Source organism: Geotrypetes seraphini, chromosome 3, assembly GCF_902459505.1.
Source record: "Geotrypetes seraphini chromosome 3, aGeoSer1.1, whole genome shotgun sequence".
NCBI classification, from domain to species: domain Eukaryota; kingdom Metazoa; phylum Chordata; class Amphibia; order Gymnophiona; family Dermophiidae; genus Geotrypetes; species Geotrypetes seraphini.
Genome location: NC_047086.1, coordinates 363,986,031 through 364,508,531, shown reverse-complemented (window position 1 = coordinate 364,508,531; position 522,501 = coordinate 363,986,031). Strand labels below are relative to the sequence as shown.

The 522,501-nt window shown below is 44.1% G+C and overlaps 2 protein-coding genes across 5 annotated transcripts in view; both read left to right on the top strand.

Moving 5' to 3' along the window:
* The first annotated feature begins 64,918 nt into the window (after positions 1–64,918).
* SRD5A2 (steroid 5 alpha-reductase 2) lies at positions 64,919–435,064 on the top strand. 3 transcript variants are annotated; one of them, XM_033935449.1, is made up of 5 exons: positions 64,919–65,212; positions 386,954–387,117; positions 416,557–416,658; positions 421,693–421,843; positions 433,812–435,064. In XM_033935449.1, exons 1-5 carry the CDS (start codon positions 64,935–64,937, stop codon positions 433,876–433,878), a joined length of 762 nt encoding a protein of 253 aa, XP_033791340.1. In that variant the 5' UTR covers positions 64,919–64,934; the 3' UTR covers positions 433,879–435,064. The 3 variants fall into 3 exon arrangements, with proteins under 3 accessions (XP_033791340.1, XP_033791339.1, XP_033791341.1); XM_033935448.1 differs by lacking the exon at positions 64,919–65,212 and adding an exon at positions 302,250–302,527; XM_033935450.1 differs by lacking the exons at positions 64,919–65,212; positions 433,812–435,064 and adding exons at positions 302,250–302,527; positions 422,183–422,321.
* Positions 435,065–496,819: 61,755 nt separating this feature from the next.
* The window catches only part of AHCTF1 (AT-hook containing transcription factor 1), a 368,321-nt gene continuing 342,639 nt past the window's right edge, over positions 496,820–522,501 (top strand). For both annotated transcript variants that reach the window (XM_033936331.1, XM_033936330.1), the window contains exon 1: positions 496,820–497,250. The gene's annotated coding sequence lies outside the window, so the exon portion shown is untranslated. The remainder of the gene's footprint in view (positions 497,251–522,501) is intronic.

Below are 522,501 nucleotides of genomic sequence, written 5' to 3'. Positions count from 1 at the left end.
TACTTAAGATTTCGGGTGGGGAATCTTCATCTCCAATATAGAGTTCTTCTTTTTGGACTTGCCTCATCCCCCAGAGTTTTCACGAAGTGTCTGGTGGTGGTGGCTGCAGCCCTCCATACCCAGGGTCTTCAAGTTTTTCCATACCTGGACGACTGGCTCATCAAAGCCCCCTCTCAACAAGGAGTTATTGCAGCGACCCGACAGACTGTTATGTTCCTTCAATGTCTGGGGTTCAAAGTCAATTTTCCAAAATCCCAGTTGCACCCCTCTCAAACTCTTCAGTTCTTTGGGGCCATTCTGGACACTGTCCGGCTCAGAGCGTTCCTGCCTCAATCATGCCAAGATGCTCTTATTCGCCTTTGCCATCAAGTGTCTCCTCTCGCATCAATTTCAGCGAGACAAATGATGATTCTACTCGGTCACATGGCCTCTACAGTTCACGTGACTCCTTTTGCCAGACTTCACCTTCGCATACCTCAGTGGACCCTGGCATCTCAGTGGCAGCAAGCTACTGACCCACTCTCTCAACACATTAATAATAACTTTATTCTTTTATACCGCCATAATCGTGTGACTTCTAGGTGGTTCACAACTGAAGAGAGTTGGACTATCAGCGAGTTACAATATGCAGATAGTCAGTAAAATTACAGTATACAGAATCTTAAAATGCAGCAAATTACAATATACAATAACTCCTTTGTTGAGACAATCTCTCCACTGATGGATGCTCTCTTCCAATCTTTCCAGAGGTTTGCTTTTCCACTCTCTTCCTCATCATAAGGTTGCACAACAGACTCGTCAACCTACGCATGAGGAGCCCATCTCGATGGTCTCCGTACTCAAGGCCATTGATGCCCCCCAGACCGTCTCTGTCACATCAATCTGTTGGAACTCAGAGCGATTTTCAATGCTCTCAAAGCTTTTCAACATCTTCTTCATGACAAAGTAGTTCTTGTCCGGACAGACAATTAAGTCGCTATGTACTATGTCAACAAACAGGGAGGCATGGGATCTCACTCCCTTTGTCAAGAAGCTCTGAAGCTGTGGGATTGGGTAGTTCATCACAACATCTTTCTCAGAGCTGTATACATTCAAGGTCAGCACAGCTGTCTGGCAGACAAATTGAGTCGTCTTCTGCAACTTCACAAATGGACACTCAATTCTGGTCTATGTTGTGTTTGTTCAATGGGGGACCCCTCAGATAGACCTCTTTGTGTCTCCCCTGAACAACAAGCTGCCTCAGTTCTGCTCCCGGACATACTCGCCTCACCACCTCGAGGCAGATACTTTCCTCCTGGACTGGACGGGTCAGTTTCTCTATGCTTTCTCTCCATTCCCTCTGATTCTCAAGACTCTTGTCAAGCTCAAGTCTGAATGTGCCACCATGATTCTGATAGCTCCTCGGTGGCCAGACAACCATGGTACTCCCTTCTACTTCAACTCAGCTCCAGGGAGCATCTGCTTCTACCAGTTTTTGCCTCTCTGCTTACACAGAGTCAGGGGTCTTTGTTTCATCCCAACCTGCAGTCTCTACACTTAACAGCTTGGTACCTTTCAACCTAACTGCCTCTCTTCAGTTTTCTCAGTCTGTACAGGACATTTTGGAGGTTTCCAGAAAGCCGTCCACTAGGCAGTGTTACAATCAGAAATGGACTAGATTTTCTGCTTGGTGTACTACTCGCAACATGGAGCCAATATCTACCTCCTTGTCTTCAGTTTTGGATTATTTACTTCACTTATCGCACTCGGTCCTCAAGTCTACATCTATCTGAGGCCATCTTAGTGCGATTACTGCTTTCCATCAACCTCGTGAGGGGAAACCTCTGTCTGCACATCCTGTGGTTTCCAACTTCATGAAAGGACTTTTCAATGTTAACCCACCGCTCAAACCGCCTCCAATGGTCTGGGATCTCAATGTCATCCTCGCTCAATTGATGAAGCTTCCATTTGAACCAATTGATAAGGTTCATCTCAAGTATCTCACTTGGAAAGTCGTCTTTCTCATTGCCCTCACGTCTGCTCGAAGAGTCAGTGAGTTACAAGCCTTAGTTGCAGATCCACCTTTCACAGTTTTCCATCATGACAAGGTGATCCTCCGTACTCATCCTAAATTCTTACCTAAAGTTGTTTCAGAATTTCATATTAATCAATCTATTGTTCTTCCAGTATTTTTTCCAAAGCCTTATTCTCACCCTGGAAAAGATTTTACACTTCATACGTTGGACTGTAAACGTGCCTTGGCTTTCTACTTACAACGCACTCAGCCTCATAGAACAGCCCCACAACTTTTCATCTTCTTCGATCCTAATAAATTGGGGCATCCTGTCTCAAAGTGAACCATATCCAACTGGATGGCTGCTTGCATCTCTTTCTGCTACGCTCAGGCTGGTCTCCCTCTGCAGGGTTGAGTCGTGGGCCACAGAGTTAGAGCAATGGCGGCGTCTGTAGCTTTCCTCAGATCAACTCCTATTGAGGAAATCTGCAAGGCTGCCACTTGGTCCTCGGTTCATACTTTCACCTCTCATTATTGTCTGGATACTTTCTCCAGAAGGGATGGCCATTTTGGCCAGTCCGTTTTACAAAACTTGTTTTCTTAATTTGCCAACTCTCCCTCCATCCCATTATGCTTAGCTTGGAGGTCACCCACGTGTTGAGAATATGCTGCCTGCTTGTCCTGGGATAAAGCACAGTTACTTACCGTAACAGTTGTTATCTAGGGACAGCAGGCAGATATTCTCACAATCCACCCTCCTCCCCTGGTTGGCTTCTTAGCTAGCTATCTGAACTGAGGTACCTCACAGGAGATGCGCGCCCTAACTCGGGCGGGAAGGCACTCGCACATGCACGGTCCACTCGCTAGCTTGAAGGTCTTCAAGCAAATCTGCTTGCGAAAACATCCGCTAGGGGGCTCCGTAGGTGACGTCACCCATATGTTGAGAATATCTGCCTGCTGTCCCTGGATAACACCTATTAAGATAAGTAACCGTGCTTTTTGGTGACATCTAAAGATATAATTTAATAATTCATCTCCAAATTGAAAACAATGCTAATAGGGCTTGCAATTTACATTAGCTTAATTTTCCAATGGCTTATTTTCTGTCTCCTTTAGAGTTGTTTAAATTGCATTCTAAGGATATCTTACAAATTCATATTGATCAGTATAACCCTAAAAGGGATAAAACAGATTTATCAAGAAGGAGAGTTTGATTCTTAGAATATTTTCTTTTTTAATTTCTTGTTGTTAGTGTCATACTGTTTCCCCTAGATGTGTTATAGACACATTTAATAACCATTTTTATTTTCTTTCTTACTATGATAGTTACTTGTGTTCTCTATTCCTTTCATTACAACTGTTGTAATTGAAAACTCTTAATTTGCAAGATTACCTTGGAAGACTAGAAGACTGGGCCTTCAAATTGTGGATGAAATTCATAGTGGCATTTTAGAAAGGGTGTTTATAAGTGTTTTTTATTGTTGTATACTACCAACAACCATATCAATATATGCAGATCACAATAACATTTAATTGTAATGACAATTCCTTTATTACCGTATTCCTTCCCTCCTGCTAATGTACAGGGCAAATGTGAAACTAGTAATCTAACTGTCCGTCCTAATGCCCCATGTTGGAACCCTCGGTCTATATTCAAAGTGTTCAAAAATATGGAACGAATGCACATAGGCAGCGTGTTCAAAAAGGGAAGCCAGGTTTTTTAAGCTATTTGCACCCTCTCTCCTCTGTGGTTAATTTTTCCATGTGCAAAAGTTCATGCATCTGGCTAAGGGTTGGAAATGAAGATATTCATTGAAGCACAAAATGTTTTGCAATGAAACAGGCTTTTCTCAGAAAATAACAGATATCTGTGTACCTTCCACTATATCATCCAACAAACAACACTATGGAGAAGCCTCCCAGCATTTGGAGTAGATCACACTCAAATGAGACCATAAGGCTTTCCAGAAAAATAGAACAGAAGGACATTCCAGACATAGTGCTTATAACTCACTTCCAGCATACCATATTTCGTACAGGCCCCAGTCTAAGGGAGATGCATCTTTACTGCTCTAGCTGGGTGAATATACTGTACATTCACAACAAAAACGTATAATGGAGTTTTTGAAGTTAAGTACGCCCCACAATTTTGGAACTGTCCTTCAAGCTCTGTAAGAGATGGTGTAAAGTACAACTCCCAACATCATTAACCCATTGCCCAACAATTCTGGTGAGAGGGGATGACCTAATATTTTCATGTAAATGCTCATAATACTTCCCCATTAAATCTTTCATTATTGCCAAAAGCAGCCAATTATAATCAAAATCAGATTCTAAAAAATCTATGCATTATGAAGTTAATAAGTTGTGGGTATAATGGGACAGCTGTAAATAGGGATACCAATCATTGGATCTCAATGCATATGTAATCTTTACATCTTCAAAAGGTAATATATGAGCATCCTCATCATCTGCGTGAACTGCTATCCATTTAAACCATCCCCTTTCCTAGCAACGAAAACAAGATCCCCCAGACCATGGAGCAATTCTGCATTACCCAAGATTGGCAAGTATTTTGAGCAGCAAGAATGCAAGCCAAATGTGTTTTGTTGCATCAACCACACCCATCCCAGGGCTTTAAGCAATACCTTTGGCAAGAATCTTGGTTTGGCATGTATCATATATGAAGGTGCTAAATCCGTACTCAAATATCTTTCAAAAAAAGGGGGGGGTCATAAAAATAAGATATGCCTAATATCCAATCTCGAACATAGCACAATTGGAAAGTAACATAGTAGATGATGGCAGATAAAGACCCGAATGGTCTGCCCAACCTGATTCAATTTAAATTTTTTAATTTTTTCTTCTTAGCTATTTCTGGGCAAGGATCCAAAGCTTTACCCAGTACTGTGCTTGGATTCCAACTGCCGAAATCTCTGATAAGACTTATCCAGCCCATCTACACCCTCCCAGCCATTGAAGCCCTCCCCAGCCCATCCTCTACCAAATGGCCATATACAGACACAGACCATGCAAGTCTGCCCAGTACTGGCTTTAGTTCAATATTTAATATTATTTTCTGATTCTAAATCCTCTGTGTTCATCCCACGCTTCTTTGAACTCAGTCACAGTTTTACTCTCCACCACCTCTCTTGGGAGCGCATTCCAGGCATCCACTACCCTCTCCGTAAAGTAGAATTTCCTAACATTGCCCCTGAATCTACCACCCCTCAACCTTAAATTATGTCCTTTGGTTTTACCATTTTCCTTTCTCTGGAAAAGATTTTGTTCTACGTTAATACCCTTCAAGTATTTGAACGTCTGAATCATATCTCCCCTGTCTCTCCTTTCCTCTAGGGTATACATATTCAGGGCTTCCAGTCTCTCCTCATACTCTTCTGGCGTAAGCCTCCTATCATTTTCGTCGCCCTCCTCTGGACTGCCTCAAGTCTTCTTACATCCTTCGCCAGATACGGTCTCCAAAACTGAACACAATACTCCAAGTGGGGCCTTACCAATGACCTGTACAGGGGCATCAACACCTTCTTCCTTCTACTGACTACGCCTCTCTTTATACATCCCAGCATCCTTCTGGCAGCAGCCACTGCCTTGTCACACTGCTTTTTCGCCTTTAGATCATCAGACACTATCACCCCAAGGTTCCTCTCCCCGTCCGTGCATATCAGCTTCTCTCCTCCCAGCATATACGGTTCCTTCCTATTATTAATCCCCAAATGCATTACTCTGCATTTCTTTGCATTGAATTTTAGTTACCAGGCATTAGACCATTCCTCTAACTTTTGCAGATCCTTTTTCATATTTTCCACTCCCTCTTCAGTGTCTACTCTGTTACAAATCTTGGTATCATCTGCAAAAAGGCACACTTTTCCTTCTAACCCTTCAGCAATGTCATTCACAAACATATTGTACAGGATTGGCCCCAGCACCGAACCCTGAGGGACTCCACTACTCACCTTTCCTTCCTTCGAGCGACTTCCATTAACCACCACCCTCTGGCGTCTGTCCGACAGCCAGTTTCTGACCCAGTTCACCACTTTGGGTCCTAACTTCAGCCCTTCAAGTTTGTTCAACAGCCTCCTATGAGGAACTGTATCAAAGGCTTTGCTGATATCCAAGTAAATTACATCTAGCTTATGTCCTCGATCCAGCTCTCTGGTCACCCAATCAAAAAATTCAATCAGGTTCGTTTGGCACGATTTACCTTTTGTAAAGCCATGTTGCCTCGGATCCTGTAACCCATTAGATTCAAGGAAGTACACTATCCTTTCTTTCAGAAACACTTCCATTATTTTTCCAACAACTGAAGTGAGCTCACTGGCCTGTAGTTTCCTGCTTCATCCCTGTGACCACTTTTATGAATAGGGACCACATCCGCTCTCCTCCAATCCCCAGGAATCACTCCCGTCTCCAGAGATTTAATAGGACTTGCCAGAACCTCTCTGAGCTCCCTTAGTATCCTGGGATGGATCCCGTCTGGTCCCATCGCTTTGTGATATAATAAGTTCTCAAATCTGGAAGGCCTAGATCTCCATTGAGTTTATTAAGTTGCATATGAAACATATTGAGGCAAGGTTTTTTTGAGCCTCCCCCCCAAAAAAAAAAAAAAATTACGCACTTATCTCTTTCCATCTCTAAATCTTTCAGTTTTAATTTTCTCAGAAGATGTTGCAAAATATATATCCACTTGGGCAAAATTGTCATCTTAAGGAATTGTACTTTACCCCACAAGCTCAATTCCAGGTTTTAAAAAGTCTATTAGGTTTCTTAAGTAATCTAGAAACATTAATCAAATAGATTTGGATAAAATCAGTGGAAATATACATCCCCAAGTACTTGAGCCTACCTACTGCCCACTTTAAGGGAAAAACCCCTTTCCAGTGAACAGACAATGATGGAGTTAAACTTAAGGCTTCAGATTTTTCTGCATTAATCCATTACCCTGAAAAAGAACCAAATTCATTCAAATATTTTAACAATATAAACAACAACTTCGTAGGATCACTCAGTGTCACTAAGAGATCATCAGCAAATAGGGCCACCTTGAAAACATGGCCTCTCACTTTGATCCCCGTCACACCAGGATCTGACAAAATTTTTAAAGCTAAAGTTTCAGTACAGAGTATTAAGAGTAGAGAGACAGGGAGTGACCAATTTTTGTAAACAGCAATTTTACATTTTAAATCCAAGGAACATATTGTCCTAAATAAGTTCCTTGCAACATCTATTATTTGATTTACCCTAAACTTAGCAACTCCTCTGAGCCCAAATTGTTCAATGAACAATACAATACAATACAGTGTTTGTATGTGCAAAACATAAAAAGATAATATCCTCTTGGACGTATCCCAACACCATTTTCAATTGCTACAATCTGAATCAGATGCAACATCTTTCTCCCAGACCTTTTTCATCTTTCTAATACATTACCCATTGGCTTGAAAAGCTATTACAATTTGGAGACTGGCAGCGTAGAATCCAGGGGCTCCTTTTACTAAGCTGCGATAGCGGTTTTAGTGCGCGCAGAATTGCCGCACACGCTAGTGCCAGCATTGAGCTGGCTATAGTTTTTAATGCGTAGCGTGGGGACAGCGCGTTCTAATCCGCAGCACGTGCTAAAAACGCTAGCGCATCTTAGTAAAAGGAGCCCCAAGACTTTTTTTAAAAAAATAAATATTAATGTGCTCTACTACTTCAGAAGCTCACCAGGAACAATAACTGTGCCAATATGCACTAAAAATGAGACAAACTACCACTTTATAGGAGGAAAAAGTCTCTGAGGACTCGCAGCTTCTGAAATGTTAAAAGCTCTTGGTTCCAATCATTGGCATTAAAAAAAACCTACTATCAGTGGAAATAATAAGAAAAAAGAATGCACTCAAGCAAAATATAGAGACTTATCTATGACAAAACAGTAGTGACTGGTCCCTCTCTAGCAGTGATCAGTATTTCATGATAAGTATATCACTTCATCAGTGCAAAATGGATCCAAATCTACCAAAAAAGCAAAACGTATATCAATTACAGTTATATGCTTCCTAAAAATGAATGTACTGAATAAAACACATACCTCTTAAACCCTCTCTATTGAACCTCAGTGCAATGTGAGATAACAAAAATAGTGGCTTGGCATTTTTTAAGCCAAAGAGGAACAACCATGACGAGAGAAATTGAAGCACCACAGAAGTCGTGAGGAAGAGATGTTTCCTAAGGGGACAGGTTCACTCATAAAGTCTTTATCTGTAGAGTAACCAAACTCTATATGGCTAGTGTTTCAGCACAATTAGTGCCTTCCGCAGGAGTCTACAGACATAACAGAAAGATTAATGATACTTACAAAGGTGCAAATCAAATGAGAGCACTTAATAAAACACTTTCCTCTTATACCCCCTCTATTGAATCTCAGTGCAAGGTGAGATAACAAAAATGGTGGCTTGGCATTTTCAACAGCTTGGGGACTCTGGCTTGGTGACATCACAGATAATCTTGTGAGACCCTTAGGGGTGAGAGTTCCCAGGGTATGTATAAATCTAGAACTGCTCTCTTTGCTGAAGCTGGAACCTACAGATTACATCAACCAGCTCATCTTTAGCCGCATGTTTATTCATGCCGTCAAAGAAATGAAGTAAATGCTGCCAGGAAAACTGCCTATTAAGTACAAAGGTGAGATTTTTAATACACATGGTAATAAACAAAAAAGCGCATATAAAATGAATCCGTGAGAACATTTATAACCCTTTTTGTTTCCCTTCCCGTATGCCTACTTTCCCACCTGTGTGTTTCTTCTTAAAGATCCAGGTTCTGATGTTGTGCTTCATTTTTCCCTCTATGCATCATCCCCTCCCCTCCCTAGTGATTGTCCAGGCAGGGACATATTGCCCTGAGGGACAGTCAGGGGGTCAGTGGCTTCCACAAGAGTCCTAGACGCAAGATGTTGCATGATCAGTTGCAGGGAGGCAGCAATGCATTAGTGCCAGATGGTTGCTCTGCAGTGCAATGTGCTGCTGCATCTCCAGCTGTTTGTCCTGCAAGTCTGTGAGTTGCTAGATGGCTCTCAGAGCTGCTGCCATCTGTGAGGTTTGGAAGACCATCTACTCCTGCACCAGTCCTCTTCTTCCTCAGCCTTCCATGGCCTCCTCATCTGGATAGTATGGGGAGGAAGGGTGCAGGCCTGCTGCTCTCCCCTGCTGACCCGCAGCCCGTATGGTGGAGGTTCCTCAGACTTCCTCTTAAATTGATCTTGCATCTTCTGGATGCCCCTCAGGTCATTTTGTGTCCTGCTGCCTGGAAATGCCTGCCTTTGTGGAGAAAGTAGAAAAAGGATATCTATTATACAAACAATACTTACCCTAATCATTCATTCTAGCATCTCTCTTTTACAGATATGCTGTATAGAACACCTAGGGTAGAATTCATGAAAGGGTATTAAGCGAGTTAGCGTGCGCAATTAAATTAACACATGTTAACTGCTAAAGATGCCCAAAAGGAATATAATAGGCATCCATCTTTAGTGGTTAGCACATGCTAACATGCTAAACGCCTTTTCATGAATTCCCCTCCTAGTAGATGCTGTGTAACATCTCGTAATGAGTAAGCAGCCTGTCTTTGCACTAGTCTTAACCTGTCATTTTTCCGGGGGGGGGGGGGGGGAATACAAATGGCAATGATAAGGGTCAATGTGCACCAGTAATTCTTGACAAACAGTGTTGAATTTAAGCCTTAAAACGTTTTTGCTACCACACTATCAACACTATCTTAAAGACAGCAACTATAATATAGTTGATGTATTCAATATACGGTATTTAAATTATTTTTTTTAAGTCTTCAGAGTGCCAACCACCAGCCAAATGATTCTAGGTTTAGCCACTCATTGGCATATTTATCTTCATCAGACTTGTTTTTATTGTTATTGTTCAAGTGCTCCGTGTTCATTATATGTGCATTTTGTGCTCATTTTGAATATCTTAAACCTTTTAAAAAAAAATAACTTTTGTTCTTATATTCAGCAGTTGTCAAGCTCTGTCTGAGCATGAGAATAGTTTTTCTTAAATGTCAGGACCTGTCAGCTCGACATGTTTCGCCCGGAGGCTTTTTCAAGAACGAGTCCCCACTTCGAGTTTCCTCCGCTACATCTCAACTGAAAATCTTTAGTTGAACAAAGTGTGTATAGTATTTTGTATTAAAGTTTTTGGGTTGTGGAATGAATCATCTTGAGTTTCCATTATTTCTTATGGGGAAATTTCCTTTGCTATATGAGTGTTTTGGATTACAAGCATGTTTTCAGAATGAATTATGCTCGTAAACCAAGGTTTTACTGTACTACTATTTATTATTTCTATAGCACTACCAGATGCACGCAGCGCTGTACATTAAACATGCAAGAGAGTCCTTGCTCGAAAGAGCTTACAATCTAATTTTGACAGATACACAGGACAAGGAGGGGTAATCTATACACGCTGCTCAGAATTATAGAGGGAATGACAAACAGGGATGGGAGCTTTACCAGTTGGTTGGGTTAGGACTTAAACACAGCCTCAAAAAAGTGGGCTTTCAGCATGGATTTGAATACTGACAGAGATGGAGCCCAACATGCTGAGTCAGGCAGGTTGTTCCAGGCAGCAAGGTAGAAGGGATGGCGTTGGGAGTAGAGGAGAAGGGTACTGATAAGAGAGACTTGCATGATGAGCGGAGTTCTCGGGGTGGAGAATAGGGAGATTAAGAGAGGAGGGATACTAAGAAGCTGCAGAGTGAATATACTGATATATCAATAAGAGGAGTTTGAACTATATGCAGAAACAGACAGGGAGATAGTGACGTGATTTGAGGAGAAAGGTAACGTGAATACAAGGCGTGCAGCAGAATTCTGAACAGGTTGAAGGGGAGAGAGATAGCTTAATAGAAGACCTGTGAGAGGTAAGTTGTAGTAGTCCAGGCGAGAGTTGATAAGAGCATGAATGAGAGTCTTGGCAGTATACTCAGAAAGGAAAGGCCAGATTTTAGTGACGTAGAGAAAGAAGCAACAGGTTTTGGTGGTCTGCTGGGATATGCGAAGAGAAGGGAACAGATGAGTCAAAGATGACTTAGAGGTTGCGAGCTGACGAGACAGAGTATGAAAGCATTATCCATTTAAATAGAGAATGGAGGAGTGGGAGATGTGGGTTTAAGAGGAAAGATCTTTTCTCCTAAACCCACATCTCCCATTCAGTCTTGGCCATGTTTAATTTTAGATGGCAGCGAGACATCCAGGTTGCAATGTCAGACAGGCGGAAACTCGGTCCTGGATTCCCATACAAATTTTAGACATAGGTAGATTTGCAAGTCATCAGCATAGAGATGATACTAGAAGCTGTGTGAGGAGATTAGAACCCACCCACCCCCTCCGCAGAAGCTGCTGCCGGGATCCCTCCTTCCTGCCCATCAGAGGAAAGCCTTCCAGGTCAGCGGAGGGGGGAGGGGGTGTCCCAGTTACCTCCTTTAGCGGCATTTGGGGATGTGCAGGCAGCAATTCACATGCTGCCCGTAGCTGACCCGGAAACCTCTCCGACGTCAGAGCTGACATCAGAGGGAAGGCTTGTGGATCAGCCACAGCAGCATGTGAACTGCTTGCGCATCCCCCCAGCAAGTTTTGCTGAAGGCAGAAGAAGTGAGTGCAGCTCGAACAAGTAAGGGGACATGATCTGGGACAATGGGAGAAAGGAGGGTTAGGAGTGCATTGGGTCATGGATGGGGCAAGATTTTGGAACAAAGGCTGGAAGGCAGGGAGGGGCACAAATTCAACACAATGAAGGGAGGGGGCATGAACATGAGACACAGAAGGGAGAGAGGGAGGAAGGGGACACTAACTTGAGACATGGGAGGGAATAGAAAGGGAGAATATTTGGGCATGAGCGTGTGAGTGAGAGGGAAAAAGATGGGGTACATGGGGAAAGGAAGAAAGGAAAATTGAGCATAGAGAGAGGAGTGAGAGAGAGATGCATGGGGATTAGAAGGATGAGAGGGAGAAATGTTGGATATGGTAGTGGAGAGGGAACAGAGGGACAGATTGAAGGGGATGCAACGGGAAGGAATGTTGGACATAGTGATGGAGGGAGAAATGGGCATGGGGCTGGTGGGAAGTGGTACAAAATGCTGCACATGATACAGGGGATGAGAGAGGGAGAATGTTGGATGTGGCAGTAGAGGAGTTGGGAAATATGCCTGGATCTCTCAAGACAGCAGTGGCTTACCTAGGGGGGGGAAGTCCGCCCCAGGTGCACGCCCCAAGGGGGTGCACAGGAGAGAGCTGGACGGGGGACCCACGGACTTAAATACATCTCGAACCACGAGGCTCGTCTTCTGTTCCTACTTGCCCTGCCGCTCACATATAGCCGATCGGAAGTCTTCCCCGATGTTAGCGTTGACGTCGGAGGGAGGGCTTAAGCAAAGCCTGCCCTCGAATACTTCCGTTCGGCTATTTTTGCGCGGCAGGGCAGGCAGAAACAGAAGACAAGCCTCGCGGCTCGAGCTCCGTTTTTGCTGAGAAAGTTGCAAAGATGGGCTGGGAGGCAAACGCGGAACACAAAAGGGAAGAGGGAGTGCGTTTTGGACACAGAAGGCATGGACTTGGGAGAGAGGAAGGGAGGGAAAGAGATGCTGAGGTGAGGGAGGGAATGGGTTTTTGGACACAGAAGGCATGGACTTGGGAGAGAGGAAGGGAGAGAAAGATGCTGAGGTGGGGGAGGGAATGGGTTTTTGGACACAGAAGGCATGGACTTGGGAGAGAGGAAGGGAGGGAAAGAGATGGTTGTGTACACGGGGAATAGAAGAAAGGAGAATTTTTGGTCATAGGGAGGGAGTGAGGTACAGATAGTGGCATACCAAGGTGTGGGGGGGGAGGTCCGCCCCGGGTTTGCGCCCCAAGGGGGTGCACAGCTGGCCACCCTCCAGTGTTCTCCCTAGGCCGGCAAACTGCGGCTCTTTTGCCACTTGAGTGCCACTGCCGCCATCGGGAACAGGCCGGCGCTGAGTTCTCCCTGCTTTTCCCTGTGGGGCCGACCAACTCTCGCCACCCGCATCAATTCTGACATCGGAGAGGACGTTCTGGGCCAGCCAATCGCTGCCTGGCTGGCCTAGAACGTCCTCTCCGATGTTAGAATTGACGTCGGGTGGCGAGAGTTGGTCGGCCCTGCGGGGAAGAGAAGCAGGGCGAACTCAGCGCCGGCTTGTTCCCGATGGCGGCAGTGGCAGCATTTTCCCAATGGTGGTGGCATAGGGGAGGGCAGGGAGAAAGAAAGGGGGGACAGGGAGCCAGAAAGTAAGAAAGGGGGCAGGGTGAAACAAAGAAAAATGGGGCACGGAGAGAGAGAAAGACAGACATACAGAACGAAAGAGGGTATGGAGAGAGAAAGAAAGAAGGGGGCAGGGTGAAACAAAGAAAGAAATGGGGCACGGAGAGAGAGAAAAACAGGCATACAGAAAGAAAGGGGGTTTGGAGAGAAAGAAAAAGAAATAAGGGGCAGGGTGAAACAAAGAAAAAATTTGGGGAGGGAATGAGGTCTGGAGGAGAGGAAGCATACAGGAGGCTGAAAGAAGGGAAGAAATATTGGATGCACAGTCAGAAGAATAAAGTGCAACCAGAGACTGATGAAATTACCAAAGGTAGGAAAAATGATTTTATTTTCAATTTAGTGATCAAAATGTGTCTGCTTTGAGAATTTATATACGCTGTCTATATTTTGCACTATGGCCCCCTTTTACTAAACCGCAATAGCGTTTTTTAGCGCAGGAAGCCTATGAGCGTTGAGAGCAGTGAGGGGCATTCAGCGCAGCTCCCTGCGCTAAAAACCGCTATCTCGTTTTAGTAAAAAGGGAGGGGGAATATTTGTCTATTTTTGTATAGTTGTTACTGAGGTGACATTGCATAAAGTCATCTGCCTTGACCTCTTTGAAAACCCGCGGAATATAAATGATAATTAACATTTTCTCTGCGTACAGCGTGCTTTGTGTTTTTAAAATTTTATTGTTGGTAGATCATTTTGACTTGGCCACAAAGGTAAGGGGGAGGGAGGGAGGGGAGCTGCTGAAAGACATCTAGTAATCCTTGCAGGCTTGACTGTGCAGGGAATTATTTTTGTAAAATCATGTTTTGTTATGTGACTGGCATTATTTAGACTTTAATTTCTATGAATGAATAGAATGAAAATGATATAAATTACTTGCTTGTTTTTATGTACATGCGCTGAAGGAAAGTGGAGAGAGAGTGGGCTGAGGAAGCTGAAGGGAAATGGGGAAGAGAGAGTGGGGAGAAGACGCTGATTTATAAATTGACAATAGTACAGAATATTGTTTCTTTTTATACTTTAATATAAACAATTCAAGGCTTGTGTGAATGGAATCAGGTGGTTTGCAGGGATGGGGACTGAGCTTACGGAGATTAGTCCAATAAAATGGTATTTTTTTATTTCTCATTATTTGTTTTATTTTTATTTGTTCATTTGTAAAGTGGTGATTGTTATGTATCAGTTTTTTCAAATTTACATCTTCTGTCTTTATATTTTGCACTGTATTAGAGGACACGTGCTACTGTTTTTGTGGTGTTGCATTGTATTCAGGGTCTGGTTTCTTGGCGGTTCAGTTTAACTTTTGTCTACATATTTCTATTTTTAGTTTGTGATTATTCCATATTGGGCGAGGGTGTATCTCTGTTCTGTGTGTATGAAAAGAACATAGTTTTCAGTTGGCATTGACTACAGGATCAATTGACTGTGCGGGATCTGGCTTGTTTAGTTTTACAATGTATGTGTTGGTGTTCTAGTGCTCACTGCAGTGTTTAAGATGCTGCCTTTTCCTAGGTACACTCTTGTTGAGCGATATGTGAATTGTTACTAAAAATCATATTTTTCATATAGATGGGGGGGTGTCAAAAAATGATAGGCCCCAGGTGCCACATACCCTAGGTACGCCACTGCAAGACAGATGGATAATAAGAGAGAGAGGAAGACATGTTGCCAATAGGAGTGGAGGAGAGAGGAAGAAAAGTTGGACTCATGAAGGGACAGAGAGAGATGTTGGTTGGGAAATGGATTGAGGTCTGGAGGAGAAGAAACGTGCAGGAGGCAGTGCATTGGATGCACAGTCAGAAGGAAATGAGTGACGTCAGAGACTGGGAGATACTTAGTGGGTGTGACCTGTGTTGGAATTGAGTTGCTGGCGCTGTCTGTTAGCTGTGTGGAGGAGTCCTGTTACCCGGTAAGCTGTGATTTGGAAATTTAGTGATTGTTATAAGGTTTGGAAGAGAATTGTATGGGTGTATTTTAGTGCTTCTTGTGCTTAGTGGACAGTAGGATCTTCTTTTCACTGGGTGGTAGTCTGATTGATTATGTTTTATCTCCTCAGTGTCCCCTCCTGAAGAAGCCAACTGTGAAACCTAGATTGGGGGGTCAGAGAGAGTATGACAGCAGTTTAGAATTTAAGAATGTACCCGGAGCAGTTGCAGAGCTGAATTTTTGCCATCGTGCAATACAGATAAGTAATAATCTTTTTATCAATGTAGAGTTTTTAGGTGTAATGGGAAGCAGGTGGCAGAGACACCATGCTATGATGGTCTCATTTGCAACTGGCTCCGTGAAAAATCACTAGAGTTCAAGTTGTGGGTCTGAGCATTCACTTAATAGCACTTTTTGAAGCCAGTTTGATTGTGTACTGATAGTAAGGACCCTGAAACCGTCGGCACAATGCGCAGCAGTGGCAAAGAAAGCAAATAGAATGTTAGGCATGATAAAGAAGGGAATCACGAGTAGATCAGAGAGGGTTATAATGCCGCTTTATAGAGCAATGGTCAGACCACACTTGGAATACTGTGTCCAACATTGGTCTCCCAACCTAAAGAAGGATATAAAACTGCTGGAGAGGGTGCAGAGACGAGCAACGAAGCTGGTTAATGGTATGGAGAACTTGGAATGCGAGGAACAACTTAGGAGACTACGAGGGGATATGATCGAGACTTTCAAAATACTGAAAGGAATCGACAAAATAGAGCAGGAAAATAAGTTATTTACAATGTCCAATGTGACACGGACAAGAGGACATGTTCTGAAGCTGAGGAGGGACAAGTTCAGGACAAATATCAGGAAGTTTTGCTTCACGCAGCGAGTAGTGGACACCTGGAATGCTCTCCCAGAGGAGGTTATTGCGGAATCCACCGTCCTAGGATTCAAAAGCAAACTAGATGCACATCTCCTTACGAGAGGCATAGAGGGATATGGATGACTAAAATTACACCAGGTGTGCACCTGGCTGGGCCTCCGCGTGTGCGGATCGCCGGACTTGATGGACCAAAGGTCTGATCCGGAGATGGCGGTTCTTATGTTCTTATTATCTATTTAAGGTGATCAGTGATAGAGTTGGACATTTTACTGCCATAATTGAACATTTCAGAATATGTCCAGGGCACAATTTGGACATTTGGAAGTAGACCTATTTTAATAACGAATAAGTGCCAAGAAGGTGCCCAAAATGACCAGATGATCACTGGAAGGATATAAGCATGACCCCCCTACACACACACACACACTCCCCCAACAGTCACTGACCCTTTCTCACCCCCCAAAGATGTAAATGAACAGTACATATCTGCCTGTATGCCAGCTTCAAATGGTATAGGCAGTCCCAGCAGAGCAGCAAGCTGATCTCTGGAGATCCAGGCTTATATCCGACTCTTGTGGTGGAAGGTATGAGCCCTCCAAATCCCACCTAAACCCTACTGTGCCATTATATAAGTCTGCCTGGCAGTAATGGACTTTCCTTTCAAGGCAGATAAGTCTGACATTTTGATATTCTGACATTTTGATTGTGTTCTGAAAAAAAATTTTGTGCAGCCAATAGAAAATTGAAGACATTCCCGAATGAGGAGCGTGCAAAATATATTTTCAATAACACACTTTTGTTGATTTATTTTTTCACTTCTTAGTGTTATATTATGGTGGAGACATTATGATGTACGGGATGAACTCATTTAGGCTCCAGTGATTGAACAAATAAGAGTATACTGGGGATATACTGTTAGAAATATCATTCACTATAGTTTCCCAATACTGAGGTCTTTCTCCTAGCACACAGAGCATACACACTACAGTGTACTTAAACTTTTATGCTATATTTTGCTACTCTTCCTCAATTGGGTTCTTTATAGTGGAATTTTTTACTCTCTCCATATCGATTGCCGATTTTTTTTAGTATTCCATTATATAAGTGCCACTTGCAGGCATAAGAGCTATTTATGTGGTATACAGGTGGGTTCAGTAGATATTTTGTGGATTTTGGAGAGCTCATCATGCAATATAAGGGGGTTATGGTGAGGTGTGGACCTGGGACCTTTTATGTGCAGTCCACTGTAGTGCTCCCTCAGGTGTCCCATTGCTTTGCTGCAATGTCTGTGTGGCCAGTCTACTAAAAATAATGGCCCCTCCTACATCTCAATGGTTTGTTTTGTGTGTTTTTCTTTTGGATGTGTTGGGGCTTTTTTTTAATGGTTCAAAAAGATAGACACACATCTGAAAAATGGTCATTTTCAAAAAAGCAAGATAGACGTTTTGCAGTTTTGAAAATGGTTATGTTCACTACTGGATTTTTGTGCATCTACCACAAAATGTCCGAACTCAGATTTGGATGTCATATCAAAAATGTCCCTTCAAATGAAAACAAGACAAGAAGGAAAGCTTTTGAGAATGCACTACAGTTTATTCATGAAGGAAGAAAGTTTTCAGAACTTACTGTGGATTTATCATGCATGAGCTATAGAAACCTTATCTCCCACTCTCAAGTCATGTGATAATAAAATAAGCAAACTTTACACATTCTTTATCACCTTGAGTGATTAATTAACAGCATTACACCCACCTAAGAACCTGCATCCTTGAATTTAATGGCAATGCTATTGTTACCCTCAAAAATGTATTTTCTGACCTATGTTTCTTAACTAACAACTGTCACCAAAGCAGATACTGAAATGATAGCATTTGCTAGATTTGTCAAACTTAGGTGTGTTGCTTCCATCCTTGGTGAGATTCCTATCAAATTTGACCACTTTGGATAAACCATACAAAGGTGGTATATTGATTGCATTACCTCTTACCTTACCTCATTGTTCTGGGGAATGAATATAGGAGGGATTGGGAAGAAGGCAGTTGCACCAGGATTCAGGAAGGGACAGGAGCCCCATGACTCCTGGCATGCTGTCCTGGATTTATATGTATTTTGATAAGAATAGTCCTAATGACCTATGGTCCATCAAGCCCAGTAGTCCGTTCTCATGGTGGACAATCCAGGTCCCTAATACCTGGCCAAAACCCAAGGAGTAGCAACATACCATGCTACCAATCCAGGGCAAGCAGCGGTCTCCCCATGTCCCATGATATACATATTTTATATACTTCTTTTAACATTACATATCTTTTGATTGTCTAATATCCTTTTTTTTTTTTTTTTCCAATATCTTTATTAACAATTGCAAAGGAACAAACATCCACAGGCTAGACAGCCAAAACAAAGTTATCAACAACAGTTGGTGACAACAGAACAGAGAGTGGCAACAAGAGATACACCATACAAAAGACCCCATGGGTGAATGCCCATCACAATTGGCATTTTGAGATGATACCCCACCCCGAGCAGACACACACCAGCCATCCCCAAGCCCACTTTACAAACCACACCAGCTACACCACTCACAAGCCGCCCAACATCCCAAAGACACCCACCCACACCCCCACACCCACAGATGCAGCCACTCCTGGGAACAAAGCGAAAAGACAGAAGGGAAGAGAAAGAGAGGAAAGGAACAAGAACAACAGCCCCCCCAAGAAAAGAAAAAGAATAAAGAGACACATATATTTTTATGTATTTTATGGCCTAGTTTGATATTATTTGCATTCATTATTTTGTAAGTATGACAATTTTGTATATATAGGTATTTATTAGGGCTGTACAATTAAAATTTTTAATCGCATGATTAATGATGATTAAAAAGCACCCCTTGTACAGTGCAATACAGAGATAGCAGATGTACACTCAAAACTGACATATTTCAATTACTAAACTAAAAAAAAAATCATTTATCTTACCATTCCCTAACTCTGGTGCTTCTTCCCTGTGCTCACAGCACCCATCCAGTATCTCTCCCTTCTTCTTCCTTCTTCCCTCCCCACCCCGCCATCTCTCCTTTCTCTTACCAACTGACCTCCCATTCAGCATCTCACCCTCCCCAAACCTCTGTATCCACCATCTCTCCCTTACTCTTTGCAACTGTCCTCCCGTTCAGCATCTTGTCCTCCATACCACCCCTGAGTCTGCCATCTCTGTCTCTTCCCAACTGCCTTCCCATTCAGCATCCCCCACATTTCTCCCTTTCTGTCCCTTCCCACTACCCCTGGGTCCAACATCTCTCCTTTCTCTTCCCAACTGACTTCCCATTCAGCATATCGCCCTCTCTTCTACCACTGGGTCTACCATCTCTCTCTTTCTCTTCCCAACTGCCCTCCCATTCAGTATCTCCCCCCTCTCCACCACCCCTTGGTTCGCCATCTCTCCCTTCCTCCCCTTATGCATTTCTGTTTAATGGGAGGTTGAGCAAGGTAGCTCTAGGGGGCCCCCAAGGATGGGAAGTCCTTCCCTTATTCCCCCCAGCCCAAAGGCCCTGCCTTTTAAAATTTAAGGGCCTCCCCGGCATGGCAGAGGTTCTCAAGCGCTGTCTGGGCACTGAGGAAATCCTTCCCTGTGGTACAAAGGCCCCCCATCTCACCTTTCAAAATTTAAGGGCATCCATGGTATGACAGCGGTTCTCACCGCTGCCCAGGTCTCCTCAGAGTTCTTCCTCTGTCATGGCCTGCTGAACTGGAAACAGGAAGTTGTGTCATAAAGGAGGTAGGCTGCAATGGAGGCAGCCAGTGGTGAGTGATATGGGTGTGAATTAGAGAGTATCTTTTGGAGGGGTCAGGGATGCTTTGAGGGCACCCTGTACTCACCTTCTTACTGGTCATATGCATTTTATTTATACTGTTTATACTTACTGGTCATATACATTCTATTTATACTGGTCTCCCAAGGGAGCTCAGAACAGTTTACATGAATTTATTCAGGTACTCAAGCATGTTCCGTGTCTGTCCTAGTGGACTCACAATCTATCTAAGGTACCTGGGGCAATTGGGGGATTAAGTGACTTGCCCAGGGTCTCAAGTTGCAGCATGGATTAGAACCCACAACTTCAGGGTGCTGAGGCTGTAGCTTTAACCACTGCACCACACTCTCCCTAGGACAGAGGTGCAGCTATGCAAGGGTGGGGGGGGATCAGGACACACAGTTGATTTTGGGAGAAGCAAATGCTTTATAGTTTTGTACCCTCTCCTGCCCTCCCTTCCCCTGAGTACTACCATGTCATTTCATTGGTTGGGATTCAGGGGGTTGAATGCATACTGAGGACAGGAAAGTTGAGGTCCTGTGGAGGGTATTTACATTCGGTCTGGAGCTACCTTCTTATGACTAGAGTAGTCCCTCCACATATGCTTGCACTGGCACCACAGGGACTCAAGGTCCTGGTGGATCCCAAAGTGCCTGCAAGACACAAGTATTAGGCACTTCATATGCATGCTTGTTTTTGGGACATTGTGTGCAATGCTATCCACAGGACCTCTGACAGCTGGCGAGGGCCTTTTTTTTTTTGGGGGGGGGAGAAGGAAGGGGAATGGCCAACACAGACCTGTTAGGTCGTGAGGTGTGAGATGATGTGACCCTTTGGCTCTTTAAACCTTTGGCCAACTTGTGATATGTGGGTTAGAGGTTTGGGGGGGTCAGTCTAGGGCTAAAGTCTGATGATTTCTGTGTGGAACATTAGCACTGTTGGATTTAGGTATGACTTAATACTACAGACAGGCAGGTGGCTGGGTGTAGTGTAGTGTGAGCTAGCCCCAAGATTGCTTAGATTGTATAGGTGTGGGTCCAGAGATGAGGGGGAGGGAGGAAAGGGGTGTTGCATGTATAGGGCCCCCCATATTTGCAGGGTGGAGTTGAGGTGAGCCTTGAGCTGCTGATGCCTTCTGGTGTAGATCATGCTTTGCAGTTTTGTTTTTACCATAGTGAAGACATGAGCAGTTCAATGCACTGTATTATACACCTTGCCTGTGTGGTTACACAGGAGTGTTGGAGTGTTCCTGGGTGGTTAGACTGTGGTACTCATCTGTACAGGATGTTGCGAGTCTCCATGCCCTCCTAGAGACATGAAGGGGGTCAGGTGGTGGTGCCTTCTCGTTATGCGCCTCCTGTAAGTGAGGCACAGGAGGACAAGTGCCTCACTCTCTTTTCGAGAGTGATTGGCCTCCCTCCTTAGGGACATCCCTACTCTCTTGCCCACTCTCACCTCTCTCTCACCACCATCTCTTCTCTCTCTTGGTATCTCCTCCCACAGAGGCATTTTTCCATGTGCATTACTATATACACAAACAGGCAGTGGTGTAGTGAGGGTGGCCCTGCTGTCTGAAACCCGTTCCTTCCCATGCCACACTCATGCCCTCTCTTCCTACCCCAGTACCTCTTTAAATCTTCACCAGTGTGAGCAGATTCTCTGGCCTGCTGCTTGCGCTGGCATTGACTTTCCCTCTGACATCCGTCCTGGCCCCGTGACTCAGAAGTGATTTGAGAGGAAGCCTGGCTGGTGCGAGCAGCAGGTTAGAATAGTTGCTGGATGGACCATTTGGCCTTTACCTGCCATCATGTTTCTATGTTTCTATATATGCATATTCATTGCTACTCCACCCCAGCTCTGTCCTAGCATGCAAAAGCTCTCGGGTTCAAAACTAGGCAGAAACAGCTCTCCCTGGCGTGGAGGAGTAGTCAGGAAAATTAAAGAGGTACAGGGGAAGGGAAGGGGGTGCGCAAGCAACAGGGTGGGTCGGGAAGGAGTGGAAGTGGAGAAGAGGGCGGAGGAGGGGCGCCACTCATCCTTCTTAAGGCCACTTCCAAAGCCCATAGGAATTGAATGGGGCTTCAGTGCGTTTACTGCAGCAGCATCGCTGCCGTGGCTTTGTGAAAGGGGCCCTTAGGGAGTTCCCTGCAAACCAGTCCCAACTTCTTTTTAAAAAGTCTGTACTTGACTGCAATTGATGACTTAAGTTTCAAGTTTATTTAAAAATTTATTATACCGCCTAATCAGGCTTCTAGGCCGTGTATATTCATCAATAAAAACAGTCAAGTTAACAAACATATTTGGGGGAATAATTAACCAAACAAACTTGTACAAAGGGAAAAAAGGGGTCGAACTACAATATTATAGGAAAGAGACACTGAAGGAAAGAACAAGAGGTCGGGGAAAGACCAAAAGAAGGGAAGTCGAATTGTCCTAAGAAGGATAGTTGCTATTAAATAGCAGTGTACATTTTTCAATGGAGATTTTTGATTTCGCCTCTTACTTCAAGTCACTAGTGACTTCCAGCAGACTTTCAATATGTGGTTCCCTCTTTCCTTTCATCTGGTCCTAGCGATAAAATTTATCGTTGAATTTATAGCTCCAAGCTTGTTTCCACTCCAGATCTCAGATTAAGGTGAAGTCATTGTTGAACTAATAAACTCGTCAAAGCTAGCAAGATGAGTGTTCCACAGCCTGCGTGAATAATGAAATGATTCTCAGTCAATAAATTATGGGTGATGAAATATTATGAAAATCAGTTTCTGTTTTTAAAGTAGTTACAGCAAGAAAATGAATACCCTAGACCTAGACAGTAAACCCACACATTTAAAAACAAAATAAAACTGACGGAGAAATAATGACATTATAGATGTCACAAAACAGCTTGGCAGACCTCTGGTATGACACAAAACATTGTTTCTAACTGAAAAAACAGGGGGATTCCAGAGACAAGTCTTTCTTTGTGTGTTACTGCCATTCTACAACTATGTAGGGATCATATGACTTAATAAACTCTTTAAAACACAACTATGTGTAGATGCTTTTTTGTAATATCTAGTGGGATTTGATTAACATAAGAACATAAGCAGTGCCTCCGCCGGGTCAGACCATAGGTCCATCCTGCCCAGCAGTCCGCTCCCGCAGCGGCCCAAACAGGTCACGACCTGTCTGAATCACCAGAAGGGGCCCCCTTGCCACCTTGGTTTCCCATTGAGTCCTATCTTCCCATCGAAGTCCTAACCCTCCGGTCTTGCACATGCACTACCTGGTTAGCTTTCTATACCTATGTTACATCCCAGCACCTCTCTCAGTATCCCACGATCCCTTTATTCCTCAGGAATCCGTCCAATCCCTGTTTGAATCCCTATACCGTACTCTGCCTGATCACTTCCTCCGGTAGCGCATTCCAGGTGTCCACGACCCTTTGGGTGAAAAAAAACTTCCTTGCATTTGTTTTGAACCTATCTCCCTTCAGTTTCTCCGAATGCCCCCTCGTACCTGTTGTCCCCTTCAGCCTGAAGAATCTGTCCCTATCCACCCTCTCTATGCCCCTCATGATCCTGAAGGTCTCTATCATATCTCCCCTGAGCCTCCTTTTTTCCAGAGAGAAGAGCCCCAGCCTATCCAACCTCTCGGCGTATGGGTAGTGTTCCAGCCCTCTTACCAGTTTCGTTGCTCTCCTTTGGACTCTCTCAAGTACTGCCATGTCCTTCTTGAGGTACGGCGACCAATATTGAACGCAGTATTCCAGATGTGGACGCACCATCGCTCGATACAATGGCATGATGACTTCCCGCGTCCTGGTTGTTATGCCCCTCTTTATGATGCCCAGCATCCTGTTGGCTTTTTTCGAGGCTGCTGCGCACTGCGCAGATGGCTTCAGTGATGCATCCACCAGCACACCCAAGTCTCTCTCTAGACTGCTGTCTCCCAGCAATGCCCCCCCCCCCCCCAATTTGTAGTTGAACAACGGGTTCTTTTTCCCTATATGCATGACCTTGCATTTTTCCACGTTAAAGCGCATTTGCCATTTGTTTGCCCAGTCTTCCAGCTTGTCCAGGTCCCTTTGCAGGTCCTCACACTCCTCCCTGGATCTAACTCTGCCGCACAGTTTGGTATCGTCTGCAAATTTTATAACCTCGCACTTTGCCTCCTTTTCCAGGTCATTGATAAATATGTTGAAGAGTAACGGCCCCAGCACTGATCCCTGTGGCACACCGCTCGTGACTCCCCGCCAGTCAGAATATTGTCCCTTTACTCCGACCCTCTGCAGTCTACCTGACAACCAGTGCTTGATCCATCTGTGCACATCCCCTCCCACCCCGTGGTTCCACAGCTTCCTAAGCAGCCTTTCATGTGGCACCTTGTCGAAAGCCTTTTGAAAATCGAGGTAAATGATGTCTATGGGTTCCCCATTGTCCACCCGACTGCTTATTCCCTCAAAGAAGTACAAAAGGTTCGTTAAGCATGACCTTCCCTTACAGAATCCGTGCTGGCTTGTTCTCAGTAGGCCATTTCTCTCGATGTGCTCGCAAATACCATCCTTGATCATAGCTTCCACCATCTTCCCTATAATTGAAGTCAGGCTCACCGGCCTGTAGTTCCCGGGGTCACCCCTCGATCCCTTCTTGAAGATAGGTGTGACATTCGCCAGTTTCCAGTCCTCTGGTACCTCTCCAGTTTTCAAGGATAGATTGCAAACATGCTGGATTGTGCCCGCTATTTCTTGTCTTAGTTCCTTCAGAACCCTTGGGTGGATCCCGTCTGGGCCCGGCGATTCTCCGGTTTGGGTGGTGTCCAATCTTACCCCCTCTTTTACGAACGCATAACGTGGGTTTTAGCGCCAGTAGCGGCGGTGACTGCTCCGACACTCATAGAACACTCTGATCCAGTAGCCAATATCTCCTTAATATCCCTTCTCTACGCCATCTTTTCGACAACACCACTAGAAAGAAGATTTTCTCTGTTATAGCCCCTACACTGTGGAACTCTTTACCCCTGCCCCTTCGGGAAGAAACACCTTTGGACAAATTTAAAGCAAATCTAAAGACCTTCCTATTTAACTAATCCTCAGACCTCAGAAAGAAGGAAAAGCATCCCCCCTCCTACTGTATTGACCTTTATCCCAGGACAAGCAGGCAGGTATTCTCACTAGTGGGTGATGTCATCCGACAGAGCCCCGATACGGACATCTTGCAAGCATGTCTTGCTTGAAGAAACTCAGAAGTTTCGAGATGCCCGCACCGTGCATGCGCCAGTGCCTTCCCGCCCGATGGTCCGGGCGTGTCTCCTCAGTTCTTTTTCTTCCGCGGAGCTGAGAAGTCTATCTTCAATTTGCGCCCATTGAATCTCTTTTTTTTGCCTTCTATTTTGCCGCGGGTTGAGTTCTTTTGGCTCTCCTGTGCATTTATTTCTTTCTTTGATTTCTTTTTTCAAAAAAAAAAAATAAAAATTTTTCCTTCCGATACCGGGTCGGCCGCGTGGCTGGGGCCCCGCGCCTTCGAAATCGACGGGTGCTTCGACTCCTTCAGCGAAGCCCTCTGCCTCCCCGGCTGCTTCGGGCCTCCTGAAACCGGCATCGTTCACACCGGTTTCGGCCCCGGCTTCGGCGCCGGTGCCTTTCTCCGTCTCCTCGGAGCAGGTATCGACCCCTACAGTTCCACCGGTGGTGCTCAAGGTGCCGAAGACTGGCAAGCAGAAGCACGCAGCACCGAAGGAGTGCGGAGACCATGCGGAAGGGCCCCCTTTTGGTGCGGATCCCTCCATATCGGCTTCGTTGCGGTCCCTTCTGGAGGCTCAGTTCGTGGAGCTCATGCAGACCATGGGGCCTCGACTGATTGCCACCATCCAGGATGACCTCCCAGCTTCGGCTTCGAGGGGTAGACCGCCCCCTCCTCCTCCTCCTCCTCGCCGCACGACCTCGTTGCTCGGCGAGGAGGAGCGGCGAGCGGTGTCCGGGTCCTCGAGGAGGTCCTCCGTTAGTGCTGTGCCTCCTTTGGAACCGATTCCCTCGAGGAGGGCCTCCCTTAGTGATATGCCTCCCTTGGAGCCCATCCCCTCGAGGAAAGCCTCGTTTAGTGACCTGCCTCCCTTGGAACCGATTACTCCGCCCCATGACTCAGTGTGGCGTCCACCTTCGGGGCCACCCAGTCCTGGGCATAGCAGGAAGCAGGATGAGTTCTTCTGAACCCCCTATCAAGCCTGGGCGGCGTCAGGGGAGGCGCCGACTCTTCCGCCTCTGCGATCGACGGCATCGAGTCTGATCTGCTGCTTGGAGGCGTCTGACCCAGTTTCTCACAGACGGGCTCGATCCCCTTCCAGGCATCGAGAGGGGCATCGATCCAGACATTCTTCGAAGCATTCCTCTCGGCACTCGACCGTCTCGCCTCAGAAGAAATTGCCTCGGTTGGGGTATGCTGCTTCGACTGGGTCTCCTCCTCCGGGCCCGGAGTTCGAGGACCCCGAGGTTTTCTACTCGTCCTGTTGCTCGCAGGCCTCTCTGGAGCCTGAAGCCTCTTCTTCTTCTAGTCCGTCTCGCAGACCGGCGACGGTGGACCAACTGTCCTTTTCATCGTTCCTCAGGCAGATGGCAGATAACATGGACATTACTCTCGATGCTGGGTCTCGATATTCCAAGGAGTACCTCGATACCATGCACTTGCCTCGTCCTCCGGCAGAGTCCTTGCGGCTTCCCCTGCACAAGCTCCTCGACCAGACCTTCATGCGATGCTTCGAGTCTCCTTACTCTATCCCTGCGGTCCCTGGCAAATTGGATGCGCGGTACCGCACGGTGCATCATAAAGGCTTCGAGGGTCCTCAGCTTTCTCACCAGTCCCTCCTGGTCGAATCCTCGCTCAAGCGGTCTCATCCTGGCCAGGTCTATGCTTCAGTGCCTCCGGGCCGCGAGGGCAGTACCATGGATAAGTTTGGTCGACGCATCTATCAGAATTCGATGATGGCGTCTCGAGTCCTGAATTACAATTTCCACTTTGCAGCCTACTTGGAATTTTTTCTACCTGTGCTTCGGAAGTTCACACCATACATCGAGTCCCAGGCTAGGTTCGAGTTTGAGGAAGTGGTTGCTTCGCTGTCCCAACTTTGGCTTCAGTTAATGCAATCTGCCTATGATGCGTTCGAGCTCTCAGACCGAGCGGCGGCCTGCTCGGTGGCGATGCGCCGGTTGGCCTGGTTGCGGACCATTGATATGGACCCGAATCTTCAGGACCGCCTGGCGAACGTCCCGTGTGCTGGGGCGGATCTTTTTGACGAATCCATCGAGACTGTCACGAAGAAGTTGTCTGACCACGAAAAGTCCTTCCAATCTATCCTTCGGCCGAAGCCTAAGCCTCAGCAGTCTCGACCTTCTCGTCCGCCGTTGATTTATCAGAGGCGTTATCAGCTGAGGCAAACTCCACCTGCGAGGCAACCGGCGAAACGTCAGCCTCCCCAGAAGGGTCAGCCTAAGTCTCAGTCGCCTGCTGTCCCTAAGACCACTCAGCCTTTTTGACTGTCTCGTCGAGGGCATAACCAACCTTGTTCTGCCTCCCCCTGTTTTTCCCATTGGAGGGTGCCTCCATCATTTTTATCGTCGCTGGGAGGCCATAACAATCGACCTCTGGGTCCTTACTATCATCAAGGAAAGATACTCTCTTCATTTCCATCGGGTCCCTCCGGACCACCCTTCAAGAGAGTATCCTTCCAACTTGACTCAGACCGCCCTTCTTCTTCAGGAAGCTCAAGCTTTGCTCCGGCTTCGTGCCGTGGAGCCGGTTCCGACGGACCAACTGAACCAGGGGTTTTACTCCCGGTACTTCCTTGTTCCGAAGAAGACGGGCGACCTGCGACCCATTTTGGACCTCAGGGTCCTCAACAAATTCCTAGTCAAAGAGAGGTTTCGCATGCTGACACTTGCTTCTCTCTACCCCCTCCTCGAGCAGAACGACTGGTTATGCTCTCTGGATCTCAAGGAGGCCTACACTCATATTCCCATTCATCCGGCCTCTCGCAAGTTCCTCAGATTTCGGGTGGGACATCTCCATCTGCAGTATCGAGTGCTTCCATTCGGCCTGTCTTCGTCCCCCAGAGTCTTCACCAAATGTCTGGTGGTGGTGGCTGCGGCCCTCCGGAACCAAGGTCTTCAGGTATTCCCCTACCTCGACGACTGGCTGATCAAGGCTCCCTCGGCTTCAGGGGTCCTCTCAGTGACCCTGTCAACGATTCTGTTCCTGCAGAGTTTGGGATTCGAGATCAACTTTCCCAAGTCTCATCTACAGCCGACCCAGTCTCTTCCCTTCATCGGGGCTGTCCTGGATACCGTACGTCTCAGAGCATTCCTTCCTTCTCAGCGCATGGATGCTCTTCTTCATCTCTGCCAGTCTGTGTCTTCTCGCCAGACCATCTCAGCGAGACACATGATGGTCCTCCTGGGCCACATGGCCTCTACAGTTCATGTGACGCCGTTTGCCAGACTCCACCTCAGAATTCCTTAGTGGACCCTGGCATCTCAGTGGACTCAGGTGTCGGATCCGTTGACTCGACACATCACAGTCACTCCTGCTCTTCGGCAGTCTCTGCTCTGGTGGATGACCTCTTCGAATCTATCCAGAGGTTTGCTGTTTCATTCTCCTCCCCACCAGAAGGTTCTCACAACCGATTCCTCGACCTATGCCTGGGGAGCGCATCTGGATGGGCTTCGCACTCAGGGATTCTGGACCTGTGCGGACTGACTCCATCAAATCAATCTTCTGGAGCTCAGAGCCATCTTCAATGCTCTTCAAGCTTTTCAACATCTGCTTCACGACATGGTGGTCCTTATTCGCACCGACAATCAGGTCGCCATGTATTATGTCAACAAGCAGGGGGGCACGGGCTCGGCCTCCCTCTGCCAGGAAGCTCTCAGAGTCTGGGATTGGGTGGTTCGCCACAACACCTTCCTCAAAGCTGTCTACATTCAGGGGAGGGACAATGTCTTGGCGGACAAACTGAGTCGTCTTCTCCAGCCTCACGAATGGACACTCCACTCCAAGCCCCTTCATCAGATCTTTGTTCAGTGGGGAACGCCTCAGATAGACCTCTTGTGGCTCCCCACAATTTCAAGCTGCCTCAGTTTTGATCCAGGATCTACGCTCCTCATTGCCTCGAGGCAGATGCTTTTCTGCTGGATTGGGGGAATCGCTTTCTGTATGCATTTCCGCCATTCCCTCTCATTCAAAAGACTCTAGTCAAACTGAAGTCCGAACATGCCACCATGATTCTGATAGCTCCTCGGTGGCCCAGGCAACCTTGGTTCTCCCTTCTACTTCAACTCAGCAGCAGGGAACCGTACCTACTTCCAGTGTTTCCTTCACTGCTTACTCAGCATCAGGGGTCTCTGCTTCATCCCAACCTGCAGTCTCTCCACCTGACAGCTTGGTTCCTCTCAACGTAACTCCGCACCAGTTTTCCCAGGCGGTGAGGGATGTCTTGGAGGCTTCCAGGAAGCCTGCTACTCGTCAATGCTACTCCCAAAAATGGACTAGATTTTCTTCATGGTGTATTTCCAATTCTAAGGAGCCTCAGCGAGCCTCCCTATCCTCTGTTCTGGACTATCTTTTACATCTGTCTCAGTCTGGTCTCAAGTCGACATCTATACGAGTCCACCTGAGTGCTATTGCGGCTTTCCATCAGCCTCTACAAGGGAAACCTCTCTCTTCTCATCCTGTGGTTTCCAGATTTATGAAAGGACTTTTTCATGTCAATCCTCCTCTCAAACTGCCTCCAATGGTTTGGGATCTAACTGTTGTCCTTTCTCAGCTTATGAAACCTCCTTTTGAGCCTCTGAGCAAGGCTCCACTAAAGTTTCTCACTTGGAAAGTGGTTTTTCTGGTGGCCCTCACATCTGCTCGCAGGGTCAGTGAGCTTCAGGCCTTGGTGGCGGACCCACCTTTCACAGTATTCCATCATGACAAGGTGGTCCTCCGCACTCACCCGAAATTCCTGCCTAAAGTGGTCTCTGAATTTCACCTCAACCAATCCATTGTGCTTCCAGTGTTCTTTCCAAAGCCTCATTCTCATCCTGGAGAATCAGCTCTTCACACTCTGGACTGTAAACGTGCTTTGGCTTTCTACTTGGATCGCACCAAACCACACAGAACTGCTCCTCAACTTTTTGTCTCCTTTGATCCAAACAAGTTGGGACGACCTGTATCGAAGCGCACCATCTCCAACTGGATGGCGGCTTGTATCTCTTTCTGCTATGCCCAGGCTGGATTACCCCTTCCCTGTAAGGTCACAGCACATAGGGTCAGAGCAATGGCAGCCTCTGTAGCCTTCCTCAGATCGACACCGATTGAGGAGATTTGTAGGGCTGCCACTTGGTCCTCGGTTCATACGTTCACCTCTCATTATTGTCTGGATACTTTCTCCAGACGGGATGGGCAGTTTGGCCAAACTGTGTTACAAAATTTGTTCTCCTAAGTTGCCAACTCTCCCTCCATCCCATTGAGGTTAGCTTGGAGGTCACCCACTAGTGAGAATACCTGCCTGCTTGTCCTGGGATAAAGCAATGTTACTTACCGTAACAGTTGTTATCCAGGGACAGCAGGCAGCTATTCTCACGTCCCACCCACCTCCCCTGGGTTGGCTTCTCTGCTAGCTACCTGAACTGAGGAGACACGCCCGGACCATCGGGCGGGAAGGCACTGGCGCATGCGCGGTGCGGGCATCTCGAAACTTCTGAGTTTCTTCAAGCAAGACATGCTTGCAAGATGTCCGTATCAGGGCTCTGTCGGATGACATCACCCACTAGTGAGAATAGCTGCCTGCTGTCCCTGGATAACAACTGTTACGGTAAGTAACATTGCTTTATTGTTCTTCTTTCCTATTATAAATTGTATTTCTCCCTCTATCCCTCATGTTTCAATATGTCATTTAAGACTGTTGTCTAATTATGTCTTTTATCTCTTTATGACTTGTACACTGCTTAGACAACTTTTAAAGCAGTATATCAAATTTTAAATAAAACTTGGAAACTTTGAAAATGAAGTAGAATTTATTTTTTTCATGCCTTGCCTATGAGCCCTGAAAATTATACACAATAAACAGAGTACAAATACATAAAATAAATATCAAATAAATATATACACACAATTCAAATTAAAATCTGTCATATTATTATATGCTACTGAGGAAGAGTCTCATAAACCCCCCCCCCCCCTGTTTTTACAGAACTGTAGCACGTTTTTAGTGCCAGCTGCAGTGGTAACAGCTCCGATGCTCAACCATGCTATGGTTTATAAAAAGGGGGAGGGGGCAAGATAAAAGTGGCTAACGAACCACAATTTATTCATAAACTTCTTATTCCTTATAGTACATCACGTTCTCTCCGGTCCACTGATCAAAAGCTCATAGTAGTCCCCTCTTTGAGAGTTATCGGAACTCGACGACATGATATGTTCTCAGTAATGGCTCCGCAACTTTGGAACACTTTACCGCAACACGTAAGAGAGGAAAATGATCTTAGTCATTTTAAAAGTAACTTAAAGAGTTTCCTTTTCAAAGATGCTTTTAATCTTTAAATCATGTTCTAACTGCACATTAGTTTCCATTTAGGTTTCTACCTTTCCCTCCCTAATGTTCTTTCCATCTATGGTTCTTTTCTGTACTTTAAAATATTTAATTTGTAGTTCTATCCCTCCTTACCTTGTGTATTGATTAGTCTGTAGGTCTAACCCTAATTTTAAATGGTATGTCTAAATATATGTTTATATTTTTATCAATGTTGTAACTCGCTTAGTAAATTCAAATAAGCGATTCATCAATAAAACTTGAAACTAAGGCCCACAAAAGTCATAATACAGTCCTGTCTAGCACTCGATATTGGAGGTCTTAAATTCTACCAATTTGACCCTGGATCACTGCCCTATTAACTGATTGCCCATAAAGAGCTTGCAGAATTCCTAAGCAGTGATAGTGTCCACCTATCAAAGAAGAGCTGAAGTTTCCAAAAAGCCAGATTGGATAAGGATTTGGAGCTGGGAAAAGTGTGAAAGTTTCAAAATATCATGCTGCAAACAAAGCAACTGGAATCAGTGCCATATCTGGACAGGCAGGAACCCAGGGCAGAACAAGAACACCCCTTTCTCTGGCCAATGCATCCCCTTCCTCCAGGCAGCTCAGGGGTGCTGGAGCAGTTGCAGGTCTGCAGACTACCTGTGTGCAGCTGTCGGCTCTGCTTTCTCCACCCCAGAATAGGAAGTTGACGTGAGAGGGGACCACCGGAGCCCACAACCGTGAGCAGGCAGACCGCAGACTCATAACCACTTCAGCACCCATGAGCTCCATGCACCCAGGGCGGACAGCTCCCCCTTAGTACGCCACTGACTGGAATTGCTGTGTAATAAATTGACATGCACAATACCCACTGCGTCCATGGCTTAGTCTTTGTTGTTAAGGTGGTTTTTTTTTTGGGGGGGGGTTTACTACTCATAGAATTGCATATATATGGACACCTTATAACAGGGGTTCTCAAATCCAGTCCTCGAAGTCCACAACCCAGCCTGCTTTTCAGAATTTCCACAATCAATATGTATAAGATCTTTTTGCATTCACTGCTTCCATTTCAAATAGATCTCATACATATGAGGTCTGACATTTATTTATTTTTAAAATTTCTATACCGTTTTTTTCCAAAACAGTTTACAAAAAGTTACATACATAAAATATTATAAAAATCAGAACAAGATAGGAACAAAAACAAAAAGATTCAATCTTTACATAAGGTCAATTGCTCAAAGAAATGCATCTACAAAGAGTTGTGTTTTTAACATTTTCCTAAATTAGTTCCTGTCTCTACATTTTCAAATTTGACCAACAAGGTTATTCCACAACTCCTGCACATGTGAAAGTCATCGCTTTCTTATCCCACCTCTTTCATATAACACAATCATCTCAGCTGTCTTGCCAAAGACCTCAGAACCACCACCACTCCTCCGCCCTTAAAGGTACTATTTTCCGGGGAGCATGCTGTGTAAATCCTCACTGGTCAAGGCTGTACAGCTTTATCAATTTTATTTTTTTATATATAAGTCCTCAATGTTTAGCTTCATAAACTTCTTTAAACTTTAAGTTTTTAAATTTTTCACTTATCTTGATAATAGTCACCCTTCACCTTAGCTTCGTCAGGGATCCACTCATTACCGCTGTCATCCGACTCGCTCATTCATTCATTTACAAGTATTGGAGTATTATTTGAAAAGTATTGGAGTATTATTTGAAAAATTAGTGTGCAAACTCTAAGTGAATATTTAAGCCATTGATTTGTACTATTGAACATGTGAAAGTCATGGCATTCGTTTCCACATATTTAAGATTAGCCTTCATTTTCAGCAACGCTGAACTTTTGGAGTGCAATGATCTTAATGGTTGATATCCAGACATCAAACTCTTAAAAAATTCAGGGATCGTACCATATAAAAATTTGTGAACTAGCCTCCGTGCACTTTAATTGGCAGCACTGTAGAAACAACTTGGTAAGGTTTCATAACCTTGGTACATTAGTGTCTTACAGCTGTGTTCAGGTCAAGGTGTGGCAGTGTCTTGCTGAGTAGCATTCATTATTGTTGTTGCATGTTTTTGTAAGCCATCGCTTGAATGTCAGAGCTTGAATTAGAGCAACGAATAAACATTAAATTTCTTGTTAAACATGGCAAGACTGGAAGTGAAATCAGGGATATGTTAGTCCAAGTTTAAGGGAATAATGCTGTGAAGAAAATGGCAGTGTACAAATGGATTAAATATTTTTCTGAGGGTGAGAAAACGTCACTGATGAAAAAAGCTCAGGGCGGCCAGTAACCAACAGAACTGACAAAAGCATTTCAAAAATTTGTAAAATTATGCGTCAAAATCATTCGCTGACTGTGAGAAGCATAGTAGACCAAGTAAACATCAATAGAGAAACAGGAAAATCTTAACTGAAAATCTTGGCATGAGAAAGGTGTGCGTAAAAATGGTCCCAAAGGAGCTCACCGATGTTCAAAAGCAAAGGAAAGTCGAAGCTTTCCAAGACCTTTTGGAGAGGCAAGACGATGTTTTGGGCCATGTTATCACTGGTGATGAAACATGGGTGTACCAAAATAACCCTGAAACAAAGCGTCAAAGTGCATAATGGAAGTCAGCCAATTCTCCATGACCAAAAAAGTTCCACCAGTCCACATCAAGAATCAAAACGATGTTGCTAACGTTTTTTGATTTCAGAGGAATTGTTTATAGTGGATTGCATAGCTGGTTTTAAGAAAGGTTTAGACAATTTCCTGGAGGAAAAGTCCATAGACTGTTATTGAGACAGACTTGGTGGAAGTTCTTTGGGTTTTGCCAGGTACTAGTGACCTGTACTGGCCAGCATAAGGACGGGCTACTGGTCTGAACCAGTAAAGCTATTCTTTTTTTTTTTTTTTTTTTTTATTTTATTTTATATTTATCGTGTTAGCTGGTGCATTGTCATGATGCAAGAGCCATGAGTTGTTGGCACAAAGTTCAGGTCATTTTCATCTAACTTTTTCACGCAACCTTTTCAGCACTTCCAAATAGTAAACTTGGTTAACTGTTGTCCAAATTATAAGAACAACAGTAAAGCTATTCTTATGTTCTTATAATTTGGACAACAGTTAACCAAGTTTACTATTTGGAAGTGCTGAAAAGGTTGCGTGAAAAAGTTAGATGAAAATGACCTGAACTTTGTGCCAACAACTCATGGCTCTTGCATCATGACAATGCACCAGCTAACACGGCACTGTCTGTGAGGGAGTTATTAGACAGACAACAAATAACTGTATTGGAACACCCTCCTTACTCACCTGATCTGGCCCCCAATGACTTTTTTCTTTACTTGAAGATAAAGGAAATATTGGAAGGAAGACTTTTTGATAACATTCAGGATATAAGAACATAAGACTAATTTAGCAGATCGCGGAGATTACCAGAACAATGATTTCCGCATTCTGGGAGAGGATCAGATGATACGCAGGCTCTTTAAGTCCAGCTGCCTTCCTGATCTTATCTCTGAGTCCCTGCGGACATTGTACATAAGAATTGCTGCTGCTGGGTCAGACCAGTGGTCCATCGTGCCCAGCAGTCCACTCACGCGGCGGCCCTTAGGTCAAAGACCAATGCCCTGAGTCTAGCCTTACCTGCATACGTTCTGGTTCAGCAGGAACTTGTCTAACTTTGTCTTGAATCCCTGGAGGGTGTTTTCCCCTATAACAACCTCCGGAAGAGCATTCCAGTTTTCTACCACTCTCTGGGTGAAGAAGAACGTCCTTACGTTTGTACGGAATCTATCCCCTTTTAATTTTAGAGAGTGCCCTCTCATTCTCTCTACCTTGGAGAGGGTGAACAACCTGTCTTTATCTACTAAGTCTATTCCCTTCATTATCTTGAATGTTTTGATCATGTCCCCGCTCAGTCTCCTCTTTTCAAGGGAGAAGAGGCCCAGTTTCTCTAATCTCTCGTTGTACGGCAACTCTTCCAGTCCCTTAACCATTTTAGTTGCTCTTCTCTGGACCCTCTTGAGTAGTACCGTGTCCTTCTTCATGTACAGTGACCACTGCTGGACGCAGTATTCAAGGTGGGGGTGCACCATAGCCCGGTACAGTGGCATGATAACCTTCTTCGATCTGTTCATGATCCCCCTTCTTAATCATTCCTAGCATTCTGTTCGTTCTTTTTGCGCCGCCGCACATTGCACAGAAGGCTTCATTGACTTGTCAACCAGTATTCCTAAGTCTCTTTCCTGGGGGGTCTCTCCAAGTACTGCACCGGACATCCTGTATTTGTATATAAGATTTTTGTTACTGACATGCATCACCTTACACTTATCCACGTTAAACCTCATTTGCCATGTCGCAGCCCATTTCTCAAGCATGTTTATGTCACATTGCAGGTCTTCACAATCCTTCTGCATCCTCGCTACTCTGAATAACTTTGTATCATCTGCAAATTTAATCACCTCACTCGTCGTACCAATTTCCAGGTCATTTATAAATATGTTGAAGAGCACAGGTCCAAAACAACAGCTCTGAAGAGCAATCCAGAAAAGAGTTCCAAAATTACTTTGAAGGGTGGACTAGAAGCTGGCATTGGTGCACAGCTTCTCAAGGGGAGTACTTCAAAGGTGACCACAGTGATATTCTGCAATGAGGAATGTAGCACTTTTTCTAGGATGAGTTTGTGAAGTTAGTTGTCAGACCCCCATATTCATTGTGGAAATTCAGAAAACCAGACTGGTTTGTGGACCTCAAAAGACTGGATGCACTCAGTGCTGTCAGATAATTGGCAACCAGCATATGGGGTCCCTCAAGGATCCCCATTATCACCTCACTTTTTAATGCATTAGAGAAGTTTAATTATTCCACCTTTATATAAGCAGATGATATTATGATATCACTACCTTTTTCAAAAGTCCTTCATATCCCAGAAAACAGTTGCTATGACTTTGCCTGCAAATTTTTCTGTCTTGAACTTTTGTGGGGTGGGCAATGACTCCATTTTTTGTTAAGTTCAATAATTTTTATTTATTAATAATAAAACAAACACCATATATACAATATGGGGCTCATAATCGAAAGTGAAAAACGTCCAAGAAACAGCCTAAGTTGGCACTTGGACGAACATTGTCAAAATACGTCCAATGTCGATAATAAGACTTCGTTTTGGACGTATTTAAAAATGACCTAGACCTTCACAGTGCCGCTGAATGACGGGGGATTTCAGGAGGAGTGTCGAGGGCGGGAATTAGGCCGGACGTGGCCGGCTTAGACTTAGTCGTACTGCATGTATAACTGAACGTTTTACAACACAGCATAGACGAAACTTGGATGTTGTGACTTAGACCATCTAAATATTTTACCCTAAGGCAAGCCAGAACCTCCATGTTCCTATCATGGTATTTAGGTGGCTTTTATGAATTGCATAAGATCACAATTAGAAAAAATTTTCTCATTAAACTCCATGCTGCAAATATTTGCCGAAGCAAACCTTTGTAATCAAATTGTTCCACAAAGAACTGTACCTGCAGTTTGTTTACTGATAATTGCCATAAGAAAAGAATCTAATACATCTCTGGAACAGTATGAAATACCTGGGTAAATAGAACCTAGAGTACAAAAGTCAATGGTTAATGTGAACAAGGAATAAAATGTCTTTCTTGAATCAGTCAGATACAGGCTGGTTGCCCTGAGTCCTTGATCTATTACTCATCAACATCCCAGAACTGGTTGGACCAGAAATTGGTTTCCTTCATGCCTTTTATTTTTGGAAACCTTAAAATTGTCTTGTCTGTACAGAGTTCAAAGCTGTCAGTTACCCATAATATTATACATTAACTAACTCTAACATTAATTCCTAGATCAATATTTCTATTGATCTCCACAACCAATTTTATTCTTTTCCCTTACAATCTTTATTATTCATCTTCCCTGTCCCCACCAATCTTCAGTGTTGACTTCATACCCATTCTTCTCAATGCAAGCTTACAGATGAACCTGCTGTGCATACTTCACTCGTCATAGAATTTACACCCCCCTCATCCATGACACATAAAGCACATACCTTACAACCCCTACTTACACCCTACATATGCTTCTCCTCAGTTACCACCCAGTGGATAGCCTCTCACCAGCCACACACACATAACACATGCCTTCCATTCATGCATACTCCAGCTCCGTACACATCTACACCCACCCACCTGCACATTCTACCCTCAGATACATACATAAATTTCTCGATCCCAGAATCTCTTTGTTTCCAGCCTTGCATATATTCAAACATTTACACTACCACATACAACCTCCCCCTCTCCCCCAACTCTTACACATGCATAGAATAGTCTCCCGTCAGCGGTGGTGGAGAAAAAGACTGTCTGAATTGAAGAAAGTGTGGGACAGGCACATGGGAGAGGAGGAGATAGTGGATACTTTGGATGATCACAATCATCCCCTTGCCCAAATCTTTTAGACATACACATACTATCTCAGGCACAAAATCTGCCAGGCTCATTGCCCACCCACCACCATACACACATATACACACCACTACCCCAAAACACAACCTGCCATCCCCCACTAACACACACACTCTGCTCCCAGACACCTCTAAACCCAGAAATACATAAACACATATCCTGTCCTCAGACACACACAAACATACACACAACCTCTTTTCTGCTCTCTATGAATATATTATCATTAACCTTATGCAGTATGTCCAAAGTGTTCTTGCAACAAAAAAAACAACTAAAACCATATATAAGTATGACTAGTATTTTTTTTTTTTAATTGAGAAAAAAGTGCAGGTTCTCACATACAGGGCCAACTTCAGAGTGTGAGGTGACTACCCCTTGCAACCAACAGCAGAATGTATAAAAAGGCAGCATTGAAAATATACCAGTCCCTAGAACACCAACATACTTCTTATTGGGAAAACAGAACAAGCAGGTTTCTCTACACAGAAACTGTGTGTCTGCAGAATATCTCACCTTAAGTTCAGAACGTAGAGCCTCACCAAATACATACCCTCCATCTATGCCCAAAATTTCCAGTGCCAGATTAACACTATGGGCTCCTTTTACAAAGGTGCGCTAGCATTTTTAGCGCACGCACCAGATTAGTGCACGCTACCCAACAAACTACTGCCTGCTCAAGAGGAGGCGGTAGCAGCGAGCGCGCACGGCATTTTAGCGCGCACTATTCCGCACATTAAGGCCCTAATGCACATTTGTAAAAGGAGCCCTATATATTGGGCCCTCCCACATGATCTTTATTCATCAAGTTCAGGTTTATTTAAAATTTGATTTTAATGCTTATCAACATTTCTAAGCATTGTACAATGATAAAAAAATGAGGGATACAACTAAGATACAACATACTTAAATAGACGTGAAACAGACTTACTAGGGGAAGAAAAACCAGAGTCATAAGGAGAGGGGGATAACTACAATGTTTAGAGAAAAGAGAGACATTTAAGATTTGAATGAGGTGGGGGAAGTAAAATAAAAATAATGTTAAAAAGTTTACTAAAAAGAAAAATTTAAATAAATTTTTTATTTTGTTTATTTTTGTTTATTTTGTTTATTTTATTTTATTTGTTTATTTTTATTTTATGTATTTTATTTTGTTTGTTTATTTATTTGTTTGGCTGAGCTCTAGTCATAAATATCAAAAGCGGGGGTCACGTGATGCAGCTTGCCTAAACGGATGCAGGAGAGGAGAGCTCCTCTCCCTCCACGACAAAATTAGCTTTTTTTCTTAATACATTCACTTACTTGCCCTCCTTCTTCATCCCCTGAACGGTGACAAGTTTTCTGCCTCTTCCTGGTGGCACCCGGGTGGTTGGATAGTGGTGGGTATGCCTATTAAAGCAATGAAATCGGCCCGAGAGAAATTCCAGTCCCCCACAGCTAAGATGGCGGCGGAACCCGCTTCTTTCACTATCCCTGCGGGGGACTGGATACAGGAGATAACCCACTCTGTCTCGGCTGCTCTGGTGGATTGCCTCAACAAATTGCAATCCGTGGTGGAGGAGGTAAACCAGAAATTTGACTCCCACAGCTGCCGGATCACGGAGGTTGAGCAGCACATCTCGAACCAAGAAGATACGTGCACCACTTTGGAAACTCAGGTGTGGGACCTGAAAAAGTAGAGCATGGAGATGCAGGACCATCTCGAGGAATTTGAAAACAGGAGCCGGAGAAACAACTTATGGATGGTCGGGCTGCCCAAGGTGGTTAAGGACTCAGAGCTGTAGAACATATTCAGCTCCTGGCTGCCCAACAAACTTGGCCTGACCGGTACCAGCCCTTGCTTTGAGTGCGAGAGGGCCCACAAAATAGGCAGCAAGGAGCCGGTGGGCACCCGATTCCATACAGCAATTGCCCACTTCAGTAATTGGCGGGACAAAGAAACCATCCTCAAAGCCTACCGTCAGTCCGGAGTGCTGGACTACGAGGGATCCCGGGGGTTCCTGTTTAATGACTTTTCAGTGCAGGTGGCAGCTCAGAGGAAGCTGATGTCCCCATTCTGCATTGAGCTGCACAACCGAGGCATTCAATTTGCTCTGGCCTTTCCGGCTAAGCTTCGGGTGTGGCAGAATGAGAAATCTGTGCTCCTTGCCACGGTGGAGAAAGCGCAGGTTTATGTGGAAAAATTGCCTGCTTGAATATCTCTCTGTGCTCACTGTTCTGAGGCACCTTTGGACACCTTTTGGGCCTACCACTTTTCTACCTCCCAGACATAGGCAGCCTTTGCCTGTTGGCTTTCCTTAATCCGAGATCGCGTCCTGAGTTTTGGAGCACTTGGATTACTTGCACCGAATGGCTGACTATCATGCTGCCATTGGGCGCCCCCCGGGATGGACCCCCGGTGTTCTGGTCTTCTCAGGGCTGGCTTTCTACCTCTGTGCTGCTTGCCCGGGCTTGGTGAGGTCCACTGTATCCTTGGGTCCATTGCGACCCTGGCTGCACAAACGGGTCTTATTTCTTCTACATTGGCTGACCCACATACCTGATTGCTTACAACTTGCACTGTTCGTGGGAAATCTGTTGCACGGGCCTTGAGTCGTATGCGTGACTTTGCCCTCAACAACCTGGAGCCACTTTTATTTTGGCACACTCTATGTAAGACTGCTCCTCATGGGAATGTTTCTACCAGTGCCTGTGTGTTTTCCAAAAGTGTCGTTTCTTGCTTTAGCTCTGATTTACTTTGTTGGGAATTTTGCCTGTTTGCTGCTTTCTTGTATCCTGAGGGGGATCCATGTTTGGGGTGTTTACTGATTTTCTCTTTTGTCCTGCCAATTGGGGACGTGGGATGGAGGAGTGGGAGGGAGCGGGGTTGCTCTCTGGGCTAGCTGCGGGGTGAGAGTTTGGGATGTGTGTGGGTTACTTGAGGCGGGTGGGGGGGGGCTCTGAGGGGTGAGAAGGTGGGTGGTACAGGGGGTATGTGTAGGGATTTGTGTGGTGGAATGATTGTGGTAGGGCAGTTGTCTGAAGTGCAGGTGGGGGGGTATTGGGTAAGCATGGAGCCGGTCTGTTTTTGTTGACAAGCCATGGGGTCCTGCTGGGAGGCCCCACAGTCGCTAGTGATGATCCTTTCCTGTCCGACTTCTCCCTCTTCCGGGGTGATTATGGCTGAACTAAAAGTGACCACGTTTAATGTGGATGGTATCAAGTCACCAGTAAAAAGATCTAGAGTTTTGTACAAGAAACACATCTCTCTTGGCTGGAGCATGCCAAACTTAAACATAGCTGGGTGGGGGAGGTGTTCTTTTTAGCTTTTGAGGACTGACGGGGGGTTGCCATCCTCCTCCATAAGAGTCTCCCTTTCCACCTTCATAAACAAATTCAAGATAAAGAGGGCCGTTTTGTAATGGTTCTAGGAAAACTTTGGGGTCTTAAGTTGATGTTGTGTAACTTGTACGCCCCAAATGTTTACTGTCATAACTTTTTCTCTTCTGTTCTGGCCCACATCTCTCAGTACCCAGACTATCAATTGGTTTTGGGTGGGGACTTAAATATCATTACGAATCCGGGGATGGATTGTAAACTGCCCAGGGTGTGCACAAGGGATCATGACAATCGGGGGGTACGCTTTGGACCTGGTAGATGTATGGCGTACTCTGCACCCTTATGACACTGACTTCACTTTCTATTCCCATTCGCACAAGGTGTATGCTAGGCTAGACTATATCCTTCTGGATAAGCGTCTGTTCTCCATGGCCACTCATTCTGAAATCTATGAGAACACCATCTCTGATCACGCCCCGGTGTGACTCTGGTTGAGCATAGCCCCTGCGGGGCAGACTTCCTCTTGGAAATTGCCTCCTCATTTGTATCATAACCCAGACTTCCGTACTTTTTTGCAAGCACGCTGGGTAGCTTACTACCTTACGAATGACATGCCCAACGTGGGCCCTGTCACTTTCTGGTATGCCTCTAAGGCGGTACTCTGCGGGCGCATTATCGCCTACCTTGCTGGCAGTGGAAGAAGAGGGAGGGGGAGCTTTTGCAGTTGTCTGGGAGGCTTCATGACCTTCAGCGGTCCCATATTAACACACTGTTGGAAGTGGATCACGTGGAGCTCCGGGAGGTTCGATGTCAACTAGAGGAGCGAATGTTCTCTCTACTTTCAGAGTTATCAGCTTTACGCTGGGGCAGTACAACAGGGAAATTGTTGGCCAACCTAATTCGCCTGCACAAAAAACGACAGATTATTACCACTATTAAAGATTCCAGGGGTGTCCCTTAAGTGGGGCAACGCAACATAGCCTCGCAATTTGTCCAATACTACCAGTCTCTGTATGGGTGTTGGCCCCTAGATAAGGATGCCCTGACCACTTTTTTTGCTGATCTGGGGCTGCCACAGTTGGCTGAGGAACAGGCGGCGGCTTTGAACGAGCACATAACGGTGGACGAGATGTGCACCATGATAGGTTCCCTTACTTTGGCCAAGGCACTGGGCTCGGATGGTTAGGGTCCGGAATGTTATCGGATGCTCCGGGACTTAGTGGCCAACCCGCTTAGTCAGATGTGTAAAGCGGTAGTGGGAGCTACTGGTCACCTGCCCGAGAATCTGGTGCATATTGTACTGCTGCCAAAACCGGGAAAGGACACTGAACTGGTGGGCTCCTTCCGATCCATATCCCTCAAGGACCAGGATGTCAAATTGTTGGCTGTGACATTGGCGCGGCGCTTTAATTGTTTTTTACAGGACTTGATCCACCCGGATCAGGTGGGCTTTGTGCCTGGTCGATATGTGTCGATGAGTTTACTGAAAGTATTAGGGGCCATACATGAGCATAAGGGTAAGGGGGGGCAATCTGCAGTGGCAGGGTTAGATATGGAGAAAGCATTTGATAGTGTTTCGTGGGAATACCTATTTTGGGTTTTAGATGGTTTCGGTTTTACGGGGCAGTTTTGGATTGGATCCAGGCACTGTACACTCATCCCCGGGCTAGGCCTGACGGATGCGTTTGAGCTGCAGCGGGGGACTCGGCAGGGTTCTCCGCTATCTCCACTATTGTTTCTTTTGGCTATTGAGCCTTTGGCCCTTAAGATACGGCAGGCTCCTAGAGTTTGGGGAATCTGAGTGGGGGGGGGAGGAATGTAAGATAAGTTTGTTTGCAGACAATATTTTATTTTATTTGGATCAGGCCCCTGTTCATTTGGCTGAAGCGCTGGCAATCGTGCAGGTTAAATGCAGTAAGTCCGAGCTTCTGTTGTTGACTGGGGGCCCCGTGGAACCATAGCATGCTCTACTCCCTATTCCACCTTCGGCCGCTCCGATACATTATCTGGGTATATATTTGAGTACTAATTCTGCCACATTTTACTCAATGAACGTCCTCCGCCATCTTGACACCATAGGAACATTGTGCCAGGCATGGCAAGACCTGCCTTTGGGCCTGCTGGAGCGTGTGGCCCTGGTAAAAATGGTCCTGCTTCCCAAATTGCTTTAACCTCTCCAAACGGTGCCGCTTTGGCTCTGATGCCAGGATGAACTTCGTTTTAAATCTTTAATCTCTTGGTTTATTTGGAGGTCTAAGGCTCCTTGTGTAGCTTTGGCTAAGCTGACCTTGGCTAAGGGGGCAGGCGGGTTGAATGTTCCTGACATCCGATTGTACAATGTTGCTGCTCTCCTGCAGTGGATCCACGAGGGTTACATGGGGCATGATCGTTACTTTCCCCCAGGATGGGTTGAGGGGTGGAGCCAGCCCTTTCAGTTTTTAAATTTACTACACTCTCATGCTGCTCGCTCGGGAGGCCGCTCTGTTTCTATTGCCTTTTCTGCAGGCCTGGCAATGGTGGTGGTACCGACAGGGCTTACCATCCGAGGTTTCTCCCTTTTTCCTATTTGAGGGTAATTCGGGGTTCCTACCTGGTTGGGGGCGGTCGGTATTCCGGGAGTGGGTGTACAGAGGCTACCGCCACATGTCACAGTTGCTGGCCTTATCGAAGGCTCCTTTTCCCTCTTTCCAACAGTTCCAGGCAGCTTGGGCCATTCCCCAAAAGTATCTGTTCTCTTTTTTTCAGCTTCGACATTACTAGGCCTCTATCCGTCAGACCTGTGTGTGGTGGTGGTGGGGGGGGGGCTGGGACTCTGCATCTTTGGACAAGATCTTCGCAGCTACCCCGCCTTTGCTCAATCAGCTACGGCTCTCCTCTCGAGTCACGGGAGAGCTGGAAGGAAGAGTTAGGCCAGACTATTTCTGATCCCCCAATTCTTGGACTGTTTCCAGACCCTTTACCTCTTTTCTAAGTTGACAGATTATCAGGAAATGCAGTAAAAAATATTACATAGAGCCTATATTAACAGGCATAGGGGGGGCACAGATTGGGTTGTGGACCAGCGATCTCTGTGTCAAGTGTAAATGTAAACCTGGTACCTATCTCCACTCGTTCCTTGAGTGTACTGAGCTCACCCTTTGGCAGGGGCTAATGGGCCTCCTTGACTCTGTTTTTCATAGACCTATTGAGTGGGATTATGACACCCTCCTCTTAGGCTTTGAGGATTCGCTATAGGAGCAAGACCTTTAGTCTTCTCAATGTCGATTCCTGTATAATGAGGACAAAACTATATTAAATGGATTTTTCCGCTAGACCTCAAACACCCAAGGTACTACTTAATGTTTCTATTCGTACCCTTACTGGGGTGGTGTTTTCATCATTGGTCTTAGCAAGTAGCATGTGCAAAATATTTTTTTATATAAATTAATTTTCTCTTCCGGCTCTGCATAAATTATAAAGTGCTGTAGAGTGCTGTAAAGGAAAAGCACTTATCTTTATGCCCTCCTTTAATAAAGACACCATCATCTACAGAAAAAACATAAATCCTTTTAGTTAAGAAAGCCCTTACTTTGAGCCAAAAACGCCGCTATTTTTAGCACTGCACTCAGCCGATGTTGTCCAGTGCAGTGCTAAAAATAACGACGTTTTTGGCTCAAAGTAATGGCTTTCTTAACTAAAAGGATTCATGTTTTTTCTGTAGATGATGGTGTCTGTATTAAAAGAGGCATGGCCCCTGACGAAGCTAGGAGTGAAATAGTTGGGCAGCCGTCAGGCATAAAGATAAGTTCCTTTCCTTTACAGCACTCTATAGCACTCTATGCACTTTATAATTTATGCAGAGCCGGAAGAGAAAATTAATTTATATAAAAAAAATTTTTTTTTGCACATGCTACTTGCTAAGACCAATGATGAAAACACCACCCCAGTAAGGGTACGAATAGAAATATTAAGTAGTACCTTGGGTGTTTGAGGTCTAGCTGAAAAATCCATTTAATATAGTTTTGTCTTCATTATCTGGTGTTTATATCTATTTGGACATTTCTAGAAGTTTCCTTATTTGGTTGATTCCTGTATAATGCCATCCTGGTGGCAAAAAAAACTGATTCTGACCTACTGGACCTCTGAAGATTCTCCCCCGGCGGCTCAATGGCGTGCTAAGCTGAGAGAGATGGCACAATTTAAGATCCGCTCCTATGGTGGATCTCTACGATTGGACATGAGGCATTATGTCACTCTATGGGAGGGCTTGCTGAAGCTCCTTCCTTCTTAATCAACATTAGCACACCTCCTTACGTTTGTTTTCCTGGCTTTCCCGCCTGTGGCCTTTTCTTTCCCTCCGAGGGGGGGGGCTAACAGGGGTGGTATGCATGGATTGCCTGGTGAGAGGACTGTAGTATGCTTGCTGTGAGTTTATTGTGGAGTGTGTGGATTGCTGCCTGTTTGTTTGAGAGTTGGCGGGTATTTTCAATTGAAAATGTTATGGCCTCTTTAATTCTAACAATAGCTGGCATTTATGGGGCATGTTGAGACCCTTGACATTAAAGCTGCCCACTCTCAATGGGTCAAACAACTACAAAAAAAAAGGAAATGTTATGGCCGATGGTCTAGTCTGGCTTTGTGCTCGTTCCAGGAGCTGTGGGTCTGGGCTCCTTTGCTGTCATTCTGTTGCTGTACCCTGACCTGCTCCCGGATGGATTCTCTTTTATTGGGGGGGAGGGGCTCGTACCTGCTTGGTTTTCCTTGTTCTTATTGTTCTTCCTGTATTGTTCATATGCTGATTGTACTTGCCTGTCTGGGCTATTTGCCATTCTCAATAAAAACATATTTTAAAAAAATATATCAAAAGCATCCTTAAAAAGAAAACTTTTAAGGGAACCTTTAAATCTTTTTAGATAGATGAGTAAGGTGTTCCAAAGCTAAGGGACTGTAATGGAAAAAAATCTCTGTGCGTTTTGTATTAATGATTTTAAGGATAGAATTGACAACAGGTGTTGTTCGTTTGATCTTAAAGACCTTGAAGGAGTGTACGGAAGGAGTCTATCTAGAAAAATGGGAGTATTTCTTGAACGTATTTTGAAGGTTAAGACTGCAATTTTATATGTAATTCTGTGTCTAAAGGGGAGCCAGTTGAAACGAATGAGGACCGTTTCTTGGTCCCGAAACTGCCCTGCCCACACCCTGTCATCTGGGTACAGATATCCGGAGGCATTCTCCTTAGAGAGAAAAGATACGCAGACAGTGTCCTAAAGAGATTGCCTGTTTTATTATCAGTGTAAATCCATTTATATATCTTTTTACATGGGTCAGTGGTAACCATTACAGGAAAAGGGGGTTGGACAAGAGAGGGGAGGGGGTGCGTGAGCAGGATATGTACTTCATTGTTTAAATCTAAAGGTGAAAAAAGCTTCCCTTATCACTCTCAACCGGTACATGGCAGTGGGGGGTCGAACCTCTATTGTCTCAAACAACTAACTTCATTAGCAAGATTAAATGACCTTTTCCCAAACCATCAAGAGAGTAAACACGAACATTCTGCGTTTGAGTACCTCCAGCACAGATAGAGACAAAAAACATAAGATATGTGTGTCCTTTCAATCCCCTCTTACGTCATGAAAATGACGTCATAAATGCATAGCATGAGCGTGGAGGGAGAGATATTCTAGATATGTCTCTTGAGGAGGGGTTTTAGGAGCTGTAAGATGAGTCAAACAGCGCAAGAGTGCAGATAATAATAAAGATTATAACAATAAGAAGGTCTTTCATCCACCCCTGCATCCAACTAAAATACAGATCCCAAGGATTAGATAAACCAGAATTACGTTTAAGTTCAGCAGAGAGGTCTTCTAATTTTTTAATGGCCATAGTAACTTTACCCATGGGACCTGTATTGTCAGGAATAAAGGTGCAACAGGATAAAGTACTGGGGAGAATTTTACGGACACCCCCCTTCTCTGCAAGGATCATATCCAGGGCCATGCGATTTTGGAAAGCTATCTGAGAAGTGGGGCCTAACTGATCAGCAATACCTTGCAAGGCGTCCCTAGAGTAATTCACAAAGCGTTGCTGATTATAATAAATGTAATTAATCTAATCAACATTCTTATTGATAGTAATAAGGGGAATAAGGGACTCAAACCCAGCCTTGAATTCATCTGGGATCCCTCTTGGGACCCCTATCTCATCTATGTATACATGCGGATCAAAACTACCAAGGAGCCTGGCCTATCCACTGGCTGGGTAGTTTAACATGGAGCCGAAGGTCTCCACAGAGCCAGTAAATATCACCTAAAGCGAAAATCTGATGCTGCAACAGTGAAGCATACCTATGATTCCAAAAGGGAACACTAGGCTGTAGTTAAATGTAATTTCCAGTATGCCTCTGACAATAGTTTCTGATTAATCTTAATTATCTGTGCACCTGGACCCATTGTCCTAAGCACCCTCTTAATGAGACATTAACACCTTTTAGCTAATCATGAATTAATCAGGACTATTTCTGCATTCCCATGCCAGAGTCAGATTGATATAATTTCCCATAGGCCTTGGCTGACATTAGTTATGCCAACTTAAAATGCTGAATGCTAGCAACAGCTATGCTGATGTCTCCCATTGTTTGTTTATTTTTATTTTTATTCTTTGAAATGAAGACAAGCTTGTGGTACCCTTCTATAAACTTCTATAAACAGCCAGTCTGCATTTCGCAAGATGCTTCGCTTACCTCCAACATTATAGTAGCACGTCCCCTGTCCTGCAGAATCTCCAAGCTATGAAGATAAACAGTTCCCATTATGAGTTCAAACCTCTGTCTTAGGTTGTATAGTCCGTCATCTGGGCGGGGACCCCAGTATGCTTATATCTTACCCGTCGTTGAGCAAATGAACGGTGCATAAGGGATGCAGGAAGCTTTTTTCAGGCGGCCCAGGCAAAAAGGTACAAAGATGTCACGAGAGAGCATGCAAGTATGGGATATGAGATAATATTATCTCTGACTCTGGTAATGCAATGCAATATGCCAGATTAAAACCAAATTAGAACCAAATTAGCAAGTGTCAGAGAAGATACTGGAAATTCATGTCTAACTGCCTTAAAAGCTAGAAGGAACCTTGTGAGAAAAGAAATGTACACATGTTTCATTCTACAGCAAAGGAGAATCATAACAATACATAGCAAAATTTGTAGAATAGTTAAGATAATGATAGGGTGAATTAAAACATTAAATACGTGGTTTGCAGTGGGCGAATACTCAAAGAAAAATTCCCAAACTGAGACATGAGCATCTCGGAACAAATTTTCTACAGTTTGTGCAATCTGTCCATCTTCAAAAGTGATAGTATGATTCACTTCTTTGGAGGTTTTCTTAAGTTGTTCAATGTAGTTCAGCAGCTTTTGAAATGTCTTGTTGCCCATACCAAGAGGTAGTGGATGTACGGCATATGAAATAAAGTCTGGAATGTCCATAGAATCATTAGAGGTGTGGAGTAGGTTAAATAGGTTGAACTGTACAGCAAAAGCGTTCTTAGGAAGGTGGCTATCATGAATCCATAGATAAACAACGAACAGGAAACATTGTGTACAGCATGTGTGAGGAAGTAGAGGAGTAGATCTTTACAGTCAGGGTGCAGGAAGATGAATTACAGTCCCTTTAAACTGGTGAGATGCACGCTTGGGATGAAACAATGTCTGCACAGGATCTTTCAGTCACTGGAAACTGGTGGTATTCACCCTTGGGATTAAATGATGTCTGTGCATACAGGGAGGGATACACCGGCTTGAAAAGAGTCCAGATATCATTCAGCAGCTGTACTCCAGTGTGATCCAAATAAGAGATAGAAAACGAGAGAGAAACCATGTTGCCTGTACTGAATGGAGAGAGAGAGAGAGAGAGAGAGAGAGAGACCAGGTTGCCTGTACTGAATGTGGCAACATGTAACAATATTAATGCATTTACTTGTTATAGTTATGACAAAAGAGAGACGATATTCAGGTACTTAAGGTTCTTAATCAGACATTCCAAAAATATATGTTTTTGTGTGCTGCATATACCTATTATGGTACTTCAGAGAGACCATAATTCTGTACTGAATGTATTTAAAAAAAATTATGTCAGAAATGTGTACTGAATGGTTCATATCTAGTGAGCACCATAGAATAAACACTGTATAGATATAGAGTAAAACCTTTTCTTAAAAATATAACCCCTAACTAAGCTACATTTAGCATATGCAAACTATAGGTAAAAAGAACATTGCGCAATTGGGCTAGTAAAAAGTGAGAAAAGAGCTAGCTCTAGAAATGGCCAATGTTATGTATCCTGGGGTACCCACTAAACTAAAACAAATGGACAAAACACAGACCACATGGCACAGACAAAACATAAAACACAATATTTTTCCATCTGTCAAGTGTGCGGGGCTGAATTTAACTCTGCAAATAAACACATTGTTATAGAGAACCAAAATAAAGATGAACACATGAGTAATACAAATAACCATCTCATATTCGGAAAAGCTAATGTCTCTTTGGATCGTCTTTATCTCTGCAGTGAAAAAGAGGATCCCTGGAAAACACCAGAAATATCCTTGTGCCAAAACTGGGATGGCTATATATATATCCGAACTGCTGCTAAGAAAGAGAAAAAAAAAACATTTTAATTTGGCAACATTCTAATTTCAGCTAAAACAATAGGAAGGAATTTTTTTCCAATTCACAAATGTGCCAGCTGTGGCTTTCCAGATTTTGTCTTTAATAGTCCTGTTCATGTGTTCGACAATACCGGAACTCTGTGGGTGATATGGGAGATGAAATTTCCACTCAATGTGGAATGCGATAGCTAAATCTTTGCATACTCTGGCAGTGAAAGCAGGACCATTATCTGAGTTGATGTGTGTGGGACATCCCCACCTAGGGATGATTTTGTGAAGTAAAATGTTCACCACAGTCTGAGCAGTTTCATTTGTAGTGGGAAAAAACTACAGGCCATCGGAGAACATGTCAACAATAACAAGGGCGTAATCCTGGCGAGTCCCGGTGGCATGATGAATATGAGTAAAGTCAATCTGTAAGTGTGTAAAAGGAGAAGTGGGGTAAGTAAGGTGTCGAACTATATATGTCTGTATCAGGGAGCAAAGGTCAAGAATGAAAAAAAATCACTGGCAAGAAGTTGAGATGTCGAGCGAGCACTGCGGTGACCAATGCCATGATATTGGGCAATGAATAAGGGAGAGTTAGCAGCTGGTATACAGGGTTTCCCCTCTTTGCACCAAAGTCCATCCGAAGAGCGGTTTGGGCACCGGCCAGATGGGCATTGATTAAGCCAGTGACCAGGGTCCCCATAATTAAAACATCCAGTACTTCTGGATGGATTATTACCACCTCGATCGGAGGCAGGGGCCTGCCTCCTACGAAACCTGCGACCCCCTCTTCCGCGAGGAGCGGACAGACGCAGTCCCCAGGTGGGTAGCCGGCCCTGATAATGCAGGATTTCCCGAGGCTTAGAGATCTCAAAGCAACCTGTGGCTTCTTTTTTTTTTTTCATTAATTTATTCTGAAATTCTGCACGAGAACTAGTGGGCCATTCTGAAATCATTTGTTTGACCAGAATCTGCAAAGGAGAACGGAGGTTAGAAAGGAAAGTCTGAATAAGTAGGGAATCCATATTTGCATGGGCACTAAGACCTGCCTCTTGGGTCCAGGTTTCATTAAACCTCTTCAACACCTATCAAGCTGTGTCTGCAATCCTGATCGAATCACATTGGATTCCTGTTACTCATTGCATTACCTTTAAAATCCTACTTTTAGTTTATAAAACACTGTCTTTGAACAAACCCCAATTCATTAATAAACTACTTATTCCCCATAGTATATCACGTTCTTTAGGGTCCATTAATCAAAACTCTTAACAATTCCATCACTGAAAGTTATCGGAACTCGTCGTCATGATATCTTCTCTGTAATGGCCCCACAATTATGGAACATCTTACCTCAGCATTTAAGAGAAGAAAATGACCTAAACCATTTTAAAAGCAATCTGAAGAGCTTCCTTTTTAAAGACGCCTTTAATTTACTTATTCCCCATTCCTATTGTTTTCACCATTCATGTCTTCTTTTGTGCTTTATTAATACAACTGTAGTTCTACCCTTTTCCCCTTATGTATCTGTTAATTTGTATGTCAATATGTCAAACTCATGTAATTTACTATAAATAAGCTTATGTGTACACCTTTTGTTTTTATTTGTAAATCGCTTAGCAAATTAAATTAAGCTATTCAATAAGTTAAAAATAAACTTGAAACTTGAATCTCACAAATTTCCATATTTTTCTTGCTCTATCTGTAAAACTGATTCTGGCCCCTGTATCAATTAAAGTTAATTTATCCTGACCCTCTATAGTAGTATTAACATTGGGGCGGTCGCAAGTGTCCAAAATCAAAGGTGCCACACACCTCAAGCTGAATTCAGAGTCCGACTTCTTTCCCTTATCCTGCGTCTCCAAAATTGAGTCCACAGGAAAGTGATAGGAGTCCGGCAGGGCTGTGAAGGTTTGAGTAACCTTGGTATTTGGACACAGAAAGTCAGGACATCCCTATGCACTAACACTGTTTTTTCTGGTTGTCAAATCACTTTTTACTCTTTCCAATTCTATCTGCATTGTATCTTGATCCTGTTGCAATTGCTAATAAAGACAATTAAAAAAAAAAAATGTCCCTCAACTTTTGGGTGCCAGACTTTGCCTGCTAAAACCTAATGTAAATTCCAGCACCCAAGTTAGGCACAATTAGACAGTATACTATAACTCTGCATGCAACTTTTCAGAATACCTCAACTTGTCCTAGGCAACACTCCCTTTTCAGATTCATGCTATGAGTTATGTGCCAAGCCTTACAGAACAGTAGGCAGCCAGTTGTGCTCATAAATACTAATTGATGCAATTAACTGTTGCAATCACTTAATTAAATACTCTTATTCATTCGCTAGTCATTTCATGTCTAGGCTATAGCAATGCATTATATAAAGGCATCACTAAGAAAGAAAGATAACGCCTCCAAATTATTCAAAACACTGCCATTAAAATCATTTCAACTTAATAATGTTACTGATACATAAAACCATAGCTTCCGGTCTACCTGATTTCATCAACAGGTTATTAATCCCCCAAAACCCCCATCGCACATTACGTTCTTCTTATCAAAACCTGTTATCCATTCCCTCTTTAAGACACATTGGCACCATGCGTACTAATATCTTTTCTGTGATGGCCCCTACCATCTGGAACTCAGCACCAAATTATATAAGAGAAATTTCATCACTTGATAAATTTAAAAGTAGCTTGAAGGCCTTTCTTTTTTTTTAAAGACGCATTTGGAGTATAATAGTCCTTTTAAGGACTGTAATGGAACTTTGCTCCTTGCTTTTCTTATTCATTTTAATATTTTCTACAAAGTGCTAGATTATTTATTTTTTGTTCCCTACCTTTTGTTTTGATCCTTCTCCCTCTCTTTTTCATTACACAAATGTATTTCTACCCTTTTTCATTTTGTTTCGGTAAGTTAATTTTCGTCTATGTGTCTGACTGTTTTAATAATTATAATTTATTTTTTTAATGTATACACTCAAAAATGTTAGCAATGTAAACAAGTCTATTATTCAACAATATCAAAAGGAAAGACTTGTAATATAGCAAGGTTTATGGTAATTAGCAGTGCCCTCAGATACCTGAGCTGTTAAACCATCAAAGATTCTTATAACAGCCTATACAGGTAAAGAGTATCGTTCATCGGGTTCTGCTATTTTAAGGTGCCTAATTTTTTACTGCACATCCATCAAATAAAGTGCTCTTAGTGCATAAATAAATATCTAAATATATAGCAGACAACACTTATCTCAAAGCGCTGTCCAAGCCTTCTCCCTCTCGTTTTCATTACACAAATGTATTTCTACCCTTTTTCATTTTGTTTCGGTAAGTTAATGTTCGTCTATGTGTCTGACTGTCTGTTTTAATAATTATAATTTGTTTTTTTATGTATGCCTTTCTACTCTTTGTTTTTTATATACTATGTAAAACCTCTCCAAACCCTGACAAGGCGCTATATCAAATCCCCAAACAAACCTGAAACCTAAAACGGAATTTTTTCTTTCTGGAAACACAGCACAAGAAACGGCAGAAGTTTCCTTCTTCGGCAAAAGGGTAGAAGCCGAAAAAGGAACTCAAGACATAGTCAGAGTCAAACTATTGTACATTCGAGAGGGAGACAAGAAACAGTTCTTGTGTACAAGCTGCGAAGAAAAAATCTTAAACTGAATACAGCTATCAAAATTCAGGACTGGTGACACAGAGAGATGTTAGCTGGAGGGAGAGTGTCACACACACGGGCAAGATAAGCTTTACAAGTCTCATCTGTCTAGGAGGGGGGGAATCCTAAGTGTCTTTATGACCCATAACAAAAACAATATCACAATGCAGGAATTTTCGCAATAACAAAAACAATATAACAATGCAGAAATTTTCGCTTACCTTACCTTATAAGCGAGGTACATTAATAATATACAGTATAATCTTATACTCTATAAAATCTTATCTAAGCGATAGAAGAGAAAAGCGCATGCAAAGAGTGGTACAGACGACAGAGTGGGCAGGCGTTTCTATAAATCCACAATAGAGAGACTTCCCAAAAGTCTTCACTTAATTTCATTCTTCCCGAAAGAATGGCAGCTGCTTATTTTCGCGGCGGGAGCTTCCCGAAAACTCCACATTAATCTTGTTCTTCCCAAAAGAACAGTAACCGTGGCGTGAGTTTCCCAAAAACCCACAATATAAATAAAGGGTTGGAACAGGAAGCCAATACCAGTGAGTATTAAAGAACAGAATTCAAAATTCAGAAATACTCACAAAATATTGATAATGTCTAGCCCATCCCGGATGACGAGCCCCCAAACTGAAATGAATGAGGACCGTTTCTTGGTCCCAAAACTGCCCTGCCCACACCCTGTCATCTGGGTACAGATATCCGGAGGCATTCTCCTTAGAGAGAAAAGATACGCAGACAGTATCCTAAAGAGATTGCCTGTTTTATTATCAGTGTACATCCATTTATATATCTTTTTACATTGGTCAGTGGTAACCTTCACAGGAAAAGGGGGTTGGACATGAGAGGGGAGGGGGTGCGTGGGCAGGATATGTACTTCATTGTTTAAATCTAAAGGTGAAAAAAGCTTCCCTTATCACTTTCAACCGGTACATGGCAGTGGGGGGTCGAACCTCTATTGTTTCAAACAACTAACTTCATTAGCAAAATTAAATGACCTTTTCCCAAACCATCAAGAGAGTAAACATGAACATTCTGCGTTTGAGTACCTCCAGCACAGACAGAGACAAAAGACATAAGATATGTGTGTCCTTTCACCAGTGAACATTTTTTAATAGTGGGGTAACGTGATTAAACTTTTTTGAATTTGTGATGATTTTTATTGCTGTATTTTAAATTATTTGCAGGCATCTGATTTCTTTTTGTGTGATGTTTTTATATAGGGAATTGCAATAATCCAACTTTGAGATGTTTAACGGTGCTGGTTCAAGGAATTTAGACAGTGATCATATCATGCATAATTTATAAAAACAATACTTAACAACTACGCTGAAATTATCATGAAATTATCATGATAAGATCAAGAATCACTCCAAGATTTTAATAGAATTAACTATTTTTAAGGGAATCTAATTAAGTTGAATGGGAGTGAGAGACCATCTTTCCACGGAAAGAATATAGTTTTTGCTTTTGTTATGTTTAGTGCCAACATATTATCCCTAAGCCAGTCATTGATTTGTTCTAACTTCTGATTGATGTTATATCATGGCTTTTAATGTATAGAAGTTGGGGCCACTTCTTCTTTCTTCTCCCTGGGTCTCCTTAACCCAGCTCTGGACCTGCCTCTTATATTTCCTGGTAACTGCTTCCCTGACTCCTCCTTCCTGTGTCACTTCTCCCTAGGGAGGAGCTTCATATATTAAGATGGCTCTGACAATGTAAGGGAATATCCAGCAGGTGGTGTGGTAACATCCTGTAGATTCTCTCACATACTCTCCCTCCTCAGCTCAACCCTGCCCTGTTGAATGCCTGCCATATCAGGGTTCATCTCCAGAGACAAAAAGTCAGCATTTGCATGCTCTCAGCCCGCCCAATGTTGTACTTCAAAACTGAAGACTTGCAGGCGAAGCAACTACCTCATGATGTGTGCATTGTGGTGAGCCATCCATTGCAGTGGAATGTGGTCCATGAATAGCAAAAAGTGTCATCCCTTTTTGCTATTCATGGAACATTTCCGAAGCCCATTTAACAGCTAGAGCTTCCTTCTCAATCATCACATAGTTCCTAATCTTAGGGAACCGCTTGCGGCTACTTAAGCTACCGGGTGTTACTCTCTATTCACTTCTTGGGCCATGACAGCTCTGAGACCAACCTTTGAGGCATCCATCTCTACCACAAAAGTTTGGTTGAAGTCCAGGCCAACCAGCAACAGCTCTGAGCAGATCCCTTTCTTCAAGGTTTGGAATGCTGCATCCAACTTTGACGTCCACTGAACCATCTTCTATAGAAGGCAGGTCAGGGGTTCTGCCTTTTCAGCAAACCCTGGGATAAATTGCCTGTATTATCTAACGAGCCCTAGGAAGGCTCGCACCTGTTTCATGGTCTGGGGTACCGGCACCTGGGTAATGGCTTCATCCTTTTTGATCTGAGGTTTCACTTGGCCTTTCCCCACTGGGTTCCCCAGGTATTGTACCTCCTGTCCTATAGAAAAAACTGCAAGGGGTCTCTTTTGTCTGGAGGGTACTTTTCTGAAACTTCTACCTATAGGATTTTGGGGTATGGTCTACCCATTCCAAGATGGCTGCATTAACATCTTTAAAGGGAGCGCAGCCATTGGGGTTGGCAATCTGGAACATAATTTGGCTACCCCCGGTTCACAGGTTTACCAGATATGTAGTCCATGTAGCCTCTAGCCAGCCAGTTAAACAGGCAGTCCTTTAACAATTCACCAGGAAGTGATCTGGATCATCCTCTGGTGTCATTTTAAGCAATACTGGAACTAGCACAGTTGTGTGGGACCCTGGTCCCTGTACTGTGAGACGTCTGGGCATGAGAACCCTGTTGCAGTTCTACCAATTTCTGCATCACTTGTTGCAGTAGGTGCTGCTACTGCTCCTAGTGTGCCTACATAAACTGCAGCTGCTGCTGTTGGCCCTCCTTCAGAGCATGGATTAGTTTCTCTATATTTTACTGGTAGCCCTAGGGCACACTGAATAAAAGAGGAAAAAAAATATCCTGCCCTTCTGGCACCAACTATACTGGGCTGGGTCTCTCTCTGGAGGTAGAGCTAGTCTCCTTAGCCTCAACATTTAGCTGGATATTAATCGCAGGCCCAAACTCCTGGAATTTGAGGTGTCCACTTCTTCCGGCCAGTTGAGCAGGATCCAGCTTCTGAAACCACATGTAAAAGTGTGAGTGGGATTGGGTTTGGGCCTGTGCATACACAGCTAGACACGATCACAAGTAGTAGAGGAAAAGTTTTTAGTAATTCAGCCTCCACCCCGAGTCCTGTTACTTCACAGGGCCAGGTATACAAGAAACAGTCTCTTTAATAAGTAAGAGTCCTGAAATGGGCCTGTAGCTTGTGACGGCCACACCCCAAACTCAGCAAATGTCTTTCTCAAATCAGGTAGCAAGTTCTGGTTATAGCCAGACTCCAGAACAGGGTTTACATATAGTCATCACAAAGAAGTTGGCTTATCTCAGCCAAGTAGAATTTCTAGAAGTTATAGTGAAGGAATGTACTGTGGCTACTTTTTCCTTCTTCTCCCCTGGTCCTCCTTAACCCAGCTCTGGGCCCGCCTCTTATACTTCCTGGTAGTTGCTTTCCTGACTCCTCCTTCCCATATCACTTCCTGGTGATAAAATTCCTAACACGGCTTGATAAAATGGAGGGTAATTTAGCTGTAATCAAATAAGGCTGCATTCAAGAAACTTCAGTTAGATATACTTAAAAATGTAATAATAATAATAACTTTATTTTTGTATACCGCAGTACCACAACAGTTCAGAGCGGTTTACAGAGGAAGAGACTGTACACAGACAGCGATGTTACATACAAGACATTCAGATTATCTTAGCAAGTCTGGATTAGTCAGGTATATCCAGATGCATATCAGAGATACAAGGCAGGGATGGAGTCAGAAATTTATCAAAGAGATAGGTTTTAATTGATTCCCTGAAAGTTTGGTAGGAGGGTGAATTTGAAATGAGGGTGGTTAGGCATTTATTCCATTTGCCTGCTTGGAATGATAAAGATCTGTCAAGGAATCTCTTGTAGATACAGCCCTTTAAGGATGGGAAGGCAAACAAGTAGGTATTACGTATGCGGGTGGGGCCTGAAAATTCAAAATGTTCCGACATGTAGATTGGGGAAGAGCCTGTTAAGATTTTGAAGCAGAGGCAAGCAAATTTGAAGATGATCCTTGCCTCCATCGGCAGCCAGTGCAGTTTTCTGTAATAAGGGCTTACATCAGGGGTGCCCAATAGGTCGATCGCGATCGACCAGTAGATCGCCAAGGCAAAGTGAGTCGATCAAGGAGCCCATCCCGGACTCCATGATAGACTCACTTTGCCTTGGCGATCTACCGGGCCTATCAGCCTTCCTCTCCCCGATGTCAATTCTGCCGTCGGAGAGGAAGTTCGGGCCAGCCAATCACTGCCTGGCTGGACTGGAACTTTCTCTCCGACGGCAGAATTTATGTCGGAGAGAGGAATGCTGGTCGGCCCAATGCAGGGAAGCAGGGAGAGCTTGAGGTGGTGGAGGCTTTGGGACCTGTTACCCGATGGCGGCAGCGGCAGCGGCTTGGGGGCCTGTTCCCCGATGGCGGCGGCAGTGGCTTGGGGGAGGGCAGGGAGAAAGAAAGAAAGAAAGGGGCAGGCAGGGAGACAGAAGGAAAGAAGGGAAACAGAAAGAAAGGGGGCATGAAAAGAGAATAAAAGAAAGGGAGGCAGGGAGAAAGAAAGGGCTGGGGGAGGGAATGAGGTCTGGAGGAGAGGAAGCATACAGGCTGAAAGAAGGGAAGAAAGATTGGATGCACAGTCAGAAGAAAGTGCAACCAGAGACTCATGAAATCACCAGACAACAAAGGTAGGAAAAATTATTTTATTTTCAATTTAGTGATGAAAATGTGTCTGAATTTATATCTGCTGTCTGTATTGTGCACTATGGCTCCCTTTTACTAAACCGCAATAGCAGTTTTAGCGCAGGGAGCCTACGAGCGTCGAGAGCAGCGCTAGGCATTCAGCGCAGCTCCCTGCACTAAAAACTGCTATTGTGGTTTAGTAAAAAGGGAGAGGGGTATATTTGTATATTTTTGTATGGTTGTTACTGAGGTGACAGTGCAGAGTCATCTGCCTTGACCTCTTTGAAAAAACCCCGGAATAGGAATGATAATTAACATTTTCTCAGCGTACAGTGTGCTTTGTGTTTTTTAAAAAATTTTATTGTTGTAGATCATTTTATTGTTGGTAGATCATTTTGACTTGGTCATTTTAAAAGTAGCTCGCAAGCCAAAAAAGTGTGGGCACCCCTGGCTTACATGAACTGATTTTTTAAGATCGTAGATGAGGCCCAGGCCTGGCTCCCTTTGAAATCACTTCTGGGTCAGGAAGTGACATCAGAGGGAAAGCCAGTGTGAGCACAGGTAGAGAAGCTGCTCGTGCTGGGGGTGGGAAGGAACAGTGTGAGTGTGGCATGGGGGCATGGAAGGTGCATGGGCAGAGAGGAGAGCATGGGGGGCAACCCGGAAGGAGTGCGAGGGGGGCACTACCACCCCAGACACCTCCCACCCTCACTACACCACTGCCTCCAACTCTAGTTCTGCCAGTGAGAGTGGTGCTTCAATATTGTGGTGTCAGTCACTAGGGACAGGCAGGTTCCTTGGAGCCCTGCAGAGCTTGCCTGTATCCCACTATACACACACACGGTTCACGGAAGTTTCGCCCCCCACATTTCACCCCCAGCAATTCGCCCCTCACATTTCGCCCCCGCACATTTCGCCCCCCGGATGTTTCGCCCCCACACATTTCGCCCCCGCACATTTCGCCCCCCGGATGTTTCGCCCCCACACATTTCGCCCCCGCACATTTCGCCCCTGAGTGTCAGACTATTCCTCTCGCAGGCGATTTCTTTGCCGACACGACGGCAGGCTACAAATTCAAAGTGCACAGCTGGCTGTTCTCACTGCCTCTAATGTCGGCCCTGCAGCTCCGGACTTCCCCACACCTGCTCTTCCCCCCCCCCCCCCGATCACTATTATTTTAAATGTTATGGCAGCCACGGCGCTGTATCCATCGGAGGAGACTTCTAACCTCGGCCATGAAGTTGCTGTTGCAGGAAGAGTTCCGGGGCAGGCCGAGGTTAGAAGTCTCCTCCGATGGATACAGCGCCGTGGCTGCCATAACATTTAAAATAATAGTGATCGGGGGGGGGGGGGAGAGAGCAGGTGTGGGGAAGTTCGGAGCTGCAGGGCCGCCAGCTGTGCACTTTGAATTTGTAGCGGTTTTTTTTTTTAAGGAGTCAGGGAGTATGCTGATGCGCCCCCGAACGCCGGCGCCGCCCCCCAGCGCGAAGAGAGTCGCTCGGCGCCGCGAGCCGCCAGCCCAAACGCGGCCCGCGCAGAGGCGCGGCCCCCCCCCAACGACCAGCCGACCCCGAACGCCACCGCGAGCAGACAACCCCAACGCGGCCCGCGGCCCGGCAGTAGGGGAGCGCCGGTCCGCTGCGGTCGGCGCCGCCAGCCGCTACAGGGGGAGCGCCGGCACGCGCGTTCTGCGCCGCGAGCTGCTGGCCCTAACGCGGCTCGCGGCCTGGGAGGAAGGAAGCGCCGGTCTGGTGCGGTCGGCCATTGGTGCCGGAGGGGGAGAAGGAGCCCCCAAGCGGCCCGGCCGGGAGGAGGGGAGCGCCGGTACGGTGCGTTTTTGCGCCGCGGGCCGCTGGCTCCAACGCGGCCCGCGGTATGAGAGGAGGGAAGACTACCGGCTAAGGGCAGGAATCCGATCCGACGCTCCCGGGCAGGCGGACCAGCCCGCACGTGTGGGGCGACCCGCCCCGCTCATATAGTTGCCAGGAAGAGAGTTGTTCGGTGCCGCGAGCCGCTGGCTCACACGCGGCCCGCGGCCTGGGCAGAGGTGCCGCCCCCCCCCCAACGATTAGCCGACCCCGAACGGCAAAGCAACCTGCGGACAGGGAGGAGGGAGTCGGCGGCCCTGAAAGCCGGCGCGGCCGACGCCCCGACTCCTTGCAAGCCGCACCCCCCCTCCTGCACCAGCTCCACGCGGGGAGAGCCGGCAACAAGTTTAAAAAACGCCGAGGGCAGAAAGCCGATCGGCAAGAAGGCGCAGCGCTCTAAGGCGGGCGGACCCGCACGCAAGTTCCGGGCGGGCCGCCCCCACCGTCCTCTCCCTCATCGAGAGCGCTGTCGTGTCGGCAAAGAAATCGCCTGCGAGAGGAATAGTCTGACACTCAGGGGCGAAATGTGCGGGGGCGAAATGTGTGGGGGCGAAACATCCGGGGGGCGAAATGTGCGGGGGCGAAATGTGTGGGGGCGAAATGTGTCTGGGGGCGAAATGTGGGGGGCGAAATGTGAGGGGCGAATTGCTGGGGGCGAAATGTGGGGGGCGAACCTTCCGGATCCCCACACACACATATGATCAAAGTCTACAAAATCCTGAGTGGTTTGGAACTGGTACAAGTGGATTGATTCTTTATTGCATCAAGATTTACAAAGACCACGGGACCATAGAAACATAGAAAATGACGGCAGAAAAGGGCCACGGCCCATCTAGTCTGCCCACACTAATGACCCACCCCCTAACTTCCTCCGTGAAGAGATCCCACATGCAAATCCCATTTTTTCTTAAAATCTGGCACGCTGCTGGCCTCAATTACCTGTAGTGGAAGATTATTCTAGCGATCAACTACCCTTTCGGCGAATAAATATTTTCTGGTGTCGCCATGAAATTTCCTACCCCTGATTTTCAAAGGATGCCCTCTTGTTGCCGTGGGTCCTTTAAGAAAAAAGATATCCTTTTCCACCTCGATACGGCCCATGACATATTTGAACATCTTGATCATGTCTCCCCTCTCTCTGCATTCCTCGAGTGAGTTTAGCTGCAACTTATCCAGCCGTTCCTCATAAGGGAGATCCTTGAGTCCTGAGACCATCCTGGTGGCCATTCGCTGAACCGACTCAACTCTCAGCACATCTTTTTGGTAATCTGGCCTCCAGAATTGTACACAGTATTCCAGATGGGGTCTCACCATGGATCTGTACAACGGCATTATGACCTCGGGCTTATGGCTGACGAAACTTCTACGGATACAACCTATGATTTGTCTAGGCTTGGATGAAGCTTTCTCCACTTGATTAGCAGTCTTCATGTCTTCACTAATGATTACCCCCAAGTCTCGTTCTGCTACAGTCCTTGCTAGGGTCTCACCAGTTAGGGTGTAAGTCCTGCATGGATTTTTGCTGCCAAGGTGTTATTTCTTATATTTCTCTCTTTATTTTTTTTATTGAAACTTAGTTGCCAAGTCTTTGACCAATGCTCCAGTAGGAGTAGGTCATGCGTCATACTGTCGGGCATTGAGCTTTTGTCGGGCACTGTGCTTTTATCTATTGTGCTCTTGCCTACTATGTTGCATAGTTTGGCATCATCGGCGAATAACGTAATTTTACCTCGAAGCCCCTTAGCCAAGTCTCTTACGAAGATGTTTAATAGGATCGGGCCCAAGATCGAGCCCTGCGGCACTCCGCTGATCACCTCCGTTGTTTTGGAGGGGGTGCCATTTACCACCACCCTCTGAAGTCTACCTCCAAGCCAGTCCTTAACCCATGCAGTTAATGTTTCACCTAATCCCATCGAATTCATCTTGCTCAATAACCTGTGGTGTGGGACGCTATCAAATGCTTTGCTGAAGTCCAAGTACACGACATCCTGGGACTCATCCTATGTCCAGCTTTCTAGTTACCCAGTCAAAGAAGCTGATCAGATTGGATTGGCAGGACCTTCCCTTTGTAAATCCATGTTGATGGGGATCTCGTAGATTCTCCTCGTTCAGGATCGTATCTAATTGGCGTTTGATTAGAGTTACAGAGCAATACTTTTAAAACCAATAGGAGGAAATATTTTTTCACTCAGAGTATAGTTAAGCTCTGGAATGCATTGCCAGAGTATGCAGTAAGAGCGGTTAATGTAGCTGGTTTTAAAAAAGGTTTGGACAAATTCCTGGAGGAAAAGTCCATAAACTGCTGTTGAGACAGACATGGTAGAAGCCACTGCTTGCCCTGGATCAGTGACATGGAATGCTGCTACTATTTGGATTTTTGCCAGATACTTGTGAGCTGGATTGGCCTCTGTGAAGACAGGATACTGGGCTAGATGGACCATTGGTCTGATCCAGTAAGGCTATTCTTATTTGTAGTTGTAAGACTGCTGCACAGTTTAGAGGGATAATTGATTAGAAGACTCAAGTACCCACTCCACCTTAGTTCTCTATCCCCAGTCTTTCCTCTGGACCAGTTCTTTCCCATATAGTACAGAAAGTGTTCTTGATGTCTGAGGAAGTAATAATAATAAATTCCAGTTATGCAAATTTGCTCTCTACCACTTTTTGGCATTAAAGTTTCCACTGCCATCACCTTGGCAACCTTTACTCATTCTAGCATATTCCGCAATACATAGTCCCATTTAAGACAATAAAAACTTATTTTAGAAAGACTGAATTCTTCAGATTGCATCCAAGCTTAACTCACTGATTCAGCATCAGCAATTCCTGAAAGCATCCTTGGGTAAGGTGACCATACGTCCCGTTGTCCCCAAACACAGCTTCGGGATGCCGAAATGTCCTGTTTTCAGGGACAGCATCCTGAAGCTGTGCACAGGGACAACAGGACAGGTAATCGCTTCCTGTCACTCCCTGCTGTGCAAAAAAAAAAGCCTCCCTCCAGTGCCCGTTTGAAGCCTCCCCCCCCCCTGGTCCGCCGCTGCTCTCCTTACCTCCCTGCTGCTGCTAATCACCAACCAGAAGCCTTCTTCCCAACATCAATTCTAACGGAGAGGCCATTCTGGGCCAGCCAGGCAGCGATTTGCTGACCTGGAACGTCCTCTCCGACATCAGAATTGACATTGGGAAGAAGGCTTCTAGGCGGCGATTAGCAGCAGCAGGGAGGTAAAGAGAGAGGCTGGCAATCAGCAGCAGCGGCGGGCCAGGGGGGGAAGGAAGGAAGGAGGCTTTTTATTTTTTTGCGCGGCAGGGAGGGAAGGAGATAGGCAGGCAAACAGGCTGGCTTTGGTGCGGCAGGGAGGGAGGTAGGAAGGCAGGATTCAGGGGTGGGACAAAGTCTGGAAGGCAGTGAGGGGGACATGGGAAGGAGGCACTGGGGGCACTAAAGACATGGGAAGGGGCACTAAGGACATAGGAAGGAGGCAATGGGGGCACTAAGGACATGGGAAGGGGCACTAAGGACATAGGATGGAACACTAAGGTCATAGGAAGGAGGCACTGGGGGCACTAAGGACACAGGATGGGACACTAAGGACATAGGAAGGAGGCACTGAGGGCACTAAGGACATAGGAAGGAGCACTGGGGGCACTAAGGACACAGGATGGGGCACTAAGGACATAGGAAGGAGGCACTGGGGGTACTAAGGACATGGAAGGGGCACTAAGGACATAGGATGGGACACTAAGGATATAGGAAGGAGGCACTGGGCACACTAAGGACATAGGAAGGAAGCACTGGGCACACTAAGGACATAGGAAGGGGCACTAAGGACATGGGAAGGAGGCACTGAGGGCACTAAGGATATGGGACAAGGCACTAAGGACATAGGAAAGAGCACTGAAGGCATAGGAAGGAGACACTGTGGGCACTAAGGACATAGGATGGGACACTAAGGAAATAGGAAGGAGGCACTAAGGACATAGAAAGGGACAATTGTTGGGCCTGAGTGCAGAAAGAAAGAAATGAAAGAAAGGATACACAGTCAGAAGAAAACGCAACCAGAGACTCATGAAATCATCAGACAGCAAAGGTAGAAAAAATAATTTTATTTTCAATTTAGTGATCAAAATGTGTCAGTTTTGAGAACTTATATCTGCTGTCTATATTTTGCTCTATATGTGTCTATTTTTCTATAGTTACTGCCTTGACATCTTTGAAACCCCCCCAAATATAAATGATAATTTATTTTCTCTGTGTATAGTCTGCTTTGTAGGTTTTTTTTTAAATTTTATGGTGACCATTATGAATTAATAAGGTATTATGTGTACATGAAAAATGAATGGAAGAAATTAGGGGCGGGACTAACAATTAATAGATGTCCCGTTTTGATTTAAAAAAAAAGGTCAGGTTATCCTTGGGGCATGCATTCAAAACTAGATTGGACGACGTCCTGGTAAAGTGACTCAAATGACGTTCTTTATAAACAATGATTTTATGGGCTCTAATTATAATATTCTTAGGTTTAGTCCTAAACTGGGTTTTAGGAGGAGCCTGGAATGCCCAGAGTCCCTCTGAGGGGCGCCAGTATTTAAGATGATTAGCGAGCTGGGGGAGCCCTGCACTCTTCCACCAAGGTATCAGCAGCATGCAGTGCGGCCAGGACCTCGACTTTTATCTCAGCGCCGTGCTAGTCGCCGTCGGACTCCTAGTAATCAGTGTCCAAACGCGGGCCCCCTACATCTATGGGAAGCATCTGGACTTCAAAAGCAAGGCGGCGGTGCTGGTGTCGGCGAGACGCGGCTGGTTCCTCCAGGAGCTGCCTTCCTTCCTGGTACCTCTGCTGCTCGTCCTGCACAGCCCCCAGCCCGGCTCCCCGGGGTGCAAGCTGCTCGGCGTCCTCTTCTGCACGCACTACTTTCACAGGTACCCCCCCTCCCCCTCCCCCTCCCCCTCCCCCTCCCCCTCCCTCCTTCGGCGAACGCTCTCTGCCTCTCGAACGACCGTTGTCCCTTCTCTGAACTTGGCGCGAGGGGGGCGAACGCGCCTGCTTGATTGTACTGGCCAGGGGTTTGTTTTAAATTCATCAGCTCTTGAGTAGCAAACTTCCATTGGTTCCGTTTCCAGCGCCGGCCAACGCTATTGGCACGATCGTTTCTGAACTGTAGCCTCGGAGCTTGGTGCCAAAGAAACACTGGCTTGAAAGCTAAAGTTCAGAGTAGTTTTGCCGGGCAGGACTGATAGAGGTAGCGAGGTGCCCCCCCCCCCCCCCCGTCCTCCAAATTATTGAGATGCTGTCTCCTCAGGAATATCAAATATAGGAACTTTTCATGACCTTTGTGAAGAATTATTATATTTGTCTTCAGTTTTGGGGCGTGTTTTGGTGTGGCTTTATCATCAGTTGAAATTGTTAAGAATTTGATTATGGACACTGAGAATTGATAATTAATGAAAATTAGGATTTTTTATACACCTGTCAGGTTGTTGTTTTTTTGTGTGTATGTGTGTGGGGGGAGGGGGGAGGAGTCAAACTGAAGGAGCCTGGGACTGGTTTTCCTAAGTGTTGAACTAAGTTTTCTCCTTAATAAATTGCTGAATTATGTTTAGCTGCAGACCTAATTTATCTGATGTTCTAGCTTGGACATTCTAACTTCTTATGGCTATCTCAGCATAAACGACATGTAACAGAAAGACTGCAGAGCCTAGATAAGTGACTGGCTAGTGACTTGCTAGTGTGAGCTGAGGACCAATGATTTGTTAAGAAAAGTAACAGGTGAACAATTTTTTCTAGAATTCAGTTGTTTAGCCAGAAGAATGTATAAATATCTCTGTAATGTCCTGGTTTCGGCACTTCTGAAGCCAGCTTGGAGCTCAGGAGTCGCATATATATGCTAATAAAACATGTTGCTTTCTTGGCTTCCCAAAGTGACCTTTCATTTGGCTTCCGAACAGGGACTTGAAGGTCTTTTGACCACAGCCTACTCGATTGGTCACTTGTGTCTGGTCTGAGAACCGACCTGTCTGCTAAGCCGGCTTAATTCCTCTTGGAATTTGTAGACCTCGTGGCTCTGGCCGGCTCAACTGATTAATTGAGTCCTGGCTTAAAGTACAGGTATCTGTCTGGGGTTGGCCACCAAACTGGTAAGGAACTGATCATTCCTCCTGTTTCTTTTCCCTTGCACTAATAAATGACTTGATCCATCATTGAAGCAGCGGGGATGGATTCTAGGAACTGTGTCTGTCTGTTTGGTAAACGAAACTGAATCTGTAGATCTGAAGTTAAGACAATAGATGTAAGCTGTTTGTATTTACAGGCTCAGCATGAGCTCTGAGTCAAGATGTACTTCCGATGCATCCTGAAAAGAGGGAAAATGGTGTAGGTTGAACATTTCAGGAGTCAGGGAATTGGTTAGAACTGGCTATATTTCTATTGTGCTGTATTTGTACAGGAAGATTGAGGGGGGGTAATAAATATCTGTTGGGTTTTTGCCTGCTAGGCTTGTTAATGACTGTTATGTGTTTCTAGCTGCTCAGAGCAGGCAGTGGCATCAAGAATATAGGCTTATGTTGAAAATAATTTAGAGAAAGTATGTGCATGAATTCTGACCTGATTAAAAGGGCTCATGTAACTGGAATCAGCAGATGTAGTTAGGATTATAAGGGGCAATGCAGTTGAGCAGCCCAATAGGGAAGAACGAATCTTTTGTGTAGGAAAAATTTTATTCCAACCGAGATACCATGTTTATAAGAAAGATATATGAGGCTATAATTGTACGAAAGTACAGAGATTGCTGTTTGCATGGATCGTTTATCTGCATGTATGTGTGGTTTTTTTATGTGTGCATGACATTCAAAATCCCCTTCCTTATCTGTATTTCTATCCCGGGTTCCTTATGAGTTCTGTCTGTCCAAATGTATCAGTGTAATTTGAAACTGTCAGTTGTTCAAAGCAGGATGGGGGAGTACCCTTCCTCCTTCTTTTGTGCTGATAAGGGCCATGAAGTTTTCAGCACTTCAAATGCAGTTTCTCCTGAAACAGATAAGTAGGTTTAGATGTAAAGTTTTTGGCTATGTTATAAAATGTTTATGTATATTCAAAAATTAATGTAAACAAAAAATATGATTTCTGGAACTTATATTCCATGCTAAAAAGAAGTTCTTTGTCCAAATTTAAAAGTCTGAAAAGGACTACATCTGTAATTTGATCTCTTTGATCTTTAAGCACCTCTCTCTCCTCTGTGAAATTCTGAAGGGAGGGGGAGTAAGTCTCTACTGAGACGTATGTTGATTGTAAAAAAAAAAAAAGTTGTGTGTATGGATTATCTTTTGTGAGTACAGTAAAACCTTGGTTTGCGAGCATAATTTGTTCCATAAGCATGCTTGTAGTCCAGGGCACTCGTGTACAAAAATATACATACTTGTATTGCAAGCCCTTGCTCGTTTGGAACAATCACTGCACTCCTGCAGCGTCATAGCGAGAGGAACCATTGGCTCAGTTGTGATGATGTGATAATTGTATACTGTATGTACTTGTATTGCAAGACGTTGCTGGTATAGCAAGTTAAAATTTAATCAAATGTTTTGCTTGCCTTGCAGAACACTTGCAAACCAAGTTATTTACAATCCAAAGTTTTACTTTATATTCCAATCTTTGTTTTGTATTTCTTTTTATAAATCATGTAAGCTTAGTATAAGAATGTAACTTTTAGGTATAAGAATGTAATTTTTAGGAATGCTTTTGTATGGAAGTAAATATTTTTGCCAGTCAGATGATAGTAAAGGGACTGCCACTTTAGAGAGCGCTTGTGTTAAACTACCCTGCTTAGTGGGTGGACCCAGAGCTGAATTTTACTTAATTTTTACAAGTCAGCTCTTTGGGGTAGGAACCTGATACAGAATAGGGATTGAGAACAATTCTTATGTGCTAGTAGACAGTAGATAATGGTTCTGCCTTTTACATTTTCCTGTGGCCATATTTACACTGATTTCAAGTATGCCTTCCACGTGTCACCTACCTTGGGTTTCGTGTCCAGGCTGTCTGTAGTCTTCCTGTTCCCGATACTCGTAAAGCCCTGCGCACCTTCCTTGGTATTGTCGGATACTGTCGTATCTGAATCCCTGACTTCTCTACCATTGCCCACCCTCTGTATGATTCCACCAAAGGCGCTGACTCAGCCCCTTTTGTCTGGACCCAACTTCAGGAGTGGTCTTTCCGCTGCCTCCAAAACTTCTGACTCAGGCCCCTACCCTCTGGCCCTCCGCCCTAGAAGCTGAGCTGTATGCCCTCACTTCTGCCCTTTGCCACTCTGCCTCTCAGTCTTGTAACATCTACACTGACTCCAAATATGCTTTCCTTACCTTGCATGCCCCTAGGGCCATCTGGAAACATTGAGGTTTCGTTACAGCCTCCGGCCACCTGATCCATCATGCTCCCCTCATTCTTGACCTCCTCAAGGCTGTCAAATTGCCCTTCCGTGTCGCGGTTATGCACTGCCGTGCTCACAGACGCGTGATGGCCCTTGTCTCTCGTGGCAATACCCTGGCCGACTGGACTGCTAGTCTCTGTCCCCCTCCTTCAGCCTCCCCTCTACACTATCACCCCCTTCCTTGCCAACCTTTCCCCTCGATATACTTCTCAGGAGCAGACTTGGGCCCGTATACTCTCGGGCCAGTATGTCCTGAAAGCGGGGTGGATACACAGGATACAAATATGCGCCAATTCAAGTGCCGATCCAGACCCACACACTGATGCTTCAAACGCAAGCACAGCGGGTACCCTCATAGTCATTCCTCAACACCTGGCCCGGGTTTCTGAGGTGGAGCAGCGGGTTGGTACCGTGGAGGACTCCCTAGCCATGATGCAGACCGAACTTCAGCAACTTCGATGCAAGCTGGGGCAGTGTGAGGAGAAAATGGAAGACCTGGAGAACCGCTCCAGACGGAACAATCTGCGTCTGGTGGGGATCCCAGAATCAGTGTCGGATGGAGACCTGCTGCCTACGCTGGAGACCTGGTTGGCGAAGGAGCTGCTTGCTACGCGGGGCTGGGCCCCTTGCGCATTGAACGAGCGCACCGGCTGGGAAGGAGGCAGGAGGGCGTGACCAGGCCGCGAGTGGTGATTCTTCGTATCCTGAATTTTACCATCAAAGATCTTCTCCTCCGCAATTATCGCCAATGTAAGGATTTACAGTTTCAGAACCAGCGTATCCTGATTTTTCAGACTATTCTGCGCAGGTGGCATCTCTACGTCGGGGTTTCTCGACCATCTGCAAGCAACTTACGGAGAAAAAGCTGTGCTTCACTTTGCAATTTCCTGCCAAGCTGAGGGTGGTTCATGATGAGCAACCATACATCTTTAAGACCAGTGCGGCAGCTAGGGCGCAAGTTCTCCAGTGGTACCCTGACTTGGAGCCTGGCACTTGATGGACTTTGACTGAGTTTTGTGGTTTCTGTTGCTTGCTTTGAGTGAGGGCTGCCCATGGGGTGAGGGTGGATTCTCTATGGGCAACGTTAACTTGTTCTTGTTCTGCTTCTTTACTTCTTGTGGCTCCCTTTTTGGGGGTCACTTATATTATACCATGGTTGCGGTTTTATTGTTCTTTCCTCATGCTCCTTGATGACTTATATCATGGAGGGTCTCTGATTTGGAGGCTGAAGGGGGGAGGGACTTTGGGCCCTTGGTGTACCCTCTCTGGAGTGGTGGAATGGGGTGTCAGGGGGGGATTGGGAGGGGGGAGTTGGACTTGGGAGGGGGGGTTGGGGAGGAGGGAGGACGGTTTGGTTGTGGGTGGGATAGTGGAGGTTTGGGAGGGGGAGGTGGGGTTGGGGGGGGTGTGGCAGGGGGTGGGGGGGTGGGGGGGGTCTGGACCTGTGTGGTGTGGGTGGGATGTGTCGGGGTGGGAACTGGATGTGTGGCTGCTAGGGGGAGGGCTGGGTCTCTTGGCAGGAGTTTTTTACATTTTGTTCTGCTGACACATATGGTCTTCCCTATGCATGACCCTTAAGCAAGGAGTGTGTTGTGTGACATGGAATGTGTCTGGCATTAATTCTCAGATTAAGAGAACCAAGATTTTGCAGCACTTAGCTCGCCACCAAGCTGATATAGTGGGCCTACAGGAGACTAAGCTTTCTGAGACAGAACATGGTAAACTGAAACAGTCCTGGGTGGGTTAATGTTTTTCTGCTTCCTCTCCTAAGGCTAGAGTTGGGGTGGCCTTGCTGGTTCACAAGTCGGTTTCCTTTGTTCCGTCCCGGGTCTTCTCGGATCCGGAGGGTCACTATGTAGTGGTTCAGGGTACTCTGTATCAGCACCCTGTTCTTTTGATGTCGGTGTATGCTCCCAATTCTGCCCAAAGGTCCTTTTATAAAAAGCTCTTAGGAGTACTCCTGTCCTTGACTCTGTTACCTGGAACTCACAGAATTTTCCTGGGGGATTTTAATTCTATTTTAGACCCGGTCCTCTGGGAGGTCGGATAATGGGCTGAATGCTTGGATTGATGCTTTAGATGTGGTGGATGTATGGAGGACACTTCACCCAAGAGAGCGGAACTTTACTCATACCTCTAAGGTGCATGATTCCTCTTCTAGAATAGACTATATCTTCCTATCGCGCTCCTCCTTCTTTGCAGTCAATAAAGCTGAGATATGGGCGCTGGTTATTTCTGATCACACTATGGTATAGATGGATGTTAGCCTCGCGGCTGGACCCCCTGGGGGGAGTGGGCGCTGGCGTTTTCCGGTAGCGCTCTATTCTGACCCTGATTTCAAACAGTATTTGGAGACGCAGTGGCAGGATTATGTTGAGTTCAATGGGGCGCATGCGGGTGATGGAACTCTTTTTTGGGAGACTGCTAAGGTGGTGCTCCGGGGGGGGGGGGGGGCAGTGATAGCTTACTGTGCTCGCTGGAAGAAAATGATGGCAGCCAAGATTTTGGCTCTCGAACGTAAGGTACGGGAGAGTAGACTTTTGGTACTTCATTCCCAAACTTTGTTCCTTCAGCATGATTTTCGGGCGGCTCAGTCAGCGCTCCATGCTCTTTTGCATGATAGGGCTCATAAATCGCTCTTTTACTATAAGTATCGGCTACATAGATTTGGCAATCGGCCTGGCCGCATGTTTGCTCAGTTGACCAGGGCGTGGAGGGGTTCCTCCTCCATCACTTCCCTCCGGGACTCCGGGGGGCATTTGGTCACAGCTCAGTCTCAACTTGAGCAACTTTTTGTCACCTTTTATAGCTCCCTTTACACGGCGGAGGTGGTGAACCGGGAATCCCTGATTCAGGCCTATTTGGATTCACTGCCCTTGCCCCGGCTCTCGGATACAGATCGTGCGAGTTTGGCCTCTCCTATCACCGGGGAGGAGGTTTTGGGGGTTATTTACCTCTCTGTAAATCTCTGAGTCCGGATGGATTTAGTGGGGAATTTTACAGACTTCTGCAGGGTTTGGTGGCTCTTCCGTTGCGACGGTATTATGAGCAAGCCATAGATGGAGGCTCCTTTCCCCCTGGCTCAAATCAGGCGTTGATTACTGTGCTGCCTAAACCGGGTAAGGACCCTCTTTTGTTGGAGTCCTATCGGCCCATTTCACTTATTAACGTTGATCTTAAAATATTAGCTAGGATACTGGCTGACAGGTTGGCCCCGCTTGTTCCTTCGCTGGTGGGGGTAGATCAGGTGGGTTTCGTGAAGGGTCGTAAAGCGGGTCACAATGTTTGGAAGCTTTTGATTGCTTTGGCTCATTGTGATTCTTGGCAGCAGTCTGCCTTGGCTATTAGTTTTGACTCTGAAAAGGCCTTTGATTGGGTCGAGTGGGCCTTTCTCTTTCCGTTGCTTCACCGCTATGGAGTGGATGGGTTCTATATGAGGGCCCTTCGTGCCTTCTATTCTAGTCCCGCGGCTGCTGTGTTGGTCAATGAATTTGCTTCTTCGGTTTTCTCTTTACAGCGGGGCACTCGGCAGGGATGCCCCCTGTCTCCTTTGCTTTATATTTTATTCTTGGAACCTCTCTTACTTTGTATTCGTACTCATCCTTTGCTCACGGGCGTGGAAGTGGGGGCTACCTCCGTGCATTGTCTGGCTTTTGCGGATGATATTATGGTTCTCTTAACAGATCCGGTCTCTCACCTTTCTCTGTTGTTGGAGTTGTTTCGGCAGTTTGGGGAACTTTCGGGCCTTAAACTTAATGTGTCTAAATCGGAGGCGCTCCTGCTTCACTTACACACATCTCACCTGTGGGCTGACTTCCCTCTGAAAGAGGCTTTTTTACAGGTGAAATATCTGGGTGTTCTTATACCTTCCTCCCTGGCGCGCCTCTATGAGCTAAATATTCGTCCCTTGCTTCGGAGCTCTATTGAAAGCTTGCGCTTATGGGGTGCTCTGCCGGTCTCCCTTGCGGGTCACATCTTTTTATACAATATGATGATTGTGCCCCGGTGGCTTTACTTGTTCCAGACTCTACCGCTTTGGCTGCGTCGCCCGGATTTGGAGGAGTTATACCGTTCCCTGCGGATTTTCTTGTGGCAGGGTCAGAGGCCCTGTTTGCCCCTTCGCATCCTAATGCTACCGGAGGCGCAGGGGGGTTTTGGTCTGTTGGATCTTCGAGCCTAGAACCTGGCGTGTGGCTTGCGCCAGGTTCGGGATTGGTACCTGGAGAGTTCCTCCTTCCAGCTGTTTTCGGTGGAAAGGGACTTTTTGTTCCTTGTCTCCGGATTGTTTTTGTTGCATGCCCCTTCGGCCCAGCTGGATTCCTTCCAGCGGGGGCACGTGGTGTGGTCTTACATGAGGCTTATCTGGAAACTGCTTTGTAAACACTTGGGTATTAATTTTAGTGTAACTCCCCTATTACCCTTTGTGGGGAACTTGCAGTTTAGCCCGGGTATTGACAACCGAGTTTTTCAGCTTTGGCATGCGCATGGGGTTCGTAGAGTGGGGGATGTTCTTAATGATCAGGGGACTCTTCTTTCTCCTACTGAACTGGCGTCTTTATATGGTTTGGATCATGTGGACGCATTTGGCTATTTGCAACTTTGTCATTATCTTCTCAGTCTGGGGGGGACTTCCTTGCGTGTGTCGGTGGCCAGGAGTCTTGGTCAGAGCCTTGCTCTGTGGGAGGATCCAACTCCGCGCCTTCGTTATTTTGTCAATGCGTTATTGTCTCCGCTGTCGACTGAATGAGCGGATTTGCTGGCTGGGGCGTGGAGCGTTGACCTGGGGTGCACTATCTCGTCTTTCCTGATTTCTCACTGCTTTGTCTTATTGCGTACTCTTTCTTTTAATATGCTTCATAGGGAGCAGGAATATAAATTCCTTCATAGAACGTTCATATCCCCACAGAGGGCTTATCGTGCTGGCTTTGCTGACCATGACTGTTGTCCTAAGTGTCCTGTGCGCCCTGCCTCCCTGGGCCATATGTTTTGGCTGAAAGTGTGGGCCTTTTTGTCCTCCTTGTATCCTTCGTTACCTGCATGCGCCCCGTCCATTGTCCTTTTTTATGATGGTGTGGCTTACTCCCATTGCTCTGATGGGCAGCGGATGTTGGTATCCAAGGCCCTCCTTTTAGCCAAGAAGGCCATTTTGGTCTCCTGGCGGGTTCTGCATTCTCCTTCCTTCTCTCAGTGGCATCTGTCACTCTATGATTTAGCGCTTTTGGAGCGCAGGGCAGTGGGGACACATAATGAGACTCGGTGGGACAAATTTCAGGCTGTGTGGGAGGGGTACTGGTTGTCCCTTCCGCATCGGGAGAGGAGTTTGTTGTTGAATTGATGACCTTTTGGGCTCAGTTGTTTCTGTTGGGGGCTGGTGCGTTTTTTGTTTTTTTTTCCCTTCTTCGGGTGCACTGTCTGCTTTTATTTTTTTCTCTTTTCTAACCTTCTTTTCCCACGCTTTCTTTATTTCTTTCCTTCATTTTCTTGCCATCCCACTAACCACATGGGGCTGGGCTGGGGGGGGGAGTTGGGAGGTTTGGGGGGGTCTGGTTTTTGTAGGGGGGGTTGCTGGTGGTTTATATAAACTCTTGTATTGGGCATGTTTTGATCTTTTACCATTTGCTTTCTCCTGTATATGTGTTTTGTTGATCGTTTGCCCTGTTTCGGAGATTGCTCTGGCGTTGTGGCTATGTTTTTGCTTCCTGATGTTCTGTATATTGATGTCCTTGCTCAATAAAGAAATATTATACTGAAAAAAAAGAAAAGTAACACGTGAACAATTTTTTTCTAGAATTCAGTTGTTTAGCCAGAAGAATATATAAATATCTCTGTAATGTCCTGGTTTCAGCACTTCTGAAGCCAGCTTGGAGCTCAGGAGTCGCATATATATGCTAATAAAACCTGTTGCTTTCTTCAAGTCTCTAAGTTTTGTGGCTTCCCAAAGTGACCTTTCAAAACATTTTAGTGTTGCTGGTTTGTACCCACCTGGACCCGAGTTCATAACGCCACAGAGAGACTCCATATTGCTGTTGCTGATTTTACTGACCTGTTCTGTCGTTCATTTACTTAACATTTCCTGATAATTAGTTATCCTGAGAAGGTGACTGGCAGAGGCCATACCAAACAAGAGTACAAGCAGCTATATGAAAACATAGGAAAACGAGGGTACTTCTTTAACTATACGATATTTTATTTGATATGATTGTGTTTTTGGTTCATCATTTATCCCATGACAAGCAGGCAGCCTATTCTCACATATGGGTGACGTCATCAGCGGAGCCCGGATGCGGAAGCCTATAAGCAGACTTGCTTGAAGAAACTAGAAGTTTTGAGTCGACCGCGTGTCTCCTCAGTTTTCCGCGGAGCCGAGAAGTCCGTCTTTGACTCTCTGCGTTTAACTTCGTTACTTCGTGCCTTCTCTGAACTGTGGTTTGTGTTTTATTTTCTTCACGAATCGCTGTTTTTACTTTATTTCTTTTATTTCTAGATTTAAAAAAAAATAAAAAAAATTAAATCTTCCGTTCGACTGCCGGGGCAGGCCGCTTGGCCGCAGCCCAAGGGCTTCGATTTTGCGGTGGCCGTTTTTTCTTCTATGTCCCGGCCAGTAATGGGCTTCAAGAAGTGTAGCCAGTGTCAGCGTGCGATTTTCCTCACGGACCCACACTGTTGGTGCCTCAAGTGCCTTGGGACGGATCATCAACCGAAGTCGTGCGAGCGCTGTGCTACTCTTCAACCCCGAGCCCTTAAACGTCGTCGTCTTTTGGTGGAGAAGCTCTTCGGGATGGATTCTTCCTCCGATCCCTCGATTTTGAAGGCGACCTCAGCCTCACCTTCGACCGAGACTCCTCCTGCTTCCACCTCGAGCCTCATCAGACCTTCGGCGTTTGCAGCGGCTCTTTCCTCAACGACTTCTGCTCTTATCTTCCCCTATTTCCTCAGGTCAGATAGTTCAGCAGAAAGTTCCAGCGGTGGTGCTTAAGGTGCCTAAGACTTCCAAGTCGAAGCACATTTACACTGCCTCGGTGGAACCTCCAGCCAAAGCAGGTGGTCCGGTTTCAGACGCGGATCCATCCTTGCTGGCTTCTTTCCAGACCATGTTGGAGAAGCAATTCATTCAGTTTCTTACTAATATGGGACCAAAGCTGCTTCTCATCCAGCCTGGGCATTCTGCAGACTCCCGTGAGGTCGAGCCGCTTCCTTTGCAGGGAGCAGAGTCTCTGCGAGTGTCTGGTCTGGCATCTAAGCCTGTGAAGCAAGGAGCAGAATCTTTGCAAGTGCCTCGGCAGGAATCCTCACACTCTATATAAGGAGCAGAGTCTTTGGGAGTGCATCGAGGTTCCTCCATCAAGCCTCCGGAGCTTCTACAGCCTCCAGACCTATCCATTCTTTAGTGACATTGGCTGCTTCTGTCTCTGAGCAAAGTCTCCTTGATCTTTGAGATCTGCTTCCAAGCATTGTTCTCACCGACGATCGAGGCCTTCATCGAGGCATAGTTCTTCTAAAGAACGTCTCTTCAACTAAGCCTCGATCCTACTTCGACTAGACCGCCGGCTCCTCGATCGAGGTCTCCACTTCCACACCTCGAGGATGCAGCGGTTTCAATTGCTTCGTCCGAGTCTCCATATTCTTTTGATGCCTTTTTTCCTGCCGAAGCTTCATCTTTGACCCAGGCTGCTTCGACGACCTTGAGTCCTTCTCGATGCAAAGCATTGGTGGATCAGCTATCTTTTTCATCTTTTCTTCGTCAGATGGCTGTTGACTTGGATCTTCAATTAGATGCTGGTTCTAAATACTCTAAGGAGTATCTCAAAGTCATGCATCTACCTCAACCTCCAGCTTTTGTCTCAGACTTTTGCCAGATGCCTGGAGACCCCTTATACCATACCAGCTGTTCCAGGCAAATTGGACTCTAGGTTAGAGAGCTGCACGGGGATGACGGGAATCCCGCGTGTCCCGCGGGTTCCCCCTTCGGGTCACGGGGATCCTGTGGGGACGCCCCCTAGGGTCGCGGGGATCCCGTGGGGATGCCTCCGAGGGTCGCGGGGTTCCTGCGGGGCTGGATGTATTCAGCTGCGAGGCTCGTCTCCCTACCTGCCCTCAGCCCTGCCGCACACAGCCGAACGGAAGTCTTCTTGATGTCAGCGCTGACATCGGAGGGAGGGCTTAAGCAAAGCCCTCCCTCCCTCCGACGTCAGCGCTGACATCGTGAAGACTTCCGTTCGTGTGCTGTGGTAGGGCAGGCAGGGAAAAGGCAGTGGTACAAGGCAGGGGGCGGTGCGCCCCGGGTGCAGCACAGCCAGCCAGGTCTCCCAACCGACCGACAATAGGCCCGGTCCATCAAACCTTCCTGCCCTGTAGCCGCAAATCTAAATTACTTTCTTACAGCAGCTTCAATACTCCAGCTGCTATAAAAAGGTAATTTAGATTCGCGGCTACAAGGCAGGGAGGTTTGTTGGACCGGGCCTGTTCTGTTGTCAGTCAGGCGGGTAAGCGCCACAAAGGTAAGGGGCAGGGAGGGAGAAAGGGAGGAAAGGTGGAGTGGAGAGGAAAAGGCGCTTAAGGTAAAACTGAGGGGGGAGAAGGAGCTGAAAGCACTGGGGAAGACAAAGGGGTGGAGAAGGACGCTGAAAGGACATGGGGAAGACAGAAGGCAAGAAGGACGCTGAAAGGACATGGGGAAGACAGGGGGGAGAAGGACACTGAAAGCACATGTGGAAGACAGAGGGGAGAAGGATGCTGACAGAACATGGGGAAGATGGGGGGAGAAGGACGCTGAAAGGAAATGGGGAAGAGAGAGTGGGGAGAAGACGCTGGCAGGGAAGAAGACATTTTTTCAGAATTTTGAGTTTACACCAGGTGAAGTTTACAGTGAGCTGTCAAGACTAAAGGTAAATAAGGCCATGGGACCAGACAATCTGCACCCAAGAGTGCTCAAGGAGTTGTGCGATGTCCTGGCGATACCGCTAGCTGCACTCTTCAATCTCTCCCTAAGCACGGGGAGAGTACCCTTGGACTGGAAAACAGCCAACGTCATTCCTCTACACAAAAAGGGTTGCAGGGCAGAGGCTGCGAATTACAGGCCGGTGAGTCTCACATCAATAGTGTGTAAACTCATGGAAACTTTACTTAAACGCAAATTAGACACGATCCTGTCTGAGGGAAATCTACGGGATCCCAATCAACATGGATTCACCGGGGGTAGGTCCTGCCAATCTAATCTCATCAGCTTCTTTGACTGGGTGACAAGGAAGCTAGACTTGGGAGAGTCTATGGACATCGTGTACCTGGATTTCAGTAAAGCATTTGATAGCGTCCCACACCGCAGGCTGTTGAGCAAAATGAAATCGATGGGGTTAGGAGAAACACTAACTACTTGGGTCAATGATTGGCTAAGCGGAAGACTACAAAGGGTAATGGTAAACGGTACCCTCTCTAAAACATCGGAGGTGACCAGCGGAGTGCCGCAGGGTTCAGTCCTGGGCCCACTCCTTTTCAACATATTTATAGGGGATCTGACTCAGGGGCTTCATGGTAAAATAACATTATTCGCCGACGACGCTAAACTATGCAATATAGTAAGGGAATGTACTTTACAGGATAGTATGGCACAGGACCTGCTTACATTGGAAAGATGGTCCTCGACCTGGCAGTTGGGCTTTAACGCTGGGAAATGTAAGGTTATGCACCTCGGTAGCGGTAATCCATGCAGAAATTACACCTTGAATGGAGAAACTTTAACTTGTACTTCGGCGGAACGAGACCTAGGAGTAATCATCAGTGCAGACATGAAAACTGCCAATCAAGTGGAGAAGGCTTCATCTAAAGCAAGGCAGATGATGGGATGTATCAGTAGAAGCTTTGTCAGCAAGAAGCCTGAAGTCATAATGCCATTGTACAGAACCATGGTGAGGCCTCATCTGGAATACTGTGTACAATTCTGGAGGCCACATTACCGTAAAGATGTGCTTAGAATCGAATCGGTTCAACGGATGGCCACCAGGAGGATCTCGGGGCTAAAGGGTCTCTCGTACGAGGAGAGACTAAACAAACTACAGCTCTACACTCTAGAAGAACGTAGGGAGAGAGGAGACATGATTGAGACATTTAAATACATCACGGGACGTATCGAGGTGGAAGATGATATCTTCTTTCTCAGGGGACCCTCTGCCACTAGAGGGCATGCGCTCAAACTCAGAGGCGGGAAATTTCATAGCGACATCAGGAAGTATTTCTTCACAGAAAGAGTGGTTGACCGTTGGAATGAGCTTCCAGCGCAGGTGATCGAGGCCAGCAGCGTGCTGGACTTTAAGAATAAATGGGATACCTATGTGGGATCCCTACGAGGGTCGAACTGGAATATCGGTTGCTAGGTATAGACTTAAGAGGATGGGTCAGTAGGGTGGGCAGACTTGATGGGCTATAGCCCTTTTCTGCCGTCATCTTCTATGTTTCTATGTTTCTATGAGATGCCAGACTATGGGGGGAGCGGAGGGAAGAAGATGGGCGCCGGATCAATTTGGAAGGGGGGAGAAAGGGAGAGGCACAGTAACAGAGCAAATGGAAGACGCAGAGAGAAGAGAGACAGTGGATGGAAGGAATTGAATGAGAACATGAGGAAAGCAGAAACCAGGCAATAAAGGTAGGAAAAAAATTCTTTTTTTTTATTTTTTTGCTTCAGGATAAAGTAGTATATTGTGTTGATAAAAATTTATAAACAGTAGAGGCTCTGGTAGAAACCTGTTTACAAAGTATGTATTCTTCCCAATTAATATTTCCAAATTAGTAAAGTCTTTTTGCTTATTTGTAAATGGGTTTCTACCAGAGCCTTTAATTCAGTAGCATAATTAAATGAAATAACTATTTCTGTAGTTTGTAGGGACAGAGGGGATTCCTCGCGGGGACGGGTGGGGATGGAGGGGATTCCTCACGGGGACGGGTGGGGATGGGTGGGATTCCTCACGGGGAAGGGTGTGGACGGGTGGGATTTCTGTCCCCGCGCAACTCTCTACTCTAGGTATAAAGCTCTCCGTCGCAAAGGATTTGACAACTCACAGTTATCTCATCAATCCTTGCTTGTGGAGTCCTCCTTGAAGAGGTCCCATCCTTCCAAAGTTTATGCCACCGTTCCTCCTGGAAGGGAAAACTATGGACAAATTCGGATGTCGTATATCAAAATTCTATGATGTTCTCTAAAGTCCTCAATTATAATTTTCATTTTATTACTTATTTTGAGTTCCTCATAACTCTTACCTAAATTTTTGAGTTATTTGGATACTCAAAAACACTTTGAATTTCAAGAAGTCATTGCTTCTTTATCACAACTCAGATTACATCTCCTTCAGTCATCTTATGATGCCTTAGAGTTGTCTGCCGGGGCAGCTGCTTGTTCTGTAGCTATGCGTCATCTTGCCTGGCTTCGTACCATTGACATTGACCCTAATCTCCAGGACCGCTTGGCCAATATTCCTTGTGCAGGCAATGACCTCTTTGAATCTATCGAGGCAGCCACCAAGAAATTGTCTAAACATGACAAATTCTTTGCTTCTATTGTCAGACCTAAGCCAAAGCCAGCTCCTGCCAAAACTACACGCCCTCCTCCTATATATCAGAGGCGTTTTGCTCCGAGGATGGCTCCTTACAATCGCCCTCCTCCTAAGAAATAGCAGCCTCAGAAGCAACATAAATCTCAACCTTCTGCTGCACCTAAGGCTACTCAGCCTTTTTAACTGTTTAAAACAGAGCATAACCTCCACCGTTCTGACTCTGACTTCCTTTCCCCCTATAGGAGGTCGTCTCCATCATTTTTACCACCGATGAACGACAATTACATCCGACCTCTGGGTGCTCACCATTATCAAGGAAGGATACTCCCTTCATTTCACTCAGGTTCCTCCAGACCTTCCTCCAAGAAAGTATCCTTCCAGTCCATCCCAGACCGTCCTTCTTCAGGAAGCTCAAGCTCTGCTTCGTCTCCATGCCATCGAACCAGTTCCTTTGGAACAGCAGAACAGAGGGTTTTACTCTCCTTACCTCCTTGTTCCGAAGAAGACGGGCGATCTGCGGCCCATTCTGGATCTCGGGGCTCTCAACCAATTTTTGGTCAAAGAAAAATTTTGAATGTTATCCCTGGCATCCCTTTATCCCCTGCTTGAGCAGAACGACTGGTTATGCTCTCTGGATCTCATGGAGGCCTATACTCGTATTCCCATTCATCCGGCCTCCCGTCAATATCTCAGATTTTGGGTGGGGAATCTGCATTTTCAATACAGAATGCTGTCCTTCGGCCTGGCGTCATCTCCCAGAGTGTTCACCAAGTGCCTGGTTGTGGTAGCAGCAACTTTAAAGAGCCATGGTCTTCAGGTATTTTCCTACCTCGATGACTGGCTCATCAAAGATTCAACATCTCAGGGGGTTATTGTAGCGACCCAATGGACTACGTGGTTCCTACAAAGTTTGGGATTCAAAATCAACTTTCCCAAATCACAACTTCAGCCCTCACAGAATCTACAATTCATCGGAGCTGTTCTGGATACTATCCAACTTGGAGCATTCCTTCCACAACAATGTCTGGAAGCTCTACTTCAACTCTGTCATTCAGTATCTTCCCGCTCTTCCATCTCAGCGAGACACATGATGGTACTACTAGGTCACATGGCCTCCACAGTACACGTGACTTTTTTTTGCCAGACTTCACCTCAGAATTCCTCAGTGGACCCTGGCTTCTCAATGGACGCAGGTTTGCGACCCACTTTCTCGACACATCAGTCACTCCTTCTTTGAAGCAGTCTCTCCGTTGGTGGATGCTCTCTTCCAATCTCTCCAGAGGCTTGCTTTTTCAAATGCCCCCTCATCAGAAGGTCCTCGCAACAGATTCTTCGACCTACGCTTGGGGTGCTTATCTCGATGGTCTCCGTACACAAGGCCACTGGACCAGTACGGATCATCAATGTCGCATCAATCTGTTGGAACTCGGAGCGATTTTCAAGGCTCTTCTTCACGACCAGGTAGTCCTCATTCAGATGGACAACCAAGTTGCCATGTATTATGTCAACAAACAGGGAGGGACGGGATCTGCCTCCCTTTGTCAAGAAGGTTTGGGACTGGGCAATCCGCCACAACACCTTCCTCAAAGCTGTCTACATCCAAGGGGTGAAGAATTGCTTGGCGGACAACTTGAGTGGTCTCCTGCAACCTCACGAATGGACACTCCATTCCTTGCCTCTTCATCACATTTTTTCACAGTGGGGAATGACTCAGACCTCTTTGCAGCTCCCCGTAATTACAAACTGCCTCAGTTCTGCTCCAGGATATACTCTCCTCATCGCCTTGAGGCAGATGCTTTTCTTCTGGAATGGACGAATCTCTTCCTCTATGCATTTCCTCCATTCCCTCTCATTCTCAAGACTCTGGTCAAGCTAAAGAACGATCGTGCCACCATGATTCTGATTGCTCCTCGGTAGCCGAGACAACCTTGGTACTCCCTTCTACTTCAACTCAGCAGCAAAAAGCCATACCTTCTACCAGTTTTTCCTTCTCTGCTTACACAGAGCCAAGGATCTCTGCTTCATCCTAACCTGCAGTCTCTACATCTGACAGGTTGGTACCTCTCAACATGACTCCTCTGCAGTTTTCTCAACCTGTCAGATGTTTTAGAGCAGGGGTGCCCACACTTTTTGGGCTTGCGAGCTACTTTTAAAATGACCAAGTCAAAATGATCTACCAACAATAAAATTAAAAAAAAAACACAAAGCACACTGTATGCATAGAAAATGTTAATCATCATTCCTATTCCAGGGTTTTTCAAAAGAGGTCAAAGCAGATGACTCTATGCACTGTCACCTCACTAACAACCATACAAAAACCCTCCTCCCTTTTTACTAAACCACGATAGCAGTTTTTAATGCAGGGAGCTGCGCTGAATGCCCAGCACTGCTCTCGACGCTCATAGGCTCCCTGCGCTAAAAACCTCTATTGCGGTTTAGTAAAAGGGGACCACAGTGTAAAACATAGACAGCAGATATAAATTCAGATACATTTTGATCACTAAATTTAAAATAAAACCATTTTTCCTACCTTGTCTGGTGATTTCATGAGTCTCTGGTTGCACTTTCTTCTTCTGACTGTGCATCCAATCTTTCTTCCCTTCTTTTAGCCTTTATGCTTCCTCTCCTCATTCCCCCCCCAACGTTTTCTTCCTCTCTCCCTGCCTTCTCTTTCTTTCTCTCTTCATGCCCCATTTCTTTTTTTCTGTTTCTCTTCTTTCCTTCTGTCTCCCTGCCTGCCCTCTTTCTCCCTCCCTGCCCTCCCCCAAGCCACTGCCACTGCCATCGGATAACAGGCCGCCGGTCAAGCTCTCCCTGCTTCGGGCCCACCAGCAATCCTCTCCCCGACGTCAATTCTGCCATTGGAGAGGAAGTTCCGCTGGCCAGAACTTCCTCTCCGACGGTAGAATTGACGTCGGGGAGAGGAAGGCTGATCGTCCCAAGATCGACCTATTGGGAGAAATGCTGCTGGGTCCTGCCTTTGAGGAAACGGAAAGTAGGCAGGACCTGGCAGCAAGAAGAGCAAATCGCAAGCTTCACTGACCTGTCTCCCGCTTTAGCCCGTGAACGGGGCTCTAACATGTGCGTGCCGGCTTCCCTTCTCTTCCCCCCCCCCCCGACATAACTTCCGGTTTCAGAGGGAAGAGAAGGGAAGCCGGTACAAGCACACGTTAGACCCCGGAGCATAAGTTCTTCAAGCCGTTTTTTTTTTTAAAATGTTGAGCAGCAGCAGCAGAATTCAGGAGCGGGCTAGTCAGGAGGGGAAAAAAAGAGAATGGAAGGGAACCCGCTCTGCGATCGACTGGGGTCGCCTGAGCGAGCGACCTGTCGATCGCAAGCGACATATTGGGCACCCCTGTGTTAGAGGCTTCTAGGAAACTTACCACTAGACAATACTATCACCAAAAATGGACTAGATTTTCTACATGGAGTTTTTCTCATGATAAGGAGCCCCAACATTCCTCCTTATCTTCTGTTTTGGATTATCTTTTGCACTTATCGACTTCTGGCCTCAAGTCTACATCGATCCGAGTCCATTTCAGTGCAATCGCAGCTTTCCATCAGCCTATCGAAGGGAAACCCCTCTCTGCTCATCCGATGGTTTCCAGATTCATGAAAGGACTTTTCAATGTCAAACCACCTCCTGTGGTTTGGGACCTCAATGTTGTCCTTGCTCAACTGATGAAGCCTCCATTTGAACCAATTGACCAGGCTCATCTGAAGTATCTCACTTGGAAAGTGGTGTTTCTCATTGCCATCACTTCTGCTCGACGAGTCGGTGAGCTGCAAGCTTTAGTTGCTGATCCATCTTTCACGGTGTTCCATCACGACAAAGTGGTTCTTTGTACTCATCCTAAATTCCTTCATAAAGTGGTATCAGAATTTCATCTCAACCAATCCAGTGTTCTTTCCAAAGTCTCATTCTCATCCTGGAGAAGTAGCTCTTCATACTCTGGACTGTAAGCGTGCTTTGGGCTTCTATTTGGAATGCACCAAACCACACAGAACTGCTCCTCAACTTTTTGTCTCCTTCGATCCAAACAAGTTGGGACATCCGATCTCTAAGCGTACCAACTCCAACTGGATGGCTGCTTGTATCTCATTCTGCTATGCCCAGGCTGGATTACCCCTACACAGTAGAGTCACAGCCCATAAAGTCAGAGCAATGGCAGCTTCAGTAACTTTCCTCAGATCTACACCTATTGAGGAAATTTGCAAGGCTGCTACTTGGTCCTCAGTTCATACTTTCACTTCTCACTATTGTCTGGATGTTTTCTCCAGACGGGATGGACAATTTGGCCAAACAGTATTAAATAATTTATTCTCCTAAATTGCAAGTGCTCCTACCATCCCATTCTGGTTAGCTTGGAAGTCACCCATATGTGAGAATAGGCTGCCTGCTTGTCCTGGGATAAAGCACAATTACTTACCGTAACAGGTGTTATCCAGGGACAGCAGGCAGCTATTCTCACAACCCACCTACCTCCCCTGGTTGGCTTCTCTGCTAGCTATCTGAACTGAGGAGATGTGCCCTGCGGGAAGGCACTCACGCATGCGAAGTGTGGTCGACTCGAAACTTCTAGTTTCTTCAAGCAAGTCTGCTTGCGAGCTTCCGCATCCGGGCTCCGCTGATGACATCACCCATATGTGAGAATAGCTGCCTGCTGTCCCTAGATAACACCTGTTAACAGTAAGTAACTGTGCTTTTTTTTCACTCAGTCAACGTTTGCTGCACAGTGACCATGTGTATTTTGTGTCCGTCGAAGGAACTAATTTGAAGCTGAAGTAATCTCATGTAGACACCTCGATCTTTCGCACTCTCGCTGCTTGCTGTGCAGTGCAGGTTTCCACTGAATGGCGATTCTTGGGAGCTCAAACCCTCCCCCCCAGCCATTATTCTACTGCGCATGGCCCTTTGTTGAAGCTTCTCGTGAAGGAAAAAAAAAAGTTTTTGAAACAAGACAATGGAGGATGAAGAAAGTGACACGGATCTAAACATTTCTTTAAGGGTCCTTTGGTGATTTATTCTACACACCATCCTCTCAGCCAATTACTTTCAGTATGCCTATCAAATGAATTTCTCCAACTTTTCATTCTTATTTTGAATGCTAATTGAATGTCTTTCTATTGCAGGGATCAGGTTCTTTATATATTCATCCCATTCCCCGTCTGTAAACCACATCTTCTTACATAATTCTGGACAAGATTCTTGTATCGGATCTATTAAATACAAGGGGCTGCTGAAAAGTTCTCATGTCAACCAAGAAGAGAATGATGTGGAGCCATCAAACTTACAAGTACTGTATTCCACACTTTTCATTTCATTTCATATCAAGTGTCAAGAAAAGTGTGGAATAAATTCAGATATTAATTTATACCACTGAGCAGCCTGGTGTCCCAGGAAGTCCACCTGAAAACATAAGAAAGGCAAACTATACTTATCACTAAGATTTTTCCATTCAGGGAACCCTGCCTGAATGGCTTGCTTCAATTTGCAATCAAAATAATAATGGGGAGATATTGTTTGTTCCTCTGTGATATTAGTTATTAGACTATTAAATAATCACAGCTCTTAAATGGACTTAAAATGCTATGCACTACTTTATACGTGATACTACATATAATATTTTGTGAAATGCTCAGACCCTACACCTTGTGATTTAGTGATAACACCAAACTGAGGTTCATAAGGGGATCATCATAGCTTTCACCGTCCCCATTACCAACCATACCAGACTGACTCAAATGAATACTATTTGTCTAACACTTTGCAGGAGTACTGATAATAGTAATTCTTCAATAACTTATCTGGAAATGGCGGTGTTGTTAATTGTGATGAACCCCAGACAACTTTAAAACTGCCAATTCAAGTTCTTCTCTTTTGTTCTTATTTTCTTTATTTCTTTTGTTATAACTGTGACATCAGCACAGTTATAATAAAAGAAAATAAGAACAAAAGAGAAGAACTTGAATTGGCAGTTTTAAAGTTGTCTGGGGTTCATCACAATTAACAACACCGCCATTTCCAGATAAGTTATTGAAGAATTACTATTATCAGTACTCCTGCAAAGTGTTAGACAAATAGTATTCATTTGAGTCAGTCTGGTATGGTTGGTAATGGGGACGGTGAAAGCTATGATGATCCCCTTATGAACCTCAGTTTGGTGTTATCACTAAATCACAAGGTGTAGGGTCTGAGCATTTCACAAAATATTATATGTAGTATCACGTATAAAGTAGTGCATAGCATTTTAAGTCCATTTAAGAGCTGTGATTGCTTCAATTTGCAATCATGTATAGTTTTGTAATTTATTAAGATCATATTTGCGTTGCAATTGTAAAAAATCAAGCAACTTACCATTAGAAATAACATCATCTAAAGTTCGTATACCTGCCTTCACCCAATCTTTATTTATTTATTTATTTATTCGATTTTTAGCCCGTCCTCCCAAAGGAGCCCTGAACGGGTTACAAAGTACATCCATAATAATCCAGACAGAGCAGAGATGACAGATTACATAAATTACAATATAGATGACAGTTTACATAAATTACAATATAGACATGACAATAAAACATATGTACTAAGTAGCATTTGGTGAGATTAAGTGACATAGTGCATTGACTGGGTGGCATTTCAGGGTGAATGACTTTAAGGCGCTGGGTTAGTAAAGAGGAAGGTTTTCACGGCCTTCCTGAAGTTCCAGAGTCCATCTAGTGATCTGACAGATGGAGGGATTATGTGCCAAAGTTTGGGTATGAAATGTGAGTAAGAGCGTTTGCGGGCGGTTTCAGTTTTGAGGGAGCGGCCAGAAGGTATGGTCAGTCGTTTTACTCCTTGGGACCTCAGTGGTCGTTTTGGGAAGTAGATTTGTAGTTTAGTTTTCATGTAGTACGGAATTGTTTCATGGAAGGATTTTAAAGTGAGGAGCAGGGCCTTGAAGGTGCAGCGTTTTTGAATGGGCAGCCAGTGCATGGAAGCTAATGCAGGGGTAACATGGTCGCGGATGCCTAGGTTTTTCAGAAGGCGGATTGCAGCGTTTTGCACCCTTTGGAGGCGGGAGAGAGAGTTTTGGTAGGCAGGCCCACTAGTAGAGTGTTACAATAGTCTACGCGGGATAGAACAAAAGCGTAGAGTAGTTGGGCAAATTCAGATTCTGAAAAGTAGGCACGTATGGTTTTTAGCTGGCGGAGGTAGTAGAAGGAGGATGAAACTAGTTTGGATATGTGATCTGTCATTGATAAATTAGAGTCAAGAGTTATTCCTAAGCTGCGGACGTTGTCTTTGGGTATAAGGGTGTTGTGGCCCAGGAAAAGGACGGACGGGAATATACGCATAAATCTTTGTGGATCCAGAGAAGTTCTGTCTTGGATTCATTTAACTGTAATTTGTTTACGGTCATCCAAGACTTTATTTCAGTTAAGCAAGACTGGAGATATTTGATTTGTGTGTCCAGATTACATTACATTACATTAGGGATTTCTATTCCGCCTGTGCCTTGCGGTTCTAGGTGGATTACAATAAAGATGATATCTGGACATTTCCAGTAGAATTACATTACAGGAGGAGAGTAGATTACAAGTAACAGTGAAGAGTTACAATACATTCAACATCGCAGCAGATATAACATAGCCACGGATTATAATAAGGAAGATATCTGGGCATTTCCCGTAGAATTACATTACAGGAGAAGTGTTAATTACAGGTAATAGTGAAGAATTACAGTACATTCAATATCACAGGAGATGTTACATAGCAACTGAGTCAATTTATTACTGGTGGAGAATAAGAATTACAATATATTCTAGATTACAAAAGATGTTACATGAGATGAGTCAAGTTTCTTCGGATGGAGAGTAGCATCATATGCCTATAAGTGGAGGTGTATTTATTGTTTTGATGATTGCATGATGTTGGTTAATTAATGTTGATGATATGGACAGTAGGGGTGTTTAGTTTGGGTTGGATAAAGAGATTCTATTCCCAAAGGAATTGGTTGGGAACTCATTAGATGGCGGTTTAGATTGATGGGAGATATTTTTTGAACAGTAGTGTTTTTATTTCTTTTCGGAACTCTTTTATGTCTGTAATTTCGATCAGTAATTTTGAGATGTCGGAGTCAATATTAGCTGCCTGTGTCCCTAGTAGGTTGTCATAAAGTTTCTTACGTCGAGTACCATTGAGAGGAGGGTAGGTGAAAATGTTCTGTGTTCTCCTTCTTCTGGATAAGAGATAGTAGTGGAAGCGGTTGTTTAGGTAGCTGGGTGCCGCGCCGTGGGTTACTTTGAATAGGAGGCAGTAGAGTTTGAATTGTATTCTTGCTTTTATTGGTAGCCAGTGAGATTCTGTGTATGCTTTGGTAATGTGGTCGTATTTGCTGAGTGAATATATGAGTCTGAGGGCTGTGTTCTGGACGGTCTGTAGTTTTTTTATTGTGTTGATTGGGCAAGGTAGGTAAAGGCTGTTGCAGTAGTCTACCATACTTAGCACGAGGGATTGGACAATGATTCTGAATTGGTCTTTATTAAAGAATTTTCTTATTTTTCTCAGATTTCGCATTGTGAAGAATGCTTTTTGGATGATTTTATGGATTTGTGTTTGCATAGTGCAGCATCTGTCTAGTTGTATTCCCAGGATTTTGAGGGAACTCTGTATTGGGTACTTGATTGAGTTTACTTCCAGTTCTGTTAGGGATGGTTTTTTGTCCTTCTCTAGTAGTAGGAATTTAGTTTTGTCCGTGTTCAGCTTCAACTTATGATTTGTCATCCATTTTTCTACTGTTTCCATTGTAGTTTTCAGGCGTCCTGTGGAGATGGGGTAGTGGATGTCGAATGGAAGGAGGATGGTTATGTCGTCCGCATAGCTGAATGATGTTATGTTTAGGGCATCTAGGGTGCTGCCTAGGGAAGCAATGAATAGGTTGAAAAGTGTGGGAGAGAGGGGAGAGCCTTGTGGCACTCCACAGGGGTTAGACCATGGTTCTGATAGTATTTCTTTTGACTTGACTCTATATGTTCTTGTTTTAAGGAAGCCTTGGAACCAGTTGTGCACTTTACCTGAGATTCCTATTGCGTCTAGAATCTGGAGAAGTATGGAATGGTCCACTAGATCGAAAGCCGCTGAGAGATCAAGTTGGATGATTAGCAATCTGTTTCCTTGGCTGAGGTGTCTTCGGGCTATATCTAGTAAAGATACCAGGAGAGTTTCTGTACTGTGGTTAGTTCTGAATCCAGATTGGGATGGATGTAGGATGTTGTGGGCTTCTAGGTACATGGATAGCTGTTATGCCACTAGACCTTCTATTATTTTGACGTATGTAGGGATAGAAGCGATTGGCCTGTAATTTGACGGGTTATTTATTAGACCTTTGGGGTCTTTCAGTATAGGGGTTATTATGATTTCTCCAAGGTCTGGTGTGAACTGGCCTTCCCTGAGTGTGGTTTGCAACCACAACGTGTAGCTAGCTTTGAAGTTGGTGGAAGCTGTTGCTAGTAGGTATGATGGGCAGTTGTTCAGGTCGCATGAGGACTTGCAGTATTTTTTATATAGCCTGTTCAGTTCTGACCACTGGGTTGTAGGGAAGTTGGTCCAGGACCTGTCTGCTGAGATGGCTTCATCTGTTGTGGGTTTTATTAGGATATCTTCTATGTTGTTTTGTGAGTTATTGAATGTTGTTCTGATTGTGATGATTTTATTTTTGAAGTGATCTGCTAATTGAGAGGCTGTTGGTGTTAGGTTTCCCTGGGTGGCTAGGCATGGTTTGGTATCGGTGAGGTTTCTTACTAGGTTGAAAAGTTTTTTTGTGTCTGGTTTGTCAGTGCCAATGAGATTGGAGTAATAGTTTTTTCGTTTTTCCTTCAGTTTGATTTTGTATTGCTTGATTTGGATTTTCCATTCTGTTTTGGTGTTATCTTGTTTCTGTTTTTTCCATGCCCTTTCTAGTTGTCTACATTTCCTTTTTAGATGTAGGAGTTCTGTGTCAAACCATTTGTCTGATTGTCTACATATTTTATTTTTTGATTTTAGTGGTGCTAGTTTGTTCAAGGTCTGTTCGCTGAGAGACCGCCAGGAATTTATGAATTCACTAGGGTTGCTGGGATCTATTGCAGGATCCACTGCTCTCCAGAATGTGGTGGGATCGATTTTCTGTCTGAACATAATGCTTGTTTTGGGAGGAGTGGGTTTATTTTTATTATGCTCCCATTTGATGGTGAAGTTGTATTTATAGTGGTCCGACCATAGGGTGGGCTGCCAGGCGCCATTGGTGATTTTGATATGTTGTGTGTTGAGATTAGGGGATGAGTATGCTGCAATATCGAGTTGATGACCTTTTTCGTGTGTTGGTTCTGGGTTGAGGATCTGGTACGATAGGGTATTGAGGTATGATAGCATTTCTACTACTTGTTTGGAGGTGTGGTCTTCTAGGTGGAGGTTTAAATCTCCGAGGATCAGATTATTTGTAGAGGAAAGAGAGTTCTGGAGGATGAACTCTTCTAGTTCTTGTTTAGTGGTGTTCCATTTTCCTGGGGTGATGTAGCATAGAAGGCAGTTTAGATTTCCTGTCAGTGTGTTATCTGAAAGTTGGCAGGCTAGTAGGTCTAAGTGAGGTGTGGAGTGCTTGGCTAGGACTTTGATGTTGAAGTTGTTTTTTACTATGATTGCTAGCCCTCCTCCTCTTCTGTTGTCTCAGCATACTAATTCAATTTTGTATCCGTTTGGACAAATTTCAATAATGTGAGGGTCTGTGTCTGCTGTGAGCCAGGTTTCAGCAAGGAAGAGGCATCCTAGGTTGTCTTTAATTAGCCAGTCTTTGATTAGTTCTGTCTTTGGGCTTACCGATCTTATATTTAGGTATGAGCATGCTATTGATGTGATTTTTGTGAGAGGGATAGGGGAGGGATCTATATTTGTGAGTATTTTTTGTGATGTCTGTAGTCTTTGTGAGCTTGTCTTGGCATTTGTTGTATGTCTTTTTCCCCAGATGACCTTATATCCACCAATTTCAATTTTGGAGTTTAGCCATATGGTTTTTTTTATGTTGATAGGTGTTAAATCATTAACATATCTTAATGTTTTCCATGTATCAACTAGTATTCTGTGATCTGTATATATTCTAGGCATTTTGATACTAATGACATGACTTAATCTCAAAGGAAACATGAGTTGACATTCTAATGTCAACCAATCCGGAAACTCTTTCATGACCTCAGGGAGGATCCGGTACATACCTTGACGCATAATATAGGCTTTATGGTACCTATAAAAATTTGGAAAATTTACCCCACCTTCCACAATTGGCTTTTGTAAAGATACCATAGCAATTCTTGCAGATTTTCCAAGCCAAATTATGAATAAAAAACCAAAAAATGGTCTTTGGGACATTTGGAGCATTGAGATTAAGCATCAAATTATTGCGTCTTAATGGCCACAAATTTGGTCTTGGAGGATGAGATGTACATGAGACAAACTTGTTTTTTCCTGTTACATAGAGCATTCTGGACCCCGGTGCGTTTACAAAAATTAGATAGCTCTAAGTCTAATAGATGTTGGTACTGTCATCTTAAAGCTGGAACACTGGATCATTTATTGTTTTTTTGCCCTCTAATACATAATTTTTGGAAATCTATTTGAAGTCAAATTAATAACTTACTTGAGAATCCGGTAGCACTTTGGGACATCAATGAGGAAAAAGAGTCAAATATCTTCAATAAACAATAAACTTTTACTCATAATGACAGAAGTTGCCATTCAACAAATTGCGAGAAACTGGAAAAATTATGTTAGATTAAGTTATAGTTTTTGGTGGAATTCATTGTGCCATATTTTTAAAATGGAGAAAATATTAGCTATCCAACAGGGACGTTATAAAATGTTCATTGAGGTTTGGAAGCCATTAGAAATTATTGTAAGGATTGATTATAATTAATAATTTATTTCTCCCCTTTTGTCTACTGAAGTACAGGGTGGGGGAGTGGGTGGGATTAATTTTAAATTATAAGGCTATATTGGAGGGAGGGTGGGGGGAAGAAATTATATTATGATTTCAATGAATGTATGGTTAATAAGTAATATTACAGTGTATATGATTGTATTAATCATTTATTGAAAGTTTAAAAATGAATAAAGAATTAAAAAAAAAAAAAAAGTGTGGAATACTTGTAAGTTCCATGGCTCCACATCATTCTCTTCTTGGTTGGGCTGAGAACTGTTCAGGGGCTCTTCGTATTCTAAAGTCATAATGCCTCATTCCACCTGTGCCTAAGAGCCAGTCTCATCATTGATGTCACAATGGCTTGGTGCCCATTTACTAGATGCATTTGCCTCATTGAAATGAAAAGCATCAAAAGTGTGGAATTATTTGTAAGTTCTATGGCTCCACATCATTCTTTTCTTGGTTGGGCTGAGAACTTTTCAGCGACCCCCCCCCCCCCATCCTACCAGTAGAATATATATGTAAATCCATAAATAATTGCAGGCCATTTTCTTGAGTGTGGATTTTTAGTTAATTTTTTTTATTTTTTGGAAAAAGGTGACTTGTAAACAAATAAGGGGCCGTTTTTACTAAAGTGCATCAAATATGGGCTTAATTTTTTTTTTTTTTATTTATCAAGTTTTCAAAATTATCATTTTTACAAATAATAATAAAGGAAGTTACAGAATTCATAAAACAGTATTTCCAAATATTATTCATATCTCCTCAAGCCCACATAATGGGAGAATACAACCTGATATTAACAAATCAACATATTTAAACATAAACATGATCATAAAAATCAACTTTCATGGTGCATCATAAATCTGAATTCCAAACTAATATTAATTCAGATGGACGTTAAGTTTCATGAAGTTGCAAAAATTGTTCCAATTGAATAGAGTCCCAGTATACATATTCATTTTCCTTATACTTCACTAAGCATTTACATGGAAACTTTAAGTAAAATGTGGCTCCCAAAGCCAACACCCTTGATTTTAAAGCCAAAAAGGCTTTTCTTCTCAAATGTGTGGCTTGGGCCACATCTGGAAAAATCATTACAATATCTCCACAAAATTTAAGAAGCTTATTCTGGAAATAATTAAGGATTTATCTATCTCTTTTGCACAAGTTATCACTAGGTAGATCTAGTTTGGATTATATCTTGTGAATCTTCCAGGAAACCAGTCAAATCAAAATCTATCTGTTCCAACTGATCTACACCCAAGTCTACAGAAATTTTCTTTTTCTGTGGAATATAATATAAATTTGTTATAGGCAACTTCTCTGCGTCGGCCAACCCCAAAACTTTAAAATATTTCCGAAGACAATAAATGAGTTTTGGGGAAGATGACCAACCGGAGATTTCTTGCCCTTAAGATATTTTCCATTTTTTCAAATTTCATATATATAATATGAGAATCTTTAACAGCTGATGAAGATACTGCTTGTAATGTATTAACATGAGACTCGGTTGTTTTTCCATAATTTTCAGATTTGAATCAACATTTTGCAACTTACCCACTACTTCCTTTTCAAAATTTTTCATTTTGAGTCACCACTGATATTAATAACCCCTCCACTCTAGTGTTAATATGCCATAAGTCTTTAAGGGAAACTTCCTGTGGCTCTTCCTGTGTTTCTCTACCAACTAAAGCCTCCTCCTGAAAGGATAAGGCTTTCGGAATCTCCTCATAAAACAATGAGGAAGATTCCTGTTGATCTGATACTTCTCCATTTTTTTTTTTTATTTTCTTATTTTTCATAAAGTGTACATAATAATAAATTACAATTGATAAATGCATATTATCACTTTTATATCTAATACATTATATATCTGAATTTGATTTTCCCCCTCACCCTCCCCCCTCCCTTTCATTACTTTAATATAATATTTTAATTTTCAAATTTTTATAAAAAGTATACAACATATTAGAATACAATTGATAAATATTCAATAACTTTTTTATATCTAATATAATATAATCAAAACAATTTTTGTCCCATTTCCCTCCCCTCACCCTTTTATTACCTTTTATTCATACGTTACATTTTGTATAATATATTATAACATACTTTGTATAAATTGATTTTTCTTATCCCCCCTTTATGTGTGTCACAAAAAAAAAAAAAAAATCTTTAAAAGAAGAAAAGAAGAAGAAAATATCATATTATTTATTCATTACAGTATTTTGTCAATGGCCCCCATATTTTTATAAATTTATTATATGTCCCCTTTTGTACTGCTATTGTTCTTTCCATTTTAAAAATATGACATATTGTATTCCACCAAAATGTGTAATTTAGGTTGTTGTAATTTTTCCAATTATTAGTTATATGTTGAATGGCAACCCCTGTCATAATTAATAAAAGCTTATTATTTTCTGGTGAAATTTGACTTTTTTTTCTCATCATTGTTCCAAATAAAATTGTATCATATGATATTGCAATATGATTTTCCATTAATTTATTAATTTGTGGCCAAATTGAATTCCAAAAAATTTTAATATAAGGACAATGATATAATAAATGATCTAATGTCCCTGGTTCTAGATTACAGTGCCAGCATCTATTAGACTTAGAACTGTCTAATTTTTGCAAACGAGTAGGGGTCCAAAAAGCTCTATGTAATAAAAAGAACCATGTTTGTCTCATAGACGCTGACACTGTACATCCCATTCTCCAAGACCAAATTAGTGGCCATTGAGATGCATTAATTTGATGTCCAATCTCAATGCTCCAAATGTCTCTTAGACCATTTTTTGGTTTTTTATTTAGATATCCAGATATTAATTTATACCACAATGCGGCTTGATGTCCTAGGAAGTCTGCTTTAAAGCATAAGAACTTTAAACTATATTGATTGTTTAATGATTTCCATTCAGGGAACCCAACCTGAATGGCCTGCTTCAATTGCAACCATTTAAAACTTTGTGTTTTATTAAGACCAAATCTATGTTGCAATTGTGAAAAATCCAGCAGTTTACCTTCTGAAATAACATCGTCTATAGATCTAATGCCTGCAATAATCCAGTTCTTCCAAAGGATTTGAGCTCCGCCAATTTTGATCTTGGAGTTTATCCATATGGATTGATTAGTTGATTTGTATATTGGGATGGGTGTTAATTTATCAATAAATCTCAATGTTTTCCAAGTATCCATTATTATTTTATTTTCTTTGTATCTTTTAGGTATATTAATACTTGGTAGATGAACTAAATTTAGGGGAAACATAAGGCGCCATTCCAAATATAACCAATCTGGTGCATTATCTATAAGTTCTGGGAGGATCCAATACATACCCTGACGTAGAATATAGGCTTGATGGTACCTATAAAAATTTGGAAAATTTACCCCTCCCTCCTTAATTGATTTTTGTAAGGTTACTAAAGCTATTCTAGGTGTTTTACCAAGCCAAAGAAATTTTGTTAAAATTCTATTAAGCTTTTTATAAAAGGACCCCTGAAAATAAATAGGTATCATACTCATTTGGTAGCAAACTACAGGCAACATCATCATTTTAATAGTTTGAACTCTTCCCCACCAAGAAATATGTAATGGGTTCCATTGCTCACATAACTCCGTTACTTTTTTTAATACATATTTTTCATTTTCTTTTACAGTATCTTCAATTGTTTTTTTAACTTGAATGCCTAGATATTTAAATCCTTCTTCTTTCCATATGAATGGAAAAGTATCAAATAATCCTTTTACACAGTAAACATTCAAGGGTATAATTTCAGATTTATTCCAATTAATTTTATAACCTGAAAATTTGCCAAACTTATCAATTAATTTGATCTGATACTTCTACAGGTTGAGAACTGGAACCACTCTTGGGATCTAGATCAACAGTAGTATTGGATGGAGGAGGAGGATTCTTTCTGGGGGACTGAGCGAAGCCCTTGATGGTGAATCGGCACCACGGCTATGGCTTAAGGCATTGGAAGATACAAGATGTCTGTCTATGGAGCCTGCTGTTATAGGTGTAGAAACCTTTGCCTTACCTTTTCTTTTCCCCATACTAAATCAATAAATTTCATACATACATATCAAAGATGTCTCCCAGTGTCTCCAAGGGGCTCTCAAGGGGCATAACGTGCCCCTTAGGCCACACCCTGCGGCCGCGCGCCACAGTTGCCGCGTCCTTTTCACTCGCGGGTGTGTAGGATCCGGGTGACAGGGCGTCTGTCTCCGCAGTTGCCCGCCGAGATTCGGCACCTGTAGTCTCCTGCTCAGTTGTTATTGAGCTCTGCTATTCGGGTACAAGTCAGTCTCTCAAGCGCACCTCAAATTCAGGGTTTCCTCCACAGATAGGCAGTTGCCACATCCTTTTCACTCGTGGGTGTGTAGGACCCGGGTGATGTCAGGGCGTCTGTCTCCGCGGGTGCCCACCGAGATTCAGCACCCATAGTCTCAGATGTTATTGAGCTCTGCTATCCGGGTACAACAAGTCAGTCTCTCAATCGCACCTCAAATTCAGGGTTTCCTCCCGGCTTAATGCATTGTAATACAGGATTTTACCCAAAGCCCAAATTTAAAGTGGTACCTTTTAGGGACATTCCCTCTTTTTTTTTTTTTTTTAAATTGCAGGCCATGCATTAATGTTACCATTATTGTGCAGTATCTGCAGGACTTCAATGCAGGAATATTTATCATCTTTTATTTAGGTGGCACTAAGTGCTCTCGTGTTAATGCTGTGTTAGGTAGCACACACTAAATATACCGGTAACATGCTAGCTGGCTAAAAACTTCCACACCCTCTTTCTGCTCATAACGTACCCTTAGAAAAATTCTGAAACATACAATAATGTTTGGTTTTATGCACAGAAACCCCTTAATCCTTTAAGTTGCAGATGGCTGCTTTACGTAACTTTATGCTGAATGAGAGCAACAGTGCCAAGATAATAGGCTTTTGGAGCCATAGAAACACATGTTACTTCTGAGCAACAATGCCAAATAAAGGGTTAATGTGTTTCTGCAGTAGTCTGTTACCGTACACATGTAACACGCTTGGTTACCAAAGTTGTTAATTGATCTAGAATGGTCCAAGTGGCTGGACCAACATGGAATTCAATCCCAGATTCCATTCGTCTAATTTCCGACTTCCTGGTATTTAGAAAAAGCCTGAAGGCATATTTTTTTCAACTAGGTTTCAAGATACGAGCAATGTATAAAGTGGTAGCTATTTGATACTAATTGTTTTGGGTTATAGGCTGTCTTGTCTTTTTTTTTTTTTTTTTTTAATTGTGTATTGTTATGTTTTGTTTTAATTGTATATGTGCTGCTGTTACCCACAGTGGTATACCAAGGGGGCGGGGGGCGTCCACCACAGGTGCACACCCTAAAGGGGTGCATAGCTGACCCACTCTGCTGCTGCTTTCTTGAATCAGCAGCAGTGAACTTTACATTGAGTCATCGCAGGACCTTTCTGCACCTCCCCATGGCTGCTGGTCCACCCCCCCCCTTTGACATCGCGTCCTTGTTTTGGAGCAGATCCAGCAGCTATGGGGAGGTACAACAAGGTCCCATGATGACTGTGTTTAATTTTATAGCAGTCCGCATTCCATCCCCCCTTTGCTCCATGGGATCCATCGCTGCAGCTTTTTCATCCTTTGGGCAGCCGGCAGCGTGAGTGAACACACTCTGCCTTTGGCGGCCCAGAAGCTTTCTCTCTTCTATTGCTTCCTGTCGCCTGTTCCCTCATAGGCGAGAAGCAGTAGCAGAGGGAAAGCTTATGGGCCGCCAAAGGCAGAGTGTGTTCACTCACGCTGCCTGCTGCCCGAAGGATGAAAGAGTGACTGCCTTACCAGATCCCGTGGAGGGAAGAAACACAGGGGGGTCGGGTTGCTGGGTGATTGCAGCACAGGAAGGGGGGGCACTGTTCATACAGATATGCGGCTTAAATTAGGTCAGTAAATAATTCTGCCCAATTCAAACTGCATAGATATCATAGAAACATAGAAAGATGACGGCAGAAAAGGGCCAAGGCCCATCAAGTCTGCCCACTCTATAGACCCTCCCCTTAATACTATACAATGTTTTACCCTGACCCACTTAGGGATCCCACATGGGCGTCCCATTTATTCTTAAAATCTGGCACGCTGCTGGCCTCGATTACCTGTACTGGAAGCTTGTTCCATTGATCAATCACTCGCTCCGTGAAGAAATACTTCCTGGTGTCGCCGTGAAATTTTCCGCCCTTGAGTTTGAGCGGGTGCCCCCTTGTGGTTGAGGGGCCTCTGAGAAGGAAAATGTTATCTTCCACTTCTATACGTCCGGTGACGTATTTAAACGTCTCAATCATGTCTCCCCTCTCCCTGCGTTCCTCGAGAGTGTAGAGCTGCAAATTGTTTAGTCTTGCTTCGTACGAGAGACCTTTAAGCCCTGAGACCATTCTGGTGGCCATCCTTTGGACCGACTCGACCCTCTGCATGTCTTTGCGATAATGTGGCCTCCAGAATTGCACGCAGTATTCCAGATGAGGTCTCACCATGGTCCTGTATAATGGCATTATGACTGCAGGCTTTCTGCTGACGAAACTTCTACGGATGCAACCCAGCATCTGTCTCGCCCTTGAGGAAGCCTTCTCCACCTGATTGGCAGATTTCATGTCTGCACTAATGATTACTCCTAAATCTCGTTCTGCTGAAGTGCTGGTCAAGGTCTCCCCGTTCAAGGTATAAGTTCTGCATGGGTTTCTGCTACCCAGGTGCATGACCTTACACTTTCCAGCATTGAAGCCCAGCTGCCAGGTTGAGGACCAGCATTCCAATGTACGCATGTCCTGCGCCATAATATCTTGTAGATTGTCCTCGCTTACCATATTACATAGTTTGGCGTCGTTGGCGAATAATGTTACTTTACCTTGAAGCCCTTGAGTCAGATCTCCTATGAATATGTTGAAGAGGAGTGGACCCAAGACCGAGCCCTGCGGCACCCCGCTGGTCACCTCCGATGTCTCAGAGAAAGTACCGTTAACCATCACCCTCTGAAGTCTGCCACTCAGCCAATCATTGACCCATGCCGTCAGAGTCTCTCCTAACCCCATCGATTTCATCTTGTTTAACAGTCTGCGGTGTGGGACGCTGTCAAAAGCTTTACTGAAGTCCAGGTACACTATGTCTAGTGAATCTCCTTCGTCCAGTCTTTTTGTTACCCAGTCAAAGAAGTTGATGAGGTTTGATTGGCAGGACCTACCCTTGGTGAATCCATGTTGATTGGGGTCCCGTAGATTCCCTTCGTCCAAGACCGTGTCCAATTGGCGTTTGATCAGTGTTTCCATGAGTTTGCATACTATCGATGTCAGACTCACCGGTCTGTAATTTGCAGCCTCTGTCCTGCAACCCTTTTTGTGTAGAGGAACGACGTTAGCTGTTTTCCAGTCCAAGGGGACTGTCCCTGTACTCAGTGAGAGATTGAAGAGCACGGCTAACGGTTCTGCCAGGACATCACCTAACTCCCTGAGCACTCTGGGGTGCAGATTGTCCGGTCCCATGGCTTTGTCCACCTTGAGTTTTGTTAGCTCAAGGTAAACCCCGCTGGGTGTGAATTTAAAATTCCGAAACGGATCTTTTGTGTTTGACTGTGGCTTCAATTGAGGGCCAGACCCTGGCGCCTCGCAGGTGAAGACCGAGCAGAAGTATTCGTTTAGTAGTTCGGCCTTTTCGGGATCCGATTCTGCGTAATTCCCGTCCGTTTTTTTCAGGCGTACTATCCCGTTTGTGTTTTTTTTCCTGTCACTGATATACCGGAAAAAGGATTTGTCCCCTTTCTTAATGTTGTTTGCTAGAGTTTCTTCCACTCGAAGTTTGGCCTCCCTGACTGCCGTTTTGACCTCTGTGGACTTGATCCTGTGTAGCAGTTGATCTTCACTTTTCCCCGTGCGTTTGAAGGAAGCAAATGTGTTTTTCTTCTCCTTAACGAGACGTGAGATCTCTGCGGTGAACCACTGAGGTTTGTCTTTTCTTCGCCGTTTGTGTGATGATTTTATGTAACGGCCGGTTGCCTCGTGTATGACAGATTTCAGGGATGACCACATATCCTCCACATTCCCTGTCTCAGTTTGGACCTGGAGCGCCTGATGGACGAAGACTCCCATGCGTGCAAAGTCTGTTCCTCGGAAGTTGAGTACCTTTGTTTTAGTGTTTGATCTATGGAAACCTTTCCTCAGGTGGAACCATACCATGTTATGATAGCTGGAGGCTAGCTTATCTCCCACGAAGACTTCTGAGACGCTTTCCCCATTGGTGAGTACTAGGTCAAGGATCGTTTGGGCCCTAGTGGGCTCCATTACCATTTGATGGAGGCGTGCTCCTCTTATGTGTTACATATGTACCTACAGGTGGTGAATGCTGCATATGCATATTTAGCACTGCTTTATATCTTGATACCAACACTTAGATGCTGGGCCGAGGGAATGGAGAGGGAAAAAAGAAAGATGCCAGACCTCTGGGGAAGGGAAGGGGAGGACAGAAATGCCAGATCATGGTAGGCAATAGGAGGAGAGAGAAGAGAAGATGATACCACACCACAAAAAGGGAGAAAAGGAAGGAGAGAGATGGACAACAAAGGTAGGAAAATGATTTTATTTTCAACTTAATGATTGAAATATGTTGGTTTTGAGAATTTACATCTGCTGTCTATGCATTTGTTTCTATTTATCTGCTGTTGTACTACATGCAGCAATCTGGAATTAGGAACATAAATTAAAAGTCCTGTATTTGCAAAGGGTTGATATGTTCTGCATGTGTTATCAAGATCAGATGTTCTTGTAGGAATGAATGACAAGAAACATTATTGGTGTCATGGTCCAAAGTAAGAACATATTTGTCGGCTCTCCTTCACTCCTTTTGGCCCTCACTTTATGGAAGTGGGGAGAAGAGAGGGGGCAGAGGCAGGCTTTTTTTTATTGCCAGCCACGGCGATATAAGCTCTGACACTCATAGGAATTCTATAAGCTTCAAAGCTGTTATGCTATGTGGCCAGTACTATAAACCATGCTACGATTTTGTAAAAAGGAGAGAGGGGTTAGTTTTGTGATTACATATTCCATACTGGATGAAGGTGTTTTCTGTGTGTACGAAAGACATGGTTCTCTGTTAGCATTGACTGTGCAGGATCAATCTGTACTAGTCTGGCTTGTTTAGTTTTACAATGGGTGTACTGATATTCTACTGTTCACTGCAGTATGTAAGATGTTGCCTTTTCCTAGGTACACTCTTGTTTGCGATATGTGGATTGTTACTAAAAATCATGTTTTTTCATATAGATGAGAGGGGTGTCAAAAAATGATGGGCCCCGGGTGTCACATATGCTAGGTATGCCACTGGTTACCTGCATAGATGTTTGATATAAGTGTTTTAAATAAATAAATAATAATAATAACTTTATTTTTGTATACCGCAATACCACAAAACAGTTCAGAGCGGTTTACAGGAGAAGAGACTGTACATATACAGCAAAGTTATAGAATATCAGAAAACAGTTCAGAGCAGTTTACAGGAGAAGAGAACTGTACATATGCAATGAAGGTACAGAGAATTAGTTATCAAGTGTATGGTATAAACCAGTGGCAATTACAAAATGATCCAATAACTGTTGCAAGGGGGGTGCAGAAAGGGGAAAGGCCTTAGGCACATGGCCCGGGTTGGGCCCATGTGCCTAAGGCCCCGCTCACAGGAGGGACCTAAGGCTCCCGGGCCTATTCTGATTGGCCCAGGCGCCTTAGGCCCCACCAGTAGGCGGGGCTTTGGTTAGGCTGGGCCAATCTGGCCCCATTCGTCAGAGGACTGCCTGCCGGACGGACGGGTTTGGCACACGTCTGTCCGGCCAACTTACCTAAAGGTACGGGGAAGGGGGATGGGGGTGGGGGGTCGGCCTGGGGGGTTGCGGGTCGGCTGAGAGGGGTGCCGATCGGGGGTTCTGGGAGGGGGGGTGGACGTTGGGGGGAGGGGGGTTCGTCGAGGGCAGGAGGGCCTGGGATCCCTCCTGCCCGTAATGTAATGGGGGGTGGGGGTAGAAGATCGGCTGGACCAGGAGCGCTTGGCTCCCTCCTGGCCCGAACGAGTCGGGGGGGGGGGGGGGCACGATTGGCGGGGCAAGAGGGCTTGGGCTCCCTCTTGCCCTGATATGTCGGGGGTGCTGCGGTTGGCTGGGGCAAGAGGGCTTGAGCTCCCTCTTGCCCCTACGTTGTGTGTGGGGTGGAGGAGTGATGCATTGCGGCAGGAGAGATGCCTCATCTCCCCTACCGTGATGCCATCACTCCTGTACCCGAACTGCCGCGGGTCGCAGCAGTTCGGGTAGAAGAGTAATGGCATCGCGGTAGGGGAGATGAGGCATATCTCCTGCCGCGATGGTTAGATTGCCGGGCCGCTGAACTGATGGCGCCAACGGCCATCAGCTCAGCGGCCCGTTTTTCGGCACTTAGACCTGGTTTTATTTCATCTAAGTGAAAAAGGTCTAAGTGCCGACTAAACTGTATTGGTTATACCTGTTGTACGCCTAGGTATAGGTCGGCCCACCTCCCGCCCACTGCCCGCCCTTTCCCCTCCTCTAAACACACCTCTTTGGTGTCCCGCTGCGGCCGCGGGGGGTCACGTGATGCAGCCTACCTGATAGGGCGCGCGCTGGTGGAGCTCCCTCAACTCCCCTGCTAAATCGGCGAATTTACTCAGCTTTTCTCCCCCGCCGAGCGGCTGACCCGCCGAGTTAGAGTGAGCTTGGTGTCCCGCTGCGGCCGCGGCGTCTCAATCGGGTCCTGCAGCTGGGAATGCCGGTAAAACAGGCTCGGGCGCTTAAAGACAGGCCGGCTCTGACCCCGACCAAAATGGCGACGGAGACTGCCACTTTCACGGTCCCCGCAGGGGACTGGGTGCAGGAGATCACGCGGTCGGTGTCGGCAGCGCTGGCAGACCGCCTTAATAAACTTCAGTCGGGCATGGAGGAGATGCATGAGAAATTTGATTCTCATGCACATCGGATTGCCGAAATGGAACAGCAGATTTCAGGGCAGGAAGATGTCTGCAGCGGCCTGGACGCCCGAGTGATCACGCTGCAAAAGGAGACAGAGGCCCTGAAAGCACAGCTGGACGAGCAGGAGAACAGGAGCCGTCGGAACAATCTTAGGCTGGTGGGGCTTCCAGAGGCGGTTGCGGATGCGGAGCTGTATCATATCTTCTCCTCATGGCTGCCAGAACAGCTGCAGCTGCAAGAGTCAGGTATGGCCTTCGCTTGTGAGCGTGCCCATCGGATCGGGTCCATGCAGCAGGCGGAGAACAGGAGACCACGCACCGCCATTGCCCGCTATGTCAACTGGCGTGAGAAGGAGTCCATCCTACGGGCGTATCGCAGGGCAGGGCCTCTGGATTACAAAGGAGTGAAGATTCTTCTCTTCAATGATTATTCCGTCAGAGTGGCGGCGCAGCGCAAGTTGATGTCACCTTTCTGCTCGGTGCTGCATTCCAAAGGTATACAGTTCGCCCTCGCTTTTCCTGCTAAGTTGCGAGTTTGGAGGGACGGCAAATCCTTCACCTTGCAGGATGCGGATGAGGCCCGCCGTTTTGTGGACAAACTTTGAGGCTGCTGGCTCTTACCAGGCTTGACTGGCACGTGGTCCGGGCTGATTCCTGTAGGACCTATGGCGTTCCCTACTAACTACTCTTGTGCAGGGAGGAATTAAGAGTGCATCCTTGACTGACCACCGGGATTCCCGGACAGCGAGTATCTCCCTGCTGTGCTGTGCCCCGCTGCCATCGCCTCTCTGACGGGGGAGGGCGAGGGGCCTAGCCGGTTCTGGACTTTGGTTTACCTTGGTGGGGCCCGTCTGGACTGTTTTTTCTATATTTCTGTATTCTTTCTTTGTGCTCTCTCACAGGGCCTAGTATGGATATATCTGCTTATATAGGACTCTGGTGATTCTGTTTTGTCTCTCTGAGTACACCCGTTTGGTGGGGCACAGGGATCTTGTAGCGGAGTTCTTTTCTTTCCTTTTTGGATGTGGAGGGGGGGTGGGGGGGCTCTCTGGCGAGCGGGGTGGGAGGTGTGTCTTTGGGTGTGCGGGGCTGGGGAAGGGAGCTACCGCTGAGGAAGGTCTAGGGTTAAGGTTAAGGGGGGGGAGGGTGTGAGGGTTTTTTGGGGTGGTATGTTTGGGTATGCATGGGTCGGGTGGCTGTTTGTGTGGATGTGGATGTATGGTATGACTGGTTCTAGATGGGGGAGTGGCACCTATCTTTTCTCTTCCCAGGGACTTAGCTGGGAGGTCCCGCTGGGGTGGTTGCACGTCTATAGTGGTCAATTTTCTGAGTGTTGGCCTTTTGACAATGGCTGATTTAAAGGTGGTTACTCTTAACGTTGCTGGCCTTCGGTCACCTATAAAGAGGTCGAGAGTACTGGCCTCCTTACGCAAATTGAGTGCCGATGTAGCCTATCTCCAGGAGACTCACATGTCACAGTTGGAACATTCTAAATTACGTAGAAGCTGGGTGGGCGAGGTATACTCCTCATCCTTTGGGGGTAGGCGGCGAGGGGTCGCGATCCTTCTTAGCAAACAGTTACCTTTTCAGTTTCACAAGCAGGTTCAAGACCGCGAGGGGAGATTTGTAATGGTATTGGGGGAGCTTTGGGGTACGAAGCTGATGCTCTGCAATATCTATGCCCCGAATGTATACACTCACAGCTTTTTCTCTACTCTCCTCTCTAAACTGTCAGAATATACCGAGTATCATCTTCTCTTGGGAGGGGACTTTAATATCACTGCTGATCCGAGCTTTGACTGTAAGCTGCCCCGGGTGCCGCCTCGAGATCATGCCGCAAGAGGGGTTAACTTCCTACTTAGCCACTTAGACATCGTGGATAGTTGGCGCACTTTACACCCTTCTGATAGGGACTTCACTTTCTTCTCGCATGCTCATACCGCGTATGCTCGCCTTGATTACCTTCTTCTAGATCGCCGATTATTTACAGCGGCTATTCGAGCTGATATCTTGGAGAGCACCGTTTCTGATCACGCTCCAGTGGCAGTGACCCTCTCTTTTTCATCTGGGGTTAGGGGTAAGTCCTGGAAGCTGTCTCCTCAATTGTATACGGACAAGGCATTCCGGGAATATCTTAGAGCGCGGTGGGTGGATTATCAATTGACTAATCAGACTGCTGATGTGGGCCCCAGTACGTACTGGTATGCCTCTAAAGCGGTGATGAGAGGGCATATTATAGCGTACACGGCTCATAAGAGGAAAGAGCGGGATGGGAAGATATTGCAACTTACGAATGATATGCGTATTCTCAGGCAGCGCCATATTCAGTCGATGTCTGACTCTGACAAACGAGAACTTCAGTCTCTGAAGGGGCAGATAGAGGGGCTGCTTAATGATCGTATGCGGACTTCTTTGTACTATCATAGATACCAACTGTATCGCTGGGGGAGCAAAGCGGGGAAACTTTTAGCTAATTTGGTGCGACCTCCAAAAAAAAGGCAAGTTATTACATCTATTAAGGATGCCCAGGGTATCGAATACACTACAGCTCAGCAGATAGAGGAACAATTTGTCTCTTTCTACTCGAAGCTGTACGAAGCTCGTCCATTGGACCGTGAGGCTTTGCTGTCCTTTTTCTCTGATATCCAGATTCCAGGGCTTGAGGACGCGCAACTCCAGGCCTTGAACGCTCCGCTTACGAGGGAGGAGATTTTGCGGGGTATCCACTCCCTCACCTTGGCGAAGGCGCCGGGCCCTGACGGTTTAGGTCCGGAATACTATAGGATTCTTCAGGATTTGGTGGCAGCGCCCTTGTGCGCCCTGTATAACGGAGTGTCAGCGGGCGAGGCCGAGTTACCCGATAACCTGGCACATGTGGTTTTACTGCCGAAACCAGGCAAGGACCATGCGTTGGTGAGTTCGTATCGGCCCATCTCTCTCTTGGACCAGGATATAAAGCTGTTGGCGGCTACCCTAGCGCGTAGACTGAATTCCGTTTTACCAGATATTATTCACCACGACCAGGTGGGTTTTGTTCCTGGTCGATATGCCTCCATGAATTTGATGAAAGTGCTGGGAGCCATTCGGATCCATGCGGGACGCGGGGGCCATTCTGCTATCGCGGGTTTAGATATGGAAAAGGCATTTGACAGCATCTCCTGGGAATATCTTTTCTGGACTTTGGAGCAGTACGGATTTCAGGGCTCCTTTCTGGCTTGGGTGAAGGCGTTGTATGTGGACCCGCAGGCCCGCTTATTAATCAATGGCAGTTTGACGGCCCGTTTTGGCCTTCAACGAGGCACTCGGCAGGGCTGCCCCCTGTCCCCTTTACTATTCTTGCTGGCCATGGAGCCATTAGCCATCAAAATTAGAGGATGTACTCATTTCCGGGGGGTGAGAGTCGGGGACCACGAGTGTAAAATCAGCTTGTTTGCGGATGATATCCTTTTGTATTTAGATCAGGCTTCCATTCATCTGGACCCAGCTCTCGCGGTGGTGAGAGCCTTTGGGTTGCTTTCTGGCCTTCAGGTGAACTGCTCTAAGTCGGAACTTTTACTGCTGTCTGGGGGCCCGCCGGAGCCATGGCACGCGCTTTTGGCTATTCCGCCCACGACGGCGCCTATGAGGTATCTGGGCGTCTTCTTAAGCACACAGCCCTCCGTCCTCTACGCGGAAAATGTTCTGCGGCCGCTGGAGGAGATTAACAAGCTATGTCAGCGTTGGAAGGATTTGCCGTTGGGCCTGATGGGCAGGATAGCGCTGGTCAAAATGGTTATGCTTCCGAAACTGTTATATCCTTTACAGACCATCCCGATCTGGTTGCGCCGCAAGGAGGAACTTAAATTCAAATCGATTGTTTCTAAGTTTATATGGCGCTCCAGGGCTCTGCGAGTCAGTATGGCGAAATTGATGTTGGATAAGTCTGCTGGCGGGCTCAATGTCCCTGATATTCGTCTCTACAATGTGGCTGCGGTACTGCGCTGGATACATGAGGGGTATTCGGGATGTGAACGATATTCCCCACAGGGATGGGTGGAGGGTTGGACTCGTCCTTTTCAGTTCATGAATATGCTCCACTCCCAATCCGATCCCTCTCAACGGTACAGAGTTCAGATGCAATTCATGTGGCCTTTACGGCAAGCTTGGCGATGGTGGAGGCGCCGACAGGGGCTTAGTCCCGCGGTGTCTCCCTTTCTTCGTTTCCTGGGAAATTCCAACTTTCAACCGGGCTGGGGTTATTCAGCATTTCGGGGTTGGGCGGCCCGGGGATGCACGGCCATGACGCAGCTGCTTGAGTTGGATCCCCAGACTTTTCCCTCTTTCTCCCAGGTTCAGCGAACGTGGGGCCTCCCCAATCATTTTTTGTTTTCCTACTTTCAGGTCCGCCATTACTGGGAGGCAGAACGTAACCGTTGCCCAGAAGCGTGGGCGCTTGGGGGGCTTGACACACAATTTCTCTCTACCCCGGCCTCTATGAATAAGCTTTCACATTGGTATAAACTATTGAAGCTCTCAAGTCCCACTGTAGGTATGTCCAGTGTAAGAGAGGTTTGGCAGAGCGATCTGGGTGTATCTATTGATGAGCATCAGTTTCAGGAGTGTTTTGCCACCCTTTTTGCATTCACTAAATCTGTTGAGTATCAGGACACTCAATTTAAGATTCTGCACCGATATTACTTAACCCGACAGCGGGGAGCCAGCTTGGGACTCTGGGATGATGCCTCTTGTGTTAAATGCAAATGCCAGCCAGGTACGTACCTCCACTCATTTTTGGAATGCTCTAAACTTACTCTATGGAGGGGGGTGCTGGCCACGTTGGAGGCTATCCTTCAACGGTCGGTGGAATGGGACTATGGGGTTTTACTTCTAGGGTTGCAGGAGCCACTTATTGAACAAGGTTTGTCTGTCCCCCAGAGGCGCTTCCTTTACAATGTATTCTTAGTGCTTAAGAAAGCAATTCTTTCTAGTTGGATTTCTGAGGCCCCTCCCCCTACTGCGCTGTGGCATGCCAAATTGCGGGACATGGCCACTTTTGAACGCCAGTGGTATGTGGAATCTTCCAGCTGTGATAAAAGATATTATGTGGCTATGTGGGAAGGCTTATTGTGCTCGATCTCTGCTCCAGAGCCTGTACCCGGTGACAGCCAATTGTGAGTTTCTGGCCCAGCGGGGAAGACCCCCTTTGGGGTACCCGGGAGCCCCCTACTTACCTGGGTGACCTTCTCTCTATTTCTCCTTTTATTTTTCATCCGTAGGCCTATTTCTTTCTCTATACTCATCGACAGCTCCTCTACCTAGGACAGGGGGGGAGGGGGGGTTTGCTTGTGTGTGTGTGTGGGGGGGGATTAGTGAGAAAGGGGGGTGTGCCTGTTGTCATGTGCGTGCTTGGTGAGCATGGGTTTTGAGTCGGGCTGGGGGGAATGTTTATTTGGTTATTTGAGGGGGTAAATACAAATAGGTGAAGTTGGCACTGCCTTGTGGCGGGGACTTTCCTGCATTTCTTGTTCATGGATCCTTCTCGAATCCCTGATGTCTCTGGTTTGGTTTGCATTTACCAGCTGTTTATGTATCCCTTGTGTTATCTGCTTGTAGATTTTGGCATTGTTGCCGCCTGAATGTATGTGCTGCTTCACTGCTAATAAACATATGTTTAAAAAAAAAAAAAACACCTCTTTTCTCTCTATGCGTTTAGAGACAGGGGAAACGCCTAAGCTGTTTTTAAATATGTCTAAAAACAAGCTTTGGTTATGGGTACTTGGACGATCAGGCTTTTTGATCATCCAAGTAGCCATTTAGGACGTTTTTAGACGTTTGTTTTTTTTTTTTAATTATTATCCCCTTAATGTCTTATTAAAATTGACAATTTTGCATGAGGTAAAACTCTTTATAGTTTATAAATCTTCCCTTTCTGTTAAAGGAAAGATTTATAAACTATAAAGAGTTTTACCTCATGCAAAATTGTCATTTCTTAAAGACACTAACTATTTTTTTCTGTGGTCCTCCAAGTACACTATTTTATCTACAGCCCTCACAGTTAAAGTTTAACATCTTTTCTTTCTCAAACTGACACATTTCAATCACTATATTATAAATAAAATCATTTTCCCTACCTTTGTCTGGTGACTTTATTTTTCTGTGCTTTTAACTGTTTCCAGGGCCTTCTTGTCCATTGACTTTCTCTCCGTCTTCACTTTCTGCCTTGCATCTATCTTTGTGAAATTAGAAGAAACTGACTAAAATAAACAATGTCTCAAGAGAGTGATCCTATGTTTTGAATGTGCTCAGAAGTGAAACTCTGAAGAGGGGGAATTAACCCCCTCTTGGAAAAAGAGTTTACCATCCAGTCATAGCGTACTTGATATTTAGGAATCACTCTGAGATATGAATGGCGCTTTTATATTCTTAAATATTTATAATTGTTTAGTTAAATCCAATCTTATTGGTTTTTATAAATAAGTTTGCATTTGAAAGATCACTGGAACATTGATTAAACCTCACTTATCTTTTGAGGAATGATTTTATGGGGTCCCAACGCGGCCCCGTTTCGACATCTGCTTCAGGAGACCCAGTTGTGGATTTGCATAACTCTCATTCAACAGTTAAGGGCTGACAAAAACTTGAATGTCTGTAAATATTGATCTTATCTGCAATGCAAAGTTCAGTATTAAAAACCACATATGCTGTTTAAGCTGAAAACTTCCAGCTGTACTGCTGTGTGACATAACTTTTCTGGCTAAACATGGGAAACCTCCCCCTCCATTTGAAAGCTGGAGTGTCGGGCAACGTTCTCCGTCGGTTGGAATCATTGAGTAAACTTTGGTGAACGGTATGTAACCTTTTTGCGCTTCCCTTCTCCCACGTTTAGCCAGAAAAGTTATGTCATATAGCTGTGCAGCTGGAAGTTTCCAGCTTGCACAGCATATGTGGTTTTTAATACTGAACTTTGCATTGCAGATAAGATCAATATTCACGGACATCCAAGCTTTTGTCAGCCCTTAACTGTTGAATGAGAGCTATGCAAATCCACAACTGGGTCTCCTGAAGCAGTTGTCGAAACGGGGCCGCATTGGGACCCCATAAAATCATTCCTCAAAAGATAAGTGAGGTTTAATCAATGTTCCAGTGATCTTTCAAATGCAAACTTATTTATAAAAACCAATAAGATTGGATTTAACTAAACAATTATAAATATTTAAGAATATAAAAGTGCCATTCATATCTCAGAGTGATTCCTAAATATCAAGTACGCTATGACTGGATGGTAAAATCTTTTTCCAAGAGGGGGTTAACTCCCCCTCTTCAGAGTTTCACTTCTGAGCGCATTCAAAACATAGGATCACTCTCTTGAGACATTGTTTATTTTAGTCAGTTTTTTCTAATTTCACAAAACGACTTTACTGACTTCCAATATAGGATATACAATCCCTGTTTTTTGTTAGAAACGAAGTTGCATCCACCTTTGGCATTAACTTAACATTAAATTTTTCCGTTCTGCTTTCTTTTCAAAATCTACTTTTATCCCAGGACAAGCAGGCATGATATTCTCACATGTGGGTGATGTCATCTACGGAGCCCCGATGCGGACAGCTTTTTCAAGCAAACTTGATTGAAGATTTTAAGTTTGCTCTGCTGCTCCACGCATGCATGCCTTCCTGCTCCACTAGAGGGCGCATCTCCCCCTCGTGGTCTCCAGTTCAAATTTTTCCGCTGAGCCTAGAAGTCGTTTTTTTCCAGGCTCTGCCCCAACTGCCTTCTAGCACCGCAATTTTTTCTTGCTTTTTCGATTTTAAGTCGCTGTGCGCAAATTTTTTCCTGTTCCTGCTTCGTTTCGATCGACCCGGAGGCTTCCGGGCCGCCGTGGCTGCAGCCAGTTTTTCTTTTTCTATGTCCCGGCCCCTGACCGGCTTTAAAAGTGCACCTGGTGCGAGTGGCTTCTTTCCATCACAGACCCGCATCGCCGGTGCATCCTCTGCCTGGGGGCCGCCCATCCAACCAACTTCTGCCCCCAGTGCGCTACCTTTCAGAACCGGGCCCTCCGTCGAAAAGCCCGCATGGCGGACCTTTTCACCGCCGACCAACCCTCTACCTCGGCCTCGAGGTCGGCCCCGGCCCCGACTACCTCGGCACCACCTCGAGACTCGACCCCAAAGCCCTCGGGACAGCAAAAAGCCTCGGCTCCGGGTAAGTCTCCTCTTCCTTCTTCAGGTTCCACACCAGCGAAGAAGCCAGCCTCAGGGACACCGGCAACGCACGGTGGAAGCCCAATGCTTTCAGCCCCGGCGAAGCCTTCCAAGTCTTCGGGCCGTGCCTCCACCACACGGGAATACTCTGATACGAGGTCGCCCCCGGTGGAGTGCACCGAGGCATCGGACATGCCCTCGATGCTGTCCGTGCCCATCTTTCAGGACCTGCTCCAGGCGATGATCTCGTCGGAGCTGTCCGCTGTGCTGGCTCCTGCTTCACTCGCTTTGTCCAGGACATGGGCCACGCTCTGGACTTAGACCTACAGTCCGACTCAAGATACTCTAAAGAGTACCTGGCGGAGCTAGATTTACCATCACCGCCCAGAGAGTCCCTTCACTTACCGTCCAATCCGGTACTCCAACAGGCTTTCTTCAGGAATCTGGAGACCCCCAATATGGTAACAGCTGTCCCCTCAAAAATGGAGTCCAAGTACCGTACAGTACCATACCCCGGGATTGAGCAACCACAGCTCTCCCACCAGTCGCTGTTGGTAGAATCTTCCCTGAAAAAGGCTCACCCATCCCGGGTCTCAGCGGCGGTCCCCCAGGTCGAGAGGGTCCGACCCTTGACAAGTTCGGCAGAAGACTGTACCAGAACTCTATGATGGCCTCTAGGGTACAAAGTTACACTTTCACCTTCACGTCCTACTTGAAACATCTCATTGGACTGTTGGGAGCCTTTGCGACCGACCTACCGGCCTCACGCCAAGGAGCCTTTAACCTGCTCCTGGAGGTCTTCTCCAACCTACGCCTCCATTTATTTCACGCGGCCTATGATGGCTTCGAACTTTCCTCCAGAGTGGCAGCCTTCGCTATCGCCATGCGCCGCCTAGCCTGGTTACGCCTCGTCGACATGGACCCCAACTTCTTTCTTATGCATGTTAAGAAGGGTTTGAGATGTGTGTCCTGGAATGTCTCTGGTATTAATTCTCCTATCAAGAGAACTAAGATCTTGCAGTGCCTAGCCAGACATCAGGCTGATATAGCTGGCCTGCAGGAGACTAAGCTCAATGAAGGTGTCAGTTTGAAAGTGGCCCCCACAATATTAGGTGGTAGGGGTTAAGTGAAAGGCGTACTGACAAACGCCAGGTCCCAGGTTCAGTTCCTTCACAGAAGTTTCATTAGGGATAGAATCAAATAAGAAGCACAGCCAGGGGTGATTATATAAAGAATATATTATAGAAATAGTCTTACAGAAAAGTAATATTTATAAGCATTACAATTAAGCAGAGAGCATTACACTTAAGCAGAGAGCAAGCAGTCTCACTGCCTTACAGAGGTCAGAGGCAGAGAGGGACATAGAAGCTTGCAGAAGAGCCAAGAGATAGCTCCATAGGAAAAGAGAGAGAGAGAGCTTGTGTGTTGCAGAGAGCAGGCTTTTATACCTTGGAATCTTATTCTGAATAGAGAAAATATTGTATCCCCCAGTATCTTTCTGTTTAGAATTTGTAAACTGTTTGAGACAATGGTTAATTTAATTAACAAAGGAGGGTGAGAAACCTGATGGGATTAAGTCTCTGGCTTGATCTGTGCACCATTGTCCTAAGCACCCTCTTAATCAGACATTAACACCTTTTAGCTAGCCATGATTCAAGCAGGGCTACTTGAAACTTAGAATATATCAATCAGGGCTACTTAAAACAGTTTCCCTGCACTAAGGGTCTATCTGCCTTCCCATGCCAGGGTTAGATTGATATAATCTCCCAGAGGCCTCTAGGCTGACATCTCCCATAATTTTTTTTATTTTTATTTTTATTCTTTGAAATGGTACCCTCGCTTACCTCCAACAGTACGTCCCCTGTCTTGCAGAATCTCCAAGCTATGAAGATAGGTTGTAAACAGTTCCCATTACGAGTTCAAACCTCTGTCTTAGGTCGTATAGGCCATAATCTGGGCGGGGATCCCAGTATGCCTATATCTTACCCGTCGTTGAGCGAGTGAACGTGCATAATGGATGAAGCTTTTTCAGGAGGTTCAGGTATACCAAGATGTCATAAGAGAGAGTATCTAAGTATGGGATATGGGATAATATTATATCTGACCCTGGTAATGGTAATGCAATAGGCCATGCCAAATTAAAACCAAATTAGAACCAAATTAGCAAGTGTCAGAAAAGATACTGGAAATACATGTATAACTGCCTTAAAAGTTAGAGGGAAGCTTGTATGATAAGCGTTGTAAAGAAATGTACATGTGTTTCACTTTACAGCAAAGAAAAATCATAATAATACATAACAAAATTTGTACAATAATTAAGATAATGATAGGGTGAATTAAAACATTAAATACATGGTTTGCAGTGGGCGAATACCCAAAGAAAAGTTCCCAAACTGAGACATGAGCGTCTTGTATTAAATTTTGTGCAATCTGTCCATTTTAAAAAGTGATAGTATGAATCACTTCTTTGGAAGTTTTCTTAAGTTGTTCAATGTAAGTATGGAGTTCAGTAAAGTTCAGCAGCTTGTGGAATGTCTCATTCCCCATTCCAAGAGGTAGTGGATGTACAGCATAAGAAATAAAGTCTGGAATGTCCATAGAATAGGTTAAATAGGAGGAATTGTACAGCAAAGTGTTCTTAGGAAGGTGGCTATATCCGATGAACAGGAAACATTGTGTACAGTATGTGTGGAAAAGTCTTTGCAGTTAGGGTGCATGAAGATGAATTAGTCCAGCAGGAACCGGCAGTCTCTTTAAACTGATGAGGTTCACACTTGAAATGAAAGGATGTTTGCACAGGATCTGATGTTTGCACAGGATCAGTCAAGTCACTGGAAACTGGTGGTGTTCGCCCTTGAGATGAAATGATGTCTGTGCATACCGGGAGGGATTTGAAAAGAGTCCCGATATCATTCAGCAGCTGTACTCCAGTGTGATCCAAATAAGAGATAGAAAATGGAAGAGAAAACATGTTGCCTGTACTGAATGTAGAGAGAGAGAAACCAGGTTGCCTGTACTGAATGCATAGAGAGAGAGAGAGAGAGAGAGACTAGTTGCAACATGTATAGTTATGGCAAAAGACAGACAATAATCAGGTACTTAAGGTTCTTAATCAGACATTCCAAAAAGATATGTTTTTGTGTGCTGCATATAACTTATGGCAATTCAGAGAAACCATAATTCTGTACTGAATGTATATATAAAAAAATTATGTCAGAAATGTGTACTGAATCTAATGAGGAGCATAGAATAAACATGGTATAGATATAGAATAAAACCTTTTCTTAAAAATATAACCCCTAACTAAGCTACATTTATTTAGCATATGCAAATTATAGGGAAAAAAGAACATTGCGCAATTGGGCTAGTTAAAAAAAAATTGGGGGAAAGAGCTCTAGAAATGGCCAATGTTATGTGTCCTGGGGTACCCCCTAAACTAAAACAAATGGACAAAAGACAGACCACATAGCACAGACAACATAAAACACAAATTTTGAGGCGTCGGCATTATTCTTCCATCTGTCAAGTGTTCAGGGCTGAATTTAACTCTGCAAATAGTAGTACAAATAATGCATATCATAACCATCTCATATTCAGAAAAGGCATAAAGCTAATATCTTCTTTGGAACATCTTTATCTCTGCAGTGATAAAGAGGAACCTTGGAAAACACTAGAAATATCTTTGTGCCAAAATTGGTCTGGGATGGCTATATCCGAACTGCTGCTAGGAAAAAGAAAAAAAACATTTTAAATTAGCAGCAACCTCAAGGTCACTTAGATCAAACTTTGTCCATGTTCCATTCAGGCCGACCTGGACCACATGTCTGCCACCTGGGTCCCACTGCACTCGGAGGAATGGGCACTGCGGTGCAGAAGTCAGGTGCAGGCTAGATTTGTCTTCTTTTGTCTGCACTGTTGTGTCCTGGCATTCAGAGGCAAGGGGCAAATTCCGAAAATCATTAGTCATGTCTAGGACAGAGAAAAATGCACATTTAGGATTAAATTTCACAGTAATATCAGAGTGAGAGGATGCCACTGGTACTACGGGCTTTGAAGTCTTAGTTAGGGCCTGAGAGTGTATAGTGAGCCTAACAGAGTCCTCTGAATTAGCAAATGACCCAGTTGGAGAGCCACATGCTAAAGAGATAGGTCCACTCAGACCTCTCTTCTCCATCTTAGGCACCAGTTCAGTTGCTGGAGGAAGTACTGGTTGCTGTGTTTGTAGTGCAGGATCTTTGCCCTCAAACAAAATTTCTGTGTACCTTTTCCCACAATCTTGTGCCCAAACTGAAAGATCTGCAGCCTCTGAGTGAGTTACACTATGATCATGCTTCTGCACTGGCAGGCAGCATTGTGTGGCTAACTGCACAGGAATAACCTTGTGAACCAAAGGTTTAGAAGCATTTAGAATTCCTGTACCTAATGCAAGACCAGTCACCTCAACTATTTCTTTGCCTGTATTGTCACTCATGCTGGCAGTAGTTTCTACAATGTCTTTCATTTGTTCCTTTTGTGGGATAGACACACACTTTGAAGCTTTGTCAATTAGACCCTGAATCTCAAAAATTTCCATATTTTTCTGATCTCCAGTAGGAGGCGCTCTATCTGTGAAACTGATTCTAGCCCCTGTATCAATCAAAGTTAATTTATCCTGACCCTCTATGGTAGTATTAACCTTGGGGCTGTCGGAAGTGTCCAAAATCAAAGGTGCAACATACCTCAAGCTGAATTCTGAGTCTGACTTCTTTCCCTTATCCTGTGTCTCCAAAAGTGAGTCCACAGGTAAGTGAAAGGAGTCTGGCTGGGCTGTGAAGGCCTGAGTCACCTTGGCATTCGGACACAGAGAGTCAGGACATCCCTATGGACTAGCACTGTTGTTCCTAGCTGTCAAATCACTTTTTACTCTGTCCAATTCTATCTGCATTGTGTGACGATCCTGTTCCCATTTCCTTTTCTCTTTCTCTAATGCTTCTGTCTGTGCTCTGAGCTCATGGAAAGGAATGTAAGTGGAGGAATTTCTGTAACTACCTCTGCCATGCCCTCTATTTCCTGTGTGTGGTGTGTTCTTGTATTGGGGTGCTCCCTCAGCACGCCACCTTCTAGCTTCTGAAACTGAAATAATTTGAGCTGGCTGGGTCTTCCACACAGACCCAATCCTGAGCAGTAAAGTGTCAAAAGGCGTAGTTTTAGGGTCCTCCGAGAACAACAGAAGGTGTTTAGTAATCTCGGGAGATAATAATTCTAATAGGAATTCTTTATGTTCTCTCTGACCGTAATCTGAGGAAATGGGCCAATGTTCATGTTCTTTAAGTACCGCGTTGATTACCCACACTCTATATGCAAACTGCTCTGGCGTATCACTTGGCAGGGGTGAAAGAGTTCTAAGTACTTGCAAAGAGGTGCAGCGAAATAGTTGTTCGATGCCCATCTTTACAAATTGGTATGGATGAACAAGAGATCCAAATTTATAATAATGTGGACCCAGGGCGAGGTGCATAAGCTTATCAAAATCTGCATTGTTCCTTTTGTATTTCCCTAGACCCCAGTGAATCAGTATGTCAGTAGCCCATTTGCACCATTCATTTATATTAAAAGGCATAGGGCCCACTTTCTCCACTATTCTTTCAATGTCACTATCTTTCATATGTCCCTGCAGCACTACAGTTACTGGAGCTGTGTCACTTATAGGGGTACTATTGGTATTGCTCTGGCCTGGTAATGAATTTTCCTCACTTTCGTTTGTCGGGTCTTCTTCCTGTTCTACATCTGTAGCTAGTTTACCCTTTCTCTGACCTGCTACAAAAATGGTTTTCTGTTTCTCTATAAACTGACTACATGGATTATATGGTGATGGTGGCACAGGTGCAGACGGCAGAATCTGTAAGGCACATTTTGACTTTAAATACTTTAATTCTGCCTTGGCCTCTTCTAATTGTTCATTTACAGTTAAAAGGTATTTGTGGCCTGAACAATTTGAGTTCTTAGCATGGATATATTAATTTGTGCCTCATCTAAGTCTTTGGACAGCTGATGGCACTGAGTGTTCAAGTCAGTATTATCTTGTCTTAGGCTAATAAGTCCTCTACATAAGCCCTGAATGAAAAGGCATTTGCGTTTATCTGTTTTCTTTCTAAACTCCTGAGAATGAGAAACCATTTGTTTCTGAATATCGTGCCATGTGTTTTCTGGAAAATTACCCTCATATGGACCCCCTTTCTTGTCAAAATATTTGTGTACAATATCTGTGAGTTCTTGAAAATCAAAAGGGTTCATATTTGAGGCTGCAGAAGTCTGCCTTGGTTCGTGGGCCTTGCTCATATATTTCATGAGAGAGAATGGGCTTCTAAATGTGTGTAGCCTTTGAGATTGAAATGCTCCCACTTATGAAGGAGGGAGACTTTAGTTAATAGGTAGAAAAGCGAGGTAAAGCGTGTTAGGCAAGAGTCATTGGCATAAATAATACACTTATGCCCACACTGGTTACTACCTGAAATTTACAGGCAGAAGTTTAGCAGGATAAAATATAGAAGAGCAGAGGTGTCAGCTGCCAGTTCCAGTCCAGTGTGTACTGGGCCTTTCACCAGGGCAGAGACTGACAAGAAATAGAATTAAAAGCACAAGGTAAAAAAAATTTAAAGTTAGTACAGATGTGGCGTGTCTTAATTGAGTGACTGTTTTCACTTTGAACCCTGCTTTTCTTCAGAGCAGCTCAAATATTCATACATGCAACACCCTAGCAAGCATATAATAGCAAATCATACAATGCAAACTGGCACAGGTAACATTACAAAGACTTTTGATAGTAAAATCTCACCAAATATAAAACCCAAAATATTACTGAAACTTTTCACAATTGTGTCATCCAGTCTAAAACAATTTAAGGGTTCCAAAAGGACTTTTGATTTCTATCTCACTCTGTCTATCAATCAAAAATAGAAAGTCAATTGCTATATAAAATCTCACCAAGTATAAAACCCCACAATATTACTGGAACTTTTCAACAGTGTGTCATCCAGTCTAACGTATAATCAATCTAAGGGTTTTGCAAGGACTTTTGATTTCTATCTCACTCTGTCTATACATAATCCTATTGCACAGTGCATAAAAAAAACTTAAATTCTACTTACCCAAATGAAATCATCAGGAAGGACCGAGACAGAGCCCCCAAATGTCAGTTTGAAAGTGGCCCCCACAATATTAGGTGGTAGGGGTTAAGTGAAAGGCGTACTGACAAACGCCAGGTCCCAGGTTCAGTTCCTTCACAGAAGTTTCATTAGGGATAGAATCAAATAAGAAGCACAGCCAGGGGTGATTATATAAAGAATATATTATAGAAATAGTCTTACAGAAAAGTAATATTTATAAGCATTACAATTAAGCAGAGAGCATTACACTTAAGCAGAGAGCAAGCAGTCTCACTGCCTTACAGAGGTCAGAGGCAGAGAGGGACATAGAAGCTTGCAGAAGAGCCAAGAGATAGCTCCATAGGAAAAGAGAGAGAGAGAGCTTGTGTGTTGCAGAGAGCAGGCTTTTATACCTTGGAATCTTATTCTGAATAGAGAAAATATTGTATCCCCCAGTATCTTTCTGTTTAGAATTTGTAAACTGTTTGAGACAATGGTTAATTTAATTAACAAAGGAGGGTGAGAAACCTGATGGGATTAAGTCTCTGGCTTGATCTGTGCACCATTGTCCTAAGCACCCTCTTAATCAGACATTAACACCTTTTAGCTAGCCATGATTCAAGCAGGGCTACTTGAAACTTAGAATATATCAATCAGGGCTACTTAAAACAGTTTCCCTGCACTAAGGGTCTATCTGCCTTCCCATGCCAGGGTTAGATTGATATAATCTCCCAGAGGCCTCTAGGCTGACATCTCCCATAATTTTTTTTATTTTTATTTTTATTCTTTGAAATGGTACCCTCGCTTACCTCCAACAGTACGTCCCCTGTCTTGCAGAATCTCCAAGCTATGAAGATAGGTTGTAAACAGTTCCCATTACGAGTTCAAACCTCTGTCTTAGGTCGTATAGGCCATAATCTGGGCGGGGATCCCAGTATGCCTATATCTTACCCGTCGTTGAGCGAGTGAACGTGCATAATGGATGAAGCTTTTTCAGGAGGTTCAGGTATACCAAGATGTCATAAGAGAGAGTATCTAAGTATGGGATATGGGATAATATTATATCTGACCCTGGTAATGGTAATGCAATAGGCCATGCCAAATTAAAACCAAATTAGAACCAAATTAGCAAGTGTCAGAAAAGATACTGGAAATACATGTATAACTGCCTTAAAAGTTAGAGGGAAGCTTGTATGATAAGCGTTGTAAAGAAATGTACATGTGTTTCACTTTACAGCAAAGAAAAATCATAATAATACATAACAAAATTTGTACAATAATTAAGATAATGATAGGGTGAATTAAAACATTAAATACATGGTTTGCAGTGGGCGAATACCCAAAGAAAAGTTCCCAAACTGAGACATGAGCGTCTTGTATTAAATTTTGTGCAATCTGTCCATTTTAAAAAGTGATAGTATGAATCACTTCTTTGGAAGTTTTCTTAAGTTGTTCAATGTAAGTATGGAGTTCAGTAAAGTTCAGCAGCTTGTGGAATGTCTCATTCCCCATTCCAAGAGGTAGTGGATGTACAGCATAAGAAATAAAGTCTGGAATGTCCATAGAATAGGTTAAATAGGAGGAATTGTACAGCAAAGTGTTCTTAGGAAGGTGGCTATATCCGATGAACAGGAAACATTGTGTACAGTATGTGTGGAAAAGTCTTTGCAGTTAGGGTGCATGAAGATGAATTAGTCCAGCAGGAACCGGCAGTCTCTTTAAACTGATGAGGTTCACACTTGAAATGAAAGGATGTTTGCACAGGATCTGATGTTTGCACAGGATCAGTCAAGTCACTGGAAACTGGTGGTGTTCGCCCTTGAGATGAAATGATGTCTGTGCATACCGGGAGGGATTTGAAAAGAGTCCCGATATCATTCAGCAGCTGTACTCCAGTGTGATCCAAATAAGAGATAGAAAATGGAAGAGAAAACATGTTGCCTGTACTGAATGTAGAGAGAGAGAAACCAGGTTGCCTGTACTGAATGCATAGAGAGAGAGAGAGAGAGAGACTAGTTGCAACATGTATAGTTATGGCAAAAGACAGACAATAATCAGGTACTTAAGGTTCTTAATCAGACATTCCAAAAAGATATGTTTTTGTGTGCTGCATATAACTTATGGCAATTCAGAGAAACCATAATTCTGTACTGAATGTATATATAAAAAAATTATGTCAGAAATGTGTACTGAATCTAATGAGGAGCATAGAATAAACATGGTATAGATATAGAATAAAACCTTTTCTTAAAAATATAACCCCTAACTAAGCTACATTTATTTAGCATATGCAAATTATAGGGAAAAAAGAACATTGCGCAATTGGGCTAGTTAAAAAAAATTGGGGGAAAGAGCTCTAGAAATGGCCAATGTTATGTGTCCTGGGGTACCCCCTAAACTAAAACAAATGGACAAAAGACAGACCACATAGCACAGACAACATAAAACACAAATTTTGAGGCGTCGGCATTATTCTTCCATCTGTCAAGTGTTCAGGGCTGAATTTAACTCTGCAAATAGTAGTACAAATAATGCATATCATAACCATCTCATATTCAGAAAAGGCATAAAGCTAATATCTTCTTTGGAACATCTTTATCTCTGCAGTGATAAAGAGGAACCTTGGAAAACACTAGAAATATCTTTGTGCCAAAATTGGTCTGGGATGGCTATATCCGAACTGCTGCTAGGAAAAAGAAAAAAAACATTTTAAATTAGCAGCAACCTCAAGGTCACTTAGATCAAACTTTGTCCATGTTCCATTCAGGCCGACCTGGACCACATGTCTGCCACCTGGGTCCCACTGCACTCGGAGGAATGGGCACTGCGGTGCAGAAGTCAGGTGCAGGCTAGATTTGTCTTCTTTTGTCTGCACTGTTGTGTCCTGGCATTCAGAGGCAAGGGGCAAATTCCGAAAATCATTAGTCATGTCTAGGACAGAGAAAAATGCACATTTAGGATTAAATTTCACAGTAATATCAGAGTGAGAGGATGCCACTGGTACTACGGGCTTTGAAGTCTTAGTTAGGGCCTGAGAGTGTATAGTGAGCCTAACAGAGTCCTCTGAATTAGCAAATGACCCAGTTGGAGAGCCACATGCTAAAGAGATAGGTCCACTCAGACCTCTCTTCTCCATCTTAGGCACCAGTTCAGTTGCTGGAGGAAGTACTGGTTGCTGTGTTTGTAGTGCAGGATCTTTGCCCTCAAACAAAATTTCTGTGTACCTTTTCCCACAATCTTGTGCCCAAACTGAAAGATCTGCAGCCTCTGAGTGAGTTACACTATGATCATGCTTCTGCACTGGCAGGCAGCATTGTGTGGCTAACTGCACAGGAATAACCTTGTGAACCAAAGGTTTAGAAGCATTTAGAATTCCTGTACCTAATGCAAGACCAGTCACCTCAACTATTTCTTTGCCTGTATTGTCACTCATGCTGGCAGTAGTTTCTACAATGTCTTTCATTTGTTCCTTTTGTGGGATAGACACACACTTTGAAGCTTTGTCAATTAGACCCTGAATCTCAAAAATTTCCATATTTTTCTGATCTCCAGTAGGAGGCGCTCTATCTGTGAAACTGATTCTAGCCCCTGTATCAATCAAAGTTAATTTATCCTGACCCTCTATGGTAGTATTAACCTTGGGGCTGTCGGAAGTGTCCAAAATCAAAGGTGCAACATACCTCAAGCTGAATTCTGAGTCTGACTTCTTTCCCTTATCCTGTGTCTCCAAAAGTGAGTCCACAGGTAAGTGAAAGGAGTCTGGCTGGGCTGTGAAGGCCTGAGTCACCTTGGCATTCGGACACAGAGAGTCAGGACATCCCTATGGACTAGCACTGTTGTTCCTAGCTGTCAAATCACTTTTTACTCTGTCCAATTCTATCTGCATTGTGTGACGATCCTGTTCCCATTTCCTTTTCTCTTTCTCTAATGCTTCTGTCTGTGCTCTGAGCTCATGGAAAGGAATGTAAGTGGAGGAATTTCTGTAACTACCTCTGCCATGCCCTCTATTTCCTGTGTGTGGTGTGTTCTTGTATTGGGGTGCTCCCTCAGCACGCCACCTTCTAGCTTCTGAAACTGAAATAATTTGAGCTGGCTGGGTCTTCCACACAGACCCAATCCTGAGCAGTAAAGTGTCAAAAGGCGTAGTTTTAGGGTCCTCCGAGAACAACAGAAGGTGTTTAGTAATCTCGGGAGATAATAATTCTAATAGGAATTCTTTATGTTCTCTCTGACCGTAATCTGAGGAAATGGGCCAATGTTCATGTTCTTTAAGTACCGCGTTGATTACCCACACTCTATATGCAAACTGCTCTGGCGTATCACTTGGCAGGGGTGAAAGAGTTCTAAGTACTTGCAAAGAGGTGCAGCGAAATAGTTGTTCGATGCCCATCTTTACAAATTGGTATGGATGAACAAGAGATCCAAATTTATAATAATGTGGACCCAGGGCGAGGTGCATAAGCTTATCAAAATCTGCATTGTTCCTTTTGTATTTCCCTAGACCCCAGTGAATCAGTATGTCAGTAGCCCATTTGCACCATTCATTTATATTAAAAGGCATAGGGCCCACTTTCTCCACTATTCTTTCAATGTCACTATCTTTCATATGTCCCTGCAGCACTACAGTTACTGGAGCTGTGTCACTTATAGGGGTACTATTGGTATTGCTCTGGCCTGGTAATGAATTTTCCTCACTTTCGTTTGTCGGGTCTTCTTCCTGTTCTACATCTGTAGCTAGTTTACCCTTTCTCTGACCTGCTACAAAAATGGTTTTCTGTTTCTCTATAAACTGACTACATGGATTATATGGTGATGGTGGCACAGGTGCAGACGGCAGAATCTGTAAGGCACATTTTGACTTTAAATACTTTAATTCTGCCTTGGCCTCTTCTAATTGTTCATTTACAGTTAAAAAGGTATTTGTGGCCTGAACAATTTGAGTTCTTAGCATGGATATATTAATTTGTGCCTCATCTAAGTCTTTGGACAGCTGATGGCACTGAGTGTTCAAGTCAGTATTATCTTGTCTTAGGCTAATAAGTCCTCTACATAAGCCCTGAATGAAAAGGCATTTGCGTTTATCTGTTTTCTTTCTAAACTCCTGAGAATGAGAAACCATTTGTTTCTGAATATCGTGCCATGTGTTTTCTGGAAAATTACCCTCATATGGACCCCCTTTCTTGTCAAAATATTTGTGTACAATATCTGTGAGTTCTTGAAAATCAAAAGGGTTCATATTTGAGGCTGCAGAAGTCTGCCTTGGTTCGTGGGCCTTGCTCATATATTTCATGAGAGAGAATGGGCTTCTAAATGTGTGTAGCCTTTGAGATTGAAATGCTCCCACTTATGAAGGAGGGAGACTTTAGTTAATAGGTAGAAAAGCGAGGTAAAGCGTGTTAGGCAAGAGTCATTGGCATAAATAATACACTTATGCCCACACTGGTTACTACCTGAAATTTACAGGCAGAAGTTTAGCAGGATAAAATATAGAAGAGCAGAGGTGTCAGCTGCCAGTTCCAGTCCAGTGTGTACTGGGCCTTTCACCAGGGCAGAGACTGACAAGAAATAGAATTAAAAGCACAAGGTAAAAAAAAATTTAAAGTTAGTACAGATGTGGCGTGTCTTAATTGAGTGACTGTTTTCACTTTGAACCCTGCTTTTCTTCAGAGCAGCTCAAATATTCATACATGCAACACCCTAGCAAGCATATAATAGCAAATCATACAATGCAAACTGGCACAGGTAACATTACAAAGACTTTTGATAGTAAAATCTCACCAAATATAAAACCCAAAATATTACTGAAACTTTTCACAATTGTGTCATCCAGTCTAAAACAATTTAAGGGTTCCAAAAGGACTTTTGATTTCTATCTCACTCTGTCTATCAATCAAAAATAGAAAGTCAATTGCTATATAAAATCTCACCAAGTATAAAACCCCACAATATTACTGGAACTTTTCAACAGTGTGTCATCCAGTCTAACGTATAATCAATCTAAGGGTTTTGCAAGGACTTTTGATTTCTATCTCACTCTGTCTATACATAATCCTATTGCACAGTGCATAAAAAAAACTTAAATTCTACTTACCCAAATGAAATCATCAGGAAGGACCGAGACAGAGCCCCCAAAATGTCAGTTTGAAAGTGGCCCCCACAATATTAGGTGGTAGGGGTTAAGTGAAAGGCGTACTGACAAACGCCAGGTCCCAGGTTCAGTTCCTTCACAGAAGTTTCATTAGGGATAGAATCAAATAAGAAGCACAGCCAGGGGTGATTATATAAAGAATATATTATAGAAATAGTCTTACAGAAAAGTAATATTTATAAGCATTACAATTAAGCAGAGAGCATTACACTTAAGCAGAGAGCAAGCAGTCTCACTGCCTTACAGAGGTCAGAGGCAGAGAGGGACATAGAAGCTTGCAGAAGAGCCAAGAGATAGCTCCATAGGAAAAGAGAGAGAGAGAGCTTGTGTGTTGCAGAGAGCAGGCTTTTATACCTTGGAATCTTATTCTGAATAGAGAAAATATTGTATCCCCCAGTATCTTTCTGTTTAGAATTTGTAAACTGTTTGAGACAATGGTTAATTTAATTAACAAAGGAGGGTGAGAAACCTGATGGGATTAAGTCTCTGGCTTGATCTGTGCACCATTGTCCTAAGCACCCTCTTAATCAGACATTAACACCTTTTAGCTAGCCATGATTCAAGCAGGGCTACTTGAAACTTAGAATATATCAATCAGGGCTACTTAAAACAGTTTCCCTGCACTAAGGGTCTATCTGCCTTCCCATGCCAGGGTTAGATTGATATAATCTCCCAGAGGCCTCTAGGCTGACAGAAGGGAACATGGTAAATTGTGCCAATCCTGGGTGGGGCAGTGTTACTTGGCCTCCTCCTCTAAAATTAGGGCTGGGGTGGCACTGTTGATCCGCAAATCAGTGTCTTTTACTGCATCTAGGGTCCTCTCAGATCCAGAGGGCCACTATGTTATTGTCCAGGGTTCTCTACATCAGCGCCCAGTAATTTTGGTGTCCGTATACGCTCCCAACAGTGCACAGCGGTCCTTCTATAAGAAACTATTGGGGGGGGGTCACGTGATGCAGCCTGTCTGAGCAGACGCAAGAACGGAGAGCTCCTGCCCCACGGACAAGTAATCCGCGAATAAGCCAGCTCTTTCTGCACCCGGGAGGGGACTGCACGATTACTCAGGTGGGAACTCTCCTCTGCTATCAGGTGGCCCTTTTGAGCGCTCAAATTGGACCAGGGCATGCCAGTAAAATCGGCGAAATGCACCCGGGATAAGCCCAATCTCACCCCCTCCAAGATGGCGGCGGAACCGGCCTCCTTCACTATACTCGCCGGAGACTGGATCGCTGACATTACGCGATCGGTCTCGGTGGCGCTGGCTGACAGGCTCAACAAGATTCAGTCGGCTGTGGATGAGATGCACGAGAAATTTGATTCCCACAGCCGACGCCTGACGGAAGTAGAACAGCGGGTGTCCGACCAAGAGGACACGTGCGCGGGCCTGACCGCCCAGGTGGCGGACTTGCAGAAAACTTCCTGAGAGTTGCTGGCCTCTGTGGAGGAGCAGGAGAACCGAAGCCGCCGAAACAACTTGCGGCTGGTCGGGCTCCCGGAGGCGGTAAGTGACCAGGACCTGTACACAGTCTTTAGCAAGTGGCTGCCAGAGCACCTGGATCTGACAGGAGGCGCCGAGAGCTTTGCCTGTGAACGCGCTCATTGTATCGGAGCCCGGCCTGCGGAGGGGGGGAGAACGAGGACTGCAATAGCCCGCTACGCCTGCTGGAGGGAAAAAGAGATGATTCTCCGGGCCTTTCGCAGGGTGGGGGCTCTGGATTACAAAGGCTCTCGGGTTCTTCTCTTCAATGATTACTCCGTGCGAGTGGCGGCCCAACGCAAGACCATGGCGCCCTTCTGCACGGATCTCCACAACAAGGGAATCAAGTTTGCACTGGTCTATCCGGCAAAACTCCGGATCTGGCATGATGGTAAAACCCTCAACTTAACCACTGGAGAGGAAGCTAAGGCATTCCTGGCACAGCTGCCAGCCTGAAGATCTCGGCGTAAGCACCTACACTAACTATTCTCTGCATACCACACTGGGCTGAGCTGTGATCCCTGCGGGCCCAGACCACTGGGCTGACACCCATCTGCACACTTCAACATGCACAGTTTGGGGATGGGGGCCACAGTGCCGGGACTACTTTTCCCTGTTCGAAACCTGCTTTAGCGGACTTGCCCGGGAGGACTGCGCGGGGCCTTTGCGTTCAGCGCCTGCAGGGATTTCTTTACTACCTATATGCCATACACCATCTTGTGGACCCTTTGAAACAGATTCGGAGGTGGAAATCATGGCATGCTCAGGAGCCCCCTGATTATACTATAGACCCTGTGCAGAAATTGCTATGGACTTGTTGGTGACCTATTATTCTTGTTATCATTTTTCTGACTTCTGACTTATTTTCTTTTTGGGTTGTGTGGTCCCCCGGGATGCAGAAGGGGAGTTTACTGGGGGTGGGGGGAGGTCTCCGGACAGGCTGGGGGGTACACATGGGTATGTATGCTGGCAGGGAGGGCGCAGCATGGGGGGTTGGGGATGGGGGGTGGTGGGCTGCTGGGGGGACTAGGGTTGGGGTGTGAGTGGAGGTTTGTGTCTGATTCGGCAGTATGCGTGTGGGGGGTTGTGGGGGGGTATTGTCTGCTGGGCTATGGGGCACCTTAATAACAAGGGCGGCGGAGCTTAGCTGGGAGGCTTCGCATGCGCCTAATTGGTCTACTTGTACATGTTTAGTTCCTATATGGCTTGCGGAAAATGGATGATTCTTTACACTCTCGGAGGGATGTCTCCCTCTGGGTTTCTGCGAGGTCTATTGTTTCCTACACTTTGCTATGGCTGACTTAAAGGTCGTCACCTTCAATGTTGATGGCATCAGGTCCCCAGTTAAAAGATCTCGCATACTCACGAGCTTGCGTAAGTTAAATGCGGATGTGGCTTTTCTGCAAAAGACCCACCTAACTCAGATTGAACATTCCAAACTGCGGAGACAATGGGTCGGGGATGTCTACTCCTCTACTTCTGGGGGCCGACAGCGGGGAGTGGCAATTTTACTCCATAAGCGGTTGCCCTTCGTCCTGCATAAACAGCTGACGGATCGGGAGGGGAGATATGTTATTGTACTGGGGGAGATCTGGGGTCTAAAGCTACTGCTTTGTAATTTATATGCCCCGAACTCCTACTGTCATAAATTTTTCTCCACAGTCCTCTCTATGGTGTCGGCTTACCCGGATTACCAGGTGATCCTGGGGGGAGACATGAATATCACTGCAGACCCAGGGGTGGATTGCAAACCTCCTAGGGGCAGCTTAAGGGATCACGACAACAAGGGGGTGGGCGTCTGGCGGGCATTACACCCGTATGATTCGGACTTTACCTTTTACTCTCATGTCCACAAAGTGTACGCCCGACTGGATTATATCTTACTTGACCAAAGGCTGTTCTCCAGAACTGCTAGGTCGGAAATAGTGGAATCCACGGTTTCTGACCACGCCACCGTGGATCTTACTTTGACTCTTGCAGCTGGTAGCAAAGCTTCTTCCTGGAAAATGGCACTGTATCTGTATCATGACCAGGAATTTCGGACCTATCTGCGGGCGCGATGGGTAGATTACCAGGCCACAAACGATACTCCAGATATAGGGCCGGTATCTTTTTGGTACGCCTCCAAGGCAGTCCTGAGGGGGCACGTGATTGCATATACGGCTGCCAAACGCCGGGCTCGGGGAGCAGAACTTCTATCGCTTACGTGGCAACTGCACCAATTCCGCAGGGCCCACATTTCCTCTCTGTCGGACTCTGATAGAACGGACTACAAGAAAATACGAGAACGCATTGAGATTTTACTTCATCAGCGAGCGGAACAGACCCTCGCATTTCAACGGTATAATATGCATAGTTGGGGGGGCAAGACGGGGAAACTTTTGGCAAATCTAGTGCGACCATATAAAAAACGTCAACTCATCACTGCGATTTGCGACACAATGGGAACCAGGCATGAGGGAGAACGCCAAATTGCAGAACAGTTCATCAGGTACTAAGAGAACCTGTATGGTAAACGCCCGCTGGATGAGACTGCTCTTGCGGAATTTTTCCGGGGCCTCTCTATACCACACCTGGAGGAGGATCAGGCTGCATCGCTGAGCCTGCCTATATCCGAGGCTGAACTCCGCGTCTCCATTCGGTCTCTCAAATTGGTGAAAGCGCCAGGTCCGGATGGGTTCGGACTTGAATATTATTGGATTCTTGAGGACCTGGGGGCACAACCCCTGAGTGCAATGTACAACGCAGTGGCAGAGACGGGAGGCTCATTTCCGGATAATATAGCCCACATAGTTCTGCTCCCAAAGCCGGGCAAGGACCCGGATCTGGTGGGGTCATTTTGCCCCATCTCCCTTCTGGATCAGGACATAAAACTCTTGGCCGTGACTTTGGCGCGGCGCCTGAACCGCTTTCTCCCTGATCTTGTTCACTCGGACCAGGTTGGGTTCGTACCAGGCCGCTACGCCTCAATGAATTTGCTGAAGGTCTTGGGTGCGATTCATGACAGGGTGGGTCGGGGTGGCCAAGAGGCGGTGGCAGGACTGGATATGGAAAAAGCGTTCGACAGCATCTCCTGGGATTACCTCTACTGTGTGTTATGGTATTGAGGTGTTCCGCTATGTTCTGGGGGGGGCTTTGGAGGGTGTTACATGGAAAACTGTATTGAGCACCTCTTGTTTTTGAGCAATCTGATCTTCATTGTGTTTTTGCCATTTGCTCTGTGTATGCCCAATAGGGCGATTTTAGCTGGATTGCTGGATGTCCCTTTACAATGTTCTGTTTTGTGTATACTGGTTTGCTCAATAAAGAAATATTATAAATAAAAAAAAAAAAGTTTTGAGTAAAAGTTTTTATGAGTTGATTATGTACATGGAGCACATGAAGTACTTTATAACAAAATATTAAAAAGCAGATTTAATGATGTATATGCCGAAAAAATCACACACAGCCTTGTTTAAATAATAACAGGCTGGTGAAGGCATTTCTGAAGAATCTGCAAAAAACATGTAGAATCACTTAATTTGGAAGGTTACTGCTTAGCTATTATTTAGGATATCATTTTTTCCATAGCAGTTATTGAATAAATTTTGGGGCTATTATAGGGATACTTGAATCACATGACAGTATAATTTAGAGAATTATGCCTCCAGCAAAGGTAGGTGCTGGAAATGTAAGCCAAGGTTTTCAAGGCCAACATTTCTGGCACCTATCTTTGACATGAATCATGCCTCTGGAGGTGCCTACCTGCACCTAACACAGCTTCAGATGTTAGCCATGTCTACAGCGACGTTAGACACCAATAGGTGCCTTGTAATTTCTCTTAAGTCCACTTTTAAATGGTGTTTTGGACTTAAGGCACCATTTATAGAATATGGGCCTAAATGTCTGTGTGTATCTATTGTTCATTTTGTCCTGATAATTTTGAGCATTTTTAACAAAGTTGTGCTATTGCTTCCCATGCCGCAAATGCAACAAAGCCCGTTCTTGTACAATCCCTCTGGAGCCTGAACTATCGGGTAATGCTCCATTCCAGCCTTGGCTGCAGAACTTAAAAATAACACCAACCCCCTCTGCGAGGTCACTTGTGCGGCCACTCTCCTTGAAATTCAGTTTGATTCTGCAGCCTTGCTGAGAACTTCTAGTTTTCTCCGTATTACGGAGTCTGCGGTTGTTTTGAGGACCGTGTCGTCTTTTTTTTTTCTTCTGCACGTGGGGTCAGCAGTCCACGTCTCCCAGGTAGTTCAGCTACCCACTTTTTTTCTGTCAGGTTCTAAGTCTAAGATGCGTGTTTTGCAGTCTCTGGAGGTGCGGCGTCTCCTTTTGAGATGCCTTGAGGTTACTAACGACTTCCATCTGGACCATCTGTTTGTCCTGGCGGGCCCCGCACGCCGGAGTCGGCCTGCTTCTGAGGCTACCTTCTCGCGTTGGTTGCATACGGGCATTTTGGTGGCCCATGTGGCGGTGGGGAAGCAGCATCCCCTTGGCATGAGGGCTCACTCTCCCGGAGGAAGGGCTTCCTCGTGGGCTGACTCTCATGTGGTCTCGCCTGAAGAGATTTGTCGGGCGGCCACGTGGGTTTCCCTTCATATTGTTTGTCTGGGTTTTACCAGCTTGATGTGGTAGCTATGGCTGTTGCAGCCTTTGGCCCTTCTGTTCTGGCAGCAGGCTCATTGGGGACCCCCTGAGATTTGGGACTGCTTTGATACATCCTGATAATTCAGGCTCCAGAGGGATTGTACAAGAATGAAAGATTAGGTTTCTTACTTCTGCTATTCTTCCTTCTTGTAGATCTCCTCTGGAGCCTCAACTCCCGCCCATCTGTTTTGTCCAATTCTTAGGTTGCCTGCCAGTAACTGGTAAGTTGGCTTTCTCTCTTTGACCAGCCTCGCTAACATTTCCCCGAGTGTCCTTTTATTTAAGCTTATGGGGTTTTAGGGGTCCTGGGATGGTGTCCCTTCTGCTCTTTAGGCTGTGTCTTCTTTAGTGACCTGTTCCTTAGTTCTGCAGGTGTGAAATGTTTCAATTTCTTATTATCCTAACCAGTGGCGTACCAAGGGGGGGGGCAGTCCGCCCGGGTGCATGCCCCAAGGGGGTGCACAGCCGGCCACCCTCCCTATTCTGCCGCTGCTGCTTTCCTTAACCAGCAGCAGCAGCAGCAGTAAACGGGAGTGTCCCCGGGTGCTCACCGGCATTGCTCAGCTTCTGGCCAGCTCCCCTGCTGAAAGCCGTGGGCTTCCGCTCCTCGCGCTATCCGCGGCTGCGTCGGAAATGTTCCCTCTGATGTCACGATGTCAGAAAGACATCTGACGCAGCCGCGGATCGGTGAAGTGTAGATGCCCACGGCTTTCAGCAGGGGAACCAGCCAGACATGCTGGGCTTGGAAGGGGGGAGAAATGCTGCAAAGGCAAGGGGGAGACATGCTGCTGCACAGGGAAGGTGGGAGGGTAGAAATACTGCACATGCAAGGGGGGAGACATGCTACTGCTGCACAGGCAAGTGGGGGAAGAAATGCTGCACAGGCAAGGGGGGAGAAATCTGCTGCTGCTGCACAGGAAAGGGGGGAGAGAAATGCTGCTGCTGCAGCACCCAATTGGGGAGAGAGAGGGAAGGAGGGAGAAGGAAGACAAGGGAGAGGAACCAGAGATGCCAAGTCCATGGGAGGGAGGGAGGGAAAGGAAAAAAGGAAAGGAGATACAAGACCATGGAGGGGGAGGAAGAGATGCCATGGCATGAGGGAAGGGAAGGAGATATAGATACCACACCATGGTGTGGAATGGGAAGGAAGGAAGGAAAGGAGAAGAGAGAGATGCCAATGCATAGGGGAGGGGGTGGAGACAGAAAAATGGAGAGGGGGTGAAGCAGAAATGAATCATGTGCAAAGGAGAGAAGGGACCCCAGATATACAGTTTATTGGAGGGACATAGAAAGAGGGAAGATGCCATATGGAAGAGAGAGAGAGGGTGAGCAGTAGATGAAAGCGGCAGAGAGAGAGGGCAGAAGCTGGGTGGAAGGGACAAAGAGAGGGCAGATGTTGCATGGAAGGGAGAGAGGACAAACGCTGTATAGAAAGAAGAGAGCAAAGAGAAGATGTTTAAAGCAGAAATGACAAAAGGTAGAAAGATTTTTTTTTTGTTGCTTTACGTAGAATCAAGTAGTATTGTAACTGTATTGATAAAAATTTATAAATAGGAAATGGAAATAAGGAAATTTTTTTGAACTAAACCCCTTTCCTCAGGACAGGATACCATAACAGCAGTATACTGTACTCTTCTGAAGAAAGATTTGGCCTTTGAAAGCTAATTGAAAAATGGATTAGTCCAATAAAATGGTATTTTCTTATTCTTATTTGTTTTATTTTTATTTGTTAATTTGTAAAGTGGTGATTGTTATGTATCAGTTTTTCAAATTTACATCTACTGTCTTTATATTTTGCACAGTATTAGGGGACATATGTCACTGTTTTTGTGGTGTTGTGTTGTGGTGCTTTGTATGCAGAGTTTGGTTTCTTGGCGGTTCAGTTTAACTTTTGTCTACATATTTCTATTTTTAGTTTGTGATTATTACATATTGGGCGAGGGTGTATCTCTGTTCTGTGTGTATGAAAAGGACATAGTTTTCAGTTGGCATTGACTACAGGATCAATTGACTATGCGGGATCTGGCTTGTTTAGTTTTACAATGTATGTGTTGGTGTTCTAGTGCTCACTGCAGTGTTTAAGATGCTGCCTTTTCCTAGGTACATTCTTGTTGTGCGATATGTGGATTGTTACTAAAAGGGACAAACAAACCAAAACTGCCGATATGTACAACGATGTAGGCGAATTTTATTGTGACAAGCAAACTATATATTAAAACCTTTTTACCAAACAGATGATGTGTCACGCAGATGAAGGTTGTCCGAAACACGGACGGTGTTGGGTCCCCCGTTTGGTAAAAAGGTTTTAATATATAGTTTGCTTGTCACAATAAAATTCGCCTACATCGTTGTACATATCTGCAGTTTTGGTTTGTTTGTTCCTGGCTGGTTTTTTTTTACTGCAGACGAGATTGGACCTCCCTTCTTTTGGTTCTGATTGTTACTAAAAATTATATTTTTTATATAGATGGGGGGGTGTTAAAAAATGATGGGCCCCAGGTGTCACATATGCTAGGTATGCCACTGATCTTAACTTAGCCTTTTACTGGCGGTTGTTGATTATGTATTTAGTTTTCCTTAGCAACAGCAGCAGATGAATCCAGAGACCAATGGGATAGCACACATCTACCAGCAGGTGGAGATAGAGAAACTGATTAACAGGTGATCCTATCTCCCAGCAGGTGATGGTCACTATTCAACTAGCTCCTGAATTCTGGCTGTGACTGGAAAATTATTTTCTCTTGTTGAGGTTTCTCTTCAGTGAGACAGGGGTGTCTGGCTGAATGGTGCCGGCTTTAGGGGTTACACCTGGGCCCCCCCAGGTCCCTGCCTTACCCTCCCTCCAATGATAGATGGTCTGACTGGGTCTCAGTTTTTCTTCTTTCCCTTCACTGTGTTTAAAAAAAAAAAAAAAAGAGACCACAGTGACTATTAAACAATTCTGCCCTCATAGTGCTGAGCCACCGGCATCTCCTGGCACTGTCAACAAAGTTGTGAGTATATGTTTTATTTGCACTTCTTTTCTGGTTGTGGTGGAGCTGCGGGTGAGTTGTGGAAATGGTTTGTTGACTGACAAGTAAATTTACATTTGTATGAAGTTTATTCAGTAAAGGGCTTCGGGTGTATGGATAGAGCTCCGATGATGGAACTAGTGCCTTCCCGCGTGTTGTAGATGCGTGCTTGTTTTCATACTCTGGCAGCAGCGCCACAGCGGTAGTGGAATTTCTTCCCGAGGTGGACTTTGCTTGGCAGTTCCCACGGCTGGGTGGAGGTAAATATTTGGATGGCTCTGAGTGTGTTCTTCACATAGCCTGTTCCTGACTGAGCGCATAAGGCGTGTGCTTATTTTCCTAAGTTGAGAACAAAGCAACATTCATTTATTTCTCTCCAATGTTTATTTTAAGCATTTTATACCATGACAGTGGGAAAAATATTTTAATGGTTGGTTCTGGGTAGGTTTTTTAATGCATGAAACAGGCACACGCTTGGGTCTCCGGCGCTAGCAGGAGCACCGCAGCGTTCACGGAGTTTATTTTGCAGCTGACTTAGGTCACTGTCCTTCGGCTTCCCTGTTTTCGGGTTTCTACGCGTCAGGAGTGTTTCAACAGCTTTTGCCATTGTTGCGGTGATATACCTTGTGTGTGTTTCCCCACTCTCTCTGCTTGAAAAGACTTAACTACTGTAATTGCAACTGTACTATTATGCCTCATGGTGCTTAAGAAAGATTCTGCCCTGTGCTCAGCCACCCAATCTCGTTTTTTTGCCGTTATGGGTCGGCAGAAGGCAAATTACTGCACAGTGATGTCAGCGGCATGAGAGTACCCTGTGTTTCATACGGGTATCTTCTTGTCTCTCTCGGTGTCCCTGAAGGCTGAGTCTGTGTAGGTTTAGAGGTTTTCTTATTCTTTGTGCCTCTGTGCAGCACTGTGTGTGTCTGGTAGCACTATAGAATTGATTCCTGAACTGTCTTTTCTATTTCTAATGTGCCAGGGACTGCAAGTTTTAAAGCTTCTCACACAGATTTCTCAGGTCGCCATCTTCTCATGGCACCTGCTAGACAGTCCCTCATACTGGCAGGAAGAGCTATGTGGCTCCTTCTAACCAGGGACAAGTTATCTATTCTTCCAAACCCACAGAGTAGTAAATGCTATGTGGCTGTTGGAATCATCCCTGAAGCTCTCTTTAGGGATGTGTGCTTTATCTGATAACAATTAGGGTGCAGATTGTTTCTCATGGGGCGGTCAATGCAGCTTCTAGATTACATCTAGTATGTCTTCAGTTTAAAGGCAGTAAGTTTTTGGCTAACATTACATTGAGTTAGCACTGTTTTCAGAATTCCAACATACTCCATCTTACATTGCAAAGCTGGATTTTTTTTCTGGGAAAGTTCCTTTCTTCTTCCAGAATTTACAGCTCTTGTCCAGCCATTTCCCGACTGTCTGCTTTTCATTTTGAAGGGGTCTTCACTTCCTCTGGTAACTCTCTTTATGCTTTCTCGTGAGGGGGAAGACACTATGATCTCAGGTCAGGGGGCTTTGGGCATTTTTCAGGATGCTTGCAACTTTGAATCTTCTTCCCATTTTCAGATTCTTTCTTGAAGTGACCATGTATTGAGCTTCCGAAAGTTATGTTTGTGCGAGACCCCTTTTAAGTGTACTGGTACTCGGGGCAGTAGTTTTAGTTCTTCCGGAACTAAGGGAAGTTATTCCATTTACTTCATAGTGCCTAAGATGGGGGAATTGGCCAAACGGGGGCTGGTCTCATTCTGGTAAATTAGTTTCTCAGAATTAGACATTTCTGGAGAAAAACTGTGAGAATATTTACAATTTCCCTATGGACACCGAATTTGCACTATCTTCGCTTAGCTCTCATCGAGCAGCGCTATCAGTTTTGGCAGATGCCATTTGGCCTAGCCACGGCTCCATTAATATTTTTGAAAATGAGGGCAGTAGTGGCGTTTTGGCGCAAACAGGAGATTCAGGTACTTTCTTTCTTAGACGACTGCTTGATTCAGATGTCTTCCAGCCAGGTAAATTTGTCAGACACAAACGGGTGATTTCTTTTATTTGAACTTCTTTTCTTCAATTCTTTGGATGTGAATCTTCAAATTTCCAAAGAGCTCTTTTCTCCTGTACTAATTATTGGAATATCAGGGGATGTTGTTCACGTAGGAGAGGAATGTGTTTCTTCCCAGAGACTAGGGCGACAGGTTACAGTCTCAGGTTTGCCTTCTTCAGTCACCAAGAACAAGAGTATGGGATTCTGTACAGGTTCTAGGATCTATGGTGGTGACTCCACTGGGAACTTCGGCTTGCTTGCACATGAGAATGCTACCACAGTCGCTTTTGTTCCAGTGGTTCCCGGTATCTCAAGGCTCCAATTGTACTATCTAGTAGGCTCCTCAAGCATCGCTCAATATAATTTGGTGGCTCAGTGAGATTAATATTTTCAAAGGCATGCCTCGGTCTTTGCTGGACTGCCTCAAAGTCACCAAACATCCCAGGTTGTCGGGTTGGGGGGCTCAGTGCATTTAATCCTCAGCACAAGGAGTCTGGTATTAAGAGGAGACTCGGTACTCGTTCATTCTTCTGGACTGAAGCATGGTCAGGCTACCGTTTCAGGAGTTTCAGACCTTTCTTACAGAATGACGATAAAGGTCTTTTAGGACAGTGTTATGACAGTGGTATTTCTCTACAGCCAGGAAAGTAGATGATGTACTCAGTTGGCAAGTAAAGTAATGGTTCTACTTCAATGGGTGGAATCTCATCTTCCTCTTCTATCAGCGCATCATTTTACAGGACAGGAAAAGGGTTTAGATAGACTTTCTCACCACAAAATCTGAGCATGGACCGTCTATTGTATGTTAAAATGTACAGCGCTGTGTACGTCTTTCAGCATTTTAGAAAAAATAAATAGTAGTAGTAGTAGTAGTAGTAGTAGTAAAATCTTCTACATCCTGGAAATTGGGAACTATTTGCTCATGCGTTCCAGCTCTTTGTATAAAGGTGAGATCTCCTAGAACTAGACCTCATGGCCTCGTCTCGAAATTCAAAGCTTCCTAGCTTTTTCAGCAGACGCAGGGATTGGCAGTCAGAGGGGGTAGCAGCGTTGCTTCTTTCTCGCCTCTGGTTTCTCTTTTTAAGTATTTTCCCCTGGCTGATGATTGGATGGATTTGCCATCTCAAGCTCGCTTTCAGGGCACAGTAATTAGAGAATCTCCGGATTGGCTGCACCATCCTTGCTATGCAGAGCTGATGAGTCTTTCGACGGCCGAACTGTTGAGATTCCTGGTATCTCCAGATTTACTCACCTAGGGTCCTATTTTGGTATTGCAACCTATCTTTTGAAAAGTCATGGCTGATGTGTAAGGTTTATGCGAAGCAGGTTATTTCTTCTCTTCTCCAAGCGATACAGACGTCTTCACCTGTGGCTTATGCTTCCGTTTGGAGGCTTTTCCTTTCTTGGGTACTTCTCAACATTGGCACCTTTCCAGAGTTCTATGATTTATATTCTTTTTTTTTTTTTTCACAAACGTATTGCCAAGGGCTTAGCATTCAATTTCCTTCAGCTTCAAGTGACAATCTTAGCTTGTTACAAGGGCTAGGTATCTCGCTTTTCGCTTACTTCTCAGATTCCTGTAGTTCAGTTCCTAAAAGGAGTACAGTATATTCATACACCTCTTAAGAAGCCCTGTCCGGAGTACAGTCTTAAGGTGGTACTTCACAGTTTACAGAAGGTTTCGTTTCAACCTTGTCTTTTGAGACTCTAAAAGGCTGTGACGTTGAACACAGTGTTTCTTGTGGCCATGGTTTCAGCTCGGCAGTTTTCTGAGTTGCAGGCTTTGTACGGCGGGGATTCTTATTTCTGATTTACAAATTCTGGGGTGCCAGTTCAGACAGTACCACAATTTCTTTCTAAGGTGGTGTCATCCTTTCTTTTATGCCACTCATGTTTCCTTCCTTCTTCCTGGGAGGAGGAATGGGGAGGCAAGCTTTTCATCACTGCATTTTTTTAAAAGTGCATAGGTTTCTAACGACTTTTAGTCATTTAGATCACCTTTTTTTCAAAGAATGGCAGCGTCCAAAGCCTCCATCGCTCAAAGGGTCCAGGAGGTCATTCTTTACGCTTACTTGGCGGAAGAACTTCATGACCATTCAGCCAGAGCAATGGCGGCTACTTGGACATAGTCCACAGGTTTTTTCCTTGGAGTTTTGTCATGCGGCTACTCAGTCTTCCAAGAATACTTTATCTCGGCATTACTGGTTGGATGTGGGGGTGCATGTGGAGGTAGCGTTTAGTGCTTCGGTTGTTGCAGAGGTGGCGTTTGTTTTTCCCACCCAGATTGAGGATTGCTTTGCTACATCCCATTGGTTTCTGGATTCATCTGCTGCTGTTGCTAAGGAAGGAAAAATTATGTTATTACCTATTAATTTTCTTTCCTTTAGATGCAGCAGATGAATCCAGAGCCCCACCCTTTCTGGATATTGACTGTCGTTTTTTTAAAATTTTCTTTTGCAACTTTCGAAGTCTGTTATTCTTGATAGTTGTATTCTGTATTATTACCTTTTGAAATTTGTTATGGGAAAGAAGTTTTTAATATGCTAAGCATATTGATGGTTACGGATGCTTGGGCAAGGAGCAATACTGAAGATGCAGGAGTTATGCCAGCCAATAGGATCACCTGTTAATCAGTTTCTCTATCTCCATCTGCTGGTAGATGTGTGCTATCACATTGGTCTCTGGATTCATCTGCTGCGTCTAAAGGAAAGAAAATTAACAGGTAAGAACATAATTTTTCCATCATGAGCAGCATTGATTTGTATCGGGGAGTCCCCACACCCCCTCTTTTTCTTGTGTTTCCTGTATTAGATATTCCTGGTTCTGCTACCTACTGAACTTCAAGGGGAGTGGCCGCACAGGTGACCTCGCAGAAGGGGTTGGTGTTATTTTTAAGTTCTGCAGCCAAGGCTGGAATGGATGCATTACCCGATAGTTCAGGCTCCAGAGGAGATCTACAAGAAGGAAGATTAGCAGAGGTAAGAAACCTAATCTTTCATTCAATTCCTATGCACTTTATTGCATTTGCTGCATGGGAATTGCTAGCATGGCTTTGTAAAGGAGCGTTAGGTTTGGGTTTTTTTTCTCCTTGTGGCCAAGTCTCCACTTTTTTTTTTTTTTTAGCCAAACACTACAGGCTGGGTTTACTGCTTTAGCACCTACTAATGTTTTTAATGTGGTAAATGTTAGTGCATGGTTAGGCAGTAGCACATGTTAGTAAATTTATTTATTTAATTTGATTTTATATCCCATCCTCCCAAGGAGCCCAGAACAGGTTACATGGTAACGTACATACATCTAGATTATGTATTCACTTTTATTCGAGAGGAGGAAATTATATAGAGATAAAATTTCCAAAGGTCATGTGACAGATGTCTAAAATAGGAAAATCGACTGCTAAGGAACCACTTGGACATCTAATAGATTTTCAGACACAAAGCATCATCTAGGCAGCCTCTAACCACAGTTAGATATGTAATAATAGGCATTCAGAAAGGTGACTAGGAGGCATGTATTTACATTGCATCGGCTGTGCCAAATTCCAAAGTTTGATATATAAACATGACTTTCAATAGAGGATCATTTTTGAAACTTTGTGAATGTTTAAAACAATTAGTGCAAATTTGTCTGCATGGGTGAGTGTGTCAGGGGTTGGAGAGTGACATTTCTGTGCAAAACAGGACTGAATTCTATAAATGACACCATTGCTGAAAAAAAAAATAGCATGCAGCCAATCCTATAAATGGCGCTCAAAGTTAGGCACCATTTATAGCAATGTCCCCAGTGCCCCGGCCAGAAGGCACCCAGAAGTCCACGGATATTTACATGATGATGTCACATGTGTGAAATCGTCATGTCGATGTCTGTGCGTGTGCGGAGGCCCACCTGACCGCGACCTTGAACCTGTCACTTTGGTGGGGGATCCTGGAGGAGGGGAGGTGCCAGTGAGAAGTCATCAGCGTCGGCTGATTCCCTACAGGACATGCCAGCCCGCTCCGGGACAGGATATGTTATAAGCTATTGGTAAATGTCTTCAAGTGCCTACAAAAGCTGGCTCCCAAACACCTGGGCCAGAGTATCGTGCCACGTGAGTCGTCGCGATTGCTTTGCTCTACTGACCATTTTGATCTGCTTATTCCATCTGTACGAGACTTGAAGCTATCGTCATCCAGGAATAGTGTTTTTCATTGTATTGGTCCAAGGGAATGGAACAACCTTTCAGAATATATTCGCCAACAGCAGACTTTACAGAATTTTAAGAAAGTATTTAAAAGACACTTGTTCTGTCAAATGAAATATAGGGTCTGAGATTGGTTCAGGGAGGATGACAGGGTGCTGGTCACTGATGTATTCTATGGTCTGGTTAGTCTTATTGGTTATAATGATGATTGTCATTGAGGCGACTTGTATGTTATGTAATTTTATATTTTGTACGTAAGCGTGTATTTTGTTAGTGATATTTGTTGTCGACGTGACTTGTATGTTAAATGCAATGTGATATTTTATATGTAATTGTGTAACTCGCCCTGGATAAGGGCAGGGGATAAACAAACAAACACTGATTTATTGCATAGCACTTAGCGCTGTAAACTACACCTAACTTTAGGTACAACCTTTTGGATCAACTGAAACATAGTGTAAATTAGGCACGGATCTTCCTAATTCTATAACTATGTGCATAAATTCAAGGAACACCCCCGATTTGCCCATGACACTTCCATTTCCAAGCTTCCTTTTTGGATCTGGGTGTAAAATTTAGGTGCGGATCCTGCACATAAATTTTAATTAAAACTAATTAGCAGTAATCTCATTAAGATCCCAATTATCAGTTAATTGGTTTGTTCAATGAAGATTATGCATGCCAATTAAGTGTGTGTCCAAATTTGTACACACAATTTTAGTGTTGTGTTTTTTGTTTTTTTTTAAAATATAATTCAGGGGTTAGTCAAAAAATGAGCACCTACCACCACATTCACTTGTACTAACAGTTCAGGAATACCATGTAAGTGGTGGTAGGTGCTCATTTTTTTATATGGATGTGTGCTAATGGCAAATTAATATGAGGTCATTAATACATAAAAGAGAAATTGGCTATTTTACAGCTGTAGTAAAAATAGCCTTAATGCATGGAAAAAAACCTGTGTAAGGGTGCGCTAAAGCCACTTTTTACTTTAGCTTAGTAAAAAGACCCCAGTGCTCACATTCATATTTGGTACTATCTGGTTTTGCATGCACTAATAGGAATGTCTGATATTTGTAAAACTCTTGTTTGTGTTGTCTTCTTTTAGATAAAGTGTTTTTAGTTTCAACATATGATTACTATGTAATCTGCCAAGAATTTTAGAATGTGCAGAATAGAAAGTTTTTAACTAAATATATTCAAGGGGGTGCAGTAAAGTTCTCAGCCCATCCAAGAAAGGAATGACATGGAGACTTGAAATTTACAAGTTATTCCACACATTTCACCCTTAAGTTCAACACACTTGGCATATCATGTCTGAAGTTTCTGTAACCCTTCCAAAAATAATGTGATGTGTGGTCACTGAAGTACTGCTCCGCTGCTGCAATCACCTCCAAATCACTCAAATTATTGCCCTTTCAAACTCTCTTTAAGGTTTGGAAATAGAAAATAGTCAGATGGAGCAAGATCTGGTGAGTAGGGTGGATGGTCTATCCACTGAAACTCCAACTGCATCAAACATCCATTGTTTTGCCAGCATTGTTAGCAGGTACATTGTCTTGCAAAGAGAACTCCTTTCCGCAGCTTTCCTCTCTTTTTTTCCTTTCAATTCCTCCTTTAATTGGCACAGCAAGTTACAGTGGTACTCTGCATTAACTGTTTGGTCCCTTGGAAGATAGTCAGTCATTACAACACCTTACTAATCCCAAAACACTGTGGTCATGACATTTCCAGATGACTTTTGGGTCTTGAATTTCCTTGGCCTTGGAGAACATGAGTGCTGTCACTGCATGGATTGTTGTTTTGTTTCATTAAACCTGCGGTACTGTAGTGGGGCTAGTGAATCCAGTGTTTGATTGATTGTTCGTCATTTGTGCAAAGTGGCGTCATTTGAGGTTGCAATTAGGTTTTCAGAAAATATTTTCCAGAATTGAATGGTATTGATCTTGCCTCTTGTTAGTGGTGTATTTTTGTGTATATTGGGGGGGGGGGGGTTTGTAGGATTCTTTGTGGATGCATAGGGAGAGGTTAAAAGACAGCAGAGAACCAGAGGACTAGAGACCATTCTGTATCTGAGACAAGATGGGGGAGAGGGGTTGGTTGCTATTTCACGACCTTTTTCGTGAGTAGGACCTGAAGGTTTTAGATCTAGTTGGATGTCATTGAGGAATTTTTTTGAAGTTGGGTCATGGGAATCTAGAGGTATTTGTCACCTAGAGTCTTATGTATTGGCAAAATAATTTCTTGCAGTTTTGTGGTGTTGCTTGACCATGGTCCCTGGGGGGGGGGGGGGCAGTAAACCAGGAGTATACCAATGCTGCTGGAGCATGTATCAGATTTGTCTTTCAATTTGCATGTCATATTTTCAAGATCAGGAAGGACTGAAGAGTCTATAAGAGTGATTAAAAAAAATCAACTCTGTAGATCAGCCAGGTCTCTCTTTTTTGACCTAGGTGTTTGTATGATGCTCTATCCTTGTGGGCATAATTCTGGGCAAGTTGAGTCTTTAAGTCAGGTTTCTGTGAAGAAGGCAAGGCCAAGGTCATTGGTGGATATCAGTTTGTTTAGTAGTAGCAGTTTGACTACTGATCTGGCGGTGACATATGCGCAATGTACAGACATGAGTGTATTATCTTTTGCTGGCGGTGGGTGATGTGGTCATATGTTAAGTTAGAATGTGCTCTGATCCTTGGTGTTCTGGATTTCTTTATGTTTGTGGTTCGGTTATTGGTGCTTGTAGGGATGAGATTATAGGTAGTGGAGGATTGGTATATAGGATGCAGATTTATTTATGGGGGGATGTCTACATGATCCATGGCTATGATATGCAGGGTATCAAGTTGGAAGATCTCTCTTACTGTGACAGTTGTTTCAAAAAATTGGATGGATGTTTGAGTGGTGTTTGGGAGAAATTTTGGCACAGTTTAGTGCTTGGTCCTGCTTGGCCCACATGAAGGGACTCACATAGGGCCCTTTGGCATGGTCCTTTGGTGGGGCCCGCCTGTTCAGCGGTGCATGCCTTGCTGCTTCCGAAGCCGTGTCAATGGGGTAAGGAGGAAATGGTGGAGAGGCCTTCCTCCCTATCTTGCCATCAAGTGCCTTCATCGGCCCTTTAAAGGGCTGAAGAATCATTGGTGCTGCTGATAGGCAGAACTTCCTGTCTACTGGAAATTAAATGAATCAAAAACAAAACTACTCTGGCTCGGCCCAAAATTAGCTCACCTGCCCGCCCTCTTCACCCTACCCACAGGCCCTGCTCTACACCTCGAGGTCTCAAGCAAGGTCCTCGGCATCACTATCGACTCCTCCCTTTCCCTCAACGATCACCTGAATTCCCTGGCAAAATCTTGTTTTTTCAGCCTCCACATGCTGAGGAAAGTTAGATCCTATTTTCACCAAAAGCATTTCACCGTCATTGTACAATCCATCATCCTATCCAAACTCGATTATTGTAATGCTATCTACTTAGGCCTAATGAAAAAAAGTCTTCGCAGACTCCAGCTTATCCAGAACACTGCGGACAAGCTGATTTTTGCTAAACGCAAATATGACCACGTCTCCCCTCTACTTACCAATCTTCACTGGCTCCCAGTACTTTCCAGAATTCATTTCAAATGCTCCTGCCTGGCTTTCAAGATCATTCACGGCATCCTTCCACCCCTAGTCCCTCTATCCTTCCTCGCCCCGACACCAACTACCACCAGATCAGCCCACAGACATAAACTATCCTTCCCCTCTCTACACGGCATCCTCCACGCAGGTAACCTGGATAGATCCCTCCTCTCCAAAATCACGGGCCTCTGGAACGATCTCACTGTCCCGCTGCGGAACCTGAGCTCCCTCCAACTATTCCGAAAACAATTGAAAACCTGGCTTTTCTCTAGCATATAATAATCTCTTCTGATTACATCCCCTCTTTTTATACTTTGTAAACTCTTTCTCTTCTCTCTTCCCATATTTTTTAAACTTTGTAAACCGTGTCGAGCTCCACTTCCGTGGAGATAATGCGGTATATAAACCTAAGGCTTAGTTTAGTTTCCAATCTGCTGTTCATTTTTTCATGAGTGTCCTCTTATTTTTGGGTTGTTTGAAAGGCTTAATAATAATAATAATAACAGTTTATATACCGCAGTATCGTGAAGTTCTATGCGGTTTACAAAAGATTAAGCAAAGGTACAAATTGATTGACTTTAAGAGGGGTGGAAGAAAGAGAAAGTGATCAACAGGACAAGTTAATCGCTATTGAGGGGAGAGAGATGAGTGGATCAGTTGTCTAGATGCTTAACAACCATTCCCTATTTCAATGTTTCATCCTACCCATAATTTTATAAAGTTCTGTCATATTTATATCTCAGAAGAACTGAAGAACCAAACACCATTCACACCTTGTAAGGAAAAACTCTCTGGTGCTCACAGGGGTCACTTGTGAACATACCACTATAATACATAAAACCAGCAATGATTTAACTGAATGAGTCTAGGACACTTGCTGAACTGAATGTAGGTGTCCTGAGCTCATTCAGTTAAATCATCGCTGATTGGTATATTGTAAAAGTGAATATTGTGCTTTGAAGTAACATTGATAATAAGAATGCCGGACACATAGAGGGCCATTTTCGATAGTGCATCTAAGTCAGATTTGGACATCAGGAGGCAAAAACGTCCACTTTCAAAACCGCTAGATATCTATCTAAATGGTTATCCAACTTTTTTGGCCATTTTTGAAAAGAAAAACATCCAAGTTCAAAACGTCCAATTCCAAGCCATTTAAATGTAGGTGGGGCCATCATTTATACTAAACTGGCCACAAAGACATGCCAGCAGAGTAGTGGAGCACCTTTAGAGGGCACTGCTGTGAACTTTACATCAAGGGTGCCAGGTGTATATCTCACCAGAACCCCCTTCTAATGTATGGTGAGCCCTCCAAAACTCCCACAAAACCTACTATTCCCACATGTCTACCACCCCAACAGACCTTATGGCTGCAGGTGTTACCTATACAGCAGTACAATAGGTTTTTTGGTTTTGGTGGGATCACACTTTCCACCATAAATATAGTGGGTAGGGTATGATTCACTACACTGCCAGACACCTGTTTGCTTCTAGGATTTCCCATACCAAGTGCTGCTGTTATAGAAAATACAAAAGAAACCAGGAAACAAAACCCCAAGAAAAACAAATAAAATAAAAAAGTGGGGATGGAACAGTATACAATGACTGGGGATATATTCATAGAATCAAGTCTCGCACCGTACTGATGTAAATTTACTTGACCCAACCCTGTCAATGTTTCAGCTTGAAGAGCCTAACTCAGGAGTATATGTAATGTTGAGTAAGTTTTATAGTCTTGAAACTTAGGAAGAAATCAATGAATTAGAGCTTCTGAGCAAGCAGACTGGCAGAATCCTGGAAAATCTGGGAACTGGAATAGGCAGAGGTCATGGGAGGAGAAGCAGGCAGGAAGCAAAGTCCAGGAAGGTGGCCATGTCCACAGCTTCTCCTGCCACTTTTCCTGCTGCTTCTGTTGTGCTACTTCATTAGGCTTATATAGCCTAGTGCCCTTATGGCATCTTCATCATCATAATGCTGTCCAATTACAGAGAAGGCTTTCATAAAGTCAGAATCATTATAAGTCATTGTTCTAACCATCTGTTAGCAAATTCTATTTGATTATCTTCAAGAACTGATGAAAGGATGCCAAATGGATAGGAATCCTTCAGTCTTAAGTCCAGACAAGCAGACTTCCTTTCTAAAGACTCTATAAATTCAATGGACAATCAATCCGATGCAAAATTTTCCATGGGATAACCAGCAATCTGTTGTCATAGAAACATATGCCTGTTCATCAAGAATTGCCAAAAGCTTCAGCTTCATCTCCACTTCAAAGTGTTCTGTTTGGCTGGAGACCAGTAACCAGTTCAACAAAACAGGCAATACCACTGTTCCCATAGGCTCACTGAACAGCAAATTTTAAGATGATGTGATCCACTGTTTGTGCAGCAAGGTTTGTAATAGCAAAATCCTGTTTCAGGTTTTGCTGTTTCACTTGGTTTTACTGAGGAATTCTCATTAACATTTTGCTTCTGCTTTTACATTTTACTTTTTAACTGCAAATATTAGATATAACTGAGTAAAAGTGGAGTAGTAGCCTAATATCTAGTGTAACAGCATGAGAACCAGGGGATTGAGGTCCAGTTCCTGTTGCAGCCCCTTGACATTCTGGGCAATTTGACATTCTGGGCAAATATGACATGGAACATATTTATGCAGTGAATTTAATGGAAAGCAAAGCTATGCAACTGTTACTGACTAGTTTTACTAAGGCCAATATTGTCAAGGTAATGGAAAAATGGTCTCCTGGCCTGCATATTTATTTATTTGGATTTGACTCATGCCTTTTTTTAGTTGAATCTGAAGTAAATGCATATACTGAACCCCTCACCCTTAATATCATTTGCATTTTAAATATTCCTCTTTTCTACAACTTTGCCTTTCCTCTGGTCTTATTTTGTTTAATACGAGGGAGTAAAAAGCTACAGATGTCCCAAAAATACACATCAAATTTAAACAATGTACAGTGGTACTTTGGAATCTGAACTTAATCCGTTCCTGAACTCAGTTAGAGTTCTGAGACAATTTTTCCCATTGAAAATAATAGAAACTGGATTAATCTGTTCCTTGGTCCCACAAACTCAGATTTTCAAATAAATTTAAACAGTAAGCACACTAGTTTTTGTTTTGTTATTCTTTATTCATAACACTCTTAATATTAACCACTGATAATACAGTACAGTAGAGTAATTTTCTGTACAGTAATGTATATTAACCAGTCTTTGAAAAGAAAGAAAAGCAAGCAAGCTGGACTTATTTTTCCAAAGGCTTCTTTGTTGCCGGTCTTGTCCACTGCTTCTTATTGTTTTAAAACACTACAGTGCTGAAACTAGAGAACTGAAAGCAGGACAGCTACTGTTCTCACAATTCCAGAGCCCTGAAGAAATGATGATCTTATCGTGAAACATTGGCCATTGTCTAATTTCAGCGCTGTAGCGTTTAAAACAAAAAGAAGCAGTGGGCAGCAAGATTGGGCCCACGTGGCAGAAACAGTAAGATCCGAACATACAGGAACTGCAAGCATTGCTCAGCCCAAAGCTTTCCTCCCAGGCGGAAACACGAAGCTGCGTCAGAGGGGAAGCTTTGGGCTGAGTAATGCTTGCAGGTCCTGTACGTTCGGATTCAGGTACGAAATTTACTAAAAAAAAAAAAAAAAGTTCGGATTCCAAGTTGCTTGAGTTCTGGGGCGTTCTGATTCCGAGGTACCACTGTATATAAAAAGGACCCTGATGCATAAGAGCAAAAAGAAAAGAAATTCTAGTAACTCTGCTGACTGACCTTTTCAATGAGTCTCTAGAGTCGGGAATGGTACCGGAGGATTGGAGAAGGGCAGATGTGGTCCCTCTCCACAAAAGTGGAAGTAAGGAAGAAGTAGGGAATTAAAGGCCGATAAGTCTGACTTCTGTGATAAGCAAATTAATGGAAACACTTTTAAAGCGGAGAATGGTCAAGTTTCTGGAATCCTGTGGATTACAGGACCGGAGGCAACATGGATTCACTAGAGGTAGGTCTTGTCAGACAAATCTGATCAATTTCTTTGACTGAGTGACTAGAGAATTGGATAGAGGATGTGCGCTAGATGTGGTGTATTTAGATTTTAGCAAAGCCTTTGACAATGTTCCACACAGACGTCTAATAAATAAACTGAGTGCCCTCGGGATGAGTCCCAAAGTGATGGGTTGGGTCAAGAACTGGTTGAGTGGAAGGCAACAGAGGGTAGTGATCAATGGAGATCGATCTGAGGAAAGGGATGTTACCATTGGTGTGCCTCAAGTTTCTGTTCTTGGACCTGTTCTTTTTAACATTTTTATAAATGATATTGCTGAAGGGTTGTCGGGTAAGATTTGCCTCTTTGTAGATGATACGAAAATCTGCAATAGAGTAGACATGCCAGATGGTGTGAATAACGAAGAAAGACCTGGCGAAGAATGGTCTGAAATTTGGCAGCTAAGAAATGCAAGGTCCTGCATTTGGGCTGCAAAAATCCAAGGGAAAGATACAGTTTAGGGGGTGAAGAACTTATGTGCTACATAATGGGAGGGTTGGTACTAGGGGAAAGTAACCTTGAAAAGGACTTGGGAGTGCTGGTGGATACGACAATGAAGCCAACAGCACAATGCGCAGCGGCCTCAAGGAAAGCAAACAGAATGTTGGGTATCATCAAGAAGGATATTACAACTAGAACGAAGGAAGTTATCATGCTGCTGTATCGAGCGATGGTGCGCCCGCATCTAGAGTACTGAGTCCAGTACTGGTCGCCATACCTGAAGAAGGATATGGCAATACGTGAGAGGGTCCAGAGAAGAGCTACACGCATGATAAAGGGTATGGATAACCTTTCATATGCAGACAGGCTAGAGAGACTAGGGCTCTTCTCCCTGGAGAAGCAGAGACTCAGAGGGAACATGATAGAGACATATAAGATCATGAAGGGCATTGAGAATGTGGAGAGGGAAAGATTCTTCAGTCTGTGGGGGAACTACAAGAACAATAGGGCACTCGGAGAAACTAAAAGGGGACAGGTTTAGAACCAATGCCAGGAAGTACTTCTTCACTCAGAGGGTGGTGGATACCTGGATTGCGCTTCCGGAGGGCGTGATAGGACAGAGTACCTTACAGGGATTCAAAGAGAAATTGGATAAATTCTTGAAAGAAAAAGTTATTGAGGGATATAGGTAGGGATATAGGATAAAGAAGGGTATAGTAGAAGGATATGGATAAAGAAGGATAAAAGAGATATATCCTTCCAAGTCATGGACCTGATGGGCCGCCGCGGGAGCGGACTGCTGGGCATGATGGACCTCTGGTCTGACCCAGCAGAGGCACTGCTTATATTCTTATGTTCTTGTGACAGAAGAGCAGGGCTTGGGTGTGATTGTATGTGATGATCTTAAGGTGGCCAAACAGGTTGAAAAGGTAACGGCGAAAGCTAGAAGGTTGCACAGGGTGAGGTATGACCAGTAGGAAAAGGGAGGTATTGATGCCTCTGTATAAGACTGAGACCTCATTTGGAATATTGTGTACAATTCTGGAGGCCACACCTGCAAAAAGATATAAAAATGATGGAGTCTGTCTAGAGCAAGGATCTCAAAGTCCCTACTTGAGGGCTGCAATCCAGTCAGGTTTTCAGGATTTCCCCAATGAATATGCATATAGATCTCATGCATATTCATTGGGGAAATCCTGAAAACCCGACTGGATTGTGGCCCTCAAGGAGGGACTTTGAGACCCCTGGTCTAGAAGAAGGCTACTGAAATGGTGCGTAGTCTTCGTGATAAGGCGTATGGGGACAGACTTAAAGATCTCAATCTGTATACTTTGGAGGAAAGGTGGCAGAGGGGAGATATGATGATGCCTTTGTGATCACAAGTAAAAATCATCATTTGTTTGACTTTTGGTTGAGCTCGTCAAAAGTTTTTTGGTCATGGGGGTCGTTGGACTGTGATTTCAGCTCCAGCTCAAAGTCTCTGACCCACGTTTCATCAATAGCAAAGCAATTCAAGAATGTCTGACCTTTTTCCAAAGTTGAAACAACCTATGCGTGGACATTGTTTTGTATCTCTGGAAGAGCTTTCTTCTGCCATTACCTGAGCCATTCAGCACCTGAACAAAAACGGTATCTTGTATGGAATAATGAAGCTTCCTGGACATTGGGACTCAGTCATTGCAAAGCAGGGAGACTATATTGAAGGATTATAAAGAAATACTTGAAAAAAAACCCAAAACGTAAATTTTTTAAAAATGTGCATTATTTATAAAATGACCCTCGTACTGTAGAATGTAATTTCATGAATCTCAAGAGGAAGCGAATTCCATTCTTGTACTGTCTAACTATATGATTTACAGTGTAAAGTATATACTTATATCTTATACCCTTCATTAATAGAAAAGTCAGTAATCGATTTAAGCCCCAATGCCTAAAATTTCCTCCTATGAGTATAATCACAGTAAACCTGGGAAAACTTTCAGGAATTTCTCCATATAAAGTTTTAAACACCAGAGAACATAATTTAAATTCTACCTGCAAACTAGGAAGCCAGTGAAGTTCCACCAGCAAAGGCATTACATAATCTAATCTGGAGTTTGCATGTGTATGTACTAAAATCTAGGTGCAGACAGTGAGACCTATAGCTCTAGTGTAAGTAATGGCCTGATAATGTACGCACATTTTTAGTCATTTGTGCTAGTATTCTGTGAAGGAAAATAGGTGCCCACTTTTCTTAATAGAATAACATTACTACTACTACTACTACTTATCACTTATATAGCGCTGAAAGGTGTACGCAGCACTGTACATTTTGACATTTTAGAGGGTCCCTGCTTGGAAGAACTTACAATCTAACTTGGACAGACAGACACAACATAGAGGGTTGGGGATGCAAAACCCAAGGTGAGAGGAGTTAGGAGTCAAAAGCACTCTTAAGAGGTGGGCTTTTAACTGGGCCTTGAACACTACCAGAAATGGAGCCTGCCATAGGGATTTGGGCAGCTTGTTCCAAGCATATGGCACAGCAAGGCAGAAGGGACGGAGTCTGGAGCTGGCAGTTGAAGAGAAGGGCACAGATAGGAGGGACTTGCCAGCTGATCGGAGCTCTGGGTGGGTGGGGGGTTCATAGGGGGAGATAAGTGAAGAGAGATAGGGAGGGGCAGCTGAGTGATTGCATTTGTAGGTCAGTAAGAGGAGTTTGAATTGTATTCAGAAATGGATGGGAAGCCAATGAAGTGACTTTAGGAGAGGGATAACGTGAGTATAGCGGCTCTCCTGGAATATAAGTTGTGCAGCTGAATTCTGGATGGATTGGAGGGGAACGAGATGGCTAACCTTAACATAGGTGCTATAACTGGTGCATATAGTAAGTGTCTTGTTAAAAAATTACCCTCTGCATGCTCCATATTTACTTTTTTTCCATGTTAACCAGGATGTTTGCTCAATATATTGTAACTAAGTTGTGTGTCATTGTAGAGAATAAGATGAAATCTTCTGCCCAATGTGTGGCAACGGCCAAAAAAGCAAAACAGGATGCTGGGAATTATTAAAAAAGGGATGGTTAACAAAACTAAGACTGTCATAATGCCCCTTTATCGCTCCTTGGTGCGACCTCATTTAGAGTATTGCATTCAGTTCTGGTCTCCTTATCTTAAGAAAGCTATAGTGGCACTAGAAAAGGTTCAAAGAAGAGCGACCAAGATGGCAAAGGGGATGGAACTCCTCTCGTATGAGAAAAGAGATGGATGAGGGGAGATATGATTGAAGTCCACAAAATCCTGAGTGGAGTAGAACGGGTACAAGTGGATCGATATTTTTTTTCACTCGTCAAAAATTACAAAGACTAGGGGGACACTCGATGAAGTTACAGGGAAATACTCTTAAAACCAATAGGAGGAATTTTTTTTTTTTCACTCAGAGAATAGTTAAGCTCTGGAACGTGTTGCCAGAGGTTGTGGTAAGTGCGGATAGTGTAGCTGGTTTTAAGAAAGGTTTGGACAAGTTCCTGGAGGAAAAGTTCATCATCTGTTATTGAGAAAGACATGGGAGAAGCCACTGCTTGCCCTATATTGGTAGTATGGAATATTGCTACACCTTGGGTTTTGGCCAGGTACTAGTGACCTGGATTGGCTACCGTGAGAACGGGCTACTGGGCTTGATGGACCATTGGTCTGACCCAATAAGGATGTTCTTATTTGTGCAGCAGAGGGCATTGGGCCTGATTTTCAAAGGATTTTGCTACTAAGTTGGGAGTTAGGTTCCTAACTTGTTGGGAGTTAGGTTCCTAACCTGTCCTTTTTGAAAATTTCTAGAATAGATTGCCTAAATTTATAATCAAAATGTTGATAACTTATAGTTTTATAGAAATTGGGTGGCCCAATCTGGACATTTTAGCAACAGCGTGGGCCGTGGACCTACATTGTCAGTTAACGGCTCAGCAGCTACAGCGGGTATTGAAAAATATTCAAAAGGTGACCCCTAACATCACCCACTGGGAAATGCAATTGAAAGTGGTACTGAGACTTTATATCCCGCCAGAATGAGCAGCCCGGATGGGGATTACTGCATCACATTCTTGCCCGAAGTGTAATCATGCTCACGCTTCTTTAAGTCACATGTTTTGGGCCTGTCCCAAAATTCAACAATTTTGGTGACACCTTGGACATTATACTACGTTGCTTTGGGGGAGGCGCTGGCTCCCACAACCGAGAGCGCTATTTGGATTCTATAACATAGCCACGCCCAAACCCAGGGGAATGTCAGCTTTTTTAACCAGAGTGCTTTTGATGGGGAAGAAAGCTATCCCTACTAACTGGCTCTCTCGTGATCCCCCGTCCTATGTATAATGGAGATCCCTAATGATAATTCATGCAACGCTGGAGCAGCGACTGGTGGAAGACTTGGATCATGGACCGGGTCGTAAATTTTGTCGGACCTGGGAATGCTTCTGGCAGGACCTTACACCACGTGCTCGCAGTAGACTTTTGAACCTTTAGGTTTCACTCAGACTTTCAGCTATTGTTATGGCTCTGGACTCTAGGGGTGGGATGGGGGTGGGGGATGTATAGTTGTATTGTTATTTCTTGACTGATGCTACTGCTTGTATTTGCTTGTTTTTGTTGCAATAATAAAAATCATTTGAATATAAAACTTATTTGTATGCAAGATATCCCTTTCTCATTCACTCTAACATTTCTGTAATGTATTATATGTAATGTAATGTAATTTATTTCTTATATACCGCTACATCCGTTAGGTTCTAAGCGGTTTACAGAAAATATACATTAAGGGTCGTCAGTGCAGCCAGCACTTTTTCAACATCGGGACAGGCAGTCCCGCTGCTGTCCGCTCCAGCCAGCTGAGAGGGTCCTTCGGAGGAGCCTTAATTGCCGGTTCAGCCGGGAGGGAGCCTGTCGTCAGTGCAGCCAGCACTTTTTCAACATCGGGACAGGCAGTCCCGCTGCTGTCCGCTCCAGCCAGCTGAGAGGGTCCTTCGGAGGAGCCTTAATTGCCGGTTCAGCCGGGAGGGAGCCTGTCGTCAGTGCAGCCAGCACTTTTTCAACATCGGGACAGGCAGTCCCGCTGCTGTCCGCTCCAGCCAGCTGAGAGGGTCCTTCGGAGGAGCCTTAATTGCCGGTTCAGCCGGGAGGGAGCCTGTCGTCAGTGCAGCCAGCACTTTTTCAACATCGGGACAGGCAGTCCCGCTGCTGTCCGCTCCAGCCAGCTGAGAGGGTCCTTCGGAGGAGCCTTAATTGCCGGTTCAGCCGGGAGGGAGCCTGTCGTCAGTGCAGCCAGCACTTTTTCAACATCGGGACAGGCAGTCCCGCTGCTGTCCGCTCCAGCCAGCTGAGAGGGTCCTTCGGAGGAGCCTTAATTGCCGGTTCAGCCGGGAGGGAGCCTGTCGTCAGTGCAGCCAGCACTTTTTCAACATCGGGACAGGCAGTCCCGCTGCTGTCTGCTCCAGCCAGCTGAGAGGGTCCTTCGGAGGAGCCTTAATTGCCGGTTCAGCCGCGGTACGCGGCCCGCGGTCGCGAGCCTTGGGTCGCGAGCCGAAGGGGCGTGGCTAAAGGGGCTTGCCCCTTTTGAGCCCCTTCGGAGTCCAGAGGACCAGGGAGCAGAGGTATCTAATTCCTTAATATGGGCAAGAGGAAGGTTAAAGCAAATCAATCTGCTACAATGACGGGCCCGATGGATCGTCATCTTATGCTTCCTGGTTTGTCACATGTTGAAGAGCAGGTAACATTAGACACTCAAGCTGTCTCCCTATCCTCAGGGGAACCATCACCACCTCCTCAACCATCTTATTCCTTAGGGTTAGAAGTATCTCCTCTCCCTTTTAAAGAGGGAGTAACTTCTTCCCCACAATTATCTTTATTATCTGAACTGGAGGTTTCAGGACAATCCTTGGGGCAAGCTAAAGAACTAATTCCAGTACAGATGAGTACTGGGCAAGGCTCAGTTGTTATCCCTAAGGATAAAGTGATCACTCTAAATGATATTTTGCTTAGCATTAATAGAATAGAGACATCATTGCAAAAAACTGTTTCGGATTTGTGTCAATTTTCATCTGATATAACAATGAAAATTAAAGAGCAAGAAGGTAAAATTGGTGAAACAGCTGTTAAGTTTGAAAAATTGGATCAAGTAGTAAATACTTTACAAGCTAGTGCTGTTTCTAATATTAAGGATAGTATGGTGATGCATTCTAAATTAGAAAAAATGGAAAATTCTATCAAGGTTAAAAATCTTCGTATTTTAAATTTTCCAATCACACATTATCTGTCTCCGATGGAACTCTTGAGAATGTATTTGAAAGAGATACTACAATATAATAATGTGGAAGCTTTTGAAGTTGATAATTTGTACTACATCTCAAGAGATTCCAAGGTTATGGCAAATGAAGGTGAAATGGATAAAATGGTGTCACCTGATAGTTTGAATGTTTCGCAGTTTCTAGAATCATCTAAAGATACAATAGATAAACGTGCAACTCTTCTTGTGACTTTTAAGACAGAGTTGGAAAAACAAGCTATTTTAAAATTGTATTTTGCGAAAAAACAGGAAATGTTTTGTGGCCAACGGGTGATAATTTTTCCTGACGTCGCTAGACAAACTCAGTTTAAAAGGAAGCAGTTCCTTCAGCTAAAGCCTAAGGTTTTGGCAGTTGGAGCTACTTTCTTTTTGAAATTTCCATGTAAATGCCTTATATCGTATGGAAGTGATAAATATGTGTTTTATGATCCAGTCCAGTTAGAAGACTTTGTTAAACAGAAACCTTTGTTGAAAGTTTAGTTACTATTACTGATTTTATTTTTGGAGGATGATGTATATAAATATAAATGCCATTTTGCCTGTCTTTAGATGGTAGATTGATGGATTTGATTCTTTTTTCTTTCCTTTTTTTTTTTAAAAAAAAGGTACTGGCGACCATGATAATGTGGACTAAGACACGGTTGATAATTGCCTAAGTTTTTATGTTCTCTATATTGAGTTTGTTGTGGTCATTCATGAATATTTGTTATTAATGTATTGTAACAAATAACCAAATAAAGAATTAAAAAGAAAAAAAAAAGAAAATATACATTAAGATTAGAAATAAGAAAGGTACTTGAAAAATTCCCTTACTGTCCGGAAGGCTCACAATCTAACTAAAGTACCTGGAGGGTAATAGAGAAGTGAAAAGTAGAGTTAGAGGAAAAATAAAAATAAAATAAACATTTTAACATTATACTTGGTTTGATTTTCTTATTCTTCTCATACACACCAAACCCCCCCCTACATATACAGCGATAGAAGCGCACGTACGCACACCAAACCCCCCCTAAATATACAGCAATAGAAGCGCACGTACGCACACCAAACCCCCCCTAAATATACAGCAATAGAAGCGAACGCACGCACACCAAAACCCCCCTACATATACAGCGATAGAAGCGAACGCACGCACACCAAAACCCCCCTACATATACAGCGATAGAAGCGCACGTACGCACACCAAACCCCCCCTAAATATACAGCGATAGAAGCGCACGTACGCACACCAAACCCCCCCTACATATACAGCGATAGAAGCGCACGCACGCACACCAAACCCCCCCTACATATACAGCGATAGAAGCGCACGCACGCACACCAAAACCCCCCTACATATTCAGCGATAGAGGCGCATGCACGCACCCCAAAACCCCCCTACATATACAGAGATAGAAGTGCGTGCACACCAAAACCCCCCATACATATACAGAGATAGAAGAGCGCGTGCGCACACCAAAATCCCCCATACTAAACTAAACTAAGCCTTAAGTTTATATACAGCATCCTCTCCATAATTATAGAGCTCGGCACGATTTACAAGAACTTAATATAGGAAGGAACAGCGTAATGGGGTTGGAGGTTGAGTATAGGGGGGAAGAGAGCATTACATTTTTGTGGATAGCCTAGTTTTCAAGTGCTTTCAGAATAGTTGGAAGGAGCCCAGATTCCGTAGTGGAGCAGTAAGATTATTCCAAAGCCTTGTGATTCTGAAGAAGAGAGATTTCCCCAATTTTCCCGCATAGAGGATATCTTTTTAGTGAGGGGAAGGATAGTTTAAGTTTTTGGATGGATCTGGTGGTATCAGGTCTCGAGGAGTTCCAAGATAGTGGAATTAGGAGAGGGAGGATGCCGTGTAGGATCTTAAAAGCTAGGCAGGCGCATTTAAAATGAACCCTGGACATTAGTGGAAGCCAGTGAAGTTTAGACAGAAGTGGGGAAACATGATCAAATTTACTTTTTGTGAAGATCAACTTGGCTGCAGTGTTCTGAATTAGCTGAAGTCTTTGAAGACTTTTTTTAGATAGACTTAGAAGGAATTACAGTAATTTAGTCTGGAGAGGATGATAGATTGTGTAAGGACGGCAAAATGTTGTTGGTGGAAGCAGGATCTCACTTTTCTCAGTATGCGCACGCACACACCAAAACCCCCCATACATATACAGAGATGGAAGCGCACGCGCACCAAAACCCCCCCATACATATACAGAGATGGAAGCGCACGCGCACCAAAACCCCCCCATACATATATAGAGATGGAAGCGCGTGTGCACCAAACCCCCCCATACATATACAGAGATGCAAGCAAGCACGCACCAACCCCCCCCCCCCCCTACATATACAGCAGTGGTCTCAAACTCAAACCCTTTGCAGGGCCACATTTTAGATTTGTAGGTACTTGAAGGGCCGCAGAAAAATAAATAACAATTTTGCATGAGGTAAAACTCTTTATAGTTTATAATTCTCCCCCCCCCCCCGAAGGCCTGCATGTTCCCCCCTTCTTTGCAGTGTTCTCCAGCTTCCTCCCTGGCCTCCCGATCTTAGTTTCAGCTAATTACCACAGCCTGCAGAGAAGATCGCTGGTGCTGTAGCATTCCTTGCAGGCTGCCATCGGCCTCCGCAGCACATTCCCTCTGCTATGGTCCTACCCCTCCTCTGACGTCGGGGGCGGGATCGCAGCAGAGGGAACGTGCTGCTGAGGACGACGGCAACCTGCAAGGACCGCTACAGCACCAGCAATCCTCTCTGTAGGCTGCGGTAATTATCTGAAGGTAAGAGCAGGAGACCAGTGGGGAAGCCGAAGGAAGCTGCAAAGAGCAGGCAGCACTAGTACAGGCAGCACTAGTGCAGACCACGGGCCGCAAAATAGTATCTGGCAGGCCACATGTGGCCCCCGGGCCGCGAGTTTGAGACCATTGATATACAGAGATGGAAGCAAGCGCACGCATACCAAAACCTCCCTACATATACAGATGGAAGCAAGCGCGCGCGCAAACCCCCCCCCCTACATATACAGAGAGAGAAGCAAGCACGCGCACACCAACCCCCCCCTATATATATACAGAGAGAGAAGCAAGCGCGCGCACACCAAACCCCCCTATATATACAGAGAGAGAAGCAAGCGCGCGCATGCATTGGAAAGAATTCCAAAGCCATACTCAATATGCTTTCCTCACTTGGTTTAAGTTGTTGAAGACACAGTCCCCAAAGGATCTCCCCTGTTCTTTCAAAGCACTTGTTCTTTGACGAAACAGAGTGCTTTTGCTTTCTATTTATGATTCTAATGCTTCGTTTCTCACAATGTACATAAAACAGTAAAATAACTGTCTTCCTTGGACAATAAAATGTGCTTTCATTCAATCAATTAATGGAATTTCCTATCTAGTCGCAACAATCAGTTTCAATTAGCTAGTTCCACTGAGTGCATGGTGTTCTTTACAAAGCTTATAAAAATGACTTGCAACCATTGTGACAACTTCTGAATAAGTCTTTAATAAATATGGAATCTAAACTTCACTAATGTATCTTTTTAGTAATGGACTAAATTGTAAAACATTTTTCATTTCTTTTTGTCCTAAGTCATGCCTCTGGGCTGGACAAACTAGGCAGACTACTAGTGCTAATTGGGAGTGAATTTTTTTAAAGTTTTCTTACAAAAATCTGGTTTTAAGCATGTAAAAGGGCTTTGCATGCAAGTATGTACAGCAAAAAGACCCTATATACTTTGTGACCTGTATGTAGGCATGTTCTGGGCAGACTGTGGGTGGAGTAGAAACACATGTGCACCTTATAAAATAACTGTGGTTGCACAGAGTGTATGCATGCAATTTGAACCTGTTCCTGAACTACATAACATCAGCACTCGCATCACTCTGTGCTTCAGATTTCTCACATCACAATAAATTGACAGACACAGAGAGAAAGAAATAATAGTTACTGTGGATGGGCAGACTAGATGGGCCATTTGGCCTTTTATCTGCCATCATGTTTCTATAAGTGGCCACAGCTTTAATCCAATTCTAGAATATATCCAAAACAATACAGATGTATATCAGATATAACATTACATCCCAGTTGAAGGAGTGGCTTTTTCCCCACACCTGAAGCTAGTCTGTGTTGAACCAGCTTCATTCACAGTACTTATAACTAGGGTTACCAGATGTCTGGATTTTCCCAGACATGTCCTCCTTTTCGATGACACGTCCGGGGGTCTGGACGGATTTTCAAAACCCAGCACTTTGTCAGGGTTTTGGAAAGCTTCCTTGAAATCGTGTCAGGCAGGAGGTCATCTGTGCATGATTGCCACACGTGCTATCATCACATCTGTGCACGTGCAGATGCCCTTCTGCCCAACAAGAGCAGGCAGTGGGGAGTGGGGCTGGGCTAGGGTGGGACTGGGATGCAACGGGGTGGGGATGAGTGGAACTGGGTAGGCCTGGGGGCGGGTCTAGGGGTCTGGATTTTACTAAAGTAGAATCTGGTAACTCTACTGATAACCCCATCAAGCACAATTTCACGGTGATGTAGGACCTGCTGTACATGAGAACATATTTTCCTATTTCTTCCATCCAATTCCCTACTTTATAAAGGCCACCTCCAAACTGTCACAGTGTCATATCCTTGTGACTATAGGAGCTGCAACCATCTATCCCAGCCTAAAACCCTCCAACACTAGGCCCAAAACCCAAACAAAATAGGGAGGGCAAGATGGGCGAGTGCTTCACCTTTTGCTACCTGCTCCCACCTTGACCCTTTCCCACAACAATGATTTGCCTACCAAAACACTCTTCTTTCTAATTCTGCTCCAGCACTTCCTACCTAGCAACTCTCACCCAGTCAGTTCATGCTATTCTCTCCCCAATCATCTTCCTTTATAAACCCCCCTAGGGACAGTACCCCAAGATCTACTCAGCAACGTACCCTCAGAAGAACAGAAGGAGGAATCGGAAGACAGCCAAACTCACATGGGAGTAACTGCCAACCCGCTCTTCTTCCGCTTCTCCCAATCTATATGACATAACTGATGCATAAACTTCTTGCCCCACAAACTCTTCCCAAGGGAATGATGGGTATGTGATCCTAGGTCTCCCTCAGCATATACTCCAGATGAGCCAACATTTAGCCCCCAATATTCAGTGCCGGTGCTGGGACATGGCCTAGCACTGAATATTGAGGGCTAATTTAGCCGACTACAATTAGTATTTTAAAAACAGTGATCATCACTGACTGTATATCATGGGATGGGAGTAGGAGCATAAATGTTAGAACTCAGCCCAAGTGAAATTTTTGAGAGGCCAAGTTAGGAACTTAATTTTCAGAGTTAGAAGCCTAAACCCTTTTGAATGTCTGCTCTTATATATTTTTCTTACTTTAATATTGGCAAAATGTTAAAATTTGGAACTATGTACTTTACAGGGGATGTTGTACCATTTTCAATTTTTCTTTTTCTGTAATCCTGTTTGATTTTGGAATTTATCATCCATCTGTATTAAATAAGTAAAAAGTTAACTAAGGTGATGGAAGAAAACTGCTAGGATGGCTACTCTGAAAATATTTGCAAAATACAATATTTAAAATCACCAAAACTCTGGTTAATGACATTTTCTATATATGCTTTACATAGTCTCTGGGGCTGCATAAAATTCAGTGATGAGCTGTATTTGGCCTGTGGACCGCAGGTTGCCCATTCCTGCTCCAGGGCAAAAGATCGTGATTTGAAGTTCAAAGTAGGAAGGATGAGAGGAAATATGAGGCAATATTTCTTTGCTGAGTTGATGCATGAGAGGTAATAGCAAACAACCACAACCATGAAAATATTTAAGCATGTTTGGATTAGATCAGGGATGTCAAACTCAATCACATAAGGGGCTGAAATCTGAAAAAAAGGCTAAGTCGCGGGCCAAATTCTTTTTTTTTTTTTTTAAGATACTTAGGGGTCTTTTTATAAAGGTGTAACCGATTTAACGCGCGCTAAATGCGAATCTTTATAAAAGGACACCTTAGTCTTAGAAGTATAGGGTTCAACCCCATGCCGGCTCTGTGATGTAAACAAAATAGATTCTAGTTCACGCTCGCTGTCTAACACCAGCTCTGGCGGGATACAAATTTCAAATCAGACATATTATAATCACAAAACAGAAAATAAAATAATTGCCAAGGTCTCCTTTCTTCTTCCCTTTCTTTTCTGGAGTCCAAGGGATGGATTGAGCATTCTTCTGCTTGCCCCATGCAGCAGTGTGTATATGAGAGCTTCCCAGCACTGGAGATCAGCAGGGCAGTGGAAGATATTTCTGTGTCTATAATTCTCACTTTCAGAACAGAATTACAGCAACTAGAAACAAGTTACAAATAGAATCTGAGACACCAATTCTCTTGTTGTGGGCCTCCTTGATCTCTCTCCTTCCCCTTAGGAAAGCCCCAAAATACCTTTCCTCAGCTGCAGGTCTGCTTGGGACCTGATTCTGCAGGTTCACGCCGCATCATCTGTAGGTTCACATGGCCTACAGAGGATTGCTAATCAGAAGTAGCGCTCTTAGCAAGCTGCCATAGCCTCAGCTGCACGTTTCCTCTGGCGCGGTCCTATACATCAGAGGAGGGGCGGGACCCATGCCAGAGGGAATGTGCAGCTAAGGCGGCCTGCTAGGATCACTACTGCTGACCAGCAATCCTCTGCAGGCTGCGTGAACCTACAAATGATGTGGCGCTTATACTGGCGGGCCAGCTTTAAGGGAAAATTGAAATTGTCTGGCAGGCCAAATTTCAGTACACTGCGGGCCAGATTTGGCATGTCTGGATTAGATAGTGAAGACAGTAATAAAGGCAAAAAGAGAGAGGGAGGGTAAAGACATGGGTTAAAGAAGGATATGTGTCTTGATTTAGGTATGGAAACAGGTTCATATATCTGAGATAGTAGAAAACTGAAAGAAGAAGAAAACAAAGTTAGCTTTTATGATGAAGAAGCACTGCTTTTGATGAAGTTCCTCACAAGAGGCTTCTGAGAAAATTAAAGTGTCATGGGATAGGTAGCAAAGTTCAGTTGTGGATTAGGAACTGGTTATCGGATAGAAAACAGAGGGTAGGGTTAAATGGTTATTTTTTTCAATGGAGGAGAGTAAACAGTTGAGTGCCGCAGGGGTCTGTACAGGGACCAGTGCTATCTTGAGAAATTTAAATATTTTCTTAAGACATTTCTTTTTAAAGATGCCTTTCAAGTATAAATGTCTCAAGGATTTAAAAAAAATTTTTTTTAAATTTTTACGAGTCCACTTGTATTGGACTTATTTGTTTTAACCCCTCCCTTATGTTTATATCTTACTTATTTATATCTTACTTTTCTTTAACCATTGTAGTTCTACCCTTTCTTCCCACTCGTACCTGTTTGTCTAGTCTAGTATTTTATAGTTTTGTCAAGTATGTTTTTTTTGTTAAAGTTATGTTAATTTGTATTAATTGTTTTTACTCTATTTTAAAATGTATAACCACCTTGAAATAAATTGATAAGGTGGTATATCAAATTTTTATTAAACTTGAAACTATTTAACTTATCTATAAATGAGGAAAGACTAAAATGGTTAGGGCTCTTCAGCTTGGAAAAGAGACGGCTGAGGGGAGATATGATTGAAATCTACAAAATCCTGAGTGGAGTAGAATGGGTACAAGTAGATCGATTTTTCACTCCGTCAAAAATTACAAAGACTAGGGGACACTCAATGAAGTTACAGGGAAATATTTTTAAAACCAATTGGAGGAAAATTTTTTTTCACTCAGAGAATAGTTAAGCTCTGGAACGTGTTGCCAGAGGATGTGGTAAGAGGAAAAGTCTATAGTCTGTTATTGAGAAAGACATGGGGGAAGCCACTGCTTGCCTTGTATCGGTAGCATGGAATATTGCTACACCTAGGGTTTTGGCAAGATACTAGTGACCTGAATTGGCCACTGTTGAGAACGGGCTACTGGGCATGATGGACCATTGTTAACCACCTGGAACTTTGTGGATGGGTGGTATACAAGAATAAATTTATTATTATTATTATTGGTCTGACCTAGTAAGGCTATTCTTATGTTCTTATTCCTTGGGAATCCCAAAAAACAGCTGACAAAACGGTTTTGCCTTCAGTGGCGAATTTCCACCAGTCATTATCCATTTGTTAGACTGTTGCTTTGACTTGAGTGTATAGTGGTGAATCCAAGTTTCATTCACAGTCACAAATCGACACAAAAGTTCCTGCAGATTGTAATCAAACATTGCTAAACAATGCTTTTGAAATGTCCTTTCACATGAATTTCTGGTCGACAGTAAAATATCATGGCACCCATTGTGCACACAGCTTTATCATTTGCAATTTTTCATGCAGGATGTTATGCACTCATTTACTTAAGATGCCTACAGTCTCAACAAATCTCACGCACTTTTACTCAGTGGTCTTCCATAATTATATCATGGATTTTTTTCAATGATATAGTAACATAGAAACATGATGGCAGATAAAAGGCTGAATGGTCCATCCAGTCTGCCCATCCATTATCTTCTCCTTATGGTTACCTCAACTGGGCGTCCAGAGCACACTTCATTTTCAGTGCATGTAAGACCATGTTTAAACTCATTTATCCAGGAGATAGAGCAGCTTTTAAACTAAGATGGGGGGAAAGTCAAGTCATCCAGGAGTGGATGGTTTGGTGTGGAGTATCCTTTAAGGATACTCTTGAAACAGTGCTTAAGAGGAAGGCAGAGTAAAGGACTCAAATTATCTCTGTCATCTTCTCATCAGCCTGTAGAAACAAAGAAAAAAAATAATTTGATGTGTCTGCACACAAATGCTAGAAACCTAAAAAAATAAAATAGAGTTAGAGTATATTGCACTGAATGATGAGATAGATATAATAGGTATCTCAAAGACCTGGTGTAATGAGACCATCAATGGGACACTATGTTACCTGGGTACAAATTATATCACAATTATAAGAGTAGATCAAATTGGAGAAGGGAATTTTGCATTTCATAAATAGCAGTATGAGATCCATGTGGATAAAAATTCCCATGTGTGAAGGGAAGGAATATACAGGTAGGGTTACACTACCATCCCATGGGATAGAATGAGAAGATAGATGAAGAAATGTTTTCAAAGATTAGGAAAGCTGGCAAATTGGGTAACAGTATAATAATGGGGGATTTCAATTACTTCTTAGAGAAAGGAGAGCAAGCACGTTCTTATAAATCACCAATAGGACCAACATGCTTTTGAAATTGCCACCCAGCTCTCTCCTGTGTTATAACTTCACTCAGTCATTCCCTGCTATCAAACCTTGAACCTCACACAATGAATGAAAATAAAATAATGAACAATTACAAAAAAATAAATAAGAGTGGAGAAAAAGTCCTTAGTTAACTTCCTTGGTCAGAAAAAACAGCACTCTTTCTCACGCTGTTCAAAATATCATGCAAGGAACTATCAAAGATTTTCCAATGTTTTTAATAATCACAGAAGAACAGCCTGTCAAAATAAAGAAACTTAGCATAAACAAAGCACAGTGATCAAAATATGAACTTGGCTGCATGTCATCATGACTTAAATCTTCATTCCTTTAAAGTCCACCTCTTTTGCATGCTTAAGTCCAGTCTTTACCCAACAGGGAATCCACGTTTCACCTTTGCTGTGGCTGCAACGAGTTTAAAGTCACTTCACAGTTTTCTGCATTCTGCAAACATGGTGCCAGCTTCCTCTGATGCTCAGACAAACTCATGTAGCTCCACCTCTCTTGAATCTCATTGGAGCCCTACCACAAACTTTCTCTAATAGGGCTCCAACTTCCAATTCATTTCAATGCCACCAATTATGTAGGGGCTGCTTAAAGCACTCTGGAAACACAAGTCTAAAAGATGTAAAATCATTCTTAATATTCCTCCTTCTTTCCAACTCAACAGGACCCTTCTCCAGATTCTTCTCTAGTGAAAAAACTCACAAATCAATAAAACGCTGCTCACTCAATCTGAGCATTCAAGCCTTTAGGGGCTACAGTAATATAAATTCACATTGCCACAAATGGTGCTGCCAGACACCCCTTCTATAGTACTGTTTGCACCATTCCAAAATAACATATCTCAAAGTTGTAAAGTCTTGGTGGTGGTGTAAACAGCAGATCACCAAAGGCTCCTTAAGGCAGTGATTCCCAACCCTGTCCTGGAGGAACACCAGGCCAATAGGGTTTTCAGGCTAGCCCTAATGAATATGCATGAGAGAGATTTGCATATGATGGAAGTGATAGGCATGCAAATTTGCTTCATGCATATTCATTAGGGATAGCCTGAAAACCCAATTGGCCTGGTGTTCCTCCAGGACAGGGTTGGGAACCACTGCCTTAAGGTGATGAGTATTGATACAGGATCGATGCTCTAATAGACACTTTGTAAAGGTCCTTGATGTCAGACCCACATACAATAATTGAAATAGGCACTGAATTACTACTACTACTACTACTACTATTTCTATAACGCTACCAGATGCCTGCAGCACTGTACAGAGTCACAAAGAGTAAGAAAACAGTTCCTGCTCGAAAAGATCCCTGTTGATTGACAAGTACTATGGCTCTGTAATTCAAAAACCCTCTGGGTGGTGGGATGTTCAGACTCCTTTATCTTCATCATTAGGGGGCACACACTACAATGTTACACATTTATAGTGTCGCCTATTAAAATCACCATCATTAGAGTGCAGTGGTCACAATGCACTGGGGCTAAGGTATATCCCCCAAATTGCTATTACGCCCAAAAAGCAAACATCAGCCTTACTTCTTCAGAACATGGAATGTATTCTTAGCATTGCAAAATGAGGACAAATAGCTTGTTGAATCTGTGGTGACAATCTGCTGTACTTAAATACAAATGGCAAACTACTCTCATTCTCCCCTTGTTTCTGATATTGTAACAACTCATCTCTTAGGTTAAAGAGTGCTTTCTTTCATGCTTTAGATGTAGGATACCCTCAGGCCAGAAATTTCTCATATAGCTCAAACGATTTCTCCAAAAATTGCTGATCCATACTGCATATCTGGCGATACCTTAAAAATTGAACAAATGGAATATTAGCCTTTAGATCAAGCCTGCACAACTTTGGCCCTCGCCAGGCCAAGTTTTCAGGATTTCCCCAATGAATATGCATGGGATCTATTTGCATGCACTGCTTTCAATGCATATTCATTGGAGAAATCCCGAAAACCCGACTGGATTAGGCCCTCGAGGACTGGAGTTGTGCAGGCCTGCTTTAGATGATATGGGTACATGCTTGAAAATGCTAGCAACAAGTTTTTATCTGGGTTTTGTTGTTGTTTTTTAACACAAAAGTCAGAAATCAATCCCATTTTTTTCTATTTCCACATCTACATGTGCAAGAATTCAGCTTAAAGAAGTCAAAACATCTTCAATATACTTTCGTTGAGACCTTTAGGCCCATTTCACTAATAGTTTCCACTCCAGTTTGATAATTATTAAGGGAAACTTAGTTTTCATGTGTCTGCGAGAATCCAAACCCTTTTCTTTATAGGGGGTGCCAACAGTGTCCTCTGTTTTGTGTCCTTCTTCAGGGACCTACTCGGGGGCACAACCCGCTTTGTGAAATCATCACTTTTCCAATCTCTCCGTGGCTCATTATTTTAAAATACTATCACATATTAACAAAGGTGGAAAGAAGAGGAAACAAGAACCGGCATGGCTAAAAGGTGAAGTGAAAGAGGCTATTAGAGACAAAAAGAAGCATCAGTTAAAGAATAGAAAAAGGATTCAAATGAAGAAAATAAGAAGAGATATAAACACTGGTAAGTTAGATGCAAAGCACTGATAAAGTTTAAAAAAATATGAAGAGAAATTTACTAAAGAGGCAAAAACTCACAGTAACAATTTTTCTTTTCTTTCTTTTTATTTTTTTAGGTACATCAGAAGCAGAAAACCCATAAGGGAATCCGTAGGACTGTTGGATGATCAAGGAGCAAAAAGGGTGAACAGGGAGGATAAGACCATAGCAGAGAGACTGAATGAATTCTTTGCTTTGGTCTTTATGGAAGAAGATGTAAGAGATCTATCTGAACTAAAATGGTTTTCAAGGGTGATGATGTGGAGGAATTGAAAAATCTCAGTGAACCTGGAAGGCGTACTAAACCAATTTGATAAGATAAAGAGTGATAAATCACCTGGACTAGATGGACTATGGAGGGGGAGGGAAGGAGACAGATGCCAGACCAAAGGAAAGGCGATGCCACATCATGGAGGAGAGGAAGAGATGGAAGGGAAGGAGAGGAGAGAGATGCCAGGGTATGGAGGGAGGGAAGGAAGGAAAGGAGATAAGAGATGCTGGACCATGGGGTGGCATGGAAAGGAAGGAAGGGAAGGAGAAGAGTGAAATATTAATTGAAAATGACTTTGTATTGTATTAAGTACAAAATATGGAGCTCCTTTTCAGGTTTTGTATTTCACAATGTGCCTGGTACTGGAGAGCTTTGAGTTGCTATTGCTGAGATACAAGAAAAACAGGATTTTTTTTTTTTTTTTGGTATGGTGATTTCCAAAGAGGTTCTAGTTCTGATCTGTATGTTGTGGGGAGATAGAATATCAGCTCTCGTATAACTAATTTTATTATGGTATGTTAAATTGAGCTTTTCTTTTGCTTTCTTTCTCATTTTGCTTCTTGTTGTTTGAGCATTATCTATCTCCTTTGTGATTTTTCTGAAAAGCAAGTTTAAAATATGTGCCGAGAAACATGGTTCTTTGAGTTTGTAGGGCAAGATATATTGTTTTACTTTAAACATGGGTGACCTGGGCCTAAAAGGAGTGGTGCGTGAGGCTCTGCTGTCATTTACTACATTACTGAAGCTACTATCCTCTAAGAAGCTGCTGCCATAGGCAGCTGGCCAGTCTTGCGGGCAGCCCTTACCTCACCTCAAGGGAGGGGGCACCAGCTCATCCTTCACCTCAGGCAGCAGATTACCTTGAGCTGCCCCCGATCCCCATATGCTGAAAGAACTCAAACATGAAATTGCTGATCTGCTGTTAGTGATCCATAACCTGTCGCTAAAATCTATAGTACCTGAAGATTGGAGGGTGGCCAATGTTACAGTATGCCAATTTTGAAAAGGGCTCCTGGGAGATCTGGAACATTACAGACTGATAAGCCTGATAAGCCAACATACAGTATATCCGTGAGCACCACCTGTCCATCAGTTATCAAAAGAACATCTGGAATGATGTGGTTCTGCTGGGGATAGTGCGTGTAGAGACTGGATAGTGAGGTGGGACAAAATTAACAGAAGTCATGGTTGCGCCCATATCAACTATAAAAGGAATATCTTTTGATCTTCAATTTGTCCACATTTCCTCTGACTAGCCAGTTAAGTGGGCAGTTCTCTCAAAGTTCACCAAGAAATGAGCCAGATCATCTTCCATTGTCATTTTAGGTAATATGGAATCAGGCACTGTTGTGGGGGACCCTGGTCAAGGTGATTATGGAGACAACTGGAATGAGAACCCTATTGCGGTTCTACCAGTTTATGTGCCACTTGCTGCTGCTGCTATTGTCCCTCCAGCAAGACCTGGAGTAATTTTTCCATGTTTTACTGGCAGCCCTAGCGCACATCAAGTACAAGGAAAAAAAAATCCTACCTGTTTGACACTGACTGTACTGTTTCAGTTTACTCAAGGCGGAGCTAATCTTCTTAGCCTTGCAGTATAGCTGGATATAAAGCTCAGGCCCAGATCTTAAAGTCTGCTTCTTCGGGCGGGTTGAGCGGGATCTGACTCCACATGTAACAGCATGTGTAGGGTGGGGTCTGGGCCAGTACACAGCCAAACACAAGCACAGAAGATAAAGGAAAATTATTAACTCAAAAGGAAAATCCTGCACCTGTTACTTTATAGGGCCAGGCTTATAATGAACAGTCTTTTGGTTCAAAAAGTCCTGAGGTGGACCTGTGGCTGACAGGACCCAAGAAATGGGTAACAGCCAAATCCCAAACACAGTCTTGTAACAGTCTTTCTTCAGCCAAACCTAAGAATCAGGTTTCCAAGTATTCAGCAAGAAAAGATTTGGCTTAACCTCGGCCAAGCAGAATGTCTAGTGGTTGTAGTTAAGGAGTATCTCGACCTCCTTAATCTAGCTGTGGCCCTGCCTCTTATACTTCCTGGTAGCTACTTTTCTGACTCCTCCATTCCATGTCATTTCCCTCTAAGGAGGAGCTCTCTATGTTAAGGTGGCTCTGACACTGCGAGGGAGTATCCAGCAGGGAGAGTAGTAGTGTCCTGTAGACTCCCTCACAGTATATTATATCCATCTCTGGGCCTTGCCTGTACATTGGTAAAGTTATCTGAGGTTATGTTTGCTTAGTGGCATGACCATACTGTAAAATGATATGGTTTTCTGAAGCCTTGCCTGTTTATTGTCATGTTTGTTTAGTGGCGTTCACATTCAGTGTCATGGCCGTTTAGTGTGGCAGACAGGTGGTGGGATATCCACATAGCAAAGAGGTCAGCAGCAAAATGTATACTCCTGCACCACGAGTCACATAGAGCCACACTTGTGGTGAATATGCACGAGTCACACAGAGCCTCAATTGTGTAATTCCAGTCCACACAACAGAGTGACCTTTTTCAGAGAAAGATTATAAATGAGGAAATGGCTTGGAGGAGGGAGCACAACTTTTCCCATGAGAAAAGTGGCCTCCTGGCAATGCTCACTGTGGCAACTGATCATAGATTATTCAGTCAGAACTGGTGACTGCCACCTCATAGTGTGGCCAGAAGGGTGTGGGAAGAGATCTGGATGACTCTGGAAAGGAAAGGTAGGAAACAACTGTCTCTTTTACCCCATCCTCTACATCAGTTATGCCACAGTTAGCACAAGGATAGCACATAGGAATGTAGGCATGACATTAGAGTAGACTGTAGCCCTCCTCACATCATAATAGTGAAAGGGTTGAGATCATGCAACAACTCAGGGCAACATCAATACAGTAGGGGACAATGTGGCAATGGAACCATAAAGATGCCACAGGCAGAGACTTGCTGACAAAAAAGCACTAGTCTGTCACCCCTGAGCCTAAATGGTGCAACAAAACCAACAAACCAATGCACAAATAGTTCTGGATCGTTTCTTGATACCATATTCTCCAGCCAGGACACATAGATCAACAGAACAGCATTTGCTGACTATCCCTTCTCTAAAAATAATAGGTACCAGAAGATCTACAATTTTTTCAGTCATAGCACCCCAACTTTTGAACAACTTACCAATCTATCTACGTGGAGAAACCTCATTAGAAAAATTTAAAAGCACATTAAAATGCCACATGTACAAAGGCGCATTTGAGTCATAGATAGGATAATTCATCTATCATTAATCCCAGGCTCAAATACCTAATTTTAACCAGACCTTATGTATAGGTCACAACCTCCCCTATCCTCTTTTTAGGCTTAGCTATTTTTATAACATTCTACATCGCCCTCCTAATGTTGTTTTTTCCCTAAATGTATATTCTTACTTTCTTTAAAGATTGTAGTTCACCCCTCTTCCCTTTTGTATCGCTAATTACTTGTGTACATACATTGTATGTTTATTTGTATAAATTGTTTTATTTTTGTCTCCTAATTTTAAATTGTCATACGCATTGAAGTATTTGATATTGCGTGTACAACAAACTTTTAAGAAACTTGAAACTTATACTGTTAGCCAGCACACACACAGGCACTCCTCTCCCAACCCCCAAGGAGATAAATGGACCATGACACGTACCAGCAACTGCGCTGCTCATAAAAGAGCCCTTAAGGCTACATGCAAACCATGTAGTAAGCAGCCATCAGCACAATTTATTTACACATGGGAAAGGTGGACCATGTAGGGAAGGGAATAATGCCACCTAACTAATTTACATAGGCTACAAACACAGGGCCTCCACATGATACAGCAGGCAGCCAGACAACAACACATTTGGCAGTCCTGTTCTTTATTATAAAATTGTAAGGAAAAGGCCTAGCTGATCAGATGAAGGCAATGAGGTGCACATGGGAAGGGAATGTGCATAAAACATGTCCACTGTTATATCTCTGATCCAAATGGATTCATTGTTCATTGCAACATCAAAGCTCTCAGAATTAGATACTGCGTCACTTGGAGAGAGCTGTCCACCTTAAGTGCCACAACAGGCAACATCTTGCTGCTGCGCATGGTAAGTGACTCGAGTACGACATCACCGCATTACATCCATGCATACACAGATGCCCTCCAGACGCGACCCCGATCTCAATGCTTTTCAAAATCCAGACAAACTTTTTGAAAAGCCATCCGGACGCTTAGACAATCCTCTGAAAAAGAGGACATGTCTGGGTAAATTCAGATGTCTGGTAACCCTACTCATACATAATTGACAAGTACTACAACCTCTATAGCCAGATGTCACCCTTGCAGGAGCTCTCTGTACCTCACTGACTTGCAACAGCTGCTTGCAACACAGGTGGCAAGCCCCAAACAAAAGAGCGATGTTAAATTAGCAGCAGCAAAGTACTGGTTTTATTTACATATAAATAACCTTTTAAAAACATCATCATTGTATCTTTTTTTCTATACCTCTGTGATGAGCTAGAGAATGAGAGGGAATGGAGGGAACGCATACAGGAAGCGATTCGTTCATTCCAGTAGAAAAACATCTGCCTCGAGGTGATGAGGAGAATATATCCTAGAGCAGAACTGAGGCAGTTTGTGGTTGTGAGGAGATGCAAAGAGATCTATCTGAAGAGTTCCCCACTGCGAAAAAATATGAAGAGGCGAGGAATTGAGTGTCCATTTGTGAGGTTGCAGAAGATGACTCAATTTATCCGCCAAACAGTTTTTCACCCCTTGGATGTAGACAGCTTTCAGGAAGGCGTTGTGGAGGATTGCCCAGTCCCAAACCTTCAGCGCTTTTGATTGTAGATAACTTTAATCTTTTGCTGGACCCATTAGTAGATAGGTCTTTGAGTACCATAATTCCTCCAGGAGGGAGAGGGAGGACCCTATCCTTTTTCTGTTGGGCATTGAACTTGATTCACCCAAATGAATGTGACTATGCCTACCTATCTAGAGCACATGGGACTTCCTCTCAAATAGATTACATCTTTATCACCTCCCAGAGCTTTGCAGATGTAGCAAGTGCACAGATTGGCCAACTAGTGATTTCAGATCCGTCTTCAATATGGGTCGAACTTCAGGGTGACTCCTACAATCAACATCAGCAAACTTGAAGATTTCCATCATATTTGTATCACAATGTAGACTTTAAAAAATACCTAATCAATAAGTGGGAGTTCTATTGTAAATGTAATAGTTAGCATATAAATGACCCCCTACTATTTTGGGAGGCAGGTAAAGTAATTCTTGCAGAGACATTATTTCTTATGTGTCCTCTAGAAATAAAAGAATAGCAGCTGGAATTATCACCTTAGAGCGGGCCTAGAATGAAGCTAACAGGCAATACAGTACAAGGCCAAACCAGTTCAATAAGGAAACCTACTTGTCCACTCAAACTGCACTGAACTCTACTCCATGAACATATGAAGAAATGGCACTTTTATTGTAAATTTAAGTATACTTTTGGTAATAAGCCTGGAAAGCTTTTAGCCAGTATAGCAAAATCTTGGCAGTATAGCTCTCCAATATTATCCAAAGATATAATCACAAAGATGGCACTATCACATCTCGTATATTCAGGAATTTTTATGCCACTTTACAGAAGTCTATCAAATGGATGCAGAATTTTCCTCAGATCTATTTACAGACTATTTAAAACTGTATGGTCTTCCCACACTGTTGGTTAACATTGTACAGGAGCTTAATTGTCCTCTACAGCTTAAAGAATTAAGAAACTATGTCTCTATATTGCTCCTGGAAAGGACAGGTTTTCAGGTACATTTTACAAAATGCTGGGTGGATGGGCGGAGAGCTCTTTGCTGGGGTGTTTCAATGCTACAGTAAAGGAAGAGAAGTTCCTGAGATTTGCTAATGAAACGTTAATAACTTTGCTTTTGAAGCTGGGGAAACCTCCTGAGCAGCACAATTGTTATTGGCCTATATCCTTTATAAATATGGTGGATAGATTGTTCTTTTGTCTACCAAATTTAGTGGGAACAGATCAAGTAGGGTTTGTAAGTGGTAGACAATCAGGCCTAGATTCTGTATGGTGCGCCTAACTTTAGGCGTGGTTTAGATGTCCTTGAAACGCACTTAGGTGAGATTGATTAACTTCAGTTTACTGCCGGTCCGCGCAGGGCCAGCAAGATCGAGATAGTTTCAGCTGGTCCACGCTGGGTAGGAGAGATCATGGGGAGCCTCCGACAGTGGCTTTCTATCCTCTCTGCAGCTCTCCTCACTTACCAGCACAGTGATTCAGGAAGACAGCCATGGGGCTTTTGCTGAATCGTGGCCGCCACTGATGATGCAACTTCCTCTTTCCTCAGAGGCGGCGCGACCCAAAAAAGAACCCGAGGCTGCGTTCCTGAATCGCTGTGCTGGGAAGAAAGGAGAGCTGCTGGGAAGGGAGAAAGCCACTATTGGAGTCTAGGAAGCTTCTGAGCAAGGGAAAAAAAGGGACAGCTGCTACTGGAGAGGGAGAAGGAGAGATGCTGCTTGGCGGGGAGGAGGGAAAGGAGTCTGGGAAGCTGCTGGGCAAGGGGAAAAAAGGGACAGCTGCTACTAGAGAGGGAGAAGGAGAGATGCTGCTGGGAGGGGAGGAGGGAAAGGAGTCTGGGAAGCTGCTGGGCAAGGGAAAAAAAGGGACAGCTATTAGTGGACCTGGAGGGAAGGAGAAGGAAAAATGCTGCTGGGAGGGGAGGAAGGGAAGAGAGTTACTGCTGGACAGGAGGACGAGGGAAGGGAAAAGGAAAAAAGGAAGGAAACAGCTGGCAGGGAGATTAGAGGAGAGGAAGGGGAGAGACAGGCATGAGAAAGTAGAGAGATTGATGATGGGAAGGGGTCAGCAGAAAATAAGTGGAGAGGGACAACGATGGTAGGAGAGATAAAAATGAAGAGAGCAGTGAAGCTGGAATGAATCATGTAAAAAGGAGAGAGGGGGCGCAGGCTGGATGGAAAGGGGAGAGGGTCATAGAAAGAAGACAGATACCATATGGAAGGGGGAGAGGACAGACAGTGGATGGAAGGGGCAGATGCTGGATTGAAGAGACAGAGAGGGCAGACGCTGGAAGGAAGAGAGTGAAAAGAAGATGAAAGCAGAAACCAGAGATGACAAAAGGTAGAAAAAAATAATTTTATTTCTATTTTGTGATTAGAATATATCAGATTTGAAATATATATCCTGCTAGAGCTGGTGTTAGACATAATCGGGGACTGCAAAACCCAGGCAGTGTTTCTTTAGCTTCCAGCTGGCTTAGGGTGCTCTCTGACCAGGGGGCAGTTGCTCTAGTTGCACTCCCCTAACACTATTCCTATCATGTGTGATTGCGGTATTTCTGTGTAGCATTCTGTAATAATTTGGCTTGTTCAGTTTTCTTGATAGTAGAGGGGATATATATGAAGGGGAGGGGAGATGGGTTTTGTTGATCCTTGCCCTGTATTATTTGTATTTATAAAATGACAATTGTACAGAATATTGTTTCTTTTTATACTTTAATAAAATGCATTCAATATAAAATCATAACTGAGGCTTACGCGGATGGGATCAGATGATTTGCGGGGACCGAGCTCACGAAGATGGGGCGGAAACTTGGTTTTTAAATTTTAGTCCTAGTAGTTTGCTGGTCCACAAAATAATTCTTTTATTTCTGCCGGTCCACAGGTGTAAAAAGGTTGAAAAACACTGGTATAGACGGCCCGTACTGCGCCCGGCACGTATTAGATGCGGCTTCCTAAAACCTCATATAGACGTCCCTACGATGTTATATATAAAAAGGTATTTTTTTTACTGATTTTACTGATCATTATTTCAGGACTGTAAGCTTTAACACAATTAACCCAAAGTATACCATCATTAAAAGGATAATAAAAACACAGTATACCATGTTTAAAAGGATATTTATAATATACTAGCTGATGCCCCGGCGTTGCACGGGTATTTAATTATAGCAATAACACTGTAAATGGATTCAAATAAAGATACTTTATAGTGGTGAATGAAATTATTTTTTTACAGCTTAATAAAAAGTACAATATTCAAATTATAATGTGAAATATTTGACAAAATGAATACAATACAACTAACGCAAAACGTGATTATAAACAACAATTTTAGTTTCACCTCCTGGAGCAAGAACATATAAATTCTTGGGTGAACCCACCCTTGAGCAAGCAACATAGAGTTGTGGGCCACGAGACCCCCAGAACATATCACCCCAGGTAGTGAGGGATCTGCATACCAAGTTTCGTTCAAATCGGTCAAGCCGTTTTTGAATTACTGTGAGAATGGCAGCTTTTTACATTTTTTCCATTGACATGAATGGGTGAAATCTGATTTTCTGTTTGTAGCTCCGCCCACGTGTGCAGGTGGGCCGCGAGACCCCCAGAACATATCACCCCAGGTAGTGAGGGACCTGCATACCAAGTTTTGTTCAAATCGGTCAAGCCGTTTTTGAATTACTGTGAGAATGGCAGCTTTTTACATTTTTTCCATTGACATGAATGGGTGAAATCTGATTTTCTGTTTGTAGCTCCGCCCACGTGTGCAGGTGGGCCGCGAGACCCCCAGAACATATCATCCCAGGTAGTGAGGGATCTGCATACCAAGTTTCGTTCAAATCGGTCAAGCCGTTTTTGCGTGATCGCGGCACATACACACATACATACCTCCGATTTTATATATATTTCAGTGGGAGTTGATTTGGGAACATCAGTGTGCATATTGAAAAAATATGACATGCTAACCTTCACGCTAATCCGCTGTGCTAGACAATGAACCATACAATAATAGCAATTCTGATTTGATTAGACTACTAGGTAGTGAATGGAAGTTAATTCTGCTAGGAGACAGAACACTGCCCTGTTATATCTTTTTTTCTTCAGAATTGTATACTTCCAACAGTATAAAAACCAAAAAAGTAACAAAATATGCCATGTTTAAAAGGATAAGCATTAGATTAGTTTTTGACTGAGTGGGAGTTGAACTAGAATTATCAGCATGGAAGGAAGCTTTAGTCTTATGCTACACAGAAACTTGTATAGCAATGGTATCATTAACTCCTATAAGAAGTGGAAAGCTGAGCACCATATAGGCTTCTTATAGCTATAATTTAAGCTCCAGAAAGACTTTGGATGACTAATCAGCTTTCTCTGGGCATACCAAAAACATTCTTTGAGAGAGGTTTTTAGAAGTCATTCCTTGCTCTAAATAACACTCTTTTTCTCATGAAACATAGCTACAATCAACTCATTCTTCAAACCAAAGGGAAATCCAATAATTTAAATTGGCCGAGCTTAAAAACAGAATAAAACACAGAACAGACCTGAATGTGGCTTCTAGTTCATTACAAATGAAAGTATGCAGCAGCACAATGATGACCTCATTGTGACATCATCAAGGTGCACCTGCAAAGTAGAATGCTACAAGTAAAAGACAGGCCGGGAGTTGAATTCATAACTTATCCCAGGACAAGCAGGCAGCATATTCTCTACATGTGGGTGATATCATCCACTGAGCCCGTCGCGGACAGCTTTCAAGCAAACTTGATTGAAGATCTCAAAGTTTGCTAGTGCTGCACCACGCATGCATGTGCCTTCCCGCTCCACTAGAGGGCGCATCCCCTCCTTGTGGTCTTCAGTTCTTAGTTTTCCACGGAGCCAGAAAGCCCTGTCTGTCTTCTCTGTGTTTTCAACGTGCCTTTCTTGCACCGCGGCTTCATGTTTTTTCTTTGATTCAGTCGCTGTGCTCTTTTTTTTGTTTTCTCGTTTTTTTCTAGGAATTCGTGTTTTCAGCGAACCGGGGGCTCCCGATTTGCCGTGGCTGCGGCCCTCTTTTTGACTTATGTCCCGGCCCTTGACTGGGTTTAAAAAGTGCACTCAGTGCGGTCGGGTGATTTCGATCACTGACCCGCACCGCTGGTGCATCTTGTGCCTCAGGGTCGACCATCCTATGGGCTCTTGCCCTTGTGCTACCTTCCAGCCTCGGGCTCTCCGGAGGCGTTGGGCACGGATTGCGGAGCTCTTCGCCATGGACACCGATCAACCTGTGGGCCTGGTCTCGGCCTCGGTCTCGACGTTGACCTCGAAGACCTCGGCCCCGGGAAAATCACCCTCGACCTCAAAGACCTCGATGGCCCCGGCCTCAAAATCTTCCACTGCGGGTAAGTCTACTCTTCTGTCTTCAGGCTCTGGTCAGCTACCTAAGAAGCCTTCCTCGGAGACTGACCGTCCAGGCGGGGCCTGCCTCGACGAAACCACCTTTTAAAGCCTCCAAGCGTGCCTCCACCATACGGGAATACTCTTCCTCGAGGTCGCCCCGGTGGAGCGCACTGCCGCACCTGTAGGGCCGAATATGGTCTCGGTGCCAATGTTCGAGGATATGCTTAAGGCTATCATCTCCTCGCAGCTCTCCTCTGCTTTGGCTTGGCTTGCCCTGTCCTTGACCTCGCTCGTGACGGACCAGCCTGAGCGTCGCCTCGAGGGCTCTCGGGGCAGGGGGCGTCAGTCTCGGCGTCTAGCCTCGTCCGACTCTTCCCCGCTTCCCTCGCGGCGGGAGTCGCCCGCTGCTCGGCCTCGTTCGAGGCACCGGTCGAGGCGTCTTTCTCCCTCGTCCTGGAGACCCGCTAAGAAGCCCAGGGATGTCTCCCCGAGGCGGGGTAGATCGCCGGGCCCTCGTACTATGGGGTCCGTTCAAGCCTCGGACCTGGTCGTGTCCGATCCGAGTCTCCAGCGGTCGCCGGTGCGGTCTCGGACTCCATCCCGTGGGGCACCAACGTCGGGGACTTCTGCTTCTTTTTCCTGACGCTTGTCGGCTTCCAGGGACCCTCGAAAGGAGCTTCGTCGGGCCTCGGTGCCTCGGAATCCAGGGTCCTCGCCTGCGGGGCCCTCTAAACGCAAGCTGTCCTCGACTCCCCCCCCCCCGTTCTTTCAGCAGGGCGTCTTCGGTGCTTGTTGACACTGACATGCCTGCGTAGTACTCGTGGGAGGCTTCACCCTCTTTTTCTGCTGCCTTTCAGTCTCGCTCGACCTCTCCCCTTGAGGGACGGTCTGAGAGCAAGCCCTCTTCTTTTACCAGATTTGTGCTGGACATGGGGAAGGCATTGAATTTGGACCTCCAGTCAGATTCCCGTTATACCAAGGAATACTTGGAGGAGATGGAGCTTCCCTATCCTCCTAAGGAGTCCTTGCGGCTCCCTTTGAATCCGGTGTTGTAACAGACTTTTTTTCGCAACCTGGAGACTCTGTATGCTATCCCGGCCATCCTGTCTAAAATGGAGTCTCGGTACCGAACTGACCCCTGTAAGGGATTCGAGAAGGCTCAGCTTTCCCACCAGTCTTTGGTGGTGGAGTCTTCCCTCAAGAAGTCTCACTCTTCTAAGGTCTACGCGGCTGTCCCGCCGGGCCGTGAGGGCAGGACCATGGACACATTTGACAGGCGCTTGTACCAAAATTCTATGATCCTTAATTACAACTTTACGTTCACGTCCTATCTTAAGCACTGCCTTAAATCTCTGCCATCCTTTCAGGATTACCTGCCGGTCCACTGCCGTGCGGATTTCCGCCAGCTTCTGGATACCCTGTCGCTGCTTCGACTTTACATGTTCCAAGCTTCATTTGATGCTTTTGAACTTTCTTCCAGGGTCTCTGCCTTCGCCTTGGCCATGCGTCGCTTGGCGTGGCTGCGCATAGTCGATATGGACCTGAACCTGCAGGACCGATTGGCAAATCTTCCGTGCTTGGGCAACGAACTCTTCGATGACTCCATCGAGGCGGTTACCAAGCGCCTCTCGGAACATGAGTGCTCCTTTGCCTCCCTGGTCCAGGCCAAGGTGAAACCAGCACCTCCCAAATCGTATAGGTTGCCTCCTCTGGCGCTACCCGCAGAAATCGACGCTGGCGTTTTCTAGACCTCCTCCAAAACGCCAGCAGCAGCAGAGGGCCCAGCTGAAACCGCAGACGCTGGCTGTGGCTAAGCCGGCGCCGTCCTTTTGACTGTCTGGGAGGGAGGGGGCTGGCCTCCTCTGCCCTCGAACCTTCTCCCCTGCCTATCGGGGGCCGTCTCAGCGCTTTCTTCCCCCGCTGGGCCCTGATCACTGCAAACAAATGGGTCCTCTCCATTATCAGGAAGGGGTACTCGCTCCACTTCCGGTCCTCACCTCTGGACAGGCCCCCAAGCGCAACTTCGAGCAGCGCGCAACTTCCCTTGCTTCTCCGGGAGGCTCAGGCCCTCCTTCGCCTCCGGGCAGTGGAGGAGGTATCCTGTTGTCAGCAGGGCTCCGGGTTTTACTCCCGGTACTTTCTAGTTCCCAAAAAGACCGGGGACCTTTGCCCCATTTTGGATCTACGGGGGCTGAACAAGTTTCTGGCCAAGGAGAAGTTCCACATGCTCTCTCTTCCCACTTTATATCCCTTGATGGAAGAGGGGGACTGGTTGTGTTCCCTGGACCTGAAGGAGGCTTACACTCATGTGCCGATTCACCCGGCTTTTCGACGCTTCCTTCGCTTTCGGGTGGGAGATCTTCATCTGCAATATCGGGTCCTCCCATTCGGGTTGGCTTCGTCCCCACGGGTCTTCACGAAGTGCCTTGTGGTGGTGGCGGCAGCTCTGAGGTCCCAAGGTCTTCAGGTATTCCCGTACCTCGACGACTGGCTAATCAAGGCACCGTCGAGGGACGGGGTTATCTCAGCGACCCATCAGACTATTATCTTCCTTCAGCGTCTGGGATTCGAGATAAACTTCCCAAAATCCCAGCTGTCTCCTTCTCAGTCCCTGCAGTTTATTGGAGCCGTGCTGGACACGGTTCGCCTCAGGTCATTTCTACCTCAGTCTCGGCAAGCCGCCCTTGTTCGGCTCAGTCAACAGGTCTCCCTAAGGGCTTCGGTCTCGGCCAGGCAGATGATGATTCTCTTGGGGCACCTGGCCTCCACGGTTCATGTGACGCCCTTTGCCAGGCTGCACCTACGGGTGCCTCAGTGGACTCTGGCATCCCAATGGAAGCAGGATCGGGATCCAGTATCTCAGCATATTGTGGTGACTCCCTCTTTGAGACACTCGCTCCTTTAGTGGACCAACTCTTCCAATCTTTCCAGAGGTTTACTCTATCTCGTGCCTCCGCCTCGGAAAGTCTTAACGATGGACTCCTCAGCGTATGCCTGGGGGGCTCATCTTGACAGTCTTCAGACTCGGGGTCCTTGGTAGGATGCGGACCGTCGCTGTCACATCAACCTGCTGCAGCTTCGGGCCATTTACAGGGCAATGGTGGCTTTTCGTCACTTGCTGCAGGATCAAATGGTCCTGGTGCGTATGGACAACCAGGTGGCGATGTATTATGTGAACAAGCAAGGGGGGACCGGTTCCCTGTCGCTTTGCAAAGAAGTGCTTCAGATTTGGATGTGGGCGATTCGCCACAACGTTTTCCTGCACGCGGTCTACATCCAGGGCGAGCAAAACTGTCTGGAAGACAGATTAAGCCGCCTCCTTCAGCCACATGAATGGTCGCTCCATTCCTCAACTCTGCATCAGGTGTTTGCTCGGTGGGGAACTCCTCAGGTAGATCTGTTCACTTCGCCCCTCAATCACAAGTTGCCTCGCTTTTGTTCGAGGATCTACACTCCGGATCATCTCGAGGCGGATGCTTTCCTCTTGGATTGGACGGGCAGGTTTTTTTATGCGTTCCCTTCCTTTCCTCTGATTCTGAAAACTCTCGTGCACCTCAGCTCGACACCAAATCCATCCCTGGCACTAGTGCTGTTTGATTCGCCATTAGCAGCGCTTTCTCCCCTCCCCCATGTGTAGCATCTTTCTTTCCCTCTCACCCATTCCCTTGTACAGCGTCTTTCTATCCCTCTCATCCCCATGTGCAGCAGAACCCCACCGACCCTCTTACTGTGAGCCTGACATACTGTACCTCTGAGGCCTCCAAAAACAGCGGCAGCACTCTGAATGGGCTGCTTTGTGGCCTTCCCTCCGCTGTGTCACAGCAGGGGGAAGGCCTTGGCGGGGAAGGCTGCAAAGCATTCCATTCAGAGCGCTGCCGCTGCTGTTATTGGAGGCCTCGGAGCGGAGGTATGTCAGTCTTATGCCGGGAGGGTCAGTGGAGTTCTGCACAGGGGCTTGGGAGGGAGGGATAGAAAGATGCACAAGGGGATGGGTGAGAGGGGAGGAAAGATGCTGTACATGGAGGGGGGGGAGAAAGGAAAGAGGAAGAATTGAGGTGGAGGAGAGGAAGGGAGAGATGATTGTTGTGCATGAAAAAAATAAGACATCCCTGAAAATAAGCCCTAGTGCGTTTTTTGGATCCAAAATTAATATGACACTGTCCTATTTTCAGGGAAACAGTAGTTGGTCTAGTTGCTTGCTCTGACTGCAGAGAGCAAGATACGTTCGAACACAGGGAAGGGATTATGGCAAATCAGACCAGGCTGTCATTTGATTCTTTAACAATCATTTTAAACTTCTATTAAAACAAGAAATTTAGAAGAGTTCTGCAACATCTGGGGGAGGTAGCAGCCTGTGTGCTTGTTGCTGAAGGGAAAATTAGAATGGTTGAAGATGACAGTGCATTAAAAAAAGAACAAAACAGTCAGCACAAAGTCATTAAACATTTGTGTAATAAATCTGATGAGCATGAAAGCCATCAAAGTGACAGTGAGCTATAAACCTGTTTGGATTCCTTGAAGCACTTAGTGCAGTTATATGGAATTATACTCTGAAAATCTCCTGAGGCGATTTTTATGAAGGACAAGGAATATTGGTAGATATTGTTGTTGAATAATGGTACTTCACCCCCTCCCCTTCAGCCCTCCAAAACAGGGCAAGCGTTCCAGATTCTATCACACTGAAAATCACATTTTCATGATAAGGTTTAAGTGTGACTGGCTCCTAGACAAGCAGATACTGTTCATCAGAGAGACAGACATGGATGTTTCAGGCACTGTAATAATAATAATAATTTATTTCTTATATACCGCTATACCGTGAAGTTCGAAGCGGTTAACAATAAAGATACGTTTAGTCAGTACATGGGATGCAAGTGGTTTACATTAAAGATATATTTTGTCAGTACATGGGATGCAAGTGGGTTACAATACAAGTGGTTTACTATCAAGGTGCATTTTGTCAGTGTAAGGGATACAGGTGGGTTACCATAAAGATACATTTAGTCAGTACATGGGTTACAATAAAGATACATTACATTACATTACATTAGTGATTTCTATTCCGCTTGTACCTTGCGGTTCAAAGCGGATTACATAAGAAGAAGCTGGACATTTCCAGGAGGGTACGTGACATTTAGGGTAAGACATAGTTACAGAATGAGTATAGACTTGGTAACATTGGATGAGAGCAGTTATATTACATTACATATCAAATCTTTTTCCAGGCGTTGGTAGGTAATATGAATCGGTAGGAAGAATTAGGTTTATTTTATTTTTTTTTTTGGTCGGTTGAGGATATGGTGTCAGGGAGTGGGTAACCTGGTCGGTGTATGTGGAAGAGGAGATTAGGTGTTTTGAATATGCTTTTTGAAAAGTAGCGTTTTGAGTTCTTTGCGGAATGCTTTGAAGTCAGATGTTGAGGTTAATAATCTGGTTATGGAGGGTTCGAGTTTTGCTGCATGCGTTGCTATGAGGTTATCGTAAAGCTTTTTACGATGAGTGCCGTTGAGTGGTGGGTATGAGAATGGTGTCTGTGTTCTTCTTATTCTGGGTGGAAGGTTTCGGTGTAGGCGATCGATTAGATAGGCAGGTGCTGTACCGTTGAGTACTTTGAAGATTAGACAGTATAGTTTGAATTGGATTCTGGCTCTGATCGGTAGCCAATGTGAGTCTAGGTAGGCGTTAGTTATGTGGTCATATTTTCCGAGGGAATAGATTAGTCTGAGAGCCGTGTTCTGAATGGTCTGTAGTTTTTTGATCATTTTTGTAGGACATGGTAGATATAGGATATTGCAGTAGTCCACAAGTCCTAGTACCAGGGATTGAACAATGATCCTGTAGTGTTCTTTGTCGAAGAATTTCCTTATTTTTCGTAAGTTGCGCATTGTGAAGAATGCTTTTTGGGTAGTTTTGTTGATTTGAGTCTGCATAGTGCAGCATCTATCTATCAGCACTCCCAGGATTTTGAGGGAGGTCTGGATTGGGTATTTGGTAGTTTTGATTTCCAGGTCTGTTATGGATGGGATTTTGTCCGTTTCAAGCATTAAGAATTTGGTTTTGTCCGAGTTTAGTTTTAATTTGTGGTTTGTCATCCATTTTTCTACTTCGTCCAGTATTGTTTCCAAGTGTCCAGTAGCGGAGTTGTCTTGGGTTTCGAAGGGGAGGAGGATAGTTATGTCGTCTGCGTAACTGAAGGATGTTACATTTAGGTTGTCTAGAGTGGTACCAAGGGAAGAGATGTAGAGGTTGAATAGAATGGGTGAAAGTGGAGAGCCCTGAGGGACTCCACATGGATTAGACCATGTGTTGGATTTCGTATCGTTTATCTTAACTCTGTAAGTTCTTGTTTTAAGGTATCCTTGGAACCAGTTGTACACCACCCCTGAGATCCCTATTGCATCAAGTATCTGGAGTAGTATGGTATGATCAACTAGATCAAAGGCTGCGGAAAGATCTAGTTGGATAATTAGGATCCTGTGACCTTTACTGAGGTGTTGTCGGGCTATGTCCAGTAGTGTTGCTAGTAGAGTTTCCGTGCTGTGGTAAGATCTAAATCCTGATTGGGATGAGTGAAGTATATTGTGGTCTGCTAGGTAGTTAGAGAGGTATTGAGCCACGAGTCCTTCAATCAGCTTGACATAGAGTGGGATTGAAGCGATCGGTCTGTAGTTGGTAGGTGTGTCTACAGGACCTTTTTGGTCTTTCAGTATGGGTGTGATTATGATCTCTCCTAGATCTTGTGGGAATTGGCCTTCTATGAGAGTGCTTTGTATCCACTGCATGAGGCTGGTTTTGAATTTAGGGGAGGCATTTGTGAGTAGATACGATGGGCAGTTGTTCAAGTCGCATGAGGTGTGGCTGTATTTTTTATATAGTCGGTTCAGTTCAGGCCATTGTAGAGTTGGGAAGGTGGTCCATGTTCTGTCTGCTGTTATGGCTTCTTCTGTTGTGGGGGTAGTTATTAACTCGTTGAGTATGGTAGTTGAGTTGTTGAAGGTAGTTCTGATTTTGATGATCTTGAGTTTGAAATGGTCAGCTAGTTGGGAAGCTGTTGGGGTTTTGTTGCCTTGAGTGGCAAGGTATGGGTTTGTGTCTGTAAGTTTTTTTACTAAGTTGAAGAGTGTTTTTGTGTCGGGGTTGTTTGTGCCAATTAGTTTAGTGTAGTATGTTTTGCGCTTTTCCTTAAGTTTGTTGTTATATAGTTTGATTTGGGTTCTCCAAGCGGATTTGGTTTGGTCATTTCTCTTTTTTCTCCAAGATCTTTCAAGTTGTCTGCAATGCCTTTTTAGTAGGTGGAGTTCTGAGTCGAACCACTTGTCTGATGGTCTGATACATTATGTCAGTACATGAGATTCAAGGTGGAAAGTATAATTAGTTTCGGGCCTTGGAATTAGGGGGCGAGGTGGAAGGGTCATGGCGAGGAAGAGTTGGGTATAGTCAAGACTTGGATTGTCCACAGCAACGGTTCAGAGCAGTGTTTCTCAAACTGTATGCCAAGGCACAGTGGTGTGCCCTGAAGAGATTCCAGAATTTTACCTTATTTTAAAAAATTCTCTTCATAAGTATACAATAGAATAGATGACATGTACATCACAGGATCAGTGCTGGGACTGATTCTGTTCAATATGTTTTGAGCGACATTGCTGAAGGGTTAGAAGGTAAGGTTAGCCTTTTTGGGAATGATACCAAGATTTGTAACAGATGGACACCCCAGAGGGAGTGGAAAACATGAAAAAGGATCTGCAAAAGTTAGAAGACTGGTCTGGTAAGTAAAATTCAATGTGAAGAAGTGTAGAGTGGTGCATTTGGAGGTAGAAATCCGAGGGAATCATATGTGCTGGGAGGTATGAGGCTGATAAGCACTGATGGAGAGAGAGACCTTGGGGTGATTGTATCTGAGGATCTAAAGGCATCTAAACAGTGTGATAAAGCGGCTGTAACCAGAAGGATGCTAGACTGTATAGAAAGAGGATTAACCAGAAGAAGGGAGGTGTTGATGCCCCTATATAGGTAATTGGTGAGGCCACACTTGGAGTATTGTATTCAGTTTTGGAGTATCTGGTGAAGGATATAAAAAGACTTGAAGCAGTCCAGAGGAAGGCGACAAAAATGGTAAGGGGTTTGAACCAAAAGAAGTATGAGAAGAGACTGGAAGACCTAAATATGTATACTTTGGAGGAGAGGAGGGACAGGGGAGGTACAAATGTTTAAATACTTGAAAGATATTATTATAGAATTACAGATTTCTATTCCGCCATTACCTTTCGGTTCAAAGTGGATTACAATAAGAGTTGTGGAGGGAAGGGTTACAAAGTTAGATCAGAGATCGTTTCTGAGAGAGGGAAAGGTAGGATCAGAGGTAGGGGAGAGGGAGGTAAGAGGGAGGTATTCGTGGTATTAGGCTTTACTCAGGGATTTCTTGAAGAGTATAGTTTTTATATCCTTTCTGAACCTCTTGTAGTCGGGGGTTGATATCAATAGGGTGGAGATTTGGTTATCTAGTCTTGCTGCTTGGGTGGCTAGTAGGCCGTCGTAAAGCTTTTTCTGTTTTACTTCCTTGATTGTGGGGTGAGTGAAAGGGGGGGGTGTTTTTCTATGCCTGGTAGAGGTAGTTTGGATAAGGCGGTTGTTTAGGTAGGTTGGGCAGTCCCCGTTTATAGTTTTAAATAGTATACAGTAGAATTTAAATTGTATTCTTTCTTGGATTGGAAGCCAGTGTGAATCGATGTATGCCTCAGTGATGTGGTCATATTTCTTCAATGAGTAGACGAGTCTCAAAGCTGTATTTTGAATTGTTTGTAGTTGTTTAATCACTATTGCCGGGCAGGGGAGGTAGAGAATGTTGCAGTAGTCGAGTATACTAAGGATTAGTGATTGTACTAGAAGCAGAAATTGTGATCTTTTGAAGAATTTTCGGACTTGTCTAAGGTTTCTCATGACTGCGAAAGATTTCTGTATCGTTTTGTTTATTTGTGGTTGCATGGTGCAGCCCCTGTCAATAGTCATTCCAAGTAGTTTTAGGGAGGTTTGTAGAGGATAGTTGATAGAGTTGATTACTAAGTTGGTATTTTCCAGAGAAAATGGTAAAACTAGAGAGCATAATTTGAGGTTGCAGGGAGGAAGACTCAGGAGCAATGTTAGGAAATTCTTTTCATGGAGAGGGTGTTAGATGCCTGGAATGGCCTCCCAAGGGAAGTAGTGGAGAGGAAAACGGTGATGGAATTCAAAAAAGCGTGGGATAAACATAGAGGATCTCTAATTAGAAAACGAAGGATGTAAATTAAAGAACTAAGGCCAGTACTGGACAGACTTGCATGGTTTGGCCCCGATTCTGTAAAGTACGCCTAACTTTAGGCGTGCATCTGATTTAAGTGGATAATGAGCGATTTAAGGGTCTTAAGCATTAATTGGGACTTGGACGGATTTAGGTGTCCTTTAGGCATCCTTAGAACACAGAGAGACGCGAGATAGGCGTAGATTTAGGGAATAGTTGCGTCTAAGTTTGTAGACGTGGGCGTAACGGCATGGTTAAGGATAGGCACCACATAAATGCTAGTTAGGTGCAGAGCGCGTCTAAACAGCGTGGAAAATGTAGGCGAAGGAAAAGCTTGTCTAAATGTAGTTTTTGCTTCATTTCAATGCAGTTTCAGCTTTCATAGCTGGCAACTTCCTATAGATGCAAGTTAGGCTTGCTTTCCACTTTCGCAATGATGTTTCCTATAGTGAGTTTGAATATGGTTTTTTTTTTTCTTCTTTCTCCCTTCTAATAGATTTAATAAGCCACCATATCAATAGAGCACATCAATATAAACATATTGCAAGCAAAACATAGTACTTTTCTGCCCAAACAGTAATATTACATTACATTACTTACATTACATTAGTGATTTCTATTCCGCTTGTACCTTGCGGTTCAAAGCGGATTACATAAGAAGAAGCTGGACATTTCCAGGAGGGTACGTGACATTTAGGGTAAGACATAGTTACAGAATGAGTATAGATTTGGTAACATTGGATGAAGCAGTTATATTACATTACATATCAAATCTTTTTCCAGGTGTTGGTAGGTAATATGAATCGATAGGATGAATTAGGTTTTTTTTTTTTTTTTTTTTTGGTCGGTTGAGGATATGGTGTCAGGGAGTGGGTAACCTGGTCGGTGTATGTGGAAGAGGAGATTAGGTGTTTTGAATATGCTTTTTGAAAAGTAGCGTTTTGAGTTCTTTGCGGAATGCTTTGAAGTCAGATGTTGAGGTTAACAATCTGGTTATGGAGGGTTCGAGTTTTGCTGCATGCATTGCTATGAAGTTATCGTAAAGCTTTTTACGATGAGTGCCGTTGAGTGGTGGGTATGAGAATGGTGTCAGTTTACTCATTACACCACCTTTGGCTTTCCTGCTTAAAAAGAACCCATTTTTTTCTCAACAAATGGTGCTGCAATCAGCTTTCTTGAGAGCAAAGAAAGAATATGAAAAACATATTATTGCACACATTACTTCATTTCTCAGTGCTTAAAAAGAGAAAAACCAGATGCAGACCTTAACATGCATTTTCCCTCATTGCAAAATGGAGCTCTTCAGCTTCACAAAGCTGACCTCATTGTGAGATCATCAAGCTGCACCTTCAAGGTAGTATGCCACAAAAGATGCACTGGGTGTTGAACTCATAACCTCTGTATGACCAGCACAGGACTTTAACCCTTAGAGATACATCAGCTTCTTTGCAGATGGATCTCACTGCCCTTTCATTTCATAGTTGACTGACCTGCCTATGTATCATCTGATTAGCTATCGTATCACAATCACCACAAAGAAAGCATTTCTGGCTCACCAGGTTAATGCGCCTTGTTCATCTTCTCAAGTACCCCTGTTCAATCCCACCTTCCCTCATTTTAACAACTTCCTAACAGCTTCCTATTAGCTCTCATAAGAGGGTTTATGGTGGACATTGCTGTTTTTATCATCACATTTCTCTTTCCAGGCAAACTTATTTTCTCCTTCCCATGGCTAGGACATCCTAAGCTGTCATGGAAGGAAACTTCTCCTCTGACAGAAAGATGCCATTTATAGCTCACCAGGTTAATGTGCCTTGTTGCACCTTGTCCATCTTCTGAAGCACCCTGGTTCAAATCCCACCCTTACCTTCACTCATTTTAACAGCTCTCATAAGTGGTGGACTTTGCTGTTTTTCATCAGCATTCTGCAGTTTGCAGGCACAGGTGCATCAGATACATTCATCTTCTCTCTGCTACAAGCCATTGTGGTAGGAATGTATTTCCTTCTATGCAATATCCGCAAAGGGCAACAGGTAGAAGAGTTTACTGAAACTTCAGAGGGCTTGGACAGGTACTGAAGGAAGGTACATGTTTTTGAGATGTACCCTAGAGACATTCCTATTGGTATATTCAGCTTGGCTGGTTGTGGTTTCATGCTTGAGGAGTGTGTGTTGGGGTGGGGGAGGGGGTTTAGGATGAGAGAGAACAGGCTGATTTAGACATCTGAGAATTGCTGCAGATCATTTTAAAGATCAACTCAAATATGTTTAAGCAAAGGAATGGCCAAAGAGTTTGAAGGTTTTCTGGTAGAAAAATGAATATCAAATATTTGCTAATCGCACTCAAGACTTAAACCCCTGATGTATGGAAGATAAAAGCAGCTCCTTAAGGCATAGAGCTATAGAGGGAACTTCATTTAGAATTTGGTAACAGAGCCTTACAGACTAAGCAGATGACAAATGGCTTCTAGTAAAAGCTTTGAGAAGTGAAGGAATTGATTAAAAGTCAGTACAGATGTGTTTGCCCAAGCCACACCTAAAGCATTCCCAATCAGATTTGGAAGTTTTCTGGCGGGAAGTCCAAACGGTGCCTATGACGTCAGACGCTACTTAGGCATCCTTAGTATAAGAAGGTCCATCAGAGCAGTGTTTTCTCTTTTAGGACACCTATTCTGTTTAATGCTTATTTCTGAGACTTTACTTTTCTTGATTATCTTTTAACATTTGCATTCCTATATCTGCCACAACTCTCCATTTCATAGGACCATTAGCAGCTATAGTAATTTGCAATTTTGATGTTTGTCTAACCTTTTTCATCTTTCCAGGAACAAATCTAGGTGAGAATGATATATTGCTAGCTACTTAGGTGTCTTTATTAGATAAAAGCTCAGGCAGAACTAATTTCTTCTTTTGTACTCCCATTCTGTGTTATTGCTTATGGTGAGTCTCCATTAACTTTTTGTTCCCCTGATATCGGCCACAACTCTCCATTCCACAGGGTCATTAGCAGGTCTGAGAATTAGTGATGATATAATTTGGTTCCAGGAGTCTTGGCTGAAAACCCCACCATGCGGTTTGAAACTTTGGTGCCAGCAAAATGGATATGCAAGTTACATGAATATGTGGAACCTATGATCTGGATGGGATACATTCTTACATCAAATGGAAAAAAAATACTTAATTGGTTCAAGAAAGAACAGGTGGATGTAGCCTATCTTCAAGAAACCCACCTTTCTGCAGATGAACATGCTAAACTGCGAAGTGAATGAGTGAGTGAGTTTTGTTCCTCTTCCTTTACTACTAGAAAGAGAGGTGTAGCCATTCTGTTTCACAAACAACTGACTTTAATGTACATAAGGTTTTGCAAGACAAAGATGGGAGATATATGATTGTTCTAGGGCAGGGCAGTCCTTCACAACATACGGCCCAAAACGGTTCTCACTGCGTCCCGGCTCTCACTCTGCTTTCCTACTCTTCCCTCCTAGCCTCGCCTTTAAAAGAGCCGCTACCACCGGTTTTGATGACCAACAAGCTAATTACGGCAGTCTCCGTACATGTTCCCTCTGCTGTGGTCCTGCCCCTGATGTAATTAACTTAGCAGCGGAATGCAGAAGATGACCTATCTCGTTGGGTGCGGGAAGCAGCAGTTCGGCCCCACCCATCGTGACGGCCCTGGTGGGATGCTGGCTCAGGACACTGGGGGGGGGGAGAGAGAGACAGAAAAGGACCTTGACGGGCGGGCGGGGAGAGAGAGAGAAAAGGACCTTGAGGAGGGGTGAGAAAATAGACTTGAAGACAGGGAAAGGCAGGGCTGATGCTGGACTAGAGGAGGTAGAAAGGGGAAACACCCTGAACCAAGGAGAGAGAGATGCCACGCCCCTGGGGAGAGGGAAAACAAAGAGAGTGAGACAGAAAGACCCGGATCAAAGGTAGGAGGACTTAAAATGTTAGCAGAAGGAAGATAGAGGGAGAAACCTGAAACAAAGGGGAGGCAGAAGAGAGGGGGGCAGATGTTGGACTTGGGGGTGTATAGAGGGAAGAGAGAGAGAGACTGCAGAGAGGTGGAAAGATTCTGGACCAGGGAGGAAGGTAGGAGAAAGACCTGGAAGAAAGGAGAACAAATGCTGGGGGGAGGGGGGGTTGTAAGCAAAAGAAAGATAGGACCAAAGGGGAAAGACAGGAGGCAGATGCTGGACTATGGGAGGTACAGACAGAGTGGGAGAGACCCTGAGGAAGAACAGAGAGATGGAAGATCATAACAGAGGAGGGAGAGAGGGAGACCTGGAACAAAGGTGGTGGTAGGTACAAAGGAGAACTGACACTGGATCTGGGGAGGGTAAGCAGAGGAAAAAGAGATACAGACCTGGACCCAAAGGGGATGGGGCTGGATTGTGAAAGAAATGTTGGATGCACAGTCAGAAGGAAGTCCAACCAGAAACTAATTAAATCACCAGACAACAAAGATGGTTGAGGCGCTGATCAAAGAAAGCATGGAAAGATGGTTGAGGCGCTGATCAAAGATAGCATAGTCCGGCACCTAGACACACACGACCTGATGAGAGCCAGTCAACATGGGTTCAGGAAAGGGAAATCATGTTTGACGAACCTACTTCAATTTTTTGAGACAGTGAACAGACAAATTGATAGTGGAGAACCGGTGGATATTGTATACTTGGACTTTCAGAAAGCATTCGACAAGGTTCCACATGTAAGACTTCTCAGGAAATTACAAGGCCATGGAATAGAGGGAGATATACTAAGATGGATAGGCAAGTGACTAGAGAACAGAAAACAGAGAGTGGGCATAAATGGGAAGTTCTCAGAATGGGAAAAAGTGACTAGCAGTGTACCCCATGGCTCGGTACTTGGACCCATCTTATTTAATATTTTCATAAATGACCTGGAAGAAGGAACATCCAGTGAAATCATCAAGTTTGCAGACGACACAAAGCTATGCCAGGCAATCAGATCGCAGAAGGACAGCGAGGAACTCCAGAGCGACTTGAATCAATTGGAGAAATGGGCAGATAAATGGCAGATGAATTTTAATGTGGAAAAATGCAAAGTGACGCATTTAGGCAGAAAAAATAAAGATCACAAGTATAGTATGTCAGGTGTAACAATGGGAAAGACCGAACAGGAAAAGGACTTGGGTGTACTGATAGATAGGACCCTGAAACCATCGGCGCAATGTGTGGCGGCGGCGAAGAAAGCAAATAGAATGCTAGGCATGATAAAGAAGGGAATTACGAGTAGATCAGAGAAAGTTATAATACCGCTCTACAGAACCATGGTCAGACCGCACCTGGAGTACTGCGTCCAGCATTGGTCTCCATCCTAAAGAAGGATATAAAACTGCTAGAGAGGGTGCAGAGACGAGCAACGAAGCTAGTGAAAGGTATGGAGAACCTGGACTATGAAGAACGACTTAGGAGACTGGGGTTGTTCTCCCTTGAGAAGAGGAGATTGTGAGGGGATCTGATCGAGACTTTCAAAATACTGAAAGGATTCGACAAAATGGAGCAGGGAAAGCAGTTATTTACAATGTCCAATGTGACACGGACAAGAGGACATAGACTGAAGCTGAGAGGGGACAGGTCTTGTAATCCTTGCCGAGCTCCACATTCGTGGAGATGATGCGGTATATAAACTTAAGGTTTAGTTTAGTTTAGGTCCAGGACGAATATCAGGAAGTTCTGTTTCACGCAGCGAGTGGTGGACACCTGGAATGCTCTCCCAGAGGAAATAATTGCAGAATCCACTGTTCTAGGATTTAAGGGTATACTAGATGCACATCTCCTTAAGAGTGGCATAGAGTGATACGGGTAAGGGTAAATTAGATGCACATCTCCCTTGAGAAGCATACAGTGATATGGGGACTAAAACTATGCCAGGGTACACCTGGCGGGGCCTCTGCATGTGCGGATCACCGGACTTGATGGACCCAGGGTCTGATCCGGAGATGGCAATTCTTATGTTCTTATGATTTTATTTTCAATTTAGTGATCGAAATGTATCAGTTTTGAGAATTTATATCTGCTGTGTGTATATGAAAAATAAAAGGAAATTTTTTTTATTGCAATTAGTAAAGGGGGCAGGATCTGGGGCACAGCTTGGGTGGAGCGTTGGAGGTCTGTGGTTGGGGTTACTTAGCTTGAAGTAGTTGAGAAACACTGCTGTAGGCAATCAGCTACCGCCAGTGCCTCTCCTCTCCTGCCCTCTTCCCTGCTGGCACCCCCTACTGGTATCACAGGGCCCATCTGGAAGGCCCCTGTGCATGCGCGGATGTCATTGTGATGTCACGCATGCGCGTGATGTCATAACGGCAATGTCCGCACACTTCCAGGTGCTTCAAGCCGTGGCCATTACCTGCAGCCCTCACTACATTTTCTGACTTCGTTTCGGCCCCAGATCATTTTTGAGTTGTTCTAGGGGAATTGTGGGGACAAAAAAAGCACAGTTACTTACTGTAACAGGTGTTATTCAGGGACAGCAGGCAGATATTCTCAACATAAGGGTGACGTCAACCATGAAGCCCAGATGCGGACAGCTTCACAAGCAGACTTGCTTGAAGAACTTTCAGAAAGTTTGTGACTTCCGCACCGGAGTGCCTTCCCGCCCGACGTAAGGCGTGCGCCTCCTCAGCGTCTCCTCAGTTCAATAGCTAACTAAAAAGCCAACCAGGGGAGGTGGGTGGGTTGTGAGAATATCTGCCTGCTGTTCCTGGATAACACCTGTTACGGTAAGTAACTGCTTTATCCTAGGACAAGCAGGCAGCATATTCTCAACATATGGGTGACCTCCAAGCTAACCAGAATGGGATGGTGGGAGTGTTGGCAATTCAGGAGAATAAATTTTGTAATACTGCCTGGCCAAAGTGGCCATCCCGCCTGGAAAAAGTGGAAAAAGAATGCCGACAATAATAAGAGGTGAATGTATGAACCGAGGACCAAGTGGCAGCTTTGCAGATTTCCTCAATAGGAGTAGATCTAAGGAAAACTACAGATGCTGCCATGGCTCTAACTTTATGGGCTGTGACTCGACCCTCTAGATGCAGTCCAGCCTGAGCATAGCAGAAAGAAATGCAATCAGCCAACCAGTTGGAGATGGTTTGCTTGGAAACTTGTTTGGATCGAAAGAGACAAAAAGTTGAGAAGATCTCTGTGGCTTACCGGTAGTCTTTTGTAAGTAGAAAGCCAAAGCATGCTTGCAGTCCAGAGTATGAAGAGCTGTTTCCGGTTGCGTCAGAAGAGAAGCTTCCGCCCACACATGCACGCTACTCTTTGCAGGCTCCGACGGCTTTGAAAAAGTTACTCAAAACGCACCACGAAGGTAAAGGGGAGGGAGGGAAATAAATAGATAGATTTGAGTAAGTAGGAAGGAAGCAGGGGGCTGTGCGAGGGGTGCCGAAGGGCAGTGAGAAGGAAGGGTGGTAGAGGAAAGGAACAGACATGGAAAGGAAATGGGTAACAGATAGTGGGGAGAAGATGCTGAAGGGAAATGGGAAAGAGAGTGGGGAGAAGATGCTGAAGGGAAATGGGGATGATAGAGTGGGGAGAAGAAGCTGAAGGGAAATGGGGATGACAGAGTGGGGAAAAGACGCTGGACAGAAAGAAGACAGAGATGCCAGAGTATGGGGGAGCGGAGGAAAGAAGATGGGTGCCAGACCAATTTGGGAGGGGGATGAAGGGACAGACACAGTAACAGAGCAAATGGAAGATGCAGAGAGAAGACAGACAGTGGATGGAAGGAATTGAATGGGAAGATGAAGGAAGCAGAAACCAGACAACAACGGTAGAAAAAAAACAATTTATATTTATTTTCTTTTTTTTTTGCTTTAGGATTAAGTAGTATATTAGTTGTGTTTATAAAAATTTATAAACAAAGCCCTGCCAGCTGAACATCTCTTTCTCTATTTCTGCAGCCAGAACTTTGATTTATAAGGAAGGAATAAGCTAAATATTGCAGTACTGAGGCTTGTATGGATGCTGTGGAGATAATAGTCGTGGGGATGGGGCGGGGACAGTGGTTGCGGGGCGGGGACAATTTTTTTCCCTGTGTCATTCTCTAATTGTGAACCAACTCAGAAAATGCTAACTCTGTATTGTAACACCTTTACAAAAGCAAAAGTATCGATTAAGGTTTAAAAATGTATTGATTATGGTTTAATAATGTCTGTATTGAAACCATCCCAGGAAATGCAAACTCTGTATTATAACACCATTATAGAAGTTCATGAATTGCAACTCCATTATAAAGCTCATATAAACTGCTCTGAATTGACTCCCCCAATCATTAGAAGCAGTATAGAAGTTTTCAATAAACAACAAACAAGGCCCAAGCTGTTACACTCATGGAGGAAAGACAGAGAAACTTTTGCCTGACTACAGGTTTGCTTTTAATTAAGGAACAGAAAGAAGCCTTTTCCCCAATATTGACTGATGTAAAACATTACAGTCTCCAGACAGCAGAAGACAATTCTGCCCCCAGTAACATGAGCAATAGGCCTATCAGGGCAACTGGAATCCATCAATGCTGGCTGACTATTGTTGGACACTGCAACGTGATGCACTGGACACTACAGTACAAATAAAAATCATCAGGAAAACACTTTATAAGGGGGACAAAGAAGAGATAGTGAGAGAAAAGCCTGTGCCAATTGAATATGGCAAAGGGAGAAGAATGCAGAATGAATAACAGCATCAGTCTGAGGCTTAAAACTAAGCTTAGCATCAAATATAATGCCTAAGATTCTGACCAAGTCTGATGCAGATGAAAAACAGACAAGTTTCATATTTAGTGATGTTTTCGGCTAGGAGATTGTCCATGGCCATGGATCCGACAATGGAGATGATGATTTAAGGGAAAGAATGATTCAAAGAACAGAAGCAGTGTCTGGGATGTTAAATGAAGACCAGCTAGCAGAAAGTGATTGAAGACATGGAGAAGATGTCAAGCTGGAAGGAGACAAATCTAGCAACGGGGGGGGGGGGGGGGGGGGGAGGGCTAGGGTTAGAAGGGATAAGAAAATAGCATAAGGATGCAATTTTGTGTTGTCATGCTAGTAAAAGGGAATTCAAAGGAAGGATTTCAGGGTCAAAACATTAAGGCAGATAAAGACCATATTACCTATCTAGTTTGCCCATCCATGCCATCTACTTTCCCTTTCACTCCATTAGAAATCCTATGTACTTATTCCAAACTTTCTTGAATTCAGATACAGGTTTTTCTTCACCAGGAGGCTGTTCCACAAATTCATCACCCTTTTCATGAAGAAGTATTTCCTGAGATTAGTTCTAAATCTGTCCCCTTTCACCTTCATCCCCTCATTCCAGATCTTTCTTTCAATTGAAAGAGACTCACCTCCTGTGCATTTATTATAATAATAAACTTTATTGTTGTATACCGCCATACCCTTGAGTTTTAGGCGGTTCTCATCAAGAAAAGCTGAACAGTCAGCGAATCATATAAATACATAGCATATACATATCATAAATACAGTACTAAATGATCAAGATATGAATTTATCAAACAAATAGGTTTTTAATACTTTTCTAAAAGAATGATAAGATTGAGCTTGAGGAATTAGAGTACTCCACCAGAAATTCATTTTACTAGCCTGGAATGCAAATGTTTGATCAAAAAATCTTGTGTAATGACAAGATTTAGGTGATGGAAACGTAAACCAGTAAAGTTTGCGTGTATTCATGTTAATTCTATGAAATTCAAAATGATATACAAGATAAGCTGGGGCTAAACCAAATAATACTTTAAAATAGATACAATCAAATTTAAACAAAACTCTTGCCTCAAATAGCAACCAGTGAAGTTGTCTATAATAAGAGCTAACGTGGTCGTCTTTTTTTAGACCAAAAATCAAGCAAACTGCTGAGTTTTGTATTATTCTTAATCTGTTAAGAATTTTTTTATGAGATCCCAAGTAAATTATATTACAACTAATCTTTAAGCCCGTTACATTAACGGGTGCTAGAGTAGATGTCTGTCTGTCTGGGGTTTTTTTTTCTTTGTTTCTCTCTCCTTGGACGCTGCCTGTCTGTCTGTCATTTTTTCTGTCTGTGTCTCTCCCTATGTCCTTAGTGCCCTCAGTGCCTCCTTCCTATGTCCTTAGTGCCCCTTCCTATGTCCTTAGTGCCTGTAGTGCCTCCTTCCCATGTCCTTAGTACCCCTTCCTACGTCCTTAGTGCCCCCAGTACCTCCTTCCTGTGTCCTTAATGCCCACAGTGCCCCATCCCTCAGAGCAGCATATTTCCATTTAAACCCCCCCACCTCACCCCCATGGAAGCCTGCCTCCCATCCCTCCGAGCAGCATGTTTAAATTTACCCCCCCCCCCCGCCATCCCGATGCCAGTCTGTCTGGTTGCCTCCCATCCCCCTGAGGAGCATGTTTCCATTTAAAAAAAAACACCCCCCTAAAGCCAGCCTGCCTGCCTCCTTCCCATCCCTCAGAGCAGCATATTTCCATTTAAACCCGCCCACCCCACCACCACTCCAAGGGTTAAAGACAGAGGCAAAACATATAATTTCTCTTTTTCAGAGATAAACATTAACCAAAATCCAGTGAGATAGCCTCTATTGACTGTGGGGTGTCAGATTGACCACATGAAGTGAAAACCACTTCAGCGGGTCTGTCAATTCCTCATTCATCCCCTACAGACAGTATTCTTTATAAGTTTTTCAAATGCTTTTTTTATATATATATTATTTTTTATAAACTTTCATTTCTAACGTTGTTCATAATAAATTAAGTGATAAGTTAAATATTAAAGGTGACTTAGCTTCTTTCAGTTAGTTGTATAGGTCATACTGTTTGAATATGCTTTCTCCAGTATTATACATAGAGCACTCCCCTCTGCCACAATAGAGGCTATCTCACTGGATTTTGGTTAATGTTTATCTTGATTTAGTCTTTGTTTTCATTTTATTTTTGGAGAATGGCTCTTTTTCAGAGAGCCATTTCTGTCTCTGAAACTTTAAATACTGTCTCGCCACAGCTGCAGCGCTTGGTGCTGTAAGCGCAGCTGGTAACAGTTCGTATTCAACACCCAGTCTCATTGTTTTCATGTCTATGGTGTACACAGCGCTCAACATGTGTTAGAACCATCCCAGATAGCGCAGGCGGAAGCACTTAAATGCTGTGGCCTATTGTCCCCAAAGCAACTCAAAGCCATCATTCTGAGCTGCATTAAGCTGTCCCCTGGTTTACAGCAGGGTGTGGAAATCGATGAGCTTGAAGACAGTCGCATTTCTGTGGGCATGTGGCAGCAAATCGACAGCTCCCAAGAGCAAATTCTTCCTCTGTACGGCCTTCATTTCCATTTATGTCAACAGCCGAGCAAAGGCAGCAGCCCAAAGTTTGGTTCTTATTGTGGTGCAGTGGGAACAGGCACGGCATTGATTGGAAAGGCTTCTGAAGGGTTAAGGTTGCTCCAGCAGCGTCCGAGGCACAGTAAACACGCTGCTTGGGCCTTCTACTGCCCTAATTTCCTCTGCCGCATCTCTGATGATGTCATCAGGGACGCGGCAGAGGAAATCAGGCCAGTAGAAGGGCCGAAGCAGCGTGTTTACTGTGCCTCGGACACTGCTAGAGTAGGGAGGTTAGGTGAGACTGGGAGGATCAACGGGGATTTTGGGTGCTGCGTCTGAAAAGACATAAAGGGAGCAGAGGTGCGCGAGTGTGAAAACCTGAAAGAATGGCGTCGGAGGTGGTAGCGTACTTACAGGAAGGGAGGGAGGGAAATAGAATCGGGAAGCAAAGACAGTAAGGGAGCAGTAGTGCGCGAGTGTGAAAACATGAAGGGGCGGTGGCAAACTTGGCAAACTTACAGGAAGAGACGGTTCTTGGCTTTATCCTTAAGGTGGCAAGAGCCGCCGCGGCCGACAGCCTCCGTGCGCACCGCGCACATGGAAAACAGAACACGTGATGGGAGTGCGCATGCGCGGCTTAGCCTTTTATTATATTAGATAGTCCAGGATGGACAAGACTGAAGATTGAACTAATAGCCAAAATGACGCTAGATCAAAGTATTTCTTAATAGTAAGTAATTTCCAAAGAACAGAAAAACATTTCTTTATCATTAGATCCGTATGATCTTCTAAAGTAAGATGGCGATCTAACATAACACCCAATATTTTAATAGTATTAGATATCGGAAAATTATGTCCATTAAGATGGAGTACTGTTTCATTGATATTATCATTAGGATTAGCTAAGAATTGTTTTTTCATGTAGGTATTTAAATGTCTATCATATCTCGCTTCTTCCACTTCTTCCATTGTATACATATTAAGATTTTTAAGTTTGTCCTCATACACTATGGGCTCCTTTTACAAAGCTGCGCTAGTGGTTTTAGCGCGTGCTAAATTGCCACGCGCACTAGATGCTAATGCCAGCATTGAGCTGATGTTAGTTCTAGCTGTGTAGCGCGGGTTTAGTGCGCGCTAAAATTCTACGTGCGCTAAAAACGCTATCGCAGCTTTATAAAAGGAGCCCTATATAACGAAGACCACTGACCATTTTAGTAGCTGCACTCTGGACCAACTCCATCTTGTTTATATCTTTTGAAAGGTGTGGTCTCCAGAATTGTACATGATGTTTTAAATGAGGCCTCACCATGATCTGATAAAATAATTGGATCTATGCTAGCTTTCTTGATCTGCTGTACCAGATTATCTGAAACAAAAATATAATCAGTCCTAGAAAATGACTTATGAACGTGTGAACAAAAAGAAAATTCCCGAGCATCAAAATGTAGAATTCTCCAGATGTCTTTCAGTCCACATACTTGAACCAAATTGTTCAATCCTAATGATTTCAACACTCTACTAGGTTATTTATCCAACAGAGGATTCATAACAGCATTAAAATCCACCACCACCACTAAATTAGCCATAGCCAGAGGTAAAATAAGATGTTGGAGTGTTTTGAAAAATTCTATTTGATTCGACACATATGCTAGGGCATCAGGCATCAGTATGTTATATTGCACTTTTGTAAGAACTGAAAATTTAATAAAGAATAATAATAAAAAATAATAATAATGAGGCCTCACCAGAGTCTTATACAGAGGCATCATTACCTCTTTTTTTCTACTGGCCATTCCTCTCTCTATGCACCCAAGAATCCTTTTTTATTTTTTTAAAATATTTTTTATTCATTTTTAAAATCAAATACATAGTGCAAACATATGAACAATCAAGTAATATAATATACTGCACTCTATTCCAATAAATAATATACTGCTATTTAACCTCCCTCCCCCACCCCTCCTGGATGTATATAACAATCTTTCATGAATCAAAAGGAAATAATGCTAATAATTCATATTCATATCTTACAATATTTTGTTAACGGCCCCCCAATATCCTTTAATTTGCTATGATGTCCCCTCTGTACACAATTAACTTATAAATCTGACATAAGGATTCCCACCAGAAACTATAATTTAAGTTATCCCAACTTTTCCAATTTTTCATTATCAACTGCATGGCTACTCCTGTCATAAAGAGGAGCAATTTATTCTGATTTGCCTTGATTGGTTTCTTGGGGAATAATATTGTTCCAAACAATATTATATCATATAATATTGATAATGGAACTTCCAATATCGTAATAATTTGACCCCGTATGGATTTCCAGAATTTGAGTATCAAGGGACAATAATATAGCAAATGATCCATGTGTCCCTATATCGAGATGACAGTGCCAGCACTTATTAGATTTAGAACTGTCCAACCTTTGCAACCTAACTGGGGTCCAAAAAGATCTATGTAACAAGAAAAAACAAGTCTGTCTTATAGATGTTGACGCTGTGCATCTCATCCTCCAATTACAAATTTGTGGCCATTGAGATGTAGAAATCTGCTGCTTTGTCTCAATACTCCAAATGTCTTTAAGACTAGTTTTTGGCTTTTTATTTAAAAATTCAGATATTAATTTATACCACTGGGCAGCCTGATGTCCTAGGAAATCCGTCTGGAAGCACAGGACCGGCAAACTATACTGATCTTTTAAATTTCGCCATTCAGGGAACCCTTTCTGAATAGCCTGGCTTCAACTGCAACCATTTAAATGTTTGGGACTTTGAAATACCAAAAGATTGTTCCAGTTGTGAAAACTCATGCATCTTCCCATTTGATATCACATCATCTAATGTACGTATACCTGCCTGCATCCAATGTTTCCAAATGACTTTATGTCCACCAATTTGAATCTTGGACTGGCACATGGATTGATGAATCAGAATCAGTGTTAAATTATTTATAAATTTTAATGTTTGCCATGTGGAAACTAAAATTCTATTGTCCTATAGGCATCTTGATACTCAACACTTGACTCAAACGCAACGGAGACAGGAATTGCCATTTCAAATAGAGCCAATCCGGAAGATGCTCCAAGACTTCAGGAAGGATCCAATACATACCCTGCCTCATGATAAAAGCTTGGTGATATCTATAGAAGTTTGGAAAATTTACTCCACCCACCGCAATTGGCTTCTGTAAAGCTACTAAAGCAATACTATTTAATTTTTTATAAAAGGACCCTGAAAATAAACTGGCAGCATACTCATTTGGTAACAAACTACAGGGAGAATCATCATTTTTACAGTCTGGACTTTCCCCCACCAGGAAAGATGCAAAAGGTTCCATTGCTCACACATTTCTTTGACTTTCAGCAATAAAGATTTTTCATTTACTGTCATCGTGTCTTCTATTGGTTTTTTTTATCATAATACCTAAATATTTTATCCCCTCTTCCTTCCAAAGGAAAGGGAATGCATCAAATAATCCTTTGGGGAATATACATTCAACAGAAGAACCTCCAATTTATTCTAGTTTATTTTATATTCCAAAAATTTACCAAATTGGTTTATCAAATCCAGTAAATGCGGAATGGTAGATTCAGGATTCCTCAAATGAAGTAAGATACCATCCGCATAAGCAGAGATTTTATATTAGCGACCTGTATAAGGAATTCCCTGTATCACCAACAACAAGGGTTCCAGAACAATGTCAAACAGCAAAGGAGATAACGGACACCCTTGTCTAACTCCCCTCTCCAGCCGGAAATGTTCCGAGAAAACATTATTTATATATAGTCTGGCATAAGGGGAGCTATACAATGTTTGAATCATTTGAATAAATCCAGATCCTATCCCAAACCAATCCATTGCTTGATACATAAAAGTCCATTCCACCCTATCAAAAGCATTCTTTGCATCTAGAGACAGAAAAGGCCGGATCATTCATTGTTTTTGATAGATTTAGCATATTAAATGCCAGTCTAGTGTTATTAGAAGAATGTTTTTGAGCAACAAAACCTGTTTGGTGCATACCGATCATATAAGGCAGTGGTTCCCAACCCTGTCCTGGAGGAACACCAGGCCAATTGGGTTTTCAGGCTAGCCCTAATGAATATGCATGAAGCAAATTTGCATGCCTATCACTTCCATCATATGCAAATCTCTCTCATGCATATTCATTAGGGCTAGCCTGAAAACCCGATTGGCCTGGTGTTCCTCCAGGACAGGGTTGGGAATCACTGATATAAGGGAGAGCCTTGGCTAATCTTAAAGCTAATAGCTTAGCCCAGTGGTTCTGAACCCTGTCCTGGAGGACCACCAGGCCAGTTGGGTTTTCAGGATGGCCCTAATGAATATGCATGAGAGAGATCTGCATATAATGGAAGTGCCAGGCATGCAAATCTGCTCCATGCATATTCATTAGGGCTATCCTGAAAACCCGACTGGCCTGGTTGTCCTCCAGGACAGGGTTCGGGACCACTGGCTTAGCCAAAAGTTTTCCAACCACATTTATTAAAGAGATAGGCCTGTAATTTGAAACCAAAAGGGGATCTTTATTTGGTTTCGGCAAAACGATAGTTAAAGATTCTGCCATAGTACCTAGAATACAACCTTTAGTTAGTTGTACTTGATATAATTTTAAAATGATTAGGTAAAAGTATAATTTGGAATGATCTAAAGAACTCCACAGTGAATCCATCACTTCCCGGAGCGAATCCAACTCTAAGGGATTTTAATGCTGTCTGAAGCTCCTTGATTGATATATAGGCATATCCAAATTTTTCCTTACATGCTCAGGAATTTTTGGTCCCTTAATTGACTAAAAATTCCAGACCTTCAATTTCTTTAGTTGAATAAGGCACAGAAGAGTATAAAGCTTTATAAAACTTCAAAAATTGTTTTAAAATATTTTCAATTTGAGAATGGGTAGAACCACTCATCTCTAATTGCCACAATCTTTACTTTTCTTTTTGCTTTAAGCTAGTTAGCTAATAATCTTCCCGCTTTATTCAAGTTTCCACAATACAAAGCCTGCTGAGATAACAAATCCTTCCTAGCCAATTGTGAGGAAATCTCATTGTATATATATTTAGCTTTCAATAGGGCCTGTAATGTACATTTTGAGACCAGTTGTGATTCAAGATTTAAAATAATGTGTTCCAAATTAGAAAATTCCAGTTTCAATTTTCTCCTAACATAAGCTGAATACGAAATTATTTGCCCTCTAATTGTAGCTTTAAAAGCATCCCATATAGTTTCCAAAGAGATTTCCTCAGAGGAGTTGAGTTAAAAAAAATACTCATCCATTTTCCTTTGAATCACAAGAAAATTTGAATCTGCAAGCAATGAGTTATCGAATCTCCAAACAGGTCTATTAAAATCCGCTTCTGAAGACTGGAACTCTATCCAAATTCCAGCATGATCCATCAACAAGATCGGATCTATGCTAGCTTTTATAACTTGGTGAATTAATTGATCTGAAACAAAGATATAGGGCTCCTTTTACAAAGTGCGCTAGCATTTTTAGTGCACGCTACCCGAAAATCTACCGCCTGCTCAAGAGGAAGTGGTAGCGGCTAGCACGCGCGGCATTTTAGTGTGCTCTATCCCGTGCTTTAAGGCCTTAACGCACCTTTGTAAAAGAAGCCCATAGTCAATTCTCAAAAATGATTTATGAACATGTGAGCAGAACGAAAATTCCCGAGCACTGAAATGAAAAATCCGCCATATATCCTTCAATCCACAAGCATGTACCATATTATCTAAACCAAGAGACTTCAACTGCTTACTAGGTTGTTTATCTAGCAATGAATCCATAACAGCATTGAAATCTCCAGCTACTATTAATTTGGGTGTAGCCAGTGACAGAATAGTTTGCTGGAGTTTCTTAAAAAATTCAGCTTGGTTTGAATTGGGTGCGTAAATATTAAATAAAGTCAGGGTATCTTTCCCCAAAGTCTAGTTAACTTTCAGCCATCTTCCCATTGGATCAGCTATACTATTACTAAATACTGCAGAATATTTTCTGTTAACAAGGATAGCCACACCAGCCTTCTTTCCATTTGCTGGTACAAAAAAACATTGTTTCACCCATCCACATTCTAGCTTAGCAGACTCTTGCTGACAAATGCATCTCTTGAATAAAATAATTATCCACTGCCCATTTAAAATTAATACTAATATGAACACAATCAATTAATTTCCCCTTAAAAGCAGTAAATAAAATTAATAACATACATATCCAGGTTCTACAGCTACTAATTATCCCCCCCTCCCACCCACATCCCTCCCCAAATCATAACACGCCAACTTGTATGCAAACCCAAAGATCAGGCAAATGTCCAACTCCTTTCCCCCTTCCTTTTATTCATAAAAATGTAATCCCCCACCCACTTAAGTTCATCAATTACTTCATAAATAAAATTTTATATTATTAAATTGAATTATTAAGAGTCAGTTCTTTATCTCATGAAATAAAAGATTCTAACATTAAATCCTACTTCATTATATAACTGAATAGTATACTTTAATATTTTCCCCCAGAAAACCCTCCCTCCTGATAGACTCAATACTTTAAACGAAACAATATGAAACCCAAACAATTAATAACTGCGAATACATTCCCTTCTTCCTAGAAAGTGGAAATCAAATCAAACAATCATTCCTAATAAGAGTGTATAACTAATAATATATAAATTAGTATTGCACAATACATTTTCAATAACTTTCTCAACCCACATACCTTTACTAGCTCTTAAACTGAGATATCCTCCCCATATTTCAAATCCTAATTTAATAGGAACAGCCATTAAACTTAAATAATGAATAATAAGTTAATTCTAAAACTTCATATAGCGATAAACTCACTACAAGGAACATTACATAAAATGTGCCTAAGCAAATGAAATCTTTAAATCTTCACCCTAAATTCCTTGCATTCAAAAGTCAGGTAGACACAGAATTCAAATAACAGCTGGTTTACAGAAGTGACTCGCAAGCAGTGGCATACCAAGGGGGGCGGGCGGCCCGCCCCGGGTACACACCTGGGGGGTGTATAGCCGGCCCCGTTTTGAAGGCGACGCTGGACGCTTAGCTGTCCGGTTCTCACTCCCTCTAATGCCGGCCCTGCAGCTCCGGACTTCCCTACACCTGCTCCCTCCCCCCCCGGATCGCTATTATTTTAAATGTTATGGCAGCCGCGGCGCTGTATCCGTCAGAGGAGACTTCTAACCTCAACCTGCCCCGGAACTCTTCCTGCAACAGTGACTTCCTGTTCCTAGGTGGGAACAGCGGCAATGTCCTGCAATGACTGCGTCTGCCAGGTCCACCCTCTCCAACGTAACTTACTTCTTCCGGAGCAGAGCCAGCAGACGAGTCATCTCGGACCCTTCCTGCACCTCAGCGCGGCTGCCGACTCTGCTGCCGAGAAAGTAAGTCAGAGGTAACGTGACCATTTATTTTTTTCTTCAAAAGGGGACATCTATTAATTGACTGTGTATCCTTTCTTTCGTTTCTTTCTTTCTGCACTCAGGCCCAACAATTGTCCCTTTCTATTCCCTCCCTCCCTCCTTCCTTCCCATGTCCTTAGTGCCCCCAGTGCCTCCTTCCCGTGTCCTTAGTGCCCCCAGTGCCTCCGTCCTGTGACCCTAGTGCCCCCAGTGCCTCCTTCCCGTATCCATAGTGCCCCCAGTGCTTCCGTCCTGTGTCCATAGTGCCCCCAGTACATTATTCCCGTGTCCATAGTGCCCCGAGTGCCTCTGTCCTGTGTCCATAGTGCCCCCAGTGCCTCTGTCCTGTGTCCATAGTGCCCCCAGTGCCTCCGTCCTGTGTCCATAGTGCCACCAGTGTCTCCATCCTGTGTCCTTAGTGCCCCCAGTGCCTTTCAGTTTTTGTCCATCCCCAAAACCAGCCAGCCTGCCTGCCTACCTGTCTCCCTCCCTCCCTGCTGTGCCAAAGCCAGCCAGCTTGCCTGCCTACATTCTTCCCTCCCTGCCGCGGGGGAAAAAAAAAGCCTCTCTCCTTCCTTTCCCCCGGGCCGTGCCGCTGCAGTCTTACCTCCCCGCTGCTGCTAATCGCCAACAAGAAGTCTTCTTTCCGACGTCAATTCTGACATCAGAGAGGACGTTCCGGGCCAGCCAGGCAGTGATTGGCTGGCCCAGAACTTCCTCTCCAATGTCAGAATTGATGTCGGAAAGAAGATTCCTTGTCGGCGATTAGCAGCAGCAGTGGGGAGATAAGACTAATGTGACCATTTATTTTTTTTCATCAAAATGGGACATCTATTAATATTCAGTTCCGCCCTCGCCCCACCCCCAGCCCCGCCCACAATTTCTTCCATTTATTTTCATGTACACACAATATCTTATTAATTCATAATGGTAAACATAAAATATATTTAAAAAACCACAAAGCACAGGGTACGCAGAGAAAATGTTAATTATCATTTACGAGTTTCAGGGATTTTTTTCAAAGATGTCAAACAGATTACTTTAAAATATATGTCGTCACCTCAGTAACTATAGAAAAATAGACACATATAGTGCAAAATATAGACAGCAGATATAAATTCTCAAAACAGACACATTTTGATCACTAAATTGAAAATAAAATCATTTTTCCTATCTTTGTTGTCTGGTGATTTCATGAGTCTCTTGGTTGCACTTCCTCCTTCTGACTGTGCATCCAATCTTTCTTCCCTTCTTTCTTTTGCATCCAACATTTCTTTCACAATCCAGCCCCCTCCCCTTTGGATCCAGGTCTCTCTCTCTTTTCCGTTTATTACCCTCCCCAGATCCAGTGTCAGTTCTCCCTTGTACCATTGTTCCAGGTCTCCCTCTCTCTCTCTGAACCTCACATAGTCCTGCATCTTCCTCCTGTCTTTCACCTTTCATCCAGGCCTTTCTCTCTGTAGTCTTTCTAATCTGCTTACAACACCTCCCTCCCTTTCTCTGCCTCTTTCTCTCCTTCTTTCCTTCCTCCCTCCCAGCAGATTTTAGCATATCTCCTCCTTTTTTCCCCTCAGATCCAGTATCTGTCTCCTTCCTCTTTTCCTCCTCCTAGGTCTGGTATCTGTTCCCTCCCCTTCCCCCCTGCTCTGGCATCTCTCTCTCCGTTCCGTTCCTCTTGTTCTTCCCTGGTCTTCCTTCTCAATTTATTTTCTGTCTCTTGTCTAAATTCTTTTTTATTATTCAGTCCTCACTTTCCCTCTTTCACTGTGTCTACCTATAGCTTGCCATCTCTTTCCCTCACCCCTTCCAGTATCTAACTCTATCCTCGTTCCTCAATCCAGCATGTGCCCTTTTTTCTTTCTCCTCCCCACTTCCTTCCAGTGTTTGCTTCCCCTCTCCCCCACACTTCCATTCAGTGTCTGTCCCTCTCTCTACCCCTTCCATCTACTGTTCACCTTCTGTCTCGCCCCTTCCAGTCACTGCCCTCTCTGCCCTTTCCATCCAATGTCTGCCTTCTCTCTCTTCCATACAACATCTTCCTTCTTTCTATGCTCCTTTTATAACTATCTATCCTGTGCCCCTTCTCTCCTTTGTACACGATTGATTTCAGCTCTGCCACCTCTCCATTTTTTTCTCTCTGTCACCACCCCATCCCCTATGCTCTGGCATCTCTCTCTTCTCCTTTCTTTCCTTCGCACCCCACAGTCTGGTATCTTCCCTTCCCTGATTCTCTGGCATCTCTCTACTTTCCTTTTCTTCCATCTTTCCCTCTCCCTCTATGCTCTGACACAGTGGCATACCAAGGGGGGGGGGCAGTCCGCCCCGGGTGTACGCCTTGGGGGGGGTGCACAGCTGGCCCGGTTTTGAAGGCGACGTTGGACGCTTAACTGTCCAGTTCTCACTCCCTCTAACGCCGGCCCTGCAGCTCCGGACTTCCCCACACCTGCTCCCCCCTCCCCCGTATTGCTATTATTTTAAATGTTATGGCAGCCGCGGCACTGTATCCGTCAGAGGAGACTTCTAACCTCGGCCTGCCCCGGAATCTCGGCGAGAGGGAGAATTAGAAGTCCTTGAGCATGTGCAGATGTATGCTCAAGGCAGGCAGAAGCCGGAAGATCTTATAGGCACCAGCACAATCTGTACCTGCGTGCCGGTGCCAGACGGGGGGGGGGGGTGTAAGTTTAAGTTGTTTGGGCGGGGAGGCCGGTTCGCACGGGGGGGGGGTGCCGGTTTGCGCGAGGGGGCCTTTGCGAGCGGGGGGAGCGATGCCGGTTATCGGGGGGGGGGGTGCTTGCAAATCGAGTCAACACTCGGTTTGTGAGTCAAAAGTTTGCTGAGTGTTTTGCTCGTCTTGCAAAATATTCGCAAACCGGGTTACTCGCAAATCGAGGTTTGACTGTAATCTGTTGCAGGAAGAGTTCCAGGGCAGGCTGAGGTTAGAAGTCTTCTCTGACGGATACAGCGCTGCGGCTGCCATAACATTTAAAATAATAGCGATCCGGAGGGGAGGGGAGCAGGTATGGGGAAGTCCGGAGCTGCAGGGCCGACGTTAGAGGGAGTGAGAACCGGACAGCTAAGCGTCCAACGTCGCCTTCAAAACTAGGCCGGCTGTGCACCCCCCAAGGCGTGCACCCGGGGCGGATCGTTCCCCCCCTCCCCGCCCACCCCTTGGTACGCCACTGCTACAATGTACTCTGACATGGAACCCTCCGGCATTGCTGTTGGGGGATGTACAAGACTTGTCTCAGCAGGACCTACCTGTTTCCTCTCAGAAATTTGTCCTTCATGCTATCCTGCTGGGTAAGAAACTTATTTTACAACAATGGGCATCTACCGAGGCACCCTCCTTCCATGTATGGACAACCCACATGAGTACTCTGGCACGTTTTGAGCTGCAGACTTACTCCACTAAACTCCAGGAGAAGTGGAAAGACTATTGTACATTATGGGAGAGGTTTTTGTTGTCACACGGTAGGACCTAGTTTGCATTTGAACTTTCCGAATATGTCTTTTACACTGTTTTCCATATGTAGTTTGACTGACGTGTGTTTGGGGGGGGGAGGAGAGGGATGGATGGGTATGAGTGGGGTGCTGTGAGTGTGGGTATGTATGTAGGATGCTTGATAGATCTTTGGGGTCGTTTTCTAACACATGAGGTTTCACAGGCTCCTTTCCAAACTGGGCAATTGCATATTACTTTGTGACCATGTTTTTCCTTGCAAGATTTCAGCTGTTAGTTTTCCCTTCACTGATTTTATCCTTGTTGTAATGCTACATTGGCACTACTGTTGTATTTTGTGATATGTTTATTGCCTCAATAAACATGATTATACACACAAAAAAAATATCTAAAATGGAGGGAGGTATGGGGATTCCCAATTTTCGCTTGTGTTATCACAAGAGGTGGTGATGTTGGTTACCTATGAGGATCGCCCGTGGATTCACATTGAACAACGCTTTAGCTCTCGGGTATCTCTTTGTATGTTGCCCTGGGTTCCGGGAGACCGTTTGCGAACAACACTAAAAACACCTAATCCTTTTCTCCAGACTGTTCTGCAGAACTGGTATGCCCTTTGCAAGAGGATGTTCCTGGAACGTTGTTTTTTTTTTCTCAAATGGCGATTGTGATGTTGCCTGCTACCTCGCCAGGTAGAGAGGGGATGATCTGTAATAAGTGGATTCCAGCGGGCCTCTGCATGTTTGGACAACTATGGGAAAATACGCAGAAACGCCCTTTTCAAGATTTGCAAGAGGAATTTGGTTTGGAGGATAGGGATTCTTTTCTGTACATGAGCTTGCGGATTTACTTATCCCAACGGGCTTTTGGGGAGTTGTCCCTGGGGGAGACCTGGCTTGAACAAGCTTTTTTGGGCAGGGGCCAGGAGAGAGGGAGCTTCCCGTGTATACCGTGTCTTATTAAAAACAGAGTCACCTATAGATCCTTATAAAGCTCTATGGGAGCGGGATATCTCGGGGGGGGGGGGAGGAGAGGGCTACTTAGTAGGGACTATATATATAGGATATTATTTAAATCTACGTTATCTCTTAATTATATTGAAAATGGTTTTAAAATGTATTATAGGTGGTATTATACCTCTGAGAGGATCTTTTCCATTTTCCATGTAGGTACTAATCGCTGATGGCAACAGTGGGGAGCGGGGGGATTTCATATACATCTGGTGGACCTGCCCTGGAGTGCGACTTTACTGGCAGCGAGTAGGTTGCTTTTTAGTTAAGATCTTTAAGAAGCATTGTTGTTTGTTGCTGGAATGTTGCTTATTAAATGTGGGAGTTCCTGGTTTGACGCCACATGAGCAGAAATTGGCAGCCTGTTTTCACAGCTGCCAGGCTTGCCCTGACACAATGCTGGTGTACTCCCAGGGTGCCTCCTCTTCAGTTTACTCTCGTTTGGATTACGGTATTTACAATTGATGTCCAATCTGACTGCATTCAAGCATAAATACACTGTTAGCCTATCATAAGATATGGGACACATATATACAATATAGACGACACTCTACCTAGATTTTGTTTGTTTGGTTAGATCTGTTTTTGGGGGGGAGGGCTTTGAGGAGGGAGGGGACAAAGGATGAAGGGCTTTGTGACTACTTGTGTATTGATTCTTGATTTATTTGTTGATATGGGCGAGGATATGATGTTTACATTATTTTGTGCTTTTGCATCAGTTTGCTGTATGGTATTTGGCTGTTTTATATTGTGGAAAACTTAATAAACAAAGTTCTAAAAAAAAAAAGAATGTGGCAAAAGTTACTTTACTCATATACTCCAGTTATGCATTCATGAGTCTATTCTCCCAAGTTTCCATAATAACATTTATTACCGTATCAAAAAATTATTTGAACATTTTAAACATTCATCCAGTGTCACACCTTGTATACACGATATTCAATGTGAACTGGGTCTGCCTCAGCATCAACTTCTGGCTGATATTGTGACTAGGGTAATGTACAGTGCTATGTGTATCTAGCAGCACTATAGAAATGAAAAGTAATAGTAGTAACATAACATAACATTAAATTATATTTGTATACTGTGATACACCATCAAGTTCAATGCGGTTAACCAAAATTAACTAAAGACTGTACATAAGCGGTGAGAGTACAAGTACAAACAGCTTAGAAGCAAGACAAAATCAGCGTCATGCAATCACATAAGAACATAAGAATAGCCTTACTGGGTCAGACTAAGAGTTCATCAAGCCCAGTAGCCCGTTCTCACAGTGGCCATCCAGGTCACTAATACCTGGCCAAAACCCAATGATCCAGAGCAAACAGTGGTTTCCCCCATGTCTTTCTCAATAACAGACTATGGACTTTTCCTCCAGGAAATTGTCCAAACCTTTCTTAAAACCAACTATGCTATCCGCTCTTACCATGGTAAACTAATACAAACACCTCCCCCCCAACCCCAAGTAAGTAAATGGCCTGCGATTAGTTACAGATAGGGATTCCCAAATGCAGGTAGCAAATAGTGGGGGGGGGGGAGTGGAATAGGACATGGTAAGTATTAGATATATCTATGCATGGAGCATTACAGTCGCCCGTGGGGAAAAACATGAGTGACACACAGAGAAAGCACAGGGTTTAATGCTCTACTAGAAACTTATTGAACATGTGTGTTTTTAAGCTTTGCCTAAAATGCATATATGATGAAGAGAACCCTATGATGGGGAGTAGTTCCCAGCTTAAGTGATCTGCTTGGTAGGATAACAGTTTTGTGATGTAAGCTTTTTTAGGCCTTCCTTGTAGGGAGGGGTAAGAGAAAATGGAGTTGAAATGCAAAAGGCGGGCCAATGATGGGTGGGGTGGGTTGGGTTGGGTTAAACTCAAATACTTCCATCATGTACTTTGGTAGGAGATCATACCTGAAGCAGCCCAATTTGAATAATAAGCGGGTCTCTATGGGGAGCGAATGTACATTACATTACATTAGGGATTTCTATTCCGCCATTACCTTGCGGTTCAAGGCAGATTACAAATGGTTTGTCCGGATATTTGAAGTGTTTAGGGAGTAGTTTGTACATTTCTTTGAGTTGTTAAGGATTACATCTGAGTTGTCATGATATTAGACGTTCATATGTAGTAGTTGCAGGTGATGCCGGTGTTAGTTCAGTTTTATGTGTTTTATGAAAAGAAGGGTTTTTATTTCTTTTTTGAAGGTTTTGTAGTCTGTGGTTGTGGTCAATAGGTTGTAGAGTTGTGGGTCAAGTTTTGCAGCTTGAGTGGCTAGGAGGTTGTCGTACATTTTTTTTCTTTTGACGTTTTTGGTTGGAGGGTGTGTGAATGGTGCATGGGTTCTCCTATGTCTGGTTGAGGCTGGGCTGTCTCTGTTTATTGTTTTAAATAGTAGGCAGTAAAATTTGAAGTGTATTCTCGCTTGTATTGGGAGCCAATGTAAGTCGTGGTATGCCTCTGTGATGTGGTCATATTTCTTTAGTGAGTAGACCAGTCTTAGGGCTGTGATTTGTATTGTTTGTAATTGTTTTATCATGGTTGCTATGCATGGGAGATATAATATGTTGCAGTAGTCTATTAGACCTAGGATTAGGGATTGGACCAAGAGTTGGAATTGTTTTCTGTTGAATAATTTTCTGATTTGCCTCAGGTTTCTCATGACTGCGAATGATTTTTTTTATTGTATTGTTGATGTGTGGCTGCATTGCATAGCCTCTGTCTATTAGAATTCCCAGGAGTTTTAAAGTGGGTTGGATGTGGTATGTTGTAGAGTTTATGACAAGGCTTGTTAGGGTTGGGGTTTTGTTATTTTCGAGTAGGATGAAGTTTGTTTTGTCCGGGTTTAGTTTTAGTTTGTGGTCTTTCATCCAAGTTGCTATTGTTTCAAGTGTTCTGTGTATTTTGTCTGTCATGGATGGTGCTGGTTGATCGAACGGAAAGAGATTGGTGATGTCGTCTGCATAGCTGTAGGAGGTCAGACCTTGTATGTCTAGGTAGGAGCTGAGGGAGGCAATGTATAGGTTGAAGAGTGTGGGAGAAAGAGGCTCAGATTTTTCTTTGTTTGTTTTAACTCTGTATGTTCTGGATTGTAGGAATCCTTTAAACCATGATAGTACCTTACCACTGATTCCTATTGAGTCCAGTATCTGTAGAAGGATGTTATGGTCTACAAGGTCAAAGGCTGCGGAGAGATCTAGTTGGATAATTAGCATTTTTTTGCCTGTGCTGAGGTGTTGTCTGGCGGTGTCCATGAGTAAGCCAAGTAGAGTCTCAGTGCTATGGTTGGTTGTGAAGCCTGATTGTGTTGGGTGGAGTAGGTTGTGATTCTCTAGGTATGAGTTTAGGACTTTGGCTATGAGTCCTTCCATTAGCTTAATATAAAGTGGTATTGAAGCTATTGGTCTGTAGTTGGATGGTTGGTCTGTTTATCCTTTGGGGTCTTTCAGGATTGGAGTGATGATGATTTCGCTGAGATCTTGTGGGAAAAGGCCATCCGTTAGTAGGGTTTGTATACATTGCAAGAGTAGGGAGCGAAATAGTGTACTGGAGGCTTTCAATAGGTATGGGGGCAGTGGTTGAGGTTGCAAGTTGCATGGCTATATTTGTTGTAGTTTGTTGAAGTCTGACCATAGTATTGGTGAGAAGTGGGACCATGTTCTGTCTGCTGCAACTGCTTCTATTTCTGTGGAGGGTGTTGTGATCTCTTCTAGATGCATAGGTTTTTCCATTGAAGGTGGATCTTATAGTTGTGATTTTGTCTTTGAACGTTGCTAAGATTGTGGCTGTGGGGACATTGTTGCTTGTCAGGTAAGGTTTAGTGTCTGTGAGTTCTTTTAGTAGTTGGAATAGTTTTTTTGTGTCTTGGGGTTCTTCTATTTTCTATGTGTAGTATGTTTTTCGTTTTTCTTTTGATTTTTTTGTATTCTCGGTTCAGTTTTCTCCATGTTGCTTTTGTGGAGTCTTGACTACTTTTCCTCCATTTTCTTTCTAGTTGTCTGCATTGTTTTTTTAGTAGAAGAAGTTCATTGTCGAACCATTTGTCAGATTTTCTATGGTTTTGGTTTGTTCTAGAGCTAGCTCATCTAGGGTTGCTGCGCTCAGTTGGCTCCATTGTGAGATGAAGTTTTTGGGTTTATAGTCTTGGATTATGGCATCTGTTTTCATCCAGAAGTTGGTGGAGTCGATGTGCTTACGTGAGATGTAAGTTATTTTTTGTGTTTTTGGTTTGTTTTTGTTGTTGGTCCAGAGGGAGCGATACCAGGTTCCATTTGATGTGTGAATTTCTGGTTGTGTGGGTTGCTGAGTCATGTAGGCAGCAATGTCGAGTTGGTGGCCTTTTTCATGAGTTGTTTGAGGGTCTAATATCTTGTAAGTTAAGGCCTCAAGGTAAGTTAGTAGGGTTTCTACTTGTTTGGAGGATTGGTTTTCGAGGTGGAGATTTAGGTCTCCTAGGATATTAAGTTGTAGGTTGTCGTTAATGAGTTTTGGTAGATAAAGTCTTCAAATGTTGGTTTTGCTGTGTTCTAGTTTCCTGGTGTTATGTAGCAAAGCATACAGTTTAGGGTGCCTTTGAGTGAGGTGCCTGAGAGTTGACAGGCTAGTAAGTCCATGTATGGGGTAGTAATTTTGTCTTGTATTTTTAGGTCTATGGTGTTTTTGGCTATGATGGTGATTCCTCCTCTTTTGTTTTCTCTGCAGATCACTATCATTTTGTATCCTTTAGGGCAAATTTCTGTTATTCTGGGGTCTGTTTCAGAGGTAAGCCAGGTTTCAGTGAGAAAGAGGCAGTCTAGTTTTTCTCTTTCTATCCAGTTTTTTATGTGATCTGTTTTTGGGCCTATGGCTCTTATGTTAAGGTAAGCACATATGAGATTGGTGTAGTTTGTTGGAGCTCTGTGGGTTGTTTTTGGGTAGATGAACGATCTCTGGTGAGGGTGCATTTTGGTCTTGTAGGGGTTAGTCGGTCTTCTTCTTGTTGTTTGTGTGTTGGGGTGGTAGGTGTAGGGGTGGTTGGGGTTTGTGTGTTGGGGTGGTAGGTGTAGGTCTGGTAGTGTGTGTATCTGTCTGTTGTGATTCGTCTGGATGGGTGGAGAATTCCATTGGTGTTTGATATAGTTGGTATTGGGAAGATGTTGTTTGCTGTTGTCTTCTGGTTGGCTAGGATCAGGGCAATCAGTAAGATAGCTTGTATGTTTTTTTGTGGTGTAATTAACATTTTGAGAGTTAGTTTGTCTGGTAGTGTGATTGTATGAAACCAAGCTGTAGTTTGTAAGTTGATAGTCCGGTCTCCTCTCGGTCGCTTCGCTAAATGGCGCTCGTTAATGCGTCTTTGATGTGTGTCGAACGGCTGTGTGCCATTATGGTCATGTCTTTTTTAGTGGTTTGTTGAGTTGTGTCTTTTGAGTGGTTTGGTGGGTTGTAGCGTCGTGGAGGGGCAGAGTGTGCTCCCAGGCCCGATGAAGTCTTCCTGACTGCTACTGGGGAAGGGTAGGTAGAAATTCAAACTGTCTTACTGAGCCTTCCAGCTGGCTCTGCGGGTTGTAGCATTGGAGGGGTGGGGGGGGGGGCGGGGGCAGCGTGTGTTCCCACGCCCGATGAGTGTAGCTGCTTATAGTAAGGCATGACATGGTCTGTTTTTCTTAGTCCAAAGATAAGGCACACGGCTGTGTACTGAATCATTCAAAGTCTATTGTAGTGTTTCTGGGGGCATGAAAGATAGATAAGATTGCAGTAGTCTAGCATGCAGAGGATCAGGGCTTGACATAGGATTTGGAAGAGAAGGGTGCCAAAGTAAGAACGAAGGGATCACAGTTTCCTGAGTGCTGCAAAGCCTTTATGAACTACAGCAACTACTTGGGTTTCCATGGTCATCTTTTGATCTGGCATCACTCCCAGGGTTTTAATAGTGGACTGTAGAGGTAGGGTTCAAGGGGTTTGTGAGAAAGAACTTGTTTTTTTCAGGGTTTCATTTCAGTTTATTTCATCATCCAGTCTTCTATTGTTCAGATAACTCAACATATTATAAGAGTGTTTTTATCTAATCTGAGACTAGTTGAATTGCTAAGGCCTTGATTCTCTGCTGCTTATCCTATAAATAAGCAGTGGATTTTCCCAAGTCCATCTTAGTAATGGCTTATGAACTTTTAGAAAATTATAATTTCTAGCTTCTTATTCTGTAATCCGCCCTAAACTATAATGGTATGGGTAGAATAGAAATATTGGATAATGTAAATGTAAGGTGACCAAACAGGTAGAAAATGAGATGGCGAAAGTTAAAAGGATGCTTGGGAGGGGGCATGGCTTGAATGCCGATGCAGATGGTCGGGTGAATGTGTAGCTCCTCCTTCCATTGAAGCTATATCACCTTTTTTTTTTAAATTTTACTATACAGTGCCTAATATGGCAACTGGAAGATAAATCAGTTTGGAAACTGCTCTATTGGCAGCTAGATCAACAAAACGTCAGAAGCAGGACCCTCCAACGCCTTCATAGGTCCCTCTGCCCAAAGACACTTCTGATAGTTCTGAATTGATGACAGAATTAAAAGGTATTAAAGAGATTCTGTTGGCTACGGTTGAAAAACTGGGAGAGTTGAAAGAAGTTGCTTCACTGACCAAGCAGATACAAATCTCTAATAAGAGAGTGGATGATTTAGAAAATAGGGTCACGGAGGAGAAATTAGTACAGACTCAGCAAGATCACACTTTACTACTTCACCTCACTAAGGAGCTTGAAGACAGTAGTAATCGATCCAGAAGGAACAATATAAGGATTTTGGGCCTTGCTGAGGGGGCTAACCCAATTAAATTTTTGGAAAAAATGATCTCAAAACTACTGAATTTATCTTTCCAACACCTGATAGAAATTGAAAGAGCACATCGGTAATCAGCATGTGGAGCCAACCGTCAATCTCCCAGACCGTTGATTTTTAGAATGCTGAGGTTTCAACAGCCATCTAACTACCAATTCCTCTTAATGATAGCTTGAAATATCTCAAAACCAAAATAGTCACAGAGTCCACAGAAGGATAAACCCAAAAAAATGAGTTTTTTTTATGAGGTCCGATAGGGGTATCAGACAGCCCCACAAACCAGTTAAGTTTGAGGGGGATACACTCTTCATATACCCCACGGTACCTTCTCCTCCGTGTTAATTCTTTTTCTATTTTGCTTTCTTTTATCTTTTTGTCTTTTTTCCTTTTTTTTCTAAATTGTTACTTATTGAACATTTCTAATGCTGGAGCTATATTGTTGTATACGAATACTCATACATATTCTGAATACTTAGCTTTCAGCCTTGAAATCATTCCCCTGAACGCCAACGCATTTCGAATTCTTTGTCAAGGCGACATGGGGAAAGCTGAAACCCAAAAGACATCATAATTAGCACTCTCCAACATGGACTACGCTAAAAATATTCTACTTATTCTACAAAAAGCATAGCCCTCCTATTACTTCAAAATCATAGCTTACCTACTAAGGTGAACATACACTGCATACCGCCACTAAGCTTATCAAAAGACAAGCCGCGGCGTACAAACTCTGGACTTAAAACCCCCCGCCTGAATGACGACATTTCCGGGGGAAGGACTCATTGAATCATACTACAAACAAATTTGCCTACATTTAAAGAGACCAGCATATAGTTAAAGGTCCGATTGAGCTAACCAATCGGAAGACTCATTAAGCCCCTTAGGGGACATAGTGTCTAAAGTGAACATCCACCGGAGTTCGCATCGGTTTAACCACCCTCCCACCCTACAGTAATACGATCTAAAACACGCCACTTCAAGTCCTTTAAAGTGTGGCCACAGCTCATCCAATGACGGACAAGCGGGGAGGATTCATTACGAGTATAAACTAAGGATTTGTGCTCAGTGAGACGAACCCGTATAGGGCGGTATGTTCTGCCCATATATAACTTGGGGCAGGGGCACTGAATTACATATATAACATTATCAGAGTTGCAGGTGGTATTATGTTTGATCTTAAATATCTCCCCCGTACTAGGATGGGTCCAATTTTCCCCAGATATGGTGAAATTACACCATTGTTGTACTAATCACCTTTGTTTTACTTCAAACTTTGATTACAACACAAGCTGATGTGGTTAAGTGAACACTCAGACCCGCAGCTGAGGTCCGGTGAAACAAGTTCACGGAGCAGCTGTTAAGGAGACCATCATTGTTGTTCACAGTCTCCTCCACCAAACAAAGACTAAATAACCACACATAAACTTGAAGAAAATAAAATAATAAATTTAACAACGACTTAACTTTGAATGGTGTGGATGGTACACATAACTGCTCCGGGCTCCTCCGTTTATTCACAATACCGACCCCCCAACCTAGGTTTCACCCGCTGGCTTCTTCAGGAGGGGTACTACAATTACAAGATGACTCAAATCAGCACTACACCACACAGCTTGCTAACTTAATAAACACTACATTTTGAAATACTCAATATAAACACTCTCTCTGCAACTTACCGGCACAAACACTCCATACTGCACACACACGCACTGCTGACAAGAGGAACTTCCCAGCAGGCCACGCTTTAAATACACTCCCCTTTTGCTACCTGCTATGTCATCACTCCTTACATCATGAGTGAAAGGTTATAGTTGAAACCATTCAATATCATTATTTAATCCTGCGGGGGCCAAGGTATGCCATTGGAATATAAACTTCTGCTCTAAGTAGAGAAGATGTTGGGTAATATTTCCGGATTTTTTATGAGCACACATAAGAACAGTATATTGTAATTCCTCAATGGAGTGCTGTTGTTCAATCCAATGGCTAACTAGGGGGGCAGTAACACGTTTGCATCTTATGTTGCTCAAATGTTCGTCAATGCGAATTTTAATAGCACGCCGAGTATGTCCTATATAATATAGCCTACAAGGGCAAATAATACAATATATTACTGCAGATGACAAACAATTAGTGCCTGTTCTTAGATAGAATTTCTTGCCCCCTGTTTGGGGAATTATCACTCGGTCAGTGTTGAGGACATGAGGGCAATACAAACACTGATGGCAACGTACGTGAGGACCCTCTCTGTTCTGTTGGACAGGGTCACGATGTTTCAAAATCTGACCTAAATTCCGGCCCCTAGTGTGGGCAAATAAAGGGATGTCATTCAAGCTCTCATGTACCTGCAGCACTGGCCAGTGTTTCAGAATGATTTTTCTAATTTGTTGACTTCGATTGGAATAAGGCAATACACATACCACGGCCCCACTATTCTCCCTTTGTTGGGGATGAAATAGCCACTCCCGCTGACAGTTGCGGGCTCTCTTCCATGCCCGTTTGACTACCCGGGGAGGGTAACCTCTCTCCATAAACTTTGTGTATAAAAGCGTGGCCTGCTGCTGAAAGTCCCACTCGTCAGAGCAGGTCCTCCGCAACCTTAAAAATTGTCCCACCGGGATACTATCCCTGAGGGGTTTTGGATGATGACTATGATAGTGTAGGAGAGTGTTCCGATCGGACGGTTTCCTATACAAAGTAGTATCATAACACACTTGAGAGTTGATCTGAGATTTTACTACTTGGATATCCAAAAAGGATATCCTATCACTACTTACTTCATGAGTAAGAGTTATGTTAGGATCTGCCTGATTCAGCTCTTTTAGGAATTCTTCCAATTCGTCACACTCCCCATTCCACAAGAAGAAGACATCGTCTATATACCTTCTCCATAGACCAACTTTACTGAACCATCTAGAAGTATAGACATGTTTGTCTTCATATTCAGACATGTAGAGGCAGGCGACGGACGGGGCCACCATGGCCCCCATAGCCACCCCCTTGGTCTGAAAGAAGAACCTATTTGTGAATTGGAAATAGTTTTGACACACCACAAATTCAGCTAAAGTTCCTACTAGCTCCTTCTTTTGAATTGAAATATTGGATTTACTAACTACCTGCTTAATAATTGCCAGGGCCGCCGATTGTGGCACGTTGGTATACAGGGCGGAAACATCTGCAGTTACTAACAGTTTACAATCTTGACCCTCACAACTCTGCAAACATTGCAGGAAGTGAGAAGAGTCCCGTACATAGGACTGAACAGTACCAACATGTTTATAGATGAAACTATCTATAAACCTTGACAGAAGTTCCAGCACTGAACCAATACCAGCCACAATCGGACGGCCCGGGGGGCACGTAGAAGACTTGTGGATTTTGGGGATGAAGTATATATATGGAATTTCCGGAAATTCCACATTCAGACATTTAAACTCTTTAACTGTGATAACCTCAGCTTGACGTGCTGAATTTAATATGATATCAATTGCTGTCTTGATATCCAGCGGGTGAAACCTAGGTTGGGGGGTCGGTATTGTGAATAAACGGAGGAGCCCGGAGCAGTTATGTGTACCATCCACACCATTCAAAGTTAAGTCGTTGTTAAATTTATTATTTTATTTTCTTCAAGTTTATGTGTGGTTATTTAGTCTTTGTTTGGTGGAGGAGACTGTGAACAACAATGATGGTCTCCTTAACAGCTGCTCCGTGAACTTGTTTCACCGGACCTCAGCTGCGGGTCTGAGTGTTCACTTAACCACATCAGCTTGTGTTGTAATCAGAGTTTGAAGTAAAACAAAGGTGATTAGTACAACAGTGATTTATAAGCATCACCTTGGATAAATATATTCCCTTGCTGTTTTTTGATTATATCGAAACTACACCATTGACATTGGCCACACGGGAGGTGACTCCCACCTTGGGAAAAACTTCTCTCCTGAAATTTACTATGATTTAAATATTCACCCAAATTTCTTCTTCTCCTATATGAACAAATCGGGTGATCATCCAAGGTGGGAATCGCCAACCTAGGGATATACCAATATTTCTTCACAATTTGGGAAATCTGATGGGCAAGGGCAATCCTAGTTTTCATGTGACGCCTATCATATATTTTCTTCCGAAAATACATAAAAATCTGTCTAACCCCCCTGGGCGTCCTATTGTGTCTATGCGGAACTCTCTTCTTGAACCCTTGTCCAAATTTTGGGATATTTTTTTGAAGCAGAAGGTCTCCTCTATCAGATCTTATATCAAAGACACCACCCACATGCTCAGAATTATTGCTGACATGGAAGCCTGTGAAACCCATTGGATATTAGTCACATTGGATGTGACTGCGCTTTACACCATGATACCTGTGGACAGTGCTCTAGCTTTGATAGAACGTATTTGTAAGGAACAAACCATAAGACCACATTTATCTTTGGAGATTCTCATGGAAATGGCTACTTTGGTCTTAACCCAAAGTTATTTTTGGTTCCACAATGAATTCTATTTGCAGAAACACGGAATAGCTATGGGGGCTTCCCTGGCTCCCTCCTTAGCTGCCTTATATATGGCAGATCTGGAGGAGGGCCTGGTTACAAAAATGTGAAAATCTGGAGGAGGTTCCTTGATGATATTTTTTGCATCTGGACTTCAACTGAAGAAGATCTGATTCAGTTCATTGAAGCGTTGAATGCTTTGGACAATAATATCAAATTCACAGCGACCATTAAACATCAAGAGATCCCGTTTTTGGACATTCTAGTGAAGAAGATGGGGGTACTCATCTTCAAACTTCTCTGTATAGAAAAGACACAGACTGCAACAGCCTTCTACGCTTTCATAGTTTTCATCCTGAGAACTTAAAGAAAAGCTTGCCTATCAGCCAATTTTTGAGGCTAAGAAGAATTTGTTATTCTACAGATGATTTTCAGGTGCAAGCTAGAATAATGAAAGCGAGATTTTACCAACGTGGATATCCCTATGCCATTGTCCAAAGTGCTTATAACAGAGCTAAAAATGTGTATAGAGAGTGGCTGCTACATGAGACGAGCAAGGATGAAAATCCTCTGGACACGGTGGCCTTTGTCCAGGAGTTCTCTACCCTTGCCCATCAGATTTCCCAAATTGTGAAGAAATATTGGTATATCCCTAGGTTGGCAATTCCCACCTTGGATGATCACCCGATTTATTCATATAGGAGAAGAAGAAATTTGGGTGAATATTTAAATCATAGTAAATTTCAGGAGAGAAGTTTTTCCCAAGGTGGGAGTCACCTCCCGTGTGGCCAATGTCAATGGTGTAGTTTCACCATATCTGGGGAAAATTGGACCCATCCTAGTACGGGGGAGATATTTAAGATCAAACATAATACCACCTGTAACTCTGATAATGTTATATATGTAATTCAGTGCCCCTGCCCCAAGTTATACGTGGGCAGAACGACCCGCCCTATACGGGTTCATCTCACTGAGCACAAATCCAGAGTTTATACTCGTAATGAATCCTCCCCGCTTGTCCGTCATTGGATGAGCTGTGGCCACACTTTAAAGGACTTGAAGTGGCGTGTTTTAGATCGTATTACTGTAGGGTGGGAGGGTGGGAACACTGCCCGGAGGTTAAACCGATGCGAAATCCGGTGGATGTTCACTTTAGACACTATGTCCCCTAAGGGGCTTAATGAGTCTTCCGATTGGTTAGCTCAATCGGACCTTTAACTATATGCTGGTCTCTTTAAATGTAGGCAAATTTGTTTGTAGTATGATTCGATGAGTCCTTCCCCCGGAAATGTCATTCAGGCGGGGGGTTTTAAGTCCAGAGTTTGTACGCCGCGGCTTGTCTTTTTTGATAAGCTTAGTGGCGGTATGCAGTGTATGTTCACCTTAATAGGTAAGCTATGATTTTGAAGTAATGGGAGGGCTATGCTTTTTGTAGAATAAGTAGAATATTTTTAGCGTAGTCCATGTTGGAGTGCGCTAATTATGTTGTCTTTTGGGTTTCAGCTTTCCCCATGTCGCCTTGACAAAGAATTCGAAACGCGTTGGCGTTCAGGAGAATGATTTCAAAGCTGAAAGCTAAGTATTCAGAATATGTATGAGTATTCGTATACAACAATATAGCTCCAGCATTAGAAATGTTCAATAAGTAACAATTTAGAAAAAAAAGGAAAAAAGACAAAAAGATAAAAGAAAGCAAAATAGAAAAAGAATTAACACGGAGGAGGAGGTACCGTGGGGTATATGAAGAGTGTATCCCCCTCAAACTTAACTGGTTTGTGGGGCTGTTTGATACCCCTATCGGACCTCATAAAAAAACTCATTTTTTTTGGTTTATCCTTCTGTGGACTCTGTGACTATTTTGGTTTTGAGAGGTTTCAACAGGCCATGGCTATACTGTAAGCAGCAAAGGAGCAGATAAATTTCCAGTGGCAAACATCTAAGTTGCTGCTTTTTCCGAATTTTGCAAAATCAACTGTGGATCATAGGAAAATGTTTTTGCTTATTTGGCCCCAAATGAAGCAATTGGGAGTTCGGTATGGTTTGCTCTACCTAGCGGTCATAAGAATTACTTACTAGAATAAAACTTTGCATTTTGAGGAACCAGAGAAGTTGAAGAAATTCCTGGACCAAATTACTGAACCACTGTCATAGAGAGAAGCAAGTCGTCGAGCAGATATTTTAAGGCTTAAGGGCTGAAAACAAAAGCAGGATCATGGAGGAAAAAATGTTTGGTTGGAGGAGGTGGTTTGGCAAGCACTCGGGAAATATAGGTCTTTATAAAAGATTGGGGAACTCCCTTGGAGGTTTGCAGCTGCACGACAGAGAAGCGGATGGACTGTCTGCAGTAGATTCAATGTTCATTTCTGGCCACGATCCAAGCTTACACAGCATGCTCGTTATGGAATCATTGCTTGGGCTGGGGAGGGCTTTGATGGCTGGGAGGGTGTAGATGGGCTGGAGTAGGTTTTAACGGAGATTTTGGCAGTTGGAACCCAAGCACAGTACCGGGTAGAGCTTTGGATTCCTGCCCAGAAATAGCTAAGAAGAAAAAATTTAAAAATTTAAATTGAATCAGGTTGGGCAGACTGGATGGACCATTTGGGTCTTTATCTGCCATCATCTACTATGTTACTATGAGCAGGTGAAGGTGTAAGGAATCGGCATAGAGATACCCACTGAGCGGATCGAGGACCATGGGAAATTCCGTGTCTTTCTGGATGTATTCTTGTGTCTCAGCTTGGCCCTTTTTCTTCCTCAATGGTGAGAGAGGCATCCAAATAAGTGTGCTGCCACCAAGAGCTGAGTAAAGATTGCTGAACCTGCTGTTGTTGTAGAGGCTGCCTGGGTGGTGCTGCAGTGTATATGAACAAGGACAAAGCACTCTTATATACTTGCGAGTAGTGGCGTACCTAGCATATATAACACCCGGGGCCCATCATTTTTTGACACCCCCCCCAACTGTATGAAAACATGATTTTTAGTAACAATACACACGTCACACATGAGTGAGTACCTAGGAAAAGGCAGTATCTTACATACTGCAATGAGCAGTACAACATCAATACACCCACTGTAAAACTAAACAAGCCAGACTAGTGCAGATCAATCCTGCAGTCAATCCTAACAAAAAACTATGTCTTTCGAACACACAGAACACAGAAAATACCTTTGCCTAGTATGGAATATGTAATCACAAACTAACCCCTCCGTCTTTTACAAAACTGTAGTGTGGATTTTAGCTACGGAGAATTCTGAGCATCAGAGCTGCTACCACCACGGCTGGCGCTAAAAAACGCTCCACAGTTTTGAAAAGGGGGGATAAAATAGAAATACGTAGACAAAGGTTAAATTGAACCACCAAGAAGCTGGACTCTGCATACAATGCTCCACAGAAACAGTGACACATGTCTCCTAAAGCAATAAATAAATAGTTGTAGTTCCTTTCCATCCCATCTCCTGTAAACCGTGCCGAGCTCTACGAATGTGGAGATGATGCGGTATACAAATCTAAGATTTAGTTTAGTTTAGAAAATTTTTTTCTACCTTTGTCTTTTGTGGTTTCTGCTTTCCTCATCTTCTTGTAACTCTGTTCCTTCCATCCACTGTCTGCCGTCTCTCTTCCCCTATATGGCATCTTCTCTCCTTCTATGCCCTTTCCAGAAACTATATGTCTCCACCTTCCATCTCTCCTTTCACCCCCATTGGTCTGGCATCTCTCTCCTCTCCTTCCCTCTCCCACACCTCTCCTTTGCAATCCCTTTCCCTTTTTCCCTCATTTTCCTTTTCAATTTATTTTCTGCATCTATCTAGATTATGTTCTTACTACCCTCTCATCAATGTCATAGTAACATAGTAGATGACGGAAGATAAAGACCCGAATGGTCCATCCAGTCTGCCCAACCTGATTTAATTTAAATTTTTTTTTTTTTTTTCTTCTTAGCTATTTCTGGGCAAGAATCCAAAGCTTTACCCGGTACTGTGCTTGGGTTCCAACTGCTGAAATCTCTGTTAAGATTTACTCCAGCCCATCTACACCCTCCCAGCCATTGAAGCCCTCCCCTGCCCATCCTCCACCAAACGGCCATACACAGACCGTGCAAGTCTGCCCAGTACTGGCCTTAGTTCAATATTTAATATTATTTTCTGATTCAAAATCTTCTGTGTTCATCCCACGCTTCTTTGAACTCAGTCACAGTTTTACTCTCCACCACCTCTCTCGGGAGCGCATTCCAGGCATCCACTACCCTCTCCGTAAAGTAGAATTTCCTAACATTGCCCCTGAATCTACCACCCCTCAACCTCAAATTATGTCCTCTGTTTTACCATTTTCCTTTCTCTGGAAAATATTTGAACGTCAAGTTCAAGTATTTGAACGTCTGAATCATATCTCCCCTGTCTCTCCTTTCCTCTAGGGTATACATATTCAGGGCTTCCAGTCTTTCCTCATACGTCTTCTGGCGCAAGCCTCCTATCATTTCCGTCGCCCTCCTCTGGACCGCCTCAAGTCTTCTTACGTCTTTCGCCAGATACAGGCTCCAAAACTGAACACAATACTCCAAGTGGGGCCTCATCAATGACCTGTACAGGGGCATCAACACCTTCTTCCTTCTACTGACTACGCCTCTCTTTATACAGCCCAGCATCCTTCTGGCAGCAGCCACTGCCTTGTCACACTGTTTTTTCGCCTTTAGATCTTCGGACACTATAACCCCAAGGTCCCTCTCCCCGTCCGTGCATATCAGCTTCTCTCCTCCCAGCATATACGGTTCCTTCCTATTATTAATCCCCAAATGCATTACTCTGCATTTCTTTGCATTGAATTTTAGTTGCCAGGCATTAGACCATTCCTCTAACTTTTGCAGATCCTTTTTCATATTTTCCACTCCCTCTTCGGTGTCTACTCTGTTACAAATCTTGGTATCATCTGCAAAAAGGCACACTTTTCCTTCTAACCCTTCAGCAATGTCACTCACAAACATATTGAACAGGATTGGCCCCAGCACCGAACCCTGAGGGACTCCACTAGTCACCTTTCCTTCCTTCGAGTGACTTCCATTAATCACCACCCTCTGGCGTCTGTCCGACAGCCAGTTTCTGACCCAGTTCACCACTTTGGGTCCTAACTTCAGCCCTTCAAATTTGTTCAACAGCCTCCTATGAGGAACTGTATCAAAGGCTTTGCTGAAATACAAGTAAATTACATCTAGCATATGTCCTCGATCCTGCTCTCTGGTCACCCAATCAAAAAATTCAATCAGGTTCGTTTGGCACGATTTACCTTTTGTAAAGCCATGTTGCCTCGGATCCTGTAACCCATTAGATTCAAGGAAGTACACTATCCTTTCTTTCAGCAACACTTCCATTATTTTTCCAACAATTGAAGTGAGGCTCACCGGCCTGTAGTTTCCTGCTTCATTCCTGTGACCGCTTTTATGAATAGGTACCACATCCGCTCTCCTCCAATCCCCAGGAATCACTCCCGTCTCCAGAGATTTGTTGAACAAGTCTTTAATAGGACTCGCCAGAACCTCTCTGAGCTCCCTTAGTATCCTGGGATGGATCCCGTCTGGTCCCATCGCTTTGTCCACCTTCAGTTTTTCAAGTTGCTCATAAACACCCTCCTCCGTGAACGGCGCAGAATCTACTCCATTTTCTCGTGTAACTTTGCCAGACAATCTCAGTCTTTCTCCAGGATTTTCTTCTGTGAACACAGAACAGAAGTTTATCCCAGGACAAGCAGGCAGCATATTCTTGACTGATGGGTGACGGCACTGACGGAGCCCCGGTACGGACAATTTTAGAGTGATTGCACTCTAAGAACTTAGAAAGTTCTAGTTAGGGAGGAAGTGACATCATCGCCACGGATGGGAGCTTGAACTGAGAGCTCCTGTTCGGGCTGGCGAAATAACTATCTTTTCGGTGTGAAAACGGCGCAATTTCTTGTTCCCGGGGGCTGTGGTGAGGTGTGTGAAGTCGCAGCGATCACTATGGCAACGCGTAAAAAGTTGCCCGGCGACAAACCCGGCCAGCGCACGATGGAACAAGCGCTGAGCCGGGCTACACGTGGCAGCATGGGCCCTGACATATGCAGCGGGGAGGCGGCGAAATCGAGCGGGGCCCTGGCGGCTGTGGCAGATATGGTGGAGGACCCGTTGCCAGAGAGTTCACCGATGGACCCGCTTACTAAAGCGGATATGCAGCGATGGATCGCAGAGGTAAAGTCTGAAATCTCTGCGGTGACGGTGCAGGTCGGGAGGCGGTGCAGGAGTTGCGCACTGACCTGGTGGAGGTGGGCACGAGGGTCGAGGTGGTGGAGATGCGCATGGATAGCTGTGAGGACAGTGTAACCGGAATGCAGAGATCACTGGAGACGGTGTCTGCGGATTACCAACTTCTACAGGATAAGGTCGAGGACCTGGAGAACCGCACCCGGCGTAACAATTTGAGGGTGCGGGGCCTGCCAGACCTGCCTGAGTTTAAGGATGTTCGTGCTACTACAATCAAGCTGATCAGGTGGCTCCTGCAAGACGACACATTAGAGCCGGGACTGGAGCGGGCTCATCGTGCGCTGGATCAACCGAAAGATATAGTGTTGTGTCTTCAGAGCTTTGTCCTTAAAGAGCGGATTTTCCGCAGAGCCCGGGAGATGGGCACGGTCACCTGGGAGGGCCACCAGCTGGAGTTCTATCAGGATCTAGCTGCTGGCACGCTCCAGAAACGGCGGGCGTTCAGGGAAGTGACCAAGGCTTTGCAGCGGAGCAATTTGCGCTATCGTTGGACTTACCCTTTTGGAGTTGTTATTACCATCAACGGAGTTCACACCAGAGTTACCACTGTTCGAGAGGCTCGTGGGCTGCTACAACAAGCGGGTATTGAGATCCCTGAGGAGGCTGTCCCGGCGGGAGGTGTAGTGCCTGGCCAGGGTGGGCGTCCTTCTACCTCCCGCTGGCAACGAGTGGAAAATGGATCCCGAAGCGGGAGGGGTGGCCGAGGGGGTGGACCTCCTCTTCGGGCCACTGCTTCGTCCTCAAGTGCTCCTCCCTGAGAGCTGACTGAATGTACTTGTCTATTTCCTGTTTCCAATGCCAGTTTCAGGCCTCGGCGGGGGATCTTTGGACTCCCCTCCGGGGGAATGGACAGTTGAATCTTTCCCCTTGGGAGAGTGTTGTGTGGGGGTTATACACTACCTGGTTTGGGATGAGGGGGGAGGGGGACGTTGAAGGTTTCAGGTTGGTGTTAAATGGGGGGTAGTGTGGGGTGGGGGAGGGGGGAGTGTAAATGGTGACATGGGAGATTGAGGGATTGGTGGGTTGGTGTATGGGGGAATCTTGTACACACCGTTTTTGATAGTTGTTGTTTGTGTGAGGGATGTGTGTAAGGGGCCATGGAGATGGTTCACTTCTTTATATGTTGGTGGGAGATCTGAGGACTCTCACTGTGGGGGAGTGGTGGTGGTGGGGAGGGATGGGGGGGAAGGGGGGACATATTTGTTGGGGTTGGGTTTGCATTGTCATTATTTTATTTGGAATATGGGGGCGTTTAAACTGGTCTCTTATAATATTAGGGGTCTCAATTCTCCCAACAAGAGAAGGGCCTTTTATAGGGAATTGCTCCGTTTGAGGGCTGATGTCTGCTTTGTCCAGGAAACACATTTACTGCAGTCCCATGAATCCTTGGCTGGAGATCACAGGTTCCCGCAGGCCTTCTGGGCTTCTCGGGTGGGCACTTCTAAGAGGGGTGGGGTAGGGATTCTTATTCGTAAGGGGATTCGGTGTGAGGTACGTAGGGTGGTGCGGGATCCCCAGGGCAGATATATTACGTTGGAGGCTTTGATTGAGGGGGTCTTATACTCACTGGTAAATATCTATGCCCCTAATGAGGGTCAGGGGACCTTCTTTCGTGAGTTGGTCCCTCGGATTCTCAAGTTCAAGGGGGGTGCCCTGGTTTTTGGTGGGGATTTCAATCTTACAGTGACCCCCCATTTGGATAATTCAGGGAGGGCAGATCATTATGGGAGAAGGGATCGTAAACTGTTGCGGGAGGCATTGGCCAATTTGAATGTGGTGGACTGTTGGAGGTGGCTACATCCTTCGGTTAAGGACTATACTTACTTTTCGGGAATACACTCCTCATATTCTAGAATTGATTATGTTTTTGTGGAGCGGGGACTACTCCGGAGGGTGGAGTCCGCGGGGATTGAGTCACTAACGTGGTCGGACCATGCCCCGGTTTGGTTGCGATTCCAGGGGGAGGGTGGAGGCTCGGGACGGAAATTTTGGCGTTTTAATGATAGTCTTTTAGATGACCCAGAGATGGGAACACAGATCGAAGGGTGGATACAAGAATATTTTGATGTAAATGTGGAGTGTGGAGCTTCATTGGAAGCGGTTTGGGAGGGGTTAAAGGCTACCCTTAGGGGCAGATTAATAGCCCTGGCATCGGCCCGACAGCGTAAGCGGCGGGAGGATGCAGCGGGCCTGTTAACCGAGATTGGTAGGTTGGAGAGTTTGCATAAGCGTTCTCCTTGGAATGTGACATTGCGGGAGCGCTTGTTTCAGGCCAGTAGGGATCTCCAGGCTTTAGACTTGGACAGATTACATCATAACTTACAGCTCCTCCAACAGAGATATTTTGAGTTCTCTAATAAAGCTAGTCGACTGGTTGCACATCGTCTTAGGGTGCGACAGACGCGCAACCAGATCTTGTCACTCCGGGCGGCTTCTGGGGAAGTGTTGCAGACTGAGGATGCTATCCTTGCCCGTTTTGTGGAATATTATTCCCAGCTTTATACCCCGGAAGATCCAGGGCCCTCGCAGGACCAGGACGCTTACTTAACTTCAGCAGAGTTGCCCCAGATTACACAGGCTGATGGGGCGCGGTTGGACCGCCCTCTTACATTGCTTGAGGCTCGTAGCGCGCTGCGTTCTATGAAGCTTGGTAAATCGCCTGGGTTGGACGGTTTTACTGTTCGGTACTACAAACGTTTTCAAGATCTGCTGCTGCCCCCTTTGTTGCGTTTTCTTAACTCTTTACAAGGGAATAGTACCCTCCCTTACTTTATGCGATTGGCGGGAGTAACGGTGTTAGCTAAGGAGGGGAAGGATCCCCTCCAATGTGCTTCCTACAGGCCGATATCCTTGCTGGGGGTTGATACTAAGATCTTTACGCGAATTTTGGCGGATCGATTGATGAGTTGGATTCCTCGGCTGATCCATCCAGATCAGTCGGGCTTTGTGGTAGGCAGACAGGTAGGTGATAATACTCGTAGGGTCTATAACTTATATGATAGGGCGGGGGGGGGGGGGGCGAGAAACGGTGTTTTTATTTATCGATGCTGAGAAGGCATTCGATAGGGTAGCTTGGCCCTTTTTATTTCGGGTCCTAGAGTCGGTGGGGTTGGGCATGCGGGACTTGATTCGGGTCCTGTACAGAGGCCCTTTGAGCTGCATTAAGGTGAATGGTGGTTATTCGGAGACTTTCTCTCTGGCAAGGGGCACACGTCAGGGGTGCCCGCTTTCTCCGCTCCTTTTTGCTTTGACGGTAGAACCCCTGGCGCAGCGAGTAAGGATGAATCAGGATATTAAGGGAGTTATGGTGCCGGGAGGGGATTTTAAGCTGGCCTTGTTTGCAGATGATATTCTGTTCACGGTGGAAGAACCTGCGACCTCCTTGCCAGCTATATTGAGGGAATTGGACATTTATGGTGGGGTGTCGGGTTTTCGGGTTAATGTTGGTAAATCAGAGCTCCTCAACATTAACTTGCCTGCGGACCGGGTGTCCCATTTCTGAGATCGATATCCGTTTCGGTGGGTTCAGCGCTCTTTGCGATATCTCGGTGTTTATTTTGGACCGCCAGGAGTGGATTTATATGACCTTAACTTTCCCCCGCTCTTTCGTCGTATTCGCCAAGATTTGCTTAATTGGAAAGATCTGTATTTCTCTTGGTTGGGCCGGGTGGCCATCGTGAAGATGATGATTTTACCTCGTTTGTTGTTTTTATTCCAAGTATTGCCTCTTTGGGTGGGTAGAAAAACGCTAGAGGGGGTTCAAAGGCAAATTTTTAATTTTATTTGGGCTGGTAGGCGGCCAAGGGTGAGTAGGAAGGTCCTATGTATGGGGAGAGGGGATGGAGGGCTGGGGGTCCCAGATGTGGTGAAATATTATCAGGCTGCTCAGCTGCGTGCCCTCTTAGAATGGCAGACGCAGACGCCGAAACTGTGGGTGGAAATTGAGCAAAATTTAAGTGATGGGGTGCCTTTGTTACATAGGCCGTGGGTACCCGGTAGGGCGCGACTGGTAGGGGGGGTATCCTCAGTAGTGACTTCCTTGAGGGTATGGAATCAGACCCGAGCTTGTTTATTGGGGAGTAGGCGACATTCCTGGTATACTCCGCTGAGACACAACCCTGACTTTCCACCGGGAAGGGATGGGGGAGTGTTTGCAGACTGGGAGTCACGGGGTTTGGTGTGTGTGGGACAGTGGTGGGACCCGGTCCAGGGAGGTGTTAGACCCTTTACTGAACTCAGGGGTAAGTTTGGGTTCGGGATAAGAGATCTGTTCCCCTACCTACAGGTTTTACATTATATTAGGACCTCGGGACTCTTAGGTGACTTGAGGGGTGGTAAGATGCCCTTTGAGCTGCTATTGGGCCCGGTGCTTCGGAGGGGAGCTCTCTCTGCAATATATAGGTGCCTTAACGGTAGGGGGGCCTCCCTTCCCTACATGAGGGCCTGGGAAGATGATTGTGGTTCGGTTATTCCCTGGGATACTTGGGGTGACATATGGTCGGAGATCTCCTCGGCGGGGATTTCTGCTTTGCTGATTGAGAATGGTTACAAGGTTCTCTTTCGGTGGTACTATACCCCTCAAGTTGTGGCTCGTTGGCGGGGAGGTGCGAGTGTTCTATGTTGGAGGGGCTGTGGGGAAGTGGGTACCTATTTTCATATGTGGTGGCAGTGTGGGCAGGTGTGTGGCTTCTGGACTGAGGTCTTTGATCGGGTGTCCCGGATCTTAGATGTCCAGATACCGGCCGATTGGCGACATGCCTTGTTGTTTTGGCATCAATTGGAACTGGCTGGGGGGGACTCTTTGTTTTGTAAGTTGACATTCACTGCTGCTCGATTGGCCATTGCCTCTTTGTGGAATCAGGCGCTCTCTCCCACGTGGGCCCTGGTGGAGCAACGTTTGCTTAATTGGCAGAATCTTTATCATTTAACGGCCTTGCGGCATGGTAAACTACATGGTTATGCTCATGTGTGGCGCAATTTTCGGGCTTCTGTGGGGATCTGTGGTAGGGGTGGTCAGGGGCTTTGAGTTGGTCTTGGGGTTGGAATAGATGGGCGATGCTTGGGGGGATCTCATAACCATATTCCTTTTCAATCTGTGGTATCTGTTTGGAATTGACTATCTCTCAACCATATTGAGAGCTGTAGGTATGGTGCTTTGTCCCTGGGGGGTGGGAGGGGGGATATTGGCTGTGCTTTGGTGGGTATTTTAGATTGTTTTATTAGTTTGTAGGACTTGCACATGTCTATGCTATTGATTTTAATTCTATGTGCTATATTGGAGTGTGGTATTCAGCTCTATGTATTTTTGTTTTTGCCTTTCATGTGCAATTGTTCTGTACTGTTTGGTGTGTTTTTCAATAAAAGCTTTTCAATTGAAAAAAAAAAGAAAGTTCTAGTTAGGCCGCACCGTGCGTGCGCGAGTGCCTTCCCGCCCGACGAAGGCGCGCGGTCCCCAGTTTCTTAGTTTCCGCGGAGCTAAGAAGACGCGTGTTTCCAACGGCTGTTGGAAAATATTTTCATTGTTACTCGCCTTCCCGCTCGCGCGTTCTTTTTCTTCGAGAATTGTTCTCTTTCTTATTTTATTTCATTTGTGTTCAAAAAAAAAAAAAAAAATCACTTTTTTTTAATTTTTTTCGGTCGGCCCCAGCGGGGCCTGTTGACACCATCGAAGCCTCAGGCTTCGATTTTGCTACGGCCGTTTTTCCCTTCATGCCCCCTTCACCGGGTTTTAAAAAGTGTCAGCAGTGTGCGCGCCCTATATCATTATCCGACCTGCACAAGTGGTGCCTGCAGTGTCTGGGTCCGGACCCATAGGGCAGAAACGTGCACCCGCTGTAGTTTTCTTCAAAAGAGAACTTTAAAAAATCGGCAAATACAACAGCGGATCCTTTTCGGTACCGCTATGGAAGTTCCACCGGTATCGACTCCTGCAACTTCCTCCAAATCGACACCGGTAGTGTCGGCACTGCAAGATCCATCGCCGGTGTCGCACCCCGTAGGTAAGCCGGCTAAGAAGCCTTCCCCTACTGTTCTCGGGCCGCCAGTCGAGCATGCAGTGAGCCAAGTCCTGCAGACTGCGCGCCGGCCCCGTAAGCGCTCCGCTCCCATTGAAGTTACTGCCTCTTCATCGGCATCGACTTCGCCTGAGTGTCGAGCTGCACCGCAGGTACCGAGCAAGAAAAAAGCGGTACCGGTGCCATCGGGACCGACTCTGGATGAGCGTATTGCCTCCATCCTACAGGTCCAACTTAAGGAGCAACTGCAACAATTGCTCCTGGCTCTACTGACTCCGAACCTTCCAGTGTCGGTACCTACTGAGCCTTCGGTGCCGATTGTCGACCAGCCTCTTTTATCGGCATCGACATTATCGGCACCGCAAAAATCTATATCTATGCCTGTTCTGTCGGCAGAGCCGAAGTCTCTTCGGCGTACTGCTTACTCGGCTTCTGATCCGGTACCATTCTCTGACACCCGTACCGCTGTGCAATCACCAGGTACGATATCGACACGTTCAGGAAAATCGGTACGCAAGACCAAGCATACCGAATCCTCCACTCCCCTTTCTCAGGGCCGTCTTCAATCGGTACGGGACCCTGACTTGTGGGATGACTCTGATGATCCCCTCGGTACCGAGGAAGATTATTCGTCTGATGAGGATGATCCATCGGTGCAGGATCCTGCTAGTAAGCCATAGCACTCCTCCTTCACCAAATTCCTAAAGGAGATGTCAGACACCCTTTCAATTCCTCTAGAGTCTGACTCTAAAAAATCCAAGGCATTTCTCGATGCTTTGGATTTTGACCAACCTCCCAAAGAGTTTTTGAAGTTACCCCTCCATGACATCTTGAGGGAAACTTTTTACAAAAATTTGGAAACTCCTCTAACAATTCCAGGAGCCCCTAGGAAACTGGAATCACTTTATAAAGTGATTCCTATTCCAGGGTTTGACAAACACCAACTTCCCCATGAGTCTCTGCTGGTGGAGTCGACCCTGAAGAAATCTACGGGAGCTAGTGTATATGCCTCTGTCCCTCCTGGCAGAGAGGGCAAGGCCATGGATAAATTTGGGAAACGTCTTTACCAAAATGCGATGTTGGCCAACCGTTCAAGTAATTACGCGTTTCACTTCTCTTTTTACCTGAAACATCTCATCCAACAGGTGGCCTCTTTTCAAAAGTATATTCCGGACCGTAAACTTCCTGCATTTCAACAATGCACCTCCAGCCTTTTGCAACTCAGGAAGTTTATGGTCCGTTCAATTTATGATACTTTTGAACTGACATCACGGGCCACTGCTATGTCTGTAGCGATGAGACGGTTGTCATGGCTCCGAGTCTCAGACCTGGATGTGAACCACCAGGACCGGCTTGCCAATGCGCCCTGCCTAGGGGATGAGCTGTTTGGGGAGTCCATGGATACCACCACGCAAAAGCTTTCTGTCCATGAAACACGGTGGAACACCTTGTTGAAAAATAAGAAGAAGCCTCCTCCTCCTCGTCCATTTAGACAACAACCATCGTATCAGAGGAGGTTTTCTGCTCGGCCGGTTCAGCCTCATCCTCCTCAACCTCGGAGGCAACGCCAACAGCACCAACAGGCTCGTCAGCAACAGCCGCCTACCGTAAAGCCTGCCCCTCAAACTAAGCCGACGCAGCCCTTTTGACTCCCTTCTCCAGGGCATTGCCGGTCTTCCTCCCTCCTGTCCTCTTCCACAGCCCATAGGAGGTCGACTTCACGTTTTTCTCTCTCGATGGGAAGTAATCACCACCGACCAGTGGGTGCTCTCGATCATAGCCCACGGCTACTCCCTAAACTTCCAGACTCCTCCACCGTTAGGCCTACCAAAAGAGTCTGCTTCCAACAAGTCTCAGTCCCTCCTTCTCGCTCAAGAGGTTCAATCCCTCCTTCTTCTCAACGCCATCGAAGAAGTTCCTCAAGATCAACGAGGCCAGGGATTTTACTCCCGGTACTTTCTAGTACCCAAAAAGACCGGAGATCTCAGACCAATATTAGATCTCAGAGATCTCAACAAATGTTTGGTCAAGGAGAAGTTCAAAATGTTATCTCTTGCCACCCTATACCCTCTTCTCTCTCAGGGTGACTGGCTATGCTCCCTCGATCTCAAGGAGGCGTACACACACATTCCTATCCATCTGACGTCCAGGCAATATCTACGCTTTCTCATCAATCAACATCATTATCAGTACAAGGTGTTACCCTTCGGCCTGGCCTCCTCTCCCAGGGTGTTCACCAAATGTCTGATTGTGGTTGCGGCCTATCTCCGCTCTCACAACTTTCAAGTCTTCCCTTATCTGGACGACTGGCTGATCAAGGCTCATTCTCCTCAGGCGGTTCAGCTTTCCACCAATCAGACCATTCACTTCCTTCGACTGTTGGGGTTCGAAATCAATCTACCCAAGTCGCACCTCATTCCAACTCAGCGACTTCAATTCATTGGAGCCATTCTGGACACTATTCGGATGAGGGCGTTTCTTCCACCAAACCGCCTTCACACCATCCTTTATCTCTGTCAGCAGGTGTTTCAGCAAACTTCCATCTCTGCAAATCACATGATGGTGCTCTTGGGACACATGGCCTCCACAGTACATGTCACACCCTTCGCACGTCTCCACTTGCGTACTCCTCAATGGACCTTAGCGACCCAGTGGTCCCAAGCGACGGATCCTTGTTCACAACACATATCTGTGACCTCGTCTCTTCGACAGTCGCTTCTTTGGTGGTTGACATCCTCAAATCTATCCAGAGGTCTGCTGCTCCATCTACCTCCTCATCAACTAGTCATCACTACGGATTCCTCCCCCTATGCCTGGGGAGCTCACTTGAACGAGTTCCAAACTCAGGGGTTTTGGACTACCCAGGAAAAGAAACACCACATCAATTTCCTGGAACTCCGAGCGATGTTTTATGCCCTCAAGGCATTTCAACATCTTCTCTTCCCTCAGGTACTACTCATTTGCACAGACAATCAAATTGCAATGTACTACATCAACAAACAGGGAGGGACGGGCTCCCGCCTGTTGTGTCAGGAAGCCCAAAGGATTTGGTATTGGGCGACAGCTCGTCACTTATTCCTGAAGGCTGTCTACATTTAAGGGGAACAGAATTCCTTAGCAGACAATCTCAGCAGAATTCTTCAACCTCACGAATGGTCTCTCGATCCCATGACTCTTCAGTCCATTTTCGCTCAATGGGGCACTCCTCAAGTGGACCTTTTTGCAGCTCCCCACAACCATCAACTGCCCCTGTTTTGCTCCAGACTCTACTCTCCTCACCGTCTGGCGCCCGATGCATTTCTCCTGGATTGGACCAGTCTCTTCCTATATGCATTTCCCCCTCTACCGCTCCTGCTGCGGACATTGTTCAAGCTCAAGAGGGAACGGGCCACCATGATTCTCATCGCTCCACGGTGGCCCAGGCAACATTGGTTCTCCCTTCTACTTCAACTCAGTTCCAGGGAACCCTTACCTCTTCCACTGTTTCCTTCTCTGCTTACTCAGCATCAACAGTCCCTTCTGCATCCCAACCTGCAGTCTCTGCACCTGACAGCTTGGTTTCTCTCGGGCTGACTTCGGCTCATTCACTCCTTTCTCAGCCTGTCCGTTCTATCATTGATGCTTCCAGGAAACCGGCCACTCTTCAGTGTTATCAACAGAAGTGGTCTCGGTTTTCTTCCTGGTGCCTCTTACATCACCACAATCCCATGTCTCTAGCAGTGGGACTGGTGTTGGACTATCTTCTTTCATTATCTGACTCTGGTATTAAATCTACTTCTATCAGAGTTCACCTTAGTGCAATTGCTGCTTTTCATGAGCCGGTCCATGGAAAATCCCTCTCGGCTCATCCTTTGGTTTCTAGGTTCATGCGGGGCCTTTTCAATGTGAAACCACATCTTAGGCCCCCTCCTGTAGACTGGGATCTCAATGTGGTTCTTTCTGCTTTAATGAAGCCTCCTTTCGAACCTTTGGCCACAGCGCATTTCAAGTTTCTTACTTGGAAAGTGGTCTTCCTTATAGCTCTCACTTCTGCCAGGAGGGTCAGTGAGCTGCATGCACTAGTGGCCGATCCACCTTTCACTGTTTTTCACCATGATAAGGTGGTCCTACGTACACATCCAAAATTTCTCCCTAAGGTTGTGTCTGACTTTCATCTTAACCAATCCATTGTCCTACCTGTATTTTTTCAAAGCCTCATTCTAATCCAGGTGAACAGGCTTTGCATACCTTGGATTGTAAACATGCTCTGGCTTACTATCTTGAACGCACCAAACCTCACAGATCATCTCCTCAACTGTTTTTGTCCTTTGATCCTAACAAGTTGGGTCATCCTGTATCTAAACGCACCCTGTCCAATTGGCTTGCTGCTTGCGTTTCATTCTGTTATGCTCAGTCGGGCCTGACACTGGAAGGTTCTGTCACGGGCCACAAGATTAGAGCTATGGCAGCGTCTGTTGCTTTCCTCCATTCCACTTCCATTGAGGAAATCTGCAAGGCTGCTACTTGGTCCTCAGTTCATACTTTTACATCTCACTATTGTCTGGATGCATTCTCCAGACGGGATGGACACTTCAACCAATCTGTTTTACAAAATTTGTTTTCCTAATGGCCAACCTTCCCTCCGTCCCTCTTTTTGTTAGCTTGGAGGTCACCCATCAGTCAAGAATATGCTGCCTGCTTGTCCTGGGATAAAGCACAGTTACTTACCGTAACAGGTGTTATCCAGGGACAGCAGGCAGATATTCTTGCGTCCATCCCACCTCCCCGGGTTGGCTTCTTAGCTGGCTTATCCTAACTGGGGACCGCGCGCCTTCGTCGGGCGGGAAGGCACTCGCGCACGTGCGGTGCGGCCTAACTAGAACTTTCTAAGTTCTTAGAGTGCAATCACTCTAAAATTGTCCGTACCGGAGCTCCGTCGGTGCCGTCACCCATCAGTCAAGAATATCTGCCTGCTGTCCCTGGATAACACCTGTTACGGTAAGTAACTGTGCTATTTGTTTAGCAAATTTGCTTTCTCCTCATCACTCTCCACATATTTGTTCCCAGCATCTTTTAGCCTAGCAATTCCATTTTTTATCTTCCTCCTTTCACTAATATATCTGAAAAAATTTTTATCTCCCTTTTTTACATTTTTAGCCATTTGTTTTTCCGCCTGTGCCTTCGCCAAACGTATCTCTCTCTTGGCTTCTTTCAGTTTCACCCTGTAGTCCTTTCTGCTCTCCTCTTCTTGGGTTTTTTTATATTTCATGAACGCCAACTCTTTCGCCTTTATTTTCTCAGCCACTAGGTTGGAGAACCATATCGGCTTCCTTTTTCTCTTGTTTTTATTGTCCTTTTTTACTGTCTACCTAAAGCTTGCCACCTCTTTCCCTCACTCCTCCAGTGTTTCCCTAACTCAATCCTTTTCTCCCGATCATGTGCCCTCCTTTTATTTATCCCCTCCTTCCATCATGTACCCTCTTTCTCCAATCCTTCCATCTAGTACCTTCTCTCTCTGTTCACTTCCATCCAGCGTCTGCTCCCCTCTTTTTCTCCTCCCATTTCCTTCATGCATTTGCTCCCCTATCTCTCAAATCTGCACTTCCATCCAGCATAGGCTCCCCACTACCATCCAATGTCTCCCTTTCTCTCTCCATCCACCTCTCTTCAATCAGCATCTGCCCCCTTTCTTTCCCTCCAATATCCTTCCCTCTTATGTCTCTCCCCTTTCTCTGTACATCAATTCCATCAGCACCACCCTTCCATACCACCCTGCCCCCTTTCTTTCCCTCCACCACTCTTCCATTCCAGCAGTCCTGCTTCTTTTTCTCCCTTCATGCAGCAAGGTCCCGCGATGACTGTAGCTGCCGGCTGCCAGTCCACCCCACTCAGACGTACTTGCTCTGAAGCGGACTCGGCAGCCGCATGCTGGAAGGTCCCGTGATGACTGTCTGCTGGCTCTGCTCCAGAAGAAGTAAGTTACGTCGGAGGGGGTGGACCCGGAAGAAGCAGGGAATTGCAGCAATGTCCCGCAATGACTACGTCTGCCGGGTCCACCCCCTCCAACGTAACTTACTTCTTCCGGAGCAGAGCTAGCAGACGAGTCATCGCGGGACCTTCCTGCAACTCAGCCTGGCTGCCGACTCTGCTGCAGAGAAAGTAAGTCAGAGGTAACGTGACCATTTATTTTTTTCTTCAAAAGGGGACATTAATTGGCTGTGTATCCTTTCTTTCATTTCTTTCTTTCTGCACTCAGGCACAACAATTGTCCCTTTCTATTCCCTCCCTCCTTCCTTCCCATGTCCTTAGTGCCCCCAGTGCCTCCTTCCCGTGTCCTTAGTGCCCCCAGTGCCTCTGTCCTGTGTCCTTAGTGTCCCCAGTGTCTCCTTCCCGTGTCCATAGTGCCCCCAGTGCCTCCTTCCCGTGTCCATAGTGCCCCCAGTGCCTCCGTCCTGTGTCCATAGTGCCCCCAGTGCCTCCGTCCTGCGTCCATAGTGCCCCCAGTACATCCTTCCCGTGTCCATAGTGCCCCCAGTGCCTCCGTCCTGTGTCCATAGTGCCCCCAGTGCATCCTTCCCGTGTCCATAGTGCCCCCAGTGCCTCCGTCCTGTGTCCATAGTGCCCCCAGTGCCTCTGTCCTGTGTCCATAGTGCCCCCAGTGCCTCCTTCCTGTCTTAGTGCCCCCAGTGCCTTCCAGATTTTGTCCATCCCCAAAGCCAGCCAGCCTGCCTGCCTACCTATCTTCCTCCCTCCCTGCTGTGCTAAAGCCAGCCAGCTTGCCTGCCTACTTCCTTTCCCCCGGTCCACGCCGCTGCAGTCTTACCTCCCCGCTGCTGCTAATCACCGACAAGAAGTCTGATTTCCGACGTCAATTCTGACGTCGGAGAGGACGTTACTGGCCAGCCAGGCAGTGATTGGCTGGCCCAGAACGTCCTCTCCGATGTCAGAATTGATGTCGGAAAGATTTCTTGTCGGCGATTAGCAGCAGCAGTGGGGAGGTAAGTCTAATGTGACCATTTATTTTTTCATCAAATTGGGACTTCTATTAATATTCAGTTCCGCCCTAGCCCCACCCCCAGCCCCGTCCCCAATTTCTTCCATTTATTTTCATGTACACACAATATCTTATTAATTCATAATGGTAAACATAAAATATATTAAAAAACCACAAAGCACACGGTACACAGAGAAAATGTTAATTATCATTTACGAGTTTCAGGGATTTTTTTCAAAGATGTCAAACAGATTACAGTCAAACCTCGGTTTGCGAGTAACCCGGTTTGTGAGTGTTTTGCAAGACGAGCAAAACACTCAGCAAACTTTTGACTCGCAAACCGAGTGTTGATTCGATTTGCGAGCATCCCCCCCCCCGATAACCGGCATCGCTCCCCCCGCTCGCAAAGGCCCCCTCGCTCCAACCGGCACCCCCCCGTGCGAACCAGCCCCCCTGCCCGAACAACTTAAACTTACCCCCCCCCCCCCCCCCCCCCGTCCGGCACCGGCACGCAGGCACAGATCGTGCGGGTGCCTATAAGATCTTCCGGCTTCTGCCTGCCTTGAACATGCATCTGCGCATGCTCAAGGACTTCTAATTCTCCCTCTCGCCGAGATTCTGTGCTGGAAAGACTGAAGAGTCAGGAGCGCATGAATGGACTGTACAAAACAAGCACAAGTTTTAGCTGGAATTCTCACATGTTCTTCCTCAACTTAAGTACCAGTAAACAGAATTGACTTGGAAAATGCCATCTGAGATGTGCCTCAGATACTGTTTTGACCCCTGAGGAAGCCCCAAGTTGGGTGAAACGGGGCCCGTTGGGTCTGGACTAGCAACGGAATACCGGCAGTGACCACACATGCTTAAAAGCTAAGTGCCGATTTTTCAGTTGCTTTTTATGCATTAAGTTTTAACTTGCATTTAAAAAACTTAAAAAATTCTCAAATTAGAAACTCTATAGCTCAATGAAAGATACCTCCTTTCCTGCACAAGTTGGCTTATAAAACTATGCTATAGCTAACGCAGGCATCTGAGAGCTTAAGAGATTTCTTTAAGTCTACTTCGGTGACAACATTTTAAGTCCTTGTCTTCTTTGCTTTCTTTTGCTTAGGCACATTTTATGTAATGTTCCTTGTAGTGAGTTTATCGCTATATGAAGTTTTAGAATTAACTTATTATTCATTATTTAAGTTTAATGGCTGTTCCTAGTAAATTAGGATTTGAAATATGGGAAGGGTTTCTCAGTTTAAGAGCTGGTAAAGGTATATGGGTTGAGAAAGTTATTGAAAATGTATTGTGCAATACTAATTTATATATTATTAGTTATAAACTCTTATTAGGAATGATTGTTTGATTTGATTTCCACTTTCTAGGAGGAAGGGAATGTATTCGCAGTTATTAATTGTTTGGGTTTCATATTGTTTCATTTAAAGCAGGGGTGTCCAATGTCGGTCCTCGAGGGCCGCAGTCCAGTTGGGTTTTCAGGATTTCCCCAATGAATATGCATTGAAAGCAGTGCATGCAAATAGATCTCATGCATATTCATTGAGGAAATCCTGAAAACCTGACTGGACTGCGGCCCTCGAGGACCGACATTGGACACCCCTGATTTAAAGTATTGAGTCTATCAGGAGGGAGAGTTTTCTGGGGGAAAATATTAAAGTATGCTATTCAGTTATATAATGAAGTAGGATTTAATGTTAGAATCTTTTATTTCATGAGATATAGAACTAACTCTTAATAATTCAATTTAATAATATAAAATTTTATTTACAAAGTAATTGATAACTTAAATGGGTGGGGGATTATATTTTTATGAATAAAAGGAAGGGGGTTTGCATATAAGCTGGCGTGTTATGATTTGGGGAGGGATGTGGGTGGGAGGGGGGGATAATTAGTAGCTGTAGAACCTGGATATGTATGTTATTAATTTTATTTACTGCTTTTAAGGGGAAATTAATTGATTGTGTTCATATTAGTATTAATTTTAAAAGGGCAGCGGATATTTATTTTATTCAAGAGATGCATTTGTCAGCAATAGAGTCTGCTAAGCTAGAATGTGGATGGGTGAAACAATGTTTTTTTGCACCAGCAAATGGAAAGCAGGGTGGTGTGGCTATCCTTGTTAATAGAAAATGTTCTGCTGTATTTAGTAATAGTATAGCTGATCCAATGGGAAGATGGCTGCAAGTTAACTTGACTTTGGGGAAGATACCCTGACTTTATTTAATATTTACGCACCCAATTCAAACCAAGCTGAATTTTTTAAGAAACTCCAGCAAACTATTCTGTCACTGGCTACACCCAAATTAATAGTAGCTGGAGATTTCAATGCTGTTATGGATCCATTGCTAGATAAACAACCTAGTAAGCAGTTGAAGTCTCTTGGTTTAGATAATATGGTACATGCTTGTGGATTGAAGGATATATGGCGGATTTTTCATTTCAGTGCTCGGGAATTTTCGTTCTGCTCACATGTTCATAAATCATTTTTGAGAATTGATTATGGGCTTCTTTTACAAAGGTGCGTTAAGGCCTTAACGCACGGGATAGAGCACGCTAAAATGCCTCACGTGCTAGCCGCTACCGCCTCCTCTTGAGCAGGCGGTAGTTTTTCGGGTAGCGTGCACTAAAAATGCTAGCGCACTTTGTAAAAGGAGCCCTATATCTTTGTTTCAGATCAATTAATTCACCAAGTTATAAAAGCTAGCATAGATCCGATCTTGTTGATGGATCATGCTGGAATTTGGATAGAGTTCCAGTCTTCAGAAGCGGATTTTAATAGACCTGTTTGAAGATTCGATAACTCATTGCTTGCAGATTCAAATTTTCTTGTGATTCAAAGGAAAATGGATGAGTATTTTTTTTAACTCAACTCCTCTGAGGAAATCTCTTTGGAAACTATATGGGATGCTTTTAAAGCTACAATTAGAGGGCAAATAATTTCGTATTCAACTTATGTTAGGAGAAAATTGAAACTGGAATTTTCTAATTTGGAACACATTATTTTAAATCTTGAATCACAACTGGTCTCAAAATGTACATTACAGGCCCTATTGAAAGCTAAATATAGATACAATGAGATTTCCTCACAATTGGCTAGGAAGGATTTGTTATCTCAGCAGGCTTTGTATTGTGGAAACTCGAATAAAGCGGGAAGATTATTAGCTAACTAGCTTAAAGCAAAAAGAAAAGTAAAGATTGTGGCTATTAGAGATGAGTGGTTCTACCCATTCTCAAATTGAAAATATTTTAAAACAATTTTTGAAGTTTTATAAAGCTTTATACTCTTCTGTGCCTTATTCAACTAAAGAAATTGAAGGTCTGGAATTTTTAGTCAATTAAGGGACCAAAAATTCCTGAGCATGTAAGGGAAAATTTGGATATGCCTATATCAATCAAGGAGCTTCAGACAGCATTGAAATCCCTTAGAGTTGGATTCGCTCCGGGAAGTGATGGATTCACTGTGGAGTTCTTTAGATCATTCCAAATTATACTTTTACCTAATCATTTTAAAATTATATCAAGTACAACTAACTAAAGGTTGTATTCTAGGTATTATGGCAGAATCTTTAACTATCGTTTTGCCGAAACCAAATAAAGATCCCCTTTTGGTTTCAAATTACAGGCCTATCTCTTTAATAAATGTGGATGGAAAACTTTTGGCTAAGCCAATGGTCCCGTACCCTGTCCTGGAGGACCACCAGGCCAGTCGGGTTTTCAGGATAGAAACATAGAAACATATAAAATGACGGCAGATAAGAGCCATAGCCCATCAAGTCTGCCCACTCCACAGACCCACCCCCTAAGTCTGCTCTAGAGCCCCCGTTCTAACTGACCCATCCGTAACTTCACCCTCTCAGGGATCCCACATGGGCATCCCATTTAACCTTAAAATCTGGAACGCTTTTGGCCTCGATCACCTGTATCGGAAGCTTGTTCCAATGTTCAACCACTCTTTCAGTGAATTAATACTTTCTGGTGTCGCCATGAAATTTCCCGCCCCTGAGTTTAAGCGGATGCCCTCTTGTGGCTGAGGGTCCTTGGAGAAGGAAAATATCTTCTTCCACTTCGATACGCCCGGTGATATACTGAACGTCTCAATCATGTCTCCCCTCTCCCTACGTTCCTCGATAGCCCTAATGAATATGCATGGAGCAGATTTGCATGCCTGGCACCTCCATTATATGCAGATCTCTCTCATGCATATTCATTAGGGCTATCCTGAAAACCCAACTGGCCTGGTGGTCCTCCAGGAAAGGGTTTTGAACCACTGGGCTAAGCTATTAGCTTTAAGATTAGCCAAGGCTCTCCCTTATATGATAGGTAGGCACCAAACAGGTTTTGTTGCTCAAAGACATTCTTTAATAACACTAGACTGGCATTTCATATGCTAAATCTATCAAAAACAATGAATGATCCGGCCTTTTCTGTTTCTTTAGATGCGGAGAATGCTTTTGATAGGGTGGAATGGACTTTTATGTATCAAGCAATGGATTGGTTTGGGATAGGATCTGGATTTATTAAAATGATTCAACCTTGTATAGCTCCCCTTATGCCAGACTATATATAAATAATGTTTTCTCGGAACATTTCCGGCTGGAGAGGGGAGTTAGACAAGGGTGTCCTTTATCTCCTTTGCTGTTTGACATTGTTCTGGAACCCTTGTTGTTGGTGATACAGAGAATTCCTTATACAGGTCGCTAATATAAAATCTCTGCTTATGCGGATGATATTTTACTTCATTTGAGGAATCCTGAATCTACTATTCTGCATTTACTGGATTTGATAAACCAATTTGGCAAATTTTCGGAATATAAAATAAACTGGAATAAATCGGAGGTTCTTCTGTTGAATGTATATTCCCCAAAGGATTATTTGATGCATTCCCTTTCCTTTGGAAGGAAGAGGGGATAAAATATTTAGGTATTATGATAAAAAAAACAATAGAAGACACGATGACAGTAAATGAAAAATCTTTATTGCTGAAAGTCAAAGAAATGTGTGAGCAATGGAACCTTTTGCATCTTTCCTGGTGGGGGAAAGTCCAGACTGTAAAAATGATGATTCTCCCTGTAGTTTGTTACCAAATGAGTATGCTGCCAGTTTATTTTCAGGGTCCTTTTATAAAAAATTAAATAGTATTGCTTTAGTAGCTTTACAGAAGCCAATTGCGGTGGGTGGGGTAAATTTTCCAAACTTCTATAGATATCACCAAGCTTTTATCATGAGGCAGGGTATGTATTGGATCCTTCCTGAAGTCTTGGAGCATCTTCCGGATTGGCTCTATTTGAAATGGCAATTCCTGTCGCCGTTGCGTTTGAGTCAAGTGTTGAGTATCAAGATGCCTATAGGACAATAGAATTTTAGTTTCCACATGGCAAACATTAAAATTTATAAATAATTTAACACTGATTCTGATTCATCAATCCATGTGCCAGTCCAAGATTCAAATTGGTGGACATAAAGTCATTTGGAAACATTGGATGCAGGCAGGTATACGTACGTTAGATGATATGATATCAAATGCGAAGATGCTTGAGTTTTCACAACTGCAACAATCTTTTGGTATTTCAAAATCCCAAACATTTAAATGGTTGCAGTTGAAGCCAGGCTATTCAGAAAGGGTTCCCTGAATGGTGAAATTTAAAAGATCAGTATAGTTTGCCGGTCCTGTGCTTCCAGACGGATTTCCTAGGACATCAGGCTGCCCAGTGGTATAAATTAATATCTGAATTTTTAAATAAAAAGCAATAAATTAGTCTTAAAGACATTTGGAGTATTGAGACAAAGCAGCAGATTTCTACATCTCAATGGCCACAAATTTGTAATTGGAGGATGAGATGCACAGCGTCAGCATCTATAAGACAGACTTGTTTTTTCTTGATACATAGAACTTTTTGGACTCCAGTTAGGTTGCAAAGGTTGGACAATTTTAAATCTAATAAGTGCTGGCACTATCATCTCGATATAGGGACACTGGATCATTTGCTATATTATTGTCCCTTGATTCTCAAATTCTGGAAATCCATATGGGGTCAAATTATTACGATATTGGAAGTTCCATTATCGATATTATATGATATAATATTGTTTGGAACAATATTATTCCCCAAGAAACCAATCAAGGCAAATCAGAATAAATTGTTCCTCATTATGACAGGAGTAACCATGCAGTTGATAATGAAAAATTGGAAAAGTTGGGATAACTTAAATTATAGTTTCTGGTGGGAATCCTTATGTCAGATTTATAAGTTAATTCTGTACAGAGGGGACACCATAGCAAATTAAAGGATATTGGGGGTCCGTTAACAAAATATTGTAAGATATGAATATGAATTATTAGCATTATTTCCCTTTGATTCATGAAAGATTGTTATATACATCCAGGAAGGGTGGGGGAGGGAAGTTAAATAGCAGTATATTATTTATTGGAATAGAGTGCAGTATATTATATTACTTGATTGTTCATATGTTTGCACTATGTATTTTATTTTAAAAATGAATAAAAAATATTTTAAAAAAATAAAAAAGGATTCTTGGGTGCATAGAGAGAGGAATGGCCAGTAGAAAAAAAGAGGTAATGATGCCTCTGTATAAGACTCTGGTGAGGCCTCATTATTATTATTTTTTATTATTATTCTTTATTAAATTTTCAGTTCTTACAAAAGTGCAATATAACATACTGATGCCTGATGCCCTAGCATATGTGTCGAATCAAATAGAATTTTTCAAAACACTCCAACATCTTATTTTACCTCTGGCTATGGCTAATTTAGTGGTGGTGGTGGATTTTAATGCTGTTATGAATCCTCTGTTGGATAAATAACCTAGTAGAGTGTTGAAATCATTAGGATTGAACAATTTGGTTCAAGTATGTGGACTGAAAGACATCTGGAGAATTCTACATTTTGATGCTCGGGAATTTTCTTTTTGTTCACACGTTCATAAGTCATTTTCTAGGACTGATTATATTTTTGTTTCAGATAATCTGGTACAGCAGATCAAGAAAGCTAGCATAGATCCAATTATTTTATCAGATCATGGTGAGGCCTCATTTAAAACATCATGTACAATTCTGGAGACCACACCTTTCAAAAGATATAAACAAGATGGAGTTGGTCCAGAGTGCAGCTACTAAAATGGTCAGTGGTCTTCGTTATAGGGCTCCGTTTATAAAGCTGTGATAGCGTTTTTAGCGCACATAGAATTTTAGCGCGCGCTAAACCCGCGCTACACAGCTAGAACTAACGTCAGCTCAATGCTGGAAGTCATCGTTGATCCAGTGGGCAGTAAGACTTACAAAAGATTCAGTTATATTTTCAAAAGACTGCGAAATCAGTTGTGAAGGAAGTTCTTTTAGCTTTATCAGTGGCATTTTGCACGTTATCTTTGACACATTGACAGAATAACTTCTTGAAAAGTATCTCCCTGATGGCATTTTGTATCTAGGCCCTAGAATGAATGTTAGCTTTTTAAGGCATTTCTAATCTGGTCATTTTCTCTTGGAAGTTCATTTAGGATAGGTTCCTGAAGAAGGATTATTTCCAAAACTGAATCAGTTGAACCATGTTTCTTGGAGTACAGCTTCTGCAATTGGACCCCTTGTGAAACTCATTTGGGGAGTTCCTGCTTTTGCAGGCCGTCCACTTAAGTTAAGTTTTTTTACTGCTTTTTGGATAGACTGTGCAGTTATTCTACCTTTTTGTCAGTTAATGTGTTACTGCAACTTTATATAATTTTGTATGATTTATCACGAGTGATTTTGTGCACTGTTATTTTGATTCACTACACACGAGTAAGATTCTATGATGGTGCTGGGTTGTCACCCACGCACGGATTGAAGGATTGAACGGTTTCCGTTCATTCGACTGACCAATCCACACTGAGATCTTCTCACTACAAAATTTTTTATTATTATTACTGATATTAGTGTTACATAAATATATTGTTGCAGCACACATTTTTCTGCCTCAAGCTGGTATCATCTAGAACTTTTTTGTCCACTATATTAGTGCTGTTCTAGTACAATTTGGGTTTTCTTATTTTGATTGTTCTAGCTTTTTAAGGCTGGCATCTTCAACAATGGAGAAAGGCTGAACATCAATGGCTAATATTTCACTGATGGCCTCACATGCCTTCTAGTCCTGTCTAGGCTGTCTCTATTTCATCACTTTTTCTTTGACATAAAATTACTTAAGCTCAGTTGATTTTCCAGGTTGCATCTTGTATTTCATCAGCATGATTTAAAGCAGAGGTTGTGATGTTTTTCATCTAGCCTGCACCAAGAGAAATCAATACCTTGAACCTGGTGCGTATAGCTTTGCATGGATCTTAGTCCCTTACCATAAAGTACTTCCATATAGAAGTTCATTTATCCATTTTCTTTATGTAAGATATTATAACATTCTCATACAACAAAAGCCTAAATTACACTACTTAAAATAGCCAAATTTACCTAATATATAAGAAATGATATATGAATGTTCTCTTCACAACACAAAGGTCAAATTGGAAATAAAGGAAAGTTCATAGCAGCCAAGCATGGACATCAGAGTATCTTGTGTACATTTTGTAGACACATTTTTTCATGTTTAGTTCCAGACTATATAATTCAGCCAAATATGAATAATGAATTTGGTATACTATTCGGGGCTGAATTAATTCAAATACAAATATTTAGTACAGCTCTAGTTTTCAACAAAATTAGTTGGAACACCTTATATCTGTCTCCAACTATTTATGATATAAAAGTAAATCTATTCTTGGGTCTTGTGAGGCCATCAGTGATGTTCAGCCTTTCTCCATCGTTGAAGATGCCACTCAAACAGTAAAAGCCATTGGCACATTTGAAGTCTGCATAGCTTTTCAAATTCCTTCCAGTTTAACATTCCCTCAGAGCTACAGTTTGAGAGGCCTACCAGTCGACTTATTGTCCGAGAAGAACCAAACACACCAGGTACACACACTTATCGATCATAAATCTACAGAATCTGGAGCTCCAGGGAGTCTTCTGTCTGACATCTAAAGGGGCTATCATCCAGAAATGGCTCGCCCTGGCACACAGATCTGCTTCCTTTTATTGAGAAACTTGGAGGCAAAAAATGACAAGCCAAGTGTCAGCATAGCTATCGCTAGCATTCAGCATTTTCAGTTGGCATAACTTATGTCAGCAAAGGCCTATGGGAAATTATATCAATCTGACTCTGGCATGTAAATGCAGATAGACCCTGAGGGCAGGGAGACTGTTTTAAGTAGCCCTGATTGATATGTTTTAAGTAGCCCTGATTGAATCATGATTAGCTAAAAGGTGTTAATGTGTTAATGTCTGATTAAGAGGGTGCTTAGGACAATGGGTCCAGGTGCACAGATAACTAAAGTTAATCAGAAACTATTGTCAGAGGCATACTGGAAATTACATTTGACCATAACCTATTCTTTGGCTATCTAGCACAAGTTTACTAAGGAGGGGAAGATTTAACTTCTATTGAAGCTCAATAGTTTTCTATATTCAGAATAAGATTCCAAGCTATAAAAGCCTCCTCTCTGCAACACACAACAATCTATCTATCTATCTCTTGGCTCTTGGGTCTCTTGTTCTTTCTTTCTTTCTCTCCCTGGTTCTCCCTAGAACTTCAAACTCTCTGTCTCTTTGCCTCTGAACTATGTAAGGCAGGGAAACTGCTTTGCTCTCTACTTAATTGTAATGCTTAATTGTTGTAATGCCTATGAATACTACTTTTCTGTAAGCCTATTTCTATAATATATTCTTTATGCAATCACCTCTGGCTGTGCCTCTTTGATTCTACTTCCTGGTGAATCATCTGTGAGGGAACTGAACCTGGGACCAGGCGTTTGTAAGGGCGCCTCTCAAGTGACCCCACCAACCATATATTGTGGGGGCCACTAACAAACCTTACACCAAGATATTGATTACTTATGTTACAGGATGCAAACCATAGGTCATATGGTCCATGGACAAAAGATACATTACACAAGCCAGAAATTACCTAAGAAGATAGGCGCCTATCTCCCAATTAAATTTAATTGAAGCCAATTTACTAATTAAGTTAGGCACATAACTTTAGGCGCCTCTTATAGAATTCCTCCAAAGTGCCCACAAAAAAGTATGGACAAACAGAGCAGTGATGATGCGTTGGTTCTCAGAGTGTGTTGACCTGGAAAGGGGCTACATGAGGATTAGGCCCCCTAAGGAAAATATATATAGTGAAATACAGGCATAAAGAATGCTGTTCTGATATATCAGCCAAAATCTGCTAAGATAGAAAGCTTGCACTATGCCCAAGAAACCCATTAGGCAACTGCCATAAGTCTTAGTAGCTTGTTAAGCAAGCAACATGTCACCCTGACCATCCACAGGAAGGCAGGAAATATGAAATTAACTGCTTTTAAGAACTGATACAACTGCCTCAGGGTGGGCCATCTTTCACCCCTTTTACTTTGATATAATAAACACCACAACTTTGCTTACCCCTGCTAAATCTAACAGATTATGTGAGAATGATACGTAGAGGGTAACTTTAGTGCACTTCCCTGACACCATAAAAGTATCAGCCTTCCAGGTGGGTTACGCACTGATCCTGTCCTTGCTTAAAGGTAAAAGGGTTTTTATGACATTACAACCTTGTGATTTCTGGCTTGTGTAATGTGTCTTTTGTCCATGGACCATATGACCTATGGTTTGCATCCTGTGACATATGTAATCAATACCTTTTGCTTGTCATTTTTTGCCTCCAAGTTTCTCAATAAAAGGAAGCAGATCTGTGTGCCAGGGCGAGCCATTTCTGGATGATAGCCCCTTTAGGTGTCAGACAGAAGACTCCCTGGAGCTCCAGATTCTGTAGATTTATGATCGATAAGTGTGTTTACCTGGTGTGTTTGGTTTTTCTCGAACAATAAGTCGACTGGTAGGCCTCTCAAACTGCAGCTCTGAGAGAATGTTAAACTGGAAGGGATTTGAAAAGCTATGCAGGCTTCAAATGTGCCAATGGCTTTTACTGTATGAGTGCAAGTAGAAAGAGGCAAAATACACATGGAGTGATCAGTGTGCTTCCTCCGAACAGAACAGAGCAATAATTCACAATTGGAGAATAAAGCTCACCGATATGTCCATTTAAAATTGGTTGGGGAATATCTGCAACAGGCACAAAGACCAGCCATCTTGGTTGACTGTAAATTACAATCATCATTTTCAGAACATAAGCAGCAGAGGCACATAAATTGACCTACTGTAAACTGTTAGCAACATGTTTCTGTTCATCAGACCATATAATATGGAAATCACAAAATAATTATCTATGATAGATATTGTGATATTCAAGAGGGTCACACAGAGATTTAAATTATGTATGTTAACCTGCAACCCATTCTGAGCTCTGTGGGGAGGACGGGATAGAAAAAGAATTAAACAAATAAACTTATAACAGGCCACCTAACTTGTGCAGCAGATATGAACATGTTAGAGGATAGTTTCTCGAGGGTGGAAGGGATCATGATTGGGCAGACTTGTTGGGCCGTTGGCCCTTTTCTGCCGTCATATTCTATGTTTCTACCTCTTTTATAAAGGGAACATATTTATCATGTTGCTATGCCCACATTACCCCTCTCCTCAAGTCATTTTATTGGCTCCCTATCCATTTCTGCATACAGTTCAAACTCCTCGTACTGACCTACAAGTATATTCACTCTACAGCTCCTCAATATCTCTCCTCTCTCATTTCTCCCCATACTCATCCCTGGGCACTCTGCTCATCGGATAAGTCTCTCTTATCTATACCCATCTCCTCCAGACTCCGTCCCTTCTACTTTGCTGCACCGTATACCTGGAACAAACTGCCTGACTTGGTACATCAAGCTCCGTCTCTGGCAGTATTCAAATCCAGACTAAAAAGCCCACTTCTTTGAAGCTGCTTTCAATTCCAAACTCCAACCCACCTTCTAAGCACCAATATCTGTCTTATCATTCCCTCTGTAATTCCCCCATCTGAGCATTGTGTATACATGCACCTTCTTATCTTGTTTATCTGTCTTGACTAGATTGTAAGTAGAGAATAACACGGTGACAAAATTCATCACCGTTCTCGTCCCCGCGGATAACCGTGGGAAACCATATTCATGTCATTCTTTAAGGAGAGAGGGAAGAATCAGAGTATGAATGGCCACAACCATGACCCGCAAGCTTTGCTTTGAAGAATGCTGGTGTAGAAGGACTGAGGTTGAAATAGACACTAGAAAATGACATGGGATTATTTCCCGCGGTTATCTGCGGGGACGGGAACGATGATGAATTTTGTCACCATGTCATTCTCTAATTGTAAGCTCTTTTGAGCAGGGATGGTCTCTTCTGTGTTTTGATGTACAGTGCTGTGTATGTCTAGTAGCGCTATAGAAATGATTAGTAGTAGGAGTATTATGCAAGTCTATATCTGCTGTCATTTACTATGGTGCTAATTTTCAAAGCACATAGACATCTTAAAATGCTTTAAAAAAGTCAGAATTTGGATAGTTCACCCTGCAGTTCATCTTAATAGCAAGACTGTGTGCTAAAGGCCTGTTTTGCACAGAACTAAGGAGGGTCCAAAAGTAGAATGTCCAACAGGGATTTTTGAATAGGAAGAAATGTTCATGTATAAAAGGAAGAATATTTTTACATAGTCCTGTTTCAGTCACATCCAAGTTACAACAAGTTGCTCTAATTGAGCAACTGACCTCTGGAGAGATTAAGGCATGACCCCTCCATAATTCCCCAGTGGTTGCTGTCTCTTTCCTCTCCCTGAAAGTGAACTGGAAAGGAAAACCAACCTGTGTCAGCTGCAGGTATTATAGCCATTCTGATCAAAGTAATAAGTAGTTTAGAGGAGTAGCTTAGTGGGATTGTGAACCAACAGGACCCAGGTTTAAGCCCCACTTTAACTCTTTTTTTAAAAAATAATTCTGAGCCTTTGTGATTGGGCTGAGCAGTCATTACCTGTCACTCTTATCACCTCCAGGCACTTCTGGTCTTCTTTCTCACTCACACACTTTTAAAACCTGACCAGGCTCCTCCGAGCTCTTCCCTAGTCACCACCAGGTTCTCTCCAAACCCTCCCTTGGACTTCCCTTCCCTTTCTTTTACTTCTTTAGCTGAGGCTGCCTAGACTATCACCTAAAAAGATAAGTTATTGGATATTCTTCTTTATATATTTTTGAAGCTAAAGAAGTAAAATCAAATGGATTTTTAGGAAGAATTTGAATAAATAGCATTATTTTGAAATGATGAAGTCTTGGCTGTGCTTTGTTTACCAAATACCAAGGTGGTTTCTGAGATCTTTCCTCCCTTCATCACACTCTATGTTCTTAGAAGTGGATATCTCATTGCATGGTTGGATTGTGCCAATATTGATACCAAGTACCATCTAGTGCAATATATCACAAACTGTGTGCCTCCTGAGATTTCAAGTGTGCCACGGCACGCTGGGCAGGAAGAGAGGCTCCGGTACTGGCATCAGCTGACTTGCACCTTCCTGCTACTGTCATGTATGCCGGGACTCCTTCGCCTTCTCTCCACATCCCCAGATCAGCAGCGGCTGCTCTGTGTGCTTTAAACTGCGCTACACAGTTGCCACTAGCATTAGTTTAGCTGCGGTTTTATCAGACAGCTTCGGGGCCTTTGCTAGGCCAACCCATTATGATGATGCGATGCGGGCCAGCCTAGCAAAGGCCCCAAGGCTGCCTGATGAAACCACGGCTTAACTAATGCTAGTGGCAGCTATGTGGCAAAGTTTAAAGCATACAGAGCTGCCGCTAGGCTAGAGATAGGAGAGGTATTGCTGGAGAGGGGAGGAGGGAAGGGAGAAGGGGTACTGCTGGACAGGGGAGGAGAGTTACTGCTGGATAGGGGGAGGAGGGAATGAAGAAGGGGTGCTACTGACATAGGGAGAGGTACTACTGGACAGGAGACAGGGAAGGGAGGAGAGTTACTGCTGGACAGAGGGAGGAGGGAAGAGAGAAGGGGTACTGCTGACATGGGGAGAGGGAAAGGTGCTGTTGGCAGGGGGAGGGAAAAGGAAGAGAGGAGAGTTACTGCTGGACAGGGGGAGGAAGTAGGGAGAAGGGGTACTGATGGACAGGGGGAAGGGAGAAGAGGTGATGTTAGACCTGGCAGAAGGGGAGGGAAAGGTGCTACACACTGGAGGGGAGGGTGAGATGGTGCAAGGGGAGAGAGCACATTGGGTTGGGGGTGAGAAGGAGGGATGCTACGCGAGGGAAGAGGCAAGGACAGAGAGAGAAAGTGTGCAGGAGGCAGAAAGTGTTGGACTTATGGAGATGGCGAGATGGATGGGGAGGATAGAAAGGAGGGAAGGAGAAATGTCACACTGAGGGGAAGGGGGAGAAGGCAGATAGTGAAAGAGAGAGAAAGATGTTGGTTAGGGGAGGGAAGGATGACCGGAGGAGAAGCATGCAAGAGGAAGAGAGAAAGAAATGTTGGACTGGTAGAAAGGAGGGAGAAATGTTGGAGGGGAGCCAGAAAGGAGGAAGGGAAGGGAGATGGACTGCAGGTGGCAGAAAAGAAGAAATGAGAGAGAAATTATACTGGAGGGAAGTGAGATGACTAAAGGAAGGGAGAGATACCAGACCAGGGAATGGAAGGGTAGTGCTATCCACTATAATAAAAACCTTAGCGCGCATGCGCACTTCAATCTCCATGTGCCGTGCTTCCATGCCATGCATGCGCAGTGCCTGCCTTAGCTGATTTCCTGCCCCAATCTCCGACGCCAGCTGACTTTCTGCCTTCTGACTATGCTACCGCTGCCGGGACACCTCTTCTTCTCACCCCGGACCAGCAGCGGTAGCAGCCGCGGTTTCATCAAGCAGCCGTGGGGCATTTGCTAGGCTGGCCCACTTCGATAATGCGAGGTGGGCTGGCCTAGCAAAAGCCCAGAGGCTGCCCAGGCTAGCGGATGCTGGACAGAGGGAGCAGGGAAGGGAGAAGGGGTACTACTGAACAGGGGGGAAGTAAAAGTAAGGGAGAAGGGCTACTGCTGGACAGGGGGAGCAGGGAAGGGGTACTGCTGGACAGGGCTGAGGTAAAAGGAAGGGAGAAGGGCTACTTCTGGACAGGGGGAGCAGGGAAGGGGTGCTGCTGGACAGGGCGGAGGTAAAAGGAAGGGAGAAGGGCTACTGCTGGACAGGGGAAGCAGAGAAGGGGTGCTGCTGGACAGGAGGGAGAGACAGACAGAAAGAAAGACAGACATACAGCTTGGGAGGTCTGTGGTTGGGGGTACTTAGCTTGAAGTAGTTGATAAACACTGCTGTAGGCAATCAGCTGGCACCCTCTTCCTTGCTGGCACCTCCTACTGGCAGCTCAGGGCTCCTCTGCGCATGCGTAGATGTTGACGTCATGATGTCACACATGCGTGTGAAGTCATCACGGCAACATCCATGCACTTCTGGGTGCCTCAAGCCATGGCCACTACCTTTAGTGTGCCCCGGCTCAAGAAAGTTTGAGAGAAAATGATCTAGTAGATATACAGTGGATACTCCTCAGACCCAGTGAACAAAAGGAGCTTTTCCAATCCAATCCAATCTTTGGTTTTTTATACTGACTCATCCCTACTAGAGGGCTCGACTTGGTTAACAAAATATTAACAAAAATATACAAGAAATTGGACAGAGTATCTCATTGTCTATAATCATTTGGAGTCAAATCAATAGAATACTGGAAGCTCCAGAGGCATTGACATATGATACAGTGCTATTCGACACGTTAATGAGGGCCAAGAGTCCAATAACTTCATGTAATAATAGATTTCTTTTCATCATGACGGGAGTTGCCATACAACTTATTTGTAAAATTGTCCTTGTGCCAAACTTATAAATTTGAACGTATGAGTGCAATACAATTGGGACATTACAAGAAATTCAAGGAGGTTTGGTACCCATTGACAAAATTTTGTAAAGATTGATTATTGGTTTTAGCCCTTTGATTATACACATCCAGGAGGGGTGGGGGGTATTGTAATTTGTTGGTCTTGATCATTTATATTATTCTTGATTGTCTTTATGCTGTAAGAAAGGGTGGGTGGGAAGGGATATGTTTTTATTATTTCATTATATCATTTGATGGAATTAAGTGCTGTCTATTTGTACATTGCTTGATAATATGTTGCACTTGATGGCTTTTAAAATGAATAAAGATATTTAAACATAAACTGAATCCTCCAGTAAACGGGAAGCCAGTGAAGGGATCTCAATAAGGGTGTAACACAGGTCATATTTCACCCTGCCTTGGGAAAGGAATTTAGAGAAGGAAACTTAAATAAAGTTTATTACTTAAAGATTAGCATAGATAATGAATGTATGTGAATTCCTATAAACTTCAAGCTTAGGTTACAGCACTGGGGGACTTTGATCTGCATTTTATGCAGTATAAATTCCTCACACTTCTCTCTCCTCTCTTTTTTTCTGTCTTTCTCCCTTTGCCTGTGTACCTGGAACTATGCGTGTGTGGTTGTGGAGCATGTTATAATAGTGTTTTTTGTAGTGCTTTGACTCTTGGGAGGTGGACTATAAGATCTCTGTTATTATCTACTGAAACATTTTAGTATATAAGCTTGTGTTTTCTTCCTCTAGATATCCTTAGAGCTTAAGGTGGACTTTTGGGCTATAAGACTTTCTACTTGTAATTTCTTTTTGTGTGTAACATATTCTGCTATTTTATGAGTGTGTGAGAACTTTATCTAGCCAAAGTATTTAAGAGAAAAGACCTTGAGTTTTGTTTGTTATAATCTGGAATAGGTATGGGACTAAGGACAGACCTTGGGACCCTGTTGCGGCCCCTGGAAGCCTGTCTAGGGCCCCACATCCCAAGAAGGCAGTAAAGTACCAAAAGTCCAAGGTTCTCCTTCAGAACGTGTTAGCAATTTTGGTGGGATAATATCTGACATCAAATACGGTAAGTTGCACACATTTCACAATTTCCAAAAGTCCTTCAGATCTCACAAGACACAAAATCTATGCAACCCCTGTTCTAGTACACACAGAATCAATTGGAAGTTATGGGGTCACAAGGCACTTGGTAAGGCTTCTGGGCTGCACTGGCAGAAGAGAAGAAAAGCTCTAAGGTTTCTGAATTTTATCTGTTTCATTCAGTAAATAACCTCATTGTTTCTAGGAAAGTACTATAAAACTCTGACGTATGGGACCGCGCCAGAGGGAACGTGCAGCTGCGGGCCAGATTTTGACATGTCTGCTTTAGATGAACGATCGTAAAAGTAGGAAATGAACCAGTCTAATGCTAGATCCGTGATTCCTATGGTTTTGAGTAGTACTGCCCGATTCAGGAAAAAAATTTTGATTCGATTCAGCCTATTGAATCGATTTTTCAATTCGATTTTCCTGCCCAATTGGGTGTTTTTTTCCAAACATCCTGGTGGATTTATTTTATAGCCTCTTCACCCCCTTTGCCCTTTCCTACCCACACTGGTCCTGTGGTGTAAACCAGTGTTCTTCAACCTTTTTACACCCGTGGACTGGCAGAAATAAAAGAATTATTTTGTATTATTGAACTATTAAGACTGAAATTTTAAAAAACCATTTCCGCCCCGTCTCCGTGAGCTCGGTCCCTGCAAACCATCTGATCCCATCTGCACAAGCCACAGTTATGATTTTATATTGAACGTATTTTATTAAAGTATAAAAAGAAACAATATTCTGAACAACTGTGATTTTATAAATACAAATATTCAGAGCAAAGACCAACAAAACCCCTGTCTCCCCTCCCCTTTACATATATCCCCTCTACTATCAAGAAAACTGAACAAACCAGGTTATTATAGAATGCTACACAGAAATATCATGCTAACAGAATTCTGCAGTCCCCAGTTATGTCTCTAGCAGGATATATATTTCAAATCTGATATATTCTAATGACAAAATAGAAATAAAATTTTTTTTTTCTACCTTTTGTTGTCTCTGATTTCTGCTTTCATCTTCTTTTCACTCTTTTGCTTCCAGCATCTGCCCTGTCTCTTCAATCCAGCGTCTGCCCGTTCCAGCCACTGTCTGCCCTCTCCCCTTCCATATGTATCTGACTTCTTTCTATGCCCCACTCCCCTGTCCATCCAGCCTGTACCTCCTCTCTCCTTTTCACATCATTCATTTCAGCTTCACTGCTTTCTTCATTTTTATCTCTCCTACACCAGATCTAGCATCTTTATCTCTCTCTCATTTCTCTGCTGACTCCCATACAGCATCAATCTCTCTCTACTTTCTCATTCCTCTCTCTCCCCTTTCCCTCATCTGATCTCTCCATTCCACCCTGACCCCTTCCCCTCCTGTAATCTCCCTGCCAGCTGTTTAATTCCTTTATTCATTCTCCCTTCCCTCCTTCCTTTTTTCCTTCTCCTTTTTCTCCTTCCCCCTATCCAACATTAACTCTCTTCCCATCCCTTTCCCTCCTCCCCTCCCAGCAGCATCTCTCCTTCTACCTCCCTCCAGGTCCAGTAGCAACTCTCCCTTTATCCAGCAGCTTCCCAGCCTCCTACAGTGGCTTCCTCCCCTTCCAACAGTTCTCAGTACTTGCCTGCAGCAGTGATTTACTTAGGCAGCCTTGGGTCCATCGCCCCTCTGAGGAAAGAGGAAGTTGCTGGTGAATCACTGCCCTGGCAAGTAGGAGAGCTGCTGGGAGGGAAGACAGCCACTGTCGAAGGCTCCCCAGGATCTTGCTTGCACACGCTGACCATCTCCCTTGTACCTGCAGCTCTCTCCCTTCCACTTGCACCTTCCCAGCAGCCCTCTTCAGCAACTTGGCAGGGGCGGCAATCAAGACAGGCTGCTAACGTCAGGCCCTTCACTCTGAGTCCCGCCTATTTTGTTTCATCTTCCTGTTTCTGAACAGGCGAGACTCACAGAGGGAAGGCCCCGACGTCGGCAGCCTGCCTTGATCGCCTGAGGCTGGGAGGAACAGCAGTCTGCAGGAACCGCAGTCGGCAGGAAATTTAACTGCCAACTCGATCTTGCCGGCCCTGCGTGGACCAGCAGAAATTTTCTGCGGACCGGCACCGGTCCACGGACTGGCGGTTGAAGAACAGTGGTGTAAACAAAAGATACTTTTCCTCTCTCTATTAAATCCTAGCTCACGTTTGCGGTCCAATACCAGCTCTGGAAGGATACACATTTCAAATCTGACATATTGTAATCACAAAACAGAAAATAAAATTATTTTCCTACCTTTTGTTGTCTGGCCATTTTTCAAATCTTGTTGGTCCCATGTTGGTCTGGTTGTCTTCTGATCAGGCTCTCCTTCTTTCTTCTTTCTCCGTGCTAACCATCCATCTTCCATCTCTGTCCTCCCCTTCTGTTTCCCTTTCCTCCCCCAGAGGTCTGGCATCTTTCCTTTTTTTCACTTCCATCTCCCTGCAGCTGCAGTGATGGACCCCCACCATCCACAGATCCACCATCTCTCCTTTCATCCAACATCTCTCTTCTATGTCCCTATTTTCCTCTCCAGTACTGTCCCCCTTGTGTCCCTGTTCCTATGCTCCTTCCATGCCCAGCATCTTATCTCTCCCCATATCCAGCTTCTTCTTTCTCTCTTCCTTACCTCCTGTATCCCCTTCCCCAGGTACAGGCTTTCTCCTATTATCTCTCCTGCCATCCTGCACCCTGCCCACCTACTTTAGAGCAGTATCTGTCCCTCTTGTACCCTTCACCTTGTGGTCTTGCATTTCTATCTCCCTCTCCCTCTCTCTCCATTAGTCCAGCACCTCTCCTCTGCTTTCCTCCCCCTCTTTTTGGTTTGGTCTCTTTCTTCCCTTCACTTCACCACAGGTCTGGCATCTCCCCTCCCCTCTCTTACTCCTTCCTCCTCCGTCCTCTGCACAGGCCTGCCTCCCCACTGCAAAAGGAACTCTTCCTCCTCCTCCCTCTGCACAGGCCTGTTCCCCCCACGAAGGCCTGCTCCCCCCACGAAGGCACTTTCTCTCTTCCTCCCCACCGTGAAGGCCTGCTCCCTCCACGAAGGGCTGTTCCCCCCGCCGAGGTACTCTTTTCTTCCTCTCTCCTGCGAATGCCAGCTCCCCCCACGAAAGCCTGCTCCCCAAAACCACGAAGGCACTCTTTTCCTCCTCTCTGCCGCGAACGAACGCCTGCTCCCCCTGCAGCCTGCATCTTCCCCGCTCTTACCTCCTTAATGCTAATAGGGTAGACTGCAGGCTCGCTAGTTTTATAGTGATCCCTGCAGCTGCCCGTGGTCCTCAGCGGCATGTTCTCTCTGCCGTGATTCTGCCCCTGCTCTGACAGGGGCAGGATCGTGGCAGAGAGAATGTGCCGCTGAGGACCATGGGCAGCCGTAGGGATCACTATAACACCAGCGAGCCTGCAGGTTGCCCTATTAGCCTAAAGGAGGTAACAGCAGGGATGCTGGGGGAGGCAAGAGCGGGCAAGCTGGGGGAGGCCTTTCTGACCGACCCTTCCCCCTCAAGCAGGAGCAGCAGCGGACGGCCAGCAGGAGGCAGTGCTGCAGCTCCTGCTTTAGGAAGGCACGGAAGAAGGGTCGGCCATTGAATCGGGAGGCCGATTTTTAAAAAAACTGAATCGATTCATATTGCTTCATCTGATTTGAATCGGTGAATCGATTTGAATCGTGAATCGGGCAGCACTAGTTTTGAGTAATTACTAAAGCAGAGCAATTGTATATTGTCTTCACAAAGAAATAATATCCAAGAGCTCTTTCAACCCTGAAAAGTCAGTCATGAGGGTGATAAGGTGATGTGGCAAAGTCTAGAAGGGGAGCCCAAAGTCTTTCAAATTTCTTCAAGGAGCACATCCTCTTGGCAGCAATGTGTTCATATTTAACCACCAAGGATACCGTGTTCCACCATACGTCATACTCCACCGCTGCTGAGTTTTTCCAATTTGATTAAGTTTAATCGCACTAAGAATTAATATGTGTAGTAGATTGTCCTTATCTTTTGACAGGGATGGAGAAACACCAGATCCACCAACGATGAACGACAAAGGGCACTTCATTTGAAGCAAGGTGCAAACATCCACCCACACTGTATTTCAAAAAACATTGAAAAGAGGGCATTCATAGATCAAGTGGCGCAGCATACTTCGCGTAGTTCCACAGGACCAGCATTTATCTTCATGTTTGGAACTAAGTTTCGATAAATGACTGGGGGTCCAGTAGGCCCTGTGAATCAAAAAGAAAGAGGTTTGTAAGAAGGAGGCTGATCTGCACACTGTGGATGTTGTAACCCGCACGCTCCAGGCAGAGGGCCTGGGAATGTTGACCACAATTAAACTCTTGTGAGTTGCTTCATGTCTCACAAGGATAGCTTATTTTTACGTTTCAGAAAAAGGACAGCTTTCAAACAATAATTCAGCTTTGTATTTAATTGTTCAAAACAAAGAAAAAGAATAATTTTGCTTGTCAGGATTACAAAGTTCTCATATCATCAAGCACAAAGTTCTCAAAAATAGTCTTTGGTTGAGAACTCAAAAAGAGTTCAACTTAAACAAACTCTCATTTAAATTATAGTCTCCATAGAGTTCAAAAGCAAAGAAGGAAAGGAAAAACTTTTCCTCCCAAAACTCAAAATAACCAGACAATATAGAAGTACTGGCTTCTTCAGCCACTTGAGGCTGGAAGGACAGTGTGCGTCGTGTGGTCTTATTCTTGCCTGAACTTAGGCCCGCTATCCCAGCCAACGGTTCCTCACTCAGGCTGGTAGGCAATTCTCCTTCAGCCTCAGTAATCTCCATGTCCTCTGGAGCTGGTCTGCCATCAGGAGCTCTCAACCCTGAGCCTTGCGACCTTCCCTGTTGCTGTTCCTCTCCCTTCTGTCTCTCTAGGAGCCTGGCCTTCAGAGAAAATAGCTTGCAGCCCCGCCCCCAACCCTCAGGTGAAAAGGATTTCCTGAGATTCATCTTGTGATTCAGAGGGGGATGGGAATTCAGCACTGCTGCTTTCTTACTCCCTCTACTGGCCCTAGTAGGAAATTCAGACAGAGTGGCAGAATATGGGGGAAAAGGCAGATTCTGAACTGTGTCAGGACTTAACCTAGAATCTGAGCTAGGGACACTCCTAGCAGGCATAGTCCGCTTATCACATACCTCCCCCCTTAACTGTCTGCTAGGGGTGGACCTGGTTCTGCCCAAATCTTCTTCCCCAACCCTAGATAAAGCATCAGCGTTAGTATGGAGATGCCCCGGTCTATGTATGATTTTGTACCGGAACGTTTGCAGAGCTAAATACCATCTCGTAAGACGGGCATTATTGTTTCTCATGGAATTGAGCCAGCTCAACGCCGCGTGGTCCGTGACTAGAGTAAATTCACGGCCTTCCAAGTAATGCTCTAAACTTTGCATAGCCCACTTGGCAGCTAGGCATTCCAATTCCACAGTGGCATAATGTTTCTCATTATCATGCAATTTCCTACTCAGGTAAAGGACTGGATGTTCCAATCCTTCCACCTCCTGACTTAGAACTGCCCCTAACCCCGTTTGAGAGGCATCTGTTTGAAGTACAAATGGACGCTGAAAATTAACTGCTGCCAACACAGGTTCTGAGCACAAACTAGACTTGAGATCCTCTAGTGCTTTGATACTTTCAGGGTCCCAGCGTACTTTGTCCGGTTTATTCTTTTTAAGCATCTCGGTCAGCAAAGCTGCCCGGGTAGCAAAATGTGGAATAAACCGCCGGTAATACCCCACCAGCCCCAAGAAGCTTCGTATCTGCTTTTTAGATACTGGTACAGGGTACTCTCGAATACATTGTACTTTGTCAAGTAAAGGTTTCACCATTCCCCTTCCCACCAGGTATCCTAAATACCTGACTTCCTTCTTGCCCACGCAGCATTTCTTAGGGTTGACGGTTAATCCTGCCTTTCGTAGGGCCCGTAGCACTGCCCTAACTTGTTCTATGTGTTGAGTCCATGATTGAGAGTGGATGATAATATCATCCAGATAGGCCGCAGCGTACTCTTGATGCCCCCTTAGCACTTGGTCCATTAGGCGCTGACAAGAAGCAGCAGCGCCATGCAATCCGAAAGGCATTTTGACAAACTGGAACAAGCCCAAAGGGGTACCAAAAGCAGTCTTAGGCCTTGCCGCAGGTGTCAAGGGTATTTGCCAATAACCTTTTGTCAGATCCAAAGTAGTGAGATACTGAGCTTGGCCTAACTTGTCTAATAGCTCTTCCACCCTGGGCATCGGAAAAGCATCAAACTGAGAGATAGCGTTTAGTTGGCGGAAATCAATGCAGAATCGGGGTGAACCATCTGCTTTGGGCACAATCACAATAGGGCTGGTCCATGGACTTTGAGAGGATTCTATTACCCCTAGGGTCAACATCTCTTCCACCAATTCCTGCACCAGGACCTTCTTTTCTTCCGATAGACGGTATGGAAGAGTCCTGGAAGAGTCTGGATGTCATGATTCACTAATGTGGTACTACCAGGAATGGGAGAGAACACATCCTCAAACTCTTTCAATAGACCCCCAATCGCCTTCTTCTGTGTCTGAGTAAGTTCTTCCCCCATAGTCACTTGCTCACTTAACGTAAATTCTCCTATCTGGGGACCAAATTCATCTTCCTCACAAGCCTGAGCAATGAGGGCTAAGGTCTGACGTTCCCTCCATGGCTTCAGGAGATTTATATGATAGATTTGTTCTCTACCCTTTTTATCTTTGACCTTATAATCAACCTCATTAACTCTCTGGCTTATGGTAACTGGTCCTCTCCATTGTGCTAGGAACTTGTGGGGATCCGTGGGAATTAAGACCAGGACCTGTTCTCCCACCTGCAACTGACGGTTCTGAGAACCTTTGTCATAATAGGTCTTCTATTTCTGCTGACTTTTCCCCATCTGAGCCTTACCCTTCTCCCCTAAACTCTTCAAGCGTTGTTTAAGGTCTCCCAGGTAAGATATTATATTTACACGACACTCTGGAGGAGGGTCCCATTTGTCTTTAAGGATATCTAGTAGGCCTCTAGGTTTTCTCCCAAACAACATTTCATAGGGACTTATCCCCAACGAAACCTGTACCTTTTCCCTACTAGCGTATAATACCCAAGGGATCATCAGATCCCAATCAGTCAATTCTTTACTGGCTACCTTCTTGAGCATCAGTTTTAGGGTTTGATTAAATCGTTCTACTAAACCATTTCCCTGCGGATGGTAGGCAGCAGTCCGAATATGCCTTATATTAAACCTTTGCCAAAATGCCCCCATCTCTCGGGAAACGAAATTACTTCCTTGGTCCGTGAGTACCTCCTTAGGGAACCCTACAGAACAAAATAAATTGACTAACTCCTTAGTGATATTCTGCGTAGATGTCCTTCTTAAGGGAAATGCCCATGGGAAACGGGTGGCAATATCCATTACCACCAGAATGTACTGAAACCCCCGAGGAATTCTCTGCAGGGGCCCTATAATATCCATGGCCCATCTTCCCAAAGGTTCCTCTACCCATGGAATGGGGATTAATGGGGCCTTACGGGGTTTTTGAATGGCTAATTTTTGGCACGTGGGACAAGAGGCACAGAAATGCACCAACTCCTGACGTAAGCCAGGCCAGAAAAATCTTTGCAGAATCTGTGTCTCAGTAGCGTCCACCCCCTTATGCCCAGCCAAAGGGTGATCATGCGCCATCTGCAATACTAGGGACCTAAAACCTTGTGGTACTACTAATTGTTCAACCCTATTGTCCAGTCCCCTTGCAGTACTAATTCGATACAATAATCCCCGTTTCACTATCATATTAACTGCACCCTTGCCACTATTCCCGACCTGCTGCCAGGCGGCCCGTAAAGAGGGATCTGCCTTCTGTTCTGCCTGAAAGGTAGGAAAGGTAGCTAATACTTTTTCAGGAATGGATGGAACTTCCTGCTGTTGAGAGGTGCGGGTAAGAGCCTGTTTCCTCTGCCATTTCTGGCGTTTCCCTTGAGCCTTGGTGAGACGGGATCCTTTCCTTATTTTCTCCTGGAATAGCTCCCCCTGGAAAGGGAATGTCTCCCCTAGGGTCTCCTCAGAAGTGGTTGCTTGTTCACATTGGGCCCGTGTACTGACCAAAGCCTGCCCTGGGTCCCAATCATTCGGCCAACCCTTCCAATCTCGACCCAAAATCATTTCATAAGGTGCTTTGGGAACTACCGCCATTAATAGCTTGTCCTCCCTGTTCCCATACTGCACCTTCATCCACTGAGTTTTATACTCTTGAACATCTCCATGAATACATTTAATTGAGACTTTAGGACCTTCAGAGCACACCATAGTCTCCTTCGTCCGGATAGCGTCCCAGACTTGCTCCCTCATCATCGAATGGGAGGCCCCACTATCCAAAAAGGCCACCAAAGGATAACCCTCCACTCTCACCGAAACGTAATATCCGTCTGGAGAGGAGTCAGTTGGTATCTGAAGGCCTAACCAACTCATTCCCTTGGCCCCCTTTCTCTGGAGCCCTAACTGATAGGTTTTAGAAAGAGTCTTGTTCCCCACCCAAGAAGTAGTCAGTGCCAGTTTCACCCTACACTGTTTTTGGAGATGTCCTGTCTTACCACACCTAAAACAGGTCATAGGGTTTTTTCTGGGGCCTCCTACCTCCTGGGCTTTCTTTGAGGTCTCCGGACTATATCCCTGGGGCTTAGGGTATCCTTCTCCCACCCGAGTGATGGGTCCCTTTCGGACGAAAGTATCCCCTTGTGTGCCCCCACCAGACCCTGAGGAAGTGTTAGAGTCTATGTATGCCTCAGCCAATTCAATCACTTGCCCTAATGGGCGACTTCCCTGTCTCTGGATCCATGCCTTGAGGTTTTTTGGCAGAGCCTCTAAAAATTGCTCCAATAAGATCTCTGCAAGCATGGCTTGAGGATCCAAAAGACAGGGTTGTAGCCATCGCTCCACTAACTTCCTCAGTCTGTGCAACAAAGCTTTGGGCCTTTCTTTATCCCCTAACTGGGCACTCCTGAACTCTTGCCTATAATGTTCCCTCGTGTAACCTAGGTAGTCCAGGATGTGGTTTTTAATGGCCCTATAATTGTTAGCAAGCTCAGGGCTGAGAGACTGATACGCTGTCAGTGCAGCTCCAGCAAGACATGGTATTAGCCTCATGGCCCATTGTTGCTCCGGCCAGCCAGCCACGACTGCCATCCGTTCAAAGGCCATTAAAAAATCATCGGGTGCATCGGTAGGTCCCATCTTACACAGCTGCATGGAGTTAAGAAAGTTTGGTCCTACCGTAGCCCCGGTTGTTGGTAATCCTCCTGTGCCTGCAGCACTAGTCATAGTTCCTTGCAGGACTTGAGCAAATGTCCTGGTCTGTTCGCCCATAGCGTTCACCAGCTCCTCATGCCTGCGACCCGACTCCACCTGACTCGCCCGCCAGAGATCCTGGTTCGCTTGCAGCACGACCTTCAAGTCCTCGGTCTGTTTCTGACGCTCTGATGCCAACAGGGTAAACAGCTGCTGCAGATCCATGTTGCAACCTGTGAAGTAAACACAGACAAGGAAACCCAAGTGCGGATATTTTTTTATTTTTTTTTTTTTTCCCACACTCTAGAGAGAGCTAGTCCCAGCTCCCGCCCAAGCTACCAACCCAGAATCCTCAATCAGCTGTCCCCAAGGTACCCTTACCGGACAGACTGACGAGTCTGAGCATTTGGGTTGATAACCGGCACGGCTTTCAGGAACACAGCTGGGCTCCCTCGGTTCCGGTCCTGGTTCCACTTCCACAGATTCTCGCTGCCACGATCTCCTCAGCAGTTCCCACAGTTCCTGGTTTGCTGCTTTAATCTTCTTAGCATAGTTCCTCAAAGGGCTCCAAAATTAGAAAACAAATACTGTCCCTTATCACAGTCTCATATGAAGGCAGTAAAAATAAATCCCAAAACTCCTGATACCACTTATGTAACCCGCACGCTCCAGGCAGAGGGCCTGGGAATGTTGACCACAATTAAACTCTTGTGAGTTGCTTCATGTCTCACAAGGATAGCTTATTTTTACGTTTCAGAAAAAGGACAGCTTTCAAACAATAATTCAGCTTTGTATTTAATTGTTCAAAACAAAGAAAAAGAATAATTTTGCTTGTCAGGATTACAAAGTTCTCATATCATCAAGCACAAAGTTCTCAAAAATAGTCTTTGGTTGAGAACTCAAAAAGAGTTCAACTTAAACAAACTCTCATTTAAATTATAGTCTCCATAGAGTTCAAAAGCAAAGAAGGAAAGGAAAAACTTTTCCTCCCAAAACTCAAAATAACCAGACAATATAGAAGTACTGGCTTCTTCAGCCACTTGAGGCTGGAAGGACAGTGTGCGCCGTGTGGTCTTATTCTTGCCTGAACTTAGGCCCGCTATCCCAGCCAACGGTTCCTCACTCAGGCTGGTAGGCAATTCTCCTTCAGCCTCAGTAATCTCCATGTCCTCTGGAGCTGGTCTGCCATCAGGAGCTCTCAACCCTGAGCCTTGCGACCTTCCCTGTTGCTGTTCCTCTCCCTTCTGTCTCTCTAGGAGCCTGGCCTTCAGAGAAAATAGCTTGCAGCCCCGCCCCCAACCCTCAGGTGAAAAGGATTTCCTGAGATTCATCTTGTGATTCAGAGGGGGATGGGAATTCAGCACTGCTGCTTTCTTACTCCCTCTACTGGCCCTAGTAGGAAATTCAGACAGAGTGGCAGAATATGGGGGAAAAGGCAGATTCTGAACTGTGTCAGGACTTAACCTAGAATCTGAGCTAGGGACACTCCTAGCAGGCATAGTCCGCTTATCACAATGTGTGGGACCAAAGCACTTGCCAGTCTGAGTCTGTGAAGTCTAAAGACAGCTCAATATTCTATCTAGTCTAAAGTTCCAAATGTCTATTAACTCTTTTAAGTTGTAGAAGTTTATACCATTGAGACACTTCCTTTTTCTCGAATGATATTAAGGAACAGAGTGCAATGATATACGGTGTTTTTGTCCTTCAGAGATTTGGAGCATAGAAATTCCTGAATGGTGTGTGTAAGTCGTATCCATTGATAGTGACAATTTGGAGTCAAATCAAAGTCTTTACAAAGTACATCATATGGAATCCACCCATCCTTATCACGAAGATGGCTTATTTGCCAGATGCCAGCTTTCTGCCAGTATTTCCAGTCAATCATATTATTCTGAATCCTAATGGAGTCATTTCTCTATATTGGTGTATGGAATGTAGTAAGCCAAGGGTGTCAAGCATATTGTCCATCACTTTGATGCATGTAAGTAGATGGTCTTTACCATCCACACTCTTAGGCAGTGACATAAAAGGGAGATATTGTAGAGTAAGAAGGTGATGACATTCCATTTCAAAAGGAAGCCAAATACAATTGAGATTCAGATGACCATCATGTAGAATCCAATGAGCACTCTGACGAAGTAGAAAGGCATGGTGATAATCGAGGAAGTCAGGGAAGTTAACTCCCCCATCCTTTTTAGTACACTTCAACTTTTTCAGTGCAATCCGAGGAGTTTTACCATTCCATAGGTAGTGTGATAGAGCTGAGTCCATTTTCTTACAAAGTGTGGGATGCAGTAACATTGGCAGCATGTTTAGTATATAGCTAATCTTAGGTGCGAGAACCATTTTGATAGATTTCAGGTGTCCCCCACCACAAAAGCTTTAAGGGAGACCATCTGCTGATTTAAGAACATAAGCCGTGCCTCTGCTGGGTCAGCCCAGAGGTCAATCATGCCCAGTAGTCCACTCACGCGGTGGCCCAACAGGTCCAGGACCTGTATAGTAACCCTCTATCTATACCCTTCTATCTCCTTTTCCTTCAGAAAATTGTCCAATCCCTTCTTGAACTCCAATATCGTACCCTGTCCTATCACGCCCTCTGGAAGCGCATTCCAGGTGTCCACTACCCGTTGGGTGAAGAAGAACTTCCTAGCATTGTTTCTAAATCTGTCCCCTTTTAATTTTTCTGAATGCCCTCTCGTTCTTGTAGATGTCGAAAGTTTGAAGAATCTGTCCCTCTCCTCTTTCTCTATGCCCTTCGTGATCTTGTAAGTCTCTATCATATCCCCTCTAAGTCTCCGCTTCTCCAGCAAAAATAGCCCCAGTCTCTCTAATCTTTCAGCGTATGAAAGGTTTTCCATACCTTTTATCAAATGTGTCGCTCTCTTCTGAACCCTCTCGAGTATCGCCATATCCTTCTTTAGGTACGGCAACCAATATTGGATGCAGTACTCCAGATGCGGGCGCACCATCGCCCGATACAACGACAGGATAACTTCTTTCGTTCTGCTTGTAATACCCTTCTTGATTATTCCCAGCATTCTATACACTTTCTTAGCGGCCGTTGCGCATTGTGCCGACGGCTTCATTGTCATGTCCGCTATTACCCTCAAGTCCCTTTCTTGGGTACTCTCACTCAATAACAGCCCTCCCATTGTGTAGCTGTACCTCGGGTTTCTGTTTCCTACGTGTAAGACTTTACATTTCTTTACATTGAACTTCATTTGCCATCTCGTCGCCCACTCCCCTAGTTTGTTCAGGTCCCTTTGTAAACCTTCGCAGTCCTCTTTAATCCTAGCCCAAGTATTTTAATTTATTATTAGACCACTGAAAATTATAATCCTGTATATCTGATTTATGGGTAAGGTGGTTCAGAGGCATTAGTTTCGTCTTAGTGTTATTAAGTTTATATCCCAAAATAGTAGAATAGGCATCTATGGTGGACAAGGCAGGCAATGAGTCCAGTATAGTATAAATGAGAACATCATCAGCATAGGCTGAAAATTCACTTCCATTTTGCCACAATGAGCGCCTTTGATTGTAGGATTATTGCGAATAGAGTGAAGAAGTGGTTCAAGGGCAAGGTTGAAAAGTGGAGACAGCGGACAGCCCTGTCTTGTACCCCTTGTAGGATGAAATGAAGAGGAGGTAACCCCATTAATCTTAATGTTAGTAGTAGGAGCAGTATAGAGAACTTTAATCATATTTATGAAAGCATCATTGAAGCCAAACCAAGCTTCCACTCTACACGATTGAATACTTTTTCAGCATCCAATGCCAATGCCATGAGGAAAGTTGTCTTGATTAGCCTGAGATATCACATTTGCAAACATTCTGCAGTTGTCACTGGATAGACGACCTTGCATAAATCCATTTTGTTCCAGTCCGATCAGTTTGGGTAGAATCTTCTGTAGACGACAAGCAAGAATTTTTGCGTATATTTTAGCGTCCACATTTATAAGTGACAGTGGCCTATAATTGGGAATGAGTAGGGGATCTTTTCTTGGCTTGGGGAGGACAATGATACAAGCTTCTGTGAATGAACCAGTGACCTGACCAGTTTAAATAAAGTATGTGTAAAGTGAAAGGAGATGAGGAGTCAATATTTCTTGAAATTCAGAAGTAAGACCATCTGGGCCTGGAGATTTCCTCTTAGTCATCCCTTTTAATACCTGACGTATGTTGACAGCAGTGATGGGAGGCAAAGCAAGAGATTATCTTCAGCAGTGAGACTTGGGCGTTGCTTTTCTGACAGAAAGTCTTCAGTGTCAGAAGAGGAATTCTAAGATGTATATAAGTGTTCATAGAACTTTTGAAATGATGGAGATCCGATGTTGCTTGGCCATCTTGATCCACAATAATGTGTATATTGAGTCTTTCTTTCTGAATTTTCAAATATCTTGCCAGCGTGCTACCTGCCTTGTTGTTGTCACAGTAGTAAGTGGCTTGTCGCATAAAAATAGCATTTCCAGCCTTCATACTCAATAATAGATTGTAATCCAATTTTGCTTGATGCAACTTCTTCAGGGTAATCATATCAGCCGGATTAGTTTGATGACAAGATTCCAAGTCCTTAATGCGTTTTACTCTATCCACAATCGTTTTTGACAGCTCCTTGTTTTTCCGAGCTTGATAGGATATGACAGCCCCCTTGACAAAAGCCTTGAAAGTATCCCATAATGTGGGACAACTAGTATCCTCCGGTTTATTAAGTGTAAAGTATTCAGCAACAGCATTGTGAATGTGTGATACAAAGGCAGGAACTCGTAGTAGAGCATTATTAAATCTCCATGTTGAGGACTTCTTAGCCACAACTAAGTCATCAAGGGACAGTTCAATAGAAGCATGATCTGAAATGGAGATTATCTATAGCTGAGTGAGATAAGTTGTTAATGAGATTATTACTCACCAAAAAAAATATATTCTAGAATAAGAATTATGTAGCACAGAATGGAAGGAGTAATGTTTATCATTTCCATGCACTAGCCTCCATGCATCTACTAACTTTAGTTGTGTAATCATGTTGTGCAAGCTCCGCCAAGTGTTAGACGGTTTATGTTGAACCATAGATTTCCTATCATTAACTGGATCCAGCACCAGATTGAAATCTCCCACCATGATATGCGCTTGCGATTTGTCTTCTAGGATTGATGTCATTATCTCATTAAAGAATTCTGGTTTGTCTTGATTGGGTACATAGATATTGACAAGGGATAGAGTAGTTTGACCAATCTGTAAATTGACTTTGATCCATCGGCCTTCAGTGTCTGTGGCTTGAAAAAATATTTCGATAACAACACTGTTTCTAATAATGATAGCAGTGCCATTCTTCTTTTGTAAGGCACATGAGGCAAGGACTGGCAAGGCCCATTTGGTTTTTAATTTGGCTGACTGCAATAGACAAATTAGTCTCCTGGGAACACACTATGTCAAGGGATTTTTTTGAAACATAATCCAATATCTTTTTACGTTTTATTGGATTATTAAATCCCTTGACATTTAATGATACTATTTTCAACATCCTGACATCTTAGAGCAGTAATCTGAAGTAGATGATGTCAATAGTAAAGCATCTGCTTGAGCAGTAGAAAACAAGTAATGATTAATGTAGAACTGAAAATAAATTATGACCACCAGGTGTACCAACAAACTGTTCAGTTCAAAAGAGGACTGAGAACAGAGGAACCCCATGGGTAGAGCGTGCATAAGGGCAGCAACACCACAGCACCGGCAAACTTGTAAAACTTATTATTCTCCATCCACATATACAGTAATGTACATCAGCAAACCTACATCAATTGAATGTAACTTGGATTGACAACAATGTAATAATGTAACCCATTGTGCCTAAAATGAGATATATAGTGATGATCATGCCTCTTATGGTAACACATAAAGGGTGATATTGGAGGGTGACATAGTGAGAGTACAATAACTTACTTATGAATTCTAACCAGACAGCAACAGCATAAGTGAATAGGAGCTTGCCAAACAAAAAAGTGAAAGACAAAAAGAATAGCAGTTACTATTAGATGACTCAAGAGTGTTGCTGAGAGCTGAGAAAAAGTAGGCTCCCATTCAATGAAGCATGCATATGTATTACATTTAAATATATATATGTTATTACAAAGGCTCTAGAACAGGGGTCTCAAAGTCCCTCCTTGAGGACCGCAATCCAGTCGGGTTTTCAGGATTTCTGCAATGAATATGCATGAGATCTATGTGCATGCACTGCTTTCAATGCGTATTCATTGGGGAAATCCTGAAAACCCGACTGGATTGCGGCCCTCAAGGAGGGACTTTGAGATCCCTGCTCTAGAAGCATGGCACACTGAGCATGACAGGGAAAGGGAAAAGGTTATGCAGCACCCAGAAGTGCTACACAGAAGATACCAGCAAGCACCAAACACTGTAATTGTTTGAGGTTGGGAAGCACTAGCAATACTGGAAGGGAAGCCTAACTATACCAATTACCATCAAAGAATGAGGGAAAACCAGACCTTCGCAAAAAAGTGATAAACCAATGTAATTTCAAAGTGATTATCAAGTAAACACAGGAAAATTAATGATACAAAATGAACTGAAACTAACAGAAGTTAGCAGATAATCGAAAGGGCAAGGACTGAATCTGCTGTAATCTAATCATCACAATAGGACTAGTGAGAGACAAAGTCTATCTTATACAGCTAACTGCAATAGCATGTGAGAAAGATTAATTAAAGGTGAAGAGATATCTCATAGAAGCAGTGGACGATGAACTTAAATGGTAGTAGAGGTATTATATTGATAAAAGAACATTGAAAACATTGCATCACCATAAAGCAAGGCTTACTTCGCAAAGCTGTAAGCTGATTAGAAGATTATAACAAGGCAAGCCCTTGGAAAAGCGAAAATACTGCAGTGGAAACATCTGATGTTCAACATGGTGATATCCTACTTCAACAATGTACTGCATAGAAATAGTAAAAAGAAAAATAAAGAGGAACCGGAGCAAAAATCCACAAACACAATACTTATATCCTCCAGTTCAAACACTGAAGCTAAAGCTCAAGGCTTAACTATTTTATACCTAAAGCATACAGTTGAAGCACATATGCAGGGGAATTTGCCTCAGAAGCTATCGGGCAGTCATTGCTCCAGAGCTAGGAAGGAGAACCCGAATTCCTTATTGGTTAACCTTCAATATTCTATCATAGGCAACCCCACTGTGCCAACTATAACAGTAAGATGATTAAATATTAATCTAACAAAGTGCAAGCCACAATTATCTGTTGCTTCATGGCAGACAGGCACTAGTGAAAATTTCCTTTCCAAATAGCCGACGAAGGCCTACGTTTCATAATTGCAAAATCATTTCTTCAGGGCTCTAAGGAAACAAAACCAGAATCATAAGAACACGAAATTCAAAAACAATATTCTATATCTTCATCAGAATTAAAGCTTCCCAAACCTGCAGTTTACTAATGCTGAGGGTCTCACATAGTGAAAAAAATGGTGCTGCAGCATCATTAAAAAGGCTGTTAGTCACATGAAAACTGTAATGTGACCAGCATACCCGGAACAGATTTAAAGGAACAGTGGTAGTGCATCAAAAAGCTAAAAATAACCAGGTATAAGCTAGTAAAAATGAATCCAATCAATTGAAGCATTTAAAACATGAGGTTGTATTGATTTTAGTTGAAAAATCCAACATTTTTTTTCACTATATGAGGCTCTCAGCATTAGTAAACTGCAGGTTTGGGAAGCTTTAATTCTGATGATGACATAGGATATTGTTTTTGAATTTCGTGTTCTTATGATTCTGTTTTTATGTTTCCTTAGAGCCCTGAAGAAATGATTTTGCAATCATGAGTTGTAGGCCTTTGGCGGCTGTTTGGAAAGGAAGTTTTCACTAGTGCCTGTACCACATTATCAAGCCTGTCTGCCAGGAAGCAACAGATAAGTGTGGCTTGTACTTTGTTAGATTAATATTTAATCACCTTATCGTTATAGTTGGCACAGTGGGGTTGCCTATGATAGAATACTGAAGGTTAACCAATGAGGAATTCGGGTTCTCCTTCCTAGCTCTGGAGCAATGACTGCCCGATAGCTTCTGAGGCAAATTCCCCTGCATATGTGCTTCAACTGTATGCTTTAGGTATAAAATAGTTAAACCTTGAGCTTTAGCTTCAGCGTTTGAACTGGAGAATATGTGTTGTGTTTCTGCATAGAAATAGTGACATAATTATATTGCAGTAAATAATACAATGTTTATAGATCCTCAGAAATACCACCTAGAACTCATACAAATTCATTGTGTCAGGCTTTATGTACTACTTCCTCAATGGATCTTCCATACTTTATTATTAAATTTATAAATACTTTTTTCCACCTTAGTGTATAAATAGTTTAAATACTTAGCTTAAAACTTGTGGTCATGCTTTCAGGGATTTCTACCGCCAACATGTTTCACCTGAAGGGGTTTTATCAAGACACCATATCCCTAATAAAACCAAAACAAACATTTTAATACTCACATATCTAAACTATGTTACTATCTTAGACTTAGTTACCTACCATATCCCAATGCCGTGGGAACACTTTTTACAGATGGTTCTTTAATAAAAAATGCACAAAGACATGCAAATCTTTCAGCTTACCTTTCTTAACGCCGCTGTAACCGACCACTGAATAGTTAATTCAAAATGGCTGCGGCTTGTTCCTGTCTCACTTAAATACACTCACCCAGCCTGAACTGCTGATGATGATGTCATTATAGGGGCGGCACCAACATTTAGAACAGGGAAGGGAAAATTAACTGGAAAAACTTAGTTACAAAATGCTATGCCCTCCAGGAACAAGCGGTGGCCATTTTGAATTAACTATTCAGTGGTCGATTACAGCGGCATTAAGTTTTAGAAAGGTAAGCTGAAAGGTAACTACATGAAACTTACATAGTGATAAAGAAAGCAAGTTGTAGCTCAACATGTAACTGCTCTTGCAACGCTAGGAAAGATAAAATAAGAACCTAAAGCACTGAAAATTGAGCTAAAATAGGCAATGACTATACTAGGCTGAGTCAAGAGTGCAGGCAGAGAAAAGCTAAGTACAGGTCTATGAGGTTAAATGTAGTTACCTATACAGTATGGTACCAGTAATTAACAGAAACAACAATAATCATATTGCAGTCTGATAGAAACCCGTGGACATCTTATATAGTTCGTGTCTGCACATCCATATCATCAACGATATTTATACTTGCCCATCGGAGCAACCAGAGGAGATGCCTGTGAAACAATCAAACATGGCGGCCATAAGCAGCATGCCGATCATGCAGAAAGATAGTGAAGATGAGCGCCATGCAGCGCTGAATCGCAGACAGAAGATGAAACTGGTGATTCTCAATTATAGTGGCAAACTGCTAAAGTTAGACCTGATCAATACTGGTAGGTTGGAATTCTTCCAAGAAGTTGGAAAGCAGCTTGGGATCGGTGAAATTTTGTGTGTTGTTATTGAGCGTAACCTTCATGGTAGCTGGGTATAGCATTCTATATTGTGCTTTGAGCTCCTGAGTCGAGGACAAAAAGCAAACAGTCATTTTCGTTGTTGCGCCGTGTTTTTGCTGAGATCAGGCACTATCAGAATGGTATGTGCATCAAGCTTAAGTGGAGCTTTAGCCTTCGCTTTCTGCATAACTTCGGTCAATTGACTGTAGCGCAGGAATCAAATTATAATGGGCCTAGGATATTTTGCGTTGGATGGGCAGAAAGAAGGGACCTGGTGAGCTCTGTCCAATTCAAATTCTCTAATGAACTGTATGTCTAGAAGCTTAGGGAGGAAGGATTCCATATATTTAACAGTGTCCATGCCTTCCCTTCCCTCTGGGATGCCAATAATCCTTAGGTTGTTTCACCAAGAGCGCAGATTGGAATCCTCTAGTTCCTTTTCAAGCTGCGCTTGATCTGCTTTTGCAGGGATGTGATAGAAGTCTGCGCGTCAGCTTGTTTCAAATCGAGGTCATCCAACCTGACCTTTAACTGATTCAGATCCATTTTCAAGGAGGTCAAGTCACTTCTGATTTCCATTATACCCTCATTAGTCTCTTTTATAGTTTCTCTCATTGCTCTGATCTCAGACAGGACAGCTTGAATAGAGTCCGCCTCATCTTTGTCCTCCGTGGGTTTTCGCGGTGACACAGGCTCAGGCTTGTGCCATTTCCCTACTTTAGAAGTTGCCATCCTTTTACTAGATATGAGATGCAAGCTTGTAAGTGAAGAAAAAAACTAATAAAAGTTAAATAAGTAGATGGATTTCTCGATTTTTAGCTGTATTTGCCAGAGCACCGCCATTATGCTGCCATCTCTTATAACGCCCTCTAGCGTCCCCTGACTTATAACTTCTGACAACCAAATACTACCTTCTACCACAGACGTAAATCCCCCTTCCTACTTGTGTTAACCTTCTACATCTTCCTATCCTATTTAAAATTGTATTTCTTTCCTCTTACCTCTTATAATCACTGTTAGTCCATAATGTCCATGTTTATCTACATTGTCTTGTTAATGACGAATATTTGTATATCACCATTTTATAATTTTATTATTGTAAAACCGCTTAGAAATCTGATAAGCAGGATAACAAATTTTAATAAAACTTGGAAACTTGGTTACCAGATTTTACCATAAATACCAAACTAGAACAAATCATTCAATGGCTCAGAAACAACATGCTGACACTAAACATTTCAAAATCAATGACAATGTTGTTCCCATGGAAAGACGATCTTACACTTTCACCTCAAATTACTCTAGATAAAATCCCACTACAAACTGTTAAGTCCACAAAGATTTTAGGAGTAACCCTCGATCACAAACTCTCTTACCACGATCAAATTAGCTCTGTAGTAGGGGTGGCACTGGTGAGCACCATCTGAGATGGACATGTGGTGAGTGAGCTCCTGCACCAACTTAAAATAAATCGAGAAAAACATCATACTATTGGGATTATTCCTCACTTTTTGGAGCATTACTTCATTTCCTATTATGTCTACTGCAAAACCTGGCAAGTGCAAAAGCACCGAACCCTCTTCCCCACAGAAAAATGTGGATGGAAAATCAGATGAGGCCTTGTCGGCCTCCATCATGGAAGAACTTATATCAATTTATGATCTCATAATAGACACGAAACAAGATATCTCCGATATGAGAGAAGACCTAGCTAACCTACAGGAGGAGTTTAGCAATGTTAAGCAGTTAACCGATACTTTAGAACTGAAAGTGCAAGCATCGGAAGATTCAATCAAACTTCTTCAAAAACAAACCTCCCGCATTACCCATCTTGAACTAGCCCTGGAAGATGCTATCAACAAGGATAAATGTAATATTTTTCGTCTTCTCGGATTACCGGAGGGCAGAGAAGCACGTGATATCACAGATTTCGTAGCGGCCCTCCTGACTGAGCTTCTTAAAGTTCCTGCCGAAACTAAAACCGACTTTGATATGGTGTACAGAGTACCGCAGCACATGGTGCGCCATAACAAATTCCTGAGGCCAGTCGTGGTAACTCTTCTTCACCAGTCTCAAGTCCAGATTCTTCTGCAAAAAGCAAAAATTTACTCACTGATCATCTTCGAAGGCAGTAAGCTTCTACTGGTACCGGACTTATCGAGAGAATCTGCGAAGAAGAGGAAACAACTGCTAGCCTTCAGGCCTAAACTCACAGAGATTGGCACCAAGCATGGCATGCTTTATCCAGCACATATGTGTCACTTTTAATAATTCAACCACAGAGTACACTAACCTGGCGGACTTGGCGGATTTTATAGAATCGATTCACCCTACCACAGACAAAACTTGAACAAGGAATCTGTTTGCTGAGCTGTTTCATATATAGCTTACGGTATAATTTCTTCCCATAAGCACTCAGTTTGCTGTCTAAACATATGAAGTTAATGCTCTGTATCTTAATGTGTTTCCCTATTAAGCATTACATACTGTTGTTATTAAAAACTGATGTTTTTCCTACAAAGTATATTGTTCTGCCCTCTACCATAGGTTCCCTCTTCCCTGTTTTCCAACCCATGGAGAGTAGCTGCTGTTTTAACCCTGTTAACATTTTCTTTTTTTGCAGGTTTTCTGGTATATTTCCGGTATTCGAATGCAGTATCCTCTATGTGTCTTCTATCTCTCTTGATAACTATGATAATCTCAGCTTCTCTGTATCATACATTCTATACAGCTTTCACGTCGTCTTTCATGAATGTTATTTTACTGTCCCGTCCTATATTTCCTCCTTCATTACAGTGCAATGGCATCACCTTGAGCGAGTGCTGCCCTGCCATTGCTCTAATCTCTATAAACAAAACAGACTGACTCAGTAACAGTATCACAACCCCGGAGGAGGACCCGTTGCACAAAAATTTAGCTCAGAGATATAAAACTCTGAAGAGGGAGAGGTAGCCCCCTCTTAGGAAAGAGTTTATCTTCCAATCATTGCTTCATAATATGTAGCAAACGAGTCCAGCTCAAAGGTATAAAAGGTTCAGCTGTGTATATATCTTAATGATGATGCAATATGCATTCAAAAAGCTTTCAAAAAACAGGTAAATTTTGCATTCAGGTAGGCACTGGAATATTCAGCATTCATATAAATAAGTTTCAAAAAAATACTTATCAGGGTCCCGACGCGGCCCCGTTTCGGTGTCTACTTCAGGAGACCCCGTCCAACTAATTGAATTCTGCCATAGGTTGATAGCTATAAGAAATTCAAGAACAAGTTCTGAAATGCAAAAACAAAGAGTCAGGTTGCAATAGATATGGGCTAATGCATTCAAATAGCCACAAACCCATGCAAAATGTAACAAAACTTCCAGCTAGCTTAAAGGACAAGAGCACAAAGATGTACATACCGTTTTGCAGTTGAAAAATCTCCGTGCTACACAAGTCGCCCGCCCCCACTTCGGCATTTAAACCGGAGAAAGGCGGGAAAACGAACGTAGCAGGCATGATGACGTCACTGTAGCGCTGAAAAGACAATACAGAGCAAAAACATAGCCCGTATGCTGTGGAGAAAGGAACAAAAATGGATTTACGATCTCAACACCCTTCATCCTTATGGCCTCAACAATGAAATCGAGTGGGTAGCGTTCCTCTGATCATGTCTGGCAATCGCTAGGCATATCTGAAGTTATTTGCTCCGTATTGAAGTTTTTCTGCTCTGTTTTTGCTCTGTATTGTCTTTTCAGCGCTACAGTGATGTCATCATGCCTGCTACGTTCGTTTTCCCGCCTTTCTCCGGTTTAAATGCCGAAGTGGGGGCGGGCGACTTGTGTAGCACGGAGATTTTTCAACTGCAAAACGGTATGTACATCTTTGTGCTCCTGTCCTTTAAACTAGCTGGAAGTTTTGTTACATTTTGCATGGGTTTGTGGCTATTTGAATGCATTAGCCCATATCTATTGCAACCTGACTCTTTGTTTTTGCATTTCAGAACTTGTTCTTGAATTTCTTTTAGCTATTAACCTATGGCAGAATTCAATTAGTTGGACGGGGTCTCCTGAAGTAGACACCGAAACGGAGCCGCGTCGGGACCCTGATAAGTATTTTTTTGAAACTTATTTATATGAATGCTGAATATTCCAGTGCCTACCTGAATGCAAAATTTACCTGTTTTTTGAAAGCTTTTTGAATGCATATTGCATCATCATTAAGATATATACACAGCTGAACCTTTTATACCTTTGAGCTGGACTCGTTTGCTACATATTATGAAGCAATGATTGGAAGATAAACTCTTTCCTAAGAGGGGGTTACCTCTCCCTCTTCAGAGTTTTATATCTCTGAGCTAAATTTTTGTGCAACGGGTCCTCCTCCGGGGTTGTGATACTGTTACTGAGTCAGTCTGTTTTGTTTATAGCATAGTGCTTTTTCTGACTCTTGGTTATACTTTTCCTGCTTATAATGGAAACATAATTGCTCTAATCTCTACAGTTACTTTTCACTTGAATGGCATTCATCTCCTGATTTCCTTGCTTGAGATTCTCACATCTCTCCCTATTATATCTCATTACTTTGGCTGTACTTATCCTCCATATTCGTCATGTGTCTACACTGTCTTTCGACTTTTAAGCACCGTAGATGGGACATCTGTCCACAAGCGATTGATTTCTACTCGACTTTCTCTCTCCACTATTTACAGGTATACAATGTTCTGTTTAATCTCAACGATATCTGTCTTATTTTGTTACAGCATATTATCAAATGTATGTGTATCTGATCTAATATTAATTGTTTTCCATAATGCATACTTATGGAAATATGTTCACTCAGTAGATACTCTTTTTATTTTTACTTTAACTGGTTTGATGTTATCTATTACCATTTATATTCCAGGAATTTTTTATTATTGATTTTGACAGTATTGCCTATAATTCATTCAAGGATTTTGTTCACAATTTTTGTCAGGAACTTTATGTTCCTACATATATACCTCCTCACATTTATAGCTAAGTTGGATGAAATTCATTTCTGTTTGGTCATTGCCTGTGTTCCACATTACAGTGTATATTCATTCCATTGTATTACTGATCACCAAGGTACCTCTCTCTATACCTACAGACCCCATCTGTTCACTAGATAAGAATGAGACTTTAATCCAATATTGCAAAATTCCACCTACATAATGAGCACCTGGGTACATCACAATATGCTTTTTTATTTCATCTCCTTCATGATTATGGATGTTATACCAAACCGGATTTGCATATACCCAATTGTTTTATGGTGCACCCGAGTACATCACAGTAAGCTCAATAATTCTGACCCCTCCTTAATGGAGGACAACATATACTTCCTGAGATATCAGAACCCAACTGTATTATGGAGCACCTGGGTACATCACAATATGCCTAATTACCTTTCCCTATTATTATTTATGGATGACTTACCTCGTCAACACTCCTATAACCCAACTGTATTGTTAAGCACCTGGGTACATCACATACCAGAACGACTATCATGCTTTCCTGCTTCTCACTGAATGTTAAAGGCTTTAACAATCCAATCAAAAGAACTAAAATATTAAATTACACTAACAAGTATCATCTGGATATTGTATTTTACCAAGAAACACACCTGACAGATTCTGAATCCTTAAAGATATATCATAACTGGAATCACCCACCTCTTTATTTTTACCAGCTGCTGGAAAGAAAAATGGGATCCTCACACTAATAATAATAAGATCTGACATACAGATACTTTCTCATACCACAGATACGATGGGTAGGTGGATCAAAGTGGATCTGTCCATTGGCACCTCCAAGCTTACGGTTATAAATATTTATGCACCCAATATAGACGGCCCTCTATTTTGTCATGCATTGGCGGATCTGTTAACATTGGTGCCTGATGTCCCATATATATTAGGTGGTGACTTTAACCAAATTTTAGATGCAAAGATGGGTAGGAAATCTCAGGCATCATATAAGCAAACCAAAGCCTGGTCTAGTATACAAGATTTCTTATCCCTGATGAAATTGATAGGCATTTGGAGACTTTTACATCCAGGAGAGAGTGCATTCACCTTTTATTCTTCTCCTCACTTCTCATACTCCAGAATAGACTATTTTCTCACTAGCTATTCTTTGACCTCTAATATGGAACATGCTGATATCCATTCAATCTCCATATCAGATCATGCATCTATCTTTCTCACCTTAAAAGACATGGGCAGACTTAACACTAAGGCCTAGATTCTGTAAAGTGCGCCTAACTTTAGGCGTGCTTTAGACGTCCTTGTGGCACAACTGGTAATTAGCGTTATTTAGGCTCTATTTAGGCATCGTGGACGTCTCTAGTGCACTAAGCGTATCTTAGGCGTCTATTAGGCACACATTCCCAAAACCCCCATATAGACGCCAGATAGATGTCCATCCTACGTTATATATAAAAAGGTGCTTTTTACTGATTTGTTATCATTATTTCAGAACTGTAAACTTTAACATAATTAACCCAAAGTATACCACCATTAAAAGGATAATAAATAAGCAGTATACCATGTTTAAAAAGATATTTATAATATATTAGTTTCAGTGGGAGTTGATCTGAGAACATCAGCATGGAAAGGGGGAAGTTTCACTCCTGTGCTACACAGAAACTTGTATAGCAATGGTATCATTAGTTCCTATAAGAAGTGTAAAGCATAGGATTTTGAGCTCCGTATAGGCTTCAAATAGACGTGGTTTAAGCTCCAGAAAGGCTTCAGCACAATACATGATATTTAGATTATACAATCAGCTTTCTCTGGGCATCCCACAGATGTTATTTGAGAGAGGTTTTTAGAAGCAATTCCTTGCTCTAAATAACACTCTCTTTGTCATGAAATATTGCTACAATCAGTTCATTCTTCAAAGCAAACAGAAAGCCCATAACTTCAATTGGCTAAGCTTAAAAACAGAATAAAACACAGAACAGACCTGAATGTGGCTTCTAATTCATTGCAAATGGAGGTATGGAGCTGCACAATGATGACCTCATTGTGACATCATCAAAGTGCACCTGCACAAGTAAAAGACAGAACCCACAACCTCTGGAAGATCAAGACAGCACTTTTACTCATTGAGCTACAGCACCTTCCACTCCAGTTTCTCTGACTCCCCTGTCATATCATAGTTTAGTGATCAGCTAAGGTAAAATCTGCTTAGCTTTCATCTCATAGTTAGCAGAGACAAAAGACTGGTAGCTCAGTGGCTTAAAGTGCTGCTTTCATTGTCCCAAAAGCCAGAATCTCAAGTTGGGTTCAATAAATGTGATGTGGATTCAAATACTGCAGTTTTATATCAAATGCAAACTCAACTTTTGGAATATTTTGTTTCTAGTATTGCTAATGTTGTGCTGTTTGAGATGAAAATTAGATGTGATTGGTTTGTAGCTTGTATTTTTTATTAAAATTAGTATTTTGATAGCTGAAGGATATGAGGGAGTCAAACTCAGACCAGGCTCACACCCCAACCTTCATTCTAACCCCTGTGCTATAGAATCAGCCATAAAATCATAGCAATTCTAACTGGATTATACATGGAATGCCTTTAAGGCCTATATAAGAGGCACTATAATTGCATATAATAATAATAATAATAACTTTATTCTTATATACCGCCAACAATCTTGCGACTTCTAGGCGGTTTACAATGAGGATAAATTGCACAGACATCGAATTACAGAGTGTAGCGGTGAATATCTGATAGTAGCAACAATAAAAATAATAACAACAGTTTATATGTGGCATATGTGGCTAAAACGAATAGAGATGCACAAACGAACATAAAGCAACTGGAACACAAAATCCAGGAAAGCGTCTTCATATAGCTGACTTAACTAATCCAGAGCTACAATCTGCCCTTCACAAACTGAGATATGAATATAACCTTGCTCTAAGCACCAAAGCAGCCAAAGAAATATTCATGAAATTTGCATGTTATTATTCCACTATGAACAAATGTGGTCATCAGCTTGCTAACAACCTGAAACTCCGCTCTGAAAAAACAATGATTCCAGCTATAAAGGACCATATGGGTCAAATAATAGTAAACCCTGCTCGCAGTTTCACACATTCTACAAAGAACTATATTCTTCTGAAGACCTGAATCAGGATCTCTGTGAAGCCTTTTTACAACACTTACTGCATCCCATTCTCGATGAAACGGATTCTGTAAAGTTGATGGATCCGATACTACCTTCAAATGTGGAGTCGGCAATTCTCTTCATGTTTAAACACAAATCACCGGGTCCTGACGGATTGACTGTTGAATTTTACATCACTTTCATGGCTGTTCTTCTACCTGTTTTATCACAATACTTTTCACATCTAATTGAAATGGAGGTGGCATATGGATAATTTACGGAAGCTCTGACAATCGAACTACTCAAAACAGATAAAGACCCTCTACAAGTTCAAAATTACAGGCCACTCTCATTGATTAATGTAGATGCGAAGATATTTGCAAAAATATTAGCGATTAGACTGAATACAGTTCTTCCATAGCTCATTCATACGGACCAGAATGGATTCATGAAAGGTAAATTATCCAATGACAGTTCTAGACTTTTTACACATGTTATTACCCAAGCTCAAGACTTAAAGAATCCGCTCCTAGCAATAGACTTAGATGCAGAAAAGGCATTCGACCATGTAGAATGGTCCTTTCTCTTCAGAGTGATGAGTTGGTTTGGCATCCCAGATGGCTTCATTAAGATGGATAGGTACTTGGAAGACAAAGGGATTGAGGGGTACAGATAAGAGTAGAGGTAGATTATAGGGATGGGATTAGAGGTAAGTTACAAAATTAATCAGGGACCACTGTTCAGGCACTAGGCCTGATGGGCCGCCGCGGGAGCGGACCGCTGGGCAAGATGGACCTCTGGTCTGACTCAGCGGGGGCAACTTCTTATGTTCTTAACCCTACTACTAAGCTTCGCATCAATGGCATGTTTTCTGCTTCTTTTAGACCATCGAGAGAGGCACGAGACAAGGCTGTCCATTATCACCTTTATTATTTAATATAGCACTTGAACCTCTCCTAATAGCCATATGCTCCAATCCTGATATTATAGGTCTACAATTTGAAGATTTGTCCATTAAATTATCAGCTTATGCAGACGATGTCCTACTCTATTCAACTCTTGATTCCATACCACATATCTTAAACACCATTGAAAGATATTCACCTATATCTGGATACAAACTCAACAATACAAAAACTGAAGTCATGCCTTTAAACAGTATTCCATGTGGAGATCTCATATCCCGGTTGGGTCTTAGATAGATACCAGATAAATTGAAGTACCTAGGAATCTTTTTTGCTCCCACCATAGAAGACATAAGAACTTATGCTGTGGATCATATCTTCAAAATAATAAAGTCTGTCACTGCACAATGGTCCCCATTAAAACTCTCTTGGTGGGGCCGCATGGACTCTATCAAAATGGTATTGGCTCCTAAAATCACCTATATTTTATTGACGCTTCCTTTTTTGCTACCATTAGGAACATATGCTAAGATGGAAGCATTAATGAATACTTATCTCTGGAATCATAAAGTCCCTAGAATAGCATTGAAAAAAATTGAAGTGTTCCAAGAATAATGGAGGCGTGAACTTTCCTAGTCTTTATGACTACCATATAGCATTTATCCCAGGACAAGCAGGCAGCATATTCTCTACATGTGGGTGACGTCATCCACGGAGCCCCGTCGCGGACAGCTTTTCAAGCAACTTGATTGAAGATCTCAAAGTTTGTTAGTGCTGCCCATGCATGCGTGTGCCTTCCCGCTCCACTAGAGGGTGCATCCCCTCCTCGTGGTCTTCAGTTCTTAGTTTTCCACAGAGCCAGAAAGCCCTGTCTCTCTTCTCTGCGTTCTTCTAAGTGCCTTTCTAGCACAGCGACTTCTTTGTTTTGTTCGGGAGTCGCTGTGCGCTTCGTTCTTCGTTTGTTATCTTGATCGTGTGATTTTGTTTTTTCAATTCGGTGACCGGGGGCTCCCGGTTTGCTGTGGCTGGTTGGCCTCATGTGGCTCGGCCGGTTGTTCCTTATGTCCCAGCCTCTTACCGGGTTTAAGAAGTGCTCCCAGTGCGGTCGGGTTATTTCGATCACAGACCTGCACCGCTGGTGTATTCTGTGCCTGTCCTCGTTGTGCCACTCTTCAACCTCGGGTTCTTTGGCGGCGGCGGGCCAGGATTGTGGAGCTCTTCGCCATGGAGGCTCTCCCGCTTCGACCCCGGTCTTGGTCTTGACCTCGACCTTGGCCTCGACGTCGGCCTCGAAGACCTCGGCCTCGGGCAAGTCTCCCTCGTCCTCGAAGGCCTCGTCCTCGAAGACCTCGGCTCTAGGTAGGTCTCCTCTTCCTCCTTCAGGTTCAGTTCAGCTGCCGAAGAAGCCTACCTCGGAGTCTCTGGCCATCCAGGTGGTGAGTGTAGTCCCGCCGGTCTCGACGAGACCACCGTCCAAGATCTCTAAGCGTGCTTCCACCACAGGGAATACTCTTCCTCGAGGTCACCCTCAGTGGAACGCACTGCTGCGCCTGCCCGATCTAATATGGTCACGGTGCTGATGTTCGAGGAGGTGCTGAAGGTGATCATCTCCTCGGAGCTCTCCTCTGCTTTGGCTCAGCTTGCTCCTGCCTTGACCTTGCGCGTTGTGGACCAGCCTGAGCGTCTCACCCATCCAAGGTGTATGCGGCTGTCCCGCCGGGCCAGGAGTGCCGGACTATGGATAAGTTTGGTAGACACCTATATCAGAACTCCATGATGGCGAACAGAGTCCTGAATTACTCCTTTACTTTTACGTCCTATCTCAAGTGGTATATTAAGTCCCTTCCATCTTTCGAAGATGATTTGCCTGCCAAGCGCCGTGCGGAGTTTCGCAGGCTTGTGGATACTCTGTTGCAGCTTCGGCTGTACATGTTTCAGGTCTCCTATGATGCATTTGAGCTTTCCTCAAGGGTCTCGGCCTTTGCAGTGGCCATGCGTCGCCTGGCGTGGCTCCGCATTGTCGATATGGACCCCAACCTGCAGGACCGGTTGGCCAATCTCCCTTGCTTGGGAAATGAACTGTTCGATGATTCCATCGAGGCTGTCACGAAACGCCTCTCCGAACACGAACGCTCCTTCACTTCCTTGGTCCGGGCTAAGGCGAAGCCCGCTCCACCCAAGTCCTATAGGCTGCCTCCCCGGCGATATCCGCAGAAATCTATGCCAGCATTTTCTCGCCCTCCTCCTCGGCGTCCACAGCAGCAGAGGGCTCCTCCTAAGCCTCAAACCCCTGCGGCGTCCAAGCCACCGCCGTCTTTTTGACTGGCCCGGCAGGAGGGGGCTGGCCTTCTCCGCCCTGGATATTTCTCCTCTTCCTATCGGGGGGCATCTCAGCGCCTTTTCTCAGCGTTGGGTGGAGATCACTGCAGACTCTTGGGTCCTCTCCGTCATCCGAGAGGGGTACTCCCTCAACTTCTGGGCTTTACCACCGGACAGGCCTCCAGGAGAGTCTCTTTCCAACAAGGCGCAGCTTCCCCTACTTCTTTGGGAAGCGCAGGCCCTCCTTCGCCTGCGGGTTGTGGAGGAGGTTCCCCCTTGTCAACGGGGCTCCAGGGTTTATTCCCGGTACTTCCTGGTTCCCAAAAAGACCGGGGACCTCCGTCCTATTCTGGATCTGCGGAAGCTGAACAGGTTCCTAGTTTGAGAAAAGTTCCGCATGCTTTCGCTTCCCATTTTGTATCCCTTGATGGACGCAGGGGACTGGTTGTCTTCCCTAGACCTGAAGGAAGCCTACACTCACATTCCGATCCACCCAGCTTCTCGACGGTTTCTCCGCTTTCGGATGGGGGACCTTCATTTGCAGTATTGGGTCCTCCCGTTCAGGCTCAATTCGTCCCCACGGGTCTTCACGAAGTGCCTCGTGGTGGTAGTGGCGGCCTTGCGGTTGCAGGGCCTTCAGGTTTCCCCGTACCTCGACGATTGGCTTATCAAAGCTCCGTCGAGGGAGGGGGTTATTTCAGCGACCCGTCAGACTATTCTCTTCCTTCAGCATCTGGGGTTCGAGATAAACTTCCCCAAGTCCCAGTTGTGCCCCTCTCAGTCCCTGCAGTTTATCGGGGCTGTGCTGGACACGGTCCGCCTCCGGTCGTTTCTACCTCTGCCTCGGCAGGCCGCCCTTCTGCGGCTGAATCAGCTGGTGTCCCAGAGGTCTTTGGTCTCGGCCAAGCAGATGATGATCCTCTTGGGGCACATGGCCTCCACTGCTCATGTCATGCCGTTCGCCAGGTTACATCTTCGTGTTCCTCAGTGGACTCTGGTGTCTCAGTGGCGGCAGGATCGGGAACCCACTTCTCAGCACATTGCGGTGATTCTTTCCTTGAAACGCTCGCTCCGTTGGTGGGCCAGCTCTTCCAATCTGTCCAGAGGTTTGCTCTTTCTCGTCCCCTCGCATCAGAAGGTTCTGACAACATACTCCTCGGCGTACGCCTGGGGAGCATACCTCGACGGCCTTCGGACTCAGGGTCTTTGGTTGAGTGCGGACCGTTGCTGCCACATCAACTATCTGGAGCTCCGTGCCATTTACAATGCCGTGGTGGCATTTCATAATTTGCTGCAGGATCGCATGGTCCTGGTGCGCACGGACAAGCAGGTGGCGATGTAGTATGTGAACAAGCAGGGGGGTACGGGTTCCCTATCCCTCTGCAGGGAAGCCCTTCATCTTTGTCGGTGGGCATTGCGCCACAACATCTTTCTTCAGGCGGTGTATATCCAGGGCGAGCAAAATTGTCTGGCAGACAAGTTGAGTTGCCTTCTTCAGCCGCATGAATGGCCCCTCCATTCTCGCACTCTGCGGCAGGTGTTTGTTCGGTGGGGAACTCCACAGATAGATCTGTTCGCTTCGCCCCTCAATCACAAGTTGCCTCGATTCTGCTCGAGAATGTACTCCCCGGATCGTTTCAAGGCGGATGCTTTCCTTCTCGATTGGACGGGCAGGTTCCTATATGCGTTTCCTCCCTTTCCTCTGATTCTCAGGACGCTGGTACACCTCAGGTCAGTACGCGCCACCATGATCTTGATAGCTCCTCGGTGGCCCCGGCAGCCGTGGTTCTCCGTGCTCCTCCAGCTCAGTGTCAGGGAGCCTCAACTTCTGCCTGTTTTTCCTTCTCTGCTGTCTCAGAGTCGGGGTTCGTTGCTGCATCCCAATCTGCAGTCTCTACACTTGACGGCGTGGTTCCTTTCCACCTTTCTTTGAGTTCTCTCAGTCGGTGCGGGATGTTCTTGATGCTTTTCGGAAGGCCTCTACTAGGCTGTGCTATTCCCAGAAGTGGACTCGATTCACCTCGTGATGTGCTTCTCGTCGCATGGAGCCTCTGTCTGCCTCTTTGTTCTCGGTGCTGGATTATTTGCTTCATTTGTCTTGATCTGGCATCAAGACGAATTCGGTTTAGAGAGTTTGCTTAAGCCCTCCCTCCGATGTCAGTGATGGGCCCGCGGGAGGGGAAGTGGGGGTGGCAAAGGACTTGGGTCCCGGGCAGCGGAATGTTGCTGGGCTCCTCGGTGGGGGCGCTGAGCGGCCGCGATCCCTCTCCTCCCAGACCCAACCCCCTGCAGGAGGAACGGAGATGGGCGGCTAGCTGCAGTCCCGGCTTGAGGAGGCGATCGGTGGCTGGTGATGTATTAGCGCGCATGCGCACTCCTGCGGCCACAGACCTACTGATCTCGGAAGCATGCAAATAGGAGTGCGCATACGCGACTAGCCTTTTATTATATAGGATATTCCTAAATATGTTATACCATCTTCTTTCCAAAGAAAAGGGTACCGATCAAACAATCCTTTTTGACAATGTACATTAAGTGGAAGAATTTCTAATTTACTCCAATTTATTTTATATCCTGAAAATTTCCCAAATTTTTTGATCAAATCCAGTAAATGTGGAATAGTAGATTCAGGATTCCTCAAATGAAGCAAAATATCATCTGCATATGCAGAAACTTTGTATTCCCATCTAGCATAACCATACCTCCCCTTTTCGGAACTTGAGCTCTCTCCAAGTTTTCCGCAAGCTTCTGAAAACCTGGCTTTTCTCAAAAATGTAAGTCTCCCTCCAAATTATGAATCAAGGAAACTCTTTATCTTGGCATCCCAAGTCCTCTAAATTTTCTTCACACTTCTACCTCTAACCCTCTGTTGTAGTCCCTTCCTGTTTCTCCTACTGTAAACCGCGCTGAGCTCTACGAACGTGGAGATGATGCGGTATACAAACCTAAGGATTAGATTAGATTAGACATCGGGAAGACTTCCGTTTGGCTGTGTGCTGCGGCAGGGCAGGTAAGGAGAAGGAGACTTGCCTTGCGGCTCGAGTGCGATCCAACCCCGCAGGAACCCCGTGACCCTCGGAGGCATCCCCACGGGATCCCCGCGACCCTAGGGGGCGTCCCCACGGGATCCCCGTGACCCTAGGGGGCGTCCCCATGGGATCCCCGTGACCCAAAGGGGGAACCCGCGGGATCCCCGCAGGTCCGCGAGATTCCCGTTGTCCCCGTTCCTGTGCAGCTCTCTAATTCGGTTCAAGTCCATCTCAGTGCGATTGCTGCCTTTCACCGGCAGCTTGATGGGAAATCGCTCTCGGTACACCGGCTGGTTTCTCGCTTCATGAGGGGCCTCTTGAATGTCCATCCTCCTCTCAAGCATCCCCCTGGTGTTTGGGATTTAAATGTGGTTCTCGCTCAGCTGATGAAGCCCCCCTTTGAACCTATTGATAAGGCTCTTCTGAAGTTCCTTACTTGGAAAGTGGTGTTCCTGATTGCTCTCACATCTGCATGCCGAGTGAGTGAGCTGCAGACTTTGGTTGCAGACCTGCCTTTTACTGTTTTTCACCATGACAAGGTGGTCTTTCATACCCATCCGAAGTTCTTGCCCAAGGTGGTGTCGGATTTCCACCTCAACCAGTCCATTGTTCTTCCGGTGTTTTTTCCGAAGCCCCATTCTCATCCTGGTGAAGTGGCGCTTCACACTCTTGACTGTAAGAGGGCATTGGCCTTTTATCTGCAACGCATCCAGTCTCATCGGATGGCTCCTCAACTTTTCATCTCTTTTGATCCTAATCGATTGGGCCGTCCAGTTTCCAAGTGCACCTTATCCAACTGGTTGGCTGCTTGTATTTCCTTCTGCTACGCTCAGGCTGGTCTCATAGAAACATAGAAGATGACGGCAGAAAAGGGCTAGAGCCCATCAAGTCTGACCACTCTGCTTACCCACCCCCTGTCTATGCCCTAATGACCCAATTTCCTTATCTTGACCCTCGTAGGGATCCCACATGGGTATCCCATTTATTCTTAAAGTCTGGCACGCTGTCTGCCTCGATCACCTGCACTGGAAGCTTGTTCCAATGATCAACCACTCTCTCTGTGAAGAAATACTTTCTGGTGTCGCCATGAAATTTTCCGTCCCTGAGTTTGAGCGGGTGCCCTCTTGTGGCCGAGGGTCCCTTGAGAAAGAAAATATCATCTTCCACTTCGACACGTCCCGTGAGGTACTTAAATGTTTCGATCATGTCTCCCCTCTCCCTACGTTCCTCAAGAGTGTAGAGCTGCAATTTGTTCAGTCTCTCTTCGTACGAGAGACCCTTGAGCCCCGAGATCATCCTGGTGGCCGTCCGTTGAACCGATTCAATTCTGCGCACATCTTTACTGTAATGTGGCCTCCAGAATTGCACACAGTACTCCAGATGAGGTCTCACCATGGCCCTGTACAACGGCATTATGACTTCAGGCTTTCGGCTGACGAAACTTCTATTGATACAACCCAATATCTGCCTTGCCTTAGATGAAGCCTTCTCCACTTGATTGGCAGTTTTCATGTCTGCACTGATGATTACTCCTAAATCTCGTTCTGCTGAAGTCCTAGTTAAAGTTTCTCCGTTCAAGAAGTACGTCCTGCATGGATTTCCGCTTCCGAGGTGCATGACCTTACATTTCTTAGCATTGAAGCCTAGCTGCCAGTTGAGGACCAACTTTCCAATGTAAGCAGGTCCTGCGCCATATAATTCTGTAAACTGCATTCACTTACTATATTACATAGTTTGGCGTCATCGGCGAATAGTGTTATTTTACCTTGAAGCCCTTGAGTCAGATCCCCTATGAATATGTTGAAAAGGAGTGGACCCAGGACCGAGCCCTGCGGCACTCCACTGGTCACCTCCGATGTTTTAGAGAGGGTACCATTAACCACCACCCTCTGAAGTCTGCCACTCAGCCAATCATTGACCCATGCAGTTAGTGTCTCTCCTAACCCCATCGATTCCATCTTGCTTAGCAGCCTGCGGTGTGGGACACTGTCAAAAGCTTTCCTGAAGTCCAGGTACACGACGTCCAAAGACTCTCCCAAGTCCAACTTTCTTGTTACCCAGTCAAAGAAGCTGATGAGATTGGATTGGCAGGACCTACCCTTGGTGAATCCATGCTGACTGGGATCCCGAAGATTCCCTTCATTCAAGATCGTGTCCAATTTGCTTTTAATTAGTGTTTCCATGAGTTTGCACACTATTGATGTGAGACTCACCGGTCTATAATTCGCAGCCTCTGCCCTGCAACCCTTTTTATGCAGAGGAACGACATTAGCTAATTTCCAGTCCAGGGGAACTTTCCCCTTACTTAGGGAGAGATTGAATAGCTCAGCCAACGGTTTCGCCAGGACATCGCTCAATTCTCTGAGCACTCTTGGGTGCAAATTGTCTGGTCCCATGGCTTTGTTCACCTTGAGTCTTGCCAGTTCACTGTAAACTTCACCTGGTGTGAACTCAAAATTCTGAAACGGGTCTTCTGTGCTTTGTGTTGCCTTCAACTGCGGACCGTGTCCCGGTGCCTCACAGGTGAAGACTGAGCAGAAGTATTCATTCAGTAGTTCGGCTTTATCGGAGTCTGCTTCCACGTAACTTCCGTCCGGTCTTCTAAGGCGTACTATCCCGCCTGTGTTCCTTTTTCTGTCACTAATATACCTGAAGAAGGATTTGTCCCCCTTTTTAATGTTTTTTGCCAGAATTTCTTCCACTCGAAGTTTTGCCTCCCTAACTGCCATTTTGACCGCTGTAGACCTGGTCCTGTATTCTACTTTTGCCTCTCTTTTCTCCGTGCGCTTGTAGGAGAGAAACGCTTTTTTCTTCTCCTTAATGAGGTGCGAGATCTCTGCGGTGAACCATTGGGGTTTATTGTTTCTTTGTCGTTTATTTACTGATTTTATGAAGCGGCTAGTTGCTTCATGTATGGTTGATTTCAGTGTTAACCACTTAGCTTCTACATCATCGGTCTCCGCTTGGTCCTGCAGCGTCTGATGGACGAAATCTCCCATGCGTGCGAAGTCTGTGCCCCGGAAATTGAGTACCTTTGTTTTCGTGTTTGATCTAGGGAAGCCTTTCCTAAGGTTGAACCATACTATGTTGTGGTCGCTGGAGGCTAGCGTATCTCCTACTGAGACCTCTGAGACGCTTTCCCCGTTGGTGAGTACCAGGTCGAGGATCGCCTGGGCCCTAGTGGGCTCCGTTACCATTTGTTTGAGACGAGCTCCCTTTATGGAGGTTAAGAGCCTCCTGCTACCGCTGGTTGTTGCTGAAAATGAGTTCCAGTCTACATCAGGCATATTGAAGTCCCCTAGCAGTACAGCTTCTCCTCGTAGAGTGATATTCTCTATGTCTTCAATTAATTCTGCGTCCATGTCTTCCAGTTGTCTTGGGGGTCTGTATACCACACCTAGATACAGGCATTTTTCTCTGCCTCTTGCCAGGTTTACCCAGAGGGACTCCCCGGTGTACTTGACATATGTGATCCTGGTGGTTTTGATGTCCTCTTTAATGTATAGAGCTACCCCCCCCTCCTAACCTGCCCTCTCTGTCCTGACGAAGTAGATTGTAGCCCGGTATAGCCATATCCCACCCATGTGAGTCCGTGAACCAAGTTTCAGATATTGCCACTACATCTAGGTCGGCATTCCTTATTTAAGCCTCCAATTCTAGAATTTTGTTACCTAAACTGTGTGCATTGACATACATGGCCCTCCATATCTTGTGTTTGCTAAGTCCCTGTGAGGCGTATCCTACCCGAGTCGGTGTGACTCCCAAAGAACTGTTTGCAATGTGGGTACTTACCTTGGACATGGAAGCGGAGTTTCGACTCACCTCATCAGGATAATTCCTTTCTGCACTAATATGTGAATGGGTACCCTCTCCCGACTTACTTAGTTTAAAGCCCTGTGAAGCAGGCGGGCTAGTCGGTGGCCGAAGACGTTCTTACCCCTACTGGTCAGATGGAGTCCGTCTGGTCCCTGAAGTCCTTGTAGCGCTTCCCCATGGTTTAGGAATCCGAAGTTCATATCCCGGCACCATCCCTGTAGCCACTCGTTCGTCCTCAGGATACGTTCATCTCTGGCTCTTCCCTTGCCTCTAACTGGGAGGATCGATGAGAAAACCACCTGCGCTCCTGTCCGCTTCAGCCTCTCACCCAGTGCTCCAAAGTCTCTGGTGATGGTCTCCGGTGTGTTCCTGGCAGTGTCGTTGGTTCCTATGTGGACAAGAAGCATAGGAAAGTGGTCGCGGGGCGTGAGTAGTCTATCCAGACTGGCGGTGACATCTCGTATCCTGGCTGCAAGGTCGGGTCACGGGGCATAAAGTTCGAGCGATGGCGTCGTCGGTCGCTTTCCTCAGGTCCACACCTATTGAGGAGATCTGCAAGGCCGCCACTTGGTCTTCGGTTCATACCTTCACCTCTCACTACTGTTTGGATGCTTTTTCCAGGTGCAACGGCCAGTTTGGCCAGTCGGTTTTACGTAATCTGTTCTCCTAAATTGCCAACTCTCCCTCCATCCCTTTTTTAGTTAGCTTGGAGGTCACCCACACGTAGAGAATATGCTGCCTGCTTGTCCTGGGATAAAGCACAGTTACTTTCCGTAACAGGTGTTATCCAGGGACAGCGTGCAGATATTCTCGCAACCCTCCCACCTCCCCAGGTTGGCTTCTTTGCTAGCTATCTGAAATGAAGACCACGAGGAGGGGATGCACCCTCTAGTGGAGCGGGAAGGCATACGCATGCATGGGCAGTACTAGCAAACTTTGAGATCTTCAATCAAGTTTGCTTGAAAAGCTGTCCGCGACGGGGCTCCGTGGATGACGTCACCCACATGTAGAGAATATCTGCCTGCTGTCCCTGGATAACACCTGTTACGGTAAGTAACTGTGCTTTCTATGCAGACAAGGTTCCCAATGGATATTGGCCCCTAACTTTTCGCACATCCCGACTTGATTGAAGCTTGAACACAAAATCCATAATAAAGATTTTTTACAGCTCATGCCCTTTATTCCCCCTTCAGTATCAAGGCAAAACAACCCTGTTTTGTTGTCAAAAAATTGGATGCTCTCTTGGACGTCAAGTGGAACTCGACCATATTATCCTCCATTTGGCTTAACCCACAAGTGAATATTCAGGGTCGATACATTGAATGGAAGGCCTGGATCAAGTCTGGTATATGATCTATCTCTCAATTATATCATGATAATGACTTGATTACCTTTGCGGACTTATCTGCTGAATACAACATTCCACCTACCCAATTTTACAGATGGATTCAGTTACGACGCTCTCTCCAATCATTTCTCAGTAAAGTCTCCATCACACATGAGACACCGTCATTGTTAACCTAGTGTAAAATATTTAGATTAAAGAACGGTGAGGCCTCTGCCTGGTGCAAACTGCTCAAGAAATATAAATTTGTTCCTTCCTCAGCATTACATGCAGTCTGGGCTCAGGACATGTCCTCTTGATTCCCTCTTACCACATGGGAAACTATCTGGCTCAACTCCTTTAGTTCATTACAATCGGCGACAAATAAACAAATAGTCCTCTTTCTATATCATAGAGCATATTGGACCCCATATAAACTGTCCAAAACCTCCACAAGCAATTAAAACCTATGCTGGTCTTGTTTTGCCCAGATTGGTACCTTAGATCATATGCTTTTCCATTGCAATTTATTACAACCTTACTGGACTAAAATATGGTCTATCATCTGTAATATACTACCCATCACGGTACCCATTACTTATTCTGTTGTTATCTTTGGTGGATCTGCGCTGTCACAGATGCTAACCAAATATGATGATAAATTGTTAAGGTGTTTACTACTGATTGCCATCAAAATAATTCTCTCTCATTGGAAAGATTTTAACACATTGAATTATATAATGAGTGGTGGAACAGTTTGTCTTTATGCAAAATATGAAAAAACTATAGCTATTAATATGAACAACCTTTCTACTTTCAGTAAGACGTGGCAGAGAGTACTGGATTATTGTACCAATTCTCACACTTAACTTGTATTCTTTATTTGTTGTAACTAAAGATACTCACCCTATTACATATCTTATTCTATCATATGTTTCTGAATACCATTACGAATTATCTGATATTACTGCAAGATTGACAATGTTTCTCTTGTTATTTATTGTTTGATTTTCTGTATTATGTTTATTGAAAATTCTAATAAACATTATTGAAATTAAAAAAAATTAGCTCTGTAGTGAAATCATGTTTTTACAAATTGCAACTAATCAGATCATTATCAAAAATATTAGACATAGCAGCTTTAAAAGTTTTGATCCATTCCCTTATAATATCAAGATTGGACTATTGTAACTCGCTATACAAAGCTATTTCTCAGAAAGAATTTAAAAGGTTACAAATAATTCAAAATACAGCTATAAAGATCATCACAAATTCAAAAAAATTTGACCATGTGACCCCCCCTCCTGAAAAACGCTCATTGGCTTCTGATATCTTATAGAATTACCTACAAAATAGCACTATTGGTCTTTAAAATCCGACTTACAAACTTTCTTATACCTTACACTATACCAAGAACACTAAGATCAACAGAACAGAATCTGCTTACTGTACCCTCTCTGAAAATTATTGGCACAAGGAGGAGTGCAATGTTTTCTGTGACAGGTCCCTAGCTTTGGAACGCCCTACCGGGTTACCTTCGTAGCGAAATTGCACTGGATAAATTCAAAGACTCCCTAAAGACTTTCTTATGCAGGGATGCTTTTGAGACTTAATTTTGTTAAATTTGAGCACCTCTCCGCTCATATTATTTTTTAGCCTCAAACGACCAAGCCCCTCCTTAGATGTTCTTCTACTTCTTTTTACTTGCCCTGTTGTGCTTCCCTTATTTGTTTTTTCTTTCTTTACTATAACTTTTGTAGTTTCTCCCCTCCTCCTTTTGTATCAAGTTTGTCATTTATAAGTTTGTCCAAATTTTGTACATGTATATTATTACTCCTCTGCTTTTAGATTTGTAATATGCTTTGAAATAATGACAATGCGTGCACATCAAATTTTAAATAAAGCTTGAAACTATGCGAGTAAAATCCAGACCCCTAGACCCGCCTCCCCAAACCTGCCCCGATACACCCCAGCCCCGCCCTTAGCTCCACCCCCACTACCTGTTAGTTGGGCAGGAAGGCATCCGCACATGCGCAATTGCAATGTGATGATGTAACGTGCATGCATGTCACGTCACCACATTGCATCCATGCATGCGCGAATGCCCCCTCCCGACGTGATTTCAAAACCTGGACAAAGTACCAGTTTTTGAAAAGTCGTCCAGACCCCCAGACATGTCCTCAAAAGGGAAATCCGGACGTCTGGTAACCCTACCCTAGGTTTTCAGCCCACTGTACTAACCAATTGACTACTTCTTCACTCCAATGATGATTGAAGTATGCACATGGAGAGGCATAATCGAAAGGGACGTCTAAGTCCGTCTCTCAAGTCATCCAAAGTTAAAAAGAGCCTAAGACACATTTTCAAAAGATACGTCCAACTTTTTTTTACTTTCGAAAATCGTCTAATTATACGTCCTGCCGATCAGATCGTCCAAGCCACTAAATCGTCTATCTTTACATACGCCGACAGGTTGAAAATGCTGGGGCTGTTCTCCCTGGAGAAGAGGAGACTTAGAGGAGACATGATAGAAACCTTCAAGATCCTGAAGGGCATAGAGAAAGTGGATAAGGACAGATTCTTCGATATGCGAGGGACCACGAGCACCAGGGGTCACTCGGAGAAATTAAAAGGGGACAGGTTTAGAACCAATGCTAGGAAGTTCTTTTTTACCCAAAAGGTGGTGGACGCATGGAATGCTCTTCCGGAGGTTGTAGTAGGCGAGAGCACAGTAAAGGGGTTTAAGGAAGGTTTGGATAGGTACCTAAAGGATAAAGGGATTGAGGGGTACAGATAGCAGCAGAGGTAGGTTATAGAAGTAGAGGTAGATTATAAAGGTCAAGAATTCACTTCACAGGTCAAGGACCTGGTGGGCCGCCACGGGAGCAGGCCGCTGGGCGAGATGGACCTCCGGTCTGACCCAGTGGAGGCAACTTCTTATGTTCTTAATATCACATTTCCGTCCAACATTCCGTCCAAGTCCAAAACACCTAGAACAAGCCCTGTTGGATGTGGGAGGGGTCTGCAAAGTGATGGACTGCACACCCAGACATGCCACCTAAATAGTGAGGTACCTTACAGGGCACCGCTGTGAACTTCACAAAAAGGGTGCCAATGGCTTCTCCTCACTACAGCTCCCTTATAGGTGACGGTGAGCCCCCCAAACCACCTCCAGAATCCCCTAGACCCACTTATCTACCACCCCAATAGCCCATATGGCTGCAGGAGCCATTTATATGCCAGTAAAATAGGGTTTTGGGGGTGTATAGGGCAGCACACATGTTTCAGTATCAATGCAGTGATTACAGGGGCTTATGGGCATTGGTCCTCCTCTCTATGGGTCCCTAACCCACCCCCAAGATGACTTAAGCAGCCTCTGGGCTAGAGAGTTGCACGGGGACAGAAATCCCACCCGTCCCCGCCAAAGTCCCACCCGTCCTCGTGAGGAATCCCTCCGTCCCCGCGAGGAATCCCTTCTGTCTCCCCACCTGTCCCCGCGAGGAATCCCCTACGTCCCCGTCCATCCCTATAAACTTCAGAAATAGTTATTTCAGTTAATTATGCTACTGAATTAAAGGCTCTGGTAGAAACCCATTTAAAAATAAGCAAAAAGACTTTATTAATTTAGAAATATTAATTGGGAAGAATACATACTTTGTAAATGGGTTTCTACCAGAGCCTCTAATGTTTATAAATTTTTATCAACACAACTAATATACTACTTTATCCTGAAGCAAAAAAAAAAAAAAAAAGAATTTTTTTCCTACCTTTGTTGCCTGGTTTCTGCTTTCCTCATGTTCTCATTCAATTCCTTCCATCCACTGTCTCTCTTCTCTCTGCGTCTTCCATTTGCTCTGTTACTGTGCCTCTCCCTTTCTTCCCCCTTCCAAATTGGTCTGGCACCCATCTTCTTCCCCCTGCTCCCCCCATAGTCTGGCATCTCTGTCTTCTTCCCTGCCAGCGTCTTCTCCCCACTCTCTCTTCCCCATTTCCTTTCAGTGTCCTTCTCCCCCCCCATCTTCCCCATGTCCTGTCAGAATCCTTCTCCCCCCTCTGTCTTCCCCATGTGCTTTCAGCGTCCTTCTCCCCCCCTCCCAATGTCCTTTCAGCGTCCTTCTCCATCCCTTTGTCTTCCCCAGTGCTTTCAGCGTCCTTCTCCCCCTCAGTTTTACCCATTTCCCTTAAGCATCTTTTCTTCTGCACTCCACCTTTCCTCCCTTTCTCCCTCCCTGCCCCTTACCTTTGTGGCGTTTCCCCACCCTACCAACAACAGAACAGGCCCGGTCAGACAAACCTTCCTGCCCTGTAGCCGCGGATCTAAATTACCTTTTTACAGCAACTGGAGTATTGAAGCTGCTGTAAGAAGATAATTTAGATTCCCAGCTACAGGGCAGGGAGGTTTGTCGGTTGATCGGGGGACCTGACCGGCTGTGCACACTCACTCCCCCCCCCCCTCACGGCTGCACCCGGGGCAAACCGCCCCCCACTTTGGAAGCTACTGCCTTCTCCCTACCTGCCCTGCCGCACACAGCCGACCGGAAGTCTTCACAATGTTAGCGTTGACTTCGGAGGAAGGGAGGGCTTTGCTTAAGCCCTTCCTCCGACGTCAGCGCTGACATCGGGGAAGGCTTCCGATTGGCTATGTGTGCTGCAGCAGGGCAGGAAGAAAATGGAAGACGAGGCCTCGCAGCAGGGCAGGTAGGAACAGCATTGAACCCTGCGGGATCCCCGAGAGCCCGAGGGGTGTCCCCACGGGATCCCTGTGACCCTAGGGGGCGTCCCCACGGGATCCCTGTGACCCGAAGGGGAACCCACGGGATTCCCGTCGTCCCCGTTCCCGTGCAGTTCTCTACTCTGGGTTGGATGACTAGGCTTTCCTTGCCAGGCGGCCAGGTGATGATGGTGTGGAGACTGAAATTTAAAGTTGTGAATAAAATTTTTATGGGGGGAGTTTGGTGATCACTGGGTAGTGTGTGGGGGTCGGTGTTATGTGTTTGCAGTGCTTATCTGGTGAGTTTAGGTGGGTTTTTGTGACTTAGGCCATGTTTTACATGGTCTAAGTCACTATGTCCAAGTTCTGTCTAGGCTCTGTTAAACTTTCGGTTATACATGCTGTACGACTAAGTCTAAGCCGGCCCACCTCCCGCCCAACTCTCGCCCTCGACACACCTCCCAAAACGCCCCGTTTAGCTTTGGATGTTGAGCGGCACTATGGAGGCCTAGGTCGTTTTTAAATACGTCCAAAACCCGGTTTTATTATCGGCGCTTGGACATTTTTGAGAAATGTTTATCCAAGTGCCGACTTAGGCCGTTTTTTGAACATTTTTCTCTTTCAATTATGAGCCCCATAGGTATTTAATAACCTATGCATGTAATTTGTGAATCTGCCCTTGCAATACCCAGACTCCTTCCCCAAACATGACTACACCTGGATCATGTACAGGCAGAGGCCTAGTTGACATACGCGCATTTACTGTATATACTTGAATATAAACCAAAATTTATGGGCCCAAAAATGGGGGTCTTGGTTTATATTTGAATCTTCCCTCTCTCAGACCCATCGCAGGCCTCTTCCTGGGCCTACCTTAAGCCCTGTAGGTCCAGTAGTGAGCCAAAGCAAGAACAATCCTCCTATTCTCCTGTCCCGTGTAATCTCACTACTCAAAATGGCTGACGTTGAGTTCCCACAGTGGTTGCTATGTTTATTTACTGCATTTTCAAGAAGAAATACACCCAAAGCAGTTACAATAAAGCTCTGGAATGCGTTGCCAGAGGATGTGGTAAGAGCGGATAGCGTAGCTGGTTTTAAGAAAGGTTTGGACAAGTTCCTGGAGGAAAAGTCCAAAGTCTGTTATTGAAAAAGACATGGGAGAAGCCACTGCTTGCCCTGGATCGGTAGCATGGAATATTGCTACACCTTGGGTTTTGGCCAGGTAGTAGTGACCTGGATTGGCCACCGTGAGAACGTGCTACTGGGCTTGATGGACCATTGGTCTGACCCAGTAAGGCTATTCTTATGTTCTTATGAATAGTAATCAGATACTCCTAAGCATTTTCCTTATCTATCTCTGCAGGCTCACAATATGTGGTACCCGGGGCAATGGAAGGATTAAGTGAATTGCCCAGAGTCACAAGGAACAGGCTGGGATTGAACTCAGAACTTCAGGGTGCTGAGGCAGTAGCTTTAACCAATAGGCCACTCACTCCCACAGTAAACTCACAAGACTGATGTGAGTTTGGTTTATATTTGAGTTAACCTTCCCCCCTCCCTTTTTTGGTTTATAAACAGTATTTGTGAAAATCCTTTCTAAAACTACAGGAGTGTACAGTCTAAAAATTTTTTTGTCACTTATTTTCCATGTTACTTATGGGCCTTTTCATTTGGGGAGCTTTTTTTGTTTTGTTATGGGAGAAATATCATTAAGAGTGCCCACTGTATTCAGGCTACTGCCAGTAGCTCACACAAAGCTTACAGACCTGGGGGGTGGGAGAGGGAGAGAGGAGAAAGAGTGATGCTGAACCCACAAGGGAAGTTTAGAGAGGGAACACTGACCAGGTTGGGGGGAGAGTGTGGAAGTGGGGTTGGGGAGGGACGCTGGCATGATGCAAATTGGCTGAAGGTGCCACAATCCCTTCAGATGGTCCTGAATATCAGCCTTATCTGGTGCTGCCAAAGATTCAGATATTCAGTGTCAGTACCTGGATAGGGTCCAGCATTGAATACTGGCATCTAATTTAGCCATGGTAGTCAGCATTTAAAGAAACTGGATAAATATTGCTCCCTCCACTTCCAGGACAGGTTTGGCCATTACTTTTTCCTAACTAGATGACTTATCCAAAATCAGACTTCACATGGACTTGGAAGTTCGCAAATTTTCCACTGTGCCACTTTTGTCTCCCCCTTTCCCCCCCCCCCAGTATCTAAAATTTTAAAGAGCAGATTTACTGGTTTAACTCCATTTCATTTTGAGTAGCCCTTCAAGCAAAAGTCACTGCTTAAGTAAATATTTCTTCTTCATTGACATACCAGGAGGAGCTTAAGCTTCCTAATATACTGCACTCCTGAAACCCGCTATAAATCTCAGCAGCTCTGCCTTTGGGATACAGTATTTAAGATACATGGAGAGGTGGAAAGCTGTGCACTGCAGCAGTTTCCCTTTGAGCTCCAACTTACTGCACAGGTGGCAGAAAGGATAGTAAGTAGCATGCAATGCAGTCAGGACATGGACTTTTACCTCAGCTCTCTGCTGCTCTTGATAGGATTTCTGATCCTCTGGATTAACATCAGTACACCATACGAATATGGGAGGTATCTGGATTTAAAAGCCAAAACGTCTTTCTTGTGTCCAGCAAAACATAGCTGGTTCATCCAGGAGCTGCCCTGCTTCCTGGTACCTGTGCTGCTTATTCTACACAGCCCCCAGCCCGGCTCCCCGGGGTGCAAGCTGCTCTGCTTCCTCTTCTGTATACATTACTTTCACAGGTAACTTTAAGCACATATATTGAGCTAACTTATTTTGTAGAGTAAGTGATAAGAGTTTGTTGACTAGAAAATATAGATTTGACATTTGATGTTTTTGAGCATCAGAGATACTTTATCTCTGCCAGCCTGCACGTGAATATGGCTGAGAAACATAGTCAAAGCAGCTGCAGTTTTTCCCCTCTCCACAATTTTTTTGCATTGTCCAGGAGATTAAATAGACTAACATTACACTATTGTGATAACTGAAAATAGTAGAAAATAAGTTTGAATGTGAAATCAAATTATTTCTAGAAGTTCTTGAAAAGCCAGTGGCACAGTTTTATTCCTTTAAACTTACATTTTGCTTTTTTGTTTATACTTTCTGTTTGATGGTGGTGGCTTCTTGCCACAAATCATTCAACTGTTCCGTTTAGGAATTTATGTAGGTTAATGCCTCTGGTAAAGATAAATGAGAGATCTTGTACCTTCAGAAAAATAGACATGAATAAGTGTAGGACATGTATGAACATTTTTCCAAAAACCTATAGAAAGTTGGACATATTCTTAGGGTAGTGATCAAAATGTTTCCACCTTTGTAATTTTCTGGTCTCTTCTTTAAGGCTGCAAATTATTCAGGAATCCTCAAGTCATTGGTACATGTCAACTAAGGGGTCCTTTTATCAAGCCTCTCTATTGAGGTTAGCGCGTCGGACATTTCATCACATGCTAACCCCCGCAGCCAGCTAAAAAACTAACGCCTGCTCAATGCAGGAGTTAGCGGCTAGTGTGGCAGGCGGTTTAACGTGCGGTATTACGCGCGTTAAACCGCAGCTTGATAAAAGGACCCCTAAGCTGCTAAGTGGTCCTGTGTCTATAGAGATAATTTAAGTTATTCTTGAGTTTTTGACAAAATTCATAAAATAGAACACTGACCTCTGGCTTTATCTTTGCTTCCCTTCCACTAAAAATGTTATTGTAACTGTACTGTGCTTCTTTGAATTCTCTCTCATTGGGAGCTGTTTGGCACATCACCTACCCACCCTTACACTTGAATGTAATACCTTCCTGTTGACTGATTGAACTGAAAGATGAACTTGCAGAGCTATTGTTAGTCATTTGCAATGTGTCTTTGAAATCCAGCATGGTAACAAAAGACGGGAAGGGATAAAACGCGGACCTCACGGACCTTATGGACCTCGCAGATCTAAAACTGCACATCCTTAAAAATCCGAGGTCCGTGCATTGACAAGTCCACCTTTGCTTTCCCTGCAGCTCAGCTCAGGCCCACGGCTCCCTCGCGGACCTCACGGATCTGAACTGCATGTCACATCCTTAAAAATCCGAGGTCTGCGCCACTTTTGAGGTCCCTGCCACTTTTAGTCTGTGGCTCTGACAGAGCTCTATGACAATTTAACTCTGACAGATCCTAGCATAGGGAGGGAAAAGCATTAGGATCCGTCAGAGTTAAATTGTCATAGAGCTCTGTCAGAGCCACAGACTAAAAGTGGCGCGGACCTCGGATTTTTAAGGATGTGACGTGCAGTTCAGATCCGTGAGGTCCACAAGGGAGCCGGGGGCCTGAGCTGAGCTGCAGGGAAAGCAAAGGCGGATTTGTCAATGCACGGACCTCGGATTTTTAAGGACGTGCGGTTTTAGATCCGCGAGGTCCATATGGTCCGTGTTTTACCCCTTCCCACCAAAGACGGGAAGGTAGCCAACGTTTCCAGAGGTGATCTGGGAAATTATAGACCGGTGAATCGGATGTCAGTGCCAGGCAAAATAGTAGAGACTATTATGAGAAAACTACAGAGCATATGCATAAGCATGGATTAATGAAACAAAGCTAACATGAATTTAGTCAAGGGAAATCTTGCTTCACCAATCTACTTTTCTTCGAAGGGGTGAATAAACATGAGGATAAAGAAGAGATGGTTGATATTGTGCACATGGATTTTCAAAATGCATTTGACAAAGTACCTCATGAAAGACTCCTTAGCAAATTAGAAAGTTAAGGGATAGGAGGTAATGTCCTATTATGGATTAAGAACTGGTTAAAAGGTAAGAAACTGAGAGTAGGGTTATATGATCAATATTCTCAATAGAGAAAGGTAAATAATAGGGTTTAAAAAACAAAACAACAAAGATTGATATGAACATTTTTACATTTGAAAGTGCATTGTGTTAAGTTTGAGATGCATGCTGGAATTTTTTTGCCTGGGAAGTTAATTTACCCTTTAACGTCAGAGGGTAACTTATCCCAGGACAAGAAGGCAGCATATTCTCACACATGGGTGATGTCACCGATGGAGCCCCGGTACGGACCACTTCAAAAGTGCATCGCCACTTTAAGTCTTTAGAAAGTTTGCGATAGCCTGCACCGTGCATGCGCAAGTGCCTTCCCACCCAATGTAGGCATGCAGTCCCTCAGTTTCTTTCCACGGAGCTAAGAATTGTTTCAATGGCCTTTGAAATTTTTTCCTTGCCTTCCCGCTCTTGCGTTTGTGACTTTTACTCATTTTTTCTTTCTTTCATTTTCTTTTTCCCGTTTAAAAAAAAAAAGAGGAAAAATCTTTATTTTTTTCTCCCTCGTGGATTAGGCTGGCGGGGCCTGTTCGTCCGCCTTGGCCACTGATTTCAATTTAGCCGAGGCGGTGTTCCCGTCCATGACATGCCTTTGATGGGATTTAAGAAGTGCGGTCGCTGTGCTCGACCCATCTCTGTAACTGACCCACATCACTGGTGTCTCCAGTGTTTGGGGCCCGAGCACCGTCCTGAAACCTGCATGCGCTATTCTTCCCTTCAGAAGAGGACTTTGAAAAACCGCATTGTTCAACAACAGAAACTTTTCGGTGTCGCTTTGGAAAGGGAACTAATATCATCCCTATCAACACCGGTGACGCCGACCAAAGCAACACCGCACATATCGATACCGCCAGTAACATTTGACGTACCTTCGGTATCGCACCATACTGTCTCTGTAAGTAAGTCGGCTAAGAAGCTTTCCCTTACTCCATCTGGGACTCAGGTCAAAATGGCATTGAGCCAAATTATGCCAACCTCAAAGAAGTCCTGTAAGTGCCCGGTTCTGATCTCGGTGAGTGCCTCAACATCGGCCTCCTCATCGCCAGACCGGAGCGATACACCAGTGGTACCAGCAAAAAAGCAAACGGTACCGGTGCTATCCTTTATGCAAAAGACTGACAATTTGCTTCGGGAGGAATTGATTGAGCATTTTCAAATGTTGATGCGGATGCAGCTTATGCCCATGTAGACACCGACTCTCTCGGTGCTGCTCCAATCTGAGCAGTCCACGACACCGACCTCCCCTCACACTAATGCTCCACCAGTGTGGAGACACTCGACATGGGAGTTGTTGGATCCATCTCCATGGCACCAGTCGTCCTTGACACAAACATCTGGAGAGGTGACTCTGATGCGGTCCCGGAAGGCCTCTCATAAGATCAAGCACCTCGAGGCTTCGACACCAAGTCTTTGACACTGTCCCTATTCCATTCAAGACTTGGACTTACTGGGAGACTCTGAGCAGGAACCAAACTCCATGAGGATTCTTCTGGGTCTGATTCACCTCAATGTTTTTCTCAGAGACCTGCTATCTTTTCTGAGCAGTCCACTTTTCAAATTTCTTCGTCAAATGTCTGAAGACCTTGCCATTTTGCTAGAAGCGGACTCTAAACATAGTAAGCAGTTCTTGGAGGCTTTAGACTATGACCATCCGCCAAAGGAACTGTTGAAGCTCCCACTTCATGACATTTTGAGAGAGACTTTCTACAAAAATCTAGAAACTCCACTATCCATTCCTGTGACTCCTTATACAGAGTGGTTCCTATTCCTAGTTTTGATAAACCTCAACTTCTCTAGTGGTGGAATCAACCTTAAAAAAAGTCTGCAGGGTCTAGTGTCTACGCTTCTGTACTTCCTGGCAGAGAGGGTAAAGCGATGGACAAATTCGGTAAACGCCTTTATCAAAATGCAATGTTGGTGAATCGAGCTGGGAATTATAATTTTCATTTTTCCTTTTACCTGAAACATCTGGTCAAACAATTTTCTGCTTTTCAGAAATACATCCCTGTTCGCAAGACCCAGGCTTTCCAAAATCTTATTGCTACGATCTTGCAATTGAGGAAGTATATGGTTCGTTTTACCTACCTGGGTACTGGTATGATTACCAAAGCTGAGAGCTGCTTTCTTCAAATTCGTCAGCCCAGAGTCCCTGTATTTTATACTGTGCCCAAGATTCATAAATCTCTCACTTCTCCCCCGGGCAGACCCTTTGTCTCCTTAAAGAACACCGTTTTGGAGTCATTGTCTCAATTCTTGGATTATTTTCTCCAACCCTTTGTGGGTAGAGCCAGATCCTTTATCAAGGACACCACAGATTTTTTGAATAAACTTCAAATTCTAAATCCTCCTAACACAAATACATATTTGGTCACCTTAGACGTAGTAGCTTTGTACACCAGAATTCCCCAAGAGCAAGCCCTAGACATTGTAGCAAGAACCTTAGCCCTACGGGACCTAGGCTAAATTTCTACCTCATTTTTGATGAACCTGGCCCATCTTGTACTAACCAAGAACTATTTCAGATTTGATCGCCAATATTATCAACAACTTCAGGGGGTTGCCATGGGCACCACCGCGGCCCCCAGCATTGCCAATTTATTTATGTCCCAATTTGAAGAGGATGTCATATATTCTAATCCACAGTTTCAACATGTATTAGGGTGGATGCGTTTTATCGAAGACATCTTCTTTATTTGGACTAGTACTGAAGAACATCTACATACTTTTGTAATTTGGCTAAACTCCTGTACTAGCTACTTACGATTTACAATGATTTATCATAAACATTCCATTACTTTTCTGGATACTAGTGTGACCTTACACAACGGAAGACTATCCACGAAGATACACCATAAGGATACGGAGAGAAACAATTTTTTGTCTTTCTCCAGCTGTCATCCAAGACGCCTTAAGGCTGCCATTCCCATTGGCCAATTTCTACGTGCCAGGCGTATATGCACCTCTGATGATGATTTCAGAAAAGCTAAAATGCTTGAGAATAGATTTTTAGCAAGAGGCTATCCCAAAAATGTTATTCGTAAAGCGTATTTAAGAGCGTGGCATGCCAATCGGGATCTGATGCTGGCAGGAAACACCAGGGAAGTTTCCACCAATCAAATTTGTGTTCTTTCCCATTCTACTCGATCCTTTCAGGTAGTGGCCAGCATCAGATCCCACTGGCATATCCTCCAACTTCATCAGGCTTTTCAGGAAAATCCTTGTATCGCCTTCACCCGGGGAAAAAATCTTTCAGAACACCTGGTTTCTTCAGATTTTCAAATGAAACCTCAATTTCCACAAGGTAAAGGGTATCATGCCCCTTGTGGCAAATGCTCTGTATGCAGCATGTCTGTCTCTGGGAATAAATGGTTTCATCCTGTCACCAATAAACAGTACCCTCTGAGATCCAATACCACCTGTGAATCCAAATTTGTAGTATATGTAATTTCTTGTCCTTGTGGTTTGATTTATGTGGGATGCACTACTCGCAGCGTTAGAACCAGATTGATTGAGCATCACAGCTGCTTGAAGACTAAAAAATTAACGGCTCCTATGGTGTCTCACAATCATACTTACCAACATGAATTTTCTCAACTACAATGGTGTGTTCTGGAACAGATTTATACAAATTTCAATGGTGACAGGAATACCCATTTACTTAAACGTGAGAACTATTGGATTTTCCAATTGAAATCTTTTCCTCCCAGTTTATGTTCTCCGTTACAGCTCCCCAAAATTGGAATTCCTTCCCTATTTATCTAAGAGAAGAAACTAATATAGAAAAATTCAAAAGTAAATTGAAAACTTTTCTTTTCAATGACGCATTTATAAATTAATTTTTAAAAGAAAAAATCAGAATTCATTTTTTTCTCTTTCTTCAATCACCCTACCCTTCCTCATGTCCTTTCCCTATTTGTCTCTCCAGACTTTTAATACAATGTAAATTCTCCCCTTAATTCCTTATGTTTCCAGTTCGTTGCATCTGTCTAAAGTTGAGTTTGTTTTATCTATTGGAGTAATAATTTTAATAATGTAATTTTATCATGATGTACATCGCTTTGAATTCAGATAAAGCGATTAATCAAAATTTTATTAAAACTTGAAAAAAAAAAAAACTTGAAAAAAAATGTGGACAAATGCTTTATCATTTAATACCCTGGGTTTTGTCATTCTGGTCATTCTCATCTTATAACTCTTTTGTAATCCGCCTTGAACTGCAAGGTAATGGCGGAATAGAAATCTCTAATATAATGTAATGTAATTTACATTCTTTGCTCCATTTGGTGCATACGAGTCTGTTTGCTGGTCTTCTGGAAGCATTTCATGACGTCATCACGCTCTTTTGGTACCGCCCTTGTTGGGCTCTCCAAGTGTCTTAAAATCCCCAAGACGCCATTACAATCTTTGTTCCCCTAGGCGATAGCTTCATGTATACACGCCCTGGTGGGCAGTGCTGACGGCCTGCAATAGTGGCCTGTCACCCGACGGCTTTAATAGTGGCTTGTCGTCCTTGTTACTTCATCTGTATCAATCCCGCTCCTGAGGAAGGTAATGAAACGGAGCTCTGTCGAGTGGAGACTTTTACAGACTATACAGTTCTAAATGAAGCTAAGTATTTCGAGTTTAAGGACTTTGTATGTGCAAACAGCCCATAGATAAAATTATTGAATTTTCACATGAATTGTCAAAGAAGATATAATCTTGAATCAATGGAACTATTACTCATGTTATGAACTATATTTATTAACCTTTTCTATTGCTGATGTTTTACTATACGATCAAATTTTATATGGATTTTTCATGTTTATAGGTTTTCATGGGAATAAGATATAACTTATGGATTGGGTTTAATCCGACAGTTTTTCAAGTGTTTGCACCTGCACTTTATAACTCTTTCTAAGCTTTTTTTGCACATTTTTTAGCACTTTACTTTTTCAGCACCCTAGCACTTTATACAATCTTTAGTCTTGTGAGAGACTTAATGGTCAGTAGAGAATGACACGGTGACGGTTTACCCGCGGCCACCGCATTTAAGCCACGGGTCACCGCCGAAAACGGGGAAGAAAACTAGCAGTCGCTGCGGTGACGGGGACAAGGCCATTCACCGACCGCGGAAACGGTGAACAGGTTTGTCCCCGCGGGCCAATGTACCCCCTTCTAGGAACCGCTATTTCACCGTGCTCCTCATTTGTCATTTCAACCCTTCCTGCCAATCGCAGCAGAAGGGTACCCAACCCCTCCTGCCGGTCCTCCCAATGGCCTCCCCTAAGATCGCCAGCAGGAGGGTACCCAACCCCTCCTGCTGGACCCCCCCCCAACGAACCCTCCCACCCCGGAACCCCCTTAGTCTTACTTTTCAAGTTGGACCGGACAGCTCCTCGCTCGTCTGGCCAGCAGGCCTGCCTCCGTCCAAATGAGGCGGGCCCGCCCCTCCCCTCCCCTCCCCTGCCTCCCAATGGCCTCCCCTAAGATCGCCGGCAGGAGGGTACCCAACCCCTCCTGCTGGACCCCCCCCCCAACGAACCCTCCCACCCCGGAACCCCCTTAGTCTTACTTTTCAAGTTGGACCGGACAGCTCCTCGCTCGTCTGGCCAGCAGGCCTGCCTCCGTCCAAATGAGGCGGGCCCGCCCCTCTCCTCCCCTGCCTAACCCACAGGATCCTAGGGCCTGATTGGCCCAAGCACCTAAGGCCCCTCCTATAGCGGGAGTGGCTTTAGGTGCCTAGACCAATCAGGCCCTAGGATCCTGTGGGTTGGGCAGGGTAGGGGCGGGCCCGCCTCATTTGGACGGAGGCAGGCCTGCTGGCCAGACGAGCGAGGAGCTGTCCGGTCCAACTTGAAAAGTAAGACTAAGGGGGTTCCGGGGTGGGAGGGTTCGTTGGGGGGGGTCCAGCAGGAGGGGTTGGGTACCCTCCTGCCGGCGATCTTAGGGGAGGCCATTGGGAGGCAGGGGAGGGGAGGGGAGGGGCGGGCCCGCCTCATTTGGACGGAGGCAGGCCTGCTGGCCAGACGAGCGAGGAGCTGTCCGGTCCAACTTGAAAAGTAAGACTAAGGGGGTTCCGGGGTGGGAGGGTTCGTTGGGGGGGGGTCCAGCAGGAGGGGTTGGGTACCCTCCTGCCGGCGATCTTAGGGGAGGCCATTGGGAGGACCGGCAGGAGGGGTTGGGTACCCTTCTGCTGCGATTGTCGGGAGGGCCGTTGGGGGGGTCTACAGGAGGGGTTGGGTGCCCTCCTGCCATGATCGCTGGGGGGAGGGGAGACTTGCAGCCGTAGCCGCGGTCACTATGCTAATCACGGCAGCATTTAAAGTACATGTCGTGTTTGTTTTTGCATTGCTAGCCCCAGGGGTGGTGGAAGATTAGTGATTGAAAAACTGTATGAAAAATAACTATTTTAAATTTAGTGATCAAAATGTGTCAGTTTTGAGAATTTTTATTAATTAATTTTTTCTCTGCGTGTTTTGTTTTTGTATAGTTATTAACTAATATTTAACTAAGTTTTAAAGTTTTAAAGAATGTTTCCTTTATACGTAAATAAAGAAAAGTGAATGGGATTGCAGTGGCGGTGACGGGGCGGTGAATGGGGTGGCAGTGGCGGTGACGGGGCGGTGAAGAGGATGGTGAGACGGGGACGGGGCGGTGACGGGGTTGGTGAGACGGGGACGGGGCGGTGACGGGGATGGTGAGACGGGGACGGGGCGGTGACGGGGACCAATTTTTTCACCGTGTCATTCTCTAATGGTCAGTTCCACTGGAGAAAATGTTTGTTGAAATTTATACACTTATATATTTATATGGACAATGTGATGTATGAGGTAGTCCTTATTTAGACTTAAAGTCTAGTGCTAGTCACTAATGAGTATCTGCCTGAGCCAAATAATCTCTCATGTGCCACCATCAAGGCTCACACTGATGTCCATTATTTAAAAATAGGTTCACTGTTTTTTTACACTCCAAACATTTTTTCCATGAGAACTGGAGTTCTGTCCAGTTTTTTCTTGAAAACTCAGTTTTGATTTCATTGGCAGATTTTTTTAGGGTTATAGTTGTTGAGTCGTTCTACCTATGACATGTTTGAGCTTTCCTCATGAGCTGCAGCCATGTCGGTTGCTATGAGGCGACTTGCGTGGCTCCGTGTATCCGAGCTCGATGTCAACCATCAAGATCATTTGGCCAATGCTCTGTGTCTTGGGGATGAACTTTTTGGACCATCCATGGACACTGCGACCCCAAAATTGTCTGCTCATGAAACCCGCTGGAACACTTTGGTCAAATCAAAGAAGAAGCCACAAGCTCCTCGTGCTTTCTGGCCCACTCCTTCTTACCAATGTAGGTTTATTGCTAAAGCTGCTAACCCTGCTCACCCTCAGCCTAGAAAACAGAAGCAGCAACCACATCAACAACCTAAAGAACAGGTTGCTCAACAGAAACCTACTCAGACTTTTTGATGTGTTCCTCACAAGCATAGCCACAGGTCCCATTCTGCAACATCTGCCTCAGCCAATTGGAGGGCGGCTTCAACATTACATCAGTCATTGGGAACCCATAACCACAGATCTCTGGGTATTGACCATTATTCGTCAGGGTTACACTCTCCATTTTCAAACCCTGCCTCCAAATCATCCTCCAAGAGAGTCTATTTCGGATCGTGCACAGTTCTCTCTTCTTCAGGAGGTTCAATCTCTTCTCCTTCTCAATGCCATCAAAGAGGTTCCTTCTTCTCAGCAATACCATGGATTTTACTCTCGCTTCTTCTTAGTCCCAAAGAAGACGGGATGACTACACCCTATTTTGGATCTCAGAGATCTCAACAAATTTCTAGTCATGGAGAAATTCCGGATGCTCTCCCTCACCCTTCTAGATCAGAACAATTGGCTATGCTCTCTAGATCTCAAGGAAGCCCATACTCATATACCAGTCCATCTGGTTTCCTGCAAATATCTTTGCTTTCAAGTGAATCAGCGCCATTACCAATACAAGGTTCTTCCTTTTGGCCTGGCATCCTCTTCCAGGGTCTTCACGAAGTGCCTAATTGTAGTGGCTGCATCTCTTCATTCCCACAGTCTCCAAGTCTTTCCTTACCTGGACGACTAGTTGATCAAAGCTGTCTCATCTCAGGAAGTGGTGCTAGCAGCATCTCAAACCATTTCCTTCTTCCAAGCCTTGGGATCCAAAATCAACTTCCCCAAGTCACACCACATTCCAACCCAGCATCTTCAATTCATTAGGGCAATCCTACACACCACTCTAATGCGAGCATTTCTTCCTGCAAATCACCTGTGCATTCTTCTTTGCCTCTGTCAACAAATGTTTCAGATTCAAACAATTTCTGCAAGGCGAATAATGATTCTCCTGGGCCACATAGCTTCCACAGTACATGTCACACCACTAGCAAGACTGCATCTTCGCACTCCTCAGTGGGCTCTTGCTTCTCAGTGGTCTCAAGTGACAGATTGCCTCTCACAACATATTTCTGTGACATCATCTTTGCAGCAATCGCTTCAATGGTGGATGACCTCCTCCAATCTATCCAGAGGTCTCCTTTTTCACTTGCCCCCTCACCAGAAGATGATAACGACAGACGCATCTCCTTATGCCTTGGGGGTGCACCTGGATGGCCTTCAAACCCAAGGTCATTGGTCTGCCAGGAAACGCACATTTCACATCAATTTACTCGAGCTCCGAGCGATATATTATGCTCTCAAAGTTCCCAACACCTCTTGAGTCCTCAGGTCCTACTCCTTCACATAGCCAATCAAGTAGTAATGTACTACATAAACAAGTAAGGAGGCATGGGCTCTCTCCTGTTATGTCAGGAAGCTCAGAAAATCTGGCTTTGGGCGACAGCTCGCAGCATTTTCTTAAAGGCTGTCTGCATTCAAGGGGAGCAGAATTCCCTAGCAGACAACCTCAGCAGAATTTTTCAGCCTAACGAATGGACTCTCAACTCTCCAGCTCTCCATCCCATCTTCGCACAATGGGGCACTCCTCAGGTGGACTTGTTTGTGACTCACCTCAATCACAAGTTACAGCAGTTTTGCTCCAGATTTTACTCTCCTCACTGTCGGGAAGCCAATGCATTTCTCCTGGATTGGACGGGCCTGTTTCTATATGCATTCCCTCTAACTCCTCTCCTGTTAAAGACTGTTAAAACTCAAATGAGAGTCAGCCACCATGATTCTCATTGCTCCTCGGTGGCCCAGACAGTATTGGTTCTCCCTTCTACTTCAGCTTAGCACCAGGGAGCCAATTCCTGTACCAATGTTTCCTAATCTGCTTACTCAGAAACAAGATTTGCTTCTATATCCCAACCTGCAATCGTTACACCTGACAGCTTGGTTTCTCTCAGGCTGAATCCATATGAGTTACATCTTTCTCAGCTTGTCTGCAATATTATTGACACTTCCAGGAAACCAGTCACGCAACAATGTTATCAACAAAAGTGGACTAGGTTTTCTTCCTGGTGTCTTCATCATCATTACAATCCAACTTCCTTGTCAGTGGAACTGGTGTTGGATTATTTACTTCATCTGTCTGACTCTGGACTCAAATCCACATCTATTAGAGTCCATCTCAGTGCCAGTAGAGAGAAAACCTCTTACTGCTCATCCCTTGGTCTCCAGGTTCATGAAGGGACTTTTTTTAATATAAATCTTTATTAATTTTTAAATATTAACAGTGCAATACATAGGTATAAGAACATATAACAAGTCAAGAAAAACACATTCAACTTACAGATATTCAAAATCAATTATTTTTTCCCACCCACCCATTGATTAATCACTATGTATATACTATTTCAATAATCTACACTTATCTAATATAATAAAAGGCTAAGCCACGCATGCGCACTCCCATTGTGTGTTCTGTTTTCCGTTCGCTGTAGGGCACTGCAGATAGGAGTGCGCATGTGCGTGAAACACTCTCTCTCCTCCCCCGAGGCTTAGAAAATCTAAAATAATAATAACAACTGATGCAGCTGGAAAGGGTTAATGCAGACCCGGTGCAGGCCAGCCCTCTTACATTGGCGACTCTCTATCCTTTTTTCCTGGCTCTAGATAACCCAGAGTGTCTAATCAGCTGGCTAGCAACCCAGCGACACCTCACCATGGGCGAGGAGTGGTCCCAGGAATTGCACAGCAGCGGCAGCGCGGAGCTGAACTACTCCTATTGCTTTGTCTGCAACGAGCACTGCTACGGCGAGGGCTGCTCGGTTTTCTGTCGCCCCAGAGACGACGCCTTTGGCCACTTCACATGTGGTGAACATGGGGAGAAGGCGTGAAAACCCAGATGGAAGGGCCATTACTGCACGGAACGTGAGTATCGCAGGGAGCACCCCCCCAAGTCCCATCGTGCATGCAAACTCTCTCACAGCACTCCCTGTCAGCAATTTCCTGGCATGAGCAGCTCCCCACTTGCCAATTATGTTTGGGGACTTTTTAAGTTGCGTGCATAGCGCAAAGTGTTGAGTTTCCTTGGAAGCTTTTCCCATCCCTAGATTCTTTCAGATTGGTGTATCCAGGCAGATTGCCCTCAAGTAGAGCAGTCAGAGAGGCACGAAGTAGCACTTTTCCCCCCCCAGCCACAATTACTGCACTTAGATGGTTTAAAATAATTATAACGCTTGGTTAAAGTGAAGGAGGATAGCGTTCTGGTGCAGTTTGTCTCCCAACTCCTCGGGGATCTTGAGAGGAGCCGCCGACACCGCGTCTTTCTTTGTTTGTTTGTTTTTTAAATGAAAGTGTTTATTAAAGTATACACAGAAAAATACATCCACAACAAAAAGAAGCACAGAACAGCATTATGGAAGCACCAAAGGTACTGCCAGCAAATGGAACATGAACAATATCTACAACCATACAAATACAAGCTATATAACCACCCACAACACAGCAAGATTCCCCCCCCACCCCCCACCCCAGGGACGAAACTCAGATCTCATACCATCAGAAAAGAGAAAGGGCCTCCAAACACCAATCCAATGAAAGGATTAGGAATAATAACTCCCAGACTCAAAATCCCCACCCCCATGCCCCAAGCTTAACTCCCAACACCAACCCCACAATCAACCCTTACAGAGTCCCGAAAGCGGCGCCAAATACGAGCATAGCCATGCTGCATAGCCGTCAGTTGGTAAAGAAGCTGCCAGGTAAGTAGTCGCTGCTCTACCAAGTGCCATGTGGGAGGTTGCACCTGATTCCAAAAGGAGGCCAAAGCCAACCGGGCTGCAGTGAAAGCCAACTTACAAAACATGGAATACCCCATTCCAAATCCAATTGGTGCCAATACAAAAGGGCATGCCGCCAATCAACCGGAACCTGTGTATTAAGGATCTGAGACACCCTATTAAAAACCTCAACCCAAAAACCGCTCACCCTCCCACACTTCCACCACATAAGAAGGTAGGTACCCACCTCCCCACAGCCCCTCCAACAAAGAGCTCGTGCCCCCCCTTGCCAGTGAGCCATAACCTGAAGGGTATAGTACCAACGGAAAAGAACCTTATACCCATTTTCAACCAAAAATGCTGCTATACCCGCCGAAGAGACTTCTCTCCAAATGTCCCCCCAAGTGTCCAGAGATATAGCAGACTCCCCATCTCCCTCCCAAGCCAGCATATAGGGAAGGGGCGCATCCCCCCGAGTATTAAGGCACCGATATATAGCAGATAGAGCTCCCTTCCGGAGTACTGGACCCAACAGCAACTCGAAGGGAGTCTTGCCACCCCGCAAGTCTCCCAGCACACCCGAGGCCTGAAGATAATGAACAACTTGCAAATAAGGGAAAAAATCACGAGCACGTAAATCATGCCGGCCCTGTACTTCAACAAAGGGCCGTATCCGTCCCAAAACTGGGTCCCACAATTGACCCACACAAACCAATCCACTGGCCTCCCAACCAGCAAACACTCCCTCTCCCCGACCAGGTACAAAATCCGGATTATGACGCAACGGGGTATACCAAGAATGACGCCTACCCAACAATAAGCCACCCCGGGCCATATTCCAAACCCATAAGGAGATGTCCACCGAGGCGAGAACACCCGCGGTTCTCGCCCTCCCAGGTACCCAAGGCTGGTGCAACAATGGCACCCCGGTAGAAAAACTTTGCTCAATCACTACCCACGGTTTCGGGTCCTGCGCCTGCCATTCCAAAAGGGCACGCAACTGACGGCCTGATAATACTTCACCACGTTGGGGACTGCTAACCCCCCGTCGCTTCGACCCAAATATAGAACCTTCCGGCTCACCCGAGGTCTCCGTCCAGCCCAGATAAAAGCAAAAATATGCCTCTGCACCTCCTCCAACGTCCGCCTACTCACCCAAAGCGGTAATACTTGAAATAAAAACAGAAGACGAGGCAATATCATCATTTTAACTATCTCCACCCTACCCAGCCATGAAAAGTAATGATCCCGCCAACTAGACAAGTCCTGCCGGATACGACAAAAAAGCGGAGGAAAATTAAGATCATATATATCCACTTCCGGCGGGCCAAAATAAACCCCAAGATACCGCATAGAATGCTGGACCCAACGGAACGAAAACCGTCCCCAAAGGAAATTCACTCTGTCCGGAGGCAAGTTGATATTAAGAAGCTCAGATTTCCCAACATTAACGTGAAACCCCGACACCACACCAAAAGCATCCAGCTCCCGCAGGATAGCTGGCAAAGAACCCTTGGGATCCTCCACCGTAAAGAGAAGATCATCAGCAAAGAGGGTCAACTTACAGTCCCCACCCGACACAGTAACCCTCCGAATGTCCCGATTCGCCTGCACCTGCTGCGCCAAGGGTTCCACCGTCAGGGCAAAGAGAAGCGGGGAGAGAGGGCACCCCTGACGTGTTCCTCGTGCTAGTGAGAAAGTATCAGAATAGCCCCCATTCACCTTAATACAACCAACTGGACAAGTATAGAGGATACGAATCCATTCCTGCATGCGTAGACCCAAACCGATAGAGTCCAGAACCCGAAACAAAAAAGGCCAGGAGACCCTATCAAAAGCCTTCTCAGTGTCAATGGACAAGAACACCGTCTCCCGCGCGCGGCCCCTGGCCTTTTCGAACAGGTTATAAACCCGACAGGTATTATCGCCCACCTGCCTGCCCGCCACGAAGCCCGATTGATCAGGATGTATCAACCTAGGGATCCAACTCATCAGCCGATCTGCGTAAATATTTTAGTATCTACCCCCAACAGAGAGATCGGTCGATAAGAAGCACACTGCAGAGGGTCCGACGCCGCGTCTTTCAACTGAAAAATATACTTGGCCGCCCGAAGTGCTCTCTCTCCCTCCTCCCCCAGGCGGATGTCGGCCGTGGCGGCCGAACCTGGACGGCATTTTAAAATAAAACAGCTAAGTTTTTAAAAGATGGTTTTTCAACCCCCCCACCAAACTGATGCAATACCTTTTAAAACCCTACTCCCTCCCCCAGCTTTGTGGTTAAGGCCTGGCTTCTTTGGGCAGCAGCAGCGTTTAAAATTCGCTGCTGTTGCCGGCTTCAGGCCTTCCTTTCTGGCGGGTCCTGCCTACTTCATGTTTTCATGAAGTAGACAGGACCCGCCAGAAAGGAAGACCTGAAGTCGGCAACAGCAATTAATTATAAATGCTGCTGCTGCCCGATGAAATTGAAGGAGGAAAGGAGCAGAAGGGGAGAGAATGGTAGGGCATGGAGTTAAGGAGGAAGGTATGGGGGGGGAAGGAAAATACTGCACAGGAGGCCTACTGATGGACAGGGGGAGCAGGAAGGAGGTGATGATGGACAGGGGGAGGTAAAACAAAAGGAGAAGGGTTGCTGCTGGATAAGGTGAGCAGTGATGGGGTGGTGGAGGACACAGGGGAGGTAAAAGAAAGGGAGAATGGACGGGGAGCAGGCAAGGGGTGGTTGTGGACAGCCAAGGAAAAAACAAACAAACCAAAAGATAGAAATACAGAAAGTGGCTAAGGAGAGAGAAAAAAAAATAAAGACAGACAAACACACATATATTCTAGCACCCGTTAATGTAACGGGCTATAAGACTAGTTTAAAATAATACAATAACACAATCCCACCCCTCTCCCTCCTTCCCACCCTGGATGTGCAAGGAGATGGCACAGAATTAAAGACAAAAATCAACTACAGAGAAGTAATAAGATGTCAACAGGCCCCAAACCATGAAGGGACTTTTTAATGTGAAACCACCTCTCAAACCTCCAGCTGTAGTCTAGGACCTTAATGTGGTTCTTTCCAGGTTCATGAAGCCTCCTTTTGAACCATGGCCACAGCTCATCTCAAGTTTCTCACCTGAAAAGCTGTCTTTCTCATTTCTCTACTTCTGCCAGGAGGGTCAGTGAGTTACAAGCGTTGGTGGCAGATCCACCCTTCACAGTGTTTCACCATGATAAAGTGGTTCTACTTATGCATCCTAAGTTTCTACCAAAAGTTGTCACAGAGTTTCATCTCAATCAGTTGATTGTTCTGCCAGTGTTTTATCCTAAACCTCATTCTCATGCTGGAGAAACTGTTTTGCACACTCTGGACTGTAAATGTGCTTTGGTCTATTACATTGACAGGACAAAGCCTCATCGTACTTCTCCCCCAACTCTTCATCTCATTTGATCCTAACAAGTTGGGGCATCCTGTTTCCAAAAGAATTATTTCCAACTGGCTGGCTGCCTGTATCTCATTCTGTTATGCTCAGACTAGACTGGCACTGGAGAGTCATGTCACAGCCCACAAAATCAGAGCTATGGCAGCTTCTGTTGCTTTCCTTCGATCTACTCCCATTGAGGAAATCTGTAAATCTGCTACCTGGTCCTTAGTTCATACATTCACTTCTCACTATTGTCTGGAGTCTTTCTCCAGATGGGATGGGCACTTCGGCCAATTTATATTACAAAATTTATTTTCCTAAAGGCCAACACTCCCACCATCCCATTCTTGTTAGCTTGGAGGTCACCCATCAGTGAGAATATGCTGCCTGCTTGTCCTGGGATAAAGCACAGTTACTTACCATAACAGGTGTTATCCAGGGACAGCAGGCAGATATTCTCACAACCCACCCACCTCCCCGGGTTGGCTTCTTAGCTGGCCTATCTTAACTGAGGGACCACGCGCACTTTCCAAAGACTTAAAGTGGCGATGCACTTTTAAAGTGGCCCGTACCGGGACTCCGTTGGTAACGTCACCCATCAGTAAAAATATCTGCCTGCTGTCCTTGGATAACACTTGTTACGGTAAGTAACTGTGCTATTTGGCAGATCAATCAAAATTGAATTACATTAATCTAGTTTAGATAAAACTAGAGAATAAATCAATATAGGAAGGGAACTTTGTTGAAGAAATGTACAAACAGAATGAATTTGTCATAGAGCAAAAAATGATGAAGAAACAACTTTAGAAATATGAGTATGAAAAGATAAGGTATTATCTAATGTTACTCTCAGAATTTTAGTAATAGTTGTAAATGAAAGTGAAACACCATTCATACTGAAATTTGGAAGATCAGGATACCTGAAGAGAAAAGCATTACCATGGTCTGAGAATTTTTAATTTATTTAGTGTTAACCAATCTATACAATTTTGTCCAATTTAGCATAAATAATGGAATATTCAGAAGACGAATGACAATCTAAAGGAATGAGAAGTTGTATATCATCTGCTTAGATGAAAAAAAGTAAATCTAAGAGACTGAAGGAGAAGAGTTAAAGGTGCCAGAAAGATATTGAAAAGAATATGTCCAAGGACAGAGCCCTGGGGAATACCTGATGACAATGAATGAGAAGTAGAGAATTCATTTGAATATTGTGCCAATTCAGGTATTCCTTTAAGTAAAAAAACCAATAAAGATCTCAACTCAACCTTATGATATTCTTCCGGGCCTCAACAACACACCATTACTGCCCAACAACAGTTCATAACGGTGGGAAAATTGTGTATACTCGTCACTAGCCCTTATATTTCAATATTTGTTTTTCAATAAATAATTTAATAGTTTAGATGATTAGCATCTTATAAATTTTCATATGGTTCAACCTGCCTACATGGGAATAAACACCACTCTAGTCCATAGATTGCAGCTTATTCAGAACACAGCAGTAAGACTAATTTTCAACCTAAAGAAATACGACTCAGTCTCAGCCTTCATCAAACAATTGCACTGGCTACCTATCCCATCGCGGATAAACTTCAAAATATCATGCATCATACATCACATACTCCATGGAAATTCAGCAGCCCCCCCTTATCCAACTCTTCTTAATGGCATGGTCTACCTCTAGTAGAATCCTTAACAGAATACAACTAAACCTTCCAACTACAAAAAAAATCTCCAATACAGGCGTATTTTTCATTCTATGCTAACCTTCCTGGGTGTAAAAACTGGGAATGACCTCCCAGAAACAATCAGAATAGAAACTAACTACACCTTATTCTGGAAGAAACTCAAAACTCTTCTCTTTGATACCTGAATCTACATGAAACTCTCAAACACTCTCCCTACAAGTCAGTTACCATCCTTTAAGTCTTCTCTTTTTCCCTATCTCCCTTACTCCGCCCTTCTTCTCTTTCTACCTTCAAGTTTCAAGTTTATCAAATTTTACTATACCGACTATCAGCAAGTATCGCCTTGAGCTTGCATAGGTATGCGCGACACATAAATAGAAGATTAGATTAGATTAGATTAGAAGTAGAGAATGACACGGTGACAAAATTCATCACCATTCCCATCCCCGCGGATAACTGCGGGAAACCATCTTTGTGTCATTCTTTAAGGAGAGAGGGAAGAATCAGAGTATGAATGGCCACAACCACTGACCCGCAAGCTTTGCTTTGAAGAATGCTGGTGTAGAAGGACTGAGGTTGAAATAGACACTAGAAAATGACATGGGATTATTTCCCGGGTTATCCACGGGGATGGGAAATTTTGTCACCGTGTCATTCTCTAATTGGAAGCTGGCAAGCACTGTCGGCATTAAAGCATGCAACTGCCATATTATTTATTTGAAGACAAATGTACTAGCACTCTTGCCTTAACTGGTAAATGCTTCAAAGACAAGGATTGTTCCTGTGTGTGGTTTATCAGCATGGAATGTGCTGTATATATAATAGGTAGTCATGGGCACTAGTAATATTCCTTCAGCAAGTTTTTGTAATAATAACAAACACCATTTATCAGACTATCAGATAAAGATGAGACATATCAGATAATATGTACCGGTAATATAGCTCTAAGGATCAGAAAATACATCTTTGCATGAATTGTTATTACCCTTTAAGCATGAAACAGTATAAATAGATAATACTAAACAAGAAAATTTAGATACACTTCTCCCTCCGTATTCGCTGTGATAGGGGATTAACAGAACCGCAAATACAGAAAAACTGCAAATAACTTTTTCATATGTTATTCGCTGTTTTCTGTTAAAAACCATCGTGAATATGGTGAAATTGTGAATAACATGGTGGGAGACCTGGCCTGTTCCTGAAGGAGAGGCAAAACACAGTGAAGAAAGTGCTGGGAATCAGCGATTTTCTCTGTAAATGCTTGGAATCAGCGATTTCTCTATGCAAGCTGATGTAATTTGGGGGAGGAGCCAACAAGCTAAAAAACGTGAATAATTGAAACCACGAATGCTGAAACCGCGAATACGGAGGGAGAAGTGTATCTAAAGAGTGATGTAAATTCTGCTTAATCCACCATAATTCAAAAAGGCAGACGCAGATGGACAGTGTTTTGGGCTCCTATCCACCTATCAATAAGTGGGCTCCTATTCACTTATCAAAAGTGATTAAGGCCCCCTTTTACGAAGCCATGTATGAACGGTCCAAGCGGTCATTGCCCTTCACCTCTCCTACACCAGGTGCTTCTGGTCTTCCAGGCACTGTTATTATACCTCTGTTCTTCACACTACCTCCAGGTCTCTGGGCCGCCAAAGATCATTCCAGCCATTCCCGGTCCCTCTAGTTGCCACTCGTCACTCACTCTGGTCATCTCTGGCCATTCTGGTATCTAGTCCCTCTGGTCACCACCATCACTCCTCTGGGCCCTACCAGTTACTCTAGTTGCTGGCCTCTCAGGTCCTCACCGGTCCTGGATACCATTGGTCCCTCTGGTTGCCAGTCTCTTGGCTCCAGCTGGTCCCTCAGGATCCTCCACTGGTCACAACCGGTCTCACCACCAGCCATTGTCAGCCCAAACTTCCCCAGTACACTGGTCTCTCCAAAGACTTTCTGGACACTGGTCGCTCCCTGAGGACTCTCCCTGGTCCCTCAGGCACTCTCAAGGTCACTCATGCCTTCTCACTGGTCCTTCCCTGGTTGAGAAGCTTGAGGGCTCTCCAATCCCTCCAAGCTCTACCAGATAGGCTCTCACTCTGGGCTACTACTGGACTCTCTGGTTGCCAGCCTCTCAGGTTCCCTCTCTCTGAGGACTCTTCAAGTCCCTCAGATGCTCTCTCTCACTTTGCCCCCTACTGATCATTAAGCTTGAGAGCTCTCCAATCCCTCCAAGATCTACCAGATAGGCAATACTGGGCAGGGTCTCAGTCCCTCTCTCTCTCTCTCTCTCTGCTACACCATGCCCCCTGTCAGCACCTCTACTGTACTGAGCCTCCTGTCAGCACCAGCCAGTACCAGGCTTATTGGGAGTTACACCAAAGCCAGCATTCCTCCTCCTGAAGGAGCCCCTGAAGGAACTCTTGGTTTTCTCTGCTCTCTGTTTGGGACCTGTCCTTTTCAGCACCACTGTTACCTCAGGATGTGTGGACAGCTTCCAACAGTCTTTGCAAGATGGTATGCAGATTAGCTCTTTCTTTCAACTGCTCAAGCTCCCTCCACTGGCCAGTGACAAGTACTGTACCCTGTCACAATGCATTACGCTTTTTTTCATCACCGGCTGTGGCTATATTAGCTGTGATGTTCATAGAATTCCTATGAGCATCGTAGCTAATACCACCACAGCTGGCAATATAAAAGCTTAACGTGCATTCATAAAGGGGAGGGGGGTAAATTAGATAGAAACTAGGGCAGTGGGCCCCTTTCTGCTGTGGGTTCTGATGGCCTGTCCGCTCCTGAAAAAAGGTATACATCTCTATCTTCACTATGTAGTATTACCGTATATACTCAAATATAAACAGAGATTTGGGGGGGTTTGCAAAATCTTTTTTATTGAAAATTTTCAGAATGCAATCCAAACAAAAGCAGCATCACTTTCCCAACAGCCCACCCAGGCCCTCCCTCTAAAAAGAGATTTTTGGGCCAAAAAAATGGCTCAAAAATGGGGATCTTAGTTTATATTTGAGTTGCAGGGCAGGGGTGGGCCCGACAAGCGAGGCAGGCAGCTGATTCCTCCCAGCTGTCCTCCATGCTATTTGCCAGCTGCCAGGAGGAGGGGGAGTGAGGAGTCAGTGGCGCATCCAGATTGTAGCATCCCTGCCTTCAGTCCTGTCACAGGCCTGGGCCTGCTATACTGACTGGCAATAACAAAGCCAGATGCCACAGGGGCCTTCATTCTTGCCAAATCGCTAAAGGCTCTGCCGGTCTTAGTCCTGCCCACTCTGAAGTTACTTCTTGATTTTGAGGGATGGGATTGAAACCAGCAGAGCCTATAGCGATTTAGCAAGAGGGAAGGCTCCCAAGGCATCTGGCTTCGTTATTGTCAGCCGGTTTAGCAGGACCGGGACAGGATTATAACTGTGTCACAAATTGAAAATGCATTTCTCTCAGTTTGATTTTTGCAGCCTTGTAGGCACTGATATTGATACGAATAGATTATTGTAATTCACTATTTTGGGGTACACCTTTAACAATGTACAAAGCTTTATAATTCATTCAAATTGTAGTTGCCAGATTGTTGACTGGCTCATCTTATTTTGATCTAATCAGTCCTATATTTTCATACATGCATTAGTAATATTTCTCCAGCAAGCCTCCCATATTCTTTTCTGCTTAATAAATGCATTTGGCAAGTCGAATTCAAAGAACTTTGGTCTTATTTACAAAATTCTTTCAGGGGATGTCCCATCTTATTTCTTTTCTTACTGAACTAACGTATTTTTCACTACATAAGACGCACCTGACCATAAAACGCAACCTAGATTTAGAGGAGGAAAACAAGAAAAAAACATTCTGAACCAAATTCTCCCTGCCAGGCTCTGCACCCAACCCCACACTCCTTGCCAGGCTCTGCACCCTGTCCCCCCTTCCCTGCCAAGACTCTGTACTTTGTCCCCCCTCTGGTGGTCTAGTGGTAGGCAGGGACAGGGTATAGATGTCAAGGCAGATGACTTTTTAAAATATGCAATGTCACCTCAGTAACAACTATAGAAAAATAGACAAATTTAGTGCAAAATTTAGACAGCAGATATAAATTCTCAAAACTGACATATTTTGATCACTAAATTGAAAAGAAAATCATTTTTCCTACCTTTATTGTCTGGTGATTTCTTTCTTTCTTCCCAATAATTGTCCCTTCCTCCTTCCTATGTCCCCCTCAATGCATTCCAGGCTTTGTCCTTTTCCTCCCTCCCCGTTGTCTGGTGATTTATTTCTTTCCTGCCTCTGTCCTCTTCTGCCACCCCCCAAGCCTGCCCGCCTGACAGATTTAATTACCTCCAGCTGCTGCTGCTGTGAGGAGATGTCGACGAAGCAGCAGCAGCAGCAGCAGCAGCAGCGGGTGGGGGGGACTCCTGACTCAGCAGTGTGGCACCTGGAACAGAAGGTAGTGCTAGGAAGGGCCAAGCGGGTGCAGTGATTGCATGCCGTGGCCCAGCCTTACCCCCGATGTCGACGAAGCAGCAGCAGCAGCAGGTGGAGGGGACTGGCTCATTGCAGCACCCAGAATGGAAGGAGTTGCTAGGAAGGGCTAGGCGGGTGCAGCGATTGCACGCCGCAGCCCAGAAGCCTTACCTCCGACGTTGACAAAGCAGCAGCAGTGGGTGGGGGGGGGACTCTGGCTCACTGCAGCACCCAGAACGGAAAGAGTTGCTAGGAAGGGCCAGGCGGGTGCAGCGATTGCACGCCACAGCCCAGAAGCCTTACCCCCGATGTTGACGAAGCAGCAGCAGCGGGTTGGGGGGGGAACTCCTGGCTCACTGTGGCACCCAAAATGGAAGGAGTTGCTAGGAAGAGCCAGGCGGGTGCAGCAATTGCACGCCGCTGGCCCAGAAGCCTTACTCCCGATGTCAGAATTGACGTCGGGGGTAAGGCTTCTGGGCCGGCAGCGTGCAATCGCTGCACCTGCCTGGCCTTTCCCTTCCTCTACTTTCGGCTGTAGTGAGCAATCAGCAGCGGCGGCAGTCTAAATAAGGTAATGGGGGGGGGGGGAGATTTGGGTATTTGCTCCATAGGACGCACCCTTTTTTCCACCCACTTTTTTGGGGGGAAAAAGTGCATCTTATGGAGCGAAAAATACGGTTTATGCTTCTGTCTTTGCAAACAGACTTCAAAGAGGCTCCGATTACCTGCCCTTCAAGAATACCATTATATCAAAACTCGTAAAAAAACATTTACTCTGGCTACAACAATTGATTAGATTGCTTTTTGAGATTTGACTTGTGAACAATTTCTGTACTTTGAATAAAGCTGCTTTCAAATGTTTTCTTAAATATTTTCCACCTGAGCCTGCATGCTTATGGTTATGTAGTTATTAATATACTAGGGTGTAAAAGGAATGTCTGTAGTAGGACTGAATTGTCTTTTATATCCCTTTTTTATAAATATTGTGTACATAAGCCTGTACTCCATATAGAACTGTGGCTAGAGTGGATTGTAGATACTTTAAATATAAAAAATCACTTTAGAGATGACTGAAGAGCTTATTTTGGGTTGTGATGAAAATAGTTCTAAGAGGGAAACTCACAGAGATTGGGATCAGGGTTAAAAAAGAAAGCCAGGAGAAAAAGTAAGTGCTTAAGGCCGCATTAGAAGGACTGGAAGTACAACTCAAAAAAGTACAGATTTCTTAAAACGTATATTACATTATTTCATTCAGAGGGGAAGATTAATGCTTTCATGATAGAGAGGGTTGAGTTAAAGATGAGGAAAACAGCCTAGATATATTATACTTGTGTGTGGGGAGACCCCATTTTTATTACAGAAAAAAGAAAGGAAAATTAGATTCAATAAATTCCCAGTCATCTGGCCTAAATCTGATGGTTTATTCTAGCTAACAGACCCTCCTAACTGGTAATTTTTCCAGTGCTCCTTACTTTCAGTCATTTTTATTGATTTCAAAGAAAATGATACAGCAAAAATAAGGTACACAGCAAACCATCCATTATGCTTCTTATCTATTAGAACAAAAACATATTTTAAACATTGAAGAAAAAAAAAAAAGTTGATAGCAGTAGAACATTACATACCCTCAAGAACTTCCAGAGTTATCCAGATGACTTTTCTAAGCTTGACTGGAGGGGCTGAAATTACCAGAGACACCAGCCAATATCTGAAGAACTGAAACATATGGAAGGCACACTATATAAAATAATTATTAACTTGGTTTCATTATGTCATATACAACTTAGCAAAAACTGATAATGTGTACAAGTTTAGTAAATCCCCCAATGGAACCAAAAGATTTACAGAGAGTTATTTTACAACTTGGATTGCTATACAGACACTCTGTAGCCAAAGAAGCAACAAAAATATACTTAGTTTATATAAAAATTAAGGCTAAGAAAAACCAGATGTTGAGTCCAATGTCAAATAAACCTGAAACTTAGACATTTGCTATGTTGAATTTCTGGTATATTAGTTTCTTTTGTTTCCATCCAGATGAAGAAATTTAGAGTGATTCACATTTTTAAGTACCTGCTAGCGTACAGTATACATATTCAGTATGTAGTAAACCTTGATGCTAGCAGAAGTACAGATCATCTAAGGTAGAAAGGATGGAAGAAAAGTCTTTCAAAATAGTTATAAGGTCAAGATGGCGTCAAGGGCAGATGCCTAAGCGGGTTGCTCTCTCTGACCATCTGTTTCTTCTAGTGCTGCCACTTTCCCCGGTGTTATCATGAGGAAGTGAAAAGGAACTCCCCACTCCCACCCTCCACTATTGGTAGCTCTGCGGGACTTAATTCAAACAACGATTGAGAAAGTTATTACCTGTTAAGTACTTGAATAAATTCATGTAAACCGTTCTGAGCTCCCCTGGGAGAACGGTATAGAAAATTGAATAAATAAATAATAAGGTGATGGCAATGGCTAGAAGGATGCTAGGTTACATAAAGAGAGGTATAACCATCAGAAGAAAAGATGTGTTGATGTACTGTGTAACCACTAGTTACCAAACAATTTATCATGGACTAATCAAAATCTATAAAGCTCACAATCAAGAAATTTTTGTGGACCTTCAGAATGTGAGCTGATTTCAAATTCTATTGTATAAATCACTCATTTCACTCTTCATTTTGAAAGAATGAGAAGCTGTGTGAAATGTTTGGATCAGTTTCTGAGTAAGTCCTGAAGATATCTGGTGAATTGTTGTGGACTTGTCTTTTGTTTGATCAAGTTTTATTAAGATTTGTTATCTACGCAAGATCTTATATTTCAATGCGTATAACATTTTTTTAAAAAGGGGAGGACAAAACAAAACATTAAATACAAATTATATATGTTCTAATACTAATTATATACATTCTAATATATAACTAATATAAAAAAAAATTACTGTCATTGTAGAATTTAAAAAATCCTGATGCAGCCAATCGCGAAACATGGTACTATGTTGAACTGCATTTATGAATATGAATGAATGAGCGAGCGGATAACTGAAGAACAGCTCTAAGACTATCTCAGATAAGTGGAAGAATATTAAAAAAAAACAACAAAAAAAACCCCTATTTGGATATTTATAAGATTAGTTATGTCAACAAGAAAGTATGAAAAAATGGACCAACGAAGATTGGAATGAATGGTTCATACAATATAATTTGAAATCAGCTCACATTCTGAAAGGTCCACAGAAATTTCTTGCAAAGTTTAGTGAGCTTCATAGATTTTGATTAGTTCATGATAAGTTGTTTGGTAACTAGTGGTTTGTGAAATGCCATGACATTCGTTTATAAAGAACCTAAATCCCACTTAGTGCGAGAAGTGCATTAGAAATTATCTCATACTACTTCAGGAAAAGGCCTCAGAATTGGAGCCTACGCGTAGTCCTATCATGGACTGAACTGTCAGCGTAGTATTACCACTCCATGCTCCAATCATAGGCCAGAAAAACCTGAGACTTATAAAATCTTTTATTTTATTATTAATTTTAATTATTAATTAATTATTCTCTTAAACCTTAAAGTCTATACTAAAATCTTCACTTCAGTTTTATTATAGTTACTTTAGGATTTTTCTCTATTGGATATTTCACTAATAGACCTTAAGGTATGTAATCTACAGTTTCAACTCTACTATAACTAAATAGCGTTTAACATTGCAATATTCTCAAAAATAGAGAAGTTATAGGCAACTAAATTACTTATCTTAAGCAGTTTTCATTATGGCTTGAATGTTTGATAACAGTGTGGTGCATGTATCCCATTTCCTTTTAAAATCTGGCACACTGCTGGCCTCAATCACCTGAAGTGGAAGTTCATTCCAATGATCAACCACCCTTTTGGTGAAGAAATACTTCCTGGTGTCGCCATAAAATTTCCCACCCCTGATTTTCAGCGGGTGCCCTCTTGTGGCTGAGGGACCTTTAAGAAAGAAGATATCATCTTCCACCTCGATACGGCCCGTGATATATTTAAATGTTTCAATCATGTCTCCTCTCTCTCTACATTCCTCGAGTGAGTATAGCTGCAATCTGTTCAGCCTTTCTTCATACGGGAGATCTTTGAGCCCCAAGACCATCCTGGTGGCCATTCGTTGAACTGACTCAACTGTCAGCACATCTTTTTGGTAATGTGGTCTCCAGAATTGTATACAATATTCCAGATGAGGCCTCACAATGGATCTGTACAATGGCATTATGACTTCGGGCTTCCGGCTGACAAAACTCCTACGGATATAACCCATCATTTGTCTTGCTTTTGATGAAGCCTTCTCCACTTGATTGGCAGTTTTCATGTCTTTGCTAATGATCACCCCTAAGTCACGTTCTGCCTTAGTCCTAGCTAAGGTCTCACCATTTAGTGTGTAAGTTCTGCATGGATTTCTGCTGCCAAGGTGCATTACCTTACATTTTTTAGCATTGAAGCTTAGCTGCCAAGTCAAGGACCAATGTTCCAATAGAAGTAGGTTCTGCGTCATACTGTCGGGCAAAGTGCTCCTACTTACTATGTTGCATAGTTTGGCGTCATCAGCGAATAATGTGATTTTACTTTGAAGCACCTGATTCAGGTTTCCTACGAATATGTTGAACAGGATCGGGCCCAAGACCGAGCCCTGCGGCACTCCACTGGTCACCTCCGACGTTTTGGAAAGGGTACCGTTTACCACCTCTCTCTGAAGTTTACCGTTTAGCCAATCCTTGACCCATGCAGTTAATGTTTCTCCCAATCCCATCAATTTCATCTTGCTCAATAACCGGCGGTTTGGGACGCTATCAAAGGCCTTACTGAACTCCAAGTACATGACATCTAGGGACTCCCCCGCACCCAGCTTTCTTGTTACCCAGTCAAAGAAGCTAATTAGATTGGATTGGCAGGACCTTCCCTTGGTAAATCCATGCTGGCGGGGATCCCGTAGATTCTCCTCGTCCAGGATCGTATCTAATTTATTAGCTTGATTAGTGTTTCCATGAGTTTACTCACTATGGATGTGAGACTCACCGGTCTATAATTCACAGACTCTGTCCTGCAGCCCTTTTTGTGGAGTGGGATGACATTAGCTGTTTTCCAGTCCAAGGGGACTCTTCCCATACTCAGGGAAAGAGTGAAGAGCATGGATAACGGCTCTGCCAGGACTTCACACAACTCTCTAAGCACCCTGGGGTGTAGATTGTCCGGTCCCATGGCTTTGTTCACTTTGAGTCTTGATAGTTCGCAGTAGACGCTGCTGGGTGTAAACTCGAAATTCCAAAACGGGTCTTCCGACCTTTCCCTTGCTTGCAACTGTGGACGGGACCCCGGCGCCTCACTGGTAAAGACTGAACAGAAGTATTCATTTAGTAGTTCGGCTTTATCGGAATCCGATTCTGCATAATTCCCGTCTGCTTTCCTAATATCCCATCTGTATTTCTTTTTCTATCACTGATGTACCTGAAAAAGGATTTATCCCCCTTCTTAATGTCCTTTGCTAGATTCTCCTCTAATCGAAGCTTGGCCTCTCTGACTGCCGTTTTGACAGCTTTAGACCTGGCCAGATAGTCGTCTTTTGCCTCTCCCTTTCCTGATTGTTTGTAGGAAATAAATGCTTTTTTCTTTATTTTAATGAGATCCTTGATTTCTGTAGTGAACCACTGGGGTCTATTATTTCTCCGTTGTTTGCTTACTGTTTTTATATAGCATTTTGTTGCTTCGTGTAGGGTAGATTTCAGGGTTGACCACATAGCCTCTACATTATCTGTTTCTTCTTGGTCTTGCAGCGCCCGACAGACGAAATCTCCCATTCGTTTGAAGTAAAGAATGACACGGTGACAAAATTAATCACTGTCCCCGCGGATAACCGCGGGAAATAATCCAATGTCATTTTCTAGTGTCTATTTCAACCTCATAGAAACATAGAAGATGACGGCAGAAAAGGGCTACAGCCCATCAAATCTGCCCACTCTGCTTACCCACCCCCTGTCTATGCCCTAATGACCCAATTTCCTTATCTTGACCCTCGTAGGGATCCCACATGGGTATCCCATTTATTCTTAAAGTCTGGCACACTGTCTGCCTCGATCACCTGCACTGGAAGCTTGTTCCAATGATCAACCACTCTCTCTGTGAAGAAATACTTTCTGGTGTCGCCATGAAATTTTCCGCCCCTGAGTTTGAGCGGGTGCCCTCTTGTCGCCGAGGGTCCCTTGAGAAAGAAAATATCATCTTCCACTTCGACACGTCCCGTGAGGTACTTAAATGTTTCGATCATGTCTCCCCTCTTCCTACGTTCCTCAAGAGTGTAGAGCTGCAATTTGTTCAGTCTCTCTTCGTACGAGAGACCCTTGAGCCCCGAGATCATCCTGGTGGCCGTCCGTTGAACCGATTCAATTCTGCGCACATCTTTACTGTAATGTGGCCTCCAGAATTGCACACAGTACTCCAGATGAGGTCTCACCATGGCCCTGTACAACGGCATTATGACTTCAGGCTTTCGGCTGACGAAACTTCTATTGATACAACCCAATATCTGCCTTGCCTTAGATGAAGCCTTCTCCACTTGATTGGCAGTTTTCATGTCTGCACTGATGATTACTCCTAAATCTCGTTCTGCTGAAGTCCTAGTTAAAGTTTCTCCGTTCAAGAAGTACGTCCTGCATGGATTTCCGCTTCCGAGATGCATGACCTTACATTTCTTAGCATTGAAGCCTAGTTGCCAGGTTGAGGACCAACTTTCCAATGTAAGCAAGTCCTGCGCCATATAATTCTGTAAACTGCATTCACTTACTATATTACATAGTTTGGCGTCATCGGCGAATAGTGTTATTTTACCTTGAAGCCCTTGAGTCAGATCCCCTATGAATATGTTGAAAAGGAGTGGACCCAGGACCGAGCCCTGCGGCACTCCACTGGTCACCTCCAATGTTTTAGAGAGGGTACCATTAACCACCACCCTCTGAAGTCTGCCACTCAGCCAATCATTGACCCATGCAGTTAGTGTCTCTCCTAACCCCATCGATTCCATCTTGCTTAGCAGCCTGCGGTGTGGGACACTGTCAAAAGCTTTCCTGAAGTCCAGGTACACGACGTCCAAAGACTCTCCCAAGTCCAACCTCAGTCCTTCTACACCAGCATTCTTCAAAGCAAAGCTTGCGGGTCAGTGGTTGTGGCCATTCATACTCTGATTCTTCCCTCTCTCCTTAAAGAATGACACGAAGATGGTTTCCTGCGGGGACGGGAATGGTGATGAATTTTGTCACCGTGTCATTCTCTAGTTTGAAGTCAGTGCTCCGAAAGTTGAGGACCTTTGTTGTTGTGTTTGATCTAGTGAAACCTTTCCTGAGGTTGAACCATACCATGTTGTGGTCGCTGGAGGCCAGCGTACCACCTACCAAAACTTCCGATATGCTTTCTCCGTTGGTGAGTACCAGTTCCAGTATTGCCTGGTCCCTAGTGGGCTCCAATACAATTGTTTGAGTCGTGCTCCCTTTATGGAGGTTAATAACCTTCTCCTGACGCTAGTTGTTACGACAAGTGAGTTCCAATCTGCATGAGGCATATTGAAGTGCCCTAACAGTACTGTGTCCCCACGCAAAGTGATGTTTTCTATGTCTTCGATTAATTCCATATCCTTGTCTTCCTGTTGTCTTGGAGGTCTGTATACCACACCAAGATACAGGCATTTTTCGTTTCCTCTTGCCAGGTTCACCCAGAGGGATTCCCCGGTGTACTTGACATCTGTGATTCTGGTAGTTTTGATGTCTTCTTTCGTTTATAGTGCTACCCCTCCTCCTAACTTGCCCTCCCTGTCTCGACAAAGTAAGTTGTAACCCAGTATAACCATATCCCACCCATGTGAGTCCGTGAACTAAGTCTCAGATATCACCACTACGTCTAGGTCAGTGTTCGTTATTTCTGTCACTAAATCCAGAATTTTATTGCCTCACACTGTGTGCATTGACATACATAGCCCTCCATACCTTATGTTTGCTAAGTCCTTGTGTAGAGTTTCCCGCTTGAGTTAGTGTGACTCCTAAAGTATTGTTTTCAGTGTGTGCACTTACCTCAGAAGTGTAATTGCAACTCACCTCCTCTGGATAGTTGTTACTGCGTTGGTATGTGAGTGGGTACCCTCCCCCAACTTACCTAGTTTAAAGCCCTACGAAGTAGGCGGGCTAGTCAATGTCCAATAGCGGGAAGGCTGTGAAGGAGGATCCACCATTGCATACACTGAAAATGCGATGGGAGAGATAAGAAGAAAACCCTGGAATCCCAACAAGGAGAGAGTATCAAGAAGTAGGCGGTGATCAACAGTATCTAATCTAATCTTCTATTTGTGTGTCACACATACCTATTCAGTATCAAAAGCGGCAGATAGATCAAGAAGAATGAGGACAGAGTAGAGGCCTTTGGATCTGGCCAAGAACAAGTTATTGGAAACTTTAAGTAAGGGCAGTTTCCTTGGAATGCACAGGCAAAATCCTGACTGAAGCAGATCCAGAATAGCATGGGATGAGAGGAAGTCCAGGCAACGGCAGTGAACAGCACATTCAAGTAACATGGATAAGAAAGGCAGGAGGGAGATGGGGTGATAGTTGGAGGGATACGGGTTCAGTGAGGGTTTCTTGAGGAGGGTTGTGACATCGGAACACACATTATTAGGACTAACTACTTCTGTACAATACTTTCTGGATCAGACAAATCAGTTATTCTTGTTTCTTTAGAACTTTCAGCCGCCTTTTACACCATTGACCACCAACTATTACTTCAAAGATTTGCTGCAGTCAGAATCTCTGAGCAAATACTTGACTGGTTCTCTTCCTATTTCTCAAATTGCACTTCCGTGGTCTCCTTCAATAATTCAACATCTACAGTTTTTCAAAATAAATTTGGCATTCCACAAGGATCACTACTGTCTCCTCTGCTCTTCAATGTTTACCTTGCCCCTTTGACATTATGCCAGTCTATTGGTCTTACTGCTTTTGCTTACACAGATAATATTCAGATTATCCATCCAATTGACACATCCAATCCCAATGACATTACTTTCATTAACTCCAAATTAGATAAGATCAGCTAATGGCTCTGTGAAAATATGCTTGCTCTCAGCATCTCCAAAAACCAATTGCCTTCTCTTTCCATGGAAAGAAAATATTTACCTTACTTCTCCCATTACCATTAATGGAACCCCGATTACTTCCGTTAGTTCAGTCAAAATCATTGGTGTAATAATAGATAGTAAATTGTCCTATTGTCTTCAGATTAGCACAGTAATTAAGAACTGTTTCTTCAAGCTCAAAATGATCAGATCATTAGCAAACATTCTTGACCCTCAATCTCTCAATATCCTAATTCACTTCCTTATTATAACCAAGCTTGATTACTGTAATTCATTGTACAAAGAGATCTGTCAAAAAGACATCTGATGTCTACAATTAATACAAAACACAGCCATAAAAATTATCACAAATAAGAAGAAATTTGATCACGTTACCCCCTTGTTAAAGAGTGCCCATTGGTTACCCATTCCACATCGAATAACATAAAATATCTCTACTTTCCTTCAAAACCCAAAATACTAATGAACCTGCCTTCATTCATAAGCTCCTCATCCCCCATGATCCTTCAAGAACCTTAAGATCTGCATCTCAGGCTGAAAAATTTGCGGCTGTATTCACTCGAGGAACGTAGGGAGAGAGGAGACATGATCGAGACGTTTAAGTATATTACCGTCCGTATCGAGATGGAAGAAGAGATTCTCTTTCTCAAAGGACCCTCAGCCACAAGAGGGCATCCGCTCAAACTCAGGGGTGGGATTTTTCATGGCGACACCAGGAAATATTTCTTCACCGAGAGAGTGGTTGATCCTTGGAACGAGCTCCCGGTGCAGGTGATCGAGGCAAACAGCGTGCAAGAATTTAAGAGCAAATGGGATGCCCATGTGGGATCCCTTAGAGGGTTAAGCCAAGGGAACCTGTCACCAGGAGTGGGATCCCTAGGATAGTAGACTTGGGGGTGGGTCAGAAGATTGGGCAGACCTGATGGGCTATGGCCCTTATCTGCCGTCATCTTCTATGTTTCTATGTTTCTTCATATATCATCTTTAAAAATTATTAGTACTTGTAGGGCATCTTCATTTGCAATCACAGCCCCTTTAATCTGGAACTCTTTACCTCCATACATTAGGGCCGATCAAAATTTAGATAAATTTAAGGGAAACCTTAAATCAGGGGTGTCCAACCTTTTGGCTTCCCTGGGCCACATTGGCCAAAAAAAATTTTTCTGGGGCTGCACAAATGCGCAAACACTGCAGCAAGACAGAGGAGGAAGCCGGCAAGACGGTACACACCCGGGGGCAGCAGAGGAAAACACTGCATTGCCCTTGACCGGGGCCGCACAAAATACTTCACGGGGCCAAATGCAGCCCTTGGGCTGCAGGTTGGACACCCCTGCCTTAAATGTTTCCTATCCAAAGATGCATTTGAATGCTAAATGATCTCAGGGTCTGCCCTAGCTGATAACCAAATGATTCCTTTCTTTTATAAACATGATCTTTCCCACCCCCCCTCTGTTTTTACCTTGTCTCTTTTCTATTAAATTGTATTTCTCTCACTTTCCTCTTGTTTCACGTATGTAACGTTTTCAGTCATTTTAAATACGTTGCGTGTCCCCCTATTTTTATTGTAAAACACTTTGAATTTATGATTAGCGTTTTATCAAATTTTTAATAAACTTGAAACCTTGAAGGCATCAGAGACAGTTGCAGTGGAGTGCAATAGGCTGAAGATGTGGCAGAAAGGAGGTATGACAGAGGGCGAGATAGCACCAAGTAGGTGAGTAGGAATTGGATTGGAGGAGCAGGTAGTGGGTTTGGAGGATGAGAGAAGATGTGTGGTTTCCTCCTCCATGGCCTTCACAGAAAAGTGGTTTTGCAGCATGGGGATAATTTAATATTCCCTCTCTAATTCAATTATCACAAATGCTTTCTAAAGTACATGTCACTACTTCTTGGTTAGATCTTTTTCCTTCTAATTGCATTTAATCAATTTGAGCCTCACCACAGGCTATGTACCTCTGGTATGGAAATCTGCAGCTGTACATCCTAATATTAAAAACTCAGCTTTATCATCCACTCAGTTTGACCATTGTTGTCCCATATCTAATTTTTGTATTATTTAAAAAAAATAGTTGAATATGTGGTATTTGAACAGCTTGTGAAATTTGTTGAAGATACTTTAGTACTACATCCATGGCAGACAGGGTTTCAAAATACCCAAATACCCAGTAGTACAGAGACTACTATAACAGCTCTGAACAGTGAACTGCATGCTTCACTAGATGCTGGAAATTTAATTCTTTTGGTCTCCTTAGACCTTTCTGCAGCTCTTGATTTGGTTGACCATGAACTGCTTATTTAACAACTTCAATCAACTGGAACAACAGGTTTGGCATTAAAATAGTTTGAAAGATTTTTACTTCATCTACATCTATTTCATCTCCGTTTAAGTTGACCTGTGGAGTCCCTCAGGGATCAATTTTTTCTCCATTATTATTTAATATCTTTTAAAATCCACTATTAATATTAAGGCATTTGTATATGCAGATGACATCCTACTGATCTTTCTGATTGCCCCACATAATATAGATTTAGCCCCTTTTCAATATTGCGTGTCTATTGTTGCTGATTGTTTTTCATCTCATGGTCTAGTTATTAATTCAAAACCCCCCACTACCTGTTGGATTGGTGGAATGCTTTCTGCACCTTCAGATCCTATTAAATTATTAAATATTGATTTGATTCCAGTAAAGACATTTCCTTATCTAGGAATCCTTTTTGACAGTAAACCCTCCTTTAAACAGCAGATAAGTCAGGTATTAAAAAAGGTTATTACTGGCATAGACATATTCGTTCAGTTAGTAAGACCTTAGATTTTGACTCCTTTCACACATTAATTCATGCCTTTGTAATATTAAGGATAGATTATTGTAATTCAATATATTGTGGAATCAATGCAGCACTTTTACGTAGGTTACAGACATTACAAAATTCAACAGCTAGGCTTCTATTCAAGGCTAAAGTATATGATCATATCACTCCTTTGTTGATAAGTTTACACTGGTTCCCTTTACATTATAGATCTAAATTTATTTATTTTTTTTACTTTTAAAGCTCTACATTATGCAACTCCATCATACTTGGCTGCTGTAACCATTCCATATACCCCAACATATACATTACGGTCAGTTGACTCTCAGAGACTGGTACTTCCTTCACAAAAAATGTCTCATTATGAATCAACTTGTAATTCTGCTGGCTTGTTGGTTTTTTTTAAACTCCAGCCTTATGGAACAACCTTCACAAGTTACTCAAAGTGAACTTTCATGTCCAACATTTAAGACTATCCCCCTGTTCTATTAAACTGCGCTAGCAGTTTGTAGCATAGAGGGCTGTGCTGAATGGCTCGCGATGCTCCCATAGGAATTCTATTAGCGTTGGGAGGAACTCTATTAGCGTACTGTTGATCCCATAGGAACTCTATTAGCGTTGGGAGCAGCGTGGGCCATTCAGCGCGGCTCACTGCTAGCGCAGTTTAATAGAAGAGGGGGTATGTTGAAAACTCATTTTTTTAACTTGGCATTTAATTTGATGTACATTTTCAGGTTGTTAGTGGACATCAGAAGACTGCATTCAGGCGACCAAAAAAAAAGAGGTTTGGGGTTTTTTTCCTCTTCAGTATTGAAGTCTTTCCTATTTTAACTGATTTTATTGTATTTTGTAAGCCACATTGATCTGTTGTAAATTGCGGGATATCAAATTTTAATAAACATAAACGTGTACACCCTGGAGGAAAGGAGAGACAGGCGTAATATGATACAGACATTCAAATATTTGAAAAAGTGTTAATATACAGTACACTTTGCAGGGGGGCTGACTCAGCAACAACATCAAGAAGTACTTTTTCATGAGAGAGTGGTAGAAGCCTAGAATTCCCTTCCATGGGAGGTGATAGAGATGAAAATGGTAACAGAATTAAAAAGATGCATGGGATAAACACAAAGGAATCCTGTGTTGAAGGCATGGAAGTAGCTGTGATAAGATGGCAATACAGTAATTGAAAGGCAAAGCCAGTGCTGGGCAGACATCTACAATCTGTGCCCCAAACACAGTTGGAGAGATTTGGAAGGGCTAGAGTGGGACTGCGATGACAGCTTCAGTAATTGGAGAAGAAGGCTAGAGCTGGCAAAATGGCAAAGATTAATCAAGATCAAGTATCTATATGTAGTATCAAATCATACCTTATGCCAGTGGTCTCCAACCTTTTTCATACAAAGGGCTGCAGTATAAGAACATCAGAGTAGCTATACTGAGTCAGACCAATGGTCCATCTAGCCCAGTATCTTGTTTCCAAAGTGGCCATTCCAGGTCCCAAGTACCTGGCAAAAACCCAAATAGTAGAAAGAATAGAAGAAAGCTCTGAGAGCCACCAAAAGATTTCAAGTACTGTATATATATATATATATATATATATATATATATATATACTATGTGCTAATTTTGTAAACTGCCTTGTTCTGCTTGTTCAGACTGGGTATTAAACATTCAAAATACTAATATTGATTCTACTAATACTAATATTGATACTACAGCACTTCTAGAACACTTCAAACTTTATTTTACTAATATTGATTCTACTAGTCTTTAAGCCCGTTACATTAACGGGTGCTAGAGTAGATGTCTGTATGTATGGTGTGTTGTTGTTTTTTTATTTGTCTCTCTCCCTGGACGCTGTCATTCTTTGTGTCTGTGTCTCTCCCAGGTCCCCTGTCTGTGCGTCTTTCTTTCTATCTGTCTCCCTGGCCCCCCCTGCTTGCCAAAGCAGCCCCCTTTCACCTCTCCCCCTGTTGTGCAATGCCTGCCTATTTCGTGGCCCCCCTTCTGTTCCTCCCTCCCCCCAATTGCTGTCTGCCCCCAGCACAACTCTCCCCCCAAAGCAGCCCCCTTTCCCCCTGTTGTGCAATGCCTGCCTGCTTCATGGCCCCCCATCTGTTCCTCCCCTCGATTGCTGTCTGGCCCCAGCACACCCCTCCCCCCAAAGCAGCCCTCTTTCCTGCCTGCTCCATAGCCCTTCTTTTTCGCTTCCCCTCCCATTCTTCCCCTCCCTCCATCCACCCATGGTTGCTGCCGCCGCTGCCGCTCCTGTTCAAAGCGGCCTGCTTAGGTTCACGAACGGCTGTAGTGAACCTCGCAGGCCGCTCTCCATATGGTAGCATGTTCCCTCTGACTGTGCTCCATGTGGAGAGCGGCCTGCGAGGTTCACTACAGCCGGCCGCAAACCTCAGCAGGTCGCTTCAAACAGGAGCAGGAGCAGAAGCAGTTGATGCGGGAGGGGGGACTCGTGGATGTGTTCCCTACCGGACACTGCCGCCGCCAGCGTTGCTCCGCACCCCCTTCATCTTGCCCTCTGGTGCACCAAGCCAGCGCATGCGCGTAAGCTGCTGGCCATCCGCCTCGGGGGGGGGAGGAAGAGAGAGAGCGGAGAGGCGGTGACGGCAAAGTTAGTGTAAGAAAGACGCTGCGTCTTTCAACAGGGAGCAGGACAGAGCGTAAGCCGCGCATGCGCACTTCCTATGTGTCGCTACAGCTCACGGAAAACCGGCGCACACATAGGAAGTGCGCATGCGCGGCCTAGCGTTTTATTATATTAGATAGCACTTCAAGGACACTTCAAACTCGCTTTATTTTAGATTGTCAACAGCAGCAAATTCCATAAATGAGACACCTGAGTAACACACTTAAAAGATTGTTTGCAGTTACTGTAACAAGTGGGCAAGATTGAAATGAACGTGTTTACAGGATTTGAAAAGCATTTCAGCTGTTTGAGGGCTGCAGTGGAGGAATTCAGGGGCTGCAGGTTGAATACCACTGCCTTATGCTATGAGTTTATCTTGCTGGGCAGACTGAATGGATTGTACAGGTCTTTATCTACCATCATCTACTATGTCCTAGGTGAATATTTGTCCTTCACACAAAGGTGACCTGTTATAAAACTGCACTCCGTGCAGCTATCACCACTTAGACCTATGTTTGATGTCTAAAGGGCATCACTCCCAAAATGTCCCAAATCACATCCCTGCCACGCGTGCCCCTTCCCTTCCTCCCATATCTTTCTAACTTTGTCACGAACAGCAACGAACTTGCTGCTCATGTCAGCTTCGGTGCTCTCTCTGACATCACTTCTGGGTCCTGCACCCAGGAAGTGATGTTAGAGAGAGCGTCGAAGCGAGCATCAAGTTCGTGACTGCTCGTGCTGAAGATAAAAAGGTATGGGGAAGGGGCATGCGGCAGGGGGGTGGGGCAGGGAAGCGGGCGGGAGAAAGGCACCACTTACCTCTGCTGTGCCACGGATCACACCCCCTTAGTGTATGGATCATTTTGGCCATATAATAATTTACATCTCCCAAATTATCTGTTCAAGTGATCAGGGTTTACAAAAAAAACAAACCATCCTATCTGACTGGTGTCACTGAAGTGGTTTTGAGTACTGAACTAGCTATGTTCCTCATTCCAAGTAGATCTCTAACCAAAGTGACCCAGAGACAAAAGCAGGGCTCCTAGACTGTTTCTTTTCAGATGACTGCAAGAGCAGTGAAACTATACTATAAATAAGGTTTTCAAAACAAAAAACATTAAAACACACTCACAGTAAGTACGAAGCTAACTATTATTTTTTGACACATTTCCAGCTATAGTAATATATTTGTTATGTCTAGTAAGACAGACCCCTTTTCCGCAAGTGTTCAGCTGAATCTTTTTGCCAAAGGAAAGAGGCATAATGCCAACTACAATAATATGTATACACCAAGCCAACATGCTTTTAGGAGCTAGCAATAATCAAGGGTAATAAATTGCTAGTTTTATATTGAGACAAAAGGGAGGGTGTACAGTTAGTTCATTTATGGTTGCAACTAAATTTCAGTTAAACGGAAATTTCAGTTGTGTGTAGTGTGATATGCAGTTGGTTGAGGAAATCTGAGTTTCTACAAAGAACATCTACCAAAAATTTCATAGAAGCAACTCCATTTTCATACACTACTTTGAAAATTAGCTGTTGCCCGATGCCTATGTGCTTCTTCCCTATTGTTGGGTGAACTCATACTTAGTGGGGACTCATTTGTTGGAGGTCTGCTACCAGATTGTAAGAACTGAATGACAAATATTTGCAAATTACCCCTCTTTTATGAAGCCGCATTAGTGTTTGTTATCATTGTTCACAGTGGTAAAATCTACGCTCATATCCCCCCTTTTATGAAGCTGCATAGGCGAGTTTTATCACCAGCAACGGCAGTAAAAGCTCCGATGCTCATAGAATTCCAGTATGCCCTGTTTCTGAGGTGGTCGCCCCAGACCCTCAGTCTATATCACCCTGTTCCTCTGAGGGGCTTGGCTCGCTCCAGTCTTCGTTGGTGGCTCCAGACCTCCTCCCATCTTGTTCAGGGATGGTGCTTCTCACGGATGTCAGTCATCTCAATTGGGGAGCTCAGTGTCTAGGTCACTCAGTTCAGGGCACCTGGTCCATGGAGGAGGCGACCTGGTCGATCATTTTTCTGGAGACCAGAGCCATCTGTTTGGCGCTATTATCCTTCCACTACTTCTTGACGAGCAAATCAGTCTGGGTTCTGTCAGACAATGCCATGGCGGTGGTCTATTTCAATCATTAGGAGGGCACCAAGAGCACTCAGGTGGCTCTGCTCATGCTCTGGGCAGAGTCGCATCTTCAGGACATCTCGGCCTCCCACACAGTCGGAGTGGAGAATGTTCAAGTGGACTTCCTCAGTCGTCACATGTTAGATCCTAAACAGTGGTATCTAAGCCATGTGGCTTTTCAGTTGATAGTGCGGTCTTGGGGTCAGCCCCTAATGGACCTAATGGTCACAGGAGTCAACGCCAAAACTCCCCACTTCTTCAGTCATCGCAGAGACGGTCAGGCCGAGAGTCTGGATGTTCTGGTTCAACCATGGCCAATGGAGGGGCTGTTGTATGTGTTCCCTCCGTGGCCATTAGTGAGTAGAGTTCTTCTCCACATAGTTCGACATCCAGGCCTTGTGGTTCTGGTGGCTCCGGATTGGCACAGGTGACCGTGGTACGCGGAACTGGTGAGACATCTGATGTTGGATCCTCTTCCTCTGCCTCTTTCGCATGATCTTCTGACTCATAAGAACATAAGAATTGCCACTGCTGTGTCAGACCAGTGGTCCATCATGCTCAGCAGTCCGCTCATGCGGCAGCCCTCTGGTCAAAGACCAGCGCCCTAACTGAGACTAGCCTTACCTGCACACATTCTTGTTCAGCAGGAACTTGTCTTGTATCTCTGGAGGGTGTTTTCCTCTATGACAGATTCCGGAAGAGCGTTCCAGTTTTCTACCAATCTCTGGGTGAAGAAGAACTTCCTTACATTTGTACGGGATCTATCCCTTTTCAACTTTAGAGAGTGCCCTCTCGTTCTCCCTACCTTGGAGAGGGTAAACAACCTGTCCTTATCTACTAAGTCTATATCTTAGAGTACCTTGAATGTTTTGATCATGTCCCCTCTCAATCTCCTCTGTTCGAGGGAGAAGAGACCCAGTTTCTCTAATCTTTCGCTGTACAGCAGCTCCTCCAACCCCTTAACCATCTTAGTCGCTCTTCTCTGGACCCTTTCGAATAGTACCTTGTCCTTCTTCATGTATAACGAACAGTGCTGTACGCAATACTTCAGGTGAGGGCACACCATGGCCCGGTACAGCGGCATGATAACCTTCTCAGATCTGTTCGTGATCCCCTTCTTTATCATTCCTAGTATTCTGTTCACCCTTTTCGCCGCCACCGCACATTGCGTGGACAGGCTTAATCGACTTGTCGATCAGAACTCCCAAGTCCCTTTCCTGGGAAGTCTCTCCAAGTACCACCCCGGACATCCTGTATTCATGTAGGAGATTTTTGTTACCGATATGCATCACTTTACACTTATCTACGTTGAACCTCATCTGCCATGTCGATGCCCATTCCTTGAGCCTGATTATGTCACGGCCCCATTCCCATGTTTGATCCGAGTCCCTTTTGTCTTACGGTTTGGCTCTTGAAAGGAATCACCTAGGTAAGAATGGGTATTCAGACAAAGTGATCTCCACTCTCTTGGGGTCCTACAGACTTTCCACTTCTTGGGCTTATGTGTGAGTTTGGCATATATTTGAGGAGTGGTGTACAAGCGAGGAGTGGTTGGTTTTTGCGCTTCCATGCCTAACATCTTAGAGTTCTTGCAAGATGGCCTGGACAGGAACCTGGCTTGGTCTTCTCTCCGGGTTCAGCTTGTGGCCCTTTCAGCCTTTCGTGGGTTACTAAGGGGTCAGCGTCACCTAAGGAAACATTTTATAAATTTTTGAAAGAAGTGTTTAAATATCTGAATGAAAGACTTCCACCTTTACATAAAATATATTTCCTGTCAGCATTCTTAAAAAAATCTTCCTCTTCTGACCCTGAGATTCAACCTCAGGCAACAACTTTGAGTCCTAAGGACTTTTCAAATACAGTGGAACCTTGGTTTATGAGCATAATTCGTTCCAAAGCATGCTCGTAAACCAAATTACTCATATATCAAAGCAAGTTTCCTCATAGAAAGCAAGGGAAACTCGCTTGATACGTTCCCACTCCCCCAGCCCACGAGGTCAGTGGCGCTGCTCCACCCCCCCCCCAAGAACCGACATCGCCCCTCCCCACGTGAACCAGCACCCCCCATCCAAACAGCACTCAGCCTTACCTCATCTGGCACCGGCACGCAGCCCAAAGGACGTGCCGGTGAAAGAAGTTCCTGCCTCTTGCCTGGGCCTTGAGCATCTGCGCATGCTCAAGGCCTCCAAGATTCTCCGAGATTCTCGGAGAGAGCAAGAACCAGAAGGCATTGAGCATACGCAGATGCTCAAAGCCCAGGCAAGAGGCAGGAACTTCTTTCACCGGCACATCCTGTACGTGAACTGTAGAGGCCATGTGACCTAGAAGAACCATCATGTGTCTCGCTGACAGTGTAGTGAGGGATGACACTTTGTTACAAAAGTGAATAAGAGCATCCTGACGCTGCTGAGGAAGGAATGCTCTGAGTTGCACAGTGTCCAAGACAGCTCCAATGAACTGTAGAGTTTGAGAGGGCTGCAGCTGGGACTTGGGAAAGTTGATTTTGAACCCCAAACTTTGAAGGAACCAAATAGTTTGTTGGGTCACTACAATAACCCCTTGAGATGTTGAATCTTTGATGAGCCAGTCGTCCAGGTACGGGAACACCTGTAGACCATGGTTCCACAGAGCTGCTGCTACTACAACTGGGCACTTGGTGAAAACTCTTGAAAATGATGCCAGGCCAAAGGGTAGCACTCTGTATTGGAAATGCAGATTTCCCACCCGAAATCTGAGGAACTGATGAGAGGCTGCATGAATGGGAATGTGAGTATAAGCCTCTTTGAGATCTAGAGAACATAACCAATTGTTCTGATCTAGAAGGGGATATAAGGATGCTAGAGACAACATGTGGAATTTTTCTTTGACTAAAAATTTGTTGAGTGCTCTGAGATCCAAGATAGGGTGCAGATCGCCCGTCTTCTTCGAAACTAGGAAGTAAAACCCCCTGCTCTGCTGTTCCAAGGGAACTTTCTCGATGGCATGGAGATGAAGCAGAGCTTGAGCTTCCTGAAGAAGAAGGGTGGTCTGTGAAGAATTGGAAGGATACTCTCTTGGAGGAAGATCTGGTGGAATCTAGAGGAAACGAAGAGAGTATCCTTCCTTGAAAATAGACATCATAAGAACATAAGAATTGCCGCTGCTGGGTCAGACCAGTGGTCCATCATGCGCAGCAGTCCGCTCACATGGCGTCTCTCAGGTCAAAGATCAGCACCCTAACCGAGACTAGCCCTAACAGCGCATGTTCTTGTTCAGCAGGAACTTGTCTAACTTTGTCTTAAATTCCTGGAGGGTGTTTTCCCCTATAACAGCCTCCGGAAGAGCGTTCCAGCTTTCTACCACTCTCTGGGTGAAGAAGAACTTCCTTACGTTTGTACGGAATCTATCCCCTTTTAACTTTAGAGAGTGCCCTCTCATTCTCCCTACCTTGGAGAGGGTGAACAATTTGTCCTTATCTACTAAGTCTATCCCCTTCAGTACCTTGAATGTTTTGATCATATCCCCTCTCAATCTCCTCTGTTCGAGGGAGAAGAGGCCCAGTTTCTCTAATCTTTCTCTGTACGGCAGCTCCTGCAACCCCTTAACCATCTTAGTCGCTCTTCTCTGGACCCAGAGGTCTGATGTAATCTCCCAGTGGTAGTAAAAATGATGGAGACGACCTCCAATGGGAAGGGGAGAGGACAGAGGCAGAACGATGTATTAGATGGTCAAAAAGGTTGAGAGGCCTTAGGCGCAACAGGAGTCTGAGATTTTTGCTGCTGTTGTTTCTTAGGAGGCACTCGTATAAGTAGCTGCTGTCTGTGGAAAACACCTTTGATTAAGATGGAAGAGGCCTGAAGCCTTTAAAGATAGCAGGTTTAGGCTTAGGACGAATGATGGAAGCAAACGATTTCTCATGTTCAGACAATCGTTTAGTAGCTGCCTCGATGGAGTCATCAAACAATTCATTGCCCTGACAAGGGATGTTGGCCAGACGATCTTGAAGATTGGGGTCCATGTCTACAGTGCAGAACCAGGCAAGCCAGCGCATTGCCACTGAAAAGGCAGTGACCCCTGAGAAAAGCTCAAATGCATCATAGGAAGATTGCAGGAGATACATGCGGAATTGAGACAGGGTGGTAATTGCATGCTGAAACCCTGAAAGATGGTGTTGAGGAATATATTTAAACTTTTCAGGCAGTGTGTCAAGCAAATGCTTGAAATAAGAAATGAAAACAAAATTGTAATTTAAAACTCTAGTTGCCATAAAAGAATTTTGATACAGACGTCGACCAAACTTGTCTATGGTCCTGCCCTCTCTTCCAGGAAGGACAGTGGCATAAACTTTGGCAGGATTGGTCCTTTTCAGAGAAGACTCCACAAGAAGGGACTGATGGGATAACTGAGATTTCTCGAAGCCCTTGCAGTGGACCATCCTGTAACAAGATTCCAGCTTTCCTGGTACAGCAGGAATGAAATAAGGTGTTTCAAGATTCTGCTTGAAAGTTTGAGAAAGAAGTCTGTTAATGGGCAATTTAAGAGACTCCACAGGAGGACGAGACATACCTATTTCCTCTAAATACTCCGTAGAGTATTTGGAATGAGAGTCCAAAGTGATATTGAGGTCCTTACTCATTTGACGTAGAAAAGAAGAAAAAGATATCTGCTCCAAGGAAGGTTGACCTCGAGGGGAAGAAGGTGACCTCGAGGCGCTTCGCAAGGCAGAGAATGAAGGTGACGCTTCTCTGGAGTACTGATACCTGAGATCTGAATATGCAAGTATAGATGACTCACTGAGAGAATGGATAGAATCCCTCGCAGGAGAAGAAGTATGGGTTTAAGGCTCCGGAGGTGGTGTCCTCGACATTGGAGTTGGAGGCCTCAAAGAGTCTCGAGGCCTGGATAAACGAGGCCTGTTTCGAGAAGAGGATCTGTGCCTCTATGGATGTCTCGATTGATGCGGAGAACTGTGCCTAGAACCAGGCAGGTCTCGCTGTCGAGGAGTCTTCGCCCTATGCCTCGGAAAGGGCGACACCTTATGCAAGGAAGGAGGGCTGGAGCCTGGAGATCGAGATCGAGACACCAAAAGGCGTACCTGTGAACTCCTTGTGTCAAGGTATCTATCTCAAGGCACTGACAAGAACTGGACTCCTTGAGAAATGTGCTGAGGCTCTGGACAAGACACTTGCAAAGACTCGGCTCCTTGCATAGAGTGTGTAGAATCCTGTCGAGGCACTCCCAAGGACTCGACTCCTTGTATAGAGTGAGTAACTTCAGCTCGAGGCACTGCCAAGGACTCGACTCCTTGTGATAATGTTAAGTGCTCAGGAAGCAGAGTTGAGGTAGGAGTATGTTTGGCAAGCATATTACCAAACTGACGATCCAAAATGGTCTGGATCATAGCCTCCAAATGTGACACCGAGACTTGAGGATCTGGCACATTCGGTGTGGCTATAGTCTCGAGGAAGAGGAGGAAGAATGACTCTTCGACTTGGAGACATGCTTCTTGGGCAGCTTGATAACTGACCTGAGGAAGGCAACGAGGCAAGCGTCTCGTCAGGAGAAGACTTAGCAGATTTGCTCGAGGATGAGGACCCGTTGAATGAGGAGGGTTTGATTAAGGTCTGGAATAGCTTGGCTACCATCATTAGGACTGAGCCAGGTTATATGAGATTCTGTAATAAATTACTTTTTTATTTGATAGATCTTATTGATTTGTTTCAACTATATATTTACAAGTATATTGATGTTAATCCCCATATTGTTTGGATGGGTCTTATTGTAAATCGCCTTGTACCTTTATTGGTATAATGTGTTACAGAAACTGAAGATTAGATTAAATTACACATAAACAGGTTTTGAAGAATTTGAGGAAGTTGTCTTCTAATGTACTTCATTGGGAACTTCAGCTTAAATTCCTTCTCCGGCTGTATATCCCACCCATAAGAGCATTCCGGATGGGAATCACCCCAGTACATAACTGCCCCAAATGTACGCAGGCTCAAGCTACACTGGGCCATATGTTTTGATCCTTCCCGTGTATCAGGCAATTTTGGACTTCTTTGGGACACTTCACGACCTCCTTATAGGGCAGGCGCTAGTTGCCCACGCCCAGAGCACTTTTTGGATTTTACCAGATAACGTCACCTAAGCCTAAAGGAATGTTGGGTTTTATAGCTCGAGTGCTGTTGTTGGGTAAAAAAGCCATTTTGATAAGTTGGCTGTCAACTGATACTACGACCTATAGTTATTGGAGGTCTTTGATGATCATCCAAGCCTCCTTGGAGCGTAGACACTTTGCTACTCTTGATGGGGGTCCGGGACGTCGTTTTCAGCAGATTTGGGAATGCTTTTGGATGGATCTGACTCCTCATGCCCAGAGTAGATTTTTGAATGTCTGACTTGGAGTAGTGATTGTTTTGCAAGCTCACAATCTGGATTTGTTGAGTGATATGGATGGGGAGGGGGGCAGGGGATTGTTTTGTGTAAATTTTCAGGAAAACTGTTTTATTTTGTCACCTTTGTATGCATGCACTTTGATATTTAATAAGAACATAAGAATTGCCGCTGCTGGATCAGACCAGTGGTCCATCGTGCCCAGTAGTCTGCTCACATGGCGGCCCTCTGGTTAAAGATCAGTGCCCTAACTGAGACTAGCCCTACCTGAGCACGTTCCGGTTCAGCAGGAACTTGTCTAACCTTGTCTTGAATTCCTGGAGGGTGTTTTCCCCTATGACAGACACCGGAAGAGCGTTCCAGTTTTCTACTACTCTCTGGGTGAAGAAGAACTTCCTTACATTTGTACGGAATCTATCCCCTTTCAATTTTAGAGAGTGCCCTCTTGTTCTCCCTACTTTGGAGAGGGAGAATAACCTGTCCTTATCTACTAAGTCTATTCCCTTCAGTACCTTGAATGTTTCGATCATGTCCCCTCTCAATCTCCTCTGTTCGAGGGAGAAAAGGCCCAGTTTCTCTAATCTTTCACTGTATGTAAATTAAATTACACAAGTACTTCAGATACATTAATCTGCCCATGCTGGTTCAAGGATGGATGGAACTAAGACTTTCAGGTTAGCATCAGGTGGAGAATTACATGGTGCATTGGGTGGAGCTGATAAAAGAGCATAGATGAGGAAACACATGGTAGGTTTGATAAGGTTGGTGAGAAAACAAGGATGCCATTAAGATAAGGAGATGAGAGAGAAGTGCTGGGATAAAGAACGGAATCATCTACCAGTGAATTTCACCAGGTGTCAGCTAATAAGATAATAACATCACTAATTCAGAACTTGACAGTAAAGATCAGTTTGGAAGCTCATCTGTCTATCTTCAAAAATCTCATACAAGAAACTAGTAAATAATCATAATAATAATAATTTTATTTTTGTATACCACCTTACCCAGGGAGTTCTAGGCGGTTCACATCAGTTAATCAGAGTTACAAACAATGAAGTCATTGAAATTAACAGGTTAGGAAAGTACAATAAAAAGGAGTAGGAGGAAATTCCTGGCCATTAGTGGGTGGTGATGAAAGAAGTAGAAGTCAAGTGTATTAAGAGTTCAGTCTGTGGAATAAGTGTGTTTTGAGTTGTTTTCTGAAGTCAAGGTAGGCGGGGGCATCGAGAACAATTTGGGCTAGCTATGGGTTCAGTTTAGCCGCCTGGAAGGAGAAGGTTCTGTTGAGGAACCTTTTGAAATGGCATAATTTTAGTGAGGGAAAGGCGAACAGGTGAATTCTGCGGGAGCTCTTATTGTTGTAGTTTAAATTGAAGTGTGGGTTGAGGTAGCTTGGTGACATACCAAAAACTGTTTTGTAGCAGAAGCATGAGAACTTGAACAGGACTCTGGATTCAAATGGTAACCAGTGCAATTTATGGTAGAAGGGGGTGACGTGTTCCCATTTGTTCAGGCCAAAAATGAGGCGGACGGCGGTGTTCTGAATCAATTTCAGTCTTCTGATGGTTTTCTTCACAGAGCCCAGGTAGATGATGTTTCAGTAGTCAAGGATGCTGAGAATGGAGGATTGTACTAACAAACGAAATGAGATCTCGTTGAAGTATTTTTTTATGGTGCGGAGTATCCAGAGCACCGAGATGCTTTTCTTAAATATAAGATCGGTGTGTTTCTCCAGGGTAAGATGTTTGTCTAAAGCGACTCCCAGTACTTTTAAGGTTTGTTCTAGGGAAAATCCGATCCATTCACTTGAATTGTGGTGTCCTTGATTTTGTCGTTGGGTGTTGCTAGGAAGAATTTAGTTTTTTCGGAGTTTAATTTTAATCTATAAGATATCATCCAGAGTTCTATCTGATTTAGCGTGCTTGATAGAGAGTTTAGCAACTCTGGTGTAAAACTGGTTAGTGGGATGACTATAGTGATATCGTCTGCGTAGATGAAGAATTTGAGCTTTAAACTTTGCAAGAGGTTTCCCAAGGAGACGAGATAGATATTAAACAGGGTGGGGGACAGGGGGGAGCCCTGTGGAACCCCACAAGAGTTGTCCCAGCTATAGGAGAAAGAGTCGTTCTTAAACACCCTGTATGATCTATTTCCCAGGAACCCTTAGAACCAGTTGAGAACCTGGCCTGAGATGCCGATGTTTGCCAGGCAGTCCAGGAGAATAGTGTGGTCGACCAGGTCGAATGCACTACTCAGGTCAAGTTGCAAGATCAGGGCGCTAGAGCCCTGGCTAAAGAGTGAGTGCAGGTGGTTGAGCAGTGAAGCTATAATGGTTTTGGTGCTGTGGCCTGCACGAAAGCCCGATTGGTTGTCATGTAAGATATTGAATTTTTCCAGGTATGTGGAGAGTTCAACATTCACCACCCCTTCTGCTATTTTGGTGACTAGCAGGATGCTAGCGATAGGTCTGTAATTAGATGGGGCGTTAGATGGTCCTTTTGCATTTTTTATAATTGGAGATAACATGATATGGCATTGTTCTACTGGGAATTTTCCTGTGGCTAGTAAAAAGTTTACCCATGCCAACAGTTTGGCTTTGAAGTTGATCGGGCAGTTTTCATGACATTTGGGGGGCAAGTGTCCAATCTGCAGTAAGAGTTGGTATATTTATTGTAGTATTTGCTAAAAGTTTACCAATCAATGGTTGTAAAATGGTTCCAATTCAGATTAGCTCTGGACTCTAGGTCAGATTTGGACATGTCGGCGTCTAGGAGAATTGGATAGTACCAGTGGGGTTTGGCAGGGGCAGTTATCGATGATCTTAATTTTTGTGTCTTGGAGTTAAAGAAATCTGCTAAGGTGTTTGCGGTTAAGGTAGATTCTTCGTGGGTGTTAGTGAGTGTTTCGAGGTTGTAGAGGTCGTTGACCAATTTAAAAAGGCTTCTACTGTTAATTGAAACGTTTCCAATTTTTTGGGCATAGAAATTTTTGCGTTTTTCCTTGGTGAGGTTTTTGTAGTTTTTTAATTTTGATCTCCAAGCAACTCTCTGCTCCTGAGTTCCAGATTTAATCCATTGTCTTTCTGATTTTCTTAAGTCCCTCTTTATCATTAGCAGCTCTGAATCAAACCATCCCTCTAGGTTTTTAGTTCTTATTCTGTGGGTTTTAATGGGGGCTATTTCATTTAGAATGTTTGTGCTATCTTTAATCCAGGAGGTCATAAGTTGATCAGTTTCTTCGTTTTGTTTTGAGATAATCTCATAGTGGGACCAGAATTCAACCGGGTCAATCTTACCTCTAGTAGTGTGAACTTTATTATTTCTTGTTTTGTTGTTTTTGTTTGTTGATTTGGTGGTTTTTAGTTGGCAGTCAATAGTAAAATTACATAGTCTATGATCAGACCATAGGGAGTCTGTCCAGTTATCTTGTTTCCAACAGAATTTGGGGTTGGTTGGTTCTTTGGAGGAGAATGTAACCAAGTCTAACTGATGACATCTTTGATGGGTTTTGACTGGAGAGGGTTTGAAGTAGCCTAGTTGGGAGATAAGTAACCAAAAATCCGATATTTCTGGTTGGTCTATTTGCTCGAGGTGAATGTTGATATCCCCACATAATAAGTTGTATGGGCTTGATAATGAGATAGTTAGTAAAAATTCGGCAAAGTTCTCTTTGGCTAGATTCCATTTTTTTGGTGGAACATAAAATAAAGTAGTTGTAAGAGTGGCGGTTAGGGACTTTGAAGTTAATGAGAGTGATAATATTTCTAAGTTGGGAGAAGATTTGGAGTTAAGTACGGAACAGTTTAGGTAGTCTCTGAAAATTATTGCTAATCCTCCCCCCCTTCCCCAGATTCTGGCTAGAGATAGAATCTTGAAGCCAGAAGGAAGACAGTCTTGGATAATTATATCGTTGTCTGATAGCAACCAGGTTTCTGTAAGTAGAACAAAGTCGGGGTTAATTTAATTCAGCCAATATTTGATCAGAATGGATTTTTCCTCATGGATCTTATGCTTATATAGAAACCTTGTAGGTTCTGGTAGCTAGCATGGTCTGGGGGGAAGAAATGGGAATAGGCTAGCTTTTTTAGTGATAGTTGTTTTTTCGTGTGGGGCTTGGTTGATCTGTGGGGGGTGGTAGAGTTGGGATTGGGAGTGGACCCGCCTCCGGGTAGTCATATGATATATGGTGTGCAAATGTTGGGAATTTGGTCTTTACCGAGCAGTATGAGGAGTAGTGAACTGGGATTGGAACAGAATATAGTGAGTTGATTATGCAAATTCTGATGCTAATTAGGTAGAGTAGGAACAGTAGTGCGCATCGATGAAAGTTTGGAAGGGCCATGGTGCAGAACTCTCAAGGGAGGTTAGGAGTTGAGGAGGGTTACCTAACAGTTTAGGAAGATGTGGTCAGTGGAGGTGTGGAATGGTGTAAGTAAAAATGGATGGTTTATGGGAGTTTATGAGAGGTTGGTTGGAAATATGGGTCAGAAAGGCAGGGCCTGAAAGGTAGAGGCGGTGGAGAATGTTTAAGGTGCTCAGGACCTAGTTAGCGAGGGTAGGAAGAGATCACAATACTTATCAGGCTTTACAATGCTTAACAGACTTATCAGACTGCTTATCAGACTACTTATCAGACTTTACAATACTTCGCAATGCTTCACACATTACTTATCAGACTTTATGTTTAAATCTGTTTTATTAAATTTTCAAGAACCAACCAGTGTACAAACACTCAAAACAAAGGCAATACACAGCAAACAAAATCCTTCCCACCCCACCCACCAACCACTCCCTCACCCACCCTCCCCGGGAACAGCCACACCACCAAACAAATCATGTGAATATATCAGTATAATAAGCGACTTCTAGCTGTGGGCGACAAAGTAGAACAGAAAGGCATCCAACAACGAAGAAATAAAGTACCCTGCTTAGAGTCCAGGTCCAGAATAGCCTGGCGTTCATAACCCACCAGATGGATCATATGGGTCCGCCAGTGAGAGACAGTAGGAATCTGCGGAGTCAACCAACATTGTAAAATAGTCTTAATACCAACAAAAATGTCCCTCTGAACAAAGGCAGCAACACCCGGTTTAACCGGGACCAGAGAAAGCTTCAAAGTAAAAAGAAAAGTCACTGTGGGGGTCCAAGAGCAGTTCCAAAGAGACTGGATCAGGAGGCAGATACACCGCCAATAAGCCCAAATGCCAGGACATAACCAAAACATATGCCCCAGGGTTGCACGAGGGGCAGCACATTTAGGACAACTCGCAGAAGAGCTGATATGCGCTCTATAGGCTCTCACAGGGGCAAAATAAGCTCGAACCAGGAACTTGTAATAGCGTTCCCTCTCCATCGCTGCAACCAAGATGGTAGACCCCAACTTAAAACTCCACTTCAACATAGAGGCCGTAACTGTCGACTGTAGGTCCTGAGTCCATGAACGAGCCAAAGATTCATAATCCAGTTCCCCAGCCAGTTCCTGTAGAAAACAATGATGAAAACATAGGGGGGTGGGAACTTGTGCTGTCAGACAAAAGGATTCCGACAGGATCTCCTGAACTTCCTCTGTCATGGCCTGGCTAGGGAGAGATTGTACATAATGCAAAAGTTGACGATAGCTCAACCAATCACCTGTCGATAGCAAATTGGAGTCTTGCAACATCTGGAATGATTGCAGCGTGCCATCAGACTGCAACACTTGAGACAAATAAAACAAGCCTTTCCGAGCCCACAGAGATGAGGAGCCCAGACTAAGACCAGGGGAAAAATCCCCATTGCCAGCAAGAGGTAAGCATGGTGTCACATCAAACCGAATGCGCAATTGCATGCAAATTTGTTTCCAGATTTTACGCACAGGAAATAAGAACAGGTCCCCATAAGTTTGAGAGCGTAAAGGTAGACTCTTGGCATGTAATAAATAACTAAAGTGAAAGGGAGCATAAGCAAGACACTCAACCCCGGCTGCTGAAAAATTAGATGTCTCACAGAACCAATCATTCACATGTCGGAGCTGACAAGCAACATTCAATCTCCCCAAATGTAACAACCCAAGTCCCCCTTGGTCAGTAGGTAAAAAGAGAGTGCGGAGAGGAATCCGAGAACACTTACCACCCCATAAAAACCCCAACAGGGACTGATGTAAAACCCGAAGATGGCGATGTTGCAAAAGCAAAGGTAAAGTTTGTAGAAGATAAAGCCATTGGGGGATAACCATCATGTTGTATAAGGCTATTCTACCCAATAATGTCAGCGGATACGAGCGCCAGGCACGCAACCTCTGCCCAGTTCGCGTAAGCAGAGGAAGAACATTAAGCAAATAAAGCTGTGCCAAATCCTGTGGTATCAAAACACCTAGATAACGCAGGGTCGTGGAAGCCCATTCTAAAGGAAAGGGTCCTGACCAAGAGCTCCTAACCACACCCTGCAAAGGAAGAACTAAAGACTTCTGCCTATTCAACGTCAGACCAGAGAAAAGATGAAACTCATCCAGCAGCTCAAGCGCACTGGATAAAGATCTCTGAGGGTGAGCCAAAGCCAACAAAAGATCATCTGCAAAGGCCAATACCCGTAATTGAGAAGAGCCCTCCTGCAGCCCAACCAAAACATCATCCCTCTGGATCGTCCGAAGAAGAGGTTCTAAGTAGAGCAGAAATAGTAAGGGCGACAACGGGCAACCCTGACGAGTCCTTCTGCCGACCTCAAAAGACTGCGTAAGGATCCCGTTAACTAAGATAGACGCAGTGGGGGAGGAATATAAAGCATGTAGTGCTGATAGAAAACAGCCTCCGATGCCCACAAAATCAAGCACCTGAAAAATGATAAAGCCAAAGGACCTGGTCAAAGGCCTTGGCCGCGTCAAGACTGACAAGGATGCCCAAGGTCTCCGAAGCTTGCGCCCGAGCCATGGTCAACAGCGCCCGGCGTACATTTAGAACTGAGTGTCTACCCTGAACAAAGCCAACCTGTGCTGGAGAAATGATGAGGCAAAAGAGGCATTAAACGATTAGCGAGCAAGCGGGCTAGAATTTTCAAATCAACATTAATTAAGGAAATCGGTCTGTACGATTCAACCTCGTCCCTAGGTTTATGAGGTTTGGGAAGCAACGTGATAGTGGCTGTATTTGCAAAGTCCGGGAAAGTCCCAGCCGCCATAGCAGTATCATAATAGCCCAATAAAGGCTCACACACCTGAGGCGACAGCATCTTAAAAAATTCCACCGAAAAACCGTCCGGGCCCGGAGCTGTACAGGAGCGTAAGTTCTTAATCGCCTTTTGGATCTCCGAACCTTGTAAAGGTCGATTCAAGGTTTCCTTCTGTAGATCCGTAAAACGGGGCAGGCCAGCATCCTCCAGATAGTCCAGAACATCAGGACCACAATAAGGACCCTGACCAGAATAAAAAGTAGAAAAATGCTGATAAAAAGCATCAGCAATATCAGCCGGCCTAGTATGATAAGAGTCAGGGCCACTCCGGAGTCGCGAGATATATCTAGATTCATGCCAGTTCTTAGTTAAAGACGCCAGCAGGTCGCTAGTGCTTGTTGCACTTCTTTACATCGGGGCAGGCAGTCCCGCTGCTGCCCGACCCAGCCAGCTGAGAGGGTCCTTGGAGAGGATCCTTAAAACACCGGCACAGCAGAGAGGGAGCCTGTCGCTAGTGCTTGTTGCACTTCTTTACATCGGGGCAGGCAGTCCCGCTGCTGCCCGACCCAGCCAGCTGAGAGGGTCCTTGGAGAGGATCCTTAAAACACCGGCACAGCCGCGGTACGCGGCCCGCGGTCGCGAGCTGAAGGGGCGTGGCTAAAGGGGCCCAAGAGGAGCAGGGTTACCGAATCTTCAATATGGGCAAGAGGAAGGCCAAAGCAATACCATCTGCTGGAACAACTGGCCCGATGGATCGCCATCTTATGGTTCCTATTTAGCCACATGCTGAGGAACAGGTAACTCCTAACATTCAAGCTGTCTCCTTATCCTCTGGGGAACCAACACCACCTCCTCAACCATTATATTCCTCACGGTTAGAAGAATCTCCTTCCCCTTTTAAGGAAGGAATAATTTCTTCTTCCCCTCAATTGTCTATATTATCTGGATTGGAGGTTTCAGGACAATCCTTGGGGCAAGCTAAAGAACTAATCCCAGTACAGATGATTACTGGGCAAGGCTCAGACGTTCTCCCCAGGGATAAAGTGATCATTCTAAATGATGTTTGGCTTAGCATTAATAGAATAGAGTCATCATTACAAAAAACCGTTTTGAATTTATGTCAATTTTCATCTGATACAACAGTGAAAATTAAAGAGCAAGATATTAAAATTGGAGAAACAGCTGTGAAGTTAGAAAAATTAGATCAGGTAGTAGGTACTCTACAAGCTAGTGCTGTTTCTAATATAAAGGATAGTATGATGATACATGCTAGATTAGAAAGAATGGAAAATTCTATCAGGGCTAAAAATCTTCGCTTGTTAAATTTTCCAATCACACACTATCTGTCCCCGATGGAGCTCTTGAGAATGTATTTGAAGGAGATATTACACTATACCAAAGTGGAGACCTTTGAGGTTGATAACCTCTACTACATCTCAAGAGACTCCAAGGAAAGGGCGGATGAAGGTAAAATGGATAAAATAGTGGCACCTGATAGTTTGAATGTATCACAGTTTTTGGAGTCATCTAAAGACATAATAGATAAGCAAGCAACTCTTCTCGTGACCTTCAAGACAGAGCTTGATAAACAAGATATTTTAAAACTATATTTTTTGAATAAACAAGAGATGTTTTGTGGTCAACGGGTGATAATGTTTCCGGATGTCTCTAGACAAACTCAGTTTAAAAGGAAACAGTTCCTTCAGCTAAAGTCTAAGGTTTTGGCAGTTGGAGCTATTTTCTTTTTGAAATTTCCTAGCAACTGCTTGATCTCGTATGGAAGTGATAAATATGTGTTTTTTGATCCAGCCCAGTTGGAAGATTTTATTAAAGAGAAACCTTTGTTGAAAGTTAAATTCCCAGTAATGATTTCATTTTTGGAGGATGATGTATAATATATATAAATGCCATTTGCCTCCTCCTAGATAGTAGACAGATTTGATGTTTTAGTTTAAAATACTGGCGATCAGCGATAATGTGGACTAGGACACGGTTGATTAATTTTCTTATATGTTTTGTTGTTCCTTATATGGAATTTGTATTTTTGTGGTCATTCATGAATGTTTGTTACTAAGGTATTGTAATGAATAATCAAATAAATAAAGAATTAAAAAAAAAAAAAAAGACGCCAGCATCTGACCCGGTTTATTCCCGTAATGGTAGAACTTATATTTTCGATAAATAAGAGAACGCTTAGTACGATCATGTATTAAAGTATTAAGAGAGACCTGTACCGAATGAAGTTCATCCTGTAAAACAGCGGTAGGGTTGCGCAAGTAAGCCGCTTTCAAAGAAGAGCACTGTAGTTCCAGACGAATAATACCACTTGAAATACTTTTATTCCGAGCCGCTACGTATGCTTCGCCCCCCGAAGAACAGCCTTAGCAGTCTCCCAAAAAAGACCCGGGTCAGAACGGTCTTGGGCGTTAGTCAACAAATAATCATCCCAGCAAGTCCGGAGGTATTCCCAAAAAGCTGAATCGTCCTGGAGATATGACGGGAAACGCCACCGACGCGAGCCCATGGGGAAAAAACCCCAAACTACATCCAGCCATATAGGGCAATGATCGGACACCTCCAAAGTTCCAATAATGGCCTCGGAAACACGGGCAAACAATGATTCCGAAATCAAAAGGTAATCCAAACGAGAAAAAGACCCGTGAGCGCGAGATTGGTGAGTATAGTCCAATACATCATACCGGTGGACTGTTCCCAACTAAACAACCCCTCCCCACTCAAACCCCAAATAGACCCAAAGAACATATCCCCGAAAGAATATGCAGGAGGTCCAAAAATGACACCTCACGGAACCCCACCCCTCCAAAAAACAATGACATGAAACAACAGTGCTCAACCATGGAAGAAATACAAAGAAAAATCAACATAGCTACTGGCTAATCGGCAGACAGCCCCACAAAGAATAATATGAAGCAGGTAAGCTCAAAAAGTGTCATGGAGGCTCCATAGGAGAACCAAGAGTCTTGTTGATGTAGTCAGAAGCCTCAGGGGCCACTGTGAACGAATGCCAGGAGCCCACATGGTGAATCTTCAAAACTGCAGGATATATAATTTGAAAACGGTGCTTAAGACCCACCAATTTAGAGCAGAGAGGGTAAAAAGCTTTTCTGTGTTCAGTGAGGGCAGCAGAATAGTCCTGACTAATCCGAACAATGGAGCCCCGCAATTGCAAAGTATCCCGTTTGGCACGATACTGCCGCAGAATCTCCAATTTGTGTCTATAGTTCAAAAATTTGGCAATCACTCCCGTGGTCTAGAATCCTGGGCAGGGCGAGCGCCAAGGCGATGAGCACATTCCAGACAGAGAGGGCCCAATGAAGACGTGTCAGGGAACTCCAGCTCCAGCCAGCCTCCAATTCAGCAAGCAAATGGGCATCAGGAATGATTTCAGGGACACCCAAAAAACACAGATTCCCCCGTTGGGACCGGTTCTCGAGGTCATCCAGTTTATCGGCCTGGAGACGCACCGTTTCCTGTAAGGCCGCAAGATCCAGCTCATGTTAGTTAAGTGAGTCCTCCATCGTGGACACGCGCTGTTCCAGCTCGGTGGTCCTGACGGCTGTATCTGCCAGGAGTTGTTCTAAGCGGTTCATTTGTCCATCTGCGGTCCCAGAACCTGTGCCACCACCGCCTTGATATCATTAAGCGCTGTAGCTGTGAACTCCGACACTGCGGTTCCCGAAGCGGCCGCCATTTTGGCCACGCCGGTGCTCAAGCGCTCTTTTCTTTGCGAGCCGGTTTCATGCGTGCCGCTTCCTGGGATCGGGTAAGATATCTGTCCATGGGGTCCCAAACCAGGGCAGACCAAAGATTGCCAGCCAAAGTGCCTAAAAGCCAGTTAAAACAGCAAAAGGAGGAGCGGGGTCCCGGAGCCGATCAGGAGCACGTCCTCACCTGCTCATAGCGTCATGTGACCTCCCATCAGACTTTATAATACTTATCAGACTGCAGGTCTGGTCTGCTGGATCCAGTTCCGTGGTGAAGGGTGAGCTACTGCTATAGGTGTCCAATCTGCATCAGGTCCGGTCTGTGAGGTCTAATCCTGCAGTGGAAGCTGGCTACTGCCACCGTAGTTAGAGATTCTTGGACTGGTTTTCGGTCTTCTGGATGGTCAGGCCAGTCGCTACAGAAAGGCGCGCATTAAGGCGCAGGCGCCTTTGCCGCGCGCCTTAGCCGGTGTGCCGAATGGCTCTGCGCCATTGGTGCTGTGGTTTTATAGGTGGAACCCTGCTGGATCGGAGGAGAGGCGGAGCGGTGCTCCCACGCCTGCTGTAGCAGGGCTCCCCTCTGGTTTCCGTCGGCTTGCTGGTTTCGGTGCGGGTAAAGGAGGGACCAGATGGTGCTGTGGCTTTTTAAGTAGAACCGCACTGGATCGGAGGAGGGGGGAGCAGTGCTCCCACGCCTGCTGTAGCGGGGCTCCCTCTGGTTTCCATTGGCCCGCTGGTTTCGGTGCAGGAAAAGGAAGGACCCGATGGTGCTGCGGCTTTTTAAGCAGTTGTGGTTATCTGTACTTATGAAACTGAAGCTAGCAAAGAAAAGCAATGAGGTCTGAAAGAATTGGAGTCCAAGGAATCCAATAAAAGTTTGTTTATTACAAATGGATTATCCAGTCAATGAACATCACATCATCATTATATGCATGACTCGACATAGGCCGTGTTTTGGCAATATTGCCTGCATCAGGAGTCTTAAGTGTACTACAACAAATAAAAAAATGAATAGAAAGCCATAAATAATAGCTATGAATAACAATTAAATTCCTCCTTTTATCAAGCTGTGCTAGAGATTTTGGGCCGGATTCTGTATAGGATGCCCAGTTTCAGAAGCCGCCTAAGCAGCTTTTGAGAATCACACATGGGCATCCTATATAGACTTGCGTCTGTCCTCACAGAGACGCCTAAGCCCTCTAACTGTTGTCTATGTCACAGGTGCCGGTTAGAGAATTGGGCTGCCGCTGAACTGATCATGGCAAGGAATCTCCCTGCCACGATCAGTTTAGTGGCCACAGCAGGGACCCCCCCCCCCCGTGAAGGCCTATGGGAGTGGCCCAAATGATCTGGCCAATCAGAATCTTAGGCCACTCCCAGTGCATCCCAGAATACACTTGGTGAGAGGCCTATGGGAGGGATCTTAAGAACCTGGGCCCCTCCCCGGAGCAGGGACCATCTCTTGGGTGTTTAATGTACAGCGCTGCTTGCATCTAGTACCGCTATAGAAATAATAAATAGTAGTAGTAGTTTATACATTATCATAAACAAGTTTTTAGTGCAGCGAGCTGCGCTGAATGGCCCGTGCTGCTCCCGACGCTTATAGGAACTCTATAAGTGTTGGGAGCAGCGCAGGCCATTCAGTGTGGCTCACCGCAGTTTGATAGAAGAGGTCCTTGATTAGGAGGGCCAGGATTGGGGTTGATATCCCCAGCAGTGAGTAAAAAGAGGAAAAGAAAAGTATGAAGAAGATTAGGAGATGTGCAACGATAACTATGCAGGTGAGATGCAGTCAGACAGGATGGTGAGGGTTGAATGAGGGGGAGAAACTGTTGAGCCTTAGAGCTGTGAACAAGATGGGCGATAGGATGGTGAGGTGGTGAATTCAAAAAGTGGACAATGTGGATTTGAGGAATGCAGTGGTTTGGGGGTAGAGGGGAAGATTGAATAGGGTTAGAATCAAGAAGAAAATGTGTAATGGAGCCATAGACTTGAAGAGGGATTGATACCTGTTGATGTAGCTGGGTGATGGGGTTACTCTTGGGAGTGCTGGGACAAATCTGCAGGTGGATTGCAAGGTCACCTTTGTAAGAAAGGTGGATGTGGTAGAGAGGTTACCTTAAATTAGTGATAATAAGTGATGTAGCAGTAAATTTAGGGTTAGTTTCTAAGTGTAAGGGAAGAGTGATTCAGTGATAGTCAAGTGGGCCATCTAATATAAAATACTAAAACTTTAAACAGACAGTACAAGAAAGTGGAAAACAGCTTATTAACTGTTTATTTGTGCACTATACTTTGCAACACCAAATTTAAATCAAGGTCATAAAAATGCTGTCAACCACAAGAACATTACACAGACAAGCAATATGACATGTCTACACTTTGGCTTCTCTACCATTGTAAGAGGGGTTGCAAATTCTTTTTCAGTTTCTTTCATTACAATGTGTATGATTTTACTTGCTTTTGGGCTGCAGTGTTCTTTGCCAAGTTCTTACTTTGCATCTTGGATTAGGCTTGAAATCATTTGTACTACTGGCAGAGATAGAGCAGGGATGTGAATCTGCAGTTCCCAGTTCAATTACTATAATAAAGGATTTATAGCCTTAATGGGTTTAAGTGAGTGCGTCTGAACTGTTTGCCTTTGAGCTCTGAACTATGCAAGAGCATGCCTCCTTGGTCCTTTTTCTGGAGCTCAGGGTATGGTTTGCTGGATCTATGGCAGCATCCACAATCCTATAGACAAGCAGATGAAAATCTGCCGAGGCTTTTTTAATGCAGGACAGCTGTCTTCTCTCTCAAACTGTCATTTCATGGTACACACACGGTAATATTTTGTGAAAGGGTTGCTCCCGACATAAATGAACAATCCCTGCTTTTACTCATGGCATGCTTCTGAGCAATTAGATCATTTTTCTTAATATTTATTATACATCAAAATATGATAAATCAGATGTAGCAGAAAATAAGGTACATATGAACCAATTATTAAAAAAACAAGAAAAAAGAAAACATGTTATAAGAAAAATACATAACTGAGTAGCCCTATACAGTCAACAATTTCACATAATGAAGTCAACATACAATTTATGGAAAACCAACATAAAAAAGCAAATAAGCAACTTACTTGCTGACCTAGTTCTTATTCCTAAATATACTTCTCAATTATGGAAATCACCATTTCTAACTAAGGGATGAGGTTAACATAAGGACCAAAACTGCCTTATATGAAAGAAACCTAGTCATATGAGCAGGTTCATAAGACGTATATTTAATATTTATTTACTTCACACATTTGCAGGGAAAATTCAATCATAAACTAGTTGCTAACTAAAACACCCCATATGCCATAACAACTGAAAATGCTTAATCCAGTCTGGGTGGCTTTGGACAATTTATTTAGACTTTCAAATTACGAAACAAAACTTCATTATTCCAAAAAACATTCTAGAAAGAAAATCTCAATCAAAGTCATAAAGTTCCTTTCTCAGAAGATATTTAACTATATCAGCACTGACTGATAGTCTAAATGTTCCAGACTTGAGAAGTCCTTATTAAGTCAAGGAAATGTTATTGACTTTTCTCAAAACTGTACAAAACAAGCATTAAAGGAATAATAACAATATATCAGAAGTAATAATCGAGAAAACAGAACAGAACCCCCCCCATTGCATGACATCTTCTATAATCCAACAAACATTGTAAATAAAATCAATGTTAAGATACTGTATAAGAGAAGACCATTTTGCAGCATAAGAAATAAATAATCTTTTTCTAGTTACTAAATTTAACTCAGATATATACCCAAAAAAATACAATATTCCACCATTTAGTACAAGTAACTAAGAGGTCCTTTTATTAAGGTGCACTAACCAATTTAGTGCATGCTAAAGATTAGCATGCGCTAACTGCTAAGATGCCCATAGGATATAATGAATGCTTTAGCATTTAGTGCGCGCTAAGTTGGTTAGCGTGCCTTAATAAAAGGACCCCTAAATACAAAGCCTTCCAAGAGGCTAAAACAGCTTTAATTCCTAAAGTTAACAGAGTATCAAGCAAATCATAATTTTTCAAAAGTTTAGACTGAAAGCATAAGGATTTTAAAATTAAAAACTTAATACAAATAGGTATACAAAAATAGAATCATACCAGAATTGTTTAAAAATAACATGTTTAGGTATTCACCAAACAGATCATTATGTTCTGAGAATTTAGCTTTACTGAAAACGAAAGTGGACCCAAAACTTGTGGAGACTGGTCAAATGGCTTTCTGCTGTGCAGGAGTTAAAGTATGGAACTCCCTTGTGGGCCAAATACGAAATTGCCGTGAAAAGGGCTTGTTTAGAAAACTACTCAAGACGCAATTATTTGTGGATGCCTTTTTCTAGCCAATAACTTGTTTCTCTGGTATAATTGATGAATTATTCACGATCTCTTGATATAAGCTTTGGTGTTAGTTTGCTGATATGATCTCTGAGGATTGTTTGTGTTTGTCTTATTATGTTTTTTTATAATTTTATGTATGTAAATTATGTAAACGTTTAGTGCTAAATGATATAGAAACTTTTTAAATAAATAAATAAAAATAAATAATTGTAGTCCAAACTTGCTGCCAGAACTTGTTTATGCAGCATGTACAAACTCCAATAATATATGTGTAAGAGCAATTTCTACAAAAAGATGGACTAATGCAATGGCATTTAATGGAGTCCACAACGATCGATTTGATAGAATGAATCATTTGAAGCCAAAAAACTGTTCCATTCTTTAACAGTAAAAGTATGATTTATATCCTCCTCCCATACCTTTCGCAAACCCAAAAAACTAGAAGAGACCCGCTTCAACAAACCATAAAAACGTGAAACCATAAAAAGCTGTATGACCCAACTTCTTGAACAAAGAACAATATCTGAGTAAATCAAGCTGTGCTCTAAGACTTATAATGGAAATATTACATTTACATATTGCTGATTTGAGCTGCAACCAATGAAAAAACTCAGAATCAGCCAGATGTTGCGAAGCTTGCAGTTCAACAAAAGATTTCCATGAAGAAGATGTTAAATTAATAAAAGCTTTTATTCTGCTAAATAAACCAAGAAATTGTTTTATCATCAATAAGCAATTGAGGATTATTCCATAAAGAATAATAAGGAGCATTAGACCAAGGAATTTTTAATTGTGAGTCCAAATGTCTAAAAACTAAATATGCATTCCTAATGTTAGGGTCGCTTATTTTGGCTGTATACTTTATGAACCCTGGCAACCTACCCAAAGGAACAAAAGCAGAAATTTCATCCTCAAATAACAACCAGTTAGGTGATGATAGATTAATTGAAGAAAACCAAACTGAACCCTGTCTAAGGATAAAAGCTTTGTGGTATAAAAGTAAGTCAGGAAAATCAATTCTCCCCTTAGAGCTTTAGTTAAGGCAATTCTAGCAGGCTTATTACACCATAAAAAGTTAACCAATAGCTTCTCCACATTTCTATAGAAAAACTGAGGAAATAAAAGCGGAAACATACAATCATCTTCAGAGAGTCTAGTCTACCTCAAAGTGGCGTAGTAAGGGGAGTGCAGGGGTACTGTCTGCCCTGGGCACAGTCTTCCTCAGGGCACTGCACCACTCCTGCTCTCTGCCCCCTTCACACTCCTCCCCCTGTTGTGCACATGCACCCCTTCCCCCCCATATCTTTTTAACTCTGGCGTGAGCCGCCACGTCACATCAGAGAGATAAAAAGGTATGGGGAAGGGGTGCCCATGTGCAGCAGGGTGGTAGGGCAGAAGGCAGGAGAGGGGCTGCACCGCCCCGTGTGCCGCTCACCCCCACTACGCCACTGCTGCCCCACCAAGATAAACAAAGCGGGGACCATTTCTCAAAAATATCCTTAATCTTGTTAATGATCAGCGACATATTTAGCTTCAAAGACATCAACAAATCTCTATCAAAATTCCAAGATATTTAATATGTGAAATAACTCATCATAACAGACAATTTGACAAAGAAAAGGGACCACAAGCACTATTAAGTAGCATAAGTTCAGATTTGTCCCAGCTAATTTTATACCCAGACAACAGAGAAAAATGCTGGATGACAGTAATAAGTTCAGGTAAAGAAACAGATGGATGAGAAAGGTACAGCAAGATGTCATTAGTATATGCCGAGAGTTTAAATTCCAAATGGCCAACCTGAACTCCTGATATAATAGGAGAAGTGATATAGTAAAGGGGGGGACAGACGGCACTGGATGCCATCTTGGTGGGGGCAACAGAACATCTCTGCCCTCCATGCCACGCTCTCCATTTCCCACACACGCACCCCCACCCCTCCCGGTACGTCTTTTTAAAATCTTCACCAGCGTGAGCAACTACTCTAGCCTGCTGTTTGTACCGGCTTGGCTCCCTCTGAAATCATTTTCAGGTTGCAGGTCCAGGAAGTGACGCCATAGGGAAAGCCAGCACCAGCAAGAGCAGCAGGCCAGAGAAGCTCTGATCCACCAGCCAGTCCCCAGTTCCTGTTGTCCCTCCATATTTCCAATGCCCCAACCTCCTCCATTCTAATCCCCCATACCTCCCTGTTCCGATTCCCTAATCTCTCCCCCCATCTCCCAGCACATTCAGAGGATTGCAAGCTGCATTTTTCATATATATAGCAAGAGTGAATAAACTTTGATACTGAGATACTGCAGGTTACGTAGTCACTCCTGTAGGAAATCAAGCCTGATTTTACCACACCTTAATAGCTATCTTCCTAAATCTGTTAGCCTGTAATGTATTGCCAGTCTCTCTGTCCTTTTTGCTAACATACTATAGAATAACCATCTGGTAGTTTTGCTGTTCAGACTAGTTTGTCCATACTAATAATAATAATAATAACTTTATTTGCATGTAGTACATTGCTTTGCTCCTCTGGGGATACATGAAAAGTACACACATGGCTATATGAAAATCAGACTTCAAATGGTAGAGCTTTATCTTTATGATAACAATAAAGACTAAAATGTTGTCCAAATTAATTTTTAATTTGGAACCAGAAACAAACATAAGTAAAAATAATATCAGTCATTTAAATTTATTACATTTAATTTTAAAAAGCCAAAACACTATCCATTACTTAAATTGCTAAATTAATGTTGGTGTCTTAGTTTGATCTTTTAAAAATAAAATAAAGTGAGTTTTATATTCTTTCCAGTATAGTGGAATGTTGAAAAAAAAAAGTCCACATAAATGATCAAGACTATACGTCTCTCCATATATTTGGGGGCAAACTAACTCTCTGAAAACAGAATTGGAACAGACTGGGGAAAAGAAAATCAAGTTTGAAAATGAATAAGATCAGACTAGGGTTCCAGAGAATACGGTTCTCAAAAAATGGTCTGTAGGAGAGACAGTTACACCAGCTGCAGCACTGAACAATGGATACATTGAAATATAGCAGGGAACTGTTCATGTCAAATTACACCCCCCACACACACTCCTCTCTCATCCAGTCACAGGCACACACAGAGCCACAGAAATACCCAGAGTCACATACATACAGATGCATACACACACAGATAGAGGCAAAGACATACAGCTATAATAAACACAAATCTACAGTATGCAGAGATACAAAAGCACTCAAAAATATACAAAGAATCACAGAGTCACTTTTACCAATAGGTAAAAGGGCAGCTGCCTTGGACCCCTAAATAACTGGGATCCTGATAAGCACTTTTTTTTTGCTTCAGGATAAAGTAGTATATTAGTTGTGTTGATAAAAATTTATAAACAAAGCCCTGCCAGCTGAACATCTCTTTCTCCAGTTCAGCAGCCAGAACTTTGATTTATAAGGAAGGAATAAGCTAAATATTGCAGTACTGAGGCTTGTATGGATGCTGCGGTGACGGTGACGGGGCGGTGAATGGGATGGCTGTGAAGGGAATGGCGGTGATGGGGCGGTGAAGGGGACAGTGCAGTGACGGGGACAGATTTTTTCCCCATGTCATTCTCTAGTGCTCACGTCAAAAGCTTCCCTCTGACTCAGCTTTCTGTTTCTGCTTTTGACTGAGCACCACGCTGCTGATCTGAAGTTCCGTTGATGCCAGGGGTAGAACGAGGCCCGTTGCGATCTTAAGTGTCATCACGTGTGTGTGTGTGTGGGGGGGGGTTGCAGATCTTGTTGCCAAAATCGGAAAGGTGAGGAAGGGAGAAAGATGGGCCTGTGGTGGATGGAGAGATTGAGAGAAGGGGCAGATGATGGAAGTGGGGAGAAAGGGGAGAGAGAAGAGGGCAGATGATGGAAGTGGGGAGAAGGGGCAGATGATGGAAGTGGAGAGAAGGGGGAGGGAGAAGGGGCAGATGATGGAAGTGGAGAGAAGGGGGAGAGAGAAGGGGCAGATGATGGAAGTGGAAAGAAAGGGGAGAGAGAAGAGGGCAGATGATGGAAGTGGGGAGAAGGGGAAGATGATGGAAGTGGGGAGAGAGAAGACGGCAGATGATGGAAGTGGGGAGAAGGGTGAGCAAATGCTGAATGGAAGTGGAGAAAGAGAACACATACTGGATGGAAGGAGGGATAAAGAAAAAGGACATATGCTGGATGGGGGAAGAAGATAGAGTTAGTGAGATAGTGGAGGGGTGAAGGAAATGGGTGGCATGCTGTGGGTAGACATAGTGAAAAGAGGGAAACTGAGGACTGCATAGTAAGAAAAAATTTAATTTAGACGGAGGCAGAAAATAAAGAAGGAAGACCAGAGAAGGAAAGGGAAGAGAGAGAGGAGAGAGAGATGCCAGAGAATAGGGAAGGAGACAGAGATATCAGATCTGAGCGGAGGAAATGAGAAGAGAGATGCTAAAAACCACAGGGGGGAGGGAAAGAGAGATGAAAGGAGAAAGATGCCAGACCATGAGGGAACAGAGGGAAGATGATGGATGCCAGTCCAAAGGGGGGAGGGATCTAGAGGAGAAATGGCAGGGGGAGACAGACAGTTTCTGGAAGGGGCATAGAAGGAGAGAAGATGCCATATAGGGGCAGAGAGATGGCAGACAGTGGATGGAAGGAAGAGAGTAACAAGAAGATGAGGAAAGCAGAAACCAGATAAGACAAAGGTAGAACAAAAATTTTCTATTTATTTATTGCTTTAGGAGACATGGGTCACTGTTTCTGTGGTGTTGTATTGTATGCAGAGTCCAGCTTCTTGCTGGTTCAATTTAACCTTTGTCTATGTATTTCTATTTTATCCCCCCTTTTACAAAACTGTGGAGCGTTTTTTAGCGCCAGCCGTGGTGGTAGCAGCTCTGATGCCCAGAATTCTATGAACGTCAGAGCTGTTACCACTGTGGCTAAAATCCACACTACAGTTTTGTAAAAGGGGGAAGGGTTAATTTGTGATGACATATTCCATACTAGGCGAAGGTGTTTTCTGTGTTCTGTGTGTTCGAAAGACATGGTTTTCTGTTAGGATTGACGGTGTAGGATTGATCTGTACTAGTCTGGCTTGTTTAGTTTTACAATGGGTGTATTGATGTTGTACTGCTTACTGCAGTATGTAAGATGCTGCCTTTTCCTAGGTACTCATGTGTGACGTGTGGCTTGTTACTAAAAATCATGTTTTTCGTACAGATGGGGGAGGGGGTGCCAAAAAATGATGGGCCCGGGTGTCACATATGCTAGGTACGCCACTGCCCAAATGGATTTATTCCCCTCATGACACTGCCGCAAAATAATAAAGGGGACTCAACATCAACTGCTCAACCCAGTGGTAAGCGGCCTAAGACGGACCCCTGCTTGCCAGACAAAATGGCGGCAAAGCATGAGGATTCGCAGCTGGACACCATAATTAAAGAAATGTGCTCCTTCAAACAAATCATGAAGGAGCAGGTAGAAAAGACCAAACTCGTTCGGGTTGAAATTGAAACGCTAAATGCTCAATTCATAGATGCTAGGCATCGCATTGACGCCCTGGAGAAGACAACTGCTTTGCTTCAAAACAAACTTACTATGGTGGAAAAACACGATAAGATGATCAACTCACTGCAGCGTGACCTGGAAGACCTATCAAATTGTAGTCGGAGGAATAATATTCAGATCTTTAGTTTGCTTGAAACATTGGAAGGCTCTAATATCATTACCTTCCTCACCAAATTTTTGCCTAAAATCTTGAGTCTGACTTTAGCAACCCCACTTGAAATTGAGCGTGTGCACCGAGTCCCCTCCAAACTACCTGCGCATCAAACCACATTGAGGCCTATAGTGGTGAAGCTTCTACGTTTCCAGCATGTGCTGCAAATTATGACCGCTACTAAAGCGCACCCCCAACTCCTCTATCAAGGTAGGAAATTCTTTATCGTTCCAGACCTTGCAAAATCTACTGTACTTAAGCGCAAGGACTTCCTCTCCTGCCGTCAAGCGCTGAAAGACATCGGAACCAAATATGGACTCATGTATCCAGCGAGGATGAAAGTAACCTACAATAATTGCACCACTTCTTACCTCGATCCGGAAGATCTCAAATCTTTCCTTGAATCTCTGAAAATGCAGTGAGTACTTGGCAGCAGGTAGCCACGGCTGCCTACATGTGATTTCACTTAGCCAGGACTGCCTTAACGCCATTTTATTACAATGGTATGGAGTAGCTTATTGCTTCTAACGTTTGTTCATTTGTCCTTACAGTGGCACCCTTATATTGTTTATCTTAGGCATACACTCTTGCATTTTTAGTGCAGTATGTGTTGCATTGCTTTCTGTAATTTGTCTCTCCTCTTATGTTTTTGTTTATTTCCCTTTCTCACCCTATACTGGAATGATCAGATATTGTGCTTATATCGAGCTTCATTATATAATGTACATGCGTTTGTATCATCTTACATGCTGTTTACTGTTCTTGAATATGGCTGATTTACATATTATTTCGCATAATGTTAATGGGCTGAATCACCCAATTAAGCGTAAGAAAATTGCTAATTATCTCCTTGCTAAACATCCTGATGTCATTTTCCTCTAGGAAACTCATCTTCCCTCTGCCGTCGCCCTAAAATTAGCTTTGGTGGGATATTCATCACATCTATATTCCCCAGCCACTCACAGGAAAAAAAATGGTGTTTCTATTCTCTTTTGAGCTAATTTACCAATTACCATTTTATTCAGCAGGATGGATGCGGAGGGAAGATGGTGTTTGGCTCATGCCTTGTTGCACTCAGTGGAGCATGTCTTCCTGAATGTTTATGGCCCAGAACTAGATCACCCAGAAATTTTTCGAGAACTCCAAAATACTTCTTGAATTTGGATCCGCCTCTCTAATCATAAGTGGTGATTTCAATCAAATCCAAGACCTATTTTTGGATAGATCTTCTTCATGTAAACCTTGCAAGTCAAAAACATTTCATGAATTACATAATCTCATTGATAATTTCTCCTTTGTTGATCCATGGAGAATCCTGAATCCAAAGGGTAAGGAATTTTCACACTTTCTCTCCCCTGCATAATACATACATAAGAATTGATTTATTTCTTCTCTCTTCTCCTCTGATGCAGAAGGTGAACATCATCATCATTTATCCCATTACCCTCACAGATCACACATCCATTTCACTACATCTTAACATCTCACCTCCAATTGTAGGCACTCCTGCGTGGAGATTGAACAATCATATTTTATTAGATGACGAAATTATGGAAAAAATAAAACTCTTCACCACTGAATTCTTCAAACTAAATTCCAAAGATCCTGAGATATGTCCCACCATTATTTGGGAAGCTTACAAAGCTACTCTAAGAGGTGAATTGATTAAATTATCTGCCTGAAAAAAAAACTTAGGCTACAAAAAGAAAAGGATTTAGAACAGACTATTAAACAATAAGAGCACCAACATATGTTAGATCATACGCAAAATCCCTCTTCTTATGATCAGATTCTGAAACTCATATACGAATATAATTCATTCATTTCTTACAAAGCTAGACAGGACATTTTTCTTCATGCTTCCGGACATTATATGGGAGATAACATCATGGGTAGACCCCCTGGCTAGATATCTTAAAACCAAAAACAAGAAAACTACTATTTCCTCTATCCCGGACAGTTCCGGTCAGATATTAATCAATAATAATTAAATTGCATCTCAATTTGAATCTTTTTATACCAACCTGTATCAATCCGAATTTACCTCTACAGATTCGGACATACACTCCTTTTTAGATAAATTAGACCATCCACTTCTAAGCGAGTCTGATAAAACAAACTTGGACTCGCCCATATCCATTTCAGAAATCTCACTTGCAATTTCTTCACTGGCCAGTAAGAAAGCCCTAGGCCCTGATGGATTTACCAGCGAATACTTCAAAAAATTCAATTCTCTTGTAGCACCACATCTTTTAAATTACTATAATTTTATACATCAAACCCAAGACAAACAATTTAATTTTGCAAATGCTACCATCATTGTTTTTCCAAAGCCCGACAGAGACCCTACCCTAGTTAAAAATTATAGGCCTATATCCCTTCTAAATTTAGACTATAAAATCATTGCAAAAATACTATCAAACAGACTAAACAAAATCGTCTCTTCCTTAATACACAAAGATCAGGTAGGATTTGTTAGAAATCGCCATATTGGGGATAATTTACGACTCTTTCATTATATCAATGCTCATGTTAAAACTCTCCCAGAACCTGTGGTAGGTCTGGCCATTGATGCCGAAAAGGCATTTGATCGCGTCAAATGGCCTTTCCTACTGCAGGTGCTACAATGGTTTAACTTTGGTGATTATTTCATTAACTGGATTAAAACGTTATACTGGCATCCTTCGTCCCGGATTCTTATTATCAATTCACTCTCCTGAAAATTTTCTCTTCATAGAGGTACCCGCCAGGGGTGCCCTCTTTCACCCTTATTATTCAATTTGGCCCTAGAACCCCTCCTATCAGCAATACATCAATGCCCCCTCATCAAAGACATCGTCTCATCTACCAGACACATAAAATTGGTGGCATACGCCGATGATGTCCTCCTTTTTATTCGTGACCCTCTCACTTCCTTACCTGCACTTACTTCCATAGTCAAAGATTATTCCTTACTGGGAGAAATCTGAAATCTTCCCACTTAATGACCTCATATCTTTCTCCGAGCTTTCTCACTTTAATTTTCATTGGTCCTCTACTGCCATAAAATACTTGGGTATTCTAATTCATAAAGATCCCTTGCAGGTTATGGACTCTAATATAATCGAGAATTAAACAGATAGTTCAACACAGCCACTAAATGGTCCCCCTTTTTTCTAACATGCTGGGGAAGAATAGCATCCATTGAAATGACCCTCGTTCCACAACTCACTTATATACTGTCTATGTTTCCCACTCTTTGTAACATGTCACTTTTTCACTGGATCTCTCAGAATTCATTTGGAATAACAAAAACCTCCGCATAGCTCTCTCCAAATTAAGAGCCTCAAAGGTCAACGGTGGCTTGAACCTCCCAGATTTCCATCTGTATCATGTAGCATATTTTGTTAAACATGGTGCTTACTGGTTTCAGGCTCACTTACTCTGCAATCCCCCTGTATGGTTGGAGCTAGAGTAATTTATTTGTTCTCCCTTTCCAATGTCAACCTTCTGTACCATGAGCATTCCTAATTATCTTAGGGGATATGCTCTGCTGGGTGCGACACAAAAGGCCCTCAGACAGCTTGATAGAATAGCTGATATTTCTTTTTACAGTACTCCTGCTATGTCACTTTGGAATAACCCGAAGCTTAAACACAAGGGCAAACTGGTTTTCTGGAAAAGATGGCAGAATGCTGGAATCTGGTTCGTTGATCAACTACTATGCAAAGACTCAATCATGCCCTTTTCATCTCTTTGTGAGCTACAGATTAAAACTTTGTGTTTCTACAGATTAAAACTTATCATTCTCAACGGTGTTTAATAACCTCTGTTATTGATAATATCGTCTGGCCTACTGGGAAGGACAAAGCCATTAGCACTGTTCAAAATTGGTGTGTAAAAGTTCTTTCTCATGGAAAAGCTGTGTCAACATTTTATCATATCCTTTGGGACCATCACTATTTTCTCCTCAAATTATGACTCAGTGGGAACATATGCTGCATACTCCAGTTTCGAATTTTGATTGGCCTTTGTTCTGGTTCAAAACCAATTGGCTGCTTCTTTCCTCAAGAGTGGCCCAATCCCTGTATTTTGTCATTTGGCAGGCTGTATGGACTCCCTTCTGAATGTGGAAGGCCAAACTGCGACCTGATTCTAAATGCTGGCATTGTCTAATGGCGGATGGGACTTCTTTGTGGAATTCGCTCTGTCTCTACAATAAATATGAACAATTTACTTAGGAAAAACGTCGTATCACTGGGATGTCTTCATGTGTTTCTTCTGTCACATCACCCTGGAAATTTCTAGATCAGCTTATCCATGACACATAGCTGATCATTCTTGTTTCTGTTATGGTCACTATTCCTCATCCTTTTCGTTCACTTTTTTAGGGTTACCTCACTTTTGTATTTAGATATTATGTTCCTGCCTTGTATGATCTTAGATGCATTGTGGAGAGATAAATATGTTTTTTAGTTGTAATCTGTTATATATTATGCTTTGTATCTTTTGTAAAGCATCTATGTTTTTGTGATGTTAAAATTTCTATAAAATTTTGAACTGACAGAAAAAAAAGAAAATTTAGCTCTGAGTCAGGTGCTATCATCTCCCTCTCACAACTCAGATACAGCATCTCTCACTCTCTTGTGGGTCCAGCATCTGTCTCTCTCTTTGCCCCTCACTACCCCCTCCCAGGTCCAGCATCTTCCTCTCCCTTTTTCCCTCCATAGGTTCAGCTTATCTCCCTCTCCCCAATTTGCCTTGACCATTGGCAGCAGCAGAGGTTAAAGGTGATTTCCTCTGGCCAGCCCCTGGGACCTTCCCTATGGTGCACCCTGCCACACAGAAACAGGAAACTGCATCAGAAGAGATTGGAAGCAGGAGAGGGAAAGCCCTAGGGATTGGACAGAAGAAGCCTGCATTGATTGCTGCCACAGCTGGCAATCAAGGGCAAATGTGGTTGAACACAGGAGGACAGTGGTGGGAAGAGAGGGGAAGAAGGGAAAGCGCTGGATCCATGGAAGGGGGAAGGAGGGAAAGACACTGAATCCATGGGAGGGGGAAGGAGGAAGATGTAGAGGAGGAGGGAAAAGGAGAGATGCTGGATTATTGGGAGGGAGAGAGAGGGAGGGAGGGAGGGAGGAAGAGAGATACTGGACCTTGGGAAAGAGAGAAAGGAGAGAGGGAAGAAGAGAGACACTGGTTCCATGGAAAGAGGAAAAAGAGGGAGGGAGAGAGATACGAAGAAGCTAGAAGGGGGGCAGGCAGGGAGAGACATTGGATTTGGGTTGGGAGTGAGAGACATATTAGATATATTAGAGGAAGAGACACTGGACCTGGAAGTAAGAAGAAGGAAATATATGGGACCCAACAGGGAAAAAGGGAGAGCTGCTGGGCCTGGGGGAGAGATAGCAATAGAAAGAAAGAGCAATAGGAAAACATGTTGGATTCATTAGGGAGGAGAGTGTGAGATGCAGAACCTCTTAGAGAAAGGAAAAAAAAACTGGTCTGGGGAGAGGAAGAGATGCTGAAGACAATGGGGATAGGAAGGAAGAGAGAGATTGAATCTGCTGGAAGGAGGAGAGATGTTGGAACCAGAGAGGGAGGGAAAGATATGCCATACTATGAGGAGGAAGAGGGATTGTGGTCCTGGATTGGGGAAAGTACTGGAGGCACGGAAGAGAGAGGGGAAGGACAGAGAGAGAAAAAAGATGCTGGGCATAGAGAGAGCATAGGGATAGGGCTAGAGTGCCATTGCTGGATTGGGGAGTAGATAGGGTCACAGAAGAACAATGCTGGATATTATGGGGGAGGGGGGAATAGATAGACAGAATGGCAATGCTGGAAAGGGGGTAGGATAGGAACACAAAGAGACAATGCTAGAAACAGGAAGAGAGATAGGGATACAGAAGGACAGATGCTGGACAGGACAGATAGGGACACATAAGGAAGATGGAGAGTGGATATATACTATATAAAATGCTGAATTTAGGGGGAGGAAATGGACACTGAGAGGTCATATGCTGAACATGGGGTGAGAAAAGGGATAGGGACAGGGAAACAAAAGGGAAATGCTAAACAGGGATATAGATGGATGGATGGTTGACATGGAGAGAGAAGAAATATGAAATAAGAACATAAGATTTGCTGCTGCTAGGTCAGACCAGTGGTCCATCGTGCCCAGCAGTCTGCTCACGCGGTGGCCCTTAGGTCAAAAATCAGTTCCCTATTTGAGTCTAGCCTTACCTACGTATGTTCTGTTCCAGTAGGAACTTATCCAACCTTACCTTGAATTCCTGAAGGGTGCTTTCCCCTCTAACAGCCTCCAGAAGAGCGTTCCAGATTTCTACCACTCTCTGGGTGAAGAAGAACTTCCTTACATTTGTACGGAATCTTTTCCCTTCTAACTTTAGCGAGTGCCCTCTCGTTCTCTTCCTCTTGCAAAGGGTGAACAATCTCTCTTTCTCTACTAAGTCAATTCCCTTCAATATCCACATAGCGGGAGGAAGAATGGATCGACTGGTGACCTGTCTACTGGGAGCCAAGGCAGAAGACATAGTGAGCCACATTGACAGGATCATCGACAGTGTGGAAGAAGAAGATACAGCAGTGGTGATCCATGTGAGCAGCAGGAACTACAACAGGGAAGTACTGAAGGACCAGTTCCGAATGCTAGGAAGGACGCTGAAGACCAGAACGCAGAGGCTAGCATTCTCAGAGTTCTGCTGGTACCCAGGGCTGACGAGAAGAAGCAGATGGAGCTGCAAGCAGTCAACGCATGGATGCGGCGCTGGTGTGAGGAAGAAGGATTCCACTTCATGCGCAACTGGTCGACGTTCTAGGGGAAGAGCAAGTTATTCAGGAAGGATGGACTCCACCTCAGCAGAGACGGAATGAGGCTACTTGCAAGCAACATCCAGAGAGAAGTTGAGAAGTTTTTAAACTAGGAAGAAGGGGAAAGCCGACAGTCGACCAAGAGAGAGAGTCGATGGTTCGGGAACCGGTATACTCAAAGATACCGTGCAGGAAGACAGAGGGGAAGACTCACCAGAGGATCCTGTGCAGGAAGGTAGAGGGGAAGACCCACCGGATCACACGCAAAACAGGTTGAAAGGGACACAAGAGGGAAGAAAATGCAAGAAAGGAATAGGTCGTAAACTCAAGTGTATATACACGAACGCAAGAGCCTAAAGAATAAGATGGGTGAATTAGAAGCTATGGCACAAAAAGATAACGTTGACATCATCGGCGTCACAGAAACATGGTGGACTGAGGAAAACGTCTGGGACACTGTGCTACCGGGATACAAACTATACCGCAGAGACAGAGTGGCTCAAAAAGGTGGGGGGCATTGCCACATACATCAAAGAGGGAATTGAATCTACTGGAGAGAACACACCACAACTGATGGATAAGTTAGAGTCTCTATGGGTCAAAATTCTGGGAACAAATGGACTGGAAATGAAGATTGGCATCTACTACCGACCCCCATGGCAATCCGAAGAAATCGATGGGGAAATGACAGAAGAGATTAAATGCAACTGAAAGGGAGGCAACGCAGTTATCATGAGTGACTTCAACTATCTGGGGATAGACTGGAACCTAGGCGCCTCCGGCTGTGCTAGGGAGACCAAGTTCCTGGATACTATAGGCGATTGCTTCCTGGAACAACTCGTCAAGGAAAATACAAGAGGAAATGCAATTCTGGACTTAATTCTAAATGTACTGCGAGGACTGGCACAAGGTGTTGAAGTAGAAGGGATGCTGGGAAGCAGCGATCTCAATATAACCCACTTTGACCTGGATGCAGGTGAGAAACATTGGTCCAAAACAAAAGCCACGGCGCTGAACTTCTGAAAAGGGAATTACGAAGGGATGAGACTCAAGGTGGGGAAGATTAAGAAAAGGATAAGCACTGTAAAAATGCTAGAGCAAGCTTGGTCCCTTTTTAAGGACACAGTCACCGAGGCGCAAAATCTATATATACGCGTATCAACAAAGGATCCTAGAGGAAAAAGAACAAAGAACCAGCATGGCTCACTGTAGAGGTGAAGGAAGTGATCAGAGACAAGAAAACTTTGTTTAAGGAATGGAAAAGATCAAAAATGGATGAAAACTGGAATAAACACAAACAACATCAACATAGGTGCCATAAGGCAGTAAAAGGGGTCAAAAGAGACTATGAGGAAAAAATAGCCAAGAGGTGAAAAACTTGAAGCCGTTCTTTCGATATATTAAGGGGAAATGATCTGCAAAGGAAGCGGTGGGGCTGTTGGATGACCGTGGAATAAAGGGAGTGCTAAAGGAGGACAAAGAAATCGCAGACAAACTGAACACATTTTTTGCATCTGTATTTACCGAAGAGGATATACACAGCATACTGGAACCCCTCAGGCTATATGCTGGAAACGAAGACAGGAAACCGACAGGGTTGACGATCAGTCTAGAAGAGGTATGCAAGCAGATTGAAAGGCTTAAGAGCGATAAATCCCTGAGTCTGGATGGCATACATTCGAGGGTCATCAAGGAACTGAAAGGGACTATAGCTGAACTGCTTCAGCTAATAGCCAATCTGTCAATTAAATTGGGAAAGATTCCGGAAGACCGGAAGGTGGCGAAAGTTATGCCGATCTTCAAAAAAGGTTTGAGGGGAGATCCGCGAAACTGACCTCGGTACCGGGAAAGATGGTAGAGGCGCTGATAAAGGATTGCATCATTGATCACCTTGACGGACACAATCTGATGAGGACCAGCCAGCATGGTTTCAGTAAAGGCAGATCTTGCCTGACAAACTTGCTGCACTTCTTCGAGGGAGTAAACAGGCAGATTGACAAGGGCGACCTGGTTGACATTGTATATCTGGATTTTCAGAAGGCATTCGACAAAGTTCCACATGAACGACTACTTCGTAAAATCGCATACCATGGAATCGAGGGTGAAATACTCACGTGGATTAAAAATGGCTGGAGCATAGGAAACAGAGAGTGGGGGTAAATGGACAATTCTCAGACTGGAAGAACATCACCAGCGGTAAGGTAACGCCCCTCAGGATCTCTAAGAAACTGTGAGTCTGCAGTTGAAGGCCCTTGTGAAACAAAATCACCACTCCTCCCTTCCCCCCCCCCCCCAGAGCCGAAGCCTCCAGGTGGTCTCCCACCCACCAAGTACAGAGCTTAGCATGTTGCTCGGAGGACAGCCGAGTTTCCTGCAGAAAAGCCAAGGAAGCCTTTCTACGATTCAGCAATTGTAGTATTTTATAACGTTTAATTGGGGAGTGAATCCCCCCACATTCCAAGAAATCAGTTTATGTTCCAGGAAAAATTAAAAAGAGAGATAAAAGCAGGTACAGAATATCCCATATCATAGAACCAGGGGAGTGTCCCAGCCACCACCCCCCTAGCCAAGTAGCCAGGATAGAGCCAGTGGTGGAAAGCAAGTGATCTACATTCAATCGATAAACATCCATGGAGAGTTGGATTCCCAAGTAACAAAAAGCCCATTTCAATGGAAAGGCCCCTCCCCAAGATCTCTGAAGAAGCTTAGTAGAGGCTAATGCCTCCGATTTCTTCAGCTTCAAAGTGAAGCTGGAAAAATCCCCATATTCCCGAATGCTTTCCAGGAGAGTAAACAAGGAACAGTGTGGGTCGGTCAAGAAGACCAGGAGGTCATCAGCAAATGCCGCGACCTTAAAATGAGTGGCATCCAGCTGAAGGCCGCTGATGTCAACATTAGATTGTAGCTCCCTAATCAAAGGATCCAAATAAAGCGCAAACAATAATTGCGAGAGAGGGTAGCCCTGATGAGTGCCCCGACGAATCAGAAAGGGGGTCGACAGTCCATTCACCGAGATCCGTGCTTCCAGATCACAATACAGTGCCTGGATAGCATTAAAAAAAAGGGGCCCATCCCGTACGCATGCAGCACACCGAAGAGGAACCCCCACCTCACACGGTCAAAAGCCTTTTCGGCGTCAAAGCTAACAAGTAAGGTGGGGGTGCCGTCTGCACAGGCTTTCTCCAAGGCCAACAAGATACAGTGAATGTTTTTAGACACCGGATGGTCACGCACAAATCCCACCTGCTGTTCTGACACCAGGGAGGGCAGCACCCAGGCCAGACGATTTGCCAACACCTTAGCCATCAATTTCATCTCAAAATTCAGCAGGGATATGGGTCTGTAAGATTCCGACAGGACTGGGTCCTGACCCAGCTTAGGGAGAACGATAATCTGGGCCAGGCTCAAATAGCGAGGCAGGAAGCCTTTAGCAACACTTAAATTAAAGATCTCTGACAAAACCGGAGCGAGCTTCGCCAGAAGCAACTTGTAGAATTCACCGCGGTAGCCATCCGGTCCCGGAGACTTACCCAACGGGCAAGCACGAATCACCCACTCCACTTCCTCTGCAGTGATAGGGCGCTCCAACATATCCGAGTCCCTAGTGGAGAGATGGGGCAGATCAAGGCTGTCCAGGTAGCCCCGCCCGTCAAGATGATCCTGGCCAGGTGAGTCATACAAGGCAGTGAAAAAAATCCTGCATAATACGACTAATGTCCTCGGTCCTATGATGCAGAGCACCCCGCGAGTCATGCAAAACCGTTAAACCCGCAAACCCGCGATATGAGCAGGCCAAATGGGCCTGCATCTGACTACTCTTATTAGCAAACCTAAACAACTGAAACTTATACAGTAGTAAAAACTTGTTTTTACAAACTAATGCTTATACGCTCTCTATCATCTATTCTCGATACTGCAGCTATCACAACTCTAATTCATTCACTTGTCATCTCTCACCTCGATTATTGTAACTCTCTTTACAACGGACTCCCTCAAAAAGAACTACGGCGATTCCAACTCTTACAAAATACAGCCATTAAACTTATCTACAAGTTAGGAAAATTTGACCATGTCACACCTCTCCTGAAAGAAGCTCATTGGCTACCTATAACCCACTGTATCACATATAAAACAATTATGCAAGTTTTCAAAATTAGACTTACCCACCAACCTTCTTTTCTAGACAAACTTCTAATCCCTTACTGCTCATCACGGACCCTTAGATCAGCCGATCAAAACCTGCTATCTGTTCCCACAATTAAAGAATTTTTCTATACGAGAAAGACTAACTTTTCTGTAGTCGCTCCTACCCTATGGAACGCATTGCCATCCCATATTCGCCACGAGAAATCAATTGATAAATTTAAGACTAAATTAAAAACATTCTTATTTCAAGACGCGTTCTCTTGCTCCTAAGTATAATCTATTCTACAATACTTCAACCGCTTTCAAGAAGCGATCCCATTCCTTATGTTTCATCCTTCCCTTTTCCATTCCCTTTTTTTTTTTTTCCTTGAACTATGCAATTTTTTTTCACTTCCTTCTGTTTATTCCCTACCATCACTTTCCAGTATGTCTAGTTAGAGTCTAAATGTTCACAATCCCCTTTTTTTTTTTCTTTTTATCTTATATATTGTATTAGTTTTATCTTTTATCTTATTTTAACTTGTAAACCGGCTAGATACTTGCTGATAGTCGGTATAGTAAAATTTAATAAACTTGAAACTTAAACTTGAAACTTATAGTGGTCCCGAGACCGCTGCGCCCCTCGGTGTAAAAGTTCATTCAATTCCTGCTGTGCCTCTAAAAGCTGTGTCTTGAGCTCCAACGAAGTGCGGCTGGCAAAGCACCGCCGCAGGACCATAACCCGGTGCTCCAGTGTGAAAATTGCCCTATGGTGCGTTTTAGCCTCGAAGGCCACAAACGCCATAATTTTCCTGCGCAACACGGCCTTCACCATTTCCCAATAAAGGACAGGATCCTCCCTGTGTTCCCCACTAGTATGTGTAAAATCTCCCTACTTGTTCACTAAGAAATCGTGAAAGCGGGTGTTCCGATACAAGTGACAAGGGAATTTCCACTGGGTGCCATCCTCCCGGGTGGGCCCCCAATGGCAACTAAGACACACCCACAGGTGATCCAAAATTTCAATGGGGCCGAGCACCGCCTCCTTAACCTCAGGAAGCAGTTCTCTGGAAAGGAGGATAAGATCAATCCGCGAAAGCATCCCATGGGCTCTAGAAAGATGAGAGTAGTCGAGCTCCACCGGGTGTAGAACTCTCCAAACATCCAGCAGGCCCAAAGAAGAAGCCAAGGCCCCAGTGCAGGCCTTGAGAGTCTCCCTCCCCGACGAATTAGAGCAATCCAGCTTCGGGTCAGGAACCTCATTAAAATCTCCCCCAAGGATCAGGGGAATATTCCCAAATTGCAACAAGAGGTTACGCAGATTCTGAAAAAATTTGGCAGAGGCATTAATAGAGGCATACAGATTACATAAAAGTAAGGGCTTATTGTTAAGAGTAACCAAGGTGATAAGATAACGCTCCTCAGGATCTCTAAGAACTCTGTGAGTCTGCAGATGAAGTCCCTTGCGAAACAAAATCACCACCCCTCCCTTCCCCCCCCCCCAAAGCCGAGGTATCTAGGTGGTGTCCCACCCACCAAGTACAGAGCTTAGCATGTTCCTTGGAGGACAGCCGATTTTCCTGCAGAAAAGCCAAGGAAGCCTTTCTATGATTCAGTAATTGTAGTATTTTATAACGTTTAACTGGGGAGTGAATCCCCCCACATTCCAAGAAATCAGTTTATGTTCCAGGAACAACTAAAAAGAGAGATAAAAGCAGGTACAGAATATCCCATTTCATAGAACCAGGGGAGTGTCACAGCCACCCCCCCTAGCAGCAAAACACCATGGAGACCACCAATCCCCACTTGTCTGAACCAAGGAAAACCCCTCCCCCCAACAAGACCCCTCTCCCCCTCACACCCCCCTCATGCTCTCAACTCCCCCCCAACCCATCCCCTACACCACACCCCAATGGGTGTCACATTCAGAAAGCAGTATACACCCACTGCAGGATCCCTACAACAGCGCCCTAGATCCAAGCCCCCTTTGCCTGGGCCCCCGTAATAGCAGACCCCCCCAACATACAAAACCCCATGGCTCCTGGAGAGAGGAAATAAAGAGGGACAAGGCATAAATGGAGCTCCTGGAAAAGATGAAAGAATCAAAAGAACAGAAACGCCACGCTTCCCACCTCACATCAGTACAGAAAAAAGGGGATCCAAAGAGATAACCCTGTAAAATCCCAATACAGTAAAACAAACTGGCCTTAACCCAAGCCCATACCCCCCCCCCCCCACCACCACCACCACAACCACCGCAGAGCAGAGTTATCTAGAAATGGTAGAACTGCCTGGAAGACAAAAATGCACACCCAGGTCCAAGCACAGAATCACAAAGCTCCGCATCAGAAACCCACAGACCCAAAAAGGGAGGGGGCAGAGGGACACAACCCAAGAAATAAATACAATAGCATAACATCAACAGAACTGTGCAGTAAATCCCCGCATCCACTCACACCATGGAGTATCTAGTAAAGCGGAGGAAAACCACAACGCCAGCCAGGACTCCCGGACTAACATCCCCTACACACTCCGAACACATAATCTCCACTCACCCAAACAGAACCCAGCCAAACCAAAGACAGCCCCAGCACAAACACCCACAGACACCACCAGCACGCATCCTCTCCCCCCCTCCCCCCGCATCAGAAAACACTCTAGGCTTACAGCAGAGTTCCGAAAGAAGGGCAAGAGCAAGGCCAGCCCAGGTCCAAGTCAAGGCATAAAGGGCCCTTCTCCAGAGGCCTATACGAAAAGCCCCAAGGCACAAAGTTCAGACCCCGAAGGGACTACCAACAGAGCCCAAGCAAAGCTCACAGGGTGGCTTTGGGAATCTGCTCTTCCACAAAGCGCTGAGCAGTCTCTGGAGATTCAAAGTGATGCGCTTTACCCGAGTGCATCACCCGTAAGCTTGCTGGATACTGAAGAGAAAAAGGTATTTTCCGTCGAACCAAAGTGGTACATAGCGGGGAAAACTTTCGGCGAGCCTGGGAGACCTCCGCAGAGTAGTCCTGGAAACAGAGGATGGAGTTATTGTGTATTTGAGTTTCTTCCCCTGATGCAGGGCCCGAAGCACCTCGATCTTGTGCTGGTAATTCAAAAGACGGCAGATCACCACCCTTGGACGATTGGCACCGTCCCTCCTCTGCCCCAGGCGATGGGTCCGTTCAATCCGCAGGGGGCCCAGCTTCTGCGGGACGGCGAGAGAATCCATCAGCCATTGTTCCAAGACGTCACCCAGGTCACCCTCTGCAATGGACTCGGGCAGGCCAATAAACCGGAGATTGTTCCGGCGGGACCGGTTCTCAAGATCCTCAATCTTGGCCTTAAGTGCTGCCAGCGAGGTGGTATGTGCCCGCTTGTTCTTGGGAGAGCCACTGGACAGAGTCTTCGGTATTGCTGACACGCTGCTGCGTGTCCTGGACCTCAGATGTTAATGTTGCAAAGCGCTGATCCAGGGTATCGTTTATCGAGGATCTGTTGTAACATGGCACCGAGAGTGCCCTCCAGTGCAGACGGCACCTCCACTGTCACCTCCATGACCCAGAGGGAGCTAGGGGATTCCGGAGATACAGGAGCCATGTGTGCCGACATCTTAATTTCCAACAGCTTCCCCTGCTCTTGGCTCCTTGTTGGTTGTTTCGCTGCCATCCCACCGCTACCTGCACCAAGCACTCCAAGGGGCCGAGGACGTGATCCCCGCAGCAGGTAACTAATTTAGTAGGGCAAAACTGCTGATTAAATGCCAGATCTGCAGCAGGCATATCGGAGCCGCAAGAGCACACAACCTCACAGCCCCATGCTTCCGCCGGAAGTCTAGAGTTAAGGAATTTGTGTCACTGGACATCATAGGTGGTTTAAAAGTTGTCCTGGAGAAGCATGACAACACATGTTGTCTTGGGACAGTGGCACCATGTAAAATCCATCCTTTGAAATCTGTTGATAATGACATCTAATGGTTAGATGTATTATCACCCTTAGTTTTATTTTATTATTCTTCCAAAGCAACAAAATGTTTGGCAACCATTCAATTCAATCTGTCCCTCCCCCAGCCCCTACGGGTCAGACACACACACACACACACTATCTCTCTCTCTGGCAATTTCATGCTTTTCCTACATGTTAAGTGCCTGTTAGCTCTTTTGCCTCTAGTTCCCTGTACTGCTCTCTTCCTGTAATTCATCAATTTTTATAAGCTCAAGTATTACTAAAATGTTTAAAAAAAAATTTAAATAGCTGATTTTAGCATAACTACAGTGTACCAAGAGGGCAGACCAGCTGTTGCTTTATGCGCTGCCTTCTTAAGTGATGGATTTTGGAGCAGGATGGATCTATGAGGATTGTGAAACATGCTCAAAAATTTTTGGCATTGCAAAAGGAGTTTAGATACTTGAGCCTATCAAAGTGCTAATAGTTCATACTATCCATTATGTATCCCCAATTGTTATTATTTCATTGACACATGTTGAAATTGTTCCCGATATGTACTATAAATAATCAGTCACAAAATCACAGCTCTAAATACTCTATAGTTTAAAAGATTATATCATAATGTTTGATATAATCTTTTAAACTATAGAGTATTTAGAACTGTGATTTTGTGAGTGAGCATCATTGGTTGAAAAGACACCTCCCTTGCCTTTTCTGCTTGACCGACTAAAGATAGGCGCTGGAAATGAAGGCCAGGGTTTTCCAGGAAGCCTGTGTGACTGTCTTTTGGGATACTGTACCTGGGTATAAAAGAATATTGATTTATCTTTCCATCTCATCCTGACTGTACAAGGCACTGGGAAGAGGGGACCAGACCAGCTTTGGAACTTACTGTTGATCTATGCAGTGTGATGGAGTTCTCCCCTGATCTCTTTCTCAATTATTGCTAAGTAGTATATAGAAATAAAACAAAAGCAAAGGAAATAAGGTAATACCTTTTTTATTGGACTAACTTACCTTATTTCCTTTGTTTCTGTTTTATTTCTATACATTACCTTGAAAAGTGGACTAACACAGCCACCACATCATTTCGCTCAATTATTGCTGGAAGCTTTAGCCTGCCAAGTGGAGAACTAACCCACTGCAATGCCCTCACTGTATCTTTTGAAATTTCTGTTTGGCTTCCTGAATAAATAATGAAACGTGGCACGTCGAGGCCAAAGAACATTATTTAACAGATAAATGATGTTTATTTTTTGATGCTTTGCACAATAATAACCTACGGTTTATCTGAAGGTACAGCGATGATTGGGTGGTGAGGTTTTTGGGGGAACTTGTTCCCCTTTTTCCTCCATGTCTCTGAGCACAACCTTCTGATTAGAAAAACTATATGAAAATAAATTTAACTAACTTTTTGACTTTAATATAAAAATCCTTTTATGAAAGCATGTTGTGTAGTATATTCTCACTGGAATCTTTGGCATGACAATCCCTAGGTTCAACATCTCTCCCTCTCTCCTCCACATCTAAGGAAGCACTTTTTTACAGAAAGGGTAGCAGATGCATGGAATAGTTTGAATTCAAGAACGTGTGGGACAGGCATGTGTAGGGTTGCCAGATTTTCCAATTAGAAAATCCGGACCTCTAAACCTGCCCCCAGTTTCACTTTAGCCCTGGCCCCCACTGTCTGCTCTTGTCGGGCAGGGAGGAAGTCCACGTGTGCGTGTGGCATCCGCGCATGCACGGACTTCCTCCCTGCCCGACACAATTTCAGGAGGTGCCGGGTTTTGAAAAGCTGTCCGAACCCCTGGACATGTCCTCAAAAAGGAGTGAGTTTTATGGTGTCATTGCAGATTAAAAATAATATCTCCCTACAAATTTGACTATAAATAATCAGAAAATATTCTAAAACTCATTCCTCAGATCTGGCATATTCTCTATTTTCCATTGCAAAGTCAGAATGAGAGTGTCTGTCAAGTAGGGCCTGGATTCTGTAACCGGTGTTGTTGTCGGTGGCCACCTTCAAAGCGGCTGCAATTGTGTGTCAAAGGAGGACATGTCCGGGGAAATCCAGACATTGGTAACTCTAAGCATGTGGGATCTCTTAGGGAGGGGAGGAGATAGTAGATGCTGTGGATGGGCTATTTGACCTTTATCTGCCATCATGATTCTATGTTCAGTGGTGTGATCGGCATCTCTCTTTGCAATTCCCTCCCTCGCCCATTCTCCTTTACTTTCAAAGTTGCTTAGCAACTGTGGAAGCTTTCTCTGAGGGATAGATGCCAATCATGCCACAGATAGGGGTGGCGATTAAATTTATTAGCCGTGATTAATTTTTTTAACACGACTAATAAATAACATGTTACTCATGGCATTAACTGTGCTTAATACACAGCCCTAATTTATATGCATATCCATATACCCAAGTTTGTAAAATATGCTTTTCGGCAAGTGTAAATATGTACCATTTGTGTTCTATAGAGGCTGATTCTATGAATCTGTTTCATAAAGGTACTCCTTTTTGGACTTTCCACACAGAAGTCATGTTATAATCTATAATTTATAAATTCAGGTACTATCTACCAACATCTACAAAATTACAATTAATTTTTCTTGAATAAGACAACTTCTGGCAGCATAATATATTCTGATGTATCTACTATTGTGTATTTGTCTGTTATCATTAGCTTAGATTTTCTTTGGTTTTAATTCCATTTTCTCTAATGTACTGTAGGACATTTATCTATGCAGCCTTGACTAAAGGAAGACCTACCCCTCTTCGTATAGTTATCCAAGCTGTAATATTCTGTACCTTTAACGGCTTCCTTCAAGGGCACTGCATGGTTTATGGTACTGAATACCCTGCCACCTGGTTTACGGACAGCAGATTTACCTCAGGTAATTTGTTTATTATTTAATGTGATTACATTATAAAAAGATATCTTCAGTATCAGTTCAAATGTTTAGTACCACAAATCAGCTACATGTCACATGGCTAAAAATATAAACATCACCTTGACTAAGGCCGTAAATTCAAAATTGAAGAGCATTTATTATTATGGAATAACTAAGTTATTTACAGAGAAGGAAATATTTAAAGTACTTATGCAAATGAGAGCAAATATAGCCATAAGCAGGGGCGGCCCTATAAGGAGGCCAACTGAGACAGCTGCCTTAGGTGGCACTCTTGAGGAAGTGGCATCTTGCTGCAGACCAGCCTACCTGCTAGTCTGCTTTCTCTGCCGCTCCCCTTCCTGGCATCTAGTTCTTTCACCCTCTTCCCCAGATCAGCATTTTTTTCTCTCCTCCAACCCACATCTACCTTAGATTTGTCAGCAGCAGCATTGATTTCACAGAGCGGCCCTTCTAACCCCGGCGCTTCTCTCCACTGTGGCTTGCCCCACTGGAAATAGGAAGTTGCCAGAGAAGGTGGGCTGCAATGGAGAGAAGTGCTGGGATCGCCAGGGCCATTATGTGAATCACTGCCACCGCCGCCAAATCTACAAGTAGATACAGGGGGATGGAAAATAATGCTGATTGGGGGGAGAAGGTGAAAAGATTAAATGGCGGGAAGGGGAGTAGCAGAGAGAACTGACCAGCAGGCAGCCTGGCCAGCAGCAAGATGCTGCTCCCTCAACAGTGCCTGATATTGGACCCGGGGCAGTGGCATACCAAGGGGCAGGCAAGGGGGGTGGAGCAGTCCACCCCAGGTGCAGCCCATAAGGGAGTGCTCCGAGGGCCAGTGCTGTGATCTTCTTCCGGAAGTGACAGTCTTCACAATTCTCTGCTCTGCCGGCATCAGGCCTTCCTCTCTGCCAGGTCCTACCTGTCAGAGAGGAAGATTCGAAGCCAGCAAACCCGTGAGTTGTGAAGGCTGTGCTGCCGAAAGAGGGGGAGGGATGACAAATAGAGAGAGGGAAGGAGAAGGGAGACCAGGGATGGGAGGGAAAGTAAGGGCAGCACAAGGTCCCTTTACAGCCCATCATGAAAACAAATACACCCGTTTACTATCTTTAGTTTTATTTAAAAATAGTAAATTTGGGCCTGTGTCTGAGACCAAAGTGGCATCAGACATCTGTGAAGAAGCTCCCACTTTTAAGGCAAATTTTCTTTGTTCCATTGCTGTTTTCTACTTATGTTTATGCCTAAGTGTCGAGGGAGGCAGCTGAACTGAGGAAGGAGCTCAGCTTAGATGATGAGGTTTCAGAGAACCTAAGAGGACCATCCACCCTTCTCCTTCCTGAGAGATTGCAAGAGCTGGATACCGGAGCTATGGAAAGACCTGTGGAAGATGGCAATCAACTTGGTTGCTGTCTCTAGTGCACTTGAAAGTATTTCCATCACAAATGATGATGCCAGGTCAGATGAAGACGCTACTACAAGAAGGGGTGCTGCAGTTGGTCACCCTTGGTAGAGAGTGCAGTGTTCTCCCCAGAAATTTTGGCATGAAAAAGTAGCCGGGTGGGGTGGGGCGGGACGGGGAAATTTGGTGGTGGGGAAAATGAAGGGCTCCTTTTACTAAGCTGCAATAGCGTTTTTAGCGCGTGCAGAATTGCTGCGCTACACGGCTAGAACTAATGCCAGCGTCTAGTGCGTGCGGCAATTCTGCACGAGCTAAGCGCGGGGTAAAACCGCTATCGCAGCTTAGTAAAAGGAGCCCTAAATGTGTACTATTTGTATTAGTTAATTATTATTAGTTATTTTCCAATGCTCAATATGACTGCCTTTCTTAAGGTTTGACACTTGTTCCATAATATTTATATTAAATTTAAGAAGTATCCAATTCTAGAAGTGAATAATTAGATATTTGCCCTCTTTCAAATGGTATAGAGCAGAGTCTCTCAAACTTTTTTAACTCCGGCACACTAAACACAGCAAATGTTTTTTTGTGGCACACTAAATGCAGCAAATGTTTTTCATGGCAGGAAAAAATTTCTGGGGAGAACACTGTTGCCATTAGTTTTCAAGGTCCAATCACATCAAAGAATGATGCTTATCTGGGCAGTTGTATAATAAAAAGAATGGATAAGATAACATGAGAAGTGAAATTGTCATGAATCAGAGGGATACATACCCTGTAGGTCCTAAAAGCAGGCTTGTGGATTAGATATAAACTATGAAGGCAGTGGCGTACCTAGCATATGTGACACCCGAGGCCCATCATTTTTTGACACCCCCCATCTGTATGAAAAACATGATTTTTAGTAACAATCTACACATCACACAAGAGTGTACCTAGGAAAAGGCAGCATCTTACATATTGCAGTGAGCAGTACATCAATACACCCATTGTAAAACTAAACAAGCCAGATTAGTACAGATCAATCCTACACAGTCAATCTTAACTGAAAACCATGTCTTTCGAACACACAGAACACAGAAAACACCTTCGCCTAGTATGGAATATGTAATCACAAACTAACCCCTCTCCCTTTTACAAAACTGTAATGTGGTTCATAGAATTCTGAGCAATTACTACCATGGCCGGTTCTAAAAAAACGCTCTACAGTTTTGTAAAAAGGGGGATAAAATAGAAAAACGTAGACAAAGGTTAAATTGAACCACCAAGAAGCTGGACTCTGCATATAATGCAACATCACAGAAACAGCGATGCATCTTCCCTAAAGCAAAAAAATAAATAAATATAATTTTTTTCTACATTGTCTTCTCTGGTTTCTGCTTTCCTTACAGTCTTGTCACTCTCTTCCTTTCATCCACTGTCTACCCTCTCTCTGCCCCTTCTATATGGCATCTTCTCTCCTTGTATTCCCCTTCCATCTCTCCCTTCACCCCTATTAGTCTGGCATCCATCATCTTCCCTTCCCTCCTCCAATGGTCTGGCATCTCTCTCCTCTTCTTCCCTTCCCTTTCCCACACCCCCATGGTCTGGCATTTCACTCTCTCCTCTCCCTTCCCACGTCCATTAGCATCTGCCCCCTTTCTTTCCCTCCAACCCAATTCCATCCAGTATCCTTCCCCCTTATGTCTCTCTCTCCTTTCCCTGCACACCAATTCCATCAGCATCTGCCCCCTTTCTCTCCCTCCACCACCCTTCCATACCACCCTGACTCCCTTTTTCTCCCTGCACCCCTTTCTATGCTCCTCTCTCCCTCCAATCCAGCAAGGTCCCATGATGACTGCTTCTGTTGCCTCTGCCTCTGGAAGATGTAAGTGACGTTGGAGGGGGTGGGCCGGCAGATGCAGGGAGTTACGGCAAGGTTCCGCAATGACTGCAGCTGCCGGTCCACCACTTCCAACGCCACTTCCATCTTCCGGAGGCAGAGGCGGCAAATGCAGTCATCACGGGACCTTCCTGCACTTCAGTGCGGCTGCCGACTCTGCTTCGGAATAAGTACAGCAGCCGCGCTGAGGTGCAGGTGCCATTTAGAGCAGCTTGGAAGGTTCTGGATCCAGCTGGCTGTGTACTCCCTCTAGGGCTAGCACCCGGGGCGGTCTGCCACTGTATGAGGGGACAAAAAAATAATAAAAAGAATGGATAACTTGACCGATTTACACATGTCATACAATTATAACCACAAAAATATGTCATAAAATGTAATTCTAAACTCAAAAGACTCCAGACGAAAAGCAGATTATAGAAAGAAAACCAGAAAAGACCAAACCCATAGTACTATGATTCAAATGCTAAAATCGGATATGTCCATTATAAAGAGACGTGTGGATCACTGCTAATTATAACAAGTGAGTCTTTAAAATATGAGACGGTAACGGATAGCCAGACCTGGTGGACGGAAGTGATAAATACTGGAGCCAAAACCAAAGCACCGTGATGAAACTTGAATGGAAATATGGATACCTATTTATACTTTTGAGTAAAATTGTGATGCAAACGTGTCATAGAAAAGAATAAATAACATGTAAACTAAAAACCAAGAACAACATATTTTAACACCGAACTCAGAATTAATGAAATAACATGCTAAAAGAACTTAACCCCCCCTAAAATAGGGCATATACATACTTAAAATGATGGCTGGTTACAAACAAGTTTCAAGTTTATTATAAAATTTGATTAATCGCCATTCCAAATTCTAAGCGATGTACAAATCAATAAAAATTACAGAACTATGGGAAACAAACACAACTAACAAAGGGACTAAATCTACTAAAAATATTAAAAACCAATTTATACAAACATAATAAGACAAAAGGAAAGGCAAGGAAAGAAATACAATCTAATGAATATGAGGAAAAACAATTAAGGTTAAAAACAATAGGAAAGGGAAGGAAAAAACTCTCAAAAACTATAAAGATAAAAAAGAGAGCCATAAGCAATTCATTTAGTTATTGAATGCATCTTTAAAAAAGAAAACTCTTAAGTTTGCTCTTAAATTTTTCCAAATTCTTTTCCTCTCTTAAATAAATTGGAAGTGAATTCCATGTTTGAGGAGCTGTGATGGAAAAGATAGATTGCCGCCGTGTGTTAATAATTTTGAGAGAGGGAATGACCAATAAATGTTGGTCATTCGACCTCAGTAATCTGGATGAAGTATAAGGTATCAAGGCTTTATAAATAAAAGCTGGGGTTTTAAATATAAGAGATTTAAAGGTGAGTAAGCTTAATTTATACAATATACAATGTGCGACTGGAAGCCAATGTGCTTTGTTAAGTAAAGGAGTTACATGATCAAATTTCTTTGCTTTCATAATAAGTTTAATTGAAGCATTCTGGATGATCTGCAGACGCCTAATTTCCTTTTGAGCCATTCCCTTAAATAGGGCATTGAAGTAGTCAATTTTTGAAATAACCATAGAATGAATTAGTATATTCAACGATCTTGGACATAAGAATGTAGATGTTGAGTGAATTTGACGAAGTCTGAAAAAAGTTGATTTAACAACGTGGCTAATATGGTCATGATAAGTTAATTTGTTATCAAAGATAACCTCTAAAATCCTAATTTTATTTATCAGCTTCAGGGTGATACCTTTGATAGAAATTGGAAAGGTAAGTTTATAACTATCTTTCCAGGGAAAGAGCATAATATTTGTTTTATTAATGTTAAGGGATAATCTATTGGTATCAAGCCATTGGTGAATCTGTTCTAGTTTCTCATTAATAGCTGATATTTCAGAGAACTATTGGGGTCCAGTGGATGTAAAAGCTGTATATCATCCACATAAACAAATACGGAAAAGCCAATAGATTGACAAAGAGTCATGAGAGGTGCAAGAAATATATTAAACAGAAGAGGGGAAAGAATAGAACCCTGCGGAATACCATATGATGCTGAGAAACTTTCAGAAGTTGTATTGTTAAAAGATACAATTGAAGAACGATTATCAAAATAAAATTTAAACCAAAGCAGGACTTGGTCTGTAATACCGATGGATTGGAGTCTATCTATTAAGAGATTGTGGTCAATTGTATCGAATGCTGATGAAAGATCAATTGAAATCAAAAGAACAGATGTATGATGATCCAGGTGGTAAAATATGGAAGTTGACATGCCGATCAGTGAATGTTCAGTAGAATGATATTGTTGAAAACCTGTTTGATTTGGGTGCAAAAGTAAAAGTATGGGAAATGAACAGCTGATAATACAGAGTATATCTTGAAAACATAAGCCGATAGTAGCTCAAAGACAAGCCGACCGGGTAGATGAAAAGTGAAATCAGAGGTCATGGCCTGAAGCTGAGAGGGGACATGGCCAGGACAAATGTCAGAAAGTTCTGCTTCACACAGCGAGTGGTGAACGCCTGGAACTCTCTCCCGAAAGAGATGGTGGAGGAAACTACCATTCTAGGATTTAAGGGAAAATTGGACACACATCTTCTTGCAGGACACATTGAGGGATACGAGTGACTAATGTATACACCAGGGTACGCCTGGCTGAACCTCCGCGTATGCGGATCACCAGACTGGATGGACCCCAGGTCTGATCCGGTGCAGGCATTTCTTATGTTCTTATGAAACCTGGGAAAGATCTAAATTATTGTTCAAATGAGCTTCTATTAATACCAAAGAATAAAACCACAGCACTCGGGAAAGTAAAAAAGGGAGAGTAAAATGGACTTACTGAAAAGGTCTCTGCACTGATGAGATAAATTCGTAAGCAGAATAAATGTGAACACGCGACAGTGGGGCTATGATATTTGATCCGTTGAAAGAGGCGCCAAAAAAGTGTCGGCAGTGGATTGGATGCACACTGATAGGGGAAGGGCATCGGGCTGTTAAAAAAGGCTGCTTTAATAAATAAATGAAAATACTGGTGAAAAACTAAATAAAAAACCAAAACCATGATAAAATGCCGAACCTGACTGCAAGTGGTAGTGAAATTAAATACAGAAAAGACAAAGGTTTTCTTAGCAAGCCCAAAGGATAAAATAATTAGAACATCAATTCACTTAAATGGTCATGATTACCCAATTTCTAAATCTAAAAAAATATTAGGAGTTACATTAGACACACATCTATCTATGGTTGAACATACAAATTTAGTGGTGACGAAGTGTTATTTTTTCACTATGGAAACTAAAAACTATCAAAAAATATTTTGATCCTCTATCCTTTAGACCAGGGGTGCCCACACTTTTTGGGCTTGCGAGCTACTTTTAAAATGACCAAGTCAAAATGATCTACCAACAATAAAATTTTAAAAAAACACAAAGCACACTGTACGCACAGAAAATGTTAATTATCATTTATATTCTGGGTTTTTTTCAAAGAGGTCAAGGCAGATGACTCCATGCACTGTCACCTCAGTAACAACCATTCAAAAATAGACAAATATACCCCCTCCCTTTTTACTAAATCACAATAGCAGTTTTTAGTGCAGGGAGCTGCACTGAATGCTCAGCGCTGCTCTCGACGCTCATAGGCTCCCTGCGCTAAAAACCGCTATTGCAGTTTAGTAAAAGGGGGCCATAGTGCAAAATATAGACAGCAGATATAAATTCTCAAAACGGACACATTTTGATCACTAAATTGAAAATAAAATCATTTTTCCTACCTTTGTTGTCTGGTGATTTCATGAGTCTCTGGTTGCACTTTCTTCTTCTGACTGTGCATCCAGTCTTTCTTCCCTTCTTTCAGCCTGTATGCTTCCTCTCCTCCAGACCTCATTCCCTCCCCCAACTTTTTCTTACTCTCTCCCTGCCCTTTCTTTTTTTCTCCCTGCCTTCCCCCAAGCCACTGCCACTGCCGCTGCCATCGGATAACAGGCCCCAAAGCCATGCCGCCACCCCAAGCTCTCCCTGCTTCGGGCCGACCAGCATTCCTCTCCCCAACGTCAATTCTGCCATTGGAGAGGAAGTTCCAGCCCAGCCAGGCAGCGATTGGCTGGCCAGAACCTCCTCTCCAACGGCAGAATTGACATCGGGGAGAGGAAGGCTGATCGGCCCGAGATCGCGATCAACCTATTGGGAGAAATGCTGCCGGGTCCTGCCTTCGCGGAAACAGAAAGTAGGCAGGACCCGGCAGCAAGAACAGCAAATTGTAAGCTTCACTGACCTGTCTCCCACCTTAGCACATAGCGAACGCATGCTCCGGGGCTCTAACATGTGCGTGCCGGCTTCCCTTCTCTTCTCTTCCCTCCCCGGACATAACTTCCGGTTTCGGAGGGAAGAGAAGGGAAGCCGGCACGCACACTTAGAGCCCCGGAGCATAAGTTCTCCAAGCCGGGTTTTTTTTTTAATGTTGAGCAGCCGCAGCAGCAGCAGAATTCACATCGGATGATAGCCAGGCGGTCATCTAAATTAGTTGGGCGGAGCGCCCAGCTAAAAGGCCCTAGGGAGAACACTGAGAGTGTGAGGTATGACAAGACTCAGTGGAGCTTGATTCAGTAGCTTTAGCCAATTTAGTAATCTTAGCCCTCCTCAACCTGCTGTGAATCTTTTAACTGTGGATCTGAAAGCTTTATAATAATAATAACTTTATTCTTTTATACCGCCATAACCAAAAGTTCTAGGCGGTTTACACTAAAAAAAGCTGGACTAGAGAGCTGCATGGGAACGGGGACGACAGGAATCCCACGGGGATCCTGCAGGTTCCCCCTTTGGGTCACGGGGATCCCTTGGGGATGCCCCCTAGGGTCGCGGGGATCCCGTGGGGAACGCCCCCTAGGGTCGTGGGGATCCCGTGGGGATGCCCCGAGGGTCATGGGGTTCCTGCGGGGTTAGATGGCACTCGAGCCGCAAGGCTAGTCTCCTTCTCCTTACCTGCCCTGCCGCAGCACACAGCCGAACGGAAGTCTTCTCGATGTCAGCGCTGACATCGGAGGGAGGGCTTAAGCAAATCCTCCCTTCCTCCGACGTCAGCGCTGACATCGGGAAGACTTCCGGTCGGCTGAGTGCGGCAGGGCAGGTAGGGAGAAGGCAATGGCGTACTAAAAGGTGGGGGGGGGGCGGTCCGCTCTGGTTGCAGCCATGGGGGGGAGTGTGCACAGCCGGTCAGGTCCCCTTACCTTTGTGGCACTTCCCCCGACCGACTGATAATAGGCCTGGCCGACAAACCTCCCTGCCCTGTAGCTGCGAATCTAAATTACCTTCTTACAGCAGCTTCAATACTCCAGCTGCTGTAAGAAGGTAATTTAGATTCGCGGCTACAGGATAGGGAGGTTTGTCCAACCGGGCCTGTTCTGTTGTTGGTCAGGTGGGGATGCGCCACAAAGGTAAGGGGCAGGGAGGGAGAAAGGGAGGAAAGGTGGAGTGGAGAAGAAAAGACGCTTAAGGGAAATGAGTAAAACTGAGGGGGGAGAAGGCCGCTGAAAGCACTGGGGAAGACAAAGGGGTGGAGAAGGATGCTGAAAGGACATGGGGAAGATGGGAGGGGGGAGAAGGATGCTGAAGACAGAGGGGGGAGAAGGATGCTGAAAGCACATGGGGAAGACAAAGGGGTGGAGAAGGACGCTGAAAGCACATGGGGAAGACAAAGGGGGGGAGAAGGACGCTGAAAGGACATGGGGAAGACGGGGGGAGAAGGACGCTGAAAGGATATGGGGAAAACAGAGGGGGAGAAGAACGCTGAAAGGATATGGGGAAGACAGAGGGGGAGAAGAACGCTGAAAGGACATGGGGAAGACAGAGGGGGGAGAAGGACGCTGAAAGGACATGGGGAAGACAGGGGGGAGAAGGACACTGAAAGCACATGTGGAAGGCAGAGGGGGGAGAAGGATGCTGACAGGACATGGGGAAGATGGGGGGAGAATAGGACGCTGAAAGGAAATGGGGAAGAGAGAGTGGGGAGAAGACGCTGGCAGGGAAGAAGACAGAGATGCCAGACTATGTGGGGAGCGAAGGGAAGAAGATGGGTGCCAGACCAATTTGGGAGAGGGGAGAAAGGGAGAGGCACAGTAACAGAGCAAATGGAAGACGCAGAGAGAAGAGAGACAGTGGATGGAAGGAATTCAATGAGAACATGAGGAAAGCAGAAACCAGGCAACAAAGGTAGGAAAAAAATTCTTTTTTTTTTTTTTTTTTGCTTCAGGATAAAGTAGTATATTAGTTGTGTTGATAAAAATTTATAAACATTAGAGGCTCAGGTAGAAACCCATTTACAAAGTATGTATTCTTCCCAATTAATATTTCCAAATTAATAAAGTCTTTTTGCTTATTTTTAAATGGGTTTCTACCAGAGCCTTTAATTCAGTAGCATAATTAAATGAAATAACTATTTCTGTAGTTTATAGGGATGGGAGGGGACGTAGGGGATTCCTCGCGGGGACGGGTGGGGACGGAGGGATTCCTCGCGGGGACGGGTGGGAGTCATCACGGGGACGGATGGGGACGGGTGGAACTTTGGCGGGGACGGGTGGGATTTCTGTCCCCGCGCAACTCTCTAAGCTGGACAATCAGCACAATACAATAATACAGTAAAAAATACAAATATTTGTAAAATAGAATTTCTATAATAAAACTCTCTAAGTAATAAACTTATCGAACAAAGTGGTCTTAACTAATTTCTGAAAACTGCAATAGATAACATAGCTTGCTGAATACATTTACCTAACCAAGATTGTTGCCTACCAGTTTGAAATGGAACACTATGGAAAACCTTCACTACAGTTAGGTTATTTTGCCATGCCCATAGATGCGATCACGCTTCCCCTTTACTGTTAAAACTCCACTGGTTGCCCATTGAATATCACATAAAGTTCAACATTTTGACTGTTACCTTTAAAGCCTTTGGGTACTCCTATCTAGCCTTGCTTACTATGCTGTATACTCCTACCCGTTATTGCTTCTTAGTTATCTATGATCCTTTAATATTCACAGATTAGTTTTCCTAAATCCTAGAACAGAATATTAGGAGTCAACCAGAGGAGTGCATTTTATTGCACTGCTCCCTTTCTATGGAACTCCCTTCTAGAATATCTTAGATCTGAATCTTCCCTATGGCAATTTAAAATAGGCCTAAAGACTTATTTTTTTGGCCTGGCCTTTGATGGCTATACTGCAAATCCCCTTTTAAGATTTCTCTGGCTTCAATGTTGGCTCCTACAGTGTGCAGGTTATATAGCCTACTGGTTCACTTTGTTCTTATTGATTAGATTGAGTGTATTTTAATTTGCTAAATATTGCATTTTCCTATATATGATTGGTGTTCCATTCGTCCATTTTATTTTTATTGTACACTTCTCTCTCCGTATTCACGGTTTCAGCATTTGTGGTTTCGATTATTATGGTTTTTAGCTTGCTGGCTCCCCCCCCCCCCAAAAAAAAAATTACATCAGCTTGCATAGAGAAATCGCTGATTCCAAGCATTTACAGAGAAAATCGCTGATTCCCAGCACTTTCTTCACTGTGTTTTGCCTCTCGTTCAGGAACAGGCCAGGTCTCCCACCATGTTATTCGCGGTTTCACTATATTCACAATGGTTTTTTAATAGAAAACAGCGAATAACATATGAAAAAATTATTTACGTTTTTTTCTATATTTGCGGTTCTGTTAATCCCCTATCACAGTGAATACGGAGAGAGAAGTGTACTCTGCTTTGAATTGCTGGTATAAAGAAAAGAGGATATAGCAAATTTTAACTGTAAATTATAAACTATGCTCTAACCTTGTGACTATATCTTTCAAGATTTTATAGCTTGGTGGATGAGTTTAGACAATTCAACAAGAACACAACAAAAATAGACAATGCTGAAAAATTCATAAAATAATTTAAATCTTCAGTTATTCAACAGCTTAGGGACAAAGCCTTATTAATGAGGAAAATTGAAAATCTAGAGAATGCAAATAAAAATCTAAACTTGCGACTTTTAAATTTTCCAATTTCTAGACTTTTGGCCCCTAAGGAGTATCTCAGACATTTTTGACATCTGTACTGAAATTTCCAAAACCAACTATTCCACCTATTCAGAAGATTTACTATATCACTACTTCTAATGTAGAGAGAGAACATGTGAAAGCAGGACTGAATGTTTCTGGTTTATTGGTTTTCCTACAAGATAAAGAAGCAAAGAAAAAAATGTTTCCTTTATGGGACATAGGGTTTATATTTTTCCAGATGCTTCTGGATAGACCCAGCTTAGGATGAAAAAGTTTTTGCCTTATCGTTCTATAGTAGTTTCTATAAGAGCTGAATTTCAGTTGCACTTTCCCTATAAATGTTTTCTTTTCAAGGTAATAGATACATTTTTTATGAACCAGCACAACTTCAGTTTTTCTTGGAAGGGAAAGGTATTTTTTGCAGTGTTGTCTACAACTTCTTAGATGTTGTGTTCATAAATGTTTTAGCAACAGGCCAAATCTCTGAAATATATTTATTTCCTTTTTCCCAGCTTTCTATGGATATCCCTATTAGGGCTCCTTTTACGAAGCCGCGTTAGCGGTTTAACGCGTGTATTAGTGCGTGCTAAACTGCTGGCCGTGCTAGACGCTAATGCCAGCATTGAGCTGGTGTTAGTTCTAGCCGCGTAGCGTGGGTTTAACGCATGCTAAAAAGTTGCGTGCGCTAAAACCGCTGAGGAAGGGGAGGAAAAGTCCTGTAAGCTCAGGTGAAGACCCCCGAGAATTTCCCTGTTATAGCAGTAGCAGGCCAAAGCAAGGCCAATACAGCTAAGACTTAAAATGGTTGCTGAAAAAGCATAGTTAGAAAGAAAACCAATTCTGGCACGAGTCCCCATCAAAATTTATATTGTATATAGTCATTAAACACATGGATGCCATTATAGTTTAGTTGGGATTGGTCTTTATTATAGGTGTAGGGAGTCCCTATTTCAACTTTTGATATAGTTCGGGCAACTAAGCATATGTGGGGGGGTTCTTAATCTGGTCTGATATTCAGAATGTGGATCAAGTTCACAGTAAATAGGGGTGGCTAACATTTTAATATACTTTTCTTTTATAGCTTCATCCTGTCATGATCGTACTATATCCAAAAGGGATAAATTAATCAGTTAGATTATAGCTAGGATCAGTTAGAGAGAAAAACAATTCTGGTGAAAAATATAAGTAGCATGATAACTTTATGAAAGAAAGACGAACCACGGACAGAAGTGTACAAGAAGGCTAACCACAGAACCGGAAAACCGTTAGGCCCAGGTGTTCTAAAGAGGAACTTGGTATATTAAAAGGACATTTACGGGGAAGTGAGGGAGAAGCATATGAAAAAAGGCGTGACACAGAATCACTCAATTATATTAACCAATCCATAGATTAATAAATGAGATAATGAATATGATTAACCAATGAAAGTGTGAAATGTAACATACACCAACATGGGCCAGAGCTGTCAGAATCATATAAAAGAAAGCTCCTTGAACCAAGGAGTGAGAACTCATCGGAAGTTCTCCATCAGTCTGGCCAGCCTGCAGTATGCTCTATCACTCTGTATGCTGTGTGATTTGTTCCTGTAAGCTATTACTATTTGATTATTAAAACTCATATTATTTGTATCAGCATAAAGAGAGTTGAGTGGTCTGTCTGTGAAGGCCTAGGGTCTTCACTGCTAATGCGGCTTCATAAAAGGAGCCCTTAGTTCTCCCTCCTTATCCATTTTTTATGCATTATATTATATGGATTATTTCCTAGTAGGTTTGGCTAACAGCTTTAATGGCTTGTAATAATGTTTTTGATTTTAAATTTTAAACAAAATAAAAAATAGCAAATTTGTGTTTAACATGCTTTTAAATTTAGCGCCTGATTAAAGTTTCACCAATGGAGGTATGTCTTAAGAGAAAAAGACCTCAGCAGATATGTCTTCAATCAGGCAGTTTTCACCTTTTGTTAGCTTCCATCCACTATCATAGGTCAGAAAAATATTCTTTGTTAGTCAATTAAAATTTACCCCCACCCTTACAAAACTGTAGTGTGACGTATAGCGCCAGCCACGACAGTAACATTTCTGATGCTTAGAGGAATTCTATGAGCATTGGAGCTGTTACCGCCGTGGCCAGCGCTAAAAACCATGCTAGTTTTGTAAAAGGGGAGGTTTAATGATTTATTGAGATTTATGTTCACCCAGAAAATTAAAACCACAAGGCAACTTGTACATTGCTTACCAATGTCAGTGGCATCCTTAGCATTTCAGGTCATGTATACCAAAAACAAAGCTGACAACACATAAACCAAAAATTGAAGCGGAGAAAAAATAAACCTCAATTGAGGGAGGTTGGGACTACACAAGTACCCAACCATCCACACATCATCACGGGTTTATAAAAAAACTCCGTAAACATATATATGAGAGTAACTGCTTCACTCGTTTTCATTCATACAAAAACTTATTTTGGTCACTTTTTTTTCCCTTCTTTTTTTCTCCAAAGTCTTTTTTGTGTATAAACGTCAGTGTATAGTAATACAGGCCAGAATCCCAAACTTAACTGAATTAATTAGCAAGGGCTACAGCTTAATTGCATTAGTGTAAGAGTTCTTAAAGGTATGGAGCATACAATCAAAAATAATACAGAAAAAATACACTCATCTGAAAAAGGCTTTTCACCAAAGGCTTCCAACTCATACTCCCGACAGAAAAGACTTTCTGTTTCGCCCGACAAGGGCTACTTCAGGGGAAAAGAGCCATCTTCTGTTGTCTCCATGCTTCTTACAATTTGTTGGTAGTGAAGCCGACTCCTCTCAAGCAGGTACTGGGCCCAGTACCTGCTTGAGAGGAGTCGGCTTCACTACCAACAAATTGTAAGAAGCATGGAGACAACAGAAGATGGCTCTTTTCCCCTGAAGTAGCCCTTGTCGGGCGAAACAGAAAGTCTTTTCTGTCGGGAGTATGAGTTGGAAGCCTTTGGTGAAAAGCCTTTTTCAGATGAGTGTATTTTTTCTGTATTATTTTTGATTGTGTGCTCCATACCTTTAAGAACTCTTACACTAATGCAATTAAGCTGTAGCCCTTGCTAATTAATTCAGTTAAGTTTGGGATTCTGGCCTGTATTACTATACACTGACGTTTATACACAAAAAAGACTTTGGAGAAAAGAAGAAGGGAAAAAAAAGTGACCAAAATAAGTTTTTGTATGAATGAAAACGAGTGAAGCAGTTACTCTCATATATATGTTTACGGAGTTTTTTTTATAAACCCGTGATGATGTGTGGATGGTTGGGTACTTGTGTAGTCCCAACCTCCCTCAATTGAGGTTTATTTTTTCTCCGCTTCAATTTTTGGTTTATGTGTTGTCAGCTTTGTTTTTGGTATACATGACCTGGATGTTTCCCTACTAATAACTAAATTTTACAAAACACATTTTTTCATATATTTATTAATTATTTTGTTTTGACCTTAATAAATCCTTAGCATTTCAACAGACTCCTCAAGTCCTGTGTTTTGCTGTTATAAGACCAAAGCTCCCAAGTTACCCATTCCAGGGGGGAGACCTTTTGGCCAGTCCTGGTTTTAAAACTTACATCCCAAAGCAGTGTAGTATTTGTAGTCTATGATTCTATCCATTGAAATCAGTGCTGCAGGTCCTGGAAAGGTTGGAAGCTCTGTAAGAACACAGAATGGATGCTCACTGAATATTATCTGAATTATACAAATATAATTATTGTAAGGCTTGAATGATTTAATGGTCAGAATGTGATAAGGAGGGGTCTGGCGCAATAAGGAAATGTTTGGGCATGAAGTCTCTGAAGGTAAAAAAACCACTCACTAGAGACCGTCTAGATGCCAGGGAAATCCACACTGGATGAGAGGAAAAGGGGCAGGATCTTTATTCCCTTATATCTGGGATTGAGAGGACACTAGAGTTTTGATAGGAAGTAATGCACTAGAAGCTGGTCCTGTTTAGCTGCTGAAACTGCTGGAGTTGACTAAAAACTTATGAGTGCTGGAAGTGGTTAAGGAGTGTTTACCCTTTAAGAGATGGGGAAGGAAACCCACCAGCAAGACCCTTGTGCTTTAGGAAGCTGGGGTCATTGCACCACTCAACATTGCCAGCATACCAATTAGGGCAAAGGATGGGGGAATTTGCTGTCCCAGAGGGGAATATAATTCCTTTCCTATGAGAGGGGAGAGGGAAAAGCTCACTGTTAGGAAATGGAATACTGAGAATTTGAACTGTGCCAGCCTCAGCCTCTGCCTCTGCCAGATGGAACAAGAATGGAATAAGTAGAAAGAGCTGGAATCTTGACAATCCTCTCAGTAGACATTAAAGCCAGAAGGAGAATGCTTTTTCTTTGATTTTCTTTTAAGTTAAACAGCCATGTAGTAGAAGATAGAAAATGCTAATGTCATTCTTTTTGACTATCCTGAAGGGTGGGGCTGTTCAAGGCTGTGCTACAATGCTTTAAATGCTAGCCAGTCCTGTAGACACTGAAAGTGTTTTTTAGTTAAATGAAGAGATTTTGTCAAGCTATATAATTGAAAAGAGGGTATTATAAAGTGGAATTATGTTGAAAAGATTTTTGTACTGGTTTCTTCAAACTAATTTGTATATAACTTCTGACCTACTAAGCTTGCAAGTTCTGAGTCTTAATTCCAGAAAAGGAGGAGCTGAACCAGACAGCATGTAAGGACTTGATGAGAAATTTTATGTGTTTTGTGTAAAGAATTACTGTTGCGAAGCTCACTCTGCTTTACTATGAGTGTTCTAGCGACTGATAGTAAAGACCCCTGCAAGTTAAGAAAAAGTCCCCCCTTCTGTTTTAACTCCACACCAAAGCTATCATTGATCGGGATGGTGTGGAGTTAAAACAGAAGAGGGGACTTTTTCTTGATACAGCCTTCGGGTGAAACATGTCGGAATGACAGGTCCCTTCCCGATATCAGTGACAAAATTAAAATTAACAACGAAAGATAAGTTTAAGTTCTTTATTTTTAAGATATTTAAGATATTAACACAAATCACTAAGAGCACTTTAAAAACGGGTCTAATGAGGAGGCCAGTGCCAAAACAGTATTTTAGCCATTGAAAACACTTGGCTAATACTGGCACTTCTGAAGACCTTAAAATTAAAAAAATTAAAAGAAGAAATTTTTGAAATACTGTTTATTATGAGATGACTTATATACAGTGGCATAGCGAGAGAGGTTGGCATCCAGAGTTGTGGTGCCTGGTATCACCATGCTATGTGCCCCCCCTCCACCCTTCCCCACCGCTTGAGCGCTCCCATGTACCTCTTGAAATGTTCACTGGTGCGAACAGCACCTTCCACCCGCTGCTCGTGCCTGCCTCAGCTCCTTTCTATCACATCCTGGTCTCGCAGCCAGGACGTGATCTGACGCTGGTACGAGCAGCAAGTAGAAGATGCTGTTCACGCCGGCAAACTTTTAAAGAGGTACGTGGGGCAGAGAGGAGGAGGAGATGTACTGGTGTCCCCCCTCCTGTGAAGATGGCGCCCAAGGTGGTCCACACCCCGCCCCCTCCTTACTACACCACTGCTTGTATACTGCCTTTTTGTAGTTTTACAACCACACTCAAAGCGGTTTACATGCAGGTACTTCATAGACACTGAAGAATGCAGCACTTATCGCATGTCAATCTTAAGTTATGTGCTGCTTATAGAATCACGCCTAAACTAGACTTAGTTGCCAGTAGGCACCCTAACTTTAGGCACTTCCTATTCATGCCAGGGTTTTCTTGGCCTAATTACCAGCGCCTAAGACCAGTTTAGGGGCCTACATGCAAAACACAGCCAAGATCCACCCACAATTTGCTCTTAACCATGCCCACTTTCTGGTTTGCACCTACTATCCAATTAATTTTAATTTTTGCCAGTTATGAACTGCTAATTTACTCATTATCTATGCTGATTAAGCATGGTTTGTTAATTTTCTGTCAGATTGTACTTTTGCTTTGATAGAGGGATTGGAAACATCTGTTCTTAGGTGATTAATCAGTAGAATGATGCAGGGGTCTGCTCTTTCCCTGGTATTATTTAATCTCTTTAGAAGTCCCCTTTTAGAAATAATACAGTGATATGGGGTAAGTACCTATGTATATGAGAATGATTTGATGTTGGTGACAAGAATTGCAAAGTTTACTTATGATCTGCTAGCTGTGCAAAATTGCCTTACAGCTACTGTTGATTGGTTGACTAAATATCTTTTGGTAATAAATGATACTAAAACAGTGGCTTGTTGGAAAACAGGATGACAGGAGTGTCCAGGGTCATCATCTACATTATTTGGGAAGGAGTTACTAATAGTAGACACGTTTTGATATTTAGGTATTATAATACTTTAGATTCCCAATTATCATTTACCCCCTTCTTTACAAACTCACGCTAGTGTTTATAGCGCCGGCTGCCGCAGTAATAGCTCTGACACCCATCAAATTCTTATAGAACTCCTTCACCAAGGAGTTAGATTTAATCTCTCATATCTTATTGAGCTTCCTCTACTTTTTTCTCCAGTTCAAAATTCTTTGCTTCCTGGGTGATTAAGCCCATTTTACAATCTTGTAAGGAAATGTCCACCGATACTTTATTCCCCAAGAAAACTTTTTCTAAAAGAGCAACTGCATCCCAGTTAGAATCTAATGTAACATGGGTAGGTTTAATAACTGGGGATACAGAGGGCTCACCACCAGTCTGCTGCTGCTTCGATTTTTCAGTCAGTGAGGCTACTACTTGTCTCTCCAATTCTCCCACTGCACCTTCGAGTCCCAAAAAGGACTCGGGACCCGCACCCATGGCGGTGTCTGGCCCTCCAACATCTCCCTCCAAACTCCGGTCACTCCTCTCAATCGATGCATCATCAACTGCAAAGCTTCCTGCGGCTTCATTCATAGCTCCAGGTGCTTCCCCCATGCCTGGATCTGAGGGCGGAAGTCTCTCCTCCGGGCTAAGCGTCACATCTAGCTCAGATAAGGCCACCTTATCGCCAGCATCTGCTCTGGAATGTATAGCTGACTGGACAACAAATCTCTCGATGGACGAAATAGGAAGAAGAGAAGACTCCAAGGGGTAAGTCTTAATCTTCCCTTTTCTCTTGCCCATCTTTAAGCAGTAAATCACCAATACTATTTAAGTAGGAAAAACTGGGACCTTCAGAGTCCGTTTCAGCGCATCTGTCTAGATCACCATCTTAATTCTCCTCTATGCTAATGCAATTTTAGTTGTGGTTTCTAAGAAGAATCTTAACAATCTTCAGACTCTTCAACTTACAATCATATGGATATTGGGGCGGACTGCTAGGTTTGATCATGTTAGAGCTTTGATTTACATTGTTTGCCTGTATATTACAGGATAAGATTTAAATTGATGGTTCTGAGAAGGTACCTTTGACACTTGATAATTTAATTAAAATATATACGATAATGAAAATATATATGCCATCTAGAAATTTGTGATCTCTAGACACATGTACTCTAAAGATCCTTCAAGTGGAAGATACTCATTTGATGCCCACCGGGAAGGGAGTATTTTTCTATTTGGCACTTAGGATAGTAGACTTGGGGGTGGGTCAGTAGAGTGGGCAGACCTGATGGGCTATGGCCCTTATCTGCCGTCATCTTCTATGTTTCTATGTTTCTTCTTTGTGGACTGCACTTCCCCAATCTTTAAGAGAAGTGCAGTCTCTTTCAGTTTAAAAGGCTCATTATTTTTTAATGCCATTTGTTGTTGCCCTTCCAGAGAGTTAGAGGGGAGTTGATTATGAGATTAGCTGTCATTTTAGTTTTTTATTTAGATGGATTGTGATATAGAGAATGACACGGGGACCGTTTACTGCGGTAAACCGCGGGTCACTGCAATAAATCCGCAGGAATGGAGACATTTGCAACTGGTTTACCACAGGAATGGGGACAAGACCTTTCACCGCCCCACGGGAATGGGAACAAGACCTTTTACTGCTCCGTGGGAGCGGTGAAAAGTCTTACTCCTGTGGTAAAAAAAATTGCACCCGTGTCAGACTCGGCATCTTCTCCCCAGCTCCTCTTGCGCCTATTTTACCTTCAGGAGCCAGCCATGCCACGATGAAGACAGAAGGAACCTAAAAGCAAAGCCTGAGACCAATGTGATTTGAAGAATAAAATTACCAGAAAACAAAAAGAAAAAAAATGAATTTATTTTATATTTTGTGATTAGAATATTTCAGATTTGAAATATGTATCCTGCTAGAGCTGGTATTAAGAACATAAGAATCGCCTCTGCCGAGTCAGACCATGGGTCCATCATGCCCAGCAGCCCGCTCCCGCGGCGGCCCCCCCAGGTCCATGACCTGTAAGTGATCTTTTACCTACATTTTATTCCCTAATCATTTAATATGACCCGCGGTTTACCGCAGTAAACGGTCCCCGTGTCATTCTCTATATCACAATCCCTTCAATCCCCTTTTCCGTGCATCCCTGGCAAGTCTCTCTTCATACTCTTTTTTTTGCTTTTCTGACCACACGGTGGCATTCTTTTTGATGCTTCCTGTGCTCCTTCCAATTTTCCTCGGTTTTATCCTTTTTCCACTTCTGGAATGATTTTTTCTTGTCTCCTATCACATTCTTAACTTCATTGGTTATCCATGCCGGGTCTTTTGCTTGATTCTTTTTGCACCCTTTTCTAAATCTGGGTATATACAGGTTTTGCGCTTCGTTTACCATGTCCTTGAATAAGAACCAGGCTTGCACCACTGTCTGTGCTTTCCTGGAGCTGTTCCTGAGTTTCTTCTTCACCATTTGTCTCATGGCATCATAGTTCCCTTTCTTGAAGTTAAACATTGTTGCAATGGTTCTCTTCCCCTTTGGCATTCCTATTTCCACTTTGAACTGGATCATGTTGTGATCAGTTTCCTAATGGTCCCACTACTTCCACTTCCTTGGCAGGTCCTTTCAGCCCGTTGAGGATTAAATCCAGAATAGCATTCCTTCTCGTTGATTCCTTGACAAGCTGTTCCATGAAGCAGTCTCGTACAGCCTCCAGGAACTCTGTTTCCTTTGTACATTTTGAAACTCCAAGACTCAATTCTGTCGACGATGTCCTTAGTTTTTGCTCCTGGGAGACAGGTCACCAGCCGATCCTCTCTCCCTCCTGCTATGTGACTGTCCATCTGTCTTAGGATTGAGTCTCCCACCAGGATTGCAGATTTCCCTTTTTTCAGCATCCGCTGCGGTCGCAGGTCCATGTCCTTGGTGCGCTTCGTTTCTTCTCCCTCTAGGCATTGGTAGGATCTTGCCTCTTCTTCCTGCGAGTTTCCTCCATGGGTTTCTTCTGCCTTGGTGTCAGGTGGTTCTTGTCCTCCGTTTAGTGCATCTTCCTTGTTCCTGTGCTGCTCATGTTCTTGTTCTTCCATTCTCCTGTAGGCATCCTCGATGAACTTCTCGAGCTCCCTGACTTGTTCCTCGATGTGCCTCTCTCTCATAGGGTCTTTGGCTGTCTGGAATGGATCTTCTGAGATGTAGAGTCCCTCCAGTTCCCGGATCTTGTGCTTCAGACAACTGACTTCGCTCTTCAAGCTTTTCAGTTCCTGACATTTTCCGCACACATATGACTGCCTCCCCGAGGGGAGGTAGTCGTACATGTGGCAGTCCGTGCAGTACACTGGGAAATTTATCCTCTGGGTTCCTTCAGCTTCCATTCTTGTCTGCCTTCTAGAAGTCCCTGTACTCTTTGCTTGTGCGCTCACTCCTGTACCTTCTTCGTCTTCCGCTTCCCTTCGTTTGTGTGTGCGTGTTGTCTGCCTCTGCCTTCTGTGCCTGCCAGTTCCTTTTGCTTGTGTATGTGTGTGTGTTCTCTCTTGAGTGTGCCTTTTTCTGTCCTTCTGCTGCTGCCTTTTGCTTGTGTGTGTTCTCTCTTGAGTCTGCCTATCCCTCTTCTGCTGCCCTTTTGCATATGCTACCTCTTGGGCCTACCCCTTTCTTATCTTCTGTTCCTGCTGCTCTTCTTCTGCGCCCTCTGTGCCTGTCGCTTCCCTTCGTTCGTGAGTGGGTGTGGTCCCTCCTGGGCCTACCTGTTCCTTGTCTTCTGCGCCTGCTGTCCCTTTCCCTTACTTTGCTTGTATGTGTATACTTTGCTTGTATGTGTATGCTCTCCTTCGCGCCTGCAACCTCTTTACCCTGCTGTCTTTCCTTGTGTGCCTGGATGTAGTGGCCCAGGTTTAATTTATATCTAAACAAACCCCAAGCAATAGTTCTCTAATGTTAAAACTGATAAATTGAGCTCTCTCTCATTTTTTTCAAAAAAAACATTTTAGAATTTTTTTTATATAAGTAAAAAAACTAGAAGGAAAAAGCCTCAAAGAGCTCCAAGCCACAACAGTCTAAGGAAAACTCTTTCATCGTTAGCATTAAAAAATACCTACCATTATTAATACATAACAAGACTTTCCATATTTCTCTTCACAGATCTGTCGATTCCACTGTCTTTATTAGAAATTCACTTAAATAATTTCACCTAACTTGCAGTCCATGGAGATTGCTCCTAAAAGTGCCTCCTTATAACCACAGGAGCCCACAGCCAGTGGTTGCCAGCATTTCATTCAGCTTCTTCAGGACCAATGGACTGTACACCTACAGGGCTTCCTTGCTCCTCTTGACAATATATAAAAAAAATTTGAAAAAATGTTTTGAAAAATTGAGGGACTATCTACATAGTGCCAAGGTGATCCATATTCAAGAGGCATACTATCTAAATATCATTGATATTTTATTTATTTTTCTATACCCTTCTCATAGGAGAGCTCAGAATGGTTTATATTAATTTATTCAGTTACTCAAGTATTTTTCCCTGTCTGTCCTGGCAGGCTCGCAATCTATCTAATGTATCTGGGGCAATGGGGAGGATTAGGTGACTTGCCCAGGGCGACAAGGAGCAGCCTGTGTTTGAACCCACAACATCAGGGGGCTAAGGCTGTAGCTTTAACCACTGCGCCACTCTCCCCCCTGATATATTCAGTGCTGCTATCTGAATAACTACCCATATAACTTAGGATAGAACATAAGATTTGCCGCTGCTAGGTCAGACCAGTGGTCCATCGTGCCCAGCAATCCGCTCAAACGGCGGCCCTTAGATCAAAGACCAGTGCCCTATTTGAGTCTAGCCTTACCTGCGTATGTTCTGTTCCAGTAGGAACTTATCCAATCTTTTCTTGAATCCCTGGAGGGTGCTTTCCCCTATAACAGCCTCCTGAAGAGCGTTCCAGATTTCTACCACTCTCTGGGTGAAGAAGAACTTGTATGGAATCTTTTCCCTTCTAATTTTAGCGAGTGCCCTCTTGTTCTTTTCACCTTGGAGAGGGTGAACAATCTCTCTTTCTCTACTAAGTCAATTCCCTTCAATATCTTGAATGTTTCGATCATGTCCCCTCTCAGCAAAAAAGTCTGTCCTAAATTAATAGTTATCTCAGTAGCGGCACTGAATATCACCACTATCTGAACAGTGCCGCCAATCACCATTCTATACCGATATTCAGTGACAGCTACTATCCAAATCCCAGTGCTGAATATTCTGATTTTTTAACTGCTATAACCAGTGTCTAAACACCACCCCCCATCAACTGTGGTGGCTGAATATTGACCCACAAGTAGTTTTTTTCCAGTATGTCTTGGGAGATTATTACACAACACTGAAGCAGCAATTCAAAAAGATCTTTTTCTAAGGCAAATATGGCACATTTCAATATTATTTGCCTGTCCTAGAGGAGTGTATTCACTAAAACAAAACCCTCAACAAAGGAATCCAAGTGTCCAAAATCCCTTAAATGTAGTTCAGTGAGACTCAAGGTGAACAAAGCTATGGGACCGGACAAACTACACCCCAGGGTGCTCAGGGAGTTGAGTGACGTACTAGCAGAACCGTTATCCGCGCTCTTCAATCTTTCCCTAAGAACAGGAAGAGTCCCGTTGGATTGGAAAATGGCTAATGTCATTCCACTCCACAAAAAGGGATGCAGGATGGAGGCTGAGAATTATAGACTGGTGAGTCTCACATCGATAGTGAGTAAACTTATGGAAACACTAATCAAACGCCAATTGGATACGATCCTGAATGAGGAGAATCTACGAGGTCCCCATCAACATGGTTTTATGAAGGGAAGGTCCTGCCAATCAAATCTGATCAGCTTCTTTGACTGAATAACAAGAAAGCTGGATATAGGGGAGTCCCTGGACGTTGTGTACTTGGACTTCAGCAAAGCATTTGATAGTGTCCCACACCGCAGGTTATTGAGCAAGATGGGTTTGATGGGACTGGGTGAAACATTAACCGCATGGGTTAGGGACTGGCTTAGAGGTAGACTTCAGAGGGTAGTGGTAAACGGTACCCTCTCCGATATGACGGAGGTGATCAGCGGAGTGCTGCAGGGCTTGGTCTTGGGCCCGATCCTATTTAACATCTTCGTAAGAGACTTGGCTGAGGGGCTTTGAGGTAAAATTACATTATTCGCCGATGACGCCAAACTATGCAACATGGTAGGCAACCGCACAACAGATGAAAGCACAGTGCCCGACAAAAGCTCAATGCCTGACAGTATGACGCAGGACCTACTCCTGCTGGAGCATTGGTCAAAGACTTGGCAACTAAGTTTCAATGCCAAAAAATGCAAGGTCATGCACCTTGGCGGCAAAAATCCATGCAGAACTTACACCCTAAATGGTGAGATCCTAGGAAGGACTGTAGCAGAACGTGACTTGGGGGTGATCATTAGCGAAGACATGAAGGCTGCCAATCAAGTGGAGAAAGCTTCATCCAGGGCTAGACAAATCATGGGCTGTATTCGTAGAAGTTTCTTCAGCCGCAAGTCCGAGGTCATAATGCCGTTGTACAGATCCATGGTGAGACCCCATCTGGAATACTGTGTACAATTCTGGAGGCCTCATTATCAAAAAGATGTGCGGAGAGTTGAGTCGGTTCAGCGAATGGCCACCAGGATAGTCTCAGGACTCAAGAATCTCCCGTATGAGGAACGACTGGGTAAGTTGCAGCTGTACTCACTCGAGGAATGCAGAGAGAGGGGAGACATGGTCGAGACGTTCAAATATGTCACAGGCCGTATCGAGGTGGAAGAGGATCTCTTTTTCCTTAAAGGACCCACGGCAACAAGAGAGCATCCGTTGAAAATCAGGGGTGGGAAATTTCATGGCGACACCAGAAAATATTTCTTCACCGAAAGGGTGGTTGATCGCTGGAATAATCTTCCACAACAGGTAATTGAGGCAAGCAGCGTGCCAGATTTTAAGAAAAGATGGAATTGGCAAGTGGGATCTCTTCATGGAGGTAGTTAGGGGGTGGGCCATTAGTGTGGGCAGACTAGATGGACCGTGGCCCTTTTCTGCCGTCATGTTCTATGTTTAATATCACAGCTGTTCTATTGCATACTCATATAACTGGATCAATAAATATGACACATGCCAAAATAAACAGAAATTATTGTAAAGTGTAACGAGAGTCCTCGGTGCACGATATCAGTTCAAAAAAACCCAGTGCCCTCACAGGAGCATTTCCCATATGGTCACTAAGGCCCTGTTTCTATAAAGTCCACCTAAAGCTAGGTGCCAATATCAACACTTATTCTACAAAACTTAGGCACCCACTATAGAATCATACTCAGCGTCACGACCTAAGCATGCTTAGGCGGCGCTCAGCATCCTAATATTTAGGTATCCCCAATTTATGCCAGGGTATTCTATGCCTAAAGTTAGGCACTGATATCAGAGCCTAAGATTCTGAGATCAGATTCCAAAGAGGTGACTAACTCAAAAACATAGAAACATAGAAAGATGACGGCAGAAAAGGGCCACAGCCTATCAAGTCTGCCCACTCCATTTACCCACCCTATTAAGTCTGAGTGCTAATGACTTAGTTCCTTAACTCGACCGTCGTAGGGATCCCACTGGATGTCCCATTTATTCTTAAAGTCGAGCACACTGGTGGCCTTGATCACCTGCACCAGAAGTTTGTTCCAGTGATCTATCACCCTTTCTGTGAACATAAGAACATAAGAACATAAGCAGTGCCTCCGCCGGGTCAGACCATAGGTCCATCCTGCCCAGCAGTCCGCTCCCGCGGCGGCCCAAACAGGTCACGACCTGTCTGAATCACTAGAAGGGGCCCCCTTGCCACCTTGGTTTCCCATTGAGTCCTATCTTCCCATCGAAGTCCTAACCCTTCGGTCTTGCACATGCACGAGCTGGTTGGGTTTCTATACTTATTACCTGGTTAGCTTTCTATACCTATGTTACATCCCAGCACCTCTCTCAGTATCCCACGATCCCTTTATCCTTCAGGAATCCGTCCAATCCCTGTTTGAATCCCTGTACCGTACTCTGCCTGATCACTTCCTCCGGTAGCGCATTCCAGGTGTCTACGACCCTTTGGGTGAAAAAAAACTTCCTTGCATTTGTTTTGAACCTATCTCCCTTCAGTTTCTCCGAATGCCCCCTCGTACCTGTTGTCCCTTTCAGCCTGAAGAATCTTTCCCTATCCACCCTCTCTATGCCCCTCATGATCCTGAAGGTCTCTATCATATCTCCCCTGAGCCTCCTCTTTTCCAGAGAGAAGAGCCCCAGCCTATCCAACCTCTCAGCGTATGGGCAGTGTTCCAGCCCTCTTACCAGTTTCGTTGCTCTCCTTTGTACTCTCTCAAGTACCGCCATGTCCTTCTTGAGGTTCGGCGACCAATATTGAACGCAGTATTCCAGATGTGGACGCACCATCGTTCGATACAATGGCATGATGACTTCCTGCGTCCTGTTTGTTATGCCCCTCTTTATGATGCCCAGCATCCTGTTGGCTTTTTTCGAGGCTGCTGCGCACTGCGCAGATGGCTTCAGTGATGCATCCACCAGCACACCCAAGTCTCTCTCTAGACTGCTGTCTCCCAGCAATCCCCCCCCCAATTTGTAGTTGAACAACGGGTTCTTTTTCCCTATATGCATGACCTTGCATTTTTCCACGTTAAAGCGCATTTGCCATTTGTTTGCCCAGTCTTCCAGCTTGTCCAGGTCCCTTTGCAGGTCCTCACACTCCTCCCTGGATCTAACTCTGCCGCACAGTTTGGTATCGTCTGCAAATTTTATAACCTCGCACTTTGCCTCCTTTTCCAGGTCATTGATAAATACATTGAAGAGTAACGGCCCCAGCACCGATCCCTGTGGCACACCGCTCGTGACTCCCTGCCAGTCAGAATATTGTCCCTTTACTCCAACCCTCTGCAGTCTACCCGACAACCAGTGCTTGATCCATCTGTGCACATCCCCTCCCACCCCGTGGTTCCACAGCTTCCCAAGCAGCCTTTCATGTGGCACCTTGTCGAAAGCCTTTTGAAAATCGAGGTAAATGATGTCTATGGGTTCCCCATTGTCCATCTGGCTGCTTATTCCCTCAAAGAAGTACAAAAGGTTCGTTAAGCATGACCTTCCCTTACAGAATCCGTGCTGGCTTGTTCTCAGTAGGCCATTTCTCTCGATGTGCTCGCAAATACCATCCTTGATCATAGCTTCCACCATCTTCCCTGTAATTGAAGTCAGGCTCACCGGCCTGTAGTTCCCGGGGTCACCCCTCGATCCCTTCTTGAAGATAGGTGTGACATTCGCCAGTTTCCAGTCCTCTGGTACCTCTCCAGTTTTCAAGGATAGGTTGCAAACATGCTGGATTGTGCCCGCTATTTCTTGTTTTAGTTCCTTCAGAACCCTTGGGTGGATCCCGTCAGGGCCCGGCGATTTGCCGCATTTTAACCTGTCTATCTGTTTGAGGACATCCTCCTTACTTACCTCTATGTGTTCCAATTTTTCAGCCTGTTCCCCACTTATGAGCTCCTCTGAATCCGGTATGTTAGATGTGTCTTCTCTCGTGAAAACCGACGAGAAGAACGTGTTCAACCTCTCAGCTATCTCTTTATCCTCCTTAATCACTCCCTTCCTATCCCCATCGTCCAACGGCCCCACCTCCTCTCTCGCTGGTCGCTTCCCCTTTACGTAACTGAAGAATGCCTTGAAGTTCTTAGCCTCCCTGGCCAGCCCCTCTTCGTAGTTCCCTTTTGCTTTTCTAACCTCCCGGTGGCATTCCTTTTGGCATTTCCTGTGCGCCTGGTGATTTTCCTCCGTTGGGTCCTTTTTCCATCTCCGGAAGGATGCTTTTTTGTCATTTATTGCCCTCTTTGCCTCTGTTGAGATCCAAACCGGGTCCTTTGATCGCTTGTTCTTGCCGCCTTTCCTGAAACTGGGGACGTACATTCTTTGAGCTTCCTGCAGGGTGTCCCTGAATAGGGTCCAGGCGCTTCCTACAGTCTCCATCCTAAGGATGTTTCTGAGCTTCCTCCCCACCATTTCTCTCATAGCAGCATAGTTCCCTTTCCTGAAGTTGAGCGCAGTTGTTGCAGTCCTCCTTACTGTGGGTGTCCCCCTTTCTAATGTGAATCTGATCGCATTGTGGTCACTGTTGCCTAGTGATCCTCCCACTTCTACCCCTCTTGCAGGCCCCCCTAATCCATTTAGGATGAGGTCAAGAGTAGCACTCCCTCGCGTCGGTTCCCTGACTAGTTGCTCCATGAAGCAGTCCCTCACAGCTTCTACAAATCCTGTTTCCCTAGCGCAGTTGGAGTGACCCGTACTCCAGTCAATCCCCGGGTAGTTGAAGTCCCCCATCACTGTTACACTTCCAGTCCTGCATTCTTGTCTCAGTTCAGCTTCCAAGTCGTGTCCGACTCCTTCCGGCGTACCAGGTGGGCGATAGTACAGCCCCAGTTTTATGCCTGCACCCTTGTTTCCCGGCAATTTGACCCATAGCGATTCCAGCCCCTCTGCCTTCGTTGCCATGTCCACCCCGACCGAGTAGATAGAGTCCTTTATATATAGTGCTATGCCTCCCCCCTTCTTGTGGGTCCTGTCCCTCCTGCAGAGCTTGTACCCCGGCAGCGCCACATCCCATTGATTCTCCTCTGTCCACTATGTTTCTGTAATTCCAATTATATCCAGGTCTTCCCCCTTGGCCACGACCTCTAGTTCACCCATCTTGGCCATGAGGCTTCTTGCATTTGCGTATAAGCACCGTAGGTCCTGTCGTTTTTCCTCCACCTTTGTATTTACCTGGGCCGCCTCCCCTTGAATTTCGGGCAGTTCTCCTGTTCCCTGTGCTTCTGCTTTGCCCTCAGCCTTTACCCTCGTAGCTTTCGGTTTCCCCACATTCCCGCCACCCCACTTCCCCGCTTTTCCTCTGGGTTTTCTAGCCCTACCGGCCCCCTCCTGGGCTATCATCCCTTGAGCCTCCATTTGAACCCCCTCGCCTTGTGGCACCTCTATATTGCCCTCAGCTTTTGCCCTCGTGAAGAAATACTTCCTGATGTCACCACTAAATTTCCCTCCTCTGAGTTTGAGCGGGTGCCCCCTTGTGACCGAGGGTCCCTTGGGAAAGAATATATCGTTTTCCACCTCTACACGACCTGTGACGTACTTGAATGTCTCGATCATGTCACCCCTTTCCCTGCGCTCCTCTAGGGTATAGAGCTGCAGCTTGCCCAGTCTTTCTTCGTATGAGAGACCCTTGAGTCCAGCGACCATCCTAGTGGCCATCCGCTGGACCGACTCAGCTCGAAGCACATCTTTCCGGTAATGTGGCCTCCAGAATTGCACACAGTATTCCAGATGAGGTCTCACCATGGTTCTGTAGAGTGGCATTATGACTTCAGGTTTGCGGCTGACGAAGCTTCTATTGATACATCCCATCATTTGTCTTGCCTTGGATGAGGCCTTCTCTACATGCCCATGATCTGTCCCTAAGCATGCCATTCTAGGCACCTACTTTTTATAGAATAAAGATTTTGAAACTAGGGGCTTAACTTTAAATTAAGTCCAATTGTGAAGTGTTGAGTGCCAATATCAGCACTGATTAAGCCTGTTGGTCAATTAAAATAGGCGCCAATAGCGGCACCTAATTTTGGGCGGACTTTATAGAATCAGGGCCTAAGAACATCAATGGACCTCTCGTGATATAATGGTATCTCAAGCTTATAATAAATAGAGTTAAATTTAAGTCTCCTTGTTTTTCTGCTTTCAGGTATTCTACTGTTTTTTATCGGAATGGGGATCAACATTCACAGTGATCACTTGCTACGAAAGTTAAGAAAGCCTGGAGAGCTTACTTACAAGATTCCTCAAGGTAAAATAAAAATTCGTTTTTTTAAGAAATGTAAAGTAATAGAAAAGAGAGAGGTCTATAACACAGGTAAGTTTAAAAAAGAATGGTACTGTTGCATAGATTCTAGGTACTACATATTTACAGAATTGAGTCCAAAATGGTGCCCATTTTTTGCTGATTGACTTTGTCCAGAGTGTTCTTTTTCGTTCTATTAGGAATGACCATAATACCTGAAACTGTCACAAAGCTTGGTATCCACCATCACTTTCACTTTATGGGGAGTTGGGATGAGATCAGTAGCCACTAGGAGATTCATGAGAGATCATGTTTTCATCCCTCTAGTGGTCAACTGTTCAATAAGTGCAACTTTTTGTACCTTGGACATTGATTGAAACAGGTCTAAATAAAAACATCCTTCTTTATCACCTTGGGCTTTTTTGTCCTTCCTGAGTGCCCCTTTTACCCCTTGTTCACCTTTTGGACCAACTGCTTCTCTTACCAGCTGCTTACTTTGAATTGTATCTAAAAAGGCTTTTACTATCCAGTCAATATTAAGCCAATGACGGTCAGCTTTATTTTTTTAAACACTGACTGTCACCAGCTAGATTATCCCCTGATATTCAGTGCCAGGCTATGTGCTGCTTCATTGGCTGCAGAAGCTTATGTGGGTCAACTGATATTCAGTTGGGACCTGCATAAGAGTTATGCAGACCGTGGGTGAATATTGACTGGGATCCACATACCTTTTCAGGGCCATTAGTAGCCCTCCAAACCCCTTAGGTCCCTTGAAATAGTCCCTCCATCCTTTTAATTCCAACCCTGGCCTGCAAATTTACATACTCCCACCCTTCCTCTGGTAGTCTAGTGGGGACAATGAGAGCAGGGTCAAATCCAGAAAATGTCTGCCATGACCATTATCCAGTCCTGAAACATATTAAAATAAACTTTTTGCAGCAATATAGTCTGAATTCACTAGTATTCAAATCTTAGAATAATCACATATCTGTGTTTCCATCTCAACAATAGTATACTTGATGCTTCACAAAATACCCACAAGGGCACATGCCTTAGGAGACTAATCCTTTCTAGTGACTTTCTCCTTCATGGCAACAGAGAGGTTGGCAAACTGGAAGTGGGACTTCTCCACTACATCCCTAAAGATCTCTTCTATATACCTCTCGCTCTGCTTCAGATTCTCCAAGCCTGCTACTCTAGCCTTCAGGGATTGGACTCTTTCTCTGAGTGCTAGGAGATCTTTACATCAGATACTCGCATATAAGCTCTCACTAACCGGTAGATGTTCTAACATGACACTCAACTGAAACAGACAGCCCCCATCTGCTGTAGTTGCTGGACTGCTGCATACAGTTGGGATGCAATGGTCAGTTTGACGTCTAGAATCCAACTCCTTTCAGCTCCATTATTTCCTGTTGTTGTTGTTGGGAGAAGCACTTAGCTGGAGCATGGAGACATCCATATGAGTTTGTCCTCGAAGAAAACAAAGTTGTTCACCTGAAATAAATATTCTCTGAAGAGCAAGAAAACCAATAATGCACATTCCCTTCTCCCTGTCTAGAGCTGTATGTAATTGCCATTATCCAAAACAAACAAACAAAACCAAAACCCTCCATAAGCTGGCACATACATGAAAATTTCTATACATACTCAGAAAAACCCTTTGAGAGTTTTTTGAAGTTCCTACATATCAGCAGTGCCGGATAATACTACCCACATGTATGACTAGTTATTCTGTAAGACCTCATGCAGGTAGACCATAAACAGAGACCTTCGTTATACAGGGCGCCTTAATTTTAAATGGTTACAAAATCAAAACTTATTGGAATATGTTTATAAATAAGATGACAGCAAATACAAGTCCCAAAAAGCACAGTTAGCAAGATCTTACACAATTGTTTGCACTTTCACCCTTATAAGCTGCAGTTGGTGCAGAAGTTACAACCTTCAGACAATGCAACATGACAAAATGACTGGGTGCTCCTCAAGTGGCCCCTGAGATCACCGGACATTACTGTTTGTAACTTTTTCCTTTGGGGGTACATGAAAGAGTGTACGTATTTCCACTACCCGCAATTATGGATGATCTGTTGGAATGCATCACTGAAGGTATAAACGCGATCACTCTGGATATGCTTCAGAGAGTCTGGTCCGAACTCAGTTATCGAATCGATGTTTGCCGAGTAACAAGTGGGGCGCACATCGAGTGTATGTAATCAACAGATACCATATAAAACTTTGAGTTGATGAAACTGTAGCCTCAAAGGTGAAAGAATATTCCAATAAATTTTGGTTTTGTAACCATTTAAAATCAAGGAGTGTTTTTCTGGGCACCCTGTATGTCTGGATTTCATAGTTAGATTGACTGACTCCTTTAACCCCCACATGATCTATTGAACACATTTATGAAAAATGCTTTCCAGATACATGGATGAAAATTACTATTTTGTTGGTCTGCTGCTCTTCCTGCATATTTAAAAAAAAAAAAAAAAAAAAGAGTATGCACTTTTTACATTTACTTCCCATGAAGAATACTCTACTGTTTTGTTTTTTATTTCGCTTAGAGGTATATGGCTGGAGCCCTCATGGAATAGATCAGTGTCCTGCAAACTTTTTGTAACTGCAGCACACTAAACTCAGGGCCACTGCTGCAGGGCATCTAAAAATGCGCAGATGTTGATGCGATGACATCACATGCATGTGATATCATCACATGGATGCCCGTGAATCAGCGGGGACTCTCCAGACGGAGCCCTAAGCCTATCACTATGTCGGGGGGGGGGGGGTGCTAAAGGAGGAGAAGCGCCGGCGCCAGTTGACTGACTACAGGACGTGCCTCTCGCCACGAGAGGCACATCCTATAAGCAGTCAGCCGGCGCCTGCACCTCTCCTCCTTGCTGGCGTCTCGCGGCACAACCGAAATCTCGCCATGGCACACTAGTGTGCTGCAGCACACAGTTTGCAATACACTTGTATAGATTTTATGATATTTATGATTTTGGGTGTGGAGTGGTGATCAACATTATTCTATAAAGGGCGCTCTAGAATTGGCGCTCTTTATAGAAGTGTTGAGCGCCAAATTCTGTGCTGAACTTAGGCCAGCTGAAACCTGATGTAAATCCTGGTACATAAGTTGGGTGTAGATCCCCACTATTTAGTAACAATCTTATGTGAAAGCCCCTGACCCGCCCATGCCTGCACCCCCTTTTATGTTGCACAAATCTGATTTAGGCTCCCATTGTTACAGAATAGTGCACAGTCAGATTGGTGCCCAAATCATAACTAATGCCAATTATTTATTTATGTTTTTATATACCACTTATAGTCTAAGTGGTTTACATTCAGGTACTCTAGCATTTTTCCCTATCTGTCCTGGTGGGCTCACACTCTATCTAATATACTTGGGGCAATGGGGGATTAAGTGACTTGTCCAGGGTCACAAGGAGCAGCATGGGATTTGAACCCACCACCTCACTGTGCCACACACTCCCCTACAAGTGCTTGCTATCTCCAATAATTAAATCATTGGAGTCCATTAACTAATTATTTTGGGTACCAATCTAGGATCCATGCCCTTTATAGAAACTGGGAGATTTTGACTAGTGTTACTAATTGCTGGAACTTTAGATTAAGTCTGCAGATTTAGTGCATTAACATTCTAAATTTAATGGTGATTGATAAAATGAATCACAATTAACATGATTATCTTGTCGGCAGGGGTATTCCGGTCCTTTCCCCAAGCTGCCACCTGTAATTTTCAGGCCACCAGCAGCACCAGTCAGCTGAATATGCTGCCTTCGGCGGCCCCGGAAGCTTTCCCTTTGCAGGTCAGGAAGCTGAAACATAGGGAAAGCTTCCGGGGCCGCCAAAGGCAACATGTTCAGCTGACTCTGCCGGCAGTCCAAAGTAGAAAAGAGAGAGATATCCATCACATGGGTGGAGGGGGAGGGAGAAGTGTCACACCCAATTGAGGGGGAGGGAGGGGTAAAGGAGAAAGCCACCAAATTGGGAGGGAAGGAGGAAGTAATGAAGACCAGAGAAGGGAAGAAAAGGGAAGGGGAGAAAAGAGAGATGCCAGACCATGGGGAAGGAAGGGAAGCAGAGGAGAGCAAGAGATGCCAAACTATAGGAGGAGAGGAGAGCAAGATGGAAGGGAATTAGACAGAGATGCCAGAGCATGGGGTGAAGTGGGATGGGATGGGGTTAGAAGGCAAAGAAGGAAGTAAAGCAGAGAAGAAAGATGCCAGAGCATGGTGGGGGAAGGAAGAAGGGAGGGAGAGATGGAACGGAAGGAGACAGAGATGTCAGACCATGGGGTAGGGCAGTGTCATACCAAGGGCAGACACCAGATGGAAGGGTAGGGCAGACGCTGGATGGAAGGTAAGGATAGAGGGAGTCAGTTGCTACCTTGAGAATAGCAAGGAGAGAGAGAAGTGATGCATTGGGGGCAATGAGAGGGAAAGAAGCTCTAAACTCAGGGCAAGGAAGGAGCAAGGTGATGCATCGAGGAGAGGGTGAACAAGGAGGGAGAGAGGTGCTGCATGGGGGCCATGGAGGAGGAATGAAGCGGTGGATTTGGGAGACATGGAGGACAAGAAGTGTTGCATCAGGAGAAGTAGGAAAAGAAATGCTGAACTTAGGGAGGGGGTGGGGTGAGGAGGGAAGAGAGAGATCGAAGGGATTGAGGACAAAGAAGGGGAAAACTGGATGCACAGAGGTAGGGAGAGATACTGGATATGAGGGGTGAGTGGGGAAAGGAAAAGAGGAGACACACTGGCCTGGAGGCAAGAGAAAGGAAAGACCAGGACAGAGCTGAGAGGGTGAGTACAGAGAAAGGAAATGGAGTCTAGGTAGTAGATGAAAGGTAGAGAGGAAACTTCAGATAAACAAGTAGATTATGCGTGATTTCAGGATTTTTTTTTGTATTTGTTGTAGTTGCTTTAAAAATATCTTATATATTAATTGCGATTAAAATCTGTAATCTTCCTGCATCCCTACGTGAGATGCATTCATCTGACTTTTGTAACCTTTCATGTGCAGGGGGACTGTTCAATTATGTATCTGGAGCTAATTTCTTGGGTGAAATAGTTGAATGGATTGGCTATGCAATAGCAACATGGACATTGCCGGCCTTTTCGTTTGCATTTTTCACTCTGTGTTCAATTGGACCACGAGCTTACCACCATCACAGGTAAAAAAACCAAAACAAAACATCATGATGCATGTTTTCTATTGTTTTGTTTTTTTTCTTTCAGTATGTCCATGCATGTGCTGAGTAACACAATAGAATCCTCACAATTACCATATGGAGATGCTAATAAATTAGTGGGTTCAATGTGATAAGTTGAAAAAGGACTAAAGTCTTATTAACTGTGTAAAAGGGGTAAAATTAAGATTATTACATTACATTAGTGATTTCTATTCCGCCACAACCTTGGCTTTAAATGACAAGGGATGTGTGTCTGAGAGAGAAAAGGGCAGAGTGGCTAATGGTAGGTGGAATTACATTTCATGTTTCTTTTTTCCACAGAAAATATGAAATCGTATTGGTCACTAATGGCAACTTTTATTGAGGTCTTTTCTCCTGTTCTTATAAATAGGCCCTGTCTAAGTGTCATTAGGCATTTTCACTCAGTTTATAAGAATGTCACACCACCTGTCAAAGGGCCAGTTTATATGATACTGAAATATAACAGATCATGCCTTGGTCTGTATTTGTTATGTATGTTGACTAGTTGGTTACTATTTAACAATAAAATGTCCATTTCAAAATCTCTGCTGCTCGGAGCTCAGAAATGTTTCATTCTAGGGGTTACTTAGCTTGAAGAAGTTGGGAAACACTGAACTAGACCATGTGGTTCTACATGTCCCCTGGCTATTTAAATTGCCTCTCCAGGGCTAACTGTGCATTTTCAATGGCATTTAACCAGATAGTGCCGTTGAAAATGCCCGGTTAGCACTCAAGATGAAATCAGCTATTCTGGGGGCTTAGCTGGCACATAGCCGGTTAAGTGCTGATATTTGAAACTTAACTAGTTAATAATAATAATAATAATAGCTTTATTTATATTCCATCATATCTTTTCAGTTCAAGATGGTGTATAACAAGAGGTGCTGTAAGGAAAACAGCAAGGTAACATCAGTTAGATTTGGGAAGGGGAAGCAGTCAGTTATGTGACAGGGCGGTAAAGAGTGGGAGGAAGCAAGGTGAAAGATGTGATAGGTGTTGAGCAGATTTCAAGGATCAGATAAATTTGTCAAATAAGTACGTTTTTAGTGATTTTCTGAATGAATGGTATGTTAGAGAGTTCAGGATTAGGTCACTTAAGGTGTTGTTCCAGAGTCCTTCTTGAAAGGTGAATGTCCTGTTGAGGAATCTTTTGTATTTGCATCCTTTGGGCGAAGGAAAAAGTGAACAGTAATGTTCTACGTGAAGAGCGGAGTTTGTCCTGAGGTGAGGTGTTTCAGGAGGTAGGTGGGAGCGGTGCCGAAAAGAGTCTTGAAGCAGAGGCAACCGAATTTGAAGATTATTCTGGCCTCGATAGGTAGCCAGTGAAGCTTCTTGTAGCATGGGGTCGGATTTTTCAAGCCAAAGATTAGTCGAATAGCTAAGTTCTGGATAAGTCTTAGTTGTTTAATTTTTTTTTGTGTGCGATCCTAGGTAGGTAATGTTGCAGTAGTCCAGTGAGCTTAGGACCAGAGACTGGATCAGCACTCTGAATGATGTGAAATCAAAGAATGGTTTTAGCGTGCATAGCTTCCATAATAAGTGGAAGCATTTTTTAATTACCGTATTTTTCGCTCCATAAGACGCACCTGACCATAAGATGCACCCTAGATTTAGAGGAGGAAAACAAGAAAAAAAACCATTCTGAACCAAATTCTCCCTGCCAGGCTCTGTATCCTGTTCCCCCTCCCTGCCAGGTTCTGTCACTAGAAGGAAGGAAAGGTGAGTAGTGGAGTCCCTCAGGGTTCGGTGCTGGGGCCAATCCTGTTTAATATGTTTGTGAGTGACATTGCTGAAGGGTTAGAAGTAAAAGTGTGCCTTTTTGCAGATGATACCAAGATTTGTAACAGAGTAGACACCGAAGAGGGAGTGGAAAATATGAAAAAGGATCTGCAAAAGTTAGAGGAATGGTCTAATGCTTGGCAACTAAAATTCAATGCAAAGAAATGCAGAGTAATGCATTTGGGGATTAATAATAGGAAAGAACCGTATATGCTGGGAGGAGAGAAGCTGATATGCACGGATGGGGAGAGGGACCTTGGGGTGATTGTGTCCGAAGATCTAAAGGCGAAAAAACAATGTGACAAGGCAGTGGCTGCTGCCAGAAGGATGCTGGGCTGTATAAAGAGAGGCGTAGTCAGTAGAAGGAAGAAGGTGTTGATGCCCCTATACAGGTCATTGGTAAGGCCCCACTTGGAGTATTGTGTTCAGTTTTGGAGACCGTATCTGGCGAAGGACGTAAGAAGACTTGAAGCGGTCCAGAGGAGGGCGACAAAAATGATACGAGGCTTGTGCCAGAAGACGTATGAGGAGAGACTGGAAGCCCTGAATATGTATACCCTAGAGGAAAGGAGGGACAGGGGTGATATGATTCAGACGTTCAAATACTTGAAGGGTATTAACGTAGAACAAAATCTTTTCCAGAGAAAGGAAAATGGTAAAACCAGAGGACATAATTTGAGGTTGAGGGGTGGTAGATTCAGGGGCAATGTTAGGAAATTCTACTTTACGGAGAGGGTAGTGGATGCCTGGAATGCGCTCCCGAGAGAGGTGATGGAGAGTAAAACTGTGACTGAGTTCAAAGAAGCGTGGGATGAACACAGGATTTAGAATCAGAAAATAATATAAAATATTGAACTAAGGCCAGTACTGGGCAGACTTGCACGGTCTGTGTCTGTATATGGCCGTTTGGTGGAGGATGGGCTGGGGAGGGCTTCAATGGCTGGGAGGGTGTAGATGGGCTGGAGTAAGTCTTATCAGAGATTTCGGCAGTTGGAACCCAAGCACAGTACCGGGTAATGCTTTGGATTCTTGCCCAGAAATAGCTAAGAAGAAAAAATTTAAAAATTTAAATTGAATCAGGTTGGGCAGACTGGATGGACCATTCAGGTCTTTATCTGCCGTCATCTACTATGTTATTATGTTACTGCCCCCCCCCCTCTGATGGTCTAGTGCGGGGGTCGGCAACCTGCGGCTCCAGAGCCGCATGCGGCTCTTTTCCACCTTTGCTGCGGCTCCGGTGGTGTGTCACGCAGGCATGCAGCTTAAGTCCGGCGTCGCGGCGGGAAATAGCCATGCTGAGCAGTGAGCTCAGCACATACACAGATGAAAGCCTTGCTTGCTGATTGGTCCGGCGGCCCCGCCCCGCCGTGCCGCCGGACCAATCAGCAAGCAAGGCTTTCATCTGTGTAGTGCTGAGCTCACTGCTCAGCATGGCTATTTCCCCCGCGACGCTGGACTTGTAAGGTGCCTGAAAAAGAAATCATCCTGGCCGGGGTCGGTGTCATGCTCCGGAGATCTACAGCCTTCCTATCTCCCTCTCCCTTCTACTTGCTTCCGGCCACATCCCCTGCTCCGCGGCTCTCTTGGGCAACTCAGCAGCAGCTTCTGACGTCGGGGCCTACCCTCTGCGAGTCCCGCTTGTTTCAACTTCCTTTTTCCACAAAGGCGGGACTCATAGAGGGAAGGCCTCGATGTCGGCAGCTTGTCTTGATCACCGCTGCTGACAAGTTGCTGAAGAGAGCCGCGGAGCAGGGGGGTGTTGCCAGGTGCAGGTAGAAGGGAGAGGGCCAGATGCAGGACTCGTGGGTGAGGGAGGAGAAGAGAGAGGGGAGGGAAACAAAAGGAAATATTTCATACTGGGCTGGGCCGGAGTGGAGGGAGGGTGGAAAGATTCTAGCTACAGGGTGCAGTAACAAAGGAAAAGGGGGGAAAGCTGAAAATGGAGATAGTGACACAAAGAAGAGAAAGGGTAAGCAGGACCTACTGAATAAGGATAGAGATACAGAGGGGACATGAAGAGGAGGTGAAATAGAGACATAGAAGTAATGCTGAAAAAGTGTGGGGGGGGGGAGATAAAGACATTGAAAGGGCAAATGGTGAACATGGCGTAAAGATAAGGACAGAGACAAATGAAGATTCTGAAAAAGTGGTGAGATAGGGATATAGGTGAGATGGACACAAAGAAGGGTGATGCTGGAAAATAGGTGGAATGGTAATTCTGACAGACACAGAAGGGAAATGCTGGATCAAGGAGAGATGGGGCTCAGGCTGGATGGAATGAGGAGAAATGCCTTGTTGGCCCGGAACTTCCTCTCCTACGTCAGAATTGACGTCAGGGAGCGGAATGCTGGTCAGCGCAACACTTCTGCAGGGAAAGCTTGGGACGGCGGTGGCTTGGGGGCTGTTCCCCGATTGCGGTGGCAGCAAACTGAGTGGCTTGGGGGACGGCACGGAGACAGAAAGAAGGGGGAACAGGGAGACAGAAAGAAAAAGTTGGGGGAGAGAATGAGGTCTGGAGGAGAGGAAACATACAGGAGGCTGAAAGAAAGGAAGAAAGATTGGATGCACAGTCAGAAGAAGAAAGTGCAACCAGAGACTCATGAAATCACCAAATAGCAAAGGTAGGAAAAATGATTTTATTTTCAATTTAGTGATCCTGTATATAGCATTAAGATAAGAAACAATATATGCAGTGTTAGATTTGTTTTATAATGGTTTTGCGGCTCCAAGTTTTTTTTTCTTTTCGAAAACGGGTCCAAGTGGCTCTTTATGTCTTAAAGGTTGCAGACCCCTGGTCTAGTGGTAGGCCAGGGCAGGGCACGGAGCAGGCAGGCAGGCCCCCCTCAGTACCTTAAATCATCCCCCATACAACCACGTGTCCCCAGTACCTTAAATCATCCCCCCATACAACCATGTGCCCCCCAGTACCATAAATCATCCCTCCACGTACCCCTAGTACCTTTTTTAATCATACCCCCATACCCTTAATCATACCCCCTCAGTACCTTTTTTAATTCCTCCTTCCTTAGACGGCTCTCATCTTTCCTAGCCAGCGGCACAAAGGCCAGAAATGCAGAGATCAGGAGCAATTCCTCCGCGCTCCTGCCTGGGCCCATGCCGATCTCCAAATGACTGCAGTCAGTTCTCGCAAGTCCCGCGAAAGCTGTTGCAGCCATTCGGAGATCAGTGCAGCCCAGGCAGGAGCGTAGAGGAATTGCTCCTGATCTCTGTGCTTCTGGCCAGGAAATTCGCTAGACCACCAGCAGTATGCGGCTGTGGCAAGGGGGGGGGGGTTTAAAAATATGCAGTGGTGGCAGGGTGTGTGTGTTAAAATATGCAGCGGCGAGGGGGGTTAAAATATGCGGTGGCGGGCTTAAATTTGTATCTTCGCTTCATAAGACGCACTTACATTTTTGGGGGTGGAAAAAGTGTGCCTTATGAAGCGAAAAATATAGTAGGATGTTGGTATGGGCTTCGAGTGTTAACTGCTGATCTAGGGTGACTCCTAGGATTTTGATGGTAGGGTTAATTGAGAAGTTTCTTCCATTTAGGCTAATAGCAGATTCAGTTGGTTTGTTAGTTGGGGAGGCCATAAATATTTTGGTCTTTTCCGGGTTTAGCTTTAGTTTGGAGTTAGTTCTACTTGGTTGATGAGCCGAAGTGTCTGGTTTTGGTTGACAGTGCAGAGATGGGGATGATAATTGTGATGTCATCTGCGTAGATGTATGATTGGAGGTTTAGTTTGGACAGTTCCTGGCCTAGGGAGGACATGTATAGGTTAAATAGGGTGAGGGGGATAAAGGGGAGCCTTGAGGGACGCCACAGGGGTTGGGCCAAGCATGAGAGTATGTTTGCTCGCTGGTGACTTGGTAGGATCAGTTTTTTAGGAAGCCTTTAAACCAGTTGAGTACATGGCCCAAGATACCTATGGCGTCTAGACAGCCGAGTAGGATGTCATGGTCCACCAAATCGAAGGCGCTGCTAAGGTCGAATTGGAGTATTAGTGCGTGTTTCCCTGAGCTGAGTAGTTGTGTGATGTGATCTATGATCTATGCTTCAGTGCTGTGGTGTGGGCGGAATCCTGACTGGTATTTGTAAAGTATTGAGAATTTATCTAGGTAGCCAAGTTTGCGAGGGGGGGGGCGATGCTGGTTCTTGGGAGTGGGGTGGGTGAAGCCTGTTCCAGGGGTAGGGTAGAAGCACGCCAGTGGCCTAGAGGGGGAGGGGGTCTTTTTTGGGATGTGGAACAAATCACCTACATTTCCACGGGGAAATGTTCTTTGATATACAAGAACCTTGGTTTACGAGCATGCTTCTGGAACGAATTATGCTCGCAAACCAAGGTTCCACTGTATTTTTATTGAGAACAGAGCATCACCATACAACTGGTAACATCTTCCCAGTAACATAGTAGATGACGGCAGATAAAGACCCGAATAGTCCATCCAGTCTGCCCAACCTGATTCAATTTAAATTTTTAAATTTTTTCTTCTTAGCTATTTCTGGGCAGAATCCAAAGCTCTACCCGATACTGTGCTTGGGTTCCTATTGCCGAAATTTCCGTTAAAACCTTCTCCAGCCCATCTACACCCTCCCAGCCATTGAAGCCCTCCCCAGCCCATCCTCCACCAAATGGCCATATACAGACACAGACCGTGCAAGTCTGCCCAGTACTAGTCTTAGTTCAATTTTTAATATTATTTTCTGATTCTAGATCCTTTGTGTTCATCCCACGCTTCTTTGAACTCAGTCACAGTTTTCCTCTCCATCACCTCTCTTGGGAGCACATTCCAGGCATCCACCAACCTTTTCATAAAGTAGAATTTCCTAACATTGCCTTTGAATCTACCATCCCTCAACCTCAAATCTGGTTTTACCATTTTCCTTTCTCTAGAAAAGATTATGTTCTACGTTAATAGCCCTTCCCAGCCCATCCTCCACCAAATGGCCATATACAGTCACAGACTGTATGGCACAATACAATACAAAAGACTAATACAAAATAGATACATACTAACAGAATGCACAAAAAAGCACTGCAAAGAAAGAGCCAAAGCAGAAAAGGCCCCCCCCCTAACCAGAAATGCAAACAGTCCCACTAGTGAAACATACCAAATCGGGGCCTAGTGCAACCCAAAAGAATGCTCAACACAACTTGGAAAAGATATGGCGTTCACTATTTCCCCCACCCCCAATTCCCCCCTAGAACCTCGCCTCACTGCTGAAAGGAGTCCCAACAGTCCAAATAGGCTTGCCGCCTATGATGCTTGGGAGGCTCCCATCGCATCTGTTCCCACGTGGCCATCTGAGACATAAGATTTTTCCAATGCTGGAATACGGGGAGGATTGGACCCGACCAGTGCAGAAGTATGGACTTCTTCACAAATCCAAAAGCCACCAAGATAAAACGCTGATGGTGCTCTGGCAATCCCAAGTCCACCAAAGGGCTCTCCACTCCTAATAGTACTGTCTTATAGGCCCATTCGAGGGAAATGCCAACAATGTCCTCCACTGTTTTAAACACTTGGGACCAGTGGTGTACCAAGGGGGGGTGGGGGGGGCGGTGCGCCCCGGGTGCCAGCCCTGAGGGGGTGCTCCCGGCCTTGTCGTTCAGTCCCCACCCCCGAAGGACCGCTTGCCCCACTGACCTTCCTGCACCACCTGTGAAGCAGCCCGCAGCAGGATAGCGACGTCAGCGATCCCTGAACTGCTTGGGTGCTGCTTCCTGCGCCGCGGTCCTGCCCCTCCTCTGACGTCAGAGGAGGGGCGGGACCGCGGCGCAGGAAGCAGCGCAGGGATCGCTGACATCGCGATCCTGCTGCGGCTGCTTCATAGGAGGTGCGGGGAGGCCAGGGGGACGAGCGGTCCTTCGGGGTGGGTCGGAGCATCAGGCCTTCAGGGTGGGGCGGACGGGCAGGCAGTTAGGCTTTCAAGGGGGAGGGGGGAGACAGGCAGGCAGGTAAGCAGGCCTTCGGGGGGTGTGCAGACCTTCAAGGGGTGCAGGCCTTCAAGGGGGAGGGACAGGCCTTCAAGGGGGGGGCAGGCAGGCCTTCAAGGGGGGGCAGGCAGGCCTACAAGGGGGTGGGACATGCCTACAAGGGGGTGGGACAGGCCTTCGGGGGGGGTGCAGGTCTTCGGGGGGTGTAGACCTTTGGGGGGTGCAGACCTTCAAGGGGGTGCAGGCCTTCAAGGGGGGGGACAGGCCTTCAAGGGGGGGAAAGGCAGGCAGGCCTTCAAGGGAAGGACAGGCCTACAAGGGGGTGGGACAGGCCTTCAAGGGGGGGACAGGCCTTCGGGGGGGGCGCAGGCCTTCAGGGGGGGGTGCAGACCTTCAAGGGGGTGGGACAGGCCTTCAAGGGGGGGACAGGCCTTCGGGGGGGTGCAGACCTTCAAGGGGGTGCAGGCCTTCAAGTGGGGGGACAGGCCTTCAAGGGGGAAACAGGCAGGCAGGCCTTCAAGGGGGGACAGGCCTACAAGGGGGGGGGACAAGCTACAAGGGGGTGGGACAGGCCTTCAAGGGGGGGTACAGGCCTTCGGGGGGGTGCAGACCTTCAAGGGGGGGCAGGCCTTCAAGTGGGGGACAGGCAGGCAGGCCTTCAAGGGGGGGACAGGCCTACAAGAGGGGGACAGGCCTCAAGGGGGGGACAGGCCTACAAGGGGGGGGGACAGGCCTTCAAGGGGGGACAGGCAGACCTTTAAGGGGGGACAGGCCTTTGGGGGGGGACCCTGGTTTAGAAGTACACGGAGGGAAGGGGGTGTACAAAGAGACGTGCATATGCCAAACTTTGGGGGGGGGAAGAAATAATGAGTCTGAAAATAGAGGAGAGGGCGAGAGATGATGGACCATGGGATTTAGGGAGGGAAGGAACAGAAAGGGAGAGAAATTGGACACAAGGGATGGTGTGGAGGAGGGATAGAGATACTGGATAGGAGGGTAATTAGGAAAAGAAAGGGAGAGATGGTGAACTCTGGGGTGGTGGGGAAGGAGGGAGAGATGCCGGATGAAAGGGTAGTTAAGAAAAGGTGGATCTGTGGAGGGAGATGAAAAAAAGGAAAGATACCAGACTTCCTGAGAAGGGAAGGGAAATGGAAAGGGAGGACAGAGTTGGCAGATGGATGGTTAGCATGCAGAAAGAAGGAGACCCTGGCAAGCAAGTTATCAGAAGAAAACCAGAGCCTTGGACCAACAAGATTTGAAATATAACCAGACAACAAAAGGTAGAAAAATTAATTTTATTTTCTGTTTTGTGATTATAATATGTCAGATTTGAAATGTGTATCCTGCCAGAGCTGGTGTTGGACTGCAAACGTGAGCTAGGATTTAACAGAGAGAGGAAAAGTCCTTTTTGTTTTTTTATTTTATTTACACCACAGCGCCAGTGTGGTTAGGAGAAGCCAAAGGGGGTGAAAAAGCTATAAAACCCACCAGGAGTTTTGAAAAAAATCACCCAACTGGGCAGGAAAATCGAATTGAAAAACCAATTCAATAGGCTGAATCGAATCGAAATTTTTTTTCCTGAATCTGGCAGCATTAGTTTGTGCTACTGTCTTAGACTTTAGGACCTGGGATTGGGGAGAGATGGCATCCTCAGTACTTTATAATGCAAGTGATACGATGATTTGGTCAGACTTTTGAAGGGTCTGCAGAAAAAAAATATTGTATAGGCCGGGGACATGAGACAGCAGGAAATGGGAACTTTTCTTCCTTCTATTTTTGTAAATGGAAAGGCTGAGGATGTCAGAGAGTTCAGTTAAAATATGTGCTTTATAAGAAAATATAATAATGTGTTTTATAAAGTTTATAGCATAGCTGGCCTACCCAGTGAGGTGTTCCTAGTGGTGATGGTGGCAGCGTGTCAATGTGTTGAGAGGAAGAGGTGGTCTGGGAAATTCTGCTGAGCAAACTCTGGGCCCATTTCCACCCCCCAGTTAGTCCACTCCACTCAACTGATTCACACACTGAGTGGGTCTTTGGGTGTTGTTTTGGGATCTTTTCCAGTGGTTTATCAGTATCTCCTTCTGGTCCAAGGAAGGAAACTTTGTTATCCTTAGCATTGACCTACAGAATATGTTTGTAACAGCGCTGCTTGTGTGGCATTAGGCTATGTAGTGATCAAAAGAAAAAAACAGACCTTTGCACATTTTTGCACTATATGGTGGGTGCATGAGGAGATTCACATTTCCTGCACAGCTAAGTCCATGTGAAGTTACCTATTGCTGTATTTGACATCTAGCAAGGTCTCTGTTTGAAAGGAAAGATCTAAACTTAAAAATGAAGTGGCCAGAAGTTATGATAAAAGCAGATAGTGTAGCTGGTTTTAAGAAAGATTTGGACAAATTCCTGGAGGAAAAGTCCATAATCTGTTATTAAGACATGGGGGAAGTGTCTGCTTGCCCTGGATCGGTAGCATGGAATGTTGCTACTCTTTGGGTTTTGACCAGGTATTAGTGTCCTGGATTGGCTACCATGAGAATGGGCTACTGGGCATGATGGACCATTGGTCTGACCCAGTTAGGCTATTCTTATGTTATGTTCTCATCTGTAGGGGCCTTTGTTTTCACTTCTTATTTTAATGTATTTTTTTTCTGGGATCTTATCAGTGTTTTTTATAATGGGAACAAAAATGGAAGAGAATTAATGTGTGTGGGATGAGGGGGTAACTAATTTCTTCAGCTAAATAATTCAATCCACTTCAAACAGACATAGAAGAACTCACGCACCATTCACACACCCTCCAACCAAAAACGTCAAAAGAAAAAAACTGTTAGACAACCTCCTAACACTCGACCCCCAACTCTACAACCTATTGACCTCGACCACAGACTACAAAACCTTCAAAAAGAAATAAAAACCCTTCTATTCAAAAAACATATAAAACCGAACTAATACAATCAGAACTGTCCCAAGCATCACCTGCAACTACTCCATATGTACTTCTGATGTCATGACAATTCAGACATAATTTATGTTATGTTATGTTTGGAATATAAGAATATTTTCACTGCCTGTTTCTATTCTGACCGTTTATTCCGTTTCATGGTCATTACAAAAAATATTTTTTTACATGGGGGGGGGTATCAAAAAATGATGGGCCCCGGGTGCCACATACCCTAGGTACGCCAATGCTTGGGACCAAAGCGACCCCAGGGACAGACATTCCAAAAGGTGGTGAACAATAGTGCCCTTATGCAGGGTGCACAGGAGACAATCGTCATCTTCCCAAAGTTTCATTTGTTTCCCTCTTCACCTGGTTATATAAGCTTTATGCAATAACTTAAGGTGAAGTTCTTGTAATCCCACATTAGGGGTTACTTTACTAATGAGAAGAAAACTATGGGACAGAGGTCTGCCTTGGTAACCACCTCTTCTAAGCTCTGCCAATCCCTGTGCCATTACAGACATATGGCTCTTTGATTAAAAGGATTTCCCAACTTTATACCATACAGAGAGTTTATTACATGCAGCAGGATTGTCCAAAAAGGCACAATCAAGAGAGGAAAAATCTGGGAAGACTTCTGTAGGAGCACGAAGTGAAGAACAATAACTCCAAATTTGAAAATATTTCAACAAAGCACCAGGAGGCCATTTCCACACACGTTGGTACTCCTGAAACAAGAGCACTCGTCTTTCTTGCAAACCAAAGAACTGACCCACATATCTATAGAGGTTGCCCAATTGCTAGCGGAAAAAGACTGACATCTGTCCCGCCGGAAGGGCTCAGCTTTTATAATTCTTGCCAGATTGTTCTACTGTATTTTTTAAATTTTTATCCAAAGAGTAAATATGCCAGGAAAAATCCAAAGGATTTCTCCTGTGGATCTGTAGAAAATAAGAAAATGTCACACTTGAATGATACTTCGGGTTTAACTTGAATTGTTTGCATATTTCTAAACATGAATCATCTTACACAATCTGCATATAAGCAGACAAATGTTTTTCATGTACACATCACATACAGTCAGCTAATTTTGTCAGAGAAGCTGATATCTGGCAAAGCAGTAATATATATTAATTAAGATTCATAAAGTCTAAAATATAATGGTACTGGCTTCTCCATTTACCTGAGACTAGGATATGGAAGTTATTTAGTCTGTACAAGTTCATTCCTTTTATCTACATTCCATTCACTTTCTGCTTGTTTTCTTCCAGGTACTATCTCCAGGTGTTTCCAGATTATCCCAAATCAAGGAAGGCTCTGATTCCCTTCATTTTTTAAAAACAAAAAAGATCCACTGAAATTAAGATGATTTTACTGTGGCATTCAGCTTCAAAGTCTAACTGTATTTTACTTTTTTGTGTACTTTATACATTCAAACAATATCTGCATAATCCAACTTCAAAACCTCAGAACATGCTTCAGGCTTTTGCAGCAGGAGTCCTTCCAAAAGAAAGCACTATAGGCATAAAGTCTGTCTGCACCAGGCTGACTTATTCATGACAAGGGGGGAGAAGAAGGGACATAGGAAAAGTGCCGAAGGGTTCTCCTAGCCTCCATATCTAGGACTAAAAGCATTTCGTCTCCATCCCTGACATATCAGGCAGTGAGCGAGAAGATCTTCAGTTGTTAACATAAAGTGCAACCATTGGGTCACCTCAGCTGTTCTGGACATTATGCAACATCTTTTCTTTAGTTATGCTGTGCAAATCAAACATTACTCATCTACAAAATTGTTGCTTTATTCTTGTTTAGATCTTAAACCGGTTTGGCTAGAAAAAACAACTAAAAAAAAGTGACCTAAGGATCAATTATTTTCATGTCACCAGTCCCACTCTCAATATTTTCTTTTACTGCAAGTAAAAACAAATGTGTATGTTTACAGTATAGGATGAATAACTTCTAGTATGAATAACTTCTAGTATTCAACCATTTGGGGTGAATCTCACTGCAATGGTGGTTAATAAATCCCAATAAATAAATAAGATAAACAGTATATCATGTACCTAAAGTGCTACACTATGGATCAACCTGGTGGCTCAGATGGTAAATGCTGAGGTCCCCGGTATAATGCCTAAGTCAAAATCTCAACCAGCTGGGACTAGATACCATACCATATAAAGTAGTTTCTTATAGCTCACAATTTTCAACAAGGAATCATTGCAGCTTACAATAAAATTTGGGATTAGTTATTACATTAACAAATAGATTCCAGAGAGCATAGTGGATAGCGATCAGTCATTATAAAGAGAAAAGATTTACCACCAGGGTAACATTCCCAGCTTTTAGGGATGGGGGTAGAGAAATTTTATGTAATTTTATGGGAGTGACATCTTAATGGTCTTAATTAAGGGTTTCAAGTTTTATTAGGATTTTATATACCGCCTATCAAGGTTATCTAAGCGGTTTTACAATCAGGTACTCAAGCATTTTCCCTATCTGTCCCGGTGGGCTCACAATCTATCTAACGTACCTGGGGCTATGGAGGATTAAGTGACTTGCCCAGGGTCACAAGGAGCAGCACGGGGTTTGAACCCACAACCCCAGAGTGCTGAGGCTGTAGATCCAACCACTGCGCCACACACAGGGTCATGGCTATAAGGTTGTGAAAGGAGCCAGGCTGCATAACCCAGGATGGTCACTGCAAAGACCAACTGAGTAAGTTTGGGGGAAAGAGGAAAAGTATAAAATGGGGGGGGGGGGGGGGAGGGAATTCCCGGGTACTAGAAAGTAAGGCTTATGGCATAAAATCCCAGCCAGAAGATAAATGCTGGGTCAAACATTATAAAGTTGTGGCCTGATTCTATATATCAAGCCTATAAAAATGGGTGCTAACTAGAATGACGATTAGCACGATTCTATAAGATACACGTACCTTTTACAGAATCACGCTTAGCACCGGTATGAAATGCATTATGTAGGTGTACGCAATTAGGCTATCTAAAACCAGGCCTATGTGCCTGTACCTAAGTTATGCGCACATCTGATGTATTCTATAACAATGTGCCTAACTTTTAGGAAAACTCCAGATCCACCTCTAGCTGCGCCCCCTTTTCATTTTCGCAGTGCAACTGATGCATACTTTTTACAGACTTGTGCTTTCCAAGTTCTACACTAACTTTTAATTAGTCCCAGTTAGCATCAATTATGAGTTAATTGCCAATTATTGGCTCGTTAGGTCAATTAATCAATTAAGATGTGCACCTACATCAGCTATGCACACTAGTGCTGCCTGATTCGCTGATTTGAATCAATTCACATCGGTGAATCAATTTGAATTGATTCGTTTTCTAAAAAAATCAGTCACCTATTTTGTGAGTCCTGACATCTCTGGGTCTCCTAAAGAAGTGTTTCACAACTCGGTCCTGGAGTACCCCCTTTCCAGTTAGGTTTTCAAAATATCCACAATGAATATGCATGAAAGACATTTGCATATAATGGAGACAGTGTATGCTAATCAAATTTATGCAAATTCAATGTGGATATCCTGAAAACCTGACTGACAAGGGGTTGAGAAACACTTGTAAAGCAGCAGTGGCAGTGGCGGTGGCGGTGGCTGGCAGGAAGAGGCAGTGCTCTAGGCAGAACAGGCTGCTCCTGGCCTGACCTGCCACCTTCCCTCTGCTGCATAACTGATGATGTCACAATGCAGCAGAGGGAAGCCCTAGCAGGGCAGGCCAGAAGCAGCCTGTTCAGATCACTGCCTCTTCCCACCGGCCACCACTACCGCTGCTGCTGCTTTGGGAAGCCAGTATGTCAGATCTCAGTGGAGGACGTCGGTTGGAAGGTGCTGACCAGGGGGATAGGAGGGAGGGAAAGCTACTGTGCATGTGGGGAGAGAGGAAGAATTGTTGGACATTGGGTGGAGAGACCAAAAACAAAAGAAACTGTGGAAAATACGTTCTTGATGCAGGTTTTTATTTTGTTTATAATAATATGGAAACAATCCACAGATGCATAAGATGAAGGGCACCCCTGAGGAAGACGTTTTTGTCGAAACACAGACCTTGTTGGGTCCCCTTCATTTTATGCATCTCTATGCCCCTCAGTTCAGCTGGATTTTACCTTGCTGTTGTACATAGGGTGGAGGGCAGGGAGAGATGGTGCATGAAGAGAGAGAAAGAAATGTTGCCCATGATAATAGAAAGGAGGAATGGAGAGATGCTGCATGGAGGGAAATAGAGAGGTTTGACACAAGGCAGGGAGAGAGAGAGAGATGGTGAGAAAGCAACAAATGTTGGATATGATAGTGGATGGTAAAAAAAAATTATTTTATTTTCTATTTTGTGATTACTATATGTCAGATTTGAAATGTGTATCCTGCCAGAGCTGGTGTTTGACAGTGAGTTTGAGCTAGGACCTAACAAATAGAGAAAAAGTTGTTTTAAATTTTGTTTACACCACAGCACCAGCATGGGGTTGGAGAAGGCAAAGAGGGGTGGAGAGGGCAAAGGACGGTGGGTAGAAAGACTACAAAATAAACCTGCCACGATGTTTGAAAAAAAAAAAAAAAAAAAGCCCAATTGGGCAGGAAAAGTGAATCGAATCAAATAATTTTTTCCTAAATTGGGCAGCACTAATGCACACCAATGTATGCACACAACTTTTGACGCCATAAACAGAATTTGGGAATTAATGTGTAAAATGACTATCCCAGTTGCAGCAGGAGAGTGCTGCTGAATATCTGCCTTGGCACTCTCTAGGCAGACACGGGGCAGAGAGACCACAGTTATCCAGGTAGCAGTGATTTTCAGTGCCATTACCCTGGATAACTTAGGTAGGAAAAAAAGGTGTCCTAAATCTATCCAAACAAGTATTCAGATAGCAGCTGAATATCGCTGTTCTCTAGATGTGCCAGCACCTCACAGTTCTATCTAGACGCTACCACTGAAATCCAGGTTTTTCTGCCTATGGAGGCCAGCATTTAAAAAAAAAAAAAAAAAGTTGATCATGACGAGCTCAATATCAGGGTGTAGGTGTAAACCCCCCCCCCTCCTTTCAACACTATTGAGCTTGTGGTCAGCATTTTTTTTTTTAAATGTTGGCCATCATGGGCAATAAAATCTAGATATGATAGTGATAATGGGTCCTGATGAGGAAAGATTGGCTCAATGTACTCTCTATAAGAAAACTTTAAGAAAACTGTTAAAGCCTTAGATTTTTTACTCTTTCAGCTTCTGAATTAACTGTCTTTTAGAGATTGCAACTTGGATTCATTCCAATCTATAGTGAATAAAAGTATTCTGTATAGTCTTTAACCATGTGACCTTGTTCATTTAAGTACATATTATTCTGGATCAAGGATTATAATATTCAGGTACTAAATAAATCCAAAATCTGATCCTGATAGTGAAATATCTAAGTCTTTATGCCTTTTCTTTTCTACTATTATTTAAATAGTAATATATGTAATCAACCACTGCAAATGCAAGTAGCCAAAATAATAAGCTACTTGGAGAGACTTGGGAGTTCTGATCGATAAGTCGATGAAGCCATCCACACAATGTGTGGCGGTGGCGAAAAGGGCAAACAGAATGCTAGGAATGATAAAGAAGGGGATCACGAACAGATCGGAGAAGGTTATCATGCTGCTGTACCGGGCCATGGTGCGTCTTTATCTGGAGTACTGCATCCAGCACTGGTCACCGTACATAAAGAAGGACACGGTACTATTCGAAAGGGTCCAGAGAAGAGCAACTAAGATGGTTAAGGGGCTGGAGGAGTTACCGTACAGCAAAAGACTAGAGAAACTGGGCCTTTTCTCCCTCGAGCAGAGGAGATTGAGAGGGGACATGATCGAAACATTCAAGGTACTGAAGGGAATAGACTTAGTAGATAAGGACAGGTTGATCACCCTCTCCAAGGTAGGGAGAATGAGAGGGCATAGATTCTGTACAAACGTAAGGAAGTTCTTCTTCACCCAGAGAGTGATGGAAAACTGGAATGCTCTTCCGGAGTCTGTCATAGGGGAAAACACCCTCCAGGGATTCAAGACAAAGTTAGACAAGTTCCTGCTGAACCGGAACATACGCAGGTAGGGCTAGTCTCAATTAGGGCGCTGGTCTTTGACAAGAGGGCCACCGCGTGAGCGAACTGCTGGGCACGATGAACCACTGGTCTGACCCAGCAGTGGCAGTTCTTATGCTCTTATATTCTTTGCATGTTATGGCTAATCAGTACATCTTGTGACCAGTCAGGCACTGGGACTGACGTGGTCCCTGTGAGAGCGGGCAGAAAGGGTGGCAAGAGGCCCAAAAAGGGAATTGCCAAGGCCAGTTCCCAGCACCAAGCTGGCCCTCCTGAAGATGACACAGAGCCAGAATGGGGGGATGAGTAAAACCGTTACAAACACTACCATTCACACTGCAGGGCTAGGGACATAGGTTTTAAATCCTCTCCTAGGAATAGTGAGGAAGGCTATTCCCCTAGTGCCCACCGGGGGAGCCAGAGAGAAGTGCAGGTGAGAGCAGGCTCAGTCAGAGCAGGGCGTGGCTCCCCTCTTGAAAAGCCAGTGGATGTTAGTAAGCTGCTAGGCAGATTAGGGAGAAAGCTCAGGGCTCTCCCTAAAGAAGAGCTTTCTGCCTCAAGCCTGGGTAATGCCTAACGTGACCATTTATTTTTTTCATCAAAACGGGACATCTATTAATATTCAGACCCACCTCCAATCCTGCCCTAGCCCTGCCCCAATCCCGCCCTAGCCCCGCCCCCAATTTCTTCTATTCTTTTTCATGTACACACAATATCTTATTAATTCATAATGGTAAACATAAAATTAAAAAAAGCACAAAGCACACTACGCAGAGAAAATGTTAATTATCATTTACGAGTTTCGGATTTTTTTCAAAGATGTCAAGGCAGATGAATTTAAAATATGCAATGTTACCTCAGTAACTATAGAAAAACAGACAAATATAGTGCAAAATATAAACAGCAGATATAAATTCTCAAAATGGACACATTTTGATCACTAAATTTAAAATAAAATCATTTTTCCTACCTTTGTTGTCTGGTGATTTCATGAGTCTCTGGTTGCACTTCCTTCTGACTGTATATCCAATCTTTCTTTCACAATCTAGCCCCATCCCCTTTGGGTCCAGGTTTCTCTCTGTTTTCCCTCTTACCCTCCCCAGATCCAGTGTCAGTTCTCATTTGTACCTTTGTTCCAGGTCTCCCTCTCTCTCCCTCCTCTGTTATGATCTTAAATCTCCCTGTTCTTCACCAGGGTCTCTCCCCCTCTGTCTGAACTTCCCATAGTCCTGCATCAGCTTCCTGTCTTTCCCCTGTGGTCCAGGCCTTTTTCTTTCTAGTCTTTTTAATCTGCTTAAAACCCCCTCCCCACACACACACACACTTTCTCTGCCTCTTTCTCACCTTCCTCCCTCCTTCCTTCCCTCCCAGCAGATTTTAGCTTATCTCTCTCCTCCTTTTCTCCTCTCAGATCTGGTATCTGTCGCCTTCCTCTTTTCCTCCTCCCAGGTCTGGTATCTGTCTCCTCCCTTTCCCCTCTGCTCAGGCATCTCTCTTTCTGCTCCCTTCCTCCTGTTCTTCCTTCTCAATTTATTTTCTGCCTATGTCTAAATTCTTTCTTACTATTCAGTCCTTAATTTCCCTCTTTCATTGTGTCTACCTATAGCTTGCCACCTCTTTCCCTCACTCCTTCCAGTATCTAACTCTATCCTCTTCCCTCAATCCAGCATGTGCCCTTTTTTCTTTCTCCTCCCCACTTCCTTCCAGCGTCTGCTCCACCTCTCCCCCACTTCCATTCAGTCTGCCCCCCTCTCCCCCACACTTCCATTCAATGTCTGACCCTCCTCTCCCCACATTTCCATTCTGCATCTGTCCCTTCTCTCCCCCACACTTCCATTCAGCGTCTGTCCCTCCTCTCCCCTACACTTCCATTCAGTGTCTGTCCCTTCTCTCTTCCACACTTCCATTCAGTGTGTCCCCCTCTCTCTACCCCTTCCATCTACTGTTCACCCTCTGTCTCACCCCTTCCATTCTCTGCCCTTTCCATCCAGTGCCCGCCCTCTCTCTCTTCCATATGGCATCTTCCCTCTTTCTACATGATTCATTTCAGCTTCCCCCCTCTCCATTTTTCTGTCTCCCTATGCTCTGGAATCTCTCTCTTCTCCTTTCCTTCTTTCCTTTCCACTCCACCCTATGGTCTGACGTCTCTATCTCCTTCCCTCCCCTCCCCCATGCCCTGGCATCTATCTCCCTCCTTTCCCTCTGGTCTGGCATTTGTTTCCTCTCTCTCCCCTCATGCTCTGGCATCTCTCCCTCCATGGTCTGTATCTCCTTTCCTTTCTCTCCCTCCCATGGACTTTGCATCTCTCGTTCCTCTCCCTTTTCCTTCTCTCTCCTTTTGTGTCCAGCATCTCCCACCTGCCTTCCTACTCCTCATGTCTGTTTTTTTTCCTTCACCCTACAACCTTCATGTCCAGCATCTTCCTGTGTTCCTTTTTTTTCTTCCTTATCTGATTTAGCAGCTTTCTCCCCTTTCCTGAGCCAGCCAACCCACCATCTTCTCACATCCCATTCCAGTACTTCCCCTCTTTACCCACAGGGAATCAGCCCTTAGCTTAATTTAGAGGCAAGTGTTCTAGTGCTGCTGCGAGACTGGAGGCGATTCTTAGCTGCCATCAGCCCTGCCTTCAGCTGCGCCGGTAATGCTAAACTGCACGGTAAAACCAAAGAGAGAAGCCGCGGGACTTTCCCACTTGTCTGCCGCTCTCGATTCCGCCACTCAAAAACAGGAAGTCACTTCAGAGGGGGGTGGGATCAAGAGCGGCCGAACTTCGAGTAATGCAGGCAAGTGGGAAAGTCCCGCGGCTTCTCTCTTTGGTTTTACCGTGCAGTTTAGCATTACCGGCGCAGCTGAAGGCAGGGCTGATGGCAGCTAAGTAAGCTGCCTGGATCGCAGGGCCCCCTTGCCATCCCCTAATGCCAGCCCTGATAATAGGGAGGGTGATTTCGGACCTGGCAGGCCCCCCTTGACCATTTTGGAGCTGTAGGGAGGGAAGGAGGAGGCAGGCTTTAGCGTAGGAGGGGAAGCGATCCCCGGTCCGTTGTCCCCGCACACATCTTCAGGACGCTGTCCCTGAAAACGGGACATTTCGGCGTCCTGAAGCAGCGGGTCGGGACAATGGGACGGTCGGTCCCATAATGGGACTGTCCCGTTGAAAACGGGACGTATGGTCACCTTAGTAATGCCTGTGACCCAATGGAAGTGGAAGAAGCTGGAGCCACTTCAGAATTTGTGACCTCAGACCCAGTGGAGCCGATGGAACTTCAGGCTGATCTAGCCCCGGAAGATTTGTGTGCAGACCCTTAACTTATGGAAGTGAGTTTAGCTGCCATTTTGAAAGACACTGGAGAACTGTGAGTTTTTCTTTTGGCTTTTGCTGTTTTGGCAGGAATGTTTTTTTTTTTCCCCCTTTGTGAGTTTTTGCATGAACTGCCAGAACTGTGGGGTTGTTTTTCTATTTTTGTTCTCTGCACATTTGTTAAGAAGCTGAGAGTGCTTCTTAGTGGGGAGAAGTTTGCCAACAACTGGGAGGGATTTTGAAAGCTGTTTTTGTGCTTTTGCAGGCAAACTTTAGGCACTCCCCTGGACCCAGCAGTGCTATAAAACAAACTGGAGGCTTTACTATTTAAAACTGTTTGTATATTGGTACATGATAGCAGAGAGCTGAACTTTCTTGAAACCTGCTAAGAGCAGGCTTTGAATGCTTTATTGCCAAAAGCTCTGTGGAAGATAAAACACAGAGAAGATTATTGGCAGTTGTGAGGAGAAATCCTGAACTCTCCCAGAATTTTCCCTTTGGAATTTTTCTTTTGTGTTGTTTTGAAAGTTACACAGATTTTTGGATTTTGGCCATTCTGACATTAAATTTTCTTTAGAAACCAAACCTGGGGCTTTGTACATTGGTTCTGTTTTTAGTTTTGCTCAGGTTAATACAATGTCTGCAGGGTGACTCCATACTAGGTCACACACCGGTGCAGTTTTAGCTGTAGCCACTAGGGGCACTAAGGAGTCCTGTTGCTAGGCTCTAGTGCCGGTTACTAACAGTTACAATCTAAATATGCTAACTGGAATATGTGCCATTCAAAGTTGACCTTGTACCAAGGACATTTCAACTTGATTCAAGTTAGATAGAATTTTCCATGTCAATATTATTTTTCAGATTCTGTGGTTGACATTTCATTTAAACCCTAGTCATGGATCTGGGCCCCCAGACAATAAGGGTCATGGGAGCCCCTAATCACTTATCAAAAGTGATTAAACTAGTCAGAGGCTAAGGGGCCCCTACTGGTACAGGTGCATGGACCTAATTCCAGTCATGGTGTTAAGGTTTACTCAAATAATCAGCACTGGTACTCTCTGGATATTAAACTAAAAAAAGGGAGAACAAACTCTGCACCAAATATCAAAGAAGACAAAAAAAAGCAGAGATGACCAATCCATCAAGATGGTTAACACACTTTAATAAAGTCCAACACATATACAGTAGTGGAACATGGACCCGACATGGGCTTGTGTTTTGACTAAAGAGCCTGCATCAGGAGTCCAAACAGGTCTGAAAAAGTATATAAAACAAAACTAACATTACAAGTAAAGATATATAGACCACAAAAATATAAACAAAAATATAAACAAAATTTATACTTAATATTAAAATAACAATATACAATAAACTAAACAAAGAATGCATGACTGGACATGAAAATCAGTAGAGATGTACTTGATGTATTCTACTAAATTGATCAAGGATGTATATCAAATCACAATCCTATATAAATAAAAGTATAAATAATATACAATAGGACATATTAAAAATACATATGAGCAAAGGTATAAATACAATGGATGCTATTTAGACAAAACATATGAAGACCAAGAAATAAAATGTTGCAGTATGAAAAGACATGCAGAAAACCAATAACATATGATGTAATGTGGGAAAAATTCATGAATCAAAAAAAACGAAGTTACTTACTGTTCTGCCACTAATTTCTGACAGGTGGAATGATCAGTAACACTCAGAAAAGCACCCAGACAATATAAAGCATAAACAATAACATTTTATTATACATATATATATATATGATAAGAATTAAATACCTTCACCGTATCCCAAGCAAACACTCCCTTCCCAATTGGAGAATCCATACAATTGATAGGTGAGTGGACACGGGAGACTGACCCTTTAGCCTCGTGGCTTCTGTTCCTGTAGCCGGCTAGGATTCTGAATTCTAGGAGCAGAATTCCGTCCTTATAAGCTGCTGAGTTAAACAGCTGGTCCTGCAGTAACAGCGTCCTTTGATTCAGGCACACCCCAGGTCGGTCCCTTTGAAGTTGTTTGGACAATATTCAGGTCAAAGAGGTCAAGATAGCAGATCTCAGTTCTTTTGATGTTACGGGCCTCTTTTGTTATCTGTTTTGACAACACCCAGGTCAAAAGAGGTCAAGATAGCAAATACTTGTCAACGTCCCTTTGAAGATCAAGGAGGTTAGGATCTCAAATAAGCAAGGAGGTGTTGCAGTTTATTGTCTCTTTGATGCTATCCAGTTGTCACTCAAATAAAGGAAGTCAGGATAGGTGTTGCACTGTCTCTTTGATGCTATCAAGAAGGTGTTACAGAGGCCATTTGTCTTTACTTATCCTTTTGGTGTGGTCAAGGAAGTCAGATCAAAGAGGTCAGGATCTCAAATAAGCAAGGTTATTGTAGAGACCATCTGGTATTACTTTTCTTTGGGGGTAAGGAGTTCAGGTCAGCAGACTTGAGAATACATAAACAAAATTATCAGTAATATGCTGGGGCATAACTGGCATAACATTCCACCCTTGGATTCTTAAGTCTGCTCCCATAAAAAGTCCTCCTAATAGCTAAACACCTTTTGTGCCATATCACAGCCTCTAGTAATAGCATCCCATCCATGGAGTGCAGTGGTAGCTTCAATATGATCTGCCACAGAATGCAAGTTAGTATTTCATAAGTTGCATTATTTGCCCACTGCAACATACTAACATTCTGTAAACATACTGAAAAGGGAGCTTGATTAGCAGGAATCACAAGTTCAACAGTACTAAGGACACATTGTTTCATTTCAAAATTTACACCATTTTCTATCTAAGGGTACAGAATGTGATGTGGTTTTTAAATCAAGTTAATTCTTTGTGATATCATTAACGACATGTAACATTAACTGATCATATCGTAGCGTTAGTTCATAATTATGTACAGTATGTGGCACCCATTCACCTTCCCATCTAAATACATCTGCTACTCTGGAGCCAAAATATGCTTCTTTGCCAGCCAGTATTTCAGAAACAATAGTATCTATTCTACTTTTAAGCAAAGGTAAAATGGGAAAATTAATTTTCCCTTCATAATTTATTTCCTTATGGGCTAAACCTGGTATTCTTGCATTCCCTAATATTTCAAGCTAATTAGGCATTTTACTTGAAAGTATCACGTATAGGGAATCATGGAAATTAATAATCTTATTAATATTATATTTGTGCTCTTACTCATGGCTTACATACATTTAGGGTAGCTTCATATTCACCATCGATCACTGCAGTTATCTGGTATCCTGTTTTTCTTAGCAGCTTTGGTTAGGGTCTGGCTATGCTCCAGTTTCAATAGGCTTGCTATGCCACTCACATGCCTTCACTCATGTAAGTCACGTGCACTACCCCCAGAGACCAGCCCTAATGTGAAGTGGCAGGATATAGGCTCACTTCTATTCCCAAGTCGGTGCCACATAATAGCCTCATGGCACGGCACTGTATGTCTGGTTGCGTCATCATCTTCTCGGTCTGGTGAAATTTTCTCTTAACCCAGCATGTTAGCCAAATCATCAGAATGAGAGAGCAGAGCTGACCAATTTTATCACAAAAGGATGAAAGTCTATATGGAATAACATTTCCCAGTACGTGATTTTTCAAGGAAAATATTTCCTCATGACTGTTTAGCTTCAATGCTTTAGTTACATTAAACCCCCCTAGTGGTAAAAGAGAGTATAAGAGAAAAAGGAGAAAAACCACTTTATGTACAGAAGGTGATAACATGTGACACAATACTTGTGTGTAAGGTAGTATTTGTGTGAGATAAGAGAAACAACACTAATGCACTTAAAGGTATTCTGTAGGACATTCAGAAAATACACCTTTTTATGTTCTGGACATAATTATTATGTCATTTAAGAGAGACCATACACACGTACAGAATGTGATAACATTTGACACAATACTTGTGTGTAAGGTAGTATTTGTGTGAGATAAGAGAAACAACACTAATGCACTTAAAGGTATTCTGTAGGACATTCAGAAAATACACCTTTTTATGTTCTGGACATAATTATTATGTCATTTAAGAGAGACCATACACACGTACAGAATGTGATACTAAAATAACTTATGTCAGAGATGTGCACTGCACTGTTTATACCTGGTAAGTTAAATAAAGATAGACCATTTTTTATTTTTATTTAGCAAATATCAAATACCAATGAACACCATTTTACCAGGTATAAAGCTTTCTAATTTTTTCTCTTCAGATATTCTTTTATAATATAACCCCTAACTAAATTATCATTGGGCTGTATAGAAACATAGAAACATAGAAAGATGACGGCAGAAAAAGGCCAAGGCCCATCAAGTCTGCCCACTCTATAGACCCTTTGCCCTGACCCACGTAGGGATCCCACATGGGCGTCTCCTTTATTCCTAAAAAACTGGCACGCTGCTGGCCTCGATTGCCTGTGAGTCCTAGCATAAAATACTTTCTGGTATGTGGGGGAATCTTTTTTGGAAAGGGATATGGTACCATTTGGACTAATAGAAGGGGTGGAATAAACTCTGGAAATGGCCAATGTGCAATGTTGGGGTACCCCATAAGTTAAAACAGACAACACATAACAGAAACAGACAAACACAGAGCTCCGGCATGCTTTCTTCCATCGGTAATGATTCAGGGTTAATTTTAATCTGTAAATAAGCACACTATTAATCAAAAGAGTCACAAACAAATGTGGTATCCATTGGATTCCCACTATCAGGTCACAGTGCTGGACGTATTTTAAATGTGGCACAGTGAAATTGGTTCTCCTGACCATGTCTGGATACTAAGCTTCTAAAAGAAAGAGAGAGATAGAAACTTAAGTTAATTGCTCTATATAGTTTTACTGGTCTTCTTTTCTATTTTCTTCCATTTCAAAGCTCTGTCACACAATCGTAAGAGAATGCACGCAGGGAATTTTAATCTATAAAATATACAAGAGAGGTTTACGTGCATGTACAGTGGTTCACAATATTAGTGTTTTAGGTAAAAGACACATTTGCAAAATTACTTGGAGTGCAACTTTCTTATACTATCTAACAAAACTTTATACATTATAAAGGTCACTTAGCAATATTTCTACAGTTTAGCTTTCTCTATCACCTCTCGGCATCTGTAAGTATTTTTTGTGGTAGTCTGGTATATGTATATTACCAAAACTATAGATTCCATCGGAAAGCTGTCATGTTAACCCTTTTTGGATATCTGGCAAGGAATCCCATAGATTAATCCCGTCATGTTAACCCTTTTTGGATATCTGGCAAGGAATCCCATAGATTAATCCCAAAGTGGTAATTGTCCAATTTTAAAATTTGTAAAATTTTTTCTTCCTGTTTGTATAATTTTCCCCCCAATCCTGATATTTATATTCCTATACCCCAGCGTCCACTACAGCTTGTACCTGTTGCTCCCCAGGTTTCTACTAAATATTTATCTCTACCTGCGGACACTGTTCTAATTTGGTCCAGGCACACACTGAGGCTCGGCATTCACATTATTGATCCTCCCAACACTTCCACCCTTTTAAATCAGGATAAAGAATGGAAGCAGTTTCCTCAGGGGGAGCCGTTGGCACCCAAATATCCTCCCTCTCTCCTTTGTTCACTTGTGCTTGAGGCATAGATTTCTTTCCCAGTCCTCTACTTTTGTACATTCCCCATAATGTCCTTGTATCTTTTCCATCTATTTCTTCCCTCTACACCATCTTTTATTAATGCCAAAAACATATTCCTCCGAGACACCCGCTTAGCCCTGTTTGAATTGGATTGTCCTGTTCTCTTTTTATCAAAAGTATTTTGAGGTCCCCAGTCCCCCCGATCTCCTAACTGTCGGACCGCTTCTAAGGCTTCCAAAATAGTCCTGTCTATTTGATTGATCAACAAAGTTATCTTTACCTGTTTGTATGCTGGTGCAGTATACTTAATTATTTTATTTCTCATGGACTCAGTAAAAGGTAATGACATATATGTGTCAGCGTGACCTATTACTAATTATCTCTAATAAAGACCATTGGGCATTTTTTGCAGGATAAGGATCCTCCCGCAACGCATGTTGCATTGCTACTTCTTGACTAATTTGAACAAATTTAGGGGCATCTGTGGCATCTAACATAATCCCTGCTGCGCCCAGCTCCTGCACCCGAACTACCCACTGTATTAGTGGTTCCCCAGGCTGCTGTGTAAAGCGTGCCATCATATCCATGATTTCATGTGGAGTAACATCCTCCCTATCTAGATTTTCTCCTGTTTGCAGATTTCCCTGTAATCTTTGTCTCCTCACAGGCTCTGCTTCTAAACTTTCTGCCTGTTCTCCTTTAACACATATATCCTCCTCACTGTTATTAGAATTTGAATCCCAAATATTCCCATCCCGTTTGTTTGGATTCCAATCATTCGGCAGATGATAAATTAAGATTTTAACTTTTCTGTAACTCACTTTCCACCTGCGTTTCTTGTATTTATATCGTGCATATTGCATAGCTGACTTTTCTGTTACATTTTGATAGGTTTCTACCTTATCCATTAACAACTCATTCTGACTTTGTAGCATTGTAATGGCATGCTGTTGTTTATTCCTTTTCTTTTCCAGCTCTTCTAATTTCAATTGTAATTCCTGTTTAGCTTCATGCAAATTCCTCCAGTCTGACAAAATCATCCTTCCTTGTCTAGAAATTACTTCTTGCTCTTCTCCTTTTGAGATTTTCACCTTTTGTAAGGAGGCACATAATTCATGTGGATCCCCACTTCCAAAAGTACAGGATTCACACAATCCTGCTTCTACAGACCACTCAGTGGCCATTAAGTTTCCCATAATTTCATTCCCATTTGGAATGGAGGGATTGGGAGCCTGCTCCTCCACCCCTTGTTTTCTAGTTAGCTTTCCTGACCACATGATTACCCCACTTCCTGGTACCAATTTGTTCTGCCACTAATTTCTGACAGGTGGAATGATCAGTAACACTCAGAAAAGCACCCAGACAATATAAAGCATAAACAATAACATTTTATTATACATATATATATATATGATAAGAATTAAATACCTTCACCGTATCCCAAGCAAACACTCCCTTCCCAATTGGAGAATCCATACAATTGATAGGTGAGTGGACACGGGAGACTGACCCTTTAGCCTCGTGGCTTCTGTTCCTGTAGCCGGCTAGGATTCTGAATTCTAGGAGCAGAATTCCGTCCTTATAAGCTGCTGAGTTAAACAGCTGGTCCTGCAGTAACAGCGTCCTTTGATTCAGGCACACCCCAGGTCGGTCCCTTTGAAGTTGTTTGGACAATATTCAGGTCAAAGAGGTCAAGATAGCAGATCTCAGTTCTTTTGATGTTACGGGCCTCTTTTGTTATCTGTTTTGACAACACCCAGGTCAAAAGAGGTCAAGATAGCAAATACTTGTCAACGTCCCTTTGAAGATCAAGGAGGTTAGGATCTCAAATAAGCAAGGAGGTGTTGCAGTTTATTGTCTCTTTGATGCTATCCAGTTGTCACTCAAATAAAGGAAGTCAGGATAGGTGTTGCACTGTCTCTTTGATGCTATCAAGAAGGTGTTACAGAGGCCATTTGTCTTTACTTATCCTTTTGGTGTGGTCAAGGAAGTCAGATCAAAGAGGTCAGGATCTCAAATAAGTAAGGTTATTGTAGAGACCATCTGGTATTACTTTTCTTTGGGGGTAAGGAGTTCAGGTCAGCAGACTTGAGAATACATAAACAAAATTATCAGTAATATGCTGGGGCATAACTGGCATAACACTTACCCTAACAGGTGTTATTCAAATACAGAAGCAAATATTATCACTTGTGGGCGACGTCCTCCACAGAGCCTGGTACGGAAAGTTTTGATGCTGTATTATTGTATTTGATGATATTTGCATCAATAAAAACTGTTTAAATCTAAAGTGCACTGTCACTTTAAAAACTTCAAATGTTTGAAGACCACCCATACCGCGCATTAGGAGTGCCTTCCCATGTGATGCTGGCTCGCGGCTCCTTCAGTAACAAAGCTAAGAAGCCAACTAGGGAAGGTGGGAGGGTTGTGAGACTATCTGCCTGCTGTCCTTGGATAGCACCTGTTTCAGGTAAGCAACTTTGCTTTATCCCAGGATAAGCAGGCAGCATATTCTTACATGTGGGGACTCCCTAGTTGCCAGGATCATGCCTCTGAGAGTTATTGACAACTACTATGAGCCTGGCAAAACCAACATAGTTGGAGGGAAATTGGCTTCTAAGTAGAAAATAAATTTTGTAGAACTGCTGGGCCACACTGGCTATCCTGATTGAAATAATTCTCCAAACAGAACTGGATGTGCAGGTATTTATTTATTTATTCAATTTTCTATACCGTTCTCCCGGGGGAGTTTAGAACGGTTTACATTAATTTATTCAGGTACTCAAGCATTTTCCCTGTCTGTCGCAGTGGGCTCACAATCTTTCTAATGTACCTGGGGCAATGGGGGGATTAAGTGACTTGCCCAGGGTCACAAGGAGTAGCGTGCTGAGGCTGGAGTTTTAACCACTGCGCTACACTCTTATTTACAAATATCCTCAATAGGAGTGAAATGAAGATGGGCTAACACAGTTGTCATTGCTCGAACATTATGTGCAGTAACACGTCCTTCCAGCATCAGCCTAAACTGAGCATAGCAAATTCTAAAAGTTCACTAACTTCTCACGGTATTCCCCCAAGGATCTATTCTTTCTCCCTTACTTTTCAATATCTTTCTTGCCCCCTTAATGATTGTCTGCCAATCTATAGGTTTTCATGTATTTGCATACGCTGATGATATTCAACTCTTACACCCTTTAGATCCCAGTAACTCTTTGGATATCATAGCAATTAACAATAAACTTGAACAAATTTATCAATGGTTAGATATAAATAGGTTGGCCCTTAATATTGAAAAAACAAAAACGATGCTTTTCCCATGGAAAGAAACTCCTAAACTTATTGCCCCTATTAGTATAAAAAGTATTCCCTTGCAATTGGATACCATTAAAATCCTAGGAGTTATATTCGACAGTAAATTAACTTTTCACGAACATATTGGTAGTATCGTCAAATCATCTTTCTATAGACTCCATCAAATCCGTTCCCTTTCACAATATCTTTGTTCTAAATCACTAAATATCCTTATCCATTCCTTAGTAATCTCTAAAATCGATTACTGCAACGCCCTTTTTAAAGGAATTGCACAAAGTGAAATCAGACGGCTCCAAATCATACAAAATACGTCCATTAAACTTATAACAAAGACAAAAAAATGTGATCACGTAACACCACTTCTCAAGAACGCTCACTGGCTTCCGGTATCTCATAGAATAACTTATAAAATATGCCTACTCACTTTTAAATCAATGCTTTTTAAAACACCTGCATTTATTTTTAAATCACTGATCCCTTACTCCACAAACAGAATATTGTGGTCAAACGAACAACATTTATTGACAATTCCATCCCTTAAGATCATCAACACTAGAAGACAATTTATCTTTTCTGTTACTGCCCCACAAATCTGGAATTCTCTTCCAATTTATTTAAGAGAAGAACATAATATTGATAAATATAAGACCAATCTAAAAACATTCCTTTACAAAGACGCTTTCGAATAATAATTCTTAATCCTGAATTTATTAATAATGTTGTATTTGACCATTCATTTTAAATTCCCAACCCTGTGTTTTTACCTGACCTCCTTTTCTATAATAATTTGTAGTTCAAATCCCCTTTACCTCTTTGTTTTTGTTTTGTTAAGTTTGTATATAGTCTAGTTTATTTTAATGTTTATGTTTAAATGTATTACTTTTTAACATATTGTAAGTTTAATTGTTTTTTAAGTATGTTCATCGCTTTGAAGTAAGATTAAGCGATTAATCAAAATTTTAATAAACTTGAAACTTGAAAAGGAGATACAGTTCACCAATCATGTGGAGATGGTTCTCTTGGTGACAGAAGCTCCAAGTTTGTTTGGATCAAATGACAGGAAGAGTTGAATGAAAGTCTGTGAAGTTTGGTCCAGTCCAAGTAACAGGCAAGAGCATGTTCATAGTCTGCGTGGAGCACTGCTTCACTAGGATGAGAATGTGATTCTGGATAGAAGCCAGGAAGAACTACAAGGGGGTGTTGAAAAGTTCTCAGTCCAACTAAGAATGGGGCCATGAAACTTACAAGTTATTCCGCATATTCACCCTTAAGTTCAACACATTTGGCACATCGTGTCTGAAGTTTATGTAACCCTTCCAAAAAAATACTCTGATATCTGGTCACTGAAATACTGCTCCGCTGCTGCAATCACCTATGAATCACTCTAAAATTATTGCCCTTTCAAACTCTTTTTAAGGCTTGGAAACAGAAAATAGTCAGATGAACAAGATCTGATGAGTAGGATGGATTGTCTATGTAATTAAAACCCAACTACGTCAAAACACTAATTGTTTTGCCAGCCTTGTGAGCAGGTGTATTGTCTTGCAAAAAAGAACTCCTTTGCGCAGCTTCCTTCTCCTTTTTTGTTTCAGTGCCTCCTTTAATCAGCACAGCAAGTTACAATAGTAGTCTGCATTAGCTGTTTGGCCCCTTGGAAGATAATCATTACTAGTGCTGCCCGATTCAGGAAAAAAAATTTTGATTCAATTCGGTTCACCCTATTGAATTGGTTTTTTGATTCGATTCGATTTTCCTGTCCAATTGGGTGGGGTTTTTTTTTTTTTTCAAACATCCTGGTGGGTTTATTTTACAGCCTCTTCACCCCCTTTGCCTTCTCCTAACCACACTGGCGCTGTGGTGTAAACAAAATAAACAAACAAAAAAGACTTTTCCTCTCTCTGTTAAATTCTAGCTCACGTTTGCGGTCTAACACCAGCTCTGGCAGGATACACATTTCAAATCTGACATATTGTAATTACAAAACAGAAAATACAATTAGTTTTTCTACCTTTTGTTGTCTGGTCGTTATTCAAATTTTGTTGGTCTCAGGCTCTGGTTGTCTTCTGATAACTTGCTTGCCAGGGACTCCTTCTTTCTCCCTGCTAACCATCCATCTTCCATCTCCGTCCTCCCCTTCTGTTTCTCTTCCCTCCCCAGGAGGTCTGGCATCTTTCCTTTTTTTCGTTTCCCTCCACAGATCCACCTTTTCTCAACTACCCTTTCATCCAGCATCTCTCCTTCCTGCCCCACCATCCCAGGGTCCACCATCTCTCCCTTTCTTTTCCCAACTACCCTCCTATCCAGTATCTCTATCCCACCTCCACACCATCCCTTGCGTCCAACTTTTCTCCCTTTCTGTTCTTTCCCTCCCTAAATCCCATTGTCCATCATCTCTCTCCCTCTCCTCTATTTTCAGACCCATTTCTTCCTCCCCAAAGTCTGGCATATGCACATCTCTTTGAACCCCCCTTCCCTCCCTCCGTGTACTTCTATACCAGGGTCTCCTTCCCCTGAAGGTCTGTCCCCCCTGAAAGCCTGCACCCCACCCCTAAAGGCCTGTGCCACCATCCCTGAAGGCCTGTTTCCCCCTTGAAGGCTTGTCCCCCCCTTAAAGGTCTGCTTCCCACCCCTGAAGGCCTGCCTGTCCCCCCCCCTGTGAAGGACTGTCCCTCCCTTGAAGGCCTGTCTCCCCCTTGAAGACCTGTCCCCTCACTTTGAAGGCCTGCCTCCCCCCCTGAAAGCCTATCCCACCCCTAAAGGCCTGCCTCCTCCCTTGAAGGCTTGTCCCCCCCCTTGAAGGCCTATCCCACCCCTGAAGCCTGTCTGTCCCCCCTAAAGGCCTGTCCCCTCTCCGAAGACCTGTCCCCCTTGAAGGCCTGCCTGCCTGTCCCACCCCGAAGAACTGCTCACTCCCACTCCCTGGAAGGCCTGCGTGTTCCCCCTGGCCTCCCACTGGGGTCCGGCTTCCTCCCTGGCCTCCCCACACTGTTTACCTTCCAGAAACAGCCTGCAAACAAGATCGCGGTGCTAGCGATCTTAGTACCGCTTCGGAACCGTTTCCTCCGTCGTGGTCCCACCCCTCCTCTGACGTCAGAGGAGGGGCGGGACCGTGACGGAGGAAATAACTTTGAAGTGGTACTAAGATCGCTAGCACCGCAATCTTGTTTGCAGGCTGTTCCTGGAAGGTAAATAGTGCGGGGAGGCCAGGGGGGAAGCGGAATGCCAGGGGGGTGGAAGCCGGACGCCGGGGGGGAAGCCGAAAGCAGCACTTCCCAACTGACCCTCCCCCTTCGCCCTCTAAAGCAGGTGTGGCAGCTTTAGGGGGCGAGGGTCCGGTGCATCGGGAAGCCGATTTTTTTTTGTTTGTTTTGAACCGATTCAAATCGATTCACCCGAAGTGAATCGGTGAACCGATTCGAATTGTGAATCGGGCAGCACTAGTCATTACAACACCTTCCTGATCCCAAAACACTGTGGCCATTGACCTTTTCTGCTGATTTTTGAGTGTTGAATTTTCTTGGCCTTGGAGAACCTGAGTGTCACCATCAACGTCTTTTAGCTTATCAAGCAGCTGTTTGGGATAAAGATTTAAATTCCCTGATCTCTAATGCTGGGTCATATCAACATTTCAGGAGAAACTTAAAAACCTATTTGTTCACTAAATTTTTAGGTAATTGACCGTATCCATCTTGAATGTCTCTTTACTTTTGTAAACTGCATGGATCTTTACTGTTATGCGGTACAGAAGAAGGCTTTTATGTTGTGCTATGTTTTGCCTCAGGATCATAGTGGTTTAACCACATTTCATCAACAGTAACTAGTCATTCCAAAAGGTTGGCACCAGTTCGCTAAAAATGCTGCAAAATCAACCTGGAAGTGTCCACTTGACATCGTCTCTCATCAGCATTCAAATATTTGGCACCCACTTAGCTGACAGCTTTTGCATACCCAGCTGCTCATGGATTATACAACCACCACGTTCCCTGGATATCTGTAGTGTCTTAGCAATTGTTTTAGCTGATATTCGACAATCTGCCAAAATCAGGTCATGGACATGGTCAACAATTTCAGGAATTGAAACTGTTTGAGGCCTCCAAGACTTTGCTGCATCTTTGGTCTTGAAATTTCTATGCTGAAAGTTTGCACACAATACATTCATGGATTCATGCAGGAATAGGAACTTCATGATGGCTCGGAGATCCACACTTAAAAAACTCCACACTTTTCGTTGACATGGTTCAATCAATGATCTGAAACAATGTCAAAACATAGCATAATGATTCAGCAAATTGGCACTTTGCAAAATAAAATAACTCTTTTCAGGCACAGAGACAAAATAATGCTCAGAATTTAGGAAGCTGGTTGAGCTGAGAATGTTTCAGCACCTCCTCATAAATGATGTGAGGATCTGACCGTCACCCCGTGATATTAAGAAGAAAGCTGAAGTGCACTGGCATCATGGGTTAAAATGGTTACATAGAAAATATAAATGATGAATCTAAAAGCATAAAAATTTTCTACCAATGCAAAAACGTACATGATATAAAACACCTATCTGTATGACATCTTAACAACTGAAACAGTATGTGAAAATCTGTCAGTGCATTACTTAGACCTTATAATGACAAGCCCCAAAATAACACACCCCAATTAAAAATCCAAAATGCTTACTTATATGGCGTTTTGGCAACTAAGGCAAAACTGACATGAGAAGCATCTAGATTCTAAAGCATCGCATTGTGAAATGATGTTGTTAATGCAGTGATGTGGATGACATTGCTGTTGCAAGGACTAAAAGTGGTGCAAGTGACATGTGAGTCACAAAAGGTGGTGACATATCATTTGAAACTAGAAATGGTGGTTGTGAATGACATAACATTAACGAGGAGATCCAAGATGGCGACGGGATAGGTAGCCTGTGCGTTTGCTCCCGATAGCCTCCCTGAAGCGGTTAAATATTTCTGGAGGTGAATATAATTTCCTACTTTCGAGATGCCCAAGCGAAGAGGGAGAAGCACCGCTGCGGCCTCGCGGCGCTCCGAGACTCCTGCGGTGGGCAACATTGAGGAGCTTATCTGGCGCATGCAGGGAACGTCGACTCATTCAGGGCTCCCCCCGTTGGAGACGCTGCAGGAGAACGGCATGCAGCAGCTCTCCCTGGGGCTTGAAACTACCTTCAGCCCTGAAATGCGAGCTCCACCCCCGCATCCCCGAACAGCCAGTTCCCCGAGGGAGGGGGAGCTTCCGGGAGTCGGAGAGCTTCTTCCTTCAGAGGCAGTGGAGATCAGTCCGGGGGACGGAGATTCGGGTTCCCAGTTTTCTTCTGGGAACCTGAGCATGGAGTTGGAGGCCTCAACAACTGCGGGAGAAGGATTGGTCCAGACTGAACAGTTTGCGGAAGACTTGCCAATGGGTGAGCACAAGACTTTACATTTTCAATTTCCTCAGTTAAACAAACCCCAGGAAGTAACATTGGATGCCCTGTGGGACTTGGTTGCCACTATTCCTAAAACTCTAACGTCTCAATTAAATCAAGTAGAAGAACGGTTTAATATGTATGACAAGGATATTTCAGAATTACAGAAAATTACCACCGATAATAAATTACAATTAGAAAATCAACAACAGAATATAAACTCTTACAAAGTAGTACAGGAGGCATTAATCAAAGATAATACAAACCTAAGAAGAAAACTTGAATTAATTGAAAACTCCTCAAGAACTAATAATCTTAGATTAATCAATTTTCCAAAGATTACAACAGTAACTCCTAGAGAAATGATTACTCGCTATCTAACGGAAATATTGGAAGTTTCTGAATCTTCTTTACCACCTTTCACTCAGGTTTATTATCTTTCTGTTAAAGACACTAAAGATAAAAAAAAATTCACAAGAAGTAAATCAAGAGCCTTTGGATGTGACAGCTTTATTAGAATCCTCAGATAGGGAAGTAGCCATTCCAGCAACTTTGCTTATTTAAGTGGCTCTTACAATGGACAAAACATGGTTATTGAAACTATATTTTAAAAATAAACATAAAGAATTTCTGGGTCTGAGAGTTCAAATGTTTCCTGATTTGGCCAGAGACACACAGAGGCAAAGAAAATAATTTTTGATATTGAGACCAGAAATTACTGCTCTGGGTGCTACCTTTTTTCTTCGGTATCCTTGTAAATGCATAGTACATTATAAGTCGCATAAATTTGTTTTCTTTGAACCCTCACAACTGACAACATTCCTATCACTGTCAAGGCTGGAGAAAGCTCAAGATGGATAAAATGATAAATGACTTCCTTAGCACAGTTTTACCTATAACTGTTTTTTTTCTTTTCTTCTTTAATTGATTGCTTAAATTCCGTTTTTACTTAATCTTGGATCTCAAATGATGAGGACTTGAGTGAGATTTAAGACAGACCTTTTTCCTGATTTCATATATTTTGTTTGAATTAATTTCTTTATTCTTGAATTTTGCTTTCTGTACAAGTACAGTATATACTTGATTGTTATATTTGAAAATTTATAAATAAAACAAAAACAAAAACCCATTAACGAGGAAACAAAGCAGATCTCAATAAGATGTGGCATAGTTCCCTCATAAACAATTGCTTGGGAAGCAGATCCACCTTAAATAACTGCTGACAAATATGAATCAGCTACTTCTATGACACCTTATCCATTGCACAGAAAACACCTCTTGCTGAACAGTTACCAGCTTTGGGATTGTCAGAACTACTGTGAACTGCTGTAATTATGCAGTCAGCAAACTAATGACTGCTTGAGCCTAGAGTGAAGGAAATGACTTAGGCCCATATGCTCAAAGCTCACCGTGCCTTTTAATGATCGACACTAAACCAGTTTTAACCAGTTTAATGTCAAAGTATTTTACCTATCGATGCACATAATGGCTCCCTGCAGTCTTTTCTATGCTTCCTAGCAGCCACTGACTCTGCTATGCAAATGTTGTACAATCGGGTCATTAATATTAAAACGAGCACTCTGAGCGATGCCTTGGTGATGCACAAAATGAAGCACCGTTTTTTAACGATCCAAAATTAGCAACAGATCAGGAGGTGCCGGTAGTGTTGAAATGTGTGTGTTAGAAGCATATACTGGCAGGTCTGAGCCACTGATTGCATGAAGAAGTTCATAAAAATATAAAGCACATCTAATGCACATGTGTTAAAGGCGCATCTCATGCATCTGTTAAAAGTGTATACCGGCTGGTCTAGGGCTGCCGATTGCATATATCCTGCCAAAGCAGTGTAGAAAAAAGCATATATCTTGTATTTTCACATTTGCATGACCCTGAAGTGATGTGACACTGGAATTATGTCTCCGGCAGAATCGGAGGAAAGTAGGGGCCTCTCTGGAGGCATAGTTCACGCCCCTTGCAGGCACATAATACACGGCTGTGAATCTTCCAGCTATCTGCCGCATTTACGGCATGAATCCATGCCATCCTGTCCTGAGGTAGCCATCTGTGAAGTTTGGAGCAAAAATGAAACTTCTAAGTCCCAAAAATATACTTTTGAAAACTTTAAAGAAAATCCAAGATGGCCGCCGGCAGGTGCCGATTTTGGCCTAAAACTGCCCAGGAAAAACTCAGGGAACCATGAAAAATGGTGATTTTACAGGTGTGTGTATGAGGATGGGACCAGGGCAAACAGGGAAACCACCCAAAACCCCAATTTCAGCATCCCCCAAAATCACCAAAACTCTGTGACTCACAGGCACCACAGAGACATGTGTTGCAATGAAAATCAATGGCAGCCTGCAATACACAGTACAAGCAAGGAGATCAGTACCTCAGGAGCTGATTAAACTGGATTTTTCAGGTCTTCTGACCACCTCACCTTCCCTGTCACCAAAGATCACGACCACCAGAACCCCTCAGGGAAATTAGGGAAGATACACGGTCTGGTTCCGATCCTGGCACACCTCAACGGAAATGCAGCAGCCTGCGCTCTACCCCTTTATGGACGAACCAGGGGAGAGATGGCTCTGCAGGCTGTCTAGAGGGCTTACTGCAGTTTAAGCTTACAGAGCACCCTCCAGAAGCAGACAAAATCTAAAATGTCTGCGATCTCCTGCCGAAAGATCACTCCCACAGAGTTGATCCGCAGCACTTGGGCAAACCCGCGAAACATATCAAATAAAGGCTAGGAATTTAAAACAAAACACAAGCAGAAGAGACTGATGTCATCCATGCAGCGAGGCTGCAGGAACAAACAACATGACAGGTAGCTACCAGGCAGATAGCCTAGAGGGGAGGGAACAAGTTTTATTAGCCCTGAAGCCGAGGGTAAAGAGGATACAAGATCCCACGAGTTCAGCCTCAAGAGGGATTGTGCAAGAAGTGCTGTTACATGAACATAAGGTGGTACAAGTAACATGTAAATGGCATGAAACATGTAGAAAACAAAAGGAATTGACCCCAAAATAGCCACAAAGAAGAAAATCCAGAGAAAACAAAAACAAACAAACAAACAAAAATTCTGTGGAGTGACGATGTTCCTAAATGGACTTTATTTGAAAGTGTCAAAGTTCCAAAGGTACCTAAATGGACTTTATTTGAAAGTGTAGAGCACAGGTGTCACTGCAATCCAGTCTGGTTTTCAGCATTTCCCCAATGAATATGCATGAGATCTATTAATATACAATGAAAGCAGTGCATGCAAATAGATCTCATGCATATTCATTGAGGAAATCCTGAAAACTCAACTGGATTGCAGCCCTCGAGGACCGACTTTGACACCCCTGATGTAGAGAGAGCCTCATAAACAGGAAGGCAGGAAAAAAAAATGCAATTTAAAAGAAGTTAAAAATCCAAAACAGTTATGTGTGTGACCCTGAAGTGTGTGACCAGTTAAGTGTGACCCTGCAGTGATGTGAATGACGTGCTGTTACATGAACATAAGGTGGTACAAGTAACATGTAAATGGCATGAAACATGTAGAAAAAGCCTCAAAAACATGAAGGCAGGAAAAAAAATATAATTTAAAGGAAGTTAAAAATCCAAAACAGTTATGTGTGTATAATGTAGGAAAGCGAACCAAAACATATGGAGATATATAGTAATGATAATTTTAGAAATTGCTGTGAAATGTAGTCAGTGAAAGATGTAAATGTTATAGTGTTGACTAGATCTCATCTACTAAGGAAAACGTTTAAAAAAATCGCAAATGGGAGCAACATGAATCCTGATATCATCTAATATATAACTTATTGTAAATTTATCAGCAGCATTTAAATAATTCTTACAAAAAAGGATTAAGATTAAGTTCTGCATTCCAGCAGGTGTAAAAGTACTGAGTTCAAAAATAAGTCTGTTCTAATCGCAGCAGTTGTAAATTGATGTTGTAGCCTCGCCATCTAGTGGGAACATGTTTAATTGCAAAAACTTAATATCTCGTGCATGTTCGGTATTGATCCAGTTTTTCACATGAGGAACTGATAAAATATTTCTAAAAATATAGATTCTGTGCTCAATAGTTCTTGTCTTGAACATCCTCTTTGTTTTGCCTACATACAGTACAGTAGCTGTCATGGGCAAATAATAATGTAAAGAACCTTCATTGTAGTCAGTGGCGTACCTAGCATATGCGACACCTGGGGCCCATCATTTTTTGACACCCCGTACCTATATGATAAATATGATTTTTAGTAACAATCTACATATCGCACAACAAGAGTGTACCTAGGAAAAGGCAGCATTTTAAACACTACAGTGAGCACTAGAAGACCAACACATACATTGTAAAACTAAACAAACCAGATCCTGCACAGTCAATTGAACCTGTACAGTCGATGCTATTAGAAAGCCATGTCCCTTTCATACACACAGACAGATACACCCTCACCCAATATGGAATAATCACAAACTAAAAATAGAAATATGTAGACAAAAGTTAAACTGAACTGCCAAGAAACCAGACTCTGCATACAATGCAACACCACAACACCACAAAAACAGTAATACATGTCCTCTAATACTGTGCAAAATATAAAGATAGTAGATGTAAATTTGAAAAAACTGATACATAACAATCACCACTTTACAAATTAACAAATAAAAATAAAACAAATAAGAAAATACCATTTTATTGGACTAATCCCCGTAAGCTCTGTCCTCATCCCCACAAGCCACCTGATTCTATTCACACAAGCCTTGAATTGTTTTACATTGAACTTACTATATTAAAGTATAAAAAGAAACAATATTCTGTACAATTGTCAATTTATAAATCAGCGTCTTCTCCCCACTCTCTCTTCCCCATTTCCCTTCAGCGTCCTCAGCCCACTCTCTCTCCACTTTCCTTCAGCGCACGCACGCACATAAAAACAAGCAAGTAATTTTATATCATTTTCATTCTATTCATTCATAGAAATTAAAGTCTACATAATGCCAGTCACATAACAAAACATGATTTTACAAAAATAATTCCCTGCACAGTCAAGCCTGCAAGGATTACTAGATGTCTTTCAGCAGCTCCCCTCCCTCCCTCCCCTTTACCTTCGTGGCCAAGTCAAAATGATCTACCAACAATAAAATTTTAAAAACACAAAGCACACTGTATGCAGAGAAAATGTTAATTATCATTTATATTCCGCGGGTTTTCAAAGAGGTCAAGGCAGATGACTTTATGCAATGTCACCTCAGTAACAATTATACAAAAATAGACAAATATACCCCCTCCCTTTTTACTAAACCGCGATAGGGGCCCATAGTGCAAAATATAGACAGCATATATAAATTCTCAAAACGGACACATTTTGATCACTAAATTGAAAATAAAATCATTTTTCTACCTTTGTTTGGTAATTTCATCAGTCTCTGGATGCACTTTATTCTTCTGACTGTGCATCCAATATTTCTTCCCTTCTTTCAGCCTCCTGTATGCTTCCTTTCCTCCAGACCTCATTCCCTCCCCCAACTTTTTCTTTGTTTCATCCTGTCCCCTTCTTTTTTTCTCTCTCCATGCCCCCTTTCTTTCTGTATGTCTGTCTTTCTCTCTCTCTCTCTGTGCCCCATTTCTTTCTTTCACCCTGCCCCTTCTTTCTCTCTCCATGCCCCCTTTCTTTCTGTATGTCTGTCTTTCTCTCTCTCTCCGTGCCCCATTTCTTTCTTTCTTTCACCCTGCCCCTTCTTTCTTTCTCTCTCCATGCCCCCTTTCTTTCTCTATGTCTGTCTTTCTCTCTCTCTCCCCATGCCCCATTTTTTTCACCCTGCCCCCTTTCTTTCTGGATCCCTGTCCCCCCCCTTTCTTTCTTTCTGTTTCCCTGTCTCCCCCCCTTTCTTTCTTTCTTTCTCCCTGCCCTCCCCCCATGCCACCGCCATTGGGAAACATACTGCTGCCACAACCGCCGGGGAAAGGCTGCCACTGGCCATCGGAAACAGGTTGGCGCCGAGTTCTCCCTCCCTGCTTCTTTTCCCGCGGGCCGACCAACTCTCGCTGCCCGACGTAAATTCTAACATCGGAGAGGACGTTCCGGGCCAGCCAGGCAGCGATTGGCTGTCCCAGAACGTCCTCTTCGACGTCAGAATTGACGTCGGACGGCTAGAGTTGGTCGGCTCGCGGGGAAGAGAAGCAAGGAGGGAGAACTCGGAGCCGGCTTCTTTCTGATGATGGCAATGGCAGCCTTTCCCCGGCGGCAGCCTATTCTCTGGTGAGTAGCCAGCTGTGCACCCCCTTGGGCCATGCATCCGGGGCGGACCGCCCCCTCCTTGGTGCGCCACTGATTGTAGTACAATTAGTATTAAAGTGGAGAGTCAATGTAATATGCTGTTTCAGATGTTTAAAAAACAGACAAAGTCAACGCATGGCTACAGACAGAACATGATCCACAAGGAGCATGTCCCCTTGCAGTCTGTGTATCAGTCATGTCTAAGTTGGATAAGGTTGAGGGAACAAGTTTTTCTTTCATGGTTCTTTCATATCATGGTTTGAAGAGACGCTGATCTATAAAATGCCAGAATTTCAACATGCATTAAAATGGTGGCGATTCATCGATGATATTTGTTTGATTTGGGTGGGCACCATGGAACAGCTTTCTGAATTTAATAGATTGTTAAATTTATTACATCCCTCCATTAAATTTACTATGTCTTATAGTACTTGCCAGATCAGTTTCTTGGACGTCTTAATTCAATGGGGTGATCTTTGACTCCTCTCTCTCCTTTTCTGCTCAGATCCAACAGACCACCAAATCCTGTTGCTTCCTCCTCTATAACATTACCAAAATCCGTCCTCTTCTCTCTGAACACACGACCAAAACCCTTGTCCATGCTCTCGCCACCTCATGCTTAGACTACTGCAACATACTTCTCTCGGGTCTCCCGGCGCCTGTCTCTTGCCTCTTCAATCTGTTCAAAATGCTGCTGTGCAACTCATATTCCATGAGAGCCGCTATTCTCACATTACCCTTCTCAAGTCGCTTCATTGGCTCTGCGTCCATTTCTGAATACAGTTTAAACTCCTCTTGTTGACCTACAAGTGCGTTTGCTCTGAAGCCCCCCAATATCTCTCCTCGCTCATCTCCCCCTATGCGCCCCCCCCCGTGATCCCCGCTCATCAGGCAAACCCCCTTCTCTTCCACTGCTAACTCCAGACTCCATCCCTTCTTTCTTGCGGCGCCGTATGCCTGGAACAGGTTGCTTAAATCAATACGTCATGTTCTGTCCAAGGCAGTGTTCAAATCCAAGCTAAAGGCCCACTTTTTTGAAATTGCTTTCAACTCTTAAACTCCCCTTCACTGCTATCAGATACCTCTACCCACTATAATCTCCCCAACCCTGCTGCTGTCAGATACCTGTACCCACTATAACCTCCCCAACCCTGAAATGTCCTGTCTAAATTAGAATGTAAGCTCTTCTGAGCAGGGACTGTCTACTGTATGAACAAACTGAGCGAGTGGGCAGAAAGATGGCAGATGAGCTTCAATGTAGAGAAATGTAAAGTCTTGCATATAGGGAAAGGTAACCCGATGTACAGCTATATGATGTGAGGGAGGGTACTGGGGGAAGGCAACCTAGAAAAAGACTTAGGGGTACTGGTGGATAAAACAATGAAGCAGGCGGCGCAATGTGCAGCGGCCTCAAAGAAAGCGAACAGAATGTTGGGCATTATCAAAAAGGGTATTACTACTAGAACGAAGGAAGTCATCCTACCACTGTATTGAGCGATGGTGCACCTGCATCTGGAGTACTGCGTCCAAAACTGGTCGCCGTACCTTAAGAAGGATATGGCGTTACTCGAGAGGGTCCAGAGAAGAGCGACTAGGATGATAAAGGGCATGGAAAACCTTTCGTATGCTGAAAGGCTGGAGAAGCTGGGGCTTTTTACCCTGGAAAAGCAGAGACTTAGAGGGGACATGATAGAGACTTATAAAATCATGAAAGGCATAGAGAAGGTGGAGAGGGACAGATTCTTCAGATTAGCGGGGACAACAAAAACAAGAAGGCATTCAGAAAAACTGAAAGGAGACAGATTCAAAACGAATGCTAGGAAGTTCTTCTTCACTCAGAGGGTGGTGGACACCTGGAATGCGCTCCCAGAAGAGGTGATAGGACAGAGTACAATATTGGGTTTCAAAAAGGGATTGGATGACTTCCTGAAGGTGAAGGGGATTGAAGGATACAGATAGAGGGTAACTATACAGGACACTAAATTAATAAGGAATACATGATTTTAGGTAAAGGATCACTTACAGGTCATGGACCTGGGGGGCCACTGCGGAAGCGGACTGCTGGGCACAATGGACCCCTGGTCTGACCTGACGGAGGCAATGCTTATGTTCTTAAAATGTACAGCGCTGTGTACTGTCATGGGCAGGACAGTGCTGCATCATCTGTAACACCCGTGTGCCCTAAGCAGACCCAGAAAGAAACCTATATTTCTTGTCCAGATGGTGCCAGGGCATCCCAGATCCACGAGAATGACAGGGATGTGAGTAAAAATAAAAACTTTCACATTAATAGGAAAGAGGTTAGTTGTCAGTCCGGATCTTGGGTTGCAGTTTCCCAGGGGAAGGAAACAGAGCAACACCATGATCCCTGGAGGTTAATGACTATACTAAACACACAGAGGAAGCACCTGTGAGAAAAAGCAAGCCTTATCAGAGTGTGCCCCGCTACACATAGGGGAGTGAGAGGGGTGAGAAGGGGAGTGAAAGGAGAGAGGAAAGAGAGAAGAGAGAGGAACCCAAACCCAGGCAGCCAGCTTGCCAGAGGAAGGACTGGGAGGAAAGCTCCAGCCTTCATGAAAAAGCAGACATAATAATAATAGTAATAATTTTATTCTTATATACTGCCAGACCAGAAATGGTTCTAGGCGGTTCACAAGTAGAGCTGAGCATGCAGTGAAAAAAATACATTTCATAATAGAAATACATCAAATTATAAAATATAAGAAAAACATAGTTATTTTAAAAGGCAAAAGAGTGCGTTAGGATACAAACTTATCAAATAGTTATGTCTTTAATAATTTTCTAAAATAGAAATAAGAAGCAGCTTCTAGCATGATTTTTCCAAACCAAACTTTTCAATTTAGCAGCCTGAAAAGAGAAGGTTCTCTCAAGAAACCTCTTATAGCGACATAATTTAATAGAAGGGTATGTAAACAAATGAACTCTACGTGTAGGCTTATTAGAATGGTTCAAAGAAAAGTGAGGAACAAGGTAGCCAGGTGACAGGCCAAAGATTGATTTATAACAAATGCATGTAAATTTAAACAAGATTCTGGCCTCAACTGGCAACCAGTGAAGTTTCTGATAGTAGGGAGTAATGTGCTCCCATCTTTTCAGGCCAAAAATCAGTCGAAGTGCAGTGTTTTGAACCACTCAGTATTTTAAAGATTTTCTTGTAGGAGCCCAGATAGATATTATAATAGTTGAGGATACTTAAAACAAATGACTGCACCAACAAATGAAATGAAACTTCATCTAAATATTTATTTTTTAAATCTTTATTATCTCGAAGCACTCCCAAAGACTCGGCTCCTTGTATGGAGTGTGAAGATTCCAGTCGAGACTGGAATGAACTTCCACCTCAGGTGATTCAGGCCAGCAGCGTGAAGGATTTTAAAAGGAAATGGGATACACATGTGGGATCTCTAGGGGGGTAAATTCAAGGGGGTAGGGTTGTTGGAGTGGGCAGACTTGATGGGCTGTGGCCCTTTTCTGCCGTCATCTTCTATGTTTCTATGTTTCTATGAGACACTCGCAAAGACTCGACTCCTTGCAAAGAGTGTGAAGATTCCATTCGAGACACTTGCAAAGACTCGACTCCTTGCATAGAGTGTGTAGATTCCAGACCAGACACTCACAAAGACTCGACTCCTTGCATAGAGTGTATAGATTTCAGCTCGAGGCACAGGCAAGGACTCGACCTCTTATGAGACTGCTGAGTGCCCAGGCTGGACTGAAGGAAGCAGAGTCGAGACTGTATTTACTCAGTAACTGAACAAATTCCCACTCTAAAATGGTCTGGATAGTAGCCTGCAATTGTGGATCTGAGTCTGAAACTGGACCACTTGCTGAGGCTAAAGGCTCCGAGGTGGCAGAGGAAGCATGTTTCAGCTTGGAGCGCTTGGACAGCTTGAGGACCACTGCCGGAACTGTCTGCTTAGGTATCTGACCTGAGTGAAGCTCAGGAGAAGACTTGGAAGATTTACTCGAGATCAAAGATGATCCAAACAAGGAAGGCCTGATGAGACTCGGGTCGGAGTTGTGGAGGCAGGAGGACACCTCGCAGAAGGGTTGACTGAGTCTGAGGTCGAGGGTGCTGCAGAAGAGTCCATCCTGAAAATCTTCTCTACTCAAACCCAACGACATTTGAGGGCTCGAGGCTGAAGAGCAGCACAGCGAGCGCATAACTCCGGGCAATGGTCAGGCCCCAGGCACTGAAGACACCAGTGGTATGGGTCAGTGAGGGAGATCGCACGCTGGCACTGGCTACACTTCTTGAAGCCTGTAACTGGTCGGGACATAGAATGGAAGATAGCTGCCGCAAGGTCAAAGCCCACAGGCTGCGGATGTGTGGCAGGCCCCGCCAGTCAGTCGACGAAAAAGCACAGTTACTTACCATAACAGGTGTTATCCAGGGACAGCAGGCAGATATTCTCTACATGTGGGTGACGTTACCGACGGAGCCCCTTAGCGGACGTTTTCGCAAGCAGACTTGCTCGAGGACCTTCAGGCTTGCAATTGGCTCGCGCATGCACGCGTCCCCTTCCCGCCCTGCCTAGGGCATGTATCTCCTCAGTGTGTCCTCAGTTCAGATAGCTAGCAAAGAAGCCAACCTCGGGGAGGTGGGTGGATTGCGAGAATATCTGCCTGCTGTCCCTGGATAACATCTATTACGGTAAGTAACTGTGCTTTATCCCAGGACAAGCAGGCTGCATATTCTCTACATGTGGGAGACCTCCAAGCTAACCAGAATGGGATGGAGGGATAGTTGGCAAGTTAGGAGAACAGATTTTGCAAAACAGACTGGCCAAAATGGCCATCACGCCTGGAGAAAGTGTCCAGACAGTAGTGCGAGGTAAATGTATGAACCGAGGACCAAGTGGCAGCCTTACAGATTTTCTCGATGGGAATCGAGCAGAGGAAAGCAACTGACGCCGCCATCGCTCGGACCCTGTGGCCTGTGACTCGACCCGGCAGGGAGAGACCAGCCTGATCATAACAGAAAGATATAAGCGGCCAACCAATTATAAATGGTCTGCTTAGAGACAGAGCGACCCAAGCGATTGGGATTGAAAGAGAGGAACAGTTGGGGAGCAGAACGATGAGGAGTGTTGCGCTTCAAGTAGAAGGCCAGCGCACGCTTACAGGCAAAAGAATGAAGAGCCACCTCTCCAGAGTGAGAATGGGGCTTTGGAAAAAACACAGGAAGAACAATAGATGTGAAAATCAGAAACAATCTTAGGCAAGAACTTAGGATGGGTACGTAGAACCACCTTATCATGATGGAAGACAGTGAAAGATGGGTCCGCTACCAAGGCTTGAAGCTCACTGACCCGACGGGCAGAAGTGAGAGCAATAAGAAATACAACCTTCCAAGTAAGATATTTCAAGTGAGCGTGCGCTAGCGGCTCGAACGAGGTTTCATCAATTGAGCAAGGACCATGTTAAGATCCCAAACCACCGGAGGAGGTTTAAGGGGCGGATGAACGTGGAAAAGTCCTTTCATGAAGCGGGAAACCACAGGATGAACAGAGATAGGCTTCCCGTCAATCGGCTGATGAAAAGCAGCAATGGCACAAAGGTGGACTCGAACCTAAAAGAACTTGGGCCCAGCGCCAGACAAGTGTAACAGATAATCCAGGACAGCAGACAAGGAGGCAGACAGAGGCTCCAGCTGACGAGTAGCACACCAGGAAGAAAAGCGGGTCCACTTCTGATGGTAACAGTGGCAAGTGGACTCCTTCTGAGACGCCTCCAGAACAGCCAGCACCGGCTGGGAGAGCTGGAACAAGGGCATTAAGTCTCGAGGAACCAAGCTGTTAAGTGCAGAGACTGGAGGTTGGGATGAAGTAGAGAACCCCGACTCTGTGTAAGCAGAGAAGGAAAAATAGGCAGAGGAAGAGGCTCCCTGGCACTGAGTTGCAACAGAAGGGAGAACAACAGCTGTCGGGACCATCGAGGAGCTATTAGAATCATGGTGGCACTCGTGGACTTGAGCTTGACGAGAGTCTTGAGAATTAGAGGGAATGGAGGAAACGCATAAAGGAACTCGTTCGTCCAATCCAGAAGGAAGGCATCCGCCTCGATCCTGAGAGGGGTGTAAACCCTGGAGCAGAAGAGGGGCAACTTGTGATTGGGGGGGGGGACGCGAATAGATCAACGTCCGGAGTCCCCCAATGAGCAAACACCTGACGCAGGGTCCCGGAGTGGAGCGACCACTCGTGAGGCTGCAGAAGACGACTCAACCTGTCTGCCAGACAGTTTTGCTGGCCCTGAATGTAGACAGCTCGAATGAATATGTTGCGGCGGATGGCCCAATCCCAGAGCCGCACTGCCTGGTTTGTTGATATAATACATGGTGACCTGGTTGTTCGTGCGAACCAGCACCACTCGGTCGCGAAGCAGATGACAAAAGGCCTTCAGAGCGAGGAAAATCGCTCGAAGCTCCAGGAGATTGATGTGACAAAGGTGGTCGGCATGGGACCAAAGACCCTGGGTGCGCAGACCGTCCAGATGAGCCCCCCAAGCATAGGTCGACGAGTCCGTCGTGAGGACCTTTTGCGGAGGAGGAGCATGAAACAGAAAACCTCTGGAAAGATTGGAAGAGAGCATCCACCAACGGAGAGACCTCTTCAACAAAGGAGTCACGACAATGCGTCGAGAGAGGATCCCAATCCTGGTTCCATTGGGATGCCAGAGTACATTGAGGAATACGGAGGTGAAGTCTGGCAAAGGAGTCACGTGAACCGTGGAGGCCATGTGACCTAGGAGGACCATCAGGAGCCGAGCTGGTGCCGAGGGCAGATGGGTAACCATTCGACACAGACGGATAAGAGCCTCTTGACGAGGCTGAGGCAAGAAGGAGCGGAGACGAACCGTGTCCAGGACCGCTCCGATGAACTCGAGAGACTGGGATGGGCAGAGGTGAGACTTGGGAAAGGTCACCTCGAAGCCGAGACTCTGAAGGAGCACGATGGTTTGATACGTCACTCGCAGGACTTTGGCATGGGAGGACGCTTTGATCAACCAGTTGTCGAGGTAGGGAAACACCTGCAGGCCGCGGAGGCGCATGGCCGCAGCTACCACAACCAGACATTTTGTGAAAACCCTTGGAGAGGCTGCCAGGCCGAAGGGAAGAACACGATACTGGAGATAGAGATCCCCCACCCAGAATCTCAAGTACCGGCAAGAGGCCGGGTGTATCGGAATGTGCGTGTACACCTCCTTGAGGTCCAGTGAGCACAGACAGTCCCTCTCGTCCAAGAGGGGATACAACATGGGAAGGGTGAGCATTCTGAATCGTTCCCGGACCAGGAATTTGTTCAGAGCACGGAGGTCCAGGATTGGACACAGATCCCCCATCTTTTTGGGTACCAGAAAGTACCGGAGATAAAATCCAGAGTTCCACTGTTCCGGGGGAACCTCCTCGACTGCCCGAAGACAAAGCAGGGCCTGAGCTTCCTGCAGAAGGAGAGGGAGCTGAGACTGAGCAGAAGGAAACTCTCTTGCAGGCATGTCCGGGGGTACGCGACTGAAGCGGGGGGAGTACCCCTCCCGGATGATAGACAACGCCCAACGGTCGGTTGGCAGATGAAATTTATGGCAAATGAAATTTAATATGGACAAATGCAAAGTGAGGCACATTGGGAAGAATAGCTTGAATCATAGATACTGGATGTTAGGGTCTACCTTGGGGATTAGCACCCAAGAAAAAGAACTGGGTGTCATTGTAGATAATACGATGAAACCTTCTGCCTAATGTGCGGCGGTGGTCAAAAGAGCAAACAGGATACTGAACAAGCTGAAATCGATAAGATTAGGAGACACTCTAACTACATGGGTTGGGGATTGGCTGAGCAGTAGAATTCAGAAGGTGGTGGTGAACGGTACCCCATCCGAAGCATCGGACGTAATCAGTGGAGTGCCGCAGGGCTCGGTCCTGGGCCCGATTCTATTTAACTTATTTATAAGAGATATGACACAAGGACTCAGAGGAAGGGTATCACTGTTCGCCGACGATGCCAAACTTTGCAACATAGTAGGCAAAAGCTTATTACCTGATAATATGGCACACGACCTACTGCTGCTGGAACAATGGTCAACTACTTGGCAGCTAGGCTTCAATGCTAAAAAATGCAAGATAATGCACCTGGGTAAGAGAAACCCACGCAGAACTTATGTACTAAATGGTGAGACCTTGGTTAGGACCACGGCGGAACGCGACCTAGGGGTGATCATTAGTGAGGACATGAAGGTTGCCAATCAAGTGGTGAAGGCTTCCTCCAGGACAAGACAAATGATGGGGTGTATCCGCAGAGGTTTCGTCAGTAGGAGACCTGAAGTTATGATGCCGTTGTACAGAGCCATGGTGAGGCCTCACTTGGAGTACTGTGTACAGTTTTGGAGACCACACTACTGAAAGGACGTGCTGAGGATCGAGTCGGTTCAGCGAATGGCCACCAGGATGGGGCTCAAGGATCTCACGTATGAAGAAAGACTAAAAAAATTGCGGCTGTGCTCACTTGAGGAAAGAAGAGAACGGGGAGATATGATTGAAACATATAAGTACATCACGGGACGCGTCGAGTCAGAGGATGATATCTTCTGGCTCATGGGACCCTCGACCACCAGAGGGCATCCACTGAAAATCAGGGGAGGGAAGTTCCATGGCGACTCCAGGAAGTACTTCTTCACTGAAAGAGTGGTGGATCATTGGAACAGACTCCCACTCCAGGTGATAAAGGCCAACAGCGTGACGGATTTTAAGAAAAAATGGGATACTCACGTGGGATCTTTAAGGGAGTAAATTCAGGGGAGGGGATATTTGGAATGGGCAGACTTGGTGGGCTATAGCCCTTTTCTGCCGCTTTTTTCTATGTTTCTATGTTTCTATGATGCTAGAATTTATTTAAAAAGGGATGGTTAACAAGACTAAGAATGTTATAATGCCCCTGTATTGCTCCATGTTGCGACCTCATCTGGAATACTGTGTTCAATTCCGGTCTCCTTATCTCAAAAGAGATATAGTGGGGCTAGAAAAGGTTCAAAGAAGAGCAACCAAGATGATAAAGGGGATGGAACTCCTCTCGTACGAGAAAAGACTAAAACGGTTAGGGCTCTTCAGCTTGGAAAAGAGATGGTTGAGAGGAGATATGATTGAAATCTACAAAATCCTGAGTAGAGTAGAACGGGTACAAGTGGATCGAATTTTCACTCCATCAAAAATTACAAACACTAGGGGACACTCGATGAAGTTACAGGGAAATACTTTTAAAACCAATGGGAGGAAATTTTTTTTCACTCAGAAAAGTTAAGCTCTGGAACGCGTTGCCAGAGGTTGTGGTAAGAGCGGATAGCGTAGCTGGTTTTAAGAAAGGTTTGGACAATTTCCCGGAAGAAAAGTCCATAGTCTATTATTGAGAAAGACATGCCCTGGATCGGTAGCATGGAATATTGCTACTCCTTGGGTTTTAGCCAGGTACTAGTGACCTTGATTGGCCACCATGAGAATGGGCTACTGGGCTTGATGGACCATTGGTCTGACCCAGTAAGGCTATTCTTAATTTCTTATGTGTTTTTCCTCTCAAGCTATTGCTGTTTCCTGTTTCCATACATTAACTATAGCTTTTATCTTCATTTTAAGCCTGCATTTTTCTCTATAGCAAGCTAAGCACATGCCAGCATTTTATACGTGTATTATTTCTGTCAGCCCTTTATTACTGAATGCTGCTGGTCAGTATGTGAGATGGCTTAGCAAAGGTTTCTGTGATATTATATTGGTCTGACTCTGGAATGTTGATGCAGCTAGATCCTAAAAGCACCTGCACACAGTGTTCTCCCCAGAAATTTTTTCCAGCCGGGTGGCATGAAAAAGTAGCCGGGTGGGGGCGGGATGGGGAAATTTGGTGGTGGGGAAAATTAACCCCCTCTTTTACTAAGGTGTGCTAGCATTTTTAGCACGCGCAAACCCCTGTGCTATGTGGGAAAACTAACCCCAGCTCAATGCTGGCGTTAGCATCTAGCGCATGTGGCAATTCTCCGCGCACTAAGCGCACGCTAAAACCACTATTGTAACTTAGTAAAAGGAGCCCTAAATGTGTACTATTTTTATTAGTTAATTATTATTATTATTTTCCAATGCTCAATATGACTTCCTTTTTTAAGGTTTGACACTTGTGCCAGAATATTTTTACTAAATTTAAGAAGTTTTTGCCCTCTTTCAAATGGTATAGAGGTTAAAAAAAGGGAAAGGCGTTAATGAAGTCATTAGGTTCAATCTAGCCATTTATTTCTGCATGAATTTAAACAACTAAAAAAAAAAAAAGATAAATATAGTTGATCCAGTCATACAAGAAATGGCTCTACAGCAAGGGTGCCCACACTTTTTGGGCTTGCGAGCTACTTTTAAAATGACCAAGTCAAAATGATCTACCAACAATAAAATTTTAAAAAAAAAACACAAAGCACACTGTACGCAGAGAAAATGTTAATTATCATATATATTCCGCAGGTTTCCAAAGAGGTCAAGGCAGATGATTTTATGCAATGTCACCTCAGGAACAACTATACAAAAATAGACAAATATACCCCCTCCCTTTTTACTAAATTGCAATAGCGTTTTTTAGCGCAGGGAGATGCACTGAATGCCCTGCACTGCTCTCGATGCTCTTATGCTCCCTATGCTAAAAACCACTATTGCAATTTAGTAAAAGGGGGCCATAGTGCAAAATATAGACAGCAGATATAAATTCTCAAAACAGACACATTTTGATCACTAAACTGAAAATAAAATCATTTCTCCCACAAGTGGACATGCTTAGTTACGTCAGCTCTATGGCTGCTTTAACTATAAGGCGCCTTAATCTAAGGCTATATGCTACCATTCTGTAATGGAACCTGGGAGCCCATTCACTGCTATAGAATAGGCGTTCCCTGTACAGTCTCAGGGTGCCTACGAGGAAGAACCCACTTGGAGAATTGCCCCTTTTGTTTTTTTTTAGGATTATAAAAACAGAAGCAATAATGTGAAAAACAAAACCCAGCCTTAAAACAGGCTGAATTAATTTGTGAACCATTATTTAAAGGATACTCAGAAAAAATATTGTTTTCCCTTAACTTAAATGAAATAAACATATTCCTATCCATCATTTGACTATAGCTAAGGGCAAAAGAACCTCATAGAGCTGCCGTGAAATAGAAAAGTGATTTCATTTTACTGTAATCTCTGCATTAAGTAGATTTGCACACCCCAAGCTCCTTAAATCCTGATGCACTTCTAGCTTTTCCTGTATCAGACTTTGCAAGATTAATAAATGGAGCATCCTTCTGCCTGCCAGTTAAAGGATGAAAAACAAATGCCTATAAAGTTCAAATCACAGCTTGACTAAACTTGAACTTTCTTGATCTTATTCTTCCTGGCTGACCACTTTATCTTCCACAATAGACACCAAGGTTGCTTGGATCGGAGCTTTAAAGGAGCAAGCAGAATCGGGTCCGATGTCCGTGCGTTTGTTTTTCTCAAATGGTATACCACTACACTTGCTGCTTTTACTTGCTTCGGGCCTTCCTCGTTGCCGGATCCTGCCTACTTTCTGTTTCCGCGAAGGCAGGACCCGGCAGCGAGGAAGGCCCGAAGCAAGTAAAAGCAGCAAGTTGTAAGCTTCCCTCCGGGGCTCTATGGTGTGCGTGCTGGCTTCCCTTCTCTTCCCTCCGAATCCGGAAGTAGCGTCCCGGGGGGGGGGGGGGGGGGGAAGAGAAGGGAAGCCAGCACGCACACCATAGAGCCCCGGAGGGAAGCTTACAACTTGCTGCTTTTACTTGCTTCGGGCCTTCCTCGCTGCCGGGTCCTACCTTTGCGGAAACAGAAAGTAGGCAGGATCCTGCAACGAGGAAGGCCCGAAGCAAGTAAAAGCATGCCGGCAAAAAAAAAAAAAAAAAAGGCAGGCGTCAAACAAAATTTTTGGCGGCGAGTCAGATCGGGAAGGAGCATCGGCGGCAGCAGCAGGTTTAGCTGGACGGTCATCTAAATGGCCCTGGGGAGAACACTGATTTGCCCTCTTTCAAATGGTATAGAGGTATAAAAAAGGGAAAGGCGTTAATGAAGTCATTAGGTTCAATCTAGCCATTTATTTCTGCATGAATTTAAACAACTAAAAAAAAAAAGATAAATAAAGCTCATCCAGTCATGCAAGAAATGGCTCTACAGCAGGGGTGCCCACACTTTTTGGGCTTGCGAGCTACTTTTAAAATGACCAAGTCAAAATGATCTTCTTACAATAAAATTTTAAAAAACACAAAGCACTGTACGCAGGAAAAATGTTAATTATCATTTATATTCCGCGGGTTTTCAAAGAGGTCAAGGCAGATGCCTTTATGCAATGTCACCTCAGGAACAACTATAGACACATATACCCCCTCCCTTTTTACTAAACCGCAATAGCGGTTTTTAGCGCAGGGAGATGCGCAGAATGCCCTGCGTTGCTCTCGATGCTCATAGGCTCCCTGTGCTAAAAACCGCTATGGGAGAGCTAGAAGTCATAGCCAACAAAGAGGACCTAGACATAATTGGAGTCACAGAAACATGGTGGTCTGAGGACAACAAATGGGATGTGGTCCTACCAGGGTACAAACTCTACAGGAGAGACAGGACGTACAAGAAGGGTGGAGGAATAGCGCTATACATAAGGGACTCCATTCACTCGACCAGGATGGAAACAGCAATAAGGGCGGACCGTTTGGAATCACTATGAGTTAAGTTACCAGGAAGAGATGGGGCTGACATAAAACTGGGACTGTACTATCACCCACCAGGACAACCGGAAGCCGAAGACCAGGACCTGGAGGCTGAATTGAGGCAGGAATGCAAAAGCGGAAGTATGGTGGTGATGGGGGATTTCAACTACCCTGGGATAGACTGGAGCATTGAACACTCCAACTGTGTGAGGGAACAAAATTTCTGGAGGCTGTGAGGGACTGTTTCATGGAACAGATGGTCACGGAACCGACGCAAGGAGATGCCACTCTCGACTTAATCCTCATCAGATTAGGGGGACCCGCAAAGGAGGTGGTAGGATCACTAGGAAACAGTGATCACAACATGATCCAGTGCAAATTAGAAGTAGGAACATCAAAGGTAAAGAGAACCACGATGACAGTGCTCAATTTCAGAAAAGGGAACTACGATGCTATGAGAAAAATGGTGGGAAAGAAACTCAGAAGTGGCTCAGGGAAACTGGAGACCATTGAGAAGGCCTGGTCCATACTCAAGGACACAGTGCACAAGGCACAAAACCTGTACGTCCCCAGGTTTAGGAAAGGGTGCAAAAAGAATCAAACAAAAAACCCAGTGTGGATAACAGATGCAGTGAAAAAGGCGATAGGGGACAAGAAAATATCATTCAGAAAATGGAAGAAGGACCAGACTGAACACAAAAGGAACACAGAAGGAACACAAAAAACACCAAAAGGAATGTCACCAAGTGGTTAGGGAAGCAAAAAGAGAATATGAAGAGAGGCTGGCGAGGGAACGAGAAATTTCAAACCGTTCTTCAGGTACGTGAAGGGGAAGCAACCGGCAAGGGAGGAAGTGGGACCATTGGATAATGGAGACAGAAAGGGAGTGTTAAAAGAGGAAAAAGAGGTAGCCGACAGGTTAAACAAGTTCTTCTCGTCGGTTTTCACGAGCTAGGACACATCCAATGTTCCGGAGCCCGAGGAGATCATAAGTGGGGATCAAGATGAAAACCTGGAGCAAATAGAGGTAAGCCAAGAGGATGTCCTCCGACAGATAGACAGATTGAAGAGCGACAAATCACCAGGCCCGGACGGAATCCACCCAAGGGTACTAAAAGAACTGAGAAACAAAATAGCGGAAACACTCCAGCAAATATATAACCTATCCTTAAAAACTGGGGAGATCCCAGAGGACTGGAAAATAGCAAATGTCATGCCTATCTTCAAGAAGGGATCGAGGGGTGACCCAGGAAACTACAGGCCAGTGAGCTTGACCTCGGTTCCGGGAAAGATGATGGAAGCACTGGTTAAGGACAGCATCTGCGAGCACATAGAAAACAATGGACAGCTGAGGGCGAGCCAGCACGGCTTCTGCAAGGGAAGGTCGTGCCTTACGAACTTACTGCACTTCTTTGAAGGGATAAATAGCCAGATGGACAAAGGGGAATCCATTGACATCATTTACCTTGATTTCCAAAGAGCCTTCGATATGAACGGCTGCTCAAGAAGCTGGGGAACCACGGGGTGAAAGGGGATGTCTACCGATGGATTAAACACTGGTTGGAGGGCAGGAAACAGAGGGTTGGAGTGAAGGGCCAATACTCAAACTGGCAATGGGTCACGAGCAGAGTTCCGCAGGGGTCAGTACTGAGACCGCTCCTGTTCAATATTTTCATAAACGACCTGGAAACGGGGACGAAATGTGAGGTTATTAAATTTGCAGACGACACCAACTCTGCAGTAGGGTTAGAACCACAGAAGACTGTGAAGACCTGCAAAGGGACCTAGCGAAACTGGAAGAATGGGCAAAAAAGTGGCAAATGAGCTTTAATGTAGAGAAATGCAAGGTCATGCATGTAGGGAAAAAGAACCCGATGTTCAGCTACAAAATGGGGGGACATTGCTAGGGGTAAGTAACCTTGAAAGAGACCTAGGTGTGTTGGTGGATACAACAATGAAAGCATCGGCACAATGTGCAGCAGCCTCCAAGAAAGCAAACAGAATGTTGGTATCATCAAAAAGGGTATCACGACCAGGACAAAGGAAGTCATCATGCCGCTATATCGGGCAATGGTGCGCCCGCATCTAGAGTACTGTGTCCAGTACTGGTCACCGTACCTCAGGAAGGACATGGCAATACTTGAGGGAGTCCAGAGAAGGGCAACTAAATTGATAAAAAGTATGGAAAACCTTTCATATGCTGACAGGTTAGAAAAGCTGGGGCTCTTCTCCCTGGAGAAGCGGAGACTTAGAGGAGACATGATAGAAACCTTCAAAATCCTGAAAATCATAGAGAAGGTAGACAGGGACAGATTCTTCAGACTGTGGGGAACCGCAAGTACAAGGGGTCACTCAGAGAAATTGAAAGGGGACAGGTTTAGAACAAATGCTAGGAAGTTCTTCTTTACCCAGAGGGTGATGGACACCTGGAATGCGCTCCTGGAGATTGTGATAGGGCAGGGCACACTATGGGGGTTCAAGGAAGGTTTAGATAAATTCCTGAAGGATAAGGGGATTGAGGGGTACAGATAGAATTAGAGGGCACAGATAGATTTATAGATAGGTTATAGGAAAAGGCAGGGACCACTTAACAGGTCGTGGACCTGATGGACCGCCGCGGGTGCGGACTGCTGGGCACGATGGACCTCTGGTCTGACCCAGCAGAGGCAGCTCTTATGTTCTTATCCTTATGTATAGCAAAGTGCTGAGTGGTTAAGAAGCCTTGAAACCAGGAGAAGACTGGGCCACTAAATCCAAAATTACTGAAAATTTTGGACACTTAATTGAAGTTTACTTGGCCAAATTAATTGCTTAGGTCAAATTGTATTACGATTGTGCTGTGACCCTTGCTTAGTAACTCTTTGCTATATGTTACTAGCGCTGTGATTTTCCTGAATCCCGATTGAGAAGGGTGGAGGATACTGAAGCATTGGAAGTAGCATTTGAGTTGTTGTGTGACATATCCTTCTATCATTTTGATAAATAGGGGGATGGAAGCTACTGGCTGATATTGGTCACATCAGAGGGTTAATATCTGGGGCTATCCAGGCATGTACTGGCTACCGGTTTTTATGTGGGTCCTGGACAATATTCAAACAGAACCTAATGAACTTGTATATGTGTTCTGAGGGACTTGATATGACAAACACATTTAAACCTATTTTTTCACCCTTTGCAGCATAAATGAAGAAACTATTGTCAAAGACTAAAGCAGCTGCTGGTACAGTATCTGCCATGTTTAGCTCATTTTGGAGTTCATCCATAGCAGCTGTTCTCTCAGTCAATTTCTGCTTGTTCTGCCATATAAACATCCATGAATGAACATCCATGAATGAACCTTCTTTGTACATTCTAACATCTATGTACATTACAAATAAAAATGCCACTATAATCAACAGCCATTATAATCAACAGCAAGATCTATTAAGCTGCTGTAACATATTTGTGAATAATAAACATTGCTTACAACAAAGGGAGAAAATCAACACAGTCTGCAGTGAGTGAAGCACAAACCAAAACAAAAAAAAACTGCAGACAAATGTACAAAGATGCAGGCTAAATTTATTAAAACAAAATTATGAATGTGATTAGTATTACCACTTTGAACCAAACTAAAGGATCTGACACGGTCCGTGTTTCGGTTAACATGCCTTCATTAGGGGTCCCAGGTGGATAAGGTATCAAATAAAACCACAAACAAAAACTTAGCCTGTGCGAGTTAAAAACAACAGCCGTAAATCAATCTCTGTAAAAACTTCACCGGCTGTTGTTTTTTTAACTCGCACAGGCTAAGTTTTTGTTTGCAGTTTTATTTGACACCTTATCCACCTGGGACCCTTGATGAAGACGTGTTAACTGAAACACAGACCATGTCGGGTCCTTTGGTTTGGTTCAAGGTGGTAATACTAACCGCATTCATAATTTTGTTTTAATAAATTTAGCCTGCATCTTTGTACATTTGTCTGCAGTTTTCTTTGTTTTGGTTAATAAACATTGCTTACCATATGGTAAAATGCATTAGTTCAAGTTCAATGGAATGTATTCTATGTACTTAAAAAAATTATAACCCACCAACTCAATCATTCTAAGAGGAGTACGAGAGCAGAAATATTATAATACAATTAAGCAAACAAAATTTATAAAACATAAAATAAAATTACAATAACAAAATTGATAGAATGAAACGAACTTAAAGGACCTACAAGTCTGAATAAAGAAATTAGCCTTCACCTTTTACTTTAAAGCACAAACATCATGCTTAAAGTGCATGAGAATTCCATTACACTAGACCAGCTGTTGAAAGATTCTAGAAAGAGTTTCTGATGGTCAAAAACATATCACAAACTCAAGATACTAAGGAGGAGGAAGAGGAGGCAATATTCTGCACCACAATGAGAAAGGTAAAAGAACTACTTTGGGGACATGCTGAGTTTTGCTGCTAAGATTTATTTCCAGAGTACCTGATTTTTTTTTTAACCGTTTTGGTCAAAATTAGTTAGAAGTTGAATTTTGCTGCCAGGGTTTTACTTTTTGGGTTAACTAATTGATAATGTTGTTATGTATGTTTTTGTTATCATTTTGACTATGTATGTATTTGTTGTGACCCACTTTGGATAAAGCGGGATACAAATAAACTAAACTATTAATGCTCCTCCATTGAGAAAAATGGCAATTTAACTCTACCCTCTGTTTTCTGTCCAATAACCAATTCCTAATCCACAACCGAACACTGCTTCCTATCCCATAATTTTTTAATTTTCTCATGAGTCTCTCATTAGGAACTTTGCTGAAAGCTTTCTAAAAGTCTAGATATACTATGTCAACCAGCTCACCATAATCCATGTTTATTCACACCTTCAAAGAAATGCAGCAAACTGGTGAGGCAAGATTTTTCTTAGCTGAACTTCTGCTGACTCAATTCTCTCTTCAACATATAGTGAAAACCCCCTCCAATTTGACCAGCTCTATCATTGCAATATAATTTGTACTCAGTGCACCACTGATTGTCCTCCTTCCACTAGGTCTCTGAGATGCTAATATCTACCTTTTCATTTAGTGCTAGATACTCTAACTCTCCCATATTTTCAGGCTTCTGGTATTTGTATAAAGACATTTCAAATTGTGTTTTTTTCCCCTGCACCTGCTTAGAAATTGATAGGGATAATTTGCATCCTTTATTCTGCTCTCTCCTTAAACACTGCTGGCTTCCTTTTGCCATTTTTGAAACCTCTCTATTGGGAGTTCTTAAAGCACAGTTACTTACCGTAACAGGTGTTATCCAGGGACAGCAGGCAGATATTCTTGACTGATGGGTGACGGCACCGACGGAGCCCCGGTACGGACAATTTTAGAGTGATTGCACTCTAAGAACTTGGAAAGTTCTGGCATGCCGCACCGCGCACGCGCGAGTGCCTTCCCGCCCGACAGAGGTGCGCGGTCCCCAGTTATGATAAGCCAGCTAAGAAGCCAACCCGGGGAGGTGGGAGGGACGCAAGAATATCTGCCTGCTGTCCCTGGATAACACCTGTTACGGTAAGTAACTGTGCTTTATCCCAGGACAAGCAGGCAGCATATTCTTGACTGATGGGTGACCTCCAAGCTAACAAAAAGAGGGATGGAGGGAAGGTTGGCCATTAGGAAAACAAATTTTGCAAAACAGATTGGCCGAAGTGTCCATCCCGTCTGGAGAATGCATCCAGACAATAATGAGATGTAAAAGTATGAACTGAGGACCAAGTAGCAGCCTTGCAGATTTCCTCAATAGGAGTGGAACGGAGGAAAGCTACAGATGCTGCCATTGCTCGGACTTTATGGGCCGTGACAGAACCTTCCAGTGTCAGTCCGGTCTGAGCATAACAGAATGAAATGCACGCTGCCAGCCAATTAGACAACGTACGTTTAGAAACAGGACGTCCCAATTTATTCGGATCAAAGGACAGAAAGAGTTGGGGAACTGATCTGTGGGGTTTCGTACGCTCTAGATAGTAAGCTAGAGCCCTCTTACAATCCAAAGTATGTAGAGCTTGTTCCCCAGAATGAGAATGAGGTTTTGGAAAGAAAACAGGCAGAACAATGGATTGGTTGAGATGGAATTCAGAGACAACCTTAGGGAGAAACTTTGGATGTGTACGCAGGACCACCTTGTCATGGTGAAAGACCGTAAAAGGTGGATCTGCAACCAGTGCATGAAGCTCATTGACCCTCCTGGCAGAGGTAAGAGCAATAAGGAAAAGTACCTTCCAAGTGAGAAACTTGAAAGAAGCGGTAGCCAAAGGTTCAAATGGAGGCTTCATTAAGGCGGAAAGAACCACATTGAGATCCCAGATAACAGGAGGGGCTTTAATAGGTGGTTTCACATTGAAAAGACCCCGCATGAACCTGGACACCAGGGGATGAGCTGATAGAAGTTTTCCATGGATCGGCTCATGAAAAGCAGCAATGGCACTGAGGTGGACTCTGATGGAAGAAGACTTAAGGCCAGAGTCAGACAAAGAAAGCAAATAATCCAACAACGTCTCCACTGCCAGGGAAGTTGGATCAAGATGATGAAGAAGACACCAGGAAGAAAATCTCGTCCACTTCTGATGGTAACATTGCAGAGTGGCTGGTTTCCTGGAGACATCTAGAATGGAACGAACAGGCTGAGACAAAAGCGTATCATGAGAAGTCAGCCCGAGAGATACCAAGCCGTCAGGTGCAGAGACTGGAGGTTGGGATGTAGAAGGGTCTCCTGATGCTGTGTAAGCAGAGAAGGATACAGTGGAAGAAGAAAAGGTTCCCTGGAACTGAGTTGAAGTAGAAGGGAGAACCAATGTTGCCTGGGCCACCTCGGAGCAATCAGAATCATGGTGGCTCGTTCCCTCTTGAGCTTGAATAAGGTTCTCAACATGAGAGGCAGAGGAGGGAAAGCGTACAGGAACAGATTTGACCAGTCGAGGAGAAATGCATCTGCTGTCAGACGGTGAGGAGAGTAGAGTCTGGAGCAGAATAGGGGCAGCTGGTGATTGTGAGGAGCTGCAAAGAGGTCTATCTGAGGAGTACCCCACTGAGCGAAGATAGACTGTAGAGTGACAGGATCGAGTGTCCACTCGTGAGGCTGGAGAATTCTGCTGAGCTTGTCCGCTAAGGAATTCTGTTCTCCCTGAATGTAGATAGCTTTCAGGAAGAGATGGTGATCTATGGCCCAAGACCAGATCTTCTGAGCTTCCTGGCACAAGAGGCGAGAGCCTGTCCCCCCTTGCTTGTTGATGTAGTACATGGCCACTTGATTGTCTGTGCACAGCAGAAGGACCTGAGGAAAGAGAAGATGTTGGAAGGCCTTGAGGGCATAAAACATCGCTCTGAGTTCCAGGAAATTGATGTGATGCTTCTTTTCCTGGGCTGTCCAAAGACCTTGAGTCTGGAACTCGTTCAAATGAGCTCCCCATGCATAAGGAGAGGCGTCGGTGGTGATGACTAGTTGATGAGGAGGTTGATGGAACAGAAGACCTCTGGATAGATTTGAGGATACCAACCACCATTGTAGAGATTGACGAAGAGATGATGTCACAGATATGTGTCGTGAGCAAGGATCCGTCGCTTGGGACCACTGAGTAGCAAGGGTCCATTGAGGAGTTCGCAGGTGAAGACGTACGAGGGGTGCGACATGAACTGTGGATGCCATGTGACCCAAGAGTATCATCATTTGTTTGGCAGAGATGGAATGTTGAGGAAGCACCTGCTGACATAGAGACTGAAGAGTCTGAAGACGGTTGGATGGTAGGAATGCTCTCATGAGGAGTGTGTCCAATATCGCTCCAATGAATTGGAGTCTTTGAGTGGGAATGAGATGAGACTTGGGTAGATTGATCTCGAATCCCAATATTTGTAGAAACTGGATGGTTTGGTTGGTGGCCAGGAGAACTGCTGGAACGGATGTGGCCTTGATTAACCAGTCGTCCAGGTAAGGAAATACCTGAAGGTGGTGAGAGCGTAGAAAAGCAGCTACCACGATGAGACATTTGGTGAACACCCTTGGAGAGGAAGCAAGATCGAAGGGCAGCACCTTGTACTGGTAATGACAATGATTGATCATGAAACGGAGATACTGTCTTGAGGTTACATTGATTGGTATGTGAGTGTATGCTTCTTTGAGATCGAGGGAGCATAGCCAGTCGTCTTGGTTGAGAAGAGGATAAAGAATGGCTAAGGAAAGCATCTTGAATTTTTCCTTTACCAGATGTTAGTTGAGATCGCGAAGATCTAGAATTGGTCTGAGATCTCCTGTTTTTTTGGGGACTAGAAAATAACGGGAGTAGAATCCCTGCCCCTTTTGATCTAGAGGAACTTCTTCTATAGCGTTTAGAAGAAGGAGGGATTGAACTTCCTGAATAAGGAGGGCAGATTGAGGACTGTTCAAAGCAGACTCTTTTGGCAGGTTTTGGGACGGAAGAGTCTGAAAGTTGAGAGAGTAGCCGTGGCGGATGATATTGAGGACCCATTGGTCCGAAGTGATAACTTCCCACCGGCTGAGGAACAGAGAGAGACGACCTCCTATAGGTTGAGGCAGGAGAGCAGATATAGGAGTACTGGCTATACTTTGGAGAAGTAAGTCAAAAGGGCTGTGTCTTCTGCTGTGGAGTTGGCTTCACAGGCTGCTGTTGCTGTTGTTGTCTGGGAGGCTGACGCTGTTGCTGTCGTTGATGCCTGGGTTGCTGAGCAGTTGCTGGCAATGGCCGAGCTGTGAAGCGGCGTTGATAGGCTGACTGTTGTCTAAAAGGCCTGGTTGGGGGAGGCTTTTTCTTATTTTTAAGAAGGGTATCCCAACGTGTCTCATGAGCAGACAGCTTTTGAGTAGTCGAATCCATGGATTCCCCAAAAAGCTCATCCCCTAGGCACGGGGCGTTGGCTAACCGATCTTGATGATTAACATCAAGTTCAGATACCCGAAGCCAGGCCAGGCGACGCATTGCTATAGACATTGCTGTCGCTCTGGATGTAAGTTCGAAGGTGTCATAAATGGACCTAACCATGAACTTACGCAGCTGAAACAGAGAAGACAAGCAATGGTGGAAAGATTGTTGTTTCCGTTGAGGAAGGTATTTCTCAAAGGAAGCCATGGTGGTAAGGAGATGTTTCAGATAGAAAGAAAAATGAAAGCCATAATTTCCAGCTCTATTTGCCAACATTGCATTTTGGTAGAGCCTCTTACCAAATTTGTCCATGGCTTTACCCTCTCTGCCAGGAGGTACAGAAGCATATACACTGGCTCCCGAAGATTTTTTAAGGGTGGATTCGACAAGTAAAGATTCATGTGGAAGTTGTGGTTTGTCGAACCCAGGAATGGGAATTACTTTGTACAGAGAGTCTAACTTACGTGGGGCCCCTGGAACCGTTAAGGGAGTCTCTAAATTCTTGTAAAAAGTCTCCCTCAAGATGTCGTGAAGAGGGAGCTTCAAAAATTCCTTTGGAGGTTGGTCAAAGTCCAGGGCGTCCAAAAAAGCTTTAGACTTTTTGGACTCAGCCTCCAAAGGAATGGACAGAGAATCACACATATCTTTCAGGAAACTGGAGAAAGATGAAGTGTCATGCTTAGAGGACGGGTCATGTACAGCAGACTCCTCCTCATCTGAGGAACATTCTCCTTCAGAGAGAAAAGGCTCTTCTGAATCTCCCCACAGATCAGGATCTCTGACATGGGGAGAACGATCCCGAGACTCTGGGGTAGATGGGTCTACATGCCGGGTCTTGCGCACCGACTTACCCGATCTCATCGATACCGACCCAGGCGATGTAATCGGTTGCACCGGCGCCGAAGTCTGCACCGACTGATGTTGAGCTCTCGGCTCCGGCGCAAGGACTGGCATCGATACCGATGAGGTGGAGTGAATCGGTACCGAGGGAGTGGATACCGACAGCACAGGTTGTTCCACTATCGGTACCGGCTCAGTGTGGACCGGCACCGGAAGGTTCGGTGCCAGGATAGTTGGAAGGAGCTGTTGTAATTGCTCCTTGAGCTGTGCCTGGAGAATGGCCGTAATACGGTCATCAAGGGATGGCACCGGTACCGCTTTTTTCTTCTGCGGTACCTGCGGTGCCGCTCGACGCCCCGGAGATGAGGAGCCCGATGTCGAGGGACTCACCTCGATAGGGGCGGAGCGCTTCCGCTGGCGCCTCACAGTCGGCAGGATTGGACTCACTGCACTCGAGACCGGAGGACGCTCCAGCGGGGAAGGCTTCTTAGCCGGCTTACCTGCATGTTGGGACGCCGGCGCGGAGTCTCGCGGCGTCGAAGAAGAGGGTGCCGACTGAACTGGTGCCGAAGTCGGAGTCGATGGAACGGGATCGGACATCTCGGCACCGAACAGTAATCGCTGTTGTATTTGGCGATTTTTCAATGTTCTTTTTTTAAGTGTGGCACAGCGGGTGCAGGTGGAGGCCTGATGCTCAGGACCCAAACACTGTAAGCACCAGTTGTGTGGGTCCGTGAGAGATATGGGCCGAGCACACCGCTGGCACTTTTTAAAACCTGGCCGAGGCTTCGATGGTGGCAGAAGGCCCCGCAGGGGAAAAGCCAAATTGAATCAAAAACAAAAGATTTTTTTTTTTTTTTTTTCACAAAAATGAAAGAAAAAAGAAAGAGGCAAAAGCCAAAAAGGTTTACGCGAGCGGGAAGGCAAGTCAAAAAAATTTTCAACAGCCGTTGAAAAAACGCGTCTTCTTAGCTCCGCGGAAACTAAGAAACTGGGGACCGCGCGCCTCTGTCGGGCGGGAAGGCACTCGCGCGTGCGCGGTGCGGCATGCCAGAACTTTCCAAGTTCTTAGAGTGCAATCACTCTAAAATTGTCCGTACCGGGGCTCCGTCGGTGCCGTCACCCATCAGTCAAGAATATGCTGCCTGCTTGTCCTGGGATAAGTATCCTAGTTACACTTAAGTATCCTGTATAAACTGAACCATGTGCTCCTGGGTTTGTCAGATTCCCCCTCCCCCAATTTTATTTTAAAAGCTGCTCTATCTCCCCAGCAGTCTGGATCCATCTTGGTGCATAAATACCAAATATCATAAGAACATAAGAATTGCCGCTGCTAGGTCAGACCAGTGGTCCATCGTGCCCAGCAGTCCGCTCACGCAGCGGCCCTTAGATCAAAGACCAGTGCCTTAACTGAGACTAGCTTTACCTGCGTACGTTCTGGTTCAGCAGGAACTTGTCTTAACTTTATCTTGAATTCCTGGAGGGTGTTTTCCCCTATAACAGCCTCTGGAAGAGTGTTCCAGTTTTCCACCACTCTCTGGGTGAAGAAGAATTTACTTACGTATGTACGTAATCTATCCCCTTTTAACTTTAAAGAGTGCCCTCTCGTTCTCTCTACCTGGGATAAGGTGAACAACCTGTCTCTTTCTACTAAGTTTATTCCCTTAATTATCTTGAATGTTTTGATCATGTCCCCTCTCAGCCTCCTCCTTTCAAGGGAGAAGAGGCCCAGTTTCTCTAATCTCTCACTGTACGGCAACTCCTCCAGCCCCTTAACCATTTTAGTCGCTCTTCTTTGGACCCTTTTGAGTAGTACTGTGTCTTTCTTCATGTATGGCGACCAGTGCTGGATGCAGTATTTCAGGTGGGGGCATACCATGGCCCGGTACAGCGGCATGATAACCTTCTCCGATCTGCTTGTGATCCCCTTCTTAATCATTCCTAACATTCTGTTCGCCCTTTTCATTATTTTTTAAATGCAGGCATACACTCCAATCAGCTGTCCTCTAGGTGTCTATATTTAGACAATCTATCACGTACATCTGGTAGTGCTATAGAATTAATAGTAGTAGTAGTAAGGGCACCCTCCCTCAAGCCCTGGTCCCAACCCTTTCCTATCATCCCAAAGTCCTCCCATGACATTCAGCCTCTCTCTTCTTCTCTCCTTCACTCTCAACCTCCATCATGGTGTCCAGCATTTCCCTCATTCCCTTCTCCCCCCATGGTCTCTAGCATCTATCTCCATCTTTCCCTCCCTCACCCCATTTTCATCATCTTTCCTTCGCTCCAAGCATTTCTCTCCTTCCCTACCTCCACCCTCTCTTCTGCATCTCTTTCTCTCCCTTTTAATACCACCTTTTCCTTTTCAATACCAACTTTAGCATCTCTCTCCTTCCCTCCATCTCTGTAGGGATGGAACAAAGCAAACACACACACAGGATATGAGTCGGGAAGGAAGCGTTACCAGTGGCTAGCTTTGAGCCCCTTTTATTATGCTTCTATGCTGACATCATAGTAACTCCCTCGATTACATGTCTAATGATTGGTGGATACAAAGTCACATGCATTTTACATCGTGTCATCCTCAACTCTGCACGTAGGCAATGCCTGATTAACACGTAGACAAAACCTGAGTCTCTGCACGTATCCAAGGCCTGTCAGCTGATGTCCTTTCCAAATAAGGACTAGTTAAATTAAGATAAGGGTTAATTTGTGACAGGTAAGGGGGGAGAGGGAATGATTCAGCATTCTTTCACAGGGACTAGGAAATCAGTGTGCTGATCTCGCCCTGTTTCAGAATGTCCCTTCACATCTCAACCTCCCCTTGGTGTCCAACACTTTTCTCCTTCCCTATCTCTATTCTTCCCATGGTCTCTAGCATTTCTCTCTATGTTTCTCTTTCAGCATCTCTCTCCTTCTCCTTACCTTCCTGCCCATAGTGTCCAACATTTCTCTCCTCCCATACATATGGGCTTCAGCATCTCTCTCCTCCCTTCCCTCCTTTTCAGCATTTCTCTCCTGTTGCAAGTTATTTCCTTACCTTGTTTGCTGGTGCAGCCACTCAACCATCTGCATAAGAAGCATTGTGAAACTGACCTACAAGGGGCGTGCACATGCTCAAGGCCTGTACACTCCCACTCCTTTTAGAGGGGACGGAAGCCAATGGACCTTGAGCAGGCAGATGCATCTTCTTTTTTTAATTCTTTATTTATAAATTTTAACAATTTTGAGAATCTTAACAGTCAAAAAGGAAAAAAACTTCTTGTTGATAAAACATTTGTCAATGAAATATAAGATAATTTCACAAAAGAAAAAAGGAAAATTTTTCTACAACAAGAAGTAGGTAGTCCACAATATATGGAGACAGAGTTAAAGATTGCTGAAATTTAAGTCCAGAAAGCATAAGAAGGAAAACTAAAGATGAGGGTAGGTGGCTCTCAAATTTTCCTACTTGAGCCAGATAACTTCAACAGCAAACTCATGTTATGGTAATAGGTTGCCCTTTAGCGGAAATAAATTTTTTAGGTGCTGTGATTCATAGAAAACATATTTACACATTTACAAGGGTATCTCAGAACAAATGTTGCACCCAACTGGAATGCCTGAGGTCTCAAAATGAGGAACTGTTTCCTTCTCTTCTGGATTGGACGAGACACATCTGGATACATTCTTATTACAATTTGATAAAAAGGGAACATCTTTATATTTGAAAAACAGTTTAAGCATCCATTCCCTATCAGCATCTAAAGCAGGGGTGTCCAACCTTTTGGCTTCCCTGGGCCGCATTGTCCAAAAAAAAAATTTCTGGGGCCGCACAAACACTAACACTAGCTGACGAGCTAAAAAAAGGTTGAGCAGGTCCCAAATTTGCAATCACTAATATAGAAGATGTAAATATCTAATAATAAAGGGACACTGTGGAGAGGAACCCAAAAGAGCAGTAATACTTACCCTGACTGAGTGATCCTCCACGTACACCACAGACAGTGGGAGCAGCCACAGGCTTCCGCATCCCCATTCTGATGAGCACGAATACGTGCTCCTGGTTCTCCCATTCACTTCTATTACAGCTACGGTGAGCCTCTTCAGAGCGGGGATGTTGAATCAGCTATCAGCAGCGCATGTGGAGGATCGTTTAATCAGGGTAAATATTACTGCTTTTTTGGGCCTCCCATTTTGAGCTTAGGCTCTTTAAAAATTAATATCTCCCCTGCTATAGCTAGTAGGGATCCCCAAGTCTCACCAACTGACAGCCACCTCCTCCCCCTCCAACTTCCCAATTTCTGTAGCTGGCAGCAATACTGCAGAGCTGTTGCCTTCCCTCCTCCCTGCCCCCCCTTTGGCTTTCATGCATGCATGAAAAAGGGCAGCTTGAGGATATTGCCATTGGCTGCAAAGCTTGGAGATTTTGAGTTGCCAGACTGGAGGAAGATGTCTTCAGTTGGCAGGGCTTGGGAATCCCCACTAGCTCAAGTATTTATAAATTGCACTCAGGCAGGGAGAAACTTTGGTGCCCATTCACTAATTTTGGGCTCCAGTCCCTCCCCCAAATCAGCTGTATATGACTACGCCACTGAATACAAAAATAATTGTGATGCACATATCCCAAAGCTAACATATTCCAGTTAATAAATTCAAAATAAAACAATTTTTTCTACCTTGTCTGGATGTTTTGTTTTTCCATCATCTTGGTCCCAGTTTCTCTTTCTGCTTTTTCTCTATCTTCAACTAATTCTTTTGCTAGTGTCTGCTGTCCATTTTTTTCTCCTCTTCTCTTCCTTCTTATGCCTGTCTCCAATGTATTGATTTTTCCCTTTCAGCTTTCTTAACTTTTTCTTTTCTGCCTCTGTCCACTCAAATCTTGCCTTCTTTCTCTCCCTTCTTCTTTTTTAAATATTCAGCTACCTCTCAATTCTCCATCTTCTCAGTCTCTAGCTCTCCCATCTCACTCCTTTCCCAGCCTCCTATTCCCTTCTATCTACTCCCCATTACCACATTTCTACCACTGTACTCACTGCTCTCTCACTCATCTTGTCATCTCCCTTTTGACCTCATCCACATGGCTCACCACTTTCAGAATCCCCCTCGCTCTCTCCACTGGTCAGGCTATAACTCCCTGTCCCTTTCTTTCCATCCCCTAGCATCATCTTATCCCAGCTCTCTTCCCTCCTGCCCTTCCATGGTTCCATCTCTCCTCTATCTCCATGTTCCAACATTTTGCTCCCTCTCTTTTCTGTTTTTCTTCTTCTCTTCCCCTTGATGCTGAACAATGAAATGATGAAAAAAAGAGAGATTCTGCATCTCTCTGCCTTCCATCCACAGGCCTAACATTTCTCCCTCCCTCCCATCCCCAGATCCAACTTCTCTCCCTTTCTCTTCCCAACTGCCCCCATCCCATCTCTCCCCCTGCCTGCCTGCCTACCTTCCCCAGGTCCACCATTTATTTCTTTCTCTTCCCAACAGTTCTCCCTTCAAGTATCTCCTTCCCTCTTCCTCCACACCACCCCAGGTTCAACTTCTCTCCCTTCAGACCATTGCCCACCATCTGTCCTGTTTCTGGTCCCATAAGCTCTCCCCCCACGCCAAATCTGGCACTTCTTTTAATACCCTCCCCCCAAAAAAAGTCCAGGAGGCTTCCTCGGCCCAGCATGTTCTCCCCCTTCTCTCTGCACCCATGCAACTCTACCTCACTCCTCTCCCACCACCATGTCCAATAATTCTCTCTGTCTCCGTCCCTCCTCTCTCTGCCCAACAGTTCTCCTCTTTCTTTATCTCCCCAATTGCACCATCACTTTCCCTCTCTCAGACACCCAATTCTCCCTTTCTATTATCTCCCTCACCTCTGCATCTCTTTCCCTCACTTCCTCCATTCTTTCATCTTATGGCTCATGCTCCCCACTATGTTTCCCTTCATTCTGTGTCTTAAGTTCATGCCCCTCCCTCCTTCCATTATTTTTCCTAAGTTTGTGCTCCCTCCCTCTCAAGTCTCACGCCCTTCTCCCTCCCTCCCTTCTGGGTGTTTACCTTCAGGCCGGCTCCCTCCTCACTGCTAGTCATAAGAACATAAGAACATAAGAACATAAGAACTGCCATCTCCGGATCAGACCTTCGGTCCATCAAGTCCGGCGATCCGCACACGCGGAGGCCCCGCCAGGTGTACACCTGGCGTAATTTATAGTCCACCATATCTTTATATGCCTCTCTTAAGGAGATATGCATCTAGTTTGCTCTTGAAGCCTAGGACGGTCGATTCCGCAATAATCTCCTCTGGGAGGGCATTCCAGGTGTCAACCACTCTCTGAGTGAAGCAGAACTTCCTGACATTAGTCCTGAACCTGTCCCCCCTTAGCTTCATTCCATGTCCTCTAGTCCGTGTCAAATTGGACAGTGTAAATAATCTTCTCTGCTCTATTTTGTCGATTCCTTTCAGTATTTTGAAGGTCTCGATCATATCCCCACGCATTCTCCTTTTCTCAAGGGAGAACAATCCTAGTGTTATAAGTCTATCCTCATTTTTTTTTTGCTGAAAGCCGCGGGCAGCGCCTTCCTCAAGTCCCAACACACCCTTCTCCCTCCCTTCTGTGCCGCGGGTGTTTACCGTCTTGCCTGCTCCCTCCTCCATCTTGCTGCAGCGTTCGCTCAAAGCCGCGGGCAGCGGCTTCCACATGCCTCCTACGGCTGATCTGGAAACATTCCCTCCGACGTCGCGACGTCAGAGGAAACACTTCCAGTTCAGCCGCAAGAGGCACATAGGATCCGCTGCCCGCGGCTTCGAGCAAATGCTGCAAGACGGAGGTAAGAGCCGGCAAGATGGTAAACACCCAGGGGCGGCAGAGGAAAACACCGCATCGCCCTTGAGTGGGGCCGCACAAAATACTTCATGGGGCTGCAATGTGGCCCGCGGGTTTGACAAATTGTACCAACAGTGTTGCTGATACCTGAGTCTCAGTATCCGATATCTCCAGGAAATTAGATAAATCCAAACTATCAGCAGATAAATTCTGCTGGTTAGGACTTTGTGGCTTTATTCTTCTAGGTAAATAATAAATTTTAGAGAGATGCATCTTCTTATGCAGATGGTAAAGTGGCTGCATGAAGGAGCAAGGTAAGCAGTGGCATACCTAGCATATGTGACACCTGGGGCCTATCATTTTTTTGACCCCCCTCCCATTTATGAAAACATGATTTTTAGTAACAATCCACACATCACACAAGAGTGTACCTAGGAAAAGGCAGCATCTTACATACTGCAGTGAGCAGTACAACATCAATACACCCATTGTAAAACTAAACAAGCCAGACTAGTACAGATCAATCCTGCACAGTCAGTCCTAACAGAAAACCATGTCTTTCGAACACACAGAAAACATCTTTGCCTAGTATGGAATATGTAATCACACGGGCTGCATCGAGACTGAGGAAGATATCTTCTTTTTCAGGGGTCCCGCAACAACAAGAGGGCATCCGTGGAAAATCAGAGGAAATTATTTTTCACTGAAAGGGTGGTTGATCGCTGGAATAGTCTTCCACTGCAGGTGATTGAGGCTAGTAGAGTGCCTGATTTTAAAGCCAAATGGGATAGACACATGGGATCTATTCACAGGGCAAAGGGAGGGGAGGGACAGTAGGGTGGGCAGACTTGATGGGCCGTGGCCCTTATCTGCCGTCTATTTCTATGTTTCTATGTAACCCCTCCCTCTTTAACAAAACTGTAGGGTGGTTTTTAGCCATAGTGGTAACAGCTCAGATGTTCATAGAATTCTGAGCATCAGAGCTGTTACTGAAGATTGACATGGGGAAAAAAATTTGTCCCCGTACCCGCAACCACCATCCCTGTGACCACTGTCCCCGCAACCACTGTCCCTGCCCCGTTCCCGCAGCTTCCATACAAGCCTCAGTACTGCAATATTTAGTTTATTCCTTCCTTATAAATCAAAGTTCTGGCTGCTGAACTAGAGAAAGAGATGTTCAGCTAGCAGGGCTTTGTTTATAAATTTTTATAAACACAATTAATATACTACTTTATCCTACAACAAAATAAATAAATAGAAATTTATTTTCTACCTTTGTTGTCTGGTTTCTGCTTCCCTCATTTTCTCATTCAATTCCTTCCATCCACTGTCTGTCTTCTCTCTGCGCCTTCCATTTGCTCTGTTACTGTGCCTCTCCCTTCACCCCCCCCAATTGGTCTGGCACCCATCTTCTTCCCTCTGCTCCCCCATAGTCTGACATCTCTGTCTTCTTCCCTTCCAGCGTCTTCTCCCCACTGTCTCTTCTCCATTCACTTCAGTGTCTTCTCCCCATTCTGTCATCTCCATTTCCCTTCAGTGTCTTCTCCCCACTCTCTGTTCCCCATTTCCCAGCGTCTTCTCCCCACTCTCTCTTCCCCATTTCCCAGCGTCTTCCCCCCTCTTTCTTCCCCAGTTCCCTTCAAGCTGCTTCAGTGTCTTCTCCTTTCCATCCCTCCACCTCCCAGCACCCTTCACGCAGTCCAGCAGCTCTCTCCCACTGGCCAGCAATGCATCTCCCTCCCTTTCCTTCTCTTTGTGGCGATTTCTGTAAGGCTAAGCGTTGTATTGCAGCCGGAGCCTTAAAATCGTGTTGCATTGGCTGCTGGGAAAAGTCTCCTCTGATGCAACCGGAAACAGGAAGTTGTGTCAGATGAGACTTTTCCAGCAGCCACACGTGACGTGACTTCAAGGCTCCAGCTGCAATACAACGCATAGCCTTATAGAAATCGCCACAAAGAGATGGTAAGGGAAAGGGAGGGAGGAAGATGCACGGCTGGCAGGAGAGAGGGGGCTGCTGGACCGCATGCTCGTTCACCGCGCATGCTCACTCCTTTAACTGCGGAGACAAGACCATTCACCGCTCCAGGGGGTGGTGAATGACCTTGTCCCCGTACTCGTGGTGACCTTTTTTTTTGTCACCCTACCCTTTCAGCGGGTTACAACCACCATGTCATTCTCTAGCTGTTAGCCGGTGCTAAAAAAACACTCTACAGTTTTGTAAAAGGGGGGATAAAATAGAAATACATAGACAAAGGTTAAATTGAACCACCAAGAAGCTGGACTCTGCAGCATACAATGCAACACTACAGAAACAGCAATGCATCTCCCCTAAAGCAAAAAAAAAAAAAAAAAAAGAAGGAAATTTTTTTCTACCTTGCCTTCTCTGGTTTCTGCTTTCCTCATCTTGTCACTCTCTTCCTTTCATCCACTGTCTACCCTCTCTCTGCCCTTTCTATATGGCATCTTCTCTCCTTCTATGCCCCTTCCAGAAATTGTATCCCTCCCCCTTCTATCTCTCCCTTCACCCCCATTGGTCTGACATCCATCTTCTTCCCTTCCCTTCCCTCCTCCAATGGTCTGGCATCTCTCCTTTTCTTCCCTCTCCCACACCCCATGGTCTGGCATTTCACTCTCCTCTCCCTTCACCCCCACTTCCATCAGCATATGGCCCCCTTTCTTTCCCTCCAACCCAATTCCATCCAGTATCCTTCCCCCTTATGTCTCGCTCCCCTTTCCCTGCGCATCAGTTCCATCAGCATCTGCCCACTTTCTCTCCCTCCACTACCCTGATCCCTTCTCTCCCTCCACTACCCTTCTATACTCCTTTCTCCCTCTCTTCTTCCAAACTAGCAAGGTCCCGCGATGACTATGTCTGCTTGCTCTGCTCTGGAAGAAGTACGTTATGTCGGAGGGGGTGGACCAGCAGACGCAGGGAGTTGTGGCAAGGTCCTGCAATGACTGCAGCTGCCGGTCCACCCCCTCCGACGTCATGTACTTCTTCCAGAGCAGAGCTGGCAGATGCAGTCATCGCGGGACCTTCCTGCACTTCAACGCGGCTGCCGACTCTTGTCCAGAATAAGTACGGCAGCCGCACTGAGGTGCAGGTCCCGTTAAACAGTAGGGCGGGAGGTTCCGGAACCAGCCGGCTGTGCTCCCCCTAGAGCATGCACCCGGGGCGCCCTCCCCGCCTTGATATGCCACTGAAGGTATGCAAATAAATGCCTCAAGGAAAAGAGGCAATAAAGGAAAATATTGGGGAGGGGGGTGTTATGGCACCACCGGCTGGCCCATTCTGACACTATGCAGTCTATTGTACAATTATCCTTGAGGTGGGTAAAAATAAACATCTAAACATGAGTGGTGGCCTATGGTTAGAGTTGCTGTCTCAGCACCCAGAGGTTGTGAATTTTACCCAGCATGCTTCCTGTGTCTCTGAGCAAGTCACTTAACCCTCCATTACCCCAGGCACTAACTAGAGTTAGACTGTAAGCTTGCTGGGACAGAAAGAGAAAATACTTAGTACCTGATTACTATTCAATGTACTGTAAACCACTTTGGGTTAATAAATCCCAATAAATAAATAAATACTGGTAAATGGATTTTCAAGCTACCTTAAAACTATGCACAACAGAAAAAAATGGCCTACATGCAAAATAGTGTACCAGAGTATTGTCTAGTGCAGTGGTTCCCAACCCTGTCCTGGAGGAACACCAGGCCAATTGGGTTTTCAGGCTAGCCCTAATGAATATGCATGAAGCAAATTTGCATGCCTGTCACTTCCATCATATGCAAATCTCTCTCATGCATATTCATTAGGTCTAGCCTGAAAACCCGATTGGCCTGGTGCTCCTCCAGGACAGGGTTGGGAATCACTGGTCTAGTGCTAGCTGATCCTGGGTCAGATGCACAGAATTCCAACAACTTGCAGGTTGAGAGCATCTTTCATTTTCTGGGCACTGCTCAACACAAACAGCATGCAAATTATATACATGCTTTCTTAGGCTTCTGCGGCCGGCGTCATGATTTTAACAGGTTTCCGGGTCTCATCATGATGGCTGAAACTTTGGTTCTTTCTACACAGACCTGATGAGACCCAGAAACCTGTTACAATTATATACACGCTGTTTGTGCGAGTACCACTTTGAAGAGAGGAAGAACCATGCCCGATGCCTGTGCACAAGAGCTGAGCAGTAAGCACAGCTGTATTGTGCAGGCACAGAAGAGTACAGACCTGGGATTGCCAGAGTAACTGAAGCAAGCAGCAGCAGCCATGGGAAAAACCTCATAGCTTTTCAGTTACTGCAGTAGCACAGAGGCTTCAGCTGAAGTTCAGAAATCTTGGGAGTTTTTTTTCCATTCTGATTTTGGACGCAGCTGTCGTGCGTGCGTGTTCCAGCCTATGGCCAGGCTGTTAGGGTGCAGGACACACAAGCGCAGGGGACAGCTCCTAAGCAAAATGCTCCTGCTGGAAAAGTTTGCACGGTAAAAGGTGGGCATTCTTTTCTGTTCATTACAGGGAGGGCTCATCTAATGAGCTTAGACATCCGGGTATTACATCCACGGCAAAACAATGGAAGTAAAATCCGGATGTTTCAATCTGTCCTAGAGTCGTAAGGCAACCCTACCTGTAATGTATTTACATAGGATTCTTGAAGCCCTAGATCCCTTTTGAACATTGGACGCTAAGCTAACTTACAAGATTGGCTACAACCAGTCTTACTTCCACGGTAAGCTCTTGAGCAGCGGGGCCTCTATTCTTTTAAAGGAAGTTGACCCTGTTTATGAAATATAAACACGTAGCTCTGATTCAACTGCTCATCTCACAAAACACCACAACCCTATAAAATAGGATTACTGGGTTAACCAGTCAAAAAAAAAAAAGAGAGAGAGAGAAACTGGTCCCCAGGATGACCGCCACCCGTCCGACGACACGTCCCCAATTCGCTGACTAACGTATACGTCACATTTCGAAAGTTCCCGCCGGGAAACGAAGTCTCGCGAAAGCTGCGGCGAGCGTGTGGGGGCGGAGCGAGAGTGTTGACGGATTGCTCCTTCCCCTTCCGATGCGCGGGCTCGGCCTTAATGCGCGGTGTGCTGAGTAGGGGAGGAGAGCGGAATGGCGCTTGGGTTTAACTGCTAAAAAAGCAGGGAGCGAGCGGACTGCGGAAGCGGCAGTAGCAAGTAGTATCTGGACTGACCCGTACTGGGAGAAGGAGGAGGAGGAGGAGGAGAGGAGGCGGCACAGGCCGCTCTGCGTATCTGCATCTCCCGCCGGCTTGTGGAGCCGCTGCCTGGCCGTGTAGTCTTGCTAACGGATGCGAAAGTGGGACTTCTCGGCGCGCTGACAGCGCCTTGCGCTTGGAGACTGGCAGCGGCTGCCGCTGGACGGTCTGAGCGAGAAGCGGCCTAGGAGGCGCTCACGGCGCTTTCCCGCACCCAGGTAGGCCGGGATGGGGAGGGGTGGGTCTCGGGAGCGTGTGCGGTCCGTGAGTCCGAAGGTCCCCCCCCCCTTTTCCTGTGGAGTGTTGCTACTGTGCTTTGGCCACCCTGTTGACTGCAGTTCGGGAGCTTCCTGGGCCTCGGGAGTGACCTGGCTGCGGTCTCACGTGGATCACAGCGGGATGGGCATGTACATGTCTGCAGCATGGCTGTGAAGGATAGACTGGATGGTTTTGAACGCTTGTGTGCTGCCAAGTGTCTTTCTTCTACGGGCTTGTAGCGGGAAACCAGTCCGGATGGCGTTTCAGATTGTGTACAGAGATCAGATAGCGGTGGGAACTCTTCCAAGCTTAATATTGTGCATTTTCGACCTGCATGCAGTTGATTGCAGTGAATTTGACGAGACCTCGCTGCTGCTTTCGTCCTGATCTTGGGCTAGCTTCCAACTGGCTACTATTGCTTGCAGTTTTTCTAAACTTCACTGTGTGCTTTATCAGTGAGTAATGCTGAGACTAGAGAGCTAATTGTCATACGAGTTTAGGATTGTTAAGTATATTGAAAGTAGAAGTTAGGCTGATATTGAGGAATCTTTCTTTGTGTTGTGGCTGCCTATTCTAGTCTTATTATTGATCTTCTAACTTCATTCTTATGATTTGTGTATTTTGGAAATAGGTTCCCCCCCCTTAGATAAGTAGAAAAGGACCTCTTGGTCCACTTAGCCCACCCACATCATCATGACTTTAAAATACATGGGGGAATAAACTTGATTCCAGTGAACCTTAGTAACTACAGACAAATAGTAACATAGTAGATGACGGCAGATAAAACACCTGAATGGTCCATCCAATCTGTCAAACCTAATTCAATTTAAATTTTTTCTTCTTAGCTATTTCTGGGCAAGAATCCAAAGCTCTACCCGGTACTGTGCTTAGATTCCAACTGCCAAAATCTCCATTAAAACCTATTCCAGCCCATTTAAACCCTCCCAGCCATTGAAGCCCTTTTCAGCCCATCCTCCCCGAAACGGCCATATACAGGCACAGATCGTGCAAGTCTGTCCAATACTGGCCTTTGTTCAATATTTAATATTTTCTTATTCTAGCTCCTCTGTGTTCATCTTGTGCTTCTTTGAACTCTATCACCATTTTCCTCTCTACCACCTCTCTCGGGAGCGCATTCCAGGCATCCACCACCCTCTCCGTAAAGTAGAATTTCCTGACATTGCTCTTGAATCTACCACCCCTCAACCTCAAATTATGTCCTCTGGTTTTACCATTTTCCTTTCTCTGGAGAAGATTTTGTTCTACGTTAATACCCTTCAAGTATTTGAACGTCTGAATCATATCTCCCCTGTCCCTCCTTTCCTCTAGGGTATACATATTCAGAGCTTCCAGTCTCTCCTCATATGTCTTCTAGCGCAAGCCTCCTATCATTTTTGTTGCCCTCCTCTGGACCACTTCAAGTCTTCTTGCATCCTTTGTCAGATATGGTCTCCAAAACTGAACACAATACTCCAAGTGGGGCCTCACCTATGACCTGTACAGGGGCATCAAACCTTTTTCCTTCTACTGGCTACTCTCTATACAGTCCAGCATCCTTCTGGCAGCAGACACCGCCTTACGCTGTTTTTTTGCCTTTAGATCTTCGGACACTATTACCCCAAGGTCCCTCTCCCCGAATATTCATATCAGTTTCTTACCTCCCAGCATATATGGTTCCTTCCAATTATTAAACCCCAAATGCATTACTCTGCATTTCTTTGCATTGAATTTTAGTTGCCAGGCATTAGACCATTCCTCTAACTTTTGCAGTTTCTTTTTCATATTTTCCACTCACTATTCGGTGTCTAGTCTGTTACAAATCTTGGTATTATCTGCAAAAAGGCACACTTTTCCTTCTAACCCTTCAGCAATGTCACTCACAAACATATTGAATAGGATTGGCCCCAGCACCGAACCCTGAGGGACTCCACTATTCACCTTTCCTTCCTCCGAGCGACTAATATTAACCACCACCCTCTGGCGTCTGTCCGACAGCCAGTTTCTAACCCAGTTCACCACTTTGGGTCCTAACTTCAGCCCTTCAAGTTTGTTCAACAGCCTCCTATGAGGAACCGTATCAAAGGCTTTGCTGAAATCTAAGTAAATTACATCTAGCATATGTCCTCGATCCAGCTCTCTGGTCACCCAATCAAAAAATTTAATCGGGTTCGTTTGGCACGATTTACCTTTTGTAAAGCCATGTTGCCTCGGATCCTGAAACCCATTAGATTCAAGGAAATACACTATCCTTTCTTTCAGCAACACTTCCATTATTTTTCCAACAACCAAAGTGAGGCTCACCGGCCTGTAGTTTCCCGCTTCATCCCTGTGACCACTTTTGTGAATAGGGACCACATCCGCTCGCCTCCAAACCCCAGGAACCATTCCCGTCTCCAGAGATTTGTTGAACAAATCTTTAATAGGACTCGCCAGAACCTCTCTGAGCTCCCTTAGTATCCTGGGACGGATCCCGTCTGGTCCCATCGCTTTGTCCACCTTCAGTTTTTTCAAGTTGCTCATAAACACTCTCCTCCGTGAACGGTGCAGAATCTACTCCATTTTCTTGTGTAGCTTTGCCAGACAATCTCGGTCGTTCTCCAGGATTTTCTTTTGTGAACACAGAACAGAAATATTTGTTTAGCACACTTGCTTTTTCTTCATCACTCTCCACATATCGGTTCCCAGCATCTTTTAGTTTAGCAATTCCATTTTTCATCTTCCTCCTTTCACTAATATATCAGAAAAAAATTTTGTCTCCCATTTTTACATTTTTAGCCATTTGTTCTTCCGCCTGTGCTTTCGCCAGACGTATCTCTCTCTTGGCTTCTTTCAGTTTCACCCTGTAGTCCTTTCTGTACTCCTGTTCTTGGTTTTTTTTAAATATTTCATGAACGCTAACTCTTTCGCCTTTATTTTCTCCGCCACTAGTTTGGAGAACCATATTGGCTTCCTTTTTCTATTGTTTTTATTTATTTTCTTCACATAAAGGTCCGTAGCCATTTTTATTGCTCCTTTCAGCTTAGACCACTGTCTTTCCACTTCTCTTATGTCCTCCCATCCTAACAGCTCTTTCTTCAGGTACTCTCCCATTTCATGAAAGTCCGTACGTTTGAAATCTAGGACTTTTAAGTATTGTGTGGCCGCTCTCCACTTTAGCCGTTATATCAAACCAAATCGTTTGATGATCGCTACTTCCCAGGTGAGCACCCAGTCGAACATTAGAGATACTCTCTCCATTTGTGAGGACCAGATCCAATATCGCTTTTTCCCTCGTGGGTTCTGTCACCATTTGTCTGAGCAGAGTCTCTTGAAAGGCATCCACAATCTCCCTACTTCTTTTCGATTCTGCAGACGGAACATTCCAGTCCGCATCCGGCAGGTTGAAATCTCCCAACAGCAGCACCTCCTTTTTCCTTCCAAGCTTTGTGATATCCACAATCAGATCCTTATCAATTTTCTGCAATTGAGTTGGAGGTCTGTAGACTACACCCATGTAGATAGAAGTTCCATCTTAACTTTTCAGAGTGATCCATAGCGCTTCTTCCTCTCCCCAGGTCCCTTGCATTTCGATCGCTTGGATATTGATCTTTACATAGAGAGCTTCTCCTCCACCTTTTTGACCATCTCTGTCCTTCATAAAAAGATTATATCCCGATATGTTTGCATCCCATCCAGATGTCTATGTGATAGCGACAATATCTACATCTGCCTCAAATATCAGGGTTTGCAGATCATGAACCTAGTTGCTTAGACTGCAAGCATTTGTGGTCATCGCTTTCCAGCTATTTTTCAGTGGTAATCTCCTTTTTCATATAGATTTTTGTTTCATTTCACTTTCCGTTGCAATGCTAAGAAATGAGTTGCTGATATTGTTTATGTTGCAATCTTTACTACTATCACATCTTTTCTTTTGCCGGGGGTGGTCTCTATAATTGTCCTTCATACATACACCACCCCCACCTTCTAGTTTAAATGCCTAGAAACATATTGTCTAAATTTCTCTGCAAGGTTTCTTTTTCCTGCTGTAGTAATATGTAGCCCATCAGTGCAATATAGCTTCTTGTACTTCCATGTATTTCCCCATCCTCCTATGTATCTAAAGCCTTCTTGATGACACCAGGCTTTGATCCACCTATTAAAGTCCTCTGTGTTTTTTATTCTTTGTTCTCCCTTTCCATATGCAGGCAGTATTTCAGAAAAAGCTAAAATCTTTACAAAAGGTTTCAAGCCCTCACCAAGCTCCCAAAAAACTTTCTGTGCTGCAGGTGTGGAGTTGTTGGCCAGGTCATTTGTTCCCAGATGGATAACAACATCAGTGTTAAAATCCTTAGTTTCTTCCTTAATTTATAGTCAGCTTGGAACTCCTGGTCGCTGAGGATCCTGGAAGACATTTCACTATTTTGGTCTCCTCGCCTTGTGTTCCAAGGTTATTGCCTCTGATGGAATCCCCCAACAGTAATAGTTTTCTGTTTTTGGCTTTTTTATTTGTGCATAGGGTGCGCTTGTTCTTGAGTTACCTTCATTGGTTCCAGTCCCACCCCCCTTCTGTTTTCTGTGTTACTGAGCCTACTGTGACCCATTTATTCCTGGGCTGTTTTATTCTTTGAGGTAGAGGTGGTAAGTTGGTATGATTTTGGGGAGTGACGGAAGTTGCTTTAATTGTATTCAATTCCTGTTTAAGTTTGCAGAGCTCCTCCTTAATGCTAGCAAGTTGAAGACAGATGGGGCAAGCCTTAAGCCTCCAAATAGTGTGTCTTGTAATTAAAGCACCACGGTGATTGCATAGAATAAAGGTCATCTTGATTGGTTGTGAAGTGACTTGATTTGAGTAGTCCTGATTATTTGGGTCTCTATATATGAACAGTGGTCCCTGGGGTGGGTGGGACTATAAGTCTTACCCTTATTTCTATGAAGAGGAAGAGGAAATAAGATTTAACAAAGGAAAGAGAAGGGTTTATTTTTTTGTTTTTAAAGTAAGAAACGGAGGAGAAGAGAAATTAAGCAGATATAATGCTGAAAAACAGAGAAAAGAGCAGAATATGAAATTCTGAGTAACTTAGCTTTTAGAAGGTCACAGGGCAGACTTGTTCACAGCACTGTCCCAAAGATAATGCAGTTAGCCTTAGTAGTAAATCAGAGCCCCTCCCTTCTACACCTAATCAGCAGACACAATGGCTGAAAACTAGTAGGTCAGAAATACAGGCTCTATACCAGATCAGTGGCTACCCCAAAACACAGGATTTTAAACAGAAATGCAGGCTCTATACCAGATCAGTGGCTACCCCAAAGCACAGGATTTTAAACAGAAATAGCTGTAATCCCTCAAATTAAAAAAAGGTATTTTATGTGTGTGTAGTGGGTGATTGTTTTTTTAATATTCCACTTACGTTTTCTGAAATGAGGAAAAGGGTCTACTTATAAAGATGTATTTGGGGATATGATCCTTCTGAGTATCGAGATGGCTTCAATATAATCACCATATATATATTCCCCAAGTTATTATAAAGTAATGTTTCTAAAATCCAATTTATTTTTTCTTCCGGGCCTTGGCAACACAATTCAACCGCTCAACAATAGCTTGACTTCAAGTATATTTTATACAGTATACATAGACATTATTACCATCTAAGTAAGAAATGTGATTGTTTCAATATAATCACTATATACTAAAATAATTCTCTCCAAACTTTTTCAGAAAACCTTATGAAAGATAGTCCAAAAGATAACTTAACATCTAGCTATTGATCAGTCATTGCATTATAAAGCTCAGTTATATGATAGGAATTAAGGATGTGCTGTGGAATGAAAACATAATCAAGTACTGTATCTTCATCCATTGCCTCATCTTTCAGTTCTGTGTGGCTTGACTTGTATAGTCTTACCTGATGAAGATATTAAGAGTTGTATGCCCAAGGATGCAACAGTTGCCTCTGAAGATGTAGTTTAGCTTAGTGGTTCTCAAACCTGTCCTGGGGGATCCCCAGCCAGTTGGGTTTTGAGGATATCCCTAGTGAAAATGCATGGGACAGATTTGCATACCTTCACTACCATTATATGCAAATCTCTCTCATGCATATTCATTAGGGATGTTCTAAAAACCTGACTGGCTGAGGATTCCCCAGGACAGGTTTGAGAACTGGTTTAGCTTATTTAAAGGTGTGGAATGATAAATGTCTTGAAACTGGGATTTATAATGACCAATATCTAAAGATTGTAATCTAAACTTTTTGGGTAATGTTTTTTAAATGACATAACTATTCATAATTTTGCTTCTGGATCCCTAACATGTATGGCTTTAAAAACCTTATAGAAAGATTTGAATTTCTTGCAATAAGATATTCCAGAGATTTTTTTTGTTTGTTTTTTTGTTTTGAGGGGGGGAGGAGATGCACTATCCAAAAGAGGAACACTGGATTTTTGTAGCCTAAATATCTTCGGCTTGGCATACCAAATTCCATTGGCCAAACCTAAAATTTTATGCAGGCCTGTATTTTACCCATTTACTATTCAAATAATTAGGTCCAGTCCCTTGGTATGCATTTAAATGTTAGACACACAGAGTTGAACTTTGCACACAGCTCCACTGAAAGCCAGTGTAAAGAATAGCAAAGTCACCATTTAGTTGCTAGATTGTGAATTGTTTCTAGCCTTACAACACAACCACTTTTTTATTAAATTGTTACAGTAATCTGAGTGTCTTAAAATTATGGCTTATTGTCATTCAGGCCCAGAAGCAACTTCATTTATTGAGATTTATTAAATACCTTTCTGAAGATTCACCCAAGGCAGTGTATAGCAGGTGTAGTTTAACATAAAACTTAGTTTTGTTAACAGTATCATAATAGTAAAATGACAATTATAAACATAAATACATTTCAGTTTTCCATTTCCAATTCTAACTCATTGTAATATGTACTGTATATACTCGATTATAAACCGAGGTCCCCCCCACCCCAAAAAAAAAGGGAGAAAGAAAGTTGACTTAAATTTAAACCGGGGGTTTATATTCAAGTGCCCTGCCAGGCTCTATACCAAGCCTCCCCCGGGCTTACCATAATCCCTGCTGGTCCAGCAGTGGGCTGGCACAGGAGGGATCTCTCCCTGCCTCCTGTCCTGGCTGACACATCCCACCTCCTTCCTGCTTCCCAGACTTTAAAAACAAATCATACATTTAAAAACCCTAGTGGTTCAACAGTGAACCTGGGCAGGAGCGCTCTTCCTATTCTTCTGTTCCATGAGGAGCCACTATCTGAAATGGTTGTCATGAGTTTTTGTGGTCTCGCAAGGCTGCCGCGAGAACTTGTGGCATCCTTTTCTGATAGTGGCTGCTCAAGAGGCAAAAGCGTAGGAAGAGCGGCCCCGGGGGAGGGGGGGGAGGGAAAGCACTGACACGAATTTAATACCCCCATTTTGGCCCTTTTTTGGGGGGAGGGGCAAAAATCTCAGTTTATATTCAAGTATATACAGTGTTTTGTTTTTTTATTCTGTTTCATTGTAGCCCTGCAAGAATGACCATGACGTTGGTGTCAGGCAAAATGGTAGAGACTTATAAAGAACAAAATGACAGAACATACACATAAGTAAGGATTAATGAGACAAAGCCAATATGAATTTAGTCAAGGGAAATCTTGCCTTGTCAATTTACTACATTTTGTTTAAAGGGGTGAATTAACAAGTAGATAAAGGTGAGCCAAGCTGTAACAGCCTATGATAAAAATTAGGGGGGGGGTTGAGACATTTTTGGCCCCAAAACACTGCCATGGTGGCCATCTTGGATTTCTTGATATTTATTTTTTTTTTTCTCTCCAAAGTTCTCCAGAACCTTAAACTCCCTGTTTTGTCTCAACTTGTAGGGATGGGGACCTCCAGGCTTTTATCCATAATTCATGCCAAATTTGTGCTGGATGGATTGCTGGAAGAGCACGCAAGTACCTAGCTAGATCCCAAGTAGTAAAACGGATCTTATGCTGCTTATCCTAGGAATAAGCAGTGGATTTATCCAAGCCATCTCAGTAATGGCCTATGGGCTTCTCTCTTAGGAAATTATCCAAACCGTTTTAAAACCCTTTTAAACTGACTGAATGATTTTACCACATTCTCTTGTCAACAAATTTGAGTTTAAATACACATTGTGTGAAGAAATATTTCTATGGTTTGTTTTAAATTTACTACTTAGTAGCTTCAACGCATGCCCCCTAGTCCTTGTAGTTTTGAAAAGAGTAAACAAATGACTCACCTCTTCCACTCCACTCGATATTTTATAGATAGACCTCTGTCATATCACCCCTGAGCTGTCTCTTCTCCAAGCTGAAGAGCCCTAGCTGCTGTAGCCTTTCCATAGGGAAGTCGTCCCATCCCTTTTATCATTTTCATCGCCCTTCTCTGTACTTCTAATTCCGCTATATCTATTTTTTTTTTTTTTTTTAAAGATACAGCAGCCAGAATTGTACACTGTTTTCAAGGTACGGCCGTACCATAGAGTGATACAAGGGCATTATAACAGTTTCATCTTTTGTTTTCTATTCCTTTCCTGATAGTAACATAGTAGATGACGGCAGATAAAGACCCGAATGGTCCATCCAGTCTGCCCAACCTGATTCAATTTAAATTTTTTCTTCTTAGCTATTTATGGGCAAGAATCCAAAGTTTTACCCGGTACTGTGCTTGGGTTCCAACTGCCGAAATCTCTGTTAAGACTTACTCCAGCCCATCTACACCCTCCCAGCCATTGAAGCACTCCCCAGCCCATCCTCCACCAAATGGCCATATACAGACACAGACCGTGCAAGTCTGCCCAGTACTGGCCTTAGTTCAATATTTAATATTATTTTCTGATTCTAAATCCTCTGTGTTCATCCCACACTTCTTTGAACTCAGTCACAGTTTTACTCTCCACCACCTCTCTCAGGAGCGCATTCCAGGCATCCACTACCCTCTCCGTAAAGTTCCTAACATTTCCTAACATTGCCCCTGAATCTACCACCCCTCAACCTCAAATTATGTCCTTTGGTTTTACCATTTTCCTTTCTCTGGAAAAGATTTTGTTCTACGTTAATACCCTTCAAGTATTTGAACGTCTGAATCATATCTCCCCTATCTCTCCTTTCCTCTAGGGTATACATATTCAGGGCTTCCGGTCTCTCCTCATACGTCTTCTGGCGCAAGCCTCCTATCATTTTCGTCGCCCGCCTCTGGACCGCCTCAAGTCTTCTTACGTCCTTCGCCAGATACGGTCTCCAAAACTGAACACAATACTCCAAGTGGGGCCTTACCAATGACCTGTACAGGGGCATCAACACCTTCTACTGACTACGCCTCTCTTTATATAGCCCAGCATCCTTCTGGCAGCAGCCACTGCCGTGTCACACTGTTTTTTCGCCTTTAGATCTTCGGACACAATCACCCCAAGGTCCCTCTCCCCGTCCGTGCATATCAGCTTCTCTCCTCCCAGCATATACGGTTCCTTCCTATTATTAATCCCCAAATGCATTACTCTGCATTTCTTTGCATTGAATTTTAGTTGCCAGGCATTAGACCATTCCTCTAACTTTTGCAGATCCTTTTTCATATTTTCCACTCCCTCTTCGGTGTCTACTCTGTTACAAATCTTGGTATCATCTGCAAAAAGGCACACTTTTACTTCTAACCCTTCAGCAATGTCACTCACAAACATATTGAACAGGATTGGCCCCAGCACCGAACCCTGATAATTCCTAACATTCTATTTACTTTCTTAGCTGCCACCACACATTGATCTGAGGGTTTCAATGTACTGTATCTTTAACAGTGACACTTAGATTCATTTCCTGGTTAGTGAATCTGCATCACGTAGCTATAGTTCAGATTCCTCTTTCTCACATGCATCATTTTGCACTTGTTCACATTAAACATCATCTGCTGGTGGAGGAAGTGATGTCACAGCCTATGCTGGCTGCTTAGTTCCCGGGCTCTGCTGGACTTGGCCATATTTTGCAATAATTAGCGTTTTACCTTGGCTTTCTCCGTCCGGCGGTAGAGCAGCCTCTATCTTAAGAGCGGCACTTTCAGAGAGTATGCATAATGGGGCCTATCAACCTTCATCCACGCTGAATTGGCCAGCAGAGATAACGGATATACAGGAAGGCCTATCATCTGGGTCACAGTTTAGTGTAGAATCACAGCTTTTATTTTCGGCGATATCGAATCCAATACTGGAATTTCAACAATTCCTCGAGGAAATCAAAATTGATACAAAAGCAGTTCGATCGGAACTAACAACCCTCTCAACAGACCTAAGAGGAGAAATAGTGGAACTGGGTGGCTGCATGGTGTAATCGGAGAACCGACTTGAGCATCAGAATGTGATTACCGCATTAGAGACCTCCTTGGCATGAATGTAAGACCACTACCGTATTTTCTCGCATATAACGCGCGCGTTATACGTGGTTTTTACGTACCGTGCATACCCTTGCACGTTATATTGTTTATTGTTTATTTTAATTATTTGATTAAACGCCTTATCGATTCTACAAAGCGTTGTACAGAGTAAAAAAAATTTTTCCTTTAGACAAACAATATTACAATTAATACATACTTTTTTTTTTTTAAAAAAAGAAAACTACAGACGAACTATAATACATACAAAGTTGTTGTGGACGAACGAACAAAAGACACACAAGGTAAAGAGGGGAGCGCGTTGTACAAATTTTTTTTTACATAGTTCCCCCCCCCCAGACGTCCGCTCGCACCCCCACCCCGAAGGACCGCTCACACGCACCCGCACCCCCACGGACCGCTCGCACCCCCACAGCCTCCCAACCCCCCCATCATGTAGAAGCTCCTACCGGTGTCCTGCTGCTTCCTCTTGGTGGTCCCGACACCCGACATGATCGGGGCAAGAGGGAGCTCAAGCCCTCTTGCCCCAGCCAACCGCGGCACCCCCGACACGATCGGGGCAAGAGGGAGCTCAAGCCCTCTTGCCCCCCCAACTCCCCGACACGATTGGGGCAAAAGGGAGCCCAAGCCCTCTTGCCCCGCCGACTCCCTAACTCCCCGACAATATCGGGCCAGGAGGGAGCCCAAGTCCTCCTGGCCCTGGCGACCCCCCCCCTGCTAGTTGTTCGGGGGCCAGGTGGGAGCCCAAACCCTCCTGGCCACGGCGACCCCCTACCCCCACCCCGCACTACATTACGGGCAGGAGGGATCCCAGGCCCTCCTGCCCTCGACGCAAACCCCCCCTCCCCCCCAATGACCGCCCCCCCCCAAGAACCTCCGACCGCCCCCCCATCCGACCCTCGACCCCCCTGGCCGACCCCCACGACACCCCACCCCCCTTCCCCGTACCTTAGTGTAGTTGGCCGGACAGACGGGAGCCAAACTCGCCTGTCCGGCAGGCAGCCAACGACGGAATGAGGCCGGATTGGCCCATCCGTCCCAAAGCTCCGCCTACTGGTGGGGCCTAAGGCACCTGGGCCAATCAGAATAGGACCGGGAGCCTTAGGTCCCTCCTGGGGGCGGGGCCTGAGGCACATGGGCCCAACCCGACCATGTGGGCCAAGGCCCCGCCCCCAGGAGGGACCTAAGGCTCCCGGTCCTATTCTGATTGGCCCAGGCGCCTTAGGCCCACCAGTAGGCGGAGCTTTAGGACGGATGGGCCAATCCGGCCTCATTCCGTCGTTGCTGCCTGCCGGACAGGCGAGTTTGGCTCCCGTCTGTCCGGCCAACTACACTAAGGTATGGGGAAGGGGGGGGGGGGTGTCGTGGGGGTCGGCCAGGGGGGTCGTGGTCGGCTGGGGGGGCGGTCGGAGGTTCTTGGGGGGGGCGGTTGTTGGGGCAGCATGCGCGGTATATAAAAATTTCTGTACATAAATTTGTATTTTTCGCGTGCTATACCCGTGTGCGCGTTTTACACGGGTGCGTGTTATCTATGTGAAAATACGGTAATTCCTGTTTTCTCAATAAAATTGAAGACCTGTAAAACAGGTCCTGAAGGAACAATTTGCGAATCCGGGGCTTACTAGAGCTACCTGAATATAATAATTGTGAGCGCACTACCCAGAAATTAGTGAGCACGCTCTTAGCTGATTCGTCCAAATAATTGATGCCTGAGAGCATATTGATTAAGCGGGCTCATCGAACCCTGGGTTGATCATGCACAAATGTACCCCGGGATATTGTGGTATGTTTCAAGCTGTAGGAGTTTATCAATTGCACGTAAAGTAGAAGCCTTTACATGGGACACATACCCTATTTAGTTCTTTCAAGACTTGGCTACCACCACACTATGCTGCAGGAGTGACCTGCGGCCCTGCATTCGTTTACTGGCTGACAGGGGTATCGAATACAAGTGGCAATACCTCTTTGCACTATCTTTTTATTTAGAGGGGAAATTACAGCAACAGTGCACTTTGGAGGAGGTGCAGAAACTGTTTTCAGAACTATCGACATCTACATCGAACCCTGCTGTTGTGGCAGGGATTGCCTCCAAGATGCCTGTTTCTGCAGTGGCTCGCCCAAAATGGCAGTGTCCCGTGGGAAGGGATGTCTTGTGTGACAGTCCTCAGCTGCTCATCTTTGACCATCTCTGTTATTTCTGGCCATTAGATAGATTGCAGTTGACACTTGCACTATATGAAACTAGACCCAGATGTTTGTGAAGACTTTTTAGCTTCCCTTCTATTAAGTTGAATCAGATCTTGCAGTATATACCCTCCCAAGTCCCACACATTCTGACATGGGGGGGGGGGGATGAACCTCAAACACCCACAATTAACTGGTGTTTTTACTGCGGTAATGAATATCATCATTAGTTCAAAATTCCTTCCCAGACTGTGTCATTTACTTTTCAAATTATAACTTTGTTTCAGATAAGCTGATACTTAGCTTTCACCTGACGGGAGCTATTCATACATCTATCACAGCCTTCATGCCTGTGCATCACCATACATACAACTGCTGATTATTCACAAGCTTTCATTGTTGACGGCTTTCCTGATGTAAATGTTGTATATTGTTTTATTTCAGATGTGTGTACTGAGGAATCCCCCGAGGAAGGTTTGAGAACCGAAATGCCATTGGGGATAGTATATTAGCTGTGCCCTAGTATTGGGAGTGAAATTCTGACAATGCTAGAATTCTATGGAACAGATAAGAGCAGTTTCACACACATGGATTGCCATATGTTGAGATATTTAACTCAAAAGTCAGGATTATAAAGTTAACTAAAGATGATTTAGATGGTTAGGGAGGTTGGAGGAAGAACAAATGATAAAATAGACCAGGATTGGTGAAGAGGGTTCTGAAATAGCTGTGTGCTACAAGAGATCCCCTTTCCTGAATTAAATCTTTGATGTTCCTCTCCTGGTTAGTTAATGTTAGTTTTTTAAGCTTAGAAAAACTCCTTAATGCATGGGACACAACAAAAAGGTTTTGAGTAATTACTCTCATAAGTCACTTTAGTGCAATGTGAAAGTGTTTTTGATATAACAGTTGGAAGTGATTTGACTCAATTTGAAAACGTGGAATGGGTAACAGTTACCAACAGGTCTTGACTAAATAATGTCAATTACTATAAATTTAAATAATTTAATAAATAAAAATACTATTAATCTGATGTGGAGAGCTTATTTAGAGATCTACACGGGAAGTCTGGCAGCACACCAGACAGCACATAGGGAGGCTTGGGCTTTCAGGGCATGCCTGTCTGAAGATCCAGTGGACCTTCAGATGAGGGGTTTTATCTGTATGCCTTTTCTGTTGCAAAGTGAGCCCAGAGATGGCTCGAGTTCCGTATTTCCCCATGTATAGGTCACCCCTTTGTATAGGCCGCAGGAAACGCCTATTCTAGCTTTTAAAACGCCTAGATTAGCCGCCCCATTAGATACGATTGATACGTTTGATACGATTGATCACGAATTACTCCTTGCTAGACTTCAATCTATTGGGGTTACAGATGATGTTCTAGCATGGTTTACATCTTACTTCAGTAATCGCACATCTACAGTAATCTTTAATGATTCTTCTTCTTCAATTTCACAAATATCATATGGGGTTCCTCAGGGATCAATTCTTTCACCTTTACTTTTTAATATATTTTTGGCACCTCTGTTGACATTATGTCAATCTATAGGATTTCATGTTTTTGCCTATGCTGATGATATTCAATTATTGTACCCTCTAAATAATAACAATATAAATGAAATTCTGACAATTAATGAGAAACTGGAGCAAATTCATCATTGGCTGGACAAAAACAGGTTGGCTCTCAATATTAAAAAAACAAACATCATGCTGTTTCCTTGGAAGGAAAACTTTTCTTTAGTTACTCCTATTATGATTCAAAATATTCCTCTTCAATTAGTTAAAAATACTAAAATTCTAGGAGTAATTTTTGATAATAAACTCAATTATCATGATCACATTAGTAGTATTGTTAAAACCACCTTCTATAGATTGCGGAAAATTCGATCCATTTCTAAATTCCTTTGTCCTAGAGCACTTAATATTCTTATCCACTCTCTGGTGATGTCTAAAATCGATTACTGCAATTCATTATTTACAGGAATTACGTTACAAGAAATTAAACGTTTACAAATTATTCAAAATGCTTCTATTAAATTAATAACAAAATCTAAAAAATTCGATCATGTGACACCACTCCTTAAAAAGGCTCATTGGCTTCCAGTCATACACAGAATTACACATAAATTATGTACTATTATCTTTAAAACATTAGAAAATAAGACTCCAGCATTTTTATTCAGACTACTTATTCCATATTCTGTTAAAAGAACTTTAAGATCTAGTGAACGGAATCTTTTATCAATTCCTACGTTAAAAGTAATCGGCACAAGAAGACAATTTATCTTCTCATGTACAGCTCCCCAGATCTGGAATGCGCTTCCTATGTTTTTACGGGAGGAGAAAGTGTTTGGGAAATTTAAAAGCGAATTAAAAACCTTCTTGTTTAAAGACGCATTTTTAAATTAATTAAATTTTATTATACAGTGTTACTCTAGTTAATTATTTTTCACTCATTTTTTAATTTCCTTATGTGTTTTCCCTGTATGTTCTTTCTTTACTATAAAAAATGTATTTCTCCCTCTCTTTCCCTTTGTTTTTGTTATAATTGATAAATTGTATGTAATGTTTTCGTTTTCATATGTGTATATTTTATTGTAAATCGCTTAGAAATTAGATTAAGCGATTCAACAAGCAACCTAATAAACTTGAAACTTGAAACTTGATAAACCGTGGCGCTTTTGGAGTTCCCCATAGCTTTTAAAATAGCTCCCTCGCTGGATGGCTGACGTCTGCCTCCAATGTTGCAGCCAGGGGTGCAGGGCAGGAGCAATCTTTTCGGCATCCAGCCTGGCCCCGCGCTGCTTCCTCAATGCCTGCCGTTAGTTCTCGCAGGACTCGCCCAAGAAAGGCTCATAAGATTGGAGACCCGTTCTGGATCTCACACACGTTAATGCAGCGCTGAAGGTTCTAGAATGGCAACTCTTATCTAATATAATAAAACTCTAAGCCACGCATGCACACTCCCACCTGCGTGCGCCCATTTTCTGTGAGCTGTAGGGCACCGCAGGTAGGAGTGCGCATGCGCGCAAAGCTCTCTCTCTCCCTCCCCCCGAAGTGGATGTCGGCCGCAGCGGCTGTCGGTGGCCCGAGGCGGATGTTGGCTGTCGGCGGCTGCAGGTGCAGCGGCCAAACCCGGACGGCATTTTAAAATAAAACAGGCAAGTTTTTAAAGGATGGTTTTTCAAACCACCGCCGCCGCTATACCTTTTAAAACCCTCCCCCCACCAGCTTTGTGGTTAAGGCCTGGCTTCTTCGGGCAGCAGCAGCGTTTAAAATTTGCTGCTGTTGCCGGCTTCAGGCCTTCCTCTCTGGCGGGTCCTGCCTACTTCATGTTTTCATGAAGCAGGACCCGCCAGAGAGGAAGACCTGAAGCCAGCAACAGCAATTAATTATAAATGCTGCTGCTGCTGCCCGATGAAGTTGAAGGAGGAAAGGGAGCAGAAGGGGAGAGAATGGTAGGGCATGGGGTTAAGGAGTAAAAATGGGGGGGGGGGGGGGTTAAAAAATACTGCACAGGGAAGTGGGGTGGGAGGGAAATGCTGCAGCACACGGAAATGGAGGGGCAGAAAAAGGAAGGGAGGCGTACTGCTGGGCAGGGGGAGCAGGAAAAAGGGGTTGATGGACAGGGGAAGCGGTGCTGATTGACCGGGGGGGGGGGCAGAAAAATGAAGTGAGGCCTACTGCTGGACAGGGGGAGCAGGAAGGAGGTGATGATGGACAGAGGAAGGTAAAACAAAGGGAGAAGGGCTGCTGCTGGATAAGGTGAGCAGTGATGGGGTGGTGGGGGACACAGGGGAGGTAAAAGGAAGGGAGAATGGACAGGGGAGCAGGCAAGGAGTGGTAGTGGACAGCCAAGAAAAAAAAAAAAGAAAGAAAGACAGACAGAAATACGGCTAAGGAGAGAGAAAAAAAATAGACAGACAGACACACACACATATAGCACCCGTTAATGTAACGGGCTATAAGACTAGTGTAACATAAAGGAAATATTATGAGATTTCACAGCCCAACAGAAGTGAGCTACTTGCTTAATGTTACCATTTAAATCTTAAGAAGAATTGCCTTTTTTATGGGCAGTTAGTTATTTTACTAAAGCTGTTAGAATTTATAGGAGTTTGCATCCCTGAATATATAGGAGGATTACATCCCTCAATGTAATTTTATAAGCACTTTATGAGCATGCTTTCTCCTAGGGTGGATTTGATTTAAATCACTAGTCATAAAGACTTTACTTAACTCATGGTTTTTACAGAAAGACACATTCTTGCTGTTTAATCTTGGGAACTCCATTCATTGGGCAAGTCTCTTATCTGTATGCTTCTCCTCTACTGCCAACTCCATACTACATTCCTTCTTTCTTGCAGCATCATATGCCTGAGTCTGTACGTCAAGCTTCCTCCCTGGCAGTATTCAAATCCGGGCTAAAAGCCCACTTTTTCAATGTCGCTTTTAACTCGCACTTGCTTGTAAAGCACCCAAGCTTGAGAAACGTTTCCCTAAGCCCCTGGGTATCTTATTTGTTTGATTAGATTGTAAGTTCTACAGAGGGACTGTCTCTTGTATGTTTTAATGAACAGTGCTGCGTACATCTAGCAGCGCTATAGAAATAAATATTTACAACCAGGTGAAGGTTTCATTTTTTGAAAAATCACTTTTCAGATTAGCTTTACAGTTATATAAAAAAATTACTGATTTGGTTATACTATTAGTTCAACCCACAATTTCATAATTATCTATGTATTTCTATCTCCAGTTTAATAGGTTAATCATTTTATATTTGAACAACTTTTCTACTGTACTTTATTGAAAGGAGGAAAATAATCATTACCTTAATTTTAAATAGTCTTATTTAACCCAAACAATAACATTATAGCATAAGTATTCTTGCATTTGCTTAAACATCTGTGTTAACTGATGTGGTTAAACAAAATATCTTTCAAAAAACTTAGGGTTCCTTTTACTAAGCTGCACTAGGGCTTTAATGCATAGAATAGCACGTGCTAGACGCTAACGCTAGCATTGAGCTGGCGTTCTAGCTGCGAAGCGCGGGGTTAGCACGTGCTAATCTGCATGCGCAAAAAACTCTAGCGCACCTTAGTAAAAGGAGCCCTTAGACCAGGGGTGTCAAAGTCCCTCCTCGAGGGCTGCAATCCAGTCGGGTTTTTAGGATTTCCCCAATGAATATGCATGAGATCTATTAGCATACAACGAAAGCAGTGCATGCAGATAGATCTCATGCATATTCATTAAGGAAATCCTGAAAACCCTACTGGATTGCGGCCATCAAGGAGAGACTTTGACACTCCTGACTTAGACCATCAGTCAAGTCCATACATGAAAACCTTAAAATAATGTCTTCTACTCACTCATCTTCCTCTTGTTTGTTCATAATCTGGAAAAGAAAAACAAGCTTTCTGCTTTTATAGGGTCTCAGTCTTTCAATTTGGAATGAATGAGTCTATTTGTTCGTCCCAATGTGCATTATTTTGCATTTGTCCACATTAAATTTCAACTGTCATTTGGGGGTCCAGCAAATCTTCCAATTTCCTAAGGTCTGCCTGCAAGTTTTCACAATCTGTATAAGTTTTAACAACTTTGAACAGTTAGTAGTATCTGCAAATTTAATCACCTCACTTGTTATTCCAATTTCCAGATCATTTATAAATAAGTTAAATAGCACTGGTCTCAGTACAGCTATCCCTGCGGCATTCTACTGTTTACCCTCCTCCATTGAGAAAAATGGCCATTTAACCCTACCCTCTGCTTTCTATCTGATAACCAATTCCTAATCCACAACTGAACATTGCCTCCTATCTCTATTTTCTCAGGAACCTCGCATGAGGAACTTTGTCAAAAGCTTTCTGAAAATCTAGATACACTACATCAACTGGCTCACCTTTTATCCACATGTTTATTCACACCTTCAAAGAAGTCAAGCAGATTGGTGAGGGACGATCAATCTTAGCTAAACCTATGCTGAGTAAAGTAGAACGAGACAAGTGGATCAATTTTTCAATCTGTCAAAAATTACAAAGTCTCTAGAGGACACTCAATGAAGTTACAGGGAAATACTTTAAAACCCAATAGGAGGAAATATTTTTTCACTCGAGAATAATTGAGGTTGCGGTAAGAGCAGATAGCATAGCTGGTTTTAAGAAAGGTTTGGACAATTTTCTGGAAGAAAAGTCTATAGTCTGTTATTGAGAGAGACATGGAGAAAGCCATTGCTTGCCCTGGATCGGTAGCATGGAATGTTGCTACTCTTTTGGGGTTTTGTCCAGGTATTAGGGACCTGGATTGGCCACTGTGAGAATGGGCTACTGGGCTTGATGGACCATTGGTCTCGCTCAGTAAGGCTATTCTTATGTTCTTACATGTTCCACAATTTTATTTTTTATAATTGTTTCCACTATTTTGCCTGGCACTGATGTTGGGCTTATGGTCTGTAATTTCCCAGATCTCCCCTGGGACCCTTTTTAAAAATCTGTGAAACATTGACCCACCCTCTAGTCTTCAGGTACTACAGATGATTTTAGCAGTAGGATATAGATCGCTACTAACATGTCAGCAAGCAGTTTCATTACAAATTCAGTACCCTGGGATGTATACCATCTGGTCCAGGTGATTTATCAATTTTTAACTTGTCAGTTTGGATTAGTACATCTTCTAGATTCACCAAGCTTTCTTTCTGCTCATCTGCATCATCACCCTTAAAAACAATTAACAATTCCAGTAGGTCTCTTACTTCTTACGTAAAGACTGAAATAAAAAATTCCTTCAGTGTTTCTGCAATGGGCTTATTCTCCCTGAGCACCCCTTTTTTTGCTCCTTGATCATCCAACGATCTCTCTTACGGCCTGCTGCCATTATAGTTTTTCTTTTCCAAGGAGATAGTAATATGATAAATCTCAGACTATACTAAACTAAACCTTAGGTTTGTATACCGTGCCATCTCCACAAGCGTAGAGCTCGGCACGGTTACAAAGGTCCTAAAACTTGTGGAGTACTCTACTCAAAAAAAGTTTTGCTTTCATTTTTACTGCTTACCCTCCTCACATTTAGACACCCTTTTTTACTAAGCCACGGTAGAGGTTTTTATCGCGCCTGAGGGCGCTAATTGCTCTTATGCTGCTCTAACACTCATATAATTCCTAAGAGTGTTGGAGCATTTAGCACTCTGAGCTGCGCAAGAAACCTCTATCACTGCTTAGTAAAAGAGATGGGGAGGTGTGTTAGCTCGTGTTAGCTCTTTGTGCAGATATATTAACTTAGCACTTAAGAGGTAAGGGGTTGATTCTGTGTGCATTGCTTTTGCAGTGGAACAATGGGGCCAGGATCTTTTTCTCTACTCTGTATATTTTATAACACTGTTCTTCAACCGCCGGTCCGTGGACCGGTACCGGTCTGCAGAAAATTTCTGCCGGTCCGCACAGGGCCGGCAAGATTAAAGTGACCATAGGTCCGTTTTCAGACCTCATGTCCCGTTGTCCCCACGCACAGCTTCGGGACAGTGTCCCGAAGCTGTTTTCGGAGACAACGGAACAGGCGATCATTTCCTGTCCCTCCCTCCTTCCTTTCCCTGGGTCCCCTTCTCTTACCCCCCTGCAGCTGCTGCTAAAGCCGACAGGAAGTCTTCTTTCCGACGTCAATTCCGACGTTGGAGAGGGCGTTCTGGACCAGCCAATTGCTGCTTGGCTGGCCCAGAACCTCCTCTCCGACGTCAGAATTGACATCGGAAAGATAACTTTCTATCGGCTTTAGCGGCAGCAGCAGGGCAGTAAGAGCAGGGGAAAGGAAGGAGGGAGGCTTTTTTTTTTTTTGCGCGACTGGGAGGGAAGGAGGTAGGCAGGCAAGCAGGCTGGCTTTGGCCAGGGAAAGAGGTAGACAGGCAGGCAGGCTGGCTTCGGGGGGTGGGGGTGGGACAAAGTGTGGAAGGCAGTGAGAGGGATATAAGAAGAAGGCACTGAGGGCACTAAAAAGATATGAAGGGGGCACTAAAGACAGGAAGGGGCACTAAGGACATTGGAAGGAGGTATTGGGGGCACTAAGGACATGGGAAGGAGACACTGGGGGCACTAAGGACATGGGAAGGAAAGAGGGAGGGAATAGAAAGGGACAATTCTTGGGCCTGAGTGCAGAAAGAAAGAAATGAAAGAAAGAATACACAGACAGAAGGAAACGCAACCAGAGACTCATGAAATCACCAGACAGCAAAGGTAGGAAAAATGATTTTATTTTCAATTTAGTGATCAGATCAAAACAAAACATGTCAGTTTTGAGAATTTATATCTGCTGTCTATATTTTGCACTATATTTGTCTATTTTTCTATAGTTACTGAGGTGACCGAGCTCGCGGAAATGGGGGGGGGGGGGTAAATTTTAGTCCTAGTAGTTTGCAGGTCCATAAAATAATTCTTTTATTTCGTCCACGGGTGTAAAAAGGTTGTAAAACACTGTTTTAAAACATGTTTTTGCTGTGAAGGAGTACCCTATTTTTCGCTCCACAAGACACACCTGACCACAAGACGCACCCAAGATTTAGAGGAGGAAAACAAGGAAAAAAAAATTCTGAACCAAATTCTCCCTGCCAGGCTCTGCACCCTGTCCCCCCCTCTGGTGGTCTAGTGTAGGCCGGGACAGGGCACAGAGCAGGCTGGGACAGGTCAGTCAGGCCTAGTGACAGGCAGGCAGGGCTTGCAAGCCTAGTGGCAGGGCTGGTAGAGCAGGCAGGCCTACTGGCAGGGCAGGTAGGCAGGCTTAATGGCAGGGCAGGCAGGCAGGCAGGCAGGGCCCCCCACCCAGAGGCAGGCATGGTCCCCCCTTACCTCAACTCCTCCAGCAGTCCAGCGCTGTAGGGCAGGAGCTTTCAGCCTCCTGACTCTCCATCCGGCTTTCTCAGCAGCGGCAGAGTTGGAATGGCAAGAAGGCAGGTGCGAGGTTTTTTTGCTTCCTGCCTTGCCGCTCCATGAATGGCGGTCCAGCGCTGCAGGGCAGGAGCTTTCAGTCTCCTGCCCTTCTCTCCTGCTTTCTCCCCCCGAGCAGCAGAGCGGCAAGCAGACAGGAGTGAGTTTTTCGCTTCCTGCCTCGTCCCATGCTGCTCTGTGAATGGCTGCCCTAGTTCTTGCAAGAACTGGGGCAGCCATTCACAGAGCAGCGCAGGACAAGGCAGGAAGCAAAAAACTCAGTCCTGTCTGCATGCCGCTCTGACAATGCCGCTGCCGAGAAAGCCGGATGGAAGGGCAGGAGGCTGATAGCTCTTACTCTACAGCACTGGACCGTCAGACCACAGGACCGTCTGAGAAATTAAGGTAGGGGAGGGGGTTAGTTAGAATTCGCTCCATAAAACGCACCCTTATTCCCACCCACTTTTTTGGGGGGGAAAAAGTACGTCTTATAGAGCGAAAAATACAGTATTTTACCTCTGCAGACACATTCACAATTTTGAGAAATGTAAATCAAAGCATCTGTGATGATGACATCTAGATAGAAAAATTGACCATGATATTATGAATGGATTAGTGGAATTTATTTACCAAAAAATTTAAATATTGCATGAATATACAGCCTCAAGCTTTATAATTAAAAACTAATCCTTATTTCATGATGATTAACTTTTGGACTATAGTTTTCTATTTAAGATTTTTTTTTTACCCTCCAAAAAGCATTTTATTAAAAAAATTGATCTTTATTTTTAATACCTTTATCTTTTTAAATCATTGAATTTTTTTTTTTTTTTTAATCTACCCTGTCTAATTGCCTCTGAGTCAGGTAGCAAGAAAATATTCCTTGAGATATTCTTGTGTGTTTAAATTGATTTAAGCTTGTCTATATGTTTTACTAATGGGAAAGTCCTCTTCTGGTGCACTCCCAAGTACCATGCTAAAGTATCACTACCATCTTTATCAGCTGGGACTGCAGGTATCATTTGTTCTTGACATGCATCATTTATGAAGACCCCCCCACCCCACGCTGTAACATGCTTAAGACAGGAAAGCAGAAACCAGATACTGGGGCTAACATGACAATAGAAAATAACATTTTTATTTGTTGTCTGTTTTTGGTTTATTTTTGTGATTTAGAATGTGTCATTTTTGGAATGTATATCCTGCCAGAAACCAACTAAATTGAAATCTGTTTGACTTAGTGGGTTCCTGGCTTGGTCTTGATGCAGTGGATGGGAAAAGAGCATTAAGGGGCTTACTGCACAGGGCATATTATTTAGACTACATTTCTGAGTATGTTTGGCCTATCATTCTCATAGACAGAGGAATCCAGGCTTCTCAATGTCCTGTTATTTTGAATTTTGTGATCTATTTCATATGAAAATTACTAATATGAAAACTGTCTGTTACATGTCTTATTTCTGATGAAACAACCATTTGAGCTTATCGAATCCTTCTCTTAAACCTGCCTAAAAGGTATTTTTTCTGTACTAGTCGCTTTAGCTAGAAAAATTGCTGAACTTCAAGTCTTCTCTTAGCTTCATTAGGTAGTCCCACATATTTGCCTTAGATTCTTGCCAAAGATTCATACCTTTTCATGCATATGAAGATTACTGCCTGCACTTTAAATCATGCAAGCATCCATGTACTAAGAGCTAGATACACTAAACAGGATTGGTAAGACTGCATGGGTCTGTTCCAATATGATTTTAAGAGCTATTGATGCAACAAAAATTTTGCATGCAAATGATTCACACGGAGGTTGGTCGTAATCCCCCATCTCTCCCATCCAATTCATCGCTACGAGAATGACTCTCGTACCCCCTGCACCAGTGAGAATCAGCAGGAGAGATGCCCACTCCCTTCTATCTTGCTGACCCCCCCATGAGGAGGGAAGGTCTGCCATTTTGGCTCAGTGGGCCTCGGTAATGGGGGGTGGGGTTTGGGGAAGCATCTGGTGGCAGGAGGGGATGGTTCGGGGGGGGGAGGCCTCAGTTGGCAGGAGGAAATAGGCATACCTCTTGCCATTTTCTCTCCGGGGGGGGGGGGGGGTGATGATAGGGCAGGTAGAAGTGGGCATCCTTTCTTCTCACCACTCCAGGCCCCACCACCTGGTAAGACAGCAAAATTCTTCCTTTTTGTCTCGCAAACTACATAGTAAGTTGTGATTCCCTTCCTTCCTTCCTTCCCTCCCCCTGGGCAATTCTTTGACCTCCCAGTGGCTTTTTGTTGGTGTTCGCACTTGAAACAGGGAACCGCCAGCCACTCCAGAGGATTACGGTCTGGCGCATCCTGCCTACACAGGTAAAGGAAGTTACTTCAGAGAAGTCAGGAGGCTCCTTGCTTTGAATGCCTATTCTGCTGTGTATATGAGGGGGGGAGGGGAGGACCACCTGGGGGAGGAGGAAGAGAACCAAGACAAGGTATCGATCTGCCCAGGAAGGAGGTTTGGGTGATGCACCTTGGTCAGGTTGAAATTCCTTTGACTGCTGGGAGGTAATATGTAAATGTGTGCCACCCCCCCCCCCAAGTTATGTCTCTGGAAAATGGTGCTGGTATGTTGTACCAGCACAAAAAAGCTCAGAGAGCTGCTACTAGTATGTCAAAATTTGTTGTGTGTGTTGTCAAATACCGTATTTTTCGCTCCATAAGACGCACCCACCTCTAGAGGATGAAAAACCAAGAAAAAACAATTCTGAACCAAATGGTGTTCCCTGTATCCTTTCCCTCCCTGGTGGTCTAGTGGTAGGCCGGGACAGGGCACATCAAGTCTAATGATAAGCAGCCCCAAGCCAGCAAGCCCCCCGTACCTTTTTAAATTTTTCCATCAGCTCCAGCCAGCTTCGCTCACTCCCTGCCTGCTGCGGCAGCCTTTGCTCTTCCGGGCTCCTCATTTCCCGGCCAGCGGCGAAATGAATCAGCAGCGCGGCCGTCAGGAGCAAGCTTTATGCTCTCCTGCTCGGTCCTGCGCTGCTTTCCGAACGGCAGCATTTAGAAAGCAGCGCGGGACTGAGCAGGAGAGCATAAAGCTTGCTACTGACGGCCATGCTGCTGATTTGTTTCGCTGCTGGGGAAATGAGCTGGCTGGACATTGGACCACCAGGTAAAACAGGAGCGACGGTAGGTGGGTGGACAGACCGGGGGGGGGGGAAGGGTAAAAAAAAAAAGGTGGACAGGCGGATGGGTTTAAAAAGGAGGTGCGGCAGTCAGGATTTACAATGGTATGGGAGGGAGAGGGTAACAAAATTTGTACCTTCGCTTCATAAGACGCACCGAGATTTCCACCCACATTTGGGTGGAAAAAAAGTGCGTCTTATGGAGTGAAAAATATGGTAGTTTTATGTGGTTAAACTTTGGGATTTTCTAAGCTGGGTGACTAGCAAGCCTTGTATTTAATGTGTGTGACCCTGGTAATTTACTTTGTATATATTTGTCTTGATTTTAGATTATTTTTATTAAAGGAAACAAAAAGGTCTAGGACGGGGGTCGGCAACCTGCGGGTCGTGAGCCACATGCGACTCTTGCAACATGGCTGCGGCTCTTCTGTGGTGATCCCGCCGCCATCTTCCTTTCAATCAACTGCACATGTTTCTTCACAAAGCCACGGGCAGTGGTTCCAGCATGCGGCTGACCCAGAAGGCTTCCCTTTGACCAACATTACCTATTCGGGGCCGAAGTCAGAGGCAGACTTTCCGGGTCAACCGTGTG

Coding starts and splice junctions, on each gene's coding strand:
- SRD5A2 (XM_033935449.1), top strand. CDS start 64,935: ATGCAGTGCGGCCAGGACCTCGACTTTTATCTCAGCGCCGTGCTAGTC. Junction 65,213..386,953: donor TGCACGCACTACTTTCACAG/GTACCCCCCCTC, acceptor AATGTACTGTAG/GACATTTATCTATGCAGCCT. Junction 387,118..416,556: donor GGACAGCAGATTTACCTCAG/GTAATTTGTTTA, acceptor TTCTGCTTTCAG/GTATTCTACTGTTTTTTATC.